Source organism: Wyeomyia smithii, chromosome 3 (assembly GCF_029784165.1).
Source record: "Wyeomyia smithii strain HCP4-BCI-WySm-NY-G18 chromosome 3, ASM2978416v1, whole genome shotgun sequence".
NCBI classification, from domain to species: domain Eukaryota; kingdom Metazoa; phylum Arthropoda; class Insecta; order Diptera; family Culicidae; genus Wyeomyia; species Wyeomyia smithii.
The window spans coordinates 83,345,037-83,921,752 of record NC_073696.1 but is presented as its reverse complement, the minus strand read 5'-3'; the positions used below and the strand labels follow the sequence as shown (position 1 = coordinate 83,921,752).

General features: G+C 39.6%; 4 protein-coding genes and 1 long non-coding RNA gene across 6 annotated transcripts; 3 read left to right on the top strand and 2 right to left on the bottom strand.

Moving 5' to 3' along the window:
- The first annotated feature begins 15,221 nt into the window (after positions 1-15,221).
- On the top strand, positions 15,222-132,631 carry LOC129731654 (photoreceptor-specific nuclear receptor-like). 2 transcript variants are annotated; one of them, XM_055691817.1, is made up of 12 exons: positions 15,222-16,384; positions 31,301-31,444; positions 31,503-31,740; positions 91,160-91,263; positions 99,558-99,617; positions 102,408-102,522; positions 119,805-120,361; positions 130,692-130,792; positions 130,852-130,962; positions 131,018-131,167; positions 131,221-131,385; positions 131,451-132,631. In XM_055691817.1, exons 1-12 carry the CDS (start codon positions 16,330-16,332, stop codon positions 131,631-131,633), a joined length of 1,983 nt encoding a protein of 660 aa, XP_055547792.1. In that variant the 5' UTR covers positions 15,222-16,329; the 3' UTR covers positions 131,634-132,631. The 2 variants fall into 2 exon arrangements, with proteins under 2 accessions (XP_055547792.1, XP_055547793.1); XM_055691818.1 differs by lacking the exon at positions 99,558-99,617 and having other exon boundaries at positions 15,224-16,384; positions 131,451-132,630.
- Positions 118,758-119,157, bottom strand: LOC129731655 (uncharacterized). Its single transcript, XR_008729055.1, has 2 exons — positions 118,926-119,157; positions 118,758-118,853 (listed from the first exon to the last, which is right to left on the bottom strand). It is a non-coding gene; the product is annotated as an uncharacterized LOC129731655 (long non-coding RNA).
- Positions 132,632-179,283: 46,652 nt separating the features above from the next.
- LOC129730766 (flexible cuticle protein 12-like) lies at positions 179,284-179,892 on the top strand. Its single transcript, XM_055690326.1, has 2 exons — positions 179,284-179,548; positions 179,620-179,892. The coding sequence occupies exons 1-2, from the start codon at positions 179,421-179,423 to the stop codon at positions 179,807-179,809; spliced, it is 318 nt and encodes a 105-aa protein (XP_055546301.1). The 5' UTR covers positions 179,284-179,420; the 3' UTR covers positions 179,810-179,892.
- A 13,638-nt stretch (positions 179,893-193,530) lies between these two features.
- LOC129730239 (flexible cuticle protein 12-like) lies at positions 193,531-195,168 on the bottom strand. The gene has a single exon (XM_055689415.1). It carries the CDS (start codon positions 195,078-195,080, stop codon positions 194,766-194,768), a length of 315 nt encoding a protein of 104 aa, XP_055545390.1. The 5' UTR covers positions 195,081-195,168; the 3' UTR covers positions 193,531-194,765.
- A 47,863-nt stretch (positions 195,169-243,031) lies between these two features.
- Positions 243,032-576,385, top strand: LOC129731933 (netrin receptor unc-5-like). The gene is made up of 11 exons (XM_055692326.1): positions 243,032-243,953; positions 334,031-335,291; positions 354,842-355,058; positions 411,009-411,208; positions 411,808-411,886; positions 485,366-485,536; positions 485,724-485,771; positions 510,406-510,648; positions 572,557-572,896; positions 573,083-573,402; positions 574,988-576,385. Exons 2-11 carry the CDS (start codon positions 334,323-334,325, stop codon positions 575,917-575,919), a joined length of 3,519 nt encoding a protein of 1,172 aa, XP_055548301.1. The 5' UTR covers positions 243,032-243,953; positions 334,031-334,322; the 3' UTR covers positions 575,920-576,385.
- Positions 576,386-576,716: the final 331 nt, after the last annotated feature.

Genomic DNA, 576,716 nt, shown 5'->3' with positions numbered 1-576,716 from the left:
GTAGATCAGGTGGGGCGAGATTTGGCGAGGGATACACGCTGTCTTATGGATTGGAGAGCGGTAGCCAATAACCGAGTGAAATTGGAAAAACTTCGCTAATCAGGCCATATCATTTTAACGATATACCAAATAAATAAATAAATATTTGATCCGGAGGAAAGTACGTGTGGATCGAATATTGCTCTGATAATTGAAGTACCTGAGGATAAAGCTTGGTCTGTACCAACGCAGTCAATGCGAATGACTCGCCGGTCATTTTGGCTAGGACTATGACACAGAGTAAATCGTAAAAAGTTTGTAAGGCATCATACACAAATACATAAAAATACACGTAACGCTAAAAATCTAGATTTCAGACGCCCCCCCCCCCCCTATGTAACGATAGGAAGCGTTCAGTATTACTCCCTCCCCCCTAAAATTACGCCACGCTGAACACACAAAATTTTCGAATTTGAAAGAAAATCGCAATTACGTAACTGTTTCTACTCCTCCATATGTAACAATAAGTAACGGAAACTCAACCCTCTTCATCCCCCTTCATGCGTTACGTAATTTGTGTACAACGCTTAACCAAACAAGTTGACGTAGTACTCTACGTTCGATTACCATCGGTGTTCCTCAAGGAAGTTACTATTTATTATTTTGTGAAAATTTTGTGAAAATTGGACGATCCATCTTTGAGAAAAGTGGGTGAGTTCAAGCAGCCTCAGAAACCTTTTTCTTGTCATAGCCTGATTTCCCATAATTATACATAACGGACAAAGTTAAAGTCCAATAGCAATAAAATATGACACTAATTTTGTGAAAATCGGTCCAGCCATCTCTGAGAAAAATGAGTGAGTTTAAACAGTCTTTGAAACACATTTCTTTACATAACTTTTGAACCACATGTCCTATCCTTATAAAATTATTTTACAAATGGTTCGAAAAACACGCCCGTTTCTTTGATATCAATTTTGTTCAAAACGGTTGTGTAGTTTTTGAGATAATGAAGTTTTGTGATTTTCACAATTTGATACATAACCTTGAAACTAAGAATCCGGTTATGATAAAATTCAATAGGGTTCTATGGGGCAACTGGACCTTTCATTTGCAATTAGTTTCATTAAAATCGGTCCAGCCATCTCTGAGAAAATTGAGTGAGATTGGGAGACCGTTACATACATACACACTAGAGATGGTCGGGTTTCGGGTGTGGAAAATTCGTTTAAACGCAGCATCATATTTTATTCTTCTGGTAATTTGACGAACAATAATAAAACCAAGACATTAGAATATGTTAGCTAACACAAATCATAGTTAATTGCAGTACTGATTTGAATTTCAAATTAGCATTCGGCGCTGCTAGAGACAAAAACAGGTTTCAAGGGGGGAAATCCGTTTAAACGCACACCATTAAAAATCATCAACAGGCTCACCTGCAATATCGAAAACCTTGATGATCTGTCAGCTTAGTATTGTAGTAGTGTTAGTGCGCGGAGCTCAAGTTGATGCTGGCTTTTTTGTTGATCTGAGGTTACGAAATGGCGAAAAAACCTTACTTGAGTGAGTCAGAGCAAAAAGTTGCTATGGAACTTAAAAAAACTGGCATGAGTAACCGTGAGGAGTGTGAGGAGGGTAAATAGATCCGAAACAGTGATTCAAAATTTGTTCAAAAAAGGTGATAAATGCGGTGTTGAGAAAAAAACTAAGGGGAATACCAAAATAAGTAATCGTTACAGGAACCGCATTTTGGAGCTGGCTGGTACTGGAAAGCTCAACTCGTCGGATATTAAGAAGGAACTTGGACTCCCGATTACCAATAAACGAATTGCACAGATACTGCGTGGATCGGGACATTTTAGGTATACAAAAAAGATCAAGAAACCGAATCTAACGCAACGTCATATTCAGATGAGACTGGATTTTGCCAAAAAGTATATGACATGGCGAAATGAATGGCATACTGTGATATTTTCAGATGAAAAGAAATTCAATGTAGATGGCCCTGACTGTTGCGCGTACTATTGGCATGATTTGAGAAAGGAACCCGAGGTTAAACTGAGCCGAAACTTTGGAGGCGGAACACTCATGGTTTGGGGTGGTTTTTCGTTTCACGGAAAGACTCCGATTTGTACCATTTCTACCAGGATGAACTCGGAAATGTATGTGGAACTGCTGGATGAAGTTCTGATTCCATTTATCGAGGATTATATGCCAACAAACTGCATTTTTCAGCAATATAATGCGGCAATTCATGTTCATGAATGGTTTTCGGAGCGGGAAATCAGGGTTTTGGACTGGCCAGCACGCAGCCCGGACTTAAACCCGATAGAGAATCTCTGGGGAATCCTCGCTCGACGTGTATACCGAGGTGGAAAGCAGTACGGGACAGTTAAGGAATTAGAAACCGCTGTGAGAGACGCCTGGAAGTCAATTTCTGCTGAAACGCTGAAAAATCTCGTAAATTCGATGCCGAACCGAATTTTCGAAACTATTCGTATAAACGGAAAGCAAACTAAATATTGAGTATTGGTTAATGTAAATAAATTTTTAGTTATCATTGAAAAATAATACGTGCGTTTAAACGAATTTCCCTGATTACAACTTATTTTTTTCTCCTACCCAGTCAAATTAGAACTTATAATTAAAATCAATAGTGCAAGAAACTATGCTTTGGGTAAGCCAACATATGCAATAGTGATAAATTTTAATAATGTACACTAACTCACCAGAACGGTAAAATATAACACTGCGTTTAAACGAATTTTCCTCACTGTATATGATAGCATATCAAGATATCTGTACAAATTCTTTCTGTCTAGTTAAAACAATTTTACCATATTTTAAGATTAACTGTAACGAAAAATCGAAAGCCAGACGTAATGCATAAATTATTTCCAGTCGACCCGTAGCTTGCCAGTACTCATCGCAACCAGATGGTCTTTTCATTTCCGCATCTCCATTTCAAATCATTCAGCTCCGAAAAATCAATACATCACATAAAAAGCTAAAAACCCTAATCGCTGAAATTAAACCGTTCAACGTTAAATACATCCTCTTTGTCACTGTGTGACTCCCCATTTTGAGTCCTGTTCGAACGCCACAGCGTCGACCGAAGAACCATCCCGCAATACTCCTCTCCCTCCTCACCATCACCAGTCCCCTTCCGACAGCCATTAACCAACGACAACGACGGTGGTGGCGGCGCCCGATGGATCCAATCCATTTCACTCGCTGTTGACTCTTGCGTTCGATGCGAGATATTGTGATAGCAGGACCTTTCCTCTACCATACTCATTTGTATCAGTCGACCGAGGGATCTCCGCTAACCACCCCATCAGTTCGTTCGTCGTGAGTCTGCTGCTTGTGTCCTGGCGGAATGTCTTGCAAAAATCAACTTGTCTAGTGTGCGCGGTTGTCCCTCTTGTGTCAACGCTACTCCACCGTCGTGCCATCTCTTTCTCCTTTTATCAAGTGAGATTTCACTGGTAACTTTGCGAAATCACTTGAATTCGCGAGAGCGTCAGACTCCGCCCCTAGCCGGCGGGGCGTGGCCATTGCTGGATGGCTGGTTGCATGTGTGGTGTGTATCCCAGAGGAGGAAATAATAAATAAACACCAGTGAGTGTGAAATGTAGAAAGAGGAAAGAGCGTATCAGAGTTCACCTACCACTTGCTCTGTAGCTCGGCCATTGTATGTGCTTGCGTGTTCTAGCTAGGGTGGCGGTTCTAGACATAATTCCCTCTAAACCAAGGAGACTGCAAAGCCTCACAGATCGACTTCACTGGTGAAATCCTTTTGGAAGTTAAACGGCTTGACGGGAGGGTTTAATATCTATAAAGATTATGCCGTACGGTTGGTGAAGTACACTGTGAGTTTCTATAGCGAAAGAGTAGGTGGCATGTTGAAATCCGCTTAGGCCTTAATAGTCGATTTTGCGTCAGTACTTATATCATTTAAGTAAAATAATTTTCCTAATAGTTATTATCGTTTAATGTCATCAAAAAAAGGGCTCCAGATTTGCTTTGAAGGCCATTCAATTTTTCCAAACAGTAATGATAATTATAATAATTTTTATCTAAAAACTTTTCCAATTCCATTTTTCAGTGTAACTTCACCATTTACTATGCCATACAGATGATCCACATGAATCTTTTTCGTGAAAGCGCTTCCAAGCTGAGCAGCACGGGTGAACCCATTTATCTAGCTTCACATTTGCTCTGCTGCATACTTTGTTGCCGTTTGCCATTTTGCTATTGCAGCATACCACCACCCATTAGCGTGGGTGCCGCCGGTTGGTGGCAGGAAGCGTACATAAAGCCCACTGCTTGCCAATCGAAGCTGATGCTTATGTACTAAACGTTGCTACTCTCCCACGACAGTTGTTCTTTGTTCGGTAGGAATATTATTTGACGAAAAACTGGCTAGCTGCTCCTGAAGCGTGTTGTCAGCCAACGCATTGAATTTCAACTGAAGCTGGCTGTGGGAGTAGATAGTGTTTTCGCTGGGCGAGAGAAAAACTTTTACTGGCGTAATGAGAAAAATATAGCCGTTGACACAGTGGTCTGGTGAAGTTTAATGTACGCTAAAACTATATAATGAAATTTGATTTCAGATGATTTTGTGCTAAAATTATGCAAAACCAAAAAGCCATTATTATTTTGTAAATAATTTAGATAAACCGAAGTAGGTTGGAGAGTTTTTCGTAATATTCCATATACTATACAAAAACACCCAAGACGATATTATACCTGAACACCTCATGCTATTTTAGTGTTTTTAGCCAGTTAAAACACAAAATTACTCCATCATAATCCAAATTTCATGAAACCAATTTATTTCAATTCGGCACATTGATGGGTACTTTGAATCATTCTTTTTTATCCATGTGCAAAATACCGGTGACTTCATCCAGTTTTTAACTAACCATTTTTTTCACAAACTCGTGCGATGGAAGGCGTAACATCCAGAACCAACATTGATAGTAGGATTGGAATTTCAACGCAGACATGAGATAGATACAGGTATGCTTCGTTATAACATCACCATTCCTATAACGTATCCTTTTTTATAACGTAAATCGATTGACGTAATTTTTTCGTTCATATAATGTAATTTTTTAAATTTATGTATTTCAAGTTGTATACAATTTGCAACTATTGAAAAATAAATTATTGTATCATGTAACGCATTGAATTGCTCTACATATGACTTTGAATTTCATTTTATAAGATTAATAATTTATAAGATAATCTTGGCATGATCATATTTATCTTCCAGATCCTATTTATCTTCCACTGTGCATTGATCAATTTGGAAACTCTAGGAGGAAGGCGTGTGTTCCCCGTGGTTCTGTGGTTAGTGATGTCAGTTGGCGAGCTCTCCCACACGTTTGTTATGTTGGGTTCGATTCCCGATCAGGTCGAGGATCTTTTCGAGCTGGAAATTTTCTCGACTCAGTACTGGGGCACGGTGTATCGTATACTTATCGTACAACATGTAAAATGTGCCAAAAACAATTTTTTTTCACATATCATTTATTTGACACGGCACAAATGTGTCAAAAACAATATCGATAACAAATTCTCTCAACTAATCTAGTTGATCGAGACAGCATTAGCCCCCCAGGCTAGCGTGTGATATTGTTTATTATTGAGGAGCAAGGCGACAGAGGATCCAATGTTAATTTTCGACATACTCGACAGAGAGCATCGACTGCCCTGCCTTTTCACTTATGGAAATTCCACTCTATGTTCCACCCCAACAATCGTGAATATCTCCTCTTCTTGCTGTTCCTCTAAATAAAACTGCGTACGGCCAGAACAGTTCACTTAGCTCTTGGATGAGGGCCTTCAACGACATTGGTGTTCACTATGACTAAACTATTTCTAAAAATGTTTGTAAAAATAGAATTAAGAATAGATAGTGCAGTCTGTACGATTGATTTGAAGACGAAAAAATAAACAGTGAAAAATACGAAATGAATACTGATTCCAACGATCTTGGCGACTAAATAAGGTTGACGACGTGATACTTGAAACTGTAGAACAATAAATGACCTGGCTGGTGACAGGATATTACTGGTCAACAACGACCATTGTTGCGTGAACTTTGCAGCTTCACGAATACTGGTAACCCGAAGTACCTTCTATCCTCGCAAAGTCATCCACAAGCCCACCTGATCAACATCCAGTTCCCCAAATTGACTATGTTCTTATCGACGGGTGGTAATACAAGACGAGATTTATGCGCAGCATCTCGCACTTGGGATTTAAATGGTGAGTTTACAATTTGGAACTTACGTCAAATTTAGCTTCGGTCCTCACAACTTCTTATCTCACACATCCTCGAGTCATACGATCTCAATAGACTGCCAGCTGAAACACAACTGGTTGGTGTATCCTGGGTAACGTAACTTACCTTACCAATCAGACGAGAGGCGCTGCTGTATCAATAAGTTGTGGCCATGTTGCTCGGTTTTGGGCTGTGTTATGCCAGTTCACCCGGAAGTCTCCTTCGATCTGGTCGAGCAATCTTGCACGGTGCGCTCCTCTATTCCTGGTGCCGGCAGGGTTGCTGAAGAGACGTGATTTCACAGGGTTGTCGTCCTTACGACGTGACCAGCCCACCACAATCTATTTACTTCAGCAAGGTGTGCAATGGGGTTCTCTCCAAGTAGCTCGTGGTTCATGCGCCGTCTCCATTCTTCGTCGTCCGTCTGTACTCCACCGTAGATAGTCCGCAGCACCTTCCGTACGAAAACTCCAAGGGCGTTAAGGTCCTGCGCGAAAAGCGTTGTTGTCTCGATTCCGTAGAGAACTACCGGTCTGATCAGGGTTTTGTACAGCGTCAATTTCGTGCGTCGTCGCCCTCGACTCGAAGTGAAAGTAGGAACTATTTCCAGCCTAGATGCGTCTCTGGATTTCTTTGCTGGTGTTATTGTCGGCGATTACCAGTGACCCAAAACACACGAACTCGTGGACCACCTCAAGTTCATCGCCGTCTACAGAGACTTGAGTTGGGAGGCTGATATTGTTCTCCTTGAAGCACCTCGCTTGCATGTATTTCTTTTTAGATGCATTTATTCACGTCGATGCCCGCCCTTCGGATTACACCCTCAAGGGCGATGTTAAAAAGCAAACAGGTAAGTCCAATACTTGTCTTAACCCTCTGCGAAATTCAAAGGGGCTCGAGAATATCTCCGAAACACGTACGTAGCACATCATTTGCGCCGTGGTGGCCTTGAGCAGTCGAGTCAGTTTATCCGAAAACCCGTTGTCGTGCATGATCTGCCATAGCTGTTCTCGATCGACTGTATCATAGGCCGCCGTGAAGTTAATGAAGATATGATGTGTGAGCACGTTGTACTCGCGACATTTCTGTGAGATTTGTCGGATCGAGTAGATCTGGTCAGTGGTGGCACGGGCTCCCATGAAGCCCGCATGGTACTGGCCCATGAACCTCCTGGTTAAAAGTGTTAGACGACGGAACATGATATGTGAGAGTAATTTGTAGGCGGCATTTATCAGTGAGATACCTCGGTAGTTGCGGCACTCCAGCTTGTCGTCCTTCTTATTCCTTCCTCTCAAATCCTGGAAAAGACCCATTGCAGCGCTCTAACCGGCAGTCCGTCTTTGCCTGCGGCTTTGTTGTTCTTCGGCTTCTCGATCTCACAAAGAACTTAATGAACATCGGAGGCTGGTTCTCGGTCCTCTGCTGCTGGTGCTCCTAGTTAATCCTAGTAAAGATCAGTTAATGCTCCGCTTCTGTTTACTGTATCACCATTCAGGTATCCATCGAAGTACTCCTGTTGACCATCTCGCTGACATCCGCGAGAAGGTTCCTATCAGCGTCCTTGCACATGTCGGCCTGCGGCACATAGCCTCTGTGAGACTGGTTTACCTTCTAATAGAACATCCGCGTATCAATGACACGGTACAGCTGCTCCAACTCCTCATGTTCATGATCCTCTTGCTGGCGATTCTTCCGATTCTCAGCGTGGTCATGTCGTTTAGTGCCCGTTTATGACTGGCCTTGTTCTCTCTCGTTGACCTGCCCAGGTATATAGCCCAGATCACCGGCATTTATTTGTCTTTCCTACCGATCTGAGCGTTCATTCCTCCGATGACGATCTTGATGTCTTGTGTTTCTCCAGCTGTGCGTAGAACACTTCTTTCTCTACATCGAGTCTTCCTTCGTGAGGGCAGTGTACATTGAGAATACTGTAGTTGTAGAACCGGCCTTTTAATGTCAACAAAAACAACCTGTCGCTGATCGCCTGTCACTTGATCACACGACTCAGCATTCTGCCCAGCACTATAGAGCTGGATACCTCATTGGTTGTGCCGCCGCTTTAATAGTACTGTGCCCTGCCGCCAAAAATCCTCCGTACCTTCTCTCCTTTCCAGCAAAGCTCCTAGAGCGCAACGATGTCGAAGTGGTGGGGTTCTAGCTGATCCAGCAGAATCCGGTCCCCAACCGGAGTGTTCAGCGATCTACAGTTCCATGTACCAACCGAGCTTCCAATCGTCGTCCTTATTTCGTAGCCTAGATCGTTGCCGATTGTCCATTGGTCCGTATTCAATAGCATTGGTCCGTATTCAATTCTTGATGTTCGTAGTATTTTAATTTCGGCATGCTGCCTTACTAGGCCTGCGGATGCCTAGTCTCGCGACAGGGCTGCCGTCTTGGGTGTAGCAGCCGAAACACCGCATTTTGTAATTCAGCTTGCCGCTCCGGATCAAACGCTGTTTCAGCCGCCCCTAACATGGAGAACAGACGCTCAGGCAAGCTACCCTCTGAAGAAAAAAGCCCCTCTTCCCTGCCAGCCAAGTTCCCACCGGTTCATCGATCTTCCCTAGGTTGCTTGTATCCCAGTCGGTACCACGTGGAGGTAGGGATAAAAGTCGCTGGGTATTCTATGGGGACCACACTGGGGTCTATTTCATGCCAACTAGTACGGGTGTACTGCTGGTACGCATGCCTAACCTTTTACCAACCACAATGTTGTCAGCCGTTACCTGGGCAATGATGTTATCCAACAATGGCTAAGTGAGGAGGAAGTGCTACGCGATCGTTGGCGCGTTAACCGTATTTTGGCGGTCTTCACCAATCTGAGCTTCTGTTCACCAAGCCATCCAAGCGGCTCTCCATGTTATTGGCGGTTGTTCAATGTCCGGGTGTCAGCGTGGGACTCGAAACAGTGCTGTCACGATGATTTGGCGATACTGGAGGTTGAGGGAAGCTTTACAAGCCAGTCATAAAAACAATTAGTACAGAAGGCAAAAAATGTTAATACAGACCGGAGCAAGCGACATAAAACTAGGCAACGAAAACAGACTAACGATTGGAAACTCGGATAATGGAACTGCAATTAATTTGGGAAGTACCAGATTTGTTTCCGACTTATTGAGGGTCCACGACTTCGACATTGTACCATTGCAGAAGGAAAGTTATGGACGAAAATGACTCCCCTGCTGAACTAACAAGACTGATTAAGACCACGATGGATGGTGTACAGGGCTGTGTGAAGATTTCGGGAGCGGTATCAAACCCGGAGATTTCGACAAGGTGACGGATTTTCCTGCGCTCTGTTCAACATTGCACTTAAAGGTGTTATGAAAAGTGCGGCCTTTAACATGCGGGGCACGATCTTCAATGAATCCAGCCAGTTCATCTGCTCCGTTGACGACGTGGACCTTGTCGGAAGGACGTTCCAGGTGGTTGTTGAATGGTACACCAAGCTGGAACGTGAAGCAGAAAGGTTGGATTAACGGTGGATACGTCGAGGACCAAGTAACTGCTAGCAGGGGGAACCGGGCTCGCATTGCGTAGCGTAGTGATAGACGGAGAAGAGTTCCAGGTGGATGGCGAATTTGTGTACCTCAGATCATTGGTAACGTTAGACAACTGCAGCAGAGAAATCCGCAAACGTAACTTCGCCCCCGTAACAAGTGCACCATGTACAAGATGCTCTGAAGGCACTACACGTGGACAATGCTCGAGGAGGACTTGCAAGCACTAGCCGTTTTCGAACGACGTGCGCTTAAGACTATCTTCGACGGAGTATGTGAGGATGGTGAATGGAGGCGAAGAATGAGGAACGAGCTGTTGCATCTTTACGGCGAGCCCAGTATCCAGAGAGTCGCTGAAGCTGGAAGGGTACAATGGGCGGGACATAATGTAAGAATGCGGGACAACAATCCTGCAAAAATGGTGTTTGTCTAGAATCCGGCCGGTACAAGACGTAGAGGCTAGCAACGAGATAGGTGGTTGGACCAGTGGAGCAGGATCTCGAAAATATAGGATGCTCAAATTAAAAACAAGCTGCCATGGACCGAGTGACGCAGGTGAAATCCTGACGGGTGTAAGTAAATATCTCGCACTTCCTACAACGAAAGAGCGAGTCCCCCCTCCCACAAAGAATGGCTGGTTCAGGATCCGCACGGTCATTGAGCTTACTTTACTTTACTTTTTTGGCCAACGGACCGTTCACCGGTCTAGGGCCGAACGAATTAGAGATGTCCAGCTTCTTCTGTCTTGTGCAGCCGTTCTCCAGTCTTCCCGTACACCAGCAGATCGTGCATCTTCTTCCACCGCGCACATCCACCGCGTGCGAGGCCTACCACGGAGTCGACGGCCTCTTCCTGGTTTTCTACTGAAGATAGTTTTGGCGGCTCTCTCGTCAGGCATCCTGGCTACATGTCCAGCCCACTGAAGCCTGCCCCCCTGTATTACCTTCACTATATCAGCATGTTTGTATACCTGGTACAACTCGTGATTCATGCGTCTGCGCCACACTCCGTCTTCCAGTTTACCGCCAAGTATCGATCACAGAACTTTACGCTCAAAAACTCCGAGCACTCGTCGATCGGCTTCCTTCAGCGTCCATGCTTCATGTCCGTAAAGGGCCACCGGGAGTATCGGCGTCCTATACAGCGCTAGTTTTGTGCTAGTTTGTAAACTACGGGACCTTAGCTGGTTACGCAGTCCGTAGAAAGCCCTGTTCGCAGCTGCAACTCGTCGTTTCACTTCACGGCTCATATCGTTGTCACATGTCACAAGCGTACCAAGATAAACGAATTCGTCAACCACATCAAATCGTTCCCCATCTATCTCCACCTCAGCATCAACACCACGGGGACTCCCACGCTCTCTGCCAGCTACCATATACTTCTTTTTGGCAGAGTTAATGACAAGTCCCAATCTCGTTGCTTCTCTCTTAAAAGGTACGAAAGCCTCCTCCACGGCCTTACGGTTGATACCGATGATATCGACGTCGTCCGCAAAACCAAGAAGCATGTGAGATTTCGTGATGATCGTACCGTTTCTTTCGACGAGTGCTCTTCGTACTGCACCCTCAAGAGCGATGTTAAACAGTAGGTTGGAGAGCGCATCCCCCTGCTTCAGTCCATCCAACGTTACGAACGCGGCTGATGTCTCGCCAGCTATCCGCACGCACGATTTTGATCCCTCCAGTGTCACACGACTCAGCTTTATTAGTTTCGTAGGGAAACCGTGTTCCAGCATGATCTGCCACAACTCGTTTCTTTTCACTGAGTCGTATGCCGCCCTGAAGTCCACAAACAGATGGTGAGTCGATAAGTTGTACTCCCGGAACTTATCGAGGATCTGTCGCAGGGTGAAACGTTGATCCGTCGTGGAACGCCCTTGTCGAAAACCAGCCTGGTATTCGCCAACAAAGGATTCCGTTAACGGTCTCAACCTGAAGAACAGGATACGGGAGAGCCCTTTATATGCGGAGTTGAGCAACGTTATCCCTCGATAGTTGCCACAATCCAATCGATGGCCCTTCTTATAGATAGGGCATATGAGGCCTTCCAACCAGTCGTTCGGCATTTGTTCGTCCGCCTAGATTCTTAGTATCATCTGGTGGATCGCATAGCACAGCCGCTCGTTTCCCGCTTTTAGAAGTTAGGCCGGGATACCGTCCTTCCCAGCGGCCTTGCCGTTTTTCAGCTCGCTATTCGCCTTTTTCACCTCCTCCTGTGTTGGTGACTCCACAGCTTGTTCGTCACTCATAATCGTCATCCTGTTCCTGCTCTGCTCATCCGGCTCCTCACCGTTCAATAGCGCCTGAAAATGCTCCTTCCACCTGGCTGCAACCGTCGTTTTATCAGTAAGCAGGTTGCCGTCCTTGTCATTACACATGACCGGCACAGGGAAATACCTGCTTCTGACTCTGTTGACAGTTCTATAGAATCTCCGCACGTCGTTTTCAGCATAGCTGTCCTCTGCGCTGGCGAGCACCTGCTCCTCGTACTCGCGCTTCTTCCGACGGTGGGTTCTATTTTTTTTTGTCTTCCACGCGTCGTACCTACCACCTCTCTCGCAGTCGTTTCGATGGCGCCGTGAATACTGCTCCACAGCCCATTTATGTCTTCCACTCCTTCCTCCTGCTGTTCTGCGATCCGTTGATCCAGCTCTCTGGTGTATTCTGCTGCCACGCCATCAGCTTTCAACCGCTGAATGTTGAAACGCATCGTCCTCTCTGTGCGAGATTTCAGCACGTTCGACAACCGTGCGCGGATCTTACAAACGACGAGATAATGGTCAGAGTCAATGTTTGGTCCCCGAAAAGACCTAACACCAGTAATATCCGAAAAGTGCCGACAGTCAATCAGTACGTGATCGATCTGGGAGCAGGCTTCTCCATTTGGTTGCCTTCAGGTGTGTTTCCGAATATTCAAACGTGGAAAATAGCAGCTACATATGGCCATTTCTCTGGCCGCGGCAAAGTTTATTAGCCTCAGGTAGTTTTCATTGGTTGACGAGTGAAGGCTATGCCTTCCAATGACCGGACGGAAGAATTCCTCCCTCCCAACCTGTGCGTTTGCGTCTCCGATGTCGACTTTTACGTCGTGTTTTGGGCACTCGTCATAGATTCGCTCAAGCTTGTCATAGAACTCATTTTTGACTTCATCGGATTTGTCGTTTGTCGGTGCGTAGGTGTTGATTGAACTGTAGTTGAAGAATTTGCCCTTAACCCTCAACACGCATATACGGTCATCTACGGGCCTCCACCGGATGACTCTTGTTTTCTGATTTCCCAGCACTACGAAACCGTCGCCCCGTTCCGCTGCTTTGCCGCCACTGTAGTAGATGTGGTACTTGAAAGAAGTGCGTGCAATAGGGTCTACTGCACGGAATTCCCTTTCTCCGGAATTTGGCCACCGAACCTCCTGAATCGCTGCGATTTCGATTCCCTGCCGCTGTAGTTCTCGAGCAAGCAAGCCACCCCGCGCCTGTTCATTGAGAGATCGGACGTTCCAAGTACCCAATTTCCAATCGTTTACCTTAATCTATTTCCGTGTTCGTAGCCTAGGTTTTTGCCGATTGATCCGTTCGTATTTCGGCCATTGAGCTACAAGCTACAAAAACGGCACCAACATTGAAGGTGCTGAACGGCGGATCAGAGTGTTCAACGGGATGATACGATCTTGCACGGCTTATTGCTGGTAGCCGATATATGCAGGGATGCGGAAGGTAACCTGCTCGTGGACAAATGCGGGGTGATCAGGAGCAGCCCTCAGTCTTCATGAAGTCAGATAATAACAAAACCCTCCACGAAGGCAGAATGCTGGACGACAATTCCATCTGGACAACTTCTTAGCCTGACCAAAATAAATGAATTACCTTTTTTATGCCAGGCTATCACTTCAGACGAAGTTAGTTCGCGAGTTGCAGTATTGGTTTTTTCGAAGTTTTATATACCCACAGGCAAAAAAGCGCTATGAAACTTTGAAAAAACCCAATTTTGTTACTAGGGTTGGGTTAAGGTTCCTTGAAAACCCTTGAAAATGTCCTACAATCCAGCGTTGGGTTCTATCCTTGGTACCAAAATGACGACGGGCCCATAGTGCTACAAGTTACCGATATTTATTTTGGTCGATCTGCTTTCCTTCAGGTACAAAAACTGATTTTTGTTATCTGGTGGCCGTCAACACGTCGGCATTGGTCCCTGACCTTTCTGGCAATTAAACTCTATTGTTTTGCTTGTCCAAGAATTGTTGTACGCTGAAGAGTTTCTCGTCGATGAACACGATATTCTACAACCTTCCTTCCGCGGCCCTTTTTACCAGCGTCTTAGTTTTTTCAACCATGCTTGGTTCTGCTTCAATGAAGGATCTTGATCCTTTTGGATGTTGTGGGGCTTGTATTGAAGTTTAATTATCTCGACTTCGCTTAGATACGTTGAGATTTATCGCCAATTTAGCTGAACTACGTCGAGGATTTCGCTTAAGGCCCTTAATGATGGTATTGTGATGTCATATTTAGACATAACATTTTGCAGTTACACATTTACGTGCGATTAGTCAAATGGAGATTGTGAACGCGTTTGAGAATTGATTTACACGTAGAAAATAATAACTAAAAATTGCCTCATGATACATTTCTGAATAAATTTTTTAGAGAATTCTAAATTAAACGAGTTTCTTGAATTTTTATAGTTAATATCAATGTGGGAATTATGATTGTTTTCGCTACGGAGCAGAATCCCTTATTTAGACTATTACGTTGAAGTAATTAAAGTACTTTGCGTTTTTCCCTTCTAAATTGTATATGGTTTCGGTAATGGTTTTTCATAATCAACATTAAAAGAATTTTCGGGCAATATGTAAATGGCCTGATGTCTACGTCATTTCTCCGTTTCGAAAAAAAAAATGCTTCCTTCAATCGACCGAATTTTGTAATTTGTCATTTTCGAGAATGGAAGAATTTTCGGGAGGTAAATTAAAGTGACCCTGAATGAATATTCAGACATCTGGAGGAAATTGAAATATTTTACCTGCAGCTGGTTCACTTGTAAGTAGAATCTGGTTAATAATGATGACAAACTTATTAATAGTAATATAGATATATATAAAACGAGATCGGAATCAAACCGTAATAAAGGTTAGATACCGATCTCATTTTATCCGCGTTCTGATGAAAGCTAGTCCCGCTGTGCAACTGAACGTACGGTACACGTATATATCACTCCAGTTTTCCGCTCTCGGAGAACACTCTCGCATTTGCTCATTTTAGCTGCTTGGCTTGCAAAGTACGGCAACCAGTCCACATTTTCCAACAGTAACAGATGGGAGATGAGAAAGGGATTGCATGAAACTACGCTTCCGTCAACTTTTCGATTTTTCCACCCTCTTCCAATTGCCAAGCAATCTGTGGCCGTGCATCTCGCGACAAACAACAATCCTACTATGACTTCATTCTCTCAGCTCTGGAGTCCGGATTGTGTGCACTTCGTTGTCGTCGTCGGTGGTAGCAAAAGTACGATATGGTGGAATTATAATGCCACTTGGTATATAACATATACCAGAAGAGCGAACCTGCATGATAGCAAAGTGGGAACTCAGATGCCACACAGTCACCTGCGTCGGAACGGGACGGATGTAGCCAGCGAGATGAGACAGAACCATGCCTGCCAGCGACAGGGAGGAGGAGTTTGTTCCACGGCTTATGGCAAACGTAAAAAATGTGGAATTCCGAAATCAAGTAGGACGAATCATAAATTCTCCATTGCATGCACTTTCCGCGCGTGTTCTGATCTCCGGGAGATGATGATGGTGATGTAGCAGCAGCAGAAGTAACAGCAACAGAGTGGCAGGCAGGATTCAAGGGCTACGGTCTTACCAGGGTGTCGACGTTGGCAGTGTGGTTGTTGTTATCGAATTAACGGAGTGATTTTTAGTCGCTGATCGGATCGCGACGGGCGCGTATGGTGTTCTTCTGCAGCTCTGCTAGGACAAGCACTGAACTGTCGATTCACAGTTGGGTACTTTGGTCAATTGTCTTCGAACGGATCTAACAGAAAAAATTGCTAACATTGCGGCGGAAATCTGAATCTGCCGAATAGTTTGTACTGCAGGGAAAGTCCTATCGTTCGGTTAAGTATTGCGGGGAAAGGTTGCAACTGCATCGTTTTATGTCGATGCCGTTTTCGACTAGGACAAACAGCGTCAACGACGATAGTTAATTGGATTCTTTCGGTGCATCGTTCAGTGAAACGCACTTCGCGTTAGTGAGTTGAGTTTTTTTTGCGACTTCAACCGAGGTTTTGGTACACGGGAGCATAGTGAAGTTGGACTTTTATTCCCAGATTCAAAACTAATGAGCGGAATTGAAAACGGATTAACGCGTGACGATTGCAATTAGTGCATCAAGTGAGCTTTTAAAAAGCGAATTCACGGGTCGTAGCATCGCGTCAATTGCGGCACAGCCAGAGATCAAATGGGATAATTTCGATTGTGACAGGTGAAGTGCGCTGGAAAGAAGATATACGTACACGAACAAGTGGTGCTGCGTTTCGCGGTTGAGGCGAGTGAATGTTTTGCTTCCGTAACATGGAAAGCTCGACGGTTCTGCAGGAAAACAAAACAGGTGGGCTACAGTATAGAATTTGGACCTGTTTCATGTGGTGCAATTTTGTGCATTTTGATGTTCTCGAATTTCATTCTTTATTAGAGATTTTATGTCATATAAATCAAAGCCAGGATTAGGGATTGTGGGGGGCCAGGGGCCAAGTTATATGTCGATGCCCCTTTTCAGTTGTCAAAATTTCAAATGATACAAAACAAATTTATTCATACAAAAATAAAAGTTAAAGAAAGGTTATAGAAAGATTGTGTTTGTTTTGCCCAAATTCCAGTCTTTTTAAAGTGCAATGAAATTTTTTGTTGTAAGTGAACTTTTGTGAGAAATTTTTGAGCGCTAATATCTCAGTAACTTCTTATCAGATTCACAAGCTTTTAACATCAAACGATCAGAAATTTTTCTACGAATGAATTATGGGACAATAAACAATCGATTTTTGGAAACGCGTTATTGATAAATTTGTAAACATATTCTAAGCAGCTTCAGGAACCGCCTGTGTATTGGGACGAAATACACGAAATGTGTTGGGTGAAATTCAAACAGAAGTATATCAATCCGTTCTCTATCGTTTTCTCTGTCAGAACTTGTTTTCAGATTGTAAAACTAAGTTAGCAAACTTTAACAATCATCAATCAAAGTTACCAATCGAGGGACACTATTCCAATCACCCCGAACCTATTTTAAGCAGTTTCCATCTGTTTTGCAGGCGTTTTGTCCACAGCACCCGAAGTGGCTCCTGAATGGCTGCAATATAGGTAGATTTGTTTCGATTAATGATTGTTCACAAATTTGTTTGTGATTAACGGTATTTCTTATATTCGTAAGACAGCTAGACAAACAAAGTTATCGTTTCCATCATTGAAATTGTCGATATTGAACAAAATTCGGAAACTTGAGGCCTGTTTTCTTCGACTGATTAAAACAGGCGCCACTGCTTAAGCCGTTGCTCACTATATAAGAATTGTTCAAATGAACTGAATAAACTAAATAATTGTATTTCTTCTCCAATACAGCTGAGGCTAGAGAAGTACTAGAGTTTTAAATCCCCTCAACATGGACATAGCATATGGTTGGCTCAGAATCGAAGCCTTCATGGATAGATATGTTTAGCGGTGAAATACGAACCGTGCTTTTAAGCACATTGAAGGAAATTGAAGCAGTTAAATTTTCAAATCACTTCTTTTGCGTAAGACTGCTGATTAATTTCCGATTACAACTAAGCGAAAATTTCATAACGATGATCCACACTTTATCTCTTAGTGTCCGTTTGTCAAACGTCCAGTTTCTGCAAGACAATAGCATGCAAAATAGTGTGTGTTCATAGACATAAATTGACATGACAGCAATTGAAATTTTACACTTGCTATCGGTATCAATAAAAATTGTTTGGAACAGTAAACCGTTGAACCGAGTGATATACCAGTACTGAAAATCTTGACTTTTTTTCAACAGTTCGTTTCAAGGGTATAGTTTTAGTTATCAGAAACAAATTCTTTTGAGAGGTAAGCATAGATTTCATTATGCTAGTTTAAAAAAAATTTATAAAAAATTCAAGTATTAGATGGCACCAGTAGTTAGTGCTGTGCTATATTGACATTTATAAAACGTGATGTGCCAAACAGAGACATATGGAATATATCTAACTTTGTACCAAATAATCGTCATTTGCGGGAAGTGTTACTATTCCATCGACAGTCAAAAAAGCTTACGGAAATGCCACTTTAAGTGAAAGAGCGTACGTATTGGGTTCCGTCTCTTTTAAGACAGTAATTTCGTTTCGATGTAGACGACAGTCCGTGTGACAGAGGACCAGGATCCTTCCAAGACGCTGAATTGGAGGAATTGTCCGATTAGGATCCATGCCAAACGCAGGAACAGCTTGCTTCGATATTAGAAGTTTCCCGCTAAGCGCAGCGATTGCATGCTTTGGGAATCTATACATATAAAAATGCAGCTCTGTCTGTCTGTCTGTCTATCTGTCTGTCTGTTCCATATAGGCTTGGAAACTACTGAACCGATCAGCGTGAAATTTTGTATATAGGGGTTTTAGGGGCCGAGAAAGGTGATTAACGTGATTCGAGACCCCTCCCTCTTCTGGAAGGGAGGGGTTCCATACGAATGAAACACAAATTCATGCACATCTCGAAAACAAACCAAGCAAATAGAACCAAATTTGACATGTGAATGTTTTTAGGGGTAACAAACAGGTCCATAATGGTTGACCACTTCTTCCTCTTCTGGAAGGAAGGGGTCCCATACAAATGAAACACAAGTTCATGCACACCTCGCAAACAAGCCAAGCAAATGGAACCAAATTTGGCAGGTGAATGTTTTAAGGTGTAAAAAATATATCCATAATAGTTTGACACTCCTCTCTCTTCTAAAAGGGAGGGGTTCCATACAAATGAAACACAAATTCATGCACATCTCGAAAACTAACCAAGTAAATGGAACCAAATTGGGCAGGTGGATGTTTTCAGGGGTATCAAATATATCCTTAACAAATTGACGCCACTCCCCCTTTTAAAAGGGAGGGGTCCCATACAAAAGAAACACATATTTTCGCACAGCTCGAGAACCAATCCACCAAATAGAACCAAATTTGGCATGTAAATGTTTTTAGAGGTAACAAATATGTTCATAATGTTTCGACACCCCTCCATCTTCTGAAAGGAGGATTGCCACACAAATTGCTGCATATCTTGAGAAATAATCAAGCAAATGGAACCAAATTTGACATGTTAAGGTTTCTGAGAGCAAGAAAAATTTTTGACTCCAGACGCCATTGTTAAATTTAAGATGGAAACTTCCGGTCTCTATCCGTAGAATGTCTTCAAATATCATTTTCAAATCCAAGATGGTGACTTCCGGTTTTTGAAAAACAGCGGGATATGACCAAGTACCACCCAATATGGGTATTTCCGAAATCGTGATGATACACTGAAACCACAAATCGACCTCCGACAACATTTTGAGTTGTAAAATGGCGACTTCCGGTGACTGGAAAACTGCCGAAAATGACCAAATACCACCTAATATGGGTGTTTTTCAACCAGAATGACGTTCAGAGGCCAGAAATTGTCTCCAAATGCCATTCTGAAATCCAAGATGGCGACTTACGGTTTCTGAAAAACAGCGAGATATGACCAAATACCACCCAATATGGGTATTTGCGAAATCGTGATGATGCATTGAAACCACAAATCGACCTGGGAAAACATTTTGAGTTGTGAAATGGCAACTTTTGGTGACTGAAAAACTGCCGAATATGACCCAAAAATAACCAAATATGGGTGTTTCTTTAACCAGAATGATGCTCAGGGGTCAGAAATTGACACAAAATGTCACTTACGGTTTCTGGAAAATAGCCGAAAATGACCAAATACCACCCAATATGAGTGTTTCTTTAACCAGAATGACGCTCAGAGACCAGAAATTGTCTCCAAATACAATTTTGAAATCCAAGATGGCGACTTCCACTATGTGAAAAACAGCCAAAAATGGCCGATTTTCATCCAATATGAGATGCTTCGATACCAGAATGATACACAGGAGCTAGAATCGACCACAGACACCATTTTGAATTCTAAGATGGTGACTTCCGGTTTCTGGAAAACAGCCGAATATCACTAAATAATACCTATTATGGGTGTTTCTTGAACCAGAATGACGCTCAGGGCCAGAAATTGTCTCCAAATGCCATTTTAAAATCCAGGATGGTGACTTCCGGTTTCTGAAAAATAGCCTAAAGTGACCAATTTGCACCCAATATGAGCGTTTCTTTAACCAGAATGATGCATAAAGCTAAAAATTGACCTCAGGCACCATTTTGAATTGTAAGATGGCAACTTCTTGAAAACAGCCGAATAATACTACATATGAAAATTTCCGTAATCGAAATGATGTATAGAAGCCAAGCATTGACCCTAAACATCATCTTGAATTCGAGGATGACCACTTTCAGTTTTTGAAAAACAACGAAAATAACTGAATGTGGAAATATGAGTATTTCCGGAGAGGTGATGTACTAAAGGCAGAAAACGAGGATGTTGTCATTCCGATAAATTGGTTTTATTTAATTTCAAACGATATAAACAAATCGCAAGAAATCAATGAATTTGGAATGTTGAAAATTATGAAATTAAACACAAAAATAGGCGGGACGAAGTTTGCGGGTCAGCTAGTGATTCATAAACAAGGAACTTAGGTTCTATATGATTTGAAGCCAAGGAATGTTGAGCAACGTTTTTTCGCCTATTAACAACTGCTCTAGCGGCAAAAAGGAAAGAGTTTTCTAGATCGCATCGTGACGGATTGAACACGGCCATAATACAAGCATAACCACGAAAATGTGATTAAACTGTCTGATAACGATCGGCCTTATACTGCCAAAGTTGTTAAAAACTGGCGAAAAATACTCAAATGGAAAGTAGTACCTCACCCGCTTTATTCCCCAAATATTGCGTTATCCGATTATCACTTGCTCCGTTAGATGGCACATCAGCAGAACAGAAAACGAAAAATGACTTGATTTGTGGATTTTTTTTTATTCTCGCTTATTTTCCGTCGGTCTAGTTCCGCCACTGTTGTGGCCAATCACCGACGCCCAGGGAGGCGACTCCACACCCAGGACCCTAACTCACGACCCGTTTATTAACGGACCGGCGCCAACGGCTTTACTTCCTCATGCGATGGAAGGCGTGATCCCAGAGATTTTTCGCCTCAGAAAATCTCCCGGTGTCTGCTAGGATTGAATCTAGACCAGTTTGGGTTGGTTGTGAGTGGATCACGCCACCTCACAACCATCGACACCTATGTCGGCGGTGGGATTCGAACCCAGGCGTCGAGCGTGGTTGGCGGAGACGTTACCAACCACGCTAGGCCCCCGCTACTTGATTTGTGGATAACTCTATAAGATATACAGCTAGAAAGATGGGACAAAGTTGTAGCTAACGATGGGCAATAATTTGAATGATTTGTAGGTCTCTGCTATTTTTTCGAAATAAGAAAGCATTTTTATCACAATAAAATACAGCAAGAACATAGTTTCGTTCCTTATACATAAACTTTGTTTACAAAATCGCACAAAATTATAACACCTGTGCGGCAGTTTAAAAAAAATCTTAATCTTTCTCTTTAGGTTTACGTTGTATAACAGAATTTAGCGATTTCCGCTTAATGTGCTTCCAAAATTAAACAATTTGTAAAGAGGCGTAGATCGCACTGAACAACACAGCTCAAACTAGAGAAAATGAAAGATTATAGGTTTTAGCCATTCCTGTGTGAAGCCATCAACATTTTTTCAGAGACTTAAATGAGTTCTCTCGTAAACATAACGTTGAAGCGACGAACCCGATCAGTAATTACTATGCGAACTCTCACGTAAGTTGACGCCTTTTGGTAATGGCTGGGGGTACCAAAGTTCACAGGAAGGGATAAAAAGCTGTAATTTTTCTTGGGCAACATTTTCTGACGTGGGACTACGTCTTTATTTACTGTATTGAGATGCATTCTGTGAAACTGGAAATGAAACTGGCAAATGTTGCGTCAGATTTCAAACTTTAATCACAGCATAACCACATGATGGATAACAATAACCAATATGTTGTTGGATAAATAAAATGTAGAACAATTTTGTAATATGCTAGTTATCACTCTAATTTCATTGCTAAGCGGTAAAATTGATAAAAAGTTTCAATGACAAATTTACGCGAGCAATGAACCAATTACATGCAAGCATTCCTAGCACAGACGACGTGAATGGGCACCAACCGTTCCCTGTGATATTCTCTGTTTCAGTATCGAAAATAAATTGACAGAGTTTCCCCGTCCCAATAGGTCAATTTATTTTTGCTTCCATGGGGTTTGACTAGTGTGATGTCTCGAAGGTAAAAGTGATCCGAAAAGTTTGAAACAATCCCCATACTTGAATAATTCCTAAACCTCCTGTCAGAACGTAATAAAAACTGATGTCTTGAAAGAAAACATGCTGGTATAAGAAACAGTACCAGTGGAGCAGAGAGCAGCAGATCTCTCGTCGTCTATGATTGCTAGCGAACCTATACATAAGAGAAATGACGAGACACTCACCGTTACGGCAACTGTCAACATCAAAACGGGCGAGCTGTATAAATTTGCATTGCCGTTTTCCGTTTTTATGTTGACAGTTGCCTTAACGGTGAGTGTCTTGTCATTTCTCTAATGTATAGGTTCGCTAATGATTGCAGCGGTGCTCTTCTATTCGTACATTTCAGCGGTACACTTCCATTCGTACTGCAGCGCGTGGTACTTTTCGTATTGCAGTGGTACACTTTTGTTCGTACATTTCTATTCGTGTGGAATCGAGGAGAAACTGCAATGCTGCTGCTGATGGTGATTGACAATTTATCTCATAAACATGATTACCATAAATTACTTAACAAGAATTGTACATTTTTGCAACGGTTATAACTTATATTTATTATTATATTTTATATTCGATATTCAATAAATAATCGTGACAGGATGGTATCGAAAAATTTAATTCCCAAACATACAAATTTATAGAAGAGTAAGAGCCGGTGAATGCTTGTGAATTTTTGGTCCATTTACTAAGATTCATTCAGAATTTTTTCTTACATTTCAAAATTGTTAGGTGATATTTTATTATTTTAAACTATTCCGTAATAAACGTATATTAACTGTTTTCGTGATACAGCGAATGTAATTGTAGGCAAATAAAAAAAATTGTCAAGCAAAAAACAAAAATGGAAATGTTGATTGCTACGATTTTTTGCTGAAACTTGTTGATAATTTCGTTCAACACATCTTCTTATGTTTGCCAATCAATGATCTTTCTTAAGGGCTCCCATATTATTTTGAAAGTAAGATCCAAATTATTATTTGTTTTAATCGAAGTTAAATAAAACAAAACCATTCATTATGATAACGTAAGTATTACTGGCTTTGGTTTTTGAGTATATAGAGTTATTTCTGACTTTGACGCATTACGATAAATTCTTGGTGCTTCTTCAACAAGAACGATAAGCTTGTGCTTTGTCAAATGCACAACAAATTCTACAGGCATAATATCGCCAAATATAAACGGTATTTTTTCGAGTGTTGTTGAATATATTTCTGAGGCTGAAAAGAAAAGTACGTAAGTCACCGAGCAAACTCATTGATTCTGTCTGCGGACTCTGAATATTTTGGAACAAAAAATCCTCTCATTACAGTGTTTAGTCCCACGTCACCATTTCATACAACCCTAGGGCTGTATACCTTGTAGTATCTGTTAGGGAATTAGAAATACGTTGTCCAGTGATGTGAACTTTTGTAATAACAGGGTAGGGAAGCAGCAGGTAGGGAATAGCAGCTTTAGGAGCCGCCTGTGTATTGAGACGAAATACTTGAAATCTGTAAGCTGAAATACAAACATAAACATATCAATTTGTTCTTTATCTATTTTTCTGTCAGCACTTGTTTTCAGATTCTAAAATCGGTTTAGTAAACTTTAACAATGATCAATTAAAGTTCCCAATCGAGGGACACTATTCCAATAACCCCGAACTTTTTAAGCAATTTGCGTCTGTTTTGCAAAAGATTTTCTTCAGCACCCAAGTAGCACCTGAATAACTGCAACTTTATTCGTTTGATATTTTTTCGAAGATATTTCTGTGTTGAACGGAATTTTATGTATTCGTAAGACAGCTAGTTAATCAGGGTTTTCATTCTTATCATTTAAATTGTCGATATTGATCAAAATTTAGGAGATGGAGCCCCTTTTTCTCGACTGATTAAAATAGGCGCCACTGCTTAAGCCGTTCCTTACCCTATTTCGAGCTTTGGGGCAGCATTTATTTTTACTTCTGTTGACCAGTGTAATTCTAGTGACCTAGTTTGAAATACCCGTACACAGAACGATGGAATGGCGTTATAAACATTTCGTCCAGTGACCTGCGCAGAGTTCTTCTACGGTGCCCCTAAGAAAAACTTGCTCAAAAGAGCCGGCCAAGGTAAAAATGCAATGTAATATTATTTTACTATTTACACCAAAAAATGCGATTTATTCTAAAACTGATGTATAATGCCTTTTGTCCTAAAACGGAAAATGCGATCGGAATGAGATCGATATCTGTATTGTTTTCGAGTTAATAAAAAAGCAACCTGATTGTACAAAGAGAACTGGTCCATGGTTACTTTCTTGGGGAACTCCGGATGTATTTGTAAACCGTCAGAATCTGTAGGATTCAAGTTTTACTCTCAGACTTTTGTCACGAGACTGATTGCAGTCATTTAACAAAGCTTCTGGAGACACTCATTCTTGAGAGTTTGCCGAGTAGATTGCGATGGTCAGTTTTGTTGAATGTAGTTTTCAAGTTCGTATATATGAGAGACACAATCCGTCACGAAACAAACTTAAATTGTAACATTGAGTTTCAGTTCATTGCGATATACTTTTATTTGTATAAGCGCAAAAATAAAATGCAATTTCACTGAAACGTTGGATACCTTCCAATTTACAATAAACCTAATTTCTCCCGTCAAAAGTAATTTTTTGTGTAGTAGAATTCCGCGCCAACGCGACTGTGGGGCGTGGGCCTTACTACTCTAAGTAACTTCACATATTTTTGAAAATTTATCTATACTAACATTTTAAAAGATCTGAAGTGTGTTTAAACTTTTATAAAAATAATACCAAAAGTTGAATTAGAATTCTGCATAAAAAAATCATTTTAAAAACAAAAAGTGATTTTAAAAATATCGGTCATCTCAGGTTTTTTTCTAAATAAATTTTCAAAGGGACAATTTAGTTGCCTAATACTCTTCTAAGCAAATCAAAATTCCGTTTCTCAGGAAAAAACGCTTTACTAACAAAAACTTTTTGTGTATTTCTAAAGTACAGTAAAGTATTTTTTTACACGATTCTACGTATCCAAAAAAAAACGATTCACCGGTCAAAAAAAAAAAAAAAAAACTGTAAAAAACATGTTATTTGGAAAAACGACTCAAAAAGCCGCGTTATTTGGAAAAATGTCGTGAAAAAATCACGTAAAAAAACTATGTGAAAATGTAACTGTGCAAAGAACACCCTACGATAGTTTGTTACCGTTACTGTTGCTCACTGTACCTGTTTTACGCGAGTACGAAAGATCGTGCAAAAAAAAAACGTTTTATTTGAAAAAATGACGTAAAGATTCGTCGTAAAAAACCGTGTAGAAAATGACTTTACTGTAGTTACAACAATCATAGAAAAATCAAGGGATGACTTCCAAGAAATTGTCTAAATTGAATTTGAGATCTTACATTGAGAAAAATTAAATTTAAAGACAAATAGTTATTTAAAAATATCGATCATCGGGATCATCGCGATGTCGAGCCTCAAAGCGGTAAAAGTTTCGCATTTATACAACACAAACGCGATACAACACAAACTTCAGATAAACGTATTCTTCACAGTAGGAAGAATACGTTCATTAAAGTTTGTGTCGAAATTTACTATTGAATATTACTATATTACTATATGAATATTGAATAGTTGCCAATGCCCGTTAACCCCAAAAACGATGGTCGCAAAATTTTGCCACTGCATTGAACAATTGCTTGATTGTAATTATATAAATACCGTCAACCTGGGTGAGATTGTGCCTGTGGGTGCCATTCAACTTGTGACTTGTCAGCCATCTCTTCCGGGTTAGAAGACTAGTACTTTTTGGTTAAGTATTCGAGGAGACTTGTTCAAGAAAGTTTGGTCTTGCGATTCGTACATGAGGAGAAAATAATGACCGGTTGCTAGATTAATTTTATTATCAGCACTTTATCTGGCGAAGAAATAACGGAAAAATATACTATTCTTGACTATGCAGCAGAAGCTGGCTTCCAATGTGTGTGGCGATGAGATTTCGTAATAATATTAGTGATGGGAAACTTATCGATACTTATCAATAATATCGATAAACTCCACACATCGATATTATCGTTAATTTCTTGACGTTAACTATGATCGATATTATAAGGGTGAGCAAGTCAGTGGGGCTGGTTACTGGAGGAGACCTCGTCTACCCTACCCCAGGAGTTGCTTTTGCTGCCAGGTATTTGTTGGGTGCTGCTATACGACAAGATTTAGCGTTGTTGGGGGTGGTGTGGAGGTTCGGGTGTCACTGAGTTTCTGAGCAAAAATGGTAGCTAACTAGGTATTTATAGTTTTCAGTTTCCTAAGACAGATGAATTTAAAAAATTAGGCCTGCAGAACTTCAAAAATATATCAAAACATGTTGCCGCATCTCAGAAAAAGCGATGATACGAAATTGTAAATTGCATTTTCCTTGGTTTGCTAACTCTTGTAACAGGATGGACTGGACATGCATGCGGCAGTCTATTGGTAGTTCTGTGGTAATTGTTTAGTTGAACTTGGAACTGTTTGCGTTCAAAGTATCTGTTACCCAACAAACAATTTTTAGTTGCACTAAAATCAGCTCAATTGTAGTTTCAAATCAACAAAATTATTGCGCGGAAAAAAGTGTCCTGATTTATACAGGGGGTAGACAAAATGGTTGAGAAAGGCAAAATTTTGTCAATTTTTAAATGACCAAAACATAACAAAAAAAGAATCAATTTTGATGACCGGTTTCATTTTACTGGAAAACTATCCTAGTTTCCTAGTATTACTTGGGAACTTGGCGTGACCAACCTACACCGGAAATGTTTCGGATTTCAAGAGTGTGTGAGATTGAGATCCTACTCTAAAAATATATAAATTTAAAACCAAAAAGTGATTTCAGAAAATATTTAAGATAGACATAGTTTGGTTTGGTCACGACCAATTCTCAAGTTATGCTAGGAAACTAGGATAGTTTTCCAGTAAAATGAAACCTGTTTTATCAAAATTGATTCATTTTTCGTGAAGTTTTGGCCATTGAAAAATTGACAAAATTTTACCTGCTTCAATTATTTTGTCTATCCCCCAGATGGAATCCCTAATTTTACGAAATGAACTTTGGCTTGAAACTACTCCGTTGAAAGCACTCCCGGCGTGAAACCCGAGGACTTTCCAAAACAAACTATTTAACTCGTTCGGTTGTTTGAATTTTCATTCGCAGTATAGTATTTGTCATTCACTGTCTCTGATTTTCACAGATTGACATAGCGAAATATTCATTTAGCAAACAGCTGTCGAATTATCGATACTTATCGGTAATATCGATAAAAGCCCCGGAATTATCGATTGTCATCGATATCCGTTTTGGGCGATATTTCCCATAACTAAATAATATCTGATTCTGGGAAAGAGGTTGTACGATTGAGCTGTAGTTTCGCATGGGGACTTTTTTCGAAAAGACAACACTTTTGAGACCGGAATGTGAAAAGTTGATTTACATTGGCTCAAATAACAATTTGAATGCTGTTTTCGAATTGATCATTGACTGAACTACGCAACGTTTATTTTAAACAGAAAAAGAATTCTAATTAAAAAAATTCTAATGGCTTTTTGTTGCTACTACATGCAATGAAAATGAGCATACTTTTGAGAGATAAGATTATTAAAAATGATACAATTTCGATTGATATAGATTTATGTTTAAATTTTCCAAAAACGTAAAACATTACCAATTGAGAAAAAAGGTCGCTTCACTTTAATTTATTTTCGTTTAAAAAATCAGATAGCCTGTAAGAAAAAAACTAAGAATAAATGTGTTAAGGAGAATAAACCATCCCTTGATTGAGATTCTATATTCAATTTAGAGTATTCATCAAATCTTCAGCTGTCATATTTTTATTTGTCTATTTCATGATGATATACCTAGCTTGCTCAAAACAGTCTTATATGATTTATTGCGACAACACAACAAACCAACCTACAACGCAGATCAAATAAACCAGAAAAAAAAACTTAAGATAATACGTCAATGCATTGCCGGATCAAAAAAAAAAAAAAAAAACAAAAGACTTTGAAGGCCAGTGGAACTCATTTCATCTCACATCGCTTGTGAAAAAAAAAAAAAAAAACAACCTAGTCAGCCACGATGCCGTGGAGTTTTTTTTCGTAGAAAAGATAAAGCTGCTCTCTTCCTTCTTTCTTCAGTGATGAGAAAAAGTCTGGGAAAATACACCGCACCGGTATTGACTCAACTTGATCGAGATGTCTCCTGTTGGGTATAAGAAATTAAACACTTCTACTGTTTGTGTTCCCAAGTTTGCTGTTGACAAATAACCTGTGGCGTACTTTGTTGCAGATCAATTGTACTAGACGAGGTAAAAGCAAGTTCTTGTTCAGCGGATCATGACTTAAGGGCGTGCAGATATGATATAGTGAACTTATTATAAAATTTTTAAATATCGTCACACTTTCATAAAAATTCAAGTTAACCTTCATTGAACCCTTGTGTGGAAAACCACACAAATGAATTTTGTTTTGATTTTATTTCGAAAACTTCTCGTTCGATTTTGATGAAACTTCTTGACAATTCCTAAACCATCAATCTTACACAAAATACATTTTCTCCAAGGGAAAAATATTTTTGGTTGATGAGATATTTAAAAACTTACGTTGTTTACCCTGGTGTGTGGATTTCCACACATACAACATTCAAATTTATTTTGGACAAGAAACAACTTAATTTTGCCCCAAACTTATTTTTTTCATTGTGTGCTTTCATACCTGAAGCTGTAGGTACCAATTAATCCTGTTTCAAAAATCAAATAAGGTGTTTATGTGTGCAAGAGTATGTGTATGTGTGTTTATGTGTATTGATGTGTATTCATTCTTGCGACCAATATATCTCGATTTTCTCAGCAACGGCTGAACCGATTCGATTGTTCTTAGTCGCGTTTGAAAGAGCTTAAAGTCTAGTTAGTTGATGGAAAATATCGTTTTGATCCGAAGGTTCACTCAAAAATGACGTAACAAAAGATGATCAATTTACATGGGAACTGATAAACTAATTGATTTTTTTTCCAACGGTTTGAATGATTTTAGAAATGTATAAAGGTGCATTCTTTTAATTCGCATCAAAACCAAATCAATCAAAAGGCTACGTGGGACATGTGTAAAAGTATGTGTTTATTTGTTTCATCCCAGTGTGAGAATTTTCACACATATGGGTTACGAATACGCTAATGCTAAAAGTACCTATTTAGTGTTTGCACAGCCTGGTTGAGCAGTGTTCAATATTTACACAGTTTTATGTCTACTGCGAGACAAGTATACTCGCACTTTTGGGTATATTGAAATAAATTTAGAATGGATCTCCCGAGATGGCTAACAAGCCAGTCGTCGTGGGTTCGAGTCTCGGCTCGGGAGAAACTGTTAGTGTTAGTAGGATCGTAGCGCTAGCCCCGCTATTGTCCTTTACACTAAACATTTGACTGCGAAGTCTGTGTATAATGAACGAATCGGAATGTAGAACCAAGGCTTTGCTTACTTTGCTTAGCATAGATTTCAGAATATTTTTACGAACATTCCTAGAACCAAATTGCTTCATTGGTCAAACCGATGTTAGGATTTTTTTTTGTTCAATTGCTATCATAGCATGTTTAATTGGTCTCATATCATGTAAACACGTTTTGTTTTGTAACTTTTGCATGAACCATCGGATGAAACAAATGTCCGATGATGACCAAATAGCCTCCAACTTCAAGCCCTTCCAATTGCAGCCAAAAAAATCAAATCAATACATCCATTGCTGAGGTAATCCAAATGTATTTTTCAAGATTGTTTTTGTACACTACGCATAATATCATTCAATTAGTTACCTCCAAGATACTGCAATGTACTAGGCGTTTCCACAAGTTTTGTTTTGTTTTTTTTTTCAACGTACCTTTGGAAATTATCATTTAATTTTAAGTATATTTTTGAATATAAATCTACCCTCCAAATCCTAACAAACGCATCTAGCACCAAAAGGACCTCAAATCAGTCAAACCGCTGATAGAAAAAATCGGTTAGTTTATCAGTTCCTATATAAGCTGACCACATTTCGTTACGTCATTTCTGAATGAACCTTCGAATCAAAACGATATTTTTCGTCAAATAACTAGACTTTTAGCTCTTTCAAACGCGAGTAAGAACAATCGAATCGGTTTAGCCGATGCTGAGAAAATCGAGATATTATGGTCGTAAGAATGAAAATATACACACATACACATACTTCCGCACACGTGCATACTTCATTCGATTTTCGAAACATTATTATTGGTACCTATAGCTTCAGGTATGTATGCACTCAATGAAAAAAATAAGTTTGGGGCAAAATTAAGTTGTTTCTTGTCCAAAACAAATTGATATGTTGTATGTGTGGAAAACCACACACCAGGGTAAACAACGTAAGTTTTTTTAGGATGCAATGAAGGTTAAAGGACGAAATATATGATTAAAATGCTGATGGTAGAGCCAAAAGGTATTTCAGGTTACGAACCAATTCTTAGAAAATTCAATTTTGGTTTAACTTTTACACCTTTCCTTTCGACAGCCAAATTAACTCAACAACAGTTGATTAAATTTACATCACCAGTTTTCGTCACGAGCTGATTCTGGAAAATAAGGCCAGATAGACGTAGTAATAACCGAGAGTTGCAAGCAATATGCAAAGTCCAGAAGCATTGCGTTTGCAGCCATATTGAAGCGAAGTCGCCAAGTGGGACGTGATGTAAATATCGAATAAAGATTTATGCTAATTCGGCTTTTCGCAACACCATTAAAAGGCAGCTATTCTCTTCGTAAGGAACGTGCTGGGACAATTTGTCATAAACACATTAGCGCAGACATGATTTAATGACTTCGAGGGGTGGAAGTTGCTTGAAGTGTCGCAACATGGTTTTAACATTTTCATTTAGATAAATGCAAAGCTGAATAATCAGTTACTAGTTGCACCAGTTGCGGAAACAATGTTGAGATGAATTGTAATAATTATATTCTATTTATTTATGTTGATTTGTATTCGAAAGGTTTCAACAAGGCCTCTATTGCGGACTTCTACGACAAACTAGAGAAGGATGAAAATGGTCTTCAAAGTGGCCGGGGATTCAGCATTGATGATGCAGCACACGGAGCTTTGGCAAGATCCGAAAATGGACTTCCCGGGAAATCTGGTGAGTGAAGTAATTTATGTTCAATATCTTGTTAGATGTTAATAAATCCATCTTTCAGAGCATCGCGGATCGCCAATATCCTGCTATTCTCCGCAGAATCGTCTTCTCTCGTGGCCCTCGCAGCACCTGACACCGGCTAGCGAGGGTGGTAGCATTAGTGCACGAAAAGCGCAAAACCTTGGTCTGATATGTGTGGTCTGTGGTGACACCAGCTCCGGGAAACATTACGGGATTCTGGCATGCAACGGTTGTTCCGGTTTTTTCAAACGCAGTGTGAGACGGAAATTAATATACAGGTATGCAAAACATAAATCTAACGTGATTAAAAACCCAACAAATTACCCTCTCTGTCAGCCTTAAATGTTCAACTCGATTGTTTACATATTTATGCTTCATTATCATAAGTTATATTTGATTCACCAACATGCAGGACCTAGCTAGTGAACCTCATGTTGGATTACAACCGGAAAGTCAGCGTATAGATAACCTCTCAATATTGATTCAAGCAAATCCGTTCACCCATCTGCTACGGTTGGCTACGGCTACTGGTCGAGTCACATTTGGCCAAGTGTATCCTCGGCATAATTCCGATCGATCCCTCGGGACAAACAACGAACCAGCCAGGTCGTGGTACAATAACTACCCACAAACGCACCCTACTTTTTGGTGGTCTTTCGATGCGAGCGGCTTTCTAGTTCGTATGTATACAGCCGTTCGGAAAATTTGAGCGTAGGGAAAACACAATATTTTGGGATGATGTGAAAAAATAGTCCGTCAGCTGACAAAGCTGGACTGTCAGAGATAGAGTCACAATTGATGCACTTTCTAGGTGATTGAGATGGAAGAAAACGAGCGATGATGACACATCACACATCATCCCAAAAAATGAGCCTTGTAAACTACTGATGACACACAGTTGTAACATTTAAATACTCGTTTTTGACTTTGAGTATCAAATTAGAAACAAAAGCCAAATGAAATCAGAAAATTTACGAAAATATGTGATAGTGAATTGGATGAGGATAATTTTACTGTCTACGACAGCTTGTCTTATGTCAATGTAATTCTTGCAATAGGGGATAATCAATTTGGTTGTCTGAAGCGGTAAATTTCAATAATAATTCTCTTTTAACTCACTTTTATTTTAAGATTAGTAACCCTAAGGAGAAAATGTGATGTCAAATTTTTAATTAGATCAATTAGAGGCAAAAAATTCATTTTGCATAAATTGATCTGGTAACTAAGAGTGCAGTAAACCCGCAAGGGCCATTATGGTTTCAAAGATTGCCTGATAGTTATGCTTTAGATATAAAATGTTTCTCAAACAAATGATTCAATTTAATTCCAAGAGCAAACTGAAGAAGTGACAGTCGTTTTTCGCCGTAAAGCTTTCATCGTTGTCAACCGTGTGATGAGATCCTCAATAAGTCTCTAAATAATTTTCCTCGTTTTAATTTTTCTTCTCTAGGATCCCGCATGCGCTAAGATTACAATCTTGTATCAATAAGGTTATGTAAATAACTTTTATCAGGTACCTACTATATAATAAAATAATTTGAATAATGTGTTGGCCATGAAAGGATCTAGGGGCGATTTACGGCATCTGAATATCATCCTAGTTTTGTAAATACTCATATCATCCCGATTCCAGCAACACCCATATTGGATGATACTTGGCCTTGTTTTCATCTCTTCAATCCATGGCTATTAGTCTTCTTTAGAATTCTCATATACATAAGCTCTAAATTTGATATAATTGTTGGGCATCTACACTCAAAAAACTTTTTATTTCAATCACCTAGGGTATCGGCTCTATTATCGTCAGGTTTTACCTATCGTCAGGAGAGTAAATGATGTCCAAGATCGGTAATTTCTTGCGTGATGGTTCTTCATAATGCAGAATACCTCTCTGCAAAATATTAGTTCTCTGAGACTTCATTACCCCCCGGACGATTATAGGTAAAACCCGACGATGATAAATCCGATACCCTACCTCAGAAAACAACTTTCACGTATATTTACGGAATTCGTCCGGCAGTAAACCATGGTTTATTTAACATTAGCAGAACACTTTTCATATAAATTACTCAAAAATATCATTCACTACACTAAGAATACTTCAAATTTCAAAATGTTTACCTTAAATTTTTAAAAACAAGTTTAAAAAGCATAAATACATGAATTTTTACAAACCTTAAATGACAACTGTTTGTATTTTTGTTATTACTGCGTTTTAGATAATTAAAAGTTGCCAAATCAATTGTTGCTAATACGACAAAATTATATTGAATAACATAAATCGACAGCACTGCAGTGGTTACCTAGGTTACCGATTTTGTGCGTACAGCGGATACCTAGGTAACCTATTACGACGGTATGCGACTACGTTCATTCACGAAAGTGATTAATAGTGTGACGAATATGGAGGCATCGTGAGATGAATAATTGAGCATTGATTTATATTTTGGGATGAATATGAGACGCGTTGTGAAAGATGATTTGTTTTACAAAATTCAGGATAAATTTCGCTAAGTTTACTATATTTCCATTGCTCGGCGACTCCATAAAAACTAAAGCGTATTTTGTTCATTTTTTTCAATGATTTCGTGAAAATTTGGTGTTTAATCCACGCATTCTCCGCGAACGTCAGCCTAATGAGATGAATAATGGAACGAATGTCCTATCACAATTTTTCGCATTTCATTGATTGCGTTGCTAATTTTTGAATGAAAATAAATAAATTGGTGCACGAATGAAGAAAATCCACTGAAAACTGACAAAGTTAAAGATAATCGAAATTGCACTATTTGCGTAACGCCTCCCATGTTAAGATTTTTATTTTTTACCCCTCTTCCAGAATATTGTCCTAAAGGCCCAAATACACACACGGCGTGATGACGCCTCCTCCATACAAAATGGAAGGCGGGACAGCGATCACGCCTTCTATTTTGTATGGAGAAGGTGTCATTGCGCCGTGTGTGTATTTGGGCCTTAACATGTTATTCCGCATCGAAACTTCTAAGCACACTCTGTTTCCTTTGCTGCAAGTAATGCGTTCAATAACCCTAGTAGTGAATGCATATAGAATATTTAAAATTTTTGAAATATTAAAACATGGAATATTATTTTTCTCTAAGTCAGTCTTATGTAGAATTATCTGGCATACATTTTATGTTTTAAATATCGAAAAATTATTGGTATACTGCGAAATTTGCAAAAAATTTAATGTCAGAAAAGGTAAACAAATTTTAATACTGTGAGCTGCCTTCCCCCAGTCGCCTGTTAAACCCACTGCTCGTACATCCTGGTCGACAGTACACATTACACTCTGCCTTGAAGTCGCCGGACTCTATCCGGGTCTCAGCTGAATATTTTTTTTTCTGGCGGTCGCTCATTCTGCCGTAACCTATCGTATTTTATCGGCTTCACAACATCAGCGTATTTGTATACTTATAACAGCTCGTGATTCATGCGCCTGCGCCACACTCCATTTTTTTTTTGTTTGTCATCGAGTATTGATCACAGAATTCTACGCTTGAAGACCCGCAAGCGCTCGCCGATTGGTCTCCTTCCACGTCCACAATTCATATCCGTAGAGCGCCACCGGGTGGATCAGCGTCCCATTAAGCGTAAATTACATACGCAATCCCTACTAGACCCTGTTCGTAGCTGTAATCCGTCTCTTCATCTCCCGGTTCACCTCGAATTCACACGTTTCGAGTGTACCTAGATAAAAAAAAACTTCAATCACTTCGAAAGTATCCCTTTCCATTACCACCGCAACACCAACGCCCGCGGGGGCCTAGTGTGGTTGGTAACGTCTCCGCCAAGCACGCTCGGCGCCTGGGTTCGTATCCCACCGCCGACATAGGTGTCGATGGTTGTGAGGTGGCGTGATCCACTCACAACCAACCCAACTGGTCTAGATTCAATCCTAGCCGACACCGGGAGATTTTCTGAGGTGAAAAATCTCTGGGATCACGCCTTCCATCGCATGAGGAGTAAAGCCGTTGGCGCCGGTCCGTTAATAAACGGGTCGTGAGTTAGGGTCCTGGGAGTGGAGTCGCCTCCCTGGGCGTCGGTGATTGGCCACAACAGTGGCGGAACTAGACCGACGGAAAATAAGCGAGAATAAAAAAAAAACACCAACGCCCGTAGAACCACGCTCTCTACCGCGTTTTGGCAACGTTTATGGTAAGTCTCCTCCAAAGATCTCTACGATTAACACCCATGATATCGATATCTTCCGTAAAGCCTCCATGATGATGGTGCGCTTCTCTGCACGCCTTACCTACGTACAGCACGTTCCAGCAAGTTCCCCTTGCTTTATATGATGATGATGGTCCCACCTCATACCCCTACATCGGTTTGAGCTGGTCGATTTATCTAAGTAAGATATTATACAGAGTCATACAATGTAACCAGTTGACAAATTAATAACGGACTGGTTATTAATACAGACATAGTAACCCTTCAATAGAATACCAATAATTTGAAAATAAATTAAAAAAAAAACGATTTTCCAATAACATTGATCCAAGGCTCATCCAGAACGTTTCCAACCCGAAAATTATCTGGACTTGGTTAGGAATTGAACCTAACATTTAGGAGCGTTAACTAATCAGAATTGGTTCTGGATAACGATCCAGAACACCTCCCGTGCCACCATCCCCAAACCCCTCCGACCCTGTCCCTCCTGCCAACCCTTCCTCTGTTAATTCTCCAGTCCCCCCTCGCTCCAGGCTTTAACCGGACGGATCTCAGGGCAGTTTTACTGTTTTCTTTCGGCCAAAAGCAGGACCGAAATCGAAACCGTTAAACATCCTGCAGATTTCGAAAGACCTGACGGAGGGGTACAAGGCCGTGACCGAAACCTCCAAGGTCAGACCCAACAAGCTCCGTGTCGTGGTCAGCGACCTGGAACAGGCCAACGCTATTGCTCGCTCCGAGCTTTTCACACGCGAGTATCGCGTTTATATACCCGCACGAGACGTGGAGATCGACGGTGTCATAACCGATTCGAGTCTGTCGGTCGAGTGTATCTTGGCAAGCGGTTTTGGCTGCTTCAAAAATGCTTTGTGTCACGACGTATAAGTAAAGATCATAGATTGCAAGCAATTGCGGTCTGTGTCTCTTGTCAACGGCACAAAAGTGTACACTCCGTCAGACTCGTTTCGTGTTACGTTTGCCGGATCTGCTCTCCCTAGCCACGTCTCGATCGATCGGGTTCGTCTGCCTGTGCGATTGTATGTACCCCGTGTTATGAATTGCACCAATTGCAAGCAGCTAGGCCACACAGCCGCCTACTGCTGCAATAAGGCACGATGTAGCAAGTGTGGAGAAACTCATGCGGACGATTCTTGCAGTGTAAATGCTGAAAAATGTATTCACTGCGGGGAAAATCAGCATGAGCTCTCCACATGCCCGGTGTACATGCAGCGCAGAGATAAAATCAAGCGGTCACTTAAGGAGCGTTCAAAGCGATCTTACGCTGAGATGCTGAAGAAGACCGTGACCACTTCTACCATAACATCGAACCCCTTTGATCTGTTGTCCTCTGATGAAACCGATTCTGACGATTCACCAGCGGGAACATCTTATGCCAATCCTGGGGCGTCTAGAAAGAGGAAAAATATTTCCTCTCCTAAACTTCCCCGAAAAGGTCCTAAGATTTCCCAAAGTGAAATGAAAGTTACAAACAAACCAAACAGTGCTGCGGAAAAACCGAAGCAAACTCCTCCTGGGCTTGCAAATTTAAAGTCCCAGAAGGAGTTCCCAGCACTGCCAGGAACATCTAAAACCCCAGTTGTTCCTTTTGCACACCCAGTTGATGAAACAAACTCTGGATTTGTGAAATTCTCTGACATTGTGGACTGGATCTTTGAAAATTTCAATATACCCGATCCAATTAAAGTTTTTCTTACAGCATTCCTCCCAACAGTTAGATCATTTTTGAAGCAGTTGACTGCCTAATGCCCCCTCCTTGCAGCGATTGTATCCTTCGATGCCTAATTCATCTGCGTATACGAAGGATTCTATCTCTGTCTTACAGTGGAAATGTAGAAGTATTTTACCAAAAATGGATTCATTTAAAGTTTTAATCAATAGAAACAAATGCGATGCATTTCCCTTTGTGAAACTTGGCTTGCTTCAAATATTGATCTCAACTTCCATGATTTTAATATTATTCGCCTTGATCGAGACACCCCATATGGAGGAGTACTTCTAGGGATTGAAAAGTGCTATTCTTTCTATCGTATTAACCTCCCCTCGATTCCAGGCATCGTAGTTGTCGCATGTCAAATGACAATACAAGGTAAAGAGCTTTGTATTGCCTCAATATATATTCCTCCCAGAGCACAGGTTGGGCAACGGTTGCTCTTTGATTTAATAGAACTTCTTCCCTCGCCACGTTTGATTTTGGGAGACTTCAACTCTCATGGTGTGCCTTGGGGTTCCCCCTACAATGATAACCGCTCCTCTTTAATCTATAACCTTTGCGATGACTTCGACATGACTATTTTGAACAACGGTGAAATGACACGTATCCCGAAACCTCCATCGCGCCCAAGCGCTTTGGATCTATCCTTATGTTCGACGTCGCTACGGTTGGATTGCACATGGAAGGTAATCCTCGATCCTCACGGTAGCGACCATTTGCCTATTCTTATTTCAATTACTAACGGGCGACCAATTGACATTCCGTATGACCTCACACGGAATGTCGATTGGAAGTTATACGAGGAAATGATTTCAAAAGCGGTCGAGTCGATTCAACATCATCCACCACTTGAAGAATACAACCTCCTCGCGGGCTCAATCCTCGACGCCGCGTTGCAAGCCCAAACGAAGAAATATCCCGGCGTAACGATCAAAGAGCGGCCTCCAACTCCGTGGTGGGACCAAGAGTGCTCCGATGTCTACACGCAAAGATCCGACGCGTTTTTGGCCTACCAGAAGGGAGGTATACCTAGCGACTATATACGGTATTCGGAGCTTAATACCAAGCTTAAAAGCCTGGCTGAAGCAAAGAAACGCGGATATTGGCGTCGGTTCGTGAACGAGACGTCGAGGGAGACATCGATGAGCACTCTTTGGAACACAGCCCGAAGAATGTGGAATCGCTTAACAGTCAACGAAAGCGAGGAGTCTTCAAGTCGGTGGATATTTGATTTTGCCAGGAAAGTATGTCCGGACTCTGTTCCTGAGCAAAACTTTGTTCGCGATACGTCTCCGGGTCACGACGCGATAGAATCACCTTTTTACGATGGCAGAATTTTCAGTTGCCCTCCTGTCCTGTAACAATAACGCGCCTGGGTTAGATAGAATCAAATTCAACTTGTTGAAGAATCTATCCGGCAATGCCAAGAGGCGCTTGTTGAACTTGTTCAATAAGTTCCTGGAGCAAAACATTGTACCGCAGGATTGGAGGCAAGTGAAGGTAATCGCCATCCAAAAACCAGGGAAACCAGCTTCTGATCACAACTCTTATCGGCCGATTGCAATGCTATCCTGTATCCGGAAATTGATGGAAAAAATGATACTCCGTCGTTTAGACCACTGGGTCGAATCAAATGGTCTATTATCAGAGACTCAATTTGGCTTCCGCCGTGCCAAAGAGACGAATGATTGTCTTGCGTTGCTTTCAACAGATATTCAGCTGGCGTATGCTCGCAAAGAACAAATGGCGTCTGCGTTCTTGGACATTAAGGGGGCTTTTGATTCCGTTTCTATTGACATTCTTTCGGGCAAACTTCACCGACAAAGATTTTCTCCAATTCTAAACAATTTTTTACACAATTTGTTGTCCGAAAAGCACATGCATTTTACGCACGGCGATTTGGCAACTTTTCGCATTAGCTACATGGGTCTTCCCCAGGGCTCATGTTTAAGCCCCCTTCTTTACAACTTTTATGTAAATGACATCGACGAATGTCTGGCAAATTCATGCACGATAAGACAACTTGCAGACGACAGTGTAATCTCTGTTACAGGAGCCAAAGCTGCCGATTTGCAAGGACCATTGCAAGATACCTTGGACAATTTGTCTGCTTGGGCTTTACAGCTAGGTATCGAATTCTCTCCGGAGAAGACTGAGATAGTAGTTTTTTCTAGGAAGCATGAACCTGCTCAGCTTCAAACACAATTAATGGGTAAAACGATTTCTCAGGTTTTGGTACACAAATATCTTGGTGTCTGGTTCGACTCTAAAGGTACCTGGGGTTGTCACGTTAGGTATCTGATGAAAAAATGTCAACAAAGAGTGAATTTTCTTCGTACAATAACCGGACAATGGTGGGGAGCCCATCCAGGAGACCTTATAAGGCTTTACCAAACAACGATATTGTCTGTCATTGAGTACGGGTGTTTCTGCTTCCGCTCCGCAGCAAACACACATTTGATCAAACTGGAGCGAATACAATATCGTTGTTTGCATATCGCCTTGGGTTGCATGCAGTCGACCCATACGATGAGTTTGGAGGTCTTAGCTGGAGTACTACCATTGAAAAACCGTTTCTGGAGCCTATCTTCTCGCTTTCTTATCAAATGTGAGGTCTTGAACCGTCCTGTGATTGAAAATTTTGAAAGGTTAATCGAACTTAATTCTCAAACCCGCTTTATGACATTGTATTTCAATCACATGTCCCAAAATATTAACCCTTCTTCGAATATTCCAAATCGTGTCGACTTATCAAATACTTCTGATTCTACTGTGTTTTTCGATACATCCATGATAGAAGAAACTCGTGGAATCCCGGATCATTTACGCGTGCAGCAGATCCCCAAAAATTTTTCCAATAAATATCGAAACATCAACTGCGACAATATGTACTACACTGACGGATCACTTCTTGATGGGTCCACTGGCTTCGGTATCTTCAATAACAATTTAACCGTCTCCCATAAGCTCGATAATCCTGCTTCTGTTTACGTCGCAGAATTGGCTGCAATTAAGTACACCCTAGGGATTATCGAAAAAATGCCCACGGACCATTTTTTCATCTCTACGGACAGTCTCAGTTCCATTGAGGCTCTCCGATCGATGAAAGATGTTAAGCACTCTCCGTATTTCCTGGGGAAAATACGGGAACATCTGAGTGCTTTATCCGAAAAATCGTATCAGATTACCTTAGCGTGGGTCCCTTCTCACTGCTCGATACCGGGCAATGAGAAAGCGGACTCTTTGGCTAAGATGGGCGCAACAACGGTGATATTTATGAAAGACCAATTGCTTTTAATGAATTTTTCGCACTTGTACGTCAGAATACGATCAGTTGGCAAAATGCTTGGACCAGAGGGGAATTGGGAAGGTGGTTACATTCCATAATCCCCAAAGTATCGACGAATCCGTGGTTCAAGGGGTTGGATGTAGGTCGGGATTTCATTTGCGTGATGTCCCGGCTTATGTCCAATCACTATAGATTTGACGCGCATCTCCGTCGTGTTGGGCTCGGAGAGAGTGGTGTCTGTGCCTGTGGTGAAGGTTATCACGACATAGAGCGCGTTGTTTGGTCATGCCCTGTACACCGTGACGCCAGGTCTAAATTAATAGCTTCCCTGCAGGCCGAAGGTAGGCAGTCGGCTGTTCCAGTTCGTGATGTCTTGGCGAGCCGTGACCTATCCTACAAGTCCCTTATATACGTTTTCCTGAAATCCATCCACGCCCCAGTTTAGTCCTATCCCCTTCCGCCTACATCTAACCTAACGACAAGAACACGTTAAGACCCCGGATCCGGAAACAGCGATCAGACCCGCACGATACTCTCAAGGCCCGAGGGAGGCAACCCAATATGCCAGTCCATAATTATCTTGGCCCAGCTGCGGAACAAACTAAATATGCTGCTTACCTATGGCAATGAAAACCATCATACAGTAAACCAGTGCTTTTAATGCAAAATATTCTAGCTTTAAGTTAGATTTAGTTTCAGCTCGTAGTCGGCAGCGAGGATAAAAAATTTGCTTTTAGTTATTAAGATACTTCAGAAAGTAAGCTACCAGATATAATTGGCGCCGTTAAACATTAAATTGTATTTGTGCCGTGTCAAATAAATTATAGATGAACAAAAAAAAAACGATCCAGAACTACGAAAGAGATCCTATGTTTCTATAATTCTCGATAACGAGCTCTACAGTCCACAGGCAAACCCAAGCCTTTTCAGTTTTTTCTCCCAACCCTTTGTACTAAATCGTAAAAACAGATAAATGTAGAAAATGAAAATAGCAGCATAAATACTATTACAAACCAAAAAGCAACTTATCAACCCGACATGCTTTTTGTTTCAATTTCAGGGATTGAAACCTGATGTATTCAATATCCAGATTGTCTATGTCAGTCTTCGCGCGCGTGGCTCAAACATGTGTAGCCGACTCTTTTTTTTTAACTCTACTATTTAATACTATATAACTATATTCAAACAAAAATCTATCATCATCAGTAAACATAATCACTTAATGTACCCAATAAATAGAAAAAAAAATTAAATTTTACAATCTTCGTCATTAATTTACAAAAAATTCTATATAATCTGTCTACAAAACAGACTTTATGTGTGAAATACAAAGCCTTCTAAACTCCGCCATTGTTGCTGAACGTTTAACCTGTCTTGGCATCGAATTGAAAAAGTTAATTCCTTTGTACAACAGAGAGTTCTGTGATCTTCCGATTAAAAAATGTGGTGTTCTAGCATCAACCGCGTTTCTAGTGTTGTACCTATGAAAATCACTTCCTCTATCAATCCGATCACACAAATAGCGAGGCAGCATGTTATTTAAAATTTTATATAGAAACACCATTGTCAAAAAATAAACTCTTTGCTTCACAGAAAGCCATTGCAATGCGTCCAGCATAAAACTCGAGGAAGTGTATCTATTACATCTTTAAAATAATCGCATTATTTTATTTTGTAAGCGCTGCAGTCTCAACATTTGTGTATTATTTGCAAGAAATTGTATAGATGAACAAAAATCTATATGTGGTGAAATGATTGACTTATAAAGACTAATTTTACTACTAACAGTCAATTCATTTTTCAAACGGCACAAGATACCGTATTTTTCGCCATTTTCTTGATGACATTATCTATGTAAGACTTAAAAGTTAATTTGTCATCAATAATCACTCCAAGATACTTTATTTCGTTTACGCGATCAATCGTCTCACCATCAATTGCAATATTTACGTCTGGTCTGGAGTTGGCAGAAGAAATGATTAAGTACTTTGTTTTGCTAATATTTAATTTAAGCTGTTTAAATTTCAACCAATTCGCCAGATAATGTAAATCTTGATTCAAAAGTGCTACAATATCGTTTGGATTTTTTGCTGCAATGAACAGAACAGTGTCATCGGCAAATTAATTTATATCGCAAACTCGCTTCATGTCATTAATATAAATTATGAACAAAATGGGCCCTAAAACACTTCCTTGCGGTACACCAAGTGTATTAGCAATGAAATCCGATTCAAAATCATTAAAACGAGTCTTCTGAGTTCTATCACACAAATAGCTTTCAAACCATTTATATGCTGTCCCTACGATACCAAAGCGCTCCAATGTTTGTAACAATAAGGGCCTAGAAATTGGTTCAAAAGCGCGTTTTAGATCCAAAAATACAGCAAGAATAGTTTCCTTGGCTTCGATTTTTTATTTCCATTTGGCAAACACCAGATTTAATGCAGACTCACAAGAGTGCCCCTCTCGATAACCTGATTGCTCTGGGATTAGCAAATCATTACTATTTAAATAATCCATCAGCTGGCCTTTTACAACTAGTTCTAAAATTTTTCTCTAATGTGTGCAACATATTAATGGGTCGGAACTCTTCGGCTTTATCCGTCCCATTAATCTTGGGGATAGGAACCACAAGCGATTCCTTCCAAACTTCAGGCACGTGCCCCGTTCGCAACGATTCATTAATAAGGTCCAGCAGATCGTGTCCAATGACATGAAAGCAATCTTGTATTACTTTTGCGTTGACATTGTCGATACCAGCCGATCTCTCCAAAGAAAAACAAATATCTTTCAACTCTGCAAAAGTAATTGGATGAAAACCATCAAAGCTACAGTTATTATGGATCGGCTGTATTATTTCGTCAGGCTCATTGACCAAATCAATACTTTGATTGATCGATTGAACCATGTTAACAAAATAACTGTTAAATTTATTTGCAATTACTCGCGCGGATTGTTCTTCTAAGTCATTAAAAGTTATGGATTGCGGGCAACAATCTTTACTTTTCATTAGTTTTTTTAAATTTTTCCATAACTGTTTGCTGTTATTTTGATGTTGATCAATCTTCCGCTGAATATATTCACACCCAGAGGCGTAGCCAGAGGGGGGCAGGGGGAGGGGGCGTTGTCCCCCTCTAAATGTTGACATTGGTGCAAAATTTTGTTTTCAATAACTCTAATAGCACAAAACGACATCTTTAGCCCATAGAAACATCTGTGTAAAGTATCAGCCAGATCAAAAATAATTGATTGAAATGCTTGCGCTATGTTGCGTGTAATTGCACAGGTTTTTCAGTTGATCCACCAAGGATATTGCAGCGGCAACAGTACCGGGCAAATCCACCTGCATCAACTGGCTTGGAGTATTGGAACCGAGCTGTGACAATTCCTTACCTTGATTCTATTGTAACCTCACTGGAAACACGGTTCGATGAAGATATTGCACCTGCCTACGCGTTGTCCTTGCTGCATCCCGCTAACGTAATACGCATGTAGTTGGAAGAGTTCAAGCGCAAAACCGAAAATTTCATGATTTTTTATGAAGTTGACAATTTTGTTGGAGAGGTGAAAGCTTTGTATTAACATTGCAGCAGTATGAGAGCAGACCGTAAGAACTTGGAAGAGTTGGATCTTATAGATCTGCTAGCTAAAACCCGTTCTTTCTTCCCTGTGACTGAGAAAGCAGTTAAAATTGCACTTGCTCTACCATGGAAACATGCACGATTGAACGCTCGTTCAGCACATTACGTCGGGTGAAAACCTGGCTGAGGTCAACAATATTTGAACAGCGGTTGAGTGCTCTCTGCTTGCTGAGTGTTCATCGGCAGATGGGCAACAACAATCTTGAAAAGACACATGAACCGCTTCCGGGACGTTTGACGTTTGATGCCCGAAGATTTTATTGAGAATCTTGACTGTGTCTTCAATCTTCACGTCCTTGGGAAAGTTTGACAGGATGTAGTTGAGATAGCGGCTGTGCGAATGGGTGTCCAGCTTCCGGAGAAGTAAAGGTACCTTCGCCGCATTATTCAGCTGGCCTGCATCGTTCTCGAAGAGGTCCTGGTAGCGGTTAAACAACCACGTCCGAACGTAACTCCGTTTCCTTCGTCGAAGACAAACTCGATGATGTTCGAAAAGAGGGACTCCAAAATTTGCTTCAGGGTTTGATACTGACGCTGCTGCTGCTGGTCCGCTATCCGCTGTAAAATTTGGGTCATCTTGTGAATCATATCTTGAATTCCCGGTTGCAGCTGCTGATCAACTATATCTTCTGCCATGTTCGTGGATTCTTGAGATCCTCGTCGCCAAAATAATATGTCCGAAGGTTTGAATGAACTTAAGAGTTTTTAGTAAAGAACATCTATTTATATTCACGGTTGGACAAAGAATAATCAAATTTTCCACTCTGATGTCAAGGACAACTGGTTGCCTTGATGTAACAATCACTAAACACTAGTATTTATTTCTATTTTCCAAAACACACTACAGTCGGTTTTACGCGGGGGATACGTGCCGCGTAAAAAAACGCGTAAATTCCAGAATCCGCGTAGAAAAAACGCGTAAATTTCGAAATCCGGGTAAAAACCGCGTAAATTCCAGAATCCACGTAAAAAGCCGCGTAAAAAGCGACCTTAGTGTACCATTTTTTTACTTCTGAAATTTTGAAGAGCTTGCCCCCCCCTATTTGAAATTCTGGCTACGCCCATGTTCACACCGTGCCTTTTTCAAGGACCGTGAATACATGTTACGCGCCGCGGTGTACCTATACCAATCATCGCTACTGTTACTTCTGTAAAACTGCTTGTACCTTTTATCTCTTTTTCGTTTCAAACGCAGAAGATCTAAAGAGTACCAGCTGTTTGCATTATGCAAGTTTACATGTTTTTCTAAAACTAAACTATTGGTACATTCTTTCAGCGTGTTGGTAAGAACAGCTGCTTTATTGTCCAAATCACCAGTTACTGGTTGAAAATCCAAGCTTCTCGAAACAAGTTGAGACACTGCTTGTTTCGAATATCTATTCCAGCACTTTATCTTTACTTTATCATCACGGTTTCGGTCATTCTCGATAAAAACAAAAATTGTCTCATGATCTGTAATTTTGTAATCGGCCTCTGTAAAAGAATGAACATTATCAAAACACGTGATCTATTAATGTACGAGAATGTCTGGAAATTCTTGTGTATTGACAAACCGTTTGTCTCAAATTGAAAAAATTTGCTAATTGCTTCAATTGATTCGAATTTTGTTCATTAAGCCAATTAATATTAAAATCACCAGCAATAACGTTTAATTTATTCAAATCTACAAAAATCTCCCACCAGTTATCTAAAATTTCCAAAAACTGCTGGTTACTTGAACTGGGGGAACCGTTTAACCGAGTGTTGAATTTAATAGATTCCTTGGCGTAAATAGCAACCCCTCCTGTATGTCTGGAGTGTGACAGGCAAAAAGCAACTTTATAACCCGGAATGTTTAATTGATCAAATGCATCAGCTTCAACTATATTAGTTTCAGCTAGCAACACTAACATCTGACGTGTTGTTTCCACAAGATGCCGCAAAGCGGCATAATTTGTAGATAAACCAGCAATATTTAGGTAAACTATCTCTAACTTCCTCTCACATTGCATTTTCTTCAGTTGCTATTTACTTAACAACATGTTGCTTTTTCTTTTTTCAAACAGTCTCCGATATACCGGACACTTTGTACTAAATGCTGGATATTTTACGTCCAAGTTCAAAATTAAATTCTTTATTAGATTTCAAACAATTTACGCAATTAAAATCAGTCGAAGAGCATTCCGATGTTTTATGTTTTTCGCTACACTTAGAGCACGTTTCAGTATTAACACATTCTGTGCTTTTGTGTCCAAATTCTCCACATTTGAAGCAACGTAGAACATTAACGGCCTCTTGAATCAAACACCTATCCCACCCAATGTTTACTTTACCAGCAGTCATCAAGTGGTTTAAAGTGTCCTTATCAACTTCAATAATTGTGTTATACTTATTATATTTGAAACTTGCATTTACAAATTGTGCAATAACTTTGACATCATTTATTCCGAGGTCATTATTTTGACTTTTTAACAAGTCAATAAAGACTTCGGGGGAATATTGATCACTCATTCCCACAATTTTCAACTTAGGCTTAGCGTTTGTAGGAATAACAGCATTATATTTTTCACCTAAATTGCTTTCAATATCCTTTTTCACGACCTCAATGTTATCCCCTATTGCACACTCAGCAATTATCGAACCTGCTTTCCTGTTTCTAAAGTTTCTAATTTTGTGTATTTCCGGATCTAAATTGTTTTTCAAAAAAATTCTAGTATCTTCACTAATTTGAGAAGACTCGACTGGTTTAATCACAATGACCGGCCGAGTCTTACGATTTTCCAAACGCTTCATTTTATTTGCATTCCCACTCGACCCCGCCAAAACGTTGGCGTATGTCAAAGCATTTTCAGGAATAAAAACCTCGTAATTTTGCTTGACCGCATCTTCTATTGGTTCGTCACGCTTATTCGAAATTATTTTTTTCTTGTTGGGAATAGAGTCCGACTCAGAGTGAATCGTTCTCTCAGTTCTAGACCTTTTTCTGCTCATTGCAGCATGTTTATCCCGATCATTATTATTAGCAATTAAATTCATTTGAAAATCATCCAGCTTTTTGGCAACATTGGCTTCAATGTTTGCCATACTCTCACGAAGAGAGTTGCTGAGCGATTTTAAAATATTTTCAATTCCTTTAGCAATCGCGCTGTTTATCTGGGTTTTGATTCCGCTTTGAGTATCTGTGAGCGACTGAGACAAAGATAACAATACACTCTTGATCTCCGTCAGCTCACTACTCATAGCATCATCTTTCCCGCCGTCTTCTTGGGCCGATAAACATGAAGCACATTTGAAAACAATATTTTTAATTATCGTTAACGACTTTCGCCGCTATTTTAGTGAGCGGCGTACAAACTCGATGAAATCGAGATTTTCACTTGCCCACACAAACTACGGGATCGTCGCTAACACGAACTACATTACCACACTTTGCACAGTCCATACTAAACAAACAAACAACCGCCGGCCGGACTCGTCCAGCAGCAACGGCAAAGGCTAAAGGCAATGAACAATGCAAAAATATAACAATGAATGTTTCAACCAGCAGCCGTAGCGTCTATGTGACATAGACGCGATGATCGGCGCTGACACAAATTAAATCAATAAAAAACGAATAAATCGGAAGCATGCAAATACACTTCTACTTATCCGTTTAAATTTCCAATTTGGCCGTCGGATCACTTGCACGAGATCACCTAAAGCACTTGATTTCACACAAAAAAAGCGTTTTTATATAGACACTAGTGGTACACAAGCTACCATGTTCACCATACATCGCTTTAGACCATTCGAAGTCACAAACGCGTCCGAAAGATTACTTGCTATCCTGACGCTTGATGTGAAAACATCAAGAATCGCACGACTCAGGCTAATCTGTTTTGTTGGGAAACCATGTTCAAGCATAATCTGCAACAACTCATTTCGTTTCACTGAGTCGTACGTCGTCTTGAAATCTATAAACAGATGATGTGTCTGCAAGTTGTAATTTCGAAATTTGTCGGGAATCTACCTCAAGGTGAAAATCTGGTCCGTTGTAGATCGCCTCGTTCGAAAACTGCACTGGTGTTCCTGCAACGTCCTCAGTTTAAACTGCACTGATGTTCCTGCAACGTCCTCAGTTTATGGAACGGCATGCGAGAGATAACTTTATATGCGGATTTGAGGAGGGGAAGAATTTGAGCCTCAATAGTTGCTACAGTCGCGTTTGTGTCTCTTCTTATAAATAGGACAAATGAGTCCTTCAAACCAGTCCGCAGGTAATTTTTCTTCTGATCCTATCCTAATGATACTCTGGTGAATTGAATTCAAAAGCGGCTCGCTCTTGATCTCGAAAAGTTAGACCGGTAAACCGTCCGTCCCAGCGGCTTAGTGGTTCTTCAGCTCTCTGCAACTTTTGTTTTACCTCGTCCCAGGCTTCCACTACAATGCCTATTACCTCTCGTGCTGTTTGATTGAACTGGTTAATCGATCCGCCTATCAACTTTCCAACTGAACTCTGCAGTAACTTCTTTCGCTGATAGACTCTGGGTGTTCAGAAATAACTTTCTCTTTGGTCTTGATTTGAATACGTTGGACAGCCGGGCGCGCATATTGGCTACCACGAGATAGTAATCTGAATCGACGTTGAGCCCCCGAATGACGTTGGAAAAGTACCGGCCATCGATAATTATGTGGTCGATTCGGGAGCAGGCTCCTCCATTGGGGTATTTCCAGGTGTGCTCCCGAATGTTCCGAAATGCAAAATTGATACTACAGATGTTCCTCTCGTCGGAGCAAAGTTCATTAACTTCAAACCATTATCGTTGGTGGTATAGTGAGTGCTTTCCCTACCAATAACGAGACGAAAGAACTCCTCCCGTTCGACTTGTATGTTCATATCTTCGACGAAGATTTCAATATCGTATTGCGGGCACTATCCATACTTTCTCTCAAGGAGCTCGTAGAACTCCTCCTTGTCGTCGGTTTTATTGTTTGTCAGTGCGTACACGTTGATATGGTTGTATTTGAAGCACCTGCCTTTGATCCTCAATACGCATAGACGGTCATTAATGGGCCTCCATATAATAACACGATTCATTTAGTTCGCTAGAAGCACGATACCGGCTGGTCGACCACCTGTAATTCTCGTTCTCCGGTTTCTGGCGAAAGCTCTGCTTGTATAGACTGTCCTAGAAAAAGGGCACAGTTTCCTAACACTGTCCTTCGAACATACATTTTTATTCGGGTAATCTGTCTGCTCCATCTCAATGTTTACAATCAAACGTAAACCGAACGCAACTCACAGTAAAGTTTCAGATTACCGATATGAAGAATCATCACCCAAGTATTGGCGAAACTGGAGAACATTGTTGGTGTGAAAGCGGTGCGTATCTGGACGTTCGGGGAGGAAGATAAGCTGGCGGACCTGCCACGAAGTCGACGAAAAGAGAAAGCGATGAACCCCAAATTACACAACAAAATCAAACAAGCTTTTTCTAAGGCAAAAGGTGCCTCAGTTCGCGATGTGGCCAAAAGACTGAGCACTTCGAAGTTCAACGCTCAGCGAGCCAAGAGAGGGTTAGAAATGGAAACGTACAAGAAACAGAAGCAGCCAAAAAATAGTCTTACGCAGGCAGTCTGCGTGAAACCACGGGTGCAAAGCTGTACGCCACAATTTTCTCCAAGAACAAATGTGTACGCATCACGATGGACGACGAAACGGATTCGAAGTTGGACTATAAAGAATTGATGGGACCGCAATATTACACGTTTCGTATAAATGTTGACAAGGCGGATACCTCATTTCTCACTGAAAAATTTGGAAAAAAGGTGATAGTGTGGCAAGCAATTTGCTCTTGCGGTAAATTTACAAAGCATTTCATCGTGAGTGGATCAATGAATGCATATATTTACGTCAGTGAATGCTTGAAAAACTATTAGTTTTCACTGATTCGCAAACATGACATTTATATAATAGTCAGACCCGGCCTTGTATCGTGTCATTACGCTAAATTGGTCATGACCTGGTACAAATCGGAAAACGTGATAATTGTTCCCATGAACATGAATCCCCCAAATTGTCCTGAAATTCGTCCCATTGAACGATTTTGGGATCTGATCAAGAGATATCTTCACCAACATGTTCTACCAGCGAATAACATGGAAAAATTCAAACGAGATAGGACAAGAGCGTCTAAAATCGTTGCTAATCAGTCTGCGCAAAACTTTATGTAGAATGACAGGGGAAAAAATCGCGAACTTACTTATAAACAGTGGCGTAGTGTAACCAGGCGACACCCTGGCCGGATGATTTGGGTGTCACCCCTTTTCCCCTGGGTGCCACTCCCATCAAGTTACGGTGAAATCATCTTTTCATCAAGAATTGTGAGAGTTCATACATTCATTTTCAATTGCAGTAATTCTACCCATTTTTGAAAAATTGGTTAATATTATACTCTTCGACGCAAAATTATATAATTCTCGAAGGTTTCACCAGGACCTCCACCTAACTAATAACTAATCTCACTCTTTTGGAGGTTGTCACTCGGGGCAGACCGCTCCCTTCCGTCCCTCCCGCGCTATGCCAGTGCCAACAAATTCAAAGGTCATCGAAAATCTTTTATGAGCTGTTGAGAAACCAAATGTAAGAGGAAAAGTTGATATAAATGAAAAATACTTATTTTTTAACAAACTGATGGCGTGCTTTTTCTTTTTGGGACCGTCGATATGGCTACTACCTTTACATTTGCCTTTCGCAGCTCTTTGGCCAAGACAGTCGTTTTTAATTCCTCCTTTCTTGCCTTAGGGTTATATGAATTGTTCTCTGGATTGTTCGTAGTATATTTACTACGACCCAAGAATCATTTTTTGGCTGAATAAGCGTTTTTATGACCAATTCTATTCAGCTGACGGCTAAACATAAATCATTCAGGATGGCCACTCTACCGGGAAAAACGGGGAAAGCGGGAAAAAGCCGGGAATTTAAAATCACCGGGAAAAAATACCGGTAAATTAGGCTTCACGCCGGGAAAATCGTCTTTCTTTAGTCAGTTTCTGAGGAAATGTCAACATGAAAATCTGTTTTTTTGCATGATGACCTAACTGGCATGATTCTGCCGGTTAGTTGAAGGCTGGTTGATGGTTTCAGCCAAAGTTGACAGCGGCTTCGCAACAAGATCTGCGTCAAATAGATTCAGGCTTGGTCAGGTGGATAATTTTACTGCTCCGTAACATATATTGTCAGTTTTTGAAGAAGTCAAAAAGTAATCAGCGTCGCGGGAGGCTTTCTTAAACTTCTTGTGAATAGTGTTCGACATCGCCTCGGGTAGAATCCGGTTAAAAGTCAGATAGGACCGGAAACTTCGAACCACGATTTTATTTCGAACCGATTTTATTTCGGACCTGAACGGAGCTACCCGGTTGGTACTTCTCAATGTTTGATATGATTTTAATCACAAGCAGCACATTTATATTGCGGATCATTTTAATTGCATTTGCAAGTGACATACTTTAAAGAGAAAGTATATAAATATTTTTAACAAACTGTGTTCGTCTGTCATGTTGCGGAAACTAGGTCAATATCTGCTGAAATTTCGTTAATAATATAAATAATCAAGACTGTTATTTTCAACATTCTCTACATTAAGTGTTTGGCAGAAAAAAAAAGTTTTTTTATTTTGTGTTCGACTTTTTGACTACTGGATTTGGTTGGGGAAGACGTCACCTTTAGGAGCTATTTGTTAAAGGTTTTTTCTATATCAAAAACAAACAGTAGCTAATAATATTTTTATCAAATTGTTTATTCAGAGTGTCAGTTGAATTTATTTTAAGGACCATGATAAAATTTCTTATACATTCCATTGGCCCTAGCTCGAAAATTTTGTAAGTCCCAGGATCGAAAAAAAAAATTGTCTCATCGTTTCATGCATTTTGCAAAATGCATCTTGACAGTGTTATGTGCATTTTTTCATTGGTCACTCTGAGGCTCTTCTTCCCGAAGTCCGCTTGAAAATTTGCCTAAGGACATTTTTCGAAAAAACAAAACCTCAATGCCCCAACTCTTAAATTTATCCCATGCATTTAATTGGCATCCTGATACAGAAGCACTGCAAGCTCGAGAGTAGCTTGACAGAGAAAGAATCAGAAAGGAAGCAAGAAAGCGCGAGAAGGCGATTGTCAACGATTTGGAGATAAAGAGGGCGAAAATTATGCAGCAGATTACTATGAAGGTACTTGCTAACGTCGACGATCAGCTAAAAACGATGAATGAGAAATGTTTTTCATAATTTTGTAACACTAGTTTTGCAAGTCATAAATAAGCATGTGAAAATTGATTTTTTGAAGTAGAATACTTCTCTCAGGAAGTTCGGCTACATAGGGATGTGAAATGAAAATCTAAAACCGAAAAAAGTGAAAAATATGTCCAATTTCAAATGCTAATAAATCGGTTAGTATTCGATGGATTTTCTTCGTTCTTGCAGCGATAGATTGGAAATTCTTCTAAGATTCTTCCCAAAAGAAGATAATTGTAATTTTATTATTCATACTATTGTACTATTGAAAATAGTCAAGCCTTGTCAAAACGAAAAATTCGACCTCTGATTGGTCGTTATATGCTTGCTTCCCAAGCACGGTCGACAAGATCATATACCTTGCAATTGAAAACATGCTATTTGGCCTATATAAGAGCCTGTTTCAGCCGGAGCCGCTCATAATAGTTCTAGACAGCGACAACAGCAGTCGCCCTTCCTTAGCAGCAGCACTAGCCCTGTGGTTGGTCACCACGTCTCTGGAGCAGCGCGGTTTTTCTCAGCGTGTGTCGCCAGACAGCCATTATTCCCCCCGTGTTGGGACAGCATGAAGATTGCCATCAGAAAATCCAATTTCGGAAATCAAAATGCTTTTTTCAAGGCAAATATACAAGTCATTGAAAGTTAATAATTTTCGTCAACGCAAGCAAGCATTCTGTGTTGCATCCTAGCAACTTAAAATTTGTCGCACCTGTCTAATTTACTGAATGTGAAATAGCTTCCACAGTGCATGTTGTCCGTGTATCTTAATTCCCCTAATATTAGGGCAGCTCAAAGGTTGTAATTAGCAACTGATTTTGAACCGCAACATGCTTTTTTCAAAGCAAATAAAAAAATAATTGAATGTTAATAATTTTCTGGCATCAACACAAGCAGACATTCTGTGCAGGATGCAATCAAATTCTGTTGTAGTTGTCTAGTTTTCACTTTATTTAGTTAACCCCCCACTGTAGGGGCAGCGCAAAGGCTGCGATCAGCATGACCAACTTTGAATAACAAACGGTTAACGTTTATTCACTAAAAATTCATCCAATTCAAAACAGGTTTTGTCTGAGTACAATAATTTGCACAAAAAGACATTAAAAATGTTACCGCATTATCAGACGCGTTTCTCCAGTCATGCCTCGTGAACGTGAAGGTTCCCTATCACAGACATAGATTTCGCAGATAATTGTAATTTTATTTTTAAAACTATTGTACTATTAAAAATAGTCAAGCCTTTTCAAAACGAAAACTTCGGCTCTGATTGGTTGTTATATGATTGCTTCCCAAGCACGGTCGACAGAATCATAGACCTTGCCATTTGAAATGTTCTATTTGGCCTATATAAGAGCCTGTTTCACCCGAAGCCGCTCATTATAATTCTAGACTGCAACAACAGCAGTCCTCCCTTAGCAGCAGCAGTGGATACAGCAGCAGTAGCAGTGCAGCGGACAACGGCCACAGCTGTGGTATGGCAACTATAGCGGAGCGCGTCTCAGCATCGATAGCAGGACCAGGTGATGCAGGGCAGCGGATACCGATGGCAACGGAAGCGTCCACTACTGTGGCAACGGGGATAGCGCAGCGGTTGACGTTGGTCTCAGTATCTATATAAGCAGGGCCAGCTGATGCAGTGTGGCATTTTAGTGAAATGCTGTCTCTGAGCGATAGCAGACACACTAGCAAATGCATCCAATGAAATGAACGTTCTGGAAAACTTTTCAGTGTTTATTTCCCCCAAGGATACTTTATTCGCACTGCCAGTGATAACGCAAAGATGTGATCGGCAGCTTATCAAACATTGAATTAAACAACAAATTGTCCTTTTCAGGATGGAAAAATAAACCTAATTGAAGAGTTAATATTTTCTCTTAAATTAATTTACACTTTCAAGAAATTTGGAACAGATATATATTTGGCTTCATCTCCGTGTCTCAGAACGTACTGAATTAGCTTTTTCTTCAGTCATGAGCACAACATCCGAAAAGCTTTCATTATCAGCATAAAAAATAATTTTTCGCATAATTAAAATTCAAAAATTATCAAGTCCAAATCATGACAAGCAACTATATTATTGAGAATGGTCAAGCCTTGTTGAAGCGCAAAATTCTACTGATCTGATAAGTCGTTAATATGATTGCTTCCCAAGCACGGTCGACAGAATCATAGACTTTGCCATTCCAAATTTGCTGTTTGTCTGTATAAGAGTAAGGATGGGAATTATCGACTGAAATGGCTATCGATAGTTATCGATGATTTCCTACTACTATCGATAGGTTTTTCATCCCTACATAAGGGCATCTTCAGCGGTGGTCTATTTTTGAAACAACTTTATACTAGATTTACACCAGCGAAACCAGAATAAAACCAAATAATATAGACCAACTTTTCGTTCTCCGCACCGGTGTTGTATATCTTGTTGTTTTAAACCGCTGACATCTGTCACACTGTCAACAATTCAATACCCCATGCTATCAGTTTATGAGACTTGTTATAATAAAAAGCACTTAATATTTAACAAACGGAAATTTGATAATTTTTACGCACATTAAACGATTACTTTGGCAAGACACTTTATATCCACAAGGCTTCATGGATTTGGCGGTTTGACCCGAGCGCACATCTGTTCAACTGAAGAACCAAAAACGAGGCAAAATCTCTTTATTTTAAGTATCGACATCTAGCGGTGGAGAGCATGCATTTTACACTCGAAATTTCATTACGCTTATATTCCATTCATTCAACAAAAGGACTGTATGAGCTCTCGCCGCTTTTTCATCGAGAGAATCCTTTGTTCTCCCCGGTACTGGTATAGCGAGGGTGCCTTTTCATGATAAACGTACAGTACCACCCGCATACGTGCAACGGTTTTAATGTAGATATATTTTTAATGAATTTCATTGTTGCCCAAGTTGAAAACTGAATATCTTGACTAACGACAATCAATTTTTACATTGTACCTAATGAAGTAAGCAGTGCTTGTACAGCGCGTCTGATATGCATTTCTAGCAATGTTAGGTATAAAAAACGGTACGAGAAATAAATATTGTCGTTGATCGAGAAATTCGGTTTCCAAGTCCAACGAAAATATTCAACTAACAGGTTAAAATAGTTTTAGCAGTCGTGAGGTGTACGATCCAAGAAAATTTGTTAGACAATGTTTGAATGGTTGAAAGATTTTTAGTTTAATTTGTTTCATTGACGTTGATTGTGAATTGTTACTGAATTTCCACTTTAAAGATCTCTTGAATGCGATCCTGTCTTAACTTGATTTTGATAGATTCAACTATTCAAGATCACCTTTTTGCCTGGTCATTAAAGCAAAAAAAAAGTTTTTTGGTACATGTTCAAACTATTGGAGCGAATTGTTCGAACGATGCACTGTAAAATCAATGTAGGATGGAACAGCAAAAAATGAATGCGAAAGCTTGGGTACCGATTTGCTGCAGAGTTTTGTTCGAAGTTGCATATCTGTTCTGTGCCCGAGCGTCAGTGACATTTCTCACGATGGATTAGTAAGATCGAAAAATTTCTGCTACAAGTTGGGCTTCAGAGGTTAGAGAAAAATATTTGATCACGTAGATGTTCGTCTTCCGTTTTCATCTCATCAATATTTCAAAATCTTGCAGTTCTTGAAACTTGGGTTGGGTTTTGAGGATATTGAAACAAGCCTGCATTTCGAACATTTGCAGTTCAGTGTCTTCGAGGAACATTTTTCTGGCTTTTTAAGGTCTCCTCTAGTCCCACTACAATTAAGCCGATTAACAAATACCCAACATATTTGTCATCCTGGTGGCTGATGGTTGCAAACCAAGTAGTTGGACCTACGGTTATGGTCTTCAAGAATTCCCCCTTTTGCTGCTCGGTTTCCTTGAAGCCGAAAACGACAAACCTGTTCATTTTCTTCTTCAGAAAATCCACAAAAATGAATTGTGAATTGTGATGAAAAAATCTTTGTTTTGTTCATTCCACAACACTCGCAAAACGCTTATATGAAAATAGCTAAAAATGAGGTATTCAATTGAAATATGACATTTTACCCACCTATTGGTAGCGTAAAAAGGGTTTTAGAACGATCTATTTCTTGTTCCAAAAAGTGACAAAAATAGACCAAAACATATACCAGTTTCAAATTTGTTCAATTTAGATCTGGTATAAAACAAAATTTACACCACCGGTGCAGCAGTGAATTAGAGTTTGTTCCAAAAAAAATAGACCAAAACAATGATTTGGACCACCGCTGAAGATGCCCTAAGAGCCTGTTTCAGTCGAAGCTGCTCATAATAGTTCTTGACAGCGACAACAGCAGTCTTCCCTTAGCAGCAGCAGTAGCAGTGCAGTGGATACCAGGCGGATAGCGGCCACAGCTGTGGCATGGCAATGGATAGTGCACTAGTTGCAGCGGATCTCAGCATCGATAGCAGCTGGGCCAGCTGATGTAGGAACAGCGGATACCAATAGCAGCGTATAGCGGCCAAAACATTAGCATGGCTACGGATAGCGTAGCAGTTGCAGCGGGTTAAGCATCGATAGCAGCTGATGCAGTGAGGCACTTTAGTGAAATGCAGTCTCTGTGCGATAGAGGGCACTAGTAAATGCTTTTGATGAAAAGTTGATTCATTTTGATAACACATGAGCCGTCTAGTTTTGAGTGTTAAATCAGCTTTACACAGTTTATTTTATCACAAGGAATACTTTATTCCCACTGTCAGTGATAACGCCTAGATGTGATCGGTATCTTATCCGATATTGAATTAAACAATAAATTAAAAAATGACTGACACGCAAGCAGTCGGGTTTTCTTGTAAAAGTATTCTACTTCATCCTTGCGGTCGTGGCTTTGCACACAACCCTCCTGTGATTTTTCTCATATGTTTTAAAAATAAAACACCGGGAAATCGAAAATTGATATTGAGTGACCACCCTGTAAATCGAATAATGTATTTCTAAGTGTTTAATCAGCTTTTAATTAGTCGATTTTGGAGAACTTGATCAGCTACCTGTTACAATCGGCTTTCTGAATAGCCGAACAAGGGCTTTATAAGAAATAACTCAGCCATTTGAACAACTTTTATGCATGCTGATCGGTTCTGTAGAATCAAATGGCTGCGTTATTTCCTTTTAAGCCCTTGTTCGGCTATTTAGGAAGCCGAATGTAACAAGAAGCTGATTTAGTTCTCCAAAACCGTCTGATTGAAAGCTGATTAAACACTTAGAAATACATTATTCGACTTATGTTCAGCCGTCAGCTGAATGAAATTACTTATAAAAGCGCTTATTTAGCCAAAAAAAATGTTCCTTGGGTTTGTAGTATGTTTGTTAAAACAGTAGCTGCTTAAAACAGTGATCTGGAAAAAAGTTGGCATTTATAAAGCAGGTGGCAACGACAGGAACTTTTGTTCCCGATGAGAATGATGACGATTTTAAAATATTTCATCGTACTCAAATTAATTAACAGTAATTAAATTAAAGTAACATACTGACTTCTTTCTGTTTGGTATATTTTTGATGAGGACTACGTCTAACCGCACTATATCGAGACACATTCCGCGAAAACTAAAACTAAGATGTAACGTCGGAATGAAAGATTTCAAACGGTTATACTAATAAAAACACATGATGGATCACAATAATCAATATGTCGTTGGTTTGATAAAATGATGGACAATTTTGTGATTCTTCAATTTTCATTATTACTTCATTGTTAAACTGTGAAAATTGAATTAAAGTTTTAAGGTGGAATTTTCACTAACAATGTACCAATCATATGCGAGCACGCCTGGCACAGACTTCATGAATAGACACCAACTGCCTGCTGTGATATCCTGTATAGCAGTGGCAAAAAAAATTGACAGAATATCCCCGTCCCAATAGATCAACTAATGTTAGCTTCCGTGAGCCTAGACTATTTTGATGTCTTGAAAATGAAGCTTTTTCGGAAAGTTCGTAATCACCTTCACTATCAGACAGTATTACGTTCTGCTGTTAATAAATATGATAATGTTAATAAAACTGATGTCTTGAAGGAGAACATGATGGCACAGGCAACAATACTGCACCGAGCAATGTATGAACAGAGCGCTGGTTACTCGTCGTCTATCAGTGAAGAAAAACTCGATATTCATTTTTGTGCAGTCAAGCCAAGTGAAAACTACATTGCCGCTATTGACGCACAGTGGGGCTTGGAACACAATTTAATTGCCGTTTGAATTGTCTTCATCTTCTTCTGCTTGTTTCGTATAGCAGCACATATCAGAATTCAATGATTTTTCGGGTGCCGCAAAATACGCTGCACCGCCGGGGACAACAAAATGCGTTGTTTATTTTTGAACTCTACACTCTGCTTTTTTCAGATTTATTTAAATAACTGAATAAAGGGTATTTAAAAGACAATAGAAAACCAAAATGCTCCGTACAGATCTTTGAATAGGTAGTTTAACGAGCTGTACTGATGATCATATTTTACTAGTTAAATGAATTTAGTCCAATATGACAATACTAGTTGCATCCCGACATTTTTCAATTGAAATTTTTTTTTGAATTAGCATTTGCAAGAAAATATTACTTTCCATAACCTTACTTGTAATTGAACAACGTTATCCAAACATTAATTGCTGAGGCTAATGTTGTGCATCAATCTAGCCCAGTTTATTTTCGAAGATAACAGACATATAACTTTCAAATATGGTATCTTCGTTGTTCTTTGGCTTCTTGAAACGGATCAAATTTTTTCTGATTGATTCTGTATACCGATAAAATGTTTAAATTGACCTGAATTGAATGTTAACATGTTCATGAAATTCTATGTCAATTTCAAATTTTCTGTGAATATACAGTTTCTACTTAAACTGTAATTCGTTATCGATATTTTTTCCACGAGCTTGAAACTGCAGGAAAAAAAATGTGACATCTTTGCCGCTTTGTGATTGGTGAGTGAGCCAACTTCAACAAAACAAATAGATATAGAAGGAAGTTTAATTTCTAATAAATCGCACTCAATTAAATATTTTATAGAAGGTTGCCTTTTCGCGTATTAAAGAAAATTCGCTGTATTAGAATGAAAGGTATTCATCAATGGTTTAGAAACCAAATTTAGGGGGAAATTTGGCAAAATTTTAGAGAAAAATTTTCTTCTACAAAGTTGTTACATATATGTTAAAGCGCTTATTGAAAAAGTATCATAAATAAGGGTGACCAATTCGATGCTATCAAGTATCTAACTTTTTTATTTTTTTAGATAGAAAACCTTTTTTTTTCTCATCTATAATTTATTTGACACGGCACAAATACAATTTAATGTTTAACGGCGCCAATTATATCTGGTAGCTTACTTTCTAAAGTATCTTAATAACTAAAAGCAAATTTTTTATCCTCGCTGCCGACTACGAGCTGAAACTAAATCTAACTTAAAGCTAGAATGTTTTGCATTAAAAGCACTGATTTGTTGTTTGATGGTTTTCCATCGCCATAGGTAAGCAGCATATTGAATATGTTCCGCTGCTTGGCCAAGATATTACCCGATCAGAAAGAAAAAACAAAAATGTAACAGAAGCTGTCAGTTTGTTACGGGAAAAACCTTACCGACTGTGTTTTCAATTTGGTCCCATTAAATGTTAAAATAACAGAAATTATAACTGAAATGATTCTACTAGTATCAAACACATAACAAAATTTGTTACTAATGTATCAGCTTTCCAACAAAATAAGATAGTATATAGAACAATATAATAACAAACATTGTTAGAAACAACAGGTTTTGATAGAAACGAAAAATTAGTTAGACTTGTTTCAGAACTACTTCATTTCAGGTTTTGTTATTATAACTCATTCAGATTCAATTTTGTTATCAAAATTATATGGAAAAATACAAAATTGTATCTAAATATGTTATTTGTATCTCGCGTTGATAGAATTTTGTATTTTTTTAGTTATGCTCGTCTGATCGGGTACGGACTGGCATATTGGGTTGTCTCCCTCGGGACCTGAGAGTATCGTGCGGGTCTAGTTGCTGTTTCCGGATCCGGAGTCTTAACGTGTTCTTGTCGTTTGGTTGGATGTAGGCGGAAGGGAATAGGATTAAACTGGGGCGTGGATGGATTTCAGGAAAACGTATATAAGGGACATGTAGGATAGGTCACGGCTCGCCAAGACATCACGTACAGGAATAGCCGGATAGAAAACCTTGTTCTACAATTTAATAGCTTCAATAATTTAAGTAACCTTGTAAAAAAAAAGTTTTCTCAAAAACATTGCTATAGAGCTCTAGACCCAAATTTCCCGCTAGATTTGGTTTCTGGACAATTGTGAATGTTAAAGAGAATATTTTTTCTTCTAAGATAGAGTGCAGCAAAGAAATAATCAAAATACAGACCCCCGAACCATGCCAAAAATGAACGGTTCTTTTTTCATGACTTTTTTAACTTTTTAAGTGGTCGAAGACGACCTTAACAGTAGAAATGGCCACCAATGAACTAGTTTTAGTTCCAAGTCGTTTGAGATGTCGCTTGATGAATTTGGACTGACGACCTAGATACTTGATATTACCACCAGAACCAAAATATCTTCCTTTTGGAAGATGTTGAGCTTAAATTGGTTAAAATAAATCAAGCAAACTACAAAAGTAGAACGAGCTCAAATCAAACATAGCTTCAAAATAAAAATATAGAATTATTGTAGTCCTACGTCAACTATGCGGTCGTGTCTTGGCTACCACCCTAGTACTCTTTTTATCATTTGGTACAATTCTTTATTTTTATGTACGTATACGTTTCGCTTTTCAAAATATCTCACAAACTTTTAAACACACCGGATAAAGATGACAGATTTTTAGACAGAAGACAGTAAGTATCAAGAAGTGTTTTTTTCAACCAGTTTGTTGTGTTCAATTGATGTTGTCTTATAGCTGTTTTTCAAATTGAAATAGCCCTTACCCTTCCAACAATTAAATAATGGCGTGGAGTATTTCACAAGTTTTTTTAAACCTGAATTCATTGCTTGTTCAGCTGATAAATCAACCTGAGCGTTGTGGTAATCCGTTTCACCTGTATGCAGACTTTATTCAGCTATTCTAAAATTATTGGCTGTTTTATTCAGCACAATTGTTTGTTGGGGATGCCCAATATCGCGACGGGGCAGCCGTCTTGGGTGTGGCTGGAGAGACACCGCGACAGTCATTTCTCGTATCGCAGTCGGTACCACGTGGAGGTAGTTATAGAAGTTACTGCGCATTATGCTGTGGATTACACCGGTGTCTATTTTTTATGGGTTGTAGAGTAGTGAGGGGCAAACGTACGCATTGACCTTTTCGAAAAATACGAGCAAAATAAACCGGCAACATTGTATTATTGCGCAGCATTATAACGTCAGCTGATCAAACATGTAAACACTAAAGATTTCGTTAAGATGGTGTGAAGTTATGAGGTGAGTTGTGTTTTGAGTTGTTTTAATCTATTTTTTTTAGTTTTGGGAATTACAATTCATCTATTCGTAAACTACAGAAACTCGGAAATGATAGAACCCAAAAACTCTTGTGTAATTGTGCTTTGTAGGGTTAATTTGTTTTGTCGAAAATCTTTTGGTGATTGTCATTTAAATCAAACCAGTGAGGAAAATAGCAGCGGTCCAAGGTTGCTTCCATGAGGCACGCCCGACAAATTTACAAACCTGTATAACTCGCTGTTTCTTAGTTTCACAGACACTGTACGACCTACCTAAGCATGACTGGAGCCAGTCAACCAGATTCGATGTTGCACCCAGCCGCTCAACTTTCGCCAACAGGATGATCCACACTATCAAATGCTGTTTTAAGATTCGTGTAAATAGAGTCTACTTGAGCACTATCTTCCAAATGTTTGATACAGTGAGAACAGAACTGTATCATATTCGTTGTTGTAGATCTTCCAGAAAGGAAACCATGTTGGTCTACTGAGACGAACACTTTGCTCTCACGAAGCAGGTCGTTTCCTACTAATACTTCAAAAAGTTTGGATCCTGCGCATAACGGAGTTATTCCGCGATAGTCTGCGATATCCTGTTTATCCCCTTTTTTGAACACTGGGTTTTTTTCAGCGCTCTGGAAATAAAGCTAGCGCCAGCTACTAATTGAAAACTACTCTTATTAAAGCACGAAGGGCAGTACCACATTTAATGAACATAAACATAGATGACTTCAATTTCTTTATTGCACGTTGGATGTGCTTTGAATAGAGAATACATGTATTTGACTTCTCTATGAATCCTAATTAAATTGTATTAGGATAAGGAAGCAGGGAGAAGGGATTGTAAATTGTGACATTAAGCAACTTCCGAGAATGAGTACAAAATCAGCGAAAAATATGGTTCATTGTTTTTGGGGTTTTAATAAATAAACGCAAAATTCATACATTGCGAACTTTTCTTCGTACATTGCGTACTTTGCCCCGCATTTAAGGTAAAAGCTCGCACTTGAGTATTTTTTCTGAAAAGTGAAGTTTTCACAAGATTCGAAAAACTCTACTACAGTTATGAAGTTTACCAACCGTTGACATCTGCTTGGTTAAAATGAATAATGTGAGAACCTCTAACAAGGTTCCTAAAGTTTCATTTCTATTCATCTGTTATCTAAAATCATTTATTTTTCACCTCTATCATTAGATATTAATTCGAATGTTTTGGAAACACCTAGTAAATTACATCAAAATACCTCATAGCTGTTTTCTATATCAGTCTAGGTTAACTATTTTGTCTTAGAAATACATCGTGAAACATTTCCTGCACTAGGAAAACGTATTCCCTCAAATCATGCAATCAAACATATGGGCAAATTTTTCACCGGATTACCAGCACCAAAATAGAAAAATTACACGCCATAAAATATCAATTTATCATAACACCATTCATCTACCGCTGTAATCTCTGCAGCAAAACCATGTTGCACATCTCCTTCAACCTTCGGGTGGTGCTTATGCAAAGCGGAACCCTCAAATCCCTCTTGTACCCATCAGGACAGGCACTTGCGAGTAAACATCTGATGTAACATTCTGCTAAAAGGCAACATATTCATTCATACAGACAACTGAATCAAATTTGTATTCATGCTTCCTGAATCCGGTGAATAAAAAACACCAACTGCTGTCCCAAAGTATTTACCCTTCACAGTCGACATCGGCGGCGGTGAGCCCAGCAAAGTGCATTAACTCTGGTCGACGAACAATTGAATAGCGACATCTGATAAATTTTGACCCTAATCTACCACCTTATGCCCACCGCCCACCGTCACCCCCGGTGGCAGTTATTCACACCGGAGGGACGACCCATAACAACTGCAAAGAAAAAAAGAGAGAGTCCATTTCGGAATCGCTGATTAATTAGAATTTAATTTATTGAGTGGCACTCTAGCTGGCACCGGTCCGTGTCACCCCGTTTCGGATCAGTCTGCCGCTTGCTGGTTTTCCCCTTACAGCATGTGAGCCGGTGTGGTACTGGGAATCACAGTCAGCAGTCACGGGGTCGGCAGTAGCATCTTTCTTTCGACTGCTGGCAAAGGGAAACATTTCCTTTCCTTCAATTGTGTTATCGATTGTGTTTCGTAAATTGATACCGGGGATTAGGTTGTACCGTGCCGCGCAAGCTTTGCCCAAATATTGTTCGTACCACTTGTACGTTTTCGTTTCCGCTTTGGCAGGACTTCGACTACAGTTGGTGCTAAAATTTGTTCTTTGCCCTCGCACCAAATGTGTGAGTGGCAAATTGTGGGGTAATGATTGGTAAATATTGACACTCGGTTGTCAACATTTTGTAAATATTGTTTTGATATCGCTGGAAGCTGTGGGGGTTGTAGTGCAGCAAATTTGATTATCTGAATACTACCTGCATTTTACGAAACAATTGATTACCCATCCATAAATATGTTGCGCAAGATGCATTTTTAGTTAAAAAAAGCAAATAGCTTAGAGAAATCATGAAACATCAAAATGTTGTTGGATAATCAAAATTTCCAATAAAATTTAATAACATGTTTTATTTTAACGCTCACAATTCTAATATCGGCAGGTAAACGCAAATTACATTCGAAATCTCACCTGCTTCCGCCATCGGAAAATATCCTGTGTCGTGCGTCACTACCGGTAGACTCACGGAGGTGGTTTCGTGGTTCGGAAACCAAGCATTAGGACACTTCTGCAATCACCACCAACGGTGATTTATGTCCCACCATAAAAACTAACTTGAATTTGTCATTCCCCAGTGCAAATATTGAGAGCCGCCCGAAACGAGACTTCCATCAAACATATAATCCGCTGCTCCTAGTCCCCTTGCTCAAGTGGGTTGGCGTTGGTGTGGTGGTAGGTACCTTTCCGAGTGGTGTCACACAACAATCCACACAACTTCCAACATCCGACGCGGGCCTCGATGTAGCCAACTGGATCGCATCATCATCGTCAACGAACACAACCGGTGGCAGAATGGCAGAAACAAGAAATCCCATAAATCATAAGAATGTAATCCCACCTAATCCTGCCTGTATACATAAATTTTGATTCAATATTTTGATATTTGTGCTGTGGTCCTGCGTTCCTACGTCAGTGTGGATGGTACGAGGATTGCTTCGCTCGTTGTTTGGGCTTGGCCAAGTGGAAAAGTTATATGGATTACTGCCGACATTGCGTTCTGTCTGTGGTTGAATGTTTCCAACTCGAACCCAATTGGATGTGCAAATTGATATGCCTTGTATGCCCACCATATCAGCAAGCATCAGCGCACAGTCGTTTCAGTCCAGCATATCATAAGTATCCTCCTATATGTCGTTTGAGCTGTTTCCTGCTCCATGGGCAGACAATGGCGATGGTCGACTGGAGGATTTGCACCGAAGTGCCATCGTTCTCCCGTGGGTACCATTATTCAGCCTCAGCCATATTTGACCGGCGCGACCGTATTTTGCCGGAAGCGATCGGTGGAAAGGGCAGCCGCTCGTATGAAGCTTGCGCGCTGGCCCCTCCGAGGGTGGATATCAAAGTTATTTTATTTTTCATTTTTCTTCTCAACTGCCACTGTCATAACGGGGTTACCATCAATGAATGGAAAGGTACATGAAAGATAAATCCGATGAACCGTACGAGTTTGGCCCGTACGTACCAGGGATAAAGTGCTTTCTCGACTGGCAGGTGGAGCGTACAAATGAACCTTTCACGTGGAAGTAAATTGTTACGCGTCGTTGAAATTCCCCTTGGCAAGAACGGTGTGCGAATGTGATACCGTTTCATGGAAAATTGTTCCGCATAGACGGCGAGACGTTTCTTTCGAGTGCTTTCATGGTACGTAGGTATAGATGAGAATGAGTTTTCGCTTCGATATTAATTCACGAAAAACAGTAAAAAGAGTAATTTTATGGCCCTCTTCTAGTAGCGGCGACATATGAGTGAAGACTAAGGAAATGCATACAAGATCGTGATTGCGATCTGCTGTCTATGCTACGTAAAGGATATGAAAGAGCGTTGTTTTTTCTCGACCTCACAAAAATTATGTGATGGGACATATTTTTTGAATAATCAGTATTCTGTTCACATCGAACTGAAAGGTTAAGTCCGAGTTTTAGTGAAATATCGGAACGAGTCCTTTTCTGAAAACAGACGAACCGAACAATATGTGTTAGTGTGTTATTATATGTATTTGTCCTTAATGTAAGTTCACCACTGAGACACCTTTATTCCAAACGCATTATCCGAAAACTACACCACCGATTTGAACAAAATTGATTTCAAATGAACGGGCTACCAAAAAAACCCTGAACTGTCGAATTTTATAAGGATTGAACTTGTGGTTCAAAAGTTATGAAAAGAAACGTGTTCTGAAGACTGTTTAATCTCACTCATGTTTCTCAGAGATGGTTGAACCGATTTTCATAAAACCGGTGTCAAATGGAAGGTCTAGTTGCCCCATAAGACCCTATTGATTTGTTTTGCAATCAGACTATTACTTTGCCTGTTATGTTTAAAACTGTGAAATCCAGCTATGAAAAGGAACATATTCCGAAGACTACTTGGACTCACTCACTTTTCTCAGAGATGGCTGACCTGATTTCCACAAAATTAGTGTCAAATGAAAGGTCTAGCTGCCTCATAACACCTTATGGAATTTTATTGTAATCGAACTGTAACTTCGTCTGTAATGTCTCGAAATTTTCAAATCACGAAACTTCATTATCTCAGAAACTACACAACCGATTTGATCAATATCATTATCAGATGAGCGGGCTAGTTAAGGGTTAACTGATGAATTATGATTGAACACGTGGTTTCAAATTTTGGCTGCCCTACACGTTCCCATTTCATTTGATTATAATCGAATTTAAGCAACCGTTATGTCTGAAAGTCTATTATCTCAAAGATTACATGACTTATTTGAACATAACTATAGTGTCATACGAACGAGTCATCTCTCAAACTTACAAATAACAAACTTTATAACAATTTGATATGTGGCTCAACAGTTATGGAAAGTTAGGGAATTCAATGACTATTTGAAACTATACCTGCTTTGATCGATATTTGTGGCCTCAACATAATTATATGTGGTATCGTACTAGTGGAGGAGTACCAGTTATGGAAATACCTAAAAAATGTACCAGTTATGGCATGAACCAGTTATGGCCTATGGAGTTTAAATGGAGTATTGCCATAACTGGTACCATTGGGCTTATGCGATATAGCCATAACTGGTGCACTTGCCATAACTGGCTCACCTACCCTATTTGAACGTTCCAAATTCATTGATTCCTTGCGATGTGTTTAAAAGCTGCAAATGCACGACGAATCGGCCATAGGATATGATCAAAGTCAAATAACAAATCGTTTAAAATGATTGGCTCTATCGAAATGACAACATCCTCGACTTTTGGCTTCTGTACATCGCCTTAATTGTGAATATATTCATATTGGGTGGTATTCGGTAATTTTCAGCAGATTTTCTGGCATCAATCTGTCACCGGAAATATCCATATTGGGAGGTATTTAGTTATTTTGGTTGTTTTCCAGAAACTGAAAGTGGTCGTCTTCATATTCAAAACGGTGTCCTGGGTCAATGTTTGGTTTCTATACATTATCTCAATTACGGAAATATTCATATTGAGTATTATTCGGTCATTTTCGACTGTTTCCTAGAAGTTGCCATTTAGCAATTTAAAATGGTGCCTGAGGTCAATTGTTAGCTCATTGCATCATTCTGGTTCCAGAGTTACTCATATCGGATGGTATTAGGTTATTTTAGGTTGTTTTTCACAAACCGGAAGTCGCCATCTTGAATTTCAAAATGATATTTAAAATAGTTTCTGGCCTCTGAGCGTCATTCTGGTTGAAGAAACACCCATATTGGGTGTAATTCGATCATTTTCCGCTGTTTCCCAGGAACCGGAAGTCACCAATCTAGAATCCAAAATGGGGTCTTTGGTCGATTTCAGATGCTGTGTATCATTCTAGATCCGGAGATACTCATGTTTGACGGAAATCGGCCATTTTTGGCTGTTTTCCAGAAACCAGAAGTTGCCATCCTACAATTCATAATGGTGTCTGAGGTCAATTTTTAGCTTCTTGTAACATTCTGGTTCCGGAGATACTCATATTGGGTGGTTTTTGGTCACTTTGGGCTGTCATCTGGGCGTAATTCTGGTTCCGAAAACATTCATATTCAATGGTATTCGGTCATTTCCGGCAGTTTTCCAGACACAGGAAGTCACCATCTTGAAATTCAAGATTGTGTCTGTGATTATTTTTAGCTTCTGTCCATCTTTCTGGTTCCGGAGATACTCATATTTAATGGGAATCGTACATTTCAGGCCATTTTCCAGAAACCGGAAATTGCCATCTTACAATTGTTGTCTGAAGTCGATTTTTGGCTCCAGTCCATACGGTTCCGCAAATAGCCATATTGAGTGATATTTGCTCGTTTGTCGCTGTTTTTCCGAAACCGGAAGTCGCCATTTTGGATTTAATAATGGCATTTGAAGACAATTTCGATCGATTTTAGCTACTGTGTATCATACTAGATCCGGATACTATTATATTGGGTGGAAATCGGCCATTTTTGATTATGGAACGAATTTGTTTCTACTAAAAGCATTCACCTGCCAAATATGGCCCCGGGGAGTTCCGTAGCCGCAAGGTTACAGCGTCCGCCTTGGTAAGCGGGTGGTGGTGGGTTCGAATCTTAGTAGAATCAGTCTATTTGGTTGCCAAAGGACTTCAGCATGGGTTTATTCTCAGGCTTCCCACCAAGTACCTTTCCTTCAATCTGAATTCTACAGTACCTCTGTTGACACTCCTTCTAACAAAAATAAGTCCCTGTTATAATAAAACTGGTGTGAGTAACGTATGAAAGTTCTCTCCAGGGAATTGTAATTAGGCGATATTGTTAGGAGGGACAGAGGCTCGGTATAGTAGAGTAGTAAGCTTGAAACGGAAAGGTAAAACTTACACACAAGCACGGATATGAATGATAAGCGTATCACTTACTTCAATAGTGATACTGGCAATAATATGGAGTGCGGAGTACAGAAAACACTTGGGCAATATCATAATAGATCTAATCTCTGGTCGCAGTGATGAGCCCACACAGAAAAAAATGGTTCCATTTAGTTGGTTAGCTCTCGAGATGGGCAGAAATTTATGTTTCATTTCCATTTCCAGAGAAAGGAGGGGCGTCCCACTATTATGGATATATTTGTTACCCCTTAAAACATCCACATGCCAAATTCGGTTTCATTTGCTTGGTTTGTTCTTGAGTTGTGCGGAAATTTATGTTTAGTTTGTATGGGACCCCACCCTTCCAGAAGAGGAATGGGGTCTCAAATTATCATAGGAACCTTTATCTGCACCAAAAACCCCTACATACAAATTTTCACGTCGATCGGTTCGGTAGTTTTCGAACCTATATGGATCAGACAGACAGACAGACCGGATTGCATTTTTATATGTATAGATTACAACATCAATATTTTAGAACCTAATGAGTGAATATACATTTATTAGATTGAAGCGTTTATGTAAATCAATTTAAACAAATAAAAGTTTGAATGAGAAAGGCTGGGTCTGACCGCTAGGTGGATTAATTTAGGTTTTTAATATGTCTTCCCGTCTGTTATGCTTTCGAGTGGTGGTTGCATGTCTGGCCGAGGATTAGAGGGCCCCCTGGAGTCATAAGGGTCGTGGCATTTGCCTTCGTTACCCTTAATCCAGGCCTGCTTGAGGCATTCAATTTTATTGTAGATTCTGTAGACATCCAATTAGGAGGTGATTCCTGTTGACTGGTAAAGAGTAAAGCGTAAATCCTGTTTTTTATTTATAGTAGGTGAAAATTGAAATTTAGCCCTCCTGATTGAAGTTAGGTAGTGAATTATGCGGCCGGTTGTTTACCGTACCATATCTAGAGTTTTTGGGAAGAAGATTGAATAGCCATAAATGGTGGTTACCTGCGTCTTTGTTGAGAAGTGTGGATGAGTGTTGTTTATAAATTTCTAAACTTTCAGCTACATCTAATTTCCATAAATTACATTCGGGACGAAGCAGGTGAATATTATCCGAAGTTAGTGGATGTTCCTCGTTAAAAATATGTTCAGTCACTTTTGATTTGAAAAGGTGTGGTGAAGCATTTTTGAAACTTTACTTGCTCATGTGACTTCTGCGAAATATTCTTTGAAACGTATCCCTAGATTACGTTTAGTTTGTCCAACGTAAACCATGTCACAGTAACTGCATGCAATTTTGAAAAGTCTAGCTTTGTTCTGTTATTGGGGTGAGTGTTGTAAAAGATTTCCGAAACCGAGCACGTTTCTTTTTATCAAAAATGGCTTGAGTGATACTTTCATAATAACCATTTTGTTTGGCAATTTCTAAAATATATTCCAGTTCCTTTTGCTGGGCTACTTTACTTAGAGGCCAAGTTTCCATATGGTGGGTCATGTGATGAAAAAATGTCATTTTATGCTGAAAGGAATGGTTTGAAGTGTTTGGTATTACCCGTTTTGTATTTCGGTTTTTCGGGTTTTCTATGGGTATTAATGAGGGATATGAAAAAAGTTTCGAGATACGCCCTTACCAAAATATTAAAAGTATCATCCACATACCTCCATCATCGGATCGGTAAGAGGTTCCTTTTCTCCAATGTACTTTCTATATTTGCCATGAAGAGCTCACATAGAAAAGGAGAGAACGGATTACCCATCGGTGTCCCTTTAATCTGTTTGTAAAATTCACCACGAAATGTGAAAGTTTTTTTTTCATGCAAAGGAGTGAAAGCTTCAATAAACTGTCAATTTTCTTTTTCCAAGTATTACCAGAATATTGGAAAAGAAGCCAGTCTTCTGAAAAATTTAAGGTTTCATTCACTGGAACGCTAGGGAATAAAGCCGTAACGTCGAATGAAACCATCATCTCATCAGATTCGATGTTACCAGAAGATCTTAAATTTTCAACGAAATCTCCGGTGCTCTCTACTGATCGACTTGGAAATTTCTTGGGCATAGCTTGAAATTCTTTTACCAGCCATTTAGCCAATTTTTCTATGGGAGCTCCTACTGCTGAGATAATTTTTCTCATTTCATTTCCAGGTTTGTGAATTTTTGGGAGACTGTATTTGAAACTGGATTTGAAACACGAAGATTTTGTAAAACATAACCCAAAGCGGGTTTCCACTCTTTAATTGTATTTTCGACACGTTTTACCATATCAGCAAGAGGATTAAGTCGCAGTTGCCAATATGCACCTCTATCAATTTTTGGGTCTTTTGTTCATCATAGTCAGACTTGTATATTATGACGGTTTTATTTTCCTTATCTGCTTTTAAATTTTCATCTTGTGTACTGTATTTTAGTACTAGCTGACCCGGCAAACTTCGTCCCGCCCATTCTTGTGTTTAATTGAATAATTTCAAATATTCCAAATTCATTGATTTCTTTTCTTGCGATGTGTTTATTAAGGTGGGGAATCGCCATATGCAAAAAAAAAAAAAAGAAACTTGATAGCAGAAAGCCAGAACCAAATTTTTTTTTCATTCTATTTGTAGCCTTGCCTTCAGTACATCACTTCTATTCCGGAAATACTTATATTGAGTGGTATTCAGTTATTTTCGTTGTTTTCTAGAAACTGAAAGTGGTCATCTTCGACTTCAAGATGGTGTCCAGGGTCCCCCCTGGCTTCTATACATTATTCCGATTACGGAAATATTCATATGTAGTAGTCTTTGGCTATTTCCCAGAAGTTGCCATCTTACAATTCAAAATGGTGTCTGAGGTCAATTTTTAGCTCCATGCATCATTCTGGTTGAAGAAACACTCATATTGGGTGGTATTTGGTCACTTCAGGTTATTTTCCAGAAACCGGAAGTCACCATCCTGGATTTTAAAATGGCATTTGGAGACAATTTCTGGCCCCTGAGCGTATTTCTGGTTCAAGAAACACCCATAATAGGTGTTGTTTAGTCATTTTCGGCTGTTTTCCAGAAACCGGATGTCACCATCTTAGAATTCAAAATGGTGTCTGTGGTCGATTCTAACTCCTGTGTATCATTCTGGTATCGAAGCATATCCTATTGGATGAAAATCGGCCATTTTTGGCTGTTTTTCAGAAACCGGAGAAAATGGTATTTGGAGACAATTTCTGGCCTCTGAGTGTCATTCTTGTTGAAAAAACATCCATATTGGGTGGTATTTGGTCATTCTCGGCAGTTTCCCATTCACCGGAAGTCGTCATCGTACAATTCACAATGTTGCCTGAATGAACAACAATGTTGTCGATTTGTGGCTTCAGTGCATCATAACAATCCCGGAAATACCCAAATTGAGTGTTATTTGGTCATTTGCCACTATTGTTTTGGAACCGGAAGCCGCCATATTGGATTTTAAAATGGCATTTGGAGACAATTTCTGGCCTCTGGGCGTCATTCTGGTTGAAGAAACACCCATATTAGGTGGTATTTGGTCATTTTCGGCAGTTTTCCAGTCACCGGAAGTCGCCATTTTACAACTCAAAATGTTGTCGGAGGTCGATTTGTGGTTTCAGTGCATCATCACGATTTCGGAAATACCCATATTGGGTGGTATTTGGTCATATCTCGCTGTTTTTCAGAAACTTGAAGTCGCCATCTTGGATTTCAAAATGGTATTCAGAGACAATTTCTGGCCTCTGGGCGTCATTCTGGTTAAAGAAACACCCATATTGGGTGGTATTTGGTCATTTTCGTCTTTTTTCCAGTCACCGGAAGTCGCCATCTTACAATTCAAAATGTTGTCTGAGGTCGGTTTGTGGCTTCAATGCATCATAACAATCCCTGAAACACCCATATTTGGTCATTTGCCGCTGTTTTTCAGAAACTGGAAGTCGCCATCTTAGATTTTAAAATTATATTTGGTGACATTTTCCGGATAGAAACCGGAAGTTTCTATTTTAAATTTAACAATGGCGTCTTGAGTCGAAAATTGTTCTTGCTCTCAAAAAGCTCAACATATCAAATTTGGTTCCATTTGCTTGATTATTCCTCGAGATGTGCAGAAATTTGTGTGGAATCCCTTCTTTCAGAAGAAGGAGGGGTGTCGAAACATTATAGACATCTTTGTTACCCCTAAAAATATTCACCTGCCGAATTAGGTTCCATTTATTTGGTTAGTTCTCGAGATGTGCAGAAATTTGTGTTTCATTTGTTTGGAACCCCTCCCTCACATAAGAGGGAGGGGTGACGAACCATTATAGACATAATTATTACCTCTAAAAACATTTACATGCCAAATTTGGTTCTATTTGGAGGATTGGTTCACGAGCTGTGCGAAATTTGTGTTTCTTTTGTATGGGACCCCTCCCTTTTAAAAGAAGGAGGGGTGTGAAACTGTTATGAATATATTTAATACCCCTGAAAACATCCACCTGCCAAATTTGGCACCATTTACTTGGTTAGTTCTTGAGATGTGCAGAAATTAGTGTTTCATTTGTATGGAACCTCTCCCTTTCCGTACTAGATTTTAGAGCCATAATGCCTCCAGGAAAGTTGATCCATTAATTATTCTCCATTTTATAGAAGTTGCAATTTTGTGATTAATCAACATAACAGTGAGAAACGAATTTTACTTTTTTCATTTTTGCATATAAAAATTCACTTTGTTTGGCAAAGTTGTTGCACATTTCATAAGAAACAACTATCTCAAACGTACCATACTTGTAAATTTAAATAAATAGATAGAAGTATGATGTCTTCAACAAAGTTGTTTCTTTTAAAATATGCTACAACTTTGCTGAACAAAGTGGATTTTTCTATTCAAGATTGAGAAAAGTAAAATTTGTTTCTCACTGTTGAGTGGATTAATCAGGGAATTGTAACTTCTATAACATGGAGAATAATTAGTGGAACAACTTTGCTGAAGACGTTACGGTTCTAAATTCAATGTTTTTGGGTCAAAATAATTTAGATCACGTTTCTGCAGCTTTGGAAACAGTGCGCACTGATATGAATGATAAGCGTATCACTTACTTCAATAGTGTTGTTGCTAATAATATGAAGTGCCAAGTACAGAAAACACCTGGGCAATATCACAGTAGATCTAAGCTCTGGTCGCAGTGATGAGTCCACACAAAAAAAAAGGTTTAAGCGGCAGAGTATGGTCTTGGTGCCGAAGTCTGGGAAACCGCCAGGGAATCCATCAGCTTATAGGCCTATCTGCCTGCTGGATACTGCGCGCGAGGTGCTTGAGAAGTTTATTCTCAACATATTGATGAGGTTCAGGGAGGGTGTAAACGGTTCTGGCAAGTATCCAGTTCGGTATCCGGAAGGGTAGGTTCACGCTGGTTGCTATCCTCTCCATCACCAAACGGCAGTGTTAGAGAAGGGGCATACGCTATTGCGCAATCAAGACTTGACGTGAAAATGTGTTCAATTGCGCCAACTGGGGCTTCAACGCGCTTGCGCTCAGGAGCATCCATGTACTGCTGTCGCTGCACAAGGTTCTAGAAAATTACTTCCAGAATCGAGTATTTGTTTTGTTACCGAGTATTTGTTTATTTGTTACCGCAGGAGTTTCACAACCGTAAATCGGAGCATTATGTGATGGACAGAGTCGGAGACTGCACCATCACCTCTAAGCAATCTCTGAAGTTCTTAGGGGTTATGGTCGACGACAAGCTCAAGTTTGGGAGCCACGTTGACTATACCTGTCGGGTCTCGTCGGTTATTGCAATACTATTTCGTATGATGTCCAATAGCTCAGCGGTGAATAGCAGCTAGCGAAAACTTCTTGCCAGCGTGGTTTCGTCCATACTTTGGTATGGTGGGCTGGTACTCTAGGTGGCTCTAGGTACTAACAGTTATCGTGGCAAACTGGAAAGTACCTACAGGGTCATGTGTCTGAGGGTTGCGAGTGCGTACCGAGCGATGTCATACGACGCAATCTGTGTCTTGTCCGGCATGATGCCTATCGACCAACGTGACACAATTAAGGGGCATACGAGAAACCAGAAGGTCATTCTCGATGTCCTGATGGTAGCGGGAATAGTCCAGTTCTACGAAGAGTAGATGAACGCACCGATTTATAGGCATCCAGCCTGGTCGGCACCAAGGCGAAGTGAACTCCCATCTGACACAGATCTTGTCAGGTCATGATTGTTTCAGGCAATATCTGCACAGGTTCGAACATGAACATGCTGCGATTGGTACGTGCGACGAGCGACATGAAGGGAGTGAGCGGGCAAGACACTACTCTGGACAATCCAGCCCAGTGTGGAACAGATGCAGTTCTTGGATCACACTGTTGACTCTCGTCTGTGCTGTAAACTAGCACACGATTCTGAAAGTAGTCCAGAATCTTGTACAACGACACCGAGATGTGGTGTTTCCGAAGCGTCTAACGTGACGAATAGCGAATGCCCCGTCCTTTGCCCTGGAGTGCAATTTCTGCTGTTTTGATAATGGATAGCATTTATCGTGGACTTAATTCTCCGGAAGCTGGATTGGCTGCTGATGATCTGCTATCGCTTCGGTCTTCTGGTAGACTAGTGACCTGCCATTCCTAAGTTGGCGGTTCCTAAGCAAATATCTCAGCATCGAAATGCGATATCCTTCACCCGCGGGGGGCTGGAGTATGTTCATGTGTGTGAATATGTTCGTATATGTCTGTGCTCGTACGTTTGTTTGTGAGACTTATTCCTCACAGCTCAATGCTCATGTGTCTCATACACATGTGTATGTTTTAATCTATTTTAATAAATAACACATTTTTTATGAGAAAGGCCAGATCACACCGCTAGGTAGATTAATTCCAGTTTTTTCGTCATTTAAGTGATCATACCGATTTTTTTTAAACAAGACACAGAAATCAATATTCACAATGAAACAGAAAAACATTACGATGCCGTGAATATGGAGGAACTTCGACGATGTTTTATTTTGTGATTTAATAACATGAAACTTTCAATCTTTGAAACGAAACATGTATTGATAATTTAAAGTATATTTTTCGACAAAAAAATTAAAATTTTTCAAAGTAAACTCTGTCTGTATTTCGAATTTAATTATATTGGGCCAATTACAGAAGACGAGGCGAGCGACGAGTTACTCGTATGACCAATTTTGATATTGCACATGGCGAGTTGGCTTGATTTTGGACGAGTAGCTTGTCTGTCACTCAGCTGTCAGCAGCAAAGTTTCACTCGCGTTCCTTAATACAACACTTTGCTTCTCTCGTCAGTGACTGCGGGCGAGGCGAGTTGCTCGCTTCGTCTTCTGTAATACCGGCCTATATTTTTGGCACAAATATGGGTAATAACTAATCACGTCGGTTACGTATTTGCTTTTAATCGTAATCCATTTCAAATAATAAAGTCGCTTACATTTTAAAGTTATTTATAGTTAAAGATACTCTATATCACATGGAATATTCGGATAATTTTATAAAAGTAAGGAAATTATTAAGTATCGGTAATTCAATAAACAAATAGTGTGCTGTAGAATTTAAAAAATGCGTTGCGATTTTCACCATGATCGATTTTAGCGTGGGAACTTCCCGAAATATACCAATGAATGATTCTTATCAAATTTAAACAAAATGAACAGGCTAAAAACAACCAATTTTGGAGAATTTCCAGTTATATTAAAGCCGCAACAATTAAAGTGATTCAATAAATTTCATCATCAGCCACCAGACATGGTTTGCACTGTACCATTTTCAGCAGAGTCAGTTGAAGCCGTTAGATCAATCAAATTGTCAATCAACCAAACGATCTTGAATATGGCGAGTTGGACATGAAAGGAAAAGTGTTGGCTGAAAGTTACCTTTTTACTTCATTCTCCATTTATCAATGAATATTTATAAGATAATACTTTTCTCCGATCCATGCACATTGCATATGTACTGGACTGGAAGAAAACAGTAACAAGCAAAAGTTGGACTGTGCGTAACCACATCAACATTGCGTCATTACAGAGCATCTTTTGTACTGTTTCGGAACCAGTACAACGAATGTGTGTTGTTCAGAACGCATTTGGTGCTCTGGTGCGGTTTTTGAGCGCCCCTAAACTGATCGTTTGCCCAAAACCGAAGTCTACCTAAACACTACGATTTTGTGTGTATTATACATATTCTGAATTCGATCACTGTCAATGTATTCATTACGCAACTGTTGTGTTATCCTTTTGACACATTTGTTGTGCAAAGCCAGAGCATTTAATGTGCGTTTTGAGAGGACACGTCGGTTGATGTAAGCTTGAGCTTTTGCGTGTAGAATTGGAGCATTGTTATATGGATTTGTTATTAGAATTTCAACCAGCGTACGATTCAATTAAGCGAAATGAAATATGACTTTGGCACCTGCAAATTAAGCTTTTGGACTGATAAATGGAAAACTTAAGTCATACTCTGTCAGACCGAAATGCACGAAGGCTAGAAAAACCAACACGAACAAAATCGTGTTTCTTAGTATACTCAACATACGACAATTTATACACACGGGTCGATTAAAAGTGGACAGAGGCTGCAAATAGAGCCTTCTAAAAAGTCTTTAGTTAACAACTGCTACTCTTCCGCCCAAATTTCCTATTGATTTCTATCACCCCGATGAGTGTTCAATTGAAATTTTCGGTAGTTTTCAAGACAGCATAAAACAATTCAATTTTTATTTCCATAGCGAACGTTTTCAGTAACCACTAATAAACTTAAATAAAAACCAATCATATGTCAGAAATCTTGCAGCTTGGTAAGATCAAATTGTTAACTTCAATGATCAACACCAACAGAAGTGACCCCATTTGAATATGTTTTGAAATAAAATCGTGGCATTGCTCTAACAACAATGCGTAAATCTCTTGTGCCGTTTCCGTCATGGTTGGCGATGTGATGCGATTTGACTTTACTTCTGTCACTGAATCGATTGTGTCACAAGCATGCCCCCCACATCCACACCTCAAAACACGCAGCACCGGCTGTGGGTCTTCTCGCGTACTCAAAGCCAGTGACATTCGTTCGAATGTTTTATGCTTTATACAATTTGACTGAAAATGGTGTCGCTTTTGCTTTCGCCTGTAGAAACACGATGGCTGCCGATCATTTCCTCTGCTGTACGATGTCGTCGTTCGATGGTTGGCTCCCTGCAGCATTATCATGGCTACGGTGCGGCAGCACGGAATAGGCGTTTGGTGGAGTCAATTCGATTCAATCTATATAAGGTTGAGGCGGTGCCGATTGGGGAGCGGAATGAGAAGGAATGAACAAAATTGATTTCAAATGAACGGGCTACCAAAAAAACCCTGAACTGTCGAATTTTATAAGGATTGAACTTGTGGTTCAAAAGTTATGAAAAGAAACGTGTTCTGAAGACTGTTTAATCTCACTCATGTTTCTCAGAGATGGTTGAACCGATTTACATAAAACCGGTGTCAAATGGAAGGTCTAGTTGCCCCAAAAGACCCTATTGATTTGTTTTGCAATGAGACTATTACTTTGCCTGTTATGTTTAAAACTGTGAAATCCAGCTATGAAAAGGAACATATTCCGAAGACTACTTGGACTCACTCACTTTTCTCAGAGATGGCTGACCTGATTTCCACAAAATTAGTGTCAAATGAAAGGTCTAGCTGCCTCATAACACCTTATGGAATTTTATTGTAATCGAACTGTAACTTCGTCTGTAATGTCTCGAAATTTTCAAATCACGAAACTTCATTATCTCAGAAACTACACAACCGATTTGATCAATATCATTATCAGATGAGCGGGCTAGTTAAGGGTTAACTGATGAATTATGATTGAACACGTGGTTTCAAATTTTGGCTGCCCTACACGTTCCCATTTCATTTGATTATAATCGAATTTAAGCAACCGTTATGTCTGAAAGTCTATTATCTCAAAGATTACATGACTTATTTGAACATAACTATAGTGTCATACGAACGAGTCATCTCTCAAACTTACAAATAACAAACTTTATAACAATTTGATATGTGGCTCAACAGTTATGGAAAGTTAGGGAATTCAATGACTATTTGAAACTATACCTGCTTTGATCGATATTTGTGGCCTCAACATAATTATATGTGGTATCGTACTAGTGGAGGAGTACCAGTTATGGAAATACCTAAAAAATGTACCAGTTATGGCATGAACCAGTTATGGCCTATGGAGTTTAAATGGAGTATTGCCATAACTGGTACCATTGGGCTTATGCGATATAGCCATAACTGGTGCACTTGCCATAACTGGCTCACCTACCCTATTTGAACGTTCCAAATTCATTGATTCCTTGCGATGTGTTTAAAAGCTGCAAATGCACGACGAATCGGCCATAGGATATGATCAAAGTCAAATAACAAATCGTTTAAAATGATTGGCTCTATCGAAATGACAACATCCTCGACTTTTGGCTTCTGTACATCGCCTTAATTGTGAATATATTCATATTGGGTGGTATTCGGTAATTTTCAGCAGATTTTCTGGCATCAATCTGTCACCGGAAATATCCATATTGGGAGGTATTTAGTTATTTTGGTTGTTTTCCAGAAACTGAAAGTGGTCGTCTTCATATTCAAAACGGTGTCCTGGGTCAATGTTTGGTTTCTATACATTATCTCAATTACGGAAATATTCATATTGAGTATTATTCGGTCATTTTCGACTGTTTCCTAGAAGTTGCCATTTAGCAATTTAAAATGGTGCCTGAGGTCAATTGTTAGCTCATTGCATCATTCTGGTTCCAGAGTTACTCATATCGGATGGTATTAGGTTATTTTAGGTTGTTTTTCACAAACCGGAAGTCGCCATCTTGAATTTCAAAATGATATTTAAAATAGTTTCTGGCCTCTGAGCGTCATTCTGGTTGAAGAAACACCCATATTGGGTGTAATTCGATCATTTTCCGCTGTTTCCCAGGAACCGGAAGTCACCAATCTAGAATCCAAAATGGGGTCTTTGGTCGATTTCAGATGCTGTGTATCATTCTAGATCCGGAGATACTCATGTTTGACGGAAATCGGCCATTTTTGGCTGTTTTCCAGAAACCAGAAGTTGCCATCCTACAATTCATAATGGTGTCTGAGGTCAATTTTTAGCTTCTTGTAACATTCTGGTTCCGGAGATACTCATATTGGGTGGTTTTTGGTCACTTTGGGCTGTCATCTGGGCGTAATTCTGGTTCCGAAAACATTCATATTCAATGGTATTCGGTCATTTCCGGCAGTTTTCCAGACACAGGAAGTCACCATCTTGAAATTCAAGATTGTGTCTGTGATTATTTTTAGCTTCTGTCCATCTTTCTGGTTCCGGAGATACTCATATTTAATGGGAATCGTACATTTCAGGCCATTTTCCAGAAACCGGAAATTGCCATCTTACAATTGTTGTCTGAAGTCGATTTTTGGCTCCAGTCCATACGGTTCCGCAAATAGCCATATTGAGTGATATTTGCTCGTTTGTCGCTGTTTTTCCGAAACCGGAAGTCGCCATTTTGGATTTAATAATGGCATTTGAAGACAATTTCGATCGATTTTAGCTACTGTGTATCATACTAGATCCGGATACTATTATATTGGGTGGAAATCGGCCATTTTTGATTATGGAACGAATTTGTTTCTACTAAAAGCATTCACCTGCCAAATATGGCCCCGGGGAGTTCCGTAGCCGCAAGGTTACAGCGTCCGCCTTGGTAAGCGGGTGGTGGTGGGTTCGAATCTTAGTAGAATCAGTCTATTTGGTTGCCAAAGGACTTCAGCATGGGTTTATTCTCAGGCTTCCCACCAAGTACCTTTCCTTCAATCTGAATTCTACAGTACCTCTGTTGACACTCCTTCTAACAAAAATAAGTCCCTGTTATAATAAAACTGGTGTGAGTAACGTATGAAAGTTCTCTCCAGGGAATTGTAATTAGGCGATATTGTTAGGAGGGACAGAGGCTCGGTATAGTAGAGTAGTAAGCTTGAAACGGAAAGGTAAAACTTACACACAAGCACGGATATGAATGATAAGCGTATCACTTACTTCAATAGTGATACTGGCAATAATATGGAGTGCGGAGTACAGAAAACACTTGGGCAATATCATAATAGATCTAATCTCTGGTCGCAGTGATGAGCCCACACAGAAAAAAATGGTTCCATTTAGTTGGTTAGCTCTCGAGATGGGCAGAAATTTATGTTTCATTTCCATTTCCAGAGAAAGGAGGGGCGTCCCACTATTATGGATATATTTGTTACCCCTTAAAACATCCACATGCCAAATTCGGTTTCATTTGCTTGGTTTGTTCTTGAGTTGTGCGGAAATTTATGTTTAGTTTGTATGGGACCCCACCCTTCCAGAAGAGGAATGGGGTCTCAAATTATCATAGGAACCTTTATCTGCACCAAAAACCCCTACATACAAATTTTCACGTCGATCGGTTCGGTAGTTTTCGAACCTATATGGATCAGACAGACAGACAGACCGGATTGCATTTTTATATGTATAGATTACAACATCAATATTTTAGAACCTAATGAGTGAATATACATTTATTAGATTGAAGCGTTTATGTAAATCAATTTAAACAAATAAAAGTTTGAATGAGAAAGGCTGGGTCTGACCGCTAGGTGGATTAATTTAGGTTTTTAATATGTCTTCCCGTCTGTTATGCTTTCGAGTGGTGGTTGCATGTCTGGCCGAGGATTAGAGGGCCCCCTGGAGTCATAAGGGTCGTGGCATTTGCCTTCGTTACCCTTAATCCAGGCCTGCTTGAGGCATTCAATTTTATTGTAGATTCTGTAGACATCCAATTAGGAGGTGATTCCTGTTGACTGGTAAAGAGTAAAGCGTAAATCCTGTTTTTTATTTATAGTAGGTGAAAATTGAAATTTAGCCCTCCTGATTGAAGTTAGGTAGTGAATTATGCGGCCGGTTGTTTACCGTACCATATCTAGAGTTTTTGGGAAGAAGATTGAATAGCCATAAATGGTGGTTACCTGCGTCTTTGTTGAGAAGTGTGGATGAGTGTTGTTTATAAATTTCTAAACTTTCAGCTACATCTAATTTCCATAAATTACATTCGGGACGAAGCAGGTGAATATTATCCGAAGTTAGTGGATGTTCCTCGTTAAAAATATGTTCAGTCACTTTTGATTTGAAAAGGTGTGGTGAAGCATTTTTGAAACTTTACTTGCTCATGTGACTTCTGCGAAATATTCTTTGAAACGTATCCCTAGATTACGTTTAGTTTGTCCAACGTAAACCATGTCACAGTAACTGCATGCAATTTTGAAAAGTCTAGCTTTGTTCTGTTATTGGGGTGAGTGTTGTAAAAGATTTCCGAAACCGAGCACGTTTCTTTTTATCAAAAATGGCTTGAGTGATACTTTCATAATAACCATTTTGTTTGGCAATTTCTAAAATATATTCCAGTTCCTTTTGCTGGGCTACTTTACTTAGAGGCCAAGTTTCCATATGGTGGGTCATGTGATGAAAAAATGTCATTTTATGCTGAAAGGAATGGTTTGAAGTGTTTGGTATTACCCGTTTTGTATTTCGGTTTTTCGGGTTTTCTATGGGTATTAATGAGGGATATGAAAAAAGTTTCGAGATACGCCCTTACCAAAATATTAAAAGTATCATCCACATACCTCCATCATCGGATCGGTAAGAGGTTCCTTTTCTCCAATGTACTTTCTATATTTGCCATGAAGAGCTCACATAGAAAAGGAGAGAACGGATTACCCATCGGTGTCCCTTTAATCTGTTTGTAAAATTCACCACGAAATGTGAAAGTTTTTTTTTCATGCAAAGGAGTGAAAGCTTCAATAAACTGTCAATTTTCTTTTTCCAAGTATTACCAGAATATTGGAAAAGAAGCCAGTCTTCTGAAAAATTTAAGGTTTCATTCACTGGAACGCTAGGGAATAAAGCCGTAACGTCGAATGAAACCATCATCTCATCAGATTCGATGTTACCAGAAGATCTTAAATTTTCAACGAAATCTCCGGTGCTCTCTACTGATCGACTTGGAAATTTCTTGGGCATAGCTTGAAATTCTTTTACCAGCCATTTAGCCAATTTTTCTATGGGAGCTCCTACTGCTGAGATAATTTTTCTCATTTCATTTCCAGGTTTGTGAATTTTTGGGAGACTGTATTTGAAACTGGATTTGAAACACGAAGATTTTGTAAAACATAACCCAAAGCGGGTTTCCACTCTTTAATTGTATTTTCGACACGTTTTACCATATCAGCAAGAGGATTAAGTCGCAGTTGCCAATATGCACCTCTATCAATTTTTGGGTCTTTTGTTCATCATAGTCAGACTTGTATATTATGACGGTTTTATTTTCCTTATCTGCTTTTAAATTTTCATCTTGTGTACTGTATTTTAGTACTAGCTGACCCGGCAAACTTCGTCCCGCCCATTCTTGTGTTTAATTGAATAATTTCAAATATTCCAAATTCATTGATTTCTTTTCTTGCGATGTGTTTATTAAGGTGGGGAATCGCCATATGCAAAAAAAAAAAAAAGAAACTTGATAGCAGAAAGCCAGAACCAAATTTTTTTTTCATTCTATTTGTAGCCTTGCCTTCAGTACATCACTTCTATTCCGGAAATACTTATATTGAGTGGTATTCAGTTATTTTCGTTGTTTTCTAGAAACTGAAAGTGGTCATCTTCGACTTCAAGATGGTGTCCAGGGTCCCCCCTGGCTTCTATACATTATTCCGATTACGGAAATATTCATATGTAGTAGTCTTTGGCTATTTCCCAGAAGTTGCCATCTTACAATTCAAAATGGTGTCTGAGGTCAATTTTTAGCTCCATGCATCATTCTGGTTGAAGAAACACTCATATTGGGTGGTATTTGGTCACTTCAGGTTATTTTCCAGAAACCGGAAGTCACCATCCTGGATTTTAAAATGGCATTTGGAGACAATTTCTGGCCCCTGAGCGTATTTCTGGTTCAAGAAACACCCATAATAGGTGTTGTTTAGTCATTTTCGGCTGTTTTCCAGAAACCGGATGTCACCATCTTAGAATTCAAAATGGTGTCTGTGGTCGATTCTAACTCCTGTGTATCATTCTGGTATCGAAGCATATCCTATTGGATGAAAATCGGCCATTTTTGGCTGTTTTTCAGAAACCGGAGAAAATGGTATTTGGAGACAATTTCTGGCCTCTGAGTGTCATTCTTGTTGAAAAAACATCCATATTGGGTGCTATTTGGTCATTCTCGGCAGTTTCCCATTCACCGGAAGTCGTCATCGTACAATTCACAATGTTGCCTGAATGAACAACAATGTTGTCGATTTGTGGCTTCAGTGCATCATAACAATCCCGGAAATACCCAAATTGAGTGTTATTTGGTCATTTGCCACTATTGTTTTGGAACCGGAAGCCGCCATATTGGATTTTAAAATGGCATTTGGAGACAATTTCTGGCCTCTGGGCGTCATTCTGGTTGAAGAAACACCCATATTAGGTGGTATTTGGTCATTTTCGGCAGTTTTCCAGTCACCGGAAGTCGCCATTTTACAACTCAAAATGTTGTCGGAGGTCGATTTGTGGTTTCAGTGCATCATCACGATTTCGGAAATACCCATATTGGGTGGTATTTGGTCATATCTCGCTGTTTTTCAGAAACTTGAAGTCGCCATCTTGGATTTCAAAATGGTATTCAGAGACAATTTCTGGCCTCTGGGCGTCATTCTGGTTAAAGAAACACCCATATTGGGTGGTATTTGGTCATTTTCGTCTTTTTTCCAGTCACCGGAAGTCGCCATCTTACAATTCAAAATGTTGTCTGAGGTCGGTTTGTGGCTTCAATGCATCATAACAATCCCTGAAACACCCATATTTGGTCATTTGCCGCTGTTTTTCAGAAACTGGAAGTCGCCATCTTAGATTTTAAAATTATATTTGGTGACATTTTCCGGATAGAAACCGGAAGTTTCTATTTTAAATTTAACAATGGCGTCTTGAGTCGAAAATTGTTCTTGCTCTCAAAAAGCTCAACATATCAAATTTGGTTCCATTTGCTTGATTATTCCTCGAGATGTGCAGAAATTTGTGTGGAATCCCTTCTTTCAGAAGAAGGAGGGGTGTCGAAACATTATAGACATCTTTGTTACCCCTAAAAATATTCACCTGCCGAATTAGGTTCCATTTATTTGGTTAGTTCTCGAGATGTGCAGAAATTTGTGTTTCATTTGTTTGGAACCCCTCCCTCACATAAGAGGGAGGGGTGACGAACCATTATAGACATAATTATTACCTCTAAAAACATTTACATGCCAAATTTGGTTCTATTTGGAGGATTGGTTCACGAGCTGTGCGAAATTTGTGTTTCTTTTGTATGGGACCCCTCCCTTTTAAAAGAAGGAGGGGTGTGAAACTGTTATGAATATATTTAATACCCCTGAAAACATCCACCTGCCAAATTTGGCACCATTTACTTGGTTAGTTCTTGAGATGTGCAGAAATTAGTGTTTCATTTGTATGGAACCTCTCCCTTTCCGTACTAGATTTTAGAGCCATAATGCCTCCAGGAAAGTTGATCCATTAATTATTCTCCATTTTATAGAAGTTGCAATTTTGTGATTAATCAACATAACAGTGAGAAACGAATTTTACTTTTTTCATTTTTGCATATAAAAATTCACTTTGTTTGGCAAAGTTGTTGCACATTTCATAAGAAACAACTATCTCAAACGTACCATACTTGTAAATTTAAATAAATAGATAGAAGTATGATGTCTTCAACAAAGTTGTTTCTTTTAAAATATGCTACAACTTTGCTGAACAAAGTGGATTTTTCTATTCAAGATTGAGAAAAGTAAAATTTGTTTCTCACTGTTGAGTGGATTAATCAGGGAATTGTAACTTCTATAACATGGAGAATAATTAGTGGAACAACTTTGCTGAAGACGTTACGGTTCTAAATTCAATGTTTTTGGGTCAAAATAATTTAGATCACGTTTCTGCAGCTTTGGAAACAGTGCGCACTGATATGAATGATAAGCGTATCACTTACTTCAATAGTGTTGTTGCTAATAATATGAAGTGCCAAGTACAGAAAACACCTGGGCAATATCACAGTAGATCTAAGCTCTGGTCGCAGTGATGAGTCCACACAAAAAAAAAGGTTTAAGCGGCAGAGTATGGTCTTGGTGCCGAAGTCTGGGAAACCGCCAGGGAATCCATCAGCTTATAGGCCTATCTGCCTGCTGGATACTGCGCGCGAGGTGCTTGAGAAGTTTATTCTCAACATATTGATGAGGTTCAGGGAGGGTGTAAACGGTTCTGGCAAGTATCCAGTTCGGTATCCGGAAGGGTAGGTTCACGCTGGTTGCTATCCTCTCCATCACCAAACGGCAGTGTTAGAGAAGGGGCATACGCTATTGCGCAATCAAGACTTGACGTGAAAATGTGTTCAATTGCGCCAACTGGGGCTTCAACGCGCTTGCGCTCAGGAGCATCCATGTACTGCTGTCGCTGCACAAGGTTCTAGAAAATTACTTCCAGAATCGAGTATTTGTTTTGTTACCGAGTATTTGTTTATTTGTTACCGCAGGAGTTTCACAACCGTAAATCGGAGCATTATGTGATGGACAGAGTCGGAGACTGCACCATCACCTCTAAGCAATCTCTGAAGTTCTTAGGGGTTATGGTCGACGACAAGCTCAAGTTTGGGAGCCACGTTGACTATACCTGTCGGGTCTCGTCGGTTATTGCAATACTATTTCGTATGATGTCCAATAGCTCAGCGGTGAATAGCAGCTAGCGAAAACTTCTTGCCAGCGTGGTTTCGTCCATACTTTGGTATGGTGGGCTGGTACTCTAGGTGGCTCTAGGTACTAACAGTTATCGTGGCAAACTGGAAAGTACCTACAGGGTCATGTGTCTGAGGGTTGCGAGTGCGTACCGAGCGATGTCATACGACGCAATCTGTGTCTTGTCCGGCATGATGCCTATCGACCAACGTGACACAATTAAGGGGCATACGAGAAACCAGAAGGTCATTCTCGATGTCCTGATGGTAGCGGGAATAGTCCAGTTCTACGAAGAGTAGATGAACGCACCGATTTATAGGCATCCAGCCTGGTCGGCACCAAGGCGAAGTGAACTCCCATCTGACACAGATCTTGTCAGGTCATGATTGTTTCAGGCAATATCTGCACAGGTTCGAACATGAACATGCTGCGATTGGTACGTGCGACGAGCGACATGAAGGGAGTGAGCGGGCAAGACACTACTCTGGACAATCCAGCCCAGTGTGGAACAGATGCAGTTCTTGGATCACACTGTTGACTCTCGTCTGTGCTGTAAACTAGCACACGATTCTGAAAGTAGTCCAGAATCTTGTACAACGACACCGAGATGTGGTGTTTCCGAAGCGTCTAACGTGACGAATAGCGAATGCCCCGTCCTTTGCCCTGGAGTGCAATTTCTGCTGTTTTGATAATGGATAGCATTTATCGTGGACTTAATTCTCCGGAAGCTGGATTGGCTGCTGATGATCTGCTATCGCTTCGGTCTTCTGGTAGACTAGTGACCTGCCATTCCTAAGTTGGCGGTTCCTAAGCAAATATCTCAGCATCGAAATGCGATATCCTTCACCCGCGGGGGGCTGGAGTATGTTCATGTGTGTGAATATGTTCGTATATGTCTGTGCTCGTACGTTTGTTTGTGAGACTTATTCCTCACAGCTCAATGCTCATGTGTCTCATACACATGTGTATGTTTTAATCTATTTTAATAAATAACACATTTTTTATGAGAAAGGCCAGATCACACCGCTAGGTAGATTAATTCCAGTTTTTTCGTCATTTAAGTGATCATACCGATTTTTTTTAAACAAGACACAGAAATCAATATTCACAATGAAACAGAAAAACATTACGATGCCGTGAATATGGAAGAACTTCGACGATGTTTTATTTTGTGATTTAATAACATGAAACTTTCAATCTTTGAAACGAAACATGTATTGATAATTTAAAGTATATTTTTCGACAAAAAAATTAAAATTTTTCAAAGTAAACTCTGTCTGTATTTCGAATTTAATTATATTGGGCCAATTACAGAAGACGAGGCGAGCGACGAGTTACTCGTATGACCAATTTTGATATTGCACATGGCGAGTTGGCTTGATTTTGGACGAGTAGCTTGTCTGTCACTCAGCTGTCAGCAGCAAAGTTTCACTCGCGTTCCTTAATACAACACTTTGCTTCTCTCGTCAGTGACTGCGGGCGAGGCGAGTTGCTCGCTTCGTCTTCTGTAATACCGGCCTATATTTTTGGCACAAATATGGGTAATAACTAATCACGTCGGTTACGTATTTGCTTTTAATCGTAATCCATTTCAAATAATAAAGTCGCTTACATTTTAAAGTTATTTATAGTTAAAGATACTCTATATCACATGGAATATTCGGATAATTTTATAAAAGTAAGGAAATTATTAAGTATCGGTAATTCAATAAACAAATAGTGTGCTGTAGAATTTAAAAAATGCGTTGCGATTTTCACCATGATCGATTTTAGCGTGGGAACTTCCCGAAATATACCAATGAATGATTCTTATCAAATTTAAACAAAATGAACAGGCTAAAAACAACCAATTTTGGAGAATTTCCAGTTATATTAAAGCCGCAACAATTAAAGTGATTCAATAAATTTCATCATCAGCCACCAGACATGGTTTGCACTGTACCATTTTCAGCAGAGTCAGTTGAAGCCGTTAGATCAATCAAATTGTCAATCAACCAAACGATCTTGAATATGGCGAGTTGGACATGAAAGGAAAAGTGTTGGCTGAAAGTTACCTTTTTACTTCATTCTCCATTTATCAATGAATATTTATAAGATAATACTTTTCTCCGATCCATGCACATTGCATATGTACTGGACTGGAAGAAAACAGTAACAAGCAAAAGTTGGACTGTGCGTAACCACATCAACATTGCGTCATTACAGAGCATCTTTTGTACTGTTTCGGAACCAGTACAACGAATGTGTGTTGTTCAGAACGCATTTGGTGCTCTGGTGCGGTTTTTGAGCGCCCCTAAACTGATCGTTTGCCCAAAACCGAAGTCTACCTAAACACTACGATTTTGTGTGTATTATACATATTCTGAATTCGATCACTGTCAATGTATTCATTACGCAACTGTTGTGTTATCCTTTTGACACATTTGTTGTGCAAAGCCAGAGCATTTAATGTGCGTTTTGAGAGGACACGTCGGTTGATGTAAGCTTGAGCTTTTGCGTGTAGAATTGGAGCATTGTTATATGGATTTGTTATTAGAATTTCAACCAGCGTACGATTCAATTAAGCGAAATGAAATATGACTTTGGCACCTGCAAATTAAGCTTTTGGACTGATAAATGGAAAACTTAAGTCATACTCTGTCAGACCGAAATGCACGAAGGCTAGAAAAACCAACACGAACAAAATCGTGTTTCTTAGTATACTCAACATACGACAATTTATACACACGGGTCGATTAAAAGTGGACAGAGGCTGCAAATAGAGCCTTCTAAAAAGTCTTTAGTTAACAACTGCTACTCTTCCGCCCAAATTTCCTATTGATTTCTATCACCCCGATGAGTGTTCAATTGAAATTTTCGGTAGTTTTCAAGACAGCATAAAACAATTCAATTTTTATTTCCATAGCGAACGTTTTCAGTAACCACTAATAAACTTAAATAAAAACCAATCATATGTCAGAAATCTTGCAGCTTGGTAAGATCAAATTGTTAACTTCAATGATCAACACCAACAGAAGTGACCCCATTTGAATATGTTTTGAAATAAAATCGTGGCATTGCTCTAACAACAATGCGTAAATCTCTTGTGCCGTTTCCGTCATGGTTGGCGATGTGATGCGATTTGACTTTACTTCTGTCACTGAATCGATTGTGTCACAAGCATGCCCCCCACATCCACACCTCAAAACACGCAGCACCGGCTGTGGGTCTTCTCGCGTACTCAAAGCCAGTGACATTCGTTCGAATGTTTTATGCTTTATACAATTTGACTGAAAATGGTGTCGCTTTTGCTTTCGCCTGTAGAAACACGATGGCTGCCGATCATTTCCTCTGCTGTACGATGTCGTCGTTCGATGGTTGGCTCCCTGCAGCATTATCATGGCTACGGTGCGGCAGCACGGAATAGGCGTTTGGTGGAGTCAATTCGATTCAATCTATATAAGGTTGAGGCGGTGCCGATTGGGGAGCGGAATGAGAAGGAATGTGTTAGAAGGGTGGATTTGAACTTGTAGCATTTGGATGATGCTCTCTGTTTTCCCTCCCAAAGTTCAGTACGTGGCTTGGCTGGCTCACCAGTCGACGACCGTTCGATGTTCCGATGTTGCCAAATGCCATTCACTTCAATTCCAATTAACGTCGTCCTGTCGAATGTTTCGGCTCCGGTTCGGTTCTTGTGCGAGAGTTGCCGGTATTCTTCTACACATTTTATCGTTCGTCTCGTCCTCGCTTTGATGGGATTTAGTCCACGAAGGTTTACCGGTTTGGACCACGCGGAAGGATACCAAAGGGCGGAATCGGCGTACGTCACCCTATCTGCCAAAAACGACTGTCATCAGCGCAAAGTCATCAGAGGGAAAAGGCAAAAGTACAAAAACGAGACAGAGAAAATTAAACCAGAATGCAAAAGGATGATCCTGTATTAAAAATCTATTCAATTGAGCACCCCGGCGGTATTCTGTGCTGTCCGCCAGAGCATGAAAACTCGTCGGCGGTGCGGTGGTTCAAGTGCTACGAGCACTTGTCCTGCCAGTGGTCCGACGGGCGATGACGATACACAAGTGTGACGGGTTCTATTGTGTAAATGAGAGATAATGCAGTTCACCGTCGGCTCGGAGAAAGAAAATCCCATTTGCGTTTTTCCGAGTGAATCCGCAGCTTTGAGCGGTACATATGGCGAAATATTTTAACTTCTGTCACATTAAGTATTTTGTGGTTGAGTATTAAATGGTTTAGAGGAAAATTCCATCTAGTGTTGATTAATAAGGCAGGCTTATTCAGGGTAGCCTTAGTCATTTAGTTGGGTGTTACGATTAAATTTATCAGATTTATTATTTAAAAATAGGTGAACCCTCGTTACATTATTTGTCTGGTCTGATTGTTTTACAGGTGTCAGGCGGGTACTGGAAACTGTACGGTTGATAAAGCACATCGGAATCAATGTCAGGCCTGCCGACTGAAGAAATGTCTCAACATGGGAATGAATAAAGACGGTAAGTTTCAAAATTCAGGTAAACTTTAGGATACATCATGAGAGAAAGCACAAAAAACTCTTATTTGTTTTGGAATATTATCATAATATTTTGCTAGAAACACTTTTTTTTCCTTCAAATGATTTTCGAATTAAAACTTTTTAACATTTTTGACGTTATTTGGATCAGATTTGTAGGATTCTAATAATTGATTTTTTAATATTAGTTTAGTCAATAGTTGAATACACTGTTTTGAAAATTTACTCTTAAGGACAATAACATGATGAGTAAAGAATGCAATCTTGCGTTGTTTCAATGCTTCAGCCAAGTTTTATGCGGACGATGATATTTATTTTATTCTCGTCAATTCGACTGACATTTTCTTATTTCGTGCATTTTTAGTTGATCTCATCTTGACAATGAGCTAAATTTGCATTTTTGTGATGTTACTAGATTTTTTAAATTGTAATTGTTTTATCAAACTGTTTGCATTCCGATCATGCTAAAAAAACTGATGACTCCTAACGCGCTAGGGATTGATTAAATGTACAGCCCCTCCACAATCATGGGTCAGCTGCAATTATGTCCCTTTCACGAAAATACGTCTATTCTCACGAAACTGAGTAATTTCTATTAGCCGTGGTATTTTTAAAACTCAGTTCTAACCACATTTATACGATTGAATAAGCTTGCTTGGTGCATCGAGCGAAGTGACCTATAATTGTAGTAATGTTAATTCAGTGGTACACAATTGTGGGTCAGTCCATATTCCGGCTATTTTTATTACTTTTGCATGATAATGCATCACGATTGAATAAAATGAATTATTATCAAGCTTTTACAGGAATAAAATAACTTTTGTTTTGGGTTTTGACGATTTTATAGACTAAATGATCTTGCCGTGTCAAATAACACGGTACTATCATCTAATTTTCAATATCCTTACACGGTGCGGCCATCTAATTTTTAATATCCTTATGTGGTGCTGCCATCTAGTATCCATTTTCATCTGGCGGATTATGCACGATAAATCGATTTTGATGCCAATGAAATCTACGTAAACATATTTAATAGTTTCAATCATACCTGCTAACTACTTTTATAAAAGACTCCCTTCTTAATCTCAAATTCTTTTTCTTCACATACGACATTTTACTAAATGATCAAATGTTTTTAAATGTTGGCTTCTAGACAAAAATGATATAGTTACAGCTTGTTGGTAGTTTTTTACTCTTAGATTTAATTTATTTTGTATTTTGCACGAACCTGAATAATTTGTATTTTCACATTTTTAATAGTTGATTAGGGTTCCAATGGATATAGACTTTTCGTATTTCACTTACGATAGTTTTGTTATTTCGTAAAAATTTACCATGCCGAATTTAGCTCAATCGGACTTCGAGAAGTAGAGCCTCAAAGCGGTCAAAGTTTCAGTTTTTTGATCGATGGAAAAAATGTTCCAGCTGGGAGTGTCTCTTGTGTGTTCTGGTGTGGCTGGAGTCTCCCAGCGTAGAAGTTTCCATGTCTTTGAAAGTTAATTTTTTAAAACATTTTTTTTAAATAACATCAGATCTCGACATTTCATACATTTCTAAGAGATTTGCTATCAAAGAATTTCGATTTCGAAAACTTCAAGAGCTACTCTTGTGCATTTTTTCGTTGGTCAAAAATGTTAGACTTTCACGATTGTGAAACCTTTATCCTTAAGCTTAAATTTTGGATGAAGACTTTTTGTGAGAAGTCAAAACTGTTGAGCCCTAACATTGAAAAATGCTCAAAAATTGCCGATTTTCTATGGGTTTACCTTCACACTGACGAAACTATCATGCAGCATCAATCATAGTAACCCGTGAGTCAGCAGAAAAAATTGACTCGAACTTTCACCGTGATGTCGAGAACAGTGAGGCTACTCCGTTCAGAAGTGTGCGCGCTCAAAGAACGTTACCTCGCCGCGTCGAAACCGGACATCGCACGGAAAAAGGACGCCGGTTACTCTTGTTCCGGTATCTCAGCGGCTGAATAAGATGGTTAGGTTGATTTTTCCGGCGATTCGCGACGTGGTAGTTGACGCCGAGACCTATCTCACCCTGGATGGCAACGAGTGGCAGGGCATTCCGTATTTCACCTCTCCCATGAAGGAAGTGAGCTATGAGGTGAAGTTCATTTCACACACCAAGTTGCCAGAGAAGGTGCTGCTGTGTGCTGACAATCAGCAAGGAGCTTCGTGCTGGCCGTGAACGGGAAAATTTATAGTACGAAGTGCCTGCCGGAAGTAGCGTCGTTCATCAAACCATAAAGGCGAAGACGCGGTGCTCTGGCTGGATCTGGTGTCGGCCCACTACTCGAAGCAATCGTTGGAGGAGATGGAGTGGTACCCAGGTCGGTCAACCCACCCAACGTCTCCCAGCTGCGTCCCATCCAGAGTTTCTAAGCAAATTAGAAGCGTAAGACCTACTCCAACAATTTTGTCGCGAAAATTTTAGAGGAATCGATAAATAAAAACAAAGCAAGAACTTAAAAATATGCCTACACGCATGTTTTCGTCTACCATGGCGAATGCTCCGGTAAACTTCCGGAAGACCACTCGCAAGGGCGTTGACCTGCTTTTACAAGGAAGCTTCTTTAATCACCTTCCATTGGAAATTCATTAAAATTTATTATCTGTCTTGATTTTTCTATCACCATCCGAAAAAAGTCCATTTTTTAATGCAAATAATACTGTTGGACGAAATTAGAAAACCTCATTTCTCTTATACATTCCATTGGCACCCTATTGTCGATGCACTGTCGATTTTTAATAAAATTATGTTCAGGTATCAGTAGGTCGCCCCCTCACACCTCCTCCCCCCCCCGCCTACGCTTTGTCATCCTTCTCTATTCCTTACTACCCACTCGGCAAAATAATGTGACGCCGGCTCTGATCCTTTCCTTGAACTACTAAACCCTACCTAACACAAAAATTTCATGGTTTGGTGTGATAGGTGCACCGCAGTGCCAATGTAAACGAAGGAAACTTCAAAAGTTGATTTTGCTGTAAGTTTTACGCTCGTGTATTTAAGGTTTTTGGAGAACTTCTCCAAAGTTTTCAGTCTTATCAGTTTGCAGCCGTGTTTGTCTAGTAAAGGCTACATTTTGACAAAAGATTACGATAAAATAGTGGAAGAAATAGTAGAAGAAACTGCGTTTTTGTAAGGCGTATTGTTTGGGGTAAAATGGACAGGTTTTTTGGGGTGTTATGGTCAGTTGAGGAAGTAAATTCTTTTGTCGGACTGATACCGCGGGCATACGAAAACGGACGGACAGACGGCGGTGTACAAAGGATGAACTGTCAAAAGTATTGCAGGTAATCCGGGATGAATTATCTGTACACAAAGTGTTTTTATTTCCCCGCACAGTGGCGGATTTCTGAACAAAATTTGGAAAAACCCTAAAAGTCGTTTTAAAATGATTGAAAATGACGTATAATGCCAATTTTTGGGTGCTGAACACATTTCTGATGTCAGAAAATGTTATTCACCTAATATACCGTTAAACCTTTCTTATTATCAGATTTATTTTTTGTTCGGATCATGCTTGATATTGGTATACTTCGAAAAACTTTGTTCCCTGTATTATTTTGTTTGGTCCTTAAAGTGATCCTTTTTAATTAGGTTTGCCAAAAATCGACAATCATTTTTCAAAAATTTGTAACTTTTGAGTCGTTTGACCGGTTAAAAGATTTAAAAAATAAGAAATCGTACGTCGAAGTATATTCGTTATATATTTTCCCGATTCACGGATTTGGGATTAACGGATTTGGAGCGACGATATGCAAACCGGGATCCGAAAATTCGACAAGTACGGTAAATTGTTTTATAGGCTGTTGATCATCCAATCATTCCGAACTGTTTCAGAGGACTGTACGGTACACATGAGTTCTAAAATACATGATTCTGGCTTCCGGTAAAATGTTTTAAATTTGATTTAAAAATTGGTTGTATTTTTGGTAAACGTTGGAAAATAAAAAAATTACATAAGTTTCCCTTCAAAACAAAACTTGTTGATCCAAAATCAGATCAAAATCGAGGAAGTTACAAGTATTCCCTGTGCTGTCCCCGGCAATGGGAGCATTCTTCTGATAACACACTCTAAAGCTGTTTGAAAATTTGACGGCCAACATTTCCGGAAACAAAATCTGTATGTTCCCAAAATACAGCAGCTGTCGCTGGAGAAAAAACCGGCCAATGTAGCTGACATTGACGCTACCGCTACCCCACAAACGTGGCTATTTACAAGAGGAAGCAGTGCAACTGCACTGTCGCTAACCGCTACACCGCACGAAGGCAGCGCTTTACTAGTGGAAATGATGTCGCTGACGTTCCTGTTACTGCCGCTGCTGGTAATATCATTGCAGCCACCACTGCTGCTGCTATCCGCTGCCGCTTCTGCTTATTTGTTTATTTATTTATTTCGTCAAACAAAAGTAGACTACATATGTTTATAACTAACTTACATGCTATATGTTATTTATACTAGTGAAAGAGGAAAAAAAGAGTCAACATCATCAGCGTTTTAAATTTCAATGGAAAGTTTTATGTCGTTGGCATAAATAAAAATAAAGAGTTATTACATGTTTAAAATAAAGGAAATATCGTTTACAAATAATATAAATAGTAGAGGGCCCAAGTGAGAGCCTTGAGGAACTCCTGAGGTTACCTGAATAGGTTTCGATAGTACGCCTTTAAATTTGACTGTTTTTTGACGATCTGTCAAATACGATTCAATCCATTTGAGTAATTGTGGATGAATTCCAATTTTTCGTAACTTGAAGAGAAGCAGGGGTATATCAATGCGATCAAAAGCTTTACTGAAATCAAGGTTTCAACATAATTTCCTTTATCCATTGCATTCAAAGAGAAGTTAATAAACTCGAGTAAGTCAGTTGTTGTTGAGCGCCCTTTGAACAAACCGTGTTGCGTTGGAGTAATTCTATTTTTTATTTGGTGGAATAACTTTTCGTTTATTATTGCTTCAAAAAGCTTAGGTATACAGAAAAAATGGCTTGGGATAGTTTTTTTTCCTGTGCGGGCTTATCACTGCGACCAGAGATTAGATCTATTGTGATATTGCCCAAGTGTTTTCTGTACTCCGCGCTTCATATTATTGGCAGTATCACTATTGATAGTTAGTGATACGCTTATCATTCATATCCGTGCTTGTGTGTAAACCTTTCCGTTTCAAGCTTACTACTCTACTATACCGAGCCTCTGTCCATCCTAACAATATCGCCTAGTTACAATTCCCTGGAGAGAACTTTCATACGTTACTCACACCTGTTTTATTAAAACAGGGACTTATTTTTGTTAGAAGGAGAGTCAACAGAGGTACTGTAGAATTTAGATTGAAGGAAAGGTACTTGGTGGGAAGCCTGAGAATAAACCCATGCTAAAGTCCTTTGGCAATCAAATGGCCTGATTCTACTAAGATTCGAATCCACGACGCTTACCAAGGCGGACTCTGTAACCTTGCGGCTACGGAGCTCCCCAAAATGCCTCGATAGTTGCTAATGTCGGATTTTTTACCAGATTTGAACACAGACACTAGATATGAGTTTTTCCAGAATTTCGGGAAGAAACCGGATTTCAGCGACATATTGAAAATCAAGAACAGTGGGGAAGTTAGCTCTTCAGCTCAATGTTTCTTAAATGCTGGCGGAATTCCATCTGGTCCCGGACCATTAGACGCATCCAGAGCTTTCAAGTATCTTCAATTTGGCGTGTGCTGACATGTTCAATATTGAAATAGTTGGAAAACTCAGGAAAGTTGATGAAGAATGTATAGTCACGATCAGATTTTGAGAAGGTTGTATAATTTTGTGGAAAAAAAATCAGCAAATAGATCACAGATGTCTGCCGGGTTCTCTTCAACTTTGTCATGCAGTTGCATTTTTGAAGGAAAATTTTCAGGTTTTAATTTTGATTTAACATATTTGAAAAATTTTTTTGGAAAAAAAAATTTGAAAAAAGATTTGATTTCAAGCTCAGTTTTTGGTGTGAATCTTCAAACGCGCTACTAACCCGAGTAAAGTTGAACAACAAAACGATAACATGATGTGATGCCTTGTTATTGAATAAGCCAAATCCTATAACATGATAATCTATATTTAGATAACAGAGAAAAACAAAATGAATCCAAAATACCATGATTTGTTATTCAGATGCCCTGAGAGCTGTTATCTCAGTTTATTCGGGAATGGCATCGTTTAATTCGCCGGAAATGTTAAGTTAAGTTGTTAAAGCAACACGATTATTATGCGTTTTGTATTTTTTGTGTGCTTTTTGTTTGCGATTTTTTAAGTTTTTAATTTGTCTATTGTACCAGACTGGGTATTTGGAATTGCCATGACGTCTTCTTCTTTTCAATGGTATGTCGCTAACAAATAAATCAGATAATATTCCATAAAAATTTTCCATAGCCGAGTTAGGATCATACTAGTAGCCATCCACTAGTAAACTGATTGGTTTGAACAGAAGCAGGATCTCATACATATAGCCCAGAAAGTGCGTTACCGGTTAACTAGGTATAATATTTTGTCGACCGTATTAAGAAAAGCGAGTATTAAGCGACCAATTAGATCATTCGAAATCTGCGTTTCAACTAAGCTTGACAATTTTCCGATAGTTAGTTGTAATTTCGGCTGAGCAATTTTGAATAACTCCCTGGAGATGTCACTGATTAGTGACGAAACGTTGGACAGCAAAAAACAAATCGTTCTACTTATTCAAGAATGCTCAGCCGAAATTACAACAAACTATCGGAAAATTTCCAACAGTGGGACTCTCATACAACAATCTTGACAATTTTCAAAAGTACAATAGTTCGAATAATTGAACTACTATTTACTGATTTAAACGAGTACATAGATTTCAAATCAATTTCTGTTAAAATAAAAAAAAGTAGTTGGAAACTGATTGATTTTTGAATACTCGAAAGTGAAAATTTTTTGTGACGCTCTCAATGTTTCCGGTTTTGAAGCTGTACCACTATGTATGTTGCCGTAAGACGTATTTTACATCAAAACTTCGATTGGTTGTCGGATTAATCCTGAAAAAAAGTCAAATTTAATGCTTTTAAATGAGTTTTTAGGTTCTTACTGGACATGAACCCCGAAGCGGACTAAAAGGAATTTATTCCATGGATTGGTAAACTGATTTAGTTAGTTTGTATTCGTTTTAAATTGAGTGTAAATGTTCCATGAAATTAGTATATCAGCTAAAATGAGAAGAAGAATAATTACCCTATCACTTAATCTAACATAAACTGAGATTTCGACCTGTACTACCGAATGTGGGTATTTCCGGAATCGGCATCATACTGAGACCGGAAATCTACTCCAGACGCTATTTTGAAATTCATGATGGTAACTTGGGCAAAAAAAATCCAGGAATGAAGTTATATTGAAAATTATGGTTTGAGTAAACTTTGTATACAAATCTTTTTATATCTTTTTTTTTAACAAAGGAGATAGAAATTCGACACCTTCGACAAATTTGCTAGCAGAAACATTTGCCACAACTTTCTCGAAGACACTGGCTGTCTTTCTCACTGTTCTGAAAAAATATTTTTCTCTTGTCACTTCTAGGTGAACTAATCACTAAATCGTCCATTTTGTAAGAAGCGCAATAAAACACATAGAAACTTTTCCAAATATGATGTATCACTAAAATCAAAGTTGAGAACGCTAATAAAAATCAGCAAAGCAAAACACGGTGGAATCTTTTCCGGAACACTCGATACCATAAAAATGGCCTGTGGAAGTAATTTGGCCCGTGCTTCTCGGCTTGAGGCCCCCCCCCTAGCCCTAAGCTACGGGCATGAGTGAAGAACTTTTTTTGCTCGTCACTTTCCAGAGTAGCGTGAAGTCGTTGCACAATTAGCAATAACCTTTTCGAGCAAGAAGGGCCCTACGAAAATATCTGCTCCGGGCCCCTGACACCCAAATCCGGAAATTTGGTACAAATTCAAAGCTGAACAAACTCTACTTCGAGAATAAATTAATAGACTCATCGTACTATTCTAATACGCTATTAAGGTCAAATCCTCTTTGTTATTTGTTAGCACGTTATAATTATTAGTTGCAAACCATGTTCATAGTTGTTGGATATTGAAATCACTGCCTTACTCTCAGTACAGCCACGATATAATCGATTAATTCATCTATGCAATATTCGATTATTTAAAGTTCAATTTTTTTCTCTACACATAATCACTCAATATATTTCCCCTTCAAATCTTTAAAATACATGCTGAAATAGACCTTTTTGGATCAATTTCAGCAATTTCACAACCAAAGGCTGGCACTGGCAAGGCATTGAATTCATTTCTACACTATGCAGGTACTGTTCTTTGGTGTCAATAGAAAGTTCAGAATTGTTTTTTTTTCTATTGCTTTTGTATCAAAGATTGTAATACTCAGTTTCCTTTTGAATTTTTAAGCTTTTACTGCAAAATTTCATTGTCTTTGTTGCCTTTTCCAATTTATTATTCTTTTCAAAAGTTATAATGCTAAAAAAAACTTCTGAGAGTGGTTACTTTACTTTATTATAATTCATAGCTATAAACCTTTTAACTTAACTGCTGTGCATCATCGTCAATCAATTTTCAGCAATGTGTGCTTTACTATTAGAAAATAACCCGAATAAACACTCTATTATGCGAAATATTCCAAATACTTCGAATGTGTCAAGTTGCAAAAGTGGATAAAATTCCATTATTGCTCGTTGCTACAATTTCTACTCCAGTTGAGTATATGTACAACATTTTTTGAAACTCAAGCCAAATTAGTGCAGAGAGCTGGAACAATTTCGGTGATTCGGTTTTGCGACTCCTTTCTCGTTACGCCATCCTTCCTTCCAGAGTTCAATGGTGTATGCAAAATTGTAACCAAGAACAATTTGTGCAGACCAGCGCTCAGCTTCTGCTAGGGAAACAGTAAAACAAACAATCCGTTTCACACACTGTCATCACTCCAGGTGGCATAGCGTGCCGTGTGACATTTTTTCCCGCATTTCGCTTCCTGGGGGCGGGTGGCCTCACCGTGGAAGCCCACCCGACCGGCGGCCTTCTTCTGTCTGTTTTAGCCACAAAATAGAAAATGTAATTTCCCGCGGCACGTGTTTTGTTTGTCTGTTTCATGCTTCTGCTGCCGGTTGTGTGGCGAGGTTCCTTTAACCCGAATGGGATTTCCTATTTTTTTATAAGCAAAATTCTGCCCAGCCCAGATGATTATATTACGTTCAGGGTTGTTTGCCAATTGCAGGTTAAACATTGTTTCCGCGAACCATGCTGTCAGTTGGTTTGATCGGCTAAAATACAGCTGATTTGCTATTTTCCATGTTTCCATATGTTTCATATTTAGCCATTTTGACACAATTTTACATTCCTCCATACTTCTTATAAGAGAAAACTTTTTGAATCAGCTCAAAATCGTAACTCATCATCAAACGAATTATATTTTCAACGTTGGCTTCTGTGACTGGATAGGAAAAACTCAAGGGAACATGTTCAGAGGCAAAGTCCAGGATGTGTGTTTGAAATTAAATGTTGCTTTCCAGCGTCGAAAGGCGGAGAAGGAGGCGGAGGATGTGGCCCAGCCCAGGAGTGAAACACGGTAGGATGAACCCTGGGAAATGAGGTGACAGCAACATGAGCATCAGCGCGGCCGTTCGTTCGGACGGTGATTTCGAACTGGTTGTAAAATTACATTTTTCCATAGGTACCGGTTGTTTGCAACCTTACATGGATTCAGACAAGCTGCGACTCGTTAGGCAAATCACGCTCGGGTGCCGCTACTGGCTGCGAAAATGCCTTCAGGTTATGACAACCACCGTACTCTCGTTGTTTCGCTTGATGGGTTTCAGTGATCGTGATGTGCGAAATTCGAAGATAATGATGTTGCGACAAGCTGCTTTGTGCTGCTGCTTCTGATGCTTCCTCCTTCAGGATCCGATTTTTTATCATTATTCAAGCAAGAAGCTCGGGAGGGAGAGAGAATATCGTAATCAAATTTGAAGTACTTAAGTTCTTACTGTCGCCCGCAGGTTTGTGGATGGAGGAAGAAAATCGATTTAAGAAGTGCGATAATCGGTGTTTTTCGCTGATTTGAAAATTGTACTGCAAATTAAATACCAGCAACGCTACTGTAATACAATTGAACCCATCCTTATACAGTGTTCTACATTACAATTCTAGCACAGTATGAATATTCGAGACGAACAAATAAGCATACACAAACCTTCGATTCATATGTTGACCCAATTTTCCACCAAATGCGTCGGTTTACTCTAGGTTAAAACAACATCGCCGAACGTACACATAATAAGCTCTCTAGATATTATCAACCGTTGGTGCTAGAGTGTACCGTTCGGTTATTTATTCAAATGATCTCCGGGCCAAACCGTAAACTGCCAGCGAAGCGTCAATAACAACCGGAACGATGCGACGTGTGGATTCTTGGAGGCGCTTGGAAGACACGCGTCAACCCCTGGCCAGACTACAAAGCCACTAATTATTCCACAGATAGCTTCGTCACAGGCAAATTGGTGCATGTTGTTTTTGAACGTTACCATTATTACTGCCCGCACCACAACCAGCTCCGCAGTGCACTGTTAAGGGTACTAATTGTTTGAATTCGAACACATATGAAGTAGCCGGGAGCTTGTTTGGAATGATTGATGAATCTGCTTTGAAGATTCAAATTATTTCGACTTTCATTTTCATATATTACTAAATATCTTTCATAGCTTTCTACAATAAGAGATTCTTTACTGACCGTGCTAATTGAGGCATTTACCGTATGTTGCTTCGCAGTAAGCTACAAACCCTTTCGGCGGCGCAAGCCAAACTGTCGCGGCACGTGTCCGCTGTTGCATCGCTGTTTTAACCCTTGAAACGAGTGTTAATCTTTACCCACACGCACGCGTACCGCCACAGTACAACGGAGGGGGTAAATCACATCATCAGAGAAAATTAATTATGCATAAAAATGTCGCTCATCTCTCACACGCATGCAGCAGCCAGATTCGCCACACTCGCACTGATTGAAACACTTTTCCTTTTGTCTTTTTTTGTCTCTGTCTTTGCATGTCGACGAAAACCGCCCAAATAATGATGTTAACGACATGAAGCGGTTCAAAATGAGCGACAACCACGTAACACGGCAACAATCAGGCCGGAAGCGCTGCGGGACATGGAGCAGGGACGTGCCCTGCGGGAGGCTGCCGTTGCGGTTGGCGTTTTTGGGTAAGTTTGGCTTTTTTGCGTTTGTACAATAATAGGATTTTCACACCTTCCCTCTGAATTTACGATGGGAAATTCGCGAGTTAGTCGGTAGACGAATTATTAAATTTTTATGGTATAGTATAAGTGCGTGCAAAATCGACAAATTTAAGAAAAATGGATACATTCTAAGAGCATAGCTTTTGTTTCAATAGATCAAAACTAACATGGTGATCTAAACGAGGATAAAAATATTGTTAGTAAATTTCATTAGCAACAAGGTGGAACATAATGTATACTATCGAAAAAAATTAATTTAATTAAAAATAATTAGGATATCGGCTCTATTACCTATTATCGTCCGGGGGGTTATAGAGAGAACTAATACTTTGCAGAGAGGTACTCTGCATTATGAATAACTATCATGCAAGAAATTTCCGTTCTTGGACATCATTTACCCTCCTCGCGATAATATGTTGAACTTGACGATAATAGAGCCAATACCCTAATTTAATTAAAATCCTAATGTAAAAATTATCCGTCTTTACATCCAATTAACATCCAAAAACTTTCCAAGGTATTACAAATGAATCACTTCTTATTATGAGGATTACCTCCGATATTAATAATAAATAGTAAAATTTAAGTAGTTTAAGTAATCATGTTAAATGGAAACGATAATATAAAATCTCAAGCTCGATTTAGCAACTTACTTGTTATGGAAGTTTGCAATAGATCGTTTCAAGGCGAAATGTCCAGAAAATACGTAAAATTTAATCGATTATTTTTTATTTGAATTATATTTTGCTCGAGCCTAGTGAAATCAGTATTTTTCATTGAAGGAGAAAACTGCAATAGCAATTTGCTGAAAAGGCATATGTATATTTGCATTACATTATCAGTTAGAAACCTTTGGTTGTACAGAAAAACTTTCCAAGAACAAATTGTGGAGATATAATATTTTTTTTTGTAAAAACTACACCGAAAAAAAAAATTTCAAAAATTAATTTTAAAACAACAAAAAAATCGATTCAAAAATATATTTCCCAAATCTGTATCATATTTCCAGTACGCTTATTTTTCGCTCTCCCTACTGTACATACTGTCTGTTTAATGAACTTGTGTGTTAACGGGTAAAAGCCGTTGTTGAAAATAGAAATTTAGTTCTAAAAATAATAATTGAATGCTCTTTTGTGCTGGTTTAAGTTATAACAAAAGTTTAAGTTGAAATCACGAGATGTGGAAATGTTGTGCATTGCTGTTTGAGTAAAATAATGCACTTTCATAGTTCAATAGGCAATAAGTTCAAGAAAAGTTTTACGAGCTCAAGGCAATGTCCCAATATCAATTTCAATATTCTTTTCTTCCCATTCTATAGCATAGTCAAAAGAGTCTCATGCTTGTTTATGTGAATTTTTTTTTCTGTTGGGAGGGTTTTTGTACCACTGCGTCCATTTATTTGAATTATTGTGGTGTGCCCCGGTTTTCTGTACTGCGCTTCAAGCTTGTCTACCACTTTTTGAGGAAGTGATGGACGGCGAGCTATAGCGAGATAGGTGCCAATCGGGAACTTGTTTCATGAAACTAGTTACCCTGACTGGCGGCGCAGACCAGATTTCCTTGGGTTCTAGGGAGCCCTTATTGAAGTACTTAAGTCTGCGTCTAATTAGTGCTCCGCAATTGCAGAGCAAATGTTCCGAGGTTTCGCTTTCTGAGTTGCAGAAGCCACAAATATCATCTTGGGTGAAACCGATTCTCTGAAGATGATGTTTGCTCGGACAGTGACCACTTATCAGACCAGTGAATATACTGAGATCGCTCTTATTGAGACTCAGCAACTTTGGAGAAATTTTTGCGTTTGGTGTTATAAATCTTTTTGGTCTCTCTTTAATCTCTCGTTGTTCCTATTTTTTTTAGCTCAGCCTTCAGGACACAGTATGAGATACCACAAAACGGTTCTGGACCAAAGAAGGTTGATTGGGAACCAAATCTGTCAACTTCATTGCCCTTTATTCCGCAGTGACCAGAAATCTAGTAAAGATTTACAGAATTCAACTGGATTATCTGTTGTAGAAGGCTCATGCAGTCCCAGACAATTCTGAACATGCGCTTGTAGGCTTTCAGGCCTTAATTGCCGCTTGACTGTCCGAGAAAATGCAGATGTTGTCGTGTCTATACTTCCCTTTTCAGGCAGATATTTGCACATTCTATATTGGCGGCTGTTTCAGCCTGGAAGACTGTTGACCAGTTTCCCATAGTTACTGACATTTTAGTTCTAGGACCGTATACTCCCGCTCCTGTTACGATCCCTATTTATGAACCATCAGTATAGAACTTGATCGATCCATTATGAACGGTAGGTCCTCCCACATCCCATACCAAGATCTTCAAGTAACTTATCCCCGTCTAGTATCATCTTTTGTCGTTTCAGCTTATGTGCACTTTTCTTGGCCTCTAGTTGAACGTGTTGATTCAAAGGAAGTAAATGGAGGATAGCTTCTAAAGCTTTAGAAAGTGTACTCCGCATTGCTCCGGTAGTGACAATACAAGCTAGCCGCTGAAGTTTATCTAGCTTCTTCGTTGCCGTGGTCTTCTTGGTTTTTAGCCACCATACTAACTAGGCTTAAGAAATTCGAGGCCTTACTATTGGGGTGTACACCCACATTACACTTTTTGGTTTTAAGCCCCAAGTGCTTCCCACCATCTTGGAGCAAATGCACAACGCTGAGTTTGCCTTGCTTATTATTGAATCCAAGTGTGGGTTCCAGGTTAATTTAGCATCTAGGATTGCACCGAGATACTTAACTGAGTCGCTGTATTTAATTTCCATCCCACTAAGTTGGAGAGCCTGCATGTGCAGTTTTCTTCTTTTTGTGAAGGGAACAATTGATGTTTTGCTGGGTTGATGCTCAGGCCTTCTTTTATACACCAAAAGCGTGTAAGGTTTAGGGCACGCTGCATCCTATCTGATGTCACATTTTCGAATTTACCATGAACCACTATAACTAGGTCGTCAGCAAAGCCTACAACTTCAAACCCTTCTGCCTCAAGGCCCCTTAGAAGGTGTCAACCACCAATGACCATAGCAAGGGAGAGAAAACCTTTGACCGTTGACAACCCAGCCAGCTCTGAGGTTATTTGTTTGTTTGTGGGCATGTCATGGATCCATTCGACTGTGCAATTATTGAAATGTCCCTTTTTATGGCTTGTGTCATCGATATATACGGAGCATTACACAGTGCAACAAAAATTAACTTTTTCTTCTGCCTTGGCTTCTATGTATAATTTTTTTGTGTATTTTTATGCAAAACTAAATTTTCCCGAGTTTGAAAATATTTCAACTTAATTGTTGCACTGTGTTATCAAAGGCCCCTTCAATGTCGAGAAATGCGCACAGGACTACTTCTTTCAAAGAGAGGGATTTTTCTACTTTGGTCGAAAGCGAGTGTAACGCTGTGATCGTTGATTTTCCAGCTTGATAAGCAAACTGGAACTCTGATAGTGGATATTTAGTCATGTTTACAGATTCTAGGTATTCGTTTATAATCTTCTCCATCGTTTTCATCAGAATTGATATTAAACTGATGGGTCTGAATGCTTTTGGGAGTGACTTGTCTGCTTTTCCCTGCTTTTGGTGTGAAGACTACTTTTCCTAGTCTCCATACGGAAGGTATGTGGTGAAGTATTAGGCTTGCCTTGAAAATCTCCATAAGAGATGGGATTAGTGCTGATTCTCTATTTTGAATCATGGCAGGTAGAATCCCATCTACACCTGCGGATTTATAAGGTTGGAAGGATCTCCCCGCGTTTTCCACTTTGGCCCTTGTGAAAACCTTTTCAGCAACTCTGTTCGCAACCTCTTTTGTTCTATCAGACCTTGGAGTGATCACTCGAAAACATCTTGTGTCGCAGGTTGGGTTGGTTTCACAGTTTCCAGAAGGGGAACCCGGAAAAAGAGTTTCCATCATTGAGCCTAAAGCTTCAGAAGACGTTTTTGTGTACGAGCCGTCATCTTTATTAAGGTTTCCTAGCCCATTTGAATGGTCTTTTGTGAGCGTTTTATGAAGTCTCGCCACAATTGGGGGGCATTCAATACTTTCGCAAGTGTGAACCTAGGATTTTCGCTTGGATCTCCTTAGTTCAATGTTGTATACGGTTAGGGCTCTCCTATACGGAGTCCAATCCGACGAGATTTTTGCTCTGTCAAACAGTTTTCGTGCTGTTTTACGAAGCTGCTCGAGTCTGTCATTCCACCAGGGAACATTCCTAGTGAAAGTGACATTTTTTGTAGAACACTTGTTGCTGTAGGCGGAGATTATCGCTTCGCATACTGCTTTTGAGATTGACTCAAGTTGCTGAATCGATCTAATTTTTGTAAACATGTTTTTCGATGCGAGTTCCTGTGCATATCGATCCCAGTTGGTTTTTCTCGGATCTCTATACGCGACCTGGTTCGATGAACCACCCTCCACTCGAAACAAATGTGTCTATGGTCAGACATAGAAGCTTCGTCCGACACATGCCAGTTCTGAATTTTCTCCGAAATTGCTGAACTACACAAGCTTAGGTCTAAGACTTCTTGTCTAACAGCATTTATGAACGTGGGTTCATTTCTTTTATTGAGAATAACTTACACTTAGTTGTTTTAATACCAAGTATTCTACCTTTGTATGCCCAAGGCTCTTGGATGAGAGCCAGGTTTACCGCCCTCGAAAGCACGCTGGATGCTGCCTTCGCGTTGTGGGGGTTTATCTGCAGAACTTTAATGTTCTGCATCGCAATGCTATGTGAATTTGTGGAACACAAAATCTAGGTGTTCTATTCTTTTCAAATCAATGTTCTATGACACAAAACAAACGTATGCGTTAAAAAATGAACTTTTTTCAGATGGCGATAAATAAAATAACTGAGACAGATAATTGAGTTTGATAAGTTTCCCTTGGAAGGTAATATACAAATATACAAATATAATTATGTTAGCTTCATCGCAACAAAATTTTACGTCTTTGCGTGCGGCCTTCCAGTAGTTAACTGGAACATTCGCCATGGCGGGCGAAAACATGTGTGTAGGCATGTTTTTTAATTCTTTCGTCGTTTTATCTATCAATTCCTCCTCAATTTTCGCGACAAAATTGTTGGAGTAGATCTTACGCTTCAGGCTTGGCCAGGAATCATCGATGGGACGCAACTTGGGGACGTTGGGCGGGTTCGTCAACTTGGGTACCACATCGATATTCAGCCGCTCCATCTCCTCCAGCGATCGCTTCGAGTAGTGGACCGACGCCAGATCTGGCCAAAACATCGCGTCTCGGCCTTTTGGTATTTTTTAATGAACGACGCAACTTCCAGCAGGCTCTTCGTACTATAAATTCAATCGTTCACGGCTTATCCGGAGCGAATGAAGAGCAATTTTGTCATCCCTTTCTCGCTGATTGTCAGCCACAGCAGCACCTTCTTGGGAAACTTGGTGTGGGAAATAAACTTCACCTCGTTCCTCACTTCCTTCGTGGGAGAGGTAAAATACGAGATGCCCAGCCAGTCGTTGCCATCCAGGATGAGACAAGTCTCGTCGTCCATCACTACTGCCACGTAGTGATTTGCCGGGAAAATCGACTTGACCATCTTATTCAGGCGCTTCCGCTGCATCATTGCCTGCAGCTCCGAGACTAGTGGACAGAACTGCTGCTTCCTGACATGTATGTCCATGTTCACCAGGTACTTTGTCACTGTTTGGCCGGTTGCAGTGACCTCTTGGCCGAGCGCACGCAGCGATGTAGCCACTTTTTTCTCGGTCTTCCTCTTCAGCATCCTTTGGAGCTTCTTGTCGCTCAGGGTCATCGGCCATCCGAAGCGGGCTTTCTTGTGTAGATGCCGGAGCGAGCGTATCCGGTGTCCAAGAACTGCCGCACGATTTTTTTTTTCGATGCGACGGGTTACCGTTCATTGAAGGCGCACACTTCTGAACTTTTTCAACGCAAACGTTATTGGGCTCTGTCGTCAAAACTGTAGTAGATGTGGTAGTTGAAAGAAATGTCCGCAACCGGATCAACTACCCGGAATTCTCGTTCTACGGTTTATGGTCAACGCACCTCTTATATAACTGCTAACTTCACATTTGCTTTCCGCAGCTCTCTAACCAAGACACCCGTGCGTGCCAGTTCGAGCAGAGTCCTTTCGCACATGCATTATAGTCTGGAGTGTTCACAGTATATTTGTTTAACCATGCTGTCTTGTTGGGTATAGCTGGCTAGACACCACTTTTTATAGTTCAGCCCTTTACATGGGAAACAGACACTCGACCAAGCTGCCCTCCAAGGAGAATAGTTTCCTTTTTCCTTCAACATATGACTAAGCTCCCACCGGTTCACCGATCTTCTCTTAGTTGCTCGTATCCCAGGGTACCACATGGAAGTACCGAGTTACCTTGCTGGGCAATATGCTTTTGACGACACTGGGGTCTATTTTATGCAACAACCCGTACTAGGGTTGTACTGCTGGTACGTACTGCCCAGTTTATTACCAACCATAATATACCAACCATTGCATACCGTAATTCATAAGAAATCTTCATCCATGAAATACATTTAGTTCGATTAGTTCGATTATGTGAACGATTATTTTTAAAATTTCGTTACTAATGAAACCGCAAACGAAATTCCAGAAAAATCTTGTTTTTGAGTGCTTTAATTGTGAAAAAAAAATTTTTTTTAGAAAAATTTAAGCTATGAGCATCAAAAAACTATCTTTCAAGGAACGATGACGTTGATAACGAATGTTATACAAAATATGAAGAAGTCAGTGAAACAATTTTAAAAAGTTTTCAGTGTAGCAAATGAGGCCGTGAGGATCGCAAATCGCTTTAACTTACTCATTATTTATCAACTGTCTAGGTACGAACATTTGGGAAAAACTATAGTGGTGTGACTTCGCTAAGTACAGGATCCAAACTGTTTGAGATCCTTGTAAGACGTCGTACACAAATTATGTAACGCTAAAAACCTAGATTTCAGACCCCATCCCCCACTATGTAACGATAAGTTACGTTCAATTCCCCCCTAAAATTACATAACGCTGGACAGACCTGCTCCTCCTTCAAATTTCTAATTTTGAGCAAACATCACAGTTACGTAACGGTCTCAACTACCCCCCCCTCCCCCCTATTTAACAATAAGTAAGGCAGACTTAACCCCCCTTCCCCCTTCATGCTTTTTCTGGGGAAATCGACAGCGACAAATTTAGTGCAGTTTTCTTCTCTATGTCCAAAGTCAATGGAACAGGGAGCTCAGATCGATACAGTCTACACCGACCTAAAGTCAGCATTCGACAATGTTGATCATCGGATTCTCTTAGCAAAATTGGACCGTCTAGGCGTGACAACGAATGTCACTAAATGGATAGAATCATATTTGACCAATCGACAACTCAGTATCAAACTAGGAACTTCCAAATCTGCGCCGTTCACCAATTACTCTGGTGTCCCCCAAGGAAGCAACCTGGGGCCATTACTATTCTCATTATTCTCCTACGATGTCTGTAATGCTGTTCCTCAATGCTGCAGGTTAGTCTACGCCGATGACTTCAAAATTCATTGGCTGGTGAAGACACTAGACGATTGCCGAATGCTGCAGCAGATCATCGATATCTTCGCAGATTGGTGTGAGCGAAATATTTCTGACCATTGGCGTGAAGGAGTGTATGTTTTTTTTTTTGGCTCACTAGGAAAAAACACCTGTTCACTGGGACTATCGAATTGGAACTGAAGCGTTGGAAAGAGCTTAAATTGTATAGGATCTCGGTGTCTTGTTGGATTCCGAGATGAACTTTCGTAAACATTACGCTTACATTATCACTAAAGCCAGCAGAAACCTGGGATTTATTTTCTGGGTAGCCTCTGATTTCAGTGATCCCTATTGTTAACCCTTACTGTACTTTAGTTTAGTGCGACTCATATTTTAAACAGCAGCTATAGTCTGGAGCCCTTTCAACGTCTGGATCAACAGAATCGAGAGGATTCAATCAGTCGAGAACCGTGGCGGCTCGTGCTGTATCAATAAGTTCGGTTTCGGGTTGTGTTTCGCCAGTCCCCCAGGCGTCTCATCATCCGCAAGACTCCTTCGATCTGGTCGAGCCATCGTGCATGCTGCGCCCCTCTATTTCTGCTGCCGGTAGGGTTGCGAAAGAGAAGTGATTTCACAGGTTGTCGTCTGGCATCCTTACGACGTGGCCGGCCCACCGCAATCAATTGACCTTCGCCAGGTGTGCAATGGGGTTCTTCTCTCCAAGCGGCGCGTGCAGCCCGTCGTCCGTCTGTACTCCACCGTAGAGAGTCCACAGCACCTTCCGTTCGAAAACTCCAAGAGAGTTGAGGTCCTCCGCGAGAAGCGATGTTATCTGATTCCATAGAAGACTACCGGTTTAATCGGGGTTTTGTACAGCGTCAACTTCGTAGTCGTTGCACTCGGCTCGATCGAAGTTTCTTCCCAAGTTAAAAGTAGGCACAATTTTCAGCCTGGATGCGTTTCTGGATCTCTTTGCTGGTGTTATTGCTGGCGGTCAGCAGTGACCCCAAACACGAACTCGTTGATCAATTACATCTACAGAGAGTTGAGTTGGGAGCCTGATGTTGTTCTCCTTGAAGCCTCTTGCTACCATGTTTTTCATTTTCGATGCATTTATTCACAGTCCGATTCGTTCGGCTTCGGTTTTCAGTCTGGCCTAAGTTTCTTGCACCGTCGCGAAGTTACGTGTTATGATATCAAAGTCATCCGCGAAGCCTACAAGTTGAACAAACCATGTGAAAATCATGCCCCTCGTGTCGATGCCCGCCTTCGAGGACGATGTTAAATAGCGAACGGGAATGACTATCATGTTGTCTTAACCCTCTTGTCTCTCTCTTATGGCCTCGAGAGTATCCCCGCAAAACGCACGTAGCACATCACTTGCGCCATGGTGGCCTTGATCAATCGAGACAGTTTATCTGGAAATCCTTTGTCTTGCATGATCTGTCGTAGCTGTTTTCGATCGACTGTATCAGAGGCCGCCGTGAAGTAGTTGAATATGTGATGTGTGGACACAATGTACACGCGACGTTCTTGTAAGATCTGTCGGATTGAGAGGATCTGGTCCGTGGTGGCACGGGCTCCCATGAAGCCCGCTTGGTAGTGGCCCATGAACTTCCTGGTTAAAGGTGTCAGACGACGGAACACGATCTGTGAGAGTATTTTGTAGGCGGCATTGATAAGCAAGATACCGCGGTAATTGCGGTACTCCAGCTTGTCGCTCTTCTTGTCGATTGAGCAGACGACTCCACTTGTCTGGCAGTTTTTCCTCCTTCCAAATCCTGGAAATGACCCACTGCAGCGCTCTAGTCAGCGCCTCTCTTCCATGTTTGAAGAGCTCGCTCGGCAGCCGCCTTCGCCTGCGATTTTGTTGTTCTTCAGTTTTCCGATCTCACAAAAAACTCCATGAACATCGGGTGCTGGTACTCGGTCATCTGCTGCTGGTGCTCCTAGGTCAATTCCTGCTCTGCTTCTATTTACTGTACCGCCATTCAGGTGCCCATCGAAGTACTCCTTCCACCTGTCGACCACCTCGCTGGCATCCGTAAGAGGGTTCCCATCCGCATCGTTGCACAGGTTGGCTTGCGGCACATAACCTCTGTGAGACTAGTTTACCTTTTCATAGAACTTCCGCGTATCAGTGGCACGGTACAGCTGCTCCAGCTCCTCAGGTTCACGATCCTCTTGCTGGCGCTTCTTTTGTATGAGAATAGTGGTCATGTCGTTCCGTGCCCGTCGGTTATTGGCCTTGTTCTCCCTCGTTGATCGCCCAGGTGCGGCTATTCTCATTCACCGCTGCCTCGCACTCCCCGTCATACCAGTCGTTTCTGCCACTCGGTGCTTCCACTCCTAGTGTCACCGTTGCGGTCTCCCCGATAGCTGTGCGGATGCTCCGCCGTGGGTAGTGTCGCTTCGAGCTGTTGCGCGTATTTTTGCGAAGCCTGGGAGTTCTGGAGCTGCTTGATGTGGAATTGCCGGGTTTCGCGATGACTTGCGTGATAAACGGTCGACAGTTTTGAGTGCAAAGATGCCGCAACTAGGTATTGGTTCGAGCCAAAATCCGTACCGCGATTGGTGCGTATGTTTGTAATGTCTGAGAAGAACCGGCCGTCGATGAGAACATGGTCAATTTTGGTTTTGCGGATGTCCTGCGAAAAAAAAGTACTTCGGACTACCAGTTCTCGGGAAGCTGCGAAGTTGACGCTGGTGGTTAGGTTGATGTTAGGTTTATTTAAAGTGAGGATATGCACAACCACATGATGGATAACAATAACCAATATGTTGTTGGATAGATAAAATGTATAACAGTTTTGTAATATGCTAGTTATCACTTTAATTTCATTGCTAAGCAGAAAAATTGATAAAAAGTTTCAATAACAAGTTTACGCGAATAGTTAATCAATTACATGCGAGCATTCCCAGCACAGACGACGTGAATGGACACTATCAGTTCCCTGTGATATTCTCTGTATCAATATCGAAATAAGAATTGACAGAGTCTTCCCGTCCCAATAGGTCAATTTATTTTTGCTTCCATGAGCTTAGACTAATATGATGTCTCGAAGGTAAATGTTTTCCTAAAAGTTTGAAACAATCCCCATCCTTGAACAATTTCTAAACCTGCGTGTTAGGTTCTGAAGAACCTAATAAAAACTGATGTCTTGAAAGAAAACATGCCGGTAAAAGCAACAGTACCAGTGAAGTGAAGAACCGCAGGTCTCTCGTCGTCTATGATTGCAGTGGTACTCTTCTATTCGTACATTTCAGCGGTACACTTCTATTCGTACTGCAGCAATACTATTCGTATTGCAGTGGTACACATTTGTTCGTAAATTTCTATTCGTGTGCAATTAAGGAAAAACTGCAATGCTGCAGTTGATGGTGATTGAAGGTTTATCTCATAAATATGATTACCATAATTTACTCAACAAGGATTTGTTAATTTTTGCAACGGATATTTATTTAATTTTATCTTCGATATTCACTAAATAATCGTGATTGGATAGTATAGAAAGAGTGAATTCCTAAATATATACATTTATAGAAGAGTAAGAGCCTGCGAATGCTTGTGATTTTATTGTTTATTAACTAAGATTCATACAGAATCTCTTTTTACATTTCAAAATTGTTAGGTGATATATTATTATTCTAAGCTTAACCATAATAAACGTATATTATCTGTGTTCGTAATACAGCGAATGTAGTTGTAGGCAAATGAAAAAAATTGTCAAGAAAAAATAAAATTGTAATTGTGGATTGCTACTATTTTGCTGGAACTTGTTAATGATTTTGTATTTTGAACAATCTTCTTATGTTTGCCAATTAATGAACCTTCGTAAGGGCTTCCATATTATTTTGAAAGTTAGATCCATATTATAGATTTGATTTAATTAGAGTTTAATAAGACAAAACCATTCATTATGATAACGTAAGTATTATTGGATTTGATTTTTGAGGATATAGAGTTAATTCTGACTTTTTCAATTCTGACTTTGACTTTGACTATGAGAAATTCTTGGTGCTTCTTCGACAAGCACGATATGCTTGTGCCTTGTCAACTACATGTTGTTTGCACGAAAAAATACTACAGGCATAATATCGTCAGATATAAACGATATACTTTCGAGTGTTGTTGAATATATATCAAAAATTGATTTTCAGGGGAGGCTGAAAATAAAAATACAGTCAGGTTTTTTTACGAGGTTTTTTCACGCGGATTTTTGAATTAACGCGGTTTTTTACGCGGATTTTTGAATTAACGCGGTTTTTTTTACGCGTTACTGGGCTAATTCAAAAAAAATTCACGAATTTCCGGATTAACGTGGGTTTGGAACTAGGAACGTTTAAGTGTTTATCTAGTAAAAAACATAGTCCAAAAAATACTCTCCGCCCATCGAAAGATCCGGAATGACCGTCAAAGAGGACAATTAAATACTCTATTTAATACTGGTTCTAGAGTGTCTCGGGTTTTTTCCAAAGCCCTTCTTGCTGGACTACTTTACGCGGATTTAAAAAAAAACGTGGTTTTTTTACGCGAATTTTTGAATTAGCGCGGTTTTTTACGCGGATTTTCGAATTAACGCGATTTTTTTACGCGGTTTTTTTACGAGGTACGTATCCCCCGCGTATAAAAAACCTGACTGTACGTACAGTCGCTGAGCAAACACATTGGTTCTGTCTGCAGACTCTCTATTTTTTGTAACAAAAAATCCCCTAATTACAGTGTTCAGTCCCACGTCACCATTTCATACAATCCTATGGGCTGTATACCTTGTAGTATTTAGATCTAATAAGCACTAAAAAAGTAAGTCAAGCTTGAAGTGAGATACATTAAATGGCGATTCAAATGTGAACTGCAGGTTATTCATTCATATGAGAAAGACATAATAGATATCTTACCAGTTTTCATTTATCAGAGGTTTTTCATGTTTTCTTTATATTAAAGATAAATAGTACCGTGGAATAGGGTGAAATTGATCAGTGCACAGTGGTTTAAAAGTCGATTTTGACGCGCTAAATTGATAACTCCACGTACGTTGGATATACAATTATGACGTCTTCAGCAAAAATGGTGGGTAAGACCTCCTGCATCTTTTGGTGCTATGAGATTTGTGATTGATCTCCCCAAAAGTGAGATGAAAAATTTTTTTTTTGCTCCATCGAGATACAGAGTTGGTGTCTTCGGTAAAGTTATAGGTATAACCAAAACGTCCAACTTTGCCGAAGACAAAAAATTCGTATCTGCTACTCAAATTGACTTAGAGTGTTTTTATTGGAAATAGACATGTCAAAACACATTTTTCAATGAAACATATTTTTTTTCTATTTTCTAGGCCTTCACTATGTTCTACAAAGTTGTTAGTAGCATCAATATACACAACTGTCTGGAAGGTACTATATTCGTATTGTTTGAAAAACTATGAGTTAGGGGCTATTTTTTATTTTTTTTGCCATATTTCAAATCACTGTATCTTTCTTAGGGGCAGATAGATGCAGATTCGGTAGTAAGCATATGAAAGTATAACAATAGAACTTTCAAACGCTGGTTGTGTTCATAACAAAAAACCTCGTTTCTACCCTCTTTAATGATTTAACCAGGTAAAATACTAATATTGTAAACCAAGATACCACGTAATAAGTTCGTATCTATGGTGACCATCCTACCAAGCATGGTCCAAGTATTTCAGAACATGTAAATTGCATATGCTTGTTTTTGGTTCACATTAAAGGTTCTTAATCAAAAACAATGAAAGTGCTATTATAACACTAAGTTGATAACTGTAGTACAAGCAAAGTTACCATTAACCTCTAACACAGTGGTTCCCAACCGGGGTCCACGGCCGGCAAGGGAGTCGCGAGGCTCATCTAGGAGGCTGCGAAATTGTTGGTAAATTTGATAGGCATTCAAATTTTCTTTCTGGGTGTCTTTGGGAAAGCGGATTTCCAATTATTCTGCCTATTAGGACTAAGACGTGAAACAAATTAGACTTGCAGGACAATATGAGACTGAAAAACGCAGCCTCGTATTGCAATTTTGTATCTGAAATTCTTTTTGGGGGCCGCAATGCTCTCTGTGCTCGCCCCCCAAAGGCGGTCGCGGAGCTTTTTGTGTTTAGTAACAGGGCCCGCGGACCCAAAAAGATTGGGACCCACTTCTCTAAAATATTCTGAGCCTCTTCGGAAACACATATTTACTGTTGTGCAACTGAGCATCTGCTAGTATGTTTGTACCCGCGATATAATCTACCAACAAGCGCCCACAATGTATTAATGCATGGGTTGGCCGTAATCATCCATTTCAATGTTTCACTCTGCCAGCTTTTAGAAGAGGCTCAGGAAGTAACGAACAAGAATTAGGAAAGGTACATGGATTTACCTCACGAAAGTGTAAAGCTATTGGATAAACTGGCTGCTTGCTTCATCAGACCCCGTAATAACGTCCATTCGCGGATGGCCAAAAATCACGAGAAACTATTACTTGATGATGTTATGATGCTGCTAGTTCGAATGTGTCGAAACCGACAACTGCATGGTGGTCGACAATAATAAATAATAGTTACTACTGAATGCAATAGTATTAAAAAAAAAAATACCACCAAACAAAATTCAACAAGAGGCAACACTTAAATTGTAATTGATGATAGTGGTTTTATATTTGCTATTATCGTGCTTGCAATTTCCGTTCTTTGCTTGTTCTACAGATATCAACTTAGTATTATGTTCATTGTTTTTTATTGAGAACCTTCGAGGTGAATCAAAACAAGCATATGCAATTTACATGTTCTGAAATACTTGAACCACGCTTGGAAGGATGGTCACCATAGATACGAACTTATTACGTGGTATCTTGGTTTACAATATTAGTATTTTACCTGGTTAAATCATTAAAGAGGGTAGAAACGAGGTTTTTTGGTATGAACACAACTCATCAGCAGAAAGTCGTGGACTAGCGAAACCACCAGCGTTTGAAAGTTCTATTGTTATACTTTCATATGCTTACTACCGAATCTGCATCTATCTGCCCCTAAGAAAGATGCAGTGATTTGAAATATGGCGAAAAAAATATTAAAAAATAGCCTATAACTCATAGTTTTTCAAACAATACGAATATAGTACCTTCCAGACAGTTGTGTACATTAATGCTACTAACAACTTTGTAGAACATAGCGAAGGCCTAGAAAATAGAAAAAATATGTTTCATTGAAAAATGTGTTTTGACATGTCTATTTTCAATAAAAACTCTCTAAGTCAATTTGAGTAGCAGATACGAATTTTTTGTCTTCGGCAAAGTTGGTCGTATTGGTTATACCTATAACTTTACCGAAGACACCAACTCTGTGTCTCGATGGAGCAAAAAAATAAATTTTTCATCTCACTTTTGGGGAGATTAATCACAAATCTTATAGCATTAAAAGATGCAGGAGGTCTTACCCACCATTTTTGCTGAAGACGTCATAATTGTATATCCAACGTACGTGGAGTTATCAATTTAGCGCGTCAAAATCGACTTTTAAACCACTGTGCAGTGGGGTGAAATTGATCACCTGAACATTCGTGATAAAAAATACTAATCAAAAGATATTGCTCTTACAACACTAGGCAATTTTAACGTGTCCTTAAACGCAACTTTTGCATGATTCACATACCTGTCAAAGTTAACCCTTGCATGCACGGTGCAATTTTTCATATTCTCGAAAAATTCTTTTAACTCAGTCAGAATTCAATCCAATTTAATCAAAATAGTTCCCAATTAATAAAAAAAGTTTTGAATTTACTTAAAGTAATCTTAGTTAAGGATAATTACGTTAAATTTGGAGAAGTGAGTAAAGTTTGATAAAAGCTCAAAAAATGTAATTTTCAACAATGATCATTCCATACCAATAAAGAAATACTGATGAACTCGCAGGAAACCACGAAGATTTTAATTTCAGAGCTAGTTTTTGAGCTTTTGCAACAAACCGAATTGAAATCGGTCTAACGACGATCAAACAAGTGAAAATTTAGCAACAAGCAGCTCGTGAACTTTGGTTAAACAAATTTTAACCTGAAATATCGTTTTTTTCGTTTCCAAACTAGCTGTAAATGATATTTTCCAGTACAGAAATCATCATTTATCTTTAGCATATCGAAAAATAGCACATTGCCAAAAGAATGTATGGATTTCAATGGTGATCAATTACACCCCAATTTACCTCATAGTACCTTTTAGAATTATTGAATTTATTTCATGAAGTAGACGATAGAAATTTCACCAATAGCCATAGAGGTTTACTGAAGCACATACCAGTACTTGTTTTAAAATTATACTATTTAGGGAAAAATGTACATGAAGCTAGTTAATTAAAAATTGCTATAAAAATTGATCAATTTCACTCCGTTCCATGGTACTCAAAGTTGATAATGTTTAAAATATATTAGATTTTATTTTTTTTTGAATTCCATCCTCCTCTAGCTGGTTTCACAATATCCAACTTTTGGGTGAAGTCCAGATATGACATGATGATGCATCATTGTTAACTATCTACATGTAAAGTCAATATATGTCACCTACTAACGAAACATTCATATAGAACTCTCAGGTAGTTGTAATGACGAAAGCAAAGAAAAAGACTCTCACAAGTTAGCAAGATTAGATAAAATTTTCCAGTCTAGTAATTGTGGGTAAGATTTTTCTTTCGAGTAATTGTGACAATAGTTGCATAAAATTCAATACAATTTCTTAAAAAAAATTAACATTGCATTATTGCATAATATGCTGTAGGCAGAGCAATCATCCAATTTTTACCCGTTCAAAGTCTATGAAATAAAAAAGAATATTTGCTCTAGGAAGATATGAGAGAATATAAAATAAAGTATGGGTACACTTACAGTGCAATGCTAATCACTCCTTTGGCGATAGTTCCAATGGTTCCAGCGTGATCTTTAACGAATCCAACAACCTTGGAAAGAAATCCATGAGCCTCTTCCGGACTAATGTCAAAAGCATTCTGTATCTCCAGCAACTTGTTTGTTAGATCATCAGCATAAGCAACGGCCATTAGCATAGCAAGGACTAGGATGAACTTCATTTTGGGTGTTCTGCGTTTGTATCTCAGTGAACTGAAGTTTACAAATGATATTTTCTCCAAAAGCAGTGCTATTTTATAGCAACTTTGACCAACACTTAGATAAAAGTATATATTGTGCGACGAATTGCACATCACACTCGACATGTACATGTTTATTCAATCTGGATAAAAATATAAATCAGATGTGTTGACTAAAAATTATTTACACAAATGTTCTTAACAGGAAGACATCCTGCATTATTGCTCTTAAAAATGCAGCTGCTTTTTTTTCAAAAAAGTTTAACTTAAAATCACAAATTGAATTTAGACATCCATTTTTTTCAGAATTATGGAGGTATTTTGCGAAGTTTTCCGAAATTAGTGTTCACGAAAACATATATCTCACTCAAAAACAAAAATTGACTATGCGAACAACAAATTCTTGTTTGTTTATTCTTAACGTTAGGTTGGTGAAAAGATTTAAATATATCTACAATTTTAGAAGCAATACAGTTTTAAATATTTAAAATCTTTATTTGGCTGTGTTATTTTTAAACCCTTTTCGTTTCTTTTATATATTAGCTATAACGATTGTGATAAAATAATAATTGTTTTTTTTTTTTTTATAATTGTTTTTCACTCACATATTTTTGTAATAAAATAACATTGTACTACATGCCACACATTTTTCTTCTTGCAGACCTCCCGTTTCGTTGGCCCTTCTCTCCCCATCCCGTTACGGACCCAGCATACTGCCAGGCCCGGGGCTACCAACAAGTCAATTTCTGCACCATCACAGCCAAGTTTCGTCACTGGTAAACAGTCTTCCCCATCACCATCCTCACCACCCGCATCACGCAATGCACGGTCTTGCGAACGGATTATCGCTAGGCCTAAACGGAGTCAACGTAGCCAATCATAGTGCTTCGGCAGTGGCGGCCATGTCGGCCGTCAACAGTATCAACAGTAACCTCAACAATAACAACAACAGTCCGCTGGTGAGCAACAACAATCTCAGCTCATCGGAAAATCCAAACAACAACACGCAATCTTCGAATCATTCCAACACAAGCGAGCAGCATTCTCCTGTCGGTGGAACCTCGCCGGTGCATCAGAACTCAAACGGGGCTGGCTCTGCTGGTGGTCCCAACTCGACCGCTCAGGAAAGCTCCTCGATTAAGCAACACGCCCACAGCAGCTCATCCTGTGGTTCGGCGAGTCCGATTCTGCAGGACGACACCGGCAACGACAACGACGGTAAGTGATTCAATCAAACTGATGGAAATTTTATTGCACTTTCCTTAGCTCTGAAGAGAATCACAGTCCGCAGTTCTTTGCGATTCGCTATGGGAACAACAACCATAAAATAATAATCATAATTTGATGCAACCTCGACAACTTGGGCGCTCGGAAATCTCAGCACCCGATGAAACCAGAGAGAGACAGAAACCTAATTTGACTAATGAAGTTTGCCGAGTTGCAGCAAAGGGTGACTACGGGATAAATCTAGGGTTTTAACCCTGCACCGCCGCCGCTTCTTATACCGTGCGGAGGAACATAAAATAACTATTTGTCACTTTTCGGTATGTTAATACCGCATAAATAAATGCCGGTTGAAGGGTGAAATGCCCACCCGGTGTCGGGCTGAAGGGGAACGGATGCGTCTATGATATAGTAGGATTTTATGATGATATGGATATTAGTGAACCCATCCGGGAGGGTGAGTCGTTACATCATGTCCAGTGCGGAAGGATAACGTGGCAGTGGCAGATATGCCAGTTGTCTGGAGGCTAGGAATAACACTTATTTTATACTGATCGAATATTTTCACTCAAGTTGAGATTAATATGATGTGTAACTGTAATTGACTGGTGAATAAAGAATATTATAATAATTTGATGAACATTATGTAGAAGTATGTGAAATATGTGTGCCAAAAACACTTTGTAAGTATTTTCGTGCGTTTCGTTAATCAATACATTATTACCATCCAAAGTATCAATTTATATGGTCTTCCATCGTTGAAAAAATCTTGACAGTGAGCTTTCTTTCTGTCCAGCAGAACAAACAAATCATGTGCGATAATCATTTCTATGAAGAAATACTAGAATTCTGCGATTATTATATGGAAACGCACGTTAAATATGCATCTTCTTTAGGGTTTGCAATCCCGGGAACGATTTCCCGGGAAATAAAAATATTGATTCCCAGGATCCCGAGATTCCCGAGTTCCTCGAAAAATTTCGCAGTATTTACTATAGTTTCCTAAATACTCTATCAAAACGCGAAACTGACGTTGTCAAAATGTATAGCAGCTTGGAGCACTAAAGTGTTAATGCCCACGAAGCAAATATTTGCTTAAAATGGGTCGTGGCCGTGATTTCACATAAACAATCATCTTTGCAGGTTAATTTCGTCAGCATTCAAATGCTCTGAAACTGACTGGTTTTGAGTCATATTGAACTGATAATTTAGTATTCCATCGTTCCTTCTGATTTGTCTCGTTCTTTCACAGAAATCGACTGGAAACGAAATCAATTGTATTACCATCTCCAAAATGGTTTGAAATATTTTTCTGTCAACAAGATTTATTTTTTGAAAATAATTTGCATCGAGTAATGGCATAGTAAATATATTTGATAAGCGAAGAGGCTGAAAAATGCGTACCATATAGCAAACATTTAACTCGTCTAATACCAGCCAAACACTTAGCTTTCTCTTCAACAAACTGATAGTATTGGACACTCCAGTTTCTAATGAAATGGAGCTAGAGCTGGAATCGATGATTTGGAAATATTCTAAAAATCCCCAGCGGTGAATCAGCGTACTTGAGTAAAGTTTTACAGATGGAAATTTATTTGAGCTTAACGGAAAACTGTCATTCGATCTGAAGCGATTATTTAACGACATTAAAATCCCTGAAACCTCCTCTTTTACAAATATCTGCAACAAAAATCGGTCGCGAATTTCTGATGTGAACTTGAATAAGTTTTGTTTTTGCCTTTCTCCTAGAAACGTCTAGCAATCACTTGCAAAACCGAAAGTATAAAAGTGCTCCAAAGGGCCGAATGGCATATATCACTCGACTCAGCTCGACGAGCTGAGCATTTTCTGTACGTGTGTGTATGTGCAGATTTTTATTCTCACTCACTTATCTCAGAGATGGCTGGAGCAATTTTCATGGAATTAATTGTAAATGAAAGGTCTTGTTGCCCCAAAAGACCCTATTAAACTCGGATAATCGGTAATCGGATTTTTTGTTTAGAGATTATGTATCAAAATGTAAAAATCATGAAACATCATTAGCTCAAAAACTACACAACCGATTTGAACAAAATTTGTTTCAAATGAACGGGCTACCTAGAATACATTTAACTTTTGAATTTTATGAAGATTGAACTTGTGGTTCAAAAGTTATGAAAAGAAACGTGTTCTGAAGATTGTTTAACCTCACTCATGTTTCTCAGAGATGGCTGGACCGATTTTCATTAAATCAGTGTCAAATGGAAGGTCTAGTTGCCCCATCAGACCCTATTGATTTGTTTTGCAATCGGACTATTACTTTGCCTGATATGTTCAAAAATGTGAATTCCAGCTATGAAAAGGAACATATTCCGGAGACTACTTGGACTCATTCACTTTTGTCAGAGATGGCTGACCCGATTTCCACAAAATTAGTGTCAATTAATATGTCTAGTTGCCTCATAACACCCTATTGAATTTTGCAGTAATCGAACTGTAACTTCGTCTGTAATGTACCGAAATGTGAAAATCACGGAACTTCATTATCTCAGAAACTACACAACCGATTTGATCAATATTATTATCAGGTGAGCGGGCTAGTTAAGGGTTACCTGATGAATTATGATTAAACACGTGGTTTCAAATTTTGGCTGCCCTATACGTTCCCATTTCATTTGATTATAACCGAACTAAAGCAACCATTATATATTAAATTGTTAAAAAATCAACGAAAGTCGATTACCTCAAAGATTACATGGCTTATTTGAACATAGCTAGTGCCATACGAACGAGTCATCTATCAAACTTACCAATAACAAAGTTAATAACAATTTGATATGTCGCTCAAAAGTTATGTAAAGAAAAGAAAATCAAAGACTATTTGAAACTATACTTGATCTGATCGGTATATGTGGCCTCAACATAATTTAAATGTGGTATCGTATATTTTTGAACGTTCCAAATTCAATGATTCTTTGCGATGTGTTAAAAGTCTGCAAATGCACGACGAATCGGCCATAGGATATGATCAAAGTCAAATAACAAATCGTTTGAAATGATTGGTTTTATCGAAATGACAACATCTTCGACTTTTGGCTTCTGTACATCGCCTTAATTCTGAATATATTCATATTGGGTGGTATTCGGTCACTTTCAGCAGATTTTCTGGCAGCAATCTGACACCGGAAATACCCATATTGGTAGGAATTTGGTTATTTTGGTTGTTTTCCAGAAACTGAAAGTGGACGTCTTCAAATTCAAAACGGTGTCCAGGGTCAATGTTTGGTTTCTATGCATCATCTCGATTACGGAAATATTCATATTGAGTACAATTCGGTCATTTCCGACTGTTTCCTAGAAGTTGCTATTTAGCAATTCAAAATGGTGCCTGAGGTCGATTGTTAGCTCATTGCATCATTCTGGTTCCAGAGATACTCATATTGGATGGTATTTAGTTATTTTAGGCTGCTTTTAACAAACCGGAAGTCGCCATCTTGAATTTCAAAATGGTATTTAAAATTCTTTCTGGTCGCTGAGCGTCATTCTGGTTGAAGAGACAACCATATTGGGTGTTATTCGATCATTTTCGGCTGTTTCCCAGGAACCGGAAGTCGCCAACCTAGAATCTAAGATGGAGTCTGTGGTCGATTTCAGCTGCTGTGTATCATTCTAGATCCGAAGGGAGATACTCATGTTAGACGGAAATCGGCCATTTTTGGCTGTTTTCCAGAAACCAGAAGTTACCATCCTGCAATTCATAATGGTGTATGAGGTCAATTTTTAGCTTCTTGCAACATTCTGGCTCCGGAGATACTCATATTGGGTGGTATTTGGTCACTTTGGGCTGTTTTTCAGGAACCGAAAGTCGTCATTTTGGACTTTAAAATTGCCTGTGAAATCAATTTCTGTCATCTGGGCGTAATTCTGGTTCCGGAAACATTCTTATTGAATGGTATTTGGTCATTTCCGGCTATTTGCCAGACACCGGGAGTTACCATATTAAAATTCAAGATTGTGTCTGTGATCAATTTTGAGCTTCTGTGCATCTTTCTGGTTCCGGAGGTACTCATATTGAATGGAAATCTTCCGTTTCAGGCTGTTTTTTAGAAACTGGAAGTTGCCATCTTACAATTCAAAATGTTGTCTGAAGTCGATTTGTGACTCCAGTGCATCATTAATATGCCGGAAATACCCATATTGGGTGGTATTTGGTCGTTTGCCGCTGTTTTTACGCAACCGGACGTCGCCATTTTGGATTACATAATGGCATTTGAAGACAATTTCTGGATTTTGAACGTCATACTGGGTAAAGAAACCCTCATGTTGGGTGGTATTTTGTCTTTTTCAGCTGTGTTTCAGAAACCGGAAGTCGCCATCTCAGAATTCAAAATGGTATCTGTGGTCGATTTTAGCTCCTATGTATCATTCTTTATTCGGATATTATTATGTTGGGTGGAAATCGGCCAGTTTTGACTGTTTTCCAGAAACCGGAAGTTGCCATCTTACAATCCAAAATGTTGCCTGAGGTCGATTATGGAACATATTTGTTACCACTAAAAACATTCACCCGCCAAATATGGTTCTATTTAGTTGATTAGTTCGCGAGATGTTTCAAATGAACGGGCTGCCTGAAGTACCCTTAGCCTTTGAGTTTTATAAAGATTGAACTTGTGGTCAAAAGTTATGAAAAAAAACGTGTTCTAAATACTGTTTAATCTCACTCATGTTTCTCAGAGGTGGCTGTACCAATTTTCATAAAATCAGTGTCAAATGGAAGGTCTAGTTGCCCCATAAGACCCTATTGATTTGTTTTGCAACCGGACTATTACTTTGCCTGATATGTTCAAAAATGTGAAATCCAGCTATGAAAAGGAACATATTCCGGAGACTACTTGGACTCACTCAATTTTCTCAGAGATGGCTGACCCAATTTCCACAAAATTAGTGTCAAATGAAAAGTCTAGCTGCCTCATAACACCCTATTGAATTTTTCTGTAATCGAACTGTAACTTCGTCTGTAATGTACCGAAATATGAAAATCACGAAACTTCATTATCTCAGAAACTACACAACCGATTTGATCAATATTATTATCAGCTGAGCGGGCTAGTTAAGGGTTTACTGATGAATTATGATTGAACACGTGGTTCCAAAGTTTGGCTGCTCTATACGTTCCCATTTGATTTGATTATAATCGAACTTAAGCAACCATTTTGTATTAAATTGTTAAAAAACAACGAGAGTCTATTATCTCAAAGATTACATGACTTATTTGAACATATCTAGTGTTATACGAATGAGTCATCTCTCAAACTTACAAATAACAAACTTCATAACAATTTGATATGTGGCTCAAATGTTATGGAAAGAAAAGAAATTCAAAGACTATTTGAAACAATACTCGCTTTGATCGATATATGTGGCCTTAACATAATTTATATGTGGTGTTGTACTATTTGAACGTTCCAAATTCAATGATTCCTTGCGATGTGTTTAAAGTCTGCAAATGCACGACGAATCGGCCATAGGATATGATCAAAGTCAAATAACAAATCGTTTGAAATGATTGGTTTTATCGAAACGACAACATCCTCGACTTTTGGCTTCTGTACATCGCCTTAATTCTGAATATATTCATATTGGGTGGTATTCGGTCATTTTCAGCAGATTTGGCATCAATATGACACCGTAAATACCCATTTTGGGAAGTATTTAGTCCGCGAGAAGTGCAGAAATTTGTACAGAAACATGTGCTTCCAGAAGAGAGAGGGGCGTCGAACCATTATGGACATATCTGGTACCTCTAAAAACATTCTCATACCAAATTTGGTTGTATTTTCTTGATTGGTTCTTGAGCTGTGCGAAAATTGTGTTTCTTTTGCATGGGACCCCTCCCTCATAGAAAAGAGAGGGTCAAACCATTATGCACATATATGTTACCACTGAAAATATTCACCTGCCAAATGTTGTTCCATTCAGTTGGTTAGTTCTTAGGATGTGCAGAAATCTGTCATTTGTATGGCACCCCTCCCTTCCAAAAAAGGAGGGGTGTCAAAACATTATGGATATATTTTTTACCACTAAAACATTTACCTGCCAAATTTGGTTCCATTTAGTTGATTTGTTCTCGAGATGTGCAGAAATTTGTTTTTCATTTGTATGAGACCCCTCCCTTCCAGAAGAAGGAGGGGTCACAAACTATCATAGGAACCTTTATCGGCACCAAAAACCCCTAAATACAAATTTTCACGTCGATCGGTTGGGTAGTTTTCGAGCCTATATGAATCAGACAGCCAGACAGACAGACAGACCGGACTGCATTTTTATATGTATAGATTACAACATTAATATTTTAGAACCTTAAGAGTGAATATACATTTATTGGATTGGAGCGTTCATGAAAATCTATTTTTACAAATAGTAAGTTTGAATGAGAAAGGCTGGGTCTGACCGCTAGGTGGATTAATTTAGGTTTTAACCGAGTACTCAGTGGTGCCGTTCTCAGCAATAAGTTATCGAGACCCGGCAAAAATTTTTAAGTGTGTTCGAGCTAAAACAAGGCTATTTTTGACTTTATAACCGATTTGTTGTTGTTTTATCCGGTCCAGTCCACAAAGGTGTGTCTATGCCGAAAGTTTATCTCTCAGTAGTCACGTATAAAAGCTGACATGTAGAAATTAAGTCTTCATTGTATAACCGGTTATTACAACTAGAGGACGGTTGAACTGGAAAATGGCGCGGCCTGAAGCCCGCAGAGCAGCAGCTGATTTTAGCGCAGCAAGGGTGAGCAGGCGACTCATTCGATCACGCGTCGCGTTTGCCTTCTGCCATTTGGCCATTGGTAACAGCTGTGAGTGTGCCGGTAGCGGATGTGTGGGATCGTTGTATCTTGTTTGCTTGATTACAGTGTGTGTGTGATTTCAATCACAATCTAAAGTTTGCGCTTCCCCTCAAGGTTACTCTTTTATACAAGGTTATTGAATAAAAAGATTTAAAGAGAATTCTTACTAAAATTTACCGCTCCACTCTAATAAATTGATTTTTTTTTATTATTCTCGCTTATTTTCCGTCGGTCTAGTTCCGCCACTGTTGTGGCCGATTGGCACAGGGAGGCGACTCCACACCCAGGACCCTAACTCACGACCCGTTTATTAACGGACCGGCGCCAACGGCTTTACTTCCTCATGCGATGGAAGGCGTGATCCCAGAGATTTTTCGCCTCAGAAAATCTCCCGGTGTCGGCTAGGATTGAATCTAGACCAGTTGGGTTGGTTGTGAGTGGATCACGCCACCATACAACCATCGACACCTATGTCGGCGGTGGGATTCGAACCCAGGCGTCGAGCGTGGTTGGCGGAGACGTTACCAACCACACTAGGCCCCTGCTCTTTATAAACTGATTAATCCCAATAATATATATTCCCAAACCTATTACAAAAAAAAAAAAAACATTGACATTAGACAGACTGTCGGAATTATACGTTAACTTTGCGGTCGTTTTTAATAAACAAGCTCGTCAGCTCTAGGAGCAGCTGTGCAAAGTTCAAGCCAAACCAAAAGTGACAGTTAAAAAAATATTGATTCCAGAACATTTCTTATGAAATTACTCCGAAGATAAAAATGAGTAAAAATTTACCAAGGCTAGTCTCGTTTTTCTATGTCAAGAATTATCAATCAACAGCGAAGCCGACAGCAGCAACTAAAAACAAATTACCTAGCAAGCTAACTCACATCATTTGGAAACTAACTTGATCTAACAAATTATGAACAAGCGACTGCTTTGGTGATAGGTTTTAACAACAAGTTATGTGGTAGGTTGTTGTGTAAAAAAAATATTTTTATCTCGAAGATGTTTTCGAGAGTTTGGAGATATGATTTTTTATTATTTTGCTATCATTTAAATGTTTTTGCACCGAATTTTTTATTGGAGATTTTCAAATAATTGTGCAACATTTAAAGATGAAAATAAAAACACTGAGAGTTATGATTGTAGAATTTGAATCGTTTCCTCGCACGTTGTGCGGCGAGCTCGAAAATTCTGAGTCTACATAACGATGATTGATTAAAAAATTGTTTCAGCTGCCAATTTATAGTTGTATTTTCTACATCGTCCGTGATATACTAACAGTTTTCAAAATCAAATAAATGCATAGCACTCTGCAGTAATTACAAAACTTATTTGGATAACTTTTCTAAGTTTTCTTATTAATTTCGTAAACCCTTCATATACCATTGGAAAAATACAAATCTTTGTACAATTTCGGAGAATATCTATCGAGGTAAGATCTTCTCAAATGGTTAATCGGTTGCTTCTTATTGCAATGTTTGTCCTTTTATAGTGTAGTAGAGGATTTTGATGAACTGTGTAAAAGTATTTTCAAAAGTTAAGTTTGCGAATTTTTAGAAAAGGGCACGAGACAAGGTTTATTACCTGGAATGATGTTTTATTTTCTATACGATTACCGAGAGCAACATAGACTCAAACCCCAACTAAAAGCAAAATAGAGTGTGACTTTTCGCTCAAGTCTCCGATGTGCCATCGCAATTCTCAACAGGCTTATTATGCAATTAATCATGAAATCACTCACCAGTAACTAGCAACGACGAAGGATGACGTGTTCTTGGCACCCCTTCGAGGCGTTTAGCGTATATTTCTGTTGGAAATCACCAAATCGTTTTAAACATAAACAGTCGCTATCGTCGTAACTTATCACATATGCTGTAATAATTTTCCACAAAAATGTTAATGTAACATTGCAGCACACGAACGACCAGGTCTGGCCTTTCGATTGCTCTTTTCTGTTCTGGTGTACAGTGGGCTGGGCAATCCTCCCCTAGCCGCACAGAAGTAGAACCGTTTTGTCATGAAACCGAAGCTAAACGGCTGTTAAATGGCTATAAAATTTCAATGAAAAACTCGTTTTGCACCGTCGCTGCGTTCCACATTCAATTGGAAAAGTTTTAAGCAGCAAGCTGCAAGACGCCCTATGTCCGTGACCTGTTTGCAGCGACGCAACCAGATGGGACGTCAGGTATCGGAAAACGGCGACAGTGAAGCAATTATTATGCTGTAATCTATGAAGATAAACGTGGCACAATGCGAGAAAACCTTCTTTCTTTTCTAGAGCTATATTTTTTCTATCTTCCGCGGTCGAGAGTCACGTGGAGTGGGCTCACGGTGTTCCACCCTAAGGAATTGCACAACCGTTTAAAAAAAAACACACTAACTGTAGAAGCCACGCGCAAACTGTCCCCAGGGAGACTGCATCCCAGCCGCAAAAAAAAAACAACCTCACCAAGATGCAAATATAATCGCACCCAGTCAGCGAAAAAAATGTTTGATGCAAAATCCCTTTCAAAGGGCTTTTTGTTTGATTGAATTTTTATTTTTCCTCTTTTCCGTATCCGCATGGCTTAAATGGCAATTCAAAACGCCTATTTACTTACTCCGCTGGCACAGGCTAGTGTGCGCCTTTTAACTGTCGCACTTTTAACATTTGGGACGTGTCCTCGATCGTCGGGTGGTTCGGTGGGAAGGATGTAAAAAGTAAAGTATAAATGGTTTTAAGAGTGGAAAAGTTACGAGCTTGTTGCCGACGGACGACCCAACCAGCGGAGAAGGATTTGTATGGAAATTAGCAGACAGATGAAATAAACGAAAAAATTGCCTTCAGTCGGAAACGATGCTTTGAATTAGTTTGGACGACGTGGGGTGATGATACTTTTTTGTAATTAATGCACCTGTTCATAAATTGATAAAGAGACACAACTGTTTGTAGAGTGTGTAGAGTGTGAAATGAAACGTCACTGAATATTAGTATAGTTAAGTATTGGCCAGTATTTTTGGAATTCAAAGGACATATTCATTGGACATTGAAATCAGCTCGAAATGGCTGCTTATTGCGAAGAAAAAAGTGCTCTTTCACCAAAACAACGCTTCCGCTCATTATGCTTAAAATACAGTCGATATTTCTTGGTTCCCCGGCTGAAAATGATTCTTTGGCAAGCGCTTCCACTTGAATAACGAGGTAGAGCTAAAACCAAAGGACTATTTTGAAAGATTTGACTCGCAGCAATGCAAAACTGGCATCGAAATGTTAGAAGAATTTAACTCACAAAGTTTAATAGGATTGACAGACAGATAGTACTGTCTATAGAAAGCTGAATCGAGAAACTCTGTTTCTCTCTTTCCAATTTCATGCCGATTACTATTTGAAGGGGCGTCTAAATAATTGCTAGACAGTAGGCAAACATTCAACTGTTGTATTTTACACTCTCTTAGCACTCAAACTTTTCTTTACACAAGTGTTATTAAAATTTTCAAACATTTTTTTTACATTTCCAGACGATTCCATTGACGTTACCAACGATGAAGACACGGAACCTGTTCAAACCAGTACCGGAATTCCCAGCTTGGTGAATCATCCGCTGTACGGCCAAAGTCCGGTAAGAAATTGTCTGGCTTGTTTGTTTAGCCCATGAGATGATTTTTAGTTCATTTCCAGATGTTCAACTTCCAAGAAACAATATACGAAACCAGCGCTCGGCTCTTGTTTATGGCAGTCAAGTGGGCCAAGAATTTACCCAGTTTTGCTAGTTTAACGTTTCGGGATCAGGTGAGGAATTAGTTGATTACTCGAAAAGTTAACCACCAATATTTACATGATTTAGGTTATCTTGCTGGAGGAATCCTGGGCAGAATTATTCCTTCTAAACGCCATACAGTGGTGTATGCCAATCGATACTTCAGCCTGTACTTTGTTTTCGCTGAACGAACATTGTTCCAGTGTGAACAACTCCGGTGTCTTCAAACCCGGTCAAGTAAGAACGTTCATAAAGAGTTCTTCTATTTCGTAATTTTTCCACAATTACAGCTGGCACAAGATCTGAGAATACTGAACGATACTCTGTGTCGATTTAAGTCGGTCATGGTGGATCCAGCGGAATTTGCCTGCATGAAAGCCATCGTTTTATTTCGCTCGGAAGCTCGTGGTCTCAAGGACCCCGTTCAGATTGAAAACCTGCAGGACCAAGCTCAAGTAAGTTGTTTAAAAAGTTCTTGATAGTAAACAATTTTCTGATAACAGTTCAATTTGAACTTTAGGTGATGTTGGCACAACACTCGCGAACTCAGTTTCCCGGCCAAATTGCACGATTCGGAAGATTACTGCTGATGGTTCCGCTGCTGCGGATTATCAACTCGCACAAAATCGAATCTATCTACTTCCAGAAAACGATAGGCAACACTCCGATGGAGAAGGTTCTTTGTGATATGTATAAAAATTAGTTGCCAGGTATCGCTTCAAAGTTTCAACGCTAGCCGAGTATGTGAATATAGAGTTAGACTAGAATAAAAAGTTTCAACAGTCACACACGTAGGTTCAATTGCACATGGAACCGTTCGAAAATGTTCCAAACACACTTGACAGCTTCGACAGTTGCGGTGAAAAGAAACCTATTCAATTTTGAACGATTTGCGTAATCATTAGCACGGATCGTTTTTTTTTCACAAAAACAAAAAAACCTCGAATTCAATTTGTTCGTTGTGTTGACTAATCGAACAGCAAAACTAGTGGCATGGCTGCCGGGATAAACGAGCGGGCCAACCATCTTCCGATGCCACCTGCCAAACTAAACACCAAACCAGGCAGATTCCACATTTGTGGACTCGTGCGTAAATTATTATGCGGTCACATTTCACGTCACGTGTGTGCAGCGGATATTTGCAAACAGCTGAACAGGCGCAGTTATTTTCTTTTTTCTTTCCAACCTGGTACGGTGCTTATTGGGCAAATGCTATCCTACCGAGCAATCACTGCATCGGACAGTTTATTTGATTGTACAGCCTTTATGTTTGCCACCCACCAACTCCTTTCCTTCTACCCCAACCTAACGAGGGTGATAGTTTCAACGGTGATTATTTATTTATATATAGTTAGGAGTAGTGGGTGATTATTGGAAAATAAGAATGGGATTTATTTTTCAAGCACAATTTGTTACATCCTGTAAATGCAAATTCTGTGCACCATATATAGTGAAGCATAGGAAAAAATGGTTCTAAGCTGGTATATACATAAACCTAGAAATAGAAAAAGCACTTTGTAGCAAAATGAAGAGAAAGATGTGCAATGAACGGATGTTACTGCTTGTATCGAAAGTTGTAAATATTTTCAACACTGTAAACGCTAATCGAATGGTAACTACAAGAGCTCTAAGTTAATTAACTGGTTCGTCAATTGATGACGTTATGACTATTTTGAAATGTGTGATTGCATCTGATTGTAGATCTTGAGAAATATATGATATTTGAACTGTACGTCTTTGTATTTACAATGTCCATTCTGGAAACCTAATGTAATCATGCTTAGGAAAATATAATGTAATTCTGTAGTTTGATACCATCATCGCACTTGGTGTGTAGTCACAGATGATTTTGGGATCTTTTCGCAGTCGCATAAACGGAAGTCATTCTGCTCAATTTTTTCCACTATTTTCTTTCTCATTTCTCTTTGTTTCTTGTTTATTTCCTTGATATATTCTCGTAGTTTTTTCAGCTGTCCCCTCATTTTATTTTTACTGTCATCGTGCCATTTTATGTTCGCTATATTTTTTTACTGCTATATGGCATCACCCGTGGGAGAAGGATTAGAGGAGAATATCGATAATAGTAATAAACTCTTTAAACGGTATTAAAAATTTGAATGAACTGACTAAAGCCAAAAAAAAAGTAGCCAAATAATATTTTGAATGATTTTTTTATATTGGATACATAAAATACTAAACGTTATAATTTTTACTTTAGCCTGACCTTTACAGAGAAATACTAAAGTTAACAAATCTTATAATCATCAGCTCAACCTTCGATGCTTTAGGTTTCACGCAAATTAGTTTATACGCATTTAAAAAAAGGCTAGGTAAGCAATGTGTATGCTTCTGTGATGTATGATTGAGTTTTTTAAAGGATGTTTTTAGATGAAAAGTGCATACTGTTTTCATTCTTAATTTCATTATTGGTTCCCTCTGCTTTTTGGTTAAAGCAACATCAACGAATATCTTTCCAATCAAGGATGAAAATTACCACTTGCGCTCATATTTTTTTGCAAGCAAATAGCTCATTCAAAAACACAATTCTAGAAAGAAATTCTAGCTAGAAATTTTCTTGATACTATTAACCTTATTTAAATGTAACGCTAGTAAAAAAATAACTAACTCTTCAGGATTGCCAAGAAATCATCGATGGGACGCATCTTGAGAACGTTGGGCAGGTTCGCCAACTTGGGTACCACATCGATATTCAGCCGCTCCATCTCCTCCAACGATCGCTTCGAGTAGTTGGCCGATGGAAGATCTGGCCAAAACACCGCGTCTTCGGCCTTATGGTATTTGTTGATGAACGATGCAGGTTCCGGCCGGCACTTCGTATTATAAATTTCCCCGTTTACGGCCGAAAAAAGCGCAGCTTTGACAACCCATTATCGCTGATTGTTAGCCACAGCAGCACCTTCTTGGGGAACTTGGTGTGGGAAATAAACTTCACCTCGGTGCTTTCTTCATTCCAGGGTGAAGTAAAATACGAAGTGCCCTACCAGTCGTTGCCATCCAGGGTGAGACAAATCTCATCGTACATCACTACAGCCACGGTTGTGATTTGCCGGGAAAATCGACTTGACCGTCTTATTCAGGCGCTGCCGCTGCGCGTCATTGCCTGCAGCACCTAGACTAGTGGACGGGAATGCTGCTTCCTGACGTGTATGTCCATGTTCACCAGGTACTGTTTCACTGTTTGGCTGGTTGCACCGACCTCTCGGCCAAGCGTACACAGCTATGATGCCACTTTTTCCTCGGTCTTCCTCTTCAGCATCCTTTTAAGCTTCCTGTCGCTCAGAGTCGTCGGCTGTTCAGAACCGGGTTCTCTTTCAAAGCTTTGATTGTTGTCCATGTTGTAGATGCCGGAACGGAAGTATCCGGTGTCCACGAACTACTGCACGATGGCCTTTTCAACGTGACGGGGTACCGTGCTTTAAACGCGCACAGTTCTGAACGGAGAAGCTTCACTGTTTTCGCCATCACGGTTAGCGTTCGACTGATGGAGCTATCAATTCTTTCTGCTGACTCATGGAATTAATGCTGCATGCTCAGTTGGTAAATGGCTGGGCAGTGCATATCCAGTAACTCCTATCCCTACCTCCACGTGATCCCTACTGGAATACGACCAACCAAGGGAAGATCGGTGAATCGATGGGAACTTGATCGTACACTGACAGGGAAGTTGTTCTCCTTGGATAGCAGCTTGCCTGAGCGTTTGTAAAGATAAACGATAAAGGACAACGATTGGAAACTTGGCACTTGGAATGTTAGAACACTGCTCGAACCGGCACGCGCGGGCATTTTGGCCAGAGAGCTACGGAAGGCAAATATGGAGGTAGCAGCCATACAAGAAGTGCGTTGGCCTAAAACCGGAGAACATGAACTCCGGGCGGTAGATCCGACCGCGGGCACTTCTTTCAAGTACCACATCTACTACAGTGGCGGCGACAAAGCGGAACGGGGCGTCGGTTTCTTGCTACTCAGAAACCAAATGAAGCGTGTTATTAGGTGGAGGCCTGAATCAAGGGCAGATTCTTCAATTACAGCTTTATCAACGTGTACGCGCCGACAAACAATAAAACCGATGACGTAAAAAAGGAGTTCTATGAGCTCCTCGAGAAAACTTATAGACTGTTCCGAAAATTATAAATACATCTTCTTTCTTGAATAAAACAAAAAATACAGGATTTTTCGGGTCATTTTATTCTGAAATATAGATAATAAGTGTTTTCTTTCCAGTTTCAATTCAAGTTGGGATTATTTTTCGTAGGATACGCGAGTTCTCTAACTTTTCTCTTAACACTACTCATAAGCTTTTGCACAGTGTGTTCTCCGACCATTTTTACCACTTTAAGCCAATCTTTTTAAAATTTTTCAACATTGTTCGCTGGTTTGACATATTTCCTCAGCTTTGCCTTGGTCAAAGCTCAAAAAGTTTCAATAGGGCGAATTTCAGGGCAGTTTGGAGGATTCATCTCCTTTGGAACACATGTGACATTATTTGTTTTATACCACCCTTGTGCATCCTCAGAGTAATGGCAGGAAGCAAGATCGGGCCAAAAGATTGGAGGATTGTTATGCTGCTTAACCATGGGTAACAACCTTTTCTGCAAACACTCTTTCTCGTAAATTTTACCATTCATTGTGTCATTCAAAAGTTAAGGAATTTGAGCATGTGTGGGTTAAATCCCACATAGCAGGTGAAATACACGTGTTTGCCTCAGTGTATTTTCCTCCTGACCAGGCTCACAAAACCACTTATGAAACCAAATTTCTGAACAAACTACTTATGAAACCAAATTACTGAACAAATTACTGAACAAATTTTGTCACAACTTCCTCCCGAAGCTAAAATCCATATTTATGGAGACTTTAATCAACGCCATGCAGATTTCATGAAGGACTCAGAAAATGAATGTATTCTTCTTCCAGTCGTTGGGGACAATGAAACACTGCAACTTATTTTTGACAAAACCGCAAATTTCGGACTGAACCAAATCAACCACATCAAAAATCAACAGAACTGTTACTTCAACTTTTTATTTACAAACATTTATGATGATTTCTGTGTGACTGAATCATTGAATCCTCTATGGAAAAATGAGGCGTATCACACGGCAATCTAATATTCTTTATTTATACATGCGCACCAAAAACCCAACGACTATGAATACGAGGAAGTCTTTGAATATGGAAAGGCAAATTATGAAAATATTCGCAATAGATTAAACAATGTTAACTGGCAATTTATTCTTAAGAATAGAGGAAATGTTGACGTGGCGGTGGATACTTTTTGTGAAATTTTATTTGATATAATTAAACAGGAAATACCTCTGAAGAAAAGGAGACGTACTGGAAATACAAATTCTGTCTGGTATAATAGTCATATCAAAAATTTGAAAAACCGTAAACAAAAAGCACATAAAATCTATAAAAGACACAACAGTAGTGAAAATTTAGCAATCTATTTGGATATATGTGATCAACTGAATCTTACCATCAGTAATGCGTTTGATGAATATAATGCAAAAACTGAACTTGAAATAAAATCCTGTCCGAAGAACTTCTATAGTTACATGAAAACTAAACTAAAATCTGACAATTTTCCATCTATAATGCATCTTGACGAAATGTCGGGGATAACTCGGAAAGGATTTGCAATCTTTTTGTGAAATTTTTCCAAGAAATCTATACAACATTTTCTGAAGAGGATCGCGACCACGATTATTTTGCATCTTATCCAAACTTCTCGAGGGATATTGGTGTAAACCAAATTCATGTGCAGGATATTTTTCAGGCGTTGAATAGCTTAGATGCCTCTAAATGTCCTGGGCCTGACGGAATTCCGCCAGTATTTATGAAAAATCTTGCAACGGAACTTACAGCTCCATTGTTCTGGCTCTTCAACATGTCATTGGAATATGGATGCTTCCCATCAATATGGAAAAGCTCGTTTCTAGTGCCTATTTTCAAATCAGGCCGGAAATCCGACATACGTAACTATCGTGGAATAGCCCTAATTTCTTGCATTCCTAAACTATTCGAAGCAATTGTAAATGAAAAACTATTTTCCCCAATTAAAAACCGAATAACTGAGAAGCAACACGGCTTCTTCAAGGGCCGTTCAACATCGACCAATTTACTTGAATTTATAAATTATTCATTGAATGCAATGGATAATGGAAACCATGTAGAAGCTCTTTACACAGATTTCAGTAAGCCATTTGATCGCATAGACATACCAATGCTACTTTTCAAATTGCAAAAAATGGGACTTGAGCCAGAGCTCCTGAAGTGGCACGAATCATATTTAACCAATCGCCAACAAATAGTTAAATTTAACGGACAAAACTCAAATCCGATTCTAGTCACTTCTGGTGTCCCCCAAGGCTCTCATTTAGGACCTTTTCTTTTCATCTTGTACGTTAACGACATTTCCTTTATTCTCAAAAAACTAAAAGTGTTAATTTATGCCGACGATATGAAGCTCTTTTTGGAAATAAGAAATGAAGAAGACATCAATGCATTCCAGAATGAAATATAGATATTCTACACATGTTGTAAAAAAAGCTTACTAGAGTTAAATGTAAAAAAATGCAACCACATATCATTCTGTCGAAAAAGAACAACACCAAACATTACAACACATAAGGAAACCAAACTGTAGCAAATTGTGAAAGAGTTAGGGACTTAGGAGTTGTCTTAGACTCCGAACTAACCTTCATTGACCACTACAACACAATAACCCACAAAGCTAATAACATGCTAGGATTTATAAAGCGCTTTTGTTACAACTTTCAGGATCCGTATACCATCAAAGCATTATATATAGCCTATGTAAGATCGATACTGGAATACTGCAGCATTGTATGGTCACCCTATACAATCACACACGAAGAATGAATAGAATCGGTACAAAAGCGATTTCTATTGTATGCTCTTCGTAAATTAGGTTGGACATCATTTCCTCTTCCATCATATGAAGCTCGTTGCATGCTCATAAACATACAATCATTGAAATAGCGTCGTGAATTCGCAACAGTGTCATTTGTAAACGACATCGTTTCGCAGCGCATTGATTCAGCTACACTTTTATCTAAGCTAAATTTCTACGCACCTCTAAGACAACTTCGAAATCGAAACACGTTTGCCACCAATCATTACCGCACAAATTATGCAAAACTCGGACCCTTGAATCGTATGATGGCCACTTACAATCAATACTGCGAAACCATTGACTTTACAATGTCTCGGCATGAACTTAAACACTTTTTTAGCTCAATACGCAATCGCAACGCTTTTTGAAAAAAATAGTTTGTAAGTAAACATTGTATTAGAATATTAGAATATTGTATATTGTCTACTTCTGATTGACGAAATGAATAAATTAAATTCGTAATGAATGGACGAGATATTTTCCCACATTCACAAATGGCCTGCCAAACCATTACCTTCTTGCCGAATTTTTCGGTGTAAATGGCTTTCACTGGTCCAGGGACATCCTTTCCCTTCGGTGATGTATAAAATTGCGGTCCTGGCAGAGTCTTATAGTCCAGTTTCATGTAGGTTTCGTCATCCATGATAACACACTCCATTTTTTTGGTCAGAAGCTTGTCATAAAGCTTCCGAGCGCTCGGTTTCTCAGATTCAGCTTGTTTTGGATTTCGTTTTGGCTGCTTCTGCTTCCGACGGGTCTGCAGACCCATTCTTCCCTTGGCACGCATAACGTTACTCGCCGAGGTTCCAAGCTTTCTCGCCACATCTCGTACTGATACTGAAGGATGCCGCTTGTAGTATTCTTTAACCTTTTTGTCCATTGTGGGATCAACAGGCCCGGGTTTTCTACCACGTCTTGGGGCATCAGTAAATGTCCACTCTTCACAATACTTCCGCAATGCGGTTTGAACTGCTCCGACCATTATACCTTCTTCTCTGGCTAATTTTATTATAGAAAGACCACTCACGGTGCCCCATTTGTGCACAATTCGCTTTTTTTAGTCAGGAGAAAGGCCACGCATTTTCAAAATTTCGCACTAAATGTTAGAAAAAATGACAGCAACTGTTTCTTTTGGATGTAAACAACACGACGCAGCCAACGTTTGGTTGAATACTGCACGTTATTTAAAATGACGGTTGATCGTAAGTGTATTTATAATTATCGGAACGGTCTATATGGAGAATGCCTACAATACGATATAAAGATCTTCATCTGAGATACGAACGCGCAAGTTGGATGAGGGGAGTTCTTTCGTTCCGTTATTGGTAGAGTAGCCTTCACTCTACCACCTGCGACAACGGCTTGAGGTTAGTGAACTTCGCCGTGGTAAGGAGAATGGCCACCTGTAGCACCCATTTTGCTCACCTGGAGACACCCCAATGGAGAGGCCTGCTCCCAGCTCGACCACATGCTGATCGACGGCCGGCACTTTTCAGACGTCTTGGATCACTATCGCGCGGTAGGTAAGATTCACGCCCGGTTGTCCAATGTATTTTAATGGAGATCGGCGATAATGTATTTTAATGCTGATCCGCGAGAAATACCGAGAAGCAAGAGCTGCTGAAAAGAAGCTTCACCGCCGTGAGAAACGTGAGCACTACGAACGTGTCCTCGCGGAGGCAAAGAATTGCTTCACCTGGCACGACACGAGGAGCTTCTAAAGAACGATCAACGGAATCGGGAACCGGACTTTGCCAATACCTGCCATGTGTAATGACGAGGATCACAGGGAGGGGAACCTGATTACCAATAATTCGCAAATGGGCAGGCGTTGGAAGTAACATTTTGATGCGGTGTTCAACGGTAAGGAAGGTAGGAGAGTTGTCGAGGAGAACAGGATAGAAATTGGGGGGGACGAATAAGCCCGCCAGTGTTGGACGAGGTGAAGAATGTTTGCAAAGAGCTAAAGAACCACAAAGCCGCTGGAAAGGACGACCTAATTCACTAAATTATCCAGACTCGACTGTAATAATTATCCAGACATAACCCTCCTACATTCCGCCTACAAAATTCTCTACCGTATCCTGTTCCAGCGACTGAGGCCGTTACAGGAAGCCTTTGTTGGAGAATATCAATGCGGTTTTCGAGTGGGACGATCTACAACGGACCAGATGTTTACCTTGAGACAGATCCTCGACAAGTTTCGATAACATAACTCGCAGACACATCAACTGTTTATTGACTTTAAGGCGGCGTACGATACAGTGAAACGCAACGAGCTGTGGCAAATAATGCTTGAACATGGTTTTCCAACAGAACTAATTAAACTATTACGGGTGACGTGTCTTTTATATAAGCGCTGTCACAAAACCTTTCTTCAGGGAATTGGTTAAAATTTTCTCAACTTGTCAAAAAGCAAACTCAACGAGACTATCTGAAATTGGAGACCAGAACGATTCAAGCGGAAATTCTAAGATTGAAAATTGTTTGACATTAAACCGATCAAACTAGGTTGGCTCCTGCCAGCATATAACTTTATGTTTTTTTAATAAATTTCGTTTATTCCAATAACTTAAAAAAGTTAGAACTCAATTACACGCTTTTTGCGTAGTTGTTATCAAGGTTTTGGCGAGTATAAAATATATTACTTCTTTTATTATGATTTAGAGCATTTCTAAATGTTTTGTTATATTTCACGATAGAGATGAGTTTGTTTTTTTTCTCTGTGTGCGAGAAACTAAAACAAAACCACGCACCGAGAAACAAAAACGAAAATTAAATGTATGCTCATTGAGAAAACTTTACCGATGTTTTATGATACTCCTTTTACCGATAATTTACGGCACTTAAAAGAACCTATTTTGATATAAATGAAATTTCTAGCAAATAAGTGTTGTTCATTCACCGGCAGTATTTTTTCCTTGATGAAAAAAGATTTGAGCGGGGGCCTAGTGAGGTTGGTAACGTCTCCGCCAACCACGCTCGACGCCTGGGTTCAAATCCCACCGCCGACATAGGTGTCGATGGTTGTGAGGTGGCGTGATCCACTCACAACCAACCCAAACTGGTCTAGATTCAATCCTAGCCGACACCGGAAGATTGCCTTCCATCGCATGAGGAAGTAAAGCCGTTGGCGCCGGTCCGTTAATAAACGGGTCGTGAGTTGGGGTCCTGGGTGTGGAGTCGCCTCCCTGGGCGTCGGTGATTGGCCACAACAGTGGCGGAACTAGACCGACGGAAAATAAGCGAGAATTAAAAAAAAAAAAAAGATTGATTGAAGAAGGGTTAATCGCTGCTGTTCAGTCCAATTATTCAACCGTGTTCGTTCAGGCGTTTTGATATTTTGAATGAAGTGTTAATGAATAAACGAGAAAATATTAAATCTTCGATCAACACCTACTATAGCTACCCACCCAAGTGCTTTAGCAATTCATACTAACGAACGAATAAGAAATTTAATTCGATGGAGTGCGCTTTTATAAGCGACTAATATTCGCCACCAACCGCTTTCTGCTGCTCCAGAAAGAACCGACCGCGACCAATATTCGGCACCACCAGCTTTCTGCTACTTCAGAAAAAACCGGCAGCTTTACCAGCCAACTCACGAATTAGAAATTCAATTTGATGTCGTGCGTATGATACTGGTACAGTTTAAAAGTGAAAATGATGTGGGGAAATGTTCGAATGGTACATTTATATCAAGGTTTCGTCAGTTATTTGGAAAGAGGGAGGAAGAAGGATAGGGAATTTAGATGATTTAGACCAGTGGTTCGTAACCGAGAATCCGCGGTCAGCAAGGGGCCGCGAAGCTCGTGGAAAATTTTACAGGTAATTGAAATTTCTTCTTAGATTCCTCTGTGAAAGCAGATTTTCAACTCTACTGTGTCTTAGGGCCAAGACGTTAAACGAATTAGACTTGCAGAAGGATATGAGACTGAAAAATGTAGTCTCGTATTATAAACTTGTATATGAAATTCTTCTAGGGGGGCCGCGAAACTCTCTATGCTTCGTGCTTAACAAAAGGGGCTGCTGATCCAAAAAGGCTGGGAACTACTGATATAGACAATCGATGTTATTTACCAATTTTTCAATAGTGTATCTTAAACAATAGGTTGTTTTTGTTACATAAATTTAAACGTAAAAAGAATTTCTGAGCGGTTGATGCCAAAATCTCGATATTCTGAAAATAAATGACTGATGGCACTCAAAACCTAACCATTTTTACCTGGTCAAAACAGACACCTGCTGTGTTCTTGCTGATTTCCTGTTGTATCTTCACTGTATCGTCCAGGTTTACTGCTTCTGATTTACTATTACCTTGTTACTTGGCAGTTTGTTAGTAGTTTTCTCAATGTATTTTACTATTTTTGATTCACTGTGTCAATATCTTCCCGCGTTTTATTCTGTGTTCTTATTATCCTTTCGGATTATTACAACATTTCTCTATTCGCTTAATGTTTTTCCGATATTCTATCGCTAATTTTATGAATCGATAGTTATTCAAAATGTAATACATATGCGTTTTTAAATATTGTCAAGCATCACAACAAGGATTGCCCTCACCGCTAGGTGGATTAATATTTTCGGGAAGAAGTAAGGAACGATCGCCCAACAGAGGTGTAAGCTTTATCGTCCTCGCAAGCAAGCTTTTTGCATCACCCAATTGCTTTCAACATTGCATACAAAAAGTTGCTCAAAAGCTTATGCTTGAAAGTTATTAATGCGGAGTAACGCTTATGTTGCGTTTCGCATTACCACCGATGTGTGGAACATAAAAAGCTTATGAAAAAAGTTATAAAGTTTTATATTCATTGCTTTATCCAGTGGCAGCAAGTTGTGATTTCCTTCTGTTAGCTTTTATCAAAGAAAGGCTGAAATGTGGATACGTGTGTTAAATAAAGGAAAAAGCCGTAGACAACATAGAAAACCTAGAGTGGGTAAGTGCATGAAACATAAAACATTTATGTTTTCATTTAAAAAATATATCAATGACTTTGTGATAAAGATCCTATAAGTAGGGTTACCATTTCGTCGGAGTTAAAAATCAGGACAATTTTTTTCCAGCAGAAATTCGTTCTAAGCTATTGTTATTTTTTGAGGTATCAATAAATAAAACACGTAATTTGAGGTTTGCACTTCAAAATACGCCCAAAGCCTCATATTTAACGTATATATCGAACGATTCAATTTTGCAACTTTGATTTATTAGGCGTTAGAAGATACCTTAAAAAATGCAACACTGGTAAACTGTAAATTCAACTAGTGAATTCAACGGCGCATTATGGCAGGACATCGTGCATACTTTGGTCTCCGGAGGACGCTCCGATCGAGTAGAATTCGTCGCCGCACCAAGTTAACCATATACAAGACGCTGATCAGACCGGTAGTCCTCTACGGGCATGAGACATGGACTATGCTTGTGGAGGACCAACGCGCCCTTGCGGTCTTCGAGCGGAAGGTGTTGCGTACCATCTTCGGTGGACTGCAGATGGAAAACGGAGTGTGGAGAAGGCGAATGAACCACGAACTGCAGGAGCTGCTTGGGGAGCCATCTATCGTTCACACCGCTAAGATAGGCAGGTTGCGGTGGGCTGGGCATGTTGTAGGGATGTCAGACGACAGCCCGGTAAAGATGGTTCTTGAAACCAATCCGTCAAGGACGAGACGGAGAGGTGCACAGCGGGCAAGGTGGATCGATCAGGTGGAAGACGAACTGCGGACCCTACGCAGACTGCAGAGCTGGCGAACTGCAGCCATGGACCGAGTGGAACGGAGACGACTCTTACGTACAGCAAAGGCCACACCACGGCTTGGGACTGTTTGGTAAGGTAAGGTAAGTAAACTGTTTGAAATAAACTTAATTTTCAAAAAACGTTTAACGATTTCAACGACTAGACAATTTCCCTCATTAAGATTCAACCAAAGAAAAAAATCGTTCGAAATAAGTTCGTTTCTTCCTGGAGTCAAAATGAAAGTACTGAACAGTTTGCTTCCTTTTAAAATATCCGGCATCATTCAGAAAAATCAGGACAAATGCTAAAATATGAAAAATAAATCAGGACGCTCCAAATGGATCTCAAAATCAGGATATGTCCTGCTAAATCAGGACGGATGGTATCCCTACCTATAAGGCATGTGAAAGTGTGTAAAAAGATTGTCTAAAGCAGTGGTTCCCAACCGGGGGTCCGCGAAGCTTTTAATAAATTTGACGGGTAACTAAAATTTGTTCCAGAAATCTCTGTGAGAGCAGATTTTCTACTCTTCTGCATATTAGGACTAAGACGTGAAACAAATTAGACTTGTTAAAATCATATAAGGCCGTTACAAATTTTATTTTCATTTTATGTCAGACCCCCCCTTCAAAAATCTTGAATATTGGAAGGGGAAGAAAAAAAAAGCTCAAACCGTTTTGTTCATTTCATTGATTTTCCGACAGCATAAATGCTTAATTTAGCAACAAACGAGTCAGGTGACAGCGAGAGTGTCGTCGAAAGCAGACTCTATAATAAGAGTCCCGCAAAGATAACACCAAAGGAACCAAATCAGTGTCAAATGAGGGTACCAATCGAGCAATGTAAATAAACAAGGTGATAATGTTAGGAGTGGATGAAAAGTGTTGTAATTGAGCGTAATAAAGAATATGCGTTTTTCCGAAGTTTTACTTACACATTTTAGTCCAATATTAAACCTGTACACTGGTTCACTTAAATTTAACAAAACATCACCGGTGTAATCTTACAAAACTGTGTACCTTGTGAAGAATTTCAAAAAATGATATTCGCTTTTGCATGGTGAAAAACAGAACTGTATAGTTCTTGGCAACAAACGGCACAAAAACTGTGTTGCCGAAACGATAGATTTTCTCTTCGCGCGACTCTATATACGTAGACTCTGGTCGAAAGGCAAGCGAAATAAATAATAATAATAAAAAAGTGTTATTATTCGACATTTATTTGAGTGCAAGTTACAAACGTCATAACTTGCACACAAACTTTGATCAAAGATATTTCTTTTTTTTCGTCTCGGTGTTATTTATTTTTTGCCACCCCCTCTGCTAACTTTGATAACCTTGGACATACAAAGAACTCGAAATTTGTATCAGCCTAATTTCTAAGGGCATCTTCAGCGGTGGTCTATTTTTGAAACAACTTTATACTAGATTCACACCAGCGAAACCTGAATAGAACCAGCTAATATAGACCAACTTTTAGTTCTCCGCTCCGGTGTTGTATATCTTGTTGTTTTAAACCGCTGGCATCTGTCACACTGTCAACAATTCAATACCCCATGCTATCAGTTTATGAGACTTGTTAGAATAAAAAGCACTCAATATTTAACAAACGGAAATTCGATAATTTTTACGCACATTAAACGATTACTTTGGCAAGACACTTTATATCCACAAGACTTCATGGATTTGACGGTTTGACCCGAGCGTCAGTGACATTTCTCGGGATGGATTGGTATGATCGAAAAATTTTTGCTACAAGTAAGGCTTCGGAGGATAGCGAAAAATATTTAATCGCGTAGATGTTCATCTTCCATTTTCTTCTCATCAATCTTTCGGAATCTTGCAGTTCTTTAACCTTGGGTTCGGTTTTGAAGATATTGAAACAAGCCTGCATTTTGAACGTTTTCAGTTCAGTGTCTTCGAGGACTATTTTTCTGGCCTCCTACAGGGTTCATTTTCTTTTTCAGAAAACCCACAAAAATGAATTGTGAATTGTCATAAAAATCTTTGTTTTGTTTATTCCCCAACACTCGCAAAACGCTTATATGGAAATAGCTGAAAATGAGGTATTTAATTAAAATATGACATTTACCCACCTATTGGTAGCGTACAAAGGGTTTTAGAACGATCTATTTCTTGTTCCAAAAAGTGACGAAAATAGAACAAAACGTTGTAGTTTAGTAAGTTTCAAATTTTTTTAATTTAGATCTGGTATAAAACAAAATTTACACCACCGGTGCAGCAGTGACTTTGAGTTTGTTCCAAAAAAATTGAACAAAACAACGATTTGGACCACCGCTGAAGATGCCCTAAGGAAATAGAATAAAAAAAAATCTATCATTCCTGTATCGTTTTTCTGAAAAACATAATATATCTTTGAGGTTCTATTCGTTCTAGCAGAACAAATCCATGAAGCGTGAATATATTTGAACGTAAACTTTCTACGTTTAAAATAACTAGAACAAAGGCAATGAAGTTCATTTCAAAACTGGGAAGACATATTGATGAATTTATATTAGGTCACTTCTAGAATATAAAACCTTAACACGAGTTATTATCGTCAAATTGAGATGCAGAGTTAGCCGTTAGTAAATATTCTGTAATCAGTAGACCCAAGCAACAATTGAAACATAATAAAAAAATAAATTGCGAGAATTTGTTACACTAACGAAATTCTGAGGTTTCAAGAAACATTATTTGTTACTACGATGAAATTGTTAAGATACAAGTAACAACTAAAGTTGCATCGCTGCTTCAAAAAACTCAACACCAACAACGTAATTCGCGATGTTGGTTTTGTTGTTGAAACGTGTAAACGGCATTTGAAAATCTAACTTTCACTGGATAGATCTAGTGGGCGGAGTGTAAAAGTTGCCAACGTGATGCTTGCGAGATACACAAAACAAACACAAAATAATACTTCTAAAAGTTGCTGTCGTGTTCGCAAGTTTTGTAACAGCAACTTTTGCTCTAAACAACGTCTACCATGGAAGGTAATAGTGTTTTAGGTGGGCATCAGAGCGGCATATGGAAAAAAGTGATAAGGAATGGAAGTTTTTATAAGAAAAAGAAAATAGTTCTTTCAACTCAATAAGTGCTAGTACTCTGTCCACGCCCTGGGCTCGGGAAGATACCAGAGCTTTATCAACATCTAAGGCTATTGACATACTGAGGCGTCAAATGAAGCGAAGCAAGAAGCGTCGCAAAAGCGTCCGAGCTACTTCTTCGAACGTCTATATGAAACGCTCAAACCGGTCATACTCAAGCGGCAACGACGCGTCGGTAGAGGCGGCGAAACAGAACGAGTAGTGTTTTGACGCGCGTATACTTACGCGGTAATACCTTGTTCAGACAAAATCTTCATCGCGAGGTGCTTTACATTTGCTTTGTTTTGGTTTGGTAATTGAAAAAAAGCAAATAGAATACATTTTCGGTTAACAAAATGTTAAAATGTATAAAAAATGTTAGTGCAGTAATACCATGTTCAGACTAAACCTGATATCGCCAGGTGCTTTTTATTCGTTTTATTTTGGTCTTAAATATAGAAAATATCGGGAAAAATTTTCAGGTCAGAAAAATAACACTGGTATTTTTGATTGGCATTGCATGCCTAACATACTGAACAGATATCATAAACTAGTTGAACGTTACTTGGGGTCAGCGGGTTTAAAATTTAGAATAATTTCTTATATTTTTTACTACGTCTGTAGCGCAACTGACTTCAGAAATATTATTTTACTTCATAAAAAAATCTCTATGTTTACTAAAAACGTGATTTACTGTGCTTGAAGCAGCAAACAAATCTTCAACGGAAGAGTTCATATTTCCTTTAAACGAAACCGCTGCTGGAATCTAGGAATATGACAACACAACGCATTTGCATCGCTCGCTCCAGTCGCTCCAGTATGTCATAGGAAGCTTAACTCAACGCTTCTGTTTATTCCGCTCCTCAAACGCTCAACGCTTCGCTTAATTTGACGCCTCAGTATGTCAGTAGCCTAACAAGTCGAAGCTGACATCATATATCACCACCGATCAACCTATTTATTATATTTTTTTTCTTCATATATGAGCTATTTATTATATTGGTGAATCAGAAAAGGTATATATGCCGCATAAATATGAAAAAACACAACCCGAAATAACACTACCGGAAATTTCAAAACCAAAACAGTGTATGTACGAGTTTCGAAATGAGTTGAAAAGTTGGGCCACAGCTCATCAAATAAAGCACGACGCACTAAATCCACTCTTTCCCATTTTAAAATGCTATATTCCTGATAATGTTTTACCCAAAAACTCGATGACGCTCGTAGGAACACCAAATAAAATTGAAATATCGAAGGATGAACGTATCGGTGGTGAATATTGGTACTACGGTCTGCAAAAAGTTTTGCACGATGCTCTATCGAGCTGCCCAGGAACTCCGGTTGAACTCTCCTTAAACATTAATATTGACTAAATTTGATGCTAAATTTATCATGTTGTTATCAAATTGCATGCATTAGACCATACACATTGCTGTTTCATTCTTGAAACTTGTGTCGAAACAACGAAGATGTTGCAGTTAGCTCCACCTCCTGCGCTTTTTTTGTCGTTGTATAATAAACTGAAATGTAGCTGCAACTTAGTTTCGCATAAGAATTTGTTGCTGTGATGCACAAAGTTCATAATTAGAAACATGTTTTGCTGCTTGGGGACAATCTAGTCATAAAGAACACTTTTAGCCAATCCCATTGATAATCACTTGAAATCATAACATCTTTCAAAATCAAACGCGGGCCCCCGTGGGCATCAATCTCCCCAACGGTTTTCCGCCCCTAAACGGTACTCAAACTGTAATAATATGAAAAGAGCATAATTGCGGTGTTTCTTTCCACCTAGAAGAACTCCAGCCAGGATGCTCCGTTGCGACTTGCTGTGATGAAAGGTGTAACTTGGTACCTAATTTCTGTGCTATTCATCATAATAACAGCAATCATCGTAATGATCTTCCTTTCACTATCAACGTGTCGCAACGGCGAACCCGCTATGGTTCTCTTCTCTCACCGTACTCACTGTTCTCCTCCATTTTGCCTATCGCTACCTAGTCCCCCTATTCGAGTTTTGCAACTTTTTCTAGAGTATGAGTCACTGCACAGTAGTCGGGACTAGGACTACTATCACTCCCTTGGAGGTAGATTCGTCTGCACATCGGAAGCAGCTTCTTTTGTGGATTCTTCCAACCCAACTCCTTAATTTTGTTTGGAAAATCTTCGTTTGCGACCGCAGATTTCCCGCCCGTTGAGTGACGATTTCCGCTCGCAGCAACAGTTGAAAAGTAAGGAAAGTTGTTTGGTAATGATCTTTTATGTTTTTCTTGTTTTTTGAGAACTGCGAAACAGATAAGTTTGAAAATTGGAAAACTTCCGTTTTCAAGAAAGGAACATAATTTTACGACAGTATAAGCATCCTTCCGAGATTTGACCATATTCGGATGAAGGTGTTGAAGATAAATATAAAAGCTCTTACTCGACCGTGAACGTGTTTCATGATGCGTTACGTCATAAAATTAAATTAATCAGTTGAAAGTCAAGTAAGCAAATACATTTAACGAAAACCACGCCACATTTGTTTGCACGTACTAAATCTCTTTTCATTAACCCATCAGTAGCATATAAATTGAAATAAATGAGAGTATGCTGCCAATTGGAATCGATTCATTGCTAGCAAAAGTACTTCATATCGTCAATTTACGGTCTCAGCTGCCAAAACCGGGGGTTAAACCCAGCCGAACAAAGAAACCAGCTCACATCTCATCTTTTCCCTCCGCATACGACCTAGAGCAAATGATTCAATGAAAGCCCTGCTGGAAGGGAACGCATGCAGTAATGTTACGGAACTCCCTTGTTTTGTCTTGGCTTAGTTCGATTGCCAAGGACACTTCAGCCGCAATCGGCATGTTTCTGTTTCATTTCATCAATGGCCCCAGAACGTGCGGTAGAACGTTCTCGAAATGTTGACATTTGAAGTTAAACGCATTCAGTTTTTGGCTGCCGATATGTACGACTCCCTCCCGAACGCCTGTAGTCCATCTAACACGCGTCAAACCGGGAGGTCCTCACTTTTCGCACATTCGACATGCCTCCTCCAGCAGCTCACTCACCCACTCGATAGGCGTTTGTTTCGCATTCTTTTGTTCGTCATGCTCTCGTTAAGGATTTGATTCATTCAACTACACCAAGCCATGTTCAAAAACGCAACACGCAACACTGGCACATGAAACCGGAACGGTTGTTCGGATCAGTTGAGAAGGGCTGTTTGATTGTATTTGCAGGACGAATTAAATTGCGACGCTTGTTGTAGAATTTACCGCTTACAAGTGCCCAGAGCTGGAAGGGTTCCGGAATTTGACAAGCAGGTACCGAAACCAGTTGGCGATGGAATGCCTGCCAATATTTGCCTATTTTAATTCCAATGAGCTGTGAAAGTTGGGTGATTTTATTGGTTGGATTTTAGGAGGTTTTTTTGGTCATTATAGGAATTTATCAGTTCGGCTTAAAAAGTAATTATAAAGTATATTTTCAATTAATATTATTATTTTTGGTAATACTCAAATCTATTGAATAACATTTTTTTGACAAATTTATGAATTTTATGAAAATTCTCGAACTTTTCTTCTCTTATCTTTCATAAGATAAGTACTGCATAAATTCAATGCAACATTCTCTGATACGATTATTCTTTGCTTCCAATTGTTAAACTGTATTAACCGTTTTTTGTGTTTTTTTTAAAGATGTGTCTTTAGCTCGAATATGCATAATGTGGCCGATTTCAGGGCTCTATAATGGTAAGAGGTAAAATGCAGCCATTATGTATCAAGGTCGTCATGTTGACAAATCAGTGGCAAATAAAACTTATTTAAGCATTAGTTAACGAATACATTTGCATATATTGGTTTTGCTACGATGAACAACTTGGAAAACCTTCAACGGAAGTTACCAAAGATCACCTTAAATAATTAGAAATGCCACATTGGACTTTCAGAATTACAACTTTTTGACTACATTACGCAAAGGTCTATTTTGTTTTTGATATCAAATTTTTTTCGCGTCCACTTCGCAGTCCTCCACCATCACAAAATCGTGTTGACTCCCACTCTTCGTATCACCTCTTCAAGGGCGATGTAAAATAGTAAGCACGAAAGTTTATCACCTTATCTTAATCATATGCTACTCAAAAGGAAACGAAAGTGTCCTCGAGACACGCACATTACACATCACTCGAATAATGGTAGCTTTGATCAGCCTTGTTAGTTCATCCAACAAGATTCCCTGGTTCTTACGCATGATCTGCAATAACTGTTTTCGATTCGGTGTACAGTACGCTGTCTTCGGTGATTCGGAAATCGGTGATGGTATGATGTGTTGACACGTTATTCTCACTACATTTTTGTAGAATCTATCGGAGTGAACTTCAAATGGTGAGTTGGCAACCGGCGGCTGATCGACGTTTTGGTATCAGTGTGAGACTCGAAACAGGGCCGACACGATGGTCCTCAGTTAGTCATGGGGTTGGGGAGGCTCAACAAGCCGCCTCGGAAACAATATGCTACTAATAACGCCAGAGATAATATGAATAGGGATATTCGGCATAGACATAGGTAACGAAATGAAGACTACGATTGGAAACTTGAGACATGGAACTGCAAATCGCTCTGCTTTTCAGGATGCGACAGGATAATCTACGATGAGCTATACTGCATTACATCCCCTGGACAAGACAGAATTCATTGCATTCGAGAACCGGTTTCATAGTACTGAGCGAAATGCGTCTACGCGCGATGGGGTGGCAGCCGATTAACGCGAGGGTGTGCAAGCTGAGGATGAAGGTCCGGTTCTTCAACCGGCCGATAATCGGGCCAGGCAGCCTGGTTTGATGGCAAATGAAAACAGTTATTCGAGAAAGAGAACACAGCACGGGCGAAAATGCTGCAACCTCATACGAGAGCAAACGTGGAACGATACAGACGAACGGAGAACAGCTAAATCTTAGTTCTGCGAAGGAAGAAGTGCCAACAAGAGGACTGAGATTGCCCAGCGATTGAAGAGCTGTACCAAGCCAACGGTACAGCTACGGCAAAGGCTATGTGTCGCCTACAAGAAGGGCGACAAACTGAGCGCCGCCCACAAGGTACACTCCTAAATACTGTACTGTATATTATCACCATTTATGAGGCAGTTCGTGGAGTATTACTAAGCGGAATCTGTCAAAAACGAGATCGAAAGGTGCACAGTGAGATGGCGAACTACAGCCTTACGTACAGCAATGGTCACACCAAGGCTTGGGACTATTTGGTAAGGTTAGTAAGCACGGGCTCCTATGAAGCCCGCCTTGTACCGACTCATGAATCTCCAGGTCAATGGTGATAGACGTTGGAATAAATAGGGTTTGGCAGGGAATTTGGTAAGCAGCGTGAATAAGCGTAATTGGCACTTGGCACTTCTTGTAGATGAAGCAGAGGACTCCCTCCATCCATTCTTCGGATAATTTTTCCTTTTCCCAAATCTTGAAGATAACTCGTTACAAAGGACACCCTACATCCATTATTTGGGGAAGTTTGGCTCTTCCTAAATCTGGAAGATGACTAAGTACTGTGCCCTATAGTAAACCTATAGGGCTGGGTTTTCTGAAGATCGTGGACTGGTATTTGGTCGTCTACTGCTGGCTCACCTAAGTCAATTTCAGTTTCGTTCCTTGCTTCCCATTGTCGACTACCTCGGTTTCGTTTGTGATCAGGTTCCCGTATATTATTGTTTTTTGAAAGGTGGTGGGGAAATCTGCAAACAGACACCTGAGAAGAGAATTCAGGGTGTGGTAACCTACTTGGCCTGTTCCGGACCCACGAACGGTTAATCATTACGTTAGAAAGTGGCTTTTGTGCTTGATGCACCCTCTTCACTCTTATAACCTCCTAGCTAACTACCTGGAGACTTGCAATTAGCTACCACAGGCGTGTTGGTGGTTCATCCGCCCCATACGTTGCAGATCAAGAACAATCTGAGAGGCGTCTGCATCAACCGCGCTCCAGATTTCCGGATCGTTGCACATCAGGACCATCATACTTAAGTATGGACGAAAGAAGTTTTTACTTGCTGCCATACACCGCTGAGCTATTTGACATCATATGAGACAGTACTGTAATAGTCGTTGAAGCCTTCTTGCAGGCATGGTTGACGTGGCTCCCAAAAGTGAGCTTGTCGTCGACCATAACCCCAAAGAGCTTCAAAAATCGCTTTGAGGTGATGGTGCAGTCTCCGAATCTGACCATCGCTTGTTGTTCCGATTTACTGTTGTTCACAACCGTGACTTCCATTTTATGACGCGCTAGCTCCAGTTTCCTGGAGCGTATCCAGTCTTAAATCTTTCGTATACAGTGCACGGAAATCTACTCGACCTCCTCAATCGACTCGCCGTAGACCTCTAGCGTAATGGCGTCTGCAAAGCCGACTATCACAACTCGTACTAAAAAAATCGAGTTTCAACACACCGTCACACATGACATTCCATAACTCCAAGCCCAGGATAGAACCTTGCGGAGCTCTTGCGGTGATTGGGACGCACTTTCACCCTTCTCCGTGTTGTATACAAGTACTCGATTCTGGAAATAATTTCGGAGGGAAGTCTTCGGCAGTAAGATCAATCTCTGTTGCTTCTACCTCTCCGGGAAGAGGCGGTCATCTAGTCGCCTCTGCATGACTGCCCGGAACAGCCCAGGGGTCGTTATTATTGCCATCCTGATTGCCAGGTTAGGGATTCCATCCGGTCTCGGTGCCTTGCTCACCTTTAGGGAGATGGCGATCACGATGAATTCCTCATTCGTAACCTCCATCTCTTTTTCAACCTCGACTAAGCTGTTGTCACTCACGGATTGGATGTTCGACAGGTTGGCCGACCATCTTTGGTTTGTGCCCAAGATACTAGAACGTCGGACGTGATACTCGACTGCCGGAGGCCAAGGACTGGGTACTCGGCATCGAAATCCGATGTTTTCCACCCGCGGACGGTCGGAGTGTTGGCTCTACAAACAGGATCTTACCCCACTGGTTCGTAGAGCAACTTCCCCACTAAACAGCCCAAGCGTTGAAGGCGTCTCCACCACCAACAACATTAGGCCCCTTAGCACCATGGATAATTGGTCGACCATCTGGGTGAACCTTTCGGTAGACCAACGTGGCGTACTAATGATAATGATCATAATGAATGTCATAATGATTCTAATGTCATAAGACATTAGTGAGCTGATAACGTCTGGTGACTATCGTCATCGCCAATAACGTTGATATTTGCAGACGCTATCGTTATAGGGGGTACGCAAATGTCCACGCTTGTCCACGATAGGGGGAGGAGAGGGGATAATGATGATGTCCACTTGGACACGATATTTTTCCAAAAAAAGGAAATCTGCCAAAAAAATATTGGCCTGTAATAAAAAATCTACAGCTTGTAAGTTGCCAGTAGTCCTAACCGTGAGCGTTGGTGAGACTCTGTGAAAAACGCCTCAGGGTCGGCACGCTTATCCTTAGTTTTCGCGGGTTAACTGGGAAATGCTTTGCCGATGTGAAGACGTATTAGGCTTATCACAATTTTTCATTATTACAATCCTGCTCTCTTGCCTCCCACTCCCTTATATTCTATCTAACCTTCACTTTTCGCATTCGGGGCCCCTTTTGTTCCTTGGCTTCCGCCACCTTTTGCCACCAATCTGCAATCGGTCGTACGTGATATCCACCGCCTTAACCGCCAACAACCGCGACAATTCCGTGACCTTTACCGCCCTCGCTGATGAACACTAAAGCGACTGGAACTTGCGGTGGGTTTGAATCCGGCCTAATCCTGGACGATGAGCTTCCGGACGATTTTTCATAAAACCTTGCACTGCGGGTTTCCAAATTTAAATTTCGGGCTTCTGGGGGAGTGAAAAATGCATTCCATCAGCTTTCTGGCGAGAGCACTCTTTGGTTGAACGGCGTAGGGCGGCTTATCTTACCTGCACGCAAAAGTTATAGTGTGCGTAGCCAGATCATTTATGAGCTTTTTTTTTTGTTCATCTATAATTTATTTGACACGGCACAAATACAATTTAATGTTTAACGGCGCCAATTATATCTGGTAGCTTACTTTCTAAAGTATCTTAATAACTAAAAGCAAATTTTTTATCCTCGCTGCCGACTACGAGCTGAAACTAAATGTAACTTAAAGTTATAATATTTTGCAATAAAAGCACTGGTTTACTGTATGATGGTTTTCATTGCCATAGGTAAGCACATGTTCCGCTGCTGGGCCAAGATATTACGGACTGGCATATTGGGTTGTCTCCCTCGGGCCTTGAGAGTATCGTGCGGGTCTGATTGCTGTTTCCGGATCCGGGGTCTTAACGTGTTCTTGTCGTTAGGCTGGATGCAGGCGGAAGGGGGTAGGACTGAACTCGCGCGTGGATGGATTTCAGGAAAACGTATATAAGGGACATGTAGGATAGGTCACGGCTCGCCAAGACATCACGAACAGGAACAGCCGACTGCCTACCTTCGGCCTGCAGGGAAGCTATTAATTTAGACCTGGCGTCACGGTGTACAGGGCATGACCAAACAACGTGCTCTATGTCGTGATAACCTTCACCACAGGCACAGATACCACTTTCCCCGAGCCCAACACGACGGAGAGGCGCGTCAAATCTATAGTGATTGGACATAAGCCGGGACATCACGCAAATGAAATCCCGACCTACATCCAACCCTTTGAACCACGGGTTCGTCGACACCTTGGGGATTATGGAATGTAACCACCTTCCCAATTCCCCTGGTCCAAGCATTTTGCCAACTGATGATCGTATTCTGACGTACAAATGAGAAAAATTCATTAAAGGCAATTGGTCTTTCATAAATTCCACCGTTTGTTGCGCCCACCTTAGCCAAAGAGTCCGCTTTCTCATTGCCCGGTATCGAGCAGTGAGAAGGGACCCACGCTAAGGTAATCTGATACGATTTTTCGGATGAAGCACTCAGATGTTCCCGTATTTTCCCCAGGAAATACGGAGAGTGCTTAACATCTTTCATCGATCGGAGAGCCTCAATGGAACTGAGACTGTCCGTAAAGATGAAATAATGGTCCGTGGGCATTTTTTCGATAATCCCTAGGGTGTACTGAATTGCAGCCAATTCTGCGACGTAAACAGAAGCAGGATTATCAAGCTTATGGGAGACGGTTAAATTGTTATTGAAAATACCGAAACTAGTGGACCCATCAAGAAGTGATCCGTCAGTGTAGAACATATTGTCGCAGTTGATGTTTCGATATTTACTGGAAAAAATTTTGGGGATCTGCTGCACGCGTAAATGATCCGGGATTCCACGAGTTTCTTCCATCATGGATGTATCGAAAAACACAGTAGAATCAGAAGTATTTGATAAGTCGACACGATTTGGAATATTCGAAGAAGGGTTAATATTATGGGACATGTGATTGAAATACAATGTCATAAAACGGGTTTGAGATTTAAGTTCGATTAACCTTTCAAAATTTTCAATCACAGGACGGTTCAAGACCTCACATTTGATAAGAATGTGAGAAGACAGGCTCCAGAAGCGGTTTTTCAATGGTAGTACTCCAGCTAAGACCTCCAAACTCATCGTATGGGTCGACTGCATGCAACCCAAGGCGATACGCAAACAACGATATTGTATTCGCTCCAGTTTGATCAAATGTGTGTTTGCTGCGGAGCGGAAGCAGAAACACCCGTACTCAATGACAGACAATATCGTTGTTTGGTAAAGCCTTATAAGGTCTCCTGGGTGGGCTCCCCACCATTGTCCGGTTATTGTACGAAGAAAATTCACTCTTTGTTGACATTTTTTCATCAGATACCTAACGTGACAACCCCAGGTGCCTTTAGAGTCGAACCAGACACCAAGATATTTGTGTACCAAAACCTGAGAAATCGTTTTACCCATTAATTGTGTTTGAAGCTGAGCAGGTTCATGCTTCCTAGAAAAAATTACTATCTCAGTCTTCTCCGGAGAGAATTCGATACCTAGCTGTAAAGCCCAAGCAGACAAATTGTCCAAGGTATCTTGCAATGGTCCTTGCAAATCGGCTCCTGTAACAGAGATTATACTGTCGTCTGCAAGTTGTCTTATCGTGCATGAATTTGCCAGACATTCGTCGATGTCATTTACATAAAAGTTGTAAAGAAGGGGGCTTAAACATGAGCCCTGGGGAAGACCCATGTAGCTAATGCGAAAAGTTGCCAAATCGCCGTGCGTAAAATGCATGTGCTTTTCGGACAGCAAATTGTGCAAAAAATTGTTCAAAATTGGAGAAAATCCTTGTCGGTGAAGTTTACCCGAAAGAATGTCAATAGAAACGGAATCAAAAGCCCCCTTAATGTCCAAGAACGCAGACGCCATTTGTTCTTTGCGAGCATACGCCAGCTGAATATCTGTTGAAAGCAACGTAAGACAATCATTCGTCCCTTTGGCACGGCGGAAGCCAAATTGAGTATCTGATAGTAGACCATTTGATTCGACTCAGTGGTCTAAACGACGGAGTATCATTTTTTCCATCAATTTCCGGATACAGAATAGCATTGCAATCGGCCTATAAGAGTTGTGATCAGAAGCTGGTTTCAACTTGTTGAAGAATCTACCTGGCATTGCCGGATAGATTCTTCAACAAGTTGAATTTGATTCTATCTAACCCAGGCGCGTTATTGTTACAGGACAGGAGGGGAACTGAAAATTCTGCCATCGTAAAAGGTGATTCTATCGCGTCGTGACCCGGAGACGTATCGCGAACAAAGTTTTGCTCAGGAACAGAGTCCGGACATACTTTCCTGGCAAAATCAAATATCCACCGACTTGAAGACTCCTCGCTTTCGTTGACCATTACGCGATTTCGCATTCTCCGGGCTGTGTTCCAAAGAGTGCTCATCGATGTCTCCCTCGACGTCTCGTTTACGAACCGACGCCAATATCCGCGTTACTTTGCTTTAGACAAGCCTTTAAGCTTGGTATCAAGCTCCGAATACCGTAAATAGTCGCCAGGTATACCTCCCTTCTGGAAGGCCAAAAACGCGTCGGATCTTTGCGTGTAGACATCGGAGCACTCTTTGTCCCACCACGGAGTTGGAGGCCGCTCTTTGATCGTTACGCCGGGATATTTCTTCGTTTGGGCTTGCAACGCGGCGTCGAGGATTAAGCCCGCGAGGAGGTTGTATTCTTCAAGTGGTGGGTGATGTTGAATCGACTCGACCGCTTTTGAAATCATTTCCTCGTATAACTTCCAATCGACATTCCGTGTGAGGTCATACGGAATGTCAATTGGTCGCATGCGAGTTGAACCGTTAGTAATTGAAATAAGAATAGGCAGATGGTCGCTACCGTGAGGATCGAGGATTACCTTCCATGTGCAATCCAACCGTAGCGACGTCGAACATAAGGATAGATCCAAAGCGCTTGGGCGCGCTGGAGGTTTCGGGATACGTGTCATTTCACCGTTGTTTAGAATAGTCATGTCGAAGTCATCACAAAGGTTATAGATTAAAGAGGAGCGGTTATCATTGTAGGGGGAACCCCAAGCCACACCATGAGAGTTGAAGTCTCCCAAAATCAAACGTGGCGAAGGAAGAAGTTCTATTAAATCAAAGAGCAATCGTTGCCCAACCTGTGCTCTGGGAGGGATATAAATCGAGGCAATACAAAGCTCTTTACCTTGTATTGTCATTTGACATGCGACAACTTCGATGCCTGGAATCGAGGGGAGGTTAATACGATAGAAAGAATAGCACTTTTTAATCCCTAAAAGTACTCCTCCATATGGGGTGTCTCGATCAAGGCGAATAATATTAAAATCATGGAAGTTGAGATCAATATTTGAAGTAAGCCAAGTTTCACAAAGAGAAATGCATCGCATTTGTTTCTATTGATTAAAACTTTAAATGAATCCATTTTTGGTAAAATACTTCTACATTTCCACTGTAAGACAGAGATAGAATCCTTCGTATACGCAGATGAATTAGGCATCGAAGGATACAATCGCTGCAAGGAGGGGCCATTGGGCAGTCAACTGCTTCAAAAATGATCTTACTGTTGGGAGGAATGCTGTAAGAAAAATTTTAATTGGATCGTGTACATTGAAAGTTTCAAAAATCCAGTCCACAATGTCAGAAAATTTCACTAATCCAGAGTTTGTTTCATCAACTGGGAGTGCAAAAGGAACAACTGGGGTTTTAGATGTTCCTGGCAGTGCTGGGAACTCCTTCTGGGACTTTAAATTTGCAAGCCCAGGAGGAGTTTGCTTCGGTTTTTCCGCAGCACTGTTTGGTTTGTTTGTAACTTTCATTTCACTTTGGGAAATCTTAGGACCTTTTCGGGGAAGTTTAGGAGAGGAAATATTTTTCCTCTTTCTAGACGCCCCAGGATTGGCATAAGTTGTTACCGCTGGTGAATCGTCAGAATCGGTTTCATCAGAGGACAACAGATCAAAGGGGTTCGATGTTATGGTAGAAGTGGTCACGGTCTTCTTCAGCATCTCAGCGTAAGATCGCTTTGAACGCTCCTTGAGTGACCGCTTGATTTTATCTCTGCGCTGCATGTACAGCGGGCATGTGGAGAGCTCATGCTGATTTTCCCCGCAGTGAATACATTTTTCAGCATTTACACTGCAAGAATCGTCCGCATGAGTTTCTCCACACTTGCTACATCGTGCCTTATTGCAGCAGTAGGCGGCTGTGTGGCCTAGCTGCTTGCAATTGGTGCAATTCATAACACGGGGTACATACAATCGCACAGGCAGACGAACCCGATCGATCGAGACGTGGCTAGGGAGAGCAGATCCGGCAAACGTAACACGAAACGAGTCTGACGGAGTGTACACTTTTGTGCCGTTGACAAGAGACACAGACCGCAATTGCTTGCAATCTATGATCTTTACTTATACGTCGTGACACAAAGCATTTTTGAAGCAGCCAAAACCGCTTGCCAAGATACACTCGACCGACAGACTCGAATCGGTTATGACACCGTCGATCTCCACGTCTCGTGCGGGTATATAAACGCGATACTCGCGTGTGAAGAGCTCGGAGCGAGCAATAGCGTTGGCCTGTTCCAGGTCGCTGACCAAGACACGGAGCTTGTTGGGTCTGACCTTGAAGATTTCGGTCACGGCCTTGTACCCCTCCGTCAGGTCTTTCGAAATCTGCAGGATGTTTAACGGTTTCGATTTCGGTGCTTTTGGCCGAAAGAAAACAGTAAAGCTGCCCTGAGATCCGTCCGGGTAAAGCCTGGGGCGAGGGGGACTGGAGAATTAACAGAGGAAGGGTTGCCAGGAGGGACAGGGTCGGAGGGGTTCGGGGATGGTGGCACGGGAGGCGAGGGATCTACATCCATCGCGCTTAATCTAGCGCACTAGCGCCGACAGAACACGTACCTCTTTACTTCTCCTTTCAGCAGGGTTTGTTGTCCGAACGGTCGAAGCTGCAGCCGTTACAGCCAGCAGCACCAATACAGCAGCTCCAAACAGCCACCAGCAGCGAGCCGGGTGTGTGATCACTCAGCACAGTGACACAACTCGCTGTCAACTGTTGGCTTCTTTTTTTTCCTCCTTTGTGTTGAGATTCTCGTCCACTGCTGTAGCACAAATCACTTAGCAGCCAAATCGGCTTACGCACCAGCAAACAGCCACGATGCGAAACAGTTGCACAAAGGCGGGCGACCTTGAACCTTCACTCGACCAGGCAAACAATGCCAACACTTGCTCGCGCGTCTTTTGTTTTATATTCTATCGGAGCGATCACCAAACACATCCGATACTGATGCGTGTTCGGCACAGAATGGATTTATGAGCTTTCTTAGCAGGCATGGGGAAATCACAGCACTCGACATACTAGCGGAGCTGGTTGGTCATATGCACATCAGAAATTAATTCAAGTAACCAAGTAAATGCAATTTCAGGAACAGTGCATTTCGTGATGCAAACTTAATCCAAGCGAAAATAGCATGTGCTCTGTTTAGCAAAACCATTTATTTGAAACGATAAAACTATTTGGTAAAAGTTATCTACATTTCATTGTCATTTTGATGAATATTTTATTGCTGACTGTAAATGCTGAGTCATTGATCTAAAGTAACTATAACGTACACTAATGCATCGACAAATGCCTTCTACCTGATGAAAATTTCGGCAAAAGCAAGCTTCCAACAACAAAAAAAAAACAATGTCGCTATAGTTTTGTGCTTGTTATTGCATATGCAAATCTAGAATTTGGCTCCGGTTCTAAATTTAATTCATATTGTCTATGATTTAGTTCCCAACCAAACTATTAGAGAGATTTCAACATATACTTTTCGTTAGATATGAAAGAGCAACACGATTTTTTTATGCAATTATGAGTTACTTTTCTCATGGTTTGGGATTTCGGAAAGCAAACGTATAAACAAAAAACTGGATGCGGTTTGACCTCCGCTGAGATGCTACAGGCTGCCGCAAATGCAGTGAGAAAGGAAAACTGAATTGTTCTTTCGAAATATAAATGGTCAATTTACCCCACACTCCGACCAACTTACCCCACCTGAGGGGCTAGTTGGCCATTTTGACATCTACTCAAAAAACATAGAATATCCGCAAAATCATAAACTATTCTGTACAGTTTATATTTTTTCTAGATGCTATAGACTTAACACAACATTTCCATGAATGATTTTTTGCCAAAATATTTCCTACAAAAAATTACAGAACATTTTGACCAAAAATGACCAACTAGCCCCGCTCTACCCTACTTTTGAAAAAATGAAGCGTTTGAGAAAACACGTGTGGACATGCGGGCTCCCGAGGGCTCACGAAGTCAAGAACACTGCGGGTTTTTCGTTTTGTATACGCACTGAAGTGCAATCTAAATACCCTCCGTGGCATCGCTTGAAACACACACGCGGTGGTGTGGCGGGCTTAGACATGCCTGTTTTTTAGAGCATTTAATGATCTACCTTGGAACCAGTACAACGCATGTGCGTTGAGCATAACGCATTTGATGCTCTAGCGTATCTTGAATGTATTTGACAGCTCCGAACCACTTCGCTTAGAACGATCTCATCGGTGTTGGTATCGTCATAATGATTTGTAGTGGTATTGGTAACGTTTTTCAGGAGCCTGCTCTAGTTGATGCAGTGTATACAGCATTGGTTGCTGATAATTGAGGTACTTTTAAGTTTATTGAAATATCACCTGATCGATTCATTTTCAAGAACCAGATCATTCAAAAATAACATTGAAGCAATAATAAAAAGAGAAGACATTGGATATAGCGGTTAATTCTGTAGATTTATCGACTTACTGTTTTTGTTGGTACCGATGCAGATAAATTAAGCAAAAACATGAATGAACATCACGTAGAGAAAAATGAATAATCATCAGTTAATACATTTAACTTTCGCCTTACTTATTGAAGGTTTAAGATTTTTTTTTAAAAAAGATAAAGCAATGGCAACAAACACTAATATGTTTCATATATTCTGCAAGTAAGAATTTTTCCATGCAACATTCTTAGTTTGCTCGATGTAGATTTATCGGCCCGAGATACAGAGAAACAAATTTCTGCAAAAAAAAACATACAGGTATAAATGTGGCAACCCTGCTTACACCACAGCTGAGCGGTAGAAGAGTGGTGAATCACTCTAGAATGCATAGCAGAATGCCGCGCGGAGTACACTACTGAGTGTTTGAGCGTATTGTCCTTTCGTGTGAAAAGATCACACCAGTTTGCTATCTATCTGGAGAAATATTTCAACACAATTTGCTGCTCTCTTCAAGCAAGTGCGTCGCTTTGCTCAGTAGTGTGAGGCCTTTCTCTTGCTGAACGCCAACGCGAGCGATCGGGCGAGAAGCTTGCCGTCTGTTCATTAACCTACGGTTGGTTTCTCGCCCGATCGCTCGCGTTGGTGTTCAGCATGACAAAGGCCTGAGGCTCTTGTTGTAGTGGACGTGAATAACGGCGCAGGACGATTTGCCTTGCCGTGTAGTAATGACACATATTTGGATTTGAAGCATGTCTATGTATTCCTTGTGCAGCTAATGCGTTATGCTTTCCACACATTTTTTGTGCGTTAATAACGCAGAAAATGTGTGAACTGAGAGGACATAGTGGCTGCGTAAGACTCGTATTCCTCGTTACCCTCGTCGGGAGGGTGGGTAACATCCACATAAAAAAACACTTCCCATTTAAGAAAAATATCATAAAACGAACTAATTATAAACAAAAAAATCTCAATAACCTTCTAAGCGGAGGCTACCAACGCTTACAAGCTGTTCTGGTTTTAGGGTCGTTGTCAGCTGTATTTGTAATAAATTTGGCTTCTTAGATATATTTCTTTTTAATTATTTTCGTTCCGTTGATCACTTTTTAAAGGTTTGGTTGCCATTTCAGTGAATATATCATTAAGAAACCATAAGTCGCAAAAACGGATTTTAAAATAAAGTATGAAGTTAATTCCCGGCCTCTAAGCACTATCCCGGTTCCTGAAAAACTCACATTCGGTAATGAAACTGGAAGCTACTACCCAAAAATTTAAAATGGCGTCTGAATTTGAAATTCTCATATTGAATGATTTTTGGTCTTTTTAGGCTGTTGTTCATCAGGGAAAATTTTCCTACTATAAAAAGTTGAATCTTAAATGATATATAATCGAGTCCGACCTATGTATGAGTACAGTGACGTTTCGATTATACCAGGAACAAAAAAAAACTCGCATCATATATTTAAAACATATTTATGTCATGTTACTTCCAAAATGTTCGATATAGTTATGCTTTTGGCTACCAGAATTTCTTTATTTAAAGTGGAAAATAAATCCAGCAGAAACTATCAAGTTGTATTTTTGCCTTTCTCCTAGAAAGGTATAGCAATTACTGGAAAAACCAAAGGTACAAAAGTGGTCCCAATGGCCGAATGGCATATACCACTCGACCCCCTTCGACGAACTGAGCATTTTCTGTATGTATGTATGTACGTGTGTATGTGTGTATGTGTGTGTGTGTGTATGTGCAACTTTTTTTTCTCACTCACTTTTCTCAGAGATGGCTGGACCGATTTTCATAAAATTAATTGCAAATGAAAGATCTAGTTGCGCCATAGGTTGCTATTGAGTTTCATTGTAATTGGATTTTTAGTTTGGAGGTTATGTATTAAAATGTTAAAATCACGAAACATCAATGTCTCAGAAACCACATAACCGATTTCAATAAAACTGGTTTCAAATGATCGGGCTGTCTTCAGAACCCTTAACTTTAAAATTTCGTTATGATTGAACATATGGCTCGAAAGTTATGTAAAGAAAAGTTAACCTGAAATTGTTTAAACTCACTCATTTTTCTCAGAGATGGCTAAACCGATTTTCACAAAATTAGTGTCAAATGAAAGGTTTAGTTGCCCCATAGGTTCCTATTGAATTTCATTGCAGTCGGATTGTAACTTTGTTCGTTATTTATAAAAATGTGAAATCACAAAATGAAAGTAAAAATATTGACTGTCTCCTAACGATCACTGGCTAATTAAAAGGTAGAAAAGCGATCCTAATGGCTGAATGTCATATACTACTCGATTCTATTTGCCGCTTAGGTTGCTATTGAATTTCATTGTAATCAAACTTTTAGTTTTGGCGCTGCGTCAGAATGTGAAAATCGCTTTTATATCTCAGAAGCTATGAACATAGTTGAATTAAAATTAATGGGCTTTTAAACCCTTAAACAATGAATTTCACAATGTTTAAACATGTGGTTTGAAAGTTATAGAAAGAAACGTAACCCGCAGGCTGTTTAAAACTTCAGCTACGATCAAAATATGTGGCTTCAACATCATTTAAATTTGATATTGTACTATTTTGATGTTTACGGCCTTTCTCGGGATTGAAGTTGGAATTAAAAGTCATATCTATCATTTCACTTTTTACCTTTCTCCTAGATAGATATAGCAATCACTACAAAAACTAAAGGTATAAAAGTGCTCAAAAGGGCCGAATGTCGTAAATCATTCGACTCAGTTCGACGAGCTGAGCATTTTCTGCATGTGTGTGTGTGATGCTCTCCCAATCTCACTCGATTTTCTCAGAGATGGCTGAACCTATTTCAATGAAATGAATTGCAAATGATAGGTCTGGTTGCCCTGAAAGACCCTATTGAATTTTATTGTAATCTGATTTCTAGTGTAGAGGTTATGTATCAAAATGTAAAAATCACGAAACATCAATAACTCAGAAACTACACAACCGATTTGAACATTGGTTTCAAATGAACAGGCGACCTAAAAAACCCTTAACTTTTGAATTTTATGAATATTGAACTTGTGGTTCATAAGTTAAGAAAGAAACGTGTTCTGGAGACTATTTAATCTCACTAACTTTTCTTAGAGATTGCTGAACCGATTTCCACAAAATTTGTGTCAAATGAAAGGTCTAGCTGCCTCATAACACCCTATTGAATTTTTAATCGGACTGTAACTTCGTCTGTAATGTATCGAAATGTGAAAATCACGAAACTTCATTATCTTAGAAACTAAACAACCGATTTGAACAATATTAATTTCAGATGAACGGGCTAGTTAAGGTTTAACTGATGAATTATGAATTATGAAGACTATTCAACAATATACCTGCTTTGATCAATATGGCCTCAACATGATTTAAATGTGGTATCGTAATATCTGAACGTTTCCGGTATCGCTCGTGATTAAATTGTTCGAAATTAAGAGCCGTTTTTTTTTATTTCGCTATTTCTTCAGCACTAACATTACGTGAAATTTCATATTTTATACTTTAATAACAACATCAATATTTTAGAACCCAAAGAGTGAATATACCTGTATTGGATTTAGGCATTCATGTAAATCTATTTTTACAAATAATAAATTTGAATGAGAAAGGCTGAGTCTGACCGCTAGGTGGATTAATTTAGGTTTTTTCTATTGAATGAAGGTTTCATGTAAATTTATTCAAACAAATAATAAGTTCGAAAGAGAAAGGCTGGGCCTCACTGCCAGGTGGATTAATTTCGGGTTTTTTTCTGTTTTTTCTTTGCCTGCGAAATATTTGACAGCCCGTTTCGTCAATTTATGATCATATTTCATTTCAATCTTTTCTATCTAATTAAAGCGTCATGAACCATAATTTCCATTGTAGGCTTTTCTAGACATCAGTGATGTTTTTTAATCATTTTGGAATGAAATTAGCAATCATATTTTCTGGTTAATAATTGCTCTTTTAAGTTATTACATACTAATTTCAAATCCATTTTTTTCACTGTTTTTCTTGTTCTGGAGGCGTTTCTCTGCTCATTCGAACAGTTTTCTATTTAATTTGGGAATTATTTCTGTAGGGTAGTTTTCGGCCTTTTCCTGACGTAAGATACTTTTTTTGTTTCCTGGGTTTTCCTGTTTTTTTTTAAGATTTACCTGTTTCTTGAAATTAAAATTACGTATTTTTTATTTTCTGGTTAAAATGTTTTCAATCAGTATGCTGCGTTTTTGTTAACTTTACTACAAGAAAAGATTTTTTAAGGAAGAGCCCTCCCCTTAGTCAACTTTATTAACTTTGGACATAAAAAGAGTTCGAAATTTGTATCAGCCTAAATGAGACCACAGAAATTAACATTTTCAGACTTTTTGTTGCAAAGAAATGTCCACGTGAAAAAAGCCGGGGGGGGGGGGGGTAGGTGGTTTGGAAAATGTCCACGATTGTCCACGAGGGGAGGGGGGGCGTGGGGGTCTAAAATGACGATTTTTGTGTCCACGTGGAATGTGGACGGCATCGTACATAAACATGTCAAGAAAAGGCGTGTCATATTGTTGTAAAAAAAACTCATTGTGCGTGTTACTCAAATGTGTATTACACTGATAAATTACTATCGCTATTGTGAAATACATCACTACTCTACCTGTTAAACATGTTGGCAGCATATGTTATTCATCTCAAAATTTTCAACTCTGGTTTTCAATTAATTTCAACTGGTATTAGAATTGTAGTTTCATTCTATAATTATTCTTGAAAGTTAGGGGAGGGGGACACTTATTTTTAAATCTTCATAGACCGGGAGCTAGAACACAACTGTGCAAAATAGTAATTTTTTGAAACACCCACACTTGTCGTAGCTGTCCTATGTATTCAATACGTAGCTAATTTGCAATAGTTAACAGAATACTTAATTGCACAGAGCTCAGCATAGATAGCATAGTAATGTTCAGCATGTGTTTGCGCCAATTAAAGCAACGATGAAGGGTCAATCAATATGTGTTTCAATCCTTGGCTATAAGAGGAACAACATTTTTATCCGATTACAGCAGCTTTGATTGAATTTAAAATAAAAATTTAATTAATCCAATGAACATACATGGGTACACTTCCCACTCTTGGAATGAAGTCAAAAAAATATAGAAGAAAAGTGAATAATCATTAATGATCTACTTATTAGTAACAGATGGGAATAATTTATATTTTTTTTAAACTGTGTTTTGTAAAATATAATGGCTGCTGGGTGGCATCATCCTTGCCGACGATATTCGCCACATGACGCTAGGGGCAAATTAAACCCAGATAATTGCTATATTGATTCCGGTCCTGTTTCCGCTTTTTAGTTTACATTTTTCCCGTGGTTCGACCACAGTCAAAAGAAACGATGAGCCCCACAATGAAAAACAATTGCCAGAGTATGCGTCCAATCAATTTCATTGCTACATTCTGTTATTATTTTAACCGTCCCTTGCGTCTAACATGTTGCGGTGAGTGAACGATGGTGTGCAGCGCCGAAACGATACCAATTAATATCAATTGCTGTGACATGACAACAACACGTGAAATAAAAATTAATTAGATTTTTTGTTTTCGTGTACTTCATCACGCATGTTGAATTCCGATAGATACACGTAAAAGGGTTCCGATTTATTTATGTAAAAGCTTTATTTGCTCTCACGTTAAAGAGGCACTGAGTGGGTGGGGCAGCAATTAAAATTTTTTGCATGAGATGCTTGGTTGTTGTTTTATCTTGGTTAAACATTATATTACTTTAAGTACCGAATAAATAAAATTAAAGTTCACCCCACATCGTACTCTAACACAGTAAAAGCTTAACTCATAACATTCAGTTTTTTCAATAATGTCAAACAGCAGACCGTTTGACCATTTGCATCATTCAGTTTTTTTTTTTTGAAGATATCTCACTGCAATGACATTGAAATCGTATCTGCAAAGGAAAACCACTCGAGCTTCGTAGGCCGACCGTTCTTTTGTGCGGCCATGCAACTAAATTTCATTTCATTAACATTTAACTACATGATCGCCGCGCGTTGGCTGCAGATCCAAACCGCATCCAAAAGACTATCTCAACTTAACCGTTCATTAGGTGAGCCGTCTCATCGATTCCTCTTTATTATGCATTCATCCATCCCACCCAAAAGGTCCAGTGATAATACTAGTTCAAGGTCATTCATTGCTACATTGATTCCGGTCCTGTTTCCGCTTTTTAGTTTACATTTTCGACCACAGTCAAAAGAAACGATGAGCCCCACAATGAAAAACAATTGCCAGAGTATGCGTCCAATCAATTTCATTGCTACATTCTGTTATTATTTTAACCGTCCCTTGCGTCTAACATGTTGCGGTGAGTGAACGATGGTGTGCAGCGCCGAAACGATACCAATTGATATCAATTGCAGTGACATGACAACAACACGTGAAATAAAAATTAATCAGATTTTTTGTTTTCGTGTACTTCATCACGCATGTTGAATTCCGATAGATACACGTAAAAGGGTTCCGATTTATTTATGTAAAAGCTTTATTTGCTCTCACGTTAAAGAGGCACTGAGTGGGTGGGGCAGCAATTAAAATTTTTTGCATGAGATGCTTGGTTGTTGTTTTATCTTGGTTAAACATTATATTACTTTAAGTACCGAATAAATAAAATTAAAGTTCACCCCACATCGTACTCTAACACAGTAAAAGCTTAACTCATAACATTCAGTTTTTTCAATAATGTCGAACAGCAGACCGTTTGACCATTTGCATCATTCAGTTTTTTTTTTTGAAGATATCTCACTGCAATGACATTGAAATCGTATCTGCAAAGGAAAACCACTCGAGCTTCGTAGGCCGACCGTTCTTTTGTGCGGCCATGCAACTAATTTTCATTTCATTAACATTTAACTACATGATCGCCGCGCGTTGGCTGCAGATCCAAACCGCATCCAAAAGACTATCTCAACTTAACCGTTCATTAGGTGAGCCGTCTCATCGATTCCTCTTTATTATGCATTCATCCATCCCACCCAAAAGGTCCAGTGATAATACTAGTTCAAGGTCATTCAGCTCCATACCCACCCGCTTGCGGATCAGAGCAATATCTTGATTTGACCGGCGTAGGTTAACCGGGTGACTGTTGTCATCTTTCAAACGGTCTAGCGCCGTTGAATGTAAATGGAAGCAAAAATTTGCCAAACCGGTTGGAAGCTTGTTCGCTCTTTTTTTTTGGGAGTAAAGACGAGGTGGAAACACGCCACACAAAAGAAACAGCACTAATCAAAAAAACAAGATTCCGTCGCATTCGTCCGTACCGGTGAAATCAAACGATGTTACCAGATCATCTCAAATCAAAGGTGAGCTGCATAACCCAGCTCTTCGGCTCACGTTGTCACTGCAATAGGGTGGCTCAGCTGTTACCAGAGTGAAAAACTGCGAAATCATGATGGTGGTTTTCACGAAGCCGTCTTTTTTCACTAATAAATATTTCATATGCCATAATTTTATAATAGTATGAGCAAATTCATAAGTAATTCATACGAAGCCAGACGGTACTTCTTTAGCTTTCTACAGTCAGCTCTAAGAGTTTCGCTTTGTTTATATAAGAGTTGAAATATCATGTTTACCAAAATTTGAATAAAATTCTCATATAATTTCGTTCGATACACGGTGAATAATGGTCGTTGACTATTTATTAAACAAAATCATTCGAGATGGAAGTCAACTTGCTATCAGATCACAATTCACCACAGTAATACTAGAACTTCAAAATTTGTCTCTCGAAATACTAAATCACTAAATTCTTCAAAACGCATGAACACTAAACTTATGTGTTCCAGAGTTATTTTACACCAGAGTTGCTATTTCGCGATTTTTCACGCTTCCCTTTTCCACAAATTTTGGAATTTACATAGTATTTTACCAGCGTATTTTGGAATACTGGTTTTTCAAACGTGACTTTTGGAACTATTCGTTTTTTATACGCGTCACCAGGGCCGAATTTAGGTGCTGGGGGCCCAGGGCAGATAATCTCGTGGGGTTCTCTTTTCTCAAAAAATTTAGAGGTAAGAAATTTTCAATGTTGAAATAATTCTCAATCTGGCGAAATGGATTTTGGTAACCAGTTCATCTGCTAACAAAAGCAGTACCCGATCAGTCAGAAATATCAGGATTATAACAAATCTTGATATATTGTTACGCACTTTTTGCATCAACTTGTGTTCTAAACTTGGTCTCGTTAATAGTTAAAATATCAAAATTTCTATCAAAATTACTTACTGATTATAACAAATTATAGCAAGTTTTGTAAGGTTTTTGGCAGAAAAAGATCAGAATTAGTTAGAATGTACACTATTCTGTCAATTGAATAACAAATTCTGTTATAAATATGCTTCAGAAAAACACACTTTTGAACATTCAAGTGTATGATAACAAAATTTGATATAATTCTGTACTTTTTATCATTTGGCATATCAAGAATATTGCAGACTTTGTAATTTCTATCAAGTTCAGATATATTTGTGATACCCGTTTGTTATAATCGTTTGATCGGGTACCTACCAATATTTTGATCAGTGTCAAAATTCGCTACTTCAGTATTGCGATCGAATACTAATGGGAATAGTATAAGATAAAGCTACTATACCAATGATGTTGATGAAACCGAGATATCTAAGGCTGTATAGAACTTTTACTCTTTTAACTAGTGTCATTTTATAACGACTTTTCCAAATATTTTCCGTTTGTACTTACTCTACATACTTTTTTGGCTAACGGACCGATCACTGATCTAGGGCCAAACGAATTAGAGATGTCCAGCTTCTTCTGTCCTGGGCAGCCGTTCTCCAGTCTCCTCGTACACCAGCAGATCGTGTATCTTCTTCCACCGCGCACATCCACCGCTTGCGAGACTTATCACGGAGTCGAAGGCCTCTTACTGGTTCTCTACTGAAGATAGTTTTGGCGGCTCTCTCGTCAGGCATAGATGTTGATTAAACTGTAGTTGAAGAATTCGCCCTTAATCCTCAACACGCATATACGGTCATCTACGGGCCTCCACCGGATGACTCTTGTTTTCTGATTTCCCAGCACTACGAAACCGACGCCCCGTTCCGCTGCTTCGTCGCCACTGTAGTAGATGTGGTACTTGAAAGAAGTGTGTGCAATAGGGTCTACTGCACAAAATTCCCTTTCTCCGGAATCTAGCCACCGAACCTCCTGAGTGGCTGCGATTTCGACTCCCTGCCGCTGTAATTCTCGAGCAAGCAAGCCAGCCCGCGCCGGTTCATTGAGAGATCGGAAGATCCAAGTACCCTATTTCCAGTGTTCGTAGCCTAGGTCTTTGCCGATTGATCCGTTCCGTATTTCTAATTTCGTTGTTCGTGGTTGAATAAAGGTTTCGGTATGCTGCCTTACCAGGGTCGCGATACCTATATCTTGCTGATGGAGCTGCCATCTTGGGTGTAGCTAGCGGGATACAGCTTTATATAGTTCAGCCGCCCGCTCCGAGTCAAACGCTGTTGTACGCCGCCCCTAATATGGGCACACAGCCGCGTACGACCCCCTTCCCAGTCGGCCTACAACCTTGGTTTCCACCGGGGGTTGGTTGCCCGATCCCCGCTATTGGGATAGGAGTTACTGGACAGATGTGAATGACCACATTACGGTCTCAAGTAACACGTGTCCAACCCTTTGCCAATATCAGTTGTAGGACGAGCACACGAGTTTTCTTTCGAATTCGTGTCGGTAAACAGTAAAAAAACCCTGCCAGGAACCGCATGCTCATTGCGGCAATGCGTCAGAGCAGAGAGGGAGAGAGATACAGGAAAGCAAGAGCTGCTAAAAATGAAGTCCACCATCGGAAGATGCGCGAATATGAGGAGCAGGTGCTAGTCAGCGCAGAACACAACTTTCCTAGAAACGGCGTGCAGAGCTTCTATCGAACTGTCAACAGAGTAAGAGGCAGTAAATTCTCTGTGCCAGTGATGTATAATAACAAGGGCGACAACCTGCTTACGGATAAACCGACGGTTACAGCCAAGTGAAGGGAGCACTTTTGGACGCTATTGAGTGGTGAAGAGCATGGTGAGCAAAACAGGCACACAACAGGGGGGTTAAGAGCTGCCAATAACCTGTGTGACCACCAACACAGAAAGAGGATAAAAAGGCTGGGAAGAATGGAACTCTTAGAAGGGTACGATCCACCAGATCATTCTGAGGAACAACTGGTTGGGAGACCTCATATAGCTAATCTACAAGAAGGGCCATGGACTGTATTGTTGCAACTATCGAGGCATTACGTTGCTCAACTCCGCAGATTCACAAAGTACTCTCCCATATCCTTTTCTTCATATTGAGACCGTTAACGGAATCTTTCCTGCGACAGATACTCGATAAGTTCCGGGAGTAGAACTTGCAGACTCGCCAACTGTTCGTTGATTTTGAGGCGACATACGACTCAGTGAAAAGAAACGAGCTGTGGCAGATTATGCTGGAACATGCTTTCCCGGCGAGACTAATTAAGCTGAATCATATGGCGCTGGAGGGATCAAAATCACGCGTGCGGATAGCTATCGAGACATCAGTCAGGTTTGTAACGTTAAATGGGCTGAAGCAAAGGGATGCTCACTCCAACTTACTTTTCAACATCACCCTTGTAGGTGTAGTACGAAGAGCAAACGTGCAGAATAAAACGGTACGATCATCACGAATTCTCACATGCTCCTGGGTTTTGCGGACGAAATTGATATCATCGGTATCGACCGTAGGACCGTGGAGGAGGCCTTCAGATCTTTCAAGGGGGAAACGTCGAGATTGGAACTCATTAACTCTGCTGAAACAAAGTACATGGTAGATAACAGGGACCGTGGGAGTTTCGGTGGTGTTGGAACAAAAATGAAGATTGAGAGGGAACAATTTGAAGTGGTTGATGAGCTCGTTCATCTTGGTACGCTTGTATGTGATATGAGCCGCGAAGTGAAACGACGAGTTGCACGTGCGAACAGAGCCTTCTATGAACTGTTTAACCAGCTAAGGTCCCGTAGTTTGCAAACTAGCGGTGAATAGGACGCTGATCCTCACGGTGGCCCTTTACGGGTAAGAAATATGGACGCTGAAGGAAGTTGATCGACGAGTGCTCGGAGTTTTTAAGCGTAAAACTCGGCGGTCGATACTTGGCGGTAGATTGGAAGCTGGAGTATGGCGTAGGCGCATGAAGTTGTATGCTGATATAGTGAAGTTAATATTGCTTGGCTGGCTTCAGTGGGCAGTGGACAGTGGGCTGGCAAAATGCCTGATGGGAGAGTCTCCAAAACTATCTTCAGCAGAGAACAAGGAAGCGGCCGTCGTCTTTGTGGAAGATACACGATCTGTTGGTGTACGAGATGACTGGAGCCAGAAGTAGCTGGACATCTCTAATTCGTTCGAGCTTAGACGGAGAAACGGTCCGTCCCAACAAACTAAACTTAGTGAAAAAGAAAGTGAAAAAAACTCGTGTATGGAATTTCATATTTTTTCTTGATTAGAACAATACAAGCCTGAGTCATGAAAATCACGTTGGAGACAAATTACGATTTAGGTCCGGTCTCTACTGCCGTTCAAAGCATAGTTAGTTGTCCCAGCGTGCATAAGATTTGTGTAGAACATGGGACTACTATGATATGAATGGCAATATACGCAAATTATAAACTGTAGAACTTGGTTGTTGAGACACTCCTGTTGTATACCGTTGAGTCCATCATCTTGTTCGTTATAAAAACCTTGGTTTTCCATCCACAGCTCTAAATTCATTAACTTCCGTGCAAATTTTTATCAGCGAATACAAACTTAAACTTGGCGAGGACATGACCCCGTGTTGTGGCGAGAAAAACTGTCGTTCCAGGAAACTGTCCAAACTTCATCTTTACGTATGTTTCATCGTTCATAGGTAAGCATCCTTTGTACTTCGTCAGAACCTCTAATTTTCGATTTTTGACTCGACTGTCGACGATTGTCAATTGAAAACAATAATTTGCTCTGACGGAGAAATGGGGCTTCAATACAGTACCTCGCGCATATAGAAGGAAAATAGAGTTTAGAAAATATTGACTAGGTATCTGAAACGGGGAGCTTTCATAGCCCGAAGTGCCTACAAGGCACCGGTGATCAACAGCAAAATGTCTCCCAAATATTGATCTGATTTTGCGGTGTTAAAAAAGTATGATGCGGTGCCAATTTCATATGACACGCTGAAGCAAAGTAAAGTGCCATAATATTCGTCAGGGTCTCCGTCAATAGAGACCAGGCTTAGGAAAAAGACTGTAGAGCGACACTATACTGACTATTTCTCTCTCTTTTCACTCTAACAGCCTAATGAATAAGCTATTCATGAGAGCTCACATATAGCCACAGCTTACACAAGGCAACGAAACTGTCTTGTGTTGCAGCACTGGAACGGCCGATTTGGGAAAACTTGGAATTTTATTCAAGGGGAATAGTTGCTCTAAGTTTTGGTTAAGGTGCCACCCCTCTGGACCCCTCCCCGTTTCTGTGACACGCGAATATGTCTGTGTTTTTCTAATTTTTCAAACAGATTGAGCAAACACTGGGAATTTTCATACGTATCAATTGCTCCATGTATCAAATTATGTCAGGTAGATGAAATATGGTATGTAAGAGTGAATTTTGGAGTTTCTAAATTATTTCAGTACAAAATCACAAAACTACGTAATTTTATAAAAATTCAAACAACCAAACCGTTCTTCAAATTTCAAGCTCTACATTTTTGAGGTAAGGTCTCCTGAATCCATACGCGATGAAATATTTATTTTAGCATGCCAACATTTTGAGAAAAACGAGTTTAAATTCACTAAAGTTCGTATTTTCATGGAAACCTGATTTTCTCAGTCTCCCACGGTAGTTTTCAACTTAGCTCTCCAATTTTCAAGCTCTATATTTGTAGAGTAACGTCTTCTAAATCCAAAGATGGTGAAAGATGTATTCTAGCATGCACAGATTTGGAGAAAATCAAGTTTTCATTAAAAACCCGTACTTTAGTGAATTCAAACTCGTTTTTCTCTAAATCTGTGCGTGCTAGAATTAATCTTTCAGCATCTTTGGATTCACAAGACGTTACTCTAGCAATATAGAGCTTAAAAATTGGAGAGCTAAGTTGAAAACTACCGTGGGAGACTGAGAAAATCAGGTTTCCATGAAAATACGTACTTTAGTGAATTTAAACTGTTTTTTTTTTAATGTTTGCTTGCTAAAATAAATATTTCATCGCGTATGGATTCAGGAGACCTTACCTCAAAAATGTAGAGCTTAAAATTTTAAGAACGGTTTGGTTATTTGAATTTTTATAAAATTACGTAGTTTTGTGATTTTGTACTGAAATAATTTAGAAACTCCAAAATTCACTCTTACATACCATATTTCATCTACCTGACATGATTTGGTACATGGAGCAATTGATACGTATGAAAATACCCAGTGTTTGCTCAATCTGTTTGAAAAATTAGAAAAAAACACAGACATATTCGCGTCTCACAGAAACGGGGAGGGGTCCAGATAGGTGGCACCTTAACCAAAACTTATAGCAACTATTCCCCTTGAATAAAATTCCAAGTTTTCCCAAATCGGCCGTTCCAGTGCTGAGAACGAGCATTTTCAAAAACAAGTTTCGTCCCGGGTCTTTACGGGTTAAAAGAGCCTCCTGACGTTAGGACAGGCTTTATTTCCAATTCTTTATTAGATTTCTTCTCACCGCTACGCATTTTTTTTTCACATACAGTTGAGCATGAGCATGAGCATGATTGACCGCCCGCGGTTGCTACTCCGTTATTGCCAGATCAGCAGTAATTACACAGAGAACCAATAGATGATGCTTGGGACCAACATGCATCCTCAATGTGTAAAAACTGGTGACCTTAATCTGTTTATTAGGCAATACCAGCGCCGGCCGCATCCGAATGCAGGTCAAAGAAGGAGTTGGTATAGGAAAATGTTGACGTGATACTCGCTTTATGGAAGCCGAGAACACCTCTGCACTTCCTCGAGGAATCACTGGGATGTTGGAGAAAGGGCAAGGTATACAGCAGGGTTCGTTTTGGTAAACGATGCGCTGATTTGAGCGTAGGGTTCTTTAGAACAAGTGTCGTGCCATTACATCCGCCACGATAATCATAATGCGATTCGAACTGATTCAGTTTGACAATGTAACACCGCAACAATAAATCGAACGCATGGATACTGGATCTCTGACCGAATTGAGACAACTTCAAATGATTGGATATCTCCTCGTAAGGTGATCCTCTTTATACCGAAAGCTATTGCGCGTTGGTGATCTATCTGAAAATAAAACGGCCTCATGAAAGGTATAAGCACGGAGTTTCTAGGGGTTCGGTCAACCGGATATTTTCTATCTAACAGATCGACTAACGACGTCTCTCGTATTCACTTCGTCTGCTCTAAAATTAAACGATCCCGCGAAAAACACACCTGAAAAACGGAATATAGAAATGTTGCGCGCTTATTACGGAAACGAACCATGAGTATCTTTCTTGCCAAACACCGCGATCCTCTGCGTACGACGCGCGTGAAGTAGCCTTTGCCACTTGTAGCAACCAGCTATTTGTCAATCCCGAGTACACGTCGGCTGACGTGATTCTTTGGAAGCTATACATCGCGTTTTCGTTAGTTACGATATTAATCGACCGAACGAAATTTTCGGCTAAATAGTTACTGTGAGACATGAACAAGTATTCTGGGTATACCCCGCGAAATCACTTCATTTCGAAAACGTTCATATGAGCAAAACTCTCTCGAGCCGGTTTACACCGAAGCATTACGCACGACCGCTAATTTCCCTTCTACCGACGCAGACGCTTAGGAACACGATATTTCGATGCGAATGTTACCTATTAAATAGAAAAATTGGCAAAGTTTCATGCATACAAAGCCTTAATGATTCAAAAACGCGGATATCCAAATTGGCCAGTATGTTGAGTTTATTAACAAAATGCCGAACTAGTCAAAATTGAAACACAGTATATAAACCAAAAGCAAAAAAATCGAAAAAGTAAAACATACACACTTAGTCGTGCATTCATGTAATCCCTATTTACAAAACTTTGAAATAGTCACTCAAAAATCAATAATTGTTCAAAAGCTAGAAAAATCTTGAAATGAAGCTTGACGAAATACCAACAAAATTATGTGAAAGTTTAAGTATTTAAATCTTGAAAGTATAAGAAAAGATTTTATAAAACTAGCTTATATTTGCTATTTCCCGGAAGATATAAAAATCTACTCAAGTTTCGAAAAAGAATCACTCAACCACTGAGCGAAATTATAAAATAAATCTCGCGTAATTTTTCAAAAGGGACCTAAATAACAATGACAGATTCTCTCTTCTCTCTTTGTTTCGTTAATTACGTCGTCATTATATATATTTTTTAAGCTTTCTTCCCCTTAATCGAGAGATAGTATTACTGTCTTGCTTACTATGCATTGAGTGTTATGAAATATGGAAAAAATAACATAATTATTGATCAAAGAGAAAGTAAACAAAGAGAGTCGCTCAATGTTAGATAGGTCGCTTTGAAAAATTACGCGAGAAATGTTTTTTTGTAAATATAAACACAATGCACTTATCTTATACATCGAGTCAGCATTCAGCGCACAAAGCATTCCGTTACTTTTTTTTCACCACTCGCACATAAACAATCACACCGTTTCCTTGGTGATTGTGAGCACTTTCGAGGAAGCGCTCCGCCACCGGATGAAATGGCTGCTTCCAGAAATCATCATATAATTTTACTGGATCATGTCTGGCACAATGTACACTAATCTTCACACATTTATGATTGCAGCTTTCATTTCAAACTGCATAACAATATTCATAACTACACTTTTTCTCTGCAGATGGACGGTCCGAAAACAGTGATAAACGAAGCGCATTTTTTTTTTTTTTTTTTTTTTTTTTTTTTTTTTTTTTTCACATACAGTTGTGGAAAAAGTAATAGGTGTGAGCATTGCTTCTAAAGTCATCGACATTTTAACCTATCATGTATAAATCATATTTGAACGCAATATCTGTGTGACATTGCTTACATTATAGGCAATGAACAGTAAGTCTGTACCGTAAGTCTGTAAGTCTTTACTGATAAAATAAAATTTCATTAGTTGGGTTTATGTTTTGCACTTTTTTTACCGGTAAAGGATCACAGTAAACATTTCAGTCCTGATACAAAACGGCTAGCAATAGCAGAAACCATCGACTGCACACAGAATATAGTAAAAAAATCTATTACATGCCAGAAGAAATCAGAAACACGATTGAGGAAAGGAAAACTAGCTCTAGTAATGACCGCAGAGTACAGAAATTCGTAAAAAAGATGCATTCCTCACATCTATAACCATTGAAACGGAACTTGAATTGAAGGTGACATCTAAAACCATCCGGAACCGCCTGATTGATTGTAAATACCGTGCTCGTACTACCTGAAAAACTTCTTTCGCATGGGGAAGATTTTGCAAAAAAAAAGGTGTTTGTAAACATCATCTAGAGAATCTAGAACTATTTCTAGTTATTTATGGGACGTCTAACATAATGTTAGCTATATGTTCTGGCTTGATTTACCTTTGTTTCGCCAATCCATAGCATATTATAAAAAAGGCTAGCTCCATTGTGGTTGAGGTTTTTCAGGTGAAGTTTAACGAATACCAGCATTTTTTTTTTTGCAAAATCTTTCATCGTCTGGGAAAGAGTTTTTCTGATAGTACAAGCACGGTATTTACATGAATGCACTTTTTATTTGTTCAAATTGATACGTTCCTCGGACGCCAAAATGTAAGACAGTATATAAAAACAGTCAAATTTTTATTAGATCTTGGTGTTTTAGTCGCGCGAAATCTCTGAAATTTGTTATGAAACCTCCTACGAATAGCATTTTGTTATAAAGAAGAATATTAGGGCGTTCATTTGAATTGATCAAAAGTTTCTGCTGACAACTTAAATTCGACTGTTATCTCGAGTCTTAGAAGAGATTCTGAATCCCTGTGCTTTTCTCAAACATAAAATATGGAAATCTAGGATAAACTAATGATTGATAACAAGTTGATAAAAAGTAAGAGAAGAAAAGTGTATTAGACCAACTTAACTTACTTCTAACAAATATTAAAAAGGCTTCCTAAAACGTATCATTCACTTAAGACAAATGCACATTTCGAATTCCTCATTTTCAAGCCACCCTAAACCGCCTACCTCGAAGTGACCTAACCTTTCCCACAGCAACACGCGTCACACCGACGCTTGACACGATGGACTCAAATTTAAATTCGTACAATGGTAACAAACGGTCGTGTCGATGGTTCTGAGTAGGGGCATTCATCTTGGTGGTACCAAATAATATAAATAATGAAAGCAGCATCATCACCGGCTCAGTTAAGCGTGAAAAACGGCTGCCGAAATTTGTGCTCTAGTGCTGGTCTAGTTGTATTTTAGTGCCATAAACAAACAAAGAAAAAAGGATGAAACTCGCTATCGTGTTCGCTACCGTTCTGACCGTTGCGCTTGCCGCTCCAGCAAACGAGGATCGAGACGCGCAGATCGTTAAATACGAGAATGATAACTTAGGCCTCCAAGGCTACCGTTTCCAGTGAGTATGCAGTAGAGAAGCGGGCTGAAAAGTGCGTTCCGAGTTGATACTTATTGGTGATTAATTTGCAGATTCGATACCAGCAATCGGCTCCAGCGGCAAGAGGAAGCCCAGCTGAAGAGCTTCGGAGACGACATCAGTGCGCTGGTGGTCCGCGGATCGTACTCCTACACCGGGGATGACGGCCAGGTGTACACGGTGAACTACATTGCTGACGAGAATGGATTCCAACCGGAGGCTGCCCATATTCCAAGAGCTTAGGCGTGTACTGTGTGTTCTGGTCCAATTTGCCACGTTCTGTTTTTGTGAGTGAAATTATGCAATAAATCGGTAGTAGTTTAAAATATGATCGTTTTATTGCTGAGGTAAAACAGACTGGTGCGACTCAAGAAGCTGGTGTGTGATCTTACTGTTTCATTGCTGGTTTGAGGAAATGCCATTTTTCTTGGGGTCACAAATCGTCATTACGTGTAATGCTGCAAAACTTGAACCTGTTTAATTTACAGAGTATCAGTTGAAATTTTTTTTTCTTCAACCATTTTTAACTTGTCTTGGTACTGTCTGGGATCTCTTTGTTTACTAGCGTAGCTCAAAATGCCTTACAGCTATTGTCGTTACGACAAATTTCTAGATTTATTTCGAAAGAATTAAGGGAGCAAAGTGGAATTCAGTACGTGTTCCTCCAAGCACTGGATTTTTGGTTTTGTTGACTGATGTCATTTGGAAAGTTGTTGATATATCAGATAAGATAATCAAACTCACATTCAACCTACAACGCGCCATTTTGCTGGGCGCTACCCTGAACATTCGTAATTTAGCAAGAAAAATGTGGACACAAAATCATCAGAAGTCTCAAAACCAACATATCATTATTCGGATATTAACGAAATCCTCCCAAATCTCAAATATTCTGAGTTCATCCTCAGTCGATAATCGTGAAAATGCATGACATTTCCTGAATATCTAAAAATACTTTGCTTGTAATAGTCTAGCTACCTGCTCCTGAGTCCACGATCCACGGTTTGTCCGCGCTCCGATCTCCGTTCCGCTTGGCTTGAAATGCAAATGAAACCGAATCGGAATTTACCTCTTCAACGATGATAACAATTTTCCAGACCTTGGTTTCTCCTCGTTGACACAGGTAAATTATCGGCAATCCCTGGCAGTCTTGAGAAAATCTTCAGTTTTTCAGGAATCAGTCCGTGCTGGGCCCATAATCTATTAAGCTTTAAACATAAAGCAGCAGTGGTACTGAATAAAACATACTTGGTTGAAACGGTTACGGATCAAATTTGTTCTCTCTAACTTGCTGGTTCGTTTCTATGCATTTGGGATTAACATATCGTCAGCACTGGCACAACTCAAAATTTTGCATTTTTGAGTTTTTGATGGCAAACGATGCGAAATCTATTTAAGTTTCATCCCACGAAACCTCGTTTCAAAATTCCGAAAAAATCCAGAGTTGTGAGTAGAAGTGCCTTTGCTACACAATTCGAAATTTCTCCATAAAGTTAGTAAAAATAAGGTTTCAACTTGGACAACGTGCTCATCATACGTGCATAATACACCTAAAAGTGTTAAATGAGGATTGATAATCTTAAACTTCAAAGTTTTCTTGAAAATCGAAAAATAAATGTTCGACGCAAATTTTCAAACGCGTTTTTCTCGAAACTATTATTTTCGAGTTGTGCCAGTTTTGCACGAAATCGACGATAACAGACTTCAATATTCTGATGAACTAATAGCATCCTTATTTTATCTTCATTCAAAAAATTGGGTGTTTTAAAATTAAGTGTTTGTGTTAGTTGTATTTCATTCAACAAAAAATTTCGCTAATCTAATGGAATTTATTTTCTTCCAGTTTACGTGTTTTTTTAATTTTCCTCCAGTTTGCCGGTTTTTTAAGCGGCGCTAATATTTTTTCAACTGTAGTCACGTTTTACTTCATCTCGGGATGATTCAGTCATTTTATGATTTAGCCGTTTTATGATTCAGCGATATTTTTTGTTTGCAGAAACTGATGTGGATAAAGTATCTCTAACTAATGCAAACCACATTTCATCTCCGACGTTTCGCACCGACGACCAACAATTTAATGTCATTTTAAATATTTAATCACTATCCATGTAAAGCTGCTATTCACGGCACCGCAAAAGTTTTGGCCATTACAGCCTACAAAGAATAATAGTTTCCAAACTCATGAATAAATCATAGCTCCCATTAATAGCAGCGTGGAGCAATTTTTCCCCTCTCCCCAATCAAAATGAAAAACCTTCCGCCAGGCTTCGGTACGATTCACTTTCTCCAGAAAATTCGTAATTTATATTTCACCAACATCATAACAACCGACCGAGGGGGGAAATCCTTGTAAAACCATGGCACTCCAAACACTATATTTTAAAATTTATGAAACTACAATCAGCGTCAGTCGGCTTCTGCCTTTGCTCCGAAGTCAGTGCAGGCCAAAACAGCGTGTCTGTCGGAGATGAAAAGCTGGCCCACTTCAAATGTCGCCCTGCGATTTTGTGCACAACAATGTCCCCTCTTTAGCATGGATTTTTTTTGCTCCTTTATCACCCCCTTGCAACATTGATACGATGCGGTCTGTGCGCTAACATCGGATGGGATGTTCCTCCGTTAAGCACAATGACAACGCGAAGGATAACGATTAAACGGGGGTGAACTGCACGTTCATCGGCTCCCGTGCGATGGCAAAAGTCACCGAACGGAAAAGCGGGGGATCGTAGAGCTCGAGTAACAGCCATTTGGAAAGAGTCATAACGCAAAAACAAGCGGCTTGATTTATGAACAATTTTTCATGTGCGTTTCGGGTTTCTTCCCGCTGTTCCAGTTTTGTGGTGGTGAATTCCAATGCGTAAGTAATTGAAATCCCCCGCAGTGTTAGGGAGATTTATCCGGCGGGAATCTATGACGGCATTTGCTACTGAGACACCAAAACGCTAAAGACTTGAGTATGCTGCAAGACTTTTGTCAGTTTTGCGATTATCTATTTGATTCTCGGTGTGATTCGGGTATCTTCTACTGCTTCTTTTATTTTCCAATCAGCCCATATTATTTGTGTGCGTTTCTGATCCAACGATAAAACTTTTATCATCCAACTACAAACTGTGATTGCATGTAAAATATTCCAGTAACCATTACGTTTAGACAAATTCGTCGCGGATTTTCAAATGTAGCCTCGTATGCCCAGAAACTGCCAGTTCTAGGGTTGCAACCATCCCGTAAAGCAATTATTTCCGCTCGAGAACAATCCAGACGAAGGAACGAACGCATCTTTCAGCGAAGTTCGTCTTCACTTTTGTTCGTCTTCGTTTACGAACTCGTTGGCAGTAACTGTGAAAACGTCAGCTCAAATCTTTCGCTCGAACTCCCGGACGGTTTTATGACGATGCGGAAACTAAAGCAATCCACACCAGCTTGAAATGCGATACGGTGGAGCTTAACTATGATGATGATGAAGATGACGGTGGTGGATTATTTTATGTCATCCGAGGAGAACTACCAGTACAACTATTGGGATTTGAAAATGTGCGATCGAGATTGCGTCATTGAGTTTTTTCATTCCTCCTTTGAGAAAGAGAGGAAAATAAACAATAGTGAGTTCAAACTGTTTTTTTGTGGAGGATATTTGAGCGATATCAATTTACAAGTGGTAAAATATGCTATCAAGTTTCACTTGTCACATAAAAATAAAAAAATCCGTTTTCACTGTTTCATGAGCTGTGAAACATTGCAAAACGAGATTTGAAAATTGATCAAGGTTACAACAAATTTATAAAATAGGTAATTTTCCTTACTCGTTTTCTCAACTGGATAAGTAATTTTCAAGTTTTATCAAAGACAGTGTGAGATTTTGAATAATTCGTATAATTTCGACTAATTCGAAATTTTACGAAATTACAGTTTTGTGAAATTGCGGAAAAAAGTAATTGAATTTCGCAAAATTGGATTTTCAATTTCAACTATTACGAGATTTCGCACAAAATTTCTGTATTAAGTTATTCCATTATATGTTGGTTCTCACCCGCTGCAACCCTATTTGTTGGATTGAATAGCTCTCAACAGATACTAGGAACACGATACAGACATAGAAGAATGAATTCTCAACTGGCGTTGCTTGTTCTTCAAGACGTGATGTGAAAATCATGCTAGCAGTATTTTTCATTTGCGTAGAGAATAATGATTTATCACTAAAACCATATTAAGGAACAAGTATCATTGAAAATGTACTCGCGGTTGCTGCTAGATTTAAAATTTAAAAAAAAATGGCGAAATTCACATGGATTGTATTACTAACTGGGCAGATAGTACACTCGAGAAAACACACCGAGCAAGAGACCGTGATCTTGGATCACGGGTTGGCTTGCTGCGGGGTAATCGGAGAGGCTGCTCGGGGAAAAGTTGTGCAAAAACTATTGGATTCCTAGGGAGCTTCGTTTTAGCTACTAGTTTTTACTAACTTTAATTTTTTTTAAAAAAAATTCACTCACTTCCAACTCACATGAACGCCGCGGTACTTCTGACCGTTTGGCGACTTTTCTAAATCCTCCTTCTATTACTTTTACCACCCACCATTTCATTCTTCTTCTTAGTTGCTATGCCCACCCACTCAGGGTTGTATTTCTGTCCGTGTAGAACAGTTTCCTCACCGCGTTTAGTTTGGCCCATTTCAGTGTAACAATTTCTGTTTTGTGTATCCTACTAACTTAACCATTAGCGACGTTTCTTTTTATTTTAATGTTAATTTTGATTTAAATTTCCTAATCTCACGAACAAACTACATCGAAATATATTAGAAACACAATATCTAGTTACAAAATACATAGAGCGCATTTAAAAACAACTCAAGACAATTTGTAACAACGGTTACAATTGGGTGCTGCATTCCTCAAATAATGAGTATTTTTTGAAGAAATTTTCTATTAAGTACCAATTTCAAAAGGACGAAATATAATAACGAAAGTGCTACAAAGGAATATTCATTATATGCTACATCGTTTTCGTTGTCGTTTATACATTCAAACCAAAAGACTCAATAAATAAGCATTGGAAAACTACTTCAGAAGTTTTATTGTTGTGTTTTAAAAAACATTTGTTTTATTTTCGAAATTTCGTACAGTTTCGATCGAAATTAGAGACCAATTTCATCAGCTCGAAATTTATAATGTTTTCGTTTCGACTAAATTAACTGACATCGACTGGCAATCACTTCAAAAAAATGAAATAGATATGAACAAAGCGGTTGATAATTTTTTATCATCACTGTATGGTGTTTTAGACTCAACTGTACCAAAATCAAAAAAAGAAACGGTTAGCTCAAAAGATCCCATTTGGTTCACCAGAGAAATCAAAAATTTATTGAATAGGAAACAAAAAGCTCATAAAACTTACAAAAAACTTAAAAACCAAGGAAATTTGGACAACTATTCGAACATATGTGATGAACTGAATACTAAAATATCTATTGCGTATGAGAACTACAACACAAGGGTGGAAAATAACATTAAATCAGACCCAAAACAGTTTTTTAAATTTGCAAACGATAAAATGAAGTCTAATAACTTCCCATCTCGCATGCAATATGAAGACTTTGCCAGTACTGACTCAAAGCAAATCTGCAACAAGTTTGCGAGTTTTTTTCAAACCGTTTACAAAAATAGCGACGAAGTCAGGGACTTTGCGTATTTCTCGCACTTGCATGAATAAATAAATAACGTATCTATTAAGCGAATAACTGTTCAAGAAATCCTCGCAACACTAAAAGAACTGGACGCTTCAAAAGGTCCAGGTCCAGATGGAATTCCACCCACACTTATGAAAAATCTTGCTCCTGCCTTCGTAAAACCCTTGTTTTGGCTTTTCAACTTATCCCTACGTCCGGACAGTTTCCATCAGTCTGGAAAAAATCTTTTCTTATACCGATTTTCAAGTCAGGTAAGAGATCTGACTTCAAAAATTATCGTGGCATCGCAATAATATCATGTATTCTTAAACTTTTTGAAGCTATCGTAAACCAAAAAATATTTAATCAGGTAAAGAATCGCATAACGTGTAACCAACATGGTTTTTACCAAGGAAGGTCTACGGCTACCAACTTACTTGAATTTGTTGATTTCTCTCTTGCGTCTATGGACAGAGGCAACTTCGTGGAAACTCTATACACGGATTTTAGTAAAGCTTTTGACAGAGTAGATATTTCCATGCTTATGTTCAAATTAAAAAAAAACTGGGATATGAGTCAGGCCTACTTAGATGGATTGAATCTTATCTGACAAATAGGACACAAACGGTCAGGTTTAAGGGACACCTTTCTGAACCAGTAAAAGTGACATCTGGAGTTCCACAAGGCTCCCATTTAGGTCCTTTGCTCTTCGTTTTATTTATTAATGACGTTACCCTTGTGTTGAATCGTCTCAAAGTATTAATATATGCCGATGACATGAAATTGTACATGAAAATAAAACACAAATCCGACATCCAACAATTCCAACAAGAGGTTGACATTTTCTTCATTTGGTGTAAAAAAAGTCTTCTTGATCTCAACGTAAAAAAATGTAATATTATATCCTACACAAGGAAAAGAAATCCTGAATATGCCAGTTGCACTCTTGGACATCAAGTTGTGGAAAGGTGTTATCAAATTAGAGATTTAGGAGTAATTATGGATTCTAACTTAACATTCATTGATCACTACAATGCGATCATCAATAGAGCCAACAGTATGACCCGTACACTATAAAAACTCTCTTTGTTGCATATGTTAGATCTATTTTAGAATACTGTAGTGTTGTTTGGTCGCCTTATCAAGACGTCCATTCCAATAGAATCGAATCCGTACAAAAACAGTTTTTGTTATATGCACTAATAAAACTAGGTTGGAACTTATTTCCTCTCCCTTGTTATGAATCGCGTTGCATGCTTATTAATATAGAAACGCTTGAAAAAAGAAAAGAGAAATTGCTTCGGTAACTCTTGTCAACGATTTAGTTTCACAACGCATAAGTTCGGAAAATTTGCTTGGAAAACTCAACTTTTATGCTCCTACACGCTCATTAAGAACGCGAAAAATTTTTGTATTAAATTCTTATAGAACAGAATATGCCATGGCCGGGCCAGTTAATAGTATGATGAGTCTTATCAATAAATATTGTGAAGTTATTGATTTAACGATGTCACGAAATGCTCTTAGAAAAATATTGAACACTAGAGTTACATAACTATATTTGTGATGTTAGCAATAGTTTTTAAGATGTAGTCTACTATGATTGACGAAATAAATAAAATAAATTTGACGGAACCAATATTGGGGACTAATTTCGTATCGTTTCGTTTCGACACCTGCAAAGTTAATTTCGTACACTCCTAGTTAGAACTTAGAAAACCAGAAGTAGTCCACCTAGCAGTGCAGAAATCTTTGTTATACTTACCATATTGATACAGTACAGTCAGGTTTTTTTTACGCGGGGGATACGTACCTCGTAAAAAAAAACCACGTAAAAAAAACCGCGTTAATTCAAAAATCCGCGTAAAAAAACCGCGCTAATTAAAAAATCCGCGTAAAAAAAACCGCGTTAATTAAAAAATCCGCGTACAAAAACACGTTTTTTTAAAAATCCGCGTAAAGTAGTCCAGCAAGAAGGGCTTTAGGAAAAACCCGAGACACTCTAGAACAACTATTTAATACAGTATTCAATTGTCCTCTTTGACGGTCATTCCGGATCTTTCGGTGGGCGGAGAGTATTTTTTGGACTAAGTCTTTTACTAGATAAACACGTTTCTGGTTCCAAACCCACGTTAATTCAGAAATTCGTAAAAAAAATTTTGAATTAGCGCGGTATCGCGTAAAAAACCGCGTTAATTCAAAAATCCGCGTAAAAAAACCGCGTTAATTCAAAAATCCGCGTAAAAAAACCTCGTAAAAAAACCGCGTAAAAAAAACCTGACTGTATAGTGTTTGCAATCCCGGGAATTACCTTTTCCCGGGATTCTCGGATCCCGGGAACAGAAATATTGATTCCCGGGATCCCGGAATTCCCGAGCTCCTCGAAAAATTTTCCATACAATATTGCAATAAAACTTAATATCGTATCAAAACACGAAACTTACGTCGTAGAAGTGTAAAGCAGCTTCAAAGTGTGCATTATACGAAGCAAATATTTGCTTGAAATGACAATCAATATTTGTTTGCCGTGTAATATCAAATTATTTGCTTAAATTATTTGTCAAAATATATGCTGTCTTATTCAGTAAACGAAAAATTAAGAAATATTTTCTTCGTCTAATGCCTTTTTTTGCTAATGAGTTTACTACTAAGCAGATAGTCGCTTGATTTTTTCTTTGTTTATTGACAAGAATTTTTGAAACCTGTAAATTGATAAAAACAATTGAAACCCGTTAATCAATACGACCAGAAATAAATAAATTAATAAAACTCAGTCAGTGTAACTTGGGTCGTGGCTTAGGATTTCACATTTATTACGTCGCCTACTGCTCTGAATCCTGCCTGCCAAACACTAAGCGTTATCTTCAACCAACTAAAAGTATTGGACTCTTCAGTTTCTAATGAAATGTAGCAAGAGCTGGAGTCGGTGATTTGGAAGTATTCTAGAAATCAGACACCAGCGGTGATTCAGTGATTTTAAGCAAAGTTTTACAGAAGGGAAAACATTATTTGGGCTTACGAAAAATTGTCAGCGGATCTGAGGCGATTGTTGGCATAAAAACCTTGAAACCTACTCTTCTGCTAACATCTGCTACAAAAATCAATCATGAATTTCTGGAGTGAACTTGAAAAAGTTTTGTTTTTTAATCCGTTTTTCATGCGAATTGATAATGAAATTGTAACGATTGATTGATAACTTTTATTGATAAACCTAATTTGAAATCTCATTTTTGCTAAGATTTTTTTTCCATTCCCGGTTCCTGGGAATGTCGGGATATGAGATTTTTCATTCCCGTTTCCCGGGAATATTGCCAACCCTAATACAGTACAAGCCACCATAAGGTTGTTATATACAAGTGAATACGTCTTGGTTGAACGAATGAACAAATATGAATGAGCTATATTTCTTTCTAAACTACTGACATCAATAATACTTAGCATACCATTTCCGTTTTCTACTCTAACAATCCTCCTAAACGGTGATGGTTAATCCAATCAGTTTTGCTAGTTTTTCCAGACTAACGCGCTGCAATGGTTTTGTCATGAGGTCTACTATATCTTCAAATGGGCAGTAGATACACTTCATCTCTTGCTTCTCAATTAGATCCCTAGTAACAATATTGGTTTTATCAAAGTTTTATAGCGCGCAATACTGCCAAAGCAGCGCTATAAAACTTTGAAAAACCCAGTTTTGTTACTTGGGATCCTTTGTAAAATAAAACTACGTCGCTATGTGCTTCATTTTTCTTGTTAGCTTTTCTCTCTCCATAATTTTTAGACAACTTTGGTTGACTTCGTGTATGACAACTTTCTGTTTATCATTTAGTTTCCGCAGTAGCAATTTCATCCATAGAGCTTCTTGTGCTGCTTCAGCAAGTGCGATACATTCCGCTTCTGCTGTTTATAAGGCCACACAGGTTTGTTTACGACAAGCCCAGCTCACTGTTCCCCCGTTAATCTTGAATGCAAATCTGCTGTGCGATTTCCGCTCATCTCGATTCTCAGCCCAGTCAGCGTCAGAATCACCGACGATAGTTCCGGTTTCACCCTTCCTGCTCAAACGTAACCGGTAGTTGATCGTTCCTTTGAGGTACCGCACCTTTGAGGTACCGGAGGATTCGACTTTTTGCTCAAGTTTGATACAGCGGGCGAAATGCCAGGTCGTATGTTAACAGCTATATACAGGACCATTCAAATCAACTTCTGATATTCGGTATTGCTTGCCAATGGAGTCCCTCCATTCTCATTCTTGAAATATCCGGTATTTAACGGAGTTTTGGAAATCTTGTCATCCGTCAGCCCGCTTGACTCCACTACTTCAAGTATGCACTTCTTCTGGCTCAAAAAGTAATTACCGTGACGGTCTTTTTCAATTTCCATCCCTAGGTAGAAGCGGATATCATCCAACTCGCTGACCTCAAACGACCCCTTCAGATTTCTCACAAGTGTTTCAATCATCTTTAGATCTTCACTCGCCATCACCAGGTCAACAACGTATACGAGTACGAAACCTCAACACCCATTCAGCTGCTTCCGGTACAAACACGGATCGGATGTACATCTTTGAAATTGCTGCCGCTTCAACTCTTCATGCAGCCTTTGGTTCCATGCTCTCGCCGCCTGTTTCAGCCCATACAAGCTACGATGCAGTCGGAAAACCTTCCGCTCGTTTCCTTATGTTATAAATCCGCTTGGCTTCCGCATGTATATCTCCTCCTCAAGATCGCCATTGAGGAATGCGGTCTTGACATCGTACTGCTTCAAGGCCATGCTCTTTTTTGCTGCGACTGCTATCAACGTCCGGAAAGTGGTTTGCTGCACTACCGGAGCGAAAACTTCTTCGTAATCAGATCCATACTGTTGACTAAAGCTTTGGGCAACCAAACGAGCTTTGAATCGAACTACTTCTCCGTTGATGTCTCGCTCAAGCTTGTACACCCACTTGCATCGTACAGCTTTTCGTTCTGGAGGGAGATCAGCCACCGTCCAGGTATTAATGGCGTGAATCGACTCCAATTCCTCCGCCATTGCCTGCTGCAGATCTTTGCGTAAGGCGAAGCCATCGCCTTCCTATAGTTTTTGTGGTTCATCCACTGCGGCTGATCCACGGTTAGCATCCAACGCCAAGGTTTGCGATGATGATCGTTGTCTCCATCATTGGAACCATCTATTCCTCGCGACTCACAGGGTTTGACCTGGGGGTTAAGATTGACGGGGAGACCTTTGCTCTGAACGTTGAAATCTTTATACTTGCCTGGAAACACTTGCTCCCTTCCACTGCGCCTCAACACCTGTGACCTGAATGGATTTAAAGATTGTTGTGAAGGGAGCGCAGTCACATCGTTGGAGTCAGTCAGTGTGTCTTTGGTGTCTTCACCTTCTGAAATCTCCTCTGCAGTTTCGTATGCTGCTTCATCATATTCTTGAATGGCAGGAACGTTCGGAACTGTCGCTGGAACGCTACTGAATTCTACCGGAACTATAGTTCGTTGTTCGTTGGACGGAAGACTTTTCTCCGATGCATTCGTCGATGAAACACACCTCTCTACTCTACAGAGAACACTTCGTCTTGGGATCATACAAACGGTAGCCTTTTGTCTTCTCCTCAAATCCAGTCAGTATGCATGTCTTGACTTTGTATCTCATTTCTGTCGTTTTTGTTTTGGCACTTTTTCCAAACACTCTAACATAAGAAACGTCCGGTTTCCGTCCGCTCCAAACCTCTTCAGGAGTCAAGTCATGTCCGCGAGTGGGAGATCGGTTCTCAAGATTTATTCCTTACCATTATCTGTTCGCAGGATTTTTATCTTTTTTCCGCACTGGCGCTCCGCTTGTGCTTGGAATTCCCTGAAACGACCAAGGACCTCCTCTTCAGATTTTGTCTTCAAGAAGTAAACGAACATCTTCCGAGATCGATCGTCGGTGAACGTTACATAATAACGACTTCCTGATGGTGACGATTCCTCCTTTGGTCCCGCTATGCCGGAGTGAATCACTTCTAACAAATCCTCTGCTCTCGATCCGCTCTTGCTTGCACGGTACAATCGTTGCGTTTCTCGTTTGAAATTTGCATTCCGCACGCGACGCTATACGCCAATCTTTTCACCCTATTATAGTTGAGATGTCCCATCCTTTTGTAACAAGTTTCTTAAGGTACAATGGCAGAGCTCAACATTGCCTGACTAGCCCTATGACGAGCCCCTTCCAACTGCACCAGTTAAAATAAATCATTCTCGACGACTCCGGTTGCAACCAGTTTACCTTGCGTATTGTAGATCCCACAACCGCTGGGTTGAAATATAACCTTGAATCCTTTTTTCACAATCTGCACCACTGACAGAGGGTTTGTCGAAAGATAAGGGATGATACGATTTTGGTCGCAGTAAGAGAGATCAGAGAGATAGAGAGAAAAAGAGATAGAGAGAGAAAGAGATAGAGAGAAAAAGAGATGGGGAGAGAAAGAGATAGAGAGAGAAAGGGATGGAGAGAGAGGGAGAGAGAGGGAGAGAGAGAGAGAAAGGGGTGGAGAGAGAGGGAGAGAGAGGGAGAGAGAGAGAGAGAGAGAGAGAGAGAGAGAGAGAGAGAGAGAGAGAGAGAGAGAGAGAGAGAGAGAGAGAGGTTATTACCTTAGCGTAACATGATGGAGCTGCCTTCTTACGAAGAAAGATGCCGTCCTCTAGGTATGGATACCCTAGCTGAATGGCGTAAGATATTCGGGGCTCTTATGGTTGGTAAATTTTTGACTGGCCTCATTGATGCCCATTGTATCCTGTCGCAAATTGACATTAACGCCCCGCTAGAATCTTCAGATCAGCAGATATACTCAGACTTCGCTTTCAGCGTGCTGCATACAGACAAAATGAACCAGTCAGAGCGATATGTAGATAACACTGATTAACACAGGTGCATTCCAGAAGCTCAAACAGGAAGAAAATGAAAAATTTGAATTTTGGTTTCCCTAGCCGTTACCAAAACGCGTCAGCTTACGTGAGAGTGTCGTACATAAATTGCCCGTCGGGTTCGTCAATTTTTCAGTTTGAGTTCTAGGACAAATTGTTTTTTGTTTTTGTTGTCCATTGTAATCTTCGTTGAAAATTACTTTCCGGAAGGACGTTATTTTTACCTTACTAAACTAAACAGCGGTTATCAAATCGGTCGAAAAACGTAAAGTACATCCGAGGTCCGGAGAGGCGAGTGGCCACAAGTGTTGTTCAGTTGAAAATAGACTTTGATTGCTTCTCTACAACAAAATTAAATTTCAATTGGAAATAATCCAGGCACAAATGTTTCAACAAGTTTGCTGATGTTTTGCGCTAAACGCGGCATAAGAACGTGTCATCTAGTTATTCGTTCTTCGTAATAAGGTCCGATCGCAATGGACCCCCACCAAGGTGTAGGTGAGTTTCGTTTCTTTGCTTGAAATATTTTTGCTTTTTCCAATAGCATAATATTTTCAATCAAAGTGTAAGGTAAAACTACACCGGTCAGATTAACTCGATTTATGCGAAAACTCGAGAGTTTTCCAGAAAAATTTCTTCCTCATCCAGGTAATCTCCATCAGAATCACGACATACATTTGTAAATTCCGATTTATATCAAGGGAATAAATAGTTTATCGTCAGGGTGGTTCACCGAAGTGGTGCATCCAAGGTATTTCTACCCTTTATTTCAATTTCAACAATTTCAAAACGTGAAACAAGATAAAGTGTCATGAAATGTCAAACTCAATCCAGTGCTTTTTCGATTTTATCACGGTCAAAAAAACATCCACCCGTGAATCCAGCAAAACTGTGGATTTAGTGAAATGCTAAAAATCAATATTTTTTGTTAGATTTCAATTCTATTCAACAAAAAATACTAACCTCCATCACTTCCTCGAATCCTCAGTCTTGCTAGATTTACCTGGAAAGTGAATTTTTGACCGTGATAAAATCGAAACGGCACTGTATACCAAAGACCTCGGTCTAGAAATTGATCAAAAATCGTGAAAAAATCTGATTTGATTCACTTCGCCTTTGAATTTTATTTGAACAAATTTACTTTTAACGAAGCGGCTCGAATAGTTATACCTGATTTCCTGATGAAAATATAACAAAATCAAATATGATAATAACTTGTGCATTTCGATATTTTTTTCACACAAGTGTAAGTAACTTTTTAAAGGATTTTCAATTTATTTTCCATGCTTTGTTTGTTACGTGCTTTCAAATATGTTTATTATAAATTTATATTGAAAATTCGTTTTTGGGCAATCGCTGAATAACATTTCTTCACAAAGTTTTTGTACAATAAATTCAATTGTAGTAAATAATCATTTTGGGGTCTAAACAATGTATTTTTGGTTTGCAAATAATTCTGTTAAAATTGATCTCTAAACTTCTGAGAAAATACTGTTTGGTTATTTTAATATATTATAAATTTCGCGCCAACTTTTAATATATTATAAATTTCGCGGCTGACATCTCGAAATTCTATAAAATTTTGTGGGTGTGTAAACCTTTCTAAACTAAGAACATGGCATACCTCAGTCTTCTGAACATTGACTAAAGTAACATTTGAAAAGGGTTGAAGTAGTCGAATATTTTTCTATGAATCTAGATAATGACGACAGAAAGAGAATGGTTGCCAGGGGATAACTTTCAGGAAAAAAAATATAAAATATTGAGTTTCTACACTAAAAAAACTAATTCTTAAAACAAAAATTATTTGAAAAATAAAAGAATAATCTCAGATTTTCTCGAAATAAGTTGTCTATTAGTTGATTAGAATTTTTTTGAACATTTTGAAATGAATACTCTTGAGGAAAAAAATTTACTCATGTCCCCTGCCGTGAAACGCATATCAGTCCCATCTGTGAAATCATCAAACGGAGAAAAAAGCGTTAGAAGAACTGAAATGTTCAATTTAGTGAAATACGATTTACGTTGAATAGGGGTGTTCTCATCTTGATGGATTTTAATCTTTTTGATACCTCTGTTTAATGAAAAGTCAAATCATAACAATTACAAAAAAATAAATAACACTGGTCGAGTCAGGAGCACTCCAAAAGCTCAAACTGAAAAAAATGAAAGAATATAGCCATTCAACCATTCCTGTGAATTTTGGTGTCCTTAGCCATTACAGTTATTTTTTAGAGACATAAATAAGTTTCCTCGTAAACATAACGTTAAAGCGATGAACCCGGCGAGTAATTTCTGTACAACACTCTCACGTAAGTTGACGCGTTTTGGTAATGGCTAGAGGCACCAAATCTTTCATTTTTTTTTCCGATTTGAGCTTTTGGAATGCACTTTTTTCATTTTGTCGACTAGTGGAATTATTCCTTTGGTCCAACGCGGAGCCTTTTATGGAAGAATTTGAATTTAATCAACGAATAACTTGTGAATAGTCGAGCACAATTCTCTGCATCAGTACAGCTGAATTTCATCCGAATAGGTTAAAGTAACCTGTTTTATGATAAGGTAGGGAACTATTTTTCATGAGCACAAAATTTTTCATGCACGGCACCACGCTATTCTCTCGGAGCCACATTATTTACACTTTCGGCAGATGGGCACCTTCCGGCTGGAATCCTTTCTCATCGGCAATATAGGTGATGGAGTAAACCTGTCCGTCAGTACCGGTGTACGAGTAAGATCCCTTGACCACGATGGCGGCAACGTCATCGGCGAAGGTTTTCAGCTGGGCCTGCTCGGCACCGGAGATACCGTTGCTGGTTTCGTAGACCACGTTGTAACCATCGGAACCCTTGAAATCGTTTTCATACTTGACGATGGTAGCATCGCCTTCACCGGCGGGGGCGGCCATGGCGACAGCAACAATGGCAGCGAGGGCAATCAGGAATTTCATCTTGGTGGATTTGGTGTTAACAATGCGTATTGCGTGTGGTGCAACTTGCTGATACCGGCTGACTAGCTGACTTCTAACGTTTACGGGAGTTGACTGAACGATGATCGGTGAGATGACGGGATGCTTCTTTTATACCACAAATCCGATCAATTTTCATCCATTTCTTCGTCATATGCAGGCGCCATCCGAAACCAGACATTTACGAAACCGGTACAGATTATCAAAAATAGTGGATTCAAACTAGAAGACAGAAGGTCAAGGTAACAACTACCGGTTGGGTTCGGGAGCGAAACAATGCCAACGGTCGAACAGAGGAAGCAAGCAAGCAACGTTGAGCTTCCAAACGATTGGATTTCGATCTTGTGACCCAGTGAAAAATAAAGGACATTAATAAAAAGAATGTATTATAAAAGTGCGTATTTCATCAAAAGGTATCGTACTACTTTCCTATCACAAATGGTCTTCGTTGTTTAATTAATTTTTACATAAAGTTGACGTGAAATTCAAAATCCAAGCTCGGAAGTGCTTTGAGAAAATCCGCTACCATAACTACCCCTACCATAACTAGTGACATCTTCACCTATTGAAAAAAAAAACACAGGAGGGTTGTGTGCAAAGCCACGACCGCAAGGTTGAAGTAGAATACTTTTACAAGAAAGATAACCCGGTTTCTTGCGTGTCAGTCATTTTTTTTAGTAAGTGAACGTTGACTAATCAGATCAATCGAATTTTGCGCTTCAACAAGGATTGACCACTTTTAATAATAAGTTGCTTGTCATGGTTGGGGCTTGACAATTTTTAAATTTTGGTTATGCGAAAAATTAGTTTTTATGCAGATAATGAAAATATTGCGGATGTTGTGCTCATGACTGAAGGACAATTTGTTGTTCAATTCAATCTTGGCGTTATTACTGACAGTGCGAATAAAGAATTCCTTGTGATAAATAAACAGTGAAAAGCTGATTAAACACTCAAAACTAGACGGCTCACGAGCTGCCAAAATGAGTCAACTGCATTTCACTTAAGTGCCTCACTGCTTCAGTTGCTATCGATGCTGATACCCGCTGCAACTGCTACGCTATCCGTAGCCATGCCACAGTTGTGGCCGCTATACGCTGCCATTGGTATCCGCTGTTCCTGCATCAGCTGGCCCAGCTGCTATCCATGCTGAGATCCGCTGCAACTAGTGCGCTATCCATTGCTATGCCACAGCTGTGGCCGCTATCAGCTATCGCTGGTATCCATTGCAATGCTACTGCTGCTGCTGAGGGAGGACTGCTGATGTCGCTGTCTAGAACTATTATAGGCGGCTTCAGCTGAAACAGGCTCTTATATAGGCCAAATAGCATATTTTAAATTGCAAGGTATATGATTCTGTCGACCGTGCTTGGGAAGCAATCATATAACGATCAATCAGAGGTCGAATTTTTCATTTTGACAAGGCTTGACTATTTTCAATAGTACAATAGTTTGAATAATAAAATTACAATTATCTTCATTTGGGAAGAATCTTAGAAGATTTTCCAATCTATTGCTGCAAGAACGAAAAAAATCCATCGAATACTAACCGATTTATTAGCATTTGAAATTGGACATATTTTTCACTTTTTTCGATTTTAGATTTTCATTTCACATCCCTATGTAGCCGAGCTTCCTGAGAGAAGTATTCTACTTCAAAAACAACAATCACATCAAAACATCACTCCAACGCGGAGCGAGCTAAACCGCAAAAACTAGTCTTAAATGCATATCTGCACTTCACACACCAGTGTTCTAGTCGCTAGCAGCTAACTCTTCTCTCCTTCCCTACTTACCGCTAAAAGGGGGGCGGATTATTTATGCATTGAAAACTTTTCCATACGCAGCCCAGCCGGCAAAGAGTTCTGCCGGATCAAACAATGAAGTCATCCCGGTGAAAAATGTGCAACAAGGATTAACAATGTTAAATACCTTGTTTTACGCTTTTGCAATTCTCTCTAGCTGCTGGCTGACTCTGGTTGGCGGTAATGGAAATTCCTGGAACCGTTAGGGGTGAAAGTGTGGAGTGTATCATCACTCGAAGCCCCTACGGCACGGAGGAAAGCAAGGGTAGCGGGAAAAAATGTTCCACAGAATCTGGCATGCAACTATGAATCATCTTTATGAATGTTATAATTGTTGTCACTTTAGCGCCGGGCTGGGGCAAACAGAGGGAAGGAGCAGCCAGGTGGATGATGAAACTGCAGCAGGATTGTCGCTTTTGTGTGGCTCTCAGTTTCCGGAAGTAACTGTGACTACGTGGCATGCTGGAAAACTGCTGCCGGTCGTTTTTGAAACCCGGGGGCGGGGTTATCCGGGGAGATGCGCAAATCCTAACCGTTTGGTAGCTTTCCGCCCCGGTCCTTGCTGGAACGGATAGTTGAGTATCATAAATTAAGGCAACAATATGAGAGAGTATCTATTGAAATTAGACACTGAAGCGTGACCGTTGTTGCCGCTACGGCTGTTGATGATGGGCTACGATGTGAGGGAGCTTTGGCTCAAGCACTGGAGATCGAGATAATTTTGGAAATGCTGAAATGTTTGTCGCTTCCTGGAGGCCAAGCAAAAGTTTTGGGTGGCTTACGTTGCACGGAAACGGTGTTTTGAACTGAACTCATATGTAATTGTTGATTCTGGAGACAACAAATTTTTCGAATTCATAATGCTAATTCACTAGTAATATTGGTATTAATTAAAATTAAATTTGTACTACAGGAAGTTTGTTATTTGCATTTATTGTAAAAACAAAGCTTTATCATTTTCTAGTTAGGCGATAAATTATTCTAGAGTAAAAAATGAAATTGAAATCTGATGTTATTGTTTAATAAAATAATTACCGTGTTGTACCGGAAACTAGTTGTACCGGATGAGCTGCGGTTTATCATTAGTAGCATTTTCACCCGCATGTCCACATTACGAGTTGTATAACCACAGTTTCCGGTTAGAGTTCGTAGCATAAAATGGTGCTCTGAAGCAGTTTTTACGATGTTTGGGTGAATGTTTTGTCAGCTTGGTATAACTGTACAATTTTCTGAGCCGGTTTGGTAAAAACCGATAGCCAACAAGTTTACGTTTTTTTCCCATACAGTTGTCCTTTCACTTCCTTGCACATTGAATATTCACTAAAATTAACAACAAAAAATCCGTTTCGCACCTACAACAAAAAAAAAGTAGTATATTCAGTCCAGAGAGAGACAGAGAGGGGTCTAAACCAGACAGGTAGAACAGAAACATGCTTAGTGATCGACGATAAAATTAGCGATAATCATTCGATCTATTTCAGAGTCTGAATCAACTTCGCCCATCAGTCGATTGAAAGAATGATCATACGATGCCATTTTTTTTAACAAACTCAGATGTTAGTTGGCGTAGGTCATTTTCTCTGAAAAAAATGAGTTGAGTTCATTTCGCGTAGAAGCGGAGATTCATCGCAATCAGGAATATGGCAAAACCAGATTTATCTGGCATTAAACTAATAGCTGAGAGAAGATATGTGAGAAATACGAGAAAGACGAATCGCAAGCAGATACTCTTCAGAGGGAAAAGGATATTGCGATCACTAGCACAATTTAACAAAGAATGACCTGGGGTCTAAAGTAACAAAAAAAATATAAAAGACGTAATTGAGGTGAAATGACAAGTTTCGTTTACACAACTTGCAGAAACATAATCTGTTTATGACTTTAAGGCGACGCACGTTACAGTGAAACGCAACGAGCTGAGGCAAATAATGCTTGAACATGGTTTTCCAACAAAACTAATTAAACTGTTACGTGCGATACTTGACTGTCTCACCTCATGCGTCAGGACATCGGGCGACTTTTTGGACCCGTTTGTGACGTTAGACGGTCTGAAGCAAGATGACGGGTTCTCGAAGTTGCTGTTCAACATAGCAATACGAAGAGCAGGTGTGCAGAGGAGCGGCACCATCATCACGAAGTCCCACATGCTGGTAGGCTTCGCGGACGACATTGATATATTTTGATGTTAACCATAGCGCAGTTGCGGAGGCCTTTACGGCTCTCAAAAGTTAAGCTGCAAGAATTGTACTCACCATAAACACTGCCAAAGCTAAATACATAGTGGCTGGCAGAGAACGTGGTAGTTTGGCGGGTTTTGGTGCAGAATTTGTTTACCTCGTGACATGTGACAACGAGGTGAACCGCGAGGTGAAAAGACAGATTGCGGCAGCATATAGGGCTTATTACGAATGCGTAGCCAGCTTAGGTCCCGTAGTCAACAGATCTGTACAAAATTTGCGTTTTATAGGACTCTGATCTCTCCGGTGGCGCTCTATGGACATGAATCGTGAACGTGGAAAGAGGCCGATCGACGATCGCTTGAGGTCTTCGAGTGTAGAATCCTGCGATCAATACTCGAATTGAATCACGAGCTGTACGAAGTATACAAATGTGCTGATATTGTCAAGCTGATGAAACACGGCGGATGAGTAACCGGAGTAACCGGTAATTATGGTGAAACGGTGTTGAATCCACAAATGGCAGACTTCTAACCACCACTTCGAGTTTTTAAAGGCACAAGACCCGGTAGTAGTTAATGCGCCACCTGTGAAAACGCTATTTTATGTGTGCTGTGGTGAAGCAAACATAAATGCGTTCAACTATTTCCGAGTTTTGTGCTTCGGAAAATTCGAAGTGATGACTCGAAGTCGGCCATTTGTGGATTCAACACCGTTTCACCTTAAACACCTTTGTTGAAGGAATACTTATCTTACCTTACCAAGCAGTCCCAAACCGTAATGTTGCGTTTGCTGTAGGTAAAAGTCTTTTCCATCCACTCAGCTGTACTAGCTCTGCGCCTGCGTAGGTTCCGTAGGCCATCTTTAAGTTGATCGATCCACTTTGCTCGCTCTGCATCTTTCCGTTTCGTCCCTGAGGGATTAGCTCCAAGAACCATCTTTACCGGGATGTCGTCCGACTTTCTTACTTACACAGCTCAACGCAACCTGCCCATTTTAACGGTGGGGACGATAGATAGCTCTCCTAGCAGCTCCTGCAATTTGTGGTTTATTTGCGTTGTCCACATTCCGGTCTCAATCTGCAGATTACCGAAGATGGTACGCAACACCTTTCGCTCGAAGACCGCAAGGGCGCGTTGGTCTCCAGAAGCATAGTCCATGCCTTATGGCCGTAGAGGAATATTGGTTTGATCAGTGTTCTGCAGATGATCAACTTCGTGCGTCAGCGAATTCCGGAGACCAAAGCATGCGCGATTTCTTGCCATAATGCACCGATGAATTCGGTTTTTTAAACACATATTCCAGAGCAATATTAAACAGTAGGCACGAGAGACCATCACCTTGCTTTAACTCCCTTCGAGTTTCGAAGGGGATTGAGAGTGCCCCTGATACTTTGATCAATTGCGTTAGTTTGTCCAAGAATCCGTATCCAGCCTTAGCTGGATTGTGTGAGATTATGTCGAATGCCGATTTAAAATCGATGGATGAATGCTACATGGGCCGTTGTATTCGCGGCATTTTTGCGTAACCTTCCGAACCGCGAATATCTGATCCGGCGCGGGCCACTATGAATCTCTGAAGGTAGTGCTCCACGAGATGCATCGCAAATGGTGATAGTTAACAGTATTTAGGAGGGCATTTTGTAGGCAGCTTTTGGCAGAGTGATTGCCCAGTGATTGCAGTACTCCAGCTTATTGCCCTTTTTGTGAATGTGACACACGATACCTTCCATCCACTTCTCCGGTACTTGTTTTTCCTCTCAAATCTTGGCAATGACCCAGTGCACGGCTTAAGTTAGTGTTTTTCACCGTATTTCAACAACTCGCTGGGAAGTTAGTGGACCAACTTTATTGTTTTTCAGTCGACCAATCTTCTCCTCCACCTCCAGGAAATCGGGGGCTGAAATCCTGTTGTCTTCTGCTCGTGATCAATTGTCATACCGTCCTTGCGCTCTATTGTATCTCCCTTTAAATGCTCATTGAAGTGCTTTCAATTTCCGGTTACCTCACACACGTCCATAGTCCGTAGGTTGCGGTACAAGCTCCTGCACATATCGGCTTGCGGCACGTGGCCTTTACGGGAGCTGTTCAGCTTCTCGTAGAACTTCCGAGTATCGTTAACTTGATACAGCCCTTCCATCGCTACTTAATCTCGGTCCTCTTGTTGGTGCTTCTTCCTTCGGAGGACTGAGTTTTGACTGTTCCGTGTCCGACGCGTCGGAGGAGATTCAAATGGTAAGTTGACAACCTGGAAGGAGCGTCAAACTTAGCTCCGGTCCTTCTAAGTGCCTATCTCACACCTCCACGAGTAGTACGATCACAATAGACTGCCATCTGAAACATGTACACAACGCGCTGGTGTATCCTGGGTAATGTTGTCATTCGACAATATCTAAGTGAGAAGATACGACGAAAGCATTGGCGCAGCCACAATATACAATCATTCCTGTCGCAGTGGCACTTCTGCCCAATGCCCTTCAGGCATACAAAAAAAGCATTGGCGCATTAATCATACTTCGGCGGTACAGTAAATGCTCCGCCAACTCGAGCGTCTGTTCACCAAGAGGGTGCAGCCCAAATCAGCGTCTGTTCTCCATGCCAGCCACTCCTAGCTGATCAACCTCCTAGTGCCAGCGTGGGACGCTGAGCAGTGGAGCCATGATGGTCCTCCGTTGAGACTGGGAGTAGGTGCAAGCCCTGCATCTCCGTCTGCAAATGACGGATCCCTTGAGTAGCATGTTCTTACGACCATGAGACTATTAGGATACAGAGCAAAGGATCCGAAGCCCCTAAAGGAGAATGGTTGTATAGTTATTAGCCATGACTATTACGTAAAGACTGTATGGTTAAAACCCCAAAGAAAGGTGTCATGCGGTCCGTGCCTATGCCTGAAAGGTAGAGGGATTCAAGAAATGTCTGCTGCGAACGGAGCTTGTGGAGCACCAGGGCACCCTTTACAGTAATTAGACCCCACTGATGCAGCGGACCTTCCTTTCCCAGCTACTCGTGAGATTTTATATGGTGACATAAATAAATCAAAACTTCTAGGTTCCGACAGCCAATCTCTGCCAGAAAAAAAAACAAAGGGGGATGACTTGATGAGTGTGGAAGAGGAGCTGGGATTGAACTCGTGGAGGTTCAGTCATGCTTTTCTTCCATCCTCTGCTCCTCGACATACGAGCCAGGCGAAAGCGATGGTGATGGCACCGACGTCACCATAATTCAAGGAACCAAGGTTCCTGGAAACGTCTTTCCTTGGAAGAGAAATCTGACCAGAGCTCAGATGAGAGAGCTCAAGAGTCTGATTGCCTCCGAAATCCTAGCTCGGAGGCAAGCATTGACTCAGTCTGTCTCTGAGTCAGTAAAACGTTCTCGGATCTCGGAAGTGCCTAGCAGCAAAGAGAAACCAAGGGAGAAAAAGTCGAGGAATTCATGCCTCCGTGAACGAGCGGGTATTGATGTGCGGCAGCAGGTCAGCCATCCCGCTCGGAGAAATTCCAGAAACTAGGACATAGACGCTGCCAAAAAAGGTCCAATGGATCCGGTGTCAGGTATTTCCTACGGAGCAGCCGTTCAGTAGATCAGAGTAGGTATATTCGCGGAAGATTATCCCAACACTGAACTGTCGACGGCTCAGTTAGATTCCTTGCAAAACTCACTTGTGACTGCCATTGAGCAGCAAAGAAACGAGCCGGTTAAATCGTTACTCTCGTGCAAGGATAAGGAAACTTTGGACAGTTTGAAAAATGCGGTTCTGAAACTTTATTTGTGGGAGGGAGCGAGGTTAGTTGCTCTGGACGCAAACGAAACTCCACATTAAATAATTATTCCAGGCAAAATATATATTTCAGACGCAAATTTATATCTACATTTTAATGGTTTTCAGTTTCACTTTCAAATAGTAGCGACTAGAATGACTTGCGTGATTACGCGGACATGATTGTGATTACTTCCTCAAATTGAGATTTTCAGAATTTGTAGTTAAACAGGTAGATTCAAAAGCCACGAGTCGCCCCTGAATTATTCAAAGCGCATTTTTCGATAATGAGAGAATTCGTGGACTCACTGAGAGCCAGAGTAATCTCATTACCGATAAAGGGCGCATTCTGCACAATCCAATCCTAATGAAATCCACGCAGAGTGGATGTTAACCGTTGATGTAGCAACGCAAACTAAGCGTTGTGGGTTTGCTTCAAGATGGTGGGAAAAAGTTGGGGCCTAAAACCAAAAATGGTAATATGGGTGTGCACCGCAATAGTAAGGCCTCGAATTTCTTACGCTTCATTAGTATGGTGGCCAAAAACCAAGAAGACCACGGCAACGAGGAAGCTGGATAAGCTTCAGCTGCCAGCTTGAATTGCCACTACCGGAGCAATGCGGAGTACACCTTCTGAAGCATTCGAAGCCCCTCCATCTACTTCTTTTGAATCAATACGACTCAAACGACAAAAGATGATACTAGACTGGGATTAGATAGGTCACTTGAAGATCTTGAATCTCCTACCTCAACGAGCAACGAACATGAACAGTGATTGGATGGAACCTAGATCAAACTACGACATCTCATACTCAGTGTAAGCACCCTCTCGCTCAGTATGGGATGCGGGAGGACCTAGTGTCGAATTGTCTGGGACTACATTTGCCATCTACCAGATGAGCCAGTTGAATTCCGTAAATCATTACTGGATTCCTGGTCACTGCGGAATAGAAGGCAATGAAGTTGCAGACGAACTCGTCAGATTTGGTTTCCAATCAACCTTTATTGGTCCAGAACCGTTTTGTGATATCTCAGACTGTGTCCTGAAGGCTGAGCTAAAGAAATGAAAACAACGAGAGATTGCAGCCAATTGGAAGGCAGAGAAGTTTTTTAACCAATTTAAAAGATTTATAACACCAAACACAAAAATTTCTCAGAAGTTGCTCAATAAGAACGATCTCAGTATATTCACTGGCCTAATAACTGGTCATTGTCCGAGCAAACATCATATTCAGAAAATTGGTTTCACCCAAGATGATATTTGTCGCTTCTGCAACTCAGAAAGCGAAACCTCGGAACATTTGCTCTGCAATTGTGGAGCACTAATTAGACGCAGACTTCAGTAGTTCAACAAGGGCTCCCTAGAACCCAAGGAAAGCTCGTCTGCGTCGCAAGTCAGGGTAACTAGTTTCATAAAACAAGTTATTCCTGATTGGCTAGGTGCGCTATAGCTCGCCGGCGCAGTACAGCAAACCGGGGCATACCACAATAGTTCAAATATATTGACGCAGTGGTCCAAAAAAACCCTCCAACAGGAAAAAAAGCCCTGCAAACCAACCGTAAACAGTCAGTACAGGAAGTAAATAATGTTAATACGGACCTTAACAATCGTCAACGGCCACGGTAACGTACAAAAGGGATTAACGATTGGAAACTCGGATCAAGGAATTGCAAGTTTCTTAATTTTTGGGAAGTACCCGCATTTTTCCCGACTTATTGAAAGTCCGCAAGCCCGATATTGTAGCGCTGCAGTGAGCATAACACAAGCAGAACTGAATGTCACCACGAGTGGCGATCGCCGAGGGCACGCAATATAAGTGTGACCACAGACAGTACCCAACAGTCCTTGACCATTAGTGGCAGATTGCCTAAGGGTGGAGAGGGTTGGAAACTGGGTCATATCCATCGCAAAAGCCACGAATACCCGGAAACATCTCTGACGGCGCGAGTAGTGCAGCTTTTGTCAACCAAACGCACTAACTCGCTCATTGGGGCTGATCCCAATAAGGCCTCAATTATCATTGCTTCTTCGGCAGCCGAGCAGGAGAGTCGTTTTTCTTTTATGCTCTGCAGAATTTCCGAATTAACTCCCACTTTTTTTTAGCGTTCGCGTGTGCAGTGAGTGCTAGTGCCTGTTTTTGGCGCGATATTCAGTGCGGCGGCAACGCAAGCAGTGCAAGCGCAACACATAAGGCGTGTATAGTGTGTGGTAGTGGCGTCTTACCAGCGTAGCGGCGTTTTTGGCGCGAGAGCTGAAAGGTGTCGTGCTTACTCGACTTCAAATTGCATGTCCCGCAGCAGAAAAGGCCGATTCAACTGGAAGTTCCCCAACGGGGGAAAGTAAGCGGCGCTGCTGCTCAGCAGCCATTTAGAGCAGCGGTAACGCAACCGGTGCTTGCGATACACATCTACATACATAAGATAAGTGACTTCATTCTCTTTACTCATTTCTATATATATATATATATACATACGTTTTCTTATTCCTCATTGTCTTTCCTTCACATAAAATCATTCTTTTTTCTTTTGTATTATTAAACTGTGCATATTATAATATTCAAAAATAGACAGTTTACGACCGTAAATGGCGGTGGGTGGACTACTTATCCCCCCGGACCTTTCATCTTCCTCTGAAGGTAATGAGTCCGGGATGGACTTTTCTGAAATACCCGAAAATAGTAATGGCGAGTTTTTTGGCGTTGTGAAAAAGCGCAAAAGACTTCGCAAGACAGCTTTGATTGCTGCACCCGTTGGTGAACCAACGCGTGTTAAAAAGTACCAGGAAGGTCTACCTGGACTCCGTTGGGTGGTTTATTTCCGGCCCAGAAACAAACCTCTGAAGGTCGTTCAAATTTGTAAACTTCTGCGAACAAGATATACCAGCTTGGTTGAGGTTTACAAAGTTGCAGCAGATAAATTGAAGGCCACATTTTCTGATCTCCAACAAGCAAATGAGGTTGTTGAAGATCAAAACTTCACTATCGAGTACCGGGTGTATATACCGGCTCGAGCAACTGAGATCGAGGGCGTAATAACAGAACCCGATCTCACCGAAAAAGAAGTTTTGGAAGGAGCGGGTCGGTTTAAAAACCCAAACCTTCCAAAAATTAAAATCTCAGAGTGCCGAAGAATGTACTCTAAAGACAATATGGGCAACTACTCTCCGAACGATTCGTTCCGAGTCACCTTCGAAGGGAAAGTGCTCCCAGATTTCTTTGAGCTGTACAGCTCAGACTACCGGTACGACTTTTCATTCCAAAAGTCATGTCGTGTACAAATTGTCTGCAGTTAGGTCACACGAAAACCTACTGCAGCAATAAAACCAAATGCTGCAAATGTGGGGAAATCATGGAGAGTAACCATGCTTGTAGCGAACAGGAAGCGAAATGCTCCCTATGTGGTGGTAGCCCACACAAAATCGAGACGTGCGAAAAATATAAACAACGCTCTGACGCACTGAAAAAATCGACAAAAGAGCGCAGTAAGCAGTCCTTTGCACAGATGCTAAAGGCTGCCTTACAGCAGGAAGAAAATCGCTCCTCCAGTTTGAAGAACGATGATTCGAACGATGACGATGAAGTTTATCAGCCTCTCCCGTCAACAGGAGCTGTGCGAAAACGGCCGAGTGCATCTTCTCCAAAACTTCCTAGAAAGGAACAGAAGAAGACACTTAATGATACCCCAAGAGGTCCCGCTGCCAGTTAAGGTTAATTGCGATAAGGAGTGACCCCCAAGATGTCATCGGAATCTGAAATACCATCTACTGATGGACGTATTTCATTCAGAATGATCATTGAATGGATATTTACCACTTTCGGTTTATCCGATGCTCTTAAGAGTATGATTTCGGCTTGGCTTCCGACGATTTGCATGTTGGGTAAGCAACTAAGCACCAAATGGCCCCTCCTCGCGTTCGTATCCTTCGATGTCTAATTCAGACAACCGAAGCGACGAACCGACAACAAGGATCATCCAATGGAACTGCAGAAGCTTGATCCCCAAATTAGAAAAATTTAAACTACTTCGCACTATCTGAAACATGGCTATCAACTGATTCGACACTAACCTTTCGAGACTTCAACATCATCCGATCAGACCAAGGAAACACTTACGGTGGAGTACTCCTAGGTATCAAAAAATGCTACCCATTCTTCCGAATTCCCCTTCCAGCAATTGATGGTATAGAAATTGTTGCTTGCCATATAACAATTGCTGGCGAGGCCCTCACTGTCGCATCAGTCTACATTCCACCCAGAGCTAATATTAACCGGCTGCAGCTAGCACAAATAACGGAACTACTTCCGACACCACGCCTTCTTTTGGGAGACTTCAATTCTCACGGTATGGCGTGGGGAGCACCTGGAGATGATAGCCGGGCTATTGTTATTGAAAGCTTACTAGACGAGTTCGATATGACCCTATTGAACATACCTGGGTTAGCTACAAGAATAGCAAGGCCTCCAATACGAGAGAGCACTTTAGATTTATCTATGTGTTCCTCCTCAATAGCTGTAAATGGGAGATAATTCAAGATCCCCATGGTAGTGACCATTTGCCAATAAGTATTTTGATTTTGAGCAGGCTCCAGTCTGTTACCACAGTCGAAGTAGAGTATGATCTCACCCGGAATATTGATTGGGAAAAATTCTCGAACATGATATCTCAGGAGCTCGAAACAACCGATGAGCTTTCTCCACCGACGAATACAACTTCCTTGCAACATTAGTTTTAGATAGCGCGTTGCAATCTCAGACGAGGCCCGCCCCTGAGAACAAGTTGAAAATTCGTCCTAACAAACAATGGTGGGACAAAGAATGCACTGAGATGAAAAAAGCATACCTAGCATTCAGGAAAGATCATTCCATTCAACTTTTTGATCAGTTTAGAGAGCTGGAACTGAAACAGGCTAAACTGCACAAACTGAAAAAAAGATCGTTCTGGCAAAATTTCATAAGCACGTTACCCAGAGATGCTTCTATTAGCTATCTCTGGAAAGCAGCAGAAAAACTACCGGCGCCGGCGATTCTTACACCGATTCGCAACTTTCGACTGACGTTGCTGTGTTCTAAATTGAAGATTTTCAGCAACGATTGTCCCAAATGTCTTTTCAGAATGTTGCACACACTTCACTAAGTGAGAAATTTTCTTCGGTTTATTCGATTTTCCTAGTAAAGTAACACAAAACAGCAGAAAAACAAGAAAAAACTACCGGCGCCGGCGATGCGTAAAGCGATACGTACAGCAATTCGCAACTTTTGACTGACGTTTGCGAACGAGAGCAAAAAGAATACGGATACGCATACGTACGTAAACAAGAATGGCACGTTCGTACGAAAGCAACGATGTTCGAAAGCTCGAATTGGTTAGAACGAATCGGATTCGTATGTGTTCGTATCGCATTCGTACGCCACTGCTGCTTTCGTACGAAAGCGATACGGCCGTAAACAAGAATAAGGGTGAATAATCTCGCAAAAATGATGTTCATCTAGGATCCGGCTTGTACAAGGCTTAAAGGCGAGAGTTGGGTGGTTGAACTACGAGGAACTAGATCTTGGACGTGACGGATGCTCAAGAAACTGGAGACAGGCTGCCATAAGTCAAGTACGTCTGTATTACATTTTAACGTACATAAAACCCTGAGAGATGTTTCACCAGGAAGGTAAGTAGATAATCAATTTGAAAGTAACTCACTATAGATATAAATAGATATAAAGATATTGAAAATGCTGTGGTGCTGAGAAAATACAAAAACTGTTTAAACTGAGAATAACAGGGTGCTCCCAAGCAGAAATAATGAAAATTTACTCAGAAGCTATCAGTCAAAAAAACACTAAAAATTCCGAACACCTTAACAAACCAAAATTGAATTAATTCCGCCGTTTGTTACTTTCTGTACTATTTATAGCTGCGGGAGCCAAATCAAAAGTGAACGCAGATGGTGATCGTGTATCTTATACATGACAGAATGTTAATACAGTTTGTTTTCACCAGCATTGCTCCACTGCAGAAAAAGATGCAAGTAGATTCGGCACGCGTAAAATTTTGTGATAGTTTGGTTATACATCTCCTACCGTATAAAGAGTTAAAATAACTCAAGGTAGAAAATATAATTTTTAATAAAAAATTAGTAAAGTTTGATAAAATTTAAACATAATCATTTTTAAAGTCGATTTTTTATGTAATAAATCTTTAAGTTCAAAACAGGTGCAACATAAAAACACCATTGTTTTTTTTTCTATCCACACTTCGAACAAAGAAACCGGAACAAAATCATCTTTCATCTGCAGAATCGGAAAGCTGCTTTGCATATCTTCGAGAACAATGCATTGGCATCCAAGAAATGTATTCAGATGTTATGAAACATTACATAACAACAATGCTGCAATAGATTTGAATTGTATTTGTTACATTGATTGTGTACACCAGAAAGCTAAGTAATTGCTTTTCTTGCAGCACAGTTTGGAAGTGAACGCTGATCACAGCAGAAACAAAGCGGGCGAGCCTTTATCCTAAGTAAATGAAAACGTAGCGAAACCCTCGGAGATTTTCTTTACGAAACTACTCTTCCGAACAACAAATGAAAATAAATCACAGGAAAAATGGAATTTTATTCCCATTGAACAGCGTCCATTGCACACGAGTCTGCAGCTTGCCGCATAACCCTGGCAGAAGCTCCCCTGCCGTGAACAACTGCTTGAAAGGAAAACTGCAAACACTGCAAAATCCCTGCCGCTCGGTGCAGTGTAAAGCTAAAGGAAATCCACTTTTGATTTGTGATCTAATGACCATCATATTATGACCATTAATAATTTTGCGTCCAGCAATTCTCTTCCCCCTGGTGGCTTCCCCTTACAGTAAGATAGAAAAAATCTTCCCGATTCACTGATTGTCTCTGTGTGCAGTCGTACTCACACCCGTTGGTTTACGTTAGAAATTCTCAGATCCCAAAGCTGGGCGAATATGTCCTCCATTCGGGGCAAACGGATTTCTATCAGTGTAATTCATAGAAGCGTTTAGATGAGAATAAACCTTGTACGGTACGTTTAAGTAGCGCAGTGAAGCGACGGGGTGTCCGTAGCTGACATTGATAGTCCGAGAGGTCTAGGAAAAACTGGGCAAGTATCATCACTTTTTCACCGGGATGAGCATGCAGTCAGTCGCATTATAGATGGGTTTTTGCTCTCCTGAATTTCTAAATGTGGATCCTGTTCGCTAGTGTGGTTCGGTTGGCGCAGATCGCTGCCGTCGGGGAGAAGGGATGAAACCGTAATAATAGATTTTATATGGTCTATTCGTGAGAGTAGCCACGGTTATAGAAGTGAAAGCTTACCCCTGCACAGATAGGAGTTAGTCTAATGCACAGCGACAAGATGCAATTGAAACATCAGATGGGAAAGCAATTCATTGCGATTTTCAGTGAGTTTCCAAGAAAGTGAATTATTACTGGTTTCAAGTTCCCAAAAACTTTCACTGGGCACTATAATCACTGCAAATGTGTTACTCAATAATAAAAAATCAATAAATCTTTTTTATTATTCCCTACAGATTGAATCCACTTAACACATCTTCTCAAACTTCTCGGGGGAAACTTTTCCCCCAGCCGTTGGGTATAAACAATCCCCACCAGTTTTTGCTCTAGTAAGAATAAAATGTGTCAACTGTGACAGGTGCATGTTTTGATGGCGGTTCGAATTCGCAACGATGTAAACACATTTGCAATTCAAATTGCAGAGCTAACACGAAAACGCGCCATGATAGTGAGGGCAACAAAATCGCAGAGGAGACGCACGGTAGGTAGCTAAATCATCGAGAAAACGAGGAGCGGAGAATAATGTGCTGGAGTTCACCAGTAGGGGTCGAGTCGAGCTTTCAGCGGATTATTTTGTTTGTTGTTTACATCGGTCGCGTCAGCTTTGATGCTTGTAGGTGGGTGTCCCGGGGCAAAATGATTCTACGAAAAACTTTCTTCCGTCTTTGAAAATTATCTACTACCATGTTGAACACTGAAAACTGATAACAACAGTTACTCCAGTCACCCCTCTATTGTTGATTGCATTATAGAATCAATAAAGTCCAGATTGTTGTTCTCCCTTGCAAGTGTACAAAAGGAATGTGGTCGCTTTTGTTTCGAGTGACACATGCCTCAAAATGCTAGACTTAGCGAGTTGGAAAGTAATTCGAATTGACAGAGTGTTCACGACACACCGCTGCTTATTTATTTGTCACCCACAAGAGGGTGGCAAAAATTTTACACTTTAAAATGACCTAGGTATATCCATATTTATTTAAAAAAAATAATTAAAAGATAAAATATTAAATTAGTATAAACTTCGACTTCACACGCGAGATTCAAATGATTCAAAAAAGTAACTAGTAGGATGACTAACCAAAAATAAGAATTTTTAGATAGCAAAAAATCGAACCAGAAACACCGATTGAGACTGTTACCGCTGTAGATGTACTGGCCTTAACATGCATGTTTCGATGCAACACACGTCTCAAGTGTTCAAGATGCGATCAAAAATCTGTACCGAATGTCATCGTTGTTTTGGATAGGGTTTTTAAGCAGACCTGAACAAATTTTGATTGCTTCAACCTTTTCTAAAATTGGGTAAATAAAATTTAAGGGTAGAACTTGCACTTTTGGTGTTGTGTGTGTTTATTTGTTTAAGACTGGAATCGAATAAATTTGAATACTGGGCGACAAAATCGGAAACAAGGTAATCATTTGGAATTTGGTTACTGGACTAAAAGCATCACATATGACATTATTCACGAAACTGTGATTCAGTTTATTTTGAGTTGAATAACACTGATCGATAAAGGCTAGGGACACCACGGGAATGTTTAAAAACCATAATCTTTCTTTTTCCCAGTTTGAGTTATGGGGCAAAACTTGTGTTTACTAGTGTAAAGTATTTGTTCACAAGTTAATCTTTATGTGTATGTTTGTTTGTATGTATTTATAAACTTTTCAAATAAATTAGATGAAAAATAGAGTTTCGGCTTAGCAATCTTTAAACTCTATATTTAGAGAGAATTTGTTGTTATACCAGGCCCTACCGGGAGAGCTAGGGGGGGCTTAGCCCCCCCCACGCGTTTTCATTGCCCCACCACGCAATTTTCTCATATATTTGATTGATACTAGGTAAAAAAGCCAAATGAAAAATCTGAAATATGACCAATAAGCATTATTGAATAGTCTCCAGTTCAGTTAAATCACAAAAAAAAAAACAAATTTAAATCCGAACAATCAAAACGGTCGAACTCATATGACAAAAAAGTTAAATTACTCAATTTTTTGGTGAGCCCGGTTGATTCGCGGCGAAGTTGAAACTGACGATCCGCATACTTCCGTTTCAGATGTCCGAACCAGCGTCTGGGAGTGAAAATGTCAGTTTTTTTAAATGTGTCATTTTAATGAGAGAACCAATCACAGTTTTATATGTTTGATTATATAAGAACAATGCAAAACAAGTTTTGCTGCAAAATTTGACCAGTTTTTCCAGAAGTTTTTATTGTTCGCTTTTTGATTTCTTGGATTGAAAAAATCGTGGGCAAAAAATGACACACAAGACTAGTTTTTTTCAAATATTCAATATTCAGACAGTATCTAAACCTCCTGCAGTGTGCTTCTTGTGATTCATGTTTATGTTCAGTTCAATTTATTTTGGCCTAGCCCAGTCCGTTACCTACCCCGGAAAACTATGTTACAGTTCGGTCCAAAATAAAACCGGACATAAACATTGATCAAACAATGCGAATCGTCAAATTTAGAATTTGGGCTAACGGTTGAATCGCTCCATTCTTTCTTCGCGAATAGAATCTCTCAGTATCGTCGATTTTGAATAAGGCGAGCCTCGAAGATGGGTTTCTAACGCTGTAATTCCTTCAATGCATTTATTGTTTCAGATTATAACTTTTTAGAACTCTCTTCTGTTTTTAGTTTTTCGAACGTTGTGTAAATGGCTCTAATAAGTGTCGTAGAATCGTTGTATTCCATCACTCGTCCTTGCATTGCTTTTCTTGTTGGTTTGATCATTTATTGAATGAATATTGAATTGGTCGAATAGCGGGTTCGTCACTGTAAGGCAGATATTATAAAGTTTTTATCCCTGCTTTTTTTCAACGATACGCAAATTTGCAGCTTGGTTTTTTTTTCGGAATATATACCCGAAAAACCAGATTTTCGGAAATAAGAAAATTCTTACGGGACACCACTAACGCTTATTTGAAAATATATAGATGACCTTCTGAATCTTTTGGTGCTAAAACTATCGACATAGGAGGAAAATTGCAAAACTTATAAGAATTTTAATTTGTGAGTACCCGGGTACTCCGTTGGACGCGTAAAGGTACTTTTCTGTCGAGCACATAACGGTTTTAAACGGCTTTGACTCCAAAAAAACGTTTAATTAAAAACATTCTCTGCCCCCCCCCCCCCACGCAAAACGGAGTACCTACGGCTCTGTGTTATACGTCCCAACGTTTTAGCACTGGTTGGTGCCTTCATCAAGGGAAAAATAATTGTATTGTTCTAGGTCAGAGTTACAAACACACATTCACAATTCACATATACAAATTCACCCTCCACCAAGTGTACAAATCTATTTGTAATTGACCGTAAGTTTTTTTTTAAATTGCTAACCATAGTTAAAGTTATAAAACTCATCTGACGTACAGTACTGGACAAAGAGAAGTACGCACCCACTATCCAAATGTTGAACTCCCTGTATCTTTTTTAATATAAGATATATGAACTCGATGAATTCGGATAAGTTGTTGTATTTCTAATATACTAACGGTTGGTATAATAATTTTGTCAAAGAATTGCATATTAAATTCACACTTCAGCATAATTGTAATTAATCTCTATTTTCGCTTGGTCAAAATAACGTACGCATTCTTTATATCATCGTCAGTTTACTATTTCTCAGCTAAGATAATTTATTTTTTATTGTGTCCTACTCCTCGTAAGTCCAACAAGATTCCCATTGCTGCAGAGAAACGTCGAAACAATGTGTTTGATTATTTGTTTATCATTATTAGTGCGCGGTACAATCGGATAAGATGGGGAACAAGCAAATTTCCGTAGATATTCGTAAACTTATAGTTAACAACCGTCAGGAAGGTCTTTCTTATAGAGAAATTGCTCGAAAATACGATTTAAGTGAAGCAGGAGCACGAAAAATATGCAAAAAGCATGGAGAACTGGGAAGCGTAGCCGATCGGACCGGTAGAGGAAGGAAGCGGAAAACTACAACTAGCGATGATCGCCGAATTTCTCGAGAAGTGGCAAAAAATCCTTTCGCTACCAGCCGAGTGATTCGTGAAAATGCTGATTTAAATATCTCTGAACGAACTGTGCGCAGAAGACTACAGGAAATGGGTTATAAGAGTGGATTTGCCCAACGACGACCTTTGATTCGAAAGGTTATCAGGTTTGTTTACTTCGTATTCAGCATACATTTTTGGCTCAGGTTTATTTCTGCAGGATCAAACGCCTCAAATTCGCTCAAAAATACATCGACAAGCCGATAGAGTTCTGGAAACAGGTTATCTGGAGCGATGAAAGTAAATTTAAACTCTTTGGCCACAAACAACGAGCACGAGTTTGAACGAAACCTGGTGAGAAACTTGACGATAAAAATATTCAGAAGACGGTCAAGCACGGAGGTGGCAGTATCATGGTGTGGGGGTGCTTTGCTTGGTCGGGTGTTGGTAATATTGAGAAAATTGATGGCATAATGACGGCATCATCACCATTTTAAAGAGAAATCTTACAGAGTCGGCGCGAAAGGCTGGCTTAGAGAAGAAGTTCACTTTTCAACAAGACAATGATCCTAAGCATACCGCCCACAATACCACTGCGTATTTCCGTGCTTCACGTATCATGCTATTGGAATGGCCATCACAAAGCCCGGACTTAATTCCGATAGAAAATTTGTGGTCGATTTTGGATCAAAATGTCGACAAGGGAGATGTCACCAACCGCGACAAACTGTTTGAAGCTTTGGAAAAAGCTTGGAGAAATATCGACCCCCAACATATTAAAAACCTCGTTGAAAGTATGCCTCGACGCCTACAATCCGTGATTGAAGCTAAAAGTGGCCAAACTAAATACTAAAATAAAGAAAAATCAGTTTGAACGTTGAATCACTATAATGCGTACTTTATTTTGTCCACAAGAAAATGACAATTTCCAAATATAAGCTCTTTTTATGTTTATATGTCGTTCTCATGTCGCTTTATCTAACATTTCTCGAAAGTACACCTCCAGTACTGTCTTTTGTTAGAACACTTTGATTATCCATCTGCCTTAGATTCTACCTAAATCAAGAAAGTTTGAACATATCACAGGTGCGTACTTTTTTTTGTCCAGTACTGAACAATACAATTTTTTTCCCCTGATGAAGGCACCAACAAGTGCTGACTTTCTTTAAATGATAGGGAGCGGGACAGTGTCCGGTGAGGAGTTCCGTGATGATATGTAGTTCACTATGAGTTAAACTAAGTAGTCTTTTGGTGACCGCAAGGTTGGGGTAGATAAACTGTTTAGCTCGTCTACAACCGTACGCACGTTGCCAATGAGATGCTGTTTCTAGTTTTTCCCATGTACTTAGTTAGCCTTTGATGGCGGATATGGATATACCCAAAAACGGTTCCGGTGCAATGAATTGCTGGGCAGATCCTTGTCTTGCTAGGCTGTCGGTATGTTCATTTCCGTCGATTCCACAATGTCCGGGTACCCAAAGTAGCATAACTTCGTTAAGGCGGGAAAGTTCCCTGAGTGTTGCAATGCACTACAGACTAGTCTGGAAACACATGTGGCATTAAACCAGCAGTGCGGCCTGACTGTCTGAAAAGATTCCGATTTTCGCATGTCTATAGTTGCGCTTCAGATATACCGTAGCACAGATATATATGGCCACACCTCTGCTCGAAAGCCGGTTGAACACTTTCCTAAAGAGATAGTTGACTTTATACCTGGTCCGTAGATCTCTGATCCAGTCTGGGACCCGATTTTTGAGCCATCCGTGTAGAATCGGATGACGCCCGATGGAAGATTATGCCTTCCATTGTTCCACACTGAACGATCTGTGTCAATCACTCTATATGGAACGTCCATGTTGAGTTTTGCTTCCATCCAGTCTGAGACTGTTGTTACTAAAGGTGTTAGCTTGAACTCCTTCAGGATGCTTAGGTGACCCGTTAGATCACTTCCGAGCATCGTTGTGTTTCTTCGTAGCCTAAGTGCACCAAGCTCTGCCTTTTTCTTTACATGCAGATATGGAGCCAGTAAGCAGAGCATGGCTGTAGTCGGCGTTGTGCCTAGGGCACTGGTAACTGAAAGACAGGCCAGTCGTTGAACTTTGTTAAGTTTTGCCTGGGCTGTCGTTTCATCTACCTTAGGCCACTGTACTAGGGCTGCGTAGATTATACGTGGCCGAGCAATGGTGATGTAAAACCAATGGTGTTGTAAACCTCAGGTTTTGCCGAACAGTGTACTGCAAGCCCAGATCGCTGAAGCTGCCTTCTTGATAGCGTAATCTAGTTAAGCAGTCTAATTCAGCTTGTTATCCAGAATGATTCCAACCCAGTCAACATTTTCATACGTATAATAATGTTTCGATTCCAATATCCGCACTCATATACATCATACAAACTCGCATTTAATGCACAAAAACAGCATATGCGTACTATTTTGGAGGCGATATACGTACTGTGGAATAATGGTATGCAATTTATTGATTTACGTTTTCATATACGATAATTTCCGATTAAGAGTGATTTGGTTCACACTATCTTACAATTCTAACCCTATAATCGTAAATCGGTTAGATTCCACCATGATATACAATTAAAACTGAATTTCTGCGCATGATGATAATCGTAGTATACGATTTCGACTTCGTTAAGATATATTTGCGATTATTTTCACACATTGATATGGGTCATTCCATGTCAAGTGTCCGAGGAAATGCATCGACCATCTCCGGTTTCGACCAAAATTTGTGAGTCGATGTATTTTGGGCCGGAACTTATAAGTACAAAGTGTTGTACCGATTGGTGGACCCCTCGGCCAATGGGACTGCCTCCACTTTTTGCGAATTTAGCAAAACACCTTTTTTATTTTGTGAATATCTCGGGACCCTGAAGAGCTACAGGTGATATTGACATATCATTTTGAAGGGTTTTAGATGTAAAATCGAACTGCATGTTCAATTTTTTTCTGCAGTGTTGCCAACAGTGCATTTTTCTCGATTTAAAACTTAATTTGCAATTTCTTCAAAATACCCCCCCTTCGATTTTGATTTTGACCACGACAATGTGTTTAGCAGACGATTTTACATAGGAATCACTTATCAGCAAAAAACAAAATGTAGCGTTCCAGAGATACAGCATTTTCAAAATTGCAAGATTTTGGATTTTGTCTGAGCACAAAAGCGCTTCTACATAAATTGCTGCAATCTTAATGGTATCCTAGCAGGCGTTCGTGTAATCGAAGAGATGTACCTTAGAGGAGCATCCGTTAATGATGTAATACAAAAAATCCCGCTCTAGAATCATTTTCACGAAAGGTTACAGGAGAGTTTTGGCTACACTTTTCGTATTTAAATTCAAACTGTTTTCGTAAATGTAGACTTTTGTCCATGATTCGAATTTTGAAACCAACTTGTGACATTGTTAATAGCGTGAAAAAAATGCTGATTTCAGATTGTATTTCATAATTTTGCATATTTACATTCAAGAACACATGTTCAAACAAATCTCCGAACGCATCCAAAATATTTTATCATAACCGAATATCTCAATTTGCTCATATCATAGCACGTCATAGAGCAAGTAACTCTATCATAACATTTATTCGCCTATATTCTTCTTCTTATTCTTCTTCTTACCCAGGATTAGAGCAGAGGTGGATTTTTCTGTTCTGTTTATCTGACACAGGCTTCGCAGCCACTGATTCCTACTGATAATAACAATCTTCTCCCGAGCCGGGACTCGAACATGCAACGACTAGCAGTTTTGTGACGAAATTTGACGAGGGGGGGCTACGGGGTCATACCAAGCTACGTAGCAAATATGAAAATAAAAAAAATTGGATTTATGCTAATTGTTTTTTTTCACGGCTTCGTTTGTTTATGGTCATTTTTATTTCTTTGTCTTGTCTTATTCACTTATGATACAATGTATGTTTTTAATAATAAAATTTACAAAAAAGTCATTGGGGTGAGGGGAGGGTGGGGGGGTGCGGGGTGAGGAGTTTGTCATAATTCTACGAAATTATCTATAGAGGTCTGACTTTGTGACGGAATGCTATGGTGGAAGAGGGGGGAAGGGGTAAAAAAAAATTCAGAAAAAGCTACGTCATTTATGCATGCTCCCTTAGTAGCTAGTAAACCTCATCACGTAAGCTGCTGTGATAACCAATACCATTTTCCAGCGACACAAATTTGTTTTAAATACAATCCAATTAAACACACCATCTTCAGAATGAAATGACTGCACCCGTTTAAAATTTTGAAATCATAGCAAACCTTAGATTAGGAAAAAACATGACCATTCGCCTGTTGGGAAACGGTTTTAAATTGAGAGCGGATAATTTCTACAATATGATAAACCAATAAAATGGAGATTTATGTGTAAAGTGTAACCAAAACTCTCCTGTAACCTTTCGTGAAAATGATTCTAGAACGGGATTTTTTGCGTTACATCATTAAAGGATGCTCCTCTAAGGAACAACTATTTGATTTCACAAACACCTGCTAGGATACCATTAAGATTGCAGCAGTTTATGTAGAAGCGCTTTCGTGCGTAGACAAAGTCCAAAATCTTGCAATTTTGAAAATGCTGTATCTCTGAAACGCTACATTTTGTTTTTTTGCTGATAAGTGATTCCTATGTAAAATCGTCTGCTAAACACATTGTCGTGGTCAAAATCAAAATCGAAGGGGGGGGGGGGGTATTTTGAGGAAATTGCAAATTTAGTTTTGAATCGAAAAAAATGCACTGTTGGCAACACTACATAAAAAAATTGAATATGCAGTTCGATTCTACATCTAAAACCCTTCAAAATGATATGTCAATATCACCTGTAGCTTTTCAGGGTCCCGAGATATTTACAAAATAAAAAAAGGTGTTTTGCTAAATTCGCAAAAAGTGGAGGCAGTCCCATTGGCCGAGGGGTCCACCAATCGGTACAACACTTTGTACTTATAAGTTCCGGCTCGAAATACATCGACTCACAAATTTTGGTCGAAACCGGAGATGGTCGATGCATTTCCTCGGACACTTGACATGGAATGACCCATATACGATTTGTGGTTGACTGGGAAGGTAGTTGGTCTCATTGCTGAAACGTGATTGGAGGAGTTATTGAATGCACCCGTCGCTTGGTGAAGGGTATAATAACTGTTTTTATGGGGTTGATGTTCAGCCCCTCCTCTAAGCACCACTGGGAGATGGTGTTTAAAACCGTTTGTATTCGACTAGAAAGAGTTGCATCACATTTTCCCCTAACAATAAGGACTACGTCGTCGGCATAACCAATGACTTCGTAGCCCAACTGCGATAGCTTAGTGAGAAGAGTGACGACAGCAGTAGTGAGAGAGAACTCCTCCCTGAGGACACCCTTTTCTGCCTCAACTGTGACAGATGTATCTCCCAATGCAGCTGTGATCTTCCTGCTCGAAAGCATTGTTTGAATCCAGCTCATTGTAGTATTATCGACTACTTCATTATGTAGAGCCCTTTGAATTGATGCAAAGGACGTGTTATCGAAAGCTCCCTCAATGTCAATAAAAGCGTAGACCGCTGTTTCTTTATATTTCAGTGTCTTCTCGATCTTCGTAACTAGGCAATGCAAAGCGGTTTCTGTACATTTGCCCTGTTGATAGGAATATTGAATCTTATGCAAGGGACAATTCTTCAGAAACTCGCTGCGGATGTAGACTTAGTGCCCAGTTGATAGAAGCCTCCGTGATAGAAGTCGACGAGCAAGCACTGCGAAGTCACGTGACGTCATACGTCTTGATCTTAGGCTATGTTGCTCCTCAATGTTCGATCCGGTGTTCACTGTCGAGCCAGGAAAGTGAGTGTTCATAAGAACATCCAGCGTTTCCTTAGTAGTGACAGTCATACTCCCGTCTCCCCTTTTTAATTGCCCAAGACCATTCGTGTGATCTTTGGACATCGCTTTTTGCAGTCGCGTAGCCTCAGGCAGAATCTGAATGTCCTCACAGAATCGGGCTCTGGATTTACTTTTGGCTTTGCGTAGCTCGGCGTTATATTTTGTAAGGGATGCTCTGTAAGCATCCCAATTGGACGTGGTTTTGGCCCTGTTGAACAGGCGTCTGGCTTCCCGACGAAGATTGTTAAGTGTTTCGTTCCACCAGGGCACATCACGGCAGACTGTCCTTTTGGTTAACGGATAGTTAGAATTGAAAGCTTCTGTGATTATATGCTGTAGGTCACCAGCTGCGATATCCAGTTCAACCGGAGTTATATGGCAGGATGTCCTTGATCTAACCAAATGTTCCTTGAAAAAGTTCCAGTTGGTTTTCTTTGGATTCCTAATGTGTTCTTCTCTAAGAGAATTAGCCTCGATGTCAAATCTGACATGTCGGTCTGAAAAACTAGGTTTATCAAAGACATGTCATTTTTTGACCTTCTCCGTTATCGAGGCGCTACATAGAGTGAGATCTGAAACATCTTGTCTAATAGCATTGCTAAAAGTTGGTTCGTTCCCAACATTGCATACATTAACGTTGTTAGAAGTAAGGTATTCAAGCAGGTACTCACCTCGTGTGTTCACATTCTAGCTTCCCCAGATTGTGTGGTGCGCGTTGGCATCGCAGCCGGCAATGAGTGGCTTATTGATGCTTCGGCAGTACCGCACAAGCGCTATAACTTCGGATAGCGGTATATGGTCCACGTCCCCTGGGAAGTAAGCGGAGGTAACGACCATTTCCTATGTGCCATTGGTCGTCTGGACTTCCACCGCGATGGCAACAAAATCCCGTTGGATGGATTCTGTAATGGAAACAAATTAAATATTTATGCTCAACAGAATTGCAGTCTTAGAGTTTGACACTTGGCTGCAATAGATCAACTTACCGTTTGGATTGGCTAAGCCTAGGTCGTGGACCCATGGTTTTTAGATCAGCGCGACGGATAGCTGATCATTGGTGAACCTCCGGTAAAGAACACTAGAAGCGCTCTTTGCATGGTAGAAGTTCACCTGGACGCAGCGTATGCTGCTCACTTTAAGTGGACGGCGCGTGCTTCATCGGAAATTGTGGAGTTCCAATTGGTGGACGGTTGCCATCAGCGGAGACGCTGGTTTGGGTTGTTTGCGCACCATCAGTAGCATCCTCGTTTTGGCAGATTGAGGCTCCGAGGGTTGCGACTGCTCAGATGCCGACGCTCACTCCTCTATCGATATTATACTGCTTTGGATTGACAACTCTTTTTCGTGGTTTACATGTCAAATTACCTCAATTTTCTCTCGATATAGAGTACTTTGGATAGACCACGTCCTTTAGTAAACCCTTTTCCACAGTTGACCACCCGTCAGATAACTCAATTTATGCAAAAATTTCAGAGATTTCCTGAAAACTTCTATCGGTAAAAACTTATCCAGCTTTGTGTGAACTTAGAAAAAAAAACTTATCCAGTTAGTCTGCGTTAGAATAACAAGAAACATTTGTAAAATTCAATTTAGGGTAGAATTACTTTTTTCAGTAGGCCCTGACGAAAACCGGTTATGCGCTTAAATCAAATTGGAATTTTCTCACAAATGTTTCTCAGGATTCTGATGCAGATTGGCTGGATGAGATGTTTTTCGATGGAATGTTTTTGGAAATCCCTCGAGTTGTCGCATGAAATGAGTTAATATGACCAGTGGTCCACTGAAGGAAGGGGTCACTTCGAGGTAGTCTAACCCTAAATCGTAATTTATAGGGTAAAGTAACCTAAAGGGGTCAAACCTTTTCTGTAGTGGACCACTCGTCAAATTTACTCCATTTTTCTCACCATAAATCGGAATGTATAAATGATTCCCGTAATTCTAATGGATATTGCTTAAATAAGATGTTTCCCGAGGTAAATTTTCTGAAAATCCCTCGAATTTTCGTCTAAGTTTTAATAATATGGGAGGCGGTCAACTGTAGAAATGGGGTCTACTATGAAGTAATTTACCCCAAATTGTTTCTCGTGATTTTGAGGCACATTTACTGGAAAAGATGTTTCTCGATAAGCCTCTATAATAGGGTAAATAAACTTACAGTGGACACTTTCCCTATTTTATTTAGAGTTAATTGAACTATAATGGATCCCTTTGTTTTATCAATCCATTGTGGACCACCCCCAGAAAAATTCCATTCCTTTTAACATCAGTCGGGGTTCAGGGTAAATTAACCTATCGTGGACCCCTTTTCTAAAGTGAACCACCCGCAAGATCAACTCAATTTAGGCGAAAATTGGAGGGATTTACAGAAAACTTTTATCGGGAAATATCTTATCCAGCTAATCTGCACCACAAACATGCATAAATTCCGATTTATGTTAAGAGAAATTGAATTGAACTGACGAGTGGTTCACTATACATTGATAAAATAAAAGTGTCCACTATACGTTAATTTACTCTATAAATGTTTGTGATCCAGATTGGCTGGATAAGATGCTTCCCGATGGAAATTTTTTGAATGTTCCTTGAGTTTTCGCATTAATTAAGTTATTTTGTCCAGTGGTCCACTAAGGGATCTGGTCCATCTATGAGGTTAATTTACCCTACGCCAAGAAAAATTGAGTTAATTCGAGAGTGGTCCACTTAAGGAAATGGTTCTACCAAAGCAGTTCTATCCTACATTCTTAAAATGATCAATTCAGTAATTTGACGATGCCTAAAACTAATCGTTTCGAAAAAAGAATGTCTGGAGTTTTGCCGCGTTGACATAAAACAGGATAAATTGATTTTGCACGAGGTTATCTCCACAAAAGAAATCCTATACCAATACTATATAACTAGTGAAAAAAACTGACATGAAAAACGTTTGACACAGTTATATCAATCCAAGAATATATTTGAAAATTCCTCTCAAGTAACCAAACTGCGCAATATTGAGTAACCGAGAAAAAGTTCAGGATCATTCGATTGTATTTGTTTCTTTCTTTTTTATATTTTACTTTCCTTGCCACTCACCCACATCTTTCGGAAATGGGGATGAATTGTTTCGTATACGTGTAGAACTGTGGCAACGCCGTCAGTGTCGATAGCGGGACAAGAATAAGGAGCTTCGTTTAGGGTGGATAATTTGGTTGGGCTATTTTTTTACGCGTTCGACCAGCACCAAGGACCATAGAACAAGACACAATCAACGCAAGTGATACGTTGTCAGGAAGAGTTGGAGGGTGGTGGCCCAACGCAATGCGGAAGGAAGGGAAAATTGAAAACGAGGAAAAGAATTATAACAAAGCGACAACTTTTTCAATTAAGACATTCCGGGGATTCATATTGATTGCGATTTAGAGCAGACGTTCCGGGCGAAGGCGCACGAGGGATGCTGAACGGAAGTTGGACACGATGCCAGCGAAATAGTGACGATTCAATATCTCGACACGAAATGGACGAAACGGCAAAGGCGAAAAAAACGCTGGTCTTACAAAAGTGAGAAAATTACTCATGGGACGGCACAAACGCGATACAAACGGCAAAGCGGAAAACAGTCACAATACCGGGGATTTATCCGCTAATAATTAGCTGGCACCGAAGTTAGACTCTAGTAATTCGATTCCGAACGGAGATTTTGCTATTAACTATGAAAGGTAGATTGCTTGTTATCAGCGCTGTATTCCATTAGGGTAGTCTGTTATGTCACTGGAGAAACCTAATATATTGGATTATATTGAGTCTTAAAGTTTCTGATATTGGCAAGCAAAGTTCCGATTGACTGCGGGGGAAGTTCCGGATAGTTTCTATCACTATTCAAGCTTATAGTATAGGCATTATTAATTTCAATCTTTGCTTAGCACACACACTATCAGCGACTGAGCGCAAATTATCAAACTGATAAATTTACATAGTAAACACACTAGCAAGTATTCTATACTAATTACGCTGATTTGTACCTATTAGTACTGCGAGAAGGTATAGAGCCAATCATCCTAATGTGATATTCATAGAACCGATCATGGTCTTGTACCGACAAACCGAGCTCCCTTGCAGCCCCAACAAATGTCGCTCGGTTCGTCATTCCGCCGCAAACAATTTAATTTATTCCTGCGCAAATTAGCGCACAGCACGAATTACAAATTAGTGAACATATGAGATCTCACCCGGGAAAAAGTCCTTTGGCGAGCGAGTGGCGCGTGATTCGGCAACCCTCAGGAAGCCTTTCGTGGCAGAAAAAAAAAACCTGACGTATCGAAAAACAACACGGTCCAAGCGTAAATAAACCGTTCCTCACAGTCGTTTCTCCCTCCCAAACTCCCCGTTGGTATTTCAGGAAGTTTATCCGCTGTATTGCCGCTATCTCCGCTCCGTCGCTCCGGCCGGCTGGCAGGCGGCAAGCAAGACAAGGGGGATGAAGCGCAAAATCAAATCAAATATAAATTGGTACACTTCAGTTTTGGTCCCGGCAGCAGCAGTGGAACCACACTGTATTCAGCGGCTCGACGGCGGTTGATTTGTTCGTGCTTGGTTGCCTGGTCGAAATCAAGTTATTTATGCTCGCCTTCCCGGCATAATGGATGCATGACAATTTTATTTGCTTTTATGTTTTCGCGCTCGAACCGATTTCGTCGCTGCGCCGGCCGTCGTCACCACCAACGATAACGACGCGACATCGGCTGCCAATACTGAGTGGGTGAAGTGTCGCTGAATCAGGATTTTGGTATTACTCTATGATTTTTTTGGCGTTTTGTTGATACCGATGCTGTTTTACAAATTTAGATTGCTGCTGACACAATGTTAGATATTGTTAGAAGCGATGCAACTTTGAACTAAGGGAAATATAAACTTTAGATTTTACAACACCATAGTCAAGTAACATAACATATCATAGTCAGAAAGCATACTAAGCAACTAGCGGTTTGGTGATACGCACTAAACGTGTCGCCAATCGCACGATCAAGACGGTTTTATAGTAAAATTATGGACAGAATGCAGCTACTTCTCAAGGACAACCACCTCCGTTCCGTGGGTCAGTTGTTACTATGTAAATTTTTATGTAAATCAGTTTTAGGAGACAGGTTTTGTCGGATGCACTCCGCCTGCAGTCGAAACCTATTTTTGAAGGATAACCACATTCTGAGGGGTCAACAAATGGGTTTAGTTTTGAAGTAAAAGATGCTCTATTATTATTCGAGCAGAGCAGCTCCTCGAACGGAAGGAACAACCGAAAAGAGATTAAAAATGGAGGCGCCAATAGATATTTGGAGCTTAATAATTAAATTCAAATTTGGCAATACAAGGGAAGGTCATTTTCAAAATGCATCAAACAATCTTAGCGTTATACGATTTTACGATTTAGTAGAATTATTGAAGTTCACCTATCAAATCCACAGAAGATCATTACTTTATGATGCATTGTAGTAATAATTGTCACCCAACTAATTTTTTTCGGCTTTTTTTTTGAGGTTCTACTCCATAACAAACTCGCTCTAAGGGAAATGAGAATATGTGTAGGCTTGTTTTTTTTTTGCTGTAGAGCCAGAACACAACTGATAGGACTATTATTGTATGACTTATGCTTTAGTTGACATAGTACCCGATCCCAGTTTTGTGAAGTCTAATACTTTTCCAGGATGCCAAATGCCTTTTTCAAAATATTGACTTTTTTAGCTCAATACGCAATCGCAACGCTTATTGAAAAAAATAGTTTGTAAGTAAACATTGTATTAGAATATTAGAATATTGTATATTGTCTACTTCTGATTGACGAAATGAATAAATATAGGGGCGGCGTACAACAGCGTTTGACTCGAAGCGGGTGGCTGAATTACGAAACGAGGTGCCTCGCCAGCTATATCTAAGACGGCAGTCCCGTCGAGGGACTAGGAATCGCAGCCCTAGTAAGGCAGCATACCGAAAGTAAAATACTACGAACAATCCAGATATAAATACGGAACAGAACGAAAAAGTACAACGATTATTGGAAACTCGGTACTTGGAATGTAAGGGCTCTACTCGAACCGGCACGTGCAGGTATAGAGCTGCAGACTGTGAATGTGGAGGTTGCTGCCATACAGGAAGTGAGGTGGCCGAAAACGGGAGAATTCCGGACAGTAGATCCTATAGCGGGCACTTCATTTAAGTACCACATTTACTACAGTGGCGGCGTGAAAGCAGAAAGGAGAGTGGATTTCGTGCTCATAGGGAAACAGATGAATCGTGTCATTAGATGGAGGTTGATCGGTGACCGTATATGCTTGTTGAGAATTAGGGGAAATTTTCCAACTACAGCCTGATAAATGTGTACGCTCCGACCAACGATAAACCCGATGGAGAGAGGGAATAGCTCATGAAAAAGACCTGTAATGAGTGCCCAAGACATGGCATCAAGATCGTCATCGGGGATGCAAATGCGCAGGTCGGGCAGGAAAATTTTTTCCGCCCCATGATTGGTAAAGAAAGCCTCCACTCTACTACGAACGATAACGGCCCAGGGTTTGTCAATTTCGCTGCAGCCAGAAGTATGGTTATCTGTAGCACTTATTTTGTCCGACGGAATATACGTGAACACACCTTGATGCGAATGGAGAGGCCTGCTCCCAGATCGACCATGTTCTAATTGATGGTCGACACTTTTCAGACGTTACAGACGTGAGGTCGTTCAGAGGAGCAAACGTTTACTCGGATCATTATCTCGTGGTATCCAAGATTCGTGCGCGGTTGCCCAACGTGCTAAAATCCAGGATAACAAGGAGGATATAGTGGAACATCCAGCGGCTATCGATTGGAGAAGTGGCTACAGAGTACCTGCGGAAGGTTGACGAGCGGATTGAGGATCAAGTTAGAGGTAACCTGAATGAACAGTGGAGGCATATCCACAGTACAATCCGCACCACAGCGGAAGAAGTGTTGGGTACATCTGCGACAGCCACGACCAATGAGTGGTTTGACGCTGAGTGCCAGTGAGCGACAGATGAAGAGAACCGCGCCAGAGTCCACATGCCAGCCACGGCTGTGACTCGTCAGAGCGTAAGAAGATACCAGGAAGCTAGAGCTGCTGAAAAAAGACTCCTTCGCCGGACGGGAAAGAAACGACAGCATTGGGGGAGTTTTCTTGCGGAGGTGGAAGATTGCTTCTCCAGGTACGATGCGAGAAGCTTCTACAAGAGGATTATTGGAATCAGAAACCAAAACGTGTCAGCCCCTGTCATATACAACGATCTGAAAGGGGAACCTGATTACCGATAGAACGGATGTGGCCAGACGTTGGAAGAAACACTTAAGTGTGCTGTTGAATGGGGAAAAAAAACAGCGTAGTCGAAAGGAGCAGGATGATAATTGAGGATGATAGCAAAGCTGTGGACCCCCCATCCATGGACAAGGTGAGGCAAACAGTGAAAGAGCTGAAGAATTGCAAGGCAGCTGGTAAGGACGGCATTCCAGCCAAACTTTTCAAACAGTAGTATCGTGCTTTACACCGGATTATGTTGAGAGTGTGGTCCGATGAAGAATTACCCTCGGACTGGTTGGAGGGTCTCATATGCCCGATCTACAAAAAGGCCATCGCCTGGACTGTAGTAATTATCGGGGCATTGTTGGTGATTACCAATGTGGTTTTCGTAGGGGACGCTCCACTACGGACCAAATGTTCACCTTGCGACAGATCCTCCATAAATTTCGAAAGTTCAACTTGCAGACGCACCATCTGTTCATAAACTTTAGAGCAGCGTACGATACAGTTAAGAGAAATGAGTTATGGCGAATTATGGTCGAACATGGTTTCCCAACAATACTAATTAGGCTGATACGTGCCACCCTTGAAGGCTGTACATCATGCGTCAGGACAGCCAATGAGATATCGGACTCCTTCGTGACGTTAGATGGTTTGAAGCAGGGAGACGGGCTGTCAAACTTATTGTTCAACATCGCATTAGAGGGTTCTATACGTAGGGCAAAGAAGCGGCACCACCATTACGAAGTCTCGCATGCTTCTAGGTTTTGCGAACGATATCGACATCATTGGTATCAACCGTAGAGCAGTGGAAGAAGCTGCGAGAATAGGGCTCATCATCAAATCTGTCAAAATTAAATACATAGTGGCTGGTAGAGAGCGTGGTAGTCCGACGGATGTTGGTGCTGGTGTTAGATGGGGAAACTTTGGAAGTAGTCGACGGATTTATTTACCTGGGTACTTAGTGACATGTGACAACAAGGTTAGTCGTGCGATAAAAAGCGGATAGCAGCTGCAAAGAGGGCGTTCTACGGATTACGTAACCAGCTGAGGTCCCGCAGTCTGCAATCCCGTACTAAACTAGCTTTCTACAAAACACTAATCCTTCTCGTGGACCCCTACGGCAATGTAGCATGGACGTAGAAAGAGGCCGATCGACGAGCTCTTGGTGTTTTTGAGCGTAGGATGTTGCATTCAATCCTTGGCGGCAAACTAGGAAACGGTGTTTGGCGCAGACGCATGAACTATCAGGTGTACAAATCGTATATGGCCTCCAGATTTTACACATGGGCGCATTTATTGCAGCTTATTTGGTCATTTTTTACCAAATAAGGGTTCACTTAACAGAGTTTAGCGCGAGTGTATGGAACAATTTGTTTGCTGGGAATGGTCATAAGCTCCTACAGGAACCTTCATCGCTACCAGGTGATTGATCGTTTCATCAATCTTCCATCTGTTCCCATGGCAAGGCCCCATTTTTATGCATAAAAGCAGCACGGGCATGCGGCTCGCGTTCAGCAGCATCAGCAGCCACTCCTCAATATCTTCGGAGGGATGAAGCACATACAACTTTTTATACAACTTTTTTAAGTTCCGTCAATCTCGTTTCTGCGTTTACGATGTGGCATATGAAACATCACGCAACTGTACAACTTTTTCATGTTCAGTCATTTTCGATTTTGCGTTTTTCTCCAATAAGTAAACGCAGAAGCGAGAATGACGGAACACGAGAAAAGGTTAAGTGGTATGTGCTTCATACCACTTTACCTTTTTTTTTCATAGAAAGACACATTTACTATCTACAACTTTGCCGAAGACGTAACACCGATTAAACGGACCGTTTTGGCTCTAGAAATGTTTGTAATCATTAATACCTTTCCAAAATAACATTTTTCAATGGCTTCTCGAAAATAAGTCTTGATCCAAAAAATTAAACCAATACCACAAAATGGCATTTTTTGCCTATAGAAAAGTCAACGCAAAGTTTCAGCCAAATTAAAAATGGTCGATTAAATTGGTTGCCCGTTTTTTTGTGGAATTGCTCTACTGTCTTGGACAGCCGTTCTTCAGGGATTATACGATGTATTTAATTTTCGAAAATTCATAGCAACTGGTTCAAAAGTTGATCGATTTTCGATCGTTTAGAAAAAAAGGTAATTATTCTAGTTTAAAGAAAATATAGCAAAATAAGCAAAAATCTGTGTGTTTTTAAATGCATAATATATAAAATTATTGCAATTTTAGTCATGGTTTTTTTAAATTGAATTTATTCTAGTACAAGAAATAACATATTTTTTAAAAATGAGAAAACATATATTTTGATGAAAAATATAATTAACTTTGTGTGTAGCATTGAGATTTTCCCGATGTCAGCATTGCAAATTGTTTCTCCTAATAAGCCTTACAAGTCGTTCAAAGACAGTTTTATTGTGAAAATTGAAACAAAAAAGGTTAAAGCGAAGAATGTGTTTTTTGAATGGAAGCCGGTTATTTTTAAAGATAGAAAAACTTTTTGCTACAAAGTTACTTAAAATTAACGGAGTTATAACATTGTAGAACAACTTTCTCTTCTATCTTCAAAGATAAAAAAGTTATATATATATATATATATATATATATATATATATATATATATATATATATATATATATATATATATATATATATATATATATATATATATATATATATTTTTTTTTTTTTTTTTTTTTTTTTTTTTCAGGTGGAGGGGAAATTTGCATCCAAACCCCTGAGGTGACCAACCTCAGGGAGTGTGGGGTTGGTTTGAATCAGTGACCGGACCCACTAAAACCCCTCCAGTCTCCAGCCCATAATACTCCCCGGGACCACCGCTAGGTATTGCTTCGGGGAGCGGCTTTTGTGCTCTGTGCACCCTCTTGGTTCTATAGATCTCTTTGCTAACTTAGCTAACTAACCTGGAGACTGGCCGTTAGCTAACACTGGCGTGTCGGTGGTCAACCTGTCGCCTGTTTTGCAATTCAAAAACTATTTGAGAGGCGGCTGTACAAACCGCCCTCCAAATGTTTGGGTCTTTACACATCCTCCGAACTAGGTTGTCCGGAGTGGTGTCTGGCCCGCTCACTACCATCATGTCGCTCCGCGCATGCACAAAACGAGGGCACACGAAGAAGACATGCTCAGCAGTTTCTTCCGCATCCGCACACTCGCGACACTCGGGACACATGGGGGACCCCGCATGCCCGAATCTGTGTAGATACTGCCTGAAGCAACCATGACCTGACAGAATCTGTGTCAAGTGGAAGTTAACTTCTCCATGGCGCCTCCCGACCCATCCGGATACGTCCGGAATAAGTCGATGCGTCCATCTACCCTTTGCGGAATTGGACCATTCCTGCTGCCATCTGATCATCGAGAATGACCTTCTGGTGCCTCGTATACCCCTTGTGTCACGTTGATCGAAGCATTCTACGTCCTCCTTAATGGCTATGCTGATAGGCATCATGCCGGCGGAACGCAGATTGCGTCGTATGATACTGTACGGTACGCGCTCACAACCCTCAGGCACATGAGCCTGTAGGTACTTTCCAGTTTTCGACGATGACTGTTGGTACCTAACGCTTTGGACCACGCTGGCCCACCATACCTAAGTATGGACGAAACCACGCTGGCAAGAAGTTTACGCTTGCTGCCATATACCGCTGAGCTATTGGACATCATTCGAGATAGTCCTGCAGCGGCCGTTGAAGCCCTCTTACAGGCATAGTTGACGTGACTCTTAAATGTGAGCTTATCGTCAACCATAACCCCCAAGAGCTTCAAGGAACGCCTTGAGGTAATGGTGCAGTCACCGACTCTGACCACCGCCTGTTGCTCTAATTTGCGGTTGTTCACAACCGTAACCTCCGTTTTATGGTGCGCTAACTCCAGTTTCCTAGAGTGCATCCAGTCTTCGACCTTGCGTATGCAGTGCGCGGCCGTCAACTCGACCTCTTCGATCGACTCGCCGTAGACCTCTAGCGTGATGTCGTCTGCGAAACCGACGATCACAACCCCTACAGGGAACTTTAGTTTCAACACCCCGTCATACATGACATTCCACAACACCGGGCCCAGGATGGAACCTTGCGGTACCCCTGCGGTGATTGGGACGCACTTCTGACCCTCCTCCGTATTGTAAACTAGTACCCGATTCTGGAAATAATTTTCCAAAATCTTGTACAGCGACACCGGTACGTGGATGCTCCTAAGCGCGAGCGCTATGGAGTCCCAACTGGCGCTATTGAATGCATTCTTCACGTCAAGCGTGACGATTGCGCAATAGCGAATGCCCCAACTCTTACGCTGGAGTGCTACCTCTGCCGTCTTGGTGACAGAGAGAATAGCATCCAGCGTGGATCTACCTTTCCGGAAGCCGAACTGGTTACTTGCCAGACCGTTTACACCCTCTGTGTACTTCACCAGTCTGTTGAGGATAATCCTCTCAAGCACCTTGCCCGTAGTGTCCAGCAGACAGATAGGTCTATATGCCGATGGGTCCCCTGGCGGTTTCCCAGCCTTCGGCAACAGCACCAATCTCTGTCGCTTCCACCTGTCCGGAAAGAGGCAGTCATCCAGGCACTTCTGCATGACTGCTCGAAATAGATCAGGGGCCACTTTCATGGCCGTCCTGATGGCCAAGTTCGGGATTCCATCCGGTCCCGGTGCCTTGCTCACCTTTAGGGAGTTGGCGATCACGATGAGTTCCTCATTCGTAACCCTTACCTCCTCCACAACCTCTGCACGGCTGCCGTCTCTCACGGATTGGATGCCCGGCAGGTTGGCCGACCATCCCTGGTCTGTGTCTGAGATACTGGAACGTCGGACGTGAGACTCAGCAACCGGAGGCCAAGGATTTGGCTCGTGTCGTGGAAAGAGTCCCTCGATGATGCGCTCCAGCATCGCTGGTGATCGCTCTGCAGGCGCCAACACGCCTTTGGTCTTCGCCATTACGACTCTGTAGGCGTTGCCCCACGGATTCGTATTGGCACTCGCGCATAGCCTATCGAAGCAGGCCCTTTTGCTCGCCTTTATCGCACTTTTAAGCGCCGATCTTGCAGATCCGAATACTACACGGCGCTCTACCCTCTGTGCATCGGTACGTGCACGTTGCAACATCCGTCTTGCACGGAGGCACGCGCTACGGAGGTCCGCTATCGCGTCGGTCCACCAGTATACCGGTGACTTACCATTCCTAGGTTGGCGGGTCCTAGGCATGGTGGCGTCGCACGCCCGCGATAATGTGGCAACTAATTGGTCAGCACTCGGGCGGAGCCAACTGCCCCCCTCGCGCTCTCTTCTCATTGCTTCTGCAAATACCTCGGCATCGAAATGCGATGTCTTCCACCCGCGGACGGTCGGAGTATTGGCTCTACCCGTCGCCTGCCGCCTCACGTTCTGGACTACGCTATAGCAGACCGACTGGTGGTCACTATAGGTGTAGCCATCGTCTACCCTCCAGTTCACGATCAGTCCTGGGCTGGAGAACGTCACGTCAATGATCGACTCCGCACCATTTCTGCTGAATGTACACTTGGTTCCAACGTTGGCCAGATCTAGGTTGAGCTTTGCCAAAGCTTCCAACAAGATCTGACCCCTCCGGTTCGTGCGGCGGCTTCCCCACTCAACAGCCCAAGCGTTGAAGTCGCCCGCCACTACTAAGGGTGTTAGTCCCGTCAGCTCCATAGATAACAGATCGACCATCTGGGTGAACCTTTCGATAGACCAACGCGGCGGAGCATAACAACTGCAGTAGAACACTCCGTCCACCTTGGCAACCGCGTATCCTTCATTTGAGGTTGACACAACCTCCTGAACCGGGAACTTGCTGGTCGTGCATATGGCCGCCGTACTGGACTTATCTGCAACCCAATTACCGTTTCCGGGAGGAATGCAGTAGGGGTCCGATACGATTGCGATGTCTGACCGCGACTCAGACGCTGCTTGGTATAGCAGCTGCTGTGCCGCATAGCAATGGTTCAGGTTCAATTGTGTCACCCTCACGCCCGTGGTTTCGTGGCCGCCTTACCGGCTGGGCACCGTGGCCCTCCCATAAAGTGCTTGGCGTCCCGTTTTCCAGTACATACCAAGCACTTGGGAGGCTCCCCGCAGTCTTTAGCTTTATGGCCAGCACCACCACAACGCCTACATAACTGGCTCCTATCGGGCCCCTTGCAGGTCCAGGACTTGTGTCCTCCCTCGAAACACCTGAAGCAAACGTCCGGCTGCTGGAGTATGCTCAGGGGACATACTGACCAGCCAACCTTAAGTTTGGCTGTCTTCAGGGCCAGAGTTGCATCGGCCGATGCAAGCCGGAAAGTGGCCACCTGGGTCCCCGCTGGACCCTTTCTGAGGCGAATTACCTCAGTGGCTACTTCCACTCCGCACTTCTCCTTGAGGGCCTGTGCAATATCGCACCTCTCGGTGATTTCATCCAGGTTTTTGAGCTGGAGAGTCACCTCTGAGGTGAGTGCCCGAATTTGCACATCTTTCCCGAGGACCTGCTCGGCTACCGTCTTGTAGGCAGCGCCCTTGTTTTTAGCATCCTTACGGAGCTCAAGGATCATCTCGCCGGTGCGAGAACGACGGATGGTCCGCACATCCGCTCCCAGATCCTTGAGCTGGGTTTCGCCTCTCATTTTCTTCAAGACTTCGGAGTACTTGGACCCCTCCGTCTTGAGTATGAGGGCGTCGCCCCTGCTTCGCGCCTTCTTTCCCGTTTTTGGACGATTTGTCGCCTTCTCGTCGTTGCGCTTGCTGTCTTTTTGGCGCTTCCTTCCTCCCACGGTAACCCAAGGGTTTCCCGTAGCTGCCACTTCGGCAGACTTTTCGGCGGACTTGGAGGCCGTTGGTGTGCTATCTCGCGGGCTTAGCACAACCAACCGTTTCTTGCTGTTCTCGGGGGCTTCCCCCGGAGACTGCCTTGCTCCTTTTGCGGCTGACCCGGAGGCGCAAACCGCTGCAGACGTGCAGGTGTCCGTTTGGACCGACTTCGTCGCCCTTCCGGTCACCTCCGTTGCATTCTTCTCTGCAGCCACCGCTCTTGCCTTGAGCTCGGCGTGCTCCTTCTTCGCAGCATCGACGGAGGACCGAAGCATGTAGAGAGCCTGCTTCAGGTACTTCGTCGTGTTGGTGCGACTTTTCGCAAACTCGATTATGGCACCGAGCTGCTCCGACAGCGCTACTACCTTCGGTAGCGTGTCTCGCTGTCTTCCGACCGCCTTTATCAACAGTGGACCAGCCACTGCGATGTCTTGCGTCGATCCGGTAGGCGTACTGCCTTTGCCGTCTTCGCAGGCGTCCTTTACTGCATCCATCTCCGCCTTTCTCGGCGGAGACCTCTGGATGCCTCCTCGTGCAAACGGGTTTTTCAACCCATCTGCGCCCAATTGTTGATCTTCATTTTTTTCAAAATTCATTCTTGTTAATTGGGTCCCCCTTCCAGCCGCTATCCTTATCCATACTGGAGTGGTCGCCTATCTGGTCCCATGGTAGTCTATGCCGAAGCAGTGAGGCCATGGCTAGGGGCGGCTGCCATAGCGCCTTATGAGCAACTATGACACCCCCGACCGGCGCAAGTCAGGAAAGGACATCTGATCCTACTCCTGCCCGGTTCCCACCGGGCAATGAATTTGGAACGTACTGGAAGGCCTGCCAGGTTTTACGGGACGGAGACCCCTGCACCGGTTGTTGTCTCGCCGTTTCAAGCCGTTGTCACACGACCTTACTAAGGGAGCTCGGCGCAGGTGCCAGCCCAGAATCGTGGTACGAAAACGAAATCCGACTCTTATCATATGGCGTTGCGACCAGTTACCGTAATTGGGAACTTACTGGCATCAATCCCAATGGGCGAATTAGTGCATTTGGGTGGTGGGAGCGACACTATTCGCTCCGTCAGAGCTGCTTCCGGATAATGTGGCTTTTGTGAGAATTCGGCGGCCCAATGCCTGAGTCTCACCACAACCTAGGCTAGCTCTCGCTGATGGTCCGGGACTGCGTTCTTGCAGTTACCACTTCCGTGGCCTACGGTAATCGCAAAATACCGACCCGTGGTGGCATACAGCTCTGGCAATATATATATATATATATATATATATATATATATATATATATATATATATATATATATATATATATATATATATATATATATATATATATATATATATATATATATATATATATATATATATATAATATTATATATATATATATATATATATATATATATATATATATATATAATATTATATATATATATATATATATATATATATATATATATATATATATATATATATATATATATATATATATATATATATATATATATATATATATATATATATATATATATATATAATATATAATATTATATATATAATTACATCGAAAATTTTAGTCACCCTAATTTTTGATAATTTTTCAATAAGCGCTTAATCATACGTAACAACTTTGTAGAAGAAAGTATTTTTCTAAAGTATTGCTATAGAGCTCTAGACCCAAATTTTCCCCTTAACTTGGTGTCTGCACCATTGCACAGTGGTCCAATAAGGCAAAAGGTGGAACTTAATTCCATAGCGCCGTTACCTTAATCCTATCTTAATAAAGTCTTGTACTTAACTTTTGTTAGTTGCATTTTACACGAAAGTTTTGTTCGGAGGAATTGTTAGGGCGCACAAAACACACATTTTTGCCAAAGGTCATTTATCTCCAGTAGTTTTCCTTGCAAAGTTATATTATATTTTAGCTTATTTTTTCGATAACTTCAAGAACGTATAGGTTAAAAAGGGGCAAGTGGAATCATAATGTCAACACTTATTCTTGAAGTTAAAATGAAGTACTATAAACTGCTCAAGATTCCATTTGACCCAATCCACCCATATTAGAGTACGGCGAGCATAAGTTTCAGTAGGTTTTCATGTATCCACAATACCAAATTTTTTGTGTTAAGAGATAGAGGTATGGTTAATTCGGCAAAGTTTTAGAACGTTAAAAAATATGAATCTTTGCTGAACAAATAAAATTCCTATCTTCATTGGGTACAGAGCTACAGAGTATATTCTATAAAAGTTACTTTTATTTGTTACATTTTACAAGAAAACGTTGTTCTATAGTAGCATTTGGGCATACAAAACACAAGGTTTTGTTGAAAACCACACATTTCCACTACTTTTCCTCACAAAGTTATAGCACATTTCAGCATATTTTTTCGATAACTTTAACGACGTATAGAATAAAGATTTGGTGGCATAAAACAGATAGAACTTTTCACAGTTCTGAGCAATCGAGCTAAACTTCGAGAAAAAGTATTAATATCATGATTCTACTTGCCTCTTTTTACTTTGTACGTTCTTAAAATTATCGAAAAATAAGCTAAAACATGTTACAACTTTGTAAGGAAAAGTCCTGGAGATGTGTGGCCTTCAACAAAAAGTGCGTTTTGTATGCCCAAATGCTTCTTAAGAACAACGCTTCTTGTAAAATGTAGCTAACAAAACTCAAGTGCAAAAAATTAACTTTTAAGTAACTTTTACAGAAAATACTCTGTAACTCTGTACCCAATGAAGACAGGAATTTCGTTTGTTCAGCAAAGATTCATATTTTTGCACGTTCTAAAACTTTGCCGAATTAAATATTCCTCTATCTCTTAACACAAAAAAGAACCTTAAGGATTTAATAGTACTCCATTTCAACTTCAAGAAAAAGTATTGACATCATGATTCCACTTGCCCCTTTTTAACCTATACGTTTTTTGAATTATCGAAAAAATAAGCTAAAATATGATGTAACTTTGGAAAAGTCCTGGAGATATATTGGCAAAAATGTGTGTTTTGTGTGTCCTAACAATTTCTCTGAACAATACTTTTGTGTAAAATGCAACTAACAAAAGTTAAGTACAAAAAACTATATACTATATACATTATACCTTTGTACCAAAAAAGTATAGGGTTTTTATTTGCTCAACAAATTTTCATATATTTGAATTTTCTACAACTTTGCAGAGTAGTTTATTCTTCTATCTCTCAACACCAAAAAGTTAATTTTTTTATTGTTAGTATAATAACTTTTTCATACTTTTTGATAATTTGCGATTATGCGGGTCATTCATACAAACAATTGTTCCGAAGACTTTATTAAGCTAGGATAATGGTGAAAGGCGCAATGGAATTAAGTTCCACTTTTTGCCTTATTGGACCACTGTGCATTGTGCAGTGTAAAGAAATTCTCTATCACTGAGCAGCAGAGTAGGCAGTGTGACTTTGCACTCGTATCGAAGTGAGTTTTAAAACTTGCTTGCACATTTATTTTCGGTTTGCACGTAAACCCTACTAACTGTGCATTACACTTGAGTTAGATTTGAGTTTGAATCCTGCATAACAACAATTGCATAAAAATCGAATTGCGATGAAATTCGCGCCGCGTCTGCTGCAACAGTTTGTTACATTGTCCTTTGAAAGCATAAATTCGATCTAAAAATAAAACTCATCGCGTCACATCATCGCCTGCATCGTTGGATACATCTTGCACTGCATGCATTGCACGCATTTAAACTCAATCTATCAAAGTGTGCGGTGCAAAAAAACTCAAACTATCGAGAGGAAGCAGATTCAGGTTGGATTCAAATCTGGAAAAGTGTTACTCAGTTCAACTTTGCACGAGTTCATGCCATCACTGCTGAGCAGGCATCAAACCGTTTTAGTAGTAGGTAGCCTCCAAGACGGACTATAATGATTAAGATTTTCACATCGTCCGCAAAAAGGAGCGGTAGACCTTGCGCCAATCTAGAGCGATGTCGTTAATAACGAGTGTAAACAAAAGTGTACACAGATTGGTTCCTTGCGGTACTTCATGAGAAGTTGTGAAGAGTTCAGAAGGTGAAACTCCAAGACTAACAGTTCCAACTCTGCCAGTTAGGTTTGATCGTCAGTTTATCCAGCTTTCGTAGAAGGGTATCATGATTCATACGACCGAACGCCGCCTTGAAGTCCGTGTAAACAGCGTTCGCTTACAGTCCTGCATCCATTGAGCGAGTATCGATAAAAAGAATTACGACAAATTGGTAACAACGAATCTTTTAGTGTTGATCTCAAGATATTTTTGACTTACACGAAGCAAACAGCACTGTTTTCGGAAACTTGTGATTTCTCGATTGTTTGTTATGTTGCATTTGTCCCCTTTTTATGAATTGGCGTGAGTATTCCAACCGGAAACAATCCTTGTTGAAGAAAGAGATTGAACAGCTTGACGAGAGGGAACACCAGTCCGTTATACAGCAATTTGTCAGCATAGATGGCGAGATCCCATCTGGTCCTGGACAATTGAATTGATACAGTTTACGAATTGGTCCTAAACAAGTGAATTGTGACAACATTAAAAACGTGCTCTTCTGTAATTCGAAATACTCCACAATCGAAGGTGTCCTACGGAGTAACGTGTATTGCAGCATCGATCTGATCTGGCGAAACAATAGCAGCTAAAAAGCAGCTTCAAGGTGAAAGTGGCCAGCAAATCGCCCACATTTGGAGGAAGCTGTGTTCACAGACAAATCACCGAACAATATCTCAGCTTCATTTCGTGTGGATTCTGACAACCGCAAATCGCCACTGGCCTGATGTTGGGAAAAACACTTCGAAGTCGTACTAAAAAGTGAGGAAGGTAGGTAAATCGTCGAGTGGAAATGGAGAGAAACTAAAGAGGATGGGCAAACTGTGGATCCGCCACCTTTGGACGAGGTGAAAAACTTTTCAGAAAGCTGAGAGAGAACAAAACCACTGGGAAAGATGACTTACCGGCTGAATTTTCTAGAATTGGGAGTGAGCGGCAGTATGGTGCAATGCACCTGATTATTCTTAGGGTTTCGTCTGAGGAAAAAATACTGGACTTGTACAGCTTTGGAAGTGCAGACGAGCGCACCATCATCCCGAAGTCTCACATGCTTCTAGGCTTTGCGGAAGACATGAATATCACTGGTATTAATCTAAGGAGTCCTTTACGGCTTTAAGAAGGGTAGCTGCGAGAATTGTACTTACCATATATAATGCACAAACTAAGTATATGGTGACTGGCAGAGAGCGTTGCAGTTCTACGGACGTTGATGCTGCGGTGGTGCTGGATACTTTCGAAGTGACTGATGAATAATTCTATCTTGGTACACTCGTAACGTGTGATAACGGAGTGAGCCGCGGAATGAAGAGACGGATTGCGACAACGAACAGGGCTTATAACGAAATTTGTTCTCTACAGGACGCGGATCATCCCAGTGGCGCTCTACGGATATGAATCGTGGACATGGAAGGAGGTCAATTGGCGAGGGCTTGGAGTCTTCGAGTGTATAATCTTGCGATCAATCCTCGGTGGTAAACAAGAAAATGGATTGTGGTGCAGGCGCATGACTCACGTACTGTGCAAAGTATAAACACGCTGATATTGTCAAGCTGACGAAACATGGCAGATTTGTGACTGTTGGTATAATTTCTATTTAAGAATGGTGAGAGCATCGTGCGATTAGAATAAAATTCCAGTAATGTCAAGAAAACTCAGGTGGGATCTGATTACCAGACGTACCCCTCCCACCCTATCTCTGATGAAGCATGCAGCCGCAACGAAACAGCTTCATCCCACCCACCACCAGGGGGCGGAAAATGGAACTAATCTGCAGATGGGTGGTGATAATAAGGCGAAAAAAAAAACTTGAGAGAGCAATATTCTTGGCGCGAAAAACTAAGGCTATTGGTCGTGAGAGCGAGGACAACTAGAAGGGTTGGTCATTCCAATTCCAACCGCCTAAAAGATAGGAAGTTACTTTATAGAAAAGTGGAGAAGTGAAGTACAAGGAAAAGAGAAGAAGGAAGTTTATTCAATAGAACGCAATAGACGAAAAGCAAACGACAGGTAGGAATAAACCTTCGATCGCGCTCACGATCACGACCAATAGCTACTCGACGCTAAAACGTCCTTAAACGGCAGGACCCCGTATTTTTACCCTGGAATCGACGCCCATCGTGCATCACCACCACGCCGCCACGACGCCATTGCATTGCCGCCATCACCAGCCGCTGTTACCCACCACCAAAATTTACTGCTACGGTTGCACCCGGCAACCTCGCCCAACCGTTACCAACAGGCGACCCACCAGACCGCTGACCGCAGTCCCGGCTTCAAAGAAGGCGCGCCACCGAGTTTCGAGATAGGAGTAGGGTGATTAAGAAATCCAAAAGTGGAGATATTAAAATAAAGGGGGAAGTTTTGGTGAAAGAGAAGTCACAAGTGTTTTCTTGGCAATAAGTCGCGAACCTGTGCCGACCCTGAGGCTTGTTTGGGGGTTCTCATAATTGCTGAATAGCAATATATCCCGTTAGTTACAGATTATAGTGGGCTGATCACGTAGCACGTATGTCGGCTGAGCGCCCGGCAAAGATGATATTCAGCAAAGACCCAGACAAGGCCGACGACTTTAAGGCAGACCCCGCATGTGTGGATGTGTCGATGAAGATGCCCGAGAAGCGGGTGTACGGGGAGACCGGAGAGGAGTAGCCCAAAACCGAGTTCTGGATTGGGCACAGGCACAGAACCATCATGATCTGTCACCATAAAAAGAAGTAAAGTACGTAAGTACTACTTCAGTCACGGTCACGTCCAGAGCAGAATGAGACGGTTGAGATTTTCAGCAGAGGTTTGTCGGCCTCCAATACGGAGCAGTTCTGAAGTGCTGGATTGTTCAAAAGTACGAGAGTTCTCAACTGGATTTGTTGTTAGCAAACCATGGAAACAAAATGCATCATACAGAGAACTTCAAGCTGCGGTCGAAAGGTCTGCTTGTATCAACGAGAAGTCCACTGTCTTCCGAAGGTACCCAGTGTAGTACTCAATGGTTATAACTCTAATCGAAGACTAATGTCATGATTATTGTGTGTCAGAATGGATCTGCTATTAGTGAATAGAATCATAAGCGTGCTGTGAAAACGTTTACGTGAAATCCCAGTCCTTCGGTCAGGAATGTGACCAAAAAGTTGAATCTATCCTAGTCTTTCCTTCAGAGAGCCAAGGACCGGGAGAAACTGCATACATACAAAGTGCAGAAGGCTCCAAATACGGTGGAAAAGTCGCGGACCAGGAAACTATACACCCATAAGCTGACGGAGTCTTATTGTCTCATGAATGATGAGACTTACGTCAATACGGACTTCCGGCGGCTTCCTGGGCTACTGATCTTCACTGCTCAGCACAAGTTTGACGTTCCAAGGAAGTAATCCAGCAGGAACTTTCGCAGTTTGCCATAAATACCTGATTTGGCAAGTGATCTGCTCATCTGGTAAACTGAATGCGCCGTTCGTGACTACCGGGATTGTAAACAAGGAGATCTATCTCAAGGAGTGTCCACAGAAGCATCTGCTTTCTCTGTTAAAGCAACTCGAGGAACCTACGATCTAGCTTTGTGCCACTATTCAAATTATGTCCTGGAGTGGTACGAAGCCAACGAGGTCAGTGCCCTACCCAGGGACACGAACCCCTTCAACGCACCGGGACTAAGATCTATTGAAAAACTATGGGCTATTATGAAGTGGGCACTACGATAGCATCTTAAGGAGGTCAAATCTAAGGAGAACATAAAAAAAGTGGATTCCATTTGTTATACAAAACCTAATGAATGAAGTTAAGCTTGAGGTGAGAGCGTACGGTTATGGCATTGAAATTGAATGAAATAAATATGCCAAAAGCTTACTAATGATTTATATATGTATAATCGTCTGAAAGTTTGAAAAGGATTGATGGTTATTCTCTACGACGTATTCTTCGTGATGCAATTTGATGTGGTACACCCTTCATGTGCGATCAGTTTCCTTGGGAACTTTATGATAACAGCAACCGGGAGAAAGGCGATAGAGTTACCTGATAGGGTGTGATCTATCAATAACACAGTATTTCAGTATTGTTTTAGAGTTTGTTTATAAGTTCATAAGCTCATACTGCGAGATTTGATTTGGTTGTTGCCAATAGGGTAAATTCTATGGAGTTATGTTTTCTTTGTTTGCAAAAAAACTTTTGCGCCAAAAAACATCGGTTTTCTCATCTTTCAATGCATGCATTCAAAAGCTTCGAATTCGTTCCACCACGCCGACTGACAGGCTGGCAGTTTGCTCCAGCCCACTTTACCTAGCGTTAGTTCATCTCTACTCCACTCAGCTAAAGCACTGCTGTGTTCGGGTAAGCTTTTCAACTCCCAGGTCACTCTCGATGGGTACCACATCAACCATTCCATAGCATAACAGCACACGAACGAGAATCAAAACAAAAACATAAATCGTTGCTTCGTGCCGAACTGTTTAGCAAGCGACAACCACTGAGAGAGAGAAAACCGAAAGCTTTACTCAACTTTTGCTCAGCTCATCATGAGAATTCGCGACACACGCGAGAAAAATTTGAACCTCTCCGTAAAAACGCTTCTCTGTTCGGCTATGTTTTGCTATGTTTGCGTCGGTGTCCCCCGTTCCGACATAGGTTATGGAAAAAGCATAACAAACAAACACGGCCTGACCGGCGGTGGTGAGGCGACATTTATCCCAAACCGGAGAGACAAACAGGAGCTGAGTGAAAAGTACAGATGACGAAGAGAGTTGAGAACGTCCAAATCAGCCACATGACGGGGCACAGGCATCATCATCGGCATAGTTTCATAGAATGCCACGCGGTCGCTTGGGTTTTCCCTCTTTAGTGAAGAATTTTCCCGCCCGGTGGTAGGTGTGCGGAACGACGGCGACAACGACGACGACGTCGACGACACAGCATGCGGTTCGGGCTTGTAATACTATGCTTCCTTTCGCGTCAGCTGCTCTCTCCCATCCCGCCAGCAGTGGCCACCATCATCACCATGCTCGAGCGTAATTCCCGCACACCGAGTCTGGTGCTGGTGGCCGAGAGGCTAGAACCATATCCAATCGACAGCCGCGGCTCAGTCTGGTATCGGTTCTAGTGCGCGTCGGAAGTGGTTTCTGTCGGTGGCGTTGTCGATTCGAAGCCGTGATCGCGTGTTGCTCTCGAGTGCGCGTAACTTTCGTTCGGGAACAGGCGGTCGTAAATATTATTGTCTGGATCGGAATCTCCGTTTCCCCTCAGTGCTTGTTTGGCGAACAGTTTTATGAGTTTTATGACTGCTGGGCGAATCGAACGGAAAGTGGAATTTCGAGTGTCTTTGCGATGGATTAACTGACATGCCGTTGCGAAACAATTGGGTTAATTGGATGAACGATTTTGTACTTTATTAACAGTGTGAGATCTGAGAGTTGAATAACCGGCTCGATTTGAACGCGGGTTGCCCGCCATTATAGTGCACCGATTGCAATGATGTATCCTGTGCAATTTATGCGGTGTGGAGTGCCATTCAACAACGAATAGATAGCATCAGATTGAACAGTGCTGTAGTGCAAGTATATTCAGGATAGTTGGGATTTGTCCACTATTGTGATATGGTGTTAAGTGTTGGTTTGGTGCAAACGATACTACGTACTGGAGAAGGAGAAACAAGAGAGTGAATGAGTGCAGCAGTGCGGTGAGATTGTAAACAAGCAGAGTAACTGTAAACAGATTGAATTAGTAATAATACTCTCCGTTGTCATCGTCTGTGAAAAAGTGATTACTGTCGTTGGCAAACCTTGGATACGATTAATAGGCATATTCAATCAATCCTAGAAGGTAAGTTCTGAGTAATGGATGGGCAGAGTTTGTGGAAATTTATCAAACTAACATTCTAACTGAAATTATTTATTATTGATAACTATCAAATTAGCTAAAGTGCACCGGTGGAGCAAATTTTGCATGTAAAAACAAACAGAATAATTTCGATAATTAACGATGTGTGGAGCAATAAAGTTTTCCAATATTTTGACGCTGAAGTCTGCTCCATCCACTCGAGAAAACGTTTGAAGTGCTAGTTTCGTTTAGTAAGATGCTTGATTTCTATATACTCTTCAAAAAGAAACTTTTTTGTTATAGTATTGATAACTACTGATACTTTTATAGGGATTAAAAATGGATAGAATAACTAAACTTTTATTATAATGCTTCTTAATTGGTTGAGGCAATTCGAAATGCACAGCTAATTGCACATTTTTTAAAATAATCATTATTTTTTAGGTAATGAGAAGAAAAAAGTCGTTCAAATCACAATCAAAGAGTAAAATTACTAGTCGTTGTTTTCAGATAATTCTCTGTTTTGTTTTAAATGCAGTTGAAGTTAAGAGTATCTACTAATTGCAATTTTTATTAATAATTTCCTCAGTCTAGGGTTGCAATATGAGTCAACATTAAGATTAAGGCCTACTCTGTAGGTTACGCGTTGAACTTTCTAATTAAGTTTTTTCGTAAAAAAAAAATCATTTCAAGGCTTGAAAAAACAATATGAAGTTTTCACTAACGAGGTAACTATTTTTACCAGCGAAAATCTAAAACTTTTTTTTAAAGCTTTTATTTCTATTTTAAAGATAAATTATACTCAGCAAGATGCATTGATTAATCAACAAGTTTGTCGATACACAAACTATTAAATGCTAAAATTTTGCTATCGAAAATCATTCTAAAAAATTACATTGCTCAACCTCAAAATTGTTTTAGTAAACTATGTTCTGACGCCACTGGATTTAATTTCTCGAGATATTTTCTCAGAAGACATTTTCAGCATGCCGCCAATTTGAATTTAAATGCTGAATTATGATGGGACTACTCAGCCAAAAAGGGTAAAGCAAAAATTTATCCTAAAATTTTGCTAAAAATGGTTCCATACATGGATGAAATAGATTCCAAATTTAAGTAACAGTTTAGTTTAAAGTGCGTCAAACAAAGTTTATGATAAATGATTTCGAATTGTCCTGAAAAAACCTCAAAGTACTTACAAAAGAAAACAAAAAAATGTATATTCTCTGAAACACCTTTCCAAAAAACAAGGAGGTCACGAATAAAATGATTTCAAATCAAAAACCAAAATATTATAGGTAATCTCACTTTTTTTTTCTATTTAAGCTGTGTTGGCTAAAATTTTTTGTTCTCGTCTGTTCTCATTCTACACCTGCAATTTTGATGTCATAAACTTAAACAATGAATTATTGAATACGGTGGAAAAGCTAAGGAATGGACGACTGTTGTCCTCCTTTTTTGTACTAACCCTGTATTTCTCTGTCTCATTTTGATTTCTGGCAGTTTGTGACTGTGAGTGCTGAATCAATCTCTTCTTCTTCTGGCTGCATCCAAGATGCGAGCTAGCTCTCGAAACTTAATGCTCTTCTGTCAATCTTTGCAAAGCACTGAGAAACATCTTTGTGTTCATAAATTTATTCATCTCTCAATTTTAGCGTCCTCCGTGTGCACAGAAACCGTTACTGTTTCACACGTCTAAAAAAAAGAACTGCACAAGCAATGCAACGTATTTACAACTTAAATTGCTATTTGTTTAGACGATTACCATTTGGATATTTTCCGCGACTAAATCATCAACACCCCTGCCAGTGTTTTTCATCCAGTTAAAGTAAATTGTATTTCAATTTAGATGGCAGCTGTTTCCATCTCGCAAACAAACAGAGTACCTGCAGCTAGACGCTTATGTCACTGGAAGCCAGCAGGCAGCACAACTGCACACAATTGTACTTCAAACAATTGAAAAAAAAAAACTATCCACTCGTCTCCTAAACCCACCGACCGACGGTGTTGGTCCTAAAAGTGGAGCAGACCAGACAGCGCAACAGACAGACAGCCACACCAACGAACGGCAAGACCTGTCGAGAGTGCACTGCGCTGGGGTTGGAAGATAGTTTTATATCTTTTTCCCCCATTTTTTTTTGTTCCGTATACAAACTCCGTACCGGATCGATTCATGTTTTGGAGCCCATATTGGCGGGATTGCCCGGAAGTAAACAATAACAGGATACAAGAAGTGATCTCGCCGTGAGAAGGAAGCGAAATAAAATAGAAAACTCGTAACTCGATATGATTGGAAGATGATTGAAACAGGAAAAAAAGATGCTAACGTAATAGGGAAGATGATCGACAGCAGCAGGGTGAACAAAGACCGATTGCATCACCATTTGGGAGCGATGGTAATCATGGATGAGAATAATGTTTTTCGGGCAGAACAATTACTATTTTACCTTTTTGGATAGCACAATTGCGTTGATGTTCAATAAAACAAACGTGCTTATATGTATAGGGCGGAGGGAATCATGGCAATACCTAAAAATGGTTAAGGTTATGGCGTTACCTAGTAAAGACCTTTTGAGTTAAGTTAGCTTTCTATTCAGGGATCGTCTTAGGATTGTCCTAATCTCAAATCTAATCAAATTTGTGAAAAGAGCTCAACTGTCAAATGTATACCAATCAAAATTCAGCTTTTCAAATTCTCGTAGGGGAACCGCTCCATTATTCATCTCATTAAGCCGATATTCGCGAAGAATGCACGGATTAAACACCAATTTTTCACGAAATCTTTGAACAAATAAACAAAACACGCTTATATGCTCTTATGGAATCGTCCATCATTGGTAATTTAGTAAACTTAGCTAGATTTATCTTAAATTTTGTAAAACAAACCATTTTTCATAACGCTTCCATATTCATCTCAAAACTTAAATCACTGCCCAATTATTCATCTTATGACGCCCCCATATTCATCATACTGTTTATCATGAATGAGTCACACTTTCATGAACAAGCGTAGCCGCAAACCGTCGTAACCTAGGTAACCACTGCAGTGCTGTCGATTTATGTCAATTATGTCGGAATAATTCAATATGAACAGTATATTTTTTTCATATTACCGGAAACTGATTTGGCAACTTTTGATTATCTTCAACGAACTAAAAACGGATGGAAATACATACAGTTGGAATATAGGATTTGTAAAAATTCATCTCATATATTTTTGCTCAATAAAGCTTGTTTTTGGAAATTTAAGTGAACATTTCAATGATTAAAGTATTTTCAATATAGAGAGTGATTTTGTTTAGTGAATAAATAAAAAGTGGTCCGCTAATGATGAAAGAAACTTTGGTTGGCTGCTAAACGAATTCCGTTATATCTGTATAGAGCAATGTGGGGATTTTGTTGTCTGAGGTAGGTGATTGATATAAATGAGTTTTCAAGTGCAGATGACTTTAATATCAAATTTAGAGCTTTTAAGTGAGTTTTTGAGGATTCTACCTTATTAAAAATCTAAAGTGTACTAAGAAGAATCCATTCCATGGATGAATAGATTGGTTTAGTTAGAAAATATACGTTTTTTCTAGTTTCCAATTGTGTTCTCATGTTGCATGAGATGAATATATGGGCTGAGATGAATAATGGAGCGGTTCCCCTATTGAAAAATGATTTTATAAGCAGGTTTTTTTTCAAAAAAACTTCAATCGCCATGCAAACATAAGATTACGGATTCACTCTGTGGGAGTTGTTTCTGCAAAAACCTCAAGAAATATTAATAATTCATATATCCTTTTTCAAAACAATACTAAATGCTGAAAATTCAAAAAGTTTCATTTTGGCCCTTTCTGTTGATCTTTATCATAACCAAACAAGGTTCCAACAATTTAAAACGGTTTCCTTGTATTTTCAATTTAAACTGTTTTTACGCAATGCCATTCGAATTTGGATCGCATCGCCCGCGTGGAAAAGACCCTAGTGCACTTTCTAATTTGCTGTTTGTGTTATATTGTTATCAAACATTAAGTCTTTGATTATGTAAATACAGTGGAATTGCGATTTTAATTTAATCACGGTCAAAAAAATACCGGTAAATCTAGCGAAACTTTGGATTCGAGGAAATAATGCAGTCTAATATTTTTTGTTGCGTAGCAGTGAAATCTTCCGAAAAATACTAAAATTTATCATTTCACCAAGTTCGCAGCTTCGTTGGACTCACGGGAGCATGTTTTTTTAACGTGATAGAATCGAAGTTTCACTGTATTCAGTGCCGATGAACCATGAAGCCTAAGTCTAAATCCACCTTATTTCGATAAAGTATGTTTCAAGTTAGGTTATTTTATATGTAAAGCAGCGTTGTAATGAAGCATATTTCTCAGGGTTCAATCAAAGTTCTTATTCGTCACGTCACCCGTTTTCCCGCATATTTGATTAGAAATTATTTTTATTGGGTTGACATCAAGAGAGTCGATAATTTTAGCAAGATGATAACATTTTTATGATATTTAGTTCTGCTTTTCTTTATTTTTTTTTGTCACTCACACGTTGGTGTTGTTTGAATGTTCAAAAATAAATATTGAGTTAAATGACCACTGAGGCCAATTAAAATTGTTCAGTTTCGTGAGAGTGGACATATTTTCGTAAAAGTGACCCAGAATTGTGTCTAACCAATAATTGTATAGGTACTTTACCACCAGTTTTTGGAACCATGCCAAATAATTTTCCTTAATCCAACTACATTATGATATAGACTAAAACTAATAAGTGATTAAAAAACTGTCAATGTAGTTCTTGCAATAGGTTTGAGAATACGAGCGATTTGTTCTTATGTTAACCCAATTGAAAGAAAGAGGGTAAGAGAGGATGTTTTCGGCAGTGATTCCTATATAATCTCAGGAGTTAGGAACAGCCTACGAAGCTAATTCTTTTTCATGATGCTTCGCCTCATCTCAATGTATGTACTGCAAAAAATTTAAAAAAATGTATGGTACTGCAAAAATTTATTTTTTAAAACTCTATTTTAATCACTGCCCAAAAAACGTTTCCTCATCCTAGTACAGATTTTTCTGCCTGAAATCTGAAACGATCGATCAGCATTGATTTTCGAAGTAGCGACTGCCAGAGGCGCATGATTAACAGCGAAATTTGCCTCTGCTCAATCTCGCAGCTCCCGGCTCTCTTAATCTGGATTCATTTGATTTCGTCTTATTTTAACAACCTTCTGGTAATGTGTAAATTCGCCGGTGAATTACGCATATTCAATTTCAACAGGGCCAGTATAAAAATGATTGATTATGGTTCAAAAACAATGCATTCGTTTGGTTTCATGGTCTTAGCGATAATTTTTAACATTGCAATGTGTAGCTAGGATACAACACTAAAAAAATCACAGGAAGGTTGTGTGCAAAGCCACGACCGCAAGGTTGAAGTAGAATACTTCTACAAGAAAGATAACCCGGCTGCTTGCGTGTCAGTCATTTTTCCTAGTAAATAAATGTTGACCGCTCATTGGCAGTATTGAAAATTCTGTGCAAACGAAGTTGAAGTACTACTCAATTTCAGTTTGCACATATAAATACGACCTCACTGAACAGGAAAAGTACAAACTCTTTGCGGCGCAAACAAGTTTCAACAGTCAGAGTTATATGTACATGTGAATTCAAATTAAGACAATTAACTTTTGGTTAAAGCTCAGAACAAGAAAATATTAAATCTTCAATTCATTTGTTTGGTTGTCCTAAAAATGGTTCGATTTCTCCTACCACTAGTAGAAGGCTCTTCTCCAGCGTCCCAACCAGAGGTTGGACACGTGTTACCTCTGGCTGCTTTTAAATTGACCTCCTACTGATACTTGGTTTCTTCGATGCACTTCCCCCATGCTGGTCCTTCGCGCGTTTTCGAGCATCACGCTTGTATTTGGCGTTCATATATTTAGACGTAGCACTGAATACACTTCCGATGGATTTCTCAATAAATGCAATAAATGCGTTCGTAGTCTCTTACCCGAGAATAATAAAACACTTCCAAGAAATGTTGCACTACTGCCCATAATTCAAAAATTGGCTAATATGCCGTAGGCATCAAATCGAGAAAAACGCCTTTGAAAGTTTTTTATCGGTACAACATATTTTGACTGCTCATGACAACTTTTTTATTGAGTATGTCACCCTTCATATATGCTGGACCCTTGCCGTTGAGTTGAAACAGAGAAATCTGTAGAAAAATTCCATCCGCCACATATTTTTAACACAGTAGCCGTTTTTTTTTTTTTCAATTATAAACGAAAGGTCAGTTGACAAAACGGTGTGCAATTCGGCTAATATCCATACGATGTGAATTATATCGTACTCGTTGGTGATGCAAATGGTTTTAAATTCGATAAAACAACACGGAAGCACAAGTGAGGATGAAAAGGACGACGAGACAATTGTTACGTGCGGCAATATAATAATATAACGAAAATATTATTATTCATGGTAATCTCACAATCCACTTTCCTATTTTTTCTCATCAAATCCAAAATGAAATCTGAATCTTATCTTTATTAATAATACTCCTAATCAAAGAGCTAATTATCATTTTTTTAAATTTAAAGGTTTATGACAGAAGGAAACAGTCACACGTTTTGATCATTGGGTTTCGCAGTACAACAAATAAATTCTTGTAGCATCAAATATTCTTCGTGAAAAAGTCAAATTTGATGCAATGGCCTTACGATCGCTCACCTGTCGCCAGTAACCACCAAGCTACAACACACTTTCGAAAGTTAGAAGAAACACAGTTCAGTAATAATACACTGGTTCGTGAACATGCCACAGGTTCAAATTGGATATTAGATCTTAGCCAAATTCTCAATTATTCTGGATATTAGCCAAAATTGTTTCACGTTTGCTGCCTTCCCAAATGCATTTTTTGACAATCGGCTTCCGTAGGGACCTTGTTTAGGGTGTGTACCATCACGAGAAACTGTTTTCTCGATTTTGGTAAAAATGGCATATTAGCAAATTTTTGAATTATGGGCAGGACTAGAAAAAAGACAATTTCCACGTGTTGTAACGTGCTGGAGCACGAAATCTATGTCTGTGATAGGGAACCTTCACGTTCACGAGGCATGACTGGAGAAACGCGTCTAATAATGCGGTAAAATTTTTAATGTCTTTTTGTGCAAATTATTGTACTCAGACAAAAACCTGTTTTGAATTGGATGAATTTTTAGTGAATAAACGTTAACCGTTTGTTATTCAAAGTTGGTCATGCTGATCGCAGCCTTTGCGCTGCCCCTACAGTGGGGGGATTACTAAATAAAGTAAAAATTGAACAACTACAACAGAATTTGATTGCATCCCGCATAGAATGTCTGCTTGTGTTGATGCCAGAAAATTATTACCCTTCAATTATTTTTTATTTGCCTTGAAAAAAGCATTTTGCGGTTCAAAATCGGTTGCTAATTACAACCTTTGAGCTGCCCTAACATTGGGGGAATTAAGATACACGGACAACATGCACTGCGGAAGCTATTTCACATTCAGTAAATTAGACGGGTGCGACAAATTTAAATTGCTAGGATGCAACACAGAATACTTGCTTGCGTTGAATAAAATTATTAACTTTCAATGACTTGTTTATTTGCCTTCAAAAAGGCATTTTGATTTCCAAAATTGGATTTCCTGATGGCAATCTTCATGCTGCCCCAACACGGGGGGAATAATGGCTGTCTGGCGACACACGCTGAGAAAAACCGCGCTGCTCCTGAGACGTGGTGACCAACCACAGGGCTAGTGCTGCTGCTAAGGAAGGACGACTGCTGTTGTCGCTGTCTAGAACTATTATGAGCGGATCCGGCTGAAACAGGCTCTTATATAGGCCAAATAGCATGTTTTCTATTGCAAGGTATATGATCCTGTCGACCGTGCTTGGGAAGTAAGCATATAACGACCAATCAGAGGTCGAATTTTTCGTTTTGACAATGCTTGACTATTTTCAATAGTACAATAGTGTGAATAATAAAACTACAATTATCTTATTTTGGGAAGAATCTTAGAAGATTTTCCAATCTATTGCTGCAAGAACGAAGGAAATCCATCGAATACTAACCGATTTATTAGCATTTGAAATTGGACATATTTTTCACTTTTTTCGGTTTTAGATTTTCATTTCACATCCCTATGTAGCCGAACTTCCTGAGAGAAGTATTCTACTTCAAAAAGTTCAGAGTGAAAATGTCAAAATACTCACATATTCATAATTTTTTTTTCATTTTACCCTCACCAGATAGTAGTACATATTGTATATTTTCAACGTGTAAAAAGGTAGATTTTTAAAAATGGTGCTCTTTGGGATATTCAATTTTAGTTGACAATTTGGAAAATAATTTTTTCACAGTGTATCTATTTTTTGTAGAGCCGAAATTTCATTACCTACCTATAACACTGTGCTACAGCGATTTAGAACTTCTGAAGTGACCTAGTGTAGGTTGTAGGTCTTTTTTTTTTTCTTCACATAACATTTATTTGACACGGCACAAATACAATTTAATGTTTAACGGCGCCAATTATATCTGATGACTTAAAAACTAAAGCAAATTTTTTATCCTCGCTGCCGACTACGAGCTGAAATTAAGTCTAACTTAAAACTAGCATGGGATTTCCAATCAGTGTTTTGTTGTTCAATGGTCGTCTGATAATCGTCGAATGGCATGTATGGATTCGTTCTGCTGAGCCACGATGTCGTGAGTTGGGACAGAGGCTCGTAGTCCTTGGGTCCTGGTTCTGTTGTGCGGGGTCTGGTTGCTGGTTTTGTGCTTAAGGTTCAAACGTGTTCTTGTCGTTTTGTTGGGTGTAGACGGAGGGGAACGGGACTAGACTGGGGCGTGGATGGATTTCAGGAAAACGTATATAAGGGACATGTAGGATAGGTCACGGCTCGCCAAGACATCACGAACAGGAACAGCCGGCTGTCTACCCTCGGCCTGCAGGGAAGCTATTAATTTAGACCTGGCGTCACGGTGTACAGGGCATGACCAAACCACATGCTCTATGTCGTGATAACCTTCACCACAGGCACAGATACCACTTTCCCCGAGCCCAACACGACGGAGGAGCGCGTCAAATCTATAGTGATTGGACATAAGCCGGGACATCACGCAAATGAAATCCCGACCTACATCCAACCCCTTGAACCACGGGTTCGTCGATACTTTGGGGATTATGGAATGTAACCACCTTCCCAATTCCCCTCTGGTCCAAGCATTTTGCCAACTGATGATCGTATTCTGACGTACAAGTGCGAAAAATTCATTAAAGGCAATTGGTCTTTCATAAATATCACCGTTTGTTGCGCCCACCTTAGCCAAAGAGTCCGCTTTCTCATTACCCGGTATCGAGCAGTGAGAAGGGACCCACGCTAAGGTAATCTGAGTAGATTTTTCGGATAAAGCACTCAGATGTTCCCGTATTTTCCCCAGGAAATACGGAGAGTGCTTAACATCTTTCATCGATCGGAGAGCCTCAATGGAACTGAGACTGTCCGTAAAGATGAAATAATGGTCCGTGGGCATTTTTTCGATAATCCCTAGGGTGTACTGAATTGCAGCTAATTCTGCGACGTAAACAGAAGCAGGATTATCGAGCTTATGGGAGACGGTTAAATTGTTATTGAAGATACCGAAGCCAGTGGACCCATCAAGAAGTGATCCGTCAGTGTAGTACATATTGTCGCAGTTGATGTTTCGATATTTATTGGAAAATATTTTAGGGATCTGCTGCACGCGTAAATGATCCGGGATTCCACGAGTTTCTTCTATCATGGATGTATCGAAAAACACAGTAGAATCAGAAGTATTTAATAAGTCGACACGATTTGGAATATTCGAAGAAGGGTTAATATTTTGGGACATGTGATTGAAATACAATGTCATAAAACGGGTTTGAGAATTAAGTTCGATTAACCTTTCAAAATTTTCAATCACGGGACGGTTCAAGACCTCACATTTGATTAGAATACGAGAAGACAGGCTCCAGAAGCGGTTTTTCAATGGTAGTACTCCAGCTAAAACCTCCAAACTCATCGTATGGGTCGACTGCATGCAACCTAAGGCGATACGCAAACAACGATATTGTATTCGCTCCAGTTTGATCAAATGTGTGTTTGCTGCGGAGCGGAAGCAGAAACACCCGTATTCAATAACAGACAATATCGTTGTTTGGTAAAGCCTTATAAGGTCTCCTGGATGGGCTCCCCACCATTGTCCGGTTATTGTACGAAGAAAATTCACTCTTTGTTGACATTTTTTCATCAGATACCTCACGTGACAACCCCAGGTGCCTTTAGAGTCGAACCAGACACCAAGATATTTGTGTACCAAAACCTGAGAAATCGTTTTACCCATTAATTGTGTTTGAAGCTGAGCAGGTTCATGCTTCCTAGAAAAAACTACTATCTCAGTCTTCTCCGGAGAGAATTCGATACCTAGCTGTAAAGCCTAAGCAGACAAATTGTCCAAGGTATCTTGCAATGGTCCTTGCAAATCGGCAGCTTTGGCTCCTGTAACAGAGATTACACTGTCGTCTGCAAGTTGTCTTATCGTGCATGAATTTGCCAGACATTCGTCGATGTCATTTACATAAAAGTTGTAAAGAAGGGGGCTTAAACATGAGCCCTGGGGAAGACCCATGTAGCTAATGCGAAAAGTTGCCAAATCGCCATGCGTAAAACGCATGTGCTTTTCGGACAACAAATTGTGCAAAAAATTGTTCAAAATTGGAGAAAATCCTTGTCGGTGAAGTTTACCCGAAAGAATGTCAATAGAAACGGAATCAAAGGCCCCCTTAATGTCCAAGAACGCAGACGCCATTTGTTCTTTACGAGCATACGCCAGCTGAATATCTGTTGAAAGCAACGCAAGACAATCATTCGTCCCTTTGGCACGGCGGAAGCCAAATTGAGTTTCTGATAGTAGACCATTTGATTCGACCCAGTGGTCTAAACGACGGAGTATCATTTTTTCCATCAATTTCCGGATACAGGATAGCATTGCAATCGGCCTATAAGAGTTGTGATTAGAAGCTGGTTTCCCTGGTTTTTGGATGGCGATCACCTTCACTTGCCTCCAATCCTGCGGTACAATGTTTTGCTCCAGGAACTTATTGAACAAGTTCAACAAGCGCCTCTTGGCATTGCCGGGTAGATTCTTCAACAAGTTGAATTTGATTCTATCTAATCCAGGCGCGTTATTGTTACAGGACAGGAGGGCAACTGAAAGTTCTGCCATCGTAAAAGGTGATTCTATCGCGTCGTGGCCCGGAGACGCATCGCGAACAATATTTTGCTCAGGAACAGAGTCCGGACATACTTTCCTGGCAAAATCAAATATCCACCTACTTGAAGACTCCTCGCTTTCGTTGACCGTTACGCGATTCCGCATTCTTCGGGCTGTGTTCCAAAGAGTGCTCATCGATGTCTCCCTCGACGTCTCGTTCACGAACCGACGCCAATATCCACGTTTCTTTGCTTTAGCCAAGCTTTTAAGCTTGGTATCAAGCTCCGAATACCGTAAATAGTCGCCAGGTATACCTCCCGTCTGGTAGGCCTTAAACGCGTCGGATCTTTGCGTGTAGACATCGGAGCACTCTTGGTCCCACCACGGAGTGGGAGGCCGTTCTTTGATCGTTACGCCGGGATATTTCTTCGTTTGGGCTTGCAACGCGGCGTTGAGAATCAAGCCCGCGAGGAGGTTGTATTCTTCAAGTGGTGAATGATGTTGAATCGACTCGACCGCTTTTGAAATCATTTCCTCGTATAACTTCCAATCGACATTTCGTGTGAGGTCATACGGAATGTCAATTGGTCGCATGCGAGTTGACCCGTTAGTAATTGAAATAAGAATAGGCAGATGGTCGCTACCGTGAGGATCGAGGATTACCTTCCATGTGCAATCCAACCGTAGCGACGTCGAACATAAGGATAGATCCAAAGCGCTTGGGCGCGCTGGAGGTTTCGGGATACGTGTCATTTCACCGTTGTTTAAAATAGTCATGTCGAAGTCATCGCAAAGGTTATAGATTAAAGAGGAGCGGTTATCATTGTATGGGGAACCCCAAGCCACGCCATGAGAGTTGAAGTCTCCCAAAATCAAACGTGGCGAGGGAAGAAGTTCTATTAAATCAAAGAGCAGCCGTTGCCCAACCTGTGCTCTGGGGGGAATATATATTGAGGCAATACAAAGCTCTTTACCTTGTATTGTCATTTGACATGCGACAACTTCGATGCCTGGAATCGAGGGGAGGTTAATACGATAGAAAGAATAGCACTTTTTAATCCCTAAAAGTACTCCTCCATATGGGGTGTCTCGATCAAGGCGAATAATATTAAAATCATGGAAGTTGAGATCAATATTTGAAGTAAGCCAAGTTTCACAAAGGGAAAATGCATCGCATTTGTTTTTATTTATCAAAACTTTAAACGAATCAATTTTTGGTAAAATACTTCTACAATTCCACTGTAAGACAGAGATAGAATCCTTCATATACGCAGTTGAATTAGGCATCGAAGGATACAATCGCTGCAAGGAGAGGCCATTGGGCAGTCAACTGCTTCAAAAATGATCTAACTGTTGGGAGGAATGCTGTAAGAAAAATTTTAATTGGATCGGGTACATTGAAAGTTTCAAAAATCCAGTCCACAATGTCAGAAAATTTCACTAATCCAGAGTTTGTTTCATCAACTGGGAGTGTAAAAGGAGCAACTGGGGTTTTAGATGTTCCTGGCAGTGCTGGGAACTCCTTCTGGGACTTTAAATTTGCCAGCCCAGGAGGAGTTTGCTTCGGTTTTTCCGCAGCACTGTTTGGTTTGTTTGTAACTTTCATTTCACTTTGAGAAATCTTAGGACCTTTTCTGGGAAGTTTAGGAGAGGAAATATTTTTCCTCTTTCTAGACTCCCCAGGATTGGCGTTAGATGCTCCCGCTGGTGAATCGTCAGAATCGGTTTCCTCAGAGGGCAACAGATCGAAGGGGTTTGAAGTAACGGGAGAAGTGGTAACGGTCTTCTTCAGCATGTCAGCGTAGGAACGCTTTGAACGCTCTTTGAGAGACCGTTTTATTTTATCCCTGCGCTGCATGTACACCGCACATGTCGAGAGCTCATGCAGATTTTCTCCGCAGTGAATACACTTTTCAGCGTTAACACTGCAAGAATCTTCCGCATGAGACTCCCCACACTTGCCACAACGTGCCTGAATTGCAGCAGTAGGCGGCTGTATGGCCTAACTGCTTGCAATTCAGGCAGTTCATGACGCGGGGCACGTAGAGCCTCACAGGGAGACGAACCCGGTGGATCGAGACGTGGCTTGGTAGTGCAGACCCGGCGAACGTAACTCGAAACGAGTCTGACGGAGTGTATACTGTTTTGCCACCGATGATCGATGCTGACCGCAATTGCTTGCAGTCGAGCACCTTTACTTCGGGACACGTTTTGTTCTTAAAGCACCCTTTGGCACTTTGCAGTATACACTCGACGGACAGACTCGAATCGGTTATGACACCGTCGATCTCCACGTCTCGTGCGGGTATGTAAACGCGATACTCGCGTGTGAAGAGCTCAGAGCAAGCTATGTCGTTGGCCTCTTTCAGGTTACCGACCACGACACGGAGCTTGTTAGGCCGGACCTTGGAAATTTCGGTCACGCCCTTGTACTCCTTCGTCAGGTCTTTAGAAATCTGCAAGAGGTTCAACTTTTTCGATTTCGGTCCTGCCTTTGGCCGAAAATAAACAGTATAGCTGCCCTGGGCTCCGTCTGGGTAAAGCCTGGGGCGAGGGGGGACTGAAGAATGAACAGGGGAGGGGGTAACAGAAGGGTCAGGGTCAGAGGGGTTCGGGGATGGTGGCGCGGGAGGCGAGGGATCTACATCCATCGCGCTATGTTTAGCGCACTAGCGCTGACAAGAACACGTACCTTTTTATTTCTCCCTTCCAGCAAGGTTGGTTGTCCGATCGTTCGAAGTAGCAGCCGTTACAGCCAGCAGCACCAATACAGCAGCACCAAACAGCCACCAGCAGCGAGCCAGGTGTGAGATCACTCCACACAGCGATACGACTCGCTGACACTGATGGCTTCTTCTTTTTCCTCGTTTGTGTCTCGTCCACTGCTGTAGCACAATCCAGCCAGCAGCCAAATCGGCTTACGCACCAGCTGGCAGTCACGATGCGAAACAGTTGCACAAAGGAACGACCTTGAACCCGGATTTATTTCACTCGACCAGGCAAACAATGCCAACACTTGTTCACACGTCTTTTGTTTTATACTCTATCGGACCGATCACCAAACACGTCCAGTACTGATGCGTGTTCGGCACAGAATGAGGTTGTAGGTCTTGTTGAGTGTAACATTAGCTCATACTAGAAATTTTACAAACACCCCCAAAATCTGAAGTTATGGTCAAATTACGATATTTTGGACTTCAGCGCATATAATATTTTTAAACTCAGTCATTTATCAACCGATTTTCAATATTGAAGCAGTTTTAGAAAGAGGATAAATAGAGCTTTCTAAATATATATTTAGGTTTGTTCTAATATCTATAAAACATGTTGAGTTATTTGAGCTTAAACCTAAATTTTAAGACTTCTCCACGCAATTTTTCAATTTGATTGTCAATTTTCCGTCTATTTTTGTGAGAAACATTCCATACATATACTATAATTTCGGAATTTTATTCAATTCCGAATCAAATGAAAGTGGTTTTGTAAAAAATCGGTTGATATTTGGCTAAGTTATATATTTTTTAAGAAAACCAGAATTTTTGGCTTCTATCGCGCAATTATTTCACGGAGCTACAAATGATGAAAAAATGCAGAACTTTTGATGTGACTTAGTGTGGGTTGTAGCTTTAGTCAACTGTTACTTGCGCATTCACTTGAAGTTTTTCAAATACCCCAAAAATTAGTTATGGTCAAAACCCTGTTTTTTACCTTAGCTCACATTTTTATGTTTAATACGGTTATTTTTCAACCGATTTTTTATATTTTGGCTGTTTTGGAAAGGCGAAAAGTAGAGCATTTAAAACATATAAATATGTCTAAAAAGTTTACCTATATTTGATGAATAGTTTTAAAATTAATAAGACGGTGAAATAAATGTGCGATAGAAGCCAAAAGTTTTGGTTTTCTTTATAAAATATATAACTTAGCCAAATATCAACCGATTTCCACAAAACTGCTTTCATTTGATACGGAATTGAATATAATTTCGAAATTATAGTGTATTTGTGGTATGTTTCTTACAAAAATTGACGGCAAATTCAAAATTAAATTGAAAAATTGCGTGAAAAAGTCTATAAAATTAGATATAATCTCAAATTACTTAACATGTTTTATTTATATTAGAATAAGCCTGTATATATTTTGAAAGCTCTATTTATCTTCTTTCTAAAACTGCTTTAATATTGAAAATCGGTTGACAAATGACTCAGTTAAAAATATTACATGCGTTGAGGTCCAAAAAACCGTATTTTGACCATAACTTCAGATTTTGAAAGTGTTTGGAAAATTTCTAGTATGAGCGAATGTTACACTCAACAAGACCTACAACCTACACTAGGTCACTTCAGAAGTTCTTGCATTTTTTATTTTCATTTGTACCACAGTTTAATATACCTATATACCTGTATTCTAATTAAATAAGTCGTTTTTTTGATTTAAAATATTTTACAAATCATATTGATATTGCATGTATAATGGCCGTGAGAAAGTCCGCGAAAATTCAATGGAGAAAAATACTAACCATTTCTTGTTTATTCATTTGTATCTTGAACTTATATTCCATTCAACTATGCAAGTGCATTATTTTACTCAAAATATCATAAATTTCAATTGAATCCAACACAAAAAAATCAATTTTTATCATTTCGCTATATTTACGGTTTCGCCAAATTCACAGTGAATTTTTTTTTGACCGTCACAAAATGGAAAAGCACTGTACTAAAATATTTTTATATAAGCAAAGCAAAGCCTTGGTGCTACATTCCGATTCGGAACTTGCTTTTTGTTTATTTATACACAGACTTCGTAGCCTACTGTTTAGTATACAGGACAATTGCGGGGCTAGCGCTACGATCCTACTGACACTAACAGTCTCTCCCAAGCCGAGACTCGAACCTACGACGATTGGTTTGTTAGACCACCATCCTACCTCGAGACCGTCTGGGAGCTAATTTTATTTGATATATATAATTTTTTATTTTCCATGGAATTGCTTAACTGGAATTGCTTTTCAAAATATTTTTTTTAATTTTCCATGGATTTGCTTAACATACTCATATAATGAGTTTTTGCCATAATAATCTTTACAAAAAGTTACAGAACATTTTCACTAATAACGACCAACTAGCCCCGCTTTACCCTACTATAGTACTGAAATATGGAAAACTCATGTTTACTACTCTAATTGTAAACATGTGGTCGTACTTGAAGGGACGGTTGGATTTAGTTTCTACAAAGTTAAGGCCATGCCTGTTTGACGGCGCTTCCCACACAGACGAGAGATCCAAAACCTAACGCTGTGGAAGGTGATCTACAATAATTAGTACGCGGTCTGCTGGTTTCCTCTGTTGAACGCTCTGCTGTGGCAGACTGCGAGATATTTGAAATCACCGCCTGCTGCGCTGCGGTTTACCGATTTTCCAGTAAATCTTCTCTTGTAACAGTGATCGTATATACAATGAAGACTACGTTCCTGCAGTATTGGCATACTCATCGTGTGAAGCAAAGAGGCTCATATCATTTGCATAGAACACCAAAGCACGATCATTTGTTGATTTTTTTACACGTTTTTATTTTTGCTGTAAAATGAAATTTATGTATAGATAAATGCACAAATATGTATAACTGGACTAGACTGAAAGTCTGCATGCTAGCTTTTACACGTGAATACTGAGAGTTATCTTCCCAGTCAGATCAGGAGTTAAGGGGGGAGGGGCATACACCCCGGGCCTTTCGACACGAGGGCCCCCTAGTCCTGGGCCAGACGTGAAGACAGAGTGAGGACCTTTTTTTTGCTCGTCACCTTCCAACGAAGCGTTAAGTCATTTCAAAGTTCAAAATTTATTAACCTATAATTTATTAACAAAAGAGGGCCCCACGAAAATACCTGCCCCGAGCCCCCCAGCACCTAAATCCGGCCATGCTTCCAGTGGGTGTTTCAAGTTAACAAAACAACTAGGAAATGGTAAGGGAAGTAAAACATTTTCGATAGCTTCATCAGTAGCGGTCGAAAAATTAACGCTAAGAAGAAAAGCGAGAATTTAATTATACGCTTGTTACATAGTTTCTATCATTGTATGCTACGTTTTGGTGATAGGCAGGAAAAATATCAATTTCTTCGATTATATGATTTTGAGGCGCTTAAAAGTGCCATTGATATTTTCAAATGTTAATATCGGCAAGCTGATTTCATTTAATTTCATTTTAGATTGCCAAGTAAAAGAACAATTATACACATACACTTTCAGCGCACGCACAACTCAGATTTGGACGAGATCACTCACATGCTCGGACTTATTCAGCAATGTTGTGCCATGCGGTCCTCCGGCTTCCTCTTTTGGTCTGTCTGCTGTGCAAGACTGCGATCGAATGAGCGTCCACTGCTCTGCTTTCTGCGGGTGAAGATAGTGTCCAGTAATCCTCCACCCGATATTTGGTTTTGTTTTCAACTCTGATTGATCGAAATATATATTTAACATATATACAATACCGCACGTTAGCCAGGGTGGGCTAATGCGGTCTCGATCAACTAGATTGGTCAAGAGAATTCGTTATCGATATTGTTTTCGGCACATTTTGCATGTTGTAGGCAGAGCCGGATTTACGATTGTGGGGGCCCGGGGCCCAGTTTACAGTGGGGGCCCCAGAAAAAAACAAAACCGTTTTTTTATCGTACGAGTTAAAAACACTTATTTCTCATTGAAAAGTTACCAAAAATTTGCTAGAATTTTTTCTTACGAGTTTTTTTTTGCAGAGAACTTATTGATTGAATAATCAACATTCAGCTCCTTCAGAATATTGTACTCTCAACTTAACAATGCTAAGTTTGACAGCCTTTCACTCTTCATAGTCGTACGCAACCTATTTTCAATCAGTTTCATCTTCGATAAAGACCTTTCTCCAGTTGCGTTCGAGATCATTAGGCTCAAATAAATAAATGTATGCAACTGCTCGAAATCCGGATTTTTTTTCTTGATATCTGAAAAATAAAAACCTACCGCAATTCGAAAAAAATGCGATCCGCAAGCAAAAATTTGCACACAATTTGAGAAAGACTGCGCAAATATAAGGCTACGCTGGCAATAATCTACAGAACCTAGGAAAAAACTAGGGGTAAGCGGGGTAAGACCGCCCCCTTAAGCAATTCTGTTTATAGAAAAAAAAAGTTGCGGCTGCAATTTCATTTTTTCTTCGCTAAGAGGTTCTTCTATTCAATACCCGCATTTAAAAAATAAGAACTGAAATATTTTTGTTTATTTTCCAGTTTTTTTTCAATTTTTAAAAATTCATTGAAAATGTGCAGATCTTTTTCATGCGGGGTAAGCCCGCCCACCAGCGGGGTAAGATCACCCACCATTTTTTGAGGATAAACAATATTTTTAGGGCCGAAACGGTTGATTTTATCGGTATAGTGTCTCTGACAAAGTTGTGGATGGTATTTTTTTTCTTTTTAAATAAAATATACACTGTAAAAAATCTGAAAAAAAAAATTTCTAAGTTTCAACTTATTTTGTTTTCTGATTATTCAAGTTCAGATCAATGTTTTGGTAGCTTTTTTGGTTTTCAAAATAAATAGATTTTTCAGAATTGGGGGTTTTCAAGATATTGAATTAATAATATACCTATCTTTAAGCTAAAAACTAAAACTCATTAAACCTGTCTGTATGATTCTTTTGAAGACTTATTATGTATAGAAAAATACTAATAATTATTCTTTCGTTTATTTATATTTTCAATTTTCTATGTTTTTTTTTTGAAGAACAAAATTATCAACGACTCTATACACCAAACAAACCGTCCAAAAAAAAAATTCTTCACAAAAATTTAGCAATTAATATTTCTATTACTCCATGATCCAACAACCATAAAATTTTAGCTTACCTTTTGTAGATTTTACAGGCAAAAACATATTTTTTCAAATAAATTTGAAAAAAAAATATATTTTTAATTCTATTTTTATATCTTTTCTTTAAATTTTTTTAGAGTGTATATTTTTTTCGGAAGTAAAAAACTACTATTTTCAATTCTGCCGGAGACGTCATACCAATCAAACAAACCGTCATGGCTCTAAAATTATTTTGGTTCATTAACACCATTTTCACACAGGTTTACTTTTTTCAAAAATAAGTCTTGTTAAAATATATAACTAGAAAAGCTTCAACCAAATTGAAAATGGTCGATTAACATCGATGTCTTATGTGGCTTGAAGTTGCTTTACTGATCCTGTAAATATTCCCTTTGTAGTGTCGAGGCATTTGGGTCTTGAAGTAAAACAACAAGCAGTTGGATACGTGGCGGTTTTACCCCTTGTATAGTGGACGACTTTACCCCCAGTGGAACATTTTCATATTTGACCGAAAAAGTAGTCAAAATTACAAGATTACTCACGGCCTTCGATATTCCCGAAAAAAGATAGATTCAGGCAAGCGATTAAACGTATATTCACGAACAAAACAATAGATTTTTAGACTGAAAAACCTTAAGTCCCGTTGCCGCAAAACAATAGCGCATTGACTGGTTGCCAGCTGAAAGGTTGTTTTTGATTATTTCTGCGACCGTTCGCGCACTATCAAAACAGAAAAACGTGCAAAATGTTATGTAATTATACTGTGATAGACACGTTAAAGAAATTTTTCAATTATTTTATAACTTGGTAGTAAAACTACAGTGGGCGGTCTTACCCCGCAGGGCGGTCTTACCCTGTTTACCCCTACACACTTCTGCAGGTCAATAAAATCTGCTCACGGACTCTGAAAATCTGCATTTTGCAACGCAAATCTAGTATCCCTGATTCGGATAGGTAAACTTATTTTCGGAATCAACAGCAATGTATTAAAAAAACTTGTGGATTATCTTCTTTCCTGCTTGATTTCCCATGCGCGCTGGTTCGATTCAAATGGTGTGTTAATGTGTGTCATTTCAAGAGAATCGAAGGTGAAATCTTATGGATGTGGTTGTGATATTGGCGCTCGCGAAAAAATAACACTGAAGGAAAGTTTCAGATTGAAATGGTCTGTTCAAATTTTCTTACTGTAAATTGAACTTTTGATTGAATCTCATTTTTGATAGAGAAAAGAACTTTTTCTCGTTTTGTGGGGGCCCCAAAAATGTGGGGGCCCGGGGCCCGGGCCCCCTGGGCCCCCCCTTAAATCCGGCTCTGGTTGTAGGATAAGTATAACGATACTCCGTGCCCCAGTGCTGAGTTGAGTAAATTTCCAGCTCGAAAAGATCCTCGACTCGATCGGGAATCGAACCCGACATCACAAGCGTGTAGGAGAGCTGGCCCACCGACATCGTTAACCATAGAACCACGGGGACCACATTGCGTTTAACATATCTCTACTTTTTCCAGTAGTACAATGGTTGGCGTCATATTAATGCAATTTACCACGCTTTGGTGAACGCACAGCTAATGTTTCAATTAATTGCAGTAAAGCAGGTATTAGACGACGCAAATATTTGCTATTTTTAGTACGATTTTTATATGCACAAAAGAAAGGAATAAAGAAAATCCGCTGGAAACTGTCTGAGTTTTAGACACTTTCTCAATGTTTTCGGTTTTTCATTTTGCACTCCTATGTTGCCGTAGGTCGTAATTCTACGTCAAAAACATCAAAAGCACTATTTAAGAAGAGTTGAGCTGCGTAGTGCCTCGATAGTCGCTGCAATCAAGTCGATGGATCTTTTATACATAGCGCAAGTGAGACTTTCCAACCAGTCCTCCGGCTTTTCTTTATCCGCCCATATCCTTAATAGATTTCAAGTTGCGGAGAACAAGCTCGGATATCTCTTTACTTCTTCACTTTTTTTGGGTGTTGCTCAACTGGAACCGGGTGTTGCTGCACATGTAACCAGAATGCCTGACGAGAGAGCCGCCAAAACTATCTTCAGTAGAGAACCAGGAAGAGGCCGTCGACTCCGTGGTAGGTCTTGCACGCGGTAGAAGAAGATGCACGATCTGCTGGTTCACGAGGAGACTGGAGAACGGCTGCCCAAGACAGAAGAAGCTGGACATCTCTAATTCGTTCGGCTCTATACCGGTGAACAGTCCGTTAGCCAACAAAGAAAATGAAGGAAGGAAGGCTCAACAACTTCTTGAGCTCTACCATGTCATTGGATCCTATGGCACTTATTATAGTTTTACTTTAACATTTCTAAGTCAGTTTCGTAACACTGCGCGTCAAGTTATTCACAACCAGCGTTTGTTACACGGTGCAACAATTTTTTAGCCTTGGCTTCTATGTATAATTTTTTGATGAAGTTTGATGCGAAAATAAATTTCCCGGAGTTTGAACATATTTCAACTTAAGGGGTAATTATTTTGAATTTTTGAGAAACTGGAAATTTTTGATGTTTTTTCGACGCCATTTTGTTTTAAGACCAAATATCAAAATTCTAAGAGTTTGTCCACATATTAGCATCCTTTTACCCAACTTTTGAAGAAAAAAAACAGATCTTAAATCGGACAAAAACTGAGCTCAAAACGGTGATTCTTTGAAACCGGTTTTGGCATAGTTTTAGTGTATTTCACAAAGCAAAATAATATCGATTATTTCTGAACTTTAATGGTAATTCGCTAATATTAAAAAGTGGTAGACAAATAATATCTTATCTTGAGTAAAAAAGTCTCAGAAATCGAATGGTAGGTGTCTGATCAACGTAAAATGTCAGCAAAATGTCGATTTTGCCCCAATTCCCCTACAATACAAAAATAAGTTTATCTGCTGACGAAGCGAATTACCATTAATGCTTAGAAATAATCGATATTATTTTGCTTTGTGAAGTATACTAAAACTATGCAAAAACCGGTTTCGTAGAATCATCGTTTTAAGCTCAGTTTTTGTCCGATTTAAGATCAGTTTTTTTTTTCAATAGATTGGTAAAAAGATGCTTATATGTGGACAAACTCTTAGAATTTTAATATTTGGTCTTAAAACAAAATGGCGTCGAAAAAACTTAAAAAATTACCGGTTTCTCAAAAATTCAAAACGGCGCCATTGTTGCCGCTTAGGTTGAAATATGTTCAAACTCGAGGAAATTTAGTTTTGCATAAAAATACACAAAAAAATATATGTAGAAGTTTAGTAAAGCGGGCAATGCATGTAGTTTCGCGGGAATGCGAAGATGAACGGGAATAGAAGGTGTGACTAGAATTAGAAAAATTTTCCCTCGTCCAGACGGGCCAAAACACCTTGCCGGAGACAACGGAGATTGCGAGTTCGTGTCCCGTCTGGACGAGGGAAAATTTTTTCTAATTCTAGTCACACCTTCTATTCCCGTTCATCTTCGCATTCCCGCGAAACTACATACATTGCCCGCTTTACTAAACTTAAAATGTAAGTCAATATGACAAACAATGAAATTAGTTCGTAAAGTAAAATTAGCACAACGGAGCTCTTCCGTGATACGCCTTCCTTGGGAGTTGGCCACCAACTGACGTGTCTCATCGCTTGCGCCGCTGTAGATATAATAAGTCATTATACATAGTGTGCGTAAAGAGACCACTCTCTCAGTTGACAGAAATAAACTTCCACAGGGCAGTGTGTGCAGTTTCATCGCGGCGTGCTGAGATGCGGGAACACAATAGTAGAGGGTGATTCGACATTGGTCTTAGGAAGAGTTACCCTTACCCAGTAGTTAAATTGGCCAAAACACCTTGCCGGAGACAACGGAGATTGCGGGTTTGTGTCCCGTCTGGACGAGGGAAAATTTTTTTTTTCTAATTCTAGTCACACCTTTTATTCCCGTTCATCTTCGCATTCCCGCGAAACTACATACATTGCCCGCTTTACTAAACTTAAAATGTAAGTCAATATGACAAAAAATGAAATTAGTTCGTAAAGTATATATAGAAGCCAAGGCAGGAAAAAAAGTCAATTTTTGTTGCACTGTGATTATCAGCTCTTTTTTTATTCCGAGCAACATTTTCAAATCAGTGAAAATAGTAGGCGGAAAACAAGTTCAAAGCGCGATTTTACGGGTTGCATCTTGAGCAAAATGAATGGAGCGTTGTCGTAGTTGAAGATCATTTTTTCCTTACCATATGAGGCCGTTTCGCCACGACGTCAACGTCCAATCGATATTATAATGTACAACAATATTTTTGTTTGATTACTTTATCACGTTCAAAACAGTCGATGAATATTAAGCCTTATGAATCTTGAAAAATACTGACCAACATTTCACCGGCTGTTGTTCACATTCACTAGCCGAAAGCCACTCAGCTAACTGCCTATTGGACTAGAAATTTCTGTTACATGTATCGCCGCCTAAATGTCTTCCCATTGTGCGTAATCAATGTCAGATTCTCTATCGAAAGCTTAACGCATTGATCTTCTCGATCAATTGTTAAGAAACGCGGCACTCATCGCGCGTACATTTTTTTAAATTTTTTAATTTTTTGTCAGAAGCCTAACTTTTCATTGCGGTCGTTTAGCACGAGGGTATGAGATTTTTTCATTAGGAAGTAATGCTTAATTGGAACACGAAATTCACTTTTCTCGAGGTAAGCGAAAATAACAGAAGTAGCGTGATTTCGAAATATTTTTGACAGCATTCTAGTTAAGGTTGTTCCAATTAGGCAACTCCAAGAAACTTTGATTTCTAATGCCATCTCTGCGTCAGGCCAAAGATTTTGCAGGCCATGTAGTAGAATTGGCAAAAAAATAAATGTCGTGTCAAGATTGCATAGGAAATTGTGAACAACAAAACAATGATTTGAAAAGAGAATCATCTTTACCTTATACAAAATATAAAACAAGGTTGCATCTTACCAGCCGGTAGTGCAATTAGTCTCGTATATAAATTGCACTGTCTAGACATTCAATAAGGTGAGAAGCCGTGGAAAAACTAAAAGGTGGTAAACCACCAATCGTCCACTGAAAAACTAATCTACTAATGAACTGTCAGATAGAATTTTTAATGGTAGAACTATCATGCTCGACAACTTGTTTTACACTCTTTCCAAAGAACTTCTTATTATTTGTTCCCCTCTGTTTACATTTTGTTAAGCAAAACAAGTGGCAGGTGGAAACCACCACAAACTGTATCAACAAGTGTGACTGTCCAAGCAGCAACTGACTTGAAATACTTTTCCATCCTGTGCATTGTGCTAAAACAAAGTTTGCAAATCTGTAATGTTATAAACCCGTTCCATTTGAAATCAAATTTCTGTAGCAAATCTCTTCGCAACGAAACTTCTCCTCCTTCTTTTCACCGTATACTAGAATGTGAGGAGAACAACTCATCCGCTCATTGTACCAACTAGCAAAGCCATTCACACCGCGTTCACGCCATCTGCCGGAACAAGTTATGGAACGTTGTTGCTCACCGTCTCAAATAGTTTTCCATTCCGGGCGCGTGAAATAGAAAAACTGTGCACCGAGCTGGTTCCTGTTTGAAATCCTTGTGTTGCATGTTGTGGTTACAGGAGAAAAAAATCTGCTGCGACGTTTAGTGCGGGATCCGGTAGGAGAAATATTCTCAAAGTATTCTAAATTGCAGTACGATGACAACGCAATCCCGTCCGTCCGATAGTCGTTTTGCTATGCATGTAAGTTTAAATTTACACCGTTATCGCGTTAGAATACGTGAAACGATGCCATGGCTAACACTGTCGTGTCGAAGGAGGGGAAAAGTTTTGAATTGCGAAAACTATCAAATGGAAATTTCAAAGCAAAGCACAGTCTCAGTAGCTCAAAGCGCAGTTGCAATGACCGCGTCGTGAACAAATGGAGAAAAAAAGTAAGTCCTGGATGTGCTGATAATAGCAGTGAAAGTCAACAGCCAGTAGAAAAGTGGCGCAAAATGGTTACGGCACCGGAATAGTTTGCCGGAGAGATAGAACGCGTCAAAGTTGTAAACTGTGGAGTGGAGATTATCTCTTTACGTACGTTCTTGAATGTCAGCACGGAATAGTTTCAAACAAGGTATGCTTTCAAATATGAAAACATTGCTGGAATTTCGATAGTTCAGAATGTTTTTGTTTCGTGATTGTAGTGGTATTTAATCCCAATGAAACCGAATTGAAGCTGAACTGAAACTCAACTCAACCTAACTGGAACTGATTTTATCTCATCCAAAACGAAAAATATCTAGTTCAAAATTTTTGTTTCGTATTGCATAAACACATGCCTGCCACAATGGGAATCATTAAAACTCTTTTCAAATAACCAAACACTGCTTGCAGCTATTTTATCCCGCTCTACGAGCCACACTACGCTGTTTGTCGTTTGCGAAGCAATCGTAGGCCTCCTGCGGGAAGCATTTGAAATGAATGTTTGGAAGAAGTTTAAGTGAAAAAGTTTTTCTCTCATTTCCTTTCCTGGCGCTAGTGCAACTTACGAAATCGGGGGAAAAATATTTTTATGTATGTTAATCAGCGCTCCACCGATCAGTCAACGCTTTCATCACTCGGAGCAATGGCCGTAGAGTCCTTCTCACTTCCACGCTGCCTGTGCAGCCTTGTGCATTTTTAATCAACGGAGTAAACATCATAAATATAGACAGCGTCTCATTCTCCTACGCACGCTGGGGTTGTAATAAAACCGTCTAACTGATAGTAGTACGAAATTATACAGGAAGAAATTTTCGTTTCGATCCACCCAACGTGGATGTCGGAAAACGAACATTAATAGATATCCATTCAAACACTGCGTGAAAGTCTACTTTCCAACTGATTACAAAACATTCCTACGAATGAAAAACTTAAATAACGGAAGAGACGCTTGTTGGCAAAAACGATTTGCTCACAGTGCCAGAATATGTGCGGATTTGTGGAACAACTCATTAAGTAAAGAACGAAGTAAGTTGATAAGAGCATCAAAAAGTTTGCTGATAGTCGTAACTGTGCCTTGTGTACGTTTCGGAATGGCATCGAATCGTAGTACGGCAAGGATAAAAAAATGGGGTGGGGGTGAAAGAATTATGCGAGTTGCTCCCGGTCCCGGCGGAGTGGCCCAGTTTGCCGACTAGATTTACAACGATGATAAATTTATTTCTCGTTGCTTGCCTCGGTTTTGCAGCAGTTAGTAGTAGTACAGGAGGAAGTTAGACATCCGAAGAACGTGAAACGAACACCGCTGGATACTCTACAGTGTACGTTCTACTCATACGCGATTAAAGCTATTGGAACTTGTTCCAAATGGGTGAGCAGCCATAATGGCGATCGTAAATTTTGGTTAAACAAACTGTGAATTGAAGTTCTACTGGGTCAGTAATCGAATCAATTTCCTTCGGTTAGATGAAACTGTGTAAGCGAAAGTTCGACTGATTCCTGAATTTAAACCATAATAAAAACTTGCAAAATAACGTTCAGAAATGGTTGTCTGACTCATCAGTCATTGGAATCTTGCGAATGCTTAGCCTTGCACGATGAATCACAACCCTCATGTGCGGCAAGGAAGCCGTAGCACAGTCATAAATTTTGTTTACTCACCAAGAATCGAATCACCAAAGACCCTCACGCAAAAGTGAACTTCCAGGAAAGCAACTCCCATAAATCGGTTCGCACTTCCTCATTCGGCTGAAGAAAACTGCAACAGAGACAACGCGGAAAAACACAACCTATATGTATGTTTCACAGTCACATTTCTGCGCCAAGTGTTCTTCATACAATGTTCTTGAAATCGATGTCCTTTACGGTGAAGGGGTGTAACGATTCGTCCCAAAAGAGAAAGCGAATCGTTACTACATATCATCGGAAATTTGATTTCCGAACTTCTTCCGAAATCTTTGCCGGACACTTTCCCTTGGTAAACACAAGGAGCGTAAAGTTTCCGGCAAATTGGATTACAGACATGGAATCCTTATTTTCTACGGCGATAAACCACCAACGATAAGTTAGTCGTTTAGATCAATTTTATTCGTGAATGATTGTCCAACGAAGCTTCACTGTTATTCCGGAGAAAGCGTGTGCGATAGAAATCGTTTGGTTTTAATTTAAGATTCGATTTTATATATCGGTTTTACAAAGTTCGAAGATTGATGGAGCGTAATGTATTGAGTAACCATTTTATAAATAGAACTTTATTCTGCGTTTTGATTTTGATTGCTTTTGAAAAACACCTATCTTACAAAACTTTGAATTGTGTTTTGTTATCAGTATCGGATTCAAAAACAATTTAAAAAACAAAACTGAAAGTGGTGCAAAAAATCAATTTTATCTGTGAGTTAAAGTTGATATCAACAATTAAAAGCAAAATCAAGTACCGTAAACTGGCGTGACTTTGATCACTTTTTTGATTGTATCGCAAATATTTTCAGGATATACTAAAAACAATATTATTCGATATTTTTAAAATGAGTACTGGCATGCATTGAAAAAGATTCAGTCACTACTTCAAAAGTTTAGCAACAACTTTGCTGTTTTTAAATGTGCTCTAAAAAATTCACACCAATCATCATTTCGGGGTGACTTTGATCACTTCATTGTTTTGATGAATTTGGTGTAACACTTTGCTACTTTCACTAAATTGAACAGCCCTAAACGACTTAAAAGAGTTTATAAATATGGGAAGCAATTTGGGGGCCATTCACATTCTACGTGAACAGTTTATAATGGCGAATGTACAAGATTCATACAAAATTCTTAGAATATATATGAATGATTATCCGCTGAGAGAGAAGGGGGTCTAAAATCATCAAAAACTAGTCCACGAGAAATATGACTTATGAAATTGGCCAAATTTGCATGTTATTTCACGTCTTGAGTTTTTTTTAAGAAGAAATATGTAATACGCTGTGGAGAATATTGGGACTTAACATTGCCTTTGAGGAAAAACTTGCAAAAATAACAATAAAATGTATTGTTATAATATTTGTTCATCTTAAGAACTAATCTGGGAACAAAATAAAAAAACTTTACGTATTGCAACTTGTTGTTTTGAATCTGCTCGAACCGATTGTTTGTATGCAACAAAAATCGCCAAAAATTCACTTTATTTTCAATTAATATTTTAACATGAAAAACACTCTTTAAATAGCAGGAAATGCATGAATAGTAGCAATGCGAACATATATCCACGCAATCAGTGAAGATCACGACAAGTCCCAAGCACTACGAGCGCTTTTTTACCACATTTTCAAAAAAGAGGTACAGTGATCAAAGTCACCCCGGTGATCAAAGTCACCCCAGTTTACGGTACCAAAATTCTTGAACTGAATATAAAAAATCCAAAAACCAAAAGTATAGGAAATAAAAGAAAAGGTGCTTTGGTTAAATTACAAATTATGAAAATTCGAGGCAAAATAAACTAAGTAAATAAAATACACGCATACACGCTTCATATACTACACACACACACACACTTAACTTACTATTGTCAGTAGCTGAACGGCTTCCGAATCTTCAAAATCATGGTCCAGAGCGCAGCTTTGCTCTGTGCCTGTCACCAGTGCGAGTCTCGTTCAGTATCGGACTGTATTCCAGGTGAGGTCCAATCCAAATCGCAGGGAAGTCGAACCGTTCGCCTTAACGGTCGACCAGAGAATGAGCTACTCTCTGTTAAAGCTGGATGTTTCAAATTAAGTGAGTGATCTAAGCAAAGCAAAGCCTTGGTGCTACATTCCGTATCGGAACTCGACCTTCTGTTTATTATACACAGACTTCGCAGCCAACGGTTCCTCGAGACCAGCTGGGAGAGTAAGTGATCTACCGCTCCATTTTAAAGAGCAGTAACTCTCCTCTTATTTCAAGCAAAAAACTGAGCTGATTTTGTGGATCAGATACCGCAAGTGAGATCCATATGAAAGCTATACACCCCTCTTACCAAGAGCAAAGCCGCGCACAAAACTGCAATATAACTCTCAGCAACCAGCTGCCTTCGGCTGTCTGCTCTGCTATGCATAACCCAACCATCAATCGCGAGAGCAAACAATAAATTAACACCGAGCCTGCACACGAATGGATGGTAGAAGAGGAACAAAAAGAGCGGAAGAACTGTTTCACTGATCTCCCGAATCTATATACATGCAGGCAATTCGCTCACTAGCTGATCAGTACAGTTCTTTCAATGAAGAATGAAATCTTTTCGTCATTTTGTTGCTTGCTCTCGCGGCTGATTGATGGGTTATGCGTAGCAGAGCAGACAGCCGGTGGCAGCTGGTTGCTGGGGGTTCTATTGCAGTTTCGTGCGCGGCTTTGCGCTCGGCAGAAGGGTCTAGATGGCTTTCTCTCGCGGTGTCTGATAATAAGCTGTACAGATCGGAAAAATTATGTGCAAGGAAACAAGCGAGTGAGCTGTCAAAAAGATCTAATTCACCTTAGTGAGCGTTGTAGTAAACCATTGTCCCACCTCTACACACTGTATCTCCTTTTATAGCGTCACTTATAATGGAAAGTTTAGGTGATTGGGGGGACAACCAATCACATGGCAGCAACTTTGCTTCCATAACCGTGTCCATGTGCCTGACGTCGGGTGGGGAATGCGATGCTTACTGGCTGGCATTGCTAGCCGATGAACGAATGCATGGATTCATTTCGTCTACCTTTTTGATGTCTGCGCTAGAGAAATTAACCATTCGCGTGAAAAATTTATGTGAATATTTTAACCCGGAACCTTTGCGTAGTTTCGAGCATGTGATAAAAAAATTGGAGGAATAATTATCTTTCTATAAAAATCTTGTATATTTCAGCTTTCCAACGGCATATTTATTATTGAAATCAGTGTAGTTGTTTGAGAGCCATTTGAAATCTTCCAATCCGATAACCCGAAACGCTACATGTTAATTTTAGTTTTCACTGAATGTATCCCAGTATAGTGAAGAAAGGCATAGTTCAACGTCAAAGGGCCAAGAATCGCAACCTAACGAATACGTTAAATTTAAAGAACAAGGGTACAAATGATTTGAAAAACTGTAAATTTTGAGAATATGAAACACTCTATAACTATCTCTAAACGAAAGGAATAAGCCCAAGTACTATATAAGCAAATTGGAATACCAAACGGGGATTAGAGAATCGGTGTTGAGAGAAGGAATAAAAAAGAAAATTTGGAAAGAAAAGTCAGCGAAAATAAAAATTAGAAAAAAACCAATTTTGGAGAACGATAGATCAAAGAAGAAAACGAAAAAAACGAATGCTTGAAAACAAAATAAGGAGATCGAAAACATCAGTACAGAATCAGGAAATGAAAAAGTGACAGAGGAAACAAAACATGAGAAAAGAAATGGGAAAGAGAAACCGGCAAAGGGGAATAGAAAGTGAGATGGAGAAGAAAAATAAGAAAGGAAACCAAAAAAGGCAAATACGAATGGAACGAAAAAATGCGATAAAAACTTGTTAATCCGGAAAGAAGTAATGTCTGTTATCATTCGAACCATTATTTCATTTAAAACGTACTCAAAGTGTTATGCAGGTTAGTCTGGGTTATCTGTAAGAAAGAAAGAAAAAATTTAAGAGTAAATCGGAAATCGAAATGGTAGTTGGATAATTAAGAAGGGACACAGGAATGATAAAAGTAATTGAGAAAGAAAATATAGAAATTAAAATTAGAAAGAAAAAGGAAAAAGGAATGGAAGATAAAATAGAAGAGGTAAAGGAGACATGAAAATTTGGGAGGGAACCGGGAATGGTTAACAGAAAAGCGAAATGAAAAGAGATAATGGGAAGGGAAAAGGTTGAATATATGAAGCAAATGCGGATTAGAAAATAAAAATGGAAAATATGAAAGAAGGGAAAGGAAAACAAGGAGCAATTCCACAAAGAAGAGTCACCAGTTTAATCGACTATTTTTGATTTGGCTGAAACATTGTATAGATGTTTCTATAGTCAAAATATGCCATTTTGTACTTTTAGTTTATTTGTTTGGAACACGACTTATTTTTGAGGAGCTATTGAAAAATGTTATTTTAGGAATGATTACAAACATTTTTGAAAGTAGAAGCGGTTTGTTTGATCGGTATGATGACTTCGGCAAAGTTGTAGAGAACAATTTTGTCTTAACGAAAAAAAAATACACTCTAAAAATTTTTTTTGTGAAAAAAAGATTAAAAAAATGAAAAAATAATTATCTGAGAAAGCTCATTTAAAAAAAAACCTAGACTACCTAAACAATGAAACCGTTCCTATCATGGAGACATAAGAAAAAGTTATGATTTTATAAAGAAAAAAATTTTTTTTTCAATATTTATTTTCGAGGGACATATTTTTCTTTGGAAGGACAATCTACAGTTTTGCCGGAGACACTATGTCAATCGAACACACCGTTTTAGCTATAAGAATATATTTAAATTTCCCATAGAGCACTTCATGAGGAATTAAAAGTATTTTTACAGTCGAAACGGTTTGTTTGATTGGCATAGTGTCTTCAACAAAGTTCTAGATAATAACTTTGTCCTTCAACAAAATATAAAAATCAGAAATTAAAAAAAAAATTAAAACTTTTTTTCCTGGTTCCACCATGATCAGACCGGTTTCACTGTTTAGGTAATCTTTTATTGTTTTTTTAAATTATATTTTTAAAAACCGAGCTTTTTAGATAATTAATTTTCAATTCTTATTTTAACTTTTTTTCACAAAAAAATAATATTTTTTTAAAAAATAATTTTTTTTAAGACAAAATTTTTACCTACAACTTTGCCGGAAACGTCATACCGATCAAATAAACTGTTTTAGCCTTAAAAATATTCATAATCATCAATAACTTACCAGAATAGCATTTTTCAATAGCTTTCCCAAAATGAGTCGTGTTCCAAAGAATAAACAAATAGCATAAAATGGCATCTCTTGCCAATAGCAACGTCTATGCAGAGTTGCAGCCAAATCAAAAATGACTATTTGAAATTAGAACTGGTACATTTTTTGTGGAACTGCTTAAAGCAGGATATAGAAACTAAAAAGCAAAATGAGAAAGGAAAATGGAAGAAGAGATGAAAACTAATAAGAGAACAAACACATTCCACGTGGACAGTTAAGGAGGGAGGAGTGGGGGGCTGTAAAATGTCCACGATCATACAAAGTTTTTAGAATTTATATTGGCGATTGTCCACGGAGGGGAGGGAGAATCAATTGTCAAAAATCTGTCACGTGAAATGTGTATGGCCCCTGAAGATATCGGGAAAGTGATAGGAAAATGCAAAAGAGAAATTTCGAAAGAATCAGACATATAAAATGGACAAGAGGGAAATGGAAGAAGAGTTTTGGAAAAAAGGGATTAGCATGAAAAATCTAGAATTTGATGAAAAAAGCAAAGAGATATGAGAACGTAAAACTGAGAACAATAATTGTGAAAATAATGGAAAATGAAGTGGAAAGGAGAAATTCGAAAAGCAAAAATGGAAAAGGGAAATTGGAAAGCATGTTTGGAAAAAGATAGACAAAGGAGACAAAAAATAGTAATGGGAAATGATATGGGTATGAAAAATGGGAATGTTGAAAGAAGATGAGTGAGAGATACGAAATAAGAATCTGGAATATTGAAATGGAAAAGGGATAGTGAAATGGGAAGAAAAGTTGAATAGGTATATGAGTAAAGATGAAATGGGAATAAAAATGGAATTTAAATTAGAACACAGGAAAAGAAATTGGGATATTCAAATGGAAAAGACAAATGGAATAGAAAATGAGAAAGAAAACTGAGAATGGTACATGTAAATTGAAAAACTGAAACAGGAATAAAATGAGACACGTAAATTTAAATGAGAATAATGGGGGGAAATGGAAGTAAATCGTTGGAAAAGGAAATCAGACATATAAATTATAAATTGATATCGGAAAAGTAGCGAAAAACTAAATGTGTGGAGAAAATGAAATTAAGTAGCATAGGGAGAAGGAAATAGCAATAGAAAGAGAAAGCAATAGAAAAAGAAAAAAAAGTGCAAGAAATGAAAATCAGACATAAAACTGGTAAAAAGGAAAAAAATCAGAAAAGAGGAAAAGTAAAATAGGAAAAGAGGAATTGGGAAGGTAAATTGAGGAAAAATAAATGGGAAAGGAAATGGGACCAATGTGAGATAAGGAAACAGGTGGGAAAAGGAGAAAATGGGAAAGGATAAAGGAAAACGGGAATATTAAAGAGAATTGCAACAGGAGTTATATGAGAGAAAATGGAAGAGAGTCATCAGATAAAGAAACGAGAGAGGGAAATTGTAAACTGAAAACAAAAGAAAAATGATATGTGAAAGGAGAAAAATATATAAGCTGCAGGGTAAGAGAAATAGGAAAAAGAGGCTACAGGAAAAGGGATAAAGAAGAGAGAACAGAAAGAGGAAAAAGAAATAGGAGCGAAATGGGAAGTTTTGGTAATTGAAAATGTGAAAGAGAAATGCTATAGTAAAATGGGATAAGAAAAAAAAGAGGATGAAAAATGGAAAAGAAAATGGGATCAAACTGTGATAACGGAACGGGAAATGAAAATGATAAAGAACATTGGGATAGAGAAATGAAAAGGAAAATAAAAAAAGTAACGGTGAAGATAATGAGATTAATAAATAAAAGGGAAAACAAAGAAGCGTTACAAAATAAAGAAATTGAAAAGTCACGGAAAAGATAATGAGAAAGGGGAATGAGGTAATAAAAATAAAAAATAGAGAAGCTTTAAAAAATAAAGTCATTGGAAAATTGAAGCATAGATGGAAGAAAAACAAAACAAAGAATCGAAAATGGAAAAGGGAAAACCATGAAAATGTTATCAGGAATTAGGTGAGAAAAGAAATTGAAAAGATAAAGGAAAAGGAAAATGGAATAGTGAAGGGAAGTCGTAATTGGAAATGGCAAAGGTAAATGATAAAAGAAAGTTGGAAAGGGAACCGAGCAAGCTTAAGAGATAAGAAAAATGAAAAGAGGCAATGAGAAAGGAAAAAAGTGAGTATAAGAGGACGAATGGGAAATGGGCTAGAAAAATAAAAATCGAAAATGGATAGTGGGAAGAAAAAGAGAACGGGATAAAGAAATGAAAGGCACAATTAGAAAAGAAAATAGTAAAAAAGGATAAGGAAGGACCTATAAACTAGACTTTTATATTGGAAAAATAATTGGAAAAAGAGCATTGATGATTGGGTAAAAAAGGGAACAGAAAAATATAAGCAATAATTGGAAAGTAGGTAATGTAAATAAATTGGGAAAGGGGAAGTAGAAAAGGAAAGATCGGTAAAATGTTTGGAAAAGGGGATTGATAGAAGAAAGAAAGGAAGGCAGTGGATAGAGAAATAAGGAAAATAAGGAAAAATGAGAAAGGGATATGAAATATGGAACTAGAAAACGAAATGAATATGGGAAAGGGATAGTAATATGGAAAAAAGAATAGAGAAAAAGAAGTAAAAAATGAATAAGAAATGAATATAAGACGAGGAAGGAATAGACATTGAGAAAATGAAACGGAGTGGAATGTGAAAGAATAAATGAAATGTGAAAGGAAACTGGGAATTGTGCATGTGAACCGAAGAATTAAAAGCGAAACGAAAATAAAAACGGAGATCGAAATAGAATTGTGACGAAAAGTGGGAGATGAACCTTGGAAAAGGAAATAAGAAAAAATAACTTAAATTAACCTGTAAAAAAAAATTAATTGTGAAAAAAAGGAAATGTGAAAAGAAAAGGAAAGGTTAGGTGATTTGGAAACAGAAATGGGTAAAAGAAATTAATGCGAAATGAGAAGGTTAGGAAATAAAAATTGAGAAAAGCGAAACGATAGAAGAAAAATGAGAATGAAAAATGGGAGATAAGAATGTGGTAAAAATTATGAGAACTAATAAAAAGATCGGGAAAAAACAAACAAGAATCAGACATATAAACTGGAAAAAAATGAAAAAGAACATAGAAAAAAAGGGAAAAAGACAAAAAAATGACGAATAGAACTGGAAAAAAAAAATTCGGAAGGAAAATTGAGAAAGAGAAGTGGGAAGAGGAAATTGAAGCAAAGTGAGATAAAAAAACGAGTATGAGAAAAGTGAATTGAATCAGGCGATTTGTGAGCGAAAATGGAAGAGAAGCATCGGATTGGGATACGAGAAGAAGAAAGAAACTGGAATCAGTAAAGAAGAGAAAAATGATATGTGGAAGAGAAGTGAAATAAAAATGCTACAGGGTGAAAAAAATAGGTAAGGGGAATAGGAAAGAGAAATAGTAAAAGGAATAGAAGCGAAGCGAGAAAATTGAGAACAGAAAAATAAGAAAGAGAAACGGGGTAGAATAATGGAAAAAATAATGAGAAAGAAAAATGGATAAGGGAAATGGGAAAATGAAACGAAATCAAAATGTGACAATAAAACGGGCATCGGAGATGATAACGAAAACCAGGAAATATAAATGGAAAGGGAGAGTCGAAAAAGAAAGGGCAATGGAAAAGATCATGAGAAATGAAAATGAGGTAATGAAATAGGAAAAGGGAACAGGGAAGCCCTACGAAATAAGGAAATCAAGAAATGTAATAAAAAAGGGACTTGGGAAAAAGAAAGAGGGTAGGAGAAAAAATTGGAAATGGAAAAGGCTAAATAGGTAATGTGAAAGAGAAATGAAAAAATATAAGAGAGAAAAAAAATTAAGAATAGAGAATGATAATGGGAGAAGTGTATCAAAAATGGAAATGAAGAAGTAATTAGGTGTGAAATGAATAAAAGAATTTGAAATATAAATGGGTAAGGGAAATGGGAAAGAGAAATCGAAAATAGCAATGGAAAAGGGAAATGAAAAAAGAAATGAGAAAAAGAAATGAGTAATCTTAAAAATTGAAAGGAATACGAGAAGAACAATTAAAAATAAAGTTCGAGAAAGAAAACAGAAAAGTGAAACAGTAATGACAAACACAAAAAAAAACCGAACAACTACAAGCTGGTGGTATACTGAAAACAAAATAGAGAGACCCAATTATAAGCAGCTCATGGAGCCTCATGTGTGTTATATTTAGTCTTAAATCGAAATCTGTAGGGTGAAATACAAAGATAAGTATATCTATTTGTTCACTAGGTTCTTCCTCTCATCTGTCAGCACTTATCTTCGGATTATGAAACATAGTTGGCAAACTTTCGCAATAAACAAATAAAGCTTTTAATTGAGGCAAACTGTTTTAATCATTTCTAATGTATTTTAAGCAATTTACATCTGTTTTACCGAGAACTACAATTTTGTTTATACAAAAAAAGTGATGAACAATATTAATATTCGTAAGACAGCCCATTGTGTATACATATTCGTAAGACAACCATTGTTTTCGAACCTGCCTTTGAAATTGTCAATATTTATAGTCCCGTTACATCGATATCAGAGGAAAATAGAGGACCCCTCATGGATCCATTCCTTGCCCTATGAATGATGGTATATGACATGAAACATTGAAACATCTTCAATTCAATGACGAAAAACGTCTTATTATTTCGTATTCTGGTTTTGTAAGTCGTTCAATATATTCTGAAGCATATATTCATTTCTTCAGAAAACAATTAGAGCAGATAATCTGAAGTATAAACACTAATAGAAAATTGCTATTGAAACGACCAAAAGAAACACCCTTTTTCTGTTTGACCATAGCTTATCTGTAGCCTTTCTTGTTGCTCGCATCTCATTTGACTCAGCGGTTCGGAAAAATAGCGATGAAAAAATATATCCAAGGATTTTGGCCAAATGCCCGCCTCCAAACCAACAGCCAGCGTTGATGGCAGCGTCGGACTATTGCTTTTCATATTTGCATTTGCTCTTATTGTCGACCGCAATGTTTTTCTCCCTCGCCATTATCTGGGTGCCATTTATTATTATGATGCTCGCCACTGTACAACAAGCATCGTACGGGGCATGACAGCATGTCTGTGATCCCGATTCCGAGACTCCTGCCGCGACGCCGCTGCTGGCCGAGATAAATTTCAATTTCACAGAAAGTGTTTCCCCCCTTGCCACCTCCCCCAGAGAGCGCGGCTAGCTGGTGGCCTCTCACCCGCTTCATCTTCAACCACGCCGTAATCGCGATTATAGCCCACTTCACTTCCGGTTCGATTTCAATATAATCCACGAGTTCCTCATCCTGCCAACGATGATCACTGCTTGGTGGGATTTGTTTTCTTTCAGCGTGTGTTTCATGTGTTGTCGATGATTGTAGACTGTCGATTTTCTTTCAAAATCGTAAATACGGTGGGCTGATCTGGCTGTGGTTTCGTTTTCGCGCTGTTTCACTTTCAATAAAAGTTTTATTTCTAGTTGTTGAATAGAATGTGGCTAGTTGAAGCTGGGTTCTAAAAATGTTGAGTTCAATTGATAAGTTTGTTGTGGGGCGTTACTTTGGTATGTTATTAACGAAAACTGGAGAGCGTAATTTAGCGAAAAACCTAGAGTGAAGTAAAACGGATCACTGCTATCATCTGTTTTTCTTATCTTCAATACTGCTGTAAAACGGAAATGGCAGAAATACAGCTTCTGCTAAAGAGGACGGCATCGAAGATGAAATATCGAATTGTGGAAATTGTAATTTTCAACTTTCGAGTCTGTACGATTCATTGGGTTTTCGTTTTTTTTTTTGCTTTTATTCGCTCTTTCCGCTGGGGTAACTATCAGATGCGAGTTTCAAACTGTGCACCAAAAGCAAAACAACTGTTCAGCGCTGCACACATTTTCTGCAAACGCAGAGGGAGGTGTATACGATTTGTTTTGATTTATCATTATTGCCACCCGAGAGACGAAGCGCAGGATATCGCCAGTCGAAGACAAGGAAAAGTTTTCGCAGTTTTTCCTCTTGGACGAACCGCTCCACCTTCGGGTTTGGAAGCTGATTTTCTGCTGTCTACAGTTGCGGGAGCTGCCTCGCTTTAAGTTTCTTTCAGCGCTGGAAACTTTTTCCGATTTCGCCTGACCAACCAGCGCCAACCTTTCCCGCCACACGGCACCGAATTGCTTCTGAAGCACTTGAATGTTGATAAAATGTATAACAAATTATATTTTTCTTTCTCCTTTTTCACGGTTGAATAATTTCCTCTGCCAGCTGCTTATCTGTCTGTGCCGGGAATATTCCGGTGATCACCCTCGGTCCCTCGGTGGGTCAGGATCTTGGAGCTGCTGCTGCCGTGTAGCGCGTGGCTCACCACACGTGCCCCGGCTTGCGCTCGTCGCGTCACATTCATTCAAACATTCGTTCATTCGTAAGGTGAATGGCGAGTGGCATGGCTTTTTTGGCATAAGCCCAGAATAGTTTAGTTCCCCATCTTGTTGGGAAGGATGGCCCTTTCGGATTGGGCTTTTTTTCTTGAACAAAATACCTAGTAGACAGAGCAGAACAACTTCACTTAATGTTATGTTCCCGATGGTTTGATAACAGTTTCACGATTGTAATAAAATGCACTTTCTAATTTACCAATTTGGTATAATTCAATACTTTTCTGCTAGTTGAAATATTCCAGACCCCCTACGTTGCTCACTCAGACGAGTAGCGAACAGGAAAAAAAATCCAGAAAGGAGAATTTACTGTCTGTTGAATAGTATATTTCGTCTGTTACGCTTTACTGGGTTGGATTTTCGCTTTAACCAAGACTATATAGTATGAATAGAAGGATTGTAAATAGCCAATGCTGGAAGATATACCGAAATAGAGGAGCAATGCTGAAACCGAAAACTCGTGGTTAATGCTTTACCAACGTCGTATTTTATCAATGATTTTACTAAGTGCAGTTATTGGTCTGATAAAACGATAGTGAAGAAAATCTGTTCAACATTTCAAAAATATGTCACTTTACTGTCTTTTTTTAGCAAAATGTCCTCTAATATCTAATCGGTGTAAAATCTAACAATAGAGCATCTATTAAAACATTTAAACAACAATATAAAATCTGAAGCTTTTGAAATTTAAAAAAATCAACTTGTGCAGAAATGTAATTAGAAATGGATGGAGTCAATGTTTTTCCACGTAGTAACACCGTTTGGTGCATTGCTTGCAATCGATAAATAATTAGCGAGCGAGACGTTGAAATATTTAGTTGGCAATATCGAATCTACCCAATTACGACGATTTCGCCATCCTCAGCCGGAATCAGTGGGAATCAAACAATGAGAACATAATTTGATTTCGTCTCATTACAATCTGCACTCGGTTGGCGGTTCTACTGTACAACTGGTACAACCGGTGACAATTACCGGTGTTGGTTTCGGAAGTGGCCGGCGAAGGGAAAAGCCAACCAACAGAGGGACTGTGCATGCATTGAACTTCTCGGCCGCTAAGGCTACTGCCGTGTATTACTTGCGGTACACCACAGCGGGAGGCTCGGCAAAAGGTGACTTGTACCGTTCCGCAAGCCCCGCCAAACCGAAAGGCGTCGATGATAATCGCCAAGCTGGCCGGCACCTACTCATGGCAGTCGGACCCGCCCGAATCATAATGCAAGTGCATTCATTATTAACTGGCCACTTAGGCCGGTACAGTCTAGTCTGCTGCGGCGGGATTAGGATCGGGTGCGGCAGTCTGAAATTCTACACGCCACTTTGTGGCATTCTGCGGCTCCGACTGCCGAATGGTCAGTGGTCGGTTGGTTGAATCCAGCCCGAGCCGAATAATCATCAATTAGAGATGAAATCGATTGGAAACGATGTGATAATCACACCGAGGTTAATGTTCCGCTTTCCGTGGTAGGCTAGGCTGTGCAGTTCGCCAGTTAGAAAATATGTACATTTTCTTGGTTTGTTCGCTTTAAAATGGCCACCCGTTATTAAAGAGCGTAGGTTTTGTGTATTAACAATTAAGTACCCGATAGGAAATTTAAATTAAATAAGAAATAGGGCACAAGAAAATTATTTGATAAGCTAAACTAAATAACTTCTGATTAAGGAAAGTCCAGTAATTTCTATAATAGAATCTAAAACATTTTGGACTCGGAAGAAAACAACATTTGATCAATATACAATACCTCACTACACTACAGGTTACTTACAATAGCGAAGAGTGTAGATTGCACATTTTAAGCACTGCATAGAATAAGTAAAAAATAGATCAAAAGAGTTATATCAAAGAACTGCTTTGTTACTTAATTCATATAATATGCTGTAAAGATTTAAAGGAAACTAGGTTGCGATTACCGTCAACTGAAATTATTTATTTATAGAAATGTTGTCTATAAAAAAGATAATAAAAAATACACGTTGCGAAACGATGCCTTCTATAAGTAATATCTTGGTATAACTTCGCCAATGCTCTTTTAACTAAATTAAATATTGATTAATAAGCAACTTGATTTCTGTGAAGCCCCCTTCAACAAATATCGGTCATCTTGACCTACGTGCAGCCAGTTTTTATGTACCTAGCAGCGAGTCGTACATTTTTTATACTATCACTTCACCCTAGTACTAAGCTTCTGTTAGAAAGAACTTTGTAGATGGCGTTAATCAACGTTAAGCCACGGTGCTTGATGCATTGTTCACAATCGCTCTTCTTATAGATGGACCATACCCATCAGTTCCTCCAGCAGTCTCTCTTCCTCTCAAATCCTGGAAATTTCTCAGTGAAATGCCGTTGCTTCTAATCACCAGGCCTCGGGAAGCTGCGAAGTTGATGCATCATAGGCCGTTGTCGTTCGTGTCGGTGTTTAGGCTGTGTGGCCTTATCACCGGTGTATGCGTTGATTGCTCCATCGTTCTGGTAAAACTGGGCCTGGTCGCCACGGAGTGTTCACACCTTGTCATCATTGTGACAGATGATGCCAAATTTGCTGAGTTCTAGCTCCCGAATACCACACTGTCTTTCAAATTTAGCGACCTCTTGTTTCAGGAACCGACTTTCTCACTTGGCCTGTTTTTAGGTGCCTAGGTCCACGCCAAAGCTCCGATTTAAATAATTTTTATTGTTCTTAGTCTAATTGTTGAGATAAAAGGTTTTCCGTTAAAAAATTGATCAACTCCAATTTGCCGTATTATTTTTATCGTGTATGAAAAAAACACGAACAGCCCTCTTTTTAAAAAAGAGTGTATAGTATCATGCCTTATGGTTGATTTTGACATTTGCGTTGAAGCAAGAGAAAATATGAACTACTCGTACGCCAAGTTGACAACATAGTTGAATGTGACCAAATCAACAGTCACCAACGTATTGAAATTCGTTGTACTCATCTTACAACATACAAAATATGTTAAAAACAATATCGATAACGAATTCTCTCAACTAATCTAGTATTTGATCGAGGCCGCTATTAGGCCTCCAGGCTAGCGTGCGATATTGTATAGAAGAGCAACGATGACAGAGATGCTTGCAAAGCAATATCTTGTGTGGCAGGCCATCTGTTCTTGTGGTTATGAGAAAAACCTTTAAGATTGTATTTTAAATTTGATCCCGCTAGGTGATAGGAATCATGACAGAAATTATGACAGACAAAACAAATTCTACCCATATCAATTTTTTTTTACTAATGTATCAGCTTTCTGACAAAATAAGATAGCATATAGGACAGTATAATAAAAACCACTGTTAGACACAACAGCTCTTGATAGAGACGAAAAAATTGTTAGACTTGTTTCAAAGCAACTCCATTTCAAGGTTTGTTATTATAATTCATTCAGATTCAATTTTATTATCAAACACATATGGGAGAATACAAAATCGTATCAAAATATGTCATTTGTATCTCCTTTTGATAGAATTTTTTAATCTTATAGTTATGCTCTTCTGATCGGAGGAGTGCCTGAAAAAACGTTTGTTGTCTTTCCTCAAGCAGCACAGTAATTTGCTTCTGTTTTGGCCAGATTTGGTATCTTGCCATTACGGAAAAAAGGTCATGAAGTGGTATGCCGCGAACAATGTCCAAGGTGTGCCAAAGGATATGAACCCTTTCAACATACCAGAGTTACGTCCTATAGAAATACACTGGTCCAGCGGAAGAGGAACCTTTGGAAGACACAAAAGACAATTGTCAACGAGATGCAGTTCAAGGCTTACTGGCACTTTGCGTGAACCAGTTCCTTGGTGCATATTGAAGTGGGCGTGCCGCAAGGAAGTAATTCCATTTCTCTTTCTTTCGAATATAAATGATTTGTACAGACTCGGGCTGACAGGCATCCCACGCCTATTTGTAGAAAATAATGTTTTTTTTTTACCCACAACGCACAGTGGTCCAATAAGGCAAAAAGTGGAATTTAATTCCATCCCGATCAAACGATTATAACAAACGGGTATCACAAATATATCGGAACTTGATAGAAATAACAAAGCCTGCAATATTCTTGATATATCAGAATAATAAAAAGTACAGAATTATATCAAATTGTGTTATCATACACTTGAATGTTCAAAAGTGTGTTTTTCTGAAGCATATATATACCAAAATTTGTTATTCAATTGACAAAATAGTGTACATTCTAACTAATTCTGATCTTTTTCTGCCAAAAACCTCACAAAACTTGCTATAATTTGTTATAATCAGTAAGTAATTTTGATAGGAATTTTGATATTTTAACTATTAACGAGACCAAGTTTAGAACACAAGTTGATACAAAAAGTTCGTAACAAAATATTAAGATTTGTTATAATCCTGATATTTTTGACTGATCGGGATAGCGCCTTTCACCTTCATCCTAGCCTTATGGTGTCTTTGGAGCAATTGTTTGTATGAATGACCCGCATAATCGCAAATTGTCAAAAAAGATGAATAGTTTACTATACTAAAAATAAATAAAAATAACTTTTTTGTGTTAAGAGATAGAATAATAGTTTATTCGGCAAAGTTGTAGAAAATTCAAAAATATAGAACTTTGTTGAGCAAATTAAAATCCTATTTTCTTTCGAACCGAAGTTTTAAAGTATGTTACATGGTACTTATTTTAAAGTTAGTTTTTGTACTTACATTTTGTTAGTTGCATTATACACGGAAGTGTAGTTCGGAGGAATTGTTAGGGTACACGAAACACACATTTTTGCCAAAGATCATATATCTCCAGGACTTTTCCTTAGAAAGTTATATTATATTTTAGCTTATTTTTCCGATAACTTCAGGAACGTATAGGTTAAAAAGGGGCAAGTGGAATCATGATGTCAATACTTTTCCTTGAAGTTAAGCTGAAGTACTATAAACTCATTCAGGTTCCATTTGTCCCAATTCACCCATATTAGAGTACGGCGAGCATGTATTACAGTAGATTTTCATATATCAAAAATACTAACTTTTTTGTGTTAAGAGATAAAGGAATAATTTTTTCGGCAAAGTTTTAGGACGTTAAAAAATAAAAAAATTTACTGAACAAATAAAAATCCTATCTTTTTTCGGTACAGAGTTACAGAGTATTTACTATAAAAGTTAGTTTTTTGTACTTAACTTTTGTTAGTTACATTTACCAAGAAAACGTTGTTCTAAAGAAGCGTTTGGACATACAAACCACACGTTTTTGTTGAAGACCACACATCTCCAGAACTTTTCCTTACAAAGCTATAGCACATTTTAACATGTTTTTTCGATAACTTTTACAACGTATAGAATAAAGATTAGGTGGATTGGGACGGATTGAACTTATAACAGTTTTGAGCACTCAATCTAATTTTCGAGAAAAAGTATTGACATCATGATTGCACTTGCCTCTTTTTATTTTATATGTTCTCAAAGTTATTGAAAAAATAAGTTAAAATATGCTATAACTTTGTAAGGAAAAGTCCTGGAAATATGTAGTCTTCAATAAAAACGTGAGTTTTGTATGACCAAACGCTTAACTAACATAAGTTAATTGCGAAAAATTAACTTTTAGGTAACTTTTATAGAAAGTACTCTGTAACTCTGTACCCAATGAAGATAGGAATTTTGTTTGTTCAGCAAAGTTTCATATTTTTGCACGTTCTAAAACTTTTCCATATAAACCATTCCTCAGCGGGGGCCTAGTGTGGTTGGTAACGTCTCCGCCAACCACGCTTGACGCCTGGGTTCGTATCCCACCGCCGACATAGGTGTCGATGGTTGTGAGGTGGCGTGATCCACTCACAACCAACCCAACTGGTCTAGATTCAATCCTAGCCGACACCGGGAGATTTTCTGAGGCGAAAAATCTCTGGGATCACGCCTTCCATCGCATGAGGAAGTAAAGCCGTTGGCGCCGGTCCGTTAATAAACGGGTCGTGAGTTAGGGTCCTGGGTGTGGAGTCGCCTCCCTGGGCGTCGGTGATTGGCCACAACAGTGGCGGAACTAGACCGACGGAAAATAAGTGAGAATAAAAAAAAAAAAAAACCATTCCTCTATCTCTTAACACAAAATAGTTAGTATTATTGATATATGGAAACCTACTGTAATATATGCTCGCCGTACTCTAATATGGGTGGATTGGGACAAATGGAACCTAAACGAGTTTATAGTACTTCAGTTTAACTTCAAGGAAAAGAATTGACATCATGATTCCACTAGCCCCTTTTTAACCTATACGTTATTGGAAAAATAAACTAAAATATAATATAACTTCGTAAGGAAAAGTACTGGAAATATATGATTTTTGGTAAAAATGTGTGTTTTATATACCCTAACAATTCCTCCGAACTAAACTTTCGTGTAAAATGCAACTAACAAAAGTTAAGTACAAAAACTATCTTTTAAATAAGTTCAATGTAATATACTTTATAACTTTGTACCGAAAAACGATAGAATTTTAATTTGCTCAACAAAGTTTCATATTTTTGAATTTTCTACAACTTTGCCATATAAACTATTCTTCTATCTCTTAACACAAAAAAGTAATTTTTTTATTTTTAGTATAGTAAACTTTTCATATTTTTTGACAATTTGCGATAATGGAGGCCATCCATACAAACAATTGCTCCGAAGACACTATTAAGCTAGGATGAAGGTGAAAGGCGCTATGGAATTAAATTCCACTTTTTACCTTATTGGACCACTGTGCAGTGGCGTAGCGTGACCGGGTGACACCCGGGGCGGAATATTTGGGTGTCACAGCCTTCCCCCTGGGTGTCATTTCTATCAGGTTGCAGTAAACTTATTTTGCTATCAAAAATTTTGAGAATTAGCATGTTCGTTTTCAATTGCACTAAGTCTACCCACTTTTAAAAAATTGGTTGAGATTATACTCTTAGGAGCAAATTTAGTATAATTTTCGAGGGTTTAACCGCGACCTCCACTTAAGGGGTTATATACCTTCTTGGTCGAGAAAAATGAAGGAAGTTTGAATTTATTTTTAAGTGCATAACACCATTTTCATTGTATCAAAGTGGTATTTTTCTGAAAGCACAGTTTATCAACAACAAAAAAATACGTTTGATTTTGAGATATACCAATTATTACTGGAGTAATGGCCGTTTCCCTGAAACAATATTTTTTTAAAGGCTTCCGGTGATCCTGATAGAGACTCAGCGGGTTAACCGAAATTAAAAAACCTAAATTAATCCACCTAGCGGTCAGACTCAGCCTTTCTCATTCAAACTTATTATTTGTAAAAATAGATTTACATGAATGCTTAAATCCAAAAAGGTATATTCACTCTTTGGGTTCAAAAATATTGATGTTGTAATTAAAGTATAAAATATGAAATTTGACGTAATGTTAGTGCTTCTGAAATAGCGAAATATAAGAAATGACTCTTAATTTCGAACAATTTAATCACGAGCGATACCGGGAACGTTCAAATAGTACGATACCACATTTAAATCATGTTGAGGCCATATATATTGATCAAAGCAGCTATAGTGTTGAATAGTCTTTGAATTTCTTTTCCTTACAAAACTTTTGAACAGTATATAAAATTATCATGAAGTTTGTTATTTAAAAGTTTGAGAGATGACTCGTTCGTATGACACTAGTTATGTTCAAATAAGTCGTGTAATACTTGAGATAATAGATTTTCGTTGTTTTACAAATTAAAACATAACGGTTGCTTAAGTTTGATTACACTCAAATGAAAAGGGAACGTATGGAGGAGCCAAACTTTGAAACCAAGTGTTCAGTCATAATTCATCAGTTAACCCTTAACTATCCCGTTCATTCGATATCAATATTGTTCAAATCTGTTGTGTAGTTTCTAAGATAATGAAGTTTAGTGATTTTCACATTTCGATACATTACAGAGGAAGTTACATTCCGATTACAGCAAAATTCAACAGGGTGTTATGAGGCAGCTAGACCTTTCGTTTGATACTAATTCTGTGGAAATCGTGTCAACCATCTCTGAGAAATATGAGTGAGCCCAAGTAGTCATCAGAGTATGTTTCTTTCCATAGCTGGATTTCACATTTTTAAACATAACAGGAAAAGTAATAACCCGTTTGTAAAAAAAATCATTAGGGTCTTATGGGGCAACAAGACTTTCCATATGACACTGACTTTATGAAAATTGGTCCGGCCATCTCTGAGAAACATGAGTGAGATTAAACAGTCTCCAGAACACGTTTCTTTCTGTAATTTCTGAACCATATGTTCAATCTTCATAAAATTCAAAAGTTGAGGGTTTTTAGGTAGACCGTTCATTTGAAACCAATTTTGTTCAAATCGGTTGTGTAGTTTCTGAGATATTGATGTTTCGTGATTTTTACATTTTGATACATAACCTCTAAACTAGAAATCAGATTACAAAAAAATTCAATAGGGTCTTATAGGGCAACTAGATCTTTCATTTGCAATTGATTTCATTTAAATCGATTCAGCCATCTCTGAGAAAATCGAGTGAGATTGGGAGAGCGTTACACACACACACATGAAAAAAATGCTCAGCTCGTCGATTTGAGTCGAGTGATATACGACATTCGGCCCTTTTGAGCACTTTTATACCTTTAGTTTTCGCAGTGATTGTTATACCTTTCTAGGAGAAAGGCAAAAAGTGAAATGATAGAAATGACTTTTAATTCCAACTTAAATCCTGAGCAAGGCCGCAACATTGAAATAGTACAATATTAAATTTAAATGATGTTGAGGCCACATATTTTGATCGTAGCTATAGTTTTAAACAGTCTGCGGGTTTAGTTTCTTTCTATAACTTTCAAACCACATGTTTAAACATTATGAAATTCATTGTTTAAGGGTTTGAAAGCCCATTTATTTGAATTCAACTATGTTCATAGCTTCTAAGATATAAGAGCGTTTTTCACATTCTGACGCAGCGCCAAAACTAAAAGTTTGATTACAATGAAATTCAATAGCAACCTAAGCGGCAAATAGACCCTTCATTTGACACCAAGATAGAAAGAATCGGTCAGACCATCTCTGAGAAAAATGAGTGCGAAAGAAAAGTGCACATATACACGTACACATACACAAACAAATACACCTATACATGCATATATGCAGAAAATGCTTGACTCGTCGAACTGAGTTGAGTAGTATATGACATTCGGCCATTTCAATCATTTTTCTACCTTTTGATTAGCCAGTGATCGTTAGGAGAAAGTCATTATGTTTACTTTCATTATGTGACTTCACATTTTTCTGAACAACGGACACAGTTACAATCCGATTGCAATGAAAATCAATAGCAACTTATGGGGCAACTAGACCTTTCATTTGACACTAATGAAAATCGGTTCAGTCATCACTGAGAAAAATGAGTGAGTTTAAACAACCTCAGGCTAACTTTTCTTTACATAACTTTTGAACCATATGTTCAATCATAACGAAATTTAAAAGTTAAGGGTTCTGGGGACAGTCCAATCATTTGAAACCAGTTTTATTGAAATCGGTTGTGTGGCTTCTGAGATATTGATGTTTCGTGATTTTTACATTTTGATACATAACCTCTAAACTAAAAATCCGATTACAATGAAATTCAATAACAACCTATGGCGCAACTAAGCCTTTCATTTGCAATTAATTTCATGAAAATCGGTCCAGCCATCTCTGAGAAAAATGAGTGACAAAAAAAGTTGCACATACATACACACACACACACACACACACACACACACACACACACACACACACACACACATACACACATACATACATACATACAAAAAATGCTCAGCTCGTCGAAAGAAGTCGAGTGGTATATGACATTCGGCCATTGGGACCACTTTTATACCTTCGGTTTTTCCAGTGATTGCTATACCTTTCTAGGAGAAAGGCAAAACTCATATTATTTTTTTTCTTCATCTATAATTTATTTGACACGGCACAAATACAATTTAGTGTTTAACGGCGCCAATTATATCTGGTAGCTTACTTTCTAAACTATCTTAATAACTAAAAGCAAATTTTTTATCCTCGCTGCCGACTACGAGCTAAAACTAAATCTAACTTAAAGCTAGAATGTTTTGCATTAAAAGCACTGATTTGTTGTTTGATGGTTTTCATTGCCATAGGTAAGCAGCCTATTGAAAATGTTCCGCTGCTGGGCCAAGATATTACGGACTGGCATATTGGGTTGTCTCCCTCGGGACCTGAGAGTATCGTGCGGGTCTAGTTGCTGTTTCCGGATCCGGGGTCTTAACGTGTTTTTGTCGTTTGGTTGGATGTAGGCGGAAGGGACAAGGACTAAACTGGGGCATGGATGGATTTCAGGAAAACGTATATAAGGGACATGTAGGATAGGTCACGGCTCGCCAAGACATCACGAACAGGAACAGCCGGCTGCCTACTTTCGGCCTGCAGGGAAGCTATTAATTTAGACCTGGCGTCACGGTGTACAGGGCATGACCAAACCACATGCGCTATGTCGTGATAACCTTTACCACAGGCACAGATACCACTTTCCCCGAGCCCAACACGACGGAGATGCGCGTCAAATCTATAGTGATTGGACATAAGCCGGGACATCACGCAAATGAAATCCCGACCTACATCCAACCTCTTGAACCACGGGTTCGTCGACACCTTGGGGATTATGGAACTCATATTATTTCATTGGTTAAGAAGTGTGCCGGGTCCTTGAACGATCATTTTTATAAGTATTTGGTTTTCAGTGCAAACGGGAACGTTTTTCCCAAAAAATGCACCTTTTGAGCTCTAAAAATTGCATTAAAAAATTTTTTGCGGCAAAATGTAACTGTATGTTTCAAAAAACGATCGTTCAAGGATCAGCGAATTTAATAACGAAAATTAAAAAAAAAAATATGAAGGAAATCGGTTCAGTAGTTTTCCCGCAATCAGGATCACGGCAAAGTCATTTTTCGGAAAACACTATTCCGAGATAATCGCGTGTAAAGTTTCAAGTTTAGCTTATGCGGCCGTTGCGAGGCGCGCTGCAAATTGCTCTAACTTTTTTCCTACTGCTCAGATCTTTATGAAAATTTGTGAAAATGTTCTCAAGATGTTGTATTTGAAGATAATGCAATAAAATTTTCTTCGGTTTATTGAAAACCAAAAAGGTATATAACCCCTTAATTTATAGTTAATCTCACGGATATCACCCTTTTGAAAGTGACATGTATGAAAATTTTCCTCATAGGTGTCACCCCCTAGTGGGTGGGTAAGTGTGAAATTCACTAACATAGTTTTTTTACGATGTGATTTTCACTTCCTGTCACCTTCGGTGTTGGTTTTGTGCTTTTGGTATGCTTGTTGACGGTTGACGAAAAACTAATGTACTTTTGCGCCCAACGTTTGTTTGTATACAATGTGGAGCACAGTTCGCCCTCTTTCCCGGATTCTCTCATTTTATCAGCTACACCGCGTCGCATACGTAACCACGCGGGTTTTTTGATCTTAAATGTAGCAGTTTCTTCATCGTCACATCCCCATTCCGTTCAAGTTACATTTAAATTTTCAAGGTAATTTAATGCGCCTTTAACAAGACATCTCGGGATGGAATTTCTCGGGATTCTCGATTTTCGGGATTTTTTTTATTGAAATCCCAGGATCACGGAAAATATTTTCTGCAATGGTAAATTGGAAAATCCAATTAAAATTTCATACCATTTCGGAATTGTGTACACTTCTGTGCAATGTTGAGTAAGTTGCATAACCATTTGAAATCTTGGCCCTGAACAATATGAACCATCAAAGCCACGACCACAAGGTTAACGAAGGATTACTTAATAAATATGCAAACCACAAAACCAGTAGAAGAAAATATTTAGTCTTTTATCATTTATTCGGTTGTCCTGATAAAAACAGTTTTTGAGATTGAAGTTATTAGATTCTAACGTTTCGATAGCACGTGAGGTAAACAACAAGACCTCGTTGGATGTGTTATTTGATGGTTCTCAATTTCATTTGCCACAGTTTCCGTTTCCCCTATAGTAGCAATTCGAAACCGTCTGTTGCTGTGTCGAATGACAGTTTACTTTCCATGTGGCGTACCGCAGTTCGATTATTGGGCTGTTTGCAGTTCCTGCTGGTTGGACGAACGCAACTTGGCTGATGATTGAAAATGTTTTGTCTTTTGTTTAGGTATGAGGAAAGGGGTAAGAATTCAAAACAAAATTCCTGATTAACTAGGCAAATTATTCTGTCGACCGTGTTAGGGAAAGTAAGCATCAAACGAAAGATCAAAGGCCGAAATCAGTGCTTCAACCAGAGACGCCAGATATTTTTGAAAAATGTCTGCAACTGCCCAAAAACTACCCAAAAAATCGGAAAATATTTATCCGTGATTCGAATAAAATCCTTTCGCGTCTACGAAAGTCTGTAAAAATCTGCACACATTTTGAGACTTTGACCTGCAAATATTTGCGAATCAACAAAAATCTGCGTTTTGCAAACAGTTCTTTACATCTAATTTCTAATCGATTTTTTTTCCTGTATGGACTTCCTCACTGCGACCAGAATCGTTAATCTATTGTGAGATATGCCCGGGTGTCTGCTATATCCCGCACTTCTATTATTAGCAATACCGCTATTGAAAAGTGGCATTGCTTATTATTATTTTTTATCAGTGCTTGTGTGAAATGTGCTACCCTTCCTTTTAGAGCTTACTGTTCTTCTATACCGAGCCTCGTTCCTCCTGCCAAATATCGCCAATTATAATTCCCTGGAGAAGTTTCGTTGTGCGTCCTTCTGGACAGTTTTATTGATAAGAGGGACTTATTTTTGTTAAGAGGAAGTCACGCAAAGGTATTGTAGATTTCAGCGTAAAGGAAGGTTAACTAATGGGGAGCCTGAGAATAAACCCATGTTTTAAGTTCTTTTTTGTCATCGGATGGCCTGATTCTAATAAGATTCGAACCCACTACCATCCGCTTGACAAAGCGGACTCTGTAACCTTGTGACTACGCAGCTCCCCTTTCTAATCGATTACTGGGAAAACGAAAAATACACTCCTAAGTAGCGGAACATCCTGAGAATCGAAGTTCTACGTCAAAAATACACAGAAAGTAGTTCATGAAGTTGTCGAAAGCTTGTTTATTACTATTAATAAATGAAATATATAGTATTCTCTCCATTTCTTTTTTCAAATCGACTTTTCAGGGGTAAAAAACATTTAAACTGGGAGAGTCACCCAGTCCCCAAGTCCCAGGTAGACATTTGGCAAAAAATATCGATTTCAAAAATATCATAAGCTTCTACTTGGGCATTTTTTATTCAAATTTTACATGAAAACTTGAAAATGACTTCTCCCGAGAAGACGGAACTTTTGAAGGAACTTATTTACTTTTCCTTTCGTTTTTTTTGTGAATCCCGAGAAGCTGAAAACCGTCACAAAATGGACGTTTTAGTAATATTGTCTAGCCGCTGCAAAGGAGGCAAACTCAAGAGAGAGAAAAAGTTCAGTTCATTTAGTGTTGGGTTCGAAATTAGGCGCGTTGGTGCTGGAGTACCTGTCGATCAGACGGCTGTAATGGAATATCCTGTTGCAACGTTGTTGGAATTGGTGGGGAACGCTGCTAGAGATAAAATTGAAACAAGAATCATCCCGCGTCATCTGCAGTTGGCAATCCGCAATGCAGGGGATTGCCAACTGCGTTACAACTGCCCAGGGAGGTGTTTTGCCGACTATCTAAGCTGGTATGCTCCCAGAGAAAACTAGCAAGATGGCATAATTTGATCAATTCTCAGCTTTATCAAACTGAAACAAACCGTCCTTTTAATAAAGTCAATTGATAGCATCGTTTTAAGGGCACAATTATAAATATGTTGCCGTTAATTATTAATAGCCTACCTAAATTCCGCACTTTTTCGTAAGATTGCATTTCATTAATTATTCAAAATATTCATTACGATATAAGTAACAATTTTTACTATTTGGAAGATCTATTCTACCAGAAACAAACCATTTTGAAAGAAATAGTTAGTATTTAGCTTAAAGGGGTGTGAATAAAATTGATGTTAGAGTACTGAAGTTATACAAACTGTATTTTACTTGTTTTGACTGCACCTTTCAAGTGGAACTAAATGAATTCATCAGATAAAAATATTAGCATTCGGGTATATACATTTACAGGTAAGCAATAATAGCATCACTTGATATGAAAAATACACTAACACTTCCACTAAAATGATAAGGGTCGTTTAGATGTAGAATTACGTTTTACAGAAACACGCTGACATTGGGAAAAAAGCGTCACGAAAATCGTCTAATTTCAAATGCTAATAACTCAGTCGGTTTTCAACGAATTTCCTTCATGCTTACAGCAATCGATCGAAAAACTAGCTATGTGTCAAATGCGGAAAATTGTGAATTTGTGCTACTTAAAATTGTAGAGACAGGATCTCGTAATTCTATGTTAAGGTGAAACTGTACGGAATCCAAGCATTAATTAATCATTGTAAACAGTACAGATATTTTGAACTAGAACAAAGAATAAGCATCTCCAACTGACCTAGAAAATGTATACAAAACTACAGTTTACCAGATTTTGTGTGGATATTTCAATCACAGACTAACAGACGTAATGCTGAAACCTAGCTCTATGGCCACAAAATACGAACATTTCAAATTTTGCCGCACTGTCATGTAATCTCATACATATTTTATGGTTCCCAATTTGACACATAAACTGGCGCTAATGTTGAAATTTAATACATAGCGCGAACACGACAGCAGATGGTGCTAGTGTTACTAATATAAAGCGCTGGTATCATCCGAACGGTGATTTTATTGTAGATTTGTTCAAGATATTATGTCTGTTAGTCGTGTTTCCATATACACTGAATTCTTTTTTCACGCGATTTGTTTTTACGTGATTTTATTTCATACGATTTTTTTTTACGTAGCGGAAGATTTAATCACAACGACGCGATCTTTTTTTACACGATTCGTTCAAAATTAAGCGATTTTTTTTACCGTTAATCTATTTTTGAGCGGATGTCGACAGTCGCGTGAAAAAGAAAGAAGTGTAGACTATATATTATGTAGAAAGTGGGGCTTGAGACCAAAAATGGTGATAATGATATTCACATCGATTATACGTCCTAAACTGACCTACGCTTCGTTAGTATGGTGGCCGAAAACCAAAGAATCCACCGCCAGAACAAGATAAAGTTCAACGACTTGCCTGCATTGCTATAACAGGAGCAATGAGCAGCACCCCATCAAAAGCTATTAATGCAATTTTTCATCTGTTGCCATTGTACGAATACGTGCAACTTGAAGCAGAAATGAGTGCATTGAGGCTCAAACGAACAAAAACTATCTTGTCAGGTGATCTTGTGGGTCACCTGACTATACTGGACTTTTTCAAAAGAGGGCCAGTGATAAGTATGAATGGAGACTGGATGGCACCTCAGGATAACCATGATATTCCCTACAAGGTATGCGAAACGTCGCGTACAGACTGGGAAGTCGGAGTTCCTGATGTCCGTCCCGGTTCAACGATATTTTTCACAGATGGCTCAAAAATAGGTACAAAAACTGGTGCAGGAATCTTTGGCCCTGGAATTAATATTTCAGTGGCAATGGGACACTGGCCAACAGTGTTTCAAGCAGAGATTTTTGCAATCCTTGAATGTGCGTATGTTTGTCTGACTAGAAAATACAAACATGCAAATATTTGTATTTTTTCAGTCAACAGCGACTGACAGTCAAGCAGCGCTGAAAGCACTTGATGCTTATAAATGCACATCGAAGATTGTCTGGGAATGTATTCTCACATTGCGACAGCTGTGTCAAACAAACTCAGTAAACTTGTATTGGGTTCCAAGACATTGTGGCATTGGTGGGAATGAAAGGGCAGACGAACTTGCAAAACAAGGATCTAACTCACAGTTTATCGGCCCAGAACCTTTCTGTGGTATATCAAACTGTGCAGTGAAAATGGAGCTTAAACGCTGGGAGAAACAAAAAGCGACAACCAATTGGTTGGATGTCAAAAAGTGTTCCCAATCTAAAAGATTTATAACACCAAGCTAAAAACCATTCAAAAAAGCTCCTAGAGCTCAACAAAAGAGCTGTTTGTACATATGTCGGCCTAGTAACGGGGCACTGTCCGAGTAGATATCATTTAAAGAACATTGGCCGGGTTCAGGATGATATCTATCGCTTTTGTAATACGGAACGCGAGGAATCGGAACATCTGCTTTGCAGTTGTGGTGCATTATTTAAACGCAGATCAAGGCTTCTTGGCAGTGGCTTCTTACAGCCCAAAAAGATCTGGTCTTTGAATCGTGGAAAGCTGATTGGCTTCATAAACCATATTTTACCTGACTGGGAGCGTGTCGGTGCAGGTACCTGATCACTCACAACAATAGTGGTCATTGTATTTTGCAAAGGGACTCGTATAGCAATTGACTGGGATATATTACAAAAGTTCACATCAATGGACAACGTAATCCTAATTCCCTAACAAAAAAAAAAAAAAAAAAAAAAAAAAAAAAATATATATATATATATATATATATATATATATATTATGTAACATCGATAATACTTTCCATCTTGGTACCACAGTTTAGAGCTTTTATTTGGGAGAAAAGACTTGTTGCATATATTTTTTGTCGAGGACTTTTTCTCTACTTATCACCTGTATATAATTTCACTACGTGTTTGTTATTTACGTATAAAAATATAGATAGAAATCCAATCTGTATTTTTTGGAATTCCACAAATGCGCATCAAATCATTTCAAATTCACCTTGTACATATGTCTCGTCCATTGCCCAGGTCCCTAACCACTAGTGTGGCACGTTGCTCCCGTAGAGTTTGCAACGCTTCCAACACTAATTAATTAAACGATGGATAAGCTCAGATGACAAGATAGGAAGAATCGTTCTCCGCACTGTTCATACATCTCAATTTGCCATATCTTCCCAAGCCATCATCTTGTTCGTCGAATCTGATACCTCTGTGGAAGAAGCGCCACTCCACTTCCGTCTGGATGCTTGTGGCTCAAACGAGTGAATGAAGAAACCCGACAAGCCCGACCAGTCAGTGGTGAATAGAGTGAAGGAAAGTGTGTGTGTGTATGTGTATGTGCGTATGAATCATGAAAACGTTTATCTTTTCTTCATCTATTGGCCGTGTACTTGAACAACGGAGATTGGCCCCACACTATGAGGACTACATTAGACAACAACCACACGTACCAACGAGGTTCGGTCGGCTGGACAACCAAAGCTCAAGACACGGCTATCGTTGTTGTCTTCAAGTCTTCTACTGCTGTAGACAGAAGGTCTGGGACGGCTTGTGATGCAACCAATGCATGAAGGCGTATGTAAACACATAACAGACCTCGGACAGCGCATCGTAGATCACGCGAGTTCCGAGTGAGATGTCGCAGTAAAATTGAAGCTAGTATTTTAAATATTTATATCTGTTTAACGTAACAATCGAACCACAATAAAAATTTAAAAACATAAAGTAAATGTTGTTAAAGAAAATATTTACAGAAATTGAAAGTTTGTTTTAGCATTGGCAGTCAAATAATATTCGACGTTGGACAAATTATTATCAAACATCTTGTTATATACCCATAAATCTTAATTAAAGTGCGAAAAACGGTATTCATAGGAATTCTCTTTCGAGAAGTCATTGCTATTCGGGTCCACATTGGTCTCAGACAGACTGACTCCGAAGAGTGCGGACTTGAACTGTTATCATGCTTATCGTCTTACAGTGAAACAGAAAGTAAAGCAGAAAACATTTGAATTTCCTCATGTGAAGAATACTCTCCTTGGAGGTTCATCGTTTCACGTCTGAAGATTCATTTCTGTGACAGTGCAACTAGTTAGGGATATTAAACAATGCCACTGGTGTTAGAATAAAACCACATATCTGGCAAATCTGACATCTTGAAATCCACAGTGGAGTTAAGCTTCCCAATACTATTTACCGCGGTGCACTTGTCCGAACCTGAAGAACGAAACTCATTTCATTACGGTTGAAATCTTGCAACAGCTCCGAACAAAACCCCACTCATTCCAATTAGTCTGCTTAGCTTAGAGTTCTTCGGCCATATCTCAAATCAGGACAAGTCTTATTGCTCGAAAGTGGCAGGTAATAACGATGTAGGTCATTCTAAACTCTCCGATGCTTGAATACGACGACGATAAGAAAGCAATGCGATCCTCTAGCTAGCACTGGGATTGTCTGTGTCAGCTGAGTAAAACCAGCAGTCGGTTGCTGCTTAATTAATTTGAATGAAATTACCCTAATTGAATTCCCGTTCATTGCCGTCTTGGCAGACGGCGATTCGTAATCGATAATCGAATGACTTGTTCTAATTTAAGGCTGTGCTGGCATCTGGTGATATTCAAGCCACAAACTGTTGCAGTTGATAAAATTTATTTAAAGTGAAACTAGCAGGCGGAGCAGCTGATTTATCAAATACATTAAAATAGCCCAAGCTAGATATAGCTCAAGTGTGAACCTGGAGCTTTGCATTGATCCAGCTTAGTGATCACCGCTAATAGGGTAGGCGGATATGGCCAGTATGCTAATAAATCTCTCGAAATTTCACGTTCAAGCTAGCAGTTCTATCTTCTAACGACGAACGAAATGGATTAGCCTGCGTTGGGAGTAGGATTTTCTTTTGTTTACAGCAATCTCAAGGGGGAAGAGGTGCCTACCATGTTGAGCGATAAATTTTCACGATTGCTAATTTATGGTTTTGGGCATACTTTGTGCTCTCGTGGTTGCTCTTCTCCAAATATCCGCCCAGATCCTCCGGCCAGATCAATTTAGAAAAAACAGGCATTAAATAATCTTGATGAAATCTTTACGTGATGCTTAACACCTGAATTTATACGTTTCTGACCTCTGAAAAACTGATAAACTATTTGAATTCATAGATGGGAATTCAAAATCGATCAATTTATTTTCGGTTTGGGTGAGCCAAAACGATACGAAACGATAAGTAAATATGTATTACAATACAATCATTTTGTACAGAAGTAGAATAATTAAAAAAATAACAACGCAGCTAAGCTAACAAGGATTTATATTCCGTTATTCTAATCAGGGAAACTTTATATTTCGCGTTATTTTGATTATAACCATAGTTAAACAGCTATGAACTTTCGAACAACAAAATTTGAAAAAAAATGCTATTCTGAAAAGTTTTTTTTAAGTCAGTAGTCGAATAGATAGTAGAACTAGAAAAGAAGTATAAATCAAAGGAGAATCGCACGTAATTAAATAGTATTTATAGTAATCGTCTAATATCACTTGGCATAAAAATATAGCCCAAAGCGCGATTTTAGTATTATATATGTCATAATGACTCCGGAAGTTCTCATTTGTTTTCGTTTTACTTATACTGCATTACGATCAGCTATTTAGCATGATGATCACTAAAATTTTCAATGGTCTCAAATATAGCAGAGAACATATTCAAACAACGATTCGAACAGATTGGTAATAGAGTAGATTTATATTATCAGAGGTACAAAAATAAAACAAAACAAATCCTAAAACATAAAAATCGTTCACATAAATTCATATGCAGTACAACAATTATGCAGAAGTATACCTAAACAAAATATTAGATATCCAAAAGTAGAACAAGTAGAATAAGAGTATATAAGTAGAGCAAAAATTGAGCCTAAAAGAGCATAACAATATTTCGAATGGAACATTGAGGTAGGAAACAACTTATGCAAAGGTACAAAACTTTATCAACAGAAGCGTCGAATTGATTCAAAGGTTGAACCAGTAGTATTTTAGTACTAGAAAAGTGCACTAAAGTCACGCAGATTTAGGAATTTGTGCCAATTTTAGGTGGATATCACGAAAAATCGTGTTTTACAAGGTAGGTTTTTAATGATTTCGAATCGTTCTTCAAAGTGTCAGATGATTTCCTTTAATCTACTTACCGAATATTCACAGCTTCAACCGAATCTTTTTATTTTTTTCTTGATCCTCATTCCGTTTCACTGGGGAAGTATTTATGAGTTTTATGAGTGCAGTTTTTTGTACGCGGAATTTTCTGTGTTTTCTACGCAGATATTGGAATTTATACGGTTTTTAGTTACGCACTACGTATCCCCCGTGTAAAAAGCGACTTCAGTGTATATCTTTGATACACATTCGAATAAGACTAAATAGAAGCAATGACAATGATTTTCGAATCTAGATATAAATTAATAATAAATTGTCAGGTAAAATCGTTGAATGTTCCGACACTCTGAATGGATATTATGAAGTAGTAAAGTAATTTGGAATAAAGCGGGCTGGTAAACGGCTGGATGATGCATACAATCGCACACTGTTTCGAAATCGAAACTATGTTGACCCAAAAAACTAGATTTTAGAGCCATAGTGCCTCCAGGTAAGTTGATCCATAAATTATTCTCCATTTTATAGAAGTTGCAATTTTGTGATTTATCCACTTAACAGTGAGATGGCCACTTAAAATCATTTTTTTAAATATAACATTTAGTGGTGATTTTCTGCAGTTTTCCAATGTTCTACATTGTTGTTTACTATCACAAAACACCCAATTTCACCCAGGATTTTTTCTCCCATATTTCATCGATTATTGACGATTTTAATCGAAACAATGCGCTAATTTACTAACAGATATCTTTAAAATCTGCAAATATCTGCAGACTAAACCTCTTCTATATTTAAGTATAAGTAAAACGTCATTTAGTCCAGAAAAGGCATTTGTCTCTCGCTGTCTTCTCTGCAAATATTTGTAAATAAATAGGTACATTATTTTAATTAATATCTTTAATAACTAAACGAACTTGAGGGATAGAAATAAATTTTCTTCGCTGAACCTTTGTTTTTTCTTGTGGTCAACAACATTGTACAACATTAAAATTTTTTTAGAAAATCACTATGAAAAGTTATATTCAAAAAATGATTTTAAGGGGCATGTTAGAGAAAACTTCACAATAGTTCATTTAAATGAGCAGATACAAGTATAGTGTCTTCGACAAAGTTGTTTTCTACAAAATGTGCTAGAACTTCACTCAGCAAAGTGGATTTTTATATGCAAAAATGAGAAATATAAAACTCATTTCTCACTTTGAGGTAGATTAATCACAAAATTCTAACTTCTACAAAATGGAGAATAATTAATAAAACGACTTTACTGAAGACACTATTACTCCAAAATAATAATTTTTTGAGTTAAGAGTAATTAGTGTGAATTAGCGCATTATTCTAGTAAAAATCGTCAACAACCAAAAGTATATGTGAGATAAAAATAAACTTTCTTTGGAGATATTATTTGTTTCTTTATAGCAAACAATTTTGTAGAACATTCGAAAATTGTAGAAAATCACTATAAAATGTTAAAAAGCAAAAATGATTTTTAATAGTAATTTATAGAAAACTCCACAAAAGTCCATTTAAATAAATAGATAGAAATCAAAAAAATCAAAAAATAGATAGAAGAATGATGTCTTCAACAAAGTTGTTTTATTTAAAATTTTCTACAACTCTGCTGAACAAAGTGGATTTTTTTATTCCAAAATGAGAAAAGTAAAACTCGTTTCTCACTGTTGAGTGGATTAATCATGGAATTGTAACTTCTATAACATGCAGAATAATTAATTGAACAACTTTGCTGAAGACGTTACGGCTCTAAAATCTATGTCTTTGGGTCAAAATAATTTCGATCACGTTTTTGCAGCTTTGGAAACAGTGTGCATCGGTGCCAAGTGTACCTACAGGAATAAAGTAGACCCCACACTTGGTCCTTAGCCTCTTATCCAGCCACTGCTATCCCAGCCTCCACGCGGTGCCAGCTGGGATACGAGCAACCAAGGGAAGATCGGTTAACCAACCCTGGTGGAAACTTGGTCGTATGCTGACAGGGAAGGAGGGCTCTTTTGAGTTTTCAAGCGACTGTCCTCCATGTTAGGAGCGGCTCACAACGGCGTCTGTACTCCAGGTTAGGGGCGGCCGATAACCGTCCTCGTGCCAACGTAGGACTCCAAGCAGTGTTGTGCAAGATGGTCCTCCGGCGAGACAGGAGGTTGGTGCGCAGGCCTTACAAGCCGCCACCGTAAAACACTCACAAGTAATGAAGGAGGAACAAAGAAATTCGGATTGGAAGAATCGGCACAGACCCATGCGACGAAAACGGACTAACGTTTGGAAACTCGAGATGTGGAACTACCGATCTCTCAATTTCCAAGGGAGCATTCGAAAGCTCTCCGAAGTACTGAAATCCCGCAGATTAGACGTTGTAGCGCTGCAGGAGGTGTGCTGGAAGGGCTCAATGGTACGTACGTTCCGGGATGGTCATGCCATCTACCAGAGCTGCAGCAACACACATGAGCTGGGGACAGCTTTTATAAAGTTAGGCGAGATGCGGAAACGGATGATTGGGTGGTGGCCAATCAGCCCTCGAATGTGCAGGTTGAGAATCAAGGGCCGATTCTTCAACATAATCATCATAAACGTGCACAGCCCTCACCTCGAAAGTACCGAAGACGCGCAGTTGGAGCGTTAGTACGACCACTGCCTAAAACATGATATCAAGATCGCCATCGGGGATTTCAACGCTCAGATTGGCCAGGAGGAAGAATACAAACCGTTGATTGGAGAGTTCAGCGCGCATCTGCTGACCAACGAAAGGGGCCTAAGGTTTATCGACTTTGCCGCCTCGAAGAACATGGCCGTGCGTAGTATCTGCTTCCAGCACAACCTTCTACACAAGTACACCTGGAGGTCTCCAAATCAGACGGAAACACAAATCGACCACGTTCTGATTGATTGTCGGCACTTCTCAGACATCATCGACGCCAGATCCTATGGGAGCGCTAACGTCGACTCGGACCACTACCTGGTGATGGTTAAGATGCGTTCAAAACTCTCCATTGTTAACAACATTCGGTACCGACGCCCGCTCCGGTTAGATCTCGCGCGACTGAAGCAACCTAAAGTTGCGCTGCCGGAAGAGGACCAGCTGGAGGAAGGTTCTCTTGAGGACAGTTGGAACACAATTATAACGACCATCAACAGCGTACCGGAGAACGTCATCGGGCATGTGGGACGAACCCATCGGAAGGAGTGGTTCGACGACGAATGTAGGATGGTGATGGATGAGGAGAATGCTGCGCGGGCGGCTAAGATGCGCAATGCTACTCGTCAAAATTTGGAAAGACACCGACAGAAGAAGATGCAGCAAACCCAAATTTCCCGGGAGACGAAGCGCCACCTGAACGAGGAGGGGTTTACAGAGCTGGAACAGCTGCATCATTCTCAGGAAACGCGAAAGTTCTACCAGAAACTCCGCACATCCCGCAGAGGCTTTGTGCCGCGAGCGCGAGCAGCACTTCGACGAACACCTGAATGGCGCCCAGGCAGGAAACCGCTGGTGCGACAAATGTAGAAGACGTGCCAGCCCCAACAATAAGCGAAGTTAAAGATGCCATCAAGCAGCTGAAAAACAATAAATCGGCTGGCAAGGATGGCCTCGAAGCGGAGCTTATAAAGATGGGCCCGGAAAAGCTGGCCATTTGTTGGCACCGGCTGATTACAAGAATTTGGGATATAAAACAGGTACCGAAGAAGTGGAAGGATGGGGTTATCTGCCCTATTTATAAGAAAGGCGACTAATTGGACTGTGGGAACTATCGTGCGATCACCGTCCTGAATGCCGCCTACAAAGTACTTTCCCAAATCATTTTTCGCCGACTCTCACCGCTAACCAACAGATTTGTGGGAAGTTATCAGGCCGGCTTCGTGGAAAAACGGTCTACGACGGACCAAATCTTTACCATACGGCAGATCCTCCAGCAATGTCGTGGAAACAAAACCACCACGCACCACCTATTTATCGACTTTAAAGCCGCGTATGACATTTTCGACCGAAAAGAGCTATCGAAGGTCATGGACCAAAACGGCTTTTCGGGGAAACAAGATTAGACTGATAAAGGTTACGGTGGATGAGACGCAGTGCTGTGTGCGGATTTCGAGTGAATTGTCGAGTCCATTTGAATCCACCAGAGCACCAGCACCAGAACAGTACACCAGACTAAAAAGGGAAGCAGCGAGGATTGGGTTGCAGATAATTGCGTCTAAAACGAAGTATATGCTAGCCGGCGGAACCGAAACCAACCGACAACGCTTAGGTATTAGCATTACGTTCGACGGCGATGAGTTCGAGGTAGTCGATGAGCTTGTCTGTCTTGGTTCACTGGGTACTGAGGACAATGATACGAGCCGAGAAATCCGGAGGCGCATTATCAGCGGAAGTCGTGCCTACTATGAGCTCCACAAACAATTGCGGTCGAACAGACTGAGCCCCCGTATGAAGTGCAACCTGTACAAAACACTCATAAGACCTGTTTTTCTCAACGGGCATGCAACGTGGACAATGCTCGAGGAGGACCTGCGAGTTTTCGAACGAACTCTACGGTGAACCCAGTATTTAGAAGGTGGCTAAAGCTGGACGGATACGCTGGGCAGGGCATGTTGCAAGAATGCCGGACAACTACCCTGCGAAGATGGAGTTTGCCTCGCATCCGGTAGGAAGAAGACGACCAGGGGCGCAGCGGGCAAGATGGGTAGACCAGGTGGAGCTAGATCTGGCAGAGAGTAGACGGTGTTATGTTCCAAAAAATTAAACCAACAGCACAAAATGGCATGTTTTGCCTATAGAAACGTCTATATAAAGTTTAAGCCAAATCAAAAATGATGATTTGAAAAAAATATTAAAACTGGGACAGTTTTTGTGGGACTGCTCAGCTAGTATAGTACTCATTCAGAGCATCCAGGCCTCAAGTTCTGTCCGAGAGATAGCTTTTGATGATCTTAGTCAAATATATCAAAAAATTGTATCGATGCAACTTGTACACCCGGCCATCACGCCACACATTGTCGAAAGCCTTTTCAATGACCAAGAGCGCCATTCTTCGACAACGATTTGTAACTCGGTGGAGTTGATGGATAGAGGACCTACTTTTTCAGAACCCAAACAGTTCCTCGGGGAGGACACCTCTCTCATCGGCAAATGAAAGCAAACGGCTCTGGATCGACTTTTTAAACAGCTTGAAGAGAACAAAGAGTAAGCTGAATGGGCGGTTGCTCTTAGGAAAAGAAAGATCTTTCCCCGGCTTAAGCTAACTTTGAGGGGAAGTAGCAAAGCTCCCTGCAACGGTTGAAAACACCTACAACGAAAGCTAAAGAGCCGCAGCTTAAGTGCTTGAGCTCGAGGTTGAATGTGCTATTAAAGCCGGGTGCCTGTGGATCAAAGAATTTGCGAGCCACTCTATCGAAGAACTCATCCGCCGTCAATCTTGCTTCCTCTGGAACCAAACTGTTTTAATTTTCGACAATGGCAACTCCCTCATAAACAGCCAGCTCAAAAGGGCCGACGATATTTCACCCTAAATTACGTGACGGCATGAACTACCGCGTTCGCCTTTCCGACAGGTGTGATTAGAAATTAACCATCCCCAGACAAGACCGGCGGAGAGACGGCCTTTGGCCTCTTTTTATAACACTTTGGCTAGAGACCAAAACGTTGTTGAATTTGAAAGGATCTGGCGGAGCTTTTATCCATACTTGTGGATCCGAGGATCTTGGATTCGTTCTCTGAAAGCCTTGGAACTTCCGGGATGACCACGTAGGTCAGGAATGTGCCCAGCATGGACTGAACTTGGGACCGAAAGTCTTTGGAAGAGAACTTCGGTGCAAAAAGTTTGTAGTGCCCGGTTAGAAGGTCCTCTGCCTAGGTGATGAAGTTTCAGTTTTGTCTCCGGCTTCCCCACACCTCGTGCCGAGAGTTCAGGTTCTCCTCAAAGATGTTTTTTGACCAATTGTTTCGTAATTGTGCAGCAGTACCCTATCGGGTGGTAGTTTGCTTGGGACAGTACACTTCGATGATGTTGAATGGGCCGAGCGAGTTTTCGACTTCGACTCCGATACTCTTGAGCTGGAAACTCGACAGCAGGCGACGCTTGATGTTGCTCCTTACCGTGTAGTGAACCTATAGATATGAGAAATGACAAGACACTCACCGTTAAGGCAACTGTCAACATCAAAACGGATAACGGCAATGCAAAATTATACAGATCGCCCGTTTTGATGTTGACAGTTGCCTTAACGGTGAGTGTCTCGGCGTCTCTCTGGTGTATAGGCTGACTATTACCGTGATAGCAACTCCTCAACTCCTCAACCCCCAACCGATCCTATCTTGTCATATTAGCTGAAAGCTCGGAAGGAAGACGTTAACCTCCGGCTTCATATGAGTCTGCTTTATAACGGCAACAACGACTTCCTTCTCGCCAAAGGAATCGAGGAGACGAACGGCAGAACTAACTCCTGAAGACACTCATCCTTGTAAACTTATCCGTTCATAGTTGCTCCAGTGATGAAAACGTTTGCCTCCTTTCCAAATCATCAACTTGCGGGCGATTAAAACGTTGTCATTCATGGGCACCGACTTCATAGAATTATTGGAGGCGCAGAATAGTTTCTAAAAAATGTGATTTTTCTGATTCTAGAAATTTATTGCTTAAAATTTTTCTGTGCGATACGTCTTGACGTTTAGTGATTGGAATGGCAGTTTTAATAGTAAATATTAGCAATATTTTTTATTCCACTGGGTCAGTGCGAATCCACGCAAAAATAGAGAAACGATATTGATTTACGATGCAAGAAAGAGATACCAACTTTTTAGAATTATTGAGGGGGCAACGTATCACGCCCCTCGAGAAAAATATTGAGGTGGGCAAAAAGTGCCTTGCCTCTCCAAAGTAAGGGGCCTATGCTGTCATTAGTTTCTCGGTACGACAATTAGAGGCGCTGCAGTAAATAAACAACTCATTAAGGAAATTTCGGCCTTTTATGCAGGAAATTGGTTCCACCCCGTCTAATTAATCAAGCCTCAACTTACAGGAACACATCATCATTTCCACACCCCGTTTTATCATCAATTGAACTGTGATGGGAACAGCAGCTAATTTTCTCCAGCTGCTCCATCATTACCGTTTTGAAAAGTTTACGCAAACAGTAACAGCTAATACGTTTGGAAAAAATAATCACTCTATTCACAAACCTTCTGATTATTTCAATGAACGTCACTATCTCCGACCGATGGCAGGGCCAAAGAGAAAAAGGTTTTCCATCCCTTTACACTGCACTGCTGGTGAGGCTCGCCCCCGGACGCATTTCTTCGATAGTGCTCAAAGAGTTTATAATTGGAAAGCCTCTTACCGATGAGATTCCGAGCGTATGGTGGCGTGGCATCGCGTGGCGCTTGGAACTAGTTTTAATTATAGAATTTACTTACTTAATTCCGTACCGGCGTGACCGTTTCTGTCCCCACCCCGGACCGTTAGTTCTTCAATTTTAATTATACCTTTAAGGTGCAATTATTTGACTTTACGTTGAAAGTTTTCGGAATTTTAATCAAATTTTTATCACTTAACGAGAATGAATAGAACTCGGTGCTGCTCGGTCGGAGATAGGGTGAGCCTTGCAACCGTGGGTGGCTGAACCCATTCTCTGTACTTCGTAAATGAGGAAAAAATGAGATGAGAATAGAAATGCTTTCGCCAGCAGGTGAGTGGGCCAACTTCTGCCAACCTCGCGCTTCAGGTGAATAAAGATTTGCGGCTTGACGAGTTTTAGTTTCACGGAGGTGGAAACCGGGTGCCCGGGTGGTGTAATTTTCTACGGTTATTTGAGTTATGAGACTGAGATGAATTCTGCTGTCTGTTGGCTTTGCGGTCTTGCTTCCAGCAAGGTTTACTAGCATGTGTACGTGCGGAACAAATTTATGTTTTTATCCTTTTCAGCTGACGCCAACTTTTGCGGGGGGTGGGAAATTAAAAGAGAAAAAAACGAAAAGGTGTGGAATTAATCTTTCGTTGGGGGCTCTGCCTGCATCACCTGAACAAGATCGGAATGTTTTTGCCAGCTTTGACTTCTTCATCAACGTAATGTAGATGCAAACACCAGCATTCTCCAGCAGCAAGCGAGATGGATGGAGAGTCCGTTTAAACTTTCAGCACCGTTTATAGATGGTACGTGAAAAGCTGCCTCATTATTTTTGTAAGGGTATTCATTATGAAAGTAACTTATTACCTATGTATGGTTTAAAGCTCTAATTATGCTTACCGCAAGCTGTTGGAGGGGCAAGAAAAAAGGATATTTAATTTCCCAGGAGTAATTTAATTGCGAAAGATTAATGTCTAATAAAGTAATGATTTACGTGGAAGGAACGGAAAACATGAAACTCAATCTGTAACAGTACTTATTCATTTTGTAAGCAAGTTTATTACACGCCTCCGTATTTTTTCAGATTCTTAGCTTTCATTAGGATAAAAAACTTAAAACACGAAGAACACATATTTCTGCAAATGTTCAGTATACCTCTATCGCCCTACAAAGGCAGCATTTTTGTGATGAAAAAGAACTATTTCTTCAATTCTACCATTTATGTACCCACAGAGCGAAAGAAAATGCGCACTGCGAATGAAAAATTTAACCGCATGCCACAAAAATGAAACGCAGCTGTTGCTGACAAAGAATAGGTTTTTTGAGCGTGCAATCTACGCAGGAGGCAAGCATTTTTCCATGAGGGCCTCCAACTAAGCTGCCGGTCGCATTCTGTTGAACATTGTTGCAACATTCCTCCTCCAGTGGTACGGAGTATTTATCCTGGCGAAAGTTTCCGCAACTTGAAAACAACTCCGAAGATAGTGGCTGTCATCTCGTGGGTTGGTGAAAATTATTTGCAAGCTGCTTCCCAGCAGAAAAAGTTGTAAGTTCGAATGACTGACTGATGAAACGTAACTTGTCGGTAGAAATTTTGGTTGGAAAGGAACCTGCTTGATGAATGCAATGGCAGCGTGTTGATGGAGCAGAAGAGTTTTCTGGGAGGTAAAATTCTCAAACGAAATTTGTAATATTTCTTGTTGATATTACTCCCTTTCAAGTTTCATAGAATATAATTCTTATAAGTTTATCTATCATGTGCATATGTTCATCTTGCAAATCTTTTTTTGTGAAGCTTTGTTTTGAGCAATCTCTCTTAAAACCATCTTTATTTGGTATATGTTACGGCAAGCTGTGGATATTGTAACGAAAATGTACCCTTTAAATGCACATAACCTTACTAAATTGAAAAATATTAGCAAGAAAAAAAAGACATTAATTGCAATGAATTTACTCCATTAACGGTGAAAACAGCAGCACTGTCCGTCCACTCGGACATTTATACAAGCTTTCATGCAAGCCTTCATGTGGGAAGCAAATAACGCTCAATTTGATTGTCACTTTCTATGCATGAAGTACAATTTTGGAAGTAACAAAAAGATCACTTTTAAACTACAGAATCGTTTTAGTGTTCACGTCCACTATCACACGTGATTCCAGAGTTCCAATTACACCATTAAAATTAATTTTTTCACGAGCCAATGCCGGATTGACTCTGCACTTTCAAAAGCAGTGTTGTCGAATCAATTACTTTGCATACACTAGGTTCACCAAAATTCACAAGAATGGTTAAAAAGCTATAATTTTTTTGGAGCAACTACTCACTTAATCACTTATTCACTTTTGTCAACTAGTATAATTCTCCATTTTATAGAAGTTGCAATTTTGTGATTATTCAACCTGAATTTTACTGTTCTCAATTTTGCATATAAAAATCCACTTTGTCCAGGAAAGTTGTGGTTCACTTTATAAGAAACAACTTTGTCGAAAACATTATACACCTATGTGTCTATTCAAAGATGTTTCTATTTTGAATCTTGTTGAGTTTTCAGGACCCGCCCTTAAAATATATTTTATTTAATATAACTATTTATGGTGATATTCTGCTGTTTTTCAATGTTCTATAATGTTGATGGCTATAACAAAACACACAACATCATTACAGAAAGTTTATATTTTTCTCTTATGTTTCTTCATTTATTGAAAATTTTTATCAAAATAATGCAAAACAAATGCCTATATCCGAATCGAACGATATTTGAATTATACCTTAACATTGGAATGGTTTCATCCGTGGAATTTTGTAGTTATCTGCTTTTTAAATGCACTGAAAATATTTTTTCGTTATTCTCTGCACGCACATTTCGTAAACATGGAATTCGTAGATTGTACAGCACTTTTGCTGGATGTATAGAACATTCGTACTGCAAGTTATCGGATAGAATTGCAACTTTACGCATTATTTTGTACAATTCAGAAATGTACTTTCGTATGAACGTGGATAACCACGAGTAATTACTTGAAGGTGTTCTGTTATTTTTGATTTCGTATAAACAGAGCTGGTAGCCACATGGTTACATAGTCCGCTTTGATAAGCAGATGGTCGTGAGTTCCACTCCTTCACTTGGTCCGAATCCGTTGCTTTTTCACGATGAGGTAGAGAACATTTATACGCTTCTGGAACAACATCACTCTCGCATCGATAGAACCGCCGCGATACATATACCCTTCGCTCAGGTGTTTCGTATTGAAATAACTTTCGTGAACATTTGTACATCTCTGAGGGTAAAGTTTGGAAGGCGCACGTCGTCGCTCTCTCGCAACCGATAGAAATGAAATCGCGTTGTGGCAAACCGGTGATGAACAATCAAACTCTCTTTCTCTCTTTTATTTTCGATTTCGTATAATGTATACATTATTGCGTAAGCTTACTAATTTTTCGTATTATTTACATTATGCAGCGTTCTGTGTACGAATTCTTTGCGTGAGCTTACTAATTTTTCGTACTATTTACATTGTGCATCGTTCTTTGTACGAATTATTATCGTGAGCTTACTATTTTTTCGTACTATTTACATTATGCAGCCTTTGTTTGTACGATTGATTGCGTTTATTTTTAAAACCTTTCGTTACGTATACGAATATAAATCTGTAACAGTTTTGACAGTTCTGACGAAAGTACCTTCATAATTATTACGCATTGATTTCGTTGCAGACAACAACAAAAGGTTGTGTATATAAAACATACGTTTTCGTGGAATTAACTAAAATATATTTTCAGTGTGGTGCATTATTTTAAAAAGAATTAATAAGAATATTAAAACTAAATTTCTTGAATAAAATTGTGTGTTTTGATATAGTAACAACATTGTAGAGCATTGAAAAATTGCAGGACAGCATTGTAAAAAGTAACAAAAAAAAAAGAAAAATTTACGGGTGTTCTATAGAAAACACAACGTTTCATATTCAATTTCACTTGAGTCATATTTAACTCCACCACTGGAACCCTAAAACACTACAAACATGCATGTTTTATTGTCGGAAAATCCTCCCCTTTTTTCAAAGACTTACGCTCAGTGTCTCGCAGGTTCGAAAAAACGACGACCGGTTAACTAGACCTGCATCGTACCTCGAGGCCAAAGGGGTGGTCGATGTATACGAGTCAGCCTCGACAATTTGAAGTTATGCAAATACATAACATATAATCCGTGCGATATTCTCTGGAGCTATCGATTTCTGTACCAACCTAATAATAATGAACCGCCCTAGTGAAAACTGGAAGGATTTAATAATAGTATGACAATTTGTTTAGCCGAGTTACGCGCTGAACAGGCATGTACAGAGATGAGCACACACACACAGAGAATTTGCAAGCAGTGTTGCAAATTTTCACTGTCAGTGATAGACTCTCAGTTGAAACTGACAACTGCGAATATCAGCTTCAACACGAAGGAGCTGAAAGTGATAATTGCTTTCAGCTCCAATCAGTAGACAGTGATAATGCTGACTGGTATACCACAAAAGATCAAAATAATGGTCGCAGTGGTCCAAATCTTACAAAAAAAATGCTGACTGGTAGCACACTGTGATTTCGCTCACGCTATGTTACTTTAGCGATGTTTTTATGGTTGAGGATGTCGATGCTTACCTACCTCATCGACTTCAAGTAATGGATTGGCTCAGACCAAATAATTTCGATATTAATTAAGACATATCATTTATATCACTGACACGATATTTATTGAGAATTGACTCCGGTAACACTCAATATCAGTGTGATGAGAATGAGAGTGAAATTGCTGTTGTTTCATTTTCATTTTGCAGTGTCGAAATTTCGCAACACTGGTAGCAAGCACTTAGAACAACGATATTGTGTTGTACTTCAACAATCGCTATATGACCATATACGATATTTAAATATAAGATACTAGGTTGTACTGAATAAAGTTGTGGAATCAGATATATTCATTCCGTTACATGTTTGTTTCAACTCATTTAGTTTAGAATTTATGCTCACTCCACTTTATCTAGGGCTAATCGCTAATTCACTAGATATTTCGGCCACTCCATTTTTGGTGCCGATGGGGTACTTGAATTAAACCGCTTTTACTGCACTGTTTACTGCATCCTTGCCACTTGTCTGGCTCATCGTAGCCCTTCGACCTTCGTTAGGTGCACAATGGAAATCTCCCTACAGCTCTTGGTTCTTACGCTTGGGCCACTCCGCGCCTTCAGTATGTACTTTGCCAGATATTGTTTAACACTTTAGGGGCCATCCACATACCACGTAGACAGATTTTTAACGATTTTGACCCCCCCCCCCTCCCCCTCCGTGGACAACTGCCCATATAAATTCTAAAAAAATTGTATGGACCGTGGACATTAGCCAACCCCCCCCCCCCCAAAGCTGTCCACGTGGTATGTGGATGGTCCCTTATGTTAGAATACGAACAGTGCGCGTACGTCCTCCGTGAGCAGTTTCACGGTTTAAAGTTCTCTGAGTTTCATTACTGATCTAACGTTTGCGGTGAAAAAATGGACGAAAATTGACAATTTTTAATGGGTTTACCTTCACACGCACCGACGAAACTACCCATGCAGCATCAATCATAGTAACCCACAAAGTTAGTAGAAAAAATTGACAGGTCTATCAGTCGAACTTTAATCTCCCAGATGGTCTCGAAGTACGATGCAGGCCTAACAAACCAGTCGTCGTAGGTTCGAGTCTCGTCTCGAGAGAGACTGTTAGTGTCAGTAGGATCGTAGCGCTAGCCCCGCAATTGTCCTGTACACTAAATAGTCGGCTGCGAAGTCTGTGTATAAATAAACAGAAGGTCAAGTTCCGAATCGGAATGTAGCACCAAGGCTTTGCCTTCGACATCGTGCGGCACTTTGGATACGCCCGTTCCGGCATCTACAACATCTTGGCACCGTTGGACAACAATCAGAGCATCGAAAGAAAGCTCGAATCCGGACAGCCATCGACCCTGAGCGACAAGAAGCTCCAAAGGATGCCGAAGAGGAAGACCGAGGGAAAAGTGGCTAAAACGCTGCGTGCACTTGGCCGGCAGGTTGGTGCATGCGGTAAAACAGTGAAAAAGTACCTGGTGAACTTGGACATACATGTCAGAAGGCGGCAATCCCGTTTTGAAACTGCAGGTAATGACGCAGTGGCACCGGCTGAATAAGATGGTCAAGTCAATTTTCCCGACGATTCGCGACGTGGTGGTGGTGATGAACGACGAGACTTTTCTTACCCTGGATGGCAACGACTGGTAGGGCTCATCCTATTTACTTCCCCCTCAAAGGAAGTGAGCTCAGAAGAGAAATTCTTTTCTCATACCAAGTTCCCCAAAAAGGTGCTGCTGTGGCTGACAATCAGCGAGAATGAGATGCCAAAGCTGCTCTTCTTTCGCTCCGGGCTGGCCGCGAACGGGAAAAACTAATAGCACGAAGTAAAAAAAAAAAGTAGCCAGAAGTTGCGTCGTTCATCAAGCAATACCATAAGGCCGAAGACGCGGTGTTCTGGCGTCGGCCCATTACTCGAAGCGATCGTTGGACGATATGGATCGGCTGTATATCGTGGTGGTACCTACACGCAAAACTTTTCCTTATAACTTTAGAAGCAATAGCGCCAAATTGTCTTTTAGGTAACAAACCTATTACTGAAAAGGCAATAAAATTCTTCCCCAGTCAAGTAACAACATATACTGTCATATATTTAGCACGTGTTACGGGAGTACGACTATCTAATAATGGTCGTTTCAACCACATGCAAGATTTTTTCTGTCAAAAACTGCTCCCTTTCCATCTCAAGTAAAAAAATCACACACCGTCGCATATGTTACACATGTTACAAATTTCTTCAATCTCCAATCCATCCGGTGAGCGTGTATTCGCTCGTTGTATGCATACGGAGTAGAGAAAGAATATGACAAGAGCTCCCCGTCATAGAGTATGCAAACGTTGATGATTTCAAAGACTTGAAATGCGTCTTTAAATAACATCACGATCTGTAAACTGCGTTAGAGAAAAACAAAAACATTCGCTTTTTCGCAAGCTATCCAAAACACATACTCATTGGTTCATGGAAACTCATTTGCACCTGTTTGAAAATACAACTTCGGCAACTCTGTTCAGACAGTATAACATATTTTCATTTCAAGTAAACACTGGGGGACGAAACGAAAGTGTTTTTAATTAGACATATGAGGTTGACGGGTGAGATTCTCATTATGTGTGGATGAAGGGGACAAAAATTAATCTGATCGTTGTATCAATACAAATGCAGCGAGTGAAGTCTTGCTAACACATGCATTGCGGTGCTTGGCTGTATGTTCTCCTGCAGAAACACATACAAGCGTATGACCGTCATAATTTTTGTTAATTTTCGGTAATTACTATTTGTGTATAATGCGTAGTCATAACACACAATAAGTAATAAAAGTTAAAGGGTATGTGCTTGAGTGCACAAACGAAGGCTTGACGTGGGACTATTGTGGGTGTAAAGATTTAATTCTGCCATAGCCATAGTATATAACACACACCAAACGTACAAATACCATACACAACAATCCATGAACAAAAAAACACATACATACACCTATCCCAAGCAGCAAAATTTGTTTCGATTATGAACTTTGTGCATCCCAGCAACAAATTCTTATGCGAAATTAAGTTGCAGTTACATCTCAGTTTCTTATACAATGACAAAAGAAGCGCAGGAGGTGGAGCCAATTGCAACATTTTCGTTGTTTCAACACAAGTTTCAAGAATGAAATCGCAATGTGTATGAACAAATGCATGGAATTTGATAACAACATGGAAAATGCTGCATGGTAAAATTTCAGCTACGAACATGCATCGTAGCAGCAACTAGGGCGCAATATAAACTTCATGGCGTTGTGGTAAGATTGTAAAATGGAAAATGGTCAGAATGGAAAGAGATTGTCCGTAGAGCGATTTATCTTCGATTATTTCCAGAAATTTGAGGATTCAACTCCAGTTATCAATTTCTATTCACTTTTCTCGTTTGTACTATTTACGTCATTTACTGTAGAAACACTTGCAAGTTCATGGCTCAGTTTCAAATATTGTTTCCCTTATCATGCTAATGGTTGTTACCAGTTGTAATTTTGCTTCTTCAATTCATCAGTACCTCAGCGTGATAATGAAATTCAAAGCAATTTATTACATTTCGTTTCAGAGACCCACACTTTTTGGACGACTTTTAGTTCAAGTACCCAAAAGTTACAACGCAGTAAATAACCTCATCTCAAAAACAAATATGAGGCGAACGATCGAACAAAAGTTGCTGTTACATGGCTTCAGAACATGACAGCAACTTTTAGAAGTATTTTTGTGTGTTTGTTTTTTGTATCTCGCAAGCATCACGTTGGCAACCTATATGCTCCACCCACTAGATCTATTCAGTGAAGGTGAGGTTTTCAAATGCCGTTTACACGTTTCAACAACAAATCCAACCTCGCGAATTACGTTGTTGGTGTGAAGATCTTTGAAGCAGCGATGCAACTTTAGTTGTTGCTTGTTTCTTTACAATTTCATCGTAGTAACAAAAAATGTTTCTTGAAACCTCGGAATTTCATTATTGCAACAAATAATCACAATTTATTTTTTTATTATGTTTCAATTGTTGCTTGGGATCGTAAACCATAGCATACAAACTAATAGAAAAAATAATTAACTTGTTGCCTATAAAAGTATTCTGTCATACATAAATTTACCTCGGATGAATGCATTTTTGCACACACATTTTATACACACATATACATTTTACACACACGCTATATTCACACACACTTCTCACAAGCACACGCTCCTCAGGCACACCCACGCTACTTACACACATACATACACACACACACTCATACACACACCCACACACCACTTACATACACACACCACTCACACACATACACGCACACACGCCGCTCACACATACACACACGTTACTCACACACACATTCACACACACACATTCACACATACGTCACTCACACATACACATTAACACACACACATTCACACACACACACACACATTGAAACACACATGCGCTACTCACACACAAACACACATACACACACATACACATACACACATACATGCCCATACACACACACACACACACACACACACACGCTACTCACACACACACACGCTACTCACACACACACACGCTACTCATACACACACACGCTACACACACACACACACGCTACTCACACGCACACACACACACGCTACCCACACACACACACACGCTACTCACACACACACACGCTACTCACACACACACGCTACTCACACACACACACGCTACTCACACACACACACATGCTACTCACACACACATACACACACGCTACTTACACACACACACACGCTACTTACACACACACATACACACGCTACTTACACACACACACATACACACGCTACTCACACACACAGACATATACACGCTACTCACACACATACACACGCTTCTCACACACATACACACGCTACTTACACACACACATCCACACGCAACTTACACACACACACGCTACTCACACACACACACACTACTCACACACACATACACACGCTACTCACACACACGCATACACACGCTACTCACACACACATACACACGCTACTCACACACACACATACACACGCTACTCACACACACACATACACACGCTACTCACACACACACACACATACACACGCTACTCACACACACACGCTACTCACACACACACACACACATACACACGCTACTCACACACACATACACATACACACTATACTCACACACACATACACATACACACGCTACTCATACACATACACATACACATACACACGCTACTCACACACACACGCTAACGCTACTCACACACACATACACACGCTACTTACACACACACATACACACGCTACTTACACACACATACACACGCTACTCACACACACACACATACACACGCTACTCACACACACACATACACACGCTACTCACACACACACACACATACACACGCTACTCACACACACACACATACACACGCTACTCACACACACACACACATACACACGCTACTCACACACACATACACATACACACTATACTCACACACACATACACATACACACGCTACTCATACACATACACATACACATACACACGCTACTCACACACACACGCTAACGCTACTCACACACACATACACATGCTACTCACACACACAGACATATACACGCTACTCAAACACACATACACACGCTACTCACACACACATACACACGCTACTCACACACACACATATACATAAACAAGCTACTCACACACACATACACATATACACGCTACTCACACACACATACACATACACACGCTACTCACACATACATACACATACACACGCTACTCACACACACACGCTAGCGCTACTCAGACACACACGCTTGGTATACGACACACTATACCTACACAAATTACTATCGGCAGCATCCAAACGGCTTCCAAGTCTTCCAATGCTCCTTTACAACGGCTTCCAATGATCCCCAGTGCCGATCACGTCCTTTTTCTGGCTGTATTCCAACAACGATATCTGAATTAGATTACCACTGGTGGGGTCCAACTCAGATCGAAGGGAAGCCGAACTGTTAGCCTTGACGGTCGACCAGGGAATGAGCTTCTCTCTGCTGAACTGCTGAATTGTCTTTTATTTTTGAAATTGTTTACAGAGGTATAATTTATGGCAGGATAATTGGTCAGCCCTAAAGGCTCGTCATCTTTGTTCGTAGTAGTGCATTTAGATTGGTTTTTTAAATTATCTTGAAGATTAATTTTACATCTTTGCCTTAATGGCACGGTAAGTTTATGAATTTAAATAAAATTGAATAACCTACCTAACTAATACTATCTTAAAAACTAAATTGACAAAGATCGAATTGCCTCGTGAATTGACCTCTGGCAAGCATCCCTGAATCTAGACAGAATTGCCTGTTTGCGCACCAAAAGTGTATCTAGACCGGCTAGTTGGTGGATCTCAGAATTACGCGTTCTTGGAGGACTGTTAAGGATCATCCTTAGGATCTTATTTTGGATAACCTGTAATTTATCATGGTGATACTTGGCACAACTCTCCCAGATTGGCAAACCGTATTCTAATACTGGCAGGATAATCATTTTATGGACAGCATGCTTGTTCTTCAGGGACAGTTTGGATTTTCTGTTTATCAGTGGGTATAGAGATTTAATTAGGATGTTGCCTTTGATTGATGTTTTTTCCACATGTGATCTGAATATAAGCTTGCTGTCCAGAATAAGACCGAGGTATCCCACCTCTCTCGACCATTCGATGGGTGAATTATTAATTTTAAGTCTGAAGTCGTCAGGCGGAACAAGTCGACGTGAGTTTGAGTGGGGAAATAAGATGGCCTGTGTTTTAGCCGCATTGATGCAAATCTTCCAGCTGTTGAAGAAGCCGGATAGAACATCCAGGCCTGCTTGAAGTTTTCTAGTCAGCGAACGGATCACTCGCCCTTTGTACATGATGGCAGTGTCGTCCGCGAACATGGACAGTACACCACCATCCGGAAGGGGAGGAACGTCTGACGTAAAGATGTTAAAGAGGATAGGACCCAAGAGGCTACCCTGGGGGACCCCAGCATCAACATTAAATGTATCAGACTGGGAGTTGTTCAAGCAGACCCTAAATGATCTACCCGACAGATAATTTTTGATGATTTCCACAAGAAAGATCGGGAAGTTGCACCGATGCAGCTTATAAACAAGACCATCGTGCCAGACGTTGTCAAACGCTTTCTCAACGTCCAACAACGCCATGGCAGTTGTTTTGGAAACAGACTTGTTCCGCCTGATAATGTTCGTTACCCGGGTGAGCTGGTGCACAGTGGAGTGCCCCTTCCTGAACCCAAATTGCTCTCTAAGGAAGATGTTGTTCTGATCAGCAAACTCTAGTATACGTCTCAGAATCAGTTTTTCGAACAATTTCGAAATAGATGAAAGGAGGCTAATGGGCCGGTAGCTTTTAGCGTCAGTGGGATCCTTCCCAGGTTTATGGATGGGGATAACTTTGGTGACCTTCCAACGGGACGGGAAGTAGCCAAGTTCCAAGCACTTATTGAAGATCTTTGCGAGGTGATGAAAGAAGTCAACGCTCAAATTTTTCAATTCGAGATTGACCACCCCATCGACACCCGCGGTCTTCATATTTTTACATGATTTGATGGCTGCCATTACCTCGTCTGCAGAAATTATAGATTCCTCTGGGACAACTAGAGGGGTCACAGCGATTCTGGACATTGTAGCTGCCACATCAGGCTCAAAGGGGCTCACCAGGGAACGACCAAGATTGTGAGAATTTACGAAATGCTGGCCAAGTGCATTAGCTTTTTCAGCTGGTGTTATTAGCTGAACTTGGCCAGCTTGTTGATCAGAATGGGAGAGAGGAGGGACAGGTCTCGGCTTGTTTTTCAGAAGTTTAGTTAATTTCCAGAAGGGGTTTGCACAATCTGGGAGAGAGCGAATATGACTTTCAAAGCTTTTGTTTCTGAGATCCACCAACCGGGCCTTAATGATTTTATTAAGACGATTGCAGTGAGACTTTAAGTGAGGCAGGCCAGTACGTTGATAATGGCGCCTAGTTGTGTTACGAAGTCTTATAGAAGCTTTAGTTAGGCTGTCTAGATTCAGAGTGTTACTCACCAGGTCAGAAGCAGGGATGTGTTGGTCACGGGCTAAGGATAGAGCCTCGTCGATGATCTGCAAGCACTGATCGATGTCGTCCGTCGATTCAAGCTCGGTGTTGTAGCGGATGTTGGCGTCGATGAACTGCTGGAACCGTGGCCAGTCAGCACGATGGTAGTTGCGACGACGAGCACGGAATCGATTGGCGGAGTAGCCCACTTCGGCCACCACTGGAAAGAAACCTCGACCCCAACCGCTTCGATGACTTTTAAGTTGAAACTGGGCAGCAGCTTACAGCAGATGTTCTTCCTCAACGCGATGGCTACGCCTCCACCCGCTGAGTGGGTACGGTCAAGCCGAACAACTCGAAAGTCGGGGAGGTAGATGTTGACGCCAGGTTTTAGATGTGTCTCGGTGATGATAGCTACGTCGATAGTCCGCTCGTTGAGGAAATCAGCGAATTCGATGGCTTTGCTCTTTAATGAGCAAGCGTTCCAGTTAGCGATGTTGATGCATTCAAGGGCCATATTTGGTGAGGATGGAAACTGCTGCTTGCAGCTGTTCAGCTCTGGTTTTACAGGTGCGAAGGGCTACGAATGCTTCGGCTAGGAGATGCACGAACTCTTCTGTAGTGAGAAGGGAATCTGCGCTATTTCTTCGGCGTCTGTGCGGGTAAACTTCATTCCAGTGGCAGGAGTTGTAAGCCCTGGGAGCCCCGGGGGAGGCGAGGAACGGCTCGATGCTGCGACATCGGCAAACGAGGTTGTAAGCCGATTATTCAGTGGGAGAGGTGGAAGCACTGGGATTGCACGTCGCGATGTGATGACTGGAAAATTTTGCTCGTTATTCACTGGCACTGGGACTTTTCTCCGACTGGGTTGGTTGTTGATTGAGGCTCTTTTGCGGATCTCAATGAATTCCGCCCGCTTTGGGCAGGTACGACTGGTGGCCTTATGATCAGCTCCACAATTTGCGCAGACAGGATCGGCAGTTTCCATCAATTGGCAGGCGTCGGGTGCGTGCGTTTGTCCGCATTTGATGCAGCGGTAGGCCATATGGCAGTTTTTAGTCCCATGTCCAAACAACAGGCAATTGGAACATTGGGTCACATCTCGATGAACTGGTTTGTAGCGCTCCCAGGCCACAATGATGTGGAAAAGGGCACGAATGGACTGCAAATCCGCCAAACATGTTGAATTTTTCTCCAGGTTGATAAGGTACAATTGGTCGCGGTACTTCCGAGTCTTGTTGTGGCGTGACATCTTATGGATCTGTATTGGCTTGAGTCCATTTGCCTTCAGTTCCTCTAACAGAGTGTCAATTTCCATGTCTGGAAGACCACGGAGAACAACTTTGAGCGGTTTTTCTGCTTCAATGTCATGGGAGAAATATTCCACCTTACGCTGCTGCAGTATTACTTGCTCCGCCTTGTAGTGATTCAATGCCGGAACCATCAGTTTGTAGCCGTCAGTGCACATACGGATAGTGCATTTCAGTCCTTTCTCGATGTAAAAGACAATTGCTTCACGAAGACCTTCTGGGAATCCTTTCACATAGAAGGGTGGAATTTTCTCTTTTTTCACTATTTCGGGGTCCGTGGAGTTTTCCAAGACAGCAAATCTGTTGTTGGCCAAAAGCTTCTTAGCCGCCGAATCGGGGGCATTTCCAGGTCGAGGCCGTTTACCCGTACTAGAACCGGTTTTCGATTTACCCATGTCAGGGTTCACCGTAGCGTCGGCGAAAATAAAAACTTACGAACGAACGTACAAAGTGAACGGAGCGAAAATAAACAACTGTACTGCTCAACACGCTAGCAGAGAATCTGCAATGATGATCTGATGATTATGAGCTTCTCTCAACACGGAATGTCCTTTTATAGCGTCACTCAGTGTGGGGAACTTGGGCGATTGGGGGAAGAACTAATCACGTAGAAGCATCTCTGCTTTCTTTATTCGTCGCTTACGTTGGGTGATGAATGCGATGCCAATTGGCTGGCATTGCTAGCCAATGACTGAATGCGTGAAATCATTTCGTCTATGTTTTTGAAGTCTGCGTTAGGGAAATATACCAATTGTATGAAAAATGTATGTGGATATTCGACCTTCAAACTTCCCCGCAATTTTCACGGAGTAATAAGGAAATGGTAACTAAAATTATCGTGTTATACAAATCTTGTATGCTTTAGCTTTCCAACGGTATATTAACTATTGAAATCGGAACAGTTGTTTGAGCGCTATTAGCATCTAAAATCTTCCATTCCGTCAACCAAAAACGTTACATGTTCAATCCAGTTTTCCCAGAATGTACCTTAGTATAGTGAAGAAAGACGTAGTCCCACGTCAAAAAATTGCCCTAAAGTAATAAAATGTTCCCCGTCAACGTACCCCAGTTGCGTCCCATGGAGGGTTTCTGAGCAAACCCGAAGCGTAAGATTTACTACAACAATTTTGTCGCGGAAACTGAAAAGGAATTAATGAATAAATCGAAGAGACAGCTTCAAAACATGCCTACACGCATGTTTTCGTCCGCCATGGTGAACATTCCAATTAACTGCCGAAACGCCGCTCGCAATGGTGTAGATTTTTTTTGCAAATAAGCTAATATAATTACCTTTAATGAGAAATTTGTCAGACTAAATTGTATGTCATAGTACTTTTTCAGCAGCATCAGATAAGAGTTTTTTTTACCAGAAAGGTTAATTAGAGTTTCGTACTTGATAAGTATGCTACAACGATTTGCAAATCTCTTCACCTACTCCTCACTTAGGGCATCCTTAACGGTGCGCTTCTATACCCCGTTTGGCAGCGCTCTATCATCACTTCACACCGTACCGGTCGCTACTAAACGCGCTAGAGAAATAGTAGCCGAGCTTCCGGGAAGCATCGCGCTCTCAAATTTAGCAACCCGATAACAGCGCTGCTAAAGGTTTATGCTGGATGAAACGTCAAACTGAAACGATAGCAACGACCGGTGTGAAAACGGGTGAGTGAGCAAAATAGCCGCGCTGTACACAGCCGTCATAACAACTTAAATGGTACCGCACTGTTAAGGATGCCCTTAGAGCAAGCCCACCAGTGGCTAAATTGAAGTTTCTAAAGCTAGTTTGGCAACTCCCACCATAACGCGGCAACCGCACCGGGCGTTGCTATGTTGGTTTGGGAAATAGCAATCCCAACCTCGAGTAGTAGGGGGCCGTTCAATAATTACGTAAGCATATTTTTCCACTTTTCATATACCCCCCTCCCCCCTTGTGAGACATCGTAAGATTTTTTGATACCCCCCCTCCCCCCTAGTAAGATCTTACTATAAATACTATATATAGATTTTTACTATAGTTTTATCATTCTGAAGCAAGCACAATACTTCGTTTCCTCTTTCGTCCTTAATTCGAGTTAATATTCCTTCCGTAATTTTCTTTTTATGAATTTTACCGTCCATACTTTCATCAACATGGTTTTTTGAATAGTTCCATTGACAATGTTTTTCTTACGTAAGATAATCAATTCACCCCCTCCCTCCCCTGTAAGATAGCGTAAGAAAATGGCACACACCCCCTCCCCCCATATTTGCTTACGTAATTATTGAACGGCCCCTAGCGAGTTATTAAATTTAGCAACGCGATAGCAACGTGCCGCATCGTTGCTATTTGAGGAATAATGTCAAACTGTTGTTTGTTTTGTTGTGCTCGATAGTAAATGTTCGTAACAATATTATGAAAATAATGAGTGTTTCGAACATAATTTATCGGCCCCGGAAGACGAAATGCTTTGCCTTGGTTAAACACGTCGTAGGACGCAAGTATCGGCGTGGACCAGTCTATTTAATTTCGATTGAGCTGAAATTTTACACAAAGTGTTTTTTCGGGCGGGTAAACATTTATAGTTTTTTGACGTTGGACTAACGTCTATATCGAAGTTAGGCACCTGAATTTGAAAATCTAGTAATTCAACCAGGGAAAACCAGGAAAAAGTGGTCAGGCTTTGAGCGCTTATATATCAGTCATTTCTTTTCAGAATTTCGAGGTTTTGGCATCAACCGATCAGAAATTCTTTTACGGTTGAATTTATGTAACAAAAATAACTTATTGTTCGAGATACACTATTGAAAAATTGATAAATCACATCGATTGTCTAAATCATACCGAGCAACCAATCACCACCTCTCTTCACAAGCACAGTCGACACTAACGGATACAACCGATCTGACTTTGTAAACAGTCTCGCAGCTTTCAACCAATAACGAGCTCGCTTTCGGTAGCTGCAACAGGTGTTTCAACACCATTTTAAAATGCTTCTTTTATCATTACCACTGAACAGATTCTAAACAGGAATGGCTTGATTGATAGGGGAAATATTGCGCAAGATTGTCATATACTAATTTAAATATGTTTTCGATACTAAACTAGCTAAAAGTTGTGTTAAAAGTCGTGCACATTCAACCAATCACAAGCTCGCTTCCTCTTTGCTCGCGAATTGATTTTTGCTTTGGGCTATATAATAACCTGCGTCGTCTCATAGTAGTCATCAGTCAACAAGTGGAAGGCCACTAGAACGGTCTTGAATAATCAGCAGCGGTGGCTGATTCCAGTGGCGAAACTGAGCTGCAGCAGAACCAGAGCGGTGGTATCAGGCAGCAGCGGCGGAGGTAGTGGGCAGCTGCATTTCTTCATTCTGTTCGATAGCTAGAGCTGTTGCGTGTGTATGGCTAGCTATAGCGTGTGTGAGATATAGCATGTGTAGCATATTATGGCTATAGCGTGTATATCTTCAGCGTGTGTACGGATAGTTATAGCGTGTGTGTGGATAGCTGCTGCGTGTGTAATGATTACTTATGGCGTATGTATGGATAGTAATAGCACATGGTTGGATAGCTTATGCGTGTTTATAGATAGTTGTATCGGATGTATGGATAGGAATAGCGTGTGTATGGATAACTTTAGCATGTTTGTATAAAAAACTATAGCTACAGCGTGTGTATGAATAGTTTTAACGTGTGTATAGATAGTTATAGCATGTGTGTGGATAACTATAGCAGGTGTTTATCGAAGATTATTATTGTCATTAAAAATATTAACACGTCTTAACGAACACAGTTGTGAATTTGATTTTACAGCAGCGATTTTAACTTCTTCAGCCAGTCTTTAGTCATCGAGAAAAAATTACTGCCTATGAATGATCAACACTTATTTACTAAAAATTTCATTTAGATCAAAACAGGTTCTTTTGAGTGTCATAAATTATTGGTAAAAAGAGTTGCAAGTTTTCTCAAAAAGCATTCATTAAATTTTCATTTTTGTTTCTCGGTCCGCGGTTTTGATTTTGTTTCTCGCACACAGAGAAAGAAACAAACTTGTCGCTATCGTGAAAAATAACAAAACAATTAGAAATGCTCTAAATCACAATTGAAGAAGTTAAGATATTTTCCTGTCACTCGCCAAAACCTTGATAACAACTACCGAAAAACGTGTAATTGAGCTCTTGCTGTATCAAGTTATTGAAATAAACGTATTTTTTGTTTAAATACATGAAGTTATATGCTGGGCTGGAGCTAACCGAGCATGAGTTTTATCAATTTAATGTCAAACAATTTTTAAATTTGAAATTTTCGTTTGAATCGTTCTGGGCTCCAATTTCAGATAGTTTCGTTAAGTTTGCTTTTTGCTTAGATAGGAAAATTTTACCAATTCGCTCAATTAAATGATTGTCTTGCTGGTGCAGCTACGAACAAAGGTTTGATTCGAATATGTATGAAATGACAGCGATTAAATAAAAGATATCCATTCTTTTAGTAGGGTAGGAAACATATTCTAAGCAGCTTTAGGAACCGCCTGTGTATTCAGACGAAATACTCGAAATGTGCTGGGTGAAACTCAAACAGTAGTATATCAATCTGCTCTCTATCGTTTCTTCTGTCAGAACTTGTTTTCGGATTGTAAAACTAAGTTAGCAAACTTTGACAATCATCAATCAAAGTTACCAATCGAGGGACACTATTCCAATCACCCCGAACCTATTTTAAGCAGTTTCCATCTGTTTTGCAGGCGTTTTTTTTTCAGCACCTGAAGTGGCTCCTGAATGGCAGCAATATAGGTCGATTTGTCTCAATTGCAATTGTTCACAGATTTCTTTGTGATTAACGGTATTTCTTATATTCGTAAGACAGCTAGACAATGAAAGTTTTCGTTTCCATCATTGAAATTGTCGATAGTGGTCGAAATGCAGGAGTTTGAGGCCTGTTTTCTTCGACTGATTAAAATAGGTGCTACTGCTTAAGCCGTTCCCTACCCTATATATTATTATTTATAACGTTTTAACGTCTCAGCATTCAGAAATGCACTAGATAAAATTGCAGCAAATACTAGAGTTGCAATTCTCTCTATTATTTGTTTTAATGGAAAATAAGAATACCGTAGTCCAACGTCATGCGGTCGTGTCTTGAATACCACCAATACCATTTTTTTTTTCAAATTCGAGATGACCATTTTGGTTGGCACTCTAATCTACACGAAGCATAAAGCTCAAGTCCTCACAAGATTGGTCAACCATGTCATTATTTCAACAAACCTGGAAGGTTTGAGTGAATTGCTCGGGAGTATTACCGACTATTGCTGCTGACTCTTTTGAAGGCATGTTAGTCTCAGTTTCCCGTTGCGTTCGGTTGTTGAATAAAAAACCATTTTTCGCATCTACAGCTGTTTTAATCTTCGAAAACAACTTGAGACGAATTCGAAAGCAGCGTCGGAAATGGTCATCGGTATAGACCGGTGTTTTCGAAAAAAAAAAACATTGTTAAAACGCTGGATGGCGCGTATAAAAAGATTTGTTTCGCGAAATCATTTTCTTCGTCACTAGAATCAACCAAATACTTGAGAACAATTTCCGCGTTTTACATTTAAATTTTGTTTGGCTGCAAATTTGCAAATATTAATAGCAAATTGTAGGAATCGAGACAGCACAAAGTACAGAATACAGTTCACCAATTTTGAGTACACACTAAAGTCGCTTTTTACGCGAGGGATACATGCCGCGTAAAAAAAACCGCGTAAATTCCGGAATCCGCGTAAAAAAAGCCGCGTAAAAAGAAACCCGCGTAAAAAAACGCGTAAAATGAGACCTTAGTGTAATAGTTATTGAAGGCAACGTTGCGAATCGTTCCACGGTCTAACGCAACTACTTTAATTAAACATACAAGGATAAAAAAATCCATGCACGCACAAACGAAGAAACCTGCAACAGAATTGTGTTATCGATAATTTGAGAGAACGGAAACAAAGTTAAAACTGAGTTGCTTGAAATAAAGGGGATATTTTATGAAGCAGAAAGAACGCAGATCATTCCGGAAACAATTGACGGACAGATAAATTGGTTATTACTAGATGCGCAGAATTTTTGGGAAATACGACACACACGAACATTTTGCTAATGCTAGCTAGTGACGGTCTTTAGAAATTAGCAACTGCCGGCGTTAAAAAGAAATAGATGAATTGGTAATCCCCAATAGCAGCGACCGGTGCGAACATCGGTTGCTATCCAAAATAGCAACGGCCAGCGTTGTGAAAATAGCAACTCAAATGGCAACTCACCGGTGCGCTTGCTCTTACTAACGTTCAATCAAAAATCCGCGTAAAAAACCTGACTGTTCTTGGTTTTCTGTGCATTGATTTCTAGTCCAATTTCCCTAGCATCCACTTCTAGTCAAGAGCAATATTGAGCAACCGTCAGAATAGTTCATCTCCAAACCTTTGTACCCTTCGGAGAAATTTTAGAGCGTCCCCTCACATTACTCGGTCTAAAGTAGCTTCGATCAGTCGTATCAGCTTGTTCAAAAAGGCGTAGTGGAGTATTATTTACCATTACCCGTTTGAACTGTGTCATACACTACCTGAAGTCCACGTTGTACTCCCGACAATTCTGAAGCATTTACTGGAGAGTGAAGGTTTGAGTCTTGAGTTGTCTCTCTTCCTCCCAAATCCTGGAAATTATCCAGTAAAGTGCCGTTGTTTGTTTATGTTATTCTGCCGACAGTCTGTCCTTTCCTAAGGCTCTTTTGTTCTTAGTGACCATGATATCGGGAATTGGATACTGCTTTTGTTTGTAGGCAATTCAAGGTTAACTTTTCTTCCGACTCCTTCCGTTGTTTAGCTATCGAGGTTCTCACCGAGAACTGCTTCCACTTATCTACCATCTTGCACTCGCTTGTGATCAGGTTTTGCTCCACGTCCCAACACATATTTGAACTAGGGGTACATATAGCCTTTACGAGATTAGTTCACGTTCTCATAACATTTGCGCGTGTCATTAACATGAAAAAGTTATACCAGTTCTCAATGATATCTGTCCATCTGCTGTCGAAGCACTTAGTTTTTCCATAAACGGTCGTCGAGTAGGCCTACGTAGGCAATATCGACACAGGATCGGACACGCGGGATCACCCATGCGTCCCGATTGCGTGGATACGGATGAGCGTGTCTCCTTCGTATGTCCTCATTTTGTGCGCGTGAGGAGTGACATGATGATGATCTACAGCGCGATCTGTGCGCCCCATCAGATTGTCCTAGGGCTGCATCGTGTGCGACGGGTCATCCCCAACACACCAGTGGAAGCTAACTGGTAGTCTCCAGGTAGTTATCTAGGAGGTTATAAGAGTAAAGAGGGTTATGTTAAAAAGGGTGATTTAAAAAAATCTATATAAAAGGAATCTACTGATTCGACCACAATTTCAAGATACTTCGTTGTTCACTAGCAGATGACGAACATATAACTGCTGAATTTTGCATTATTTCGTGAGAAACTTTAAGATAAAGAGTCAAAATTGAAATGGGTCTCAGTACGTCTCAGTACGGATTGCGTTGTAGTAGCGATATGAGTGCGGGTTAATATTGAGGAGAGATAAGAGGAGTGGACAACGTAAAAGATGAAGTGTTTTCTTGCTATCTTTGGCAATATCGCTTACCGAGAAACGCACAAGCTGTTTAAATATACCTCTTTTCTGACTTCTCAATGATCGGACTGTTCTCAATTTTAAGGTCATTTTTTGCAGTTTTCATAAAAATTAAATTTTGAATATCGTTTAGCTGTTTTAGACAGTTAAACTTTTTTTTTACTTTTTTGAAAAAGTTTTTTTTGTTAGAGTATTTATTTATTATTTTTTTTTTTGAAAAAAACAAAATTATTATCTGCAACATCGCCAAATCAAAAATGATCGACTAAGTTGGTTATCCGTTTTTTTGTGAATTGCTCTGCTGTTAACGGAAATTCTAAGGTAAAATCTTATCTCATACATTCCAATTGCACCCTAAAAAATAGTAATGCAGAACCCTAATATTAAAATTAATGACAATCGAAGGCTATGAAGGGGGAAAAGGAAACATAGCCGCCCTTCTTCGCTTGGTTATGCCACTATAATCTATCTATATGATTATAAATTGGTTAACGACAGGTCGACGAAAAAGAAAAAGTATGCCGCTCCAAAACTCAAAATAGTTGCCCTAGAAAGCGTCAAACTTTTCAACCATTCCTGTGAACTTTGGAGCCCCTAGTATATGTAGAAGTGCGTCAGAGTGTGGCATAATATTTGCTCGACGGATTCGCCGCTCTCACGTTATGTTTACGAGAAAAATCATTTAAGTTTCTGAAAAAGTTATCTGTTCACATAAAAATTTAGTTTTGTTACAATATCGTTAACAAATGTCATTAAGGTAAAACAACGACTGTGGTTTGGATGTCGATAAGTCTGCAGCGTTGACTATATGATGGTAGGGAAAATGACATCCATTTTAGACTACAAAGTGCGTATAGCAGGAATTGTTTTTGGACTGACTTTATTCTGTTTAAACGAGTTCCAGAAAATAGAGACTACTATGCTACAGTATTCCAATATTGAGTATAAAGTGTTTTATTCTTTAAGCAGAAACGTTTTATAAAACTACGAATGTAGCTAAGCCTTGTTGATAACTGTGTTATACAGCAAAGCAAAGTCTTGGTGCTGCATTCCGATTCAGAACTCGACCTTCTGTTTATTATACTAGCCAACTGTTAAATTTACAGGACAATTGCGGGCTAGCGCCACGATTCTACTGACACTAACAGTCTCTCCCGAGCCGAGACTACGACGACTGGCTTACTAGGCCAGCATCGTATCTCGAAAACAGCTGGGAGGGTCGATAATTGTGTTGTAGTGATCAGTAAATGTTAATTACGAGTCAAATATGACTCCTAAGTCTATAAATCGCTCACATTTCACTATTGGGTATGTTTCTTTCTTTGCTAAAAGTCATCGAAGTATATATTTTACGCTTAGCTAAAGACACTTTTTTTAATACCAAAATTTAAAAAAATGTATCTCGTTACGGAAAATGTTTTTATCATTATCCTTTTTTAATTTCAAAGAAAAGTTTTATGGCGGCATAAAAGAATAAGAGATTTCAAATCATACGAATAATAGAAATAGTAGAGGGCCCAAATGAGAGCCTTGAGGAACTCCTGAGGTTACTTGAATAGGTTCCGCACTTTCAACAGTTTAAATAGCCAATAAAGAGTTCATAGTTTTATAATTATGTTTAAATATTTATAAAAATCAACTAAAACCTAAATTGCATTTTTCTTACATTTCAAATAGCTTTGTTCAACCGGAAGCATTGAGTTGCTATATCAACCCAAGCCCGAATGCTATAGAACATCTTTGAACTGAACTAACGAATGACTAGTGTTAATCCAAAAATAAACCCGATAGAATCTCATCCATTTCTTCTAGTTATGCCTTCTTTCAACAATAGCTCGGCATTCTTTCAATAGCTCGGAAGCACAACGTTAGAGTAGAAGTACAAGTTCAAGCCAAGGAAAAGTTGTTCAGTTTCAGTTGGGATGAAGGATTAAAATAATTTTAAAGTAATCCATAGAATAAACCAGAACCCCTTCCAACACACACACACTGCCCTCCTTTGGCTAACTATTCGGACTGCAGCGCAGTTATTCACACATAGCAAATCACATAAACAATGCACCAAGATCTAATCACACTTTAGTGCACTCCAGCTGGCGGCTGAACCGAAAATCGATTCGCAATATTTCGTGCTGGCCGCTTGCCAATAGATCCAGCGGTAGCCAAGTCTTGCGTCGAGACGAAACTTTTTCCGTCCAGACGAACCTGGGCAAAAGGGCAAACGTCTTCTGGCTTACCGGCGCGCGGTGGTGCCCAATGGCAGTCAAAAGTTATCGAATGTGTTCCTAACCTACCGCCTTTTACTTCCTTTTACTTCTTCAGTTCCAAGCTACTAGAAACGGTTGACATTGCTCGTTTTGGCGCACACGGTTCTTGCTCTGCTGCCGGTGTGAATATGAGCGATGAAAATAGTGAAAAGATAAGAAAGTTGGCTCTCTCAATTTACATAAGGTGAATGTGTGTGTATCAGTAAGCGAAAGACGATATTTTGGGACGACCGACCGTTCAAACCTAGTGTATTAAGCAGTCTATTATCCTTTCACGCTTCGTCAGCTGGTTTCGGGTTCCGATTATTACGGCTTTGGGGAAACCATTTCTGGATATTAACATTCTATGCGTGAATTATGCGACCGGCGGTAAAAAAGGGGCAAAAGTTGGAAAGTTCAATGCTTTAAACTGACCTGGTGTAATGGTTGACCCAAACATTAAAAGGTTTGAATATTTATGTCGAGTGTTTTTTACTGTCGATTTGATAACATTTTCGCTGCGCTGTGATGCTACTGCAACCTACAACAGAACTTTTCACAGCTTCATACATCTTCTAATGAGATCTATATATTTTTCTTTTCCGTCCCACTAGGTTTTTACGAAAGTTGACATTGATCAGCGCATTCCGGCTGTGTCTCGCTTAATGGTGTGCCGAATCGTTCACGTCAAATGCGACACCCTTCTGCTTGCATAAATTATGAACACTTTGTCGCCATCAATCGCAGCCGGTCCGCTTCCGACCATAGTCAACAACGCAAGCCAGTGTGCGCCAAGAAACAATCGACCGAAGATGCCTCCTGCGAAAAACTTCTGCCATCATCAGTAGCGTCATAAAAGCCAGGAAATTTGTTCAGCTGTGCCCCCATCACTAACCCCCTCCTGATATGCATGGCCAAACAATGAAGCTTTCTTATAAATTATCGTATTTCCTCAATCTATATTTCATTTTCGCGACAACGACAGCACTTTTCGCGAGTTTGAGCGCGGCCTCTGCAGCCAAACAACAACAACAACCGCTAAGAAACGTGCCAAGCGGCAATGTCGACCCTCAACTGACGATAACCTCGTCCCCGTCAACGCCATTGTTGTTGGCAATAAATGAAAAGGACGCACTAAGTTCACCCAGTCCGACTACTGCGAGTAGCGGTGGATGGAAAAGTTCGTCCTCTTTTGCCATGCGAGATAAATCCGGACCGGAGCGGAGTGACTTCGGTGATGCTTCCGGAAAATTCCTTTCACACCCCAAACCGGTTAATCATCATTTTTCATCTCCCGCTGAATCACTGATTTTGAGGTCGCGTGCACAGGTAGGAGATGAACGGTTGGCTCGACCGAAAGAACATTTCAATATGCTGTACGGTAGTCTCTCTCGGGAAGGTGCAAGCGAAGGTACCGGGAGTCAAACAAGTGGAACTACTCGAAACAATCAACCGGAGATGAGTGTTTCCAGACAGGAGGAGGACGAGTACGATTCACGGAGTGATAATTATGAGGATGACAAAATATTCAACACAGCGGTTTTGGATAATTTTTTCGATCGTTCATCAACCGGAGAGGGAGGCACCTTTCTGGGCGGAGCTGATAGATTCGAAAGCAAAACTACCACTAAGGCTGACTATGAGGAAGAAACTAGCGACGAGATGGAGGATATCGATGAAGATTCATATGGAGAGGAAGAGGAAGGGGATATCTTGCCGGTGGATAAAGCGTTCGAAAGTTTCGGCAAAATCGGTGAGGAATCGGGAGCGAAAGGTGATAGTTCTCTTCCGTATTTTCTTGTGGAGCCGCAAAGTACGCATGTGATAAGAAATAAACCGGCCATTCTTAAATGTAAAGCTGCCAATGTGTTGCAGGTGGGTACATTTTAAACTATTTGTGAGCAATTTAACTGTTTGTTTGGAATAAATTTAAGGTACCTCTCACATGCACGTCTATCTTTAAGGTTTACATTTCAATAATTATCTGAGTAGTACTAAATTATTTATTTGTATGAATAAGTATTCGACTTTTCCCAGAACTGTTAGAATATAAGCTCGCAGGAAATTCAACTTCTTTTCATGTGTAAAAACTGTAGATCCAAGTAAAAAGATGCGAAAAATAAATTTAAGTTTTGTAGAATTCTATATGTTTCCAGCCACTTTTTTCGCTCGTATGAAGAAATATTTTGTATGAGGTTTCCACCTTACTTAGAACTTTAAACAATCGGCTAAAGCATTGTCACTATTTTTAGTTTTGACTTTATTTTCTGTGCTACATGCAGCGATGATAAAAATTTCAAAGATATGTCATGTGGTCCTCGTGGTTCTGTGGTTAGCGATGTCGGTCGGCTAGCTCTCCCACACGGTTGTGATATCGGGTTCGATTACCGATCGAGACGAGGATCTTTTCGAGCTGGAAATTTTCTCGACTCAGCACTGGGGCACGGTGTATCGTTGTACTTATCCTACACATACAAAATGTGCCAAAACAATATCGATAACGAATTCTCTCAACTAATCTAGTTGATCGAGACCGCTATTAGCCCCAAGGCTAAGCGTGCGATATTGTTGTTGTTGTCTTAGTAATCAGTCATAAACAGATTGACAATACGAATACTTCACCATCCATGCAATATCCATAATGATCATTACAACACATTCGAACACTAATTTTTCCACTACTCTGAAAAAATTTTACCTGTCGATTAGCAAATGTAGGTATTAGATTTTGATACATATTGATTTAATTTTATAACAATTCATTACTGTTGTCTAATAAATCAAAATGGTTTTTTAGGTGGAGAAAAACTTTATTTTTCACGTATTTCATTTTGAAATTTTCGTTCGTTGGTTGATCTGGAAAGGTTTTTTTCCATGCGAAAAAATGTTATGTTATCAATATGATGAGATAGGATTTTATTTAATGATTTTTTTTTTCAAAGCATCCAAACATACACAGAAAAATGAAAGCACCTAAATATGTGTATTTCTAACGTAGATCAGCCCTTTTGTGCAAGAGGGAACTTTTGGATGAAAGTGATTTACTTACTTTGGAGTACCTGCACTGAAGTCGTCATTAGGTAAAATTTAATACTATCAATATCAATATCAAAAACTGCATACAAAATTTCACCTAGAATTGAGTATTCGCATTTCACTAAGTTGTTGCGTTGTTTTTCACCCATTTTTTGCGTATTTTTTACCTAAACCAATGAAAAAAAAATCAGGTCACGTAGATTAATGTTGTTTTAACGCGTTCGCTTGGTTTTTTTTTTTTTTGAGTGTAGGCGTGGAATCGTTTACAGTCCGATTAATCGGGCTTTAGCTTTCAGTAGGGCGTAGGTTTCCTTCGCCGTCACTGAGCTAGGTTCTGAATCGACATGATGAAAATAGTGCCCATCGTGCCCGTCATTCGTATCAAACTCTCCAAGGCGATGTTGAACAGCAAACAGGAAAGTTCATCACCTTGTCTCAAACCTTTGCGTGATTTAAAGAGACTCGAATACGCAGTAGAGCAGTTCCACAAAAAATCCGACAACCAATTTTATTGACCATTTTTAATTTGGTTGAAACTTTGCATACATGTTTCTATGGGCAAAAACTGCCATTTCGTGCTATTGGTTCAATTTTCTGGAACACGATTAATTTTTGGGAAGCTATCTAAAAATACTATTTTGGAAAAATATTAATGGTTACAAATATTTTTAAAGCGTTTGTTTGGTCGGTAGAAACGTCTATGCAAAGTTTCAGCAAAATAAAAAATGACATTTAAAAAACCTTTTAAACTGGGATGATTTTTGTAGAACTGCTCAGTATATCACTTGTGCCATGTTGGCCTTGATCAATCACATCAGTTTATTCGGGAATCCGTTGTAATGCATGATGTTTTCAGCTGTTTTCGATAAATGGAGTCGTGATAAGTGTGCACGTTGTTTTCGTGACATTATGGTTAGATCTGGTCCGTGATGGTCCGGGCATCGGTACTGGCCCTCGAACACCCTGGTTAAAGGTGGAAGATGACGATACAGGATTTGCTAGAATATTTCATAGACGACATTGATAAGTAATATGCCATGGTAGTTGCGACACTTCCGCTTGTCGTCTATTTGTAGAAGGCGTCCACCCCATACAACTACTCGTATGGTAGTGTTTCCTTCTTCCAAATCATATAAATGACATGGCTCGCTCGGTAGTCCGCTTAGTTGTTCTTCAGCTTTTCAATCTCACAACGAATGCATTGTCATGCACTTCGGGGGCTTGTACTTAGTTATCGGCTGGTAGTAGTGATGTCCGATTTTTTCAACTAATCAATTATTACCTAATCGATTATTTTCCCAGCGGCAGCTAATAGACATCGATTATTTGACATAAAGTAATCGATTAATCGAATTATTCATTTGAGTTGGCGGTTTCCAAAATTGTAGCAAACTTCGAAGCAAGAACTTTTAATTATTAACACATTTCATGGAGGAGTTAAAAGCTCGTACAATTAATGATGTTCATCGATGTGAAGCAGTTCACGAGAAAAATTTACGCGAATCGTAAACAGTTTAACAAGTATAAATAACGCCATGTATCATATTAACTTTCACAAGCAAAAATTACTTCGCGAAAAATGTTCAAATCAGAATTGAAATAGAAATCCATTGATGTTATTTTTAGCTTTATACATAACTAGCTGCCCAGCAAACTTCGTCCTGCCCATTTTTTTATTTAAATAATTTTAAATATTCTTGTTGTGAAGTTGATTTTTGGCCTCTGAGTGACATTCTGGTTCCGGCATTTGGTCATTTCGGCTGTTTCTAGTAACCTAGAGTTCCCACCTTGGATTTATTTGGCGTTTGGAATTGATTCTTGTCGGCATAATAGAGTTCAACTTAGACTGTATTCCGGTCAAATTGGTTGAAATATCTGTTTCGTTTGTAATATTATTTGCGACGTTGGATATTCATTAAATTTCTAAATATACTAGATATGGATATAAGCCTCAAGAGGATAAGATCGAGAAAAAAAATAGAAATAGTAAATTAAAAAAAAATGTTTAATTTTAAATCATATCATTAAGGTAAAATGCTTTTCGAACATCAAATATTTTCTGGGTGTTCTGAATCCCGGACTTTTCTATTTAAAAACAAAATTGCAGATAATTTCAAGATTTTCAGGGTTAGAGGCCCTGACAATTTATTCCTGACTATTTACTTTTTACTTGGTTTTTACCTTGATTCACAAATGGAGACCATTTCTTCTATTGCTATTTGTAAGCAAACACAGCTCATCATCTGTTATTTTTAGTGTTTAGCAAGGATCATGAAAATGTTTTACATGTGCAGTTTTCGTTTGTGGATATTATAAGTCATTCAGGATACTAGAATGTATGCTATTTTCAAAATTTATGTAGGCTTCGGAATTTTCGTGTATTCACGTAAATTTTGTTGCTCACGCGTTTTTCACGGGTTCTCTGCGTAGATTGTATTTGAGCCTAGTTGATGAAACGTTTGAGTCAATGAAATTGCAAAGTTGATGAAACGTTTGAGTCAATGAAATTGAAAAGTAGCATCGTAACTACCTTGTACATTCACGACTTTCGCACATGTGTCGCATGTATGTTTGTATCGGCAAAAACAAAAGGTTGTATTCAGGATTGAACTATAGTACGAGGGCTTCACTTGGCTCTCATTGTTTTACTAGTTTTATTGCATAAAGTCTTTCACCAATCGGACATTAATCGAGGTCATCTAATTGATTATCTAATAATCGGTGCTTCGCCTTATCGATTAAAATTATTCGGCTATTTTTATAGATAATCGATTAACTCGATTAATCGAGATATAATTGGACATCACTAGCTGGTAGTGCTCCAAGATCAGTTCCTGCTTCGCTTCTACTTGCTGTATTGCCATTTAGGTGTCAATTGATGTCCCCCTTTCACCGGTCAACTACCTCGCTGGCATCCTTAGGGTTGTGGTGCATAATTGTAGAGGTTATGCACCGCAACCTAAGGACTGGTTCACCTTCTCATAGCACCCTCGTGCGTCGCTGGCACGTGACAGCTGATCGAGCTTCTCATGTTCACGATCCTCTTGCTGACATTTCCGTGGTCTATGAATCGTGGTCATGTCGTTCCGTGACCATTCGTACTTGGCTTAGTTTTTCGTCGGGGACTTGCTCAGATTTGGTCCTTCTCCTTCACCGCTACATCGCATTCCTCGTCATACCCGTCATTTCTGCTGATCGGTGCCTTCACTCCTAGTGTCATCCTGATAGCCGTGCAAATACTGCACCAGTCGTCCTCGATAGGCGATGCGCCAAGCTTCTCCGCCGTATGTGATACCGCTTCGGGCTGATACGCGTATTTCATAACAGCCTTGAACCTGGGAGCTCCGAAGCTGCTGTAGTGACACGAGCCAATACCCGCATTGCGATGCGTACGTTAGAGACGTCTGAAAAAAAAAAACCTAAATTAATCCACCTAGTGGTGCAGAAACCTTTGTTATACTAACTATAATTGTATACTTATAAGGCTGCCTATAATCGCATATCAGTCCCATCTTTATTCCCATCAAGTTGAGAAAACAGCACATAAAGGTATTTTTCGTGCTTAAGTTATTTCAACTGTTGAGCGTGGTTTATTCCCATATTTTCGACATGATATAATGAGATAGACATTTACCATAACTTCTCTATAAGAACGACAAGAATTCACGTGGGACTGGTATGCGATTATAGGCAGTAAACCAGTTAATCACAAATCGTATAGCAACGATCTTTGAACTATAGCTTGACGTGGTTTTCGCAAATATTATGGATGTTATCACTGGAGTATACTGCCCATAACCGCATAATTGTAACATTTGCAAAATTGGTTGTTCGAGCAAATGACACTTTTATATTTTGATCTTGAATGCATTGTTCCCAATATATTTTTGCAAATAAACAGTTCAACTAAACTTAGTATCACGAAAAAAGCACTACTTTACACTATGTAAACGTTGAATACTACTTTTGAAGTCGAATTGGTTGAAATTTTTGCAATGATACTTTTATGCCGTTACTTTCAAGCTACTTTTGGAATATATTACAGTGGAAATGAAGTTTTTCTTGTATTCAACAAGCATGAGCTGAACGTCAGAAACGGATCACCGGTAGTTGGCTACCGGACCAGAATAACTTCCGAGTTTCAAAGGATGCAGAAGTGGATTTGGATGGAAGCTTTTATGACAAAAAAGTTGAAAAGGTTAAGTAGTGTTACAATTATGCGGTTATTTACGCTATGTGACAAAATAGCTTGGTATTTTTTACGACTTTTTTCAAACAAACATAAGCATATTTTTTCAAATGTAAAAAGTACATACTATTTTAAGCATGTCCCAATAAAAAACGCAAAATCCATAAAATGTCGAATGTTACAGTTATGCGATCACAGGCAGTATATGAGTCCTATTTTTTCAATCGAGAACCAATTTTTAAATGCTGGATAGAAGCAACATATTTTTTTTTAAATAAACAGAAACAGTAAATAGTAATAGATAACAAAGGTGCTGATTCCATACTAGAACAGCAAATATGTATGTTAGTTCGAGGCAGTTCTATTTTTTTAATTCCCCATAATCCAGGTTTGAATACCAAATTCGCATTATTTTCAGAAATCGCAGGACCTAGAATTATGAATCAGCATCAAGTCTTTTTACGAATTGAAGCAAACTTCTACTAAACTCAGATCAGCATTACAAAGAAAAAAATATAACCATTGACGAAAGTTGTCAATTCAATTCTATCTCAAATGCAAAATCTGAAAATGAAGGTTTTCGCGACATTTGAGAGATTTGGATTTTCGGAGTGTGGACGAGAACATTATTCTTTTCGAAGGCCTAGGCTGTATGATAAAATCCGAAATAAAGACTTTATAAAACTTTCTGCGATAACGAGAAATATTTGCACTTTGTCCTAAATTAGAAACCATTATTTATATCTTATATGAGCGTAGTGTATCATATCATAGGAATAAGTGACTTTCCACCTGCGCACACTAGTAAACGTGTATAGCCATGTAAAGTTGCTTCAGTTTCATCCAAACTACAATTGATCGCATCTCAATGTTCACAATTTTTAAATTCTTGGTCACGAGTTAAAATTATGTTTAGAACCTAATAATGAACATCAAATAAAAGTTCAACTGAAAAATGTTCCAGCTGTTCAAAACGTAGCATTGCAAACAAAACATATCTGCATCTGCAATATCTGCATTGCTAATTGTGTTATATTTGGACACTGTGGGATCAGGTTTTGCTTCAATGCTCCCCGAAAGCTGTAAAAGCTCCTTATTTTTCGCAAATCTGGGTTCAACGTACAATTGATTATATATTTTAAAGTAAGTGTAGACGGAATCTTCGCAAGCAAGAAAAGAAGCTAAGTAAGCATTGCAATTTGCTCTAAAATTTATTTATTTACACCAGTTAAGACGCACTACGAAAAGTGTAAAAATTATGCAAAGTTGCCGATGATTGTTGCTTTCCTTTAAGAAATAAATAGCGATACGAAAAAAGAGGGATAGAAAGAAGGAAAAGCATGGAGAGAGAGATAAATTATCCAGAAAGTAAAATATTCCATGTCTAAAATATACCTTGGTCAAAACTCTACAGTTCAAGCAACCAATAAAAAATCGCACTCAGTATGATTTTCATAGAGCTCCGGGGCTTTCATTTGAGCATGCGAACATCAAAATCGGAATATGCGTACTGTAAAAAGGGTGTTTTTTTGTTATTTTTTTTTGGATTTTGATATACTACAAACATAACAAAAACAACATATTTACACATCTATACATACAGGCACACATTCACATACATACAGAAATTGTTCATCTCGTCGATCTGAGTCGATTGGTATACAACACATGGCCCTCCGTGCCATTCATTTTGCCTTAAAAGTTGAATGTCTCATATAAAAAATACTCTTTGATCAATAATTCAAAATCTAAGCCACTAATCGAAAATCCACTCGGTAGCATTCTGGGGGAGAACAGTAGCTTTCGTTTGCGTATAAGATCATCAAAATCGGATATTGCGTTCTGTAAGAAAGGTGCGTTAGTTTTTTGCGGCACATACATACAGACAACATACATACACACACACACATACATACACACACACACATACACACGAACAGACATTGCTCAGTTCGTCGAGCTGAGTCGAATGGTATATACGATTCGCCCTCCGGATCTTGGATCTATTTTGCGTTTTTGGACCGATTTTATAACCTTTGTTTAGTATAACAAAGGTAAAACGGCCATCGATGAGAACATGGCCAATCTTGTTTACTGTAGGTTGGTCAGGTGATCTTCCAACGGTTTTGTGAATGTCTTTAAGGAAAAAAAGCTACTTCGGACTACCATTCATGTTGAATTCTTGTTTGTTCTTTTATTAGCAAACGTTTTTCAATGCGAGAAAACGAAAAACAAACATTTCAGAGTGGCGGATTTTTAGGTCACCATGGAAGCGGGCGACGTAGTTTTAAGTACAATCGATTTTGCTTCCCAATAACATTCAAATAGGGTAAAATAACCTATAGTAGACCCCTTTATTGTAATAATCTATGCTGGACCTCCCGTCAGATTAACTGCATTTCTCTTAACATAGTTAAAGCGGAATTTCTAACTGTTGTGCAGACTGGCTGGACACGATGTATCCCGATGGAAGTTTTCTGATAATACCTCGAGTTTTCGCATAAAATTAATTAATCTGGTGGGTGGTCCACTATATGTTTATTTACCCTAAATATAACAAAGGTAAAACGAAAGTATGACAAACTGTTCTGGCTCTGGGTCACATTACATTCATAATTTTGAAGTTGCTTCTCAATGTACAGTTTGCAACGAGTACTGCTAGTAATCTAAAAATTCACCATGAAGATGTAAACTGCTAAAATTTGCTGAATAGTAAATTACCTTGCATCATTGATCGTAGACAGCTGTACGGCATGCGGATGCTGCTAGTGTAAAGTTTAAAACTTTGACGTCGTTAGGGCATCGTAAATCACACAATGCAACTTTTTTTGCCTTGTTTTCTATATATGATTTTTTGATGTATTTTGATGCAAAAACCAATTTCGCCGAGTTTGAACCTATGTCACCTTGAGCGGCAACAATTTGAATTTTTGAAAAATCGAACATTTTCAATGCTTTTTTGACGCCATTTTTTAAGCCAAATATCAAAATGTTAAGAGTTTGTCCACATAAATACATTTTTCAACCCATCTTTAAAAAACACATCTTTAATTGGCCAAAAACTGGCTTCAAAACGGTGATTTTACGCATGGTTTTAATATATTTTCCAGAGCAAAATAATAACAACAAACAAATATGATTCTCTTCCTTTTTGTGCACAAACCTCTGAAATTTTTATAATTGGCTTTAAAAAAATGGCGTCGAAAAAAGGCCGTACACTTCCGTATGGTTCAGCAGAAAGACATTGTTTGCACAAAAAGAATGAGCCTTCGAAATATTTGTACTACTTGGCTTAGCTTGGCTGTTCGCTGCTTGAGAAAACAAGATTTTAGTTCTTCGCTGCACCACTAATTTTACTCGAGTGCTTGACCAATTAGATACCATTGATTTCGTCTACATTGTTGAAGTCTGCATTAGAAAAAGGAGAATACCTATGTGTTGGGGGAGTCAAATTTAGCTCATTTTTAGGGCAGAAGTACAGGGGATAGTCAAAATAAGTAGGATAGGCAAAAATTTGATGAAATTTGAAATGCTATAGCTTTGCTAAACGTTATTCGATTTTAATAATTCGAACACCATTGAACTGGAAAACTTTTGAAGTTTCATTTTCTGACCCCAGATCTGGCCTAGGTCACCGGATATAGGAAATATTCCTGAGTTCCGGTAGGCATGTCAAACCTGCTAATTCTTGGATGGATCTGGTAATGGGTTACCTGATAAAAATGCTCATTTGCATCATTGGCATAGATGACAAAATCATTTCTGAAGCGAATAGTTCATCAAGATCCTGAATCGGCCAAGAACTCATCGAGAAATGGCTATTTTTCATCCGGAAGTCCTCAGAGGAACCTTTAGTAGGGGAAATTTACGTTTTTGCACCAAATATAGCGTGTTACACCTCTATCTTCAGGATTTTTTATCAGGAATCTTTTAAAAGACAGATATCTGAATATAGGCTGCATTGGCCACTTCCGGAACGACCTGGAGGCCCCGAAGGAACCCGTAGTGGGAGAATTTACATTTCTGCATCAAAATATAGCATGCGACACCTCTATCTTCAGGATTTTTCATCAGGAATCATCCAAAAGACATATTTTTTTAAATACAAATTACGTTGGCCACTCCCGGAACGATCCAGATTCCCCGGAGGAACCCGGAATTGGGACATTTACATTTTGCATTAAATAAAGCGTGCGACACTTCTACCTTCAAGACTTTTCATCAGGAACCATCAAGAAGACATATTTATGAATACATATTACGTTGGCCACTCCCGGGATGATCCGGATACCCCGTAGGAACCCGAAAATGGGGACATTTACATTATTGCATCAAATAAAGCGTGCGACACTTCTATCTTCAGGATTTTTCATCAGGAATCTTACAAAAAAAAATATTTCCTAATATAGGCTGCATTGGCCACTTCCGGAATAACCTGGATGCCCCGAAGGAAGATCCGGATGCCCGAAGGAACCCGGAATGGGGACATTTACATTTCTGCTTTAAAAAAAAAGGGTGCGCATAGAGCTGCAAGATTTTTCAAGATTTTTCATCAGGGTTCCTTCGGGGTATTTAGATTGTGTCGGTAGTGGCCAATGCAGTCTGAATTCAAAAATATGTCTTCTTGATGGTTCCTGATGAAAAGTCTTGAAGGTAGAAGTGTCGCACGCTTTATTTAATGCAAAATGTAAATGTCCCAATTCCGGGGAATCTGGATCGTTCCGGGAGTGGCCAACGTAATTTGTATTTAAAAAAATATGTCTTTTGGATGATTCCTGATGAAAAATCCTGAAGATAGAGGTGTCGCATGCTATATTTTGATGCAGAAATGTAAATTCTCCCACTACGGGTTCCTTCGGGGCCTCCAGGTCGTTCCGGAAGTGGCCAATGCAGCCTATATTCAGATATCTGTCTTTTAAAAGATTCCTGATAAAAAATCCTGAAGATAGAGGTGTAACACGCTATATTTGGTGCAAAAACGTAAATTTCCCCTACTAAAGGTTCCTCTGAGGACTTCCGGATGAAAAATAGCCATTTCTCGATGAGTTCTTGGCCGATTCAGGATCTTGATGAACTATTCGCTTCAGAAATGATTTTTTCATCTATGCCAATGATGCAAATGAGCATTTTTATCAGGTAACCCATTACCAGATCCATCCAAGAATTAGCAGGTTTGACATGCCTACCGGAACTCAGGAATATTTCCTACATCCGGTGACCTAGGCCAGATCTGGGATCAGAAAATGAAACTTCAAAAGTTTTTCAGTTCAATGGTGTTCGAATTATTAAAATCGAATAACGTTTAGCAAAGCTATAGCATTTCAAATTTCATCAAAATTTTGCCTATCCAACTTATTTTGACTATTCCCTGTATTTTGACTATCCCCTGTACCTAGGATGAACCACTTTATTCAGTGTACCACCCTGACGAAAAACTGTTTATTATATTGATACAAATGGAAATTTAGGTCAAATTGATTTATAGTGGACCCATTTCCAAGAGCTTGCAACGCGCCAGATTAGCCTATTTTCTCCTAAAATTGAATCAAAATTTATAAATATTCCTCGTGATTTTGATGCGGATTGGGTGGATGAGATGTTTCTCGATGTAAGTTTTACGAAAATTCCTCGGGTTTTCGCTTAAACTGAGTTAATCAAGCGACACAATAGAAAAGAGGCCCTAAACATATAAAGTAAAGCCTTGGTGCTAGATTCCGGATTGGAACGAAGAATTATGAACGGACTTCGCAGCCAACTGTTTTAGTGTACAGGATAATTGCGGGGCTAGCGGTACGACCCTACTGACACTCACAATCTCTCTCGAGTCAAAACTTGAGCCTACGAAAACTGGCTTGTTAGGCAATCATTGTACCTCGAGACCAGCTGGAGGGTCCACTATAAGATAGTTTATCCTACAAAGGTCTCTCTTGATTCTGAAGAAGATTAGTTGGATATAATTTTTCCCGATGGAAGTTTTCTGGAAATCCCTCGAATTTTTTCGTAAACTAAGCTGATTAAACACTTTCATATTTTTCGGAAAAAATACACCTAATAGTCCAAATGCAAAACAAATCATTTGGGTTTTATGGGGCAAATTGACCTTCCATTTGACGATGATTTTATGAAAATCGGTTCAGCCATCTCTGACAAACATGAGTGAGAATTAACAGTCTCCAGAACACGTTTTTTAAATAACTTTTGAAGTACATGTCCAACATTTATAAAAATCAAAAGTTAAGGATTTTTAGATAGCCCGTTCCATGCATGTCTAAGCCAACCACACCACCGCGTATTCCGATTGCCCTTCAGTGCGTATACAAAACGAATAACCCGCAGTGTTCTAGATAAAACAGCCCTTCGAAAGATTCGGCAAACACAGGCTCGAGTGTTCTTAACTTCGTGAGCCCTCGGGAGCCCGAATGCCTACACGTGTTTTCTCAAACGCTTCATGTTTTCAAAAGTACATATAAAAAAAATGCAGATGGTTGGATGCGATGGCTAACATCTAGCTATCCATTATTATTCCATTGTCAATCTCTTCGTGGTGACTAATGCTTGTGTGTTCCCCGAAACTGCAAGCTCTCGGTTGCCTCATGTGCCGAATTTAAAACCCTCGGTTGGCGTGTTTACGAATAGCTCTCTAGTGTTTTGTCTTGAGCTCGCGACGAAGTATAATACAAAATGCCCTGCGTGGTGTGTTTGTTATCAGATGGGCCACATGCGCTTTCGAGTGCTGTGGTTTCCCCATGCCTGGCCCGTTCATTCAAAACCAATTTTGTTAAAATCGGTTGTGTAGTTTCTGAGATAATGAACTTTCGTGATTTCCACATTTTGATAAATAACATACAAACTAAAAATCCGATTACAATAAAATTTTATTGAGTTTTATAAGCTATCAGACTTTTCATTTGAAAATAATTTTATGTAAATCGGTCCGGCCATCTTCGAGAAAATCGAGTGAGATTGAAAAGTTGCACATGCACATACACACACACAAACACATACAGAGAATGCTCTGCTCGTAGAACTGAGTCGATTGATATATGCCACTCGATCTTTTGGAGCACTTTTTACCGTCGATTTTACCAGTGATTGCTATACCTTTCTAGGAGAAACGCCAAAATCGTGAAAACACCTTGAAGGGGTCCAACATAGAAGAGGGGTTTACTACTGGTAAGTTTACCCTAAGGTAAAATTTTGTGGTTCCATAGTCTTCTAAGCTACGAAACAGAAGTGCCTCAGGCTGTGATTTGGGATCTAGAGGTTTCTGCTTGAGCGATAGGTACAATCTAAGTGGAAAAGGAAAGTGATTCGACTGCTTCACCTTTTGGTACGGCCTTACCACTACTGTTTGAGGTTTTAGTCACCGTATAATTTTATTCCCTTTGGATGGTTGATCTTTCTCGGTGAAATATACACACTATGTTTGCTTTAACATGACGTTTCGGCGTACTGTTATTCAGCCATCGTCAGATCTAAAATTTTATTTCTCCATTAGTTACACAACACGTACTACACAAATTTTTATTTTCAACTTACATGACAAAACAACATTCTTCTCCCACCAGTGTGGTTTGCTTACTGACCTTTTTTATTATTATTATTATTTTTTTTTTTATTTATTACTCATATACCTTCCCTGTGTTGGTAACTTTTAATTTTCTGTTACGGTATGAGATATTGCTCGGATCTTACTCACTAAACCATTGTAGGCTGAGTCCATCCCCCCACATTCGCGTTGCATATTAACCACTACTGGATGACAACTGCCAACTGAAAAGTCTCATTTCCATATTTTGCAACTTGAAGAGCAATGGTATGCCGATTCGATCAAATGTTCCGCTAGAGTCAGTGTGAACGCCTTCTACGTACCTACTAAAAGAAAGGAACTGTAAGTTATTTAGAAAGATTTTTAAAAATATGGGAGTATTCATTTGAAATGCGTATAGAGTTCTATGTGCTTTTATGATTTCGTGTTGATTAAATTTACTGACATATATTGTGTTAAAGATTTTATGAGAGAAGTCGAAGCCGGACTCTTCGAAAAATAGTCCTTCGGGTAAAGGGTGTTACGGTCGAAAATTGCTCAAATAAAAATGTGAGTAAATTGGCCATTTTTTATTCAAAAAATCATATCTTATTTCTTTGACAAGTTTAATTGGTACAGAATTATTGACTCGATCTTCTATTTGAGCGAATGTGAATAGCCAGACCTTTCTCTTGACTCCTTCCATATAGTTTTATGCAGCCATTTTGGTTACTTTATTCGCCGCAGAACGCCAGTCAATCTGGAACTGCTTCTCGTTGACAACTGTCTTTCGTTGAGGTTCCGCTTGACGATAGCGCAGTACTTTCCTATAGGACGGATCTCTGGTGTGTTGGGAGGGTTCATGTCTTTTGACACCATCTGGACGTTGTTCGCGGTATACCACGAGCCGACACACCCAGCTTGCTTGCGACATCTCGGACGGAAAGGTTAGTATTCCGATTGAAACTGTTGGCCATTCTTTTCATCGTTTTCACGGCCTTCGGATTTCTAACCTGTCTTTCTGGCAGTCAACAAACGTTCTCCACACACTTTTTTAACTTTGGTGGTGGTTGATTTGGCCACATTCAATAATTTTCTTATCTTGGCGTACCAGTAATTTGAATTTTGGCGATGGGCGAGCAAAACTTGGATGCGTTGCTTGTCTTGCTTCGATGCCATCTTCATAACTGAAGAGCAAATGTCGAAATCAAACATAAGGCATGATACTATACACACACACTATACACATACATATTTAAAATGAGGGTGTTCAGGTTCTTTGATGCACGATAAAAGTAATACGGCCCTTTATATAATTGCTCAAGGGAATTCGTAAAACAGTCGCAAACTTCGGATGAGTTTACACGTGCATTTCTTATTCTTATTTTCATTTGTACAATTTCTAAAATTACTTTCTGTAGAGAAAATTCTTAGTACCTTCATTGTGAGATATCTGTGGGTCTGTTTGAATAGTAAATATAGGCATTCTAACAAATCCTTTTTTTTTCTGATAGCTAAGCAGCACATAACGCACTCGAAGCCATCATATGTACTTCTAAGCTAGTATGGAAGTGCATCTTTTCACTGGGACAATTTGCAGAAAGGAACCAAGTCTGGTTATATTGGGTTCCTGGTCATCATGTACCGAACTAATTGCCCCAAAACCATCCTGTGGGTTTTCATCCAGGGCCCTGAACGCAGAATTAAAAAGTTTGGAACATCGGACAATACATGAGAACTGGATATGCTCAATAAGGCTACACCATTCGAATCGCTTTATAAAACCAAGCGTGAAAAAAGCCAACAGCTCTTTAGTTTAAACAAAAAAGAAATAAGGACAAGTACAGGACCATTAACAAAACATTGTCTAAGTGAGCACCACCTGAAACAAATTGGTCAGTCAGATACGAAATTTGTCGTCTCTGTGGGATCGAATTTGAATCCGCAGAGTATTTGTTCTGCCAATGTACTGCATTGATACAGCGCAGAATAAGAGCCTTTAGAATAGGAATTACGGAGCCTTTTGAGGTATGGTCAGCAAATCCTAATGAGGTTTTCATACGAAATTCAGTACCAAATTGGGAGAGAGAGTGCGATATAACAACGACGATCACTTCCATAAATAGTGATATGCCTGCCACGAATACCTAGTCTAAATAATGATCGCAGCGCACATAGGAGTACGTAGAACAAAAACCTGGCCAAAATTATTTAAATGAGTTTTCAGATAGCAAATGTGTCTCAACGTGGTTTTATTTCTATGAAGCTTCATATTTAGACATAAAAACTTATTATTAACAAGATTTCAACAAGATCTAATCACCTAGCAGTGATATATCAACTTTCCTCTGCTATTACTCTGCAATTCTAAAAAAGTACAAATATAGTAAGAGCTTGTTCTGGTGAATACTTTTTTGTCAATAATAGGGGTGCTGGGGGTAAGCCCGGCCCCCTAAGGAAAATGATTCTTTAGTAGGACTTGATGGCAAATATTGTTATATTTCTTTAACAGAATCATTGCCCAGATTGTTTTCTACAAGCTTTCAGTACTTTCAAACTGTTATTTTACAAGAAATAGTGAAGTTTTTAAACTAAGATAAAAACGACGTTTAGCAACCGGTGCGGGTGAAACCGGCACCCCTTGGGGGTAACACCGGCACCTTAGTTTGTTCATGAATTCACTTGAATTAATTGAACCAATTTAAATTCGGAAACCGCCAAATGAGAGATCTTACATTTCTGTATGTTGCTGTTGTATTTGGTTGTTGTCGGTTAGCTGGTTCTGGGCGGATTGCCGGAACAAGTTCCGGTGAACATTATGTATAAACAATGAAAGAATTTCATACTCGGCAAGCCTATCATGTGGCACTTTAAATCATATTATTAACTAGTTAAATCGAAACCAGGATCACATTGACCACACTGGAGAATACTCCAAATACCACCGGGAAAGCGGCCAGTTTTGTGACTAGATTCAGTACATTCGACACCTATAATAACCCTTGGAATCATTCATAAATCACAGAAGAGCTTGAGTGCATGGTTCTAAGTCGATTAAATAATTTATTTAGCAGCGAGACACCGGTAATAGATGAGAAGTATGTGTCAGTAACATTTAACTAGCCTCAGACTATGTCGGACTTACCCCACTCACTGGGTGACGGTGTTACCCCGACATTACCCATTTTTTTAAAAAGAGTATTTCTACAAATTTATCGCTTCAATTTACCTCAGATCGAATTCCTGTGATTGCTAACAATACAAGCAATAAATTGTAGAGCAACGAAAAATTATTTTAGTCTTTTCAAATGAATAAAAGCTTAAGTTCCACTCACGAAAAATTACATCCGTTTACGCATAAGCTGCAGTAGCGTATGTTTTGCCTATTATTTTGACGTTTGACGTTTCGCGGTGGCTTCGATGTGTCTTTAAATGTCTAAAATATTAAATACCAACACTTCACATATTCCAAAACACAGTTAATTAGCATTTTCTAGTTAAATCCTAGGGGTGACGGTCTTACCCTCAGTGCCGGGCTTACCCCCAGTACCCCTATCTATTATCTGCTCCTTTTAAAGCGTCTTTTATATCACTCGCTTTCAAAGGATTGTCTGATATGGTATGAGGATTGTCTGATATGATATGTTGGAAACCGCTGTGCTCCCAATAGATCATTGAGTCGTGGGAACTGCGCAACTCAACTCATCCAATGGTGCAATTTCTCTTAGCATTTGCGTTTCGCGTCTCTTGCTTAGATCACTGCCATCAATTCTTTGCTTTGACGACATAAATGCGTAGCTTCCGACCAACTTTACAACATTACGGTTAGGCTATACCATTTTTGTCATATTACGAAGCTGTCAATTTTATATAAACTAACTTTTGAAGCGACTCTGTTGACATCTTAAGATCGAGTGCTTCTTGGAGGACATTTGGGTTTTTTTTTTGTAAGACTTTTACCACTCGATCATTGTTTCGATCTTTTGTGGTAACATTTGAGAGTTTCTTTGAGTTTTCCCCCAGAATCAGGAACTTTTTATCAAACGAATGTTCATAGCATTGCGCAATCAACCCAAATAGGATATTTCTCGGCAAGTTATCACAAAATCTGAAGAAACTAATCAAATTTTTACATTCGATGTATGACAAAAGCATGCTAAATGCACTTATTCAATAACAACAAAAATTCAGAAAATCTGAATGTTCCAACTTCGCATTGATCGCAATTACGAATGGGTGAGCATGGGGCAAATTTTCTTTCTGGTACTTTTTGAGAAACACATAACCTTTCCAATGGTGGGTAAATTTTCGCTGGGACTTGCTGAGAACCCAAACAAAAATCCTTCAACCTATACAACATATTACCTCCACAAATTTACTTAACATACCTTTGTTGTTACCGCCCATATTGAATTTACGCTCAAGAATCACTTTAAAGTTATTATAACATGAGTAGAAGTTTATAGTTTTCGTACAACAATTTTTGACTTATTCATGTGCTCTAACTAATATCAAGGTTATGATAGTTACTGTAGTTTGAAAACAATTCAGATAATTTCAAGACAGCCTGCATACAAAGTAGTAAGTATCAGAGAGTCCAAAAAGAAGCAATAGCACGAGGAACACTTGAATTATTTTTTCCGTATTTTGGCCAAGTTTTTGACTGAAATACTCCTATGTGCAGTGGTCCAAATCATAAAAATTACTGATTTTCCATAATTATTTTGGTTGATTTTTCATGATAATATAGGCAAAATGTGTAGTTTCGTTTTCTTGAGAATAGGATTTCTGAAGAAAACATAATGAATAAATAAGCGGTGAAACACTCAATTCCTATTGCAAAATCGGAAATTTCATTGGTTTCTGTGAGAAAATCGTTTATCGTTTTACAAAAAAAAAAAATCTTAAGACTCGTATCACATTTAAGAAACACAAAGAACATGAGAAGGCAAAATAGCTCACTGAATGAAATTTTTTCCTGTAAAATTATAATATCGCTACAACATGCGAAATCACGCCGACGCAATGAATTATTTGGTAGAATTACATTACAAGCACGCTTTTCAAACAAAGTTCAAATGGGTTACGTTCCTAAATTTTCTTTCACTAAACGTCCATTACGTATATGTGCACCGAGGGGCCCATAACGACGGCAAAATACGTGCCTACCATAGTACTTAATCATTTAATCCACTTTCAAGCTCTGATACACACAATGTAAGTGCTGGGGCTCTGCCGAATCCTGGAGCAGAAAAGAATAACCCTGTCAAGGTTTTCCCCATTTCAAGCCTGCCCGTGTAGCGGTGGGTGCTTCAAGCTAAGCTTTTTGCACCCATTCATACGTTTCCCGATCCCCACCGAGCCTGTATGCAAAACTCAACATTTACAAGCTCAATAAATCACTCGGCGGGAAATTAAACAAAGCCGAGAGTTTACATCAACCCGTACGCGGAGCAGGAAAATGATGCTCAAATGTAATCTCACACGAGCTTACGGGAAAATCTTTTTATTTCTGTTCGGCTCACAATCCGTTGTGCTCCCGGGGAGAAACGAATGGAGGTGATCTGCTTTGGATTCACAGTGGTTGGTGCCAACAACAGCGCAGGATATGCTTACATAGAAGGCAAACTTGAACCAAGGTAGAACATTTTTATGCCGTTGCTTGTTTTTCCGAAACTGTAAAATGGTAATGCCCGAGTCGCTGCTTTCGGTTTTTCATCGCGTTGAGGACGTTCGAGGCACACGTTCCACTCAGTTCGCCCGGTTTGTCCAGTCGTCCAGTCAGAGAGCTAGCGTGGTTCGAGAAAGCGGGAAGGTTGAGCTGCGTACTTAATAGAAGGATCTTATACTTTTCCTATCGTCAGAAGAAAGAAGAACAGCTGGAATCGGACTCAGAACGAGGAGTTTTCCGGCTATTGGACAAGTAGTGGGTGGTAGCGAACACAATAAAAGGATTATTTTATTTAAATTTCTTCTTCGTAGCAGTGATTCTGATTAGTAGTCAAAGAGCTGGCTTTGTTTGGGGGTTTAATACTCTGACGGAATCTTTTAACCGTTCTCGAGGGACTGGCCATTCCTAGTTTATGGTTTGTATCCTAAGACCCAGCTTATTATCGTTTACTTTAAAACCATCTTCGATAATCGATGGTTTGTTGAGCATTAGTTCAATTAACATTTTAAAGTATAACGCTGCTTACAGAGTTACGTACTTCAACACCTCTCTTATCTTACCATCGCATCGGTCTATTTAGCAAGAAATTTTCTTGAATTAAAACAACGTTCAATTTGGTATTCAAAATCTACGGGTTAACCTCACTCTCATTTACATCTAACTGGCCCTTTGTTTGTGTGTGTAGGGTAGACTGTCTGGACTGTTTTTACCCATGACTGGCCGGCATGAATATTTCATACGAATCTGTACGCACAACAAACCGGGCACTTTCACTATTCAAATGTACGATGCCGAGAGGACTCTTTCGTCGTTTCCACTGAGCTTAATCTTAAATACCGTTCAGAAGCGTAGAGTTGTTTGAATATAAAACCGAGACTTTATCAGGCTGTGTTTTGTTTCTTACCTATCCTAGCATTCACTATCGTGCATAACAGGGAAAATCCTCGTAAATCTTAATGTTTTCTGACAGAACTTTACCTTGCTGTTTTTTATGGTTTCAGGTACACTTCAAATGCAGTGGTAGCAACAAACCTCCACCCTCGGTAGAAGAATCACACGTGGATCCCCACAGTGGTGTTCACTTTCAGGAGATAACGGCCACTATTTCCCGGGATCTGGTGTACGAGTACTTTGGAAAACCGCCGTTTAAGTGTGAATGCCACGCGTGGTCACCGCGGGGGAAAACTATCAGCCAACCGGCGTCAATTGTTGTTGCATGTAAGTACTATTCTGTTTGTTCGTTAGGTTGTCTTTCTGTAAAATATTTGAGCATTTGTAAGTTAAATCTCAGCTTCTGATTTTAATATGTATATGTATAATATAATTAAAAGTTATTTCCCTTTGGTCGTAAACCGATTTTGACAGGAAGAAAAAACAATTTTTGTAATTTTATAAAAATTTCCGAACTAAGAAATGTTCGGTACAACACAGATAAACCCATTTTCATAAGAAAATATCTGAAACAACAACCTGTTGTTCAAGCTTTTTGCCAATGTTAAGCCTGAATGCCATTTTTTATCCTATATTTATAAAACGATTTATGAAACCAAATATTTTTTGGAAACCCTGAGTTAAAATAATTTCTATTTTCATCAGGACTTTTCACCTGTCAACATTCAAGTTCATTGTAAACAGTGTGGGCAGTTAGAGAAGTGAAAAGTATTCGGAAGTGAAAAGCAAAAGCATTAGCATAAGCGAACTCAAAAACATTATAGAGACATGGAAAAATACGTTGCATTCAAACGGGACTTGAATTCGGAACAAGGAGATTGCGGGTTCAAGTCTTGTCTGGATGCGGTATATTTTTCCAAGTCAGTGTCATATTTTTCATTTGGAACTCAGCCATTAAACATTAGTTTTCTTCTCGAAAACTCAAGTTAAGTGTCTTTGCCATTTTTTTGTTTAAAATAGTTTATTTGACACTGCACGATACATTTTCCATGTCTTTGTCATCGAAAAGATCTCTTTTGTGTGAATCTTTAAAATTTCTCTTTTTTGAAATTGATTACTGGTAAACATCTGGATCGTGTTATTTTGAAGCATAGCAACCACTTTGCTGGAAAATCGGTGAAAAAACTCATTGAAATAATTCCCTCAACAACGGGCAGTCATTTATCGCTCAGCTCGAGAGCATTTTCTGTATGTTTACTGTAGTCAGGCTCGTTATCCTCCTCAATATGCGGAAAAAGCAGAGTTAATATTTACCGCCCACTTCTTGTCCAGGATGATTACTGCGTGTAGCAATTGTTTGCACTAAATTTCTTTCTTCTTCTTTGTGTTGTGTTTTTGCCGATCGCAGAAAAATTAACACATTTGCTGCTTTCTACACAGCTGATTGAAATAACAGTGGTGAATTACTAAGCACTGCTGAGATAAATTCGATAACATTCGAAAAAAAAATGCGTGACGGGGGATTTATTTGTTTTTAGTTTCGAGATGCAAAACAAACAACGCAATCTACGTTCCTACCTAGATGCTCCTATCATCTATGCCTAAAAGACACACGGTCAATGCACTGCAGTGAGCTCTGTTGTGTAGTGCGTAATGTTCTTTTGTGTAAAAAGCTCACATCGGTTTATTTGCTCTCCGGAGAAATATTTCAAAGTCCACAACAGTGTTTTTTTGCGGGCACCTCAAATACATACGATTCGCTGGTCTCTTCAAGCAAATGCGTCGCTTTGCCACCAGTGAATGAGAAGTTGTTTTCGCAGTGGAAAATATTCTCTTACACGCTAGTGATTCTCGAAGAAGAAACGACAAGGCCGATTGGAGTGTTATCGACTTTTCTGTTTGGAACTGTATTGATTGAAGCATAGCATGTGTTGTCGAAAATGCCTTCCATGTCAAGAAACGTGCATCTCTTGATATTTCAGCGACTTTTCGATGGCGTGGTTTAAATGTTTTAGGTTATGTTTCGTTCTTTTCCTACCTTTAGTATGAGTATCTCCTTGACTTTCCGTCAGCACTCTGCCCTAGACCGTGACGCAACTGAATCTGAGCCACTGCTACGCGGCCTAGTAGCTGCTATACTAGGCATTCTCTGAGTCGTTGTTCGACATCAAAAATGTATCGGAATCCTTTTCTTCCGCAAACGATCAGTTGCGGATAAGTCCAGTACTTACTTTACTTTACTTTGTTGGCTAACGGACCGTTCACCGGTCTAGGGCCGAACGAATTAGGGATATCCAGCTTCTTCTGTCTTGGGCAGTCGTTATCCAGTCTCCTCGTACGCCAGCCCCTCTGTATTACCTTCACTATATCAGCATGTTTGTATACCTGGTACAACTCGTGATTCATGCGTCTGCGCCACACTCCATCTCCTAGTTTACCGCCAAGTATCGATCGTAAAATTTTATGCTCAAAAACTCCGAGCACTCGTCGATCAGCTTCCTTCAGCGTTCATGCTTCATGTCCGTAAAGGGCCACCGGGAGTATCAGCGTCCTTTACAGTGCTAGTTTTGTGCGAGTTTGCAAACTACGGGACCTTAGCTGGTTGCGTAGTCCGTAGAAGACCCTGTTCGCAGCTGCAACTCATCGTTTAACTTCACGGCTCATATCGTTGTCACATGTCACAAGTGTACTAAGATAAATGAATTCGTCAACCACTTCAAATCGTTTCCCATCTACTTCCACTTCAGCACCAACACATCAGCACCAACACCTCAGCACCAACACCTCAGCACCAACACCTCAGCACCAACACCACGGGGACTCCCACGCTCTCCCATGTACTTGGTTTTGGCAGAGTTAATGTCGTCGGCAAAACCAAGAAGCATGTGAGATTTTGTGATGATTGTACTGTTTCTTTCCACGTTTTCTCTTCGTACTGCACCCTCAAGAGCGATGTTAAACAGTAAGTTGGAGAGCGCATCCCCCAGCTTCAGTCCATCCAACGTTACGAATGCGGCTGATGTTTCGTCAGCTATCCGCACACACGATTTTGATCCCTCCAGTGTCATACGACTCAGCTTTATTAGTTTCGTAGGGAAACCGTGTTCCAGCATGATCTGCCACAGCTCGTTTCTTTTCACTGAGTCGTATAGCGCCCTGAAGTTGTACTCCCGGATCTTATCGAGGATCTGTCGCAGGGTGAAGGTTTGATCCGTCGTGGAACGCCCCTGCCGAAAACCAGCCTGGTATTCGCCAACAAAGGATTGCGTTAACGGTCTCAATCTGAAGTACAGGATACGAGAGAGCACTTTATATGCGGAGTTGAGCAACGTTATGCTTCGATAGTTGCCACAATCCAATCGATGGTCCTTCTAATAGATAGGGCATATGAGGCCAGTATGGCAGCCATATAGACGACGACAAGCTCCCGGTTCAGGAGGTTCTGTCAACCTCAAGAAAAGAGTACGCGGTTGCCAGAGGGTCGGATTGTTCTACTGCAGTTATTATGTACCGCCACGTTCGTCCACCGAAAGTTCACCCAGATGATCGATTTGTTATCTATGGTACGGTGAGGATGGGCGGGTTCAACGCTTGGAATGTTGAATGGGAAAGCCGGTCTACGAACCAGAGGGGTCAGCTCTTGTAAGAAACTTTGGCAGAGCTCAGCCTAAATCTTTCTAAAATTGCGATCAAATTTCCAAATTCAGCAGAAATGGTGCGGTGTCGATAATCGACGTGATGTTATTCAGCCCAAGACTGATCACGAACTGCAAGACGATGGCTACACCAACAGTAACCGCCAGTCGTTTTGCTACAGTGTTGCAACATTGTGAGGCGCCAAGTGGCGGGTAGAGCCAACACTTTGCCCGCCCACGGGTGGAAGACATCGCATTGTGATGCCGAGGACGCAGCGTGCGCGAACAGACGAACGGAGAATAGAGCGCAGTAAAAGCATCTGGATCGGCAAGATCGGCGCAAATAGAACGATAAAGGCAAGCAAGAGGGCCTGCTTCGATAGGCTATGCGTGAGTGCCAATACGAATCCGTGGGGTGACGAGTGCAGGATCCCACCGGCCGAGACTGAAGGCGTAGCAAGGAGGAGGGTCAGAAGTGAGTCCCAATCACCGCAGGAGTTTCGCAAGGTTCTATCCTGGGCCCGTTGTTGTGGAATGTCATGTATGACGGAGTGTTGAAACTCAAGTTCCCTGTTCTCGTATGATGTCCAATAGCTCGGCGCTTCATGGCAGCAAGCGAAGACTTCTTGCCAGCGTTGTTTTGTCCATACTTAGGTATGGTGGGTCAGTGTGGTCCAGAGCGTACTAACAGTTACCGCGGTAAACTGAAAAGTACCTACAGGCTCATGTGCCTGAGAGCTGCGAGTGCGTATCGTACCGTGTCATACGATGCAATATGTGTCTTGTATAAGCATCGCTATCAAGGAGGACAGAAAGTGTTTCGACCAACGTGACACAAGGGGCATACGAGGTACCAGAAGGTCGATCTCGATGCTCCGCTGGCAACGGGAATGGTCCAACTTCACAAAGGGCAGATGGACGCACCGACTTATACCGCAGATATCCGGTTGGGTCGGGAGGCGCCATGATGAAGTGAACTTCCACGTGACACAGGTCCTGCCAGGCCATGGTTGCTTCGAGCAATATCTGCATAGGTTCGGACACGTGGGGTCCTCCATGTGTCCTGAGTGCGTGGAGGAGGAGTGGGTCTGGCACTACTCCGGACAATCTAGTCCGGAGGGTGTGCGACAACCCGGACATCTGGAACGCAGCCTGTGCGGCAGCCTTCCAGATAGTCCTGGAGCTGCAACGTGTATGGCGGTGCAACCACCAACTCGCCAGCGGTAGCTAACTCCCAGTCTCCAGGTAGTTAGCTAGGAGGTTATAAGAGTAAAGAGGGTGCATCACGCACAAAAGCCACTCCCCGACGTAATACTGAACCGTCGTTCGGGTGAGACCAGTGCTGGAGACTGGAGGGGTTTTAGTGGGTCCTGACAGAGATCAGTAGGTATTTGGGGAGTGTAAGGGTGACGCAACTGAATCTTATCCACTACTGCGTGACAAAGCAACTGCTATAACAGATAGTGTTTAATTCGTTGTCGAGCATCGCCATCGCATCCCTTCCAGATAGGGTAACTGACTTGTGGCTAAGCTCAGTATGGCGGTCTTAAGGACGACAGACAGGTTTCTGGTTCAGGAGGTTTTGTCAACCTCAAGAGAAGGGTACGCGGTTGCCACGGTGAACGGAGTGTTTTGCTGCAGTTGTTATACTCCGTCACATGGTCTACTGGAAGGTTCGCCCAGATAGTCGATCAGTTATTTATGGATTGGTGGTAGTGGGCGACTTCAATGTTAAAGCTGATGAGTGGTAAAGTCGCTCTACGAACCAGAGGGGTCAGGTCTTGTTAGATACTTTGGCATAGCCCAACCTAGATCTGGAGTCGACGAACTGGAGGGTATGCTATGGCTGCACTAATAGCGACCACCAGTCGGTTAGCAATAGTGTTGACAACAATGCAAGGCACCGGGACCGGATGGAAATCCTAACCTGGCAATCAGGAAGGTGATGGAAGCGGCTCACGGGCTTTTCCAGGCAATCGAGCTGAAGTGCCTGAATGACTACCTTTTCTTGGAGAGGTGGAAGCGACAGATATAAACCGATCTGTCTGCTGGACATTGCGGGCAAGGTACTTGGGAGGATAATCCTCAACAGACTGGTGAAGTACACGGAGGGTGTAAACGGTTCGGAAAAAAAGTTCTGCTTCCGAAGGGCAAATCCATTCTGAATGCTATTCTCTCCGTTGTTAAGGCGCCAGAAGTACTACTCCAGTGCAAGAGAAGGATTATTCGCTATTGCTCAATCGTCACGCTCGATGCGAATAATGTGTTCAATAGTGCCAGCTGGGGCTCCATAAAGCATGCGCTCAGGAACATTTACGTACCAGTGTCCTTGTACAAGATCCCGGGAAACAAAATCGAGTACTATTTAATCTCCTGGAGGAGGGTTAGAAGTGCGTCCCAATCACCGCATGAGTTCTGCACGATTCTATCCAAGTTTCCTGTAGGAGTTGTGATCGCCGGTAGACGACAGAACGCTAGAGGTCCACGGTAAGTCGATCGAGGATGCCGAAAACTGGATGTTTTCCAGCAAACTGGAGCTAGCGCATCATAAGACGGAGGTCACCGTTGTGAATAACCGTAGATCGGAGCAACAGGCGGTGGTCAGAGTCGGAGACTGCACCGCTATCTCGAAGCGATTCCTGGGGGTTAGGGCCGACTACAAGCTCACGTTTGGGAGCCATGTCGACTATGCCTTAGGAGGGCCACATCGGCTATTGCAGCACTATCTCGTATGATGTTCAAGAGCTCAGTGGTTTATGACAGTAAGCCAGCGTGGTTTCGTTCATACTTAGGTATGGTGGGCCAATGTGATATAGAGCGTTAGGTACAAACATCTACCGTGATAAACTGGACATGACTTACAGGCTTATGTGCCTCATAGTTGCGAGGGTGTATCGTACGATGTCATACGATGCAATCTGTGTCCTGTCCGGCATGATGCCTATCAGCATCGCCATCAAGGAGGACAGAGAGTGCTCAACCAACGTAGCTTACCCTTCGTTTACCCTTGTTTTGTACGTGCGAGGATCGACATGATGAAAGTTAATTAGACAGCTAGACAGTTCGAAATATACACGATGACCCGGGCATCTGGAGCGCGGCCAGCGGAGTCGCGTCTTAGATTATTTGGAGCTGCAACCAGCTAACTGCCTGTCTCTAGGTAGCTAGCTAGGAAGTTACATGAGTGAAGCGGATGCCGGTCGTCCCGGGAAAATTAGGGCTGGAAACTGGAGGGGTTTTAGTGGGTCCGAAACAGGCTGAGTAGGTGTTTGGGGGACCTCAGCATCTTTCTCTTAGCTTCATCGTCACATCTCAAGTGTCTGTGAGCATATTTCCCCGCCACCTAAAAAATAAAATAGCCCGTTAGTTTGGTCAAAGGAAATTGCTTTCTGGAATCGTTTGGCTTCATGTATCGTTGGAAAGTCCTCAGGAAATATAATCATACAAATCCTTGAGCCTGTAGATCAGTGCTGTAGATCATTGTTGACAATCTGTTTTCATTTCACTTGGATATCAGGGACAGCTAGACATGCAGGTATCAGTGATGCTACAGCGCAATGTCGCAAGGTCCAGTACAGTCGTGTAGCAAGTTCCAGTTCTACGGAAGTTCGTATGTTGATTCAACAGAGCATCCTGAAGCTGAGTGAGTGTTACTCAAACGCGGAGTAGTTAGTCTTCTTCGGGTTCTTGAACTTGAATTAGCTCGAAAGTGATATGTCGGTCATTTCACTTGTTTATGCCATTGCCATTTCTTAACTCTCCCGGCAATGTTTGTGCTGCAGGGAGTAAGATCTCGTCATTTATGACGTTGGTGTGATGACCATGTCTTGCTTCTCGTTCGGCGTCGAGTTTTTTTATCTATTATGGCAACGACGTCACGTTGAATAATTTCTGTAATTTGAGGGTGTTTAATGACTCTGCACAACAAAATTGTCGTGTAAACCTAGACACTGAGTTTTAAAGTAGATTGCTGAACTGGGTTGCATTTGTTCCGACACCTGCTCTCCTTGTCTGTTGCGGATACAGTCACATAACCAGCATTGAAAGCTGAGGTAGTGAACTCTATCGAGTTTTCTGCGGAAATATTCTCTTACTCGCGGGTTTGCGAATTGGAAGTAATTGAGGTAACACGGTATTGCTAGCCGTCTGCTACCTGAATCTTATCTTTCGTTGCGGGTGCGTTGATACTTGGTTGAACTGATTGTTCGCTCCTTGGATAGCAGTTTGGTTGGTGTACCAATTCCCTGTAGGCTACTTCCACTGATTTTCTCGGTACCGAGGAACCATCCTCATTGCGGACCCGAGATTCTTTATTCGCTCAACGGCAGCTTGACCATGTAGGTCTGGTCGGTCGAAGAGTTGGAGGGCGAGTAGGTAATATACAGAACAATTTATAAAAAAAAGCAGTTTCGAATACTAACACGTTAATTCCGAAATCTGCGCAAAAACAAACAGAAAACTTATCTTGTTAATTAAGTCTACTTCAACTAAGTTTATTAACTACCTTCGACAAAGACCGAAGAGCAGTGATATGATATATGCAAATCAAAAACAATTTTTTTTTTCTGGGAAATCTGCTAAAAATTGCGGACATTTCCAAACTCGCGTAAAAAGGAACGAGTAAATTAGGAAATCCGCGTGAAAAAAGTGCATAAATTCCGAAATCTGGCCAATGGATATGTTCAGTTCATTTGAACGAAAATCGGGTAAACTATAAAAAGCGTCAAAATTGTGTAATTCAGCCTCATATCGCTTAAATCAAAACATTGCTTGAACAAATGCATAGAATATCATACAAAATGTCTAAAATAATGAAGGATTTGCTATATTTATTTCTCGTTAATTGTGATAAAATTGAGAAAATATATATTCCAGCAGAGATATTAAAATCAAAAATTTTCAAATTCCCAACAGCCAAACATAAAACGCTCTGACTAAAACACAATATATACTACAGGAATGAAATTATAAATAAGACAAAGTGCAAGTGGTCGAAATTAACTTTCAAAAGCTCCAGCCTAATCCGCAACTGGCGTAAAAAGTTTCCTACACCTTCTCCCCATCTACTTTCTGTCAACCTAGAATGTACTCTTTCCCGATTGTGTTAAAACCAGCGAATAAACATGATGATGGAAAGAATCCATCCCAAGACCTTCCACGGCACCTTATAAGGATTTTCTTCCTCTCTCTCGCTGCTCTTGTAGTACATAATTTTATTACACCTGCACCGCACTGCCATCGCCCGCCACCGCACACGTGAGTCGACAGGAAAGCTGAAAACCATCAGCATGAAATATTTCGGTTTTATGCGCTCAAAGTCAGGTCAGGGTAATTAATGGGAGAAGGTGTTTTATTACTTTTTCAGTCTAAATTAACTTGTCTTCGTGGCTGGTGTGCGGCGGCGGCAGCGCTCGGGTGTTGTCAGTTTCATAGCCCTTTGTTGAGCAGGATACTTTCCTGCCAAAAGGAGCCAGGGTAAAACATTACTTATTGTGTTCACCTTGATCTCTTGTTGAAAGTTTGTTTTGTGGTTAGAGGTTGGGCGGCTGACGGAAGGGTCACGAAAGGACGGTGGCATTTGCCAAGATGACGCAATAAACCGGATCAGACATTTGTATCACATTGTAAACTTTGTGTTGTGAAATGAGTGATTGTGGAGTTATATTCATTGTTATTTAACTAAACTCGTAGATAATTATTGTACAATTATTACTGGATAATCGATTTGACATTTGGTCGCTTCTACCCAGTCTATAATGCGTCATCGTTGTTTTCTAATGCCCAATAATGAAGACATTCCACTAAAGAGAGAACGGAGATAGTAAACATCGCTGATATTGGTATTTTATTCATTTCCACTAGAGAGCAGCTCATTTCTTCTAACGTACAAGTTCTAATATCCTGCAGTGTTAGAAAGTTGTACCACTGATGAAGGTAGGATTAAAATCCTGCCCCATTCTGCTACCATTAGACACAAGCTCGAACCACCATCAAGGCGAACGATAATGCCTTCTTCAATAGCTTCTCCATATTACCCCGGTTACAGCGAAGCTCGGCATCGGTGCTACAGGGAACCTCATCATCACACTCAACGGCAGCGGGGAGCATTTTTGGCAGACCGAACCCCACCCTCTCCGAAACCAAGCGAAGAATGGAATTCTGCATGCAAGTGCCTCTTCTGCCCGCACTTATTGGCTTAAGCTACGGTTAAAGACATTCAAAACATGTGGTTAATTCTTTTTAATATAATTCCGAAGTGCCTGCCGTGCTGGCGTTCTTTCTGTTTAGTTGTGTAATGTTGGTTACCACCAAGGAAAGCACCGTAGTTTGGAGCTTACTTGAACATGCAGCTGGAGTAAATATTTTTACAACAAACTTTGTTGTCGAAATCTAGAGCCTCCCTTGAGTACGGTTACCGCATAGTTAAAAGGCTTCGCTGAACCTGAAACCAGCACGCTTATGCTTCCCGAAAAAAGGGGGACTTGCGACGCCGAAAGGCAAATGTACACAGCCTAAGGAAGTTTAAATTGCGCGTGTTTGCAGGGGAGTAAAAGAAACCGGCACGTTCCGATTTCGCCGCAAGGAAACGGTTCGGCTTAAAAAGTCTACTTGTCTACGCACTACGTCTACGGGTGATGCAGCTTTGCCAGTCTACGCGGAAGTCGGTTCCACTGCCAGCATTTCTATGGTAAACATTGGCCGCAATCGAATGCGGGCCTGGTACTGGTGAGTGACTGTAACGGTCGCGGCTTCCGTTCCAATTTGCTTTTCAGTGGTTTGTTTCCCGTCTTGAGTAAATATCGGATTTCGTTTCGTCCCCCAATTGCTGACGGCTGCTAGAATGCGAGCAAAACTGCCAACAAGCTGATTAAATGTGTGTTCTTTTTTTTATACGGCTTTGTGGCGAACATTGAACTTGTGAACCTTAATTAAGAATTCTTCTAGTCGCCTTAAATACCACAAAACTGACACATGTTAGGTTCCAATCTGCAGCATTTGTTTGACGTATATTACGGGAAACCATATAATTTAAACGGAATTAAGTTAACTTGCAACAACATCTCAACCTTCATGTCGCAGCCATTAGCATTCAGATCCAAAGTCACGATCGGTGCGCAATCTAAGGTAGAAATCTTTCTTTTTATCGAAGTTCAAATCTATGCAGTGCCACGTCACGTCTGAAGAATGAAACTGTTTGTACGACTAATCATAATTCAATTGCAAAACTTCCTCATACCGGTAAAGACGACAATGACGATGACAACAACAACAGCAACGAACAACTTTCGTGATGCTTGGCGACGATAGTTGAATTTTTTCCCTCCATCTTCTCCCATGTATATGCAAAGTCATCTTCACCTCTGCGCGGGGAAACCACAAGTTTCTCAAGTGTGGTTTTGAAGTTTGAATTCACCTCTGCCGAACCTTAACGAAATGCACTGTTAGGGTAGAGGTGCGGAGTTGTGGGTGTTAGGGGAACAACTGTTCGGTAAAGTTTAAACTTGGAACTCTCGAGCAACAACAAAAGCAACCCGAAAGATCAACGTGGCTTTGGTTAGGGGTAAACTTTTGAACCCAATGCGACGACAACTGCCAGCGAGTATCAATGGTAGACGATGATTTGGGGAATTCTCCGCAGGCGTGCTGAATGTTTTGCATTTGTATACTGTTTGTTTTGTTATACATCAATCAGGTCTGATTGAGCAAAAACATTTGTTGCAAAGGGATAGCGATTTGCTGTATGAATATTCAAAACATAATGACTTTTATAAATCAAATAATGACTCGTTAACACGAACGTGCGTTTTCTCAAGGTGTACAAAATATATTTCAATAAATTTCAATTATTTTCCAGCGGGATTTATACCTCTTCTCTCGAAAAATGAAGTAAGATCACAATTTTTCAAAGTATGTTATTATGAAAATATATTTTGGCGATTGGTGTCTTGCAAGTCAAACAAATTCATAAAAACCAAAGAATCGTTGGTTAAGGAATATTCCGAGTCCGAGAATTTTGTTGTTTCTCCACACGGGAACTTTTTACGCACAAAACTCTATTTTTTTTGAGAACTACAAATTGTATCGATGACTATGCTATGGAAAGTGTACTGAAAATGTGCCTTCTTTAAATATGTATTATGTTGCTAAAACTGTGTAATTTTTTGATGGAAAGCAGAAGGTTGCCCCTAACTTGTGGTATGAAAATTGGCATATCTTTTCAATAGTAAATTATTGAAACATTAAGTTGAATATCAATCATTTTTGGCTTAGTTTTGTAGCACTCAACCAATCACCTGCTAACTTCTACAGCTGATGCCATTGCTTTTTTTTTTTTGAATGCACGCAATGTTACTTTCATTAAACAGATCGTGAACACCTATGTCTTAATCGAAAAGTGATGTTTTGCCCAAACTTTCGGTATCCTAATTCGCATATCTTTCCGATTGAAAACTTAGGATCACAACTATTGCCACCATTTACCAATAAATCTAGAGTACCTCGAGGCAGTATTTTGGGAACACTACTGTTTATACTATTTTTCAACGACGCTGCTGCTGCACTAGGGATTGTCTGTAGGCTGTTTCATGCTGACGACCTTAAAATATTTTTGACGATTCGTTGCATCGATGATCGCCTTCAGGAAATGTTGAATTCGTTTGTGTAGTGGTGTAAGTTGAATTGTCAGACAATCAGCATTGCTAAATGCAAAGTTATAATTTATCATCGTATAAAATCGCACATTAAATTCAACTACCAATGGATTATCAAGCATTGTATAGAGTTTAAGTTCGTAAATGATCACTTGATTTAAAACTAACGTTTGATCGTCATGGCACTATGATTATTTCAGAAGCCAATAGCCAGTTAGGTTTCATATCGAAAATTGGACGTGATTTAAAAGACCCCTACTGCTCCTAATCACTCTATTGTGCTCTTGTCCGTCCTATCCTCGAGTTCGCCAGCCTTGTTTGGATGCCAAACCAGCTTTATTGGAGTATACGATTAGAACGTGTGCAAGGAAGGTTCAACATATAGCTCTTCGAGACTTACCTTGGCGACAACCTGACAATCTTCCACCGTATTCAGATCGCTGTCAATGTTTACTCAATCTGGATACCTTGGAACGCCGGCGCAAGATACAACAGGTATTATTTGTGGCAAAGTTGTAGAATAATGAGGTATACTCTCCAAAACTCCTGTCGTTGATAAATTTCGTACGCCACAAAGAGCCCATCGACCGTCCTCACTATCAACAAATCACTTTCATCGTACGAACTTTGGTCACAACCCGTGTAATCATATGTAATGATTGTATTGTGTAATGATTTTATTGTGTAACAGCGAAACCGAACGCAGTGTGTGCGTATCGTGACAAAGAAGGATGACAATGGATTTGTTTTCGTGTCGGATGGTGATACTAAAAGTGCAACTGTCGTGTTGCATATTGCCGGTGTGCGACTAGGGAAAATGCTGTTCGCGTTGACGTTAGCTGGTAGCAGACATGAGTATGAAGTTTAAAATTGTGCTGTGTTGACAAGCTATAACCGGCTTTATTTTAAGATTCTAATTCCTTTTTGAGAAAGTGTTGCGAATTTTCCAAAACGGATTCAGCAATGTGAGCAGAACTTCGTATTTATGCCTTGCAACGTCACCGTCTGAAGAATTGAACTGTTTGTACGACTAATCATAATTGAATTGCAAAACTTTCTCATGCCGATAAAGATGACAGCGACAACATTAACGAACAGATTTCATGATGCTTGGCGATGATAGCTGATTTTTATATCTCCATCTTTTCTCCCATGCATATGAAGATGACCACAAAAAACAAAAACCGAACCGATGGGGTTCTCACAAACGCAACAATACAACACGTATCGTGGCGTGTTGCGGCATAGAAGGATGACAATGAAATTGTTCTTGTGTCGGATGGTGATACTAAGAGTGCAACTGTCGTGTTGCATATTGCCTGTGTGCGACTGGGGGAGAATGCTGTTCGCATTGACGTCAGCTGGTGGCAGACATGAGTATGAAGTTTGAAATTTTACTGTGTTGACAAGCTATAAACGGCTTTATTTTAAGATTAAACATTCGTTTCGAGAAAGTGTTGCGAATGTTCCAAAACGGATTCAGCAATGTGAGCAGAATATGCCGAAATATTCTGTTGGTTTTCTGGTAATGCACAGTATCATCGAATTGTGATGAACATTACTCTGTCGTGCAAATAAGCTCTTCATATAATAGCTTTGAAAAATGCCGACTTATCCGATTAAAAATTTCATTAAGATATCGCACAAATAATGTTTTGACTGTATAACAGACATTTGAAAGAAAAAAATAATGAAAGAAATTATAAAATGGAAAAGGTACACTGAAGATGTAAACGGTACAAAAACAAGAAAATTTGAAATCGAAAATGAGAAAGGGAAATCATCAAAGGAAAACAGAAAGTGGAATGGAGAAATGAAATAAGAAAGGGAACCTGAAAAGGTAAATGTAAATGGGACACAGAAATGCGGAAACAATATGAAAGAACGAAAAAGGTTAAAGGAAACCGAAATGAAAATTGGAAACGGGAAATTGGTACTAAATAAGAAAGGAAAATGGAATTATAAAAGAAATGAATTTCAAAGAGGAAAATAAAATGGAAATGAGAAATGATAGAGGTAAATAAAAAAGAGGGTTGGAAAGAAACTTAAGGAAAAGAAATGTAGGAAGGAAATTAGAATCAGGAAAAGTGAAATGAAAAGTCTTTTTGCATAGCATAGCATAGCATAGCATATTTGATCGCCCGTGTGTTGCCCGCGATTGAGCAGAATCAGCTGAAATTGCACAAAGAACCGTCAAAATGGTGCTTAGGAGTAGCAAGCCATTTTCAGTGTACAATTCCTGGTGATCTTTCTTTTCACTGATCAATAACGTAGCTGGCCACGCCCAATGCAGATCAATCGAGGAAGGGATATCGGGAATGTTAGTTTAATACTTGTTGCTACTAGAGACCGAGGAATCCTCTGCATCATCCACAAGTATCAAAGGAAGGAATTAGTGTTAGTGGAAAGGAATTGATCTGGATCCATCGAGGTTGATGGTGCGATCTTTCCTACACAAATTCGCGCACGATATGGTTACTTCTCGGTCTCTGGGCAACCGGCCACCAGGAGACGATATAAATAGAACCACGCCACGATCGCTGCATCGGCATACAGGAGAATTGAAGTTTCTAGTTATCTTCGGCAACCTACCAATCGTTAACAGTTTGTATCACACTAAACTTCGCGTTTCATCCTGTGAGCTTTTTAAATTTACCTTGAAACGAATGGATTTCGTAAAACGCAACAACCGCACGCCAAACGCAAACTACTGGTACCAGTGAAAAATATCATACCGCGTTGTTTCGTGACATGATGGATAAGCGCTCAAAAAACCGACAAAGCGCGTAAGGGGGAAAAGTCTCTGACCAAAGAGCCAATACGAGGCACACCCGAGCGTTGTACGATGTAAGATCATTGATGCGTGGTTATTGGACTTCGAAACCGATGTATGAGGATAGTCACACTGAGCGCGGTCAAAATACCGCGCGCAAATCCTAATGTAAAACTAGGTTACTCATGCACCATTCTTGTCTTGAGTAATAATGCGGTTCGGGGAAGAAAACCGACCAGGGTTACCGGCTAAGAATATTTGCCTAAAAACGTGGACTTCGCGGAAAATTTTATATAAACTATAATACCTACTGAGTATAAAAACTGGCAGAGTTGCATGCCTTCAAAGCAAGAAAACTTAGAAAAATGCCAATATGCATATCAAACAAAACAGAGTTAGAAGTTCATTTACAAAATGCCAAAACAATCGCTATCAACATTCAGTCGCATGGTATGATGTTATACCGACCAACGAGATTTTCAAAATAGATTTAAAAAATGTTGTTCAGGTTTTGCACCATTCGTCCAAAAGCTAGTTAAATCATAAAATTGGAGCGTACCATCGAATAGAATACACGTAAAGACTTGGAATGGATCAGATAGCTTGAATTTGAGCTTGATCTACTGAGCTTGAGCTACTGATCAGAATCAGTCGCAATTGTACATCAGATAATAATTTTTTCGCGCCTGCATGCTAATCAAAACTGACACCTGGCGGTCAAATAAAGGAAGCAAATGTTAGATCAATGCTAGTTACTACAAGTTTATAAAAAGGCAAATATGGATACGAAACAAAGTAGAGTTCTAAGTTTATTAGCAAAATACCAAACTGATCACAAATGAAATGCGGTTATCATGGACGGCGTTTGTATGTTTCCAACTTAACTATTCAAAAAAGTGTATATGTACAAATATTATTTGACCGAACTAAGCAAAGCTTTTTGACAAAATGTTAAACTAATAACGATTAGTTGGTGTGGTCAGTGTGGACTCATGTTGGCCCGACTCACACGAATTGAACATAATCATCCAAGAGTACACTATTCGTTCAAAAGCTACGAAATCATAAATTGAATTTTAGTTTCAGGTTCATGAAAAATGAAAATAATGAGCAATCCTATTGCGCACGCATGCCGAGCAAATTGTTGAAAACACGGCAACACTTCGCATCGACTTCATCATGTTTCGACACACACACACACAAGCAAACTTCAATCCAAGCAACCATCATCTCTCTTCACGCCTCACACGCAGCCAACACAAATGTACACGAATGCACTAATCACCACGCAGCACAAAAGGCAGAAAAAAACAAATTCTCTCTCGCTATGCTGTTCAAATCGAATGGAAGAAAAGTTGTGTGCTTTAACATAGGTAGTCAGGCCTGAAACACGTCGAACGCCAAAGCGAGCGATCGGGCGAGACTCCCGCCGCAGCTCAATAAACAGCCGTAAGTAGATCTGTTCACCAACCTACGGCAAGAATCCTACCGGACCGCCCGCGCCGGCGTCCAGCATGTTTCAGGCCTCACAGTTTCACTGTAAATGTAAAATATTATCAACATTAATACTTAGCTTCTGATTCCTGTCTCTCCAGTTGCATTTTACGAGCCAGCTGAAGCAAAAAGGTTTGCTCTTTGCTGCGTGCAAAGCTCAATGGGGGATAAAAAGAAATAAACAAACACAATCCTATAATCGATGTCAGGAGAGGACGTATGATAGAGCCCATTTCTTCTCAATTTACGGCTTCCACTTCCCTCTCAATTCACTAACACTACCGTTCACTTGGTAGAAATGAAAGCGTACACGAATGGCGAGCGAACTATATCTTCTGTGCCAATTTATACTGCATAATCAATTCCATTTTTGATCTTCTAATCTTCACTCCACTATAATTAATTTGTATCTTACACACGCGACACTCCATAAACTTGAGATTTTTCAACTTTTTATAACTTCCAGAGCGAAAATACAAGTGAATTTTATGAAAAATTTACGGACCGATTTAATGTGCGTTTGTTTTGTTAGCCATGTTCTGAAATGAAAAGTCTTTTTGATTTAAAAAAATGGAATTCGAAAAAAGGAGCAGCGAAGAAACAAGGAAATATAGGTGAAAAATGGTACAATGCACAATGGACCAGAAACGGAATTTAGGGGGAAATTTGGGTCTAGAGCTCTATAGCAACATTTTAGAGAAAAACTTTCCTCTACAAAGTTGTAACATATGATAAAACGCTCATTGAAAAATTATCAAAAATTAGGGTGACCAACATTTTTATCTTTGTAGATAAACCAACTTTTTTATCTTTGTAGATAGAAGAAAAATTTGTTCTACAATATTATAGCTCCATTAATTTTAAGTAACTTTGTAAAAAAAGTTTTTCTCTATCTTTGAAAACTACCGATTCATATTGAAAAAACATATTTCACGCTCTAACTTTTTTATTACAAGTTTCATCTCGATACTGTCTTTAAACGACTTTTAGAGCTTTTTAAGAGAAACAATTTGCAATGCTGACATCGTGAATATCTCAATTTTTCTCAAAGTTATTATTATTTTTCATGTAAAAGTATGCGTTTTTCAATTGTATGTCATTCTTGTTGGGGCAAACATAAAAAATATCTCTTGGTCTCATTTTGAAGGGCATACTTGACTCTATAAATGGTGGAACTTTACAATATGTTATTTTTTAAATTTGAGTACATTCAGTTTAAAAACAAGCCGAAAATTTCAATGATTTTATACATTATGCATATAAAAGCACCCAGATTTATTTTTTGGGATTTTTTCTTATAACTAGACGTAATTACCTTTAATTTGACCCAAAAAGATCGAAAATCGATCAACTGGTTCAAAAGTTATGAATTTTTTTAAATAAAATACATCGAATATAGCCGTTTTCTATAGTCACCCTATTTCGGAGCTGGTCCCCTTAACAACCCAACGAAACAATACGGGTTTGATTATTTTCAACATAGATGCATCCCTGCGATTTTGAGCACAATGGAAGCATTTTGCGTGACCGATTTCGAAATAGGGTGACCATAAAAAACGACTATGTTCGATGTATTTTATTTAAAAAAATTCATAACTTTTGAACCAGTTGATCGATTTTCGATTTTTTTGGGTCAAATTAAAGGTAATTACGTCTAGTTTTAAGAAAAAACACCAAAAAATAAATCTGGGTGCTTTTATATGCATAATGTATAAAATCATTGAAATTTTTGGCTTGTTTTTAAACTGAATTTACTAAAATTTAAAACATAACATATCTCTAAAAGTTCCTTCATTTAAAGAGTCAAGTATGCCCTTAAAAATTAATTCAAGAGATATTTTTTATGTTTGCCCCAACAAGAATGACATACAATTAAAAAATGCATATTTTTTTATGAAAAATATTGATAACTTTGAGTAAAATTGAGATATTTACGATGTCAGTATTGCAAACTGTTTCTCTTAAAAAGCTCTAAAAGTCGTTTAAAGGCAGTATCGAGATGAAACTTGTAATAAAAAAGTTAGAGCGTAAAATATGTTTTTTCAATATGAATCGGTTGTTTTCAAAGATAGAGAAAAACTTTTTTTACAAAGTTACTTAAAATTAATGGAGCTATAATATTGTAGAACAAATTTTTCTCCTATCTACAAAGATAAAAAGTTAGATACTTGATTGCATTGAAAATGTTGGTCATCCTAATTTTTGATAATTTTTCAAAGAGCGTTTTATCATATGTAACAACTTTGTAGAAAAAAGTTTTTCTCTAAAATGTTGCTATAGAGCTCTAGACCCAAATTTCCCCCTACATTTGGTTTCTGGACCATTGTGCAATGTGAGAAAGTGAAACTAAAAACAGAAATTAGCAAAATAGAGGATTATGAAATGGAAAAAAGAAGAAAAAATCCTAAATTAATCCACCTAGCGGTCAGACCCAGCCTTTCTCATTCAAACTTTTATTTGTTAAAATAGATTTACATGAACGCTTCAATCTAATAAATGTATATTCACTCTTTAGGTTCTAAAATATTGATGTTGTAATCTATACATATAGAAATGCAGTCCGGTTTTTCTGTCTGTTTGATCCATATAGGCTCGAAAACTACCGAACCGATCGACGTAAAAATTTCTATGTAGGGGTTTTTGGTCCCGATAAAAGTTCCTATGATAGTTTGAGACCCCTCCCTCTTCTGGAAAGGAGGGGTCCAATACAAATGAAACATACATTTCTGCACAACTCAAGAACAAACCAAGCAAATGAAACCGAATTTGGCATGTGGATGTTTTAAAGGGAAATAAATATGTCCATAATGGTTCGACGCCCCTCCCTCTTATGGAAGCACATGTTTCTGCACAAATTTCTGCACATCTCGCGAACTAATCAACTAAATGGAACCATATTTGGCAGGTAAATGTTTTTAGTGGTAACAAATATGTTCCATAATCGACCTCAGGCAACATTTTGGATTGTGAGATAGCAACTTCCGGTTTCTGGAAAACAGCCAAAAATGGACGATTTCCACCCAATATAATAATATCTGGATAAAGAAAGATACACAGGAGCTAAATTCGACCACAGATACCATTTTGAATTCTAAGATGCCGACTTCCGGTTTCGGAAAAACAGCGGCAAACGACCAAATACCACCCAAAAAGGGGGGTATTTTCGGATTCGTAATGATGCACTGGAGCCACAAATCGACTTCAGACACCATTATGAATTGTAGGGTGGCAACTTGTGGTTTCTGGAAAACAGCCATAAATGGCCGAATTCCGTCTAACATGAGTATCTCCGGATCTAGAATGATACACAGCAGCTGAAATCGTTCAAAGACCATATTTTGGATTCTAGGTTGGCGACTTCCGGTTCCTGGGAAACAGCGGAAAATGATCGAATTACACCCAATGTGAGTGTTTCTTCAACCAGAATGACGCTCAGAGGCCAGAAATTATCTTAAATACCATTCCGAAATCCAAGATGGCGACTTCCGGTTTGTGAAAAACAGCCTAAAATAACCAAATACCATCCAATATGAGTATCTATGGAACCAGAATGATGCAATGAGCTAACAATTGACCTCAGACACCATTTTGAATCGCTAAATGGCAACTTATATGAAACAGCCGAAAATGACCAAATAATACTCAACATGGATATTTCCGTAATCGAGATGATGCATAGAAACCAAACATTGACCCTTGACACCATTTTGAATTTAAAGACGACCACTGTTAGTTTCTGGAAAATTTGCTGAAAATGACCGAATACCACCCAATATGAATATATTCAGAATTAGGGCGATGTACAGAAGCCAAAAGTCGAGGATGTTGTCATTTCGATAAAACCAATCATTTCAAACGATTTGTCTTTTGACTTTGATCATATCCTATGGCCGATTCGTCGTGCATTTGCAGACTTCAAACAAACCGCAAGGAATCAATGAACTTGGAACGTTCAAATAGTACGACACCACATTTAAATTATGTTGAGGCCACATATATCGATCAAGGCAGGTATAGTTTTAAATAGTCTTTGAATTTCTCTTCTTTCCATAACTTTTGAGCCACATATCAAATTGTTATGAAGTTTGTTATTTGTAAGTTTGAGAGATGACTCGTTCGTATGACACTAGTTATGTTCAAATAAGTCATGTAATCTTTGAGATAATAGACTTTCGTTGTTTTATTAACAATTTAATACATAATGGTTGCTTGACTTCGATTATAATCAAATGAAATGGGAACGTGTAGGGCAGCCAAACTTTGAAACCACGTGTTCAATCATAATTCATCAGTTAACCCTTAACTAGCCCGCTCATCTGATAATAACAATCAAATCGGTTGTGTAGTTTCTGAGATAATGACGAATCGTGATTTTCACAAGTCGGCACATTACAAATGAAGTTACAGTTCGATTACAGTAAAATTCAATAGGGTCTTCTGAGGCAGCTAGACCATTCATTTGACACTAATTTTGTGGAAACCGGGTCGGCCATCTCTGAGAAAAGTGAGTGAGTCCAAGTAGTCTTCGGAATATGTTCTTTTTCATAGCTGGATTTCACATTTTTAAACATAACAGGCAAAGCAATAGTCCGACTGCAAAACAAATCAATAGGGTCTTATGGGGCAATTAGACCTTCCATTTGACACTGATTTGATGAAAATCGGTCCATCTCTGAGAAACATGAGTGAGATTAAACAGTCTTCAGAACACGTTTCTTTTCATAACTTTTGAACCACAAGTTCAATCTTAATGAAATTCGAAACTTAAGGGTTTTCTAGGTAGCCCGGTCTTTTGAGACCAATTTTGTTCCAATTGGTTGTGTAGTTTCTGAGATATTGATGTTTCATGATTTTCACATTTTTAAATATAACCTCTAAACTAAAAATCCGATTACAATAAAATTCAACAGGGTCTTATGGGGCAACAAGACCTTTCATTTGCAATTAATTTCATGAAAATCGGTTCAGTCATCTCTGAGAAAAGTGAGTGAGAATAAAAATCTGCACACACACACACACACACACACACACACACACACATACAAAAAATACTCAGCTCGTCGAGCTGAGTCGAGTGATATATGCCATTCGGCCCTTTGGAGCTCTTTTATACTTTCGGTTGTGCAAGTATTGCTATACCTTTCTAGGAAAAAGGCAAAAAAGATGATAAAAGGACATTTGAAAGGGAAATTTGAAAAAAAACTGAAAAGGATATTGGAAAGGAGGGATTGGTAAGGGAGAAAAAAGAGGTTATGAACATGGGGAAGGAAAATGGAAAAGGAAAAGGAAAATGGGAGAGAGATATCGAATAAGAAAAGGAAAAACGAATATAAAAAGAGATATTAAAAAGGAATAAGAAATGAAAGAAAGCGAGAAAGTTGAGAGAATTGGAAATGCCATTGAGAAAATGAAAAGGGAAGGAAAAATGGAAAAGAATATGAGAAAGAAAATTGAAAAGGAAATACATGTTAATCTAAATATATAAATTAAGGAGAGAGACAGAAATGTGCGAACCTCCATAACTTGCGAATAGATCGTCCAATTTGTACTCAATTTGGTTTGTTGTGTTCGTCTTAACACAGAGCAGGCGAGAAAGATTGTGAAATATTAAAGGGGATACTTTAAAAGAAAAGAAATCGATTTTTAAATGCATACAACAGTATAGTAGAGATAGAGGACATATTGCGTTCTTAGAAGGCGTTGGCAGTTGGAGTTGATTTGTTTATCAGTTGACAACCTTCAATACTGCTAAAAATTTTATTCACTAAAACGTAAATATTTTCTAACGAAGCGACAATGGAAGAAAATAGTTCAGTGGTCAACGATTCGTATTTAATCCGAGATATGACGAGAAAATTTTAGTGGCTCAGGTTAGTTGAATGAAATTCAACGGTGCCTTTAAAATTTTCATCTACCAAAATATATTTGAGCTCTAGGACATCTCAGATCCAGCATTCAGAAACCATTATACCGCCAATCAGATAACCCGAGCGGAACGTTACCTAAAAGTACACAAATAAACGTAATAACACGATAATATTATCGTCATTATAAAAACAGTAAACAAAATTACTTTGAAAAAAAAAAAAGAATTATAAACAACAGACAAATCAGAAATGAATCTGAATCAATCCACATAATTATCATGCGAAATAAGAATAGCAGTATAACATAAAAAAATGGGAAAATTTGAAAAAAGTTACTGCCAACTCGGTTTGCATGAATGTTTTATTTATCAACTAAAAAATCACACGCAAATCACTTTCACACCAGATCAGCGATAAATTTTGAAATAATATTAATTTCGAAATAAAAGGCGCAAGCTGGTTGCTATTAGAAAATGCAACTGATTTTATCGAAATTTGTTTAAAAATTATCAAATTTTTATCATAGAATTACAGAGCACTCTCCGCAATGTTCAAGATTGAAGGTTTATAATTAGGAATTTTTTTTTATATATATTTTACTACCTCTTGAGCATAACTCACTTCACACATTTTACGTTACATTTCACATCTGATCACTTCAAATACATTTTTAGAACGTACAGAGTGGAAATACTCATATTAGACTGCATTTGGCCCTTTTTAGCAGAATTCCAATTACTGGAAGTCGCCATCTCGGATTTGAAAAATGCCCATATTAAGTGAAATTTCCCATATTAGGTGGAATCTCCCAGCTGGTCTCGAGGTACGATGCTGGCCTAACAAGCCAGTCGTCGTAGGTTCGAGTCTCGGCTCGGGAGAGACTGTTAGTGTCAGTAGGATCGTAGCGCTAGCCCCGCAATTGTCCTGTACACTTAACAGTTGGCTGCTAAGTGTGTGTATGATAAACAGAAGGTCGAGTTCCGATACGGAATGTAGCACCAAGGCTTTGCTTTGCTAAGTGGAATTTGACAATTTAAGGCCGTATTCCAAACACCCGAAGTCGCCATTTTGGGATTCAAAAAAACGTCCATAGTTGATTTACGGCCTCTGGGCATCATTCCGGTTTCGGTAGCACCATACATTGGATGGTTCTGACAATTTTGATCAATTTTCCAGTCTTTTTCCCACGAACCGGAAGCCGCCATTTTGGATATCAAATTGACATCTTAAGTTAATTTCTGGGTATTGAGAATGCATATTATTTGGTGGTTGGTCATTTAAGTATTTCATAAATCGGAGTTTGAAAATGACGTTGAAGTTGATTTTCTGATATTGGGCATTTTTCGATTCCGAGAACTTCTTTATTACAAAAACTGTCTTTATTACAAAATTTAAATTTTAAAATGGCATTTGGTGTCCTTTTCATGACGTTCAGGAAATACGTTACGCTTGGAGAAAGGAAACGGAAAAAACAAATCAATATACACTGATCAAAAATCTGACTCTGATTTGATAACACAGTGCAACATTTTTTTCTCAGGCGTACGATTATTTGATGTATTTTGATGCAAACACACATTTCCCCGAGTTTGGACCCAATTCACCTTAAGGGCAACAATTGCGCCATTTCGAATTTTTGAGAATCAGAAATTTTCTATATCTTTTCGACGCCATTTTGTTTTAAACCCAAATATTCAAATTCTTAGCGTTTGTCCACATAACAGCATTTTCTTACCCATCTAGACAAGATCTGTATTCTATCTTAAGTCGGACAAAAGCTGCGCTCAAAACGGTGACTCTACGAAAACAGTTTTGACATGGTTTCAATATATACCACAAAGCAAAATAATATCGTAATACATACAGCCTTATTGGATCCACTAATATATAAGTGTGGTAGTCAAGTTATGTCTGATATTGAGAAAACATGCCTCAGAAATCGATTGGTAATTGTCTGATCCACGTAAAATGTCACCAAGATGTCAGTTTTGCCCCAATTCTCCTATAATGCTGAAATAGGTTTAGCTCAATGTAGGAAATATTTGAAATCTTTTTACATTAAGAGTAAAGACAGATTCATCCTGTCTTCGTTGATTCATTTGAATTGCATTATGCCTTTGACATTTCATTTGTCATTATTCGCAAAATTTTCCAATAAGCCATTTCTGCAGGAAGTCAATTCATCAAAGTTGTTTTCTTTATCAAAGTTATTTGTTATAAGCTGCCGATGGGGACATGGCCCCCGGGCCCCCACATTTTGAGGGCCCCCACAAAAATTCACTTCCAACAACAAATTTAGTAACGCTTTTAAAAAAACTGGAATTTTGACGAAACTAACAAAATCCTGATATAACCTTTCCATAACTTTTATTTTTGTATGACATGTTCCTTAATTGAAATTTTGACAATTGAAAAGGGACCACGACGTATTACTTGGCCCCCGGGTCCCCACAACTCTTAATCCGGGTCTAAATCCAGGTATACACGCTTGCTTAGTTAATACCTCACAATGACTGCACGTAGTATTTTATGGGTTTTTAAGGACGGTTTGGGAATAGGGATCACATTGGGAAATATATGTTCGTTTTTCACGGATTTCCTGGAAGTAGAAGTCGGCATAATCAATTTCAACGACACCAGAGATGCCATAACTACCTGTTACTTGTAAACCCGTAGATTACACGAATTTTTATGTATTTCTACTAGCATCTGGGAAGTCTGTTGTATACAAATTTTTGGCCACTTAGCGTCATTCTAGTTCTGGAAATGTCGATATTGGGTAGTTTTTTACAATTTATACGGCTTCGACATCTTCTATTAGAAAATCGCGTCAAACACCGTGATTCGGTCTCAGGATATAAACGAACGACGGTCTAAAAAACATCGATATCATTCAAAAAGGGAAAATATTGGTTTTCTTATCAACTCTTCCCTCGGGCTTTGTCTCTCTTCATTCCTACAGGGTGCGGGATGAAAAATAGCAGTTAATCTAGTATTATATGAGGCTGTGTGATCTGAAATACATACATCTGTATTGTTGAAAAATCTGAAAAATTCCAATATACAATATACGTAACCACAGAAAATCAAATCCACTTTTTATTTAAACTTAAAGTTATTTCCTCAGTAAATACCCTTCAGTAGCGTGAAATCCAAACGAAAATGAGACGTACTTGAAGTTTTTATAATTCAAAAGTTATAGAAACAGCACCATGTTAACTTCCACTTAAATTATTTAATTTTGTTAGGAAAATTTCTTAATACGTATTAAAGAGTTAAAAGAAGCGTAATAAAAATGCGAATCTGTCACTTCAAGCCATGTTTGTACAAGTAACATATCACAACGCAATCATGGATTAGCTCATTCAACTGCTCGACGCAAAATGCTTACAAATGTTTTCATTAGTCAAAAAAAAGTGACATAGCGAATTGTACCAAGTTGCAGCCAACGATCCCGTTTCGCCTCAAATTGAATCACTTTCCGGGTAGTAGTGCTCTGCCCAGAGGCCCGATTCTACTGAACAACACCAATATTTCATCCCGTCTTGGCATTCTATTAATTGTACATAAGTTCGCATTTCGGTATCACCTCCTTCTGGCGGCCCTATCCCATCCGGACGTTCATTATTCGTGCCGAAATTCATTCTCACATATGTTATGTGTTATGGTACATCCTTAGTGCCTCTAGAATTAGCTTTGTCGGCACAACCAAACCGTTCCGGACGCGGTTCGTTGTGAAGTTATGCCTTTCCCGGTCGCAATGAGACGATATATCTTCGCGGAACGACGAAGGCACGATTTGGTGGTGAAGTTGCAGTGCGCCATCCATTTCTCCTCGTGTACCACTAATTCGCGAAACGGGTTTAGGTCTAATCTTAGCATAGGTCTTAGTGTGAATTTATAGGAGAGATAAGAGAAAATGTTTGAAAAATCGTTTGGGTTTTATTATAGTTGAACACGATTGGTTGACACTGCTGGTTGGATAAGATTTCTGTGCAGACAATAAAATAACCCATATATAAATGAAATAAAACACAAATATATTCACAAAAAGAAACGAAACCGAAAAAAAGCAACAATCAGGGTAAGACTTTTTAGTAAAAGAAGCGCTGGGTCATAAATTTTGCTACGATGCTGTTCATGTTGCGAAGCATATCTTTTGACTGGTGTGGCTGCATGCATGTACAAACGTATCTTCTGCGCTGGAACACCCAATCTGCTTCGCCCCACCCATCGTCCTCCTCGCCGACAAAAGCAGATGTGTTGAGTCAAATGAAGCATATTCCCTTCGGTCGAAATAGGTTTCGCAGAATTGCTCCAAGGCAAACTATCAACGTTTTTTTGTTTATCAGGGTCAAATTTGTTGGTGGTTGGGTAATTCGTTATAAAACGTTGCCTATTTTATGCTTAATGAAGAACACGAATTTGACTCACAAAAAAAATCGTGTTTAACATCTCATTAAACATTAACCTACAAAAATATCTAATCCCTACAAATCGAATTCAGACTATAACTCCCATTCTGGGTTCTAACCTGTAAGAAAATGCTCATAAATTAAGCATCAGTTTTTTGTTAGGAATAACATCCTCACTCGGGACCACGATTGTTATCCGTTGATTTATGGGTGGGTAATTTGTTCGAAATCTTACATTAATTACCTTCGATCGAATATTATCGATGGGATTGATTTTGTTTTGGTTGATTCATGGTTGCTTTTCCGTTTACCGAAAAAAAAACCGTTCGTCGTAAAGAGAAGCAGAACAGAGCAACTTATGACTGACCTGACCTGCGAAGGCAAATCCTTGAACAATATTTAGCATAACCGCTCTGACTCGATAACAAATTGAGATTCATCTTTCCTAATGTTATGGGTTTGCGGATGTGTACAGTAGCAAGCTAATCGCTCTTCGTGGTACATATACTTCATGTCCCAATGTGGTATAACTACCAATATCCAAAATTGGTGTAATAAAACATAGGTCTCGTGCCATAAATATAGCATAGCAGAAAGCTGGATAAAATGCAATTTGCTTTACCGTTGGGAAAGCCATCAAAAGGACATGGCAGGATATGACACGATGGTGCAATGCCAATCTCATCAATCACGTATTCACACGGGAGTCTGACAAGTTCCGATCAAACCGGGATGCCTTTTCGGCCCAATTGCAACTTAATTTTTCGGTTTTCCAGTGCCCATATAATTTTGCCTGAGATAATTCGTATGCAACGTCTCCTTGGTTATGAGAGAGTCGACTGATGCAAAAATATGAAACCGTTTAACCCAAACAAGGATTTGTTTGACTAGTTTTACATCATTGGTGTTCTTGCCACCCTGACTGTTCTCAGGTGGCATCGTTTGGGGAGTAGTTAAGATGATAGAAGAAATGCCAAATGGGTGAGTAGAATTGACATCAAACGGATGATATTAGAACAAACAATCATGATCTACAGAATCGAGACCTAAGTGGGTTCTTTTGAGTGAAAAGTTTCTAACCCTTTTTCTAACCTGGAAGTTGTTCAGATTGTAACTGCGAAATTTAAATTCTGCTATCCTGGAAAGAACGCAAAAAGAACAAACTTCAAAATTATTTTCCGGACATAACCTGAAAAGATGGCTACATCGTTCGCCAAAAAGGAGGACGAATTGGAGGACGTAAATTTGGTCCAGTGCAGAGAATGAAAGTTTTGGGCTCATTTTCTTGTTCTGGCATCGACCAGAAGATAGCTAAGGTCGATTGGTACTGCCAGCAGTGTGCACCATTCGACAACCAGCTGAAAGTTCCGGAAGCAAAAAAGAAGTCTTCGAAGAAATTCGTACTATTCTGGCTCAAACCACTCTGGTTCCGTCACCGATCTGACCGAACAGCAGTCGGATGAAAAACAGTAGATGAGCAATGTGTTTGCGAAGCAGTTGGAAGACCGGAAAGAGCAACTTGCGAGGAAAAAAGCTTTGTTTGAGAAACAGTTGTAGCTAGAGCGTGAGATGCGTGAGCAAGAATTTCAATTAATCAACTTGCCGCCGAACGGAAATACCTGAAGAAGCGAGATGAAATCCGGAAGCAAAGGGAGCAAAAGGGCCGATACGTCAACGCGCTAAAAAAAAAACAGGACGGCGTAGTCGGAGGTATTTCGGATGAACACGTTAGGCAGAAAGTGGAACAATTGCATTAGAGAGACACTTTGGGACCTACAAATGATTTTTAGGGCTGTTCCCAGTCAGTTGAAGACTTCAAAAGACAACGAGAATGTTAGTGTTGGAAGTAACAATGGGGAAGAAGAACGCAGTGTACGTTCGTATAAAATCGTGAATTCTATTAATTTGGATGAACGGACCGAGGTGTAGCATTGGTTTGCTGTCAAGCGACCATTTTTCAGCCCGGAATGTAGTTTCGCGTTGTCATCCGAAGCTCCGAGAGAGAGGTCTGGCGACTGTTCTTCAGCAGTTTCGAGTTCACGACAGAAGCCTGCGGATTCTCAAATCTCGAAAACCTGAAGCGGCTTAAAGACTGCCTGATGGGAGACGCGCTGGAAGCCGTAAGAAGTCGGCTTGTAATGCCGGATTCGGTTCCGGGTGTAATCATGGATTTTCGGAATCTGTTCGGCAAACCGGAGATGCTGCTTAAGACATTGCTGCCAAAGTAAGAAGCGCTACATCACCGAAAGCGGACTGTTTGGAATCCTTCATACGCTCTTGGATCACGGTGAAGCAGTTGTGCTACCATCTCGAGGGCGTTCGACCATTAGCAGGAGCTAGAAGACAGGCTGCCTCCGAGCTACAAACTGGATTCGGTTTGTTTCAAGCGAAACAAGGTGGACAGTCCTCTGAGGATGTTCACAAATTTCACCAAAGAGATTGTATCTGATGTGTCTGAAGTAACAGAGTTCGACGCGGTTGGGTGAACGAACCAGTACGGCATGAGAAATGAAAACCAAAAAAGAAAGGGGTTCGTCCATGTCCATGATTCGAAGCAACGGCGGAATGAAGGACTGCGAAGTAAGATAACCGGCAAGGCGTGCTGGATTTGTAAGCCTTCGGGTCATATCATCAAGTTCTATGAAGAATTTAAACGAATGAGCGTTGCTGAGCGGTTAAGGGAGATCAGCAGGCAGAAAATGTGCGAACTCTGCCTGAATAAGCACGGATCCGGAACTGCCAGGGAAACCATCATCCGCTGCTGCATCGTGTGGAAGAATCGGTTCAATTGCAGAAAGCAGCTATCTTACCCTGGATGGCAACGACTGGCAGGGTACTTCACTTCTTCTACGAAGGAAGTTAGCTCCGAGGTGAAATTTATTTCACGCACCAAGTTCCCCAAGAAGGTGCTGCTGTGGCTGACAATCAGCGAGAAGGGGATGTCAAATCCGCTCTTCTTTCGCTCCGGGCTGGCCATGAACGGGGAAATTTATAGTGCGAATTGCCTGCCAGAAGTTGCGTCGTTCATCAAGAAATACCATAAAGGCGAAGACACGGTGTTCTTGCCAAATTTGGCATCGGCCCACTACTCGAAGCGATCGTTGGAGAAGATGGAGCGGCTGAATATCGATGTGCTCCCCCAGCTGCGTCCCATTGAGAATCTCTGGGCAAACTTAAAGCGCGAGATCTATTCCAACAATTTTGTCGCGAAAACGGAGGAGCAATTAATTTAAAAAAAAACGAAGAAAGAGCTTACGGGGTAATATCTACCCAAAAAAATAATTTTCTTGTCATTTTCTTATTTGCCTTAATCATGCTAAAACTATCCTAGAATCAAAATCTACATCGCCCAAGTACTGATCTAAACTCAAAATTCATTTAAATCAATTTTTATCGAACAACTTTTATGCTCCAAAATCACATTTTCCGTTCATTTTGGAGATGCACGTTTTTCGAGGTTTTGTAAACTAGCAGAAGTTACCTCTGATCGTTATCGTGTTTCAAATTTGAAGTCGATAGTGTCTCTACAGCACGTGTTTACTCACAATTTCCCTTTATTACGTCGATCAGCCGTTCTCGTTGTGTACGTTCTTTGTTTGAGTTTTTCTATACTTTTTAACTGTGAGTTTTATTCAAAAGTACTCAAATATGAGTGACAAGTTTTAGTTTTGCGTGGGATTAACAAAAAGGAAGCAGAGGGGAATAAATCCCAGGAAGGACAACTTTACGGCGCAGGGATAGCTGACTGAAGGTAAAAAAATATTAGGGGCTTTATTATTGCGATTCTGAAGATTTATAGCATACTAGCTGACCCGGCAAACTTTGTCTCGCCTATTTTAGTGTTCAATTTAATAATTTTAAACATTTCAAATTCATTGATTCCTTGCGATTTGTTTATATCATTTGAAATGATTGGTTTTATCGGAATGACAACATCCTCGACTTTTGGCTTTTGTACATCACCTCTATTTCGGAAATATATTGAATGCATTTCAGTTATTTTCGTTGTTTTTTAGGAACTGAAAGTGGTAATCTTCGAATTCAAAATGGTGTTCAGGGTCAATGCTTGGCTTCTATACATCATTTCGATTACGTTAATATCCATATGTAGTAGTATTTGAGTATCTTCGGCTGTTGCCATTTTACAATTCAAACTGGTGTCTGAGGTCAATTCTTAGTTCCTTGCATCATGCTGGATCCGGTGATACACATATTGGGTGATATTCGGTCACTTTAGGCTATTTTTTGCAGAAACCGTAAGTCGCCATCTTGGATTTTAAAATGGCATTTGGAGACAATTTCTGACCCCTGATCGTCATTCTGGTTAAAGAAACACTCATATTGGTGGTATTTCGTCATTTTTGGCTGTTTTCCAGACACCGGAAGTCGCCATCTTACAATTAAAAATGTTGTCTGTAGTCGATTTGTGGCTTCAGTGTATCATAACAATCCCGGAAATACCCATATTGGGTGGTATCTGGTCATTTGCCGCTGTTTTTCAGAAACCGGAAGTCGCCATCTTGAATTTCAAAATGAAATGGCATTAGGAGACAATTTTTGGCCAACGAGCGTCAGTCTGGTTGAAGAAACGCTCATATTGGGTGGTATTTGGTCATTTTCGGCTGTTTTCCAGACACCGAAAGTCGCCATCTTACAATTCAAAATGTTGTCTGAGGTCGATTTGTGGCTTCAGTGCATCATAACAATTCCCGAAATACCCATATTGGGTGATATCTGGTCATATGCCGCTGTTTTTCGGAAACCGGAAGTCGCCATCTTGGATTTCAAAATGGCATTTGGAGACAAGTTCTGGCCTCCGTGCGTCATTCTGGTTGGAGAAACACCCATATTGGGTGTTTTACAGACACCGGAAGTCGCCATCTTACAATTCGAAATGTTGTCGATTTGTGGCTTCAGTGCACCATAACAATTCCGGAAATACCCATATTGGGTGGTATTTTTTCATTTGCCGCTGTTTTTCAGAAACCGGAAGTCGCCATCTTAAATTTCGAAATGGTATTTGGAGATATGCCAGAAGAAGGAAGGGTGTCGAAACATTATGGACATGTTTGTTACACCTAAAACATTCACTAGATTGGTTCTTGAGCTGTTCGAAATTTGAGTTTCATTTGTATGGGACCCCTTCTTTTTAGAAGAGGGAGGGGTGTCAAACCATTGAGGATATATTTGTTACCACTAAAAACATTCACCTGCCAAATTTGGTTCCATTTAGTTGGTTAGTTCTCGAGATAAGCAGAAATTTGTGTTTCATTTGTATGGAACCCCTCCCTCACAGAAGAGGGAGGGGAGTCAAACCTTTATGGACATATTTGTTACCTCTAAAAACTTACCAAATTTGGTTGTATTTGGTTGATTGGTTCTCGAGCTGAGCGAAATTCGTGTTTCATTTGTATGGGACCCCTCTCTTGTAGAAGAGGGAGGGGTGTCAAACCATTATGGATATATTTGTTACCCCTAAAATCATCCACTTCCTAAATTTGGTTCTATTTGCTTGGTTAGTTCTCGAGATGTGGAGAAATTTGTGTTTCATTTGAATGGGACCCCTCCCTTCCAGAAGAGGGAGGGGTCTCAAACCATCATAGGAACCTTTCTTGGCCCCTAAAACCCCTACATACAAATGTTCACGTCGATCGGTTCGGTAGTTTCCGAGCCTATATGGATCAGACAGACAGACAGACACCGGACTGGACTGCATTTTTATAGGTATAGATTGAAACTTTGAACGCGTTTTTCTAAAAACCATGTTTTCAAAATCGGCGAGCAGTAGAAGTGAAAAAGTTGATGATATATTATTTATATACCTTACATCTCAAATTTACTTTAAAAAAATCATGAAAAAACCTTATTTTTTTGAGCATTCGGTAGATATTACCCCTTAAAAACATGCCTACACGCATTTTTTCGTCCGCCATGGCGAATGTTCCGGTTAATATCCGGAAGGCCGCTCGCAAGGGCGTAGAATTTTTTGCAAATAAGATAATATGATTACCATTAATGGGAAATTTATCCAACTTAATTATCTGTCTTAGTTTTTTCAGCACTATCTAAGAAAAGTCCATTTTTGAAGTAGAATACTTCTCTCAGGAAGCTCGGCTATATAGGAATGTGAAATGAAAATCTAAAATCGAAAAAAGTGAAAAATATGTCCAATTTCAAATGCCAATAAATCGGTTAGTATTCGATGGATTTCCTTCGTTCTTGCAGCAATAGATTGGAAAAACTTCTAAGATTCTTCCCAAATGAAGATAATTGTAATTTTATTATTCAAACTATTGTACTATTGAAAATAGTCAAGCCTTGTCAAAACGAAAAATTCGACCTCTGATTGATCGTTATATGATTGCTTTCCAAGCACGGTCGACAGAATCATATACCTTGCAATTTAAAATATGCTATTTAGCCTATATAAGAGCCTTTTTTAGCTGAAGCCGCTTATAATAGATCTAGACAGCGACACCAGCAGTCCTCCCTCAGCAGCAGCAGTAGCATTGCAACGGATACCAGCGATAGCTGATAGCGGCCACAGCTGTGGCATAGCAATGGATAGCGCACTAGTTGCAGCGGATCTCAGCATGGATAGCAGCTGGGCCAGCTGATGCAGGAACAGCGGATACCAATGGCAGCGTATAGCGGCCACAACTGTGGCATGGCTACGGATAGCGTAGCAATTGCAGCGGGTATCAGCATCGATAGCAACTGAAGCAGTGAGGCACTTTAGTGAAATGCAGTTGACTCATTTTGACAGCTCGTGAGCCGTCTAGTTTTGAGTGTTTAATCAGCTTTTCACTGTTTATTTATCACAAGGAATTCTTTATTCGCACTGTCAGTAATAACGCCAAGATTGAATTGAACAACAAATTGTCCTTCAGTCATGAGCACGACATCCGCAATATTTTCATTATCTGCATAAAAACTAATTTTTCGCATAACCAAAATTTAAAAATTGTCAAGCCCCAACCATGCAACAAGCAACTTATTATTAAAAGTGGTCAATCCTTGTTGAAGCGCAAAATTCGATTGATCTGATTAGTCAACGTTCACTTACTAGAAAAAATGACTGACACGCAAGAAACCGGGTTATCTTTCTTTTAAAAGTATTCTACTTCAACCTTGCGGTCGTGGCTTTGCACACAACCCTCCTGTGATTTTTTACCGCAAACGTTAGCCCAGTCAATCGCATGATGCTCTGCTATAACTGTTACAGTGAAATGATCGACACAGCAATGTGCAGAAATGCAATTAAATATTAGGAATGATGCACATCAGTATAACTTTGTAATCTCCCTGTAATTGAATATAGTCTACATTAGTTAAACGAAATAAAGAAATAAATGAATGAAAATTCTAGTATAAATTCTAGTATGATTTCTTGCTAAAGGTTCAAGAATTTCACAGAATCACAAAATCTAGCATGTTTAATATCAATGATTGAAAAAATCTTTGGCATTTTTCTGTCAGTAACATATGCGAAAGCAACTGATTTCAGATAATCATGAGAAGGTAAAATATGAATTGTTACGATCTCGATACAGGAGATTATCCTTGAAAGTATGACGTTACGATGAGTGATCTTCGAGAGTTTTGATTTTGCAGAGACTTCAGATACACACATTCCAAACATTACCTCAAGCTTCGTGCATTGCGCATTAAAACGCCTGATTCAAAATCCCGGGGCGCCGCTGTTCGGCCGTCATTATCAAAACTGTAGTACCTACCACCAAAAATGGCACGAAAAGACAATAAATTGCAAGAAATTGAAATCAAAACGTTATGATCCTTCACCAGGAGAGACTCTCATCGGCAACGATTTATAACTTCGATGTTATTATTATTATTCAGGTTTAAAACTTATTTCATGTTTTCTGCGGACGAAGCTGATTCCCGCTCGACCACCCAAACCTAACCACAACCACTTTTCTCTTGCGTTCTCTCTCGGCTGAAGACAACGTGCAGTCAAATTATTTTTTAATTCCCCTCCGAAAGCGATTCTCGCAGATTATTTCATTTATCATCACCGCATTCCCATATTCGCAGACCGCCGGTTTATGACTGGCCCCGGTCTCGGTTAGTTTGGTGGTTTGCGCATAGAGGAGAGTTATAAATTGTTGTGTGGATACGATTATAATGCTGTGCTGCAGCCAGAAATGTGCAATCTCGAAGGAAGTTTCTCCCGATGCAGTGCGCCGCTTGACTGATGCGTCATTTATTTATGGACATAATAATTATTAATTGTATTGCGATGAATTGCGCGGCCTTTGGCCGACCGGAATCGAGCCGAAGGGGGTTCTTTAAAAGCCATCATCTCTCTTAGCGGGTTTTATTGTTGATTGAATTGTGACATGGCGGCGGCAAACAGAACGCAGCAAGAAACGCGACGTTTTTTAATGATTTTTGTCTTCTATCATGGTGCTGGATGCAAGTACGAATAAAGACTTTCACCTATTGAAGGCGGTTCTGTGAGGAAACGTTGCATGCAGTTGGGAACAATTTTATCCACGCATCGATATCCTACGGTCGATTGAACTCTAGGCATTTTGAACGAGCAACTTCGTGTTATTATACTATTAGGTGACTTTTATGACTCGCAATGTCACATGACATCGAACTTGGCTACAATACAATTAGAAAACAAGCACAGAAAAAACCAAGAAAAATCGTTTCCAGCAATTGCTGCTCTATACTGCGTGGTCCGTTTGGTTGGCCATACGAGTAGGCCGTATTGGAAACCCCACAGAGCTCTAAGTGCCTCGACGCGACGGATTGCCCGGATCAGTCAAGCAAATGAAGAGATTAAAACAATCAAGGGGTTTAGATACAGGCTAGCAAAGAACAGCAAAGTGAGACAAATTAATGACATAATAAACAACATTTATGGAACTCTCTCTTGGTCGCGTACAAGACGCAGATAGAGATGTCATCAATTGAGTTAATTTAAAATGAATTTTCCCTACGTGACATCACGATTCGGGGGGCTGCGCCGAGGCATGCCATGAGGGCGCAGGCAGGTTGCGATTGTCTGCCTTCGTTGGAGATGTCTTGTTCCCTTCATTAATCGGAAGATTTGCTAAGCCGTAACCATTTAATCCTATCCGCCAGTATGGGATTACGGAATTATGGGCGGTACTACGATCAACGCGAGGTTGGTTTGTTCGTCACTAGCAGGCAATAGCAATATATCTAAGCATGTCAAACTACAGGAGAAAGTAAACCAACAGAGTTCTTTCGACTTTATGATTATGTGTCGTGTGAACGTACCAGTTGGGAAAAGGTTTCAAAATTGAGAATCCCCAGCACTGCTCAATCATCTCTCAACCATCTTAGATTTTAATTTGGCGCCTATAGGGTAAATTTTTTTATAGGTTGTATTACAGAAACCGGAGTCGAAATTAAAAAATTTGAAATGAAGTCTGGAGTCAATTTCTAACAACTGGGTATCTATCCTGTTCCGAAAATACCCACACTGGATGATATATGGCTATTCCAGAACAAGAAGTAGTCATCTTGGTTTTCAAAAAGAAATCTGGAGTTGATTCCCGGCTTCTGGGAATCATCCCAATTCCGGAAATACTCTTAAATTATAGAAAATACCCATATTGAGTAATGTGAAAGAAGAGGCATTTTTTCACGGGTGACTTCAAAACCTTTGAGTATTAACACAGAAAAGTAACTATTTCCGAGTCTTGCACTTTCGAAATTTCGAAGTCGACCACGTAGTGACTCGAAGTCGGCCATTTGTGACTTCAGCACAGTTTCTCCTTAAATGTTAGTTAAAGTACCATCGGAATAATTCGTCTGCGAGAAGGATATCGATATTTGCGAAACAGTAGGCAACTAAACAGAACACTTAAACCAAACACAGCGGCCATAACACGTGTCCGGATGCTGTACAATTAAATTCTTAGGAAGTACGAATGGAGGATACATCCCCATGGATAACGAAACGTCTTTAAAGATGGATTGTAGGCAGCTTCTCCGCCGCAAGTTCTAGAAAGCCACTGGCAATCTAGATCCACTGGCAATCTAGATCAAATATGGAGCTGAAACTCGGACGTGCTTTGTCGTCATTGCTCATGCTCAATGCATCAAAAAATGGCAGATATTCAATAATAATCGGATATTAAACTGCTTATTTGTTCCGTAAAGCTGAAATTAGCTCCAAATTTAAAATAATCACATCGTCAACCCGACGCCGTTCAGAAGCAACACAAAGCACGGAGCAGTTTAAAATAATTTGTCAAAAAATCTCGTAAAGCCGGGTTGGCTTTTGTCTGCGACCCCATTATATCTGCAGGCGATGCTTTGCCTTTTTTCTCAGCCGCTCAAGGGGCCGCACCCCTACTAGTAGGTGCATTAGTATGCGCTGCATGTGCGACATGCTCTCGGGTGATGCGCACCCCGCGCAGGTCAATCCCCACATAGAAATGTGAGCACGTTTTTGAGTTAAGACCGCACTTCGTTCCGAGCTCGAAAAAGGGTGACAGCTCCAAAGAACACTGTGATGTGATAATCAAACCGAACGACCGTAGAGCATTTTGGCGTGCTATGGCTATTTTATGGGGCGTGCTGTCATTAATCACGTTCAAATACAGTGAAAAATCGACGAAATAAGTCTTTTGGGAGATTTACTCGTGAAGTGAACACAATTTTTGACGTTGAAGGTTACATAGTACAGTCCAGCGAGAGATTCCTAAACCATACTTAGTTTAAAAAAAAATTAATTAGTGTAAGCTACTAATTATGTCACTCACTAAAAAAGGAAACTGTAACTCTCTTCTGCATCCACATTAAACTGTGAAAAGCAGAAAAAAAAAGAATTCATAAAAGTAATTGAAAACAAAAAACGCACTTTGATAACTATCATTCTACGATTAAACAGCCTATCAGGCATTTGATGATGATCCCCGATGCGATCCGTCACAAGATTTCATGGATGGATTCTTCCGAAACCATTATGTTGGTTATTGTAAGCCACCCCCCAAAAAGGCTCGAAGAATGGCTGTTTTTTTGTGCAGAGGATACTAAAATTCTCCAGCACAAGAACGGAACGTTTTTGCTTTCCTTAGTGAAATGAAAATAAAACCTGTCATAGGTGAATAACCGACCGCCGGCTGATATAACTATTACGATGATGGACATTTGAAATGAAAATGTTGAATAAAGCTCACGATCCTTTTTGCGGCAGTTCAGCATCGGTAGGGTTTTGTTTTAAATACACCTCGGTAAGATTTGTAGAGTAAAAATTGTGCCAGCACAGGCTACCAGTACCGTACTGTGAAGTTGCTTCGGGCGAGTGGACACAGCAGAAGGTTTTACAGCGAATTTCAATTGAGATCTTTAAAGAAAGTTTTTTTGCTCGTCTGAAATTGCAGCATCGTCAATCAATGAACAATAATTACTGGGCATACACCGTACCACCTTTTACTGCGAAAATTGGTTCAAGAATAAATATGTTTAGCGCACTCTACAGCGTGTGTGTTCAAATTCGAAAGGGTAAAATCCTTGAACTTCAGTGGAAAGGTGATAAAAATTAAGGAATTTGTTTGAAGTTATACTTAACAGGAACAGAAAAATAAACAGAACCACGAGAATTCAATCACGTTAGAACGAGGCAATCATTTCATGCCTTTCTTATCCTAAAATATGTTCATAGTTTATGGCTTTTTTTGCACAGCGCCACAATTTCTCTAATCACATTTTATTGAAAATACACATATTTGTCATTCCCCAAAAAATTTAAAAATGATCATTTTTAAATAGACCAAATTATTAGCGATACTAAACCAGGGATTATATTAGTCATTACTGACTTTTTTACTTGAAAAAAAAACAAAGATGATAAATCTCATGTGTTTTTAAAACGCATGTTTATCAAGCTAATTTCAGTAATTAGTTAAATCTTGAGAATCTATTAGTCATTACTAACTCTTTTTTTTTCTGTTTTTAAAACGCGTATATCTATTAAACTTATTTAAAGGTGAAATTATTTCAACCAAACCAATAAATTAGTGAGGAAAAACATCCGAACAACTTTTAAATTGACCAGTCGATTCTGTCAAGTGACGCTTAGTTGAGAAAAAGGCGTTGACGGAAGAAGACCATCGTAAATTGATTTTCAATTTTTGTGAGTGAAATATAGAAAATTCTAAAAGTGAAGTGTTCCATATTTTAAAGATCTTGGATATAAAAAAATAACATTTATATACATTATTGTCGAACTATTCGAGAATGGAAACATTTTAAAAGAAAATTTGGTTCCGGACGAAAATACACTTTACAAGAGAGCAAAGTTCGAGCGAAATTGAAGGCGAAAACGTCTGGTCAGTCGGCAAAATCTTATTGTGAGCTGTGAGTTTAAAACTAAGATTATAAGTACCATAAAAATGAGAAAGTAGTGTTTTGGCCAGACCTTGCATTGTCACACTATGCTAATGCAACTTTAGCGGATTTGCGGCAGGTTTATCCCAAAAGGATACAATCCTCAAAATGTGCCACAGATACAGTCTATTGAAACTTTCTGACCAAATTTGAAGCGAATGGTCTACAATAAAGGTTACAGACCAAAAAACGTCGATTGTTTGATAGAAAAACCTAGAAGGAGCTCAAAACAATTGAAACATCCGGAATTCAGGAAGCTATAAAGCAAGGACCCCAGAGGGTCAGGAAATAAGCGCGATGTGGAGCTGAGTTTTTCCTATGGGGTTTGTTGATGAGTTACATTACTTGAAAAAACATACAAATTTAGAAAATAAGTTTCGCAAGATTTTTATTTGGAATTGAAAGTTTGTTCGGATTTTTTTCCTCATTAATCAATTCCTCCTCAGGTTTCGCAACAAAACTGCTGGAGTAGATCTTACGCTTCAGGTTTGCCCACAAATACTCAATGGGACGTAACTTGAGGACGTTGGGCGGGTTCGCCAACTAGGGTAACACATCGATATTCAGCCGCTTCATCTCATCCAACGATCGCTTCGAGTAATGGGACGACGCCAGATCCGGCCAAAATTCAGCGCCTTCGGCCTGTTGGTATTTCTTGATAAACGATGCAACTTCCGGCAGGCACTTCTATAAGTTTTCCATTCACGGCCAGTCCGGAGCGAAAAAATAGCGGCTTCGACATCCCCTCCTCGCTGATTGTCGGCCAAAGCAGCACTTCCATGGGGAACTTGCTGCAAAGTAAAAAAACGAAGTGCCCTGCCAGTAGTTGCCATCCAGGGTGAGACAGGTTTCGTCGTCCACCTCGTCGTCTCGTCACCGTGAAAGTCGACTTGACCATCTTATTCAGCCGCTGCTGCTGCGTCAATGCATGCAGCTCCAAAAGGAGTAGACGGTACTGCTGCTTCCTGACATGTAATTCCATATTCGTCTGGAACTTCTTTACTGTTCGGCCGATTGCACCAATCTCCAGGTCAACCACACGCAGCGATGTGGCCAATTTTCCCTCGGTTATCCTGTTCAGCTCAGGGTAATTGGCCTTTAAGAAACGGACCTTCTTTCGATGCTCTGATTGTTGTCCAATAGTGCCAAGATGTTGAAAACGCCGGGACGGGCGTAGCCAGCGTCCACAAAGTGTCGTTGTCCGTTTCTGACGCGGCGGGGTATCGTTATTTGAATGCGCACATTTTTGAACGGGTGGTCCTCGTGGTTCTGTGGTTAGCGATTTCGGTCGGCTAGTTCTCCATACGGTTGTGATGTCGGGCTCGATTTACGATCAGGCCGGGGTTCTTTTCGAATTAGAAATTTTCGCGATTCAGCACTGGGGTACCGTGTATCGTTGTACTTATCCTACAACATGCAAAATGTGCCAAAAAACAATATTGATAACGAATTCTCTCAACTAATCTAGTTGATCGAGACCGCTATTAGCCCTCCAGGCTAGCGTGCGATATATTTGTTGTTGTTCTGAATGGAGTGTTTTCACTGTTTTCGCCATCCCGGCTAAACTGATAGAGCTGATTTCTGCTAACTCATGGGTTACTATGATTGATGCTGCATGAATAGTTTTGTCAGTGCGTGTGAAGGTAAACCCATGGAGAATGGGCAATTTTTGTCCATTTTTTAATGCAAAAATTAAGACAGATGGTAATGTTAGTGACCTACGATAGAGCCAGAGATAAACATTCGATCTTTTTCAGCGTGTGAGTTAACTTCGTCTATTACTTCAGGGGGTTTCGAGCTTTTTTTTGTCCGCATACTTCTGAATGTTATTTTCCCAATCAATTGTACCCCCTTGGTTGATTTTTCACGTAGAGTGAGAGAGAGAGAGAGAGTAGTGATGTTTCACATTGTGGTAGACTCGTTAAGGTTTCCAATCAAATTATAGTTTGTTTGATGCTACAGCCATGTTTTAAGAGAAAGATTGAAAAAAAATCGCATTAACAAGAAAAATTGCTTTGTCCGCCATTACTGATTTTTTTTTGCGTTCACGGTGTAAATTTTCGACAATTCGTTTATCACATTAGTGTTTACTCGAGAAATGATATTTTGACCTCAGTATTAAATTGGAGTTCGGAAATTTCTCCCGACTTGACAAAAAAAGAGTAACTGCGTGTTCACACAACACGGTCTGCGGGAATGATTCAAATGTATTTGTTTTCGTAAACACGACTGACAGTGCAGTGGCGGTTGAGATGGTTGCAGTGTTGCGAGATCATCAAAAGTAAAAATCGGAAGTGAGCCTGACTGCCAGTTTATCAGCGACGCACAGTGCGTTGAATCATAGACAAAAATCGTTTTTGCGGGAATGATTCAAATGTATTTGTTTTCGTAAACACGACTGACAGTGCAGTGGCGGTTGAGATGGTTGCAGTGTTGCGAGATCATCAAAAGTAAAAATCGGAAGTGAGCCTGACTGCCAGTTTATCAGCGACGCACAGTGCGTTGAATCATAGACAAAAATCGTTTTTCTTTCTTTTTTATTTGGATGCACCAAGTACCCAGAAGTGTTCACAAATATCTCCTCTACAAAATATATAAAAATTAGCTGCAACTTCCTGCAACTCTGCGAGATTTTTTATTTTTCGTATGTCGATGCCGATCGCTCGTGAATCGGCTGTTTTTTTGAGAAGTGGTTTAACTGAAATGTAAGCAAAAGAACATCATGTGTATTTCGATATTTGACATCGTCTCTACCAGAAGACACAGTTGAGCATGTTAATAAAAAAATTGCACAAGTTCTCTGCTGTATATTATTCGAAATTGAACTCGAAATGGGAGAAATGCAATAGAATGAAAAAGTATTTCGCAAGCATGAAATCAATTGGAGTTCCCGATTGCTCTTCCTCGATTCGGTGAGAATAATAATTATGAATAAAACAACATTTCTTCTCGTGGGCGTCCTCAGAAACTTTTTAAAAGCTGCTCACCAGAATTAGAACGGTGAGTTGCAGAGCTCGTTGAAAATAATTCCCCAGAAGAACTAGTATTTGCTGCTACCATTTCAAACAACTATTCCAATTCGTCTGAAGATGACCAAAAACTTGACTCAATAATATAATATGCATCATGAAGAACTTTAAATTTGTTCATTACTCTGGTAATAAGAATATCTAAAAGAATACCCAAAATAATCTTTTTTTTTTCGTTATAATTGCGCTTAAGTCACTTTTGCAATTATGTAAAAGTAAGTAAAACATAGTAACCGCAGTTTCCGTTACAATGTACAACTTTTACAAAGAGATCAACGGTTTCTGGTATAGGATGAGTGCGTTGGCGTTTGGGACAGTTTTGTGATTAAGTGAATCACATAAGACCCTTATGCATTTAGCAGCTCTGAAGATAACGAACAACTTTCCTTGTTACATAAACATGTTTTATCGACAAAATTGAGTAGTTTTGATTTTTGTCCCGTCTTCAACGCATTGTTTGACCCTATATTCAACGCATTGTGCGACGGTTTCATTATTTTTATTTAGCACAAAATACAAAACTTCGCGTTGCATGAGTGGTTAGGATCTACAGTAAGTTTTTTTTTTCGTTTTTACACGGTATTTACGACGATTTTCCAAATAACACAGTTTTATTAACGTCGTTTTTGTTTTCAAATAACCCGGTTTTTTCTTACACGTTTTTTGCACGATATTTCGTCCTCGCACAATCACGTAAGTAACTGTAACGGTAACAAACTATAGTAGGGTGTTTTTGACAAAGAAACATTTTCACACGTTTTTTTACGACGTTTTTCCAAATAACGAGGTTTTTTGCATTTTTTTTTTTTTTGAACGGTACGTATCCATAATTTAAAAAAATACTTCAGTGTGTCAGGATTTTCTTATTAGAATCCTCTCATACACTTTTGACCTTCCTAGGCTTAACATAATTTTAGTTGTGTAAAAATGTGCCAAAGCTGGCTGAAACGCATCGAGAATTATAAAAGATTACAGAAATACTGCTCCAAGTAAAACACGTACTATAAATGGCTCCATCACCGCGCGAAAGAATGCCAGAAACTTTCGAAGATGCTGAATTGGAAAAATTGTCCGATAAGGATCAATGCCAAACGCAGGAACAGCTTGCTTCAGTATAAGGAGTTACCCGCCTAGCCATTTCCGTCACTTTATCGCCCGTGGTCAACTGATCCAGCTACATAGAGGAAAGTTTTTCTTTATCGATTCAAAAGTTATGATTTTTTAAAAATTGAATACATCGAACACAGTTGTTTTTTATGGTCACCCTAATAATGTAAATAAATGAATGGAGCTATAACATTGAAGAACAATTTTTTTTCTATCTACAAAGATAAAAAAGTTAGATACTTGATTGCATCGAAAATGTTGGTCACCCTAATATTTGATAATTTTTTCATAATATGTAACAACTTTGTAGAAGAAAGTTTTTCTCTAAAATGTTGCTATAGAGCTCTAGACCCGAATTTCCCCCTAAATTTGGACCATTTTGCACTGAACGAAAATATTTTGGAACTTCCGGTTACTAGAAATCTGCGAAAATCGATCATTAGGCATTTTCATAAGCGGGATGACAACTAAAAACTAAATACAGGCGAACTTCGATATAAGGTACCCTTGTTATAAAGTACCTTCGATATAGCGTCACTCGATATAAAGTACATTTTACCTCGATATAAGGTACATATTTTTTTATGTTACAAATAACTCCGAAATTGGTATGGAAACTTCTATAATATATTGGTTATCTTGTCAACGTCTCTGTTTACTATTGATCATTTGGGGAGTGTCCATAAAATACTCCACACTTAGCGGAGGTTTGAAAACCCGTCCGAAAAATTTAGTGTTGCTGAAAAAACATGATACAGCGTGGTTTAACATAGATGGGAACGGAGGAGCTGATAAAAAAATTAATTTAAGGTTTGATCCCTGGAGAATTTGTTTGAAATTCAAAAAGACAAAATTTTATTAGAACTCAAATTGCATGGTATGTTCGGCAGAATGATATATTTCTCAAATATGTAAAAATATTCAGAATAAGGCCTCCGAAATCACACTCAAAAAGGTTGATTGGTATTTTTTGATTTTCAAACATTTAAAGAAAGTAATGTGTGTGTAAAACTACCTATATGTGGTATATTTATAATGTTCAAGAGATAGAATCAAAGCGTCTTCAGCAAAATTTTTCTGCATAATATTACCAACAACTTTCCTAAAGACTTAACTTTAATTTGATGAGTAATTATAGTAATTATAGAGTAAATTATTATTAAATAATTAATATTAATTTCATTGCACCTTTAGGCAGATTAATCAAAAATCTATTTGGATCAAAAGTTCCCCCTTAAGATAAACAAAAACATTGTCGAATGCACTATAGAATTTAAATAGCATTTTCACACTCAAAAGGTTGACGATCACGTTTTTCACGTTTCAAACCAGTGTGCAAAGTGCAACTTTAGGCCACCCTTATGTGTAAATGAAAGTAAGTTTAAACATTCATTTTTAAATGCAATGAAGAAAATGCAGATTCCGAAATCCTGAAGGACGAGGAAATTATTGAAAACGTTGTCAACCCGTAAGCAGATATTCATGGGTAAATAACAACGAGAAGAAAAAAGGGAGCCATTTCAATAAAATGTCTGTATGAATGTAAATAAATGTTGAAAAAAAAAATAGTGATAATAATGTAACGGCGTGACTTTATTTTCTAGATGATGTATTTTTTGAAAATAAAGTATCACACGCGGCTAAAGGTCTCCTAAAAAGCCAAAAAAACTATGTGTTTCAAATTGTCTTTAAAATAAGTTGATTAACACTTATAGTTGGATTCTATATCCAAAATAAACTATACGTAGACAAAGGACAACAAAATGAAGTATTTGAAGCCCTATTGTTTAAAATATTTCATGATTCGATATAAGGTGCCCTGTCCAAAATGAAACCATCGCAAATCAATTTGTTGACCAATTTTACATAAGAAATGTTAAATTTAAGGTATCCAGCCCAGCGGCTTTTAATTAGTGGGAATTTGGATTCATTTTTGCCAGTGTGCGTTGGTCGAAAACTGACATCGCCAACCCGCGTTGCCGGTGCTATTAATGTTTTGACTGGCTGTCGTGTGTGCCAAAAAGAGAAGCACACATTTTCATTTGTCAAGTCTCTATATGTGATCTTGTGTAGGTGTGAAGAGATTCGTTTGCCTTCGCCATGTCAATGACAGCAGCCTGCAACCGTTGGGAACGGTCGGCGGCAAAAATAGAAAAGATTCTATTTTTTGCAACAACAACAAGCGACGATCGACCGCTGTGTTCTGATTGGTCGAAAAAGAACGGAACGGTAGCGGTTGACCGCTGCAACGGTTAGTCTGATACAGGCTTAACGCTTCGCTGGAAGATGACGAGCAAAAATCTGTCTTTCCGTCTGTCATGTCTGGCCCAGTACTAGGGGCTCCTTGATTCGGTGTCCCGTGGCATTTGCACTCGTTGCTCCACTTCTATACAAGCCTGATCACGAGCATGATCGGGTACTCCGGTAATTTAATATAAGCTGTTGAAACCGAACGGAATCAACACTGGGCAACGGTATCGACTCGGTATGCGAGAAGACCGAGCACTGCACGAAAAACGACTCCCACCTGGACTATATTTTTCGTAAATTTCTAATTAACTAGGGTATGCGCTCCCATATTCATCTCAGTACCTATATTCATCTCATCACGCCTTTTTGATCAATTTATCGTCAATTTTTTCCATATTTTCATCGTAAAACTTTTAGCCATTTGAAAAAATCGAAAAGCAAATAGATATACCTTCAAAAATTTGTAGAAATTTGAAGATAAATTGGACAAATGAGAGAAATAAGATGAATATAGGTGCACGAAGCTGTTGAGATTAATAATGGAGCGATTACCCTATTTCCCCAGTTAGTACATTTTTCAATCGTCAGCTCCACATTTACTGCTTGAAATATGTATCAGTTATGTTTAAAATTTATTTGAATTTTAATTACTTACAATTTGACTAAGTCCAAGTAAATCCAATCTCAAGATTAGTTGTTTGAAACACAGAATTCTAGAATTATTCGGTTCTAGATTAGATGATAGATCTAATAATATAACAGTTTTGTATCGAATTCGTTTCAACTATCTTTGATCATTATCGTTCAATTTAACATGATAGTATATATAAATAATATATAGATTGTTGGTCCATTTTGTTAGGAAAATTGCCGTATAGATTCAAAAACAAATAAATTTGTAATTCATACTGATCATAAGTATCAGAGGCTTCTTTTGATCATATCGACCACAAAATAACTCTTAAAAAGTTAAAAAATTTAATTTTCAGCTCGCCTCTGAAAACAGAAAACATTTATCCCAGGAATTTATTAACCATTCTGGTGTACCCCAAGGCAGTAATCTCGGGCCAATCCTGCTTATTTATTTCTGCAACTATGCTACAAACATAATCACCGGAAGTTGCAAGCTCGTGTATGCTGGTGATTTCAAAATATACACCAAAGTGACAAGTTTGGTTAATTACGGTATTCTACAGTATCGTCTAACCCAATTTGCTACGAATGACCCTTAGTGTCGAAAAGTCTCTGTCAATCTTGTTTCATCATAAGTCGAGCCGCGAAGCCTACCGCATCAATTACACGTTGGTTGTAAGTTAGAGCGTGTGGAAATCGTGAAAGATCATGGCGTTCATCTTGACTCTGAACTATCCTACGGTATAACTTTTCGCTTAAAATTAAGACTGTACCATTATTTTATTAGTCCTTAACAGGATTTGTTATGTGATAGAACTTTGTTTTGTATGTCGTATATGTTAGAAGTAAGGTAGTTAAAAAGAAATGAGGGTTTTTATGCCAAACTGTTGGCTTTTCCCCTTCACCTATTTCATGTAAACTTTAAATTCAGATGGAAATAAGAAATTATTATGAATATTACCACAAGATTAAATAGTAATTATTCTTTAAAACTCAAAACGGCATCCTTCAATACGAAGTAAACCGATTCACACCAGCCTACGGTCTCTCCGTTAAACAAAGTCCTCCTCAGTGTGCAATTCACGCACTATTTATTCCCATTACGCTTCGAGAAACAATAGGTCTGTTGTAGGATCGCGTTTTATGATTTTCCAGTTTTTTTTCTCTGTTTCGTCTGTTCTCTCACCAGCCAGACAATGGCACTGGCCTTTCACTACAACCCGCACGGTTGAGTACCTTCCAACTGATGGCAGAAAGGATGAGGCAATCGGAGCAATGTAACACAATACAAAGCTCCGGATCATGCTCGTTTCCTATTGTTTCGGGATTTTATTGGCTGCCAACAGCAGCAAGCAGGTTCTCCTGATTGTCACGAACAGCCGATTCGGCGACTTTTTCATTACGATGGATATCAAATGGATGCTTTTAGAGAATTGATTTCCGCCGGTAATATTCGAGCTATTATTAACCGGTTGTCGAGTTGAAAAAAGAACCGTCTCGTTTGCCTGTCCGCAGTCACTAATTAGAAACAGATTTGTTTTTCTCAGCTCTATAGTCATAATCAAGCGAAAATTTATGACCACACAAACAACAATATTGAAGCGACAGTCGTTAAGCATTCTTCTTGAGGAGAACATATTTTTTGGCGTTCGCACAGCCGCCTTTTTCTACGAGGACATGATAATTTTTTTCCACAACCCAAAGGAAAGATCGAAAAGAAAAATCGCAGTGCCGTACTGTTCAGATCGAAATTTATTTGGGTTACCATTTGAATGGAAGCTCCTCCCTCGCCCAGAACGACGTGGGAATGTATTAATAGAGTGAAATGATTTACGGTGGCCATAAAAGAACTGTTTGTAAAATATATCAACACAAGTGTCGAGCCGGCCTGGTTGTCTGTTCCACGAAGACGATAAATTATGTTTGCATTATTGTGCTCCGGGCTGGGCTTGACATGACCGACAGAACTACGGGATTGTTACGTCTTCGAACCATCCAGTTGCAATGTTATGAAGGATATTGAATAATATTTACGTGTACAAACCAGTATCTGGAATGTGATGACACCTCATGAGGGATGTTTCTGCGGCGGGAGACTATCAAGATGTTAAAATGTTCAATTACATTCTACACCCACGTTTGATTTGCCTTGATGTTGTTTTTGATGAATAGATACTTTTAATATGTGGTTTTTGCTTTTCACTTAGCTCGGAGATCTCTTATAAATATTTGTAACTAACAAGCTTGCACAAATCATATCACACTTCAAACCCGGAGGTCGAAATAAGTGTAATTAATCATCCTTTCAGCAACCAGCCTCAGATCATCAACCGGTGATCAGGGGTTATTTATTTCGCCATATTCTCGCCAATCTAGTCACGTTCAGTTCATACATCACGGCGCGGTTTGGTGCTGCCGCTTTATCTCTATCGATACATCTACGGCTCGTTTATAATATGTTAATGCTAATATGCTAGTGCAGGCATAATACGGAATCACTTGCCCGCTCGGTTGGCGCGCTGATGGCGTTACATTTCTTGTACCCGACCGATTATTACTGCGGGGGGACTTGCGCGACAAAATTACATTGTTGTTGCCGATGACAATGTTTAATGCTATTTCCTTGTCGGTTCCGTTGCCAACTTTGGGTCCAACGACGCCACACTAGGTAACCTGGCGAGTGGGTGTGGATTGCAGGCTAGCGACGGGCCTGTGCTCAAGCTGTCACCAACAAAGTTGTACTGACCGGCTGGGCTGGTCGCCAGCCAACTTCCTCGAAACGCCGCCGCCAGATCAGACCGGAAAACGCACCGAGAATATTGATCAGTTAGGTCTAGGCGCCATCGGACATTTCACGTTGTTAGGCGGCAAAGTTCATTTCGCTGCAATCAATCGTCGATCTGCCTCTTCAAAGGTGTTTTCCGAGCATTTGGATTTGATTTGATTACTTCGGATGTAGTTAAATTCCTTCAAATTTTTCGACGTAGATTTTTCCATTAAGTAAACATTGAATTTTTGTGATTTATAATTTATTGTAAGCATTCCAAAAACATTCAACAGTGGTAAAATTCGTTGGAACGTACAGAATTAGAATATATAATAATTTAATAATTATTATATAATAATTTAAAACCACTTCATACCTAGAATATGCAGTACTGGACATAATTTCAACTCTCCCAGCTGGTCTCGAGGTACGATGCTGGCCTAACAAGCCAGTCGTCGTAGGTTCGAGTCTCGGCTCGGGAGAGACTGTTAGTGTCAGTAGGATCGTAGCACTAGCCTCGCAATTGTCCTGTACACTTAACAGTTAGCTGCGAAGTCTGTGTATAATAAACAGCAGGTCGAGTTCCGATACGGAATGTAGCACCAAGGCTTTACTTTGCTTTGCTTTGGACATCATTTTTCCAAGTCCAGAAATTTCATGCAGAAAAGACATCCCATTTTTTTATCCATGATACAAACCGTATTTTGCAATTTTGAGTCTGAGAGCTTATCGTTTGATATTTTTGAATTGCAATGATGAATATGCAGTAGTAGTTTTTTCATAAACAACGAACATCTTGGCATAAAAGAAACATCTGTGTAAAGTTTTAAATAAATCAGAATTGGTTGGTCCGGGTTGATTTGCGAACATGCGTGTTATGCATAGACATAAAAGCCGCTAAATGACAAACACCAGTCACAAAACAATAGCGTGAAATGCATCAAATGCAAGAAAGTTAAATTTAATTTGTTGTTAATTGTTTAAAGTGTGAATGTTTTTTTTTTCAAAAAAAAAAAAAGGAATTCGATCAAATGTTGGGTTGGATTTTAAACTGTAATAACTTTTTAACCACATAATAGACTGCACTTATCTATATGTCGTTAACTAGATAAAATGTCAAAAAATTCTATGGTGCGATGCTCGTGCAATCGCGAACTCGCTTTCTATTTCCAGATTGTAGCGGTAACAGATGTTATAATACCAATTCAATTTAATCTCGTTACAGTAAAACGAATTTTGAATACTAATATCTCGATTGACATATGAAGTATTATGCACAGTATTATCGGATTTGAAAAATATCGCACTCTTGCGCATCTTCAACGGATCTAATTCACAGTTTCAATTTGATAAAAATAATATCACCTTGTCCCGCCTTTTTTCGCTGTTACACCATTCTCTCAATTTTGTGAAACGCAAAGACATTCATTCCGCATTATTAATGTCCGAAGGAATGACTAATTTCGAATTGGCATCCAGCAAAACCGAAATAGATAGCAGCAGTGCTGCACTCTCAGTCACACAACAATATATCGTACTGTTGTGTGCCTCATTTTTGAAAACTATCATTACCATTGGTCATGGTCTTTATCAGGATATATAACTTAGGAGTTTGATGAATAATAACACAGAGGCGAAAAAATAGTTTCTTTAGAAAATTCTAACTTTCAACCATTCCTATAAACTTTGGTGCCCCTACCCATTGTCAAAACGTGCCTACTTACGTCAAAGTGTCGCATAGTAATTGCTCGCCGGGTTCATCGCTTTGATTCTATGTTTAAGAGAAAACTCATTAAAGTCATTGAAAAAATGTTGGTGGTTAGGGGCACCAAAATTCACAGGAATGGTTAAAGAGCAACAATTTTCCATTTTTTTCCAGTTTTAACTTAAGTGTCAAACCTGTGTTGACCAGTGTAATTTGTGTAGTCCTACGTCAAACCTGCTTTTATGAACAGAGGTCTTAACTTTTAATACCTATTTTGTAATTTTTAGAGGGTTTTCAACTCAAAATCAGAATGATTTTGTGCAAAGCCACGACTACAAAGTTGACGTAGAGCTACGTAGAGCTGTTTATTATATAGACCGTTCCGATAATTATAAATACACTTACGATCAACCGTCATTTCAAATAACGTGCAGTATTAAACCAAATGTTGGCTGCGTCTTGTTGTTTATATCCGAAAGAAACAGATGCTGTCATTTTTTCTAACATTTAGTGTGTAATTTTGAAAATGCGTGGCCTTTCTCACGAGAAAAGAAAGCGAATTGTGCACAAATAGGGCACCGTGGGTGGTCTTTCTATAATAAAATTAGCCAGAGAAGAAGGTATAAGTGTCGGAGCAGTTCAAACCGCATTGCGGAAGTATTGTGAAGAGTGCACATTTACTGATGCCCCAAGACGTGGTAGAAAACCCGGGCCTGTTGATCCCACAACGGACAAAAAGGTTAAGGGATACTACAAGCGGCATCCTTCAGTATCAGTACGAGATGTGGCGAGAAAGCTTGGAACCTCGGCGAGTAACGTTATGCGTGCCAAGGGAAGAATGGGTCTGCAGACCCGTCGGAAGCAGAAGCAGTTAAAACGAAATCCAAAACAAGCTGAATCTGTGAAACCGAGAGCTCTGAAGCTTTATGACAAACTTCTGACCAAAAAAATGGGGTGTGTTATCAGGGATGACGAAACCTACATAAAACTGGACTATAAGACTCTGCCAGGACCGCAATTTTATACATCACCGAAGGGAAAGGATGTCCCTGGACCAATGAAAGCCATTTACACCGAAAAATTCGGCAAGAAGGTAATGGTTTGGCAGGCCATTGGTGAATGTGGGAAAATATCTCGTCCATTCATTACGAATGACACAATGAATGGTAAAATTTACGTGAAAGAGTGTTTGCAGAAAAGGTTGTTACCCATGGTTAAGCAGCATAACAATTCTCCAATCTTTTGGCCCGATCTTGCTTCCTGCCATTACTCTAAGGATGCACTAGGGTGGTATAAAACGAATAATATCACATGTGTCCCAAAGGAGATGAATCCTCCAAACTGCCCTGAAATTCGCCCTATTGAAACTTTTTGGGCTTTAACCAAGGCAAAGCTGAGGAAATATGTCAAACCAGCGGACAATGTTGAAAAATGTAAAAAAGATTGGCTTAAAGTTGTAAAAATGGTCGGAGAACACACTGTGTAAAAGCTTATGAGTAGTGTTAAGAGAAAAGTTAGAGAACTCGCGTATCCTACGAAAAATAATCCCAGCTTGAATTGAAACTGGAAAGAAAACACTTATTATCTATATTTCAGGATAGAATGACCCAAAAAATCCTGTATTTTTTGTTTTGTTCAAAAAAGAAGATGTATTTATAATTTTCGGAACAGTCTATATTACTTGCGTTGTTGCTTTTGAGAGTGATCGCATAAGGGGCCGTTCAATAATTACGTAAGTAAATATGGGGGGAGGGGGGTGTGCAATTTTCTTACGCTATCTTACAAGGAAGGGAGGGGGTGGATTGATTATCTTACGTAAGAAAAACATTGTTAGTGTAGCTGTTCAAATAATCATGTTCATAAAAGTGTGGACGGTAAAATTCCCGAAAAGAAAATTACGGAATTACTCGCATAAAGGACAGAGGAGGAAACGAAATACTGCGCTTGCTTCATAATGATAAAACTGAAATAAAAATCTATATATGCTGGCAGTAAAATCTTATTAGGGGGGAAGGGGAGTATCAAAAAATCTTACGATGTCTTGGTGGTAACTAGGTAATAACAGGTAATCTGAGAAAGTTATTCATGAGCATTTTAACAATCGGGTAATTTTCAGGCTCCAAAGTTTCAACGGTCAGAGTGCATGCAAATTAAAATAACAGTTCATTAAATATAATCTGCAATTTTAACCAAACAATGGTTGTCCTCAAAAGGACTGTTTGTTGTTCACTAATCAGACATGATGCTAATTGCACCTTTGTGCTACACCGACAGCGGAAATTCTGGTGAATTGGCGTATGGCGAAGGCATCTTATCATCTGTTCAATAGGATGGGAGAAAGGTCGTGCTAAGACATGGAGATGAAGTCGAATTTAAAACTATCTTCGTGGAAGAGTTCTAACATTTTGAATTCAGTGTAATGAATGAACGAGAAAATATTAACTCTTCAAATCAATTGTTCAATTTGTCATGAGAAAGACAATTTGTTGTTTAATTCAATATCGAATATGATGCTTATCGCATCATATTCGATATTGAATCAGCATATGATGCTGATCGCTACCCCCGACACACATAGGAGTAAATCAAGTAAAAACCTGATCAAAAGTCAAAAAAGCAAAAGTTTATTAACCACGTTCTGCATAGTCTTATTTTGAAGTGTGATACCTACTGAATCTTTTGACAGCTTATGGGCATCCAAAAGTATTGTTAACCTTTGTTACAGCTGGTTGAAATCGATAGAATTTTAGCTTTCTGTTGTTGCATTAGATGCTCCCGTACCGTTCACTTTTTTTCAAAACAATCAAGTGCAACGTAGTGATTTAACATCAAACCAACTATGGGGATTGTCAAAGTAGGTTAGTTCAATCAATTTGTAAGCTTCAAAGGCTTATAAGTAGTCTCGATATTGCCAGGGAACATTGTAGAAATCACCAAACATGCTGTAAATGAGATTTTTTATATGTCATATTTTATGAGGTAAGGTAAGTATCAATGAGTTTCAATGTAAACAGTCAATTGCAAATAAAAGCCTGTATGTTTATGGTCAAACTGGTGGTATCAGATCATCCGAACCAATCCGAACTCATGAGTTAAATCATTGTGAAAATCATCGAAAAATTTCAACTTTTCAGCTTCCGGCAGTGTTTTTGACTTAGTTACAAGAACATACCTCTGTTATGTAATGAATTAGTGTTCTGAGACATTCTCAACAGTTTGCTATTGAATTCGGATCCTTCGATTACGAGTTCTAGGCCAAAATCCAAGAAAAACGGTCAAACTTTTTCGTCCGAAGCAATGCAAATGTTGCGAGTGAAATGTTCGTACACGGACAATGATGATAATACTAGTGACTCTTCAGATTCTTCTGAAGGTTCAGATTGATTAATAATTAAAATAGTGTTAACCCCGAACCTCACTGATCTGAAATACAGTTATGTTTCATTCATAAAGGTTCAGTAGAGAACAAACTACCTTTCAATCCGAACTACATCATCAGAAAAGTAACAAATCACTCAAAGGTGGGTTATTCCATGAAGTTTTTAGTCTCAACTATTTATTATACTATATTTTCGATCCATGATACGTTTCCAGTCAAAAAAACCTTCAAAATAATTTTGATCAGGTTTGGTGTTCTAAGTGCTCCACTGTGCGACAGTGGGATTAAGAAGTTTTTCTGATAACACATTGGAAAGCGTATTTCACAGTGAAAATTGGACGGCTTACAGATTTTGATTGCCAGTTTGTGTGTTGTCAGAATACTGCAGCTTTTTATTGGAGGAAGTGCCAGCCGATGTACTCACTGCAGCATCAGTGCCGCTACCGTACAATAGCCGCTTTTAAAAGAGTTAGTACCGCTGCTGCCACTGAGGACTGCCCCAGTCGCAATTCACTAGTAAAATGATCGGTTTGAGCAGATACAGGCTCCTATATAGCCCAAAGAATGCATTCTCGATTAACTAGGTAAATAATTCTGTCGACTGTGCTAAGGAAAACCAACATTAGGTGACCAACCATACCGAAATCTGCGTTTCAACTTGAATGATCGAATAATCAAATTAAAATTTCTGCATCTGTGCGTATACATTAGCGAACCTATACATTAGAGAAATGACAAGACACTCACCGTTAAGGCAACTGTCAACATCAAAACGGGCGAGCTGTATTATTTAGCATTGCCGTTATCCGTTTTGATGTTGACAGTTGCCTTAACGGTGAGTGTCTTGTCATTTCTCTAATGTATAGGTTCGCTAGTATACATGGATACTTTTCCAATCGATTGCTGCAAGTACGAAAAAAAATTAATGGAAATCAACCGACATATTAGCATTTAAAATAAAACATATTTTTCCCTTTCAGGTTTCCAAATTTTCGTTTTCAAACTCAGAATGGTATTTTTTTTTAAACTCATTTTTTTTCGTAAAACCTACCAAAAAATTCCTGAGCCTTGATGAATCATGGAGAAATGAGAAAGAAAAAAGTTGAAATGTAAACAAAAATTAGAGCTAGAACGGTTTATTTCATTGGTATATTTTTGGCAAAGTTGTAGACAGTAAAAAACTACACCCTAAGACAAAAAATATTTATAGAACAAAAATATAATTATAAACTAGATATCCCAAAATCCCTTTTTTTAAAAATCCTAATTTTTCTACGAAAACTGTTACCTAAACGATAATAGTTGATTGGCTTGGAGAAATAAAAATTTTAAAAAAATATGTCGAATATAAGCAAAAGTTTTGGCTCTAAACATATTTTTATGTCAGTCAACTGGTCTCATAAATTCTTTCAGCTACCGGAAAGTTTAACTTTACAAGTTCTACAAAAAATGCAATATAAAAACATTTCAAAATATTGCTTTTGCAAATTTAAACTTCTTATTTTTTATTTCTTGAAGTTCAGAAAACTATCTAATTACACCCAAGAGGTTTTGACAAAGAATCAGATTCTTAAAGGACAGGGTTTGTTGCGGTATTTAATATATAACTATATTTTGGGTATTTTTCAACATTTTTTTTGTTTTACGGTGTACATTTTTTCTGATGGTCAAAAACAATTCTTACAACATTGTCGAAGACCCGGTATAATTGGCGTCGTTAAACAATCATTTATATTTGTGCCGTCAATCAAATAAACCGTTCTGGATACATTCCTGAATGTATTCCTGGAACGGGGATAATGAGTTCAAACCGACAATCAATGTCCGTTGCTTTTTCGTATTTGCGGTAACTGTTTCTATGTTGAAAGAAATAGTCAAAGGTTTTAATGCTTTATATCTCAAATCAAACAGTGGTCAAATAACGATTGCTTCTTATAATTATTCATTATGTCAAAACACTAAAACATCTTAGCTCTAATTATTGGCTATTGCAGCAAAGCTTACAGCTGTTATCAATAAAGCCTACCGGATAATGGGCCTCATTACACTTGTAGCTAAATAAATTTAATTTTGGACTATTACATCGTCATAACAGTAAAGTTAAATTGACTAGCAATACGCTCGAATCTGAACAACTCAACTAATCCCGGCTTCACGCTATTCTCCTCTATTCCAGACATTAAAAAGAACTTCATCCTTCCGACGACGCAATTGCGTGCTGAAGCGGGAGAAAAGTTGGAAATTAAATGCACTGCCCCGAAGGGCTATCCGAAGCCTCAAATCACGTGGTTGAAAAACAATTTTACTCTCGCCAGCAGTCCGCTGCTGTCCTTCACGTCCGAGGGCAGTATCACGATAAATGGTGTAAAACTACAGGTTTGTAACGTTCCTACCCTTTTCCTCGTTATCTTCATCTCTCGTACCAAACAACAACAACAATCCTCGTTCGGATCCATTTACTGTGCCGAAAACCTATTAATATTCAATATAACACGCACTCGCCCAGATCCGATCCAACCCCTTTGATTCCCACGTACCCTTGTGAAGGATGTCCATTAGTTTGAAAAGCCAATAGAACGCTAAAACTCCGTTTCGTTATTTTTTACTACATGAAAATTTGAGTCAGTACGCTATGAAATCGACATGCTCGCCGGCACCAAAGCTCCGATTGAGGATCACCCTAAATCACCTCCCACTCTGGACCCTATTGCCGCGGATCCTGGCAACACGAAACCATAATAAAACTTTATTTTATTATTTCAATTTCACCATCCACTGCTGCCGTGCTACTGCGAACTCCGAACGTTCCACGCTTGATGGCGTGTCCTAAAATAACAACTTTCCGGGATCTGCCGTGCAAATCTGGCCCGACTGCTGCTGCTGCTGTAACCGGACGTGGGACCAACGCCGGACAATTCGTGAATTCACTTTACTGCCGATGGTCATCCACCGGCCATGTACACACGTGCGAACAGGACATCGGAAACTATACTTGCGTCGCGGAGAACATCGCCGGAAAACGGACAGCAGAGCCGATCGAACTAATCGTTTACGGTAAGCTAAAATCGATAACCAAAAAACAAAAAAAAAAAACAGGACCCAAAATGGTAATGCACAGGAACATCTTTCGAAGAGGGACACCTGGGCTTTGGGATGGCCGAAAATGGGGTTCTGGCGGTGACGCCTGGTCGGTCGAGTGGTTTGGGGATAAAACAAAATTTTAAGTGCTGAGGATTTTCGAACAGGATCGCTGTTACGGCATTGCGTTTTCGCTGTGCTATGCAGGAAATTCATTTCAATTGCTGTCGCTTTGTGCCGACTTAGCGGTCGGTATTTTATCTCGCCGGACTTAGCCCGGTGAAGCATATGACAAAGTTCACATTATTCGATTGTATCGTATCGTTTGAGAAGTGTTCGATTGTATTGTGCATTTGATATGGAAACAACAATGTTTTAAAATGGTGATTCCTGCTGCAGGACAGGTATTATTTGTGTACATTTTAGATTACACAGATTTATACACTCGTTCAGCCCGCTTTAATCATTCAGTATGCAACAAATTCTCGTTCGTTCTATCCGGGGCATTGCCTGCCATAACCCAAATGAAATCGAGTGTGAAAATCATCGATAAGCTAGCATAAATTAACTTCGGTTCAGCTTGGCTCTCCTCGACTCAGTTCGGCCGCCCGGCATGATTCACGGCTGCCAAAGGTCATCTAAAGTTTAACAAATTCATCGACGTGGAAATTATTGCAAACATTTCTCACCTTTCCTCGCAGCATATCGAGAGTGGTCTGACATGTGAAGGGGAAGTTCCATATTATGCTACAGCCAAGCGATGCGGTAGTGAGGGTGGGAAATCTGTTCCACTCTTGCCCGACTGCAGAAACAGTCCCGGGAAGGATTGGCATTTTCGACTCACCTACAGACCGAACGAAACCAAGCGGCAGTTGAGAGATGTTCGAGTCGATAAATTTCTCGTATAACAATAAAATTGCATGCGAAACATAGGCGACAGGGTTTCCACACCTACAACAGTTGCTAGAACCTCTTGGAAGATGGTACAGGCACAAGCAGGTCCGAAGCGAGCCTGGAACGGTGATGATGAACTTGCAATAGACAACCGTGTGGATATGTGTCGAAGGAACGTTCATCACGCGTGGGCAAAGCCCCCGGGAAAGGTGGGAGGTTCGGTTTCAACCGGTGGGTTAGCTAATCGAAAAACAGATTTATGGCTAGAGGAAATTAATTCCAATATAGATGCGGACGATTGTAGGAAATGTGAAATTGGAAAGTGAACAAATCAAACAGTGTGGAAGATATTTCGACTTATGAAAGCTGAAATGCTCCAAGATATGCGGAATTTGTAAATTTTCGAATTATTTTTGTTAACCACATAGTATCATTAACAGAATGTGGAAAAATACTTTTTTATTTTGTAAATTGAGCATATCATAGACTGGAATTTTCGGTTTTGCAGTTTTTGTAAAAAACCTCAACTGAATTTTTTTTTCACATCCGACGTTTCGGCCGATGGTTTTGGCCTCTTTCATAGGATTTGAAATAGCATTGTTTTGTTTAGCGCGTTAGCTTTTTAGGCTGTTGTTATCGTTATAGTTTTGCAAAGAGGTTTGAGGAAGTTGTCAAGATAATCAAGCTCAATTGGTATTGACTTAAAATCGAACTCTTCATTGTGTAAACTTAATCCTTATAAAATATAATTGTTTCTAAAAGTCAGCAAAGCTGACGCAGGATAGGAAACAGCCACAAGTCAGCATATTCAGTTTTGTTGTGAAACCGTGTTCAAGCATACTCTGCCATAATTCGTTCCGCTTAATTGAATCGTATGCCACCTTGAAGTCCATTAACAGATGATGAGTCTGCTAGTTTACTCCTTTGAAATCGTCCAGAATGAACCTTCCGTTCGTTTTAAATCGCCCTTCCCTAAAACAACACTGGTACTCAGAGCTTCTGATAATCACCTCACTGCATTCAAATTCATTTGTCATTGCCGAATAACATCAAATAGAGCAAAAGCGTAAATGTTCCTGTGTGAATGCAATGCCTCCAAAGAAACAAATAGATGTTAAGCATCTGTCTTGGGCAGCCGTTCTCCAGTCTCCTCGAACACCAGCAGATCATGCATCTTCTTCCACCGCGTACATCCACCGCGTGCGAGGCCTACCACGGCCTCTTTCTGGTTCTCTACTGAAGATAGTTTTGGCGGCTCTCTCATCAGGCATTCTGGCTACATGTCCAGCCCACTGAAGCCTGCCCCGCTGGATTACCTTCACTATATCATCATGTTTGTATACCTGGTACAACTCGTGATTCATGCGTCTGCACCATACTCCATCTTCCAATTTACCACCAAGTATTACGAATGCGGCTGATGTCTCGCCAGCTATCTGCACGCAGATTTCGATCCCTCCGTCGTCATAGGACTCAGCTTTATTGATCTTCCATAACTCGTTTCTTTTTACTGAGTCGTATGCCGCCTTGAAATCCACAAACAGATCGAGGATCTGCTGCAGGGTGAAGATTTGATCCGTCGTGGAACGCCCCTGTCGAAAACCAGCCTGGTATTCGCCTACAAAGGATTCCGTTAACGGTCAAAATCTGAAGAACAGAATACGGGAGAGCACTTAATATGCGGAGTTGAGCAACGTTATGCCTCGATAGTTGCCACAATCCAATCGATGATTCTTCTTATAGATAGGGCATATGAGGCCTTCCAACCAGTCGTTTGGCATTCGTTCATCCGCCCAGATCCTCAGTATTATCTGGTGGATCGCATAGTACAGCCGCTCGCTTCCCGCTTTTAGAATTTCGGCCGAAATACCGTCCTTGCCATTTTTCAGCTCACTAATCGCCTATTTCACCTCGTCCTGTGTTGGTGGCTTCACAGCTTGTTCTTCACTCATAATCGTCATTCTGTTCCTGCTCTGCTCATCCGGCTCCTCACCGTTCAATAGCGCCTAAAAATGCTCCTTCCACCTGGCTGCAACCGTCGGTTTACCAGTAAGCAGGTTGCCGTCCTTGTCATTACACATGACCGGCACAGGGAAATTCCTGCTTCTGACTCTGTTGACAGTTATAGAATCTCCGCACGTCGTTTTGAGCATAGCTGTCCTCTGTGCTGGTGTGCACCTGCTCCTCGTACTCGCGCTTTTTCCGACGGTGAACTCTACATTCGGCAGCTTTTGCCTCCCTATATCTCTATCCCTATATCTCTGTCGCAGTCGTTTTGATGGCGCCGTGGATACTGTCCCACAGCCCATTTATGTCTTCCACTCCTTCCTCCTGCTGTTCTGCGATCCGTTGATCCAGCTCTCTGGCGTATTCTGCTGCCACGCCATCAGCTTTCAATCGCTGATTGTTAAAACGCGTCATCCTCTCTAGGCGAGATTTCAGCATCTCCGACAACCGTGCGCGAATCTTACAAACGACGAGATAATGATTAGAGTAAATGTTTGGTCCCCGAAAAGAGCTAATATCAGTAACATCCGAAAAGCGCCGACCGTCAATCAGTACGTGATCAATTTGAGGGTGAGTTTCTCCATTTGGATGCCTCCAGGTGTGTTTCCGAATATTCAGACGCGAAAAATAGGAGCTATGGCCATTCTTCTGGCCGCAGAAAAGTTTATCAGCCTCAGGCCGTTTTCATTGGTTTACGAGTAGAGGCTATGCCTTCTAATGACCGGACGGAAGAATTCACCCCTCCCAACCTGTGCATTTGCGTCCCCGTTGACGACTTTGACGTCGTTTTTTGGCCACTCGTCATAGATTCGCTCAAGCTTGTCATAGAACTCATCTTTGACTTCATCGGATTTGTCGTTTGTCGGTGCGTAGGTGTTGATTAAGCTTTAGTTAAAGAATTTGTCACACATATACGGTCATCTACGTGCCTGCACCGGATGACTCTTGTTTTCTGATTTCCCAGCACATTGCCGCCACTGTAGTACATGTGATACTTGAACGAAGTGCGTGAAACTGCACGGAATCCCCTTTCTCCGGAATTTGACCACCGAACCTCCTGAATCGCTGCGATTTCGACTCCCTGCCGCTGTAGTTCTCGAGCAAGCAAGTCAGCTCGCGCCGGTTCATTGAGAGATCGGACGTTCCAAGTACCCATTTTCCAATCGTTTACCCTAATCTTTCGTCGTAGTCGTGGCCTAGGTGTTTGCCGATTGATCCGTTCTGTACTTCTAAATTCGTTGTTCGTGATTGAAAGAAAAGTTTCAATATGCTACCTTACCAGGGTCGCGATACCTCTATCCTGCTGATGGAGCTGCCATCTTAGGTGTAGCTGGCTGGATGCAGCATTTCATAATTCAGCCGCCCGCTCCGGGTCAGACGCTGTTGTACACCGCCCCTAATATGGGAACACAGCAGCGTACGACCCCCTTCCCAGTCAGTATACGACCATAGTTTCCACCGGGGTTTGGTTACCCGATCTCCGCTAAGATTACTCGTATCCCGGCCGGCACCTCGTGGAGTTGCTGGACAGAGGTGAACGACCACCTTAGGATCTCAATTTACACGTATCCAACCATCTGCCAACCAAATGCTGTAAAAAAATCCAAACTCAACGGATTGCACTCAAATTTTGGATTTATGTCTAAAAAGGATTGAGGAAGACTGGAAAAATGTTATTCAACGGATTGGTTCACTTTGACTTTTGTGGTTTTGGCTGCATTTGGACCACTGTTCATTAGGGTGCTGCCATATGTTCCGGATATCTTTTCGTGCAAAATATGTGATACAACTTATCATTGCTCTGGCTGCAACAAGGTTTACCAACCGCAGCCGACCATTCTCATTACAGAACCGAGCAATTGCTACTGTCACCGATGACAATCTTTGTATCATACTTTGGGCACTCTCCATATCCTTAGAGTACTTTGGGTACTCTCTAGCTCAGAGTACTCCTTCTTTAAGTCATCGGATTTGTCGTTCGTTGTTCAAGCTGTTACTGAAGAATCTGATTTTGACTCTCAACACGCATAAGCGGTCACTGATGGGTCTCCAACGAATGATACGCTTGACCTGTTTCTCTTGAATGTATGATGAAACCGAGACTTCGTTTGCTGCTATCACCACCATTGTGGTACAGTGCTTTTTCAATTTAATCAACAGTCATTTTTATCACTACTCGCCAAATTCACGCTCGATTTTCTCACGCTTCTTTCATTTTTATCACGCTTTTTGAAAAAAGTTCTGAATCAAGAGTAATGTACTTCCAATCAAAGAAAGTGTATTCATTTTTCAATCAATCAATCATTTTTACTTGTGCCCTGTGTCCTTGCATGTGTATAGTTTAATGAACTCAATTTATTTGATCAATTTTCTGGGGCAACCAAGTGCCATATCTGTCACACTTCATTTATGTCATAGTTTTGATTAATATGAACCGCAAAACACGTATTTCATTGCCATTGCAGCAAATTTTTCCTATCATTCGTGCTGTTGAAAACGAAAATCTGTTAATTGCTCGAATAATACAACAGTTTGATGTTCATAGAACGTGAATTTAAAAATTATAAAATCTAGCGTTTTCACAATTTCACATTAATAAGTATTAGACTCTCCTAACTTTGCTAAAGAATGGGCAGTTCAAATCATATTGCTATTGCATGCATAATTGCCGTGATTAAGTTCGCGACAATGCTATGGAGAAAAATATTATGAACTTTTTGCCTTTCTCCTAGAAAGCTATAGCAATCACTGGAAAAACCAAAGGTATAAAAGTGGTCCCAATGGCCGAATGTCATATACCACTCGACCCCTTTCGACGAACTGAGCATTTTCTGTATGTATGTATGTATGTGTGTATGTGTGTATGTGTGTATGTGTGTGTGTGTATGTGCAACTTTTTTTTCTCACTCACTTTTCTCAGAGATGGCTGGACCGATTTTCATAAAATTAATTGCAAATGAAAGGTCTAGTTGCGCCATAGGTTGCTATTGAATTTCATTGTAATCGGATTTTTAGTTTGGAGGTTATGCATCAAAATGTAAAAATCACGAAACATCAATATCTCAGAAACCACATAACCGATGTCAATAAAACTGGTTTCAAATGATTGGGCTGTCTTCAAAACCCTTAACTTTAAAATTTCGTTATGAATGAACATATGGTTCAAAAGTTATGTAAAGAAAAGTTTTCCCGAGGTTGTTTAAACTCACTCATTTTTCTCAGAGATGGCTGAACCGATTTTCACAAAATTAGTGTTGAATGAAAGGTCTAGTTGCCCCATAGGTTGCTATTGAATTTCATTGTAACCGGTTGTAACTTAGTCCGTTGTTTATAAAAATGTGAAATCACATAATGAAAGTAAACATATTGACTTTCTCCTAACGATCACTGGCCAATTAAGAAGGTAGAAAAGTGATCCAAAAGGCCGAATGGCATATACTACTCGCCTCAGTTTGACGAATCGAGCATTTTCTGCATATATGCATGTATTGGTGTATATGTTTGTGTGTGGGTGTGTACGTGTGTATGTGCACCTTTCTTTTGCACTCCATTTTCTCAGAGATGGTCTGACTGATTTTTTCTATGTTGGTGTCAAATGAAAGGTAGCTATTGAATTTCATTGTAATCAAACTTTTAGTTTTGGCGCTGCGTCAGAATGTGAAAATCGTTCTTATATTTCAGAAGCTATGAACAGGAGCAGCGATGGAAGAAAATCGTTTCTAGCGATTTTTGAATACATATAAATTTCCTTTGTGATGCATTAACATCGCTGGCAGTGTGCGATATACATTTACTCTTTCCACATTTGCAAGCAGATCTATGTGTAAGACGAGTTACGAGGATTGCAAAGAAGCACCATGTAAATAGTATCCCTGCTGGCGTACTCTCTTTCTCTTCCTTCGCACTATTCACCTCTTCTTGTGACTGCTAACAACAACATCTGTATCTAAATGTGCACAGCTGAGTATATGGGGTTAGTCGCAACATGTACATATGATGAACAAAGATCATTCATGATCATTCAGCCAATAATTGAGATTTTTGTCAAAAAGAGAGTGAAAAAAAGTGTGTTGTCTCCTACTTCCATAATGAGTTTGTTTTGGTGGCAGGTTCAAGTTCCCAGTTGGTTTAGAGATCTTGCTTGTATAAAACGTGTGTCAGGACTCAGGATAAACAAAAAGGTAGAAAAGATTAATATATCCGAAAAAGTTCGGCAAGTTTTCGCAGTAGAGGATGGCGGTTTCAAGTGCATCGCGGCGGAGAATTGCACTTACTGGCCAAAAACTATTATTATTTCGAACTGCAATCGGCATCTCCGGGAGCAGCATCCCGTTGAATTCAATATTTTGAATTTTGGAAAACGGCTTCCAGATGACGAAGTAGAAAACCTTTTGCGCCGCAAAAGAATTAAACACGTTGGGCAACCGGATGAGTCCAGTTTGGAAACAAACATTTTAATATATATTCTTCTAAGAAACAACCGAATTGTTTTTTTTTAAATCTAACACGATGAGCATTTTTATAAAATATGTACCTACCAGTTAATTTTTTTTTTCAAAATGTTATTTTGGCTTGGCTGAAACTATGCATAGACGTTTCTATGGGCGAAAGATGCCCTTTTGTGCTATTGGCTAATTTTTGGAACACGACTCATTTTTGAGAAGCTATTTAAAAATGCTTTTTTGGGAGAATACAGGTCGGACTTGATTATATATAGTCTACGATTTTATTTCACTAAATATAATCGTATTTTATATATATAGGGTCAGAATTCGTGAAACGGATCACTAAAAATCGCGATGTCTAATTTTTTCAAATAAGTATTTCACTCGGGAAGTTGATTTTGTAATTTTTATTGAATTTGAATAAGTTTTTAAGTTGTTATTGTCATTTGAAATTTAGGTCAAAATTGTTTTTAAATAGACATAGCTTTAAAAATAATGCATCGAATTTGATGAAATTTTCACAGCAGATGCATCCGAATTTGTGGTTTACGAGAATATTTTTTTGGAGAAAAAATAGTTTTTCAATAGTAACTATTCAAAACAATATGTTGAAAATCTATGTTCTGGGGCACTGAAAAATCTGGAAAAATCACAAGTATTTTTGACGAAATTTCGAAACTTCTCTGAAAATTTCGCGGTGGTGTTATATTTTGATCTAAAGATATGGGCCTTCAAAGTTGGTGCCGCAACGACTAATGACTATAACAACTTCCCGAGTGAAACTCGAAGTTTTTAATACTTATTTGAAAAAAATAGACACCGTGATTTTTAGTGATCCGTTTCACGAATTCTGACCCATAATCAAATCAGAGAAAGAAAAATATTTTTTTTTATTCTATATAAATGATTTGTTGTTTTCGAATAAATAAGAAGAATTTTATGTTTGAGGTCGGACTCGATTATCCGGAACATCAGAAATTTTTTCATTCCGGATAATCAAGTTTTCCGGATAATCGAAATGCATTGGCCAAAAATTGCAGAAGTATCGATACTTGAGTATCGATAATTTCTCCCTGGTTGTATCGATGCCAGGTTGATATTGAGGGCGGAGCATCGATACCAGCTGTATCGATACTCTGCCTGCCACTTGAAACAGGTCTATGAAAAGCTACCATTTTTTCTTGATCATTAATACGGAAAATCAGAGATGCCAGGTGTTTTTGGAAAATTTAAGCAACTATTCGAAAAACCGACAAAATCTGCTTACAGTCTGTAAAAAAATTGCCTGTGATTTGGAAAAATGCGTTCGCGCAGGCAAAAGTCTGCAAAAATTTTCACAGATATTGAGAAAGTCTGCGAAAACATAAAGAAACTCTGACAAAAATCTGCAGAGACTCTGGAAAAAATATAATTATCTGCGAATCAATAAAAATCTGCACACCGACTCTAAAAATCTGCGTTTTGAATACAAATCTGCATATTTTGTATCCCTGCGGCCAATAGACTAATGGTACCAGAATGGGACAGTGGTGACAGAATTATATGTCACACACACAAATCGATGCAATAGCATACGCGCGTCTGCGGCCTTATTTGAAATATAGGGCAGCACGATAATCCTGGCTTCTTATTCTCAATTGCCTGCCTTTTTACAAAAACTCGGCGCTTACGATTTTGCTCTGCACAGACAGGATTACCAAATGCGGCAGCATTTTTCTCGCAAGAGGCATGAAAAACCGCCTTAGAAATGAGCGGGTATATTCAATCCTGTTGGTGTCTTTTACAAAACGAGCACAAACCAAATTTCTGCACTGTTTGTAGAAGACTTTGATATCCGCGCACTTCTACAAGACTTTTCCGTTAGACAATTTGTAGCAATCAACAATATTTTCGGATTTTATAGTTTCTCTTCAGTATCGAAGAAATATCGGGGTGAAAGTATCGATCCAGCTTTATATCAAAGTCGCTTGCATCGATAAAAATAACGATATTTAGGCCCTAAGGTGTCGATACCGTAAGTATCGATACGATATCGGCCAATGCTAAATCGAATCACACAAAAAATACTGAAATTTTGCGATTAACGAACATAAAATAAATATTTCTTTTCTTTATTCTACTTGTATGATGCAGTGGCGTAACCAGAAGTTACTTCTGAGGCGAAAGGGGGTAAAATCTTAAGAAGTAAAAAAAAAATAAATTGGACATTGATTATTTTCACTCAATTCGAACTTGTCCCAAACATGCCGAAAGTGACTTAAATGGTAACAAATATGCCAGAAGGGATGGTAAAGGCAAAATTTCGGAATTAAAATTGAAAACGGACACCAAAAAAAAATCCGGATAATCGAGTCTAAAATTCCGGATCATCGAATTCCGGATAATCGAGTTTCCGGATAATCGAGTCTCCGGATAATCGAGTCCGACCTGTATTTTCAAAATTTCCGATTTATTTTAATTTTATTTTAATTTTTTTTCCTTTCCATCAAGCGTAACGTATTTTATAGATGTCCTCTTACGACATATTAGCTCTAGATAAGTCATATTTGAAATTAAAAAAAAAATTATTTTCATTTTGAAGTAGAATACTTCTCTCAGGAAGTTCGGCTACATAGGGATGTGAAATGAAAATCTAAAACCGAAAAAAGTGAAAAATATGTCCAATTTCAAATGCTAATAAATCGGTTAGTGTTCGATGGAGTTCTTTCGTTCTTGCAGCAATAGATTGGAAAATCTTCTAAGATTCTTCCCAAAAGAAAATAATTGTAATTTTATTATTCACACTATTGTACTGTTGAAAATAGTCAAGCCTTGTCAAAACGAAAAATTCGACCTCTGATTGGTCGTTTTATGCTTGCTTCCCAAGCACGGTCGACAGGATCATATACCTTGCAATTGAAAACATGCTATTTGGCCTATATAAGAGCCTGTTTCAGCCGGAGCCGCTCATAATAGTTCTAGACAGCGACAACAGCAGTCGTCCTTCCTTAGCAGCAACACTAGCCCTGTGGTTGGTCATCACGTCTCAGGAGCAGCGCGGTTCTCAGCGTGTGTCGCCAGACTCCCATTATTCCCCCCGTGTTGGGGCAGCATGAAGATTGCCATCAGGAAATCCAATTTTGAACATCAAAATGCCTCTTCCAAGGCAAATAAACAAGTCATTGAAAGTTAATAATTTTTGTCAACGCAAGCAAGCATTCTGTGTTGCATCCTAGCAATTTAAATTCGTCGCACCCGTCTAATTTACTGAATGTGAAAAAGCTTCCACAGTGCATGTTGTCCGTGTATCTTAATTCCCCCAATGTTAGGGTAGCTCAAAGGTTGTAATTAGCAACCGATTTTGAACCGCAAAATGCTTTTTTTCAAGGCAAATAAAAAAATAATTGAAGGTAATTAATTTTCTGGCATCAACACAAGCAGACATTCTGTGCGGGATGCAATCAAATTCTGTTGTAGTTGTCTGATTTTTACTTTATTTAGTAAACCCCCCACTGTAGGGATAGCGCAAGGCTGCGATCAGCATAACCGACTTTGAATAACAAACTACCCTGTTAGAACGTATTCACAAAGACCGTCAGTTCGACTATGCAGAGCTAATATGAAGTCGATTCAATCAATCAGCATGAACAGAATTTCGTCGTCTCCCAGCTGCCAAATTGCAACATGATGCAACACGCAACAGCGAGCAAACGAAATCGCTTGATGTTACAAACCGCAATACGATACGGGTTAAAACCGTCGCGTGTGTGAGAGCACCATCCGTGTTTATTCGCTGGATACAAAAATCAAATGCGAATTGTGGAATAATTTGTCTGAAGAACATTAGGGAGTGGAACAACTGAACTGATAGGGCGTGGCCTATTTCGTAGCACCCTTCGGCTATAAAAGTGTGTTTCTGGGAAAACTAGCTACATTCATTAGTCGGAAGGTGAGCTGGATGGACCGTCCACAACGTTGACAGCAGCAGCAGAAGATATCAGCACTCAGCGGTAACAGAATATATCAGCGGGTTGCGCCTGTGGCTGCCTTCAAATTAAACAAATCACTTGCCCTGTGGTTGGTCACCACGTCTCAGGCCTCTGCCTGAGAACGAACGCCAACGCGAGCGATCGGGCGAGATTTTTGCAGTACAACAGCCGGCACTTCATCTTATGGAAAAGTTGGATCATTTTGTTCAGAAGAATATTACTGTCGGTAATATAACAGAGCTGCGATTGCATTATATCCGATATGGAATTGAACAATTGTTCTTTTGAGAACAAGTAAAACACTTAATTTGAAGAGTTAATAGTTTTGGGTACCAGTAGCAGTATGGTAAAGCCGTGTCTAATTTTCAATGTGAAAACACCTTTCTATTGTGTTGGCCGTGCACATTAGGCCTCTGCCAGGCTAAACGCGAAAAGCGGCGGGAACCGTTTCGCCCGACCGTAGGTTAATGTGCAGCCGTAAGTAGAGCTGTGTAAAAGTATTCTACTTCAACCTCGCGGTCGTGGCTTTGCACTCAACCCTCCTGTGATTTTTTTTTTGTATTTTCAAAATTTCCGATTTATTTTAATTTTATTTTAATTTTTTTTCCTTTCCATCGAGCGTAACGTATTTTATAGATGTCCTCTTACGACATATTAGCTCTAGATAAGTCATATTTGAAACTAAAAAAAAATTTTTTGTTTCTATATATAATCGATATCTCTATGATCGGATAGTTCTCAATGTTTAGGTAATCTTTCGTAGTTTTTATAAAATAAAATGGATTTTTGAAAAATGAGCTTATAAATACTCCCAAGCTCACACATACATACACACACACATATCGATACGCACACATACACACACATCGATACACACACATACATACGTACGCACACACATACACACGTACGCACACACACACGCGTACAGGCACACACACACGCACAGGCACACACACGCACAGGCACACACACGCACAGGCACACACACACAAAGGTACACACATTTTTTTAATAAAATTGTTATTTGTTCATTGTTCATCAAAACAAACAAAATTAACTTTCGTTTTTCAAAATGAGGAATCCATTCATCTCATCGGTGTTAAGTCAAATCGAGTGATATAATTATCATTTGAAGGAAAACGAATTTGAAGTACTACGGATTTCGAAGTTTTTCTGTGCAATTTTGATCTTATGGTTCGATTATTGGTCGAATATGATACTGACACTATGGTAATCATACTTGACTTATCATGAACGAACAACATTTAACAACACCAATTTATCCGAAACAGGGTCATTAGAAAAGCAGCACATCTTTTTCATTCAAAAATGGTATATGTGAAATTAATGCAGTATGGGTTCGATTTTAAAATTATAGAAAATCGAGATGAGTAAAACACTCAAACAATCGGACCTATACTGTACTTACTTGTACCAAGTACTCACTTATCATTCAGAAATTGAGAATTATTACGCGGACTCTGGAATTTACGCGGTTAGTGCATATAGTACTGGAACTTATTGAATAATCATTGTGGTAGTGCTTTTCAGCAGGGGAATTGTGCCATTAGCCCGAACAATTTTTTGGTCATGCTGGCCGGTTCAGCGTCGGATATCACGGAAATCAGAAAAGTCTTTGAAGTGATTTCGCAGCGTGTGGTTGCGTGATTAGGTGGAAAAATAAAACGAACGAATTTTTCGAGGGCTAGAAGATGAATTGCCGCTATTATATCAAAACTTCTTGCGCGTGAACATAGTTAATTTAGCACACCCTTTTGGCAAACAGGATTCAATATAAGATTTCTGATTTATAAGAGGGAATGTCCTTTCGCCATTCGGTGATTCTTTGTAAAAAAGGTTGAATCCGAAAGGAAATGATGGAAAAAATAAAATATTACACGTACCCTGAAACTTATTATTGCTAGAAAAGAATTTTTGTTATGTTTACTAAAAATCTTAGTTCAATACGACTAAAAAGAAATTAGTTTCAGGAGATAGGTTCAAGCATTTGAATGTCTACTAATTAGCACGCGAAGATGACTATTGCGTTTATTTCGCGTCCACGACCCACGATCAATCATGCAAATTATGCCAACCTTGTGTTTTTTTTAAATTTATTTATATCAGGTAGCCACCTCCTCTCTCTTCCCTCTTAGCACTACCTCTCAAATCAATATGAGGAAAATGTTCCATTCACCAAACCATAACAAAACAAGAGGCAGATAAATTCTTCGACATAACCGCAAGCTAATCGTAATTCGATCAATTGAATAATAGCAAAGTTTAGTACCTATTCGTTTTTGTATTACCTGCTTGAGCAGCCTTCTTTTAAAAATGAATAAAACAAAAAAACATCCTATTATGTTTCAGACTACTCCAGCAGTTTTTCATTAACTGGTGTAGCAAACCTGCTGAAAACAATCGTTGCCCAAGTAATCCGATAGCCTAAAATAACTCTCCCTCCCGCCGTCACCATACCACATCATTGCTACTGCGTCACTGTGATGCGAAGGGGACAAGTCAAGTTTATTATTCTCTTTTGCTATCGTTTTTCCTCGTGCGACGAGCCACGTAGGGAGAAAAAAACACAACGAGTTGCGCGGATCATTCTCTTCTAAGAGCTGTATATAGTCTAGTCATGTATTTATTATTTCCGAGTGAGCAATGCATGAACATTTTGTTACGTACTGAGAGGATTCAAGTTTATTCATTACTTGAACACATCGCAATCTGTACACTTTGAGACAAAACGACAATCGGATCATAATCGTTTCGTTTCCATCGCTGAACAGGAGTGGTTTGAATGTTATAGAAAGAAATGTAACCCGCAGACTGTTTAAAACTATAGCTACGATCAAAATATTTTGTTTTTGATATTGTACTATTTCAATGTTTGCGGCCTTGCTCAGGATTGAAGTTGAAATAAAAAGTCATTTCTATCATTTCACATTTTGCCTTTCTCCTATTGCCTTTCTCCTAGTGTGTGTGTGTGTGTGTGTGTGTGCGTGCGTGTGTGCGTGTGTGCGTGTGTGTCTGTATGTGTGTGTGTGTGTGTGTGTGTGTGTGTGTGTGTGTGTGTGTGTGTGTGTGTGTGTGTGTGTGGGTGTGGGTATGTGTGTGTGTGGGTGTGTGTGTGGGTGTGTGTGTGTGTGTGGGTGTGTGGGTGTGTGTGTAACGCTCTCCCAATCTCACTCGATTTTCTCAGAGATGGCTGAGCCGATTTCAATGAAATTAATTGCAAATGAAAGGTCTAGAGGCCCTATTGAATTTAATTGTAATCTGATTTCTAGTTTAGAGATAATGTATCAAAATGTAAAAATCACGAAACATCAATATCTCAGAAACAGAAACACAACCGATTTGAACAAAATTGGTTTCAAATAAACGGGCTACCTAAAAAAACCCTTAACTTTTGAATTTTATTAAGATTGAGCTTGTGGTTCAGAAGTTATGAAAAGAAACGTGTTCTGGAGACTATTTAATCTCACTCATGTTTCTCAGAGATGGCTGGACCGATTTTCCTAAAATCAGTGTCATATGGAAGGTCATGTTGCCCCATAAGACTCTGTTGATTTTTTTTTGCAAACGGATTATTACTTTGTCTGTTATGTTCAAAAATATGAAATCCAGTTATGAAAATGAATCATATTCCGAAGACTACTTGGACTCACTCATTTTTCTCAGAGATGGTTGAACCGATTTCCACAAAACTAGTGTCAAATGAAAGGTCTAGCTGCCTAATAACACTCTATTGAATTTTGCTGTAATCGGACTGTAACTTCGTCTGTAATGTATCGAAATGTGAAAATCACGAAACTTCATTACCTTGGAAGCTACACAACTGATTTGAACAATATTGATATCAGATGAACGGGCTAGTTAAGAGTTAGCTGATGAATTATGATTGAACGCGTGGTTTCAAAGTGTGGCTGCCCTATACGTTCCCTTTTCATTTGATTGTAATCAAACTTAAGCAACCGTTATGTATTAAATTGTTAAAACAACGAAAGTCTATTATCTCAAGTATTACATGACTTATTTGAACATAACTAGTGTCATACAAACGAGTCATCTCTCAAACTTACAAATAACAAACTTCATAACAATTTGGTATGCTGTTCGAAAGTTTTGGAAAGGAACAAAATTCAAAGGCTATTCAACACTATACCTGCTTTGATCAGTATATATGGCCTCAACATGATTTAAATGCGGTATCGTACTATTTGAACGATCCCGGTATCGCTCGTGATTAAATTGAAATTGTTTTAAATTAAGAGTCATTTATTTTATTTCGCTATTTCTTAAGCACTAACATTACGTCAAATTTCATATTTTATACTTCAATTACAACATCAATATTTTAGAACCGAATGAGTGAATAATCCTTTATAGGATTTAGGCATTCATGTAAATCTATTTTTACAAATAATAAGTTTGAATGAGAAAGGCTGAGTCTGACCGCTAGGTGGATTAATTTGGGTTTTTTTTTGTTTATTCATTTGTATCTTGAACTTATATTCCATCGAACTATAAAAGTGCATCATTTTACTCAAAATGTCATAAATTTCAATTGAATCCAACACAAAAAAATCAATTTTTATCATTTTGCTAAATTCACGGTTTCGACATATTCACGGTTTCGACAAATTCACGGTTTCGACAAATTTACGGTTTCGACAAATTCACGGTGAATTTTTTTTTTTTTTTTTGATAAATGATAAAATCGAAAAAGCACTGTATTTGTGATATTTAAAAATCGTTCTCGCGGTAGAAACTACCGCTCAAAACACACGCTTACTCCTCTTCGGCCACTTCTTGCATGGTTGTGACTTCCATTTTTACTTTTAGCATTACTTTAGCTTCCTGGCGATCCAAGTTTGTTCGTCTAGGTCGGTACCGATTGTTCAGCCGCGATATCTTTTTTTCACGGCGGGCCCCCCCTTTTGGATATAGCGAGACACCGCATCATAGCTCAGCCGTCCGCTCCGCATCAGACGCCCGCTAAATTTGAGCGAACCGAAGCGCACAGAAACACTTCTCAGTCAGCATACGACCAAAGCTCTCACCGAGGCACTGTGGGGCAGAACCCAGAAAAGTCACGACAAAACTCAAAAAAACGAAATTCAGTTTTCATGCCTCATTTTATTTTCTACTTGCAGTAGACATGTTATTGACTGGAAATCATGATATTATACTTTGAAAAATAATTTAGAAAATGTGCTATAATGTTGTGAAAGTGAGGATTTACAAGGCTTGTCAAATGGAAGAAAAAATTTTCACAGATATTTTCCAGTAGGGCATGCAAATAGTTAGAAATCAATGAGCTAACTAATATGATCCTCATGAAATAGAGTATAAACTAAAAGGTAATGTGATATTAAGACAGTTTTGTTGAAAATAGGTTCGAAGGAAGCATAGTATGCAAAACAAGTTTTGTTTGTAATTTTTCCTCATTTTCGGCAATATGAAAAACATAAAGTTCTACGTTTTTCTGCTATGACACTATTATTGTACTAAAATACAATGTATTGGCTAGTACTAAACCAAAAATCAGCTGCTACTAGTTGCGACTTAACGAGCTATTCGAGTTTTCGCAGCGATTGTTTTCATGTCAATTAATGTAAAAAATCGTTAATCAGCAGGGTCCGTATCGATGTTTTCCTACAATAGCCTTGCTAAGAGCCGGTGTATGCAACACGACCATAATTGCGTTCGGGGTCTTTCTATACTGACGTCCAGTAGTATGAAGACCCCTCAGAAATAATTATTAGTACTAGGAAACAGTTTGTTATTGGAAAAACAGTGTCTTAAACAAAAGTAAGCGTTTAGTATCTATGCCAAATGGAATAAAATATAACAAGAGGAGCTCTTAGAAAAGAAATATGACTAAATATTCTTTGATTGAACAATTCTTATTTGAAATATTTTGTCACAAACAATAACATTAAAATTATATTTTATATTCTTTCTCAAAAATGATGACATATCATAGGTTGGCAAAAAAACTATACTAAGGCAACTACAAACTTCCAATAATTCATTTCATGATGACTCGGAAATTCGAATATATCTGAAATTGAAACATATGTACTTAAGTCCCAGCTATGATTCATTACTGGAATTTTGGGTTTATGAATAAAGAAAATAATTTTATCTCGTTAACGGTCCGTCCTACAGTTGTAATATGTTCGACAACTTTATGTAGCACCATTTAATCAGAAGATAGATGTCAGCGCCATCTGTAGAAAAAAAAAATTAAAGCTGCCTGAATACATTTTTCAAAAAGATGTTTTTATGGTGAACAACATTGCCGAAGACATAAACACTGTGAAAACAACTGTTAAGGAGTTATGAGGTTTTGTCGCGCCAACGGACCAATTTGCCCTTACTGTGCGAGGTTGGGTTTTGATTTTCATTAGGGTTACTCGTATCCCAGTTAACATTACGGGGAGGTTAAGGTAGGAAAGCTCTTGGTAGAGGGGCCATGAATTTCACGAAAATTTGCTCACCATGCACATGGATAGAAAGGGCAAAAAGCGCGCTACACTCTCTTCATAACCAAGATCAGCTTAACCAACTCCAAACGCAAAGAAACTTGATTGTATATCACAAACCATCGCTGTCATCGGTTCTTGGTAAACATACAGACTTCGATTGAAACTAAGTTGCGAGTAACTGAGGGCAGTCCACTTTCCTGCTTAAAAGCTTCGCTATATTGCATTTTTCTCGTATCTTTCAGCGTGTTCATGGTCAACAGCATGCATTGCTGTGGATAGGGCGTAAAATTCAATGGTTACGCTAAGCTATTTTTACAAATTTGTTTTGGATACACTCAATTCGATGTTTTTAAATTAGATTATATTAAGGTCAGTCGTTGTATGCATTTTCGAAGATTGGTTTCACTAGTGAGCAAAACAGCGCTTTCAGACATTGCGGCTCTTTGAAACCACGAACTATCTCAGTTGAATCCCAGTTGACGGTTTACTTTAGAAACTATCAACAATATCGACGCAAGCCTGGGGGGCTTTTGCGGTGTCGATCAACTAGATTAGTTGAGAGAATTCGTTATCGATATTGTTTTTGGCACATTTTGCATATGTAGGATAAGTACAACGATAAACCGTGCCCCAGTGCTGAGTCGAGAAAATTTCAAGCTCGAAAAGATCCTCGACCTGATCGGGAATCGAACCCGATATTACAACCGTGTGGGAGAGCTAGCCGACCGACATCGCTAACCACAGAACCACGGAGAACTATCAAAGGGTAGTGAAGTCCAGCGTCGGGTCTAGTAGAACACTAAGACCTTTCATACGATCAGCCTACGAGGCGTAAAATTATCAATAGAGTAATTATATAGGCACATTCATCAAAAGTATTAGGCAAAAGCATGTTGACGATTGCAATCCTCAATCGCGTAATCTACAATACAATTTAAGATCATCTGCATGTATGAGCTCGCATCAACCTGCCAAAACAACTTCCACATTGGTGAAAAATAATATGATAGAAGGGGACTCAGGTTGCTTCCTTGTGGTACCCAGGAAGTGCTGATGAACGCTGAAGAAACACATGAGCTGAGTCTGTCTCAAATGATCAAATGGTCATGACAGTTTGCATAGCAGAACTTTATGTTCGGTATTACCGAATGTTGTTTTCAAATCTATATATATATATATATATATATATATATATATATATATATATATATATATATATATATATATATATATATATATATATATATATATATATATATATATATATATATATATATATATATATATATATATATATATATATATATATATATATATTACGTTCCCTTATGCTTGCTCCTCTAGTGCGTTGATGCATGTACCAGTATAGTGTTCGTATGGGATTAAATCCACTCTGGTTAGTTGAAATGTTTTTTTTTTAAGATTCAAATTAAACAATCAATCACGGCCGACATTTAAGTGTACAAATGATTCAAATTTCTAAACAATTTGTTGTTGGATTTGTTGTTTTGCGCAGTAGAGTGCACAACGACATGCCTACTGGAAATATAGCCATTGGTAGTCACGTATAAAAACAGGCAAGTACAAATTTTGTTTTCAATGTTTATCTGATCACCATTGCAAAAGGGATGATTCTTTGGAAAGTGTACCGACCAACAGCAATCAGAGCTGCGGTCTTTTTCGAAGATGAAACTGATGCAGCGCAGCAGGTGTCAATTTTAAACATTATATTGTTTAATGGTTTTTGTTGTGAAATATTTTATAGTGGCGGATCAGTAGAGGAAATCGGCGAACTATACTGGCTCCCGTTTGTGTGCGATGTACCGTCATACGGGCATGTCTATGAGAATGCCGAACATGTTCGTACTTTTAAGTGATTTTGTCCGGATCTGGCGCGATTGATTTTTCAAAGCAGAACTTACAACGCTGTTTTGTCGTTAAGGTGAAACCTCATTGAATCCAAAAATGGCCGACTTCGAGTCACCACTTCGAATTTCCGGAAGCACAAGACTCGGAAATAGTTAATGCGTTCCCTGTGAAAATGCTATTTTATGTTTGCTGTGGTGAAGCAAACATAAAATAGAATTTTCATATGGAACGCAATGAGTATTTCCGAGTCTTGTGCTTTTGAAAATTCGAAGTGGTGACTCGAAGTCGGCCATTTTTGGATTCAATGAGGTTTCACCTTAAATGAATGGTTACGGGGTGATCAGAACTGCCATTGCACAATGATCCAATAAGGCAAAAAGTGGAACTTAATTTCATAGAGTCGTTCACATTCATCCTAGCTTAATAGTGTTTTCGGAACAATTGTTTGTATAAATGACCAGCATAACTGCAAATTGTCAAAAATTATGAAAAATTTACCATCCTTAAAATAAAAAAAAACTAACCTTTTTGTGTTAAGAGATAGAGGAATGATTTATTCAAAAAAGTTATAGAAGATTAGCAAATATGAAACTTTGTAGAACAAATCAAAATACTATTTTCATTAGGTACAAAGTTATAAAGTATATTATATGAAACATACTTAAAACTTAGTTTTTGTGTACTTAACTTGTGTTAGTTGCATTGTACACGAAAGCGTTGTTCGGAAGAATTGTTAAATTATGCTATAGCCTTGTAAGGAAACGTTCTAGCGATGTGTGGTCTTTGACAAAAAAGTGTGTTTCATATGCCCAAATGCTTTTTTAGAACAATGTTTTCTTGTAAAATGTAACTAACGAAAGTTAAGTACAAAAAACTAACTTTTAAGTAACTTTTACACAAAATACTCTGTAACTCTGTACCCAATGAAGATAGGAATTTCGTTTGTTCAGCAAAGTTTCATACTTTTGCAAGTTATAAAACTTTGCCGAATAAATAATGGCTATATCTCCTAACACAAAAAAGTTAGTATTCCTAATATATGAAAACCTAATGTAACATATGGTCGCCGTACTCTAATATGAGTGGATTAGGACAAATGGAACCTACAAGAGTTTATAGTACTTGAACTTAACTTCAAGAAAAAGTATTGGCATCATGATTCCACTTGCCCCTTTTTAACTTATACGTTCTTGAAGTTTTCGAAAAAATAAGCTAAAATATGATATAATTTTGTAAGGAAAAGTCCTGGAGATGTATGGTCTTTGGCAAAAAAGTTTATTTTATGTGTCCTAACAATTTTTTCGAGCAATGCTTCCGTGGTGAATGCAACTAACAAAAGTTAAGTACAAAAAACTAAGTTTTAAGTATGTTCCATATAATATACTTCATGAATTTGTAGCTAATGAAGATAGTATTTTCATTTGTTCTACAAAACTTCATATTTTTGAATCTTCTATAACTTTTTTGAATCAACCATTCCTCTATCTCTTAACACAAAAAAAAATTAGTTTTTTTTATTTTTGGTATGGAAAAATTTTCATTAATTTTGACAATTTGCGATTATGCGGATCATTTATACATACAATTGTTCCGAAAACACTATTAAGCTAGGATGAATGTCAACGGCGCTATGGAATTAAGTTCCACTTTTTGCCTAATTGGACCACTGTGCATTGGCGTTGTCACAAAATGCAACCTGGCAAACTATTAATTTTTTGGTCACTCCGAATTATTTCTGGCAGCATTTCTTTTAATTAAAAAACGATTTTTCTGAATTGTATCATTGCATGAAACTGCATATGTAGTATACTGCCCATAACCGCATAATTGTAACATTTGCAAAATTGGTTGTTCAAGCAAATGACACTTTTATACTTTGACCTTAAATGCATTGTTCCCAATATATTTTTGCAAATAGATAGTTCAACTAAACTTAGTATCACGAACAAAGCACTACTTTACACTATGTAAACGTTGACCACTACTTTTGAAGTCAAATTGGTTGAAATTTTTGCAATGATACTTTTATGCCGTTACTTTCAAGCTACTTTAGGAATATATTACAGTGGAAATGAAGTTTTTCTTGTATTCAACAAGCATGAGCTGAACATCAGAAACGGATCACCGGTAGTTGGCTACCGGACCAGAATAACTTCCGAGTTTCAAAGGATGCAGAAGTGGATTTGGATGGAAGCTTTTATGACAAAAAAGTTGAAAAGGTTAAGTAGTGTTACAATTATGCGGTTATTTACGCTATGTGACAAAACAACTTGGTATTTTTTACGACTTTTTTCAAACAAACATTAGCATATTTTTTCAAATGTAAAAAGTACATACTATTTTAAGCATGTCCCAATAAAAAACGCAAAATCCATAAAATGTCGAATGTGACAGTTATGCGATCACAGGCAGTATAGGAGCCAGAAATGGTCGAGTTCTAATTTTTAAAGACACAAGTCTTAGAAAAAGAGGCAATGCGTCACCTGTGACAACATATTTTCATGTTTGCATCATCGCAGCAGTCTTGCGCCTTCGATGATTTTAACATAAACGCATCTAGTGAAATAACTAAAAAAAAATACTATTTCATGTACCGTAAGCCGGGGTGAGGTTGTGCCAGTGGGGGTGAGATTGTGCCATACAAACCCATTGTTTGTCAGCCATTCCATGACGATTACAAGGCCAATCTTTCTTGAATAAGTTTCCTCGAATACCGTAAACTGGGGTGACTTTGATCACTACACCTCTTTTCTGAAAATGTGGTAAAAAAGCGCTCGTAGTGCTTGGGATTTGTCGTAATCTTCACTGATTGTGTGGATATATGTTCGCATTGCTACTATTCATGCATTACCTGCTATTTCATGCTAAAATATTATTTGAAAATAAAGTGTATTTTTGGCGATTTTTGTTGCATACAAACAATCGGTTCAAGCAGATTCAAAACAACAAGTTGCAATACGTAAAGTGTTTTTATTTTGTTCCCAGATTAGTTCTTAGGATGAACAAATATTATAACAATACATTTAATTGTTATTTTTGCAAGTTTTTCCTCGAAGGCAATGTTGAGTCCCAATTTTCTCCACAGCGTATTACATATTTCTTCTTTACAAAAACCGAAGACGTGAAGTAACGTGCAAATTTGGACAATTTCATAAGTCATATTCCTCGTGGACTAGTTTTTGACGATTTTAGACCACCTTCTCTCTCAGTGAATATTCATTCATATATATTCTAAAAATTTTGTATGAATCTTGGACATTCGCCATTATAAACTGTTCACGTAGAATGTGAATGGCCCCCAAATTGCTTTCCATATTTATAAACTCGTTTCAGTCGTTTAAGGCTGTTCAATTTAGTGAAAGTAGCAAAGTGTTACTCCAAATTCATCAAAACAATGAAGCGATCAAAGTCACCCCGGAATGATTATTGGTGTAAAATTTTTAGAGCATATTTAAAAACAGCAAAATTGTTGCTAAACTTTTGAAGTAGTGACTGAATCTTTTTCAATGCATGCCAGTTCTTATTTTAAAAATATCAAAGAATATTGTTTTCAGTATATTCTGAAAATATTTGAGATACAATAAAAAAAGTGATCAAAGTCACCCCAGTTTACTCAACCAAGTGTGACTAGTCTCCTGACCCGTAAGAGATGGCTGATGAGTCACGGGTTGGATGGCTCAATTTCACCCCCATTGGCACAATCTCACCCCGGCTGACGGTACTTTCAGCGCCACCATTTTGACGCTTGGAAGAAATATAGAACTGCGGTCACACATTTCATAACTGGCAAGATAAAGAAACTCAACATTGCTTCAAGAACGTGCTTGTGGTTTTGAGAAGAACCGATTGTATTCATAGACGACAGGACGAATGAAATAATTTACTTCGAGCTAATGTATTTGGTGACAGGTCTAGTTTAGCTTTAGTTTTGGATCATGCATGCGACCATGTATTTTTTTTTTTCAACTGAAGCAATAAAAATAAGTTTTTGCCTCTGGTTCAATTCAATTTAACAACGCTTCTCTTCAATAAAAATCGTCAAAAATCTGTCCACGTGGTATGTGGATGGTCCCTTTCTCTTATTTTTGCCGCTGTTTGTGAAAGGGTCTTTGAACTATGCCATAATTAGTTTGCGGATATAACTCTGACTGCATTGGATGTAAGACTGTGCCTAACTTCAACGATAAAAAATGTACCATTGTCAAACAAATTTTCAAGTTTTTGGGCAAATCGAATCGTGATTATTTGTTCACCAAATATTGGAAAAGCATTCTACTTCCCAATTTAGGTATACAATTCTTTCACTACATCAACGCTCGTACACAAATACCGCAAAAATGTGCAACTCTATAATTGCTGTGTAATGAAAGACTATCTCACAGCAAGAGTATACGAAAAAATGCATATTTTACTCTAGCAAAAATATAAGTGACAGGATGCATGTACCATTTATTGCGGCAGAGCACTATCCATATGATACTGCTCGCATTACGGTTGATACATCCAAATATTCCTGGGTACTCCAAACCAATAAAATTTGCCGCTTCACTAACTCATATTTTGCAACAACGTGAGTCCTTCACGTCTCTAGCAAGCAATTGCGGCGTAAGCATAAACCGTTTCGTTCGACCAGAAACCAACGATCACGATTGTACTCCTAATCGATTCGATTCAATAATATATTAAATGGTGATTTTGATGGTTATTAAATTATTTCACTCAAATTAGCTTGCTGGCTATCTCTGTGCGTTCATTTTACCGGTCGGAGCTACAAAGAACTGTACAGTTTAGTTCAGAGTTGTAATCAGATTTGGGAAATAGCCTTGTGGGGACGCACTGGGCTGGAACTCTCGCTCGACCCTGGTGCCCATGCGGTGTAGAGAACCATTATTGGGATGATGATATGGAAAAAAGGTGGAACAATAGATTTTCCATTACACTTGGCCTCAACTTATAACTGCCGAGCCAAAGAAACCATGCCGTTTAGTGTTGGGGCGGTACCTTTCTCTTCCATGACCAATGCATGCTGAGTATCGTTTGCAAGTTTATTGAAACTGGAACAATCGTACTGGGAAGAGATGAGCACTTTTCCTGGTCTGGGCAGCACACATCACATTCCTTTCCTCCTTCAAGAGGGGGCAACCAAGAATGCGGCCTGCCTGCATGAAATTGAGAGATGAAAGAGGAACAAAATTGCATTCGACTATCACCTATCGGTGCAGGACGCTACGTATAGAATGTCTGTACAACTGCTCTGCTTTATTCATGCAACCTGGCATGTTGTGCGGTCTTTTGCACTGCAACATATACTATACATCGACAGCATTGATTGCATAGCATACAATGCATCCGGGCGTACAAGTCAATAGACTTGTAAGCGGAAGAGGTTGATAAGCCCGTTCCATACTATCGGGATGCAATGCTCGGTTCAAGAGGTGTGCAAAGATCTTGAGAAAATGGATTTCCCATGTGAGTGCAGTCCTGCAGCGTGGACGACGACAAAACATGCTGGCAAAGCTGTTTTATCCGGGGAATGTCTTAACCTGGCACATCCAATGTAATGATTGTGTGCTTCCTGCCTAATGATACGAGAAAATTTGCATTATTCGACATGTGAAGAAAGCTTTTGCACAGATAAATCGAACCAATATAATCGCGTTCGCTTGATTCCTTTTAATGATTGATTTTCAGTGAATAGTTCAACAGTGTTGTGAGAGATAACATTTCACCGATTTTTCACCGTCAGCGGAAAAGTTTTTAATAAAGGCTACACTCAGTAAGATAAACATAATCGACAATACTGTAAACTCTCAAGTGTGGTAAATAGTGGCAATAAATATACAAAACATCTTCTCAATCTTCAAAACACTCAGACTTTCGGTACAAAATTCAGACAGCGCAAATAACTAGCATCAACTCCACCCACTATCGGCTGGAAACGCTTGACATATTATGTCAGTTGTCGTCGTTCGCACACTTAACGATTCACGAAAGTTTGAATTTTTCAATACGTCGGAACGGGAAAGGTCGCTCCGACGGCCGCTTCAGAAGGTTCGACAAGCGAAGGGTACACTTATCCCTATCCACACTGCTGCTGTCACTCTCCGCAGACTGGAAAATTGTTTACAATTCGTTTTAGTGTTTTCCTACGCCGTAACCTAAAACCCGGAAACTTTTCCCCTCAAACACTACAAGATCCTGCCGCAGTTAGTGATTGTTTGTATGTGTGTCTGATGGGTTGGGCGGCTTTGGGAGAAAGTAAAACTTCCTGTCGCTTTTGGCTGCTTTGTTCGGAAGCTTAAAAGTGAATACATTAGGCAAGCCAAACCAGCGGCAATGGCGATGATTCGCATTGATGGCAAGTGAAATAGGTATCTTAATTTTCTTTGGTGACATCTGATGGGATTTTATCTGGTTGAATTTTCCAGCTCCAAACACAATTGGTTTCCGTCCCAAACTGATCGGTTTTTGGTATAAGTTGTTTTGAACCGTATGCAGTCGTTTTGGATGGGATTATACGGAGGGTATGAAAATACTGGCTATCGATTATTTTTATGATTGCGCAAAGAACATCCTCTTTCGAGTACCCTGCATCATTTCCAAGTTATTTCATTGTTGATAACTCACTTGTCACTACCTACATTCGCCTAACGAAGCAAAGCAAGTATCTTATTTACTGCAGCACCCTAGTTGTCAAATTGAGAAACTATTACCGAAAAGATTTTGAGTACATGGTGTCACATATTTTTGGCTAATTATTATTCATAAATTGAACGTTTCTCAGAGAAATTCTCTGTGATGAACACACGACCTTCGAGGACCCTGACAGCCACAAACTATTCACAATAATAGTGCGAAAAACACCTCAACTGTACAGTAAACAAACAAAGTGTTTCTTGGTGCCGTGCTGCCAGATATCAAATTTTTATGCTCGATATGTTTATCAACAAACTCGAGTGGCTGTAAGAGTAGTAATGCTTCTGTGCTTCTGTGAATTTCATTTACATTAGTCCCCTGAGAGAGTACATCAAACAATTTACCAAACTTCAGCCTTCGGAGAATCTCTGAACGTGAGCTTCGAATTATTTTTCCTTCGATAACCATTTCATTCTAGCAGAAACGCTTGGAAAATCTTAAGTTGAATAATTAGCCCTGATTTTCAGTCCACCACTTGCTACGATTGTATAATCAAGATAATTTATATTCGCTAGCCTCTCCGTGCGATGCCAGCAAAGTTGCTGCCGTACCACGAGAGAGAGAGAGAGAGAGAGAGAGAGAGAGAGAAAACGGAAAAAACGAAAAGTAAGTTCAGATGTTAATTAATCCAAACAAACAATTATCCAATCCGTAAGGAATAAATTTTCTTTTACACAGTAACTGTTGATTCCTTCGGATCGATCCTGCGTGTTGGGAGCGTGTTCGGGGGCAAATAAATCCCTCCAATATTAGGTTCTCCAATTCCGGGGCTCGGTCGTGGTGTGAATTTCAAAGCACGGTTTTCTTCGCTCCGGAACGTTGCTGCACCCCACAGTTCGGATAATGTGTTTGTCTTGTTGATGAAACGCATAGATAAAAGCACTCTTGATATAGTGGGGTGGAGTTCTACAATTTAGTGCAACTCATTCGCATGTCAACATATTTGAATCCTCTTGCAATCGGATTAGAAGCAAAATTATTTCAAATTACGAAGGGAATTTTCAATTTTAGATTTAACAGCGAAATTTAAAGGCAAAACTTTTGTACCGAATCATAAATCATGAATCAACCACATCAGTGGTGTTGCACGTATGACGGACATCAAGCTGCTAATTTATGTAGATTGAAAAAAGATTTTTTACGGTTGATCCATACTGCAGGCAAAGCGTTGAAAAGCTTTTAATCATTATGCATAAACTTTGTCACCTTAAACCACAAACCATCACACGGTTCAGTTGGGGGTTTTTACACATGAAGAGCAGACAACTCAACGCAAATGTTTACTGATGAAGATTCGATCAAATTACTTCGAAACGTTATCTGCAGGAAAATTCTCCGAAACCTCCCGTACGTGGTAGAAAGCTGATGTTCGCAGCATAAAACCAACGTGCACTTGTGGAGTCTCCCGAGGTAGCATCCCAATGAATCACCCAACGACCGACACCAGCTCGAACCGCGTGTGTGGTCGATGCAGACAGTTGCAGGCCAGCCCGCCGAGTGGTCCGAAAACCACAGCGAAGCCACCGCAAAAGTCTGCCTTTTCTGTGCCCGCGTAGGTGTCGAAGCATAAAACTACACAACACAGAACGTACCGAAAAAAATCGAAATTAAAAAAAAAACAACAGTTTATGCTACAAGCCGTGCGGTCGTGAGCCTCACGATTGTCTACAGTTCGCATCAATTCAAAAAATAAAAATAAACCACAGCTTCGGTGAAAGACGCAGAACAATTTTGTGTTTTCCTCCCGAACCTCCGGATGCTATTGTGCTGTCTTTGCAGTGTTCGGTGCGAGGGTTCGATGAATTATGACCAGCAACCGTGGTGGCGAAGTGGTCATGGGGTGAATACTTGCTAAAAGTCCAGCCGTCTATTCGGGTGCGCCACAAAACTCGCCAATGTTTATCCAAAAATAATGTAAGACATTTTTGGTTTTGGTTTGCGATTTAGTGTCATTTTATTTGTCGTCTATTGTGGCGATATGAACGCAAACAATTTTATTTTCTAAAATATTTTGCGATACAAATAAGTATATCGCAATGAAACTTTAACTGTTCGTTAACTAACTTTAACTGTTCGAATGATTTTTAAAGGGCCTTCTACACCATTTCTCTTTAAAAGAAAAACTTATTATATATTGCTCGTTTGTAAGTCATTTCTTGATGAAATAGCATAGTATAATGAACGATTATGATTTTGACAGATAACGCTTGGACGCCATTACATTCCAGTGCTACCAACTTGATGAAAGGTTTAACTTTATCCCCCATTAAGACGTCTTACGATGAAAATTGCTCGAATTATGTCATTCATACGGTATCCTGGGCATTATCCCTTATCAGGCTTTGAAATTGCCGAATGGTCTGCTGTTTTCACGTAATATTTCTTTAAAAAAATATTTCATTTCTACTTCATAATTTCACTGTTGTAACATTTTTAGAATACCTATACTTTTTTAATTTTAGAGTAATATCCGGAGAACTAACCATTGGACAAGTTTCTTTGCATGGAAAGTGCCCGAGTTTTTCAATGCAAAGTTTAACAATATTGGGATACACACTTATAAATAAACAATAACCAAATTCAAAATGTAAAAATTGAGGAATATTGAATTGTTCTTAGTTTTCTCGCTTATTATTCCATAAACCACCCAGATGTTTCTCGAGGTACGATGTTGGTCTAATAAGCCGGTCGTCATAGGCTCGAGTCTTGGCTTGGGTAAGACTGTTTGTGTCAGCAGCGATTGTAGTGCTAATAACCTAGTGATAATAAGTCTGATTTGTCTAATTAGTCTCTGAATCTTCGGAAACCGTTTATAAAAGCCACAAAAGTTATTCGAAAGAACATGATTACAAATTAAATTTTAAATCATTGCATAGCCTCTCTAATGCGAATGGTAATTGATTTGAAATTGTACTCAAAATCAAATCAAATCATTGTAAACTCTTTCTATACCTGAAAAATGTTCGTATAAAAAGATTTCAAATCAAGCAATCAATAAAAGGCGAACAAATGATTTTAATGAAACAAATAATCGTACAACAACAAAAACTAAAGAACAAGCTAAACTAAAACGGATGTGGTCAGTATTTTGTTTACTGTTTCCTTTGAATTCTTTTTCTGTTGCTGTGTGTTTGCGATAGCAGTCGGGTAATGATTGGTTCGTGTGGCGATTCGGCATTATTTGGAGGATTTCCAAGATGGGAGGAAAATCGGCTCACGGACACTTGAGAAGAGGGTGGGGAGATGAGTTGGGTTTAATTTAACCGAACCACTAAAACCCTTTATTTTTACGAACTAATTTCTATTTTTAACAACGGCTTTAACCCGTTACATTCAAGTTCATTTAGGCAGACAATGTGTGCAGCAGGAAAAGCGAAAAATAAGCTAAATAAGTGATACAGGTTTGGAAAAATATACCGCATCCCGGCGGGACTTGAACCCGCAATCTCCTTGTCTCCGGCATGGTGTTTTGACCAATTAAACCAAATCTGTATCATATTTCCAGTTCGTTTATTTTTCGCTTCCCCTTCTGCACAGATTGTCTACCTTAATGAACCACTAAAACCTACCTTGTCTCCAGTCCTCATCTTCCCGGAAATATGGTTGAGAATTACGTCGGGAAGTGGCTTTATGAGCTTCATGCATCCTATTCACTCCTATACCCCATGGCTAACCACCTGGATACGAGCAGTTGACTACCACTGGCGTGTTGGTGGTTGACCCGCCATATACGTTGAAGCTCCAGGACTACCTGAGAGGCGGCTGCACAAACCACATCCCAGATCCCGGACATATTTCTACATCTTCTAGACTAAGTTGTATGGAGTAGTGTCTGGTCACTACCATCTTGTCGATCACTGCACGCGCAAAACGAGCACACCATGCTCAGTGCGTGCTCGAATCTGTGTAGACACTACCTGAAACCATTATTTCCTGACAAAATCTGTGTCAGGTGGAAGTTCACTACTCCATGGTGCCTCCCGACTCATCCGGATATCTCCGGGATTAACTGGTGCGGCCATCTATTCTTCGGGGAATTAAACCATTTCCGCTGCCATCTGATCATCAAACATTCTGGTACCTCGTATGCCTCTTGTTTCACTTCGATCTTCCTTCTTAATGGCGTTGCTGATAGGCATTATGCCGACAAAATGCAAATTGCGTCGTACGATAGGCATTCGCAACCCTCAGGCACATGAGCTTGCAGGTTCTTTCCACTTTGCCACGGTAACTATTAGTTCCTAGCGTCCATACCTAAGTATCGACGACACCACGCTGGCAAGGAGTTTCCGTTTACTGCCGTACACCACTGAGCTATTCGACATCATTCGAGATAGTGCTGCAATCGCCGTTGAGGCCCCATTGCAGACATAGTTGACGTGGTTCTTAAAAGTAAGCTTGTCTTCAACCATAACCCCAAGAGTTTCTAGCAGTCGTTCTGAGATAATGGTGCAGTCTCCGACTTTGATCACCGCCTGTTGCTTTGATTTAGGATTATTACCAACCATAACCTCCGTCTTCTGGTGCCTCAACTCCAGTTTCCTGGAGTACATCCAATCCTCCACCTTGCGTATGTATACACCACCCTCAGCTCGACTTCCACGATTGACTCGCCGTAGACCTCCAGTGTATGTCGTCCGCAAAACCGACGATCACAACCTTTACAGGGAACTTTAGCTTTAACACGCCGTAGTATATGACATTCCACCACACCCGGCCCAGGCTGAAACCTTGCGGTACTCCTGCGGTGATTGGGATGCACTTTTAACCCTTCTTCGTGTTGTAAACTAGTACTCGATTCCGGAAGTAATTTCCCAACATTTTGTACAGCGCCCCCAGAACATGAATGCTCCTAAGAACAATCGCTATGAAGTCCCAGCTGGCGCTATTCAACGCATTCTTCACGTCAAATGTGACGATTGGGCATTAGGGAATGCCTCTTCTTTTGCGCTGGACTGTCACCTTTGCCGTCTTGGTGACGGGAAGAATAGCATCCAGCGTAAACTTACCTTTCCGGAACCTTCACCAGTCTATTGAGGATTTTCCCCTTAAGCATGTTGCCCGCAGTGTCTAAAAGACAGATAGGTCTGTATGCCTATTGATCCCCGGGCGGTTTAGCAGCCTCCGGAAATAGGACCAGTTTCTGTCGCTTCCACCTCTCCGGGGAAAGGCAATCAGTTAGGTTCTTCTGTATGATTTCCCAAAACAGCCCGGGAGCTACTTTAATGGCCAGGTTCGGGATTCCATCGAGCCCCGGTGCTCTGCTCTTAGGCGGTCACAATAGTTTTCTCATTCGTAACCCTTGCCTCTTCGTCAACCTCGACACGGCTGCCGTCGCTAACGAGTAGGATGTCCGACAAGTTGACCGACCATCTCTGGTCTGTGTCTGAGATATTGGAACGTCGGAAATAAAACTGGTTCTTTGGAGGTCAAGGACTCGGCTTGTGCCGTGGAAAAAGTCCCTCGATGACACACTCCAGCACCGCTGGTGAACGCTCTGTAAGCGCCAACACGCCTTTGATCTTGGCTATTACGTTCCTGTACGAGTTACTCCACGGATTCGTATTGGCACTCGCACATAACCTAACGTTTGCGGTAAAAAATGGACATATATTGCCGATTTTTTATGGGTTTACCTTTAATCGCACTGACGAAACTACCCTTGCATCATCAATCATAGTAACCCATGAGTTAGCAAAAAAATTGGCAGCTCTTTTAGTCAAACTCTAACTGTGATGGCAAAAAAAGCGAAGCTACTCCGTTCAGAAGGGTGCGCGTTCAAAGAACGGTACCCCGCCGCGTCAAAAACGGACATCGTGCGGCACGTTGTGGACCACGGGTATGCCCGTTCCGGCATCTACAACATCTTGACACTACGACAACGATCAGAGCATCTAAAAAAAGCCCGGTTCCGGACGGCCAACGACCCGAGCGACAAGAAGCTTCAAAGGATGCTGAAGAGGGAGACCGAGGGAAAAGTGACTAAATCGCTGCGTGCACTTGGCCGGGAGGTTGGTGCATGCGGTAAAACAGTGAAACAGTACCTGGAGAACATGGACATACATGTCAGGAAGCGGCAGTCTGGTCCACTGGTCTCAGAGCTGCAGGCAATGACGCAGTGACAGCGGTTGAATAAGATGGTCAAGTCGATTTTCCTGGCGAATCACGACGTGGCGGTGATGGACGACGAGACCTAACTCACCCTGGATGGCAACGACTGGCAGGGAACTTCTTATTTCACTTCTCCCACGAAGGAAGTGAGCTCCGGGGTGAAATTTATTTCACACACCAAGTTCCCCAAGAAGGTGCTGCTGTGGCTGACAATCAGCGACAAAGGGATGTCAAAGCCGCTCTTCTTTCGCTCCGGGCTGGCCGTGAACGGGAAAATTTATAGTACGAAGTGTCTGCCAGAAGTTGCGTCGTTCTTCAAGAAATATCATAAGAGCGAAGACACGGTGTTCTGGCCAGATTTGGCGTCGGCCCACTACTCGAAGCGATTGTTGGAGGCGATGGAGCGGCTGAATATCGATGTGATACCGAAGTCGGCGAATTCGCCTAACGTTCCCCAGCTGCGTCCCATCGAGAATTTCTGGGCAAACTTGAAGCGCAAGATCTACTCCAACAATTTTGTCGCGAAAACAGAGGAGGAATAAATAAAAAAAAAGAAGAAAGAGCTTAAAAACATGCCCACACGCATGTTTTCGTCCGCCATGGCGAATGTTCCGGTTAACTGCTGGAAGGCCGTTCGCAAGGGCGTAGAATTTTTTGCAAATAAGATAATTTAATTACCATTAATGGGAAAGTTATCCAACTCAATTATATGTCTTAGTTTTTTTTTTCATCACCATCTGAAAAAGTCCATTTTTTACCGCAAACGTTATCAACAACAACTCTTGCTCGCCTTAATCTTCAGCGTCGATTTTGAAAATCCGAATGTTGCAAAGATCTACTCTGAGTTTCACGGTTCGCACGCATTGCATCCTTCGTCTTGCATGGAAGCATGCGTCTGTCCTCCAGTAGACCGGTGGTTTTCCATTCCTCGGTTTGCGGGTCCTAGGCATGGTCAGCATGGTCCTAATTGGACAGCACTCGGGTGGGGCGAATTGCCCCCCTCGAGCTCTCTTTTTATTGCCTCCTCGGAAACATCGGCATCGAAATGCGATGACTTCCGTCCGCGAACAGTTGCAGTGTTGGGCCTACTCGTCGCTTGCTGCCTCACGTTGGGATGTACAGCGAACCAACTGGTGGTCGCTATTGGTGTAGCCATCAACTATCCTCCAGCCCATGATCAATCATGGGCTCGAGAACGTCACATTGATGATCGACTCTGCACCATTTCGGCTGAAGCTGCCTTTGGTCCCAACGTTGGTCAGGTCTAGGTTGAGTTCACCCAAGCCTTCCAACATGATCTCTTCGTAAAGCGACGTCCCCACTGAACAGCCCAAACGTTGAAGTCACCCGCCTTCATTAACAGCGTTAGGCCGGTCACTTCCATAGTTCAAACATCTGAGCGAACCTTTCGATAGACCTTGGCAACAGCGTATCCTCCGTTTGACGTTGACAAAACCTCTCGAACCGGAAGGAGGTATGCTGGAACGGAGTATCGGTATATACGTACAGAGATTGTTACATCATCTATCAGAGCTGCGGCTATGCACACGAGCTGGAAACAGCTTTTATTGTTATGGACGAAACGCAGAAACGCGTGGTTATGTGGTCACTAATCTTTCTCTAATGTTAGCAATTAGCATCACTAGCGTTTATGACCGTCACCCAGTGCTGGTAAAAGTCATTTTCCCCAGCAAAATTCTTCGAAAATTACAGCCAATCATTTTCAATTTTCACTTCCAATGATCGCAGCACTCTTTCAGATACACTAGATTTTCGTTCTTGTAACGTGCTGTTATACTCAGATGAAATAGATCGCGCACATCGTTCACGATTACGGAATAAAGTTTGACGACAAATCCAACCAAATGATCTTCACTTCAAAGCGAAAAAGAAAAACAAACAGTCCACTCAACCAAATTAACCTCACCGAAACACTTTTTCACTGTCACTGACCGATGCCTTGACAATCTTCGTTAACTGATAAACTGATTTTGTTGTCTTGCTTTCATCGCATGAAATATAATGAGGTGTTTTGACAGTTCACTTCCATGCAAGAAACGGGAAGGGAGAACTCTGAAAGGATTGTAAAAAAATAACGTTTATGAATGCTTTTTTTCACTTTCACTCAAGAGTGTCAACAAATATCAACCCTGCCGTCACCTAGGAAATAACTATGATGATAAAGGCGCCTTTTACGCGCATCTGAAGCGTGCATACGATAGCTACCCAAAACATGACGTCGAAATTGTTATTAAAAAGCTCAGCGCATACCGGTTTACGAATGGAATGAGATCGAATCACAAATCGATCGAGTTTTGATTGACGGACGACACTAAAAGGATATTATCGACGTCCGAGCCTACTGTGGCGTAAATGTCGATTCTGATCAACTTTCCAACTTTCTGTTATCAACAAAATCCGTTTCCGTTGCCTAGCACGGCATCATCTGAAGCGACCTAAATACTCACTCGTCACTGAGTACGCGCAAAGCTTTGAAGCAGCGTTGCCGATTAAGGGAGAGCTCTTCGAAACCCGTCTAGAGAACTGCTTAAGTACAGTCAAAGCAGCCATTAAACAACGCAGCGAAATATGGTATCGGTTTTGTCGAAAGAAATCGACGTAATGGCTGGTTAGACCGGGAGAGTCAGATGATTTTCGCGATGCGATACAAACTGAAACGAAGACAGCAAACCCATGTCTTTCGGGTCAAAAAGGGCCACCTGGAAGAGCTGGAGTATGAGACAATGTACACACAATCTTTGAGTCTGTTTTCCCGAATTGTAGAATTAACGCAACTACAGTAAATATTTGCTGAAAGTATGCATAGCGTCACAAAACAAGATAAGCTTCAGAACTTAATGAAAGATAAAAAACTCAATAAAATTTGCCATTGGAGTGGAACTGTTGACCGGAAACTGCGTGGTAAGAATTTGAAGACCATCAAGAGGAATCCTATACTGTTGAACCGTGAAAATTCGGTGCTACCCATAATACCATGGGGATTTTTCGGAAGGCATCAAGTCATATCGAACTAGTAAACAGCCAAACTGGACCGTAAAACAAAAATAGTGTGGCCTAAATCCGAGTTCGGAAGCTGTAAGACCGATGCTGACCAAGTTCGACGGGTGTCATCTGATGGATGATGGAATCTATGTCAAGGCTGACTTTGGGCAAATCTCGGGTCAAAAATTCTACTTGGCAACGGCACGAGGGGATGTTCCAGCCAAATTGCAAAATGTTTTCACCGACAAATTTGCTGTGGCAGAAAAACGAAAGTTTTCGTTACAAATAAGACAATGACGTGTGAACTGCACCAAAAAGAGTGTCGATTTCACGACCATCCCATATAGTTAGGGTTCAGTTTGTTTCGAAAGACCTTAGCCCATCCAATTGCCCTCAGTTAGGCTCTATTGAGAAATATTGGACAATTTTGAAGAGGAGACTCAAGGCAAAGGAAAAAGTTGTCAAAGACATCAATCAGATGAAAACCTGATGGAATAAGATAGTCAAAACTATGGACGAAGAAGTTGTGTGCCGCCTAATGAGCCGTATTACAGGAAAAGTTCGAAAATCCCTTCGAAACCGTGACGAATAATTTAACCGGATTTTTCCTTGAAGGTATGAAGAAAATGCTACGTTTCAGTAAAAAAAGACCTTGATTCAATAATAAATAACTGAAATACCCACATTTCTTTCTATTCAATTACCATCTGAAGCAAGCTTTATCCGTAATTCACAGTTTTTTTTATATAATATTGACGGATTCTTATTTTAAAAGACAAATTTTAATTTAATCAAACTGAAAATTAACGTTGCGACTTAGAGATTTTTTTCATTTCTCGTATAAAAGACGAATGTCCCCCACATCAGGAATTATACGATTTATAAGATGGTCTGGTTCATAACTTTCTAACTTAGATCAGAAAACTGCAAGCCGACTCCGGTCGGCCTGCAGTGAAAACCAGTCCACGCCATATCATCCTCAGTTAGGTTCCGATGTCAACCCGTCAACCCGTCCGTTGATTGGTAGATCCCAGCCAGGGCGTATGATAAACGATTTCAACAGACGGCAAATCGTGAAAGCAAACTTCCCGACCTCTGGCTCGCCGAGCTGCGAGAGCGAACGCGGCGGCGTGGGCTGGCGCGGTCGAGATCATGCAGCGCACGCCCGACTATAATTGGACTGTGATATGATGATGAGCTCGATGATTGTCCTTGTCGAGTGCCGGTTCCGTGGATCGTCTTCGGATCGCTTTGGATCATTTATCGCCTCCTTTCGTGTCTTCTATTCAACGTATAATTTCGCGTGATTAAATTATACACACTCACACGGCAACGCCGTCGACGGCGGCGACCTTCTTCGTGTCTTATAATTCCGAATTGAAAACTATTCCGAACCTCGCGGGACCCACTGTGTAGGAGGTTGACTGGCGTGAGTGAGTCAGTTTTCGATGCGGTACATGATTTTCGCCTTTTCACCTCGACTCTCGAGTTCGGTTCCATCCCGAAGTGTGTTCCGCTGCGCGGATTGTAAACATCGTTTTCTCGGCACGTCCCGGCGTGACAGCATAGAAGAAGCAGATGAAGAAGCCCAAAGCATCGCGAGTATCAGGGTAAATATTGTTTCATTTACACCCAACATGATACAAGATGCTGTATGCTGCTGAGCCGCGCGCTCTACGACACCGTCAACCGGCTTTGTGAACTGATACAGGTTCATATGCACAGGGCAATCAGACCCTTCGGATCAGCACCGGGTTGTTTGTTGGCAGCTGAACGTGGTGGAATGCAGGAAAAACATCGGATTGGTAGTGCATTCTGTCTGCCGTTGTGGTGTTTTATTCAAATTTTTAATCATAATTCATTGTGATATATTGGATTAATCAGCAAAATTCGCGGTTGTCCTTGCGGCCGCTTTTCTGGCGTGTTAACTTGAAGGTTTGCGAGGTAACAAGGAATTTTTTAATAAATTGTAATGATATCATAGGGTTTCCTCAAATATTAGTTTTTGTTTAGAAAGAACTTGTAGGGAGTTTGTTAACAAAATATATTAAATTACTTTTTTATTTTTGTTTGTGAAATCAACACATTGCTAATCTTTTTTGAGGAAATTTTCATTGCATCCTTATACTAGTACTGCATCATACTGATTGCGCTTGTTACCAAATTTTGCAAACAAAAAACAGATTGCCTCATCGAATCCTCGCAACGACCAGGCGAGGTAACATTGTGTCGCTAAGCAGGCATTGAACCGCGCTTCTACGTTGCTAAACCACTTCCGGTACAACGTGTATGCAGAGGACACTGTATCATTTCCTGCTGCTCTCGGTACTGCCGGATCGGCAGCAGCCGTTGTTCGGCAAATGATGACCAGCTAAGCTCCCCGGCAGCCACTCACTTACAACACCTAATTACATTATTGATGAGCATCCTAATCCAATCAAGAGCTGAGCTCCATGGAGCAAACAGGACACAGATGGACGCAATCGGTTTGACTTCATTCCTCATCGAACAACGTGCAGCTATGTAGGTATATTGTGTGGAGGTAAGCTCCTGGTCGCTTCAACGAGAAATCGGGTCCGGTGCTGAGGCTATTTAAGAAGCGGATGACATGGGGAAAGTATCAATTCAATCTTTCCGACTATTTCAATGGAGGATAACGAGTGCTACAATTACCTTTGTTGCAACAAGAAAAGTTATACAGTTTACTTAACAGAAAAAAAACTTCAAACTGAAAACCGAAAACCGGAGAATGAAAACTGAAAACTGGAAACTGGAAAATGAAAACTGAAAACAGAAAAACAGAAAACAGAAAACCCGAATAACGGTAAAAAAGAAAAAACAGAAAAATAAAAAATAGCAAAAAAGGAACAAAACAGAAAAATAGAAAACCAGAAGCAAAGAGAAAAGGAAAAACAGAAAAAACAATATTTTTCTATTATATTACAAAAGAGAATAGGAGTTATAAAAAACAAAGGAAACATAAAAGAGAAAAACAATACAACAGCACAACGGAAACAATAAAAAAGAAAAAACATACAATATAACAGAAAAACATATAACAAAAAAAACACGAAAACAGAAAAAAACAAAAAAAAAACATAGAAGAGAAGCGCAGAAAACGGAAAACTAGAAGCACAAAAACGGAAAACAGAAAAACAAAGCAACAGAAAAAAAAACAGATAAATAAGAAAACAGAAAATATAGATAACGGAAGAAACATTGAACAGAAAACCCAAAGAAAAGAAAAAACAACAAACAAAACAGAAAACAAAATAACAGTAAAACATAAAACAAAAAAACTGAAAAACAATAAAAGAGGAAAGCAGAAAGCAGAAAAAACCTATGTGTATAAAAACATATATAAGAAAAACAAATAAGACAGAAGAACAGAATAAGAAAAACTAAAAAGCACGAGGCACAGAAAAACGAAAAAACCAAATAACAGAAAAACATAAAAACATAAAATAGAAAAACAGAAATATTAGAAAACGGAAAAACAGAAAATATAAAAAACAGATTAACGAAACTAACATAAAAGAAAAAAACAAAAGAAAAGCAACAGAAAAACAGAAAAACTAAAAACATAAAACATAATATGTAACAGAAAAACGAAATGAAAACATTAAACAAAGACAAAAAAATAAAAGGAAACAGAAGAACAGAAAATACAGGAAATAACGAAAATACAGAAAATACAGATACATAGAAAATACAGAAAATTCAAAAAATACAGCAAATACATAAAATACAGGAAATACAGCAAATTGAAAATAAAACAGAATATACAGAAAACACAGAAAATAGAAAAAAAACAGAAAATTTAAATAATATAGAAAATACAGAAAAAAGGAAACAAAAAAAAACAGAAAACAAAAAACAGGAAACAGTAAACAGAAAACAGAAAACAGAAAACAGAAAACAGAAAACAGAAAACAGAAAACAGAAAACAGAAAACAGAAAACAGAAAACAGAAAACAGAAAACAGAAAACAGAAAACAGAAAACAGAAAACAGAAAACAGAAAACAGAAAACAGAAAACAGAAAACAGAAAACAGAAAACAGAAAACAGAAAACAGAAAACAGAAAACAGAAAACAGAAAACAGAAAACAGAAAACAGAAAACAGAAAACAGAAAACAGAAAACAGAAAACAGAAAACAGAAAACAGAAAACAGAAAACAGAAAACAGAAAACAGAAAACAGAAAACAGAAAACAGAAAACAGAAAACAGAAAACAGAAAACCGAAAACAGAAAACAGAAAACAGAAAACAGAAAACAGAAAACAGAAAACAGAAAACAGAAAACAGAAAACAGAAAACAGAAAACAGAAAACAGAAAACAGAAAACAGAAAACAGAAAACAGAAAACAGAAAACAGAAAACAGAAAACAGAAAACAGAAAACAGAAAACAGAAAACAGAAAACAGAAAACAGAAAACAGAAAACAGAAAACAGAAAACAGAAAACAGAAAACAGAAAACAGAAAACAGAAAACAGAAAACAGAAAACCGAAAACAGAAAACAGAAAACAGAAAACAGAAAACAGAAAACAGAAAACAGAAAACAGAAAACAGAAAACAGAAAACAGAAAACAGAAATAGAAAACAGAAAACAGAAAGCAGAAAACATGAAAACATGAAAACAGAAAAACAGAAGAACATAAAGACAGAGAATCAGAAAAAAAACAGAAAAACCGAAAAACCAAAAAACATAGAAACAAAATAGCAGAAAACAAGAACGAAATATAAACCTTTTATGCTGAGCAAAACCAAAAAAAAACAAAATAAAAAAACATAAAAGAGAGGAACAAATAAAAATAGAACATCAGAAAATAAAAATTCAGATAAGCAGAAAATACAGGAAAACAGAACAGAACAGAAAAAAGAGAAACACAAAACAGAAAAACTGGAAAACAGAAAAACAGTGAAACAGAAAAACAAAATAACAGAAAAGATTTATACTTAATAAAAAAAGACAAATAAAAAACATTAAACGGAAGAACGAATGAACACAGAACAGAAAATGAAAATTATAAAACAAAAAAAGTAAAAGTGGAGAATCCAGAAAAACAGAAACACATGAACAGAAAAATAAAACAACAGAAACACTGAAATCCAGAATATGTAAAAACAAAAAAAACAGAAAAACAGAAACAAAACATGAAAAAAATACAGAAGAACGGATAAACGCAAAAACAGTAAAAATGAATCAAACAAAAAAAAGATATATAGAAAACAGAAAAAAACATTAAAACAGAAAACCAGAAAACAGAGAAACAGGAAACAGATAACAGAAAAACAGTATATTAGAAAAACAGAATAATAGAAAAACGGAAAAATATAAAAAAAGAAAAACAGAAAAACTGAAAAACAGAGAAACTGAATAAAGAATAACAGAATAGCAGAACACGGAAAAAATAAAAAACAGAAAAACAAAATAACAACTGAACAACAACAAATAACAACTAAACTGCAAAACAGAAAATATAAAAAATCAAAAACAAACGTACATAAAAACCGAACAACAAAATAACAGAGAACCATAATTTTATACCCAATAAAAAAAGAAAATTGAAAAACCTTTACCAGGAGAACAATTGAAAACACAAAACAGAAAATATAGATAAACGGAAGAACAGAAAAACAAAACAGCAGAAGAACAGAAAAACTTAAAAACAGAATACCAGAAACACAGAAATATATGAAAACTTAAAACAAATAAAAACAAAATTTACTAAAAGTAAAACTAAGAAATATACCGAAAAACAGAAAAAAAACAGAAAACAGAGAAACAGGAAACAAAAAAACCGGCAAACACCAATCAGTGAAGCAGAAAAATTGAAAAAGAGAAACGAAAATCCATAAAAACAAAAGAAATGGAAAAACAGAATAGAAAAACAAAAGCAAAATAAACAAAAAATAATTAAACAAAAACAAAGAAAATAAGAGAAACAGAAAAAAAGGGAAAACCAGAAAACCAGAAAACCAAAAAAAAGAGAAACGCAAAACAAACAAAACTGGAAAACAGAAAAATAGTAATCCAGAAACACAGAGATACAAAGAAACAGAAAAACAGAAAAACTGAAACACAGGAATATAGAAAAACAGAAACAGATGAACAGAAAAACAAAACAACAGAAAAACTGAAATCCAGACAACAGAAAAACAAAAAAAAAACGAAAAACAGAATCAAAACATAAAAAAGACCTACAGAAGAACGGAAAAACGCAAAAACAGTAAAATGAATAAAACAAAAAAAAATACAGAAAACAGAAAAAAACACTAAAACAGAAAATTAGAAAACAGAGGAACAGAAAACAGATAACAGAAAAACAGTATAACAGGAAAACAGAATAACAGAAAAATAGAAAACCAGAAAAAATAAAAAAACAGGAAAACTGAAAAACAGAGAAACTGAATAAAACAATAACAGAACACAGAAAAAATGAAAAACTGAAAAATAAAACAACAGAAAACCTAAATTTTATACCTAATAAAAGCAAGAAAAATAGAAAACCTCAACCAGAAGAATAAATGAAGACAGAAAAACAGAAAATAAAAATACAGGAAAACAGAAGAACACAAAAAAACAGAAAAACAAAAAGCTTAGCTTAGCTTAGCTTAGCTTGACTGAATGCACATATCAATGGTTGCACTCCGTGATTGATCCGAATCAGTAAAATTGTACAGTGAATCAACTGAGTGGGGTTGGGAGTGACCGACCATTCTCATTGTACAAGTTTCAGTGACTCAATACTTTAAAGGATCAATAACGACGCCGGCCAAGGACAGGTGGGAAGAGGTAAGGGATGTTAGTGTGACCCTTGCTATTTGGAGACCGTGTTTACCTCTGCATCTCCACAAAGGTCACAGGAAGGAGGTTTTTGTTAGTAGGGTAGGGTTCGTTGGATCAGGATTCACTTTGATAAGTGATGTGATCATACTTATACTTCCTATCCGTTTCTATTTAGCTATTTTCGGTTTATTCTATAGTCAGCCGGCTGACTAGAGAAACACACCTAGCTTATTTAAACAGAAAACAGAAAACAGAAAACAGAAAACAGAAAACAGAAAACAGAAAACAGAAAACAGAAAACAGAAAACAGAAAACAGAAAACAGAAAACAGAAAACAGAAAACAGAAAACAGAAAACAGAAAACAGAAAACAGAAAACAGAAAACAGAAAACAGAAAACAGAAAACAGAAAACAGAAAACAGAAAACAGAAAACAGAAAACCGAAAACAGAAAACAGAAAACAGAAAACAGAAAACAGAAAACAGAAAACAGAAAACAGAAAACAGAAAACAGAAAACAGAAAACAGAAAACAGAAAACAGAAAACAGAAAACAGAAAACAGAAAACAGAAAACAGAAAACAGAAAACAGAAAACAGAAAACAGAAAACAGAAAACAGAAAACAGAAAACAGAAAACAGAAAACAGAAAACAGAAAACAGAAAACAGAAAACAGAAAACAGAAAACAGAAAACAGAAAACAGAAAACCGAAAACAGAAAACAGAAAACAGAAAACAGAAAACAGAAAACAGAAAACAGAAAACAGAAAACAGAAAACAGAAAACAGAAATAGAAAACAGAAAACAGAAAGCAGAAAACATGAAAACATGAAAACAGAAAAACAGAAGAACATAAAGACAGAGAATCAGAAAAAAAACAGAAAAACCGAAAAACCAAAAAACATAGAAACAAAATAGCAGAAAACAAGAACGAAATATAAACCTTTTATGCTGAGCAAAACCAAAAAAAAACAAAATAAAAAAACATAAAAGAGAGGAACAAATAAAAATAGAACATCAGAAAATAAAAATTCAGATAAGCAGAAAATACAGGAAAACAGAACAGAACAGAAAAAAGAGAAACACAAAACAGAAAAACTGGAAAACAGAAAAACAGTGAAACAGAAAAACAAAATAACAGAAAAGATTTATACTTAATAAAAAAAGACAAATAAAAAACATTAAACGGAAGAACGAATGAACACAGAACAGAAAATGAAAATTATAAAACAAAAAAAGTAAAAGTGGAGAATCCAGAAAAACAGAAACACATGAACAGAAAAATAAAACAACAGAAACACTGAAATCCAGAATATGTAAAAACAAAAAAAACAGAAAAACAGAAACAAAACATGAAAAAAATACAGAAGAACGGATAAACGCAAAAACAGTAAAAATGAATCAAACAAAAAAAAGATATATAGAAAACAGAAAAAAACATTAAAACAGAAAACCAGAAAACAGAGAAACAGGAAACAGATAACAGAAAAACAGTATATTAGAAAAACAGAATAATAGAAAAACGGAAAAATATAAAAAAAGAAAAACAGAAAAACTGAAAAACAGAGAAACTGAATAAAGAATAACAGAATAGCAGAACACGGAAAAAATAAAAAACAGAAAAACAAAATAACAACTGAACAACAACAAATAACAACTAAACTGCAAAACAGAAAATATAAAAAATCAAAAACAAACGTACATAAAAACCGAACAACAAAATAACAGAGAACCATAATTTTATACCCAATAAAAAAAGAAAATTGAAAAACCTTTACCAGGAGAACAATTGAAAACACAAAACAGAAAATATAGATAAACGGAAGAACAGAAAAACAAAACAGCAGAAGAACAGAAAAACTTAAAAACAGAATACCAGAAACACAGAAATATATGAAAACTTAAAACAAATAAAAACAAAATTTACTAAAAGTAAAACTAAGAAATATACCGAAAAACAGAAAAAAAACAGAAAACAGAGAAACAGGAAACAAAAAAACCGGCAAACACCAATCAGTGAAGCAGAAAAATTGAAAAAGAGAAACGAAAATCCATAAAAACAAAAGAAATGGAAAAACAGAATAGAAAAACAAAAGCAAAATAAACAAAAAATAATTAAACAAAAACAAAGAAAATAAGAGAAACAGAAAAAAAGGGAAAACCAGAAAACCAGAAAACCAAAAAAAAGAGAAACGCAAAACAAACAAAACTGGAAAACAGAAAAATAGTAATCCAGAAACACAGAGATACAAAGAAACAGAAAAACAGAAAAACAGAAAAACAGAAAAACTGAAACACAGGAATATAGAAGAACAGAAACAGATGAACAGAAAAACAAAACAACAGAAAAACTGAAATCCAGACAACAGAAAAACAAAAAAAAACGAAAAACAGAATCAAAACATAAAAAAGACCTACAGAAGAACGGAATGAAACAAAAAAAAATACAGAAAACAGAAAAAACACTAAAACAGAAAATTAGAAAACAGAGGAACAGAAAACAGATAACAGAAAAACAGTATAACAGGAAAACAGAATAACAGAAAAATGGAAAACCAGGAAAAATAAAAAAACAGGAAAACTGAAAAACAGAGAAACTGAATAAAACAATAACAGAATAACAGAACACAGAAAAAATGAAAAACTGAAAAATAAAACAACAGAAAACCTAAATTTTATACCTAATAAAATCAAGAAAAATAGAAAACCTCAACCAGAAGAATAAATGAAGACAGAAAAATAGAAAATAAAAATACAGGAAAACAGAAGAACACAAAAAAACAGAAAAACAAAAAGCTTAGCTTAGCTTAGCTTGACTGAATGCACATATCAATGGTTGCACTCCGTGATTGATCCGAATCAGTAAAATTGTACAGTGAATCAACTGAGTGGGGTTGGGAGTGACCGACCATTCTCATTGTACAAGTTTCAGTGACTCAATACCTTAAAGGATCAATAACGACGCCGGCCACGTCCTTGCAATCAGGTGGGAAGAGGTAAGGGATGTTAGTGTGACCCTTGCTATTTGGAGACCGTGTTTACCTCTGCATCTCCACAAAGGTCACAGGAAGGAGGTTTTTGTTAGTAGGGTAGGGTTCGTTGGATCAGGATTCACTTTGATAAGTGATGTGATCATACTTATACTTCCTATCCGTTTCTATTTAGCTATTTTCGGTTTATTCTATAGTCAGCCGGCTGACTAGAGAAACACACCTAGCTTATTTATATCTGGTATCGGTTTAGACCAAGAGACATTATCGATGCCTTTGGGGCCGTGCACAGGTGTGCATGGTTTATTTGAATGTAGTAAACAGAAAAACAAAGAGATAGAAAAACAGAAAAATATAAAAACAAAAAAAAACAAATAAATAGAAAAACAAGACAACAAAAAAAATATAAAACTAAGAAACTAAAAAACAGAAAAATTCAAAAATCAAAAACAGAAAAAAACAGTTTTTATGTAAAAACAGAACAACAAAATAACAGAGAACCATAATTTTATACCTAATAAAAAAGGAAAATTAAAAACCTTAACCAGAAGAACAATTGAAAACAAAAAAAAAACAGAAAATAAAAGAAACAGAAAAACAAAAAAACGGAAGAACACAAAACAGAAATAAACGGAAGAACAGCATAACAAAATAGCAGAAAAACATAGAAACAGAGAACCAGAAACACAGGAAAATATGAAGACGAAAAAAAAACAGAAAAACAAAATTTACTAAAAGTAAAACTTAAAAATTATACCGAAAAACAGGAAAACTAAAAAAAACAGAAAAAAGAGAAACTGAACAACCGGCAAACACAAAACAGAAAAACAGAAAAATTGAAAAAGAGATAAACGAAAAAACAGAAAAATGGAAAAACAGAGGAACAAAATAACAGAACGAAAAATAGAAATAAGAAAAATAAAAAATAGAAAAATAAGAATACAAAAAATATATACAGAAAAACAGGAATCCAGAAAACATAGAAGAGAAACATAAAACAGAAAATCATTAACAAAAAAACAGAAAATACGGACAAACCCTAGAAAGGAGAGTAGAAATAGAAAAATATAAAAACGAAAATAAAAAAGCAGAAAAAAATATTTCATGTTTTTAAAATAGAAAATACAAGAAACATAAAACAAACAAAAAAAAAACAGAAAAACAGAACAACATAAAACAGAAAAACAAAAAATAGAAAACAGAAATCTGAAAACAGTAATAAAAAATCAGAAAACAAAAAACAGAAATCAAACAGAATTTTGATAAAACCTACAAAAAGTTTATGTTAGAAGTGATTGGCCACTTTTGATGCGAAAAAATAATCATGGGTCAAAATTTGCAGAAAATCCTCATTCTCATGTTTTCATTAGGATCAATAACAAATTCTACTGTCATGTACAATATGACAGCCGCACAGTGGAACCATAACTTAATCATTATCAGAGACAGTCTCGTTACTCCTGTTAGGTTGATTGCTGTGGGTTGATAACCCACGTTCCCATTCTCGTGGAGCAGCGATGGGCGGTATTATTTTGGATCGAAGCGGACGCCGAATGAACGGATGTACAGCTAATGGTACCGGTGGCTGGATGGTGTTCAGGATTAGAACTGCTTTTGCAATTGTTGTGCATATCAAGCTTTTCCAGTGCTGAATTAGCCACAGTGTGTTGTTTGCACGTTTCGTCAGTGGCGGTCATGCAGGAGTTCAACAATCGACCGAACGAGGGATGGGAAAATTTGTCAAATCTAGTACAACATAGTGAAGTTTCCAGAGCACTAGAGTCAATTAGATCAGCTACAGATTTGATAGACAGGCATACGGAGTAACTGGTACCTCTGGGCCAGTATCATCAACGGAACATTTCAATTAAATCAAATCGATTGGCAGGCCTCTGTCCCAAAAGGTTTACTTAGTCAATTGGTTACTTTTGAAACAAGTGACACATTGCATGTAACCAGAAATGCAACGGTACACATACTGCAGAGCTGGCCAAAAGAAAATAAAAGTAATTCACTATGGAATCGATTATTGTGGGCAATGAACTGGGATTTTTCGTGGATGTACCCTGTTAGTTCTATTATGATTTCTCTATTGTAGAGCAATAATCGTCAGGTGCTAGGTAACAAGGCTTTAGGGGACAGGAATCTCAGACGGTACGCAAATAAATTCATTTGAATAATCTTTCATCAACTGTATAAACAAGCCGGAAAATAAATTATTTACACTTACAGCTAACTGCCTGTAGGCTTTACTAATTTGAAAGAGGGGCGTATGCACTAGCGAAGAAAATTTAATGAACCTTAAAAATATTCGTTTTCACAAGAATTGAACAAAAACTATTTCACTTTGATTTGATATGTGAATTGTATCCACCAACAACCTAAATGTAATTATCATGGTGCATACGATTCACCCGAACCGTTCCTGGAACCCAAATTCACCGAAACGGTGGCAACTTGTGATACTTGGTGAAAATTTGCATTTTTAGCTACCCTCAGCAGCGTACACCCGCACCGGTTGTAGTAGGCTGCACGTATCGTTTTTCTACTCATACACACACAAACACGAAAAGCCACCCTCTACGCGTTACGAAACTTGCACTGCAATCAATATTCAGCCTTTGTAGGAGTGTAATCCCAGCTGTTTGTGCAGAAACTTGTGATACTTGCGAGTTACAAACTTTATCCTGCTGCCAACGACAAGCTGTGACGGTTGTGTTCGGTTCGTAACGATTTACTCGGAGAAGGGAGGGGGGGGGGGGGAGAGGGGTGTTTGGGAAAGAAGGCGCATTCTTCGTAAATGTTTGCATTATCAAATTGATGTAGGGAAAACTCTGGGTCAAAAGTGTTATGGGGGACAAAACCGACGGAAGTGTGTTGGAATTTCTAGCATACATTTTGAGAAAATTGACTCAGGCGAATATTTTAAATGTGTGGACGGTTGACATCCTCCTAAAGGTTAAATGCTTGTTCGGTCGTTTCGGTAAAAGTTGCTCTATAGAAAACGAGAGAGGACCTGTGGTAAACGATTTGGGGGTTTAATTGAAAATTCATTTTAGCTCTGTTGTTTAAAAATGGACTTCCATTAAAAAAATTTAGGAACCCTTTTTATCTATTCCGATTAATACTGAAACAAATTGAACCGGATGGCAGGTGATGGAAACTGTCACGTTTTTTCAAATCTTTGACGCAACGGGATGCCACAGGTGCGTGAGCTTGTGCACAAGCGTCGATATGAGTTACAGCATATGAGAGTTCAAATACAGGATCAGATCGCCTCTGAACTGTACACATTTCTAGGATGATGGAAGTCAAGATACAATCCGAATGTGCGCTTCATACGTGCGTGGCGATAGCAGGTTTGCAGTCATGTTTTCTACAATGTGGATAATTTCGTGTCAATTATTTCTCACTCTAAACAAGTCTCTACTTTTGCTATTGAAATAATGATATTTTTATGCAAAAAATATTTTTTACTTAATTTTTTTAACGTGTTACATATGCCGACAGTCCCATACTGCGCACAGGTGAACTGTTAATGCACCAAGAGGGAGGCAACAAGCCGACTGCAGGGTAGACATTTTTCAATTTGCATTCAACATTGACCACGCCAACTCACCAACGCACGGAGCATTGCTGCCAACCTATAGAAAAGTCAATCACGGAGCCCTCCTCCAATCCTTCTATACGGTGCCGTTTCGCTTACGACCACATGTGGTGGCCGTAAGCGACAACAAGCGTCGGCATACCCCGGCTGAAACATGAACCGATTCGGAAGTGGATCAAATCTCCTCTTGTCGCAAGTTATGATTCACTGTCACAGATTGTGAGCGACGGAACGGACGGCACCCGCTGAATATTGATGAAATTTGAACGTTTACAAACGGTCGGCAGGTGGATTGTGCGAGAAAGTGTTCGCATAAGTGGCGGAAAATCTGAGAACTTTTTGTAATTTGTGTTAGGAGTGGTGCCACAAATTAATGATTTTTCAGTAATTCAGAAATACCTTTTTCCATGGGTTAGCCCATGCAGGTGAATCAACTTGACGGAAAATTCTATTGAAAATGCTTGAAGAAACTGCGAACACTGTTTAGTTTGTTGCTTTTTTAGCATTCTTGGGACAAGTTATCAATATTATTGCAATCATGCGATTCATAAATAATTTTCGCTACCTTCTAGCAGTAGTGACTTCGATTGGTTCAGAATATATCAAGTGTTAAAATAATTATATACTTAAAATACTGGTCCGCTGGAGTAGAATCTTTGATGTCTTATTTCATGTTCCATGCTAAAAATTATTTGTGTTTTTTTTTCTAAACAAAAATCTCCATATGACAGATATTCACTTGCTGAGCCTTCAGGCTGCATCTTTAACGAATCGTTCGCGTCAGAAAATTTTCCTGACATCTGGAATTCCATTGAAATTCCATTATGTTTCCAGTTTACAAAAGTGGTGATCGCAGCAACGTAAAAAAATTACCGCGGCATTACCAATTTGTCTGTTGTCTCGAAAGTTTTTGAAATAGTCGTGAGTGCAGCTATAATACGTAACACTAGACACTTCATTTCCTCTGACCAACATGGTTTCATGGCTAGTCCCTTGGTGACTGTGAATCTACTAGGTTTCACCTCTAGTAACTAGCATTATTGAGCTGAAGCGGAAAGAGCAGGTGAATGTGATATATACCGATATGAAAGTTGCTCTGGCCCTTATAAATCACCGAATACTTTTGGACAAGATTTTACAGATGAGTGCTTTGCAGCAATTCGTAAAATGGCTGTGCTCTTGCGCGATAGAGTAATGCGAGTAAAATTGGGATCACAATTATCGCCTTCGTTCACATATAAATCTGGTGTGCCTCAAGGCAGCAATGTCGGTCCACTGTTGTTTATTTTATTTGTTACTAACGCCGTTACTGCACTCTTTTTCCAAGGTGGCGGGGAAATCTGCTAACAAACACCTGAGAAGAGAAGAGAAGAGAAGAAGGTGTGTGTATGAAACTAGGGAAGTGATGCTGGGGTAGTTACAATGCCTCAGACACCTATTTGGCCTGTTTCGGACCCATTGAAACCCCCTCAGTCTGCAACTCTGATCTTCCCGGGACGACGGTAAAGTATTTCGTGGCTTTGTGTTTGATACACCCTCTCTACTCTTATAATCTCCTAGCTAACTACTCTTATAATCTCCTAGCTGGGTCAGAATTCGTGAAAAGGATCACTAAACATAGATTTTCAACATATTGTTTCAAATAGTTACTATTTTATTTTTATTATATAAATAGTTACTAGATTTTCAACATATTGTTTCAAATAGTTACTATTGAGAAAATATTTTTTCTCCAAAAATATATTTTCGTTAATTAAAACTTAGGATGCATCTGCTGTGAAAATTTCATCAAATTCGATGCGATATTTTAAAAGCTATGTCTATTTAAAACAATTTTGACCCAAATTTCAAATGACAATAACAACTTGAAAACTTACTCAAATTCAATAAAAATTGGAAAATCAACTTCCCGAGTGAAACTCTTGAAGTTTTTACTACTTTTTGAAAAAAATTGAAAAAAAATCGACGATCACAACTCCTACAGGAAACATGAGTATCAATCAACACACCGTGATACATGACATACCACAATTCCGGGCCGGAAAACCTTGCGGTACTCCTGCGGTGATTGGGACGCACTTCTGACCCTCCTCCGTTTTGTAAACTAGCACATTCTTCACGTTGAGCGAGACGATTTCACAATTGCGAATGCCATTGGCACTGGAGTGCTACCTCTGTTATCTTAATAGCATCCAGTGGACCTACCCTTCTGGAACGATAAGTTCTTCATTCGTATCCCGCCTGCTCCTCAATCTCGACACGGTGGGCGTCGCTCACGGATTGGAGAGATAAGGGAACTCTGGATGTGAGAATCAACCGCCGGACTAGCCTCGTGGCGTGGAGAGAGTCCCTCGATGATACGCTCCAGCATCGATGGTGATCGTTTTGCAGGCGCCAAGGCACCTTTGGTTTTGGCAATTACGATCCTGTAGGCGTCACCCCACAGATTCGCATACTACTTTAGTGTCGATCTTGCAGATTCAAATGCTGCACGGTGCTTTACTCTCTGTTTATCGGTTAGCGCACGCTGTATCCTTCGTCTTTCGCGGAGGTTCTCACTGCGAAGGTTCGCTATCGCGTCCGTCCTTCAATAAACCGGTGACATTCCATTCCCAGGTTTTCGGGTCCAGGGTTTGGTGATGTTGCACGTCTGCGATAGTATCGCAACTAGTTGGTCAGCAGTCAGGTGCCAACTAATCCCCCTCTCTCACGCTCACTCCTCATTACCTTTTCGAATATCTTGGCATCGAAATGCGATGTCTTGTACCTGCGAACGATCTAAGTACTGGCTCTACCCGTCGCTTGCCGCCTCACGTTGTGATCTACACTGTAGCAAACCGGCTGGAGGTCGCTATTGGTTAAGTCATTGTCTACCCTCTAGTTTGTGATCAGTCATCAGCCGGAGAATGTCACGTCGATGATCGACTCCGCACCATTTCTCCTCTGTGTACTTTTTGTCCAACGTTGGCTAGATCTAGTTTGACTTTTGTCAAAGCATATCCGGTTTATAGGGCGACTTCCCCACTGAATAGCTTAAGCGTTGAGGTCGTACGTCCAAAGATAACAGATCAACCATCTGGGTGAACATCAACGGGCGGAGCATAACAACTGTAGTAGAACACTCCGTTCACCTTTTTTTTTGAGGTTGACACAACCTCCTGAATCGAAAACCTGCTTATCGTCTATATGACCGCCATCCTGGACTTATCCGTAACCCATCTCTCGTATTCGGAAGGGATGCGGTAGGACTCCAATACGATGGTGATGTCTGACAACGACTTAGAGGCTGCTTGGTATAGCAGTTGCTGGACCGCATAGCAATGGCTTGCTGGCTGGGTACCTGGGGCCTCTCATGAAGCACCTACACAACACCTACATAATTGCTTCCTATCGGACCCCTTGCAGCTCCAACACTTATGTCTTCCCTCAAAGCACCTGAAGAAAATGTCCGGTTGTTGGACTATACCCAGAGAGCATACTGATCAACCAACCTAAAACTTGCCTTTCGTTAGTACTAGATCCGCATCCACTGACGCTTATCAGGAAGTGGTCACCTGGGTCCCATCTGGATCCTTTCGGAGGCGAATTGACTCAATGGCCACCTCCACCCCACACTTCTCTTTGCGGGCTTGTGCAGCGTCGCACCCCTCTGTAATTTCGTCTAGGTTTTTAGGCTGCAGAGTCACCTCCAAGGTGAGTGCCCGAACCTGCACCTCTTTTCTTGAAACCTGCTTGGCTACCGTTTTGTAGGTAGCGCTCTTATTCTTCACATCCTTTTTGAACTCAAGAATCACCTCGTCTGTGCGAGATCGATGGATGCTGCTAATATCCACCCCTAGATCCTTGAGTTAGGTATCGCCCCTCGTTTTTTTTTCATTACTTCAGAGTACTAAGCCCTATCCATCTTGAGTATGAGGGTGTCCCCCTGCTCTATGCCCAAGTAACACACGTTGGTATAGAATAGTTGACGTTACCTATTCCACGACATTTCTATCACCAGAAAAGCGCAAAACATGAAGGCTACTTGAACAAGTACCGATAACTGCATGAAAGCAAGCCAACTTGATAGAATTAAGTTGCAAAATACATCTCGAGTACTAATACGGCAATGCGCAAATCTGTTGCTATGACAACTGTTAAACAGCGCATGCGCAAATGTGTTGTGTCTGCGCAGTGCAACTAGATCGACAATAGCTTTTGTCAGCGGTAGTTTTAATTGATTATAAATTGATGACAAAAATAATATTTGATTTTCCAAAAAGAATTGTTACTTTCGCTTGAATATTGAAATTGTTTTCGCATAGTTTCAACGTTATCTGGATATAAAATCTAACAAAACTAGAAAACGATGTTAGGTGTACAATAACAAAAAACTGAAGAGAAATTGGTTACACTGCAAGCGTTTTGTTTATCTTTTGATGGTGCGTTTTGACCCGCTTCGAACAAATATAGAAATCGTTCATATAATTTAAATATTAATTTGATCAAGTAATTTTGAGTTGGGTGATGAATGCTACGACCATTGTACTAAGGAAAAGCATTTTACAGGTACGTAGTGTTATTATTAGATGGAGTAATGTCTTACGAAAAGACCAAGTGATAGTGATTATTTTTCTTAAACTCATGTTATTAAAAACATCTCCAAAACCAGAAAAAACGAGCTTGTTTTAGAAATGAGGTTGTATTACTGATGAAAAACAACTTCAAACAAAATATAATAACACAAGTTTTCAATTGCGCTTGTAGTACACTTATATGACTATCATCATTAAGTTTGCCTATCTTCTCGAGTAAGTATTACTCGGACAGTGCCCTGTAATAAGACCTGCGAATTTCCTCAGGTCTTTCTTATTAAACCTGAGCAGCACGAGGTTCTTCTCGCGATTTGGCTCTATGAATCTTCTCGATTGTCGTCGTCCGCTTATGACATCCCAGTTTGCTTTGATGGTCGCTTTCTCCCATTCACCGAGTTCAGCTTTTAGAGCGCTCGGGGAGACTCCACAGAAAGGTTCTGGGCCAACAAAGTTAGTGGATGACCCTTGCCTGGCTAGTAAGTCGGCCTTCGCGTTTCCTTCGATTTCACAATGACCAGGAACCCAGTATAAGTTAACCTGGTTTTTCATAGCTAACTTTCGGAGCGTCAGGATGCATTCCCACACTTGTTTAAGAGTGGCAGAAAGGAGAATTAAGTGCTGCCTGAATATCACAGAGAATGCAAATATTTCCGTGTCGATAATTTCTTTTCAGACACATATTCGTGCATTCTATTATCGCGTATATTTCCGTCTGGAATGCTGTTGGCCAGTGTCCCATGGGAAAAAATGTATTAATTCCTGGTCCTGTGAATCCCGCACCCGCGGAACCATTTATTTTAGAACCGTCTGTGTAGAAGCAAAGTGAACCGTCCCGAATTTTGGGTCTACCTTGTTGCCAACTTTCTCGTTCTATCTCTAATATTCTGTAAGGAATTTCGAAATTTGGTTTCCTCTCCAGCCAATCTTTCTTACTTTTTATTAGATTATTTATTTTGAAATCTTTCAGTATTCTCAGGTGTCCTGTTAGATCTCCTTTTTTAGGTTGTACTGTCGATTTAGCCTTAGAGCACTTTTTTTCGCTTCTAGTTGAACCACCCGATAAAGTGGAAGAAGGTGAAGTATTGCATCTAGGGCTTTTGATGGAGTCCTTCTCATAGCTCCACAAATCGATGCAGAGGCCAATCTTTGGATTTCACCTAGCTAAGCTTGAGTGGATGTTTCAGTGGTTTTGGTCCTAACGAGGTGTAGGTTATTCTGGGAATGATTATTGTTTTATATATCCAATTTATCATTCTGGGTTTGAGACCCCAGCTTTTTCCAATGGCTCTCCTGCATACCTATAGGGCGTTTGTGGCCTTGGTAATTGTTTGTTCTATATGAGTGTTACAGCTTAGTTTCTGGTCAAGTATGATTCCCAAATATTTGATTTCAGTGGAAAGCTTTATATCGGTGCCTTCCAATCGCAATTTAGGAATAATGTGTTTCCTTTTTCGAGTGAAAGGAACAATAGTTGTTTTGGATGGACCTACACTCAACCCCTCTCGCCTGCACCATTGAGCTGTGAGATTAAGTGCAGTTTGCATTCTATTAGAAATAACGCAGTCGTGCTTCCCCCTAACTAAAATCACTACGTCGTCTGCAAAACCTATCACTTCGAAGCCGTTTTCCGATAGGCTCCGAAGAAGATCGTCTACGATTAATGACCATAACAGGGAAGACAATATTCCTCCTTGAGGGCATCCTTTTGTAGTTTTTCTTGTTAGGGACATGCCACCGAGTTCAGCCGTTATTTCGTGACTTATTAGCATATATGCCTTTCTATGGCTATTTTCATTGAGTTGTGAGACGCATTATCAAATGCTCCTTCAATATCAAGAAAGGCTGCCAGGGAAATTTCCTTGGGATGGATGCATTTTTCAATTTTCCCATTAACATATGTAGCGCGTCAGTGGTTGATACATCGTTTATGTAAGCGAATTGAAATTTGCTTAATGGATTGGATTTCATATATACTGTTTTAACATGATAGTCGATTAGTTTTTCCATAGTTTTTAAAAAGATGGAAGTTGAACTAAATGGCCTAAACGCTTTCGGGATTGTCCTTCTTCGTTTTCCAGCTTTTGGTATGAAAATAACTCTAGTTTGTCTTTAACTAGGTGAAATGTAATTTAGTATCAGGCTCACCTTACACATCTCCGTAATAATTGGAATTAACAGTTGCTTGCTCTTTTGGAGCATAACTGGCTGTATTCCATCCATTCCCGGAGACTTGTATGGTTGGAAAGAGTCTATTGCCCATTCAACCTTGATTTATTGAATATAGAACAGGCAAGTTCCTGGGATTCAGTCCAAGTCGCATGTGAGCTTAGCTGCTCTCCAGTTTGATCCTGCACTTCATCAGTACCCGAATATGATCCTGGGAAGTGATTTTCCATCATAATTTCGAGTGTTTCCTGAAAATCTGTGTTGTAAGTACCGTCAGTTTTTCTTGACCCTTAGTAGTCGTCTTGTATCGTCTTGGCGCTTTCTACCTTCCTGGTGCCCTTTTTCTGGGAAGAGGATTGGCTTCATAAACCATATTTCACCTGCCTGGAAGCGTGTCGGTACAGGTACCTGATCACTCAGCGATAATGGTCGTTGTATTTCACAAGGAGACACGTATAGCAATTGACTGGGATGTATTACAAAAGTTCACAGCTATGGACAACGTAATTCTAATTCCCTAACAAAAAATAAACTCATGAGTTTTCCGTAGTTACCGCTCCGGCATACTCTTTGGCTCGGAGAGCTAGCGCAACCGCTTCTTTACATTATCGGGGGCCGCTTCCACCAGGTGATTATTTTATTCGCTTAGTGACCTGGTTCGTAGAACAGACTGCTGCCAAAAACATCATATCAAGAAGACTGGGAACTCTACCTGAGATTGAGCGACAGTTTTAGCAGCGCAGTCTTTCTAGTAAAAGTGGAACTGGCGCATGCTAGTGTGTGTGCTGGTGATGCGAATGCAAGCTGAACGCAGGTTGGACTACCACATACGCCCACTCCGTCTTCGCAGCGATGCAAACTTCCACCTTTGATAGATGGAGTGCGCTGTTTGATTTGACGCTTGTCATTTGTATGGGATCGATCAAGAGATGTCTTCTTGATATGATGTTTTTGCTGCTGCGAACGAGGGGGCATCGGTTTGAATCTGTTCAGATTTAGTACTTCTCTTAGTCCTCACCTCCTTTCTTTTGCCAGTAACTCCCCCTCGCGGTGCGGCGACGAGTTACCGGTCCATCAAGTATCGAACCGCGGGCTTTTGTTTTAGTTAATTGTGCTTACGGGTGACGGTTTTCGTCACCGGAAGACTTGGCCTCAACTGTAAGCAAGCTCTGACCCACTTTCATGCACAGCTGAAGGCTGTGTCAACGTAGAGAGAATGCGGTAGAACACCGGCTTCTTTCCGAGTTCTAAGTATGTCACCTAATGTGACGGAACCCTGTAGGCTTTTACAGGGCGCGTGGGTGCCGTTACAATGTCATGTGTGGAAGCTGGCGTGTTAGCCTCTTCGCCACCAATCTTTCCGCATTCCCTATACACCCACCACTTGTTTTTTGAGTGTCGAGTTCATTCTTGTTTAATAGGTGCTAATTCTTCCATGGTCTATGGTGAAGTAGCGCCTTGTGAGCAACTAGGACGCCCCCGACCGGTATAAGTCAGGAACAATCATCTTATGCTTCTTCCGCCTGATTCTGTTTCAAGCCGCTGTCACACAACTTTACTAGGGGAGCTCGATGAAGGTGCCAGCCCAACGGCGTGGTATCTTGACAAAATCCGACTCGTCTCCGTTTTCTATGCTATCAGTTCTCTTAGGGGCCATCCACATACCACGTGGACAGCTTCAATGTCCACAGTCCATACATTTTATTAGAATTTATATGGGCAGTTGTCCACGGAGGAGGGAGGGGGGGGGGTCAAAATCGTTAAAAATCTGTCCACGTGGTATGTGGATGGCCCCTTATTGGGTACTTAAACATCTTCCTGATTAAAATGTTGAATTAGGAAATAAAATTGAGTGAAACCTGCGCTCAATTATAAAAAAGTGCACCTAATCCATAAATGAATTTTTTAATCTCTGATCGATTTTTATCAGTTTCAGTGTTCATGGTCGATTCATCTTAGGTCTGTTTCAATTCAAATCTTATTTCGAGCAATTTTTATTCAATTATTCTTAACTGATAATGCTATGTACTTTGTATTATTAGAATTATTGATTTAGCTCTATTTTAATATATTTTTATTTTTATTTCTTCTATAAATAATTATTTGATAATGAGTTTGAACCGTTCACATCCCGTTTTCCGTTCATTTTTTTCAACTTTGATGGCTGAATTAAAAACATTTCTTACTGTTTAAGCCCTGTTTTCTAAAATCTTTTTCTTTTTTCAACGGCCAGGAATATTCTTGCCCTAGAATTTTACCACTTTTCATTTATTGGAGTTAGAGAGAGAGCGTCCCGATAAGTTTAATGAGCTTTGGACACTCTTGTTTTTGAGAACGCTAGTGTATAATTATACTGGTCAACTCAGGGGCACTCTAAAACCTCAAACCGACAAAAATGAAAGATTTTAGCCATTCAACCATTCCTGTGAATTTAGGTGCCCTAGCCATAATAGTTTTTTTTTTTAGAGACTTAAATGAGTTTCTTCGTGAACATAATGTTAAAGCGACGAACCCGGCAAGCAGTTTCTATACGACAATCTCACGTAAGTTGACGCGTTTTGGTAATGGCTAGGGGCACCAGAATTCAAAGGAATGGTCGAATAGCAAAAGTCTTTCATTTTTTTCCGGTTTGAGCTTTTAGAATGCACTTTTTTTATTTTGTCGACCATTTTCTTCTGATCTGTACTCAATTTTCCAATATCTATTTTACAGTGTTTTTACCAATTATAATTTTTGTAGATAGAAGTGCTGAAAGTTTGGTCACGGATTACAAACTATGCCTGGTTCTTCCGAAATTCGATCCCACAACTTCTCGTTTGTTAAAGCGAACTCTGTGGCATTACAGTGATTGCAAGGAACTCGCGTTCCCATATAGCTTCTAAATGGCTCAATCCATATCCTTTTTTGCTGTTTGCCGGTCAGGTATTAAACCACTTATATTCCTCACTTTAATTGCTATTTTTACATTTGTATCAAATCAAACTATAGCACGAGCCAACAAAAAAATGAAAGTGCAACAGCAAGCACTCGATGTATACGTTTCCACATGCCAGTGATTCAAGCTAGAGTTACATTAGAAGAAAAAATATCTGTCATTAAATTCCACTTCAAAGTTTTTAAACTTTTTTGTACTAAAAGTTCAAAAATTGAACTACCCAAGTAACAAAATTGGTTTTATCAAAGTTTTATAGCGCTGTTTTGGCTGTATTAAGCACTATAAACCTTTGATAAAACCTATATTGTTACTAGGGTATTATGTATTTTGTATCCATAAAATGTGAAAGGCGCTAGATAAAAAAGACATCCCAACGATAAAACGCCAGAAAATAAATTAATCGGAAGCAAACAATCATAACTACGTCAATGAAAAAACCCACAGTCACCAAATCTCAGTCCCGGTTGCCGCCATCAGCCACCATCCATCGCTATGGGGGTAAAGCAAGAATCAACTTTTCGATGCCGTAATGAAAACATAACTTTTAATTTATTCCAATTTAAACGTCAATTAATAAGTGGCAACACTGAGGAACTATGCCAGTGGAAACAGCCAGCCAGCAAATGAACGAAGCAAAATAATTTAAATATTGATTAAAATGCAGATTAGTTCCACTGACTTCTAGCGAAGTGCAGTCCGGACCCCGCCCACGGGTCTAAACCACCGACTAAAGCTTTTATTCATTCTCGGGGTTCTGTTGGGTAAGGTGCAGGGACTCAAAAGTATCTCAATAGCTTGCGCTTTGCATTTGTTTCAATGCGATCTTAAATCCAGTGATTGCGTTCGTTTTTTGTTTATTCTGTTTTGTACTTATTTTACCGCTAGAGATCTTATCACTGACGGTTTATTCTCTCTGCCGCTCGTTTTTGCAACTATTCGCCCTGTTCTGCTTAGTGAACCACAAATAGCTCAATAAGAACGCAGGGATTATAAGAAATGTCTGCAAGATGAGAAACGACAGAAAGTCATAAGCATTCGATGTTGCAGCTTACCGCAGTGCACTTAATCCGTGCGGACGTTGTCATTCGGGAGGAAACACTTGAAATCGGACGATTGGCACTGTGAGGTCTGGAACATTGTCAACGGATAAAATGAGAAGCAATTGAATTGTAAAACAGTATACATAATACATTCGTAGAATTAAAACTTAAATTTTATTATTCAATGTAAACGCAACTGGAACGCTAATAGATAATTGCACTAGTATACTGGGCACAATTCGCGATGATCCAATTATTTTATTTTAACCACTTGAAAATTCGCACTATTCTTGCATTATAAGGAACCCGGTATCGTTGCTAAAGGTGCCAATAATAAATAAATGAATGCACTCGTGCGAATGTCGCTCTAGGGAAAGATGCTAATGCACGGTAGCTCTTTTCTGCCTGCTTTTGCAGGGTGAAACCGCGCGAGGACATCGTCGTTAATGGTTCGAGGCGGCGAAACAGTTGCACTCGAATGCTTTCCACTTTTCGCATCTCGATGAAGAGCGCGCGACCGGGAAGAATTGGCAATAACAGGCGAGTCAGATTATGGAAATGGGATAAAATTTAAGCGTGGGATTATTTAGTACCCAACAGCACCGTTCGACGTCCTCGTCGTCGTCGTCGTCGTCGTCGTTGGTGGCGCTAATGTTTGCTGCCGAATTACGCTGCTGTTGTATGGTTCGCTCTGTACTGCAATGCGCAGCCATAAGTTCTACTTTAGACCACCTGCGTAGAATTCTCGGCGATTTGTTGGAGGCTGGGATTAAATTTGATGGTCGAAAGTCAAACATTGCGAGTGGAGCAGTTTTACGGGGTGCAGTTTTTTCAAGTGGAGCTCTACTCAAGCGTGTTTAAAGTACATTCAGATCGTTAATCTGTTTTGCAATCGTAATAAATCTCATTGAATTTATTTCGAGAGTACTATTTGTATGTTGAAAGATTGTATCGAGCAACACTGCGTTTGAGATCGCAATAACTATAATTGAGACTTGACATTAACCCACTCCCATCGGCCCAGTTCAATGAATGTATTGGGAAACATACAACTAATTAGTATGGATATAGAATAAACTGATCTATCGTATACATGACAGTTCTAAAAGGTTTGCTACATTTTTGTCTATCCACGCACACAAACAAATCTCGTTATGAAAATTTTCTCGTTTTGTATGGAATTCGGAACATTTTTGGAAATTTCTCGTTTTCATATTTGATTTTTTTGGTTGGAGAGTGAATCTCCAGTTGAAACACACTAGAAATTGATATTATTTTAGATTTAGTGTGAAAAATTGCGACAATATGAGGAAATAAAACATACATTTTGAAATATGATATATTTCTAAGAGTTGTAGCATAATCTTAGTCATTGTCATAGCTCAGGACTTTTGTTACTGTATGAAACAGCGACTTTATTTAGAAGCGCCATTAGAGTACAAAAAAACGAAAAGTGCAGAAAGGTTTACCGGTTATGATGAAAAACATCATATATTACCTAAACTCCAACATGCTTATGTATTTCTCACAAATAAAACATGTTTCAACATCATTTCTATAACTTTTCAGGAAAGTATGTTTTATAAGTTTAGTTTTAAATGCATTATATTTTTTAATCTCATAGGGGAACTGCTTCATTATTCATCTCATTAAGCCGATATTCATGAAGAACGCATGGATTAAACACCAAATTTTCACGAAATCATTGAACAAATAAACAAAATACGCTTACGTGCTCTTGAGAATCGTTCAGCATTGTATAGGGGAACTGCTCCATTATTCATCTCATTAAGCCGATATTCACGAAGAATGCACGGATTAAAAACCAAATTTTCACGAAATCATTGAACAAATAAGCTAAATATGCTAACGTACTCTTATGAAATCGTTTAGCATTGTATATTTAGTCAAATTAGTTAGATTTATCCTGAATTTTGTAAAACAAACCATTCTTCACAACGCTTCTATATTCATCTCAAAACTTGAATCACTGCTCAATTATTCATCTCACAATGCCCCTATATTCATCTCACTGTTAATCATGAATGAATCACATTATCATGAATACACGTAGCCGCAGCCCATCGTAGTAGGTTACCTAGATATCCGCTGCAGTTGCTTACGTGAAAAATGGGTAACCTAGGTAACCACTACAGTGCTGTAGATATATGTCAATTATGTCGGAATAATCCAATATTTTCAGTATGATTTTTTCGTATTAACAGAAACTGATTTGGCAACTCTTGATTTTCTTCAACGCAGTGAAAACAGATGAAAATACATACAGTTGAAATTTAGGAATTGTAGAAATTCATCTCATATATTTCTGCTAATTCAAGCTTGTTTTGGAAATTTGAGGTGAACATTTCAAAGTTTAAAGTATTGTTAGTGTAGTGAGCGTTTTTGTTTAGTGATTAACATAGAAAATGGTCCGCTAATGATGAAAAAAACTTTGGTTGGCTGCTGAATGAGTCCCGGTGTAGCCGTTATGTGTTTGTGAGTTCACCAGTGGTAATAGAGCAGTTCCATAAAAACTGTCCCAGCTTAATTTTTTTTAATTGTCATTTTTGATTTGGCTGAAAGCTTGCATAGACGTTTCTATGGGCAAAAGATGCCATTTTGTGCTATTTGTTTAATTTTTTCGGAACACGACTCATTTTTTAAAAAGGCGTCATCCACAAATTACATAAGGACTTTTTTTTCGAAATTTCAGACCCCCCTCCCACCATAATAGGGCTTAGTGAAATTTTGAATTACCTTCTTCACCAGCACACTATGGTCGGAATCGTGAAATTTCACGACAAAAATCTGTAAGTCGGAAACCATAGATGCTAGAGATTTTTTGTCTTCTAGAAAGTTACTCTGCTAAGAGGAATCTATCTTTTAGAATGACTGGTTAGTAGGGTGGTCCTATTGTACTTAAAATAAAAATTGTAACTTTTTTATCTTATTACATAGAGCAATATTGTCTTTCACAAAATTGTAGCTAATTTAATTTCATGAAACTTTGTTATCTCGTTTTTTCACTGTTCTAGGGCAATTTTTACAAATTCATTCGGGGTGGATCTAAAAAAAAAACACTATTATTGCTCTAGTTTTTTAGCTTTATTCGGATTTGCAAGCGGTGTTCGATTGACTTTTAGGGCGTAAAAAACTGCATATTTTGACACTAATAGATAATTGCTAACTTTTCAGAGAAAAAAGATACAGGTATTTTTTCTTTCTGAAATAACACTTTTTGGAGGCACCCTACTCCCTTGTTTGCACATATATGCAACAACTATATATGCTTATCGAAGTCCGCTATATCTATTTGTGTAATTCCACACAAAATAGGAAACCATTTTAGTCGATTATTTTTTAACTGGCTGAAACTTTGCACGGGTTTTCCTATAGACTAAAAGTACCATTTCTTGCTATAAGATTTTGTTTGAGTCATCAAAAAGAAATACAAAAAATTTATAAATTGAATATCTAAAAAAAATACTTTATTTTTGAAGGACAAAATTACTATCTACAACTTTGCTGGAGATACTAGATCAATCAAACCGTTTAAATGCAGGAATCATTTTTGATCATTTATAGACACTCGAATGCACAAATTGTTATCTTTAGCTTACAGGAACACCAGTGCAATGTCTCAAAAATAATAATTTAAAAAAATAATAAAGCCAATGCAAACATCTCTGACTCCGATAGAAGTTTGTGGCACATCGACCCAGTGGTTGATGATCCAACTCCTCCTCCTTTAGGTACATCCACACAAGCGTTGAACTTTTCCAATAAAATACCTTGCAATTCTTACTTTTTTTCTTTTAGATACAATTTGTCCTCGGCTGTTTTTACTTATGGCAACGATTTCGTCCAACGTGTTTGTAAACAAGTACTGAAAACACTGATGACGAGTGCTATGCAATGCTATCAACATGAAAAAACATGAATTTTACACGTTGCTACAAAATAACGCAATATTTGAGTATATTTTATGCATTTATTTCGCTTTTACAACAATATGATACATAAACAACATTTCAAAACAACTATTATTTTTTAACAAGCGTTAGAAACTATTTATTGACATCAATATATGCGCTTTTTCATGCCCCAGAAGTCAATCGAAGGAATTTTCCAGATAAAAATCGAATTGGAATAACTACCCAATCCGCACGAGAATCACAAATGAAATAAGACTTTTGTCTCAATATTGTCCCCCCAACGTTTTAGAAAAAATGTGGAAAAAGTTTTTGTAATCTAGTAACTGTTACTTTTTATGGAAAAACTTGTGTGAATTTTCTCACAAAAGACACTAAAGCTACGATTGAAAAATAAATATTTCTTATTTTTGTCTCTGTGACAATTGAATTAAAATTTATTAGTTTTTCTCTAAAGAGTCACAAACCAAATTATTTCACTTTGGAAGCAAAAGTATTTTTTCATTAGGTAGTCACGGCGATCGGCGATCGGCGATATCGTTTTTCAATCAAGCAACAAAGAAAACATTAGTTCAATATCACATATTCCCTCAGTCTAACGTTCGATAAGTATTGTCACAAGAGTCCTCGTATCAATTAATGTCCATTTAAGAATCTAGAAATGATCTATGATCATTATCGAGAAGAATGAATCTTTTTACAGAAGTCACCAAAAATAATTGGTGACGAATACCTATAGTTTTTCGGTTCGTCAATTCGGTGTTGAATAATAAAAGCGATAGATGTATATATTACAAAATTGTAACATAATATTATTTATAAATTTTCCAGGAAAATTTTCATATAGTTTGTAATAATATTAAACAAAGGTTGCATTAGAACAGACATATGTTTAAAAACAAGAAATGAATTTATTTTTTGTGTTTCAGAAATGTTCAAAGATTTCCAAATATTTTTTAAATCCTAATCTTTCTGAAGGCGCGTGAAAATTTTAAGGGGTAGACGATATACTTTCACCATGAAAATGGGATTGTATTTGAAAAACCTTTGGTTTTTATCGCAATTTCAACTTTAAGGCTATTACTTTATAGATACACATTCAGTCATTTCTAATTTCCATCGGCGAAATAAAATAAAAACCTCAAAGTAATGTCCAGGAATTGGTCACGAATGAAATATTTTATTCTAGAACTTTATCACGAAAGACATTTATGAATGTAATGATAATAATACGACTCGCGGTGACAATTTGAAAAATAAGAAACGTTTCTGGTTTCTCCTATAATATCACCAAGTTGTTAATACGAAAAAGCAGAATATTTCTAACAAACCACTTTGTGACAATTACCAAAAGTTTGTATAAGGCCCTAAGCCTCGCCTTTTTGACGCTTTTTCAGCATTCCTGACCATTTACAGAAAATATTCTTCGTACGAATATGAATTTTCTCTTAAGGGTCACCAACATGTCATTTGTGCGGACTGGGTAGATAGTTTTGAATGGTAGATTAGCAAATTTTTGTGTGAAGACTCCAAGTTTTTAAATGCATTTTAACCCTAAAGAGAACAAAAGTTGACTAATTCTACAGAATGGATTTTGAAGGTGAAACTATGAACTTTCATCCTAAACGTGTTGTTGTTGCATATATGTGCAAACAAGGAAGTAGGGTGCCTCCAAAAAGTGTTATTTTAGAAAGAAAAAAAACCTGTAACTATTTTCTCTGAAAAGTTAGCAATTATCTATTAGTGTCAAAATATGCAGTTTGAAGATAGATTCCTCTTAGCAGAGTAACTTTCTAGAGGACAAGAAATCTCTAGCATCTATGGTTTCCGACTTACAGATTTTTGTCGTGAAATTTCACGATTCCGACCATAGTGCAGCATTCCGATGGATGTGCCTTGCAGCGTAAGAACAATCCGTGATGACTGCTTTCCAGATACCCTCGTCTTTGCACATCTTTCCTACTATGTTTACCGGAGTAGTATCCGGCCCGCTCACTGTCAACATTTCGCTTCTCACCTGTATGAAACGTGGACAAACGAACACATGCTCAGCGGTTTCTTCCGCGCCCGCACATTGTGAGCACATAGGTGACTCCGCGTGCCCAAACTTTTGCAAAAAAAGCAAAGCCTTGGTGCTACATTCCGGTGCAGGTAATGCCTGAAGCAGCCATGGCCTTACAGTATATGTGTCAGGTAGAAGTTAACTTCCCCATGGCGCCTCTCGATCCATCCGGCTATCTCCGGGATGAGTCGGTGCAAACATCTACCTTTGGTAGAATTGAATCATTCCCCCTGGCCATCGAAGTTGACCTTCTAGTGGTTCGTATACCTCTCGTATCACGTTGCCAGCCAGGACGCATATTGCCTCGTATGACACGGTACCACGGTAACTGGAAATACTCAACGCTTTCGAGCCTACGGGTCCGTCTTACCTGAGTATGGACGTTGCAACGCAGCTTCCGCCTGCTGCTAAATACCGACGAGCTATTTGACATCATGCGCTATAATGCCGCTATAGTCATGGAAGCGGCTTCTTGCAGGCATTGTCCACGTGGCTTCCAAACTTGAGCTTGTCGTCACCTATTACCCCCAAGAGCTTCAAGGATCGCTTTGAGCTGACAGTGCATCCACCGGCACTAATCGCCGCCTTTTGTTCCTATTTACGGTTGTTCACTACGATGACTTCTGTCTTGGATGTGCTAATCCAGTTTCCTGGAGTGCATCCAATCCTCAGCTACGCGTATGGATAGCGCGGCTTTCAACTCGATTTTGCAAACTGACTTGCCGTAGACCTCTGGAGTTATATCGTTCGCAGAGCCTACAATAACCGCTCCCTGTGAGTGATAGCTTCAGATTCAGCACTCCGTCATACATGGCATTACACAGTACCAGACCCAGGATGGAACCTTGCTGTACCCCTGCGGTAATCGGGATTCATTTCTGACCCTCATGTGTGTTGTAGACCAGCACTTGATTCTGAAAGCGGCGTAGGCTATAGAGTCTCAGCTGGCGCTATTGAACGCGTTTTTCACGTCTTGCGTGACAATTGCGTAATAGCGAATGCCTCTTCTTTTACGCTGGAGTGCTACCTCGGCCGTGTTTGTGACGGAGAGAAGAGCATTCACCGTGGAATTACCTTTGCGAAAGCCGAACTGGTTGCTTGACAGACCGGTTTCACTCTCGGTGAATCTCACATGTCTGTTGAGTATTACCCTGTTAAGCACCTGGCCCGCTCTGTCTAGCAGACAGATTGGCCTATATGCAGATGGGTCACCTGGTGGTTTCCCGGTCTTCGGCAGTAATACTAGTCTCTGTCGCTTCCATTTATCCGGGAAGAGGCAGTCGTCTAGGCATTTCTGCATGACCGCCCTGAATAACCCAGGGCTACCTTTATGACCGTCTTAATGGCCAGGTTTGGGATTCCATCTGGTCCCGGTGCCCTGCTCACCTTCAGGGAGTTCACGAACTCAATTAGTTCACCGTTTGTTACCCTGGTCATCTCCTCGACCTCTGCGCGACTGCCGTCACTCGCTACTTGTGGTGACTCAGCAGCCGGAGGCCAGGGGTTTGGCTCGTGGTGTGGGAAGAGACCCTGAATGATCCGCTACAACACCACTGGTGATTGCTTTGCCGGGGCTGATGAGCCTCTGGTCTTGGCCGTAACGACCCTATAAGCGTCACCCCATGGGTTCGAAACAGACTCGTTTACTAGCCTTTCTCGCGTTCTTAAGCGTGACTTTAGCGGATTTGAATGCTGCCTGGCGCTCCGATCTTTGAGCATCGGTGCGCGCGCGTTGCATCTTTTGTCTCGCGCGAGGTCACGCGCTGCGAAGGTCGGCTATCGCGTCGGTCCATTCCTAGGCTGACAAAACCTGGGCATGGCGGCGTCGCACGCCCGCAATAGTGTAGCAATAAGTTTATCCGCACTCTGGGGGGGTCTTCCCCCCTTTAAGGTCCCACCTTGTTACTTCCGCAGATAAATCAGCATCAAAGTGCGATAACTTTCAGCCACGAGTGGTCAGGGTATTGGCCCTACCCGTCGCTTGCTAAGTTGAGCTTGACCAAAGCTTCCAACAGGATTTGGCCCATCTGATTAGTGCAGCGACTTCCCCACTCAACGGCTCAAGCGTTGAAGTCGCCCGCCACCATCAACCACGTAGCCCTCATTCGAGGTCGAAACAATCTCCCGAACCGGGAACTCGCCTGGAGTCTTATCCGCAGTTACCGTTTTCATTTGGGATGCAGTAGGGGTCTAACACGATGGTTGTTTCCGACAACGACTTAGTGGATGCTTGGTATAGCAGTTGCTCAGCCGCGTAGTAGTGGTTCATGTTTGATTGCTTGACCTTCACGCTCGCGGTTTAGTAACCGGCTTGCTGGCCGGGCACTTGGGGCCTCCCGTGACGTGCTTAGTGTCCCGCTTACCGGTATATACCAAGCACTTGGGAGGCGCCCCGTAATCCCGCCCATAACGATCGACCAACCTTCAGCTTGGTTTTCTTCAAGGCTTTGCTTCCTTCAGACGATGGAAGCTCTACAATGCACAATGGTCCAGAAACCAAATTTAGGGGGAAATTTGGGTCTAGAGCTCTATAGCAACATTTTAGAGGAAAACTTTCTTCTACAAAGTTGTTACATATGATAAAGCGCTCATTGAAAAATTATCAAAAATTAGGGTGACCAACATTTTCGATGCAATCAAGTATCTAACTTTATTATCTTTGTAGATAGAAGAAAAATTTGTTCTACAATATTATAGCTCCATTAATTTTAAGTAATTTTGTTAACAAAAGTTTTTCTCTATCTTTGAAAACTACCGATTTATATTGAAAAAACTTATTTTACGCTCTAACTTTTTTATTTCAAGCTTCATCTCAAAACTGTCTTCAAACGACTTTTAGAGCTTTTCAAGAGAAACAATTTGCAATGCTGACATCGTAAATATCTCAATTTTACTCAAAGTTATTAATATTTTTCATCAAAAAATATGCGTTTTTCATTTGTATGTCATTCATTTTGGGGCAAGCGTAAAAAATACTTCTTGGTCTCATTTTGAAGGGCATACTTGACTCTATAAATGGAGGAACTTTTAGAAATATGTTGTTTTCAAAATTTGAGTAAATTCAATTTAAAAACAAGACGAAAATTTCAATAATTTTATTCATTATGCATATAAAAGCACCCAGATTTATTTTTTCTTATAACTAGACGTAATTACCTTTAATTTGACCCAAAAAGATCGAAAATCGATCTACTGGTTCAAAAGTTTTGATTTTTTTTAATATTATATACATCGAACACAGTCGTTTTTTATGGTCACCCTATTTCGAAGTTGGTCACGCAAAGTGGTTAAATTGTGTACAAAATCGCAGGGATGCATCTATGTTGAAAATAATCAAACCCGTATTGTTTCCTTCGGTTGTTAAGGGGACCAGCTCCGAAATAGGGTGACCATAAAAACGGCTATATTCGATGTATTTCATTTAAAAAAAATCATAACTTTTGAACCAGTTGATATATTTTCGATCTTTTTGGGTCAAATGAAAGGAAATTACGTCTAGTTATAAGAAAAAATACCAAAAAATAAATCTGGGTACTTTTATATGCATAATGTGTAAAATTATTGAAATTTTCGTCTTGTTTCTAAATTGAATTTACTCAAATTTAAAAAACAACATATTTCTAAAAGTTCCTCCATTTATAGAGTCAAGTATGCCCTTCAAAATGAGACCAAGAGATATTTTTTACGTTTGCCCCAAAATGAATGACATGAACGCATATTTTTTGATGAAAATATTAATAACTTTGAGTAAAATTGAGATATTCACGATGTCAGCATTGCAAATTGTTTCTCTTGAAAAGCTCTAAAAGTCGTTTGAAGACAGTTTTGAGATGAAGCTTGAAATAAAAAAGTTAGAGCGTAAAATATGTTTTTTCAATATAAATCGGTAGTTTTCAAAGATAGAGAAAAACTTTTGTTTAAAAAGTTACTTAAAATTAATGGAGCTATAATATTGTAGAACAAATTTTTCTTCTATCTACAAAGATAATAAAGTTAGATACTTGATTGAATCGAAAATGTTGGTCACCCTAATTTTTGATAATTTTTCAATGAGCGCTTTATCATATGTAACAACTTTGTAGAAGAAAGTTTTCCTCTAAAATGTTGCTATAGAGCTCTAGACCCAAATTTCCCCCTAAGTTCGGTTTCTGGACCATTGTGCAAAGGCAACCAGGGTCCCGGAGTGACCTTTCGGAGACGAATCGCCTCTACGGCCACCCTGACACCGCATTTCTTCTCAAAGGCTTCGCACCATTCGGTGTTTTCGTTCAGGTTTTGAAGCTGGAGATTCACTTCCGGAATGAAGGCCTTGATGAACTTGTACGTCCTTCCCCAACACTTTTTGGGCTACCTCTTTGTTACCTACCTCCCTTCCTCTTCGCATCTTTACGTAGTTCAAAAATCATTCCGCCGGGACGAGTTCAACGAATAATTTCGGAGTAACCTGAAGGAAACACTCAACGCCACCTCCTGAGCGTTCATCACTGTTCGTCGAAGAGCGGTTAATTCCTCCGACGTTCTTATAATACACCAGAAAATCGGACGAGATGGATGAGCAAGTTTGCAGGCCCCGTGGAGTGTCTGCTCCAAAAAAAGTGGCTCTGTAACGCCGATTGTATAACATAACTGGAAGTCGCAGATATGCCATGTGTCGGATTGAGAATAGAAATGTCAAGCGGAGCTTCCATAGTGCTGTATGCGTTCCGAGTTTCAGGTAGAAGTAATAGGTGATGCTCTCCTGTTACCGGCAGCCACGTTATGGTTTCGGAAATTCGGTAGGGTGGTTTGATGAAGCGTCAAAATAACGTTCGGAGACGGAAGAACATTGACGAGTTCGGGAAAATTCGTAGTCAATTGAGTGCGGGAAACTTCATCCCTTGGAAATCAACCTGGGTCAAAATAATACTTGCCTGACTGTGCAGGTTGAAAGACCCTGTCTCGCCAGGGCCGAGACGGGTTAGAGGAACGAACCCTACAGTGGGCGCGATTGGGTTAGAGGAGTCAGAGACTTCCAAAATACTTTTCGCGGTGCGTATCAGACTAACTGGAAAATCAGCAGTTAAAACTTCCTCTGTTACAGGTGATTGAGCTGAATCGAAAACCGGCATTAATGGTCCAAAAAGGGCTGGCGTAGTGGAGGCAGCTGGAGTGTCGGTTAAGAACCCAGCAGCTTAGGTATCAGGCTTACATCTTTGAATTCCAGTGCGACTCTGACTTTATATGAAATTTTTTTTTTATTCTCGCTTGTTTTCCGTCGGTCTAGTTCCGCCACTGTTGTGGCCAATCACCGACGCCCAGGGAGGCGACTCCACACCCAGGACCCTAACTCACGACCCGTTTATCAACGGACCGGCGCCAACGGCTTTACTTCCTCATGCGATGGAAGAGATTTTTCACCTCAGAAAATCTCCCGGTGTCGGCTTGGATTGAATCTAGACCAGTCGGGTTGGTTGTGAGTGGATCACGCCACCTCACAACCATCGACACCTTTGTCGGCGGTGGGATTCGAACCCAGGCGTCGAGCGTGGTTGGCGAAGACGTTACCAACCACACTAGGCCCCCGCTCATACTTTAAATGAAATGAACTCGAGCGTCCTGGGGTCGATACCATTTTTGACCAGTGAGACCACTATATGCTCTACCGATTTGGTCGAACTGTTGTTTTACAAGGAAACGCATGAAATGTGTTGTCTTTCCAACGAATTCATTGTGTTAAGTAGAATTTAGTCCCTATCTTGCCTCTGCCTTATCTGTGATTCTTAAATCGTGATTTAGAATTGAATGTTTATTGCTTCTCATATTTAATGACGAAATAAATGTTTACGTAAACCTGTTCATTTTATCAAATCAATGCTTTACCACGTCTTCAATAGAACAAACAATATGCTGTGTACAGTTTTGTTTTATCACTTTCTGATAATATCAGTCATACCAACAAAATAACTATTTTACAAATCCTATTTTTAGAGGCACACGTTTGGGACAAAAGGTACCGCAAAAACAGAACAAAAAAATCATTGTGTCACAGAGCATTATTTTCGCCGGCCAGCTTGATTCACTCGGGATTTACATTATTTACATATAGTATGCGCAGTATTTTTAACCATTCTCTTCTTCACCAATCACAATGCCGTCCCGTCGGTGATTTACGGTAATTGTTTTTACATCACCACAGTGAAAACAAAGCCATTTTACATCTGGTCCAGAGCCTGACTGAAGGCAGAGGTATAAAACGGATTTGGAAATCACTCGCGGAACCCTGCGGATATTACCAATTACCGACATCACGTGTAAATTTGCATCGCTGCACTCGTCAACTGGCGTGAAGTTCCCGCGCGATGAGCTCTGCCAAAACGTTGTCAGGAGGAACGTTAAAAAATTTACAGTTGAGTACGGTTGCAGTGGCAATACCCTCCACCGATCGGGTTTCCAATTGTTACAGTCAATTCATCTGAGAGGCGTGCAATTGAAATCAGATACCTCCAGAGGGAGGATAGGCATGAGCACTCGGCTTTGACGGACACGATGGTTCAGGATCGCTCGAGGGCGAATGTCCCGTAATCTGCCGCTCCGAGTCGGCCCGATTTAACAGCCACTCCAGAGCAGTCCAATCAATTCCCACCCTGAACAACGTGGCCACGGTCGGATCCACCTCATCGCAACCGGAGGGAATTTTCCAAAGCCAATTGCTATTCGGTGCCATAATGACAGCTGTGAGAGCGCTATTTTCTCATATCATCAATTGCATGTCGCGCCTTTTTCCATGCCGACCTGCCCGCCACCGTGGCTGCGGACCGGTACAAATTTGAGCCGTTCTGGTGCTGCCAAACCAGAAAGTTAGGGACGGGATGGAACACGACTAAGTTCAGTGCAAACCTTCAGAGCTGTTGCCAAGCCGGTTTCGTCATCCATGATGCACCGCGTCGCGAGAAATCGCGAAGTTTCTCTTCGCTAAGGGCGATTTGCGGTGCAAATGTTTCTCATATTTATTTCGTTATGGTCAGAGCAGAAAGTTTCACAATAGCTAAATAGGTATTAAGCCTAAAATTGTATTCATCAAACTTTTTGATATCTGATTTAACGATATAATAAAGGCGCCAACTCCAAAGGCTTTGCGTCAGAATCTCTCCTTCGGATTTTTTTTTGTTTCAAGAACCGTTCGTACACCAACCCACTCTGCTCGCAGCTACAGCAGCATAATGTTACCACTCTAACAAGGTACATTGAGCTGCCGTAAGATTAATTCAATTATCAACAGCTCTTTACCCACACCGTTGAGCAGCTCCAAGTGCCGCTTGCAACGTGAAGCGTGGAATCGACCAAAAACCCCTCAAGGGTCCCAAAATAACAAGCACAAATAACACCCTGCTGCACCCTGCAACCAGTGCTACTTTTCAACGTTCAGACGTCCGGTTTGATTTGCTGGTAGAGCAGAACGGTTTTATTGGGCACTCATTTGACTCCTGCTTCTTCTGAGTGAGGTTAGACTAACGCGAGGGATGAGTAGTTCAGGGTCTTTCGGAATGATAGTTTAGCAGCTCTCACCATCCGGCAGTTGAGTACGAATTGATTTCGGCTCTTGACATGATTCACACCTTCTAATTATCTTTCCCATTAAATATCGTGCCCCGCGCTCGATGCGGCTTGGTTCTGTTTTTATGTTGCGATGCCCGGTGATTGACTCGGCAAATTGTCCCACTGGCCTAGTGCTCTTTCGCCACAAGCGATTGTTAAGGTGGAACATGTTATTGGGTTGAAATTCGAATTACGCAATTCGGACCAATGAAACGCTAACGAGCATTGAATTGCCTATTGCCAATCTGACAAATTGAGTAATAATTTGCGTTCAACGTTTTATTTGCAGTCAACGGCGGCTGGAGCCAGTGGAGCGCCTGGCTGGAGTGTCGTTGCCCCGGGAAGCCAGTGCAGGGGCGAAAGCGAACCAGAACGTGCAGCGATCCGATTCCACTGTATGGTGGTGCTCCCTGCGAAGGGCCGAATCAACAGAAGACGGCGGACTGTGTCACTTGCCCCGGTAGGTTGTTGCGTATGTGCGCATTAATTGCAGACAAATGAGAAACTAATTCCGGACTACTTCGTGATAAGAGCGAATCCTTGCTTGTTTTCCTATCTAGTTTCGCCCTAATCACGAAGTAGTCCGGAATTATGATACAATACTGACCGATCTCGTGCGTTTCTCTGTTGTGCTTTCTCATTTGCAGAGGATACTCAAATTATCACACCCAACGGATTCGAGGATAACACCTTCGGTAAGTGAATGCTTGTGCGATTATTGCATAATTGATGTCACTGATAGCTGTAGGTGGGGATATTAATTTTTTTCCTTATTTTATGTTCTTTCAATGAAGTGTAAAAGCTACCAACAACTTCAAATCGCGAATATATTGTAGGTTCTTTTGAAAGTTTAACTCATTGGAAATCTATTTTTCTAACATCAAATAGTTAGCTTTAATTCTAAAGAAACTAATATTTTACATTTCTTTGTATCAAATACTGGTACTGAATTGGTTTCCAGTTAGTTTTTGTCTAAGGTCTATACGCAACCATCGTCATTCAAAGGGATAAGCATATATTGTCTATCGGCAGCAAAAACTTGGTGCGTGGAACTTTTTTCCTACCGCGAATTTTCCAACTGCATTCATTTCTATGAGTATCTCTTAAGTTTTTCCGTCTGAACCAATTCACTCTACAAGTCCATTGCGTAGTGTTCCTTTGCAAATACAATGACCACTATCTCTCTGGGCTGTAAACAGCCATTGTCACGAATCTCGAGTTGCGTTTAAATGACGCACTACAATCGCACAGCAGATGGCCCGATGCTTCGCTTTCGCAGAACTCTTCAGATTAGATCTAGGACCTCATTTTCATTGAATACTTAGTTTATACTAGATTGAGGAGGGGCGTCTTGATAGTACGAACCCAGTTTTTTGTTCTATTTGGGCTTAAATCAATTCAAAATTATCGGAAGTCGATTGGTTTTGTCTGCGCTTGGACATCCTAGCTTATGAGTGCTTTTGGCAAAGCTGTTAGGCATCAAAAAAACCCACCTATTGAAGTCAAGAAACGTATGGTTGAAGCCATTCGGAGGTCTCTCGAAATGGAAACTCAAGAAGGTAGGTTTTTCCATACAAATTTTAATACAAATTTGAAATGAGATGCGCCAAATGGAGACAAAACCGATCGATTTCTGCTGGGTTTTGGATTGTTTTTGGCCCCAAATGGAACCAATAAAGCCTCCCCAGCTGGTCTCAAGGTACGATGCTGGCCTAACAAGCCATTCGTCGTAGGTTCGAGTCTTGACTCGGGGGAGACTGTTAGTGTTAGTAGGATCGTAGCGCTAGCCCCGCAATTGTCCTGTACACTTAACGGTTGGCTGCGAAGTCTGTGTATAGTAAACAGAAGGTCAAGTTCCGAATCGGAATGTAGCACCAGGGCATTGCTTTTTTGGAACCAATAAAACAAAGTTCTGGAAAATCGATCACTTTGCCCACCCTAGTGTTTACAGGTGCAACGTTGTGTGGTGGAATGTATACGGTGTTGTCAGATTATTGTTTTATTGGTGTGAACCTCAGCCTCGCACTACCAAGTTAATTATGAAATTTTTAAGAAGCATTTACAGTTACCTACATGCAAAAATTTTACTTTTTACTTCAAAAGCGATAGCAAAAATTTCCCTTTTGTAACAAATTTGTTACATAAAAAGTAATAAAATTCATCTCCAGTCAAGTAACACCAATTTTCCAATAAATACTATCGTATATTTCGCTTCTTGTTTCGACGCCTTTTGAGTTCCGCTGACGCAGTGACTGTGCTAGTTTTAGCTCTCTTTTGATAAGTGAGAAAAACATTTACAGTGGTCTCCTACGCATACACGCATTTAAACACATGTGGAACGCCATGTGCCCGAGCCTGAGCAGAGGCTGTCTGAAGCAATCATGGCCTGATTGTTGCTGTTTTATCACTGCGAAAGGAACCATTCCCACTATTATCTGGTCATTGAGAAGGATATTCTGGTACCTCGTATGTTCCTTATATCTCGTTGCTCTAAGCACTTTTCATTCACCCTAATGGCGATGCTGAAAGGTATCATGACAAAACTCTAAGGCACAGGAGCCTGTGGGTATGTTTCAGTTTACCGCTGTAGAAGCGCTAGGTACCGCTTTGGACATAAAAAGTAATAAAATTCATCTCCAGTCAAGTAACACCAATTTTCCAATAAATACTATCGTATATTTCGCTTCTTGTTTCGACGCCTTTTGAGTTCCGCTGACGCAGTGACTGTGCTAGTTTTAGCTCTCTTTTGATAAGTGAGAAAAACATTTACAGTGGTCTCCTACGCATACACGCATTTAAACACATGTGGAACGCCATGTGCCCGAGCCTGAGCAGAGGCTGTCTGAAGCAATCATGGCCTGATTGTTGCTGTTTTATCACTGCGAAAGGAACCATTCCCACTATTATCTGGTCATTGAGAAGGATATTCTGGTACCTCGTATGTTCCTTATATCTCGTTGCTCTAAGCACTTTTCATTCACCCTAATGGCGATGCTGAAAGGTATCATGACAAAACTCTAAGGCACAGGAGCCTGTGGGTATGTTTCAGTTTACCGCTGTAGAAGCGCTAGGTACCGCTTTGGACCTTACTGGCCAAGCATACCTAATTATGCACGAAACCAAGATCTCGCTTACTGCCAGGTATTCGGCATCTTTCGAGATAGTGCTACAAAATCCACAGCATCCGGCGTGTTTGCACTTCGTGAAAGCGAACTTGTTACTTGCCAGACCGGTTACACTCTCCGTGTACTTCACCGGTTTTTTTCAGGATATTCTTCTCAAGCGCCTTACAACAATACAATATCGCACGTTAGCCTGGGAGGCTAATGCGGTCTCGATCAATTAGATTAGTTGAGAGAATTCGTTATCAATATTGTTTTCGGTACATTTTGCGTGTAGGATAAGTACAACGATACACCGTCATGCTTGTCATTCTCCTCAGTATGTGAAAGGAGAGGAGAAAAAATTCACCGCGCACTTCCCTTCCAGTATGTGCCTGCGTGTAGCAAATGCCTCCACCACACTGTTTCTTTCTCCACTCCAAAGTGTCTCAACCAGCTTACAGAGAAACAAACACACTTCCAGCTCACCCCACATCTGATAGAAACAAGAGGGGTGAATCACTCTACAGAGAAAACGCAGAAGTACACAACAGTGTCCACTGGCTAGTAGTCCGGAAGGTGTAAAAAAACCTAGCGGGCAACAGTGTAGTCCTCGTGTAGCTACACTGCGAAAACGCATTCCACCAGTGTAAATTCGACCGGCACGAGCGGCACGAGCAACGCAGTCTATTTTTTTTCTCCCAATCTCTTTTCCTCTCCTGCCATGCTCAAGAAACCAGCTGTGAAACGCACCGCAGATAGCTCTGCAGTGTAATTATTGTGCGTGATGTCCACACGCAGTTGTTTCCGCAGTGCAAGATGTTCTCCAGCACTCTAGAGGTTTTCTGAGGAGAAAAGACAAGCATGTACACCGTGTCCCAGTGCTGAGTCGAGAAAATTTACAGCTCGAAAAGATCCTCGACCTGATCGGGAATCGAACCCGATATCACAACTGTGTGGGAGAGCTAGCCAACCGACATCGCTAACCACAGAACCACGGGGACCACAAGGGTCTCAAGCGCCTTACTCGCAGTGTTCTGCAGACAGATAGCTTTATACGCAGATAGGTCCCCTGTTGGCTTCCCAGTCTTCGGCAATAGGACTAGTCTCTGTCGTTTTCACCTGCCTGGAATTGTCCGGGAGGCACTTGTATCGCTGTCTTGATGGCCAAGTTTAGGTTTCCATCCGGTCCCTATGCCTTACTTATTTTCTAGGAGCTGGTGATCACGATGAACTTCTCATTCGTAAAAAGCTTCTTCCCAGCCTCGGAACGACTGCCGATGCCGTCGCTCATGAATTGAATAGCTGGCAATTTGGCCGATGATTTCTGGTCTATGTTTGACATACTGGAATGCCGAACGTGAGACTCAATAGACGGAGGTCAAGCATTGTACCCTATATTCTACGGATTACGTACGTTGCATCATCCGTCTTTCCAGGCTGGCGAGTCCTAGGCATGATGTTGTCGGACTCCCGCGTTGATGTGGCAACTAATTTTTTCTCCAAGCCTCCTCGAATACCTCATCATCGAAACGTTATATCTTCCACCCACGAACGGATGGAGTGTTCTCAAGTTATAATCTACACTCTAGCAAACCTACTGGTGGTCGCTATTGGTGTTGCCATCATCTACCCTATAGTTCATGATCAGCCTTGGGCTGGAGAACGTCACGTCAGTGATCGACTCCTCACCTTTTCTGCTGAATACACCTATAGAACCAACGTTGGCTAGATCTATCTATAGCTATGAGCTATAACAAATTTTCTTACAAGATCGAACCGCTCGTATTGCGACTTCCCCACTCAATATCCCAAGCGTAGAAGCCACCCGCCACCACCGAAGGCTCCATAACTGCCAGATCGACCATCTGGACAATTCGATAGACCAACGTGGTGGAGGGCAGTCGTCCACCAATCCGTCCTGGACTGGCGAACTGCTCGACGTTCATTTGGCCGCCATACTAGACTCATCCTCAACCCAGTTACCCTATCCGGTAAATCTGTCGACGGCTGAATATTAATTGCTCTTTCCCGGCAGGTACACTTAAGATGGCAGCCCCACTACGGGAATAGGAGACCTCATGCCAAACACCTACTGTCTCCGTAACCGGCCGAACCGACAGAGAAGGATTGCTGACTGATTTTACAGCACCGACTTTTGGCGCGAATTAAGGAACAAGAATTACAACATGGATTGTAGTAACATTAGCATAGCAGAGACAGCTGGCACAACCCACCAACGAGGATCTACGCATGAAGCTCGAAATCCTGGGATTGAGCGAGATCCGTTTACCAAACTTTGGAGAACACAAGCTGCCGTCGAGACAGGTACTGTTGTATTCTGGCGTACGACGTGAACATGATCCCCCCGATAACGTCGAGTTATTTGTAGAGTTCTGTGACAATAACTAATTAGTCAAAGGGGTTCGCTCGTTCCCCATCGACCAATGCACAAAATCCCGTGGGTATCCCGTGATGGACAAACCGAGAATCAGATCGACTATATCTGTTTAACCGGAAATGGAGACGGAGCCTTCCTGATGTCCGGAATAAACGTATTGCCGAAATCGCGTCTGATCATCTCCTTCTGATTGGTAAGATATAGCATCGCAACGCGCGGATTCAGTGCTGGGGGGAGAGGCTTGTGCGACGATATAACACGCCAACTAGGAGATCCAGCTGTGAAGAGATAGTTCGTGGACGAACTGGAGATCAGTGCAGGGGATATTCCGGAGGGTGGCAACTTTGTTGCTTCAAGGTCGTCTAAGGACGACATCAAGAATGCCTTTATCGATGTTAGCGAAACTAATCTTAGTCAACTGCGCACCAAAGGAGTGAGTGGATCGCAGATAAAACCTGACAGGAGATTACTAATACCATATAGATCACCTAAAGAGCCAAAAACGAAGCCCCTCAACGAACAGAAGTTCTGAAAAGAGAGTTAAACGCTCTTGTATACGGGACAAGAGAGCGTAAGCGGACTCCCGGGATGGTTAAGGGGAGAGAGCCACAGTAAACGTCGATATTCATCTCCTCTACGACATCTCACGACACCTGAGTTTAGGGATGCCCGTGAAAGACGCGACCAGACAGCTACCGACCGAGGTGACCAGTTAAAATGTTGATTTAAGCACTTCGGAAAACTTCTACAAGTTTCGGCTGCCAACCAGCCATCAACATCTCATCAGAATCCGCCGAGGGTGCGACTTATCAGTCGTGTAAACTCCGAGGTCATTCACTGCGGAAGATCGAAGCAGCTATCTGATGTACGAAATCCAACAAAGCTTCCGGGGTCGATCGCATATCAGCTCAAAGCTGACACCATGCTATCCGCAAGAATACTGCATCAACTTTTCTGCAATATCTGGGACACCACGACATTTTTGGCCAACTGGATGCAAGGTGTCTGAGTTAAGGTTCCCAAGAAGAGGGATTTGACTGCATGAGACAATTAGCGAGGTTACTGTGCATTGTTCTTGAAGTCCTGTGCAAAGTTAACCTAGGTCGGATACAGGAGAAGATCGACGCGACGCTCTGACGGCAGTAGGCAAGATTTTGTGCCGGACGATCCTGTGTTATTCTGGTGCAAAAGGCAATCAATTCCAGGAGTCACTATATTTGTACAGACTAACAGACACAACACTGGAACCTAGCTCAATCGCCACAAAAATATTCATTTCAAATTTTCAATCGAATGACAGTCATCGCGCGAAAACGTCGTCTGGGGCGCTGTCATGCAATCTCATACATATTTTGTAATTCCCCATTTGACACATGCAGTAACGCTGGCGCAGATGTCGAAATACATGACGCCGCGCGAACACGACAGCAGATGGTGCTAGTGTTACTAACTTAAAGTACTGGAATCATCCAAACGATGATTTTATTGAAAATTTGCTTGACGTGTTATGTATGTTAGTCTGTGCTATCACCATTAAGCACCTCAACGATTTTTATTTGGCTGATGACGTTGCATTACTAGCACAACGGCACTCGGACATGCAGAGTACGCTTCTCGGCGGGTGGTCTCAAAATCAACGTTAACACAACCAAATCGTTGGATGTAAACGTGGACAATCGTAAAGTTCGATAGTAGAAGTAGGAAATTAGTGGAGAAGGGCGAAAGCATCCAATATTTCGGCAGCCACATAACCATAGGTGCAAGGATAAAGAAGGCTAGGGCTGCTGTTACGCGTCTTCGAAACGTATGGAAATCAAATCAGATAAGTTCGCATATATATACTAGTATACGCCAGCGAGACGTGGTGTGTGTCAGTGGAGAACACCCAGAAGCTGCGATACATAATTCGTGCCTGATGGACCCACAACTAGATTTCAAATGTCGGGATCCATTGCCGGTACCTGCAGAAAGCGATGACCGGAAGCTTTGAGACTCTCCTCTCAATACATCGCGAAAACAGAGAATTAGGGGAACTGCTCCATTATTCTTCTCAGCCCCTATATTCATCTCATACAACATGAAAACACAATTGAAACAGGAAAAAACGCAAATTCTCTAACTATTCGCTAATCCATGGAATGGATTCTTCTTAGTTCAGTTTATTCGTCTCATAAAGCAGAATCCTTAAAAGCACTAAATTTGTATATTATAGTCGGGCATCTGTACTCGAAAACTCATTTAATTCAATCACCTACCTTAGAAAATAAGATCCGCGCATTGCTCTACACGGCTACAACGGCACTCATTCAGCAGCCAATCAAAGTTTTTTTCATCACTAGCGGACCACTTTTTATTTTAATCACTAAACGAAATCACTCACTACACTAAGAATACTTTAATCTTTGAAACGTTCACCTCAAATTTTCAAGAACAAGCTTGAATTAGCAGAAATATATGAGATGAATTTATACAATTTCCAAATTTCAACTGTATATATGTTCATCTGTTTTTACTACGTTGAAGAAAATCAAAAGTTGCCAAATCAGTTTCTGTTAATACGCAAAAATGATACTGAAAATGTTGAATTATTCCGACATAGTAGTTCTAGTCCCGTAGAGAATGATCTTGGAGTTCCACAGGGAAGTGTATTAGGGCCCCTTTTGTTTATTATGTATATAAATGACATGCGACGAGTTTTACGTTTTTGTGATATTAATTTTTTGCCGATGACACCGTATTATTCATTGCAGCTAAGAATGTAGAGGAAGCCGTTTAACACTTGAACGAAGATTTGCGTTCTCTGAGCAGATAGTTGGAGTATAAGCAATTGAAATTGAATATCGATAAAACTAAATTTATGATTTTCTCGCGCACCGTTGTAAATGACGATGTCTCTGTTATTATAGATGATGAGGCAATTGGTCGCGTTCGGGAGATTAAATATCTTGGCGATTGACCTTGTTGATGATCTTACTGATGACAACCTAAAGTTCAACGCTCACATTGACAATGTCATCAAGAAAATTGCCAAAAAGTATGGAATGCTATGCCGTTCGAAAAACGAATTAACGATTAGTAGTAAAATACAGCTATACAAGTCAATCATCTCTCCACATTTAGATTTTTGCCCTACTTTTTTTGTACTTGGCCAATAACACACAGCGATTGAGGTTACAGCGTTTGCAGAATAGAATAATGCGTTTAATTTTAAATTGTTATAGATTAACTTCCTCTGTTTTAATGTTGGACGCTTTGCAATGGCTATCCGTGAAGCAACGAATTGTTTAACTTATTTTTTCCGTTATACTCTACTAATTTTTTTTTTGGAAATAAATATTGAAATTCAGTCCGCAAATATATATTTCGACTGTGACGTACAGTCTTCCTCAGTGCTTATGTGGACTGGTAAAGAGTAAACGTAAATCCTGTTTTTTATATGTATAAGATAAAATGAAAATTTAGCACTCTTAATTGGAGTTAGGTAGGGAATTATGCGGTCGATTGTTTACCGTACCATGTCTGGGGTTTTTGGGAAGCAGATTGAATAGCCATGAGGGGTGATTACCTGCGTCTTTATTGAGAAGCGTGCATGAGTGTTGTTTATAAATTTCTAAACTTTCAGCTACGTCTAATTTCCATAAATTATTAACGGGGCGGAGGAGGTGAATGTTATCCGAAGTTAGTGGAAGTTCCTCGTTAAAAATATGTTCAGCCACTTTTGATCTGAAAAGGTGTGGTGGGGCATTTTTTGAAACTTTACTTGCTTTTGTCACTTCTGTGAAATGTTCTTTGAAACGTATCCCTAGGTTACGTTTAGTTTGTCCAATGTAAACCATGTCACAGTGACTGCATGCAATTTTATAAATTCCAGCTTTGTTCAGGGTATCAATAGGGTCTTTGGTAGACCCCAATTTTGTTTTGAGTTGGGTATTTCTACTAGTGTAGACAATATCCATCCCAAATTTTCTAAATTTTGAACGAAGTGGGCGTGTCAAGTTAACGTTATATTCAACGGCAACTCTTTCCAGATCTTCTGTTATTGGGGTGAGTGTTGTAAAAGATTTCCGAATTTGGGCACGCTTCTTTTTATCAACAATGGCTTGAATGATACTTTCATTGTAGCCATTAAGTTTAGCAATTTCGAAAATATATTTCAGTTCCTTTTGCTTGGCTACTTCACTTAGAGGTAAAGTTTCCATGCGGTGGATCATATGATGGAAGGATGCCATTTTATGCTGGAAGGGATGGTTTGAAGTGTTAGGTATTACCCGTTTTGTATTCGTGGGTTTCCGATGAAATTCAAATTCCAAGTCCGTAGACTTTCTGACTACAACGGCGTCCAAGAAAGGGAGTCTGTTGTTAAGTTCTTTTTCAATTGTGAAGTTTATATTTTTATGGGTATTATTAAGGGATATGAAAAAAGTTTCAAGATCCGCCCTTTTCAAAATACAAAAAAATATCATCCACATACCTCCACCATCGAATTGGTAAGATGTTCCTCTTCTCTAATGTACTTTCTATATTTGCCATGAAGAGCTCACATAGAAAGGGAGAAAGAGGATTCCCCATTGCTGCCCCTTTAGTCTGTTTGTAAAATTTACCACGAAATGTGAAGTAGTTTTCTTTCATGCAAAGGCGTGAAAGTTTCAATAAACTGTCAACTTTCTTTTTCCAAGTATTATCAAAATATTGGGAAAGAAGCCAGTCCTCTAAAAGGTTTAAGGTTTCATTCACTGGAACGCTAGGAAATAAGGCCGTAACGTCAAATGAAACCATTATCTCATCAGATTGGATGTTACCCGAGGATCTTAAATTTTCAACGAAATCTCCGGTGCTCTTTACTGATCGACTTGGAAATTTCTTGGGCATGGCTTGAAATTCTTTTACCAGCCATTTAGCCAATTTTTCTGTGGGAGCCCCTACCGCTGAGATAATTTCTCTCATTTCATTTCCAGGTTTGTGAATTTTGGGGAGACCCTTTATTCTTTGAAGAACTGGATTTGAAACACGAAGATTTTGTAACGCATTACCCAAAACGGGTTTGCATTCTTTTATTGTATTTTCGACACGTTTTACCATATCAGCAAGAGGATTAAGTCGCAGTTGCCAATATGGACCTTTATCAATTTTGTGGGTTATTTGTTCATCATAGTCAGACTTGTCCATGATGACGGTTTTGTTCCCCTTATCTGCTTTTAAATAGAAAACAGGTTTTTTAAGTAATTCCTCAACTGTCTTTATATCAGACGAATTTTCATGACGTGGCAGTGTCTTAGTAATTTTTGAAAAAAATTGGCGTACTTCACCAGTTTGTTCTGTGGAAAGTTTACAACTGTCCATCCCAGCTTCTATATCGATGATCGATTGTTCAATATTGGGTCGTGAAGGAATTGCGAAGTTTAGGCCCATATTTAGAAGATTTTGCTGGGGTTGTGAAAACTCGTACGAAGACCTATTGACCACAAAGTCGTCAATGAGGTGCACTTTGGCTGTCTTTCTACTACTTTTATTTCGTAGAAGCAGTTGATTTAACTTTTTTAATCCCAATTTTAGTTTTCTTTCCCCTTCACACTTTTCGGCTACTTTAACTTTAGTTAGAAAATTTTGAAATTCAAAAGGAAATTCTTTGGCAAGTTTTAAATGAAGTGAATAACATTCCAGAGTTGTGGAGCTAAGTTTACTATAAAGAAACTTGATGCTACTTTTCAAACACTCCCGTTCCACCTGTTTCATAATGGAGGGGGCTATAGGACTTTTAACTTTTACTCTATGACTCGTGGGAGTGACATGATATTTCAAACAATTTTTAAGAAAGGAAATAGATTTGTGGATACCCGCAATGCTCTTTTTTAACTTTAAAAACCTATTTGGCTCATTTGGCTTGGATGCCATTGTCAAATTTAGAAAATTTATAACGAGCGTCTTAGCAGAGTGATTGAGAAATCAAATTTGATTTCTCAATCACTCTGCTGAGACGCTCGTTATAGATTTTCTAAATTTGACGAATTGTTTATTTGTCTATGGTGTTCATTTTTAAAATAATTAATGGTTTGCTACCTCAATATTTGAGTGATCGAATTGAAAGAGGGAGAGATTTTCATAGATATAACACTAGAAACGCGGATGAAATAAGAACACCTTTTTTCTAACGAGAGCTTCACAAAATTCATTGTTTTATAAAGGTATAAACTTTTTCAATTCGATGCCAAGACATGTTAAACGTGCACCAACACTTGCGGAGTAGAGACAATGTATTTCACACGTGAAAGTTTTTACTGTATAGAACGACACTAAGTTTTTTAAAATGATGTAGAGTTTACCTGACGAAGTTTGAACAAACGGATTTTGAATGACGAAGTTTTAATAAACGGATTTATTTTAGATGAACAATTTGTTTTGGTTTCTATTCATATATTGATTGTTTTATTGAAGCTTGTAAATGACGAAGTTTTATACGAACGGATCTGATTGTGTTGTAAAATTTTATTTATATGTTTTTATGTTGTTGTAGCTTTAAAAAATAATAGAAAGAGACTACAAAAGCTTGAGCCTCGCGCGCGGGTTTCAGATATAAATGATTCCTTTTAGCAATAAAGTTAAAATTGGTATTTGAATGCTTAGAGAAAATCATGAAGTAGTTGTGGTTAGTCTGGCTGAAGGTCATGAAAACCCTGTGCTAGTTTTGTGTGCTCTATGAATCAAGTATACAGTTTTTGAAGAAGTTTATATCTGAAGGTAAAATCAGTTCGTTTTTTTTGTATAACTGATTAAAATGTGACTACATTAATTATCTATAGATAAATCGTCCAGCTCAAACCTTTGTAGAGGTATGTGGCGGGACCATCATCATCATCATTCATTTATAAAGCGACAGCACTGCAGTGGTTACCTAGGTTACCAATTTTGCACATAAACAACTACAGCGGATATCTAGGTAACCTACTACGACGGGCTTCGACACGTCTATTCGTGATAATGTGATTCATTCATGATTAACAGTGTGATGAATATGGGGCGTCGTTGGATGAATAATTGAACAGTGATTCAAGTTTTCAGATGGATATGGAAGCGTTGTGAAAAATGGTTTGTTTTACTAAATTCAGGATAAATCTAGCTAAGTTTACTAAATATACAATGCTGAACGATTCCATAAGAGCACGTAAACGTATTTTGTTTATTTGTTCAATGATTTCGTGAAAATTTAGTGTTTAATCCGTGCATTCTTCGTGAATATCGGCTTGAGATGAATAATGGAGCAGCTCCCCTATGCAGTTTGTATCGGTGCAAACATTTTTTTTTTGCAAAGTATGCTGATGACCAACAATCACAAATCTTCGTGGATAGCAACTGACGATAGTTAATGATGATGCGTTGATGTTGAATGACTGTTAAAGTAAATAGCTTTCATATCGAAAACATCGTTTTTTGTTACACTCTCAACATCTGTCCATCATGCTTGTGCCATTCTACAAAGTTTGCTAACTTTTCGAACCACGGCTGTCAGAACAGTGTGGCAGATTCCTGCAAATCACTGTCAATTGTTGATGAAAAAGTTTCGTCACCCTCGTTCTGCGTACTCTTATTGGTTCGAAATTCGCACGTCAAAAACTGATTCTCACTAATGAAAATTGCTCAAATTCCTTCACGTTTTTCATGCCTGTATCAGCGATGCGCCTCGTTACGGTACAGAGCTCTAACGCGTTGCCGTTCTGAGGGGAAATGGAGGCTCCATTCTATACCGTCGTTCAAAATTCAATTAAGGCTTTCAGTACCGCTCGCATGGTACGACATCGAATGGAAACTAAAAATTGGTTTCAACCTGCACTTGCTGCAGAATGCTGAAAAGAAATCACTTTCTTTGTGTGGAGAAAAGTTTTCCGAAAATGAAAGGGTAGAAATTGTTCCCGGTGCTACAGGGAAAAATGATTGAGTGCGCTTGTACATCGGAGGCGTTCAAATCGAGGGAGCTAGAGTGTCGAAGTTTGCATATGAATGCGACTCTTAACCTGATTTGAAATCTAATAGACATTTCTGTCTGCACTTCACTCGAAGGTTTCGTGATGGAATTCATCCAAGAACTCAGACGGACCACGCGTCCTCATGGGGAGTTTCTTCATGAAGTAAAGAAAATTATCTACGTTTTCGACAGAAAAAACTCAAATTGTTCAGAGAAATCGCTGATGCAGTGAAGAAAAGTTTCCCCCAATTTTTTTCCATTTTGACCTCATTGGGCCCATTGTGCAACTTTGCCATCACACATTGCCAACAAGTGGCTAGACAAGTGGCTTCGGGTGCTTGAAACTTTCAGTGCTACTCACTCTGAATGCAGTTTATTCAAGAATCTTTCTGCTTGTCGTCGGTTAGCAGATGCACAAGAGTCGAACTCAAAGTGTTGAAGATTTTCATCAACAATGTGCCATTGCGAATGAGCGAAGAAACTGCGGCGTGGAAAGTGTGCATCGGCGAGCATCCTCGTTTTTAAGCGCCGTTTGTAATGTGTTCGCTCGCAACGGGAGTAATTTTAAGACTATGGTTTTAAGATAATAATAAAAGGAGGAACGTGTTCAGAAAAATGGCTAGAAATGGCATTTAACATGAGAGATTGTATGCAAGGATACCTTACTAGTGCAACATCGCTATCCATCTGAAAGAGTTTTCAAGAGTCTTATTCATGAAATTGCATCTCCAGCTTACAATTCAAACTTTACGTTTAGCACCTTTTTTGAACAGACAGTCTTTTTCCTGAGAGCATGAGAATACTAAAAAATCTAATTGTTTGAGGCTATTCTACATCACATTGGCTGTAGCTACATCCAATCGATCAGTTTGGAATCCGGCATGAAAAGCAAACTCGGTGAATCCGGAAATTTGTGTGTGGTACTGAATGATTGATTTATTAATTGATTTGCTCAAAAAATTAAACGAATGAAGCGGAATCGACGGCCCGCCATGCAGTAATTTGAATGCTCTGCATTTAATTAATGAGCCTCGAATCGACTGAATCGCCATGGTAAATTGAAATTGCAACACACGCATGCTGGGTCATTTCGGGCCGGAAGGCGTGGGCTTCTTTTTTTTGTCAGCGCGTTTGTTTAATTACAGGAGAGAGTACGGTAGAAAGATACTCAAAGGGTTTTAATGAGTGGGCCAAACACGTACGGCATGCATTTTATGCATGGTCAAATCATGCATTTGTCGGTGGGAGGTCTTTTGTGAATACAATAAAGGTACGGCCGTGGTTTGGTTGGATGATTGCTCTGAAAGCATCCAACGCTACGCGGCGGGCAATTATCGAAAGCAGGTGTTTCTCATTGGTTTCATGTAGTCACGTTGTCCGTTTGTGCTTTCAATTTTTGTTTGCTGGTTGGTGGTCCGAATGGAATAAATTTTAATGTTGCGATTTTTTTGTTGACGGCGGTATTTAACTGAAAATATACTGTTGTAAGCTACTTAGTGTTGTAAGCGTATGTGATAATAGATTTAAATGAATGAAATTATTTTATAACAAGATATGGTAAGATACCTGGTAGCAGCAAAGAGGGAACAATTTCCTGGAGAAAACAAGTTTAAAAATATACGAAATAGGAAATTAGTTCGAAGTAAAAGACTATAATTCATTGAACAATTCTCAGGAGCAAAGACTTGGTTTACCCTAAACATTCAAGAAATACGCAACTTTTAACCACGATTACCATTCTGCACCTCTGGGTAAATTGAAAAAGAAAATTCCCAGTAGAAATCGTGAGAAATCTCGATTTCAATGTTTGAGGTAAACAATTAAAAAAATAATCCTCATCCAATTTTTGCAATTTTTAATGACATTTTCCCTCGAAAAATGATCTTACAGCATGGCTTATTGGGGTGTGGGACTAGTTCGTCAGGGGTTTTCTTTGTCTTAATTTTGGCTTCATTGTAATGAGAAATATAGAAGAAAACCCCTGCCGAAGTAGTCCCACACCCTACCATTCGTTCAATTTAAATGTTGTTTTCTGTTGAGTTACCTTCCAGCTGGTACGATGCTAGCCTAACAACAACAAGCCAATCGTCGTAGGTTCGAGTCCCGGTTCGGAAGAGAATGTTAGTGCCAGTAGGATCGTAGTGCTAGCCCCGCAATTGTACCAAACAGTTGGCTGCCAAGTCTGTATATAATAAAACAGAAGGTCGAGTTTCGAACCGGAACGTAGCACCAAGGCTTTGCTTTTTCTGTTGAGTAAATGAGGAGAAGTGAATTTCACTTCAGTTCTCATTAAGGTCAAAGGGGAAAACAAGCTGAGAATAAGGGAAACCTTGGGTAGTTAGTATTCTATTCAAAACAATTTTTCTTTTGTATTGTCTTTCAATAACCTGGGTGTGATAAAAAGTATTCAAGCATCGGAATCTGGACAGCTTGAGGACTTGTTTGATGTAGTTCGTTGGTCCAGTATCACAGAAAAGGTGAAGTCTTTGTTGAATCATGATGACGTTGTAGTGAAAATTGGACTTAACGGGGGTAGAAGCCAATTTAATCTGTGATTTTTCCGCAAATTTAACATCAGACTGGCCATGGCACCCAGGATGGCGGCTTTTAATTATAGAGCTCTCACCAAATCCCACAGAGAAGTAGTACAATATTTCCTCTGTTTGTACAGAGATAATCATCAAGAGCCCAAATTGTCCCCGTGAATATTGGTTCTCCTAGTCACCTCGGAAGTACGCCAAAATCTGTAAAATAATTGCTCACCGAAATCATCGTTTCGTCATTTTCCGATGGGGAGACTACACTTAAATCTATTTTTGTTGTTTTTACTATTAATCACTGGCGCTCCGAAATCAATTAGGGTTGTGAACTGGTGTGGTTGGGCACCTTGAGACTGCCATATAGTGCTTGGCGTCCTGTTTTCCGGAACATACCAGGCAGACTCTCCGCGGTAGTATGCTGCGACTCCACAACGCCCACATAACTGGCTCCTATTGGGCTTCTTGCAGGTCCAAGATTTGTGTACTCTCTCAATGCACCAGCAGCAAACGTCCAGTTGTTGGAGCAGGCCCGGGGGATAGACCAGCCAACCTTAAGTTTGTTTGTCTTCGGTGCCAGATTGGCATCGACCGATGCAAATCGAAAGCTAACCACTAGGGTTCCTGCTGAACCCTTTCGAAGGCAGATTACCTCCGTGACCACTTTCACCCCGCATTTTTTTTTTTTAAATACTTGTGCAATATCGCACCCTTCGTTGATTTCATCCAAGGTTTTTGAGTTGGAGAGTCCCCCCTGAAGTAAGTGTCCAAACTTGCATATCTTTCCGTAGCATCTTCTTGGTTATCGCCGGAGCTCAAGTATAATCTCGCCCCAGGAGATCGATGGAGGCTCCGCACATACCCAGATCCTTGCGTTGAGTGTCACCTCTGATCTTTTTTAAGACTTCGTAGTATTTACACTCGAGTATGAGGACGTCCTCCTTGTTCCGCGCCTTCTGGACCTTTTTGGTCGTTTGGCAGATTCGCCATCTTGGCGCTTCTTACCTTCTTGACGCTTCTCACCTACTACGGTAATCCAAGGGTTCCGCGCCGCCATTCGGGCCGATTATTCGGCGGATCTTTAATCAGTTGTTGTGTTGTCCAGTGAGAGTAGTAAAGGAACAACGGGCAAGATGGTTACCCTAAGGATATCATTCATTATTCTGCTCAAAACACAACATTTCAATCAACGATATTCATAATATTCTACATTGACTAGTGCTTTTCATAAAAATATGCAAACCTTTCCTTTTTAGAGTGATTTTATATTAGTTTGCACTAAAATAAAAACAGTCTCGAAAAACCACTATTTCACAACGTGCATATGAAACGGACCGGCTGTTCTGGTAAGACGGACCTATGAAAACTATAGCAAATTTCTTTTCAATACGAGACGACGCACTGCGCAAAAAAGCACGTGTTCAAAGCTTACTGTCCGCTGCGTAGATGGAATCATTCACATCATTTCCATGTAGTATGTTTACAGGTTTCAACAACGATGTTTGTTATTTAAAATGAGAGTTAATGACTTTAGCTCTCATCTCGCATGCTAAGAATACTGAAAAAAAGAATAATAAATGGTGCTATCGTCGTTTTCTCAGACTGGTTATTTTGCACAAACAAAAACTGACCGTCTTGCCCAAGAGGCAAATAATTTTTCGGATCGATGTGATTTCCAATAAAGTAATATTTTCACTAAACTATCTTCACCCACATGTTTCAAATATGCTTGATTATTCCAATGTCATTGAGAACTATATTTTTCTGATGTTTTACCGCAGCAGAAGCTTAAATTTGACACGGCGAAAACTACATCACATTGCTTTGCTGTTGAGGGTGAGCTTATTTTGATTATTTCTCTAATAACTAACTACTGTTTCAATTTACATAATGTCTCGTAACTCCCAGAATCCTGTTGGTATGTAACTGGCATAAATGATTTGTGTTAATTTCAAGGGTTATATATAGAAATAAGCAACGGTTCATCATGCCCGCCCTGTCCGTGTTGCCAGTTGTTCCCCTACAACCAACCGCTTCTTCGTGTCCTCGTGGGTCACTTTCCCCGGGGAATGCCTCATTCTTTTGGCAACAGCAGCGAACGAGGAAGTGTCTGCCTGGACCTGTTTAGATGCTATCGAACTCGTGATCCTCATCTCTTTTTCGGCCGCCTCTGCTCGAACTGCCAGTTCGGCGTGTTTCTTTTGGTTCATCAATGCAGACCCGATGCCAGAGGAGGCTCTGCTTTAGATCTCTGGCGATGTTGCTTCTATTCATCGTGAACTCTATGATTGCATCGAGCTGTTCGAATAGCGCTGCCACTCTTGGTCGCTTGTCCATACCCCTTTTCAACGGTCTGGACTAGCAAGAAACCGTCGACTATTATGTCTGGTGTGGAAGGAGGCAAGTGAGTCCTTCTCCCACCATTTTGCAGCATCCGTCTCTCAATTTTCCTATGGAATTCGCTGGATTCAACCTCGCGCGTAGGAATTTGGTAGTCCCTCTGCAATCGTTACTTGTATTTTATTAATTGAGTTCATTCTTCTTTAAAAAGGTCCGTCTTTCAGCCGTTGTCCCTATCCATATCGGAGTAGTCGCCCATATGGTCCCATGGTCATAGCGCCGCATCCCACCATGCAAAGGACTCGGAACGTACTGGACGGTCTGCCAGGTTTTACGGTAAGGAGACCCCTGCACTGAGAACCACTTCACCGTTTCAAGCTGTTGTCACTCGACTTTATCAAGGAAGCCCGAGCCAGGGGCCAGTTCAAATCCGTGGTACCTTTACCGGAATTCGTATCTTTCTGGATCAGTCTCAATGGGCGAATTAGTGCAGTTGGCTAATGGGAACAACCTCAAATACTCGCTCCGTCAGAGTGCTACCTGTGGTTTTTGTGAATAATCGACGGCCCAGTGTCCGAACCTCACCACCCCTAGGCAATCTTCCGATGTTGGTCCGGGACTGCTAGGTTACTATCAGTGGTCACGCACACTTTGCATGCTCTTGACGCTTGCCACGCAATGACCCGTGGTAGTATGCATTCGATCTTTTTCCCTTGTGAGACGAAATAGACACTTTATTCACCTTTGTCACCACCGCACAGTGGTTCGCCCCATAGACCACAGCTTACAAAATCAACAGTTTGTATTTTTTACGTTGTGCACATATCCGCTGTGGAACAATTGCAATTACTTTATCAGCTTATTTTCATCATGAAACTTCAAAATACAGGTATGTTTTGCTATTGCAGTGTTGATTTGGATAGCTATGTGCTAAACTGTAATCATAATTAGTCGTAAGAGGGAACGTAGTAGTAAAGTCAAAGAGCACCACTCATACCAAAATTCATGCAAACTTTTGAATGGGTCCGCGCGAGATACTATCACCAAATAACCATCAAACGAAAGATTCAGGATTCATAAAGATGGGTTAAAGGTTCCAGCATCCAAGTTGATGGCAAACGGATAGAGATGCTTACTTTTTAGTTTGAATTTTATGATTTTTTCATAGTTTCTTACAAGGGTGGTATATTCAGCTCAAATTAACAAATTTATTCTTGAGTATTCGTCTACATTCGAAATTTGATATTTGGTGTTGAAATACGAGGGGTTTCTGAGACAATATCAAAATTGTTTGAAGTTTTTTAAGGGTAGAAAAGTCAAACTTGAATCGCTCTGAGGGTTCACTTTACGATACCCGATTGAGCTTAAATTTTGCATAGGGACTTTTTTCGAGAAGGCAAAATTTTTGAAAGCATCCACGTTTCGAAATTCGATGGTCAAACTTTTCCCCATATGCTATTGCTACCCTGTTATCACATCTGTTCAACTAGAGAACCAAAAACGAGACAAAATCTCTTTTTTCGATCTGAATTTCTATTTTTAACAACGGCTTTTTCCCGTTAACACGCAAGTTCATTAAGCAGACAGTATATGAAGTAGAGAGAACGAAAATTAAGCGAACTGGAAATATGATACAGATTTGGAAAAATATACCGCATCCCGACGGGACTTGAACCCGCTATCTCCCTGTCTCCGGCATGGTGTTTTGACCAATTAAACTACGGGGACGGTGGTACTGTTCCACAATCTATATCGTATCACATTCCGCTGCCGCCTTATTCTATTGCTCATCCCTAACTACACACACTGCTGTGCAAGCGTTATTTATAGACTGAAAGGAATGTCTCATCACACACAGAAGAGTCAGCTGATGCTGATAACTCTTATAGACCTGTGTGATCGAGACCAAAGTCAGTCTGCGTCGTGCTTGCAAGTGCGACACTTGTTAAAAATAGAAATTCAGTTCGAAAAATTTAGCCCGTATGAAGCACCTTCCGTAGTTGTGTCGCACTTGCAAGCACGACGCAGACTGACATTGGTCTCGATCACACAGGTCTATAAGAGTTATCAGCATCAGCTGACTCTTCTGTGTGTGATGAGACATTCCTTTCAGTCTATAAATAACGCTTGCACAGCAGTGTGTGTAGTTAGGGATGAGCAATAGAATAAGGCGGCAGCGGAATGTGATACGATATAGATTGTGGAACAGTACCACCGTCCCCCGTAGTTTAATTGGTCAAAACACCATGCCGGAGACAGGGAGATTGCGGGTTCAAGTCCCGTCGGGATGCGGTATATTTTTCCAAATCTGTATCATATTTCCAGTTCGCTTAATTTTCGTTCTCTCTACTTCATATACTGTCTGCTTAACAAATTCTCTTTATTTTAAATATTGACATCTATCGGTGGAGAGAACGCATTTTACACTCAAAATTTCATTACACTTATATCATTCATACCTGCTCGTGGTGAAGAATTATTTCGGTCTCTCTTGTCCTCATATAAAACCAAAAACCAAAAAAACTGTGCGACTTCCCGTCGCTCTTACGTCGAGAGAATTTTGTGTTCTCTCCGGTACTGGTATAGCGAGAGTGCCTTTTCATGATAATCGTACAGTACCACCCGCATACGTGTAAGTTTTTTTTGTACATATTTTTTTTTAAAGAATTTCATAGCGGCCCGAGTTGAAAACCGAATATCTTGACTAACAACAATCGTTTTTTTTTACATTGTACCTAATGTCGCAAGCAGTACTGTGTATAGTGCGTCTGATATTTATCGCAATATTAGGTATAATAAACGGCACGAGAAAAAAATCATTGTCGTTAGTCGAGAAACGCGGTTTCCAACTCTAACTAAAATATTAAAGTAATTCTACTAACAGTTTAAAACGGTTTCAACAGTCGCGCTGTTTACGATCCAAGAAATTTGTTAATCAATGTTTGAATGGTTGAAAGATTTTTAGTTTAATTTTTTCTATCAATGTTGATGGTGAATTTTTACTGAATTTCTGCTTAAAAATCTCTTGAATGCAGTCCTGTCTCAAATTGATTTTGATAGATTTAAGATCACCTTTTTGTCCGGCCATTGAAGCAAAAAAATAAGAATAGATTCTTATACATGTTCAAACTATTAAACTATTGGAGCGAACTGTTTGAACGATGCACTGTAAAATCAGTGTAGGATCTAACTTTTTCTTCGAGGTTAATTCGATCGGATAAGTGGATTTCAATTTATAACTTGTTGAATAAAATGCGTTTTTTTAATGCACTCTTCTCGGAAGTTATATTTGATTTGGCTATTTATTTTCTATCAAGGCCGTTACAAATTTTATTTTCATTTTATGTCACCTCCCCCCCCCCCCCTTCAAAAATCTTGAATATTGGAAGGGGAAGAAAAAAAAGCTCAAACCGGTTTGTTCATTTTATTGGTTTTCCGACAGCATAAATGCTTTATTTAGCAACAAACAAGTCCACTGACAGCGAGAGTGTTGTCAAAAGACAAGCGGAATAAATAATAATAATAAAAAAATGTTATTTTTCAACATTTATTTGAGTGTAAGTTACAAACGTCATAACTTGCAAACAAACTTTGATCAAAGATATTTCTTTTTTTTCGTCTCGGTGTTATTTATTTTTTGCAACCCCCTTTGCTAACTTTAATAACCTCGGACATAAAAAGAATTCGAAATTTGTATCAGCCTAATCATGATTAAGAAAATGCTTTTCGAAATAGCGCATTTAAGTTGTTTTCAATATTTCATTGAAAATAACAGAAGGGTTGTAAGCAAAGCCACTAGAACATAGTTGTAATGTGACGTAGAACTACATAAGGTTGTTTATTGAATTAGTTGTATTGAATATTTTCGAATATTTGTGAAAAGGTGTAGGACTACGACGTCGCTCAACAGGAATGGAAAAAACTACGCGGCGCAAACAAGTTCAAACTTGCTAGAGCGTATGCAGATCAAAACTACATTTCACTTTCAATTAGGGCGCAAAACGAGAAAATATTTTGTACATTCTGGAATCTTTTTTATGTTGTCCGTATAAGGACAAAATTTGTTCAATTTAATATCGGCAAGATCCAGAAAGTTTGTTTTGTAGCTAAAACAGGACCAAAATAAGGGAGTTTCACCAGAGGAAATGTCATTGCCGCCACCGGTGCTACTATTGGTTACCACTGCTGCTACACGCTTCTGCTAAAATATATCCGACGTTTGCACCATCCACTAGTAATATGATTTCTTTGAGCAGAAGCAGGCTATTAAGTCGCCCGAATAGAGCATATCCAGTTAACTAAAATTCTGTCAAATGTTTTGATGAAATCAAGCACTATGTGACCAATCAGAGGTCGTAGTTTGCTATTCCACGAGGCTTGATAATTTTCAATAATGCAATAGTTCGAACAAACAAATTAAAATTTTCTACACTCGGGCGGATGCATAGATGATTTTTCAATAGATTTCTGTAAAAACAAGGAAACCCATTAGATATTAATCGATTTAAAAGCATTGGAAATTGGACACTTTTCCAATTTTTCGTTTTTTTTATTTTAATTTTACGCCCCTATGCACACTTTTTCCGAAGCTGCAAAAACGTGATCGATATTATTTTGATCAAACAAATTGATTGTAGAACAGTCTTCAGTAAAGTGTTCCATTAATTATTCTCCATGTTATAGAAGTTGCGATGTTGTAATTGATCCACCGAAAAGTGAGAAACAAATTTTAATGTTTGCGGTGAAAAATAAACTTTTTCGGATGATGATGAAAAAAAAGACAGATAATTGAGTTTGATTAATTTCCCATTAAAGGTATATTTGCAAACAAAAATCCACCAAGGACGACGAAAACATGCGTGTAGGCATGTTTTTAGGCTCTTTCTTCGTTTTATTTAATAATTCCTCTTTAGTTTTCGTTGGAGTTGGAGATCTCACGTCTCAGGTTTGCCCAGAAATTCTCGATGGGACTTCGTACACGCACTTCATACTATAAATATACCCGTGCACGGCCAGCCCTGAGCAAAAGAAGAACGGCTTTGCCATCCCCTTCTCCTTGATTGTCAGCCACAGTAACACCTTCTTAGCGAACTTGGTATTTGAAATAAATTTCAATTCGGAGCTCACGAAGTGCCCTGCCAATCGTTGCCATCCAGAGTGAGAGAGGTTTCGTCGTCCATCACCAGCGCTACGTCGCGATTTGCCGAGAAAATCGACTTGAACATCCTATTCAGCTGCTGCCGCTGCGACATTGCCTGCAGCTCCGAGATGGGACGGACTCCATGTTTGCAGATTTTGTAGATATCTGGTAATGATTAAGTGCATTATTTTAGTAAAACCCGCCAATCGTTATTTTACAAAAAAAAACTGATTTTCAGAGGCAACCTGTAAAAAACTCCACAAAAGTCGATTTAAATAGACAAATAGAAGAAGATTGTCTTTAACAAAGTTGTATCTTAATGTGATTTTTTTATACCAAAGTGAGAGAAGTAAATCTGTTTCTCACTTTAAGGTAGATAAATCACAAAATAACAACTTCTGTAATATGGAGAATATTTAGTGGAACAAATTTACTGAAGTTGCCTAAGGCTCTAAAATGGTTTTTTTCGGGTCGAAATAATATCGATCACATTTTGCAGCTTTGGAAACAGTGTGCTATGTGCTTTCTGAAAGACGTAGTTCTACGTCAAATTAACGACAACAAAGTTATTTATCCACGATGCCATCTAAGACAATTTTACAGATATTTTTTTCGCAATTAAAAGTCCCTGAAAAAAAATACTATTCTGATACATACATATATAACAAACAATGAAAAGATTCATTTTTTTATTTTTAAATTTCTTCAAAAGACGATTTTCTGTAATTTTTATAATAATGAGAAATCATAAATAAAATCCCAAACCTAGAACTCAGACGATCAGTACGAGACAATTAACCGCATGAAACCCATTTATATGCACGCAAAAGTTGGATGGTGCGAAACCAGTACAAAATTGTGCGTTTTTAGCGCAATTGTTGATGTAATTCGGAACCAGTACAATGATTGCGTGTTGGGCATAATGCAATTAATGCTCTAGCGTTTCTCCAATGTATTTGGCAGCTCCAAACTACTACACCTAAACAGTTTCAACTGGTATCAAGCAGCATTGCAAAGCGAGCGAGAAGCAAAACCATTCTCCTCCTTTCTGCTTGACGACGAAACATATGCTACGCTTTTCAAGTCTTTTGCACACACGCTTTCGAGATACTTTTTCTTCTTTATGCATTCCTCTGAATAGCAGCAAGCACGCACCGACAGTATGAGTGAGACTAACAACACTATGGTATCAAGTATGTACAGCACGGGTGTCTCGCTCATTTCGTGAAACAACGGAATATTGCCTTGCGCGTCGCAATCCGAACCGAAAGAGAAGCGAAAGAGCAACCTGCAAATTGTATGTGATGTGTCTAGTCTAGTCACTAATACACTCGACGTGAGAAATAAAGTGTCGGTATATGATACATATTCTGATTTCATTCTATGTCAATGTATTCGCAGTACAACTGTTGCGTTATGCGTTTCACACATTTATTGTGCGATTTCTGTGCAACATTTGTGCGAATCGGGAAGATACAATGATTGTACAAGACTTCAACTTTTGCGTGTGGGAAATATGATGGTTATCTTCTGTTAAACCTCTCAAGTGCTGTTAGGCCCGATAAAAATAAAGTTGGTCGGTCCCTATTATTTCAAAAACGACAACGGAACTGTATAGTATAATTATAATCTAATGCAAATTTCATAGTTTTTCAGATTTTCAAGTATTTGAAAGAAAAATTTAACAACAATGTTTTTTTTTTGGTCGCAAATATTTGAATTTTTATCTACTGCTCAAACGTAATCAAAAGGTGTAGTAAATGATATAACAACCTAGAATAATCTATGACTTGAAAGCTTAAGTTATTGCTTATTATCACTAACGGATCACTTCTTGCTGTGTCCTATTGCAGTTCGCCGCTGGTCGACGTGGTCTATCTGGAGCGCCTGTTCCTCCAAATGCATTCAAATTCGACGGCGCATCTGTCGTACCCAGAACCTGGATTTCTACGATAAGGCACTAGTGAAGCATCATCAACAGTTGGCCGCCCTTATGGATGATCAGGATGAGCATGGCAGTAGTGCCTTCGGTTGCCACGGCAAGGATACGCAAACGATCGTGTGCCGCGGCGGAGAGTGCAAAATTGATGATACAGGTGAGTTGATATATTTTTGGTTTAGCTTTATAAATTAGAATCATTTCAAAACTAATTATAAAATAATTTGGAAAGGTGCGAAAAAGCACTTAATCAAGAACTTTGTTATTCAACTGGCAATCTCTTTTTTATTCGAACTGACCAGTAATTGAAAAATCAATTTAATTTGTAAACCTAGATGAATGCTTTACTGCTGGGGTAAAAATCAGAACTCCTACTGAGCTTACTGATACAAACATTTCAATAATATGTCAATTAATATTTCATATCAAGAAAATTCAATTATACTCCGTGTACCATCCAACTGTCATTCAATATCCCAGCACGAGACATAAATAAACCACATCCGAATCGATACGAACCGAATCACACTTTTACGGGGCTAATTTGAATTGAATAAAATTGATTGTATCCGATCGCAGCTATGCTGGTGCCGGCTGGAGCCATTAAAATTGCACTGATGGTAAATAAAATATGTCTGCTCGCACCCTGAAAACACCGTTTCGTTTATCACACAGAGCGGTGTTTGTATGGATATGGGCTGCAGCTCAGCTCGGTACTGGTACTGGAAGCAATCAGTAATCATAACTGAAAACAGATTTATTTTGTGAGTTTGAGGAATAAAAAATCACCTCATGTGACTTCCATTATTTTTCTGGTCGGTTGTACAACATTGTACTGGTTTGAACCCGTAGTACCAGATGCTAGAGACAAAACGGAATGCAAAGTTCCTATAAATATTTTATTTGATTTATACTGTTGAAAGTTATAACTCAAGGACGATCTTTTCACATTCATTCTGCAAAGTGGTCAACACATAAACTTCTCTGAAAAACCATAACATAGAATCGCCCAATCTTTTGGAAACTTTTGTACCAGTACTAGTGGAAGAAAATAAATATTCATCAGCTGACACACATGAAACGATACGCTCGATTAGCGACAGCATGAAATCTCACCACCCTCGGGATAAGATTCTGCCCTCCTCTGGATCGCACAATCCAGCACATCATCCAGAGCGAGTGAGCAAGCAAGTTCTACAGACAAATGACTCATCTATCACAATACTGCCATTAGCGGCATTGATCTGTGTGCACATTTCGTTACGTTTGAACGACTTAATTTTCTATCCGTCGTCAGCCACCATCATGATGCGGGATCGTTCCTCCCGGTCACCCGGCAAGGATTCAGAGAAAAAAACTCCTTCTAGTGTACCGGCGTTCGTTGGTTGGTTTGGCTGTATTGGCCGTTTTGCTTTCCGTCGTCATTATTCGATTGCAGGCAATGGTATTTCAATAGAGACAGCAGCGCATTCACCAGAGCGCTGAATGGTTGGCGCATTGCTACTGCTACTGGTTTTTAAGGGCCACCACAATGGCGCACAAAGGCGGGAAAACTCGGTAACAGAGCAAAAGAAAGCAGAAAAAATCAAGATTTTCCTCCTCTTGATTCGCGCGCATTGCAACAAACAAACGATTGCACAGTGGGTTATATTGTGTATAATATATTCATGTAATTGAGGTTTAATGTTTCTTTTCTTCCAATTTCGAACAAACGTATTCAATTGCATATTTCTAAGAAAAAGAATTTGGCATGAATATCAATCCTGTTGATTCCCAATGTGTAAACACAGGATGGCAGAATGAATAAACGGGGAAATCGTGTGGCAGTGCGCCTGCCGCATACGATGGCTAAGAACATTCGCAGTGGTACGGGAATTGATAATTGCCGTATACAATTTCAGGATCAGACTGAGGAGTTTTCCGCTTTTCTTTTTGTGGAGCTGGTCAGGCAGTGTGTTTTTTTTTTTTTGTTCTGTCTTTGTATAAGATAGCCCCTATCCGTTTCTGGCATCTATTTATTAGGTACTATCATGATGTACCGGCCAAATGATACAGCGCGAGTGTTGTGCAGTGCTTGTGTATCGTTTTGCTTTTCTCGGACAAATAAAGGTATCAAATCGTGGAGAAATTTATCGTTTGATGTTGATACAAATGTTACATGGAGCCTCCATTGGGGGCATCGTCGAGAGGCATAATGGAGAATTGGCATAATGAACATTAGACATTAGTTATGAACATTGGAATTTGAATGCGAAGACTGAATGTCGTGAAAGCTTTATCACTCCGAATTGGTTGTCGCCTTAACCATCGACAAGGACGGCCTCTTGCAAGCAAACAACCAAACTACTCATTTGCTTCCCATCTTGTGAGTAATCCACACGAACGAACGTAGCTAAATTATTATTTCGACAAGATGTAAACCTAAAACAGTGTTAAATTGCAATATATTGTAGAAAAAACGTTCCACTGCTTCAGTGAAGAATATTCCAGAATGCAATCTCTGATTGCTAAATTGACATGTCTGACTGGTTTACGATACTCGACATAAAAAAAAAAACTTCGATGAAACTATCCTATTCGAACTTCACATAGCTAGAAATTGATCGATGCAAGCGCATTTGCATGCAAGGCATAAGCTGCTACAAATAGCTGCTACAAATAGCTCTTGCTATATCTAATTGAAAGCTGGTGTCCGATTCTTTCTGCTTGTTGAAGAGAAAACTGAGTATTAGGCAGGCATTGAACGAGTATTTGATATATTTGGTACATACTTTTTTGGGCAAAATATTTTTTAAACTACAGTAAACATTTACTGTTTACTTGAGCGAGAGAAAACTTATTCGCTATTCTTTTATTAAAGATATTCGCCAAGCCATTACACGATGCGATTTTTATTAAATAAACTGCGTCTCGAATCTAGTTCTCATTGACATGACAGCATTTCAAACCCTTTTGTAGTTTATATCATAATTGATTAAATCGTAAGATTCCGAAGAAGAATTTTGGTTGATTAACTACCATATTTCGTTATTTTGCCATTCGGTGGTTTTCTGTGCAAGAGCAAGACAAACCGGAAGGAAACGATAAAATACTAAATACAGTAAGGTCCTTTTTCAATCGGTTTTTTTACGCGGGTTGCTTTTCTTAATTACTCAAAAACAGTACAAGATATCGACCTCATTTCAATCACGTTTTCCGTTTAGGCCATAGGGCATCCTATACCCATTTTCAAAAACAATTCACAATTTTTGGTGTAAATACTGAAAATTTAAAATGTTGAATTTTGGTCTCTAGATTGACCACCATCATATTCAAACGAAGTTCAAACATTTCAAAACGGGTTTCTTCGTTATAGTCTTTTTTTACGAGATCCCATACAAATTTGGGACGCATCCTTCGTGTGAAAAAAGACCTTACTGTAATCAGTTCAATACGACTTAAAATAAATCAATCTTAAAGCATTTGGATGCCTACTAATTAACAGATGATTCTTACGTTGAAATACTATACTGACTTTGAGTTAGATTAAATGATTTATTTCAGGTCGCACCAGTTTGACGATGTTAGTTTCGCGTTTTGGTAGGGTGTTTGATTCCTTTGCACTATTGCATAAGAAACTATAGTAAATCTTGCAGAATTTTTCGCGGAACTCGGGAATCCCGGGATCCAGGGAATCAACATTTCTGTTCCCGGGATCCGGGAATCCCAGGAAAAGCTATTTCCCGGGAAATCGTTCCCGGGATTGCGAATCCTAATGTTCAACAGCGTTTCCGAATTCTTGGCGTGGTAATATCGGATATCGAAATTACGATTGTGAGTTTGAAAAACAGGTTACCGTCCTGCAGAAAAATACAGAGAACAATATATTCTGTTCTTCACTATTGAAAGATGTAATTGCTATTATTATTTTTTATTCTGTTCATGTACAGTCGAATCCCTCTATGACGACACTTTTTGTAGCGACAAATCTCGCTATACCGACATTCTCATCAGTCCCTTCTATTTTATACTTAAATTCTTCGTTTTATTGCGACATTTCGCCAAAACGACCTTCCTCTATAACGGCATACCAAAACTAACACTTGTCATTCTGTTACGTAGTCGGATGAGGGTGAAAAGTAACTACATTAGACTACTTTTATACATTTATTAAAACTAGTAACTACGTTAACACTTATCAATACTTAATTGCGACAATAGTACAGTCGAACTCTCTATAACGACATTGCTAAATCTATAACGACATTCTCAACGGTACCTTCTGTTCTACATATGCAATAATTCTTCGTATTATTGCGACATTCCGCTATAACGACAGTCCCTTGCGATGTCGCTATAAAGAGATTCGACTGTAACGTGAGGTTTATCATATTTTTATTTGTTACAAAATGATAATGAACCTTTTCATAAACTACATTCATTTTCAGTGCACGACGTTCAGTTTTCGTAAGAAACTAGACAGTTTATTTTAGATTTTATTTGCATGGATAACCTATTTCAATTGATTGTCCTCTCGTAAATAAAGAATAATTATACTAGCAAACAGAATGAACAAGAATCACGAAACTTTCGGTTCTAGTATTTCTACACGGTATCTGTTTTGTGAACCGTTTACGCGTAGGAAGAATGCGACCAGGCTTCGGAAAAGTACTGCTGTGCCATACTATACTGACGACTGCGCACTCGTTACATTAAAACAGCCTCATAGATAAGTTATCCATGTGAGCTCATATACAGCTAAATCTTACACAGGTAACGAAGCCCGAAGGATGTCGCGCTGTAATGGCTGTCATTAGCAACGGCTAGGAAGAACCGATTAAGTCCAATGTTTGACGTTAAATTAGGAAATGTTAAATATGCTGGAGGGGCTGACCCTGAAAGCAGCTAGGATCTCTCCTGATTTTTACCGATGGGCAGACGGGTTAAAGTGTAGGGCCTTGCCCGTGATGATAAAAACTCTTCCGATTTGTTTAGCGAGTGATTTGACCGTGACTTGAGAGCCCGGGGTTTAATGCGTGCGCAAAGTCATTTGACGCGATTTTTCCGGAGGATAAAAAGGAACCCTGCCCAAAGGGTTTCACGCTGGGCAATCATCGTGGTGGATGGTCTCTCTTATGAAAGTGGCACTTAAGCCACCCACTTAGCAACGGAGTGCAGAAAGACGGGCCAGATACTATTTACAATTTATTAATATTTATGTACGTCATGCAATTATTCCTTTTGAGGAAAGGAAGTATGCCGCTGTTTTTTATGTTTATTTTACTCACGAAAATATTCCCTCGGAGGGGGGAAAGTATGCTTCAACCGTCGTGGGTGAGAAATTTTAGTTTTAGGAAGTAGTACTATAATACTAATACTAATAGAAAGGGTTAAGGACGTAGGCCCTTGACACACTAATAACTACTATATATAAATTATTCACCAAGTCCGTTGCGAGAGGACAGACTATCGCAGTCGTCACCGGTTTCATATGATGATGTTGGTCAGTCTCTGATCTTTTTGTGGCAACTGTTCTTAGTTCGGCCACTTAATCATCATTCCAGTGAAGCTTGTTCATAGCTTGCTGAACCGTAATAAAATTTACGCTCAAACTTGGTACCCTCATCGCAGGCTAAACCGAAGTGTTACTTGCACGAGACCGTCAAGAATGGCTTTAGATGCTTATGACCCTTGCGGTGTTTTCTTCTTCATCGTAATTAGTGGTCATTCCTTTCGGAGGTTCATAGCTTGAAAGATAACAGCCCGTTTGGTATTGCATGTGTGCACTGTCGTTAAAGGCTGTCGGGCTGTGTACCGAACGAACAGGGAGCAGGGAGAGCTGTGCAATACAATGAGAACTGAATTAATTTGAAATTTGCTATCATGGAAAGACGGTACTATTCAGAAGACTGGATGCGACAATTATGACAACAAGAACAAAAGTTGTAAAGAAGATAGAAAAACAGCCTTGTAACGTCTTCTATGGACGAGATACTCTATCATACCTTGAACTGTTAAAAATATACCTGACACTTAAATTGTAGCTACATGATGCTTGTTTTTAGCATTTTCCGTTGCATGCTAGGTGTTAGTTTCGCTACTCAATTTTGACGTAAGAATTCCTCTTTGTTTTCTATACTGGTATGCATTCTGTTAAATTGGAAATGAAACTGGCAAATGTTGTGTCAGTTGATAATAACAGCATAACCACATGATCGATAACAATAACCAATATGTTGGTGGATAGATAAAATGTTGAACAATTCTGTAATATGCTAATTATCACTATTTTTTTATTGCACAGCGGTAAAAATCGATAAGAAGTGTCAAGGACAAATTTACGCGAACAATGAACCAATCACATGCGAGCATTTCTAGCACAGACGACATGACACCAACCATTCCCATTTTTGTATCAATATCCAACAAAAAAATAATTAACAGAGTCTCCCCGTCCCAATAGGTCAATCTATGTTTGCTTCCATGAATCTAGATTAATTTGATGTCTCGAAGGTAACCGTTATTCGATAAGTTTGAAACAACTCCTTTCCTTGAACAATTTCTAAACCTGCTGCTAGACCGCAATATAAAGTGATGTCTTGAAGTAAAGCATGCTGGTAAAAGCAACAGTACCGTAGAGTATATGTGGAGCAGAGCACCGGCAGTTTCTCGTCATATCACATCATCGCAGCGGGCACGACTTCTATTCTCGTGCAATTAAAACTGCAATGCTGTGCTGCTACTGATGGTGATCGAAAGTTTATCTCATGAATATGATTACCATAAAAACAAAAATTACTCAACATGAATTGAACATTTTTTGCAACGGTTATAAGTTATTTTATTCATTTTTTATCGAATATCGATTATTGAATATCGACCAAATATTATATCTCCCAGCTGGTCTCGAGGTACGATGCTGACCTAACAAGCAAGTCGTCGTATGTTCGAGTCTCGGCTCGGGAGAGACTGTTAGTGTCAGTAGGATCGTAGCGCTAGCCCCGCAATTGTCCTGTACACTTAACAGTCGGCTGCGAAGTCTGTGTATAGTGTAACAGAAGGTCGAATTCCGATACGGAATGTAGCACCAAGGCTTTGCTTTTTTATTCACTAAATAATTTTGACCGATATCGAACGAGTATACTAATTTATAGAAGAGTAAGAACCGGCAATCGCTTATGAATTTTTTGTCCATTTACTAAGATATATTCAGAATCTTTTTTTCTACATTTCAACATTGTTAGATATTTTTTTTTTAATTTTTAACTTTACGAATAAAATAATATGTTTATATAAGCTGTCTTCATAATACAGTGAATGTAATTTTTGGCAAATGTAACATACTTGTGAAGCAAAAAAAAATTATTTATACTCTAACTTCGTTGTAATTGTTTTATGTTGTTTGCACAAAAAAACACTACTGGCACAACATCACCAGATGTAAATGAAGATTTTTCGAGTGTAATTAAATAAATTTCTGAAAAAATTAAGGGAGTGTAGAGTTAAAATACGTTAATCACTAAACAAACGAATTTATTGTGTCTGTAATTACAGTTATTCCATACAACCCTAGGGTTGTATAGCTTGTAGTATTTTTTTGATTTTTTTTTTCGATTGGTTCTTTATTCAATAATGAAAACAGCAAGGGCCCAATAATCGACCCTTGTGGTACACTAAAATCAGCAGCTTCAAAAAAGGATCGCGAAAAACTGCTTGAGTTCGACCTGTTACATATGTTTTCATCAACAATGCTGCTGATCTAGAGAAACCAAAGAAGGTTCCCAGCATATTCCAAACTTTCTTATGTGATACACGGTCGAATGCTTTCGCAAAGTCGAAAAACAACAATAGGTACCCCTATCTTATCCATTGTAAGTACAATGTCGTCATGAATTATCATTAGGACAAATCCAGTATGATGTTTTTTGCGAAAATCAGATTGAAAAGGATTTAATAAACTTCTTCAGTTTATGTGTGCTGGTATTTGAATCAGAATCAGCTTTTCAAATGCTTCAGGGGAACACTTAGAAACCTAGTTGCTTGAAGATTTGATACACCAGAAGCATTCGGTTTCTGCTGCGTAAAGTGTCTATTAAAGATATAAATATTTATAGTGTCTTGACGATTCATTCGATCGGCGTGGTATCTTTGTCGATATTGAGAAGAATAATTTTGTATTTAATCTCACAGTTGGTCTCGAGGTACGATGCTGGTCTAATAGGTTCGAGTCTCGTCTCGGGGAAGACTGTTAGTGTCAATAGGATCGTAGCGCTAGCCCTGCAATGTGTATAATAAACAGAAGGTCGAGTTCCGAACCGGAATGTAGCACGAAGGCTTTGCTTTTTAATATTGTTTTTAAAAACATAACTTAACTTTTAGAGAAAAATTTTAAAAACAAATGGTTTTTTCCAAAGTGTTTTAAGATTTGTTGTTGTAATTTCTTTAAATTAAAAAGGTATAGTTTTTGTGTAAGAAAATTCAGAATTTTGAGAAAATGAGCTTCTTGAGATATTCAATTTATTATTGTTGTTTTAACTTTTCTTTTCAACAAGAAATTTCTTTTCTCGGAATGTACATTTTTTTTTTGAAACGACAAAAATTTTAAAACAAATGCAATTTTATGGATTAGATAATTGATTTTTAGTTTTTTCTTTAAAAAAACATTTTTCAGGGTGTGTATTTTTTCTGAAATTTTTTTCTATTTTGGCCTTTTCTGACCATTGAAAGAACTTTTCGTCGACTCTGATCTCAATTTGGAATCATTTCCTATTTTCGCCTTTTATGGCCTTCAGAAGCACTTTTTATTGATTCTGAGCTCAGTTTGGTATAATTTTCTACTCCGCCTTTTTGGCCTTTAGAAGCATTTTTCGTCGATTCTGAGCTAAACTTGGGATCAAATCTATTTTGGCCTTTAAAAGAACTTTCAATCGATTCTGAGCTCAATTTTGGATCATTTTCTATTTTGGCCTTTTCAAACACTTTACGTCTATTCTGAGTTTAATTTGGAATCATTTTCTACTTTGGCCTTTCAAAGCACTTTTCTTCGATTTCGAGCTTGATTGGAGATTATTTTCTATTTTGGCTTTTTAAGACCTTTTGGCCTTTTATAGCCTTTTGAAGCACTTTTCGTCGATTTTGAGCTTCATTTGGGATTATTTTCTATTTTGGCTTTTTATGGCCTTTAGACCATTTTTTGTCGATTCTGGGCTCAATTTGGGTTCAGAAGCACTTTTCGTTGGTTCTGTCCTCAATCTGGTATCATTTTCTATTCCGCCTTTTTTGGCCTTCCAAAGCATTTATCGTCGATTCTGAACTCAATTTGGGATCAAATCTATTTTAACTTTTTATGGTCTACAGAAGCACTTTTCGTTGAGCTCAATTTGGGATCATTTTGGCCTTTTATGACTTTTCAAAGAACTTTGCGTAGATTCTCAGCTCAATTTTGAATCAATTCCTGTTTATTCTTTAATTTCCTTCAGAAGCACTTTTTGTCGATTTTGAACTTAATTTGGGATCATTTTTTTAATTTTGGATTATTTTTTATTTTTATTATCTATAACTATGCCTCGGTCTAAAAACCGTTCTGGCTCAAAAAATATTTATAATTTTAATACCTCTTTTGCATCCCAATTTTAGTGCCGATTTGACCCATCCTCGTTCCGTGGAGCCCTCACCTTTTTTATAAAAGTGATATTTCTCGTGAAAAACCCTTATTTTCTAATAATTATGGCTTTTAATACATAGCGTGCAAAAACAAATTGAAATATTATTTGTGGAGAAAATTAGTCTAAAAACCTTAAAATAAAATCAGTGCAGCGTTGCCACATATGTTAATTTTGCATTTGAAAATAAAATTGCATTTTCTGTCAACAGAGTGTATTTTGATTTCAAATTTGTCGATTTTATTGTGTTTCTGAAAAAATTGTACACGAAAACACATATCACCCCAAGGTATCATGAGCAAACCTCGAGTTACAAAATTTTTAAGAAATAAAGTCTTTACTCTAGTTTGTTTATATTTTTTTTTACTTGATTGCTAAAATCTCCGTTTTGATTTTAGATATTCCGGATGGTGAAATTTGAAGGACATTAGCCAAGGAATTCAGAAAACGTATGAATTTTGAACGGAAGCAACACTACCGGTTAAAATTTATATATTCTAAATTCCTTGGAAAATTACCTTCAAATTATACAACTCAGAATGTTTAGTGACTGCCCTGTGGTTTATCTGGAATTGTAAGTAACTTTTGGTGATGTTCACGCTGAACTGACGATTGGTTAAATAAGATTCAAACCATCTGTGAAGCGAATTGCCAATACTCTTTTTTTTTCAAATTAGTTAGGGTGATTTCAAGATTATTCTTGTCGAAAAGAGAAAAAAGTTGTCAAGAAATGTTTTCTAAGAAATTGTCTGAACTTCTATTAAAAATGCAGTAAAAATAGAATTTCAGATCCCACACTGAAAAAAAATGTTTAAGAGCAAAAAGTGCCTCAATTCCGATTGCGCCTTCTAATTTTAAGCTGCATAATTTAAGCTGCAACTTACTGGCACGTTTCTATCTCTCACACTGAGAAGTCATTCCAACTTCCACTGAGGGTGTTGAAACAATAGCCAGCTATAAATAATAGTCTCTACTGAGTAAATGTACGAAGTGCGAGAATTGGATAAGCGATACAAAACTCGATTCTAGAACTACGTCTTTAACGTTCTGCGGTGGTGTAACGGGAACACATCTGACCGGAGATTGGAAGTTGTGGGTTCGAGTCCCACCTGCTGAACTATATTTTTCGTAGTTTCTACAATCATATTTTCAGTTAGTTTAATTTTCTATCTTCATTACTACATTTACTCCTTAAATTAAAATTAAAAATAGCATGACTTTGCTTAGAGTCGGAAAAAGAAAAGTAAAAATGTTTGTGACGCAAGTCGATGTTGCTGCTGGTAGAGATGGCAACTTACTGGCACGTTTCTATCTCTCACACTGAGAAGTCATTCCAACTTCCACTGAGGGTGTTGAAACAATAGCCAGCTATAAATAATAGTCTCTACTGAGTAAATGTACGAAGTGCGAGAATTGGATAAGCGATACAAAACTCGATTCTAGAACTACGTCTTTAACGTTCTGCGGTGGTGTAACGGGAACACATCTGACCGGAGATTGGAAGTTGTGGGTTCGAGTCCCACCTGCTGAACTATATTTTTCGTAGTTTCTACAATCATATTTTCAGTTAGTTTAATTTTCTATCTTCATTACTACATTTACTCCTTAAATTATAATTTCTCATGTGCAAGAAAACTTATTAGAAAAACACAATTATTGATATAGCATCGACCTTTTGCGTATTTCATTAAAATTTATATGACATTGGTCATCCAAACCGTTAAAACTATGTGTTCGCTCCACCAGTCGCGAAAAGGTTATTAAATCAAGATTGTTGCGCACTCTACAAGTTCGAACAATTGTCAACCGATCAGGACTCCGCTTCATCTCACAGTTCAAATACCGCTAGTTCTCTCACTCCAAACGGAGAGATCCCACACAATTGCTATCCGAACGTTTATCCACAGGATCGATGGCATATCTAGGCAGTACTCTTGAAACCAGGCAGCGGTAAACATTCCACATTGGCACCACACACAGAGTGATCAAACCGGTATTATATAGTTAACACAAGTTAGAGAAAATATAGTGCTTAGTTTAGATTGAAATTTTAGAATAAATTGTTCACTGCTCCAAACTTAATTACTATTAAACGCTATGTAACAAATCTTTAATTGTTATTCGTGTGAAGAAAAAATTACAAAGTAGAGAAACGCGAAATAGATTAGACGCCCTGGTAGATGGGCTACAACGAACAGTCCGTCTTCTTTCTTTCTATTCCGAGAGCTCTGTAGCATCAGCTCTCAATTCATTCTCAAAAAATACAATAGTTGTGTGTAAAGAAAAACCCAATTACGTTACACGTTTAGTAAAAAAAAGAAACCATTATTTTCCGCCAACATAGCGAAGCAAACGATATCGGTAGCTCTGATAGCAAGCAAAAACGATAATGGAAGCAAGAGTCTTTGGAAAAACAAATCCGCTTTCTTAATGATGGAAGCATTATCAATCTAATGGTCCCTCTCGTTTTAGTTCAAGACGTATGCATCCTGGAAGAATTTAGTTTTTTAATATAAATTAAAGCAACAAAATTCAATTACCAAAAGCTGCATTCCAAAATTGTTTATTATCACTCTCAGCTCGAAATACGATACTGACCTCAACCCAGTTGACGGCAGAGCAGTTTCCCAATAAACAGAAAGGTCAAGCTCCGACAGTGAAATATTAGCCTCTAGGCCTTACTTTGCTAATAGCACGCGAAGCTGGCATTTTTTGGCTCCCAATTCCAAATCTGTGCAATATATCATCCCCAACCGTTCAATCCTTATTCCGAAATATATTTCGGTATTTCACCTGAGGTCAATTCTTCTCAATTAAACACATCAACGAACAAAATTGGCTATCAGTTGAATGGCCATTCGGCACCATTGATCCAACGGGAAAAAAAAGTTTGCGAAATCGAAATATATTTCAAAAGCCGAAAATTGCCAAAATCAAGTGTAAAATTAATTTTAGAATGGCTATTAATCAACAATACTTGTGTGTATGACATGCTTTCCGCCATATATGGCGGTTACTTGCTCGGATTGCTCCCAGGATCATCTGCACTTACTGGCAAACGCTCGATTAGATACATGCTGGAGGGTAATTTGTAACGAATTCGAAAAAATTCAAATACGTTCCGCAATGGGGGAAAGAAAATGGGAACGAAAAACTTAACAGCTCATACGTACCATCTAAGCCGAGGTTCAATCTCGGTTCCATCCGCACGCGGTCAGAGCTTTGCACCAAACCACGGATAACGATGCCGATGATTTGGTACAATTTACACCGAACGAGATGTTTTTCCCGGTAAGGGATCGCCATTTCTTTCTCCCCGTTCTATTTTTTGTCGACAAACCGGAGACCATTGAAAATACAAGAAAAATTTCTTTCAGTTGAACTTTGGCCCGTCTTGCAGAGCCATCGACTTGTTAACGATGGCAGTGGACAATTTTAACTTTCCGGTTTAGTGTGTGTGTGTGTGTGCGTGTATGTGTGCCAAAGCCAAAACACTTCCCAGTATGAATGCCACCCTGTTGCGAAAGGAACACTTCTTGCCTGGCTTCAGAGCAATACCGGCTGCTGATGACTGCACCAATTTCGGACTTCCTTCTTTCTTTCGCTGTCGTTGACATGAATGGTTTTCCACCGCCGAATGATGAACGGATCCGATTCTGCGAAGTGAAGAAAAGAGGGTGGGGGTACTCTATTGAAAATCGTCTTTCGAGGGAAACGGTTTCACATTGTATGAAAAGGCTATTTTGCCGCCCTGCGCTGCCTGTATGGCTGCTGCGTCTGGAGAAAAATAATTATTCGGGTCCCGCAGTTAAATGGCGAGGATTGAAACTGCGAAAAGATTTTGCAGCGTGCTTTTCTAGAGCTGCTTGGGGATCGAAACAGCGGAACCGGATAACTTTTCAGCCGTTTTTTGTTACCGGAAAGCGTCGATTTCTTTGACAGTTGACCGTGTGTGGCTGGTTGTTTTCGTTGAATGAGATGAAGGGAAGTATTTTTGTCTATTGTATGGAAGCGAAACAAAACAAGCTTCCTGTGAAATCTTATTCATTTTCTGGTTCGTGATAAGATTCTTTTGGCACACTGTAACTTCAGTAATATTTGAAAATATTTGTACTGTTTCCTTTGTATAGTTTTGAGTGGTATTACTCTGAAATGGATTTACACGAATGACATTTGATATTTTTCAATTAATAATAATTGAATGATGATTTTGAAGTATCAGTTCGTTAACTAAACTAAACAAACCACTCTTATCTAATGAGAATCGCGCAACACAATTTAGTAATTCACGAGAGATAAATATTTATATCACTTTAATTTTTCCATAAATTACCTCCATCCAATTTACGAAAACAAACAACCCTCGTAATTTGACTAGTCGTAGCACAGTAGCGGATGAGGAAAAAGGACATTCGCAGCGAGCGCCGTTTTACTATCGTTCCCGACCCCGCTTTGACAAGAAGAGTCGCACCGAGAAGAAAACGTAGCGAGGTTTAAAAACAAAATGAAAATTAAGCTGTTTATTCGCTTCGTCTGTGAACGTTGACAGTTTCTTAGATGTGTCATAATTGTGTTTGCTGTCTAATTCTTCTATGTGTCGTACTATGGAACGTTAGAACATGGAGAGATCAGAAATGACATAAAGAAGATCTTTGCTCAGATCCAAGATGGATAAAATAAATTACCCACTTATTGCGCTTGGAAAATATCACCTCGAAGTTTGCATGAGTTATGTCGTATATGTCGCTTAAATGGAATCATCAATCAAATTATACTTTTAACAGCACGGACAACAAACCTAAAACCTACAGCTCTCTTCCAACACTAAAAAATTGTAATATTCGTTTTCACAATTTTTTATATCAAATTTTAGCAGGGTCGTTTACAATATTCGTTGAAAATATGATCAAAAACGAATTCAAAAAGTTGCGCTTTTAAATTGGTCGACAAAATTAAAACAAAAGTGCATTCCAAAAGCTTAAATCGGAAAAAATGACAGATTATAGTTATTCAACCATTCCTATGAATTGTGATGCCCCTAGCCATTACCAAAACGCGTCAACTTACGTGAGAGTGTCGTATAGAAATTGCTCGCCGGGTTCTTCGCTTCAACGTTATGTTCATGAGGAAACTCATTTAAGTCTCTGAAAAAACGATAATGGTTGGGACACCAAAATTCACAGAAATGGTTGAATAGCTATAATCTTTCCTTTTTTATGATTTGAGTTTTTGGAGTGAACCTGTGTTGACCAGTATAATCAGATATAAGATAGGCAAACTCTATTCATATTTGAAAGCCAAACCCAAAGTTATTACTTACTCACTCTTAAGACTTCTTTCAAATAGCAGATAAGGTTTTATAATAAGCTCAAATACTCCTTTCCCCTGAACCTGATGAAATTCTAGCCGCTGTGTTCCGTTGATGTATTACTGAATTAGTTTCTCCACTCTGCTCAATTTTCAGTAGTTTATTTGAACAGTATAAATTCCCGATAATCTAGACAGAATAATTTCTTGTTCCGGTGTTAAAAGTGGTAATAAAATAATTTACAGAACTACCGTGGAATCCAAATCTTTTGGCTGCATCAAAATTGTTCAAATTATTGTCAATCGAAGTTTTCTTGCTAGAACAAAGTGTTATAATTCTACAGATCAGCTTGCCTGGTCGTTCGGTTACCACGAGTTCGTTGGAATTCACACATAAACTAAGTTCCATGGCGTAGTTCGTGTCTGTGTGGCTGATAACTTTGTGTGAAATTTAAAGCGTGTATCTAAACTCCGTTTATGAGCTTGAGCGGTGTAACTCAAGGAAGCCACCTAGAGCCGTTGTTTTTTTTTCTATATTTTTAAATGATGGCAATATTTTGTTTGGTCATCGTTAACATCAATTACTGGATATGTTTCTTGAATGGTGCCCTCGTAACAGGTATCCCAAAATGCTCTGTATTGACGTTTCTTCCGAACCCGCAACCTATAATTTGCGTTTGGATTTAATTAACTTATATCCTCGTACAGTCACTTCTACTGAGGATTTCATCGAATACAGTTGTTTTTGAAGTAGAGTAAGAAGATTGAATTGTTTTACAATATGACGTTGACAATTATGATAAGTTCATATCCATTAAGACTTTATATTAGATGGATAAAAAAAGCTAACAATATTATTTAAAATTTAGGACTTACTATTAAATAATCAGACTTTAAGAACGTTGATGCTGGCCTGTTAATGAACAGGTTGTTTGTTAGAGCGAGCCGTGGATGGAGTCGCCTTCCCGGGGGTCGATGATTGGTACAGTAATGACAAAATCAAACAGACGTAAAAAGTTATTAGATGTTTGATATAAAAAGCACATGAATCTTCGTTTATGCTTACTGAGAAACATGAATAAGCGATTATATGTATGCATTATCGCTTACCTTTATATTCACCGAGTGGAGTTATTTTCACTCCGATGATCAGTTTGACCCTAAGAGTTCTTTTTTAAAAAATGAGTTAGCACTATAAATCCCGAATTAAAAATCAGCTTTTATTTTTTCCATTAACCTCAGAGCCGGATTCAAGGGGGGGCTTAGAAGGCCCGGGCCCCAAGCCCCCACATTTTGGGGCCCGCACCAAACGAGCAAATGTTTTTTTCTTTATCAAAAATGAAATTCAATCAAAAGTTCAATTTACAGCAAGAAAATTTGAACAGACCATTTCAATCTGAAACATTCCTTCAGTGTTAATTTTTCGCGAGCGCCAATATCACAACTACATCCGTAAGAGCTCACCTTCGACTCTCTTGGAATGACACACATTAACACACCATTTGAATCGAACCAGCGCGCATGGGAGACCAAGCAGGAAAGAAAATAATCCACAAGTTTTTTAAGGCATTGCTGTTGATTCCAAAAATAAGTTTACTTGTCCGAATCAGGGATACCAGATTTGCGTTGCAAAATGCAGATTTCCAGAGTCCGTGTGCAGATTTTATTGACCTGCAGATGTGTGTAGTTTTTTCCTAGTTTCTGTAGATTATTGCCAGCGTAGCCTTATATTTGCGCAGTCTTTCTCAAATTGTGTGCAAATTTTTGCCTGTGGGTCGCTTTTTTTCAGATTGCGGCAGGTTTTTTTTTTCAGATATCAAGAAAAAATTTCCGGATTTCGAGCAGTTACAGACATCTTTCGAAAACATCTGGCACCTCTGGTCCAAACCATTCGACAGTTAGATCTGGCTGTAAACAGTGAGCAAGAACCGAATTTATTATTACATTTATTCAAAATGAGCGATCGCCACAAAACCCCGCGTATATCAAAGTGGAGCTCAAAAAATAAGATTACATGAAGAAAAAAATCAAAAACTTGCTAGTGCCTTGCAAAAATTATTTTATTTAGGGATTCATTCGAGCCTAATGATTTCGAACGCAACTGGAGAAAGGTCTTTTTCGAAGATGAAACTGATTGAAAATAGGTTGCGTACGACTATGAAGAATGAAAGGCTGTCAAAATTAGCATTGTTAAGTTGAGAGTACAATATTCTGAAAGAGTTGAATAAAATCTCTGCAAAAAAAACTCGTAAGAAAAAATTCTAGAACATTTTTAGTAACTTTTCAATAACAAATAAATGTTTTTAATTCCTTCGATAGAAAAACGGTTTTGTTTTATTTTGGGCCCCCACTGTAAACTGGGCCCCGGCCCCCACAATCGTAAATCTGGCTCTGATTAACCTATTTAACAAGCTCTCAAAAGCTCCACGAAATTGTAAACTTTCTAAATGGACTCAATTATTTTTCGCAGCATAATGACTGTTGCGTTGTGAGTTACAAAACTATACATTTGGCTATTAAATAGAGACAGAAAAAGTTTTGTTTTAATTATCTTCTACCTACACCTCAATGTGGGCTCGGACAGAATGAGATAATACACAAAGAAATGTTTCGTGATAAAAAATACTAATAAAAAGATATTGCTCTTAGAACACTAGGTAATGTTAACGTGTCCTTAAACGCAACTTTTGCAAAATTCACATACCTGTTAATCCTTGCATGCCCGGTGCAATTCTTCATATTTTCGAAAAATTCTTCTAACTCAGTCAAAACTCAATCAAATTTTATCGAACAAGTTTCCAAATAACAAAAAAAAGTATTGAATTTACTTAAAGTAATCTTAGTTGAGGTTTAATTACGTTAAATTTGGAGAAGTGAGTAAAGTTTGAAGAAATCATCATTTATTTATTTATCATTATTTTAATTTCACCCCAATTTACATCGTAGTACCTTATAGAAATATCGAATTTATTTCATGAAGTAGACTATAGAAATTTCACCAATAGCCATAAAAGTTTACTGGAGTACATACCAGTACTTGTTTTAAAATTATACTATTTCGAGAAAAATGTACCTGAAGCAAGTTAATTGGAAATTGTTATAAAAATTGATCGATTTCACCCCGTTCTATGGTAGGGTAGAGCGGGGCTAGTTGGTCATTTTTTGGTAAAAATGTTCTCTAACTTTTTGTAGGAAATATTATGGTAAAAACTCATTACATGGAAATGTTGCGTCAAGTCTGTAGCTTCTAGAAAAAATATGACCAACTCAAAATAGTTTACGATTTTGCGGATATTTTATGTTTTTGAGTTGATGTCAATTTGTCCAACTAGCCCCTCAGGTGGGGTAAATTGGCCAGGGTGTGGGGTAAATTGACCATTTTTATTTCAGAAAGACAATTCAGTTATCCTTCCTCACTGCATTTGCGGCAGCCTGTAGCGTCTCAGTAGTAGTCAAACCTCTCCCGGTTTTTCGTTAATACGTTCGCTTTCCGAAATCCTAAACCATGAGAAATGTAACTCATAATTGCATGTTAAAAATCGTATTATTCCTTCATACCAGACGAAAGGTATATGATGAAATCTCTCTAATGGTTTGATTTGACATCTAATCAAAGACAACGCGGATTAAATTTAAAACCGGAGCCCAATTCTAGATTCGCATCTGCAATCACAAGCCCACTACCAAAGCCTAATTAGTTTTTTTGTTGTTGAAAACTTGCATTTGATGAAATTTTCGTCGCGTAGGAGGCATTTGTCGATGCATTAGTGTACGTTAAAATTATTTTAGATCAATGAATCGGCATTTATAGTGAAAATTGAAACATTCATAAAAATGACGACGAAATGAAGTTAACTTTAACCAAACTGTTTATTATTTGAAATGAACGGTTTTGCTAAGCAGAGCACATGTTGTTTTCGTTTGGTTTTACTGCCGGTAACCGCAAGTCAGTCCTATCTGTAAAAATGTTAAAACGAGAAAACAGCTTCGAAAGATATTTCATTCACGCTCAGTTCTCACTTATTTAAGATGAATTATTTTGACAATATTCATGCTAAAATATAGTTTGCATACTAGCCTGCACTAATTACGTTGTAAAAACCATTGATATAATTAATTTTATGATAAAAACTTTGAGTGTGACCGACTTGCCGTTACATTCTACTCCGAAGAGATAAGTAACCGCAAGTCAGTCACATTGCCATGTTGAAACTATAGTGCGTGTTGACGAGTTGTTGTTCGTTGCCGTGGAAAACTGTCAATCCTTCGCTGTTAGGAAGTGTATGTCCATGAGAACCTTTTAAGAAATGTCGACGTTGGAAAATCTCATGATGTACGGAACCCTATCCGGTGAGGACTCGGATAAAGAAACTGAAGCCGGGACTGCAGTTGGTTCATCCGACAACAAATGTCAAGATGATCCAAATCCATTTGAGGTTCGAGCATCACCTTTGGAGATTTCTTGGAACGATTCCCTGGATTCTGATGGAAGTTTTTTCGATACTCAAGATTTTGCGGATAGATCCACGAAGAAGCGAACCAAGAGAAAAAAAATGACTTGAATACGTATTAGCAGAAAATTGCTCCACATAAATTCATCACCAATTCAAACTAAAAAACAATCCCAGTAATTGATAATTATTACTAGATAACTTATTTTCATCTAAACGGTCGTATCGCTCTCTTTTTTACTCCCCATTCATTTTACTGTTGTATTATGCATGTTTTTTTTTTGTAAATCGGGACTGACTTTCGGTTATTTTTCTTCTGGGACTGACTTGCGGTTACTTTGCCTAATGTTACAATTCGACTTGGTATTGATTTCCACTTTTGTTGAACAAACCACTATTTTTTATTGGTACATCTGAAAATAAACTTAAAGCTAGGCCAAAATACGATGCTAACTCAAAATTGACAAAATTACAGATAAGACTGACTTGCGGTTACCGGCAGTTTAGTATGCATCACGAAATGCGCCGTTCCTGGAATTGCATATACTTGATTACTTGAATTCATTGATGATGTGCATAGGGCCAACCAGCCCCGCTAGTATGTGACCTACTAGCCCCTCATGTATTAAATATGAAAATTACTTAAAATACATGGGAATAAAATTTTGGCGAAAATTTGTTTTACACAACTTAAAACTAACAAAAAGTACTGTCATTACGCGTTCAACTAGGTTTATTTTAATTTGGCTAGCTTTGTTTAGACAAAAAGTTTCAACTTGAAAACCGAGTAGAATTGATGGCCAATTTGGCACCAACCTGTATTTATTATACGTCCTAATTAAAACTGTACTTTATTTTGTCATTTAGTTTCTCTGGTTATCTGCTACATATCACCCATTTACACGATTTTTTTGATACGTAGATTTGAAGATATTCTCATTGACCAACTTACCCCGTAACCAACTAGCCCCGCACTACCCTACACGACAATCATGATTAATTGCTCAACCGGCCGTTTTGGTGGTCTTTTTCATGGGAATCTGTATTGATATTGAATGTAAGTAACAATAGTACACAATTTTTAACGTAGTCACTTATTTGGCCATAAACCAGATTGCAACACTTTAAGACTTCCGACAGTTGGAAAACAACAGTTAGACAAATACGACACAACTAAGTACTTGACTATGTTAAAAATTGCGTACTATTTTTACTATCATTCAATATCAATACAGTTTCCCTTGAAAAAGGCTACCAAAACGACTGAAACGTTGTGCAATTAATCTAGATTGTCATGTACTTCTTTTAAAAAAGACTAAGAAAATCAAAATGAAAAACATCCGCATAATTACTACCAGTCGTTAAAATAACAATATATAATTTTAATTAGGATTAACCCGTAAAGACCCTGGACGGAACTTGTTTTTTGAAAATGCTCGTTCTCAGCACTGAAACGGCCGATTTGGGAAAACATGTAATTTTATTCAAGGGGAATAGTTGCTCTAAGTTTTGGTAAAGATGACACCCCTCTGAACCCCTCTCCGTTTTCGTGAGACGCAAATATGTCTGTGTTTTTTCTAATTTTTTAAACAGATTGAGCAAACACTGGGAATTTTCATACGTATCAATTGTTCCATAACAGCTCGTAGTCGGCAGCGAGAATAAAAAATTTGCTTTTAGTTATTAAGATACTTTAGAAAGTAAGCTACCAGATATAATTGGCGCCGTTAAACATTAAATTGTATTTGTGCCGTGTCAAATAAATTATAGATGAAGAAAAAAAAATTGTTCCATATAGCAAATCATGTCAGGTAGATGAAATATGGTATGTAAGAGTGAATTTTGGAGTTTCTAAATTATTTCAGTACAAAATCAACTTGGAATAAAATTCCAAGTTTTCCCAAATCGGCCGTTCCAGTGCTGAGAACGAGCATTTTCAAAAAACAAGTTCTGTCCCAGGTCTATACGGGTTAATAGGATATGAATAAGAAACAAATTAGTTTACAAATTTTACATTCCCATATAAAGTTTTTTGTGCGTCGATATAACGTAACAAAAATTAAAATAAAGTTGCCTTATATCGAGGTAGGTATGACTGAATTTCCATAAGCGACAAAAACAAGTGGAACTTGAGCAGATTACAAATCTGTATTGAACTAACAAACATACCAAGAAACTTGAAGATTTTGGTACTAAACTATTGACTGGCATCTCCATCTCCACGAGTCGGCACATGGCGACCGCCGAGGGCGTATAGAGCGTGTGTACACACTGATAGTAAACAAACAGTTTCGGGCCAGTAGCGGTAACTTGGTTGAGGTGTGGTGAGGTTCAGAGAGCCCAGAGCTATGTCATGAAGATTCTACTGATATTACCGTATTTCCACGAAATTACCTATCTATAGTACATCCGTTAACCACGCCTGGTAGAGATAGGCCTACCGGCGGTTTGCTAATCAAGACAGTCGAAAATCTGATGAACAAGTTTTCTAAGACGGCGTTGTCAGTTTCGCTCGATGCCATAAACGAGTTTGCGCATGCTCGTAGCAAAGACATATAACAGGATCGTTATAGCAATCTATGTACCTGCATCAATGAAACAAGGAATGAATACACCGAACTCGCAATACGCACAGAGGTGCAAAAGCGTTCAAACGCGGAAACCTTCAACGAAGTCCAAATACGCGCAAACAAACGCAATATCATTCGCAGAGGTCTGCCCGTGAAACCGGTCGCCATGTGATCATAAAGGCGTTTTAGCAGGCTAAGCTCACCACGTCAACAGAGCCATTATTGTTTTTTGAGGAAACGGCCACGCTTTGGATTATGGGACTTGAACTGCCGGAGTGCATTAAAGCGGTAAAAACTAGCTAAAAACCGCGAAGGGCGAAGATTGTGTAGATCAAAAATAGTGTGGTCATACTAAAGACCAACGGGTCTAAATACTTCGACATCTTGGAGACTATAAGAAGTGACCCTCTGCTGAAAGATCTGGGCGCTGATGTCGTACTTACGAGATAACCTTAGAATTTGGCAAAGATGCCAAGACAATAGAACCTACCTATAGAAAGATAGCCCAAAATGTCAGGAAAGACGGTACAAGTTCGAGTACTTACCAAGGAAGTGACTCTTCAGTTTGAAAACCTGAACGATATCACCAAAGGAAATTGCGCAAGCTCACAAGCAAGAACGCCTCTGTAATGACCTAGCCAGGAACCATGTAGAGGACCCATATAATTACCAAGGGAAACTTAGCTCTGAAGGTTAACAAACTCAAGGTTGGCTGATCTGTAGGCCCCTAGGCATCCTCCAGCAGTGGAGCCTCCTAAGTGATTGGTATATATCGGGAAAGTAACGGTAAGCACACCAAGGAGCCAATTAAGCCAGAAACCACTGTTATGCAGGCACACCAAATTCGTTGTCCACACCAGTCGTTGTCGGACATTACCATTGTATCGGACCTCTATCACTTCCCTCTTGGAAACGGTAACTGGGTAGCGGTCCGTTATGGTGGCCATATAAACGACGGGCAGTTTCCCTACGCAGCAAACAATTTTGTTGGATAATGGCGTATTAAGGTACAGATCAGCCGAAATCCGCTTGATAATAGTTTAATAAGCTGTAAATAAACAAAATTCTTTTGTTGGGTATTAAGATTATATAAACCTTAAATGAGAAGTACGTAGTGGACGAGGTTGAAAAGGTACTATTCCCCCAAGCAAGCAGATGATTGACCAGACAACTGTGGATCTGACGGGTCTTATGTTGTTGATGAATGAAGGCAACAGTATCGCTTGCACTTTTGAGTGCTGCTCGAACCAGAAAGGCCAAATCTTGTTAAAGGCTTCGGCCAACGTTAGTGCCAAGTGCACCCACAGAAAAATGGTGCAACGTCGATTATCGATTATGGTAGGGTAGACGTTGGCTAAACTAATAACGACCACTAGTCGGTCTGGAATAGCGTAGATAATGATATGAGGCGGCAAGAAACGGGTAGAACTAATACTCCAACCATTCATGGCAGGAATACATCGCATTTTGATGCTAATTATTAGAAGAAAACACATTGCCATACTGTCGCGGGAATTTGGCGCCACTATGCCTAGGTCTTGTCAGCCTAGAAATAGGAGCTCACCGGCAGGCTTTCCAGATCAACGGATTTCTCTGTTGATTTATTGATTTGTTTTACTTCTACGGATGTGCAGTACATGGATAAATCCCTAGAAATCCTTAGAATCTACGGAATTATATGAGATAGTTCTGACAGTGATCTCTGATCACTGGTATACTGGTAACGGACGCGAAAGCAGGCATCCGCAGAGCTTTCCCACGAGACGGAGGATACTAAGGTAATATATAGAGTAATATTATAGATATATCTATAATATTATAATATTATAGAGATCAGGGAGGCGGTAAAGATTGCTTATTGAGATCGTTATCTCCCTTAAGGCAAGCAAGGCATTGGGACCGGATTGAATTTCAAACTTGGTCATTAGTACGAACATAAAAGTCGCTTCTGAATTGTTCAGGTCATGCCTTTTTCCGGATAAGTAGAAACGACAGAGACCGGTTTTTACTGCCAAAGGCCGGTGAACCGCAAATTAACCCATCGGCATGAAGAACAATTCGTCTTATAGATACCAAGAGTGAAGTGCTTGAAGAGATCTCAACAATCCTCAAGATCCTCCACAAGACCCTCAACAAACTTGTGAGATACACGGAGAGTGGTAACTATCTAGCAAGTAATCAGTTTGGCTTCCGAAAGGTTGGACCTACGGGGATCAGCCATGGTGTAAACACTGAACTGTGCTACCCGGGTGCGGTTTTTGTATAGTAACACGACACGAGGTGCCCTGCAACCACCACTCAGTGTTAGTGTTAGACAGAAGGCACGAAGAGCGAAGCACCGGAGTCAGTGTCAGTGTAATATTTTCGACCCTGGTGCCTCAAACTTGCGGTTGCTTCCCAGATCGTCCTAGAGTTACAAAGCGACAATCGACGGGATAACCACCATAATGCCAGTGAAAGCTGACTGCCCGTCTCCAGGTGTTTGGTTAAGAAGTTTTTAAGGTAGAGTGTGCGTATGCACAAAAACCACTTTAAGGTAGTTCTAGTGCAATATAGAGCTGGAGAATGGCAGGTTTTAAAGGGTCTGTTCTAAAAAAAATTAATCCCACTCCCTGAGTTGTCTTTTCAGATCTCTGTTTACAGAAGGTAGCAGAGAAAGTTTTCAAAGAGCATTCGTTTCGCTTTACGAAGCTCAAGTTGGTATCTCTGAGCGCTAGATTTTTGTTATTTTAAGGTACCGATATGTTGATGAAGATGAATAGGCATTTTTCTATTTGTCATTATGATGGACAATATCATAAATGTTCGTAATTTTTTGACCTTCAAAGCTGCAATCATGAATAAAATTCAGGTTTCTTGAATTAAATTCTCGCCTTACGACCGAGGCATGTGTCATACTGCTAACCAATTTAATTTGTATTGTTCACGGATACAGAATGTCCAATCCAATCTAAACGAAACTAAAAAGTTCGATTTTACCTTGGACTAAACGTTTCGGGCAGTCAGATTCTTAAAATTGAATTAACATCAACCTAGCAGACAAGTTGAATTCCTTAAATTTCAAGATCTTATCCTATGAAAGTAAGATTGAATTCAAAATTTCTCTATTACTTCGAAACTTAGAAAAAGAATAGTGGATGAAAATTTTTTTAGAACCTCGATATAAGGCAACCTTGATATAACGTTACTCGATAGAACGTAACTTTTACCTTGATATAACGTAACTTATTCAAATATCTTGAAATTAAAGCACAAAAATTATTTGTGGGGTGTTGGCTACACTTACGTTACGAAACCAATTAGTTCCGTAAAATAGGGTAAAATAGACTTTTTTTGAATGTTTGTGTTATATTGTGTTTGTTTGTTTACCAAAATTGTCCCAAGGGGCATAAGGCAGGTTTACATACACTGCTGGATGAAGGGAAATAAGTTTTTGCGCACCGTTGATTGTTTCTGAAAATTTTGCATCGATGAAAAACAATTTTTTTTCGTGCTTCGATATAACGCAACGAAAAAAAAGTCGCCTTATATCGAGTTATGACTGTATCTAATTTAAGACGAATAAAAAAAAAAATATTTATATATTTGTTACAATTGCTTATTTTTTTTTATTTTTTGACAAATTCGCTATCTGTTATATATTCATATTAATTATTATATTAATATTAATATTATTATTACGTTATATTCGATACGTTATCTGAAAGAGGTTTAGCATTAATGCCGAAGACATCATAAATAACCTCACCAAAATATTATCTAGTACAACATCAGAGTTAACATTTAATACATTTAATGCACTAGCTAAGCAAAGTTTCTGACTCCCTAGTCAAACGCTCGTCGCAAAAATTAGCAAAGGATTATCATTATTGTTTATTAACTGCGGCGATCGCTTCATCTTCCGATGCAGTAAGCCGCACCCCCGTTCGCTTTGCTCAAAATAAATTGACATCTTTTGCCGACAATCCCGAAACTGTCATGTCCTTGCTTCCGGTATCTGTCAGCCTCGTCTTCGCCATCATCAGTCAAACAAAAGCCGAAACCTAATGAGCCATGTGCCTAGCAACTAACGATCGGACCGACCAGTGCAAAAGGGAGCAGAACCGTCCACCCACTCCCACTTATTATTGCACCAACGTCGAATTTCGTCCTTGTTCGGCTTCGCGTCCCCGCATAAATTGCAGTGATGTCTTGTTTTGTCAAGGGCTGCTGGATGGAAAGATTGCCGACGATGCCATTAGTGAATGAAATTTGATACGTTTATTTGTACACACACAGTGAATTGAACTATTCGTCTGCGAGCGCTCGCCAGTGCACCAAAAATGCCAACTTCACCCTCCCATCGCGGACTATTTACTATCTATACACACATTGTGGCAGTTATCGGATGAAAATGGCCCCGAGCGGAAGGATGAGTAGTGTGTGCAGCAATGAATTGATTTTTATCCTGACTTTTAATAGCGGCACGTGCCGCCCGAAATCGTTCGAACGAATGCCCATACGAGGATGAACTGTTCGAATTTATAGTGTTATTTCGATGTTGTTGTTGATTTGATAAGCTGAGCTGTTCGTTATTTATTGAGCTTAGTTTGTTCGAATAGTGGGTAAATTTGGGAACTTAATTGATTACTTCTTGAATAGAATTTATGGATATTGCAGTGGTATCAATACTACAATACATCATATATTTTATGTATCTCACAAATGAAGCTCTTCCATTAATTGAAGAAGGAATGAATGTTCAATCAAGTTAAATACATTGTATTAAATATATTGCAACATTTAAATAGATATAAATCTTTGAATACTAAAAAACGCTTTAGTGATACTCTCATGTTCAGTAAAAAGCAATAAAATACGTTTACATTAATGATTGATCAAAAGCATCATGTTGCTGACTTTAACCCAATTAACAATCAGCAAGTCATAAAATGTCGCATGGAGTGAAACGTTTCTTTCAAAGCCGCTGATTGATTAAAACACTTGAGCTGAGATATGTTTGATGAAAGAGCGACTGCAACGCAGTCGTAAGTAATATTTTATGCGAAACACGCATTCGATTTAACGTTTGGTCGTTGTTCCGTAAAACATAACGAGGCGATAATGAATAAAAATTTCATTACATCCCTAAATCGATTCCGTCACTGTGCTAGTTTTATGGCAGTTCTTCACCAACGGCAACCGCGCGCATTCCCTAGCCCCTGTCTGGGCCCGAAGAGGGATGACCGAACACAATTGCAACGGTTTGGCTGCATGACGTCGTAAAATTGGATGCCTATGGTCGAGGGGAAAGCAGGGTGAAATAATTAAGTTTACTAAAAAAAACTGTGTCGCACTAGCTGTGAAGTAATTCCTTTTTTTTCTGGTAAGATAAAGTTGTCACATACAAATGCAAAGCAGAGCTGGGGGCTACGAAGATCCATAACTTTTCTTTGTTCTTTTAATGTCGAAAGTTTCTGAATCGGGAAACCTCATAATTAAATGACTAACCATACAATTGCCAAGTGTTGTAAAAATCGGAAAAATAGGACGCAAGGTCATAAAAACAAAAATACACTCGTATAAAAGAGTCATTCCCCTTACGTTCGATCTGCTTCCAGTTTGTCTGGAGGAGAAGGGAATAGTACAATTTCGACCGGATAACAGCAATATCGTCAAAATCGATTGCTGCATACTGCCGATATGATCGTGCTGACGACAACGATGACGACGACGATGGGGGGACGACGATGACGATGGAAGGGACCGAGTCGAGTCAGGAAGCTGCGTATCCATGAAATTATAAAACACCACTCTAATAGGTTGTATCGTTTAAGTTATGACGCTGAAAGATTTTGGCTGATTAGAATCTCACCGCACATAGCTAGAGAAGCCATCTGGCGAGGGTGCCAATACAGGCAAGGGAAAAGAAAGGAGAAGGGATGAGAGCAGTTGGGTTGATTGAGGTTTCGGTTTATCACTTCTCTCCAAAGATTATGCTGAATTGGTATCTGGTGGAGTATGTAGGATGGAAGTTGAATATTATATATACAATATTGAGTTATGGAGTAACGGAGAATTCGTGATATGAAGTTGTTCTTCTCATCTGTAATTAAAATCTATACACTTTTGCGTCATTGCGTCATATATGCATGATTAAACAGTGTTTAAATTGAATATCTTTGTAAGGTTTTCCTTTTTAGCTTTTTCACTAGCTCTAATATTGAAACCACATTGTATCAACTTGAAAAACGAACAGTGTAAAACGAGCTGTACTGCAGTGTTGAACCACAATTTTCAAGTGAAAGAAAATCAAATGAAAATCTAATTTAATATTTTTTTCTGCGGCTATGATGTTTGTTTAAGGAGAAACAAGCCACACAAATAAATTGTTTTTTGTTACTCGATTTTGTTCAAGTTGTCTTGCTGCACATAACCTATGTGGGATTTGTTATGCTTTTCGTAAAGCTTCCGCGTCTTATTTGAAAGGCACAGTTGTTTAAGCTTTTCGTAATCTCGATCCTCCTGATTCTTTCGTCCCAGAATCATGGTCACGTATCGTTTCGCGCCCTTTTAAGCTTGGCCAAGTTTTCTTTCCTTCCAGCGTTCTGGTAATTCGCCTTACGGTGATTTATAAGTAGCTGGATTAAATGAAAACACGCATGTTAGTTTTTTCCTTTAAATTAAATTCTTTATTGCATTTTCTCAAGCCAATACAATGTGCGTTAGAGGTGTGAAATAATTAGGCAGATTGTGGTCTTTTATCCTAAATCCCCCTCGAAATTCCCGGAACCCTCTCCTTAACAGTCCGGACCACCTCGCGGACCTTTTTTCTTGGCACATCTGATTATACGGAATTTAAGTTGTTGAGCTCAGGTGATTTCTCCCAACCATTTTCGTATTCAAACTGGGACATTATGGTCCAATACGATTCGATTGTTTATGCCTGATGTACGTTTGAGGGATTTCATTTCTAACGTTTTCTTTATTTACTCTATTTTTTACATACGGCGCAACTATTGGCACTTTCCAGGGATTACTTACAGCTTCTACGTGTACTTTGATCTGGATTCCCGCTTGTAACATTTTACGCCCTTCGGCTTCGGGATTCTTACTACCATGCTCAGCATCCTGGTGCTGGCACCATTTTGTTCTTGGCTACAACTTTCTATTTCGTCCGCCTAGCGGAGCTCATTTTGCTCCGTCGCACTGTGGTTCAAATTGTATGACAAGGGCGGTCATAAATCATTTTTTTACAGTATTTCTCATGAAAACTACTGAAATCGACAGAATTAGGTGTTTTTCGACTATAAAAAACTTCACTGGGACTGCCATCATCCAACTTGTTTAAATTTTCTGCCATTGCCATTATTATGCATACATAATAGAGTGCCAATCGCACATAGGGAAACGTTTGACCATTGAATTTCAAAATACGGCAGCTTTCAAAAGTTTTGCCTTCTCGAAAAAATTCCCTATGCAAAATTTAAGCACAATCTGGTTACGTTAAGTCAACCCTCAAAGCGATCAAAGTTTGATTTTTCTTCTTTTACGTTATTCTTCTGGAATAATTAAAAAAAATGATATTTCCTCAGGAAATTCCCATATTTCGACACAAAATATCAAAATTCGAATATAGACAAATGTTTAACCCTCTAGTGCCTAAATTAATTTTCAGACGGACTTTGAAAAAATAAACACTATGAATTTTTATAGATATTTTTAAATTATTGATTGAAGTATTTTAGAGATTCAACTGAAGACCGTCTAAAGGCGGCGCTGGGTACTAGAGGGTTAAGAACAAATTTGTAAATTTGAGCTAAATGTACCACAACCCTTCTAAGAAACTATGTAAAAAGTATGAATTTAAAACGAAAAAGTAACCACCTTTAGCCACTTGTCATCGACTAAGATGCAAATATATGCAGCAGTAACCTTTAACAAATCTTTTTTATGTCCTAAATCTTTCGATTGGTGGTAATTTGGTGATAGTATCTCGCGCAGAACACATTTAAAAGTTAACATGAATTTCAGTATGAGTGGTGCTCTCTGACTTTATTACCACGTTCCCTCTTACGACTAATTAGGATTACAGTTTAGAACATACTTATCCAAACAACACCACAATAGCAAAACAAACCTGTTTTCTGAAGGCTCATGATGAAAATAAACATATGAAGCAATTGAATTTGTTCTACAGTGGATATGTACACAACGTAAAAAACACGTCTGTTTAAGTTGATTTTGCAAGTGTCAAACACCTTCCCTTATCTCGTGCTCAAAAGTAAAATGTTCATAAAATAGGCCAACAAAAACAGCTTTTCCGCATGCTCAGGTCTATAACCGACCCATGTAATCATAAATAACCAGAAATCAAAAAAAAATTTATTTCTATTTTTGGCCTATGGGCGAACCACTGTGCGTCGGTCTTGTTCTTTATTGTTGGTCATTGACCCTCCAGTGTAAAACCGAGCGATCATATTGCAAATGGTGGATTTAGCTTTCTGTTGAAAAGTAACTCGTCAATCCAATTTCGGACGCAGTCCAAGCGATTCTCATCAAACCTGGTGGTTGACCCGTTCGGTGTCGTTGCGTCCAGCCACGGATTCGCTAATGGCTGTGCTTATTTTATGCTCTTTATTCTCAAGAGAAAGTGCGCCTTATTCCTCTGCCAATAGTAATACCCCGTCTAGTCGTTGCGTGTAGTCTTGCGCAGTTTGAGGGTTTCGTAGCTGCTCGACATTAATCCGTGGGGTTCGCTTGCGTCGTGTCTGATATAAAGTTGATATTTTAAAGCACATAAACACCTCTCGATTGGTGAGTACAATGGGAATGTGATTTTTTCCCAAGTAGCGAGGAAATCTGCTCATAGACACCTGAGAAGACAACTCCAGGCGAGGGGATTAAACTAGAAGTGCGAGGCCGAGGTTGTTACACTTCCCCAAACACTCGCTCGGCCTGTTCCGGACCCACTAAAACCCCTTCAGTCTCCAGCCCGGGACGACGGTTAAGTATTAGATCGGGGAGTAACTTCTGTGCTTGATGCATTCCCTTTACTCTTATAACCTCCTAGTTAACTACCTGAAGACTGACAGTTAGTTACCTCTAGCGTGTTGTTGATTGACCTGCCACTGGGTCTGGGTTTTCGCATATCCTCCGGACTATGTTGTCCGGAATAGTTCTTGGCCCGCTCACTACATCACTAGATTATGTCGCTCCTCGCACGTACAAAACGAATAAGACATGTTCAGTAGTCTTTTCCGTATCCACGCATTCGGGACACATGGAGGACCCCGCATGTCCGAACCTGTGTAGATATTGCCTGAAGCAACCATGACCTGACAGGATCTGTATCAGGTGGAAGTTAACTTCACCATGGTGCCTCCCGAGCAACCCAGATATCTTTGGAATAAATCGATGCGTCATAGAATCATACCATTCTCGCTACCATCGTGACATCGAGGATGACTTTTTGGTACACCGTATGCCCCATGCATTACGTTGTTCGAAGCATTATCTGTCCTCTTTGATGGCGATGCTGATAAGTATCATGCGCGACAAGAGATAGGTTGCATCGTATGACATTGTACGATACACACTCGCAAGTCTCAGACACATGAGCCTGTAGATATTTTACAGTTTACCACGATACCTGTTAGCGCCTAGAGCTCTGGACCACACTGGCCCGTCATAACTAAGTACCACGCTGGCAAGAATTTTCCGTTTGCTGCCACTTATCACTGAGCTATTTTACATCATATGAGATAGTGTTGCAATAGTCGATAAGGCCCTCTTACAGGCGTAGTCGATGTAGCTCCCAAACGTGAGCTTGTCGTCGACCATAACCCTCAAAAGCTTGAAATATCACTTTGAGGCAATGATATAGTCTCCGGCTCTGAACACCGCCTGTTGCTCTAATTACGTTTATTTACAACCGTGACCTCTGTCTTATGATGCGCTAACTCTAGTTTCCTAGAGTGCATTCAGTCTTCGACCCTGCGTATACAGTGCGCAATCGTTAACTTCATTTCTTCAAATGACTCGCGGTACGCCTCTTAAGTTATGTCGTCCGCAAAGCCAACGATCACAACTCTTACAGGGAACTTGAGCTTCAGCACACTGTCATACATGACATTCCACAGCACCGGGCTCAGGATAGAACCTTGTGGAAATCCTGTGGTGATTCGGACTCAATTTTGACTCTCGTCTGTGTTGTAAACAAGTACTCGATTCTAGAAGTAGTTTTCCAGAATCTAGTACAGCGGCACCGATACATGGATGCTCTTGAGCGCTATTTGGTTCCAGCTTGCACTATTGAACGCATTCTTCACGATGATCGTAAAGATTGCACAATAGCGAGTGCTACTTCTGCTGTCTTGGCAACGGAGAGAATGGCATTTAGCGTGGACCTGTCCTTCCGGAAACCAAACTGGTACTTTCCAACCCGTTTACACCTTCCGTGTATTTTACCAGTTTGCTAAGAATATTCTTCTCATGCGCTTTGCCCGCGGTGCCCAGCAGACAGATAAGCCTATATGCCGTTAGGTACCCTGGCAGTTTCCCAGTCTTCCAATGTCTGAAATGAAATGCGGTTTCACGCCAACTACACCCAAGACCGCAGCCCCGTCGCGAGACTAGGCACCGTAACCCTAGTAAGTCAGCATGCTAAAATAAACATACTACGAATAATCAAGAATATAAAACGAATCGGAACAATCGGTATAGACCTAGGCACATTATCAGAGACAACGAATCCAAACATTGCACTTGGAATCTCAGGACTTCGCTCGAACCGGCACGCGCGGGTATCTTGGCCATAAAGCTACGGAAGGTAAAAGTGAAGGTAGCAGCCATACAAGAGGTGCGTTGGCCAAAAACCGGAGAACGTGAATCCGATCCGGTTGATCCGATCGCGGGTTTTTCTTTTTATCTACTACAATGACGGCGTCTGCGCGAAACGGATTGTCGATTTCGTGCAACTAAGCGTGTCATTCGATGGAAGCCTAATAATGACCTATGAATGTCTAATAATCGACATCAGCGAGGAAGACACCTCTGGACATCCAGAGGTTATCAGCAAAAGGTGTTGTTGAGAATATACTCGGAAAGTTGATAGACGGATCGATGAGCCAGCTGGAATGGATCTGAACGAGTAGTGGAAGCACATCCTTGATCAGTCAGTGAAACAGCGCGAGTGGGTGGTTCCATGCTGAGTGTCTAGAGGTGACGGAAGAGAAGGACCGAGCCTTCGCCAATACGTTAGTAGTAGCTAATCATGTGACACGTCAGATGCATGCGGAATAACAGAAGACATGAGCTGCCGGAAAGAGGCTTCACCGTCGTATAAAACGTGAGCACTACGATCGCGTCCTCGCGCAGGCGGAGAATTGCTTCACCAGGCACGACACGAGAAGCTTCTATAGAACGATTAACGGATTCAGGTACCGGACCGTGCCAGTACCTGCCATGTGTAATGACAGGGAGGGAATCATGATTACCATTATCGCTGGTGGCCAGGCGTCATAGCAATATTTTGAAGTGATGTTGAACAGTGGAAGGTAGGAGAGTCGTTGAGGGGAACAGGATAGAAATTGGGGAGGACGGACAAGCTGTGAACCCACTAACATTGGACGAGGTGAAGAATGCCTGCAAAGAGCTGAAGAACCGCAAAGCCGCTGGGAAGGACGGCTTACCGGTCGAACTGCTCAAAGTCGGGGCGAGTGGCTATGTAGTGTAATTAGTTTATCCATAGACTCGACTGTAGTTATTATCGAGACCCTCCTGAATTCCGCATATAAAACTCTCTCCCGTATCCTGTTCCAGCGACTGAAGCCGTTGCTGGAAGCCTTGGTTGGAAAATATCAATGCGGTTTTCGAGTGGGACGATCTACAACGGACCAGATGTTTACCTTGAGACAGATCCTCGACAAGATTCGAGAACACAAGTTGCAGACTATACTTTAAGGCGGCGTTCTCCAACAAAACTAGTTGAACTATTACGTGCGACGCTTGACGGTTTCACATCAAGCGTCAGGAGCGGGCGAATTTTTCGGCGCGTTTGTGACGTTAGATGGTCTGAAGCAAAGGGACGGGCTTTCGAAGTTGCTGTTCAACATAGCTTTAAAAGGTGCAATATGAAGGGCAGGTGTGCAGAGGAGCGGCACCATCATCACGAAGTCTTACATGCTTCTAGGTTTCGCGGACGACATTGATATAATTGGTGTTAACCGTAGAGCTGTTAAAGAGGCCTTTACGGCTGCAAAGAGGAGCTGCGAGAATTGGACTCACCATAGACACTGCCAAAACAAAGTTCGTGGTGGCTGGCAGAGAGCCAGGTGGTTATGCGGTGCTGCGGTGGAGATAGATGGAGATACTTTCGAGGTGGTCGACGAATTTGTCTATCTTGGTACTCTCGTGACATGTGACAAAGAGGTGAGCCGCGAGGTGAAGGGACGTATTGCGGCAACGAAAAGGGCTCAATACGGATTGGGTAGCCAGCAGAGGTCCCATAGCCACCAGATCCGTAAGAAATTTGGGCTCTATAGGACTCTGATCCTCCCGGTAGCAATCTACGGACATGGATCGTGGACGTGAAAGGAGGCCGATCAACGAGCGCTTGGGGTTTACTAGCGTAAAATCCTGCGGTCAATATTCGGAGGCAAACTAGAAAATGGGGTGTGGCGCAGGAGCATGGGTCGTCGCGAACTGTACGAAGAATACCAACACGCTGATATTGTCAAGTTGATGAATCGCGACAGGTTACAGTGGGCTGGCCATGCAGCAAGGATGCCGGATGAGCGATCGGCAAAGATAATATTTAGCACGCGCTGGATGTGTGCAGTGGGTGAGGATGCCCGAGCAGCGGGTGTAAGGGGAGACTGGAGAGAAGCAGCCCAAGACCGGTTTTTGTGGAGGCGTTTTCTGGATTCGGCATAGGATCTCAACGATTTGTCGCCATAAAAGTAAAGTAAAGTAAAGTAAATAAGATTGCCAGGTTCGGGACTCCATCCGGTCCCGGGCTTTGCTCACTTTTAGGAGTTGGCGATCATGATGAGTCCCTCATTTGTATCCTTTTCTAGTCTTAATCATCGACACGGCTGTCGTCGATCATGAATTGTATGTCCATCAGATTGTGCAGGGGGGTATGAGATACTGGAACGTCGGAAGTAAATTCGACCGCTGGATTAGGACTTGGACCGTGGTGTGGAAGAGTTCCTCTGTTCGCGCGCGTTGCATCCTCCATCTTGCACTGAGGCACTTACTCCGGATGTTCACTTTTGCTTCAATCTACCAGTAAACCGGTGGCTTTCCATTCCTAGGTTGTCTAGTCTTAGGAATGGTCAGGTGACCCCCAACCAGCTTTGTGGATGTTTTTACAGAGGAAGAACGTACTTCGAACTATTAGTCCGCGGGATCACATACATGTCTTCCCTTCCGAGTTAAGCGTTCATATCTCCGATGATATGAACTCGGTATCGCTGCTTCCGCATAACAGACACAACAGATTAATAGATTAAGGTACATATGGCAGTGGGTAGCGATGTCGATCGGCTAGCGCTTTTCCACACGGTTGTGATATCTGGTTCGTTGCACTTATCCTGCAACATGCAATATGTGCCAAAAACAAAATCGATAACGAATTCTCTCAACTAACCTAGTTGATCAAGACCGCTATTAGCCCCACAGGCTAGCGTGCGATAATGGCCACATATGGCGGCACCGACTCGACAAAAGTTGTTGGGAGAGACTCTGAAGAACCTACTACGGAACTTCATGCTCTAACTAACCTCTGCGGAAGCTGCGGAGCTGCTAGGTTACAGAGTACACTTTGTCAAGCGGATGATCGTGGGTTCGAATCTTAGTAGAATCAGACCATTCAACTTCAAAAAAGGACTTATGCTTGGGTTTTTTCTCAGGATTCCCACCACTTAGCCTTTCTTTATGCTGAATTCTAAAAACCTAAATTAATCCACCTAGTGGTCAGACTCAGCCTTTCTCATTCAAACTTATTTTTTGTTAAAATAGATTTACATGAACGCTTCAATCCGATAAAGGAATATTCAGCCTGCCCGTCTGGGGTGTTACCAATTAACCCAGGATGATTTCCTCAAAAAGATTACCAATTTTTTTTTTTATTCTCGCTTATTTTCCGTCGGTCTAGTTCCGCCACTGTTGTGGCTAATCACCGACGCCCAGGGAGGCGACTCCACACCCAGGACCCTAACTCACGACCCGTTTATTAACGGACTGGCGCCAACGGCTTTACTTCCTCATGCGATGGAAGGCGTGATCCCAGAGAGTTTTCGCCTCAGAAAATCTCCCGGTGTCGGCAAGGATTGAATCTAGACCAGTTTGGGTTGGTTGTGAGTGGATCACGCCACCTCACAACAACCATCGACACCTATGTCGGCGGTGGGATTCGAACCCAGGCGTCGAGCGTGGTTGGCGGAGACGTTACCAACCACACTAGGCCCCCGCTCTAAGATTACCAATTAATCGTTGGTCATTACAATTTTCACGAATATTCTAAAACTGAAAGTTTTTCATACACGAAGTTGTTGTCCTTCATTCAAAAATTTCCACTGTCAATTTCTCTGTGAATATTCCATATACTTTGCAAAATCAAAAGAATTTTAACAAAAAACCACTCTCCCCTTATAATGTATTCAGTTCAATTTCACTTGATCTGTTATTTCTTATTGCCCCGTAAAATGTCATCAACGGCAAAATATATATTTTTGATGATACTACTTTAATAGATCAACTCTCTCTTTATCTAGGACTAGGATTGCATCAGCAATATTTCATGCTTAAAAACTTTTTTTTACATCCAATCTCTCGTAACCGATACGTTTGTCTGGAACCTGCAGGCAAAACAAACACTCAGACGATTCTTTCAACAACCTATCGTACAGTCAGCCAGTAATCCCCAGCGGAACCAATCACCGTTCCGTCCGACATCATCCCGACCAGGATCGGGAAAGATGAATGACTCAGTCAGTCAGTCAATAGAGACGCCAATAAATCTCCAGATAAGCCTAAGACTTACACCACAAGCTGCAACAATGCAGCGCAGCATTGCAGTAGTGCGGTGCATTCCCGCTCGTGATAAACTAGCCTACCTCACTTACCACTAGCATCCCCTAACAACTTGAACAGATAAAAATGCAAGAGACCAACCATTTCGTCACACAGATGTCGCTTCCGTCATTGACTTCATCGGTTTTGCCCTACTACCGGTTAGTGACGGAAATAGAGGACGGAGGCTTCATCAAACGGCAATTTACAGCTACACCGCTGTGTGTGTAATGATCATCGGAAAGAGGAGACCCTCGTTGCCCTGCTGCTTCCACCCCGTTGTGCATAGACTGGCATATCAACAATAAACATAATCATTCATCTTTCCCAGTGCAGCAGCCGTCAGTCGGCCGGAGTCGGTGTCAGATGGTATGAATGCCGGCCTGGCGGAAGTACCTCTTGTGCCGCGGCGGTGAGGAGAGCCAGTGCTGTAATAGAAATCATAATAACCGAACTGATTACTCGCCAGGGGAATATTTATCTAGCTATTATGTGGCATGGTCCTTGGAGCATGATTCCTCTTCGCTTTTGCGTTGTATGAATGTGGTATTATGATGCGCTTCCTCCATCCGGATCCGCAGACGTCACGGACATTACATCGGGGACCGTGGCCGCTGGTGAAGAATTGTGATGCATTCGTCCTTACCTATGCAGAACTGCGTGTACTGACTACTGATCTGACAGATGTACAAGAGTGCCACCCGGTAGGTTGAGTACTTGATGCGGCTACAGACAATGCCCCGTGGAATGGCGCGACCGGTCGGAAGTTGTTACGGGTTGACTTACCTACCGGAGCAGCTGCCAGAATCAGCGCGACGACGACGATGATTATCAGCGTTGAATTTCTATTGCGGCGTCTTTCGTCACGCGGCTGCTGTCGCACCTCTTCAGCTAGTGACTGACAGTTCGCGGGGGACCGTGGCAAGTGTGATTTGAAGGGAATTAACTACTTGGAAAATTGCGGTTTAGCGGCTTTGAAAGAAGTGAATCAAATTGCAAGGGGGAAGGTAAAGGCGCTTATCAAGTCTATCTCGAGATGGCTATTTAGTGAAGTATTCAAAAACGCTTCAACAGATGCCCGGCGCAAGCAAGTGAGTCATATCGAAGAAATAATTCAAAATGGTATTTGCTTTTCATAATGCGGTTTTGAAGCTAACTACAAACAAGTTAGGGCTAAATTTATGACGGATTTTCAATTGAAACCGAGATGTGATTCGAATCATGGTTAACGATTCTTCGAACAATGTAAAAAGGGGTGTTTGTAATTTGAGACAGTAATGAATTGTGACATGATTAGTAATTCAATTGTTGATAGGTGTCATAAACTAGCTGGGTTATAATTGCTTTTAGAACTGTTGTTTAAAGCATACAATATAAATACACGAACTATATGCTAGAATATAAAGAACACTAAAAAAGAAATGTTTTGAAGGAAGCCTGTACCATTTTCAGAAGGATTGTTTTTTTGTTTCTGAATCCTTTTTAAACATCATTCACCAAATGTTCTACACTTCAATCCATCGTCATTTCACGTTCGACAATGTCTGCGAAACGCACTCCCACCCGTCAAAACGCGCATATTTGCCCCTCACATAACAATTCCGTTCGTTGTTTACCGATTCGAATCTCCAGCTCAGATCCACTTAGCTCCACACAGTATTTGCCCGCTCGAGTGGCTCCTTCACAGGCTCCAGTCGCCTTTTGTGTACCATTTTCCGCCTCCCTCAACCAACCACGCTGTAAACTCCCCACCAGACTCTTGACTCCGCAGCAGTACACGCCACAATTTATTCCACTCCCTGTCCCGCACCGCGTTTCGAATCTCATTGAAAAGCCATTTCTGTGCCAGTCTTCCCACATCGCCGTCAAAGCTGGCACGGATGCCGTCACTGTTCGGTTGGGCGACCATCAGAATGTGTAATTTTGTCATAAATTTAAAGCCGGATTGTAATGACTCTCTCCGCACTAGGTGATGCTGTCGCTTTTGGTATTGGTAACGAGTCGCCCCTAAACTACCACCGCCTCCAGGATGGAGCAGACTCTGGTTTGGAACTTTTTTTCCTACCCCTTGCGCCCGACAAGGAGCTGAAAAGCACTTTTCCTTTTGTTTAGCTGCGCATTAAATTCGCATTTCTAAACAGCAGCAACCACCTCGGCTGCTGTGAATTTTGCAGGCCGCACACAAATGAGCCATTCAATTTAATATTTATCACTCCGTTCGGGCTGCCGTGCTGCAGAAAAGCTTATGGCGAAAGCGAGAAAGCGTTGGTGTCGTGGTCTCCCACCTGGTTTCCATCTCGGGAAAATCCATCCTCCTGGGGCTGTGCATGTCACTTTTACGCTGAACATCAATAAAAGCTGTCTCCTGGCATGTATACACACATACATACACACGCGTTTACATTCATGCGAAAGCCATTATCCTCTTCGCCAATCGACTCCGGCTAGGGTGTACGTACCGCACATTCCTTGGTTACAGATTTCAGCGCTTTTCCGGCATTGTTTCGCGCTGGCTGTCGGTTTGTTTTAGTTTTTTGTTTACCGAAAGAATAAACTCAGGATCAGGGCGGTAAATACGGTATTGTGAGCAGGATTACGCACGTTGGTGGAGCCCAAGCGTTAAGTATGGTTTTCTTTCTGTTGGTTTTGTTTGTACGGGGTGGTGTTCAGTGAAAGACTGACTGGCAAAGAGGCTTATTTTTATTATGCTCTGTAAAGGATGCGCTCTTCGAATCTTTCTTTCTGATTTTTAATGCTTTCACTGGAGCTCGCAGCCTTTTATTACCATTATCAGTTTGCGCTTTTCACTGCATGAAATGCAAGTCAGCGGCTTGGTGTGTTCAGAGCCGGGAGAATTTTTCTTGGTTTGAGATTGCGTGGAAGGAGAAGATTCATTTCAATTAGGTTTAATGAACAGATATGATTCACTAGCATTTTTGATGGTTCTGATATTACTGGTATACACAAAGTTATGTACAACTGATTATCTAGATCAATTTATCTCCATAGAATCACTTACTCACTTTTATGGCAATCGTCCTACTTGTGGTACAATGTCAAACAAATAATAGATGCCTAGGTTTGTCGGTCTTAGGCAGCCATTCGGTAGTCTCTCGGAAGACAGTAGCCCGCGCGTCTCCCTCGACAGTGCACAACCATTACAAGCATTGAAACGTCGATCTAATATCGTTTCTTATTTTTCAGTGATTATTCGAAACGCCATAAGGCGTCGTACACAAATTACGTAACACATGAATGGGGGGACGGGGGTTTAGTCTGCGTTACTTATTGTTACATAGGGGGGAGGGGGGTAGTAGAGACCGTTACGTAACTGTGATGTTTGCTCTAAATTGCAAATTTGGAGGGGGTGACAGGTTGTCCAGCGTTACGTAATTTTAGGGGGGAGTCATATCGAACGTTACTTATCGTTACATAAGGGGGAGGGGGTGTGAAATATAGGTTTTTAGCGTTACGTAATTTGTGTACGACGCCTAATCACTATTTTTTATTGTTCTCAATATGATTCAGTGACGTTCTGCAATATTTCTACTTTGAAGTTTTATGCTTGCGTCAACGATGTTTTGATTAGTTAGCAATTACAACTTGAAAATAACCTGTTTTGAACGGTTTTCTTACCGTATTGGTTCTCGAGATGTATTTTGCAGCTTCAGTCTGACAAGTTGGCTTGCTGTCATGAAGTTATATAATACTTCATATAGCACCTGTACTTGTTATAGCAGCCTTCAATTTTTGCGCTTTTCTGGTCATAGAGATGTCATTGAAAAGGTTATGTCAACTGAAATCTATAACTGAAGGTTGTATAAGAGGAGTTATCTCAACTGTTTTATAACAACGTGTGTTACTTGGGCTGCCAGCTACCATGTACTTTGTTTATACAGAATCGATAATAAGCTTCAATCTCGCTGAAAAAAATAGATAATAAAAATCCTAAAAGACTCTTACACAGCACTACGCTCGTTCTCGATTATATCGATATCATCCGCATAACCAAGAAGCATTTAACCTTCATCGCACTCTTGTGTGGAAAACCACACAAATGAATTTTGTTTCTTTTTTTTTTCAAAAACTTCTCGATCGATTTTGACGAAATTTCTTGACAATTCCTAAACCACCAATCTTACACAAAATATATATTTTCCAAAGAAAAAATATTTTTGGTTGATGAGATATTTAGAAAATTACGTTGTTTACCCTGGTGTGTGGATTTCCACACATACAACATTCGAATTTATTTTGGACAAGGAATAAATTAATTTTGCCCCAAACACATTTTTTTTGGTGCTTTCATACCTGAAGCTATAGGTACCAATTATTCCTGTTTCGAAAATCGAACAAGGTTTGTATGTGTGCGGAAGTATGTGTGTTCATTTTCATTCTTACGACCAATATATCTCGATTTTCTCTGCATCTGCTAAACCGATTCGATTGTTCTTAGTCGCGTTTGAAAGAGCTTAAAGTCTAGTTAGTTGATGGTAAATATCGTTTCGATCCGAAGGTTCATTCAAAAATGACGTAACAAAATGTGATCAGTTTATATGGGAACTGATAAACTAACCGATTTTTTTTTTCAGAGGTTGGACTCATTTGAGCCCTTTTGGTGCTAGATGCGTTAGTTAGGATTTGGCTTAAGACTTTAAGTTCTTTCAAACGCGACTAAGAACAATCGAATCGGTTTAGCAGATGCTGAGAAAATCGAGATATATTGGTCGTAAGAATGAAAATGAACACACATCCTTCCGCACACATACACACCTTCTTCGATTTTCGAAACAGGAATAATTGGTACCTATAGCTTTTTAAGGAGGAAAGCACATCAAAAAATGTGTTTGGGGCAAAATTAATTTATTCCTTGTCCAAAATAAATTCGAATGTTGTATGTGTGGAAATCCACACACCAGGGTAAACAACGTAATTTTTTAAATATCTCATCAACCAAGAATATTTTTTCTTTGGAAAATATATATTTTGTGTAAGATTGGTGGTTTAGGAATTGTCAAGAAATTTCGTCAAAATCGATCGAGAAGTTTTCGAAAAAAAAAGAAACAAAATTCATTCGTGTGGTTTTCCACACAAGGGTGCGATGAAGGGTTAATGCTTCTTGGTTATGCGGATGATATCGATATAATCGAGAAAATCGAGATATAATGGTCGTAAGAATGAAAATATTCACACATACACATACTTCCACACACATACATACCTCATTCAACCTTCGAAACAGGATAAATTGGTACCTATAGCTTGTAGTGGTGTGTATGCACTCAATGAATAAAATATGTTTGGTACAAAATTAAGTTATTTCTTGTCCAAAACTAATTTAAATGTTGTATGTGTGGAAAACCACACACCAGGCCAAACATAAGTTTTTTCTAGGATGCGATGAAGGTTAAGATATTGTAATGTTAGTTCAAATTTGTTCTTCGTACTGCGCTTTCCAATGCAATACCTACTGAATTGAAAGTTTGAATCAGCTTCAGTTCAGTTTTGTCAGAAAAATTAGTCTGGAAATAATTTTCCAAAATCTTGTACAACGATACCGGTACGTGGATGCTCCTAAGCGCGAGCGCTATGGAGTCCCAACTGACGCTATTAAACGCATTCTTCGCGTCAAGCGTGACGACTGCGCAATTGCGAATGCCTCAACTCTTACGCTGAACCTCTGCCGTCTTGGTGACAGAGAGAATAGCATCCAGCGTGGACCTACTTATCCGGAAGCCGAACTGATTACTTGCCAGACCGTTACACCCTCTGTGTACTTAACCAGTCTGTTGAGAATAATCCTATCAAGCACCTTGCCGGCAGTGTCCAGCAGACAGATAGGTCTGTATGCCGATGGGTCCCCTGGCAGTTTCCCAGCCTTCGGCAACAGCACCAACCTCTGTCGCTTCCACCTCTCCGGAAAGAGGCGGTCATCTAGGCACTTCTGCATGACTGCTCGAAATAGGTCGGGGGCCACTTTCATGGCCGTCCTGATGGCCAAGTTCGGTATTCCGTCCGGTCCCGGTGCCTTGCTCACCTTTAAAGAGTTGGCTTTCACGATGAGTTTCTCATTCGTAACCCTTACCTCCTCCACGACCTCGGCACGGTTGGCACGGATGCCCGGAGGGTTGGCCAACCATCCCTGGTCTGTGTCTGAGATACTGGAACGTCGGACGTGGTGAGACTCGACAACCGGAGGCCAAGGATTTGGCTCGTGGCGTGGAAAGATTCCCTCGATGATGCGCTTCAGCATCGCTGGTGATCGCTCTGAAGGTGCCAACGCGCCTTGGGTCTTTGCCCTTACGACCCTGTAGGCGTTACCCCACGGACTAGCACTCGCACGTAGCCTATCGAAACAGGCCCTCTTGCTCGCCTTTATCGCACCCTTAAGCACCGATCTTGCATACACGGCGCTCTACTCTCTGTGCGTCGGTACGTGCACGTTGCGACATCCGTCTTGCACGAAGGCACGCGCTACGCAGGCCCGCTATCGCGTCAGTCCACCAGTATACCGGTGACTTACCTTTCCTAGGTTAGCGAGTCCTAGGCATGGTAGCGTCGCGCGCCCGTGATAATGTGACAACTAATTGGTCAGCACTCGTACAGAGCCAACTTCCTGTTCACGATCAGTCCTGGCCTGGAGAACGTCACATCGATGGTCGACTCCGGACCATTTCTGCTGAATGTACACTTGGTCCCAACGTTGGCCAGATCTAGGCTAAACTTTGCCAGAGCTTCCAACAAGATCTGTCCCCTCCGAATCGTGCAGCGGCTTCCCCACTCAACAGCCCAAGCGTTGAAGTCGCACGCCAATACCAACGGCGTTAGTCCCGTCAACTCCATAGATAACAGGTCGACCATCTGGGTGAACCTTTTGATAGACCAACATGGCGGAGCATAACAACTGCAGTAGAATACTCCGTCCACCTTGGCAACTGCGTATCCTTCGTTTGAGGTTGACACAACCTTCTGAACCGGGAACCTGCTCGTCGTACATATGGCCGCCGTACTGAACCTATCTCTTTGAGGGCCTGTTGCAGACGATACAACGCTAGAGGTCTACGGCGAGTCGATCGAGGAGGTCGAGTTGACGGCCGCGCACTGTACACGCAAGGTCGAAGACTGGATGCACTCCAGGAAACTGTAGTTAGCGCACCATAAGACGGAGGTCACGGTTGTGAATAACCGCAAATCAGAGCAACAGGTGGTGGTCAGAGTCGGAGACTGCACCATCACCTTAAAGCGATCTTTGAAGCTCTTGGGGGTTATGGTTGAGGATAAGCTCACATATAAGAGTCACGTGCTTACAAGAGGGTTTCAACGGCTATTGCAGCACTATGTCGAATGATGTCGAATAGCGTTGTTTCGTCCATACTAAGGTATGGAGGCTCAGTGTGGTCCAAAGCGCAAGGTACTAAAAGTTATCGTGGAAAACTGGAAAGTACCTACGGGCTCATGTGCCTGAGGGTTGCGAGTGCGTTTCGTACAGTGTCATACGACGCAATCTGCGTCCTGTCCGGCATGCTGCCTATCAGTATAGCCATAAGGGAGGACGTAGAATGCTTCGATCAACGTGAAACAAAGCGCATACAAGGTACCATAATGATCATCACTATTGATGATCAGAACTCCACAAAAGGTAGATGGACGCACCGACTTATTCCGGTGTCATCCGGGTGGGTCGGAAGACGCCATGGAGAAGTTAACATCCACCTGAAACAGATCCTATCAGGTCATGGTTGCTTCAGACAGTACCTATACAGGTTCGAGCATGCGGGGTTCACCATGTGCTCCGAGTGTGTGGATGCGGAAGAGATTTCTGAGCATGTCTTCTTCGTATGTCCTCGTTTTGTGCGTGCACGGAGCGACATGATGGTAATGAGCGGGCCTGACACTACTACGGACGGAGCATGTGTGAAGACTCGAACATTTTGAGGGCAGTTTGTGCAGCCACCTCTCAAATAATCCTAGAGTTTCAAAGCAGGTGACAGGTTGACCACCGACACGCCACACAGTGGGACGAAATCATGAATAGTACGACATTGGTGTTTGTGACGAAACGCATGATTTCAGCGTTTATTGCGCTTCAATGTCTTCTAGAAAGTTTCTCAGTTTTATGAGTACTTTATTTGGGTGGTAAAATTTTTTGATTAAGGGGGTGTACACCAAAATAAAAAATTAACTTTTTTATTTCTCGATAAACTTGGTAACTTTTTTCTGACACATTGTAGAACTAGCTATTTTGAGCAAGTTTGTAGAAGATTGTTAAATTCTATCTCTTAACCCGACAAAATTATAAGGTATAAAATATCACCCAAAAACACATTTTGAATGGGTGGTTATTCGAAATGTGTTTTTGGGTGATAACGCTCTTATCTTAATTTTGCCATTGTTTAAGTGTTCTTCAAACTTCAAACAAAGATTAATTGTCGCATTTTTTAGAAGAAAATTAATCGCTATATCTTAATTTGGAGGAGTTATGCCTATTTTTGCGATTTTATGACACAATTTACAAGAGAACATAACTTGCGGAAAGGCAGATATTGCAGCTACTTTTAGTTTCATTTTATTCGGGCACTTATTTCCTTCAACTGTGTATATATGTCGTTTGCTGCTCAAAAGAATGTGGCTTCTTGCGGAAGCCATGCAATCCTCTTCACATTGCACTCACGAATCTGACTTAACCTAGACGCAAAACAACTTGGATTTTTTTAAAGTAACACATTTCAAGACTTCGCTTATATTTCCGAGCACCTGTCAAATTGCCAAACGTCCAAAGTTGCAACCTAATTTCCGAAAAATTCCTATGAACCCCCTTCGATTCCAGTACGACATATATACACAACTGGAGAGAATAGGTATCCGAATAAAATTAAACTTAAGGTATTTAGCTGCCAATATTAGCCTTTCCGCAAGTTATGTTCTTTTGAAAATTGTGTCATAAAATTGCAAAATCAGACATAACTTCTCTAAATCAAGAGATAGCGGTATGCCTTCTTTAAAAAAAAAAAATTTGACAATCAATCCTAGTTTAAAGTTTGGAGAACACTTGAACAATGGCAAAATTAAGATAAGAGCGTTATTACCCAAAAACATATTTTAAGGGGGTGGTTTACTTTTATGCCTTATAACTTTGTCAGGTTAAGAGATAGAATTTTCTAATCTTCCACAAAATTGCTCGAAATAGCTAGTTCTACAATGTGTCGGAAGAAAGGTACCAAGTTTATCAAAAAATAAAAAAGTTAATTTGTTTATTTTGGTGTACACTCCATATAAACGAAAAAATTTACTCATAAAACTGAGAAACTTTCTAGAAGATATCAAAACGCTATCATGCGTTTCATCACAAACACCAATGTCCCACTATTTTTGATTTCGTCCCACTGTGCGCCAGTGTTAGCTAACTGCAAGTCTCCAGGTTAGTTAGCTAATTAGCAAAGAGACTTGATAGAGCCAACAAACCATAAAAGCCGCTCCCCGAAGCAATACTTAGCGGTCGTCCCGGGGAGTATTATGGGCTGGGGACTGGAGGGGTTTTAGTGGGTCTATTCACTGATTCAAACCAACCCCAAACTCCCTGAGGTTGGTCTCCTCAGTCGTTTGTTTGCAAATTTCTCCTCCACATGAAATAAAAAAAACCACCTGATGCAGACGTCAAGCTGCTGGAGGATACCCAGAGGGCATACTGATCAGGCCACGTCTAGTCTCGCTATTTTCAGGGTTTTGTTACCTTCCTCTAATGGGAGCTTTACACGTGAGTTGCTGCTGGGCTCTTATGGCCATCGCCTCAGTGGTAACCATCACTCCACACTGCTTCTCGAAGACTTTTGCAATGTGGCACCCTTCAGTGATCTCGTCCGGGTTCTTAAGCTGAAGCGCCAGCTCCTGGGTGAGTGCCCAAATTAGCACACCCTTGCCAAGCACCTTTTGGGCAACCGTTTTATAGGTAGAACCCAAACCCTTTTCTTCTTTGCGGAGTTCCAGGATCATCTCACCGATACGAGACCGACGAACCGTCCTAACATGCGCGCCAAGGTTTTTGAGCTGGGCTTCGCCTCTCATAGCATTCAAAACTTTAGCGTACTTAGGCTTGAGAATGATCGCACAACACAACTAACATACAACACAACAATATCGCACGCTAGCCTGGAAGGCTAATAGCGGTCTCGATCAACTAGATTAGTTGAGAGAATTTGTTATTGATATTGTTTTTTGGCACATTTTGCATGTTGTAGGATAACGTACAACGATACACCGTTCCCAAGTCCTGAGTCGAGAAAATTTCTAGCTCGAAAGATCCTCGACCTGATCGGGAATCGAACCCGACATCACAACCGTGTGTGAGAGCTAGCCGACCGACATCGCTAACCACAGAACCACGGGAACCACACATTTACATATTCAATCTTATATGAATACACAAATCGTCCAAATTACTATAATGTTATCTTGTTACGCTAAAGGAAAAATGTTCAAAACTACAAAAATGATTAACGCTCGTTCTCTAAATTGTGACGAGTCGGACGAGTAACTATTCCCCCATTTTGTAGTACTAACCTGAAGCTTCAAAATGGCGGTGAGTGTGAACTTCCGGGCGACTGATAAGGTAAACTATTGTTAAAATTGCTTATATCTTTTTATCCGAAAGGAATCTTAGCATAGTGCCTGCATAATATTTCTTAAACATGATAAGGCCTAAAACTGCCTAGAACTATGTATTTAGAAAAAAAAAATCAAACAAAAAAGTTAAAAGCAAAAAACTGAATTTACGAACATTGTCATAAAAAACTTAGGGTTTTTCGAAATCTGCAGTACATCAAGAAAAACTTTCGTTGGCAAAGCTGTTTGTAATGAAATTATCTACAACTTTGTTAAAAACAGCTTCGAGTTTATGCAGAAACAAAAAGGTTACAAAATGTTTTTTTTTGCCATAGTATGGATGACACTATAGTCCTAAAGTAAAGCACTCCGCCATTACAGAATTAAGTTCGTGACATTGCTATTTTAAACCACTGTGAAAGGGGTTGGTGCTTCCAGGTAATATGTCGTTAAGGTTCTCAATCAACATTGCTTCAATAAAAATTGACTCAGAAAAGAATATCTATCACTTTCATTTTTTTTAAACATTTTAAAAATGTATTCGATCTTCTTGAACACCCTGTATAATGAGTATAATTATTTTATTAATCGAAACCAGTACCACAGACTACATTTGACTGACAATCGTCTTACCCTTTTTGTGAATAGTCATGATGTCTTTATATATCGAAAAAAAAACGCACAAGATCATGCGGGTATCATTGAACTCCGCCCGAGCTTATTTTGCCATCTAGTCCAACAACCCATCCGAAGCAGTTCCTACCAAGAACAATGTAGATCGGCTGTACTTTTTTTCTTGACATTCGAGTCGAGTTCATCAATTTAATACCAACTACCGTTAAATAACGTCTAATGATGTAAACAACAATCATTTCATCAATTTACCACCATCCCGAGCGGGCGAACGGTTGATGGTTGTTGATCCTCGGAGAAATCGGATCGTTCGGTGTGTTTTCGGTGTGTGTGGGTAGCGAGCGAACAAAAACGGTTTCCCGCAGCCACAAGGGTCCGCCGGGTTCTTTTCTCCGTTCTGTCCGCAAAAGGGTTCGAAGCTTTGTTTAACCTCGTGTGTTTGTGCTGGGAAAAAGGAGCAGCGGCCAAAATTGTGCCTTCTCAACACGATATTACGTAATTTGATATCTTGCCGAGCACTCTTCGCTGGAGAACGCAAAACATGGAGCTACAATTTTAGCCTAGAAGTGGCGGGACAGGGGTGCTGCAACGTACTTGTTGTCTTGCGTAGTATTCTTCTGTTGCTATTATATGTCTACATAATTTTATGATGGTGCGGATGCTGGCGAGCGTCGTCCCTGCTGCTATCCCAAGTGGTGCATGGTTTCCCAGGCGGCGATTGACATTGGTCTCAGCAGCTCTAAGAAGTTTGGTTTAGTGCGTAGAAAGCAAACGAGAGAAAAAAAAACTCATGGGATAATGATGCCTGTTATTGCCACGATTGAGTTGGTATATGGGCGAGCGTGCAGGGAAATGGGTGGAAAATTTTCTTATTTTTAATTGGTGTACACCTCCTGTGTTACATTTTATAGTGTACTTAATTGCCGTTACGTTATACATGACGCCGAAAATTTTCGTTTCATTTTATTATTATTGCCACAGGAAGGGACTGCGGTCGTTAATTGCTGGAGGCTGATTGCCTGTGGGAATGTGGAGAAATTTGAACCGTGTTCAATCGTGTTGTTTACACTGATGGGTACCTCGTTAGGCGACGAATAGTGTTGTTGGTTTTGGCCCGTAGCAGGCAACTGCTTAGAGCAAAGCTAGATTTTTTTATATCCATGCTGCCACTATATTTATTTTTCAAATGTTTAAATCCAGAGATGAAAAATTCAAATTTGTACGAGTTGTAGGCTTCTATAAAATTCAAAATGCTAGTTTAAATCCATATGCATTGGAACGAATAACATATTTTTTATATCAATCACAGGGATACCTTCGTGCAGACAAAACATTTTCCAAACAAATTCCAGGCTAGATGAAAACAATTACAAATTGCATTATTAAAAATAACTCATTAGGGCACAACAACGGTCAATAACAGTCTAACAGTGGATTTCCCGTTTTACATGCTCATCCCGGACGCTCACTACTAGGATGCTAGGTTTTACAATTATTTCAAACATGTCACAGAAATATACGTTTGTTTTTCTGCCAATCAAACTCTCTGACACTCCGTTGTGGGGTGACCACGTTTAGCAAAAATCAACGAAAATGTGTTTTTGTATTTCGCGATTCTCGCACGGGGGCGGCATCAGATCGATCACGGGTAAATATTCTGACTTCCAATTTAGGTATTGATTTGCTGTCTCCCATTGGCTGCCCGTGATTTTAACATTTTGGGTGGCGATGAAATTGTGGTTGGTAGACAGCTTCACATTGTTACTTATTCAGCAATGCACCATTAGTTGTCGTTCCATCTCGGTGATCCCACAGCAAGGATAAATTCCATGCGATCCTACGTTTGCCATACCGCTGCGCTGGATGCTCCATTATGTTGATGATTACGACTGCTCAGCTTCGGAAAATGCACCATGGGACTATTGGAAGTTATTGATCCGTCTGAGAATGCATCAATGTACTGTTCGCTATACAATGCATGGTTTTTAATCAATCAGAATATGATGTCTATCGGGAGTGCTGAGAAGGTTCGCGAAATGGGTTCATTTATGATCTTTAATTTTTAAATCTTCTCGAAAAATATATGTATGCACATAATATAAATTCAGGGCATGTTGCTAGCGCATAACTCATTGATAATACAGAAATAATTACAACTCATCAAAACGTTTTCACACCCTTCGTTACTCTTAACCCAACCGTGGAGGCAGGGCTGTGCCAAAAATTTGCATAAAATCAAATTTTAATCGCCTCTCATCGTCCGCAGCAAATGACTTTCGAGAAGATATTAATTCAGTGGCATCCGCGTGGCGAAACAAACCTTTAAACAAATCATCCCACTCCTGATATGCGAGCGGCAAAAATGAAAGTGAACGCTTCGAATGGGGAAACCAAAGGCATTTTCATCGTCATCACCATCAACATCGTCATTCGCAGCACATTCCCCAGCCTCGGAGATGAGCCCTGTGGTGTATAAGAACAATCTGCCCCACATAGCACACACATTTGCTGACTGCATCGGAACCCCTTGACAATCTTCAACACTGGAACGAATCACTCTTTCATCTAAAACTGGCTGTTCACTTCAATGGGTCTCTTTGCATAAATACGGCATAATTTAAAAGTCCCCTCGTGCAAAGCGCTACTCATTCTGGCTCCCGCTCCCGGCGGGATTCCTCCGCAAAAAACCATAAAAGAGGCCTTGATGAATGCCGCACTAACACCGAGCGAGGGTGCCTACCTACTCCGCACACTGTGGGTGACTGCAATTTCCATAAAACTGTCCCCAGAGCGAAGCGCTTCTTCAGCTCCCCCACGGGGGAGAGTACGTATCGACGTGATGCGGCGGCATGTGTCCACCTCCGTGCGTCGCGCTGCTTGGCCCCATCACGTGCGATTCGGAGGCCAAGATGAGGTATGATTTCAGGTGGTGTAAATTTTTTGTTTTGTCACCGTTATATTGGAGAAGAATAACGTCAATCGCGACATTAGTCCTATTAGTACCTAAACTAGAATTCAGAAATCATTTGTGAAGACAGTGTTTCGTAACCCATTTAGTCTTTCCCTGACTTTGAATCTCATTAGAGCAAAACTTTTAGAGTTACATGTAATGCCACGACACGAGACACTTGAGATACGTTTTTGAGAATTAATAATCTTAGTTTACATCTAAAGAAAAACTTATTAAAAGGTTCGAGATGAAGGTTTTCTTTAAAAAGCCATGAAGGGGATACAGGAAAGATTATTAAACCCAAACCTGGACTTAAAAATGTAGAATACTTTTACTAAACAAGAATCGGTTCAAAATGGGGCAATAAATATACATCAAAATTAATTACAAATAGGCAAATGGTAAATCTTATCAAGACTGTTGTCTTACGAGTGACAACTAAAATTTTGGGATTTTTTGAGTACCGTTTCCTCTACAACGAACACGCGTAGAGAGAGATTAGAGTATGTATATGTGAGTTCTCTCTCCCCTCTTTATGCCAGTATTTCTATGTTTTGTTTATGCATGCTCTGTTCTGTCCAAAATGGCGTCTAAACAAGAAGCATTGCGTAAGCGTATTCTACGGTTCTAGGTGAACTGCACAAAAATATTGGAAAAAAAATTACGGATAACTATTTCGAGAGCAAAAATTTTCGGGGTCCGGTTGTGTTTAAATTCCTCCAAACCTCAGCACTTATTCGTCAAGATGGAAGGGGAAGACCGATGTTATGGATAACAAAGAATTTGTCTAAATCATGGTTCGAGCCCAGTCATAATAATTCATATTTAATAATAAGTAAAAGATTCATGAAAATAAATTAAAATGGAAATAAGCAATATCAAAAATATTAAATTCGAACCGGAACAATCGGCATAGACCCAAGCAACGGAAACGGACTAACGATTGGAAACTCGGATCGTGGAACTGCAAGTCTCTTATTTTTTAGGAAGTACCCGCATTCTTTCCGATTGAGGGCCAGCAAGTTCGACATTGTAGCGCTGCAGGAGGTATGCTGGAAGGGAGTATCGGTACATACGTACAAAGATGGTTATACCATCTACCAGAGCAGCGGCAACACACACGAGCTGGGCACAGCTCCTATTGTGATGGGTGAAATGCAGAAGCGCCGTTTCTACAACGTGAGCAAAATTAACGTGCACAGCCCTCACATAGGAAGTAACGATGACGATAAGGACGCCTTTTTCACGCAGCTAGAGCGTGCATACGATAGCTGCCCAAGACATGACGTCAAAATCGTTATCAGATCAGTTATAACGCTTAGGTAGGCCAGGGGTAGGAATTTAGAGCGGTTATTGGGAAGTTCAGCGCTCACCGGCTAACGAACGAAAACGGTCTTCGACTCATTGACTTCGCCGCCTCCAAAAATATGGCCATACGTAGTACCTACTTTCAGCATCCCCCGCATGTCGGTACAACTGGAGATCACCACAACATACCTAATCACAAATCGATCACGCTTTGATTGATGGAAGGTAACTCTCGGATATTATAGACGCCCGAGCCTACCGTGGCGCAAACGTCGATTTTGACCACTATCCTCTGATGGTCGACTTTCGATTGTCAACAACATCCGCTACCGTCAGCCGCCACGGTATGACCTGGAGCGACTCAAATTTCCCGAAGTCGTTACTAATTCCGTGCAAAGCCTTGAGGCAGCACTGCTAGAAGAGGGGGAAACCATCGAAGCCCCTCTAGAGGACTGCTGGAGTAATGTAAAAGCAGCCATTAACAGCGCAGCGGAAAGTGCCATAGGGTTCGTCGAGGGGAATCGACGTAACGGCTGGTTCGACGAGGAGTGTCAGACGGTTCTAGACGAGAAGAATGCAGCGCGGGCATTGATGCTGCAGCAAGGGACCCGTCAAAACGTGATGCGATAGAAACTGAAGCGAAGACAGCAGACCCATCTGTTCCGGGACAAAAAGCGCCGCCGTGAAAAGATTGAGTGTGAGGAAATGGAGCAGCAGTATCGTTCTCAAGAAACACGTGTGTTCTACAAGAAACCAAACGCATCCCATGCCGGCTTTGTGCCGCGAGCCGAAATGTGTCGGGATAATGATGGAGGAATCTTGACGGATGAACGTGAGGTGATCGACAGGTGGAAGTAGCAGTACAATGAACACCTGAATGGCGCAGAGGCAGAGGACCAAGACTGCAGGAGGAACGGCTTCGTCAGCACAGCGGATGTGGGAGACATTCCGCCCCAACGATAAGTGAAGTTAAGGATGCCATCAAGCAGCTCAAGAACAACAAATCAGCTGAAAAAGATGGCATTGCAGCGGAGCTTTTGAAATTGGCTTTTTGTCTACACCAGCTGATAGTCAGGATCTGGGATACAGAACAGCTACCGGAGTAATATGCCCTATATACAAGAAGGGCGACAAGTTAGAATGTGACAACTATCGAGCGATCACGATTCTCAACGCAGCCTACAAAGTGCTCTCCCAGGTCGTCTTTCGCCATCTCTCGCCGCTAGCAGGGAGCTTTGTTGAAAGTTATCAAGCCGGTTTTGTGGATGAGCGTTCGACAACGGACCAAATCTTCGCGCTGCGGCAGATCCTCCAAAAATGTCGCGAATACCAAGTCCCCACGCACCACCAATTCATCGATTTCAAAGCCGCCTACGAGGACGAGCGGGGGCTGTGGTTGGTAACGTCTCCGCCAACCACGCTCGACGCCTGGGTTCGAATCCCACCGCCGACATAGGTGTCGATGGTTGTGAGGTGGCGTGATCCACTCACAACCAACCCAACTGGACTATATTCAATCCTAGCCGACACCGGGAGATTTTCTGAGGCGAAAAATCCCTGGGATCACGCCTTCCATCGCATGAGGAAGTAAAGCCGTTGGCGCCGGTCTGTTAATAAACGGGTCGTGAGTTAGGGTCCTGGGTGTGGAGTCGCCTCCCTGGGCGTCGGTGATTGGCCACAACAGTGGCGGAACTAGACCGACGGAAAATAAGCGAGAATAAAAAAAAAAGCCGCCTACGATACTATCGACCATGAAGAGTTATGGAAAACCATGGACGAAAATGGTTTCCCCGCGAAACTATCAAGACTGATAAAGGCCACGATGGATGGTGTACAGTGCTGTGTGAAAATTTCAGGTGCGTTATCGAGCCTGTTTGAAACACGCAAGGGACTTCGACAAGGCGACGGTCTTTCCTGCCTCATGTCCAACATTGCGCTTGAAGGTGTTATGAAACGTGCGGCCAGTTCATCTGCTTCGCTAATGACGTGGACCAGAGGACGTAGTTTTCGTTCAACAAGGCTTAACAATTTTCAATAGTACTCATAATCAAACAACTATTTTCTGCATTCGGGCGGATGTATAATTTTGTTTGCTGCAAGAATGAGGGAAATCGATTGAAAACAAATCGACTTATAAGTACACTCTAGGACAGTTTCAGTTTTTAGAGAATAATTGGTTTAGTGAAACTTCATATAGGGGAACTGCTCCATTATTCATCTCATTTGGCCGATATTCACGAAGAATGCACGGATCAAAACCCAATTTTTCACGAAATCTTTGAAGAAATAAACAAAATACGCTTACGTGCTCTTATGGAATCGTTCAGCATTGTATATTTAGTATACTTAGCTAGATTTAGCCTGAATTTTGTAAAACTAACCATTTTTCACAACGCTTCCATACCCATCTCAAAACTTGAATAACTGCTCAATTATTCATCTCACGACGCCCCCATATTCATCACACTGTTAGTCATGAATGAATCACATGATCATGAATGAACGTAGCCAAAGCCCGTCGTAGTAGGTTACCCAGATATCCGCTATAGTTGTTTACGTGAAAAATTGGTAACCTAGGTAACTGCAGTGCTGTCGATTTATGTCAATTATGTCAGAATAATTTAACATTTTCAGTATGATTTTTTCGTATCAACAGAAACTGATTTGGCAACTTTTGATTTTCTTCAACGCAGTGAAAACAGATGAAATTACATACAGTTGAAATTTAGGAATTGTAGAAATTCATCTCATATATTTCTGCTAATTCAAGTTTGTTTTTGGAATGTTGAGGTGAACATTTTAAAGATTAAAGTATTCTTAGTTTAGTGAGTGATTTTGTTTAGTGATTAAAATAAAAAGTGGTCCGCTAGTGAAGAAAGAACTTTGGTTGGCTGCTGAACGAGTCCCGTTGTAGTCGTATAGAACAATGGCCGGTTTTTGTTTTCTGAGGTTGTTGATTGAATTAAATAAGTTTTTAAGTGCAGATTCCTGACTATAATATCGAATTAAGAGCTTTTAAGTGAGTTTCTGAGGTTTCTACTTTACGAGAAATCTAAAGTGAACTAAGAAGAATCCATTCCATGGATTAGCAGAATGGTTTAGTTAAAAAACATGCGTGTTTCCTGTTTTCAATTGTTTTTTCATGTTGTATGAGATGAATATATGGGCTGAGATGAATAATGGAGCAGTTCCCCTATGTGTTTCAAATATCAAACTCCGTCGAATCCAAAGTTAATTTTGAAATCTAATGAGACGGTTTCCAGCAAACAACCCAAAAGGGCCAAACACCACCCAATAATTCATATATGATTGTAACGTTTAGTTAAATAAAACAAAACCAAAATAATGATGGGGAACAGAACCCTTTATTTCTAGATAACGCCTTTAACTAAGAACTGTCGAAAATGTGTCAATTGTTTTTGAATTGAGAGATCCAGGGGTGAAATTGTAACCAATGGAATTGGTTCTCAAGATGGTCTTGCATTTCAATTTGGAGATTTTTGATCAAGAAAATATTTGAGTTGGATGATTACCCATTACACTTCAACATGTGCTTTTAATCATATTCCAAGACACAGGACACGTTTTATTAGTGAAAAGTACATAGATAATGAAAATTAAAACAGTAAATTGTGTTTTAACGATTTATGCTAGGGATTACCTAAGTTTTGATGGATTGAACTTTATCACATCATAGTTTATCGCATTCCATTGAGTTTTATCGTAACCCAATTGATCAAATCGATTCTGCATTTTACTCCATTCTACTTAACTGTTCGTTGACTATTATTCTTATTTCTCTTCTCCATATTGAATGTGTTATCCGATAGCATGAAGTAGGCTCCTTGCATCTATACTTGATCCGGGTTATACAATGCCATGTAATGTTATCAAAACCTTCCAGAATAATAAGTATAATGACAACAGCAATAATGATAATAATTATAGTAAAAAATAACATAATTATAATTGTATAGTGATCATACGATCTATAATAAAAATGGCTAGCGTAAGCCGGGGTGAGATTGTGCCATACAAACCCGTTGTCAATCTTTCTTGAATAAGTTTTTTCGAATAATTATTCGAAAGAACTTATTCAAAAAAGATTGACAATGGGTTTGTATGACACAAACTCACCCCGGCTTACGGTAATGATAAACGTGCACCAATAGCAAAAACAGTATCAAAAATAATCTTATATGATCGTATCGCAATAATAATAGTAGCAATATCTAAAGTTTAATGAATAATCATAGTACCTGTTCTCACCGGTTTTACTACTTTCATTTGCCATTGAATTGGGTTTACCTCTACTGTTTCATACCATCATAACATCAACGTTTATTTTTATATTGCTTTAGGTCACATTGAATATCTTCCTCTCATCTTGATGGAAGAGAAGTATATATAATCGAAAATCAATTCTCCATCAGCATTAGGGGAGAACCGTACAAGACGCACCAGTTGGGTAAGATGGCCCATGCTATTAATTCCCCAAAATACTTACACATGTGGCTTTTTATGACGAAATTCTTCGCTTTTCTCATAAAAACCCAGCTTCTCTACAGTTCTCATATAAAAAAGTGTGCCATAATGACTAAAATACTCAAAAAACTGTGCAATTGGCTGTGGCCAACATGTAATCTTTCATAAATTTTATTTAAGCTTTTATGATTAACTGACTAGTAAATAATACAAAAAAAACTATGGTTCCCCTAACCTATACACTTTTTGAGTTTATGATACTATGAGTATTTCAAATTATTTCACTAACTTTCGTCAACTTTTACCTAAAAACAATCAAAATTAAAACTGGGGCAGAATGCACTATGAAAAGCTTGCAGGAGATTGCTTGACAACTTAAAGCATGTTCCATTATTTTTTATTTTACTTGCGAGACTTCAAGCGCTTCTCACTTTGCGTGCTGATTTCTGCTAGTGGCATATTAGCCTTCTGCTTTGGAGCATACTGACCTTTGTTGTGGTGCGTATTGGTCACGGGCTTGTTTGGTGGCAATGGTAATTTTAACCAAAAAAGACATTGAAATCGAGTATTTTATAATAAACTTCATCATAAACATACAATAAATAGATCCTACAATCATCCTACATGTTCAATGTTGCTTTGAAATGATTTGAAGCGCTGTAAATCGCGAAAATGCTTAACTGGTGCGTTTTGTACAATCCTCCCCTATATACTAACGGATTCCACGTTGGAACAGCGATAATATGGTGCACTTGGAATCATTTAACAGCGGAGCTTAACTTGATATCATTTTCTGAGCCTTTGTTGGTTTTAGGAATCGAATTTTGGGGTTAATTAGTAATCACCTATTCTTCTTTCTAGCCTTTGTTCACTGCACACTGGGCCAGGAATGGAATCTAGCGGTACGAAATTATTAACGCTCTCAGGGTTTGACCAATCGGTTTTCGATCTTCTACAAAGTTTCTTGGTATGGTTAGGGCTTCATTTTGAATGTTTGAATTAGTTCGTAGTTTAGCCGCGAAGGTGGCGTTGCGATGACAACTGCTTCCCCTTACACGTTAGAGCTTTGCGGTTTTCGACAAAGCTGTAGATCTTTAAATTCTATGAAACTTCACAGAACATACCAAATCTCTAACTCTTCAAATATCAGAGATCTACGAGTTTTTATAAAATTTGTCTGAAACTCACGTTTTATTGTGATAATTTCATGAGTTCACTCGAACTAATTTCTTACAAATTTTTTCTCGATAGAAATTGAATAATTACGTCGTTTTATTCCGAGTACGGATGTTTTTGAAGTACCTACTTAAGTAAAAATATCACACAAAATTTGAAAAAATACATAATTTTGTGAAATAGATATCTCAGTGGGTAGCAAGTATTAGCAAACCATGACTTTTTCTAAAAATTAACCATTGAAAAATCTTGATTTTTTTGTGTTTTTGTGATATTTCAGTTTGAATATAACCATAGGTTTCATGTAAAAATACAATTGCCATGTATTTATTGCATGGAATACACGCTCCAGTACTCTGATACTCTATACAAACTATTTGCAGTCTTCAGCAAAGTTTCTCAGTTTAATAAGAACTTCAACTTAACGTTCAGTTTAATTCGCGATTTGGCCGCAGAGATGGCGCTACGACACCAACTTTTTATTTTTACACGCTAGAGCTCTGCAGTTTTCGACAAAGTTTTAGATCAGGAATTTCATGTAACTTCGTAGAAGAAACAAAATTTCTGTCTCATATTTTTTTTTTTTGGAAATTTACGAGTTTTTGATGAATTTGGTAAACTTGAGTTTCACGTTTTTTTTGTAATAGTTTTGTGATTCGAAACATGAAAATCACCAAAGAATATACAATTTTCTCAATCAGCATACTACGGATCGTTTTCGGCACGTAGAGAAGGAGAACAATTTTAACTGTAGTCTTCACTTCAGAGCGTTCACGAAATTTGGTATGTTCTGTAAAGTTTCATAGAATTTGAAGATCTACAACTTTGTCGAAAACCGCAAAGCTCTAGCGTGTAAGGGGAAGAAGTTGGCATAGCAATGCCACCTTCGCGGCTAAATTCCGAACTAATTCAAACATTCAAAATGAAGCCCTAACTATACCAAGAAACTTTGTAGAATATCGGAAACCGATTGGTCAAGCCCTGAGAGCGTTAATAATTTCGTACCGCTAGGTTCCATTTCTGGCCCAGTGCGCACTGTAGCCTAGAGCATTTTATTACATTTTTTGCAATTTTAAGTTTGATATTAAACCATTTTCTTCTTTAATTTTTTGGCATTCGGAAGCCTATTTGAGTGTTAGTTTCAAAATGATTTTTAGCAGTTGTTTTAGGTCATTTTTCTTTATGATCCCTTCCTATATGTGGAACGTTGGTGACTCTGAACTTTATTCGAGATCAGTATTTTGGCTTTTTTTGATTTGTAAAACGATTTTTGGCAACTCTCAGTTAAATTTGGTAACATTTCTCTGTTTGATGTTTTTCGCCTTTCGAAGATTCAAAGCTTAATTTTTTATAAATGTTGTATTTTTTATTCTAGGCTCGAAAGTTTTTTTTCTGGAATTTCGTGGATTTAAAAAACGTTTTCTGTTAACTCTGGGCTCAATTTAAAATCCTCTTATAATATTTTCGGGCCCGTGAAAGAGGCACTTCTAAGTTTAATTTAAGTTCATTTCTTTCCGAGGAATGTTGTCTATCGCTTCAAACGTTTTTATTTTACAAAGATTTTGAGTTCAATATAAAATTAGTTTCTTGGCTTCGAAAGCCCTGTTATGTGATTGTTTTTAGTATGAGATTAATTTAAAATATTTTCGTATGTATATTTTCTTTTACCTTTACCGCTGCTTTTGACAATTCTTAACATTATCTAAATTTGTGATAATCTTCTTCTTCTTTGGCGTGTTTGAACAAAATTTGGAATCATTGTCTTTTTTATCATAAGTGATTTTGAGAATTTCGGAACGTTGTCTGCTATCATTTTCACTTTAATATTTCAAATCTGAAGCTTGATTATAAATTAATTGTTAATTTAGCATAAAACGATTTTTAATTTGAGTTTTTGAGTAACAAAAAATCCTGATACCGCAACTTCTGGGCAGATATACTGTGTTCCAGTTTTGACTAGTTCGGCATTTTGTTAATAAACTCAATATACTGGCCAATTTGGATATCTGCGTTTTTGAATAATTAAGGCTTTGTATGCATGAAACTTTGCCAATTTTTCTATTTAATAGGTAACATTCGCATCGAAATGTCGTGTCCCCGAGCGTCTGCGTCGGTAGAAGGGAAATTAGCGGTCGTGCGTAATGCTTCGGTGTAAACCGCGTTTCCGGCTCGAGAGAGTTTTGCTCATATGAACGTTTTCAAAATGAAGTGATTTCGCGGGGTATACCCAGATACTTGTTCATGTTTCACAGTGACCATTTAGCCGAAAATTTCGTTCGGTCGATGAATATCGTGAGTAACGAAAACGCGATATATAGCTTCCAAAGAATCACGTCAGCAGACGTGTACTCGGGATTGACAAATAGCTGGTCGCTTTAAGTGGCAAAGGCTACTTAACGCGCGTCGTACGCAGAGGATCGCGGTGTTTGGCAAGAAAGATACTCATGGTTCGTTTCCGTAATAAGCGCGCAACATTTTTATATTCCGTTTTTCAGGTGTGTTTTTCGCGGGATTGTTTTCTTTTTAGAGCAGACGAAGTGAATACGAGAGACGTCGTTAGTCGATCTGTTAAATAGAAAATATCCGGTTGACCGAACCCCTAGAAACTCCGCGTTTATACCTTTCATGAGGCCGTTTTATTTTCAGATAGATCACCAACGCGCAATAGCTTTCGGTATAAAGAGGATCACCTTACGAGGAGATATCCAATCATTTGAAGTTGTTTCAATTCGGTCAAAGATCCAGTATCCTTGCGTTCGATTTATTGTTGTGGTGTTACATTGTCAAACTGAATCAGTTCGAATCGCATTATGATTATCGTGGCGGATGTAATGGCGCGACACTTGTTCTAAAGAACCCGACGCTCGAAATCAGCGCATCGTTTACCAAAACGAACCCTGCTGTATACCTTGCCCTTTCTCCAACTTCCCAGTGATTTCTCGTGGAAGTGCAGAGGTGTTCTCGGTTTCCAAGAAAGCGAGTATCACGTCAACATTTTCCTATACAAACTCCTTCTTTGACCTGCATTCGGATGCGGCCGGCGCTGGTATTGCCTAATAAACAGATTAAGGTCACCAGTTTTTACACATTGAGGATGCATGTTGGTCCCAAGCATCATCTATTGGTTCTCTGTGTAATTACTGCTGATCTGGCAATAACGGAGTAGCAACCGCGGGCGGTCAATCATGTTAATGCTCATGCTCAACAAAAAAATCCCGATACCGCAAACGAGCCATCTTGCCATATGAATACTACTTTATTCAGTACCCGCTGTTGCTTTCGCTGTCATAATTCTACTACCACACTTGAAAAGGAAGGGAAGCATCCAAACCGTCTCCTGTGCTACACAACATGATGATGATTGGTCGCTTCCTTCTAGCTGAAAAGTTAAAACCGTCGCTCCTGTCACCGATCCCGTGGTCGCAATCATTTCAGCGAGACTCCAGCTTCTCCTTCCATCTCGGCTCATCGTGTGTGGCTATCGGAAGAATAGCTTCTGATATGTGAATTTTAATGCATGCTCTTGCAGCAGAATGAAATGAGAATAACGCTCGAATAAACCTAGTAGGGTGAAAGGCAAATGCTTTACGGATGGAATACCCTTTCAGAACGAAAGAAAAAGTTTAAATCGCTGTTTGTGGGAGGATGAAAAACAATTTACAGCGACATGATTGATTATTTAAAACAGATCGTTTTCATGTTCCATTTTTTTTTCAACCTGCCTGAAACAACATTTTGATATATTCAAATATAAACAGCAATCGAGGTTCTGACATTTGTTTGATTCTTTTAATCCTTAAATTAAAACCATAGTAACCATTCAATTTGAGAAGTTGTTGTACAAAGCCATGCCGTCTAACAAGTTCTTTTAACTTCATGTCGTTTCAGCTTCCGACTGGATCTTCTATCTAGGTCTAGGTTTCATCGTAACGTTGTGCATCACATTTTTCGTGTTTCTGATCCAATTCAAGCGGCATCGTCAGAAGCTGCCATCGTACAGCATCTCCCGGACTGCACCGGATCAGCATACCTACACGCACGAGTTCCAGAAAAAGCTCACCTACAACTCGACGAATACACCGGATATTAACATTCGCGTCAACAACTATGAGTATTCGAACGGGAGCACCATGGAAGCGCCGAAAGTTCCCGGCCAAAATGTACCGCTTCTGTTGTCGCGGTCGATTTCCACGGAACATCACTATGACGAACCGCAGTTCACCTCCAGGTTCGCATCTGATAATGAAAAAATTTATCATTACAACTACTAGTTTATTCGTAAATTCAATTTCCTCCCTCGTATAAATAGCCCCAACTGCAATTCATTATCGACCCTCAGTTTCTCACTCGTCCTTCAACCCCTAATCAAGAAAAATTAATTTGACTTGCGTGGTCTCTCCATTCGCATTCGCAGCTATTCGACACCCATCGACAACAAAAATACCGAGAACACTAATCACTATCACCAGCAGCAGCAGCAACAGCAACAGAAGCAGCATCTGCAAAAGCACTATCATTTGTATCACCAGCATCACCCACCCACGCCTCCGCACACCATCCTGAAAGGACAACTGCAGGCGCTCTTGCCATTGCAGCAGCCACCACAGCAACAACAACAACAACAACAGCCACAACAGCAACAGCAACCACAGTCACTGTCGGGTCAGCCCGCGCAAAAGGGCGGACAATACATGAGCAGCGAATCGTTGGCGACCACCAGCAACACCAACACATGTGAGTGATTTGGATTAACGTAATTTATTGCCGTTTCTAAGCGCATTTGATTTGTTGATACCGGTCGGGGGTGGCTGGCTGCTGGGACGATACAACACACAATCCGATGTTGTTGGGATTTGCAGTCAATTTTGTCAATTATTCATCTAAAATCAACAACATGGTTAGAAGTGTATTAAGTTTAACTGGATTGGATGATTGTAAGGTCATTGGGTACAAGCTTCTCAGTGAGTGAAAATATTAATAAATTTTCGATTTTTTACATTCTCCGACGTTATTAAAATTATAGGGGAACTGCTATATAATTCATCTCATTAAGCCGATATTCACGAAGAATGCACGGATTGAACACCAAATTTTCACGAAATCATTGAACAAATAAACTAAATATGCTTACGTGCTCTTATGAAATCGTTAAGCATTGTGTAATGTCAAATTAGCTAGATTTATCCTGGATTTGGTAAAACAAACCATTTTTCACAACGCTTCCATATCCATCTCAAAACTTGAATCACTGTTCAATTATTCATCTAACGACGCCCCCATATTCATCACACCGTTAATCATGAATGAATCACATTACCATGAATAAACGTGTCGAAGCCCGTCGTAGTACGTTACCTAGATATCCGCTGTAGTAGTTTACGTGCAAAATTGGTAACCTAGGTAACCACTAGAGTGCTGTAGATTTATGTCAATTATATCGGAATAATTCAACCATTTCAGTATGATTTTTTCGTATTAACAGAAACTGATTTGGCAACTTTCGATTTTCTTCAACTTTGTGAAAACAGATGAAAATACATACAGTTGAAATTTAGGAATTGTAAAAATTCATCTCAAATATTTCTGCTAATTTCAACTTGTTTTAGGAAATTTGAGGTGAACATTTCAAAGATTAAAGTATTTTTAGTGTAGTGAGTGATTTTGTTTTGTGATTTAAATGGTCCGCTAGTGATGAAAAAAACTTTGGTTGGCAGCTGAACGAGTCCCGTTGTGGCCGTATAGAGCAATGCGCGGATTATGTTTTCTGAGGTAGACGATTGAATTAAATGAGTTTTTGAGTGCAGATGCCCAACTGTAATATCGAATTTAGTGCTTTTAAGTGAGTTTTTGAGGATTATACTTTATGAGGAATCTAAAGTGAACTGAGAAGAATCCATTCGATAGATTAGTAGATTAGTTCAAGAAGAAAATATGCGTTTTTTCCTGTTTTCATGTTGTATGAGATGAATATATGGCCTGAGATGAATAATGGAGCAGTTCCCCTATTTAATGCTGCCATGTTTTCATTAAAATTATATTTAAAAATTTTCTAATTTTGTGATCTAAATATGAGAAAAAAATATCACCTATTAACCATTGATTTGTCACTTCTTCGACTCGTTTGACCAAACCTTCCCGGACAGAAAATTGCATTGAAAAATTGAATAACAAATACACTACAATGAGGGTTTTAATGTCTAAGAAATTTACAAAACCAAAATGGCAGAAAACTCACGGCAATACCCACACCTATGTCATAACTTCCAAAGACCTGCACTTACTAACACTCAAACTTTTGTGTTTCCTTTCCCCCAAACAGCCAACTCCACATACGCCGTAGCCACGACAGAGTCCCTCGAAACGTCCAGCTCGAACGAAGCGATGCACAAGTCGAGCAGCATGCGTCAGGTTGTCACATCGGACGGAGGTTGGCTCGAGCTGGAGCACCTGCAGACGTCCCTTTCGATTCCGGAGGGTGCCCTTCCAGAGACGCTAAAAATTAACGTTTTCCTAGCCGTCATGTACGACTCCAAGGACACAATTCTAGTCGAGAATCAAATCACCCACATCAGCCCGACGATTGTTTGCGGACCTGCGAAAAGCAACTTCGCTAAACCGCTAATCCTCAAAGTACCGCACTGCGCAGAGGACATAAGCAATTGGAAGATCTCACTGTTCTACAAGGAAGAAGTAACCAACTGCTGGAAGAAGATAGCCTCCTCCGAAAACGACGTCCCCAGTCCGCAGGCATACATTCAGTTGGATCTAAAGAACGCATACATTATGACGAGAAAACTAGGCAAGTACATCCTAGGAGGGGAAAATCTTTCCCCGGAAGTGACGGTTATGAAACGACTGAAAATCTACATGTTCGGACCCAGCCGTAAACCGGAGACAGATTTCAACATTCGTGTGTACATCCTGGAGGACTATCCCAGCGCGTTGGAACATTGTTCCATAGTCGAGAATCGTATGGGTTACTTCATGATCGGTCAGAGTTCTCCGTTTCACTTCGAGAACAACAAGCAGAACATGATCCTGCGCATTAACTGCTCCGGTGGGTGGGTTTCGAAAGCCGATACGGCCGTTCAGAAGATACCGTTCAATCATGTCTGGAAGAATATGTCAATTTTACACTGCGAGTTCTTGCTGCAAAAGTTGGTCAACGAGTTGCCCTGTCTGCGGGTGGAGCTGTCCGCCGAGCAGGAAAACGGGACGAAGGTTCTCATTACGTCGGTGGCCTTTTCGTGATAGTACATCCAGCGAGCGCTAGAGAAACTGATGACGATTTAGCGAACGATCGAGCAAAATGCGTATTCGTAATAGTAGCCATTATCGGTATAGTGATATTAAAACCAAGTAAGAGTAAAAAATAAACAGTTAGCTGTATGTATAGGATTATGCGGTACGAGTATTTATTGTCGCATTTAGGGCAGACTTATATGGGCTCTGCGTGAAATCGAAAATTAAGAACAAAATTGTTGGTAGACGGTTGTAATAATTTGTTAAAATAGAAATCTTACCCTCTGCGATGATATTTTGTAGTGAACAAAGTCAAAAGTTGATGATAATAGGAAGTGAGAAAAAACACACATGAAAAAAAAACGTTCCACAGCATTGCATTGAAAAATATGTAGATTGAAATCGTAGCTATTTCCTAAGACTGATTGTGAGTAACAATAAATAAAGCGATTGAAAGCAGTAGTGATGAGGCGATGTTTTCCTTACCAAATAGTTGAGAATAAACCATGTTGTGCTAAATCTAATATTTTGTGTAAAATTATTTTCGTTCACGTTAACATAGTTATTCGTAAGCAATAAGCTTAAACTATATTTGATTTATTTAACTATTATTTTCGTACATTTTGCTGGCTTTTCTCATTCCAAGTCTGCAGTGTTTCAATTCTGTCTGAGTCTCTACATTGCATTTTATTTACGGTGTATTTTGCAATCCGGAATGTCATATAACATAAAGTCTACTTCTGTCCACGCTTCAAGCCTTATTCTCGGTTACGACAATAATCCTTGTTTTAGATCACCCTTTTTTC

Bases quoted from the DNA above. Each gene is read 5' to 3' on its own strand.
- LOC129731654 (XM_055691817.1), top strand. From the start codon at position 16,330: ATGTTTTGCTTCCGTAACATGGAAAGCTCGACGGTTCTGCAGGAAAAC. The intron at 120,362-130,691 runs GTAAGTGATTCA...TTACATTTCCAG, and splicing joins CACCGGCAACGACAACGACG to ACGATTCCATTGACGTTACC. The intron at 131,386-131,450 runs GTAAGTTGTTTA...TTTGAACTTTAG, and splicing joins ACCTGCAGGACCAAGCTCAA to GTGATGTTGGCACAACACTC.
- LOC129730766 (XM_055690326.1), top strand. From the start codon at position 179,421: ATGAAACTCGCTATCGTGTTCGCTACCGTTCTGACCGTTGCGCTTGCC. The intron at 179,549-179,619 runs GTGAGTATGCAG...ATTAATTTGCAG, and splicing joins CTCCAAGGCTACCGTTTCCA to ATTCGATACCAGCAATCGGC.
- LOC129730239 (XM_055689415.1), bottom strand. From the start codon at position 195,080: ATGAAATTCCTGATTGCCCTCGCTGCCATTGTTGCTGTCGCCATGGCC.
- LOC129731933 (XM_055692326.1), top strand. From the start codon at position 334,323: ATGCATGGCCAAACAATGAAGCTTTCTTATAAATTATCGTATTTCCTC. The intron at 335,292-354,841 runs GTGGGTACATTT...TTATGGTTTCAG, and splicing joins AAGCTGCCAATGTGTTGCAG to GTACACTTCAAATGCAGTGG. The intron at 411,887-485,365 runs GTAAGCTAAAAT...TTTTATTTGCAG, and splicing joins GATCGAACTAATCGTTTACG to TCAACGGCGGCTGGAGCCAG.